The 576,716-nt window shown below is 38.0% G+C and overlaps 4 protein-coding genes across 9 annotated transcripts; 1 reads left to right on the top strand and 3 right to left on the bottom strand.

Moving 5' to 3' along the window:
• Window positions 1-433: 433 nt before the first annotated feature.
• NPNT (nephronectin) lies at window positions 434-81,611 on the bottom strand. Of its 4 annotated transcripts, XM_066385018.1 has the most exons (14): window positions 80,939-81,611; window positions 78,295-78,395; window positions 62,207-62,257; window positions 45,878-45,970; window positions 41,121-41,213; window positions 36,260-36,379; window positions 34,772-34,891; window positions 33,050-33,184; window positions 32,628-32,750; window positions 30,408-30,806; window positions 13,154-13,240; window positions 12,557-12,655; window positions 4,487-4,743; window positions 434-3,170 (listed from the first exon to the last, which is right to left on the bottom strand). In XM_066385018.1, exons 1-14 carry the CDS (start codon window positions 81,007-81,009, stop codon window positions 3,060-3,062), a joined length of 1,860 nt encoding a protein of 619 aa, XP_066241115.1. In that variant the 5' UTR covers window positions 81,010-81,611; the 3' UTR covers window positions 434-3,059. The 4 variants fall into 4 exon arrangements, with proteins under 4 accessions (XP_066241115.1, XP_066241116.1, XP_066241117.1 ...); XM_066385019.1 differs by lacking the exon at window positions 62,207-62,257 and having other exon boundaries at window positions 80,939-81,610; XM_066385020.1 differs by lacking the exon at window positions 41,121-41,213 and having other exon boundaries at window positions 80,939-81,609.
• A 74,683-nt stretch (window positions 81,612-156,294) lies between these two features.
• Window positions 156,295-291,556, bottom strand: GSTCD (glutathione S-transferase C-terminal domain containing). Its single transcript, XM_066385887.1, has 12 exons — window positions 291,339-291,556; window positions 280,173-280,601; window positions 279,089-279,556; window positions 270,803-271,051; window positions 268,659-268,752; window positions 191,032-191,147; window positions 190,831-190,875; window positions 188,410-188,538; window positions 165,832-165,965; window positions 163,889-163,919; window positions 160,016-160,085; window positions 156,295-156,842 (listed from the first exon to the last, which is right to left on the bottom strand). The coding sequence occupies exons 2-12, from the start codon at window positions 280,578-280,580 to the stop codon at window positions 156,706-156,708; spliced, it is 1,881 nt and encodes a 626-aa protein (XP_066241984.1). The 5' UTR covers window positions 280,581-280,601; window positions 291,339-291,556; the 3' UTR covers window positions 156,295-156,705.
• A 35-nt stretch (window positions 291,557-291,591) lies between these two features.
• On the top strand, window positions 291,592-320,849 carry INTS12 (integrator complex subunit 12). Of its 3 annotated transcripts, none has more exons than XM_066385888.1 (8): window positions 291,592-291,702; window positions 297,945-298,027; window positions 300,284-300,448; window positions 304,468-304,620; window positions 310,060-310,247; window positions 312,365-312,524; window positions 317,052-317,198; window positions 320,156-320,849. In XM_066385888.1, exons 3-8 carry the CDS (start codon window positions 300,293-300,295, stop codon window positions 320,741-320,743), a joined length of 1,392 nt encoding a protein of 463 aa, XP_066241985.1. In that variant the 5' UTR covers window positions 291,592-291,702; window positions 297,945-298,027; window positions 300,284-300,292; the 3' UTR covers window positions 320,744-320,849. The 3 variants fall into 3 exon arrangements, with proteins under 3 accessions (XP_066241985.1, XP_066241988.1, XP_066241987.1); XM_066385890.1 differs by lacking the exon at window positions 291,592-291,702 and adding an exon at window positions 292,332-292,349; XM_066385891.1 differs by lacking the exon at window positions 297,945-298,027.
• Window positions 320,850-324,149: 3,300 nt separating this feature from the next.
• On the bottom strand, window positions 324,150-489,346 carry ARHGEF38 (Rho guanine nucleotide exchange factor 38). Its single transcript, XM_066385918.1, has 14 exons — window positions 489,060-489,346; window positions 439,047-439,234; window positions 403,571-403,694; window positions 383,283-383,430; window positions 376,706-376,723; window positions 361,591-361,790; window positions 357,872-358,005; window positions 352,808-352,912; window positions 350,575-350,697; window positions 347,565-347,876; window positions 342,963-343,106; window positions 341,954-342,152; window positions 341,547-341,806; window positions 324,150-329,357 (listed from the first exon to the last, which is right to left on the bottom strand). The coding sequence occupies exons 1-14, from the start codon at window positions 489,253-489,255 to the stop codon at window positions 329,172-329,174; spliced, it is 2,337 nt and encodes a 778-aa protein (XP_066242015.1). The 5' UTR covers window positions 489,256-489,346; the 3' UTR covers window positions 324,150-329,171.
• Between the last annotated feature and the right edge of the window lie 87,370 nt (window positions 489,347-576,716).

Raw genomic sequence — 576,716 nt, 5'->3', positions numbered from 1 at the left:
AGAGTACTTACTGTTGCTTCTGGGATACCACAGAAAGCAAACTTTCTATTGTTTTCTCCATTAGACAAGGTTATTGGAATCTGAGTAAAATGTCACAAATTAACAAACAGTAGTTAAAAGGCATTTATAATTCATATATACAGGTATTTATTTATAGTATTTACTTATAGCTTATCCTGCCTTCCCATAAAATATTTTGAGACAAATATTTATAAGTAAGATGTAAGAAAACTAAAGCAATTTGCTAAGGTATGATATGTGTTACATGATCTGATCTCTTTCCCTGTCCATGCTGAATAAATAGCTCAGATTTTATAACCTAGGAAGCAGGATAATGTGGGTACTATCTTTTCCCCGAGTCATGCACACAGTAAATATTCTTCAATTAAAAAAACCTCAAAACAACAAGAAATAGACAACTGGTGTTATTAACAGTGTTTTTATTTACAAAATTCTTTTTATTTGGTTGTTTGGAAAACCACTAACATCTTTCACTTTAGAAAACATTAAATAATAGACAAGATATCATACAGTACTTTGGATAACTTCTTCCATCAGTTTAGTGCAACATATTATTGGCACCTAAAAGTGAAAATTTCAATTGTCCCCTTTTATCTTCAACTGTGCAGTTATATGACCAAAAAGGAAAAGAATCATTAAAAGGGGCTCTAAGGCCATGTTTTCTGGCTCCTACTCAAAGGCTCACTAATTTATACTCCCCTCCTGCCCTGCCTCCACAACGTTAAATGACAAAAGATATATTATTATATCTATTGTTCAAAAAGCATTACCACTGTGGAACTTGGGAGATTGACCTGATAAGAGAAAGTGAATTATACCGCGGTGGGGGAAAGCAGGGGGGCACTGTCAGCTGTGTCAGGCACAGCGTTCTATCAGTAGCCAAGTTAGGTTGTCGCACACAATGCAGAGAAAATGCACCAGTTAAAAGTCTCTGTAAACTGTGTTCTTTGTTATGGTCTCTTTAAAAGTCTTAAGTCTCAGCCATTGAGCAAGTGAAAGGGTTATACCTTATTAAAGAAGAAGAAAAACAAACACCATTACAATAGGCCGTTGAGATACTAAAACATCTGTCCATTATACTCTTTTTGGAATAAATATATATATATATTTATAAAGTGTGTTTATTTTAATTTTTTTGTTTGTTTTAATACTGCTAGGTTTGCCATAAAGGGAGAGACATTTTGGTGAGCCCAGCATTTGGAAGACCTCCCCCTTTTGACTCCTCATTAGGAGCCGAAGAGGGAAATGCCTGATTTAAACTCTGGCCTAGTCCATCTACTTAGTTCTGGAGACTTTCATTGCACAGTAATATGATCACAACATCTTTTGAGAGATTCTGTAATCTGTTACTCTACGTTGAACATCTTAAGCTACCTTAAATAGGCAAATTTTTATCTAATTTTCAAAAAGCCAAAAGAGAGAGACAAAGTCACACTTCTTCATAAGGGATTCTATTTAACAACTGTCCCTGCCAGAAAAGGCTCCCTCATACTCCAGTGTAAGCCTGTTTCCTCTTGTTCTATTCTTAGTGCATGTGGAGAACAGCTGGTCACCATCCTTTCTGTACCAGCCCTTCATACACTTAAAAACCAGCAATGATTTGCCCCTCATTCTTCTCTTCTCCAGGCCGGATAATCCCAGTTCCTTTAATTTCTCATCATAGATCTTTTTTCCCAACCCTTTAATCATCTTTGTGATTCCTGGCAAAAACAGCAGAAAATATTTTGATTACTTACTCAGAAATGAGGGAAATCCTCAGTAGTAAGTTATATTTTAAAAGTTATATATTTTTGAATATAAAGTTAAAATATGTAAGGAGGAAATATATTAGTTGAAAGTTCTTAGATCTTAGAATTCCAATCTTGTCCCGTTTCTCTAGTGTGTAACTGAATCCGATTTCAACAAATTCAATGCCTCAAAGCACAGGACTTGCTTCCTATCCCATCCTGACATGATAGCACATAAGTTATGAGCTAGACCTGTATACATTTATGCTGATTTAAAATAGTTGACAGTCTGTTCCCAACAGAGCTGCTCCCCTGCTCCTCCTCACCCTGCTTCCTCAAACACAATCTTCCCTCTGAAACAGCCAGAAATTTCATCAAGCTTCTTACAGATTACCAGACAGAACCATGTCCATCATGGTCAAAGCTGTTGGTTTTAAAATGTAACCAGAGCTTCTCGTCTCCATAAATGGTTTACTATCCTTCGTAGGAATCAAATTCAAGGTCATTAAAATATTCATCCCTCAGCTACCACAACCTGACACCTCTTCCAAATTTCTCTTGCTGTCAATATAAGGTCATAGAACTGGATAACATCTCACTGAGTATTTTTTTAATTCAAGAGATCACAAGCTGCCTTTCCCTTGCAACTAGAGTCTGTAAATAGTAGGAACACATAACTACTCAATATCAATAGCACATTTACACAAAACACAATACTACTAACAAGGGATTACGTGCCCACTTTACATAATTGTCTTTAAAAGAAAAATACAGATAAAAAGAATAAATGCATTTTGATATGTTACACAACTTTCTTTTTTAAAAGTGAATGGCAGTAAGAGAGTTCAGATCAGTCCTGAACCAACAGTGAAAAACAAAGTTCACAAGCACATTGTACAACATACCTTAGGGGAAGCCACTACTACTCATAGTACAACACTGAACAGATAACAGAACGGCCATGTGCACAAATTTCTTTTGAAAACGTCTTCCATAATTGGTACAAGGAACACCTTGTAACCAGGGTGAAGGATGGCATAGGTCACACACACTGAAGGCCAGTTCCTCAAGAGCCACAGGATGGAGGGTAACACCCAAAGATGGCTTGCATATGTCTACAGATGCCCCTCCCATTTCAAGGAGAGTGTCACTGCTCACTGGGATTGCACTAAAAGCAGGCCAACAAGATGTGGGTCAACAACCAGATTTTTTCTGACCCATGACCCACTCTTCTCCTACGCCTGGCGAAAGGGAAGCGAGGATGGGAGGTGAAGATTAGAAAAGATGAGGGAGTCACACAGGAGTTCCCCGCTAGTTGTGGAGTTGCTCGTGTTCTTCAGAGCAGGGGCCTTTTCTCAAGCTCACATCATCCAATCCAATCTCCCCAGTGTGACCACGCTTTTTTTCACCTTTGAAGATGACCTAGGGAGAGAACGCACACACTGGTCAAGCCTCTTCTGCTCTTCTGGATGCCTACTCAGTTAGCAAAATAAAGGCAAACTGCCCCCCCCCCAAACTAAACCGTAAACTTACTTAACAGAAGGAAAGACCAGAGAACAGTATCACCTGAGGCTTGCCTTCTGGTACAAACTTAAATCACCAGTAAACTGTTAATCATGCTCTGTTACTCAGAGTCTGGTACCTTTAAAAGCCATTCTAACCTTAGATTTACCACAATTTAGGAATGCTTAATGATGCGACCATTCTGTCAAAGATTGCCAAAGTCAGAAGTAACAGAGAGTGTGGTGAATGACTGTAAAGGTGCAGAAATTTGGAGCCAGGACCACAGTCAGCAGCCTGCCTCTTGAGGCTTGCCAGTTCCTCCATGGGGTTCACACAGCTTTGTTGCAAAAGATAAGAGAATCAAACTCCATAATCCAATCACACTGATGTTTTACTTATGTAAAGACTAACAATGTCCACTATTCTTGTAGTTCATCTTTCATAGCATCCTTGCTTTATTAAGAAAAAAATCAGAAAATAAAATTCAAGACTCTGATAAAAGCTGTATTAATGTAGTCTACATTTTCTTTCTAAAAGAATTTTTTAAAATAACTATACCTGTAGGTATAGATGAAGAATCTTCTAATAGTAAGCTTTATAAGCATCAACATAAAGATGACACTTTTTCCAAATGCATTCAATAGCTCGGTGAGGAATTACAGATCACCTTACTACATTTGACTTGATTACTTAAGATAAAACTTACATATTCAGTCAAAGCTTTTCCCACATCCTGTCCTGAACAGAACAAGATGCCTTCTATTCAGGCCTCATCCAAGCTACTAAGCTATAATCTGTGAGACAAAGGGCAGAAAACAGCCTTTAAAGAAATATCTTGGGGGGAAAAAGAATACTTTAGGGTAACTCGTGGTGGTCAGAGTTTGAAGTATAGGAATGAAATGAAAAGCAGGAACAGTTAAGCTTTCCACTCCTGCCGTCTGAAGTTTGTCTTAATTTACATTTTTACTTTTTCAATTAATAACTATTTTTTGATGAAAGTAGGGGATCTACTTTGGGGTGGGAAGAACGGTAGTGGTCAAGGGTTATAAGGAAGAGTGTATGAAGAAGCAAAAAGCGATTTAAAAAAAGAGGTAGGGAATGGAGTTGTCATGCCCAGAAAAAAACACAAACCTCTGTCTGAGCTAATGAAGTTAACAAGGCTTCTTCCCATTCAGACCCCAGAGTTCTCCTATGAAAGGAAAGCCTCCCATCGGCATCCTCGCAGTTCTACTTACGCTCTTGACGTCAGCCCCTCGCAGGGTGATCTGGGTTTGCCTCCAGCCATGGCCACCATTTCTTCCCCACAGGGCTGCTCCGTGGGCACCGTGTTTCCTCACAAACACCTGGAGCGTGCCGGAGTGCAGCCCAGTCACCTTGTGCCTGAACGACAGGCACAGGTCCCCTGAATGCCTGAGGTGGCCGAGCGGGAGCACCAAGCGAGCAGCTTTTCCCCCTGGGCCCTTGGCTGCCGAGACGGTCAGATACTGTCCACCTGCAATGGGAAAAGCAGGGCCGTGTGAGCGCGCCCCAAAGTCCCTTCCAGCACAAACAGTACGGGCAGGATTTACTGAGTATAATAAACTTCAAACTGTGACAGTCACTTGTAAAGAATTCCAGGTTTCTTGAGAAAAATGTGACTTATTTCTAGGCCTATCTCAAATTCCATGGGTTTGTGTTTACAGAAAACACTTGCTCATCGTACTCACAGAGAGTACAAGTTCTACCGAGGACACACGATAATTAGGAACGCTAACACTGCGAACCTTCCGGTGGAATACGATCAGACGTACCCAGGCATGCACAAACGCACGCGCTCACCGCCTCCTGATGCTCACAGACTGATGATTATGTTGTCAAGCTGGCTGGCTGATTTGGCGGCTGCCTCGATGTCGCCAGGGAGAATTTTCTATGTGGATAATTAACCTCTAGGCAGTGGAGCAGATGGTGGTTTAAAGGGTACTAAATCTGTTTTTTACTCTCTCTACGTTTTATTTTTAAACTCTAAAGAGAACACAGTCCTTTAAAAACGCCAGGGCTTGCTATGCTGCTCACCCTGGAGGTGCCTCCCCCCAGGAAGATGCAGCTCCTCCCCCGGAAACTGTCCAGTTTCCTGGGGCCTTAATTTTATTTAAACCTAAGTAGTTTACAATGTTTTTTATATTACAATAATATCAGAGATAAATTTCTGAGTACATATACATGAACACAAAATGTTAACTAAAACTGTCACTTTGTCTTCAGATCTCTTGCGCTTATAAAGTTTGCCTTCCCCATAGACAGAGAAACTGAAATTAAGGGGAAATTTTTTTGAGCTGGGGGAAAGCTGTTTCTCAAGTGAGGGAAGAAAGTTGCAAGTAGTATCTTGAAACTCAATCCAAGTACAACTGACATTGCTCTGAGGCTGTCTTACTGTAGCCAACTGAAAAACACGCTGTTTCAACGCTGATTTATGCACAGGAAAATGTGTTTGCAATGCTGAACACACCTATCGGTTTTGGTAGAAAACTCACTTATTTTTCAATGAAAAGACAAGCTTTTTTTTTTTTCTTATACTTAATCTGTATCAGTCACAACAGGTTCGGAATATCCTCCTGCTCTTCAAGGGACTTCTCCTCCAGGCGCTCTGAGCAGTCACAGGACCAAAGAGGTGATTGCTGGGCATTTGTTCTGAGTGGGGCTGTGCTGGGTGCCCCATGGGGGGCGTATCATGAAGCCTGCTAACAGCCTGTGAAGTAGAGGACTGTTTTGCAGATACAGAGTTAAGGCTTTGAGAGGTGAGGTCACCAAAGGTGTCACCCCGTGAGCGGCAGAGTAAATGTTTGAGTTCAGAACTGCCTGACCCCCATTCAACACCTGCTGCCCTCGGATTGGAATCACTGGTTTGCAGTTTCTCTCCCCTGGGAGCGGGGAACTCTGTGATGTCAGAACCAACTATTCTCACAACCACCTCATTACATTGCTAGCATATGGAAGGAGTTTAATGCCTTCTGTTGAATAAATGATGTTCTAAGAAAACAGAAAAAAGAAAAGCTGCAAAGAAACAGGGCCTTACCACAATTCTTATCCTCGTCCCACCACCTCCTTTTCTCCCTTCCCCCAAAATTAATCCAAATGGTATTTTGTCCAAGATATTTAGGTGGACTTTAAATGTCTCCCTATAAGCCAGCTTTTGAATCATCACAGGTATTTTGCTTGAGACTAAGATATAAGGTTATTACAGTTAACCTGGAAGTTTTTAGAAAACAAGGATTATCTTAAATCCCTGTGGAATGTACACTGGTATCACTCTGCCAGACGCTGCCTGAAGAGAAGACAGCCTAACAAACCAAGGCATCCTACCAAGAGTCAAATAATCCCTTTGTGCAGGTATTTAAAACTCTACATGGAAAAACATGATCAATGAGACTAGAGTTGCTCTTACTTAATAGAGCTGCTGTATGAACATTTTTTCAGGATTATAATTTGTCTTTTCATAAATATATTATTTTTCATAAATACGACATTTTTCTATGTCAACAAATACAGACGTTTTTCATAGCTTCAGGTAATCTGTTAATTATGCAGCCAATTTTTTACTGAAGAACATTGAAGTGGTTTCTAAATATTTACTCTAAGATAATACTATAAAGTAAAAAGAAGCAAAAAAATTTAAACATTTGCAACACATGAAGAGACTGTTTCCTTTTTACATCAAGAACTTACAAATCAATAACACAAAAGGGAAAAAATCATCTCAGGAAAAAGTGACTTTTAAAATGTGAAAACATGGTCAAATTTTCATAATAAAATAAAATTAAAATGAGATGGTTTTTTACCTATAAACTTGATAAAGATTTTAAAAGATCCATTTTGGGGATGGTCCTTAAATACTGTTTGTGGGAGTTTAAATTGCTATAACTAATTGTAAAATCTATCAAAATTCAAAATGTAGTTGCCTTTGATTCAGTATTCCACATCTAGGAATTTATCCTATAGATATGTTCAAACATATATGAAATGATATGTGTATAAGGTTTTCACTGGAAACAACTGAAATGCTCATCAGTGGATGGCTGGTTAAACACAAGGGGGCATCTAAAGAATAATGATGTAACAGTCATTAATAACAATGAGAGTGTTCTGTCTCTGGCTGGGTTGTTAAGTGGATAGAGCATTGTCCCAGCATGCCAAGGTTTCAGGTTGATCCCCAGTCAAGGCACATATGAGAAGCAACCAATGAATGCACAACTAAATGGAACAAAAGTGGAACAACAAGTTGATGGTTCTCTCTCTCTTCTCCTCTCTCCATCTCAAATCAATGGGAAAAAAAGGAATGAGGATGGTCTGTATGTAATGGTATAGGGCAATCTTCACCAACAATGGCCACTATTATTTAAATGGTAACTCTGGAACAGGCACTGCGTTAAATGCTTTACATATGTTAAATAGATTCTACTGATTCCCCCCATTTAAGTGACTTGCTCAATGTCCAGGCTAGTCAGCTGTGGTGCTGGCATTCTGGCTTTAACATCCTTGTTCTTCATGTTAACTCTTAAGATAATGCCCTTAAGTGACAAAAGAAAGGTGCATTAGAGGGTGCTTTGCTGCTGTAGGAACAAACATATCTCTGGGGAGATAACCAAGAACCTGGTTGTGGCTAGGAGGGCAGCTGGGAGCCAGGGGTGGAAGGCAGCCTTTATCTTTACTGTTGATTTATTTTTCCATTCATAACTGTTTTCAAAATAATTTTTTTAAGCTGCAACAGATGCACTTGTATGTACACGCTAGCATACTTGTTATGTATTTGTGAATTCCTTGTAGCTAGGAGTAGCAGACAGAGCACTGAGTCAGTTGCCTTAACCCTTGATCCCCAGTGATCGGGTTCCAGGAAAAGGGCCCAGATCCAGCCTTGACATCTCCAGAAGGGTGTGTCTCCAGGGCCACAGCCACATGCCTGCAGTGAGTCACCACAGCTGCCCGCAGCACAACTTTCTATTCCTTAGAGGAATATATTAACTTCAGTATCTGACAACTAAGTTTCAGATCGAATGTGATAAACAAAACCCAGTGAGCACCACGAAGGGCAGCAAGCAAATGCAATTATTTTACAGCTGTTTCTCAAAGCTGTAAGTTTATTTAATTGAGGGTTTTTTTTCTTGAAAATATTAGCATATAAGAATATCTGTATATCTGGATCTTGGATAAGAAATGCACATTAAAATCAGTCGTAACTGTGAAATCCAAACATATGTTTCTTTATAAATGGTATAATCTAGATAGAAACAACTAAACAAGGAACTTGGTAATTAGATAATATGCAGATATAATTCATTAACTTGCTTATATTTATACATACACAACCTCACCTAAACATCCTAGAAGAAAAATAGGCATTTTTTTTATCAGAAAATTTCTTAGTATTTTTCCATCAGTATGTGATTAGAATTCCCCAACACACCCTAGAAAGGCCACCTGCAATTCCACCTTGATACGTGCCATGCACTCTTCAACTCTGCTCCCCTTTCCGTCTTCCTACCCATTTTCCACACTGCAACCCTGCTGGCTCGCCCGTCTCCTTGGGATTACCTGGGGCATTCCATTCTGAGTCAGAGGCTCTCAGAGCCAGGGTAAGAGGTTTTCTAACCAATGCTTATCCAGTGCTCAAAATAATACCTTGCCATATGTGACCCAGTCAAATGCCTCCACTGACAGAGAGCTCCTTACTTCGATGTCAGTCTGAGCTCTTTTTAGACAGCTCTGACTGCTGGGAATTTCTGTCTGAGAGTGAGCCAAAATCCATCTCTCTGTAATTTTCACCTGGTGATGTGACTTCCATCCCGCTGTGGTCACAGAGCAATGGTGATAGGTGCTGTAAATCAAGTATCGAAAAGCAGCCCTGTTCTACTATTTCTTCTGCAGGCTAAACGCTCTGGTTTCTCCCCATTTTTCCACAGGCTTTGAGACACCTCTCTGTCCAGGTCGTGCTGAGTGACCTATACTTATCTCTATTCTTCTCAGACCAGAAAGAGCCCACCAAAGTGGATTTTCCAGTCTGAAAAAAATAGCATATTTCTAGCAAACTGAGCCAGCTTTTTGGCAGCAACAACACAGGGTTCACTCACTGATTTCATTACCTGTTAAAACTCTAAAAGTCTTTCGCACTTCCTGCTAAGGCACTTCGCCCCCTGCCCACCCCCCACAGCTGTGTAATGGGTTCTAGACCACGTATTCATCTGCATTAGATCGCACCCCTTAAAAGAGACCCGCTGTGCTAATGTTGTGGAGCTGGTTGTGTCAGCACAGTCACTGTCTCCTCTGGCTTAGAGCCATCTAGTTTGGGTAGCGTGCCTTCAATATCCAAGTCCAGCATCCAGGCCCCCCAGGTCCCAGAGGAGCACCCCACAGCCAGCCGCCACCACTTCCTTCCCATGGGTTCTGCACTATGACAACCAAATCACCACTTCCAACGTTTTTGCCTGCAATTTTAATTTCCAATCCTCTTCTTATTTTTCCCTCAGAGGGCAAGTGGAATTTGTGTCACAACAAATTTATACATTTATGTATGAAATCAGTAATAAAAACTTGAAAAGTACTAAATTGGTTCTATTATAAAGTTCTTAAATTCTAAAGGGCAAGTGTTTTACTATCTACAGAGACTATCTACATAGATGGATAAAAAATTCTTTTGAGTTTACTTAGCATGAATTACTATCTCGAGTGAACCTTGCTTGAAAGCGATATTCACTACGGCCACGAACACGCTCGGCAGCTAACGCTCCTTCATTCTGCAGCGCTGCTCCAGGTCAGTGGGCAGCCAGGTGCATGGGCCTGCACTCTGCTAATCTAATCGGGGCATGCGCACTGCCACAGGAGACCGAGGCCAGGCTGCGGTACAGTGGAGACCCGGGAACAGAGCACACGCTCTGAACTCCGAGTGGCCCCAGAGGCTGCATGCGCAGCACAGAGAGGTCTGGACGTGAAGTCCCTTCTTTTGCTCTGTGGTCTTAGGAAATTTATTTAAACTTTGGACCTCAGTATTTCTTCTGTGAAATAAAAACAATATTACCGGCTTCAGGGTGGATAAGAGGATATTAAAAAAAATTAATGAGATAAATGACTCAGGACCATAGTAGGTATTAAATAAATGTTGGTTTCTAATTCACAGATACTTGTGACATTAATAAATAATAATGTCCTAATAGTCCCAGGATATAAAGCACAGTATAGGAAATACAGTCAATAATAACCATGTGTGATGTGGCACTAGCTGAATACTTGAATTATTGGGGTGATCACTTAGTAAATGATATAATTGTCTACCACTGTTCTGTACGCCTGAAGCTAATGTAAAATAATATTGAATGCCAATTGTAGTTGAAAAGTAAAATTTTAAAATATAAAATAATAATAGTGTCTTGCTCAGAGTTCGTCTTCAGTGACTGAGAACACTAACAGGAGAGCAGGAATGAGAAGGACTGCTCCGTGTGCTGCACTCATGTTGTGAAAAATTATCTTGTAGCTAAAAGAAGTCTTAAAAACCCATTTGAATATATAGAATATTCATTTTTAAAGTTTCTCTCAAAGTTTTAGTTTTAAGATATCTAGTCTTTCAATCTTAGGGGATCTAAATGAAATATTTTGGACTAATATTTTAGTACCTTGCCACTTCAACTGTGCATCAAGGATTAGCATCACTGGTATCCCCAAGGAGCTTGCTAGGAATGCATCAAAACCTACACTTTAACAAGGCCCTAGCTGATTTGTGCAAATGCTGAAGTTTGAGAATAACTGGTTTAACAGAGCATATCCCACCTCAAGTTAACTTGTGTGTGTTCTGTGTTCTTCTATATAATACCTGGGTTGGTATTTAAGAACTAGGCTTTTAATTAACAACATACTTTTTAGTTAACAATATACTTCTTCTTCACATCTTGTCTCTTTCGTCCCTAAATCTAGAATCAGGAATATAAAAAGGGAAAAAAAAATAAACCAAACTCCTCATCCTTTCATTGAGTTGACATCATCCATAAAAGATTTAATTACTGAGGGGAGGAAAAAACCAACAGTCTGCAGCTTTGCTTCCAGGAACAAGATGACAAAACATCTTGTAAGTACTAGAGTACTAAAATGTGACATTCACAGGATATGTGTAATTTAAAAGCCTATTAATTTTGCAAGGAACTAAGTCTAAATCCACCTTACTAAGACTATTCTTTAGTGGAATGTCATATTTCCCCATGTATAAGATGCTCCCATGTAAAAGATGTACCTTAATTTTGGGGCCTGAAATTTGAAAAAAAAATATTACAGCCTGACCTGTGGTGGCGCAGTGGATAAAGCGTCGACCTGGAAATGCTGAGGTCGCCGGATCGAAACCCTGGGTTTGCCTGGTCAAGGCACATATGGGAGTTGATGCTTCCAGCTCCTCCCCCCTCCTCTCTCTCCCTCTCTCTCTCTCTCTCTCCCTCTCTCTCTCCTCTCTAAAAATGAATAAATAAAATAAAATAAAAAAATAAAATAAAAAATAAAATAAAAAAAAATATTACATAAAGTTATTGAACTCAAGTTTTATTCATCATAAAATTCATACAACCCCTTATCACTGTCAAAACTCCCATCCGTTAGCTTGTCCTCATCCATGTCTGATGGCAAATCACTGTCTTCATATATTGTCTCGTCCTCCGTTCCATCTATGGCATTGGAAATGCCACAACTGTATAAGACGCACCCAGTTTTTAGATCCCCAAATTTTTTTGGAAAAGGGTGTGTCTTATACATGGGGAAATACGGTAAGTAGTGGTAATTTATAACTAATTTGGATCCTCTCAACATTTGACCTAACAGCTCTAGTATCCAAGTTAGAATGAAATTTTTATCAAAGAGGTATTCACAACTTCACAGAAATTTCAGCCTCCAACTATGTCTCAAGTCTTGAAAAAAAAAAAAGACAGGATTGGGCAAACAAGCAGGCACTACTGCCATGGCTGATGTGCCTCTTTCACGTTTGGGAACGGGGCACAAGTAAACTGAAAATTACAGGTCAGAATAAGCCCACGTGCTTTATTTACCAAGCTTTTTGAGGAGGAGTAGCTGGCCTTTTAATGAACTGCTTGTCTTCCCATAATATAATTCTACTTGATAGCTAACACTTAAAAAATAGAATACGAATCACTTAAAAAATGGAATATGAATGTGTGACAAGGTCTCCTTGGCCCTCTTTCTTTGGAAAACACAGAGATCCGTTCCAGTACACCTGCCTAGCGGACCTAGGGTCTTCCAATAGGACCACACTGAAATGTGTCCTAGAGTTAGATAACTGGTATTACCTGCCGGGTCCCTCACCGGTTCCCAGTGCAAGTCATTGTCTTTTTCCCTGATCCATCCACAAAGCCCATGGTCAAAATTGCAGCTGTGTATCAGGACACCTGCAGGGAAATGACCAGAAAGACAAGTAAACCACAAACTAACAATACATTGTTAACAAGATTATCTGTACAAGTGTTCCCTCCTACCCGCTCTTAACTAGCCCACCAACCCACCAGGACTTCTCTCCAGGAGATCAAAAGGAAACCACGTGAATCCTTTCTCAGCACAACCGTGCCTGTGTGCTCAGCTGTAAAAACACAGCACACCAACTTTGTCAAACTATGACCTTGCTACATCATCACTTATGAAATATGATTTCCTCCTCATAGTTTATATTAAAGACTGCTTTAATACACTTTTAAAAGATAATGATGACTCACTTATTTGTGCCCAACTGATTTAACTGTAGAGGAAACCAAGTTGTAAAATAATTTTTAAAAAAGGCTCTACAATATTCCCAGATGTAACCTAACAATCTACAATTTAAAAGTTATTTCATGAAATGGAGACAAATGGTGAAATGTCATTATAACGGTACTGAGAATAGAAGTCTCTACCTGGATCATCCTTTGCTTCATCGTCTGCACTGACTCCTCTTTCAATTTCAAATATTTCAAACAAATCATTTGAAGGGTGCCGAGGAACTGCAAGAGAGAGAGGTGATTTGTTTTGTTTTGATGAGGTTTCGATTCGAGGCATTACCTTTAACAAGGGGCCAGGAGCAAGACCTGCCATTGCCTCATGTGGCAGAATCCAACATATTCAAGTACACTTCACATGAGAATCAGGAAGTCTGCACTGATCTACATCGCATCATTTATCTGGACAGAAATAGACAGTAGTTTTCAAAAGTTTCTAGAGTTCAACATAAAAATACATTAAAAGTTCTTCATCAGCCCTGGTCAGTTGGCTCAGTGGTAGAGCGTCGGCCTGGCGTGAGGGAGTCCCGGGTTCAATTCCCGGCCAGGGCACACAGGAGAAGCGCCCATCTGCTTCTCCACCCCTCCCCCTCTCCTTCCTCTCTGTCTCTCTCTTCCCCTCCCGCAGCTGAGGCTCCATTGGAGCAAAGATGGCCCAAGCGCTGAGGATGGCTCTGTGGTCTCTGCCTCAGGCACTAGAATGGCTCTGGATGCAACAGAGCGATGCCCCAAGAGCATTGCCCCCTGGTGGGCATGTCGGGTGGATCCCGGTTGGGCGCATGCGGGAGTCTGTCTGACTGCCTCCCTGTTTCCAGCTTTGGAAAAATGCAAAAAAAAAAAAAAAAAAAAAAAAAGAAAGAAAGAAAGTTCTTCATTTGGAAAGTGCATTTTAAGAGAACTACCAATTTCTAGTAAAATATTCATCTCTATGAAGTTCAAAAATTTGTTTCTAGGAAAGATACACTGTGCACTCTAGATAAAGGATGTTTTAACTAAAATGCCTGCCATTTCAGTGAGGGGTTTGGTTTTTCTAACCACAGCATTAACTCCCCTCCAGTGAGCTCTGCACAGTGGTGCATGCTAATCTGGCGTTCTCACCAGGGCCTGCCTTTCTTATGCAGGTGCCCTGGCTCCTTAAGATCAAATCCAAAGGCCTCAGTGCAGTAACCACACCCTCCCGCCCCCTAAAGTGCCCAAACATCATTCATTTTCAGCCTCAGACCCTGTCCCCAGCTGGGGATGCTCTTCCTGCTGATTAACCCATGCACTTCCCCTCTTTGTTCACTGCCCAGTGTGATATAACTGCCCGGGTGAAAACTCTGCACTCCAGGAGATTTAAACTCTTCACTTGTAGTTCATAGACTCCTGTTTCCACACCTCTATTCCACTTTTTTGTTGACTGCCCCTCTGCTAGTCTCTGAAGTCCTGGAGGGCATCAACCATGTCTTTTTCGTGTGGCATTTCCAGGGCGTCACCTGGTGACAAGCACTCAGCGTTTACTGAACAAATGTGAAGATCTTGTCAAGAAACCCATGCTCTCTGTGAGCCGTTTTCCTCATTGAAACAAGTGAGACAGAGCTAAAGTATCTACTTTTTAAAAAAATGGATTCACTTAAATCATTCGGTTTTTATTCCGTTAATGTATATTTGATTACCACCATCTGCCAAGCACTGTGGGAGGCCAAGGAGACCAGGTGAAAGGGGTGAACAAGACCAACAAGGACCTGGCCCTCACGGAGCCAGCACTCTAATGGGAGAGGCACGCATAACTTAAAGATCAACGAGGAAGGAGAACACCAGTTGACAGCAGAGTAACTCGGGCGGGAAGGGGAGTGTGGGAATGGTGGTGGTGGAGGAGGGGAATTCTTGGCCAGAGACTAGGGAGTATACTCCCTTTTCTTTGACAAAACTTTAATTAGCTCTATTTTTATAAGGCAAGTAGTGAAAGATGTAGAACACCAAGGAACAGACATTAGTCAAAAAGATTATTTCTTGATAATGTTCCTATTCTTTTTAGCAAGAATTTTTTTTTGTTTTTTTTTATAGAGACAGAGAGAGAGTCAGAGAGAGGAATAGACAGGGACAGACAGACAGGAACTGAGAGATGAGAAGCATCAATTATTAGTTTTTCGTTGTGCATTGCGACACCTTAGTTGTTCATTGATTGCTTTCTCATATGTGCCTTGACTGGGGGCCTTCAGCAGACCGAGTAACCCCTTGCTCGAGCCAGTGACCTTGGGTCCAAGCTGGTGAGCTTTTCATTACACCAGATGAGCCCGCACTCAAGCTGGCGACCTCGGGGTCTCGAACCTGGGTCCTTCCACATCCCAGTCCAATGCTCTATCCACTGCGCCACCGCCTGGTCAGGCTTTAGCAAGAATTTTTTAAATTAACAATCCCATAATATTTATACTGATTTTGTTTAAGCTTATTGCTTTGAATTTTTTTCCTGTTTGTTTCAAAAGTCCAAAGTTAAAGCCCCCTCCCCCCCCCCCCCCCGCATGCTCTCACATACCTAGCCTGTGAGGAATAAAAGAGAAGCTAGTTCTATACAAGCTCTAGGGACACAACCAGATCACAGGTGCTCCGGGGGTGAGGGAAATGTCCTCCCTCTTTTTACCTCCAGATGACTGACAGCAATGACATCCAATTATAGCTTTGTCTGGGACTCTGAGAGGGAGATTGCCTTTTATCTATTAGAAATACTACAAAATTGTAGGCAAGCATGCTTACTTTCTTATGACAGAGAAAGTTTTTCGCTGGAATCCTCATTTTTTGTTCCCTTCATCTTGTTGTAACTTACACAAATTATCTCTGAATTGGAATAGCTCAAATCTTAAAGGTAGCATAGCTTAGGGGCATTAGGACAGTTTGTCAGCTCCCTTTTTTCCAGATGAAAAACTGTCAGATGGTAAACAGAGTCTTGGTGAACAGGGGAGCACTGCCCCCCAGCTTTCCTGGTGCAGGGGCCCGTTTTACCAAGAACGATCATGGAGGTCCTCTCTGAGGGAGCACTGTTTGGATGGAGAGAGGAAGAACATGGAACCTTCCAAGCAAAGTGATGGGTGGGGAGGAGGGAGCAGTTCAGGCCCCAAGCACAAAGCCAGAGCTCAGGACAGAGAAGGCGTTCACAGTGGCCGGAGGACGTTGAGAAACAGAGAAAGTGGCTGGGCAGGCAGAAGAGAAAGGAAGCAACGGGATCACACATTCGGAAAACAGTGACACAAAGAATTAGTCACCTAACAACCTGCAAAGTGTCGGATGGTTCATTAGTATTTTAAGCACTAGGTTTCCAAGAACTATTTAATTCAGCAGCGGATGATACATACACCTTTATTTCAATACACTGGGAAACAGTCTAAGGAATTTAGAGACCTGAAGTGCAGCAGCTGCTAGTTCTCACCTTGTTGTGTGCTCTGCCCTGTAGCTCCGCCACAGCCTGTGTCCCCCCTCCTCCCTCACACACCAGGATGCGTCCCTAACAGCGTCCCACTGCTGTGCCAAAGAAAGGTACACTACCCATTCCCCAGGATACTTCACAGTTTACGGGAAAATACCAAGGGAAATGAGCAATAGGGGAAAGCAAGCAGTATGATCTCAACTACGCACAAGAAAACCAAATGAACGAACCCAAAACTCTGCACTAGGAAAAAGAATGGTAAAAAATACACCAATATGCTAATAGTGGTAATCTGATTATTGGAAAGGAAAGTGATATTTTCTCCTTTGTTGGTTTGTTTTGTCTTTTGCAATTCTAAGTTTTTAAGATCGTTTGTAAAAAGAATTCCTATTATGAAAAAAATGACTTATCTAAAACATTGAATTAAAAGAGAGTTCTATGAGAACACATGCACAAGCCCTAGCCCAGAGCAACCACGTCTGTTATTTGTACTTAGACTGCTCAGAGGACTGAACAAAGCCTTTATGCCTGTTGTTAAATATGGGGCTATAACAATGAAATGTATTTGTGTAATCTGAACATAGTCTTTGATCCAGAGAGCTAGTGTGATCAATGCAGAAAATGTTAATTAAAATAAATGACTAGCCATGCCCCAAATCACAAGTATAACCAGGATAGATGCTGATACAAGATTCTCTTAATTATCCTCCCCTGTATCATATTTTGACTAATAGTCAACTTAAATACATATATATTTCATACAAACAAATACATATAACTATTCTCTATAGTTGGACTATTAATTCTCAGCATTTGAATGGTATAGTTTTAGAGATGAAAAAGGATAAGAGAAATTTAACCACACAATTCCTCTAGCATCTTTTCATCCACCCGCCCCCCCCCCCAATCCATCCACATGCTAATGCAATCAATCAAGAATGTGGGCATCCACTGGGTACCAGGCACAGGGCTAAGAGCTTGTTGTGAATCAGAGAGCACACTCTTGCCTTCATAGGATCTACATACCAGACGTGAAGAAACACATCTAACAATTCCCTCAGGTAGTGAATGCTTTTAAAAGGGAGGCAGAGGAAGCTATGGGAATATGTGGTGAGAAGAAGGGATGCTAGCTGAGATAGCAGGTGGAGGGCAGATGCATAAAATCTCAAAGGGGAGAGGCTCACATCAGAGTGTAAAGGATGAGCGACTGTGAGCTGGCACCCTAGAGAATGACGGTCCGTGGAACACAACTCTCATTATAGCTGTAGAGCTCACAGAAGAAGGGCAGCGAATGAATGAGGCTGGAGATGCAGGCTGACTGCGCAGGACCTTTGAAAACCATGTAAAGATTTTGGACTCTATTCTGGTAGAAACTGGAAGCCTCTGGAAAGTTTTTACAGAGGAGTGCCAAGATGAGGTACACCATTTCAGCTGTGGCATGGAGAATGAGCAGGAGAGAGCGGATGTCTGAGGACAGTTATGACCAACATTAATGAAAGAATTAGTCTTGAAAACATTTATTTCCTAAAAGTTGTTCTTCTATTGGTCAGTGTTTCACCTACCAAGAGTATCTTGTGCCCATTCCTTGTTACCTTTTCTGCATGAACTAAAAGAAAGGAGGTGTATAGGCACTGAGGGAAGGGGCCAGCTGGATAAAAACATGGTGGGCCAGGGTTCAGGGGCCTGGGAAGCTTTCCTAATGCCGGGGGAGCCCCGGGGCCTGTGACAACAATCCGCCTGACAGACAAGCAGGAAACTTCTTAAAGCCTGGCCCAGCATTTTCAATTAAATATATTTTCCCCATGACTATAATATTGATATATAACCTGAGTTTATAAATGAGGTTTCCCAAATAGTCAATTGTATATTTTACCCAAAAAGCACTAAGAGTAAGCACAGTAAAGTAAATGTAAATATTATCATACGTACCTCCCCCCACTGCCAGCTCCCTCCCAAAGGGTAACTATAGCAAAGTGTTAGCACTATTTATTAAAGGTAGGTTTGCAAATTGTTTCTGTTCTTGGGTAGCTCACAGACAAGACCCAGGCAGGTTCTGGCATTTGTTGTTGAACTAAGAGGTTAAAGATAACACTGTCTTGAACTCTATGCTTAGAGGTTTAGTTCATCGAGAATGACATGTGTAACTTGCCTCATATTCTGAAAGGGTCTTTCTGGTGGCAAAACCCAGGGATTTTTAGAGACTACAGTGTGGTGATGAATGACAAGGATTTTATGAGGCAGTCTTGCTTCTCTCTCCTCCTCTTCCCCCCTCTCTTCCCCCACCTCTGCTCCCCTACCTCTACTCCCCCTCCCCTCTTTCCCCTGCCTTTGTTTCTCTCAAGAGGAAGAACATGTGTATCACAGCTTTAAATGACCAGAGAGAAGCAAACAAAAGGACTGGAAAAGAGTTTCTGAAATTCCCTTAGCCACATTAGAGAAAATTCTTAGCTATCTACTGATTATAAACACAAAGGAAGGGGTGTCGAGGCTCCACAGAAAGAAGCCCTTGTTTGCCAAAGCTGTCATCCCACAGGGAGAACCTAGGCTCATAAAACACCTTTGGGTGAAGGGTAAATAGTAGAACTGGAAAAATTAAATCTCTGGAGAAAGGTGGAACACACACACACAGCTACTTAATAATGAGCCCAATTTTTGTGACTTGTCTATTTCTCCTCAAATAAAGTTTCAGAACAACTTAAGCCAGTACTGCCCAGGAGAACAAAATATCAAAAGATGGTCCTGTTATAGGTATGACCATAAGGATGATAATACAGCTTTTGCAGATTAAGAGAGGACTTAATAGATTTTGTTCTCTTTCTCTCTTCTAAGCCAAAGGTACCCTTGAAGGTTAGGCTCTGCCAGGACAGTCCCACACACCAGAACACAGGTGGTGAGCAGACCCCAACGGGTCTGCTGGGAGTGATCACCTGGGGTGTCACAAGAGCCCATGGGCTCTGGGGGAAGAGGTGTCAATGCTCTCAGGCCAAAGAATCACTTTAAAGAAAAGGAGCTTTTATTTCTGATGTTTATCAGACCCAGCAGTAAATTTCCCTTTTAGACACTGTTGCTGAAAAGTTGTTGTCACTATTTTTCCCTTTGTTGCTGAAAAGTTGTTGTCACTATTTGCACAGCAAGGACATGAGGGGATGCTGCCTCTAACATCACAACTGTTTAACCAGGTACTATAGGCACCTACTCAAAGCAGGATAGTCCAATTATTTAGTTACAAGAAAGTTGCAGCTTTCCATTTTCATTTTGTACGCTCACATAATAGCTTGTACTTGCAAATCAACTCGCTTCAAAAAGATCCAGTTAGCCAAAAACAACATTAAAATTGTAATGAACCATAATAAAAAAGCATAAGGAAAATATAAACATTTAGAACTAGAACACAAATATGGCTGTCTCTCTCTGAGTTAAGTAGGAAGTGCTCTCATTACCATATAAATGAATTCAGCAACATAAGTAGACATAGTAACAGCTAGAATGTACTGAGTTCTTATCATATGCCAAGCACTGTGGTAAGAGTTTTATATGCACTCTCATCTAATTTCACAACAGTCCGATGAGGTAGATGCTATTATTATCCCCACTTATAGATGAAGAAACAAAGGCATATAAAAAAATTTAGTGACATGGCCCAAATCAGAGTAGTTATAAGCACAGTACTTTTCATTACAATACTATAGACAAATGTGCATGCAACTTAAAAAACAAAACAAACAAACAAAAAAATCTGATTTCTGACTTTTCTACCTTTGGTCACATTCACTGAGAACTCAATTTATACTTTCCAGGGAGAGCAATTTTTTTCTTCTTCCTACTTTACCAGCTACCATAGGATCCAATTAAAAAATAAATCAAAATTCTTGAAAACTTTCCGAATTCACAGCACCAGACCCTGACCTGTAAGCACTGACAACTCACTCCTTCATAACACCAGCAGAAATGTAATCTTCAGGGAGACGTCAGGCAGCCCCCCAGGGTCTCCCGGGGCTTTTCTGTTTACTAGAAAGCAAACTAGTTTGAAGACCTTTTGAACCCTCAGCAGAAACAATTTTTTTACTCATCACCACAGAGAATCAGAAAAGATACCCTATTTCCATGAGTAAGAACAAGGTGACCACACCAGCCACAGACTCATCAAATCTGCAGAAGAGAAATGAGAGAAAGAACCGGTGAGTAGCACGCAGCAAAGCAGCAATCAGCAAAAAGGAAACAATTTTCTTCCTGTACACATCCTCCTGATTTAGAAGAACACGGCACCAGCGAATCTGTGTCTGACAGGGCCACTCAGGAGGGCATCTGATACATATTACATTATATTCCATAATCTTTATCTGCAACGCCTTTCTTCTTCACTTTCCATGAGACAGATGCCACGGCACAATCGTACATTTTAAACGCCCCACATCTGGCTAATTCTGTCTCCATTGAGGACGTGGTTCTGCTGGACTGAGGGCTGCCATGCTGGCTCTCAGAGCCCTGCTATTCAAAGTGTGGTCAGCAGGTCAGAGCAGTATGGCCTGGGAGCGTGCTGGAAATGCAGAATCGCATTCCTACTACAGCCTCACTGGTTGGGAGTTTGTTTTTTTGGTTTGTTTTTTTTCACAAGATCCCGTGTTTCTTGTACACACAGTAAAGACAGTGCAGTATTTCTGTAGACAATCAGATGGAGTAAATGTGTCGGAGGGACTAGTAATCTACATTTTAGATAAGCATCCTAACTTACTGTGATTCAAACGGGCTATGACAATACTCAAAAAAAAAATCTGCTTCCTGGGCCAAATGATACTATATTCCTTCCAGAAACCTGAGCTTCCTAGCTAAAACCTGGCATACCTGATACACTCAACTGTAAAGAAAAATTTGAAAGGTTAAAAATAGAAGTTAATGAATTTTTTTAAAACTAGTACGTTCTACATAAAATTGGCATGATTAAGAATTAGAATCTGTTTGACCAGGAGGTGGCTCAGTGAATGGAGTGTTGCCCTGGGATGTAGAGGACCCAGGTTCGCCAGCTTGAGTGCAGGGTCGCTGGCTTGAACATGGAACCATAGACACGACCCCATGGTCGCTGGCTTGAGCCCAAGGTCACTGGCTTGAGCAAGGGGTCACTTGGTCTGCTGAGCTCCCTGGTCAAGACACATATGAGAAAGCAATCAATGGACAACTAAGGAGCCGTAACAAAGAATTGATGCTTCTCATCTCTTCATCTCTCTCCCGTCCTGTCTGTGGTTGTCTGTCCCTTTCTCTCGCCAAAAAAGGGGGCGGATTTAGAATATACTGGGGCACTACTTCAAAAAACACAACACACGACTGGAGAGCATGAAACTTAAGTACTTCTGGCCGCTCTCCCAAGGAACTACTGCTTTGCTGAATTACTGTGACTGTCAGTGGTGATGGAAGGATTAAAAAAAAACTTAGCATGAAGAAAAAAAACATAGCATGATGATAACACAAAGACAATGAAAATCACCCCAAATATCATACACTCAATACATGGTTACCATTTTGGTCTCTTTTCTCTCAGACTTTTATATTCATTCAGACATATGTAGACAAGCATTTTTATAACGAATTGGGGTTGAATGGTATATACAGTGTAGTATATTTCTTTCCTTATAATTTTTATAGCATGCATATTTTTCCAACTCATTATGTATTTTTCAAAAACCATTCACTGCATATTTTATTATGTTGCTAGACTAGAACGCATTTCCCCATCTTCCTTTACGTCTGCGTCTGCATGCAGTGCTTCTAATTTTCTTTGCTCTGGGATAGATCCTATCTGTTCTGATACCACTTTTGCCTTTGCTTCTTGGTTTTCACCTTTATAGCAGTTCTTTGTAGCATACCTCTGGTGCCCAGACAGGCACACCACAAACTAAGGCAGTTTTTCTTGCTCTGTCTGCTAGCACCTTTCTGTCCCCCGACTCAACCCCTCTGCCAGGCTCTTCCAGGGTCCAACACCAACCCACTGGTCTCAGAAACCATGCAAACGAAGGCTAATGGGAGAGCCCTATTCAGTCTTATGGAGAGTGATCTCTATACCTCTCAGTTCAGTTCATCCTTACCTGAAGTTGGTTTCAATGAACCCTAATCCCAGCAGTTAAACAATACACATGACATGCCACCCCAAGAGATTCACAATGACCATTAGCATATTAAGAAGTCCTATAGTTAACAAACCTATTTAAGTTTACTAAACCTGGCATCTCTCAAATTCATTTGACCTCAGAACTTCTTTAGGCATCCACTTCATAATATCCTACAGAACTCCTGTTGAGTCACACACACTCGGAAAAGCACTGGTCTGTCCCATAAGTGAAAGAACAAGAACTTCATATTATCCTGGAACGTTAGAGTTGCTCAATGAGGCCTACAGGGCTAGCCTTGAAAATACATCTGATTATACAATTTTAAAGACCCAGGGTCCCTCAAGATGGAATTATTTTAAAAATACATACTTAATATTTCATATCACACATAAAGATTCTTTTTTTTTTTCTTTTTTTTTTTCAGTGAGAGGAGGGAAGGCAGAGACAGACTCCTGCATGCACATGACCAGGATCCACCTGGCAAGCCCACTAGAAGGCGATCTCTGCCCATCTGGGGCATTGCTCCATTGCAACAGGAGTCATTTTAGCACCTGAGGCGAAGGTTATGGAGCCATTTGCAGTGCCTGGGGCCAACTTACTCTAACTGAGCCATGGCTGCAAGAGCTGAGGAGAAGAGAGAGAGAGAAAGATTGAAAGAAGTGAGAGGGGGAGGGGCGGAGAAGCAGATGGGCGCTGTTCCTGTGTGCCCTGGCCGGGAATCGAACCTAGGACATGTACATACCGGGCTGACTCTCTACCATGGAGCCAACCAGGAATGGCCAAGGGTTATTTTCTTAATCACATATAGTTTAAATGTTCCCCACCACAGTTATTCCTATAAAATACAGTATAAAATACAATTATATTTCATAGTAACTAATAATTCACCAACACTTTTACTTGTATTATGTTTGATCCTGGAAACCACTCTATGTGGACAGAAAGCAAGGAATATTACCTCCATTTTACAGATGAGAAGACTGATGTGGAAAGCAGAGTAACTTATCCGAAGTCACATACGTCTATAAATAACAGGGGTGGGAATCAAAACTACATCTTCTGATTCAGTGTATTCTGTTCTTAGCAGTTGTTTCAAGCCCTCTGTTTCAAATACCTCAACCTTCTCTTCAGATTTCCTTTCAAAGCTTTTCACTACTACTCTGCATCACACTTAAAATTATGAAGTATATTAGATTTAGTGTTTTCTAAAGAATTTTTCTTTTTATTAAAATTTATTTTTTTTTTATTTTTTTATTTTTCTGAAGCTGGAAACAGGGAGGCAGTCAGACAGACTCCCGCATGTGCCTGACCGGGATCCACCCGGCACGCCCACCAGGGGGCGATGCTCTGCCCATCCGGGGCGTCGCTCTGTCATGACCAGAGCCACTCTAGCGCCTGGGACAGAGGGCAAGGAGCCATCCCCAGCGCCCGGGCCATCTTTGCTCCAATGGAGCCTCGGCTGCGGGAGGGGAAGAGAGAGACAGAGAGGAAGGGGTGGGGGGGTGGAGAAGCAGATGGGCGCTTCTCCTGTGTGCCCTGGCCGGGAATCGAACCCGGGACTCCTGCACGCCAGGCCGACGCTCTACCACTGAGCCAACCGGCCAGGGCCAAGAATCTTTCTTTTCAATAGCTATATTTAAACTATCAGGATAAGAGAAAAAAACATAAGCTGAAATAACTCTGATGATTTGAGGAGTGACTATCAAATCAACAAATTAAATTTAGTTAATTGAAGCATATGAAAGAGTATTTAGATTTCAAAAATTTAAATCCAATATAAAATTATATTTCCCTCCATTCAACACTATTTTTGAGTGTGTTCTGTGTACCAGGCACTGTCTGTTTTGAGGGGGAAACGCCTGCAGGTTAAACAGCTGCACTCTACATGCTTGGCAGCAGACAGAAATTATTTAAATCAGAAAATTAGGTATAAGAGGATTCCCCTTGCAATCAATATCGGGTCAGATCTGACTAGCATGTATCTTTGGGCCCTAGAGTTTGGGACAGATTTGAAAAAAAAAAAAGAATATTTAAAAGATAAGCCAAAAAATTTGCTAAGTGAGTTAAAAAACAAAACAGTATTTCTACAAAAGGATTTAAGAGACAGAAATGACTAAACCCCAAGAAGGAATTGGTAATTTCCTGAGAATGTTCCTTGAATACATGGAGTGTGGGGTCAGGTGACAGTGACCAGCTGTGTGCCTGACAGTACTGAAGAGGTATAAACTGTAATTTCTTGACTTTGGGTTAAATATAACAAAGAATATTTGGAGTCAGTTTTTGGAAGGGACTCTAGTCACCATTAGAGAGCTGAATATAATTGGTATTTTTTAAAACCACATAAGATCACACTTGGGTAATTAGTTGATATTGGTTTAGATGAAAGTTTTTAGTTCATAAATTAAAATGCAAAAGGCTATTATAACTAACACATCTGCACTACTTAACTGAAGTTTAAATACTTTTTTCTTTTTCTTTTTATTCATTTTAGAGTGTGGGGAGAGAGACAGAGAGAGAGAGAAGAGGAGAGGAGCAGGAAGCATCAACTCCCATATGTGCCTTGGCCAGACAAGCCCAGGGTTTTGAACCGGTGGCCTCAGTGTTCCAGGTCAACGCTTTATCCACTGCGCCACCACAGGTCAGGCAACTTTTTTGGTGTTTTGAAACCCCTTTCTTTTGCAGGAATTGCAAAAGGACCAAATCTCCAGCTTTGATGGTATTGAATGTAAGGGGTGCAGACAGCCTCACTGGTAAATCGAGACTCCTGTGAAGAGGTGAGAAATGAGCCCCGCTGGTAGCTGAGGGGAGTGTTCCAGAAAGAGGGAACAGCTGGAGTAGAAGTCCGGGGATGAGCAGGGAGGCTAGAGCGCTGGTGTGAAGTGAATGACGCAGAGGGCACCAGGAGATGGGCCCACTTAGGACTTCGTGAGACATGGCCCGGGCTTCAGCTCTTCCTGAGCTACGGGGTGCTAATGCCGAACTTTGAACAAGACATCTCACTTAACTTTTTAAAGACCACTCTGGTTCTGAGTTGAGAAGAGACCACAGAGGGGCAGAGGTGGAGGCAGGGAGAAGCTGGACAACAATGGCAGCAAGTCCACAGTTCCTTCCCATAATTCTGAAAGCCAAACGTTGTTTCTGTAACTCAATACATTTAATCCAACCTCAAGGTCTCTAGTAGCCAAATGATTTCAAGTATTCATGGGATTCCCTGCAGAAACATCAACCTGCATCCAGATGTCATGTACAGAGATACAGCTTATTACTTTTATAAAACCTGAAGAATGCTGTATTGTACAAGTCATCGGGATAAAGGGTCCCAAGGGAAGGACAGCTTGGGCCTGGGTGACAGCACTGGGGATGGCAAGCAGTGGTCACAATTTTGATATAATTTGATGGCAAGCAGTGGTCACAATTTTGATATAATTTGAAGTTAGATCTAACGAGATTTCCTTCTGGATTGGATGTGGGTATAAAAAGAGCTATTTATAATGACTCCAAGTTCTTTGGGTGTGGCAACTACAGGCTAAAGTTGTCATACCCTGGGGTGAAAGACTGGGTAGAATGTGTCTGGGATGAAGTTGAAGCACAATTCAGCGAGTTGTTTTAACATCTAGTTTCATCCAGCTGGAGAGGTTAAACAAGAAGGTGATACGCAAGTCTAGAATTTGGAGAGAAGTCTGGGCTTAGAGATGTGTTCTTGTTATAATGGTTATAATTTTTTCTTATTTCCTTTTAGAATATCTTTACAGTCTTTTCTCGGGGGAACAATAACACATACATTATAAAGAAAAGCACCGTTTAACAACCTCTTTCATTAAAATAATATAGCTTTCCATGTAAAGAAAAACATAATTCTTGAAGTCGGGGGCTGTTTGGAAACTTCCAAACAGTGGCTATAATTATGATCACCTGAAAATTTATGCAAAAAGGAGAGCTGAATTTCATTCTCAGACCTGTGGTGAATGAGAATGTCTTAAGAAATTTTTATGCAAGCAGTGAAGAAAATATTCAACAAAGAAATGATGTTGAACTAAAATAGTGATAAGGTACCTTTCTGTTTTCACAGTGAATAAACACCAGTTATTTGTCCTGAATTAAAACTTAGAATCCTTATCTTATGCAGAATATACCCTACAATCACCAGACAGCAAATTAAGAAGTGTCCAAAATGTCCTCATTCATGCTAACACTAACCAGCAGCTATGGCTGAAGAGGAAATGAGAGGGGAATTTAATTTTTTGGCAGGAGTGCCCAAAGGCAGCAACACTATCTGTGGCATCCAACAGCCTTGGCCTAGGATCATGGTAATGCTTTCCCAGGGCCTATCTTTAAGATCACACCCTCTTAGAGTGAGTGCCCTCAAACTGCATCGGAACTCCATGTTTCCCCATTTTATCCTGCTGAATTCTATTGGTGAATGTCAATGTTATTTTTAATTCATATGTGTGTTAGTATGGAGAAGAGTAATGGGAAGAAAGATCTTTTAAAAAAAGAGAAAACATTAAAAGACTCAGATATCGATAGCTATGCTGGAGTGTCTTTTTATATTAAATATCCAAGTTCTTATGACCTGTGCCTTAAGCAACACAATAATATACCCTCTTTACTTAAGCACCTATGAATAAAAATTCCACTGTATGATCACAAAGAGATGAAGAAAAAATAGAGTAAAAAAAAAAAGAGACAAGGGGGCAGAGAAAGAGAGAAGAAAAGGAGGGGAGAGAGAAGAAAGAAAAGGTGGAAGAATAAAAATTACCAAAAATATGCCTTTCAAAAATAAGAGATATGCAAATATAAAATATATTAGAACTACCATCTAATCCCTCTCAAATTTGTATTTATTGTACAAAAAACACACAATCACAATTATATCAGAATGAGAGAATCTCAATTTCTTTTTAAATGGACAATGAACACGAAGAAAATATTTGAGTCACATATAAGCAAAAGAAGCTTTTTCTCTTTTAAAACGAAATCACAAATGTCAGTATTCTTTCCACCTGGTAAAAAATCTGAAAAAAGTGTTCAATCTAAAAGGAGCAAAGTTTAGTTCCATTGTGAAGGAATGAGAAAAGAAAAAGAAGTAGTAACGTCAAAAAGGAGAAGAGGAGAGAAGAGTGAATGCATAGGTAGCTACGAATAAACAAAGTAAAACAACAAATGGAAAAATGGAACAGACAAAGTTGTACAATTGCAAATTTTGGCCTGGTAATAAAGGAACAACTTCTTTCTACTTCAAAACTTGCTTTGTTACCAATAGCCTTCATCCCCATAGGTGTTACCACCCTTTACCTGGTCACCCATTAACAATCTGGGAGTCATTAAACTAATCTGGCCCAGGTCCAGCTCTAACCACCAGTTCACAGCAAACACAAGGGACAGCTGCCCAGTTTTTCTCATCAATCCTTGATTAAACCCTTCAGTTTACTGCATATGCTATGCTACTTCCTACCTTCATGCTTTTGCTGTGCTGTCCATGTTAATTACAATGCCTCCCTTTCTCATTCTCTTTGCCCCATTTCACTCCGGAAGCTCTTTCCCCTCAAATACTCCCTGCTCAAAGACTGAGTAGGTACACCTTCTCTCTACTCCCAGAGAGTCCTACACAAATCTCTTTCACTCACAAAGTACCACAGTTTCTTCTGGGTGACTGTCTTTCCCTCTACTGTAACCTTTTCTGTTTTATCTCTGGAAGTCCAATGCATAATACAGGGCCTGACATTCTAAAACACATTTAAAAATGTTTTCTGACTAAATGAATGGGCAGGTTAAATTAAGGTAAATGATACACTAAGTTCCTCATCTCTGAGTTTTCATGTAAATCTGAATATGTTAGGAGAATTCTTATAGTGGATAGATGCTGTGATCTACTGTATGACTGTAATATTCTTTCCATTTCTACACACATTCTTATTTGCCCAACTCTCTGACTTCTGTTCAGCTCTTTATAACATAACAGTAGGGATATATGATTTATACTTTGTACAGCTAATTCTTTTTATAAGTTTGAATCTTACTCAACACATGGTCTATTGTTTAAATGTCATCATAAAGAGCTTATTAAAAATATGCTAACACAACCAAATAGCTAAAGCAACCCTGAGAAAGAAAAACAAAGCAGTAAGTGTTACAATTCATGATTTCAAGTTATACTGTAAAGCTACAGTAATCAAAACTATATGGCATTGGCATAAAAACAGACACCTCAACCGATGCAACAGAATTGAGAGTCCAGAAATAAACCCAAGCACAGGTGTGGTCAACTCATACTTAATAAGGAAGACAAGAATACTCAATGGAGTAAAGTGGAAAACTGGATAATTATGCAAAATTCTGACATTAGACCCGTATCTTACAGCATTCACAAAATTACCTTAAAATGGATTAAACACTTGGACATAAGACCTGAAAACAAAACTCCTAGAAGAAAATATAGGTAAAAAGCTCCTTGACACAGATATTGGTAATAAATTTTTGGTTATAACACCTAAAGCACAAACAACAAAATAACAAATAAACAAGTAGACTACATCAAACTAAAAAGCTTCTGCACAAGGACAAAGAATGAACAAAATAAAAGACAACCTATGAAATAGATTAAAAAATATTCAAACTATATATCTGATAAGGGGTCAATGTCTAACACACGCAGGGGACTCATTCAACTCACTACAAAAGAACCCAAATAATCCAACTAAAAAAAAGTGCTCAGGTCCTAAATAAATATTTGCCCAAAGACGGTATATGCATGGCCAATAGGTACATAAAAAGGTGCTTAAATCACTAATTATTAGGGAATGTAAATCAAAAACACAAAATCTCAAACTTAGCATAGAAAAAACAAGAGATAACAGATGTGGGGGGGAAAAGAGAGAACCTTCATGCACTGTTGGTAGGATTGTAAATTGGGATAGCCACTATAGAAAACACTATGAAGGTTTCTCAAAAAATTAAAAATAGAACTACCATCTGATCCAAGAATCTTGTTTCTGGAAACATATCCAAAAGAAAACACTATGTCACAGAGATATCTGTACCCATGTTCACAGCAGCATTATTTACAACAGCCAAGACATGGAAACAACCTAAGTGTCCATCGATGGATGAATGGATAAAGAAAATGTGGTCTATACACACAGTGAAATATTACTCAGCAATAATAAGAAGGAAATTCTGCCATTTATAACAACAAGGATGAATCTGGAGGGCATTGTGTTAAGTAAAACAAGTCAGAGGAAGACAAATACTCTATGACCTCATTTATATGTGGAATCTAAGAAACAAAAGAGAGCATATTTTTGGTTAACAGAGATGGGAATAGTTCAGGGCAGGGAATGGATAAAGATGGTTGAAACGTACAAACTTCCAGTTATAAATAAGTACTAGAGATGTAATGTACAACAGGATGACTATAGTTAACACTGATGCATGGTGCCAGGAAAGCTTCTTTATTATTATTTATTGATTGATTTTAGAGAGACAGTCAGATAGGGGGTGGGGGAGGAAGGAGAAAGAAAAAGAGAAGCATTCATTTGTTATTCTTAGTTGTGCATCCATTGGTTGCTTCTCATATGTGCCCTGACAGGGGATCAAATCCACAAACTTGGCATTTTGGGATAATGGTCTAACCAACTGAGATAACTACCCAGGGACTAGGAAAGGTTTTTAGAAAGTAAATCCTAAAACTTCTCATCACAAGAAAGAATTTTTTTTCTTTTTCTTTGTATTTATATGAGTTGGTTAACTAAAGTTATTGCGATAATCATTTCACAATACATGTAAGTCAAACCATTAGGCTGTATACCTTAAAGTGTTGTATGTCAACTGTATCTCAATAAAACTGAAAAAAAAACAACTCAAAAAGTATGCAAACATTTATATGACTTACTGAACACATCTCCTCTGGGTTTCTGAGGATCTGTCTGTATTCTATTGTCAACCGTAATCCCTCTTGGAGAGGTGGTGGCCAGCGGTGCCACAGTCGTCAGTCTGAGGATGGGCCTTTCCGGGGTTGGTGGAGGGGGAGGTGGAGGCGTTCTGAGTTCTGTGGGTGGGGGTGGAGGTGGGGGTGGAGTGGGCCTTGTTGGCATTGGTGTAGGTCTTGTTGTTGGCTTAGAAGTGGGCCTGTTGGTAATGACAGGAGGAATATATGGTGTCTTCAGAGGCCACCGCGTACTTCCGACATCAGGAATCCAATTACTGTGTCCTCCATCACCTTTTGAAATAGTACCATTTCCCTTTGGAACATGAATTGGACCTGAAGGTTCAATCATAACTTTTGGAATATCTAAAAGAATCAAAAGGTTTAAAATGAGCATGTAATCATCTCTCCTCAAAAAGTAAAACATCAAATTGTAAAAAACAAACATATCAAAATATGTGCCAATTAGTCTTACTTTTCACATTTAGAATATTCCCCTACTGGAAGTCACGCTGTTTTCCAGTAACAAATACCTGCATATATGATATATGATACACAGTCATCTGGGCGAACGAAAAAATTATATTGGTGTTTCTATAATGAATATGTATTACTTGAAACACAAAAAGGTCGTTATTTGTAAAATGGAAAGAGATGGCAATCAATATTTTAAAAACAGAGCTATTCCAAATTTTTTAAGATGTGAGAAATATGTATCAGGAGTCTACATTAACTCTCCCTGGTACATGCATATTGTAAAATCATGTTTAGAATTGTCTAAAGACTAATTTCAACATTTTAAATTTGACTCATGTAAAAACATTTTTATTAAATATTCTAAAAATTTAGTGGATTTTTCTTCCCCCTTATTAATTTATATAATTGCTTTTTAAAAATGTTTATTTTATTGATTTTAGAGATAGAGGAAGGGAGAGAGACAGGAACATCAATCTGTTCCTGTCTGTGCCCTGACCAGGAATCGAACTGGTAACCTCTGTGCTTCAGAGCAATGTTCTAACCCAGTGATCCCCAACTTTTTTTGGGCCACAGACCAGTTTAATGTCAGAAAATATTTTCACGGACCAGCCTTTAGGGTGGGATGGATAAATGTATCACGTGACCGAGACAAGCGTCAAGACTGAGTCTACATACTTAGATGAATGTAACAGAGGGAATCTGGTAATTTTAAAAAAATAAAACATCATTCAGACTTAAATATAAATAAAAAGGAAATAATATAAGTTATTTATTCTTTCTCTGCGGACCTGTACCAAATGGCCCACGGACCGGTACCCATCTGCGGCCCGGGGGTTGGAGACCACTGTTCTAACCAACTGAGCTATCCAGCCAGGGCATGTAATTGCTTTTTTAAAAGAAATATTCAGAGGTCATTAAGAACATCTATGAAATATTTTTCCTTGCTTATCTTCACCAAAAGAAATTAATACTTAATCTACCTGGTATGATGTACTTCTGAGGGCGGGGGGGGGGGGGGGGGGGCATTACTACATGACTCTTCAAAAAGCCTTAAATCCCCATGATTTTATACCCCATGGTTTTCAGTTAATTTTTTACTCCAGAAATTTAAAAATGTATTGTTACATGACATATGCTAAATTATGGCCTCTAGTTTATGAAACTTTCATCTTGGAGGGTATTTTTTTTTCTTGTTTATCTACTAATATAGTCATACTATGAACACAGCTTGTAAAAATTTAAAAATCAAAACAGTATTAAAAATAGAGAAAATAGATATATATGGGTATTTTTTTTTGAATTAGGAGGCATAATAAAACAGAGAGACCCAAACTGTAGAATCTACTCAGATTATCCCACCATCAATCAGAATCGAATGCTAATGACAAACATTTATTTTAGTTCTAAGAAAATCATACTCTCTGGGAGGGCTCTAAAATTTCTTGCCAGCTAAAGGGAAGCTATTGAGAAATTTTAGTCAAGGAAACAAATACTTTTAAGAGTAGAATGTATTACTGAGTATTTAATTTTTAAAAATACCTAAACAAGTAATTTTATTGTTTGTAGAAAGCAGAGACTAACGTTGCCAGCTATGAAAATTGTACTTCTTTGATAAATTAATCCTATTCCTTATCTTCCGTAGAAATAAATGGCCTTTGTGCAGTCTGTATTTCCTGCTGGGATCCCGAGCTGGGAGACAAGCATACTCACACACACAGCTCTGTCCGTCGCCGTGGTACCCATCTTTACATTTACACTTGTAGGACCCGTGTATGTTGAAACAGCGAGCAAAGTTGCTGCACTGATACTGCCCAAGGGAGCACTCATCTACATCTGTATCAGGAAGTAGGAGAAGAAGAGGTTTCTTTAGGAGATAAATGTGATGACATAAAAATATACATAAAATTTCAAAAAAAATTTTTTTTTGCAATGTGAAAGTCCATGTAAAACTGGCAGATAAACAAAAGAAATAAAGTATCTGTGCATCTAGAACTACTAGTGTTTGCACTGGACTTTTGTTTGTTTAATGCCAGTTCCCTCCCTTACCCCTGGCATCCCAATCATCAGCACAATTAAGAGACCTTTCCACGTGGACGAAGAAACAGCGAAAAGCAATGACCAGGGTTCATTACCGTAACATTGGTATTTGCCTCCAATGTACATGAGGTCGAAACCTTTATGACACTTGCAGATGTAACTCCCAAAAGTGTTGACACACTGCCTAAATCTAGGGCAGGAAGCTCTTCCAGTAGCACATTCGTCAACATCTAGAAACATAAGTCAATTGTATGTTAGGAAGAGCAAGACCATGTTCAGATGGAGTATATTTTAAAATAACTGCTTGCAAATGGCTGCCTGGCACTTGATGACTCGCCATAAACATTATCCAGCTGGTGCCCCCACAGGCACCATAAATTCCACATCCTCATGTTTCTATCCATCTTCCTAGCCGGGGCTGCCCTCCTCCTGCACCATATCTCAGCCCACACTAACATCTGTACCACCTAGCTGCCTGAACTGAGACATGAGTCATCCTGGACAGCCCTATTTCCCTTAACCCTAAATCACCAGGCCCAGTTAACTCTACCTCTGAAAGATTACTTGAACTTGTCTCCTTCTCTTCACCCGCTGCCACCCTAGTCCACGCTATCCTCGCCGAAGCCTTCCAACCTGACTCTTCCTGGCCAATCTTACCCCCTCCAAAACATCCCCACTAATCCACTGAAATGATTTTACTGCAACAGAAAATTAGATTAGTATCATTCCTAAAGTTCTTCTACTGTTTCTGCTTGCTTTTCTGAATCAAATCCTCATTGCTCACCACATCCTTGAAGGTTCTGTAACAAATAGCCCCCACTTACCTCACTGGTTGCCCCTCATCGTCCTACTCTGTGGTTAAGACACACTGGCCCCCTTTCTTTCCAGACCTCAAGCAGGTCTTGTTCACTGCAATGCTGGCATTGTTTCCACCTGCTTGGCTGATTCTTCACATGGCCAATGGTCCAGCTCTTACTTTAGGATTTTTCTTGACCATTATTTTATAAAATAGACCCTTTCTGTTGCTCTCTCTCTAAAGTCCTCATAATAACACTCAATGCCTTTGTAATTTTATTGGATATTTGCTTTATTGCCATCTGCCTCATTAGACTATCAGCTTTGTGAAGATCAAAATCTTGTCAGCTTTGTCCATTACTGTATATCTGGCACTTAGCACAGTGCCTGAAATATAAAAAGTAGTCAATATGTGTCTCTTCCATCACCGAATACCTCCATTCAGTGAGTACTTACTACATGCTAGATACTGTGCTAAGCTCTTTCCATAGCTGAGCTCATGTAATCCTCACAACAGTTCTATGTGCCATCATTCCCACTTTAAAGATGAGGAGACTCAAGTTCAAAGAAAGGAAGTCTCCTGCCAAGGTTACATATCAAGTATATGACAGAGCCAGGTCTGAAACCAAAGCTCTGACTCTTAACCACAATCCTGTCCTGCCTTCCTAATTTACAGGGAAATAACCTAAGTCTTTAGTGCAATGCATGCAATCTAGCCCTATCTACCTGCTTAGCTTCATCAGTCCTGCCACATACGTTCCGGAAACACTAAGCTCTCCTTTCCCCAAACACCATGCTCCTTCAAACTTCAGTGCCTTTGCACATGTGGTGCCCTCTGCCTGAAGCTTCCGCCCCTCTCTCATTTGTAGAAAAAATAAGGTTTCCAGGGTCCATTCACAGAGAGAGGTCTTCTTCTGAGACCTCTGCAATCTTCTAAAGGATAGCTAATTACCAGACATCAGTAACTGCCTTTCTTCCTTACTCCCATCACCTGCTGACAGATGTCTGGTGTTACAACTCACCCACACAGGTCCGCCCGTCCGGAGCCAGCTGGAGGCCAGGGGAGGGGCACTGACACCGTATTTGTCCTTTGGTAACATCACAGCCATACTGACAGTTGGCCATGGAGCACGTCAGGGCACCTGCAAGGAGTGACTGGCTGACTCAGAGAACAAATTCTGTAACTAAAATAAGTATGGCTTTAATTTGTCCTGAAATCAGGGACACTGAATCAACAATGAAGACGAAAGGGCCTCGATTACTCAACAATCTAAATAAAGGAAGTCAAAAATAGGGAGAGGGACAGCTAGACTTTCCTCCTCCAGGGACTAAAAAGGTGTTGTCATCTGGGGAAGACCTCTAATGCATTTGAGGAATTCAAAGGCAAACGTAAAACTTGGTCTTACATCAATTAAATGGAAATTTTTCCAGGGGTCAAGGAAAGTGGAGAATTAAGGTATTTTTCCAGATTACTCATGCTAAATGCTGGTCTTAAGTAAAATATCTGCACAATTGTCTCACATTCCCATTAAATTTCTTTAGGAACAGTAAATGTCCCAGAGAGTCATACGATGTTAGCAGATCCTAGCATCACTGTCACGTTATTAACATGAATTCACCTCTTTCCAAAATGTTCTATGCTAAATATGCAATGTTAAATAAAATAAGTTTATCTTCTTTATTTTATAAAATGCAACCCAGTTAGAGAGAGATACCTGATAATTACCTGATCGATAGTTAATTTAAACAGGTAATTAAGTAGAAATAAAAATGAAGTCATAAATTGTTGGATATCTGATAAAGAAAACTTCAAGTCAATGTTTAGCTTGCAGAGAATCTTAGGGCATCATCTGTCTTATAAACACATCCAAATATTAGTAGGAAATACTATACATTTCTTTCTTACAAAGATACATATGAAATCTACTTTTCTGTTACTATAATCATTCTTTTCTATATCTGAAGTTTCTTAATAAAAGAGTCATAACTTAAACTATTATAATAAAATGAAAAAAATGGAGTGACGAGTTATTTATAAGTGGTTTCTAATCAGTCAACAAGCTTGATGGATGATCTACCAGCAGGGTCCATCTTTATGGATAGCACAACAATCCTGAAATAGTCACTAATGTTCTTTCTTTGGCAGAAATGGCTTTGAGTCCCTGGTGGCTTAGTGGCTAGGATTTAACTGGAATAGCTCTATGCCCAGATTGACAAAAGGAAAAACATATTGGAAAAAGAACACTAGAAAATACACTTAAGTTTTGTTATTCTTTTTCTAAAACAATTTCAAAATCAATTTAACACTGGCACCCATGATGAAAGAGTGCCAGCCATCTGAAAGGGGAATCTTTATTTGATTTCCAATTCCTCAGGGACACATATAAACATACACTAATATCCTGTTTAGGGGAGGGCCCAGGGGGCCCCTTTCATTCTCACAGTACCAGATGACGACATGGAGAAATCAAGCCCAAAGCACTCAAAAACAGTCAAGATTCTTGACATACTTGAGCAGGACCCGTCCGGCATAAGCATGTACCCGTTGAGACAGTAGCACTTGTAGCTGCCGTAGGTGTTCATGCACCTGTGCTTGCAGGGCCGCGGCTTCAGGCCACACTCGTTCAGATCTGAAAGGGGTGAAAGTTGAAACAGAAAAATCACACAACCTCCACACAAATACAAACCGTTTAAAATACTTCTCTATATAGAAAACTGAAGGAGAAAAGTAGGTCAAGTATAGAAACCAGTCATTGACCTAAGAAAGCCTATTCACACTGTCTTTATTTTAATCCTGGTTCCACTGGGACAACCGAGACTCTTCTAGCAGAGGTGACCAAAAGCCCCCTAACAATGAAGAGGCCTTGTGAATTTCTGGAGCTTAAATTACATAGTACATGCGATCTCTGTCCACAAAGGACAGAGTTCACTGTGCCTACCTCACCATCCCTAGAAAGAGCAGCATCCTGACTCCTCACGGTGCTCTATCATCTACCTGACTTTCAATATCCTCAAAATATCTGGGTTCCTCTATTAGAGTCACTCCTGACAACATGTTCTTCCTCTATTAATTTCTTCCTGTCTCTGTTTTAAAAAGATACTAGAAAATATCTGGATTTTAACATTAGATTGCTTCTAACTTCCCCCAAAAAGCTGTATTTTCAGAGAATAAGAGCTACATGAGGCCCTGGCCGGTTGGCTCAGCGGTGGAGCATCGGCCTGGCGTGTGGGGGACCCGGGTTCGATTCCCAGCCAGGGCACGTGGGTGAGGCGCCCATTTGCTTCTCCACCCCCCCCCTCCTTCCTCTCTGTCTCTCTCTTCCCCTCCTGCGGCAGGGGCTCCATTGGAGCGGGGATGGCCCAGGCGCTGGGGATGGCTCCTTGGCCTCTGCCCCGGGCGCTGGAGTGGCTCTGGTCGCGGCGGAGCGATGCCCCAGAGGGGCAGAGCATCGCCCCCTGGTGGGCAGAGCGTCGCCCCTGGTGGGCATGCCGGGTGGATCCCGGTCGGGCGCATGCGGGAGTCTGTCTGACTGTCTCTCCCCGTTTCCAGCTTCAGAAGAATGCAAGGGGGGAAAAAAAAAAAAAAAAAAGAGCTACATGAATTGGAACGATCATATTGTGGTTTTTCTTGTTCAGTCTTATAGATTATATAATGATCTCAGATTAAAGAAGAAACTCCCATTTCCTACGTTAGTAATGTATTTAAGTGACAGAATACACTTAAAAGAAAAAAAACCCTCCAACATATTTTTATTTGTGTGGTAGTTAAGAAGGGCATGTGAAAATACTAATGAATAATACATAATTGTCTATCATTAGGTATTTTAGATTATTGGTTTAAATATTAATATGAATGAATTAACAGACTGCACATTATGAGAATTTTCCAACCCAAGAGGAACAATGCCTCAAGTGAACATAAAACTCATAATGACATAAACACTGAATAGTAATGCCCAAAATACAGATCTCATTAGAGAAACATGACAACATGTTTATTGGGAACTGCCAGCATAATTTTATCTATTAATCTCTGTCATCACAGCAGAAATATGAATAAATCTAGTTGCAAGTTGTCAATCTAATAAAATACAAATGTGACCTGCTGTTTATTAGAAATCTACATATTTCACTTAACTAAACCACCAAGTCACATTGCTTTTTTAAAAACCTCCAAATTATTGCACCTAAAATTTTTTTCCTATTTTACTAACTTTCCAACTTGGTCTTTATTCCTAACCTTAATACATCTCTAAGCAGATCCCCAGCTGGGTGAAACCTGGGAAGATTAAATAACAAACACCTGTCATCTCCTATGCTTTACTCAACTTTATCCTTTATTGTGTCTTGCCCAGTCAAAGGTATACAAACAGAATCACTTTTAAGACATTTCAAAAAATTTTTCTTCAGAAAAAGTGCTTTGCAGATTATAATAATATCATCAAAAATTTGATTTCTCCCTCTGTTAAATGGAGGGGAAAAATTTAAATCAGAGAGGAACGACAAAGAAATCCATTCTACTTCTCATACTTATCTTAGTATTTCAATATATATTAAAAATTAAAATGAGAAAATCTTTTCTCATGTTCTAGGAGGAGTTGATTATTATTCCTAATATGTCCCTACAGATTCACATCTGGCTTTGATAAATTCCCGATTGATATTATAGTATGTAGTATTTAAAGCTGAGTACATTGTTAAAGAAAGGCTTTGTGTTTTAAATATTTCCTGCACTAAGCGTAAATAAAATAGTACAGTACCACAAAACAATCGTTAGACTGAATTCTCTATCTCCAGGGACAAATGCTGATGGATATAAAATGTGTCAATTAAGAATCCTTAGGTTTATTTTTAAAGAGCCACAGAGCTTCTGCGGGTTTCTTGATGGGAACTGGTCAGATGCTTACAGCTCCAGGCAGCTTATATAAAAGAAACATCCATGCTGATGGAAATTTCTTCACACACTACTATGTCTGTGGACTAGCACTGGGGCCCAGTGGAGGCAGCGCCTCAGGATTGCTCTGAGAATCTCCAGGATTCAGACCGGGGCTGCTGGCGTTCTTCAAGCCCAAGTTATCCTTCCTTCCCATGGGAAAAACACTTTGGGGTTAAGAATCATGAAAATTTGAAAGAAAATGAAAAATCAAAAAGATGTCCTAATTCCAAAAGAACCTGGAAATCACTCTATGAAAACAATGTGCAAAATGAAACAAACATGCCTCATGCAGTGGGTAAATGTAGAGACACCTGTTGATGACTTTACTGTTTTTAAATTGGCGTGTGTATATATATCCAAAGGTGTTGGAAGCAATCTGAGAAAGCTGTCCTGTACCAGCTGCTGATGGCGTGGTTGACTCTCACAGACTGTTGGCTGGTGGTGGTGTCCCCAGTGGCTGCCTTTACTGTCCCGCCTGCACAGGCATGTGTCTCCTAAAAACTACACTACACTCCTTAAAAACTCACTTCAGAAATTATGAAACAGGGTTCCACAACAATCCATAATTATCAATATTTACCAAATACCAGTCTTTTGCTCAAAGCAAGGCGCTTCAGAAGATTAAAAGTACCTGATATCATGGTAATGAACTTTTTTTCCCTCAATCTTTCTACTTTATATTATATTTTCTTTTCTTATTGACCTAATACCCTATAAATTTGAGTTAATACAGGCTGCTTCCAAAATCTCCTAGACTGCAGAACTAGTAACATTTGTGTTACTATCAAATTAAGTCATAAATTCAAAAATGACACTTCCAATTTACAGTAAACGCTCCTATAACAGTAGGTAAAACAATATAAAAAACATGCAGAATCTGCTTGACCACACTTTGTAAATCAATCTTAAAAGCTGATCAAAGAAACTAGAACAACATCTTTAGTGTTTTTATTTTTAATTTACTTTAATCTTGCTCTTTCTCTAGGAGTTCATAATGTAATATAAATTTTAAAAAAATCTCCAGCAACATTAATGAATTCTATCATGTATCTATCTTATCACACAAAGAAGAGAACCTTACAATTAAATCACTGACATTCAAATGCTTCATTATTAAGTATACAATTCTCACAGAGCATCTATAAATCAGGAGTACACTTAAGCAGGCTGGTGGATTCAGGAGGAGTGGAGAGTGGGGGAGGAAGAAAGGAGCTGGCCCAGAACAATAATGCAAGCTGCGGAGCATTGTAATTATACTTCAGGGAAAAAAAAGAATTAGACATCTTATTAGCATGCAGACGCTGAAAAGTAGCTTGAAAATCTGCAAGAGATTCATTGACTAAGACAATCCAATTGATTTTTTTAAGGAAAAATAATCTGTCATTTGTTTAATTCACTTAGACTTTTTTTTTTCTCCTTTGAGGCTTAAACTGGGCAACGTCTCAAAAGTCTAAACTTTTACATTTTATCTGACTAAAGTGCAGGTCATCGGGAAACAGAGGTCATTATGTCAACTGCCATAACTTTTAAACTTTAAAGACAGCAATGACACAATGACTGAAATTAATCCCATGGCCCTGCTTCTTTGTGCAGAAGATACACAAATGCATCAAGTTCCCTTTCAGCAGAGAGACAGTAATTGTAATTTCTAATTTATACGATTTTAATTTAGACAGTCTATGTTCCTGTTCCTAAATTTATCAGTGGGAGAGGGATAAAGTTTTTTAGAAGAACTGTAAAATCATGCTGCCACCTAATCTTCCTACAAAAGTTTCCAGCATAATGAAGACAATCATATTTTTGGTGTTTCTATTCTCACACCAGCCCTGTTGGCAAACAGGTCAGGAATTAGTCTCCCCTCATTACTAATTGTTTTGCTAACACCCAGACACATTAAATGACTTGTTCACAATTGTTCAGCTACTTAAGGGCTGTACTGAAACCAGAACTTGGGCTTTCTATTATTAGAAAATGTACGCTAATGAGAGAAAGCTAATGTAAGGTTTCATCTCTGGTAACCTAAAACTGCACCCTAAATAAGACGGCACCCTAAATAAGAGGACCTGATCACTTCTAAAATCTACCTAGCAAAAGGCCTCAAAACCCCAGTCTTAGTTGTTTTGATCTTCCTGACTTCAACTACATGTGAAAACAAAAGTTATTTTGTTATTGGACTTTTAGAAAACATTTTGAAACCCAGAGAAGAAGAAGAAAAGCAATGCTACTTGATGCAGTGAAAGGACAGTGGAGGCTCCAGGCTTTTTAGAGCACAGAGAATCAGCACCGGGTGACATTCCTGCTGCTTGCTTCACATGCTCAGAATGCCCAGGGTGGGCACTCTGGGGCTTATCTTCAGAACATTTGCAAGAGTGATACAACTGCAGGAAGCCGTGCAGGGGGGGCGGAGCAGATCTCCTGAGACAATGCACGCTCACCCCTTGAAGGTAAACTTGTGGCTTGATGGTCCGGGGGTTGGGAAAGAGGCTGTTCACTGCCTTGGTCAAGAGGAGTTGGGTAGAAGTGTTCGTCTTCACACCAGGAAGAAGGTAATAAGAGTCAACTTTGAACTGATGTCAGTTTAGCCCTAAAAATCTTTATAAGTATATATTAAATAATTACATAAAGTTGGTGGAATTAAAAAAAGAAATGCTTTAGATACTTTACAAAACTTAGTTTCTAGTTCTTCCAGTTTCTCTCTTTCTTAAATCTCTATTTTCCTGAAAATTTTTGCTGCCATCTTTCTTCTCCAGAACACACACAGTACAAGTTAGCAATCCATCATTCTCATATAAGTTAAAGAAAAAAACACAGTAAAAAAGAGATGGTCATTTTTAATAGCATGATTTTAGTCACCAAAAAAGAGAAAACTACAAATAAATAAGTAAAACGGATTATATAAATATTGATTATAATTAACCTGCTTTGTTTTAGGATACCGAAATCTTAAATGGTCAACTTAAGACTTTTTTCTTCCCTATTATGTTGTACAATACTTCAAAATTGCACACAAAGTAATGATTTGCATAAAGACCTTATTTAAATAAATTTTCACTAAAATGTAAGAATTTATGTTACAGTTAGGCCACATTTAATTTGGGGTGACACTAGAATCTATGTAAATAAACACAATAAATTAAAATCAATTAAAAAAGAATATACATGAGAAGCTTTTTTTTAAGAAAGAAAAAAGGTAACTATTCCAATGATTAGCTTACCAAAATATTGTAAAATGGGTAAAACTCAAAAGCAGAGAGTCAATAAAGCTATCATATCCTGTTTCAAGACTATTATATTAGTAATAGTTAGTTAAATTTCCAAATTAAATGAATATTGGTTTCTGGGGTTAAAATTCATATAGCCTTCAAAAAGTAAGGCTATAAGAAACTATCTTAATATTACGGTTAAAGCACTTAGGCTGCGGTGCTTAGAAAAGTAACCAGTTCTGGCCAGTTAGCTCAGTGGTAGAGCATCAGTCCAGTGTGTGGATGTCCCAGGTTCAATTTCCAGTCAGGGCATATAGAAAAAGCGCCCATCAGCTTCAGGGCATACAGAAAAAGCGCCCATCAGCTTCTTTACCCCTCCCCCTCTTGCTTCTCTCTCTCTCTCTCTTCCCCTCCTGCAGCCATGGCTCGACTGGAGAGAGTTGACCCTGGGTGCTGAGGATGGCTCCATGGCCTCCGCCTCAGGTGCTAAGAAGAGCTCAGTTGCTGAGCAATGGAGCAATGCCCCAGATGTGCAGAGCATCACCCCCAGTGGGCTTTCCAGGTGGATCCTGGTCAGGGTACATGTGGGGGTCTGTCTTTGCCTCCCCCTCCTCTCACTGAATTAAAAAATAATAATAACTAATTCTCAGATTTAACTAGTCCACCAAAGTTTACTCTCTGATTAGGTGCTACAAGATACTCATTCTTTTCTTGGGATAAGGAATTCAATGTATGGAACAAACTGTGTCAAAACATCAGTAATTGATATTTATAAATTGCTTCTTCTGAAATCATCAAAAAGCATACTGTAATTTCAAAGAATATCTTTCATTTGTGAAAAAAAATGCAATGATATAATGCATTACATGCTGTAAATAATTCCCTAGTGGGAAAGTTATAAAAAGATTTATTATCTATAACTGTATCGTTTCTTGGCTGAGGGGAAAGGTGATTTGTTTGGGTCCAGAGACTCAAGGAGGGGAAAAATATGCAAGAATAAAATTACTAGAGAAAGTAAGGTGGAAAAAAACAAATCTTGCCAGAGTTCAGGTTAGGATTTTACCTACTGTGGAAGGTACCATGTAGAATACATTAATGACCAGTCCACGCCTATGATTTCACATGTGACCTAGCTATAGCAAACCCAGAAAAGAAAATGATTGGGGGGGGGGGGGGGAGCAAGCCACCAAGAGCAGATGAAACTGATCTTGGGACAGGCTGTTAAATTAAGCCAGTTCCAAGTGGGCCTGCCTGCTCTTCCGGCTGCTCCCTCGGCCGCTCTGAAAGCACTCAAGTGCTCATCACTTACTCAAGCTGCTAACTCAGCCAAGCAAGTTTCCAGGGGGCAATTTCTTAAAATTCACAATGCACAACAATTTTTTTTAGCAGATGCTTGCCTTAAACCCAAACCTACTTTTAATTAAAAGTAAAATCCAGCTCTGTGAAATTATTCCAAGGTATCTCTCCTTGACATTTCTCTCCTCCAGAAAAAAAAAAAAGAAACCTGTTTGATTTCCCATATTTCTGAGGCATCTTTTCCACTTTATTAAAATGTATGGTCTAGACCGAGTTAATTTGTTATGTGACTATAGAGAAGATAAAGGCAATTTGTTTGCAATATATTGGGGGGGGGGTCTCTCGCTAGCTCACAACTTACCCCGCTCACTCCCGGCAGTCTGACGGGGCTCACAGTCCACAGACTAAGGCCTCAGACAATTCCATGGAACTCTTTCAAGCTCCTATGGCTTTCAGGACCAAGAACCATTATATAAAACAGTCACTTAATAGGTATTTAATGGGTACTAATCATGTACAAGTCACTGTAATAACAGTTTTCAGGAACCCAGAAATCAGAGAGACATCACGAAGGGACCCTGCTCTCAAAGAACATACTTCTTTTCACCAGGAACTTGCCAAACTGCTTTTTGGGTAAGGAAGCAGCAAAGGATGATTAAAACACATAGGTTTGCCATAAGCTGGAGTTTTATGTTGAAGACTGAATTTGAAATTACATCTCCAGTGTCGGCACTAGTTTTGAAGGGGAAAAATTCCATTTTTCTACTAATGAAATCCTTTTCTCCCATAAAGAATATAGTGTTGGGAGGCAAGATTTCAACTTAGTATATTTCAATTTTTCTTTAGGTTTGTATTACAGGAAAATCTGTTTTTTCCGAAAATACATACATGGTAAACTGTTTTTTCTGAAAACAAGTCTGTGGAAAACTGGTTAAGAAAACAAAAACATACCCACGAACGAATTCCTGTTCCAATAATAGCTTTAGTGTCTCTGAAACATACGAAAGTTGATGAAGCTCTGCAAATAAATTTAAATGAATTTCTCCGCAATCTCAACAGAAGCTTCTTTTAATAATCTTCTCTGTATCAATTCCTAGCATCAGGACAAGAAGTTTTATGGTGCTGACACATTAGTGAAACCTCTGATGGTTTCTGTTCGTCACTTAAAAATAAAAAAGAATGCTGGGACTCGAAGAGCACCGTCAACTCAGTGATCAGAACCAGACAGGCTGCCCGCGAGAGTGTACACAGGAGAAGGAAATCAAAAGGATATTTAAAAGAATAAACTGAGATACTAAAAGCCGCATTTGTTTAAAAAAAAATACTACCCTAGGTATGTTAGATGAATTCCAAGTTAAAAAATAATATTAGAGAAAAGCTTTGGGAAAAACTAGTTATCATTCAAGTAGCAGATAATCTAGAAGGCTTTTTAAAGTAACACCTTGTCCTACCACAGGACAATGGATTTCATCTGAGAGTGCAGGAACAATTCCATATATGTTCAAACATCAGTGTTCCGATTGCTGTGAAAACTACGTCTACAAACTACAAGTTGACAACATACCTCAAGGAGTCAAGAGTTTCAACAATATCATTTCCGTCTCAGGTGAGGTCAAGTAAGTATCTCCAGGGCAGTTAGACCCCCACGTAATTGCTTCATTTGACATTTAAAATGATAGGGAGTATTACTTTAAATAATAATCAAAATTGCCTTTTTTTATCCTTGTATCTTTCTAATGAAATCCAACCATAGTTTTTGTTTACTTCTGGTTTTTATATTCCTAATGGTAGAAAGTTTTTGGTTAAAAAAACAAGCCTTGTCAGGCTGGTTAGCACGAGCCAGAGCATCACATTTCCAAAAATATTTTCTTTGCCCAAAACTAAATTGGTAGAAAGAACAGGAGTTCTACGGACAATAGCTCTAAGTTGACATATTAGGCCTTTTACCAATTAATTCTATAAACTTGGACAAGACTCTTAATATCCTTGCTATCTTTTCAAATAAAATATGAAATATTACCTAATTTTTAATAACTTAATTATAGTATAACAAATACTCTGCCTCCTGATGTCGTAATGATGAAAACAGATAATATGTGTAAAACACCTGGGGCTAAACTACTATTAGTATTAGTGCTAAATAGATGTTTGTCTTTATAAGCAACTGATGACAATTAAAAGTAACTTGCTAAGTTAATCAAAATCTTTATTTCTCAGAGGAACATTGCAAACTGGTCAACAGATAAAGGGTATTTATTTACGAAATTGAAGAGCTCAGAGTTTGAGGGATTTCAAAATTTCAAATTAAACTTCCTACCTGACTTTGAATATTAAGGTGCTTTCATCTCATTGGGTCCACAGAGCCTAACAATTTGCGAAGGCTTCCCCACCAGTTAGAGGAAGAATAGGGAGTAGCAGAATATAAAGCTTCAACAATAACTGATGCTGCAACTCTCTTTTTCACATGCATTTTATTTATCAGCAGTGAATAAAATGTCATTTTATTAGTTGCCCTTCAATTAAATAAATTTTAAACATTTACCATCGTGATATTTTTATCTTTCAGCAAACAGTAGCTCAGTTATATAGAATAATAGTCATGGAAAAGTGTGTGGGCATGAGAACTTAACGTTTTACACCAGGCTGGACTAGCGAGGGTTTAGGATTGTGTACTGTAGCACACTATTTCCCACCTTGACTGCAGGTTTTCCCGGCATATCCATGGTGGCACTTGCACTTGTTTGGTCCGATACAGTCACCGTGTTTGCACTGTGGTTGGCACACAGCTGTGAAAAGAGAACAGCATGCATTATTTCTAGGTCAGTAGAACATCAACCATATAGTATCTACATCATGTACTAGCTTAATAATTTAAAAAACTAAGAATGGTTCAAAGAGTAGCAGAAATATACAAAATAACTGTGTTCTGGAGTGGTAAGCATTGACTACACACTCACACACACGTGTTAGATATGTGTGTGTATCACTTCACGCTGGAAAATTTCCTAAATTTGAGGGCAATACTCTAATAGAACAATATGTAAAATGACACATAAATACAATCGCTATTTATCAATAGTTATGACTGTAAAATAACCTGTACTTATCATTTCAAACTCATTCTCTCAAATTACACTTTACAAAGTTATTCTTAATCCACATAAATTCCCAATTAAATAATAAAATACTTTTTTTAGTGAGAGGAAGGGAGGCAGAGAGACAGACTCGTGCATGGGCCCTGACCAGAATCCACTTGGCAAGCCCAGTAGGGGGCAATGCTCTGCCCATCTGGGGCCCTTGCTCCCTTGTAACTGGAGCCATTTTTTAGCACCTGAGGCAGAGGCTATGAAGCCATCTTTAGCACGTAGGGCCAACTCACTCAAATCGAGCGATGACTGAAGGAGAGGAGGAGGAGGAGGAGGAGGGAGAGAGAGAGAGAGAGAGAGAAAGACAAAAATGAGAGGGGAGGGGTAGAAAAGCAGATGGGCGCTTTTCCTGTGTGCCCTGAGTGGGAATTGAGCCCAAACAACCAGATGCTCTACCACTGAGCTAACCGGCCAGGGTAATAAAATACTATTTTATTGGAAACACTATTTCTAAATATACAATGGTTCAAAATAAACTAAACACTAAAACTCAATATTTTTGGAATCTCAACTTAAGAATACCTCTATCATCTTGCTCTTTCTCAACCTTCGGTGCATCGTAACTGCTCATCAACCTATAATGGCTTTTCTATGGTCTATCACAGTAAATAGAAAAAACTATTTTACATTTATGATCTTCTATCAACTCAGTCTGTCTTCCCTCAAGACCCCAAATTGATATAAAATCACCATTTAAATCTTTTCAGTCTTTGATTCCTGCCAAGATACTGCTTATAATTTTTTGTTTACTCAATACCTGTGATTCTCAGCTAGGGGCATTTTTCCCCACTCTGGGACACTTGGCAGAAATAGAGACATTTTGGCTGACACATTGGGGAAAGGGTGCTTCTGGCATCTAATAGACTACAGGGATAGTGCTAAGCACCCTGCCATGCTCAGACTGCACCCCCACACACACTCACAAACAAATAATCTAGCCCAACTATGATGGTGCCAGATTCAGAAACTTGCTCTGTACCAAATATGTGCACGGTACTATGCCAGACACTAAAATAGGTGAAAAATCATTGTATAGTGTGTTCACTGGTGCCAAAGACCTTACAGTCTAGAGAGACAAAACAAGCACATTGTTTTAATTCAAGGCTATATTTATTTATGAGCAAAATAAGTGACACATGTGAAATCTGTGAAGAAATCACACAAGCACCTCCACATAGATCTGCACAGAAAGCCCTGCAGAAGAGACTTGAGTTGGATCTTGAAGCACGAGTAGACAGAAGAGGGAGAAGGCTGCCCAAGGTCAGGAGAGCTGTGCAGCCAAATAGACCATCATTTATTTAGGAGACACTGAGGATGCTTGCCAAGCTAAAACAAAGGGGAAAAGCTGTTAGAAGAGGGAGAAGTATCAGGTGAGTGGTATTAGGTGATAATGTTCCCTCAATTTCAGACTGGAAAATATACTTTATCTATAGGAAATGGAAAGTTTATCACCATCAGTAGAATTAAGTGATAAAAGTCAACACTCTGGGAATATCAGCCTAGTAATTATATGTAGAAAGGACTAGAAAGTGTCTAGGTGACATGAAGAAGGCATAATCTATTTTTGCAACAGGAAGAAGAGATGGGCTTCAGTAGCTACTGAGTGAAGAGCTGGCAGGTCTTGAAGACCCAAGGGAACAGGGTCGATGGTGACCCTGAGTTCTCAAGTCCCTGAGACTGTTCCTTCCCACACTGGCCCAGGCTGTTCTCTATTCTGGGATACGCTCCCAGCTTCTGACAATTCTCAAGTATTATCTCCTTCAAACCTCTAATATTCTCGTGAAGCTGAGGTGCATGTTTTTGCTTGTTTTCTGGTTGGTGTTTTCTACATTTCTTCACTCGATTCTCACTAACCCTTCCCTCACCTGGACTCCACGGGCTTATTTTCCTTTCAGGCCTTTCCTGCTGCCTACTTGTCACTCTGGCTGGACCCTGGACCCCTTCTAATCCTTAGGCAGGGCTGCTCAGCAGCTATTTAATTTAAAAGCTTAAGGAAATATAGGATGAGAAGAGTAGAAGTATAAATAGTAGAGAAATGTGCTTAGAAAATTCTAAAATCTGATTTTTAAACATGAATGAAATTGAAACGGAAGCAATCTTTTTCACAACTGTAAGAAGAAATGAACTATCTAGGAATGTCTTTCAATATTCTTTATCAGTCAATTATGTACCTGGTAGATGGTTTAGATGCAGTTTTTAAGACAAGTCCCAGAAATAGCCATTTTTAAATGTAATTTTCTGGTCCCATCATCAAGAAATGCAAGTTAAAAATAATTGTTTCAAATTTTAAAAAGTGATGTTCTATAAATCTTAAATATTATATATAAATACAACCTGAATAAATCAAGTAACACGGAGGCACCCAGACTGTCATTTTTAAAAAGAACAAAGGAGTAAATACTTCTAAATCAGTAAATGTAAGTCAAGGTAACTCACCTCCCGAATGAAAAAGAATTTGAAAATGTTTTCAAACACATGAAAAAGTAGCTTAGAAAGTATGTTAAATACAGGAAAAAGCTTATTTGGAAAAGGACACTTTATACAATAATTCAGCCCAAGGCCCTGAGGCCCTTTTGCCTTTCGACCCCCTGACCTGCATGATGAATATCCATTTTTAGTGCTTTCAGGTACTTCATAGGGACAAAAGTTTTTATTGCCCCCTCCCTTTCTCCTTGTTTGTTCTCACTGGAGCGCCCTAATCTTGGGCACATCAAATGCATACATTCCAAGAGGCCAAGCCTGTTAAAGTTTCCTACATGTTTAGAGAGTCAGTACTTTCAAACTGCTGTTTGCACATCCACCCAACAGACTGTTCACTGAGGTAACCAATGTCCTATTTATTAGGGAACAGCTACTAAATCGGATAGAATACTACTTGTGTTTAAAAGAACGGGTTCTATCTCTTAAAAAAAGAAAACACTCTTAAAAATGGTGTACAAAATTACTGTCTCCTATTATCTTGCTGGCATTATGTCTGCAATGGACTTCAATAAATATCTATTGAACATTTGTTATATTTAATGTATTCAATTGGTAGCCAAGTGTGGGCAAAATGAGAGTCACAGAGGATATAAAAAATTAACCATGAAACCCTAATATATTGGTCAAAACTTAACAAGTGCTGAGATAAAGAGGTGAGATAAGAGGTAAGGGGAGGGGCAGATAGCTGACCACTGACCTCAGGTCCTGGCAAGCCTCCGTAGCAAATGTAATCTGAGCAATGCCTTAGAGGTAAGAGGCAGATACACTGTGAGCAGAGACAAAGCCTTTGAGAACAGAAAGCAGAAGGAAGGATGCGGAAGAAGGTTCTCAGTGAGTGCTGAGTGTTGTGGTGCTTGTAACAGCAGGTGAGATCAAAAGACAGACTAGGCAGATCATAAAAGGCAGAAACTGCTGGGTGCTTACCAGTATCTGTTTTTCTCTCTTCTTTAAACTAGAATTTTGTGTGTGTGTGTGTGTGTGTGTGTGTGTGCGCGCGCGCGTGAACGCGCACACACACACACATGCAGGATATGCATTAGCAATGGAAACTACATTCCTTATCCTCCATGGCAGATATGAGTAGCCTAGTGACTAAATTCTGGCCAATTGTGTGTGAACAGAAGTTACTGGGTGGGGCATCTGCAATGCTACTTGAAAAGGTCCTGGCAACTGTGCTTCCAAAGGCTTCTTGCCTAGAATATAGAAGTCATCGTGAACCCCAGAGGTCACCTTGTCACCATAAGGTAATCCTCAGAATAAAAAAGAGGGCAGAACAAAATCTCATAGTACTAAGTCTAAACTGCCATCCTCGCAATCTGGGGTGCTGTCCTTGTGTCACTGTTCACGATTTCTAACTGACTATGCTTGAGCCCAAGGCTGTAGAATCGAGAATCAATATGTGTTTGTTAAGAAGCCAGCACATGTTTTCTCTGGATACACTCTCAGCACAGAAATGTTATGAGCTGGTCCTAGTGAAGAAATATTAGACATTGTCAAATTTATTTTATACCTATAATACCATAAAATTATAGAAGTATATAAAAAACTTCATTTCTATATCTAAAGAATTAGATTAGAAAATACATATCCATATTGAGACTAGAGAAAAATGAGTCCCAACTTCTGTGTAAACTGGCCCACCTTCTGATAACCTACTCTACTTTATGCGAGCTCTCAGTAGCTAGCCAGCACAGACCGGCCTTTAAAACCTATTAGACTATCAGGCCGGGGGGGAGGGGGGAATTAAGTGTCCCTTCTAGTGGTCCATTTTAGAATAATCTAAAAACATCAAAAATAGAAAATACATTTGATTTGGAAGAAAAAAATATGTATCTGCTGTTGCTACAGTTAATCAGAAAATGCAGCATTGCTTCTCTGACCTACACACTGATTGGGGACAAGAATCCTGGGCCATATTTGATGGTCCATTGTCTCCTGGCAGCCACATAGGTTTAGCAGTTGCGTAAGTACAAGTCAGGTAGAAACCAGTCAGTCAATGAATGACAGATTTTTTACCTCAAAATCAAATACCAGAATTAAACTGAAATGGGAAAAATCACACCCAAAATTTACTCTCTAACATTCCTGAAGCATAATCTCTAATGTGCCCATAAAATAACCTCTAAGACATTATAACTAGAAAAAGAAACAAGTGTCAACTGGCAAAGCAAACACAGCTCTTTAATGTCGCATGTCCAGGCCTCTTTGGTTTGCAATTTAATAAAACTTACTCCTAAAAATTCATCCTAATGGATATAACAGGGGTCCTGAGAGTTGGACAATGCTTTCTGATGCTAATTTAAGTGGTGAGTTATCAAATAAATTAGGAGAATTATTTTATTTTATTTTATTTTTTATTTTTTTTGTATTTTTCTGAAGCTGGAAACGGGGAGAGACAGTCAGACAGACTCCTGCATGCGCCCGACCAGGATCCACCCGGCAAGCCCACCAGGGGCGAAGCTCTGCCCACCAGGGGGCGATGCTCTGCCCCTCCGGGGCGTCGCTCTGCCCCTCCGGGGCGTCGCTCTGCCGCGACCAGAGCCACTCTAGCGCCTGGGGCAGAGGCCAAGGAGCCATCCCCAGCGCCCGGGCCATCTTTGCTCCAATGGAGCCTTGGCTGCGGGAGGGGAAGAGAGAGACAGAGAGGAAGGGGGGGGTGGAGAAGCAAATGGGCGCTTCTCCTATGTGCCCTGGCCGGGAATCGAACCCAGGTCCCCCGCAGGCCAGGTCGACGCTCTACTGCTGAGCCAACCGGCCAGGGCCTAAATTAGGAGAATTTTAAGCTCCCACATCAGTTCTATATATTATTTCTTATGGAAACTAATCACACTTGAAGTCAAGTGACAACATCTGAATAAATAAAGATATGCTCAGATGTCCAAGCAGATGATGGCTCTGGAAAGCAACAGGGTTTTAAAAGCCAATGACCTCAGGTGTTGTTAGTAACTTAAGAAGGATTTTCTTACTGGGAATAAGATTGTCTTTAGAGTCCCAAGAATCACTTGTAATTCTTGCAATCTACATCATGTTGCTATTCATACATGGCACCACTAAAATCAGAACAAAGAACCTTGTCCTCCAGGGTATGTAATTTAGAAACAAAGGTGACACAAAAGCATGCAAGGGCAGGATAGAAGAATGAATGGCTACAAAACTGGGAGATTTCAGAGAGCTCTTATTACCTCTAACAAGTCTGAGAGAACTCAGGATAGGGACAAACTCGTCTGAGGCAAATAGAAGCATACAACAAGAAGTATCTTTTTCAAAGAGCAATTGACCTGAGAAGAGAGAATGTTGCTAAAAGAACCATAAAACACCTTGCTGCATTAATGGGACCTGGAAGGGGTGGAGGCAGAATTTACAGGGCTCCTCGGGAAAGGGTATATCAAAATCCAGAGGAAAGAATCCTACAGATTCTAAAATCTCCCCAGGAAAACAGGTCTCCAGCTCGCCTACTACCCTGTATTCTGGTGCTGGTTATCCTATTTTCAAATCTAAATTTCTGCTGCAGTATAAACTGAAATAAGACTGCCTCTGATTGTTATCGGTATAAAATATTATCCATTAAATGCTCTCATGAATAGAGAACTAAAACTCATTTTATATGACTGATTCAATTTATCTTCACACTATCCATGTAAAGCAGGAGACCGACATTCTCATTTTACTAGCAGATGAGTGAAAACACAGAAGGTTAAATAACTTGCCTAATGTCAGTAAAAATTTATCTCAGGTCCATGGTCAACCCACTAGTTCAGATAAAGGCACTGAAATTTAGCAATCTCAGTGGCTTAGAACGGAGGAGAGTGAGATTACAGTAAAACGTGGAGCAGCAAAGGATAACAGGGGTAGAGAATGTGAACAGTAATTAAAGGCATAAAGGTATTTAAGTTCCATTTTCAGGAAGGAAAAGCTGCCGTTAAGAACACAATCTATAATTTAAGAAAATTAAAATCACCCTGTCAGAATATTTCAAAATATAATAATCTTTATCCCCTTCTTATTTTGTACCAAACCAATAATGAAGTATATAATTGCTATCTCTTCTGAGGTATTACTACATTTATGACTTATTTTCGCTGTTACACTTTATTTAAAATTATTTTTATTAAGAACTTAAACTATTTTTGAATGATAGTCAAATATTAAGTCAACCCACTGATTGATATTCTAGAGCAGGAAATTAAAGTAAATCAGTTTCTGGTCTATATAATATTTGTCTTCTAAGAGTAGTCTGACAATAACATTTTATCTTTGTGTTTGGGAACATCCAAATCAGACACACTTGAGCTCTCACTATTTACCCTTTAATTCCTGAAGGAGCCCGAAGAAATACGTGCCTGTATCACTCAAACCAATGTGTAGTTATCATAATTAAGCACTATCACTTTCCACTGAAAGATCTTTTTCTGAAGTGTCCTCATTTTCAGTTTAATAGGAATTTAATATTTTTTCTGTTTCCATTGTGATATGAGTGGAATTTAGATTAATGCCAAATGAGACTTTAAGAACACATAAGAAAATGTTACTGTTTATCTGGGAGTGTGAAGTAGGTTTTATTTGTTTAAGTTAGGTAACAGTATCACTGAGCATACTTGGCACCCAGATCTTTGTTTCTATAATAAATACTGTTTCACAGTGGAAGGAATCAGGACTGGGGCGGGGAGGCTAAAAATTTTTGCTGTGACCAAAAGGAAGGATGTATTCAAAGAATAATGAAAACGTGAAAAGGTCATAGGAGCGGACTTGGTGTTGTTCCCATTGGCCAAATTTGGGATAATTTGAGCACCAAGAAAGAGAGTAATTCATAACAATTAAATAATAAAAGATTCCATGGATCTACCCATAGTAATTAAAAAAAGAGGGCAGAGCTCCTCTTTACAGAAGGATGCCAGTGAACACATAGAAGGAACGATAGAATTTGAAAGACATAATTTTACAACCACCATTGAAATAATTAATTTGAGCAAAAATTACCCATAGGTATTAAAACATTCACTGGTTGGAAGTTTATTGGAGAACCAGATACTCAGTTTTAATATATCACCCCAAAGTTTACTAATAATAAAAAGAAGAAAGTGCCTCTAAGCGGAAATATCTGATGGACAGAACCTTAATCAAGTGGTCAAACAATTAACATCACCAATAATGGAATAGACTGACCTGTGCAATGGAATGTCATAACATATGATCACCTATATCATATTCTTACAAAAAAGGTTTCACTTGAATCGAATGATTTTCCATAGACAAATTTAGACTGTGAAACATTCTATGTGGGACTCTTCAAAATGGCAATGTCAGGGGGAAAAAAAAGTGGTAGAATTGTTCTAAACTGGCCCTGGCCAGTTGGCTCAGTGGTAGTGTCGGTGGGGCGTGTATCATTCCCGGCTTCAATTCCTGGTCAGGGCACACAGAAGAAGCGACGATCCACTTCTCCACCCTTCCTCCTCTTCTTTCTCTCTCTGACTAGAGCTCTCTTCCCCTGCCGCATCCATGGCTCAGTTGGAGCAAATTAGCTCCAGGAGCTGAGGATGGCCCCATGGCCTCACTTCAGGCACTAAAATAGCTCGGTTGCTGAGCAACAGAGTGATGGCCCCAAATGGGTAGATCCTGGTTGGGGGTCGGGGCTCATCCAGGAGTCTGTCTCTCTGCCTCTCTGCTTCTCACTTAAGAAAAAAAAAAAAGAACTGTTCTGAACTAAAGGAGACCAAGAAAATGCAACATAAGATCTTTGTCTCTCAATCACAGAGAAAAAAAAATATCGTAAAACTAATTATTGGGACAATCTCAATATGGACTGTATGTTACATAATATTTGTGTACCAATGTTATCTTAATTCTTAAGTGTTATAACGATATTGTGGTTTACATAGAAATGTCCTTGTTCTCAGGGATGTATGTTGAAGTATTTAGGCATGAAGTGCCATTATGTCTGCAAATTACTTTCAAGTGGTTCTGATAGAGACAGAAGAAACACAGATATGTTATAAGTTAAAACTGTAAATGAAAAGTATAGGTATTTACTGATTCTATACTTGCAACTCTTCAGTGAATTTGAAAATATTCAAATATAAAAATGAGAAAAATTTATAAACACAAGTAGGATAAAATGCATACCTTGACAAGTACTATTACTTGAGAGCTGTTGTTCACTTATCAGTGCACTCTAGAGAAGAGTTTAGGAGCAGGTGCTGGAGTTAGACTGCTGAGCTCCTACCCCTATCGCTTAGGAAATGTGTGATGGTGCAGGTCACCTGTCTTCTCTGCTCTGAAATGGTGACCCTAAGCTGAACCAGGTGAAGCTGCCAGCACAACTATTTATTTTCTTTCTTTTTCCCATTTTTCACTGAATTGTTTTCCTTTTTTAGTGACAATGGTTAACAAATTTACACAAGTTTCAGGTGCACAATTCTACAACACCTCATCTGTACTGTGTGTTCACCACACCAAGTTTTTTTTTTTTTTCTTAAAAAATAGGAAACCTGCATAGTACATATGACTTACTCATAGGTTGAAAAGATTAAATGAAAAAATCCAAATGAACTACTTAGAACAATACCTGTCTCATACTAAGAGCTCAATAAAACACCAGCTATAATGAGAATGGTAAGAATGACTAAGAGGAAAAGCTCCAGTGTTTAACACCCTATATTAAGAACTGGGGGTGTAAAAAGCAATAAGAAACCTCATTCTCAAGTAGGTAAGCCCAGTAAGGAGAGAGAGAAGCTTTCACAGGAAGGAAGCATAAGAGAAGTGATCCCTTACATAGATTTAAGAGTCAGAAAAGGTTTCTGAAGAAAAGTAGTGCTAAATTTTTTTTTTCTCAGAAAAGCAAATTTACTAGATATCTGGTTTCATAATGTAAAAATTCATTAGGATATAAAGAAGCACATTAAAGTATTCCTGTTAGTTTAAAATTATTGTATGTGTTTCAGCTGAGGAGATGATGCTCTAATTTTTTTTGTTGTTGTTGTATTTTTCTGAAGTTGGAAACGGGGAGGCAGTCAGACAGACTCCCGCATGTGCCCGACCAGGATCCACCCGGCATGCCCACCAGGGGGCGATGCTCTGCCCCTCTGGGGCGTTGCTCTGTTGGGACCAGAGGCATTCTAGCTCCTGAGGCAGAGGCCACAGAGCCATCCTCAGTGCCCAGGCCAACTTTGCTCCAATGGAGCCTCGGCTGCGGGAGGGGAAGAGAGAGACACAGAGGAAGGAGAGGGGGAGGGGTGGAGAAGCAGATGGGCGCTTCTCCTGTGTGCCCTGACCGGGAATTGAACCCGGGACTCCTGCACGCCAGGCCGATGCTCTACCACTGAGCCAACCGGCCAAGGCCGATGCCCTAATTTTGAGCAGGTTTACTGGGCAATCATCACCAAAGGCCAGAAGAATTCTAATGTGCCCATCATTACTTTTTTTAGCAACCAAAATCTCTAAGTTTAAAAGAGTCAGTGATATGAGCAGAACCATTTATTAACTATTTTAAAATGGAATAATTTTGTGACTGTGCATAGATTTATATGATGTGAAGCAATTTTCAGTATGCTATACAATTTTATTTTATTATGTATTTATTTATTTATTATTTTTTATTTTTTATTTTTCCAAAGTTAGAAGTGAGGAGGCAGTCAGACAGATAGGGTCATGCGCCTGACCGGGATCCACCCGGCATGCCCACTAGGGGGCAATGCTCTGCCCATCTAGGGCATTGCTCTGCTGCAACCAGAGCCATTCTAGTGCCTGAGGCAGAGGCATGGAGCCATCCTCAGCACCCGGGGCCAACTTTGTTCCAATGGAGCCTTGGTTGAGAGAGGAGAAGAGAGAGATAGAGAGAAAGGAGAATGGGAATGGTGGAGTAAATGATGGCACAATGGTTTTTCTGCTTCTAGTACTATGGACCTCAACAAATCTGCACTGCTATGAGATGGACCTGGTAACTTATGACTTCACCATGACATTCTCCTCCTGGTCCTCAATGACTCTTTGTCATGTTCACTTAGCTCCTCATATGAGATCAGTGTCTTACAAGCCATTCAACACTGCATTTCGTGAGCTGATTCCTGCCTTCCCCACCAGGCTGATCTCCAATCACATCTACAAATACACCAACAAATGGAAATCCAATACCTTCATACTTAAACATGGAATGTCATTCTTCTCCCGTCTGCCAGACTAACACCTAGACAGGCTTCAATATTCAGCTTAAATACTACCATCTCCAAGATTTGCTTTAGCCCTGCATTCAGAGTGTGGAGCCCGCCTCACTCAGTGCTTTCATGAGCCTCTGTGCATTCCTCTATCATAAATTATTTATATATGTTTATATTCATCTATACATATACCATGCTGTGTTATCACAAGGTTTTTTTTATCTAGCTCTCTAACCAAACTTTGAGCTCTTTAAGTACATAGTCCCAGCTCTGAAAGAGTGCATACTCTCTTGACAAAGACTGATAAATGGCAAGTGTACAGGTGTTTAAAAGAATACAGAAGAAGGAATTTCTCTACAGAGGGGTGGGAGTAGGAAAAATGTCAGGAAAGGCTTGCAAGGGGCAATATGAGCCCAATCTTAAAGGATGAGCAGGAATTCACCTTGTGGATGGGTGAAGGGCCTTTTATTCAGAATGAGCAGAGAGGCATGAAGCAGCAGAGGGTTTGTGACTGGGTCCATATAGCAAACAACAGCCCTTCAAAGATAAGGCAGGTGTCTGCCTGAAGAGTCTCATCTACAGAGAATCAGGAGTCTACCCATAATTGCAAACAACCAATGAATTGTAAACAGTAGATGACACATTCCGATTACATTCTGCATGTTTTCAAGCATGGAAATTTATTTCTCTCTCAAATCTTAATCAAGAGTTAAGATCTATGATATGTAATAAGTCCATAATATAGGCAAACAAATAAAATATTTATTTCCCCAATAAATTGTCTTTTCTGGAAAGCACAATTAGCTTATTAAGATTGCATCTTCATCTTTTTTAGCTCTCTTATAAAGAAGTATATGGTCCTTCCACCTTCAAAAGTGAATGAACTGGATGAGGCCTTGCGGAAGCTTTCTCATTGGATATAAAGACATGGAAGACACAGTCCCCAGCTTCAGGCACTCTCAGCCTAGCACAGTGGTTCTCAACCTTTCTAATGCCATGACCCCGCAATACAGTTCCTCATGTTGCGGTGACCCCAAACCAAAAAATAATTTTGGTGGCTACTTCATAACTGTAATTTTGCTACAGTTATGATTTGGAATGTAAATACCTGATACGCAGTATGTATTTTCCAATGGCTTTAGGCGACCCCGCTGGGGTCGCGACCCACAGGTTGAGAACCACTGGTCTAGCAGAACAAATGATACAGCTCCACAATACCACACTGTAAATAAAGCAGCATGAGATAGACTCCATGCAACTGTTACAATTAAATGAAGAGAAAGGGGAGGAGACTTCCTACCCTACAGTCAGGAAGGCAGACAGGAGGAAGTGGCATCTGAGGTAGGACTCGAACAGGTCGATTTTCAGTTAGGAAAGAATACAAACTTCAAAACAAGAGTGTAGTCATTCATTCCTAACCATTATTCACCTGTAGTTTATTATCTGCTTAGGATTAGCAGTGATGGTGGTGGAAAAGAGAAAAATCCATGGAAAAAAAGATAAAACATTTGTAAAGGGTGATTTTTTTCAGCCCTAATATACACAAATGTTGAATATTTCATTTCTTTCCATTGGAAGCTAAAATCATAAACTAAAAGGATTTTTTTTTCAATAACCTAAAGCTATTAGATAACATTTCAGCCAAAGTGTAACATAGTAATTTAGCTCTCCCCAAATCTGCCTATGCTGTTCAGAGCCAGTGCTCTGTGGGGCAGTTGTGACGATTATCAGGGCTGACAGAGTTGACCGAGGGGAAGGAAGACTTGAGTAGGACAGCGGTGGACAGATCATCAAATCACAGCCCGTGCAGTGCTGAGATCTCACCCGAGCTGCAGACCCCAGAACCCAACCACCCATCAACCTCCCAACTTCACATCTCAGAGCACTTCAACATACCACACCCAACACCAACACCATCATCTTCCGTAGTCTCTCCTGTGTTCTCACTTGTTAACACCAGAAACTTGGACATCATCCTTGATCCCATCTTCCTCACGCCTCACAACCATCATCACCAGTACCAGCCACCATATTATCGAACGTGAACAGAGGAGCCCGTTACTGAGCTAAATGCCTTGTAAGTATTTTCTCATTTGAGCCTCATAAACAAACAAAAAACCTACGAGATAGGCATTTTACTTACATTTTAGCAAGAAAAAAAAGAAGTTATTGCTCAGAAAGTTTAGGTAAATTTCTCAAGAAACACAGTTGGCAGCAGCAGCCAGGCCACTCTGTCCACAAGGCCCAGATCCTGATGCAGGCCTCTCCACCCTTTCTCTTTAGTATCTCTCAGTCCATTTCCTTCTTTCTGTTCCCACCACTACTGCTTAAAATAAAACCTAATTTCTCACCAGGTTTACTGTTACAGCCTCTGGCCCTGAGCCTCAAATGGCTCTACTCTAAATTGCCACTCAAGAAAACATTCAGAAATGGGTCCCAGAACTTCAAATGCCTATAGGCCCAGCATCTGCCTTGAAGAAGCAAGCCACAGGGTAAAACGAAGCACGCGTTCCTTTCCAAAGGTGCAGCGGTTAAGTGACTCTAGTCCAACTCCTTGCTGCAATGCAGAGCTACTGTTTTTTCAAAAGGCCTGATATCCTCTGAAAACTATTTTAAAATATCTTAAAACACTATGAGCAAAACCAAATCTACCTATATGCCAGATCTGACCCATTAGCACCAGCTTATAACCTCTGAAATATAACTTTGATTATTTAATGCCCCTCCTTAAAAGCTGTACAAGCCCTGGCCGGTTGGCTCAGCGGTAGAACGTCGGCCTAGCGTGCAGGAGCCCCAGGTTCGATTCCCGGCCAGGGCACACAGGAGAAGCGCCCATCTGCTTCTCCACCCCTCCCCCTCTCCTTCCTCTCTGTCTCTCTCTTCCCCTCCCGCAGCTGAGGCTCCATTGGAGCAAAGATGGCCCGGGCGCTGAGGATGGCTCTGTGGCCTCTGCCTCAGGAGCTAGAATGGCTCTGGATGTGACAGAGCGACACCCCAGAGGGGCAGAGCATCGTCCCCTGGTGGGCATGCCGGGTGGATCCCGGTCAGGCGCATGCGGGAGTCTGTCTGACTGCCTCCCCGTTTCCAGCTTCGGAAAAATGAAAGAAAAAAAAAAAAGAAAAAAGCTGTACAATGCTCTACCACTTGGGACAAAGGATAGTCTAGTTATGAAGACATCCCAGGCCTGCCCTGGGTCCACCCATCCCTACCTCTGCCACAGCTCCTCTCGTCAACGCCCTTCAAACACACACCCTGGTGCTGGACTCGAGTTCTTACCTTCCCTGGAATGTGCCCCTCACTCTGGCTTCTGACGTTTTAATGCATTTTTCTATCTGGCCAGGTTGTCCTTCACTTGACTTACTCATCCCTCAGGATTTAGCTGGGCTACCCGCCCTTCACTCCTGGCCTGGGATACACCCCCCGGGACATGCTCCTGCAGCACCCTATCTCAGAACATCGGTATTGAAACACACCTCGCATCAGTACTGTCATCAGCTTTGGGCCTTCAACGCTGACCAAAAATGACATAAATGCCCACTGCTTCATCTTATTGATGTGTTATCTGTAGTGTTTAGCCAAGGATCAGGCAGGTAATAGTACTCAATACATATCTGTTGAACAAATAAATCAACTGAACACCATGAAGCATATTAATCTTCCTTGATCCTCTCCAGTTGGAAGTGATTCCTCCTCTGAACAACCTCAACACTTTATCCCCAACTCTTTCCTATATTAGCATACTGGAAGGAGTGAGACAACCATCTTACCAAATCAGCTCCCTGCAAGCAAGAGTCCATGTTTTACCAATGTCCGTAGCACTCCTAGCTCCTACCTTAACTCCTTGCCTCTAGTAAGCTCTCAAATGTTTGTCGAAGAAATCACAGGAACTCTAAATGCAATTTTAGTTTGTCAAATAAGTGTGTGTCAAATAATCCATAGTAAGTAACTCTACTTGTAATTCTACAATTCAATTCTAGTTCCTTTAGTTACTTTTCCTTGCTTAGGTAGCCAAAACTTGACTCCACTCTGAGGTTTGCAAACGAATACCAGAGAAGTAGGAAAGGCATGGTTCAGAAGCACAGACTGCTATCCAATGAAGGATATCATTTTCGAAATGAATAATTTAAGAAATATTCTACTTCCAATTGATTTTTTTCAAAAGATGGGCAGGGTAAACAAAGTGTATTTTAAAACCTGATGTACTATGGATACTATGCAGGACCCTGGTATTTCTGTTCTCTATATTGACCACATGCTAAAAATAGTTAACATTGATCAAATAACTGTTCTGTACGAGGCATTCACAGACAGCAACAATCTGCAAAGTAGGTTAAAAAGTAGAAAACTGTGGCTCAGAACATGTAGTTAAATAAAACATGTAGTATCCGATGGTTGCTGAGTGACAGGAACAAGTCGTACAGCTAGATCTGCTGGGAACCAAGCCCCTCTCCTCCCTCCACGCACTGCTTCCCCAACTCAGCCACGGCTCCGCCCGGTCCTTCGGTAACTACTCACTAGTAATTATAAGATGTCTCCCTGAAGAAATCCCTTAACTTTTAGTTCTACCACTATCAATTTTGTTCTCAAATGTTATTAACAAAATGCTCTCTTTAATCTATCAGGATAAAGTATATTGTCTTTTTGAGACCAATTTCATTAAACAGAATTTCCAATATTTCACCAAAATTTTTGCATGAGTGTCATTAGGGTGATTTGTTATTCACTTTAAAAATTACTTTTAAACAAGGAGCCCTTTATATACCAAAAAGAGTAGCATGGATACTCATAGGTGCTATTATATCATCTTATATCTTTTATACAATAAAAATATTTCTTACCTGAATTATCCCATGAAGAATTAATATGAATACAATTCCCTCAGGTTAATGATAGGCTGGTGTTAGTAATTTCATTTGGTGAACTTTTTTTTTTTATTTGCTTCTTTAAGTATTACAAATATAAACTGTCCTTTAGGTTAGAATGGAGTTCAATTTATTAGATTCGTAAAACAAGAGAAAGAAATTACAAACTGAAAGGGAAAAGTTTAATGTAATAACTGAAATAAAATTAACTTAGTATATAATTATGAACAGAATAAGCACATCTCTAAGGAACAGTTTTTCCCCCCAAAAAAGGCAACTCAAAAACCACAACTAATGTTAAGATTTATTGATTAATTTTGTGAAGTTATGCCTTTCAAGACATATATTAGCCAAAATTATTTCAAGAAATATGTTCATCTAACCTTTGAGCGGGCACCTTATCCTGGCTATTCTCTGCCTTAAGACGTAGAAAGCTGCAAAACAAATGTCCAAAAAAAGAAATTCCAGATCTTTTCTCAGTAAGGAGGCGGGACTTGGGTATTTATCAACTTGTTACATTCCCGGAGACTTACACATATTCAACATTCAGTGCTTTTCTGAAACAAACAAAACAAAATCTAGGACATGTTTAAAATAGTAATATTTTAGTCACCATTTTGTCATCAGAAAACATTTTGTAACAAAATTATTAACCAGTAATTGAGGTTGTGCTATTCTTTCACAGTCAAAATTCTAAATTAAGATATTTCAGACCTTTTGTGACACTGTACCTTCCAATCCAATTTTTCATTTTCAGAATATTAATTTTTGGTTCCAAGAGACAGTATCCTTTTATGTAAATGAGTGTTGGACAAAGTATCTGAAAAAAATTAAAACTTTTGATCAATTAGTAACCAGGGATGGAAGTTTTTAAATCCATATACCTTTACTTACCTGTTTCTTACATACTGTGTATTCCCTTTTTTTCTCCCGCTTTGGGGAAAAAAAATATTAAGTTGTTTTTTTTTTCTTTTCTTCCACAGCATTTTCTTCTTGCATGGCTGCTTTGGTTGTCAATAGTAACAAGAATTACCCTGAAAGCTCAGCCATTTCACTTGAAGATCCATAAATAACCCAGTTTAATGAAAGTAAGGGGAAGAAACTTGAAACATGACTAATAATGGTCAGGGTTCGACCAGTCTCAAGATCCTAGAGGTAAGAGAAGAGGTGAGTCTATTACTTCTCTTTTGGATTAACATCTTCCCTCTTTACAGTACAAAATGTTAACTTTAACGTTTGATTTTTGTATTTATTTAAATAAATTAAAATTAGGTGAATAGAGCCTTATTTTGGATAACATCAGAAAAAAATTCTAAGTCCAATTTGATTCAAATAAAGTAGTAATTTAATTATCGATCTCTAGAATGATTGCTCTGTACTGTTAAAGGCACACATTACATTTAATAAAGAAATGTTTTTTCAGGTAGGTTAGGTTTATAAGAAATTCATGAGTTTTTTATTTTACTGTTGCTGCTAATTTCAAAAAAAATCACTATACCTTGCTGTTGATACATTTCTTAAAGTAGAATAATAAAATATATCAGGTACAATCTAAGCAAAAAGCTGAAAATAAAGCATAAACTAAAAATTAGATTCTAGATCACATGTTAAGAAAAACTATTTCTGAACTAAATGACAAGATAACCTGGAAATGTTTTCTTTGAATATATGTACCCTGATTTATTGATGTCACCCCATTATAATAAAAATTTATTTATAAAAAAAAAGAAAAACTATTTCTAACAATGGTTGTATTGTATATGAGAAGGGAAAAATATAAAAGGATACCGTTTCTTTAATGCTCTTTAATTGCCAATTTTTAATAAACTAATTTATCAAGAAAAATATATTAAATTATTTTAAACAAAGGTAAAATAACCCAATAAAGAATAGCAAACATCATTATTTTTTAACTAGTTTTATTAGTACCAAGCAGCCAAACAGTTCTGTATAGTTCATTTTCAGTTTATCATATCTTAAAGTTGGTTCACACTTCTCCTACTTAACATAAATCAGCCTTGACACATATAGATTTAGGAAATTTTGCAACATTGCATTGATATGTATATCCATTAATAAGACTTCTAGTGTGAAATTCTGGCCAATGTCCCATATTTTAACATTTGCATTTTAAAAACTGTACAAAACTGCATTGTAAATCAAAGTTATGTTGAACCTGGAACAGATTATTTCCAGGAAGTTTCTGGGGTCTATTCTTTATAGACACATCAGGAAATTTTCATAGGCAACCATCACCACAATTTTTGTGAAAGTTGCCAAAAATAAATGCCCTATATGTATTTTTTTGTGGTATAAATAAACACCATTGTGAGAAGTACTAAAATAAAATTCATTACTAGCACCTAATACAGAAAATCCTGTCCCATTTTCTCCTAATAATATGTTTTCTCTATAGCCAGTGTAAAACAGCCCCAGTAGTAAATACATGAAATGTTACCAGTGAACCCACTCAATTACAGTTTCTAAATCTAGACCTCTCTCCTACCACTTGCCCAGAAACTGCTGCTTCGAGTCATCAGAGGCTTCTCAGTGACACTGGGTACTTTACTGAGGTTTTATTTTAACCATTAGGCATAGTTAAAAATAATAAGCACTCTGACAATTTTATGAAATTGTTACTCATATAAACCAGAGAAACTAAATTATTCAGGGATTACTCTTTGCCTGATGAGCACAAGTTAACAGATTAATTTGCAGTTGATCCTGGGCTTTTGGACAGTGTTAAAGAAAATGAGGGATGAGAAACTCTAAGGAACTGAACCCACTTATGATCCAAATGTATCTGGTTATAGTTTAATTTACTGTAAAGGATTATATCGCCCAAATGGTAGGCCAATGATAATCTTTCAAAAGGAAATAATAAAGTGCTTCAGGCTAAGATAACTGATGCAGTTACCACATGACTCAGAGGAGAGCCACGCAGCCTCTTAAGCATAGAGCATAGCATGACACATGCACCTCCTTCCAGGTGACACATGCCAGGGACATACATGGAAGGGAAAGGTCCTCCCTGAATACATGTACATCTCAATCCTGGTCTTCACCAGAAAAAAGTAGTAACTCTAAATAGTTCCCCATGCCCAACCTTAAATTTCATGGCATAGTGCTCATTATCAACAAAGTAAATATTAGCCTGGCAAATGCTATTCACAGACCACTACTCATGGTACATTTATAACAGCAACATCCAGGACAACAGATCCCATGAATAGCATTCTGAGCAGGAATTTAGATGTTCCAAACTTTTAGTCCACTACTGTATAAGTATTAAAGCTATAGAATTGATTAGACTTATCACAAGATTAGAAAATAGAGCACTAACAAAACTACAAATTATTACTTCATAAATTTGTTTTCTTTCCTCAATTTAATTGTTTCAAAAATAATTCAGCCTTATTTAGAAAATGAAACTATACATGAAAATGGCTTAATTTCTTGGACACACTAACAAACAGTATTTTTAAATTCATCAATGGCCTTAAAATTCAATCCAAGGGACAAAGGACCTTGAACCATTACCCAGTAGAAATTATTACCATAGTAAGTGTAAATAAAAATCAACTCTAAATACCCACATATATGCAAAAAATACAACTAGAATAATTTAAAATTTGTGTTTTTCTAGTATTTGCTATTTGTTGAAATTCAAGCATATGGCAGATAATTACCAAGTACCTACAAAATCTTAACACTGAAGTAAAATAGGAGGTCCTGAGCTTTAAAAAATATTTTGGATAGCAGGAAACTTGTATTTGAAAAGTCTATCCATGAAATTAGTTTTTGCAAATTTAGCAATACACACCTTTGACCATTTAGGGATCTTTCATAGAATTGAGTTTGAGAACTCTGATTTATGAAAACAAAGCTAAAGATTTTGAAAAACAACATTGTTTTTGGCAAAGTAAGCCTAAATCCAGAAATTCCTAATTGTTTCTTCCTTTGTGTAGATTAGCACAAATTCAAACTGTGATTACATATTTCCTAAAATTTCAGAATGATAGTGATATACACAAAAGGCAATCCTAACCTTGTGACCTGACATTATAATAAGAAAACAATGCAGTTTTAAAGAATTTATATCGCACATATACACTAATTACTAAAATTCTTTGGCACACCCAAAAATACATCTAAAAAAAATATGTATAACTTTGATTCATTCTCAGTGGATGGATATTGTTGTGCTGGTTATCATTTTTTTATTTGACAACCTAAGGAGAAAAGGGCCAGTACCTCTAATTAAATAGTCAGGCATTGCATGTTTTTAAAATTCTTGTGGCACACTGGTTGAAAATAGCTCACCTACAGAATGGTTAAAGAGGTATTGACCAAATGAAGCATTAAGTTTTAACTAAATTATCCACAGGCAAATCAACTACAGTAAATTCTTAATCTCAATAGGCTCTTCTCTGACGTCTAGTACCTACCAAGGCTGTCTCAAGCAGCTAGTTAGTGTACTACAGAAAGTGAGGGCTTCCGATTAAATATAACTAGGGAAAAAAGACTACTATATTCTATAGCTAAGAAATCATTTTGATTATTCATACCTTTTTCCTTCCGTGAGAGTTAAGAATAACAAGTTGACTCAACAGTGTTTTATCAACCTAAGTTAATACCAAAATTCTTGCAAGAATCTAAGAATAAGGAACTAAGATAGACATGCCACTATTTTACCACACACACAAATACATAATACTTTATCATATCTAGGTCATAGTGTACTCCTATATGCTGGCTTTATTGGGGATTTTATTAGGAATTCTATTATGACTATAATTCTCTCTTTAATTATGCACTAGTAGTAATCAAGTGATGAAATCAGAAAACTTCAAGCTTTAGTGCATTAAAATGGAAAATTTCTTTATATTTTATATTACCTAACAAAACTCGGTCTTTTAACTTAATTTTTTTGATAAATAGACGTACATTTTGTAACTAATTTTCTCTGGTATATTCCCAGGGATGCACTGTCAATCACATTAGGCCTATGCCATCAGTATTTTTCTCTTGTTATAGTAAGCAAGGACTATCACTTTGTAATTTTTTCAAGCCAGACTATCTTGGCTGTCTTTGAGAACTGATCTTTTGTTTGTTCCCAGGAAGAAGTGAAAGACCTTGGCCCTGCCCATGTAAAATCCTCATTTCCCCTCCCGGTTGATAAAGGGTGAAAATGCTTGGTTGGTACTGATCTCTAGGACATGTGAGCATCAGGGTTTCAGATGCCAGTGTCCTGGGGCTTCAGGAGTGGATGGGAACTAGCCCTTCCCCACAGCCAGTGGAGAGGAGCTAAGTTTGGATGAGTACATGAAGAGCACTTACCACGGGCTCTGCTTTTAAGTCTATTCAGGCCTAAGTGGTTTCTTTAGAGCAGCCCTCCATGAGATCCAGGTGAACTAGGATAACAGCTAACGGTCATGCTGGCTGCCTTGCACACATGTACAAATCAGGAGCTTTGAGGAAATGAGCACTGGTCAAGATTTTGCTATTCCTGCGTTCACTGGCCCTTTGTCCACGAAGCAGCACACGCAGGCAAAACAGTGCCTGAGATCAACATTTTTTTCTCACCTCTTACCCCAAGCCGTAAGTTTCATGGAAATAAGAACATAGCAAAATGGTGATGAGCTAATACATAGATATCCAATGAATACAAAAATAATAACCCATACAAAACTGATATAAAAAAATTCTCACTGATTTCTTTACAGAACATCATACTAGATTCTACAAAACACCCATCTTCACTCCATTCACAACACCTCTACATACCAGCTCCATCAACTGACTACTGATGACTGATCTGTAAAATATATGGACTGGCCTTTAATAATACTGCAAACTCCAGGACACCGTTAGGGATCCTAACTTGAAACTGTCTTGTCTAACCTGGAATTGTCTATAAAGCTCTAAACAGTTCCCTCATCACAGCTAGATGTTCTGGGCTGGATCCACCCGAGGTATCAGAAAACTAAGTGCATAGATAAAGCTTCTTAAACTGCATATAGGCTAGCCTTCCATGAACTGCACTTCTAGAGTAAGGGCCTGATCTAAGGTTCTGACTACAAAACCAACACTGGCTTCATGGTAGAAATGTCGCTGTTCCCTTTCCCTCTGTCACTCACTTCCACTCTATGAAGGATCACATGAACATCTTTCAGAACTACATGTGGGAAAAGCCATAATTTCCCCAAATAAATGGTTCACTTTATCCCTATAAACAACATGAATTGTATGAGCAGTAACACTGCCCTTTTTCCTTTGGCTACCAGTAGGGAAGAGCCAAATTATAAAGCATATTTAGGGTCCCACAGCTCACATAATCTATATTTTAATAACTCTTCCCAACATCTTACCTTATTCTGTCCTTTCTTTTTTTTTCTCCCTCTAGACCTTGTTAATTCTCTTTTTCTATTTCACTGCATGCTTCACGTGATGTGAAGACACGTCGTCACATCATTTCCCACACAAGGCAGGACATACATTCAAACAAAGAAATCAATTCTATTTATCTTTAAAAGTATCTTCCAAGAACTAAAAATAGGAAGTGAATGAACAGAAAATCTCCACTTTGTAATAGTATCCCTGAATTAATCTCCTTTTAGTTGCATATTTTGAATAAGAAAATTTATAAAAATAAAATAAGGCTTTTAATCACTGTGAAAAAAAATAGAAGACTGGATAAAGAAGATGGGGCACATATACACCATGGTATACTATTCAGCTAGAAGAAATGATGACATCGGATCACTTACTGCAGAATGGTGGAATCTTGATAACATTACGCGGAGTGAAATAAGTGAATCAGAAAAAAACAAGAACTGCAGGATTCCATACATTGGTGGGACATAAAAATGAGACTAAGAGATATGGACAGGAGTGGGGTGGTTACGTGGGGTGGGGGGAGGGGAGGAGGGAGAGGGGCAGGGGGAGGGGTAAAAAGAAAACTGGATAGAGGGTGACGGAGGACGATCTCTGTTTGGGTGATGGGTATGCAACAGAACTAAATGATAAGATAACCTGGAAATGTTTTCTTTGAATATATGTACCCTGATTTATTGATGTCACCCCATTAAAATAAAAATTTATTTATAAAAAAAAATAATAATAAGTCTTTCATTACTGTACTTAGGTAAAAACAAGATGTCTCTGGAAATCTCCCACATCTAAATGTGATGATGAATCTGCGAAGATATTCACTGTGGCATACTTCAGAAAAACAAAATATGGAAAACCACCTAAGTATGCATAAATGGGGGATTTAAATATTAATTATGATATACTGTGCAACCATTTCAAAGAATGAGTCAGATTTACATGAACTGATAAGCACTGGTCTCTAAAATGTAGTTTTATCTATATAAAAAAGATAGAACAATTCTTACTTTGTGCTATCATTTTATGAACAGGAAATTTTTGAAAATGCTTAGAAATCTCTGTAAAGATCAACAGGAAACAATTCCTGGAGGTTGGAACTAGGTGTCAGAAAAACAGGGAAGTCAGAAAGACTTCCCTTCATTGTCTTCTCCCTCTCACAACCCGAGTCTTCCTCATTTTTTAGTTATGCATGCTTTCTTATTTGGTTTTCATTAGACAATTTAAGTATATAATTGAGATAATGAGTAAAATAACTGATGGAAAAGGTATGCCTCTATGGTTTTTAAAGTCACTTTTTAAGAGTATTTTAGTGCAAAAATATTTTAATATTTCCTGAAAATCTTTTTATCCTAACAGGTGTCCAAAACTACTTTATTCAGATAACAAAATTCTACATAATCCTCTCTAACAGATGATAGGTCAAGTAAAAAAGCAAACACTATTTACATAACTATAAAAATTATGGCCTGCCTATAAAGAGAATAAAAAGTCAACGAAGTAAGCAACTCCTAAAAGAATTTGTGAGTCTTTACTGACTGCTGGTGGCACAGTTGGATAAAGCGTCGACCTGGAACTTGGAGGTCGCCAGTTCGAAACCCTGGGCTTGACTGGTCAAGGCACATATGGGAATTGATGCTTCCTGCTCCTCCTGCCTTTCTCTCTCTTATCCTCTCTAAAATGCATAAATAAGATTTTTTTAAAAATAAAGAATTTGTGAGTCCTTAAAAGTAAAAGGAAACTCACATCTATAACAAATATAAAAGTGATAGGCAAGAAGCCAAATGGAAATCCTGGCCAATGGACAAACTTCGCCCCATCCTCCCAATATCAGCCAGGTGTCTCTGGTCCAAGAGGAAATAGGTGAAAAATGGGGGTAGAGGGTCTGTTACTAATTTGTCAGAAAGGTTTGGGGGAAAGACTAGAGCGTCTAGAATCAAGCAACAAATTAGATTCTGGATAAAGGATGGCCAGAACATTATGTCAGCACTGTAATCCAATCATTCCCATTACCTGCCTACTACCAGGTAAGAAACCATTGCCCAGTCAATTCAAGTCACACATGTATGCCATCCGACCATATAGAAAAAGTGACTTTACAGAAATACTAGAACACATGCAAAACAATATTTTTTAATATATGTTCAAAGCTGCTTTTTTTTGGAATTTTCTGTATTAGTAAAAGTTCAGAATCCATATAAATGCCCATCAATAAGAAACTGGTTAATAAATTATGGTATAGCCATACAATGGACTACTAAGAATCCATAAAATAGTGAGCAGGCTCTTCATGTGCTGATAATAAAGAAAACCTATCAAGATGTATAGTTAAAAAAATAAGCAAGCAACAGAATGGTGTATATATAATATTTCCTTTGTATGGAAGAGGTGAGGAACAAGATATATAGGAATTTGTGGATAAGTATTTAAAATATTTCTAAAATGTATATAAAAATTGATATCACCTATTGTTTTGAGGAGGAATATTTGATATGAATGCATTTTGTCTTACAAAATAAATAAATATTTTAAAAGATTGATAGAGGGAAAAAAAGATTAATGAAAAAATTTTAAAACCACAAAATTGCTAGGCAAGGGACAAAAGTATCTGTGTGTGATGGTGGGGGAGGAGGAGAGAGTAATGAAAACTAGGCCATCAGATTCCTTCTTCCCTTTTCTTTTATCCGCCTCATAATGAAGGCCCAGTGCTGTGATGAGTCTCTGCCGTTACTTATTGATGATGCTGCGTAGAAACACTCACCATTGCTGGGTTATGACTTTAAAAGCATGCAGTTGATTCAACTGACTCAGAATGCATATACTGATATCAACAGACCAGTGGGTAGAAAACGCTGTGAGATACACACACACACACTGGAATATTATTCGACCATAAAGAAAGTGTGAAATCTTCCATTTGCAATAGAATGGAGGGAGCTAGAGGGTATTATGCTAAGTGAAATAAGTCAGACAGAGAAAGACAGCATATGATTCTACTTATATGTGGGATCTAAAGAACAAAATAAACAAACAAAATAGAAAACAGACTCACAGATACAGAGAACAGACAGATGGTTGCCAGAAGGGAGCAGGTTTGGGGCACTGGGTAAAAAAGGGGAAAAAATTAATCCAAATTGTACAAATTGATACAAAATAGTCACAGGATGTACAGTACAGCATCGGGAATACAGTCAATAATACAGTAATCACTGTGTATGGTGCCAGGTGGGTATTGGAAATATCTGGGGGCCACTTTGTAAAGTATATGAGAGTTTAACCACCACGCTGTACACCTGGAATTAATACAAAGTAACTCAGAATGTAAATTGGAATTGAAAAATAAAATTAAAAATTGGGAAAAATGCATATGACATGAATTCTACGCATAAAAAGCACCATCCTGTCCATTACAGAAACGCTGTCCGTTACATTTGCTGTAATGGGAAAGAGGGGCGGAAGCACTACTATCCTTTTCAAAGTTTATCAAAAAGTTTCCAGGCAGAAAACGCAGCGTTGTTTCTGGGGTGGGAAGTGCCTCCTTGGCCCCACTGTGGATGTGCATGTGCACTTTCTAGCGGCTCCCCTGTGGCGTGTGTTTGAGGGCCAACCTAGCAGCTGAAATTGTAGTGACTAGAGCGCTTCCCTTTACGTGACCTGACCTCCCAGTTTGGGAAGTACTAAAATGTCTAATCCATGAATGTTAAGACCTACCAATATTAACTTTATAAGGAGATCTTAGCAAATTAGTAGATCTTAATAGTATTATAAGGTCAGTTCTAATGGGGGCAAAGACTAAAGGAACACAGTAATTCCTGTGAAACTAAACTTTTGAGACTACACATGCTCAAAAACTAGCTGTTTGAAAAGCTCAGACTTCTTCAACCTGATTTTTGTTTGGAACTTGCATTTCAAGACCACTTGAAGTTACCCAAAGTACATGCTGTTCTTAAATAACCTTCTCACACAAAGTGGTGGTTGAATAATCTTAATCAAAGAATTTAGGTGGGGGAGGAGGAATTGGAGGAAGGTGGTTAAAAGGTACAAATTTCCAGTTATAAGCTAAGTAAGTACTAAGAATAGAATGTACGGTATGATGACTATATTGAACATTGCTGTGTGCTATATAGGAAAGTTGTTAAAGAGAGTAGATTCTAAGAGTTCTCACCACAAGAAAAAAAACTCTCTTTACTTTTTTTTCTTTTGTATCTACTATATGAGATGATGGATATTAACTTATCGTGGTCATCATTTCACAATATGTGTAAGTCAATCATTAGGTTGTACATTTTAAACTTACACAGTGCTGTATATTAACTCTATTTCAATAAAATGGGAAAAAAGAATTACTGAAATTGAACTAAAAAAAAACTTCACTTCCTAAGGATTTGGAGATTCAGGTTTAGTACTGAAAATAGTTCTATGATTGTTTTTATTCCTACCTCAAAAAAAATGCAGATTCTGCTTTCTCAAAAATTAGAGGAGAAAACTAACAAGAAGACAGGAAAGCCTGCTCAACCGCATTAAGGCGGCCCCAAGATCTCTGGCAGTCTTCAACGTGGCCCTGGGCAGCACAGCACACCTTAGACTTCCTGGAGCGTATACGACCTATGGGTATAAAAAAGGCTTCATCTAGCCCTGGCCGGGTAACTCAGTTGGTTAGAGCCTTGTCCTGATATCCCAAGGTTGTGGATTCAATCCCCAGTAAGGGTGCATAAAAGAATCAACCAATGAATGCATAAATAAGTGGAATAACAAAGTGACATCTATCTCTGTCTCTGTCTCTGTCTCTCTCTCAAAAATCATAACACTATGTATGTCCTTCAAAGCTGGTTCCAACATTTTACTCTTATGTTAAAGAAAGATGTTCAAAATCTAAATAAACAAAGATGTAATCTAGCCTGATCAGGCAGTGGCACAGTGGATAGAGCGTCAGCCTAGGATGCTGAGGACCCAGGTTTGAAACCTTCAGGTCACCAGCTTGAAAGTAGGCTCACCAGCTTGAACACAGGGTCACTGGCTTGAGTGTGGGATCATAGACATTATCCAATGGTTGCTGGCTTGAGCCCAAAGGCTGCTGGCCTGAAGCCCAAGGTTGCTGGCTTGAGCAATGGGTCACTGGCTCAGTGGAGCCCCCTGCTCAAGGCACATATGAGAAAGTAATCAATGAACAAGTAAGGTGCCGCAACAACAAGTTGATGCTTCTCATCTCTCCCCCTTCCTGTCTGTTTGTCTGTTCCTCCTTCTTTCTTTCTCTTGCTATAAAAAAAGAAAAAGAAAAAAAGATGTAATCTACATAATTTTGTGACTAGAGCCAGGAATTCAATTTAAAGCTAATAAAGCAAAGTCAAACTCTAGGTGTACGTTTTGTATCTTTCCAAAATTTCCAGCAAAACAGAAAACATTTGCATTTTGCCTGATGTTAAACAAAATAGATGCAAAACCACCCCAATTCACATAATTTATTTCAGAAACCACAAATCGCTCACTGACAGCCAAAGACTCGGAAACTGAGCAGCTCTGTAGAAACCTGGAACTAGTCGGACTTTGAGTTTCTCTTCACTCCTCTATAAAGCACTTTCAATAGAAACTGTTGTCATTGCCACATATACAGCCAAATCTCCAAGTAAACAGGTAACCATATCTAGGTCCTATCTGCTATTTTCTACATTATAGAGCCTTAGGAATCTGCTTGTAAAATAAGAAACTGCAGTTAAATGTTGAACAGCTAATCAGGTATAAGAGCCACAGCTAGATTCAGATGTCCCCATCTGTCTAGTGATTTTAGTTAAGAATTGCATCCAAGGCATGCAAACCCTGAGAAATCTTTACTACAGAGATCTCCACTTGGTAAGAGAAATTGTTAAAATAATTAAAATGAAGTGTGCCATTAATATAATGAAAAAGTTAAGAAACAGAAAAACTACAGAGCAAGAAACAAATATTTTGTGGCAAACTGAGTAATCAAGTGCTGTATGCTTAGCTATGTAATCGTCAGTGTGTTATGAACACACGAAAAAAAAATTCACTTTATAATAAAGAGCCACATCAATAGTCAATGAAGCCCAAGACAATTAGAAAAACAAATTTTGACTTCTCAATATGTAGAGATCTGTTTATGAGTCAAGAATACAAAAGAAATAATCAAAGAACAGAAAGAAGGCAAGGGCATGACCTCTAAAAGAACTGTGAAAACACAGCCTGCCTATTTCTGGACCAGGTCTGCTTTCCCAGCTGGCGAGAATGTTGGGATACTGCAGGGCTGGGTGGCACCGGCCAGAAAGCAGGAGGACAGCTCCTAGTCTATCTGGGTAGACTCTCTGATCCTTCCGATCTCAATCCCAAAGGGAAGGATGGGAAGTCTGAGTAAACGTGGCTTTGTGGCTAGACATGGTGAGTCAAGAGTGGAGGCTGAGCAAGGTTAGTGTCCGGCAGGCAGCGGTGTTGGCCTCTCTAAACAAGTTGATGAAAAGTGGGTAGCAAGCAGAAATAAAATGCAGCATGTTCTGTGTGCATACATATATACTGCTCACAAAAATTAGGGGATGTTTCAAAATGAATATGAAGTGATTAAAAAAAAAGAAGCATTTGATTTTTTTTATTAAACAAGAACATCAGAAAAGCAAACGGCAAGTCAAAGAAAGTTGTTCAATTATGCAAATGAGATGAAAAACCAACTTTTATTTCATTGGTGAAAATGCTCTATACAAAAGGCTGAAAGTACTGGAGTATCTGTATGTTCCCTGATCCCCTAATTTTTGTGAGTAGTGCAGTTGACCCCATGAATATTGAGTCCAAATGTCTCACAAATAACCAAATGGAATACACACTGACCACAGAGTCCCTGCACTAGGGCAGGAAATCTGATAAATATTCAGTACAATGAGAGAGTGACCGCCTCAGCTTACACACACATCTTCCGAAGGATAATTGGAAGGTTCTCCGTGTAGGTGTTGTTTTGCTTTGCTGATTTGAAGCAAAATTCTAAAGTAAATCATTCTAGAAAACAAGAACCAGAGCACCTTTGGTAAAGAAGGGAGAATGCTCCTTATAAGAAAGAACACTGAGATCATCGCAGTAAGGGTCAGAAAGGCAAAGATATTTTTCACATTAAATTTCCCAGAAGTTCTTTGGAATTTTTATAGGTAATCCATTACCAGATATAACTGTTAAAGAATAGCAAAGCATTTTCCTTGAATATATAGTGACACAGGTTTTAATTTCACAAAGACTGGCTTGGAAAACTAATGAGTAGGTTTCCACTCGTCCCTAACTAGCCTCTCTGGGGCAGTTCTTCCCACTTTGAGCTGACCTCTGGGCCCCACATTCCTCTACCTGTTTATAGCAAAACAAAGACAGTGTGTTCTCTGAACTGACAAGAGACATTTGGACCATCTTGGATTCTGGAAAAATAAAACACACACATGAAAACATCCATCTTTGAACTCATTTTTACAACTTTGCCATCTATAACATTAATGGTAAAGATCCATCTGGCCCTTTGTAATTTAAAGACATTTTATTTTATTGCAACAGAGAACCTTGGAACCATTTTTTATTTTGGCAGTATAAATGCAAAATACATATGTGTAATATCATATGCCTAGAGAACAAAGACTCTGCTAGCACAGGTACATGCCCATCCCACAACACTTCCAACAGCAGCATTCCTTTGTATTTCTTTCACTTCACAAACACACATGTAGTGTTTACTCTGTGCTGGGAGTAGTTTAAGTGCTTTACAAATAACATATTTACATCTCATTATGGTTATACATATGAGGTACTGTACTATTTTAGATCCATTTCAGAGATGCGGACAATAAAGCACAGAGAGACTGAAGGACTCAAGGCCACACAGTTAGGAAGAGGCAGAACTAACTTGAACCCAGGTAGTCACTCTCCAGATTCCACGTTCCCCTCCTCCATTATTCTGCCTCTCAAACTTTCACTAAATCTAAATGAACATACACTGTGATTTGTGCGAGATCATCTTACACATGTTTATAAGATTACCATTTCAATAATTATCTCATGCTCTGTTGCAGCTTTCTCAGATTCTTGAGGCATAATAAGGAAATATAAATACTATCAAATACTATACTTGACCACTTTCAATCTTTTGGAAACAAAACAAAGGTATATAGAAAATAATAAAACAGCACCCTGGATTTGCTGGGAAAGCTACTGGGCAAAAGCGACTCTCAGTGGGTTTAAATTTTGTAATGCCACCGAAATTCTGAAAGGCCTTCATGCACATTCAAATTCAAAACAGCCAAATTGGTGTGTACTGGAGAAAATTTAACTACATGGCCAAGAGACACAGAACAGCTTCTCAGATTTCTTTCTGGGGAATACCTCTAAGAGATACGGGAGTGTTCTCCTGGAATTCTTTGAGCACACCTGGCAGGGAGAGCGCTAGACCTCCTCCGCCTCTGCCCATCGGCTGGCTCTCTGCCTTCAGGGAAGGTGCGCTCCACCGAGCGCAGGGCTTTCTGCCAGCGCAGCCTTGTCTTGGGTGGGGCTGGGCACTGCGCACACCCCGAAGCACTTCAACATTTCCTCTGGGAGCGTCCTGCCAACTAAGACAGCAAAGAAGGAGGACCCTATCTCCATTCCTGCAAAAAAAAACCACTATGTGCTCATTTTTCATTTAGGAAAGGTGCCTGTGTTGGGCCAAGAAAAGGGTCCTCTCTTCCTCCTTTGATTTTCAAAGCCAGATTGCTCTTCAAATTCCACACCTGTGGCCTCCAGCTGTACAAATACTTCTAACCAGGTAACACTGGCAGAAGACAATATTGCACCAGCTACCATTCTTTTTTGATCATTTTCCCTCAGAAACAATGTTGCATAGACGAATCAGTGGTGGGGGCTTGGGGGGAAGCAGCTTTGCCTGGTTCTTTTGTTTACTGGAAACTGGAGTAACCACCATCTCCCTTTAGAATGGAATGCAATGGCCCAGCTGTACAATAATTCTGGCCTTGCAGGTAGCAGGTAGACAAATATTAGTCCCCTTTACCTTTTCAACCCAGCCAAAGATGTCAACCTGTCAGCCTGCGTGTGCAATTACACAGTCAAGCTGTGACTGTCCCTCTCTCTCCTTCAGAAAGTTCAGGATAGACATCATGTGCAATTCTCAAAGGCTGAAACACTGTAGCTGAGGAAACTCCTGTTTTCTGAACTTAAATTTACTCCACTCCTCACACTACCAACTCGTCTCTAAGGCAGCTCCTCCCTATCCAGCTCCAGCCTTCTTGACTAGCCTCTATTACTCTAAGCCCCTTTCTGATTAGTGGTGAACCCTGGGATGTTCAGAATCCACTTTCATTCTCATCATCTCCACAGACCTGCGAACCTGACACTCTAAAGATGGCTCTGAAATTTACTTAATGCTTTGTGTGTGTGTGTGTGGGGGGGGGGGGGTCATGGTAGGGAGACTGAGATATCATTTTCAGATCCAGATACAATTGTGGAAACAAATTTCTCAAACTTCTGTGATGCAGCTTTGGTTTTTACCATAAAAATATCAATCTTTGATCATGGAAAAGGTAAAAAATCATCGTTCTGACTTTGATACTTATTTTTACATGATTACTTACAGAACTTAAAAATGATTTTTTTTTCCAGGGGTGTTATTTGATTATAATGGCTGGTCCATTTAGAACACAGACAATACAACCTCACTTCAAAAGAAAAGATTTACAAATAGGCCTCTTTACACAACAGCTATGGTAAGGATTTTATAAGTGTTATAAGGTTCAGAGTTTATTTAGTGTAAATACAGTCTAGACTCATTATCTTACCCCCATCTCAGAGCCTGGAGCAAAGAAAAGTGTAAGCCTTATTAGAAAACAGAAGCTAGGACAACTGCTGAAATGAGCATCTTGTGAATAACAAAACTGGCTCCTTACTACAGGTGGCTCAGGTTGGAAAGAGGCAGAATAAAGAGCCAGGACTGTACACCTGAAAAACTCCCGTGCCAGAACCATACCACTAAGCCTTGCTTGTATTGAGCCCTCCGGTATGCCGAGTGAAGCCATGGATGAGGATGGAGAGCTTAAGTCCCCTGGGTGGTGATACTCACGCTGACACTGTCCCCAGGACCGGCGAGCCCAGCCCCAGCAGCAGTCAATCCTCCCACCATAACGACACAGGCCAACTGACGACACTATTTGCCTGGGCCACCTATCAAACAGAAAGATTCAAAATAAATAAAGACACTTTTGAAATTTAAAATAATTTCCTCTTTGTTATTATTTTAGGAAAAAATTTAAATAACACCCAACTATTTTCTACTAACTCCTTGATGCATGCAGAAATTTAAGGATAAAACACCTTCAGGGAAATAGTTCTGCTATGATCTAATTTCATATTTCAGACAGTTAAACACACAAACAGCACACAGGAGTAGAGGGAAAAGGGAGGGGAAGATCCATTCTTAAATGGAAATAGCACCAGCTAAAACCAAGGTTTCTCAAGGCTGCCACTCCCAGGGTGGTTTCTGAAGCTTGAAATAAAACAGATTCCTCAGAGACCCACACGGGACTGGGGAGGGTGTGCAGTTTTGACTGACTCGTCATAAACTGAAAAGTATTAAGACATGCTAAAATATAAAGAAAAAAATTTCTGACATATATAAAAGGTAGATGTGAGGAGGTGCAAAAAGAGAGGAGGTTCTGCAAAATCAAATGAAACAGAACTCTTTTCGAGATGTGACTCTTTGGCAGAGCAAGTTCCCAGGGGAAAAAAAAAAAGTACTAGAAAAAGAAGTCTAAATAAAACCAAGGGAGTTTAAAGTATAGCTAACATCTTAAGTGTTCTTGTGGTTTGAAACTTTCCTGCATCGACAATTCATGTTATCTTCCTCTCTAATGTAAATAAGGACTAAAGAAAGTATTCAATTTCAGGATACTGATTTATCCACCAGATTACACTTTGGCACCTTATTTGGTGAATTGTTTCCTTCTTTAGACACTCAAATGACCTCCCCCCCCCCCCCAGAGGATCAATATTTTCACTGGCTGTTTTAGGCATCTTTTTAAAACTACATTAAAAAAAAAATCTTACAATTAATCACGTGATGCATTTCTTGTTGCAAATGTGTGTGCAAGAAATGGACAACCTACCCGAATGTGGGCAAAGAACTGATTTTTAAAAATTAAAATAGCCTCTGGCCGCTACTCGCGTTCTCCATTAATCCTTTCTTTTCCTTTATCTTCCCCTATCCCATGCCCCCAAGCCCAAAATACAAAACAACCGCGAACTTTCTATTTCCTCCGACCAGGTGGTAAATAAGTCTTTGCGCTCCACTGGTTCCCTTCCGTTCCCCTCCAGGTACAAGAAAGCCAATCAATCGTGGAATTGATTCGTTCCAAGATTGCAAGTAAAACAGGTGCGGCAGTCTTTAGGGCAGCGCAGGGAGATAACTGGGGCTGGATCGATGAAAGAAAGCGTCTGGACAGCGGCGTGACCCAGGTGAGGTTCTCTCCCGGCTGCTCCTGCCCGGTGTCTGTGCGAGCAGCAGCGATCTGCGCTGGGGGCGAGTCCCGTGTGTGACTGCGCCGAGGTGGGGTAACCGAGCACGCCCTCCCGACACACACACACACACACACACACACACACACGAGTCTGAGCTGCAACTGCGTGGAGGTGGGGTAACCGAGCACGCCCTCCGACACACACACACACACACACACACACACACACACACACACACGAGTCTGAGCTGCAACTGCGCGGAGGTGGGGTAACCGAGCACGCCCTCCCGACACACACACACACACACACACACACACACACACACACACACACGAGTCTGAGCTGCAACTGCGCGGAGGTGGGGTAACCGAGCACGCCCTCCGACACACACACACACACACACACACACGTGTCTGGGCGCACACACACACACACACACACACACACACACGAGTCTGAGCTGCAACTGTGCGGAGGTAGGGTAACCGAGCACGCCCTCCGACACACACACACACACACACACACACACACGCGAGTCTGGGCTGTAACTGCGCGGAGGTGGGGTAACTGAGCGCCCCGGCGGCGGGGGAGAGGGCGCCGCGCGCCGCCGCGGGAGGAAGGGCTGAGTGACAGCGGAGACGGAGTCTGGTTGTAGGAACCTGTCAGAGCACGCCTTAGTCAGGCTCGCCGAGGTCTCCGTGGCTGTGTGAGTCTCACACACCGAGCGTCCCCTCAGCTCAGTCCTTATTTTGAGTTCCTTTAGAAAACCAAGGAGGGAGGCAAACAGGTCCCGCTGGAAGCCCAGTGCTTCGCTCGCCGCCACCCTTGGCGTGCACGGCCCTGACAGCTCCAAGCCCGCCGGGATTTGGCCCTGACGACTGGGAATTTTCCCCATTGAAGAGCCGTCTACATCAAGAGCTCGAGTTTCCCGGCCAAGGGATGTCCTGCGCGTCACCCCTTCTTATCGGCTGACCCGCGCCCTCAAAGGCGAGATGCCGGGCTGGAGCCTCCCTTCACTCCCAGCCCCAACCCCAGAGCCGGGAGCCGCGGCTAGACTCCCCCTCCCGTCGCCCCGGGTGGAGAGAGCGGCTCGACGGCTCTCCTCCAGCCTAGGCGATGCGGTGGCCCAGCTTCGGGACAGAGAGACGCCTCTGTGACAGCGCCACCGCGCCGGGAGATGGGACCTCTGGGCCGTAGGAGATTAGCGTGGGAAAGGCGGCAGAGGAGAGGTCGCCTCGGGGCCAACTCACCTCCCGTCGAATTCAGCGACCGCTGGCAGGTAGAGATAGGACCCGAGCACCAGCGCCAGGAGGAAATCCATGTCAGGCAGCAAGGCCCGGCGGCGGCGCGGCTGCACGCGGGGACCAGGTTGGGGTATTCCGCGCGGAGAAAAGGCGCGCGTTCCCTCGCCTTCCCCGAGGAGCCACGGCCGCCGCGGCTGCTACTGCCACCCTCGGAGGAGAGCGGCACGGCGCGCAGCCGGAGCAGGTCTGCTGCGCGGCGCCCGGCGCCCCTCCAGCTCCTTCCCCGCGAGGGAGGCGCTGCAGGGGGAACCGCGCCGCCTGCGGGGAGGGGCGGGGGGCGCGCGTGCGCTCCGCCCGCCGCCCTCCCGGCCCCCGGCGAGGGGTGAAGGCGCCTGGCCTCGCCGCGGGAAGCTCGCGGGCGGGGGCGCTCGGAAGGCAGCGTCCCTTGGGGGCCAGCCAAGCGGGGCGAGCGCCAGGCTGGGAGGAACGTTGCGCGCCCAGCCTGGAAGAGGAAAAGCAGGGCGCTCAGCAGGAAGGGGTGAGCGGGGAGAAAAGGGGGCTGTAGCGGAGGTGCGGGTTCCGCCCGAACAGGTGGTGACCGCGGGGGAGAGCCGTAGCTTTCAACCGACGGCCGAGAAGTCTGAGTCCAGAGCGGTTTATGGGGCTGGAGCGGAGCAGCGTCTGCGTTTAGTGAAACCACAGCATGACTTGGACAAATTAGCAAAGGCAAACTCCGGGAGTTTGCTTCTCCCACAGAGTTGGCAAAGGAATAGTTTTTTATTTTGTAACTAACCGAAAGAAATGTTTGGCTCTCCAGTCCAATTTTGAAGAAGAACGTGCAGACTTTCTATCTCTGCCAGCTCAACTCCAAGCACATTTAGAAGGATAGCTACAGCTGCCCCTCCAGGGGCACCAGAGAGCACCAGTGACCACCAGAGAGGGAGGGCTGTTACTACTTAGCCGTCTTGTGGTGCCTGATCTTCCCGCGATCAATGAGAAACCATTTTAATCAATCATTGCTGTATCGTGGCAAAGTAAAATGTATTTTACTAAAGGACTGTGCTCAAATGAAAACGCAATCATTATCCTAAGATGCACATTAAAAGCATCAGCCCAATCGAGTCAACCCCTCTTCCCAAACCCTACCCCAAAAGACTCCCCAGGGTAGTAATTTGCCATCTCCCATACTTCTCAGACCCAACCTCCCTTCTAATCCGTGGTTTCCTTGCTTTTCTAGAACATTTTAGGCATGCCCCTACCTTAGGGCCATTGACCAACTGTTACTTCTCTCTAAACCCAGATGTCTGAGTGACTCACATTGTCACTTCATTCCGTGTTTGCTCAAATGTCACCTCTTTGCGGAGACCAACCTTGACCACCATATTTAAATTTGCAACCTGGCCCTTCCTGATGTCCCCTGCCTGTTCGCCTTTGTTTTCCCCATACCACTAATCCTAGTTTTCTATATAATTTGCTTATTTCTTGCTTATTTCTTCTTTCTGCTAGAATGCAAACCCTGCAAGGACAAGTTCCTTTCTTTAGTGCATAGAACAGTGCCTGAGTAGTAAGTGCTCATAAACATTTATTGACTGTACTTGTTACATTACAAACTTTTCTCCCCATATTTTTTTGAGGTTTCTCAACTTCAAATTTTTTTTTTTTTTTTTTTGTATTTTTCTGAAGCTGGAAACGGGGAGAGACAGTCAGACAGACTCCTGCATGCGCCCGACCGGGATCCACCCAGCACGCCCACCAGGGGCGACGCTCTGCCCACCAGGGGGCGATGCTCTGCCCCTCCGGGGAGTCGCTCTGCCGCGACCAGACCCATTCTAGCGCCTGGGGCTGAGGCCAAGGAGCCATCCCCAGTGCCCTGGCCATCCTTGCTCCAATGGAGCCTTGGCTGCGGGAGGGGAAGACAGAGCCAGAGAGGAAGGAGGGGGTGGGGGTGGAGAAGCAAATGGGCGCTTCCCCTATGTGCCCTGGCCGGGAATCGAACCCGGGTCCCCCGCACGCCAGGCCGACGCTCTACCGCTGAGCCAACCGGCCAGGGCCTTCAACTTCAAATTTTTAATGGAAAGTTCTGTGGCAGAGTGCCCTCACTATCCTGATCTCTTATTGTGTGTAGAAACAGGAATTTTCTTTGAGAAAAGGAAGAAAATGGTTTCAACTTAAATGACTCTTTGATTTCCAAGTTGTTTTCTGTTAGCAAAACAAGTTTCTATTTTAATCTCAGGAAATATTCATGCCAATTCAGGCTTGGGACATTATTTTAGGCAAACAGCTTGGTGTCATCCATTTCAGATCTTTCTAATGAAGTCCAAAAATGTAGGAGTCAAAATATTTTTTTGCAGAAAATCAAATTTTTCTAAGTGTATTGTGGGCTTGGTTCCAGACTCCAGTGGCTCCTCCTTAGCCACTTTCTTTGTTTATTGGTTTTTGGATTGGATTTGCAAATAAACCCCACCAGAACAATGAATGATTAGGGAAAAGGGGCTAATCTGCAGGCTAAAAACTGGAGAGAGAAGGAAAGGAAGAACAGTGAGTGGAAACAGGACTCCTATCTGGAACAAAAGGTCACTGCCCCACCCGTGTGCCTCTTATTTTTCTGTATCTTTTCTTTGACCTAGAAAACACTCCATTCATCTTCCTTCTTCATTTGGACACTCTCCACTTACCCTTTGAATCCAAATTTAGCTGCCACTTACCAGGAAGCCCTTTGATTCTTTGCTTGGGTGACCTCCCTGTAGTACAGGCTTCTACAAACCTATGCATTTCCTGGAGTAACTCTTAATGCACTGTTGTAATTGCTTCTCTACCACTCTGGGTTCCCATGAAAACAGTAATCTAACCAATAGGAGGGAAAGGGTAGTTGTCCCTTGAGTCCTGCACAATGCCTAGCATAAGACTTAAAATCAGCAAACATTAAATAGATTGGATGAATTCTGCCTGAGGAACTTTAGTTTCTTCCTCTAAAGCAGGGGTCCCCAAACTTTTTACACAGGGGGCCAGTTCACTGTCCCTCAGACCATTGGAGGGCGGACTATAAAAAAAACTATGAACAAATCCCTATGCACACTGCACATATCTTATTTTAAAGTAAAAAAAACAAAACAGGAACAAATACAATATTTAAAATAAAGAACAAGTAAATTTAAATCAACAAACTGACCAGTATTTCAATGGGAACTATGCTCCTCTCACTGACCACCAATGAAAGAGGTGCCCCTTCCAGAAGTGCGGCGGGGGCCGGATAAATGGCCTCAGGGGGCCGCATGCAGCCTGCGGACCGTAGTTTGGGGACCCCTGCTCTAAAGGAACTACAAGCTCTAACTGGTTAATATGCCGCAGTTATGAAAACCAGTGATCATTCAAAAATGAGGTAGAGTTTCAATGGCAGTGACATTGCACTGTCTTAAAAACAAACAAGAAAGAACAGGATAAAAACAACTTACTGCATAACTGGTGGTGACACTGTGGATAGACTGTCAACCTGGGACTCTGAGGTCCCAGGTTTGAAACCTCAAGGCCACCAGCTTGAGCATGGAGTTCACTGGCTTGAGCACAGGATAAGCAACATGATCTCATGGTCGCTGGCTTGAGCCCAAAGGTCGCTGGCTTGAGCAAGGAGTTACTGCCTCTGCTGGAGGCTCCCCTCACTCCACCCCACCCCCATATCAAGGCAAGTATGAGAGGCAATTAATGAAGAATTAAAGTGATGAACTACTAATTGTTGCTTCCTGTCTCCTTCCCTCCTCTCTCTCTCCCCCCCTCTCTCTAAAAACAAACAAACAAACAAACAAAACCACTTGCGTTTAGCAATATCTATATTTTTCCAGTAGGTTAGGTTAGGTTTCCTATGAGGTAATGCCTCCTTGCAAGTAATAATGCCAAATTTCTTCCACACAAATGATTTATCATTGGTTATAATATGATACAGATAAACAGCAACATAAAACCAAACATGTACAACTTCAAACGCTTGGAGATTAAAAGCTCTAAATTATTGAGTCTTCCTTTTCCCCTCACAAATATTTATTGAAGGCCTGCAATGTATTGGCCATTTCTAGATGCTAGGACTTCTGCTGGGATAGAGACAAAGTTGTGCCTTAAAAGGGAGCCAAGCAGTAATGGCTGTGTACACAGGATAAAGGTGTGAAAATAAGGTAAAGGAAGGGTAAGGTGATACAAAGTGATGGGTATGATTTTAGGTGGAGTGATTTGATCACCTCTGGGTAGGTGGTACTTGAGCAGAGACTGAATGTAGTGAGAGTGTAGGGTGACGGTGGTGACCAAGCAGGAGGGTGAAAGCTGTGTTTTCTTAGCCATTGTTATGCTAACTGTTAAGCTATTGCGCCCCCTCTTCCCTAGGCAGTGGTGGCCCAGGCTAGAACTGCTTTAAAAACCTGTATTAAGAGAAGGATGAGGAAACACACCGTTGCTCATTCATAGCAATTTTGACTCCTAGCTAAGCAAGAATTAAGGAGCTCTGGCAGTGGTGGAAGTGCCTTGGCCAGACAATCGGGTCACCCCTGCTCCTCCTTGTCCACTAATCTTACATAGCCACATCAGAAGTGACTGTTGGAGCATATGCCTTCCTTGGGGGCTGTATATCATTTAGAGTTCTTTTTCTACTGGTGCAAATTTAGAGTCCTGAGTGTTGCTTTAAGGAGGCATTTTTAGGCCAGACTCCTGGTTTCTGTGGCCACAAGATATCCTTAAGGCCCTAATAGGCTTTTGATCTAATTGCTTCCAGTCAGCCCTTTGTGCAGAGAAGTGTACCCAAAGTCTTTTCTGGTCCTAGTTTTTAAGCCTGCTTTATTTCTTTGCTTTCATCTGTCCCTACCTTACTCTTTCATCTTAATGGAGGCCACCTTGAGGCTAGCTGAAATAATAGGGTTGTTTGGGAAGGCAACACCCTTACTCTGAACCTTGCCACAAAGCTTGGATCCCTTTTCTGTATTAACATTCTGGGTATAAAAGCAGTTGTCTTTGTCCATCTTGGGGGTCCCAGAGTTTCTGGACTTTCTCATTTTATTTCAGTTCTGCTTGCAAAGCAGCCAGTTCTTACCCGAGCTCATCTCTTTCTTAAGATACCTTCCTGAAAGCAACACGGAGCAGCCAACATTTTCATTTTTTACAACAATATTCACTTTATCTGGATATATGTTGTGCCTTCCAGGTGTTCATATATAATGATTTTACAAAAGAGCAGAAGGGTTACAAGCGTTCCATCCTAGACACAGCGGCTATAATTATACTGCAATTAGAGCATATCATCTCATCGAAGAATAGATCGTTTCAATACTATTTAAATTCTTCTAAAATATGAAAAAAGGAATGCTTACAAATTATTCCAAAGAAGACATTGCAATCTAAACCTGAAGAAAAATAGCCGCCTTCTATGTGTGATGTACATAGCTCATCTCCAATATGGATATCAATGCAAAAGCTCTAAATAAATGATTAGCAAGTAAAATCTAGGCATATATCAGAAGAATCCTTTACAATCAAGTTTACAAAAAACGTCTATGTGGGTAAAGGGTTAACAAAACCCCTTCCCCTTCTACATGAGAATGCAACCTTATGTTAACTCTCTAGCTCTGTTCCCCTGACAACCTGATAAGGCAGTTTGTGAGCTAAGTTGCTGGTAAAAAACGAAACCTTGATTGGTAAACTGCATTTAGAGAAGGAGAACCAAATACACCTGATAGCAAACCATAGCATTGGACCAACCTGAGTTCAGTGACTATTATATGCAGAGACTGTGGACGCTGTGCCTATGATGCTGTCACATGATATACTGTCTACAGAGGGGCATGAGGTTGCTAAGCCAGAGAAGTCTCACACCTCTGTAGTGTTTCTCATCTTGCCCCTGAGGTGTTCTGCTGTGTGAGGAGTTCCAATGAAGAGGAGCACTTGGTCCCTCTCCCAGTTTCAGACCTATTCAGAGCAGTTCGATGTGGGCTCACACACAGATTTTTTAGGTAGCTGTCCCGTATAGCCTCTACAGACTCGTCAGGGACTGATGTCCTACCAGAACGGGGTTTCTCCACCAAACTGCCGGTTTCCTTCAACTGCTTATCCCACCGAGTCATGTTATTCCTATGTGGTGGTGCTTCGTTATAAACGCGCCGATATTCACATTGCACTTTGGTCACAGATTTGAATTTAGCAAGCCACAGAACACACTGAACTTTCCTCTGTACCGTCCACAACTCGACTGGCATGGCCGTGGGCTGCTCCGCTGTATACACGGTGTTACGTCATCATCTGTGCATGCGCACATGCTGCCACATCATCCTACAGAAACTGGGAGGGTTTTCCTTTTATTTGGTGCAGATTTCACATTTCTATTGTCTTTTGTTGCTTTCCTGTGACCGGTCAAAAGTGCACTATGACTTTACGGACACACGTATTATCAACTACTTTCTCTTCTTTTACAGGAGAAAATAGGTTATCATAAAGTAATAGAAAGTATAATTTTGTAATAGTGGGGTGAGATAATCTCGTTCCCCACCCTACATCTTAGCATGCTCCTCAAAATGGAGCTATTAAATTGAATCGCGCTATAACTAATTTAAACGCACATTTTTTCTGTGCTGCAAATCAACAGTCTGTGAAACCATCAGGCCACGGGTTCCGACAAACAGCACAGATTTTGGAATCAGACATACCTGAGCTAGAAACCAGACTCTGCCCCTTCCCAGACTATATGTGGTCCTGGGTGAGTTATTTAACCTCTCAAGGTCTCAGGTTCCTTAGCCGAAACCAGAAAAAAAATACTGATTTACCAGGGTTGTTGTTTTTCCTGGAAAAGCAAATGAAAGATTTTGCTTAGTTGTCCAACTTTCTTGTCCTCTATGCTAATAAAAGCCAAGAAATAAGTTCATGCTCAATGTTAATGTCTAATCAATTACAGATACATTTTCTTTCCCCTCTTGAAAAATGTCTTTAATTAAAAACTATAGTTAAACTTAAAAAAGTGATATCCTAAAGTGTTAGAACCACATTAAATACCTATTTTTTGTTAAAACTGAGTTACATGCAAAAGTTTAATGTTAAAATTGATTCAAATTTAAAACAACAATACAGTGATCTAATGACATGGAAACTGTATTTCAAAAGAAAAAGAATCAATCACACAGGCTTCAAACAGAATACAAAATCAAAATAATAAAGAAAAATTAAGATTTTTTTTTAATTGTACCTAAAAAACTGAAAAAAAAATAATCAAGTTTCAAAACCTTCGAAAGTATTTCCAACTATGTGGTCAAACTTAAGATTTTTTACTTAAATAGGATAAATACCACTTATTTTAAAAACTGACATTCTAATATTTAAAAGATTGCAATCTGACATTTTAATTTAAAAATTAACTATTAAAAATAATATAGTATTTTATAAAAATGAGAAGATTTTGCTATTCAACTATTCCACTGCCAGAGATAAATTCTAATCCTGAAAGACGGCCCTGGAAAGGTGAAGTGAAGCCAATTGATTACAACCTTTGATACTCTCTCTGTCTGGCTCCAAAATCTAAGCAGTGCAAGGATTTTACTCTAAGCTTTGATCTTGTTTTGGGAGCTGGAGGAAGCAAAAGCTCTCTCTAGAAACTTTGTTGTTTTTTAAAAAATATTTATTGAATTTATTGAGATGACATTAGTTAATAAAATTATATAGGTTTCACCCGACCACGAGGTGGTGCAGTGGATAGAGCACCTAACTGGGACGTGAAGGTCCCAGGTTCAAAACTCCAAGGTTGCTGGCTTGAGCATGAGATCATAGACATGACCTCATGGTCACTGGCTTGACCCCAAAGGTCACTGACTTGAGCCCAAGATCACTGGCTTGAGCAAGGGGTCACTTGCTCTGCTGTAGCCCCCCAGTCAAGGCACATATGAGAAAGCAATCATTGAACAACTAAGGTGACACAACAAAGAATTGATGCTTCCCATCTCTCTCCCTTCCTGTCTGTCTGTCCCTCACTTTGACACTCTCTCAGTCTCTGTTAAAAATATATATATAGGTTTCAAGTGTACAGTTCTGTAATACATCATCTATGTATTGTATTGTATGTTCACTACCCCAAGTCAAGTCTCTTCTCATCAACATTTATCCCCCCTCCCTTATCCTCTTATACCTCCCACAACCCTCTTTCCTTCTATAATCACTATACTGTTGTCTGCATCTATGAGTTTTGGGGTTTTCTTTGCTTTATACCTTCACCTTTACACCCAACCCCACAACTCCCCCTTCCCCTGATAGCTACCAATCTGTTTTCTGTTTCTATTTCATTTGTAGTTTTGTGGGGTTTTGTTTTTTTTTATTCATTTTAGAAAGAAGAGAGAGAGGGAGAGAAGAGAGAGACAGAGAGAGAGAGAGAAGGGGGAGGAGCAGGAAGCATCAACTCCCATATGTGCTTTGACCAGGCAAGCCCAGGGTTTCGAACCGATGACCTCAGCATTTCCAGGTCAACGCTTTATCCACTGCACCACCACAGGTCAGGCCTCATTTGTAGTTTTTGTTCATTAGATTCCACATATATGTGAAGTCATATGGTATTTGTCTTTCTCTAAATGGCTTATTTCATTAAGCATAATAATCTCCAGGTCCATCTATGCCATCGCAAAAGGTAAGATTTCCTTCTTTTTCATGGCCGTGTAGTATTCCATTGTGTATATGTACCACAGCTTTTTAATCCACTCATCCACTGATGGGCACTTGGGCTTCCAAATCTTGAATCTTGGCTATTGTAAATAGTGCTGCAATGGACATAAGGGTGCACTGATTCTTTCGAATCTGTGTTCCATGTTTCTTTGGATATATTCCCAGAAGTGGAAATGCGGGGCCATAAGCCAGATCCATTTTTAATTTTTTGAGGAAACTCCATACTGTTTTCCACAGTAACTAGCAATCTGCATTACCACCAGCAGTTCAGGAGGGTTCCCTTTTCTCCACATCCTCGCCAGCACTTGTTGCTTGTGGATTTATTAAAAATAGCCATTCTCTCTGCCCCAGGCACTAGAGTCGCTCTGGTCGAGACAGAGCAACGCCCCGATGGGCAGAGCATCGCCCCCTGGTGGGCGAGCCAGGTGGATCCCGGTTGGGCGCATGCGGAAGTCTGACTGCCTCCCCGTTTCCAGCTTCAGAAAAAAAAAAAAGAAAGAAAATAGCCATTCTGACACGTGTGAGGTGATACTTCATTGTTTTTTAATTTGCATTTCACTGATGATTAGTGCTGTTAACATCCTTTTCATATGTCTATTGATCATCTCTATGTCCTCTTCGGGGAAGTGTCTATTCAGGTCCTTTGCTCACTTTTTAATTGAATTATTTGGAGGGGTTTTTTGATGTTGAGTTGTGTAAGTTCTTTATAAATTTTAGATATTAACCATTTACCAGATATATCATTGGAGACTATGTTCTCCCAATCAGTAGACTGCCTTTCCCTTTTGTTGATGGTTTCCTCTGTTGTGCAAAAACTTTTTAGTTTGATGTAGTCCCATTTGTTCATTTTTTTTCTAATTGATTGCTCTTGGCCCATTTCTATGTGAGGAGGATCCTCAGGCTGGCTGGCTGTGAGGATCAACCCTTTCCACAGTGTATAAGTTGCTGTGTGGGTGCTGATCACATGAACTGGATTTTGCCTCAGCAAGGTTTAGTGCCTGCTGAGATCTCCTTTTGGATACACCATGTGTGAAACTAATAAGATCCTGCTCTGATGTTGTCTGAAGCTGGCCATTGCATGTATCTATTCTGGGGTGTCTTGGCAGGAACTCTGGTTTCAGTCAATAATAGATGCTGCTTATGACTGGCTCTGGGTAACCTGTTTCAAGCTCCAAAGCAGTCCACAGTTTATGGCTGCCTCTGCTGGGCCGGGTGTACATGAGAAGGACCAAGTTGCTCATCAAGGCTGGCTTCCATCAGCACTAAGCCAAGATCTGCCCCTCCTGCTGGCTGCCTGTTAGGCTTAGTCACTGAAAGAGCCTCTGGCGGTTACTGGAGTTGCATGAGGTGGGTTCTCAGTGAGTGAGTCAGCAGGTAGGGTGAGTGGTGTTCACCAGCTTGATACAGGTTCAAACTGAGTGCCAGTGCTGGGTCTGAGTCCCCTCAGTAATAGTCCCAGGGTATGCCAAGTCTAGCTGCCCTCCCTCCAGGTGCCCACAGACCTTTGTGGTGGTGGTGGGGTCTCAGGGAGTCATCAGGGTGAGACAAGCAGGGTTTATCAGGTTCAAACAGACCAAGATTTTGTCATGTGAACAGAAGGTTCTGCATTGGTCAGATGTGCGAGGGGAAAATGACCCCCATTCTAGAGCCCTGCACTCAGTCTTCTGGGACCCTGAGTTCAGCAGGATGGGGCCACTGGGATTCAGGAGGGTAGGGCTGCTGGCTGCCCAGAGTGTGGGGCCAGTGGATCTCCTGTGCAAGGGAGGCACTGCCAATCAGGTTCACAGGAAAGTAGGGGAATGACCCCCACTGCAAAGCCACACAACTCAGTCACTGACAATCCCTTTGTCTGGCTGAACCTCTATAGCCTGGTCCAGAGGAGATAGGAGTCCACTAGAGACACAGGTGCTCTCTTAAAGGGCCAACCCACAACATCTCATTCTCAGCCCTCACCCTCAGGAGATGTCCCTGCTCCTGAGCTATCCCTCTGGAATGTGGCAGCAGGGCCAGCCTTTATCATGTGTCCGCCCTTTCTATGAGGCTTGAGGTGGCCTCTTCTATAACTCCTTGGCTACAAGACTTCTCTTCAGTTAGTCTTCATTTGGTTATTCAAGTTGATTTTCAGTATTTTGGTTGTACTACCAGTTTGGTTCTGAGTCAAGGTGAGTGTAACATCAACCTACTTTGCCACTATCTTAGGTCTTTAGAAACTTCTTGGTCCAGGACTTACTCTGATATAGAAGTCAACTCTAACCCAGTTAGGTGAAGGTGTCAGAGGAAAAATGGAGAATGCTACTTTCTGCTGACTCTCCTGAAATTCTCATACCGTCTGTCAAGCTACAACACAATGAAGAGGCATTTTTCTTTAAAATCATGTACTTATAATTATTTATTGCATATTCCTGAATTGAATGTTCTCTGGCTAATATATCACATTATATGGATCTTAGATGTGAACTTTATTGGCGTTTGCCCTAAAAAATCTTTTATTAATGTTCAAATGTGTCACTAAAAGCTTTTATTTCAATGTTTGAACTTCACTTCTTTGGTTAAGAGTAATCGATGAGCTTGACCTGTGGTGGTGCAGTGGATAAAGCATCAACCTGGATTACTGAAGTTGCTGGTTTGAAACCCTGGCCTTGCCTGGTCAAGACACTTATGGGAGTTGTTTCCTGCTCTCCCCCTTTCTCTCCCTTTCTCCTCTCTCTCTAAAAATCAACAAATAAAAATAAATAAGTAAAATATAAGGGTAATTTATGAACTTAATCCTCACTGAGTGCAAAATAATTTACATATATATTAAGTGTCTAATTTTTTCTTCTGATGGCTTTCTCCCAAAGTCAATTATTTGAACTCATCCTTGGTCGTCCTTTAAGTTATTCCAAAGATTCCTGGACACTGAACAACTGGGTCCAGATTTCTCCCCAGTTTTCTTTTGTTTAAGAGCACCCCTTTTCCTCGCCCATCTGGAGCTTCAAACCCAACCTTCCTTCGTTAGAAAAAAGGCAGACACCTGGTACATGAACCACACCAACCTGACTATTTTTCTCTTGAGATTTAAACTGAGAGACATGGGCTATGAGTCAGGTGTTGGTGGCCTCTAGAGCTGTAAGGTCCTATAGAATGAGAGACCATACCAGCTACTAATGGCCATGCTCGTGACAGCACACAGATAGAGCCAGTCTGCAAGGAGGGGATGGACAAAGGAGGAGAAACCAAAACACATGGGCAAGAGAGCATGCAGCTCCACAGAAAAGCTGAGTGTTCTGAAGACTTCAGTTTCCAGGTCTAATTCTCCATGGGGCTTGGCTGTTCTTCCTCTCTTGAATTTGACGAGGAGCTGCTATATAATAAATTCTCTTTTACTGGGAATATCCAGAGTGGGTTTGTGATCTTATGACTGAATGAGCCATAAGACAGAGAGAAACCATATTTTTAAAAGAAATTCTACAGGTCTAACTCTATTCAAAGCAAGGGAGTATTTGGTAATGACATCTTTGCAATACTTCCACCCAAGATTTGTGGATTCATTCTTCTGAGACTACCGACATTTAAAACTGGCTGTTAATTGCAGTATTGGATTAGATATATATGGCCTTAGAGAAAGTTAAACCATCATATGTTGTAATTCAGTTCCTTTGTAGAGAGTGAGTTGTAAAATTTATGACTCATTTAACATTCACCCTACTTTTTTCAGTGTGAAGGTGCTTCGTTTTCTTGATGAAGAACAGTAGCAGTTGAATAGCTTTGCTTCTTGGCATCCGTTAACATTTACCAAGAGTAGACATGTTCTTTTTCTCCTTCTAAACATTGCTAAGCAAACTCTGGTGGCTTCAGCATTTTGGTCAAGCCTCAACTTATTAGGAACTCAGCAAAGGGTTATTTATGATACAAAGCCAATAGATTCACCTTTTAACCTGAGGTATAAGGTGAGAGTAAAATGAATTTGAGAGGATACAAAGCTAGGGCAATAAAAAATATCTGGTCAAAACAATTGGGGTAAATAGATGAGCCAAGAATTCATCTTGTGGGGAAGAAAAGTGACTGCACGGGGCCTGAATAATGTCCTTAGAGCCAAATGGAATAGCTAAAAATTTCCTATGTTGTCATCTGCCTTTTCTTGGCATCCCTACAAATATGGTCTTTCACAGCCAAGGTGTGTGCTGTTTTAACAGTCACAATTAGGATGCTTCTAAACTTGTCCTGTTGGACACAGACCACTCTCCCTCAACCTCTCTTGTTAATGAATTATAGTATAGTAAGAGCAGTTAATGTGACGGTTACAAACGGGCTCTGAAGCCAAATAACCTAGTTTTGGATTCCAGTTCCACCACTTAATATCTGTATGACCTTACAAGTTACTTAAGCTCTCTGGGCCTCAGTGCTTAAATGTGTAAAATGGGATAATACTAGGACTCATCTCATGAGAAGGATGTGAAAAGTAATGAGTCCTGATGTTTTATATGTGCTCCATAAAGTCAGATGTTATTGTTGGGGTTGTTTTTGTCAGTATTATTTGAGGAAGTCACTAGGCAGAAGGCTTGGCAGTATGACGATTATTAGAGTGTTGAGTCAGAATTCTTCCACAGGCAGTTTGCTATTTCCACTGGATGACAGAGGGTTAGGAGCCAAGGGCCATGAAATCAGGCTTTCCTTTCTACTAGCCTCATGACCTTAGCCAAATTACTTAACTTCTCTAAGCCTTTGGTTTGCTTATCTAAAGATGGACATAGTAACAGGCCTACCATATAATAAATGCTCAAAGTTAGTTACATATACAGTGCACGCAGGCTTAAGTACCAAATGAATACATACTGTCATTTAGTAAATGCTTTAATAATTAAAAAAAAATTTTTTTAGGTGAGAGGAGGGGAAATAGAGAGACAGACTCCCGTATAATCTGGACTGGGATCCACCCAGCAACCCCATCTGGGGACGATGCTCCAATACCAAGCTATTTTCAGTGCCTGAGGCTTATGCACTCAGACCAACCCAGCTATCCTCAGCTCCCAGGGCCACACTCAAACCAATTGAGCCACTGGCTATGGGAGGGGAATAGAGAGAGAAGAGGGAAGGGAAAGAAGCATATGGTCACTTCTGTGTGCCCTGACTGGGAATCGAACCCAGGAAGTCCATACGCTAGACTGACACTCTGTCATTGAGCCTACTGGCCAGGGCCAATGCTTTAAGAATTTTAAAAATGAGGAATGCTGTCTCAATTTCCCCAAAGTAGCTGACAATAGACAGAAGCACGGAGTAAAGTAGACACCAGTCCAATTGCACATGCGCTACACAGGCCCCAGGCAACACTTTCCTCTTAAAGCACCAACTTGAGGAAGGAAGTGGGCACAGCTAATACACTTGTGTCTTTTTTTTTTCTTTTGCTTGCTGTAAAATTTTGTCTTTAGTTTTACCAGTATTGGGTAGGTATGGTTTTTTATTTTTATTTTTCTAGACATTTTGCTTGGGGCTCTTGATGCTTTTTAAATTGGTGGCTTAATATTTTTCAAAATTTTTGGAAAATTCTCAGCCATTATCTCTTTATACATTTATTTTGTCCCATTTTCTCTGTCCTGATCTCTCTCCTTCACACTTACAAATATAGTAAATATTTTCACCTGTCCCATGTGTATCTTACACTCTTTTATGTATTTTTCATTTTTATGCCTCTGCATGATTCAACCTAGAGATATCATTCTGATTTATCTGATTCTTTTCAACTGTGTTAATCTGTCATTAAACCCATTCATTGAATTCTTAATATCAGTTATTGTGTTTTCAACTCTAGAAATTCCTTTCTATTTAAAAATATTTTATTTTAATTTCCTATTCTCTGCCCAAATTCTAAATCTTGCCTTTTGATTTCTTAAATGTATTTATCATAATTTTAAAAAATTCTGTTGACTAGCCCTGGCCAGTTGGCTCAGTGGTAGAGTGTCGGCCTGGCGTGCGGGAGTCCTGGTTTAATTCCCGGCCAGGGCACACAGGAGAAGCGCCCATCTGCTTCTCCACCCCTCCCCCTCTCCTTCCTCTCTGTCTCTCTCTTCCCCTCCTGCAGCCAGGCTCCATTGGAGCAAAGTTGGCCCGGGCACTGAGGATGGCTCCATGGCCTCTGCCTCAGGCACTAGAATGGCCCTGGTTGCAACAGAGTAATGCCCCAGATGGGCAGAGCATCGCCCCCTGGTGAGCATGCCAGGTGGATCCCAGTCGGGCGCATGCAGGAGTCTGTCTGACTGTCTCCCGTTTCCAACTTCAGAAAAATACAAAAAAAAAACACACAAATTCTGTTGACTAAGTCCAATATCTAAATTGCCTACAAGCCTGTTTCTATTATTTTCTGTTTTTCTTTCCGTTTCCTCATCTTATCTGCTTGATACTTTTTAATGGATTGCCAGACTTTGATATAAAACATTCAGGATAAGTTGTGGCCACAGGTGATGTTATTTTTCTCCAGAGAGTGTTCAGTTTGCCTCTGGCAAGCAGCGGGACCAGAGCAGTAGCAGACACAGGTCACCTACCCCATCAGGCCCTGGTGTTAGTGAGGGCTGGTCTGTATCCTATAGATCCTTCCTCTTCGAGTTGACCTCTTCAGGACTCCAACTAAACGCCTGGGGAGCTTACCAGGTCCCAGTCTCCTTGGGAGGCTCTGGACTTCAGTTTCTCTTCCCCCAACCCGTGCATCTGTTGAGGCTCTGTGCAGGGTCCAGCCTCTCGGTTCCCACTTTTAGACAGGCAGTTGCCTGATGAGGAACAGTAGGACAATTGCAGGCTCACTTCTTTGGGCTCCCTCATGTTTTTATACCTGTGAACCCAGTTTCTGACTACCTACATGGCTTTTCTGGTTCTCAAACAGAGTTACTTCAAAAATCCTCCTCCATCATAGCTAGAAGCAGAACCCTTGCTTATGTTTCTGTTGTATAGCTGATGCCCTTTTCATATTTTCAGCAGTATACAGAATTCTATAAAAATAAGGGAGAAATCCAAAGAACTTGCAAAACAAACTTTTAGTGGGAAAATGGACTTTAAAGACATGGGTATGTCAGTGGGAAAGGTCTCAAATATCCCTAAGGAGATCCACATCTTTATCACATATGGCATGACCAACATTTTCTTTCATGTTTATAAATCATATTATCAATATTTTGAGAGTCTTTTTTTTAAAATAATTTTATTTTTTTAATGGGGCGACATCAATAAATCAGGATATATATATTCAAAGATCAACAAGTCCAGATTATCTTGTCTTTCAATTATGTTGCATACCCATCACCCAAAGTCAGATTGTCCTCTGTCACCTTCTATCTAGTTTTCTTTGTGCCCCTCCCCCTCCCCCTTTCCCTCTCCCTTTCCCCCCTCCCCCCGTAACCACCACACTCTTATCAGTGTCTCTTAGTTTCACTTTTATGTCCCACCTATGTATGGAATAATGCAGTACCTGTTTTTTTCTGATTTACTTATTTCACTTCGTATAATGTTATCAAGATCCCACCATTTTGCTGTAAATGATCCGATGTCATCATTTCTTATGGCTGAGTAGTATTCCATAGTGTATATGTGCCACATCTTCTTTATCCAGTCATCTATTGACGGGCTTTTTGGTTGTTTCCATGTCCTGGCCACTGTGAACAATGCTGCAATGAACATGGGGCTGCATGTGTCTTTACGTATCAATGTTTCTGAGTTTTGGGGGTATATACCCAGTAGAGGGATTGCTGGGTCATAAGGTAGTTCTATTTTCAGTTTTTTGAGGAACCACCATACTTTCTTCCATAATGGTTGTACTACTTTACATTCCCACCAACAGTGTATGAGGGTTCCTTTTTCTCCACAGCCTCTCCAACATTTGCTATTACCTGTCTTGTTGATAATAGCTAATCTAACAGGTGTGAGGTGGTATCTCATTGCAGTTTTGATTTGCATTTCTCTAATAACTAAAGAAGATGAGCATCTTTTCATATATCTGTTGGCCATTTGTACTTCTTGAGGAGTCTTTTGAGGGACCTTCAGTTTCCAGGATGTCACTGCAGTCCTTGGGAGCCTTTATTCCTGAACTTTCAGGTTTTCATCTCCTTTATCCCACCCCACCCCAGGATTACATTTGCTGAATAAAATAGATCGATGTATTACCTAAAAAGGCAACTACAAGGTGACAATAATCTATGTTTTTATTTTTATTTTTTAAGAAAGCAAAACCAAATTAAATTACTCCAAGAGATGAAGTTGGCTTCAACCACAGCCAAAAAGATTGGCTAGGATTTAGTAAAAAATCTAAGTCCTAAACTCTATGTATGCATACGTAGAGTTATGCAACAGATAACTGTTAAGTTATTTACCGAAAAAATAAACAGACCTCTCTTGTAGACGATAAGGAAATCTGAGCTGATGGCACCAGGGAGGACAGGAGCTGAGAAGACGTCTGCCCCCTGCAGGGAGCACTTGGCCCTGCTCCTCGACACTGGACTGGGACATCCAATCCAGCCGGGGATTCTTTGCCGCCTTTGGGGTTGGTATGTGTCCCTTCCATCTTTATTTCATTAAAAATAATAAACTCCTTCTGTCTCTAGTACAGGTGAGTCCCACCCTCTCTAGAAGCTTAAATTAGCTATTCTGTTGGCAGAATTCATACCTGTTGTTGAAAAACAAAGCTCCTGCTTCCAGCCTCGATCATAGCAAGAGACAGGAAATCCTCTGGCAAAAACAAAACAAACAAAAAAACATGTTCATAAGAATGCAGCAATGGTCCAGCATTGTTTTCTATCTCAGATGCTGTGGAAATACAGAGGTGCAAACACTCCATAGCTTTATATTCAGACTTGCCAGAGTGTGGGCTGCTATACAGATCATAAATGTTGGAATTATACCTCCTTTGTTACTTACTTTTCCTAACGACTGTTATTAATTGAAAGTTTTCTTTGCGCCAGGCGCTATAATGGTGACATTCTGTTTTAATTCACTATATTTTTACAGTAGTTCAAGACACATGTTGGTTGTTTTATAGTTTTTTAAGAGATAATCAGTCAGATGTGGCCCAAAGAAACAAAGTTTAGATACACACAGGTCCTAGAGACAGGAGAACACACACCATGCAGGCCGCGTGGAGAACAACAGGGTGGGCAGGAGGCAGAGGACAGGAGGGGTAGGTGAGGGACAGGCAAGGAAGGGCGGGGTAAATGGTTTAGGATTGGCTACTTTGAACCATGTTTTTGGCATTGGCTTACAGGGTGTTCCCTCATTGTCTGGCACCTGGCCCAGGAATGATGAAGGCAGAGGAATATCACCTCTGAGGTTCACAGCCTGATATAACAGGTGTGGCTCTGGACTGGTTAATCTGCATATCAAAGTCTTGCCCCAGGCTGGGCACTTTGCTCTGAGAATCAACTATCCCAGTAACAGGCAGTCTCTCTCCAGTCAGAATATTTTTTATAGTTTCAAACATCATAATATACTGAAAAATACAGTGTGTCCGTAAAGTCATGGTGCACTTTTGACCGGTCGCAGGAAAGCAACAAAAGATGATAGAAATGTGAAATCTGCACCAAGTAAAAGGAAATCCCTCCCAGTTTCTGTAGGATGATGTGGCAGCATGTGCGCATGCGCAAATGATGATGTAACACCGTGTATACAGCAGAGCAGCCCACAGCCATGCCAGTCGAGTTGTGGACGGTACAGAGGAAAGTTCAGTGTGTTCTGTGGCTCGCTAAATTCAAATCCGTGACCAAAGTGCAACGTGAATATTGGCGCGTTTATAATGAAGTGCCACCACATAGGAGTAACATGACTCAGTGGGATAAGCAGTTGAAGGAAATCGGCAGTTTGGTGGAGAAACCTCATTCTGGTAGGCCATCAGTCAGTGACGAGTCTGTAGAGGCTATACGGGATTGCTACCTAAGGAGCCCTAAAAAAATCTGTGCGTGAGCCCACATCGAACTGCACTGAATAGGTATGAAACCAGGAGAGTTTTCCGTTTATTTGGTGCAGATTTCACATTTCTATCGTCTTTTGTTGCTTTCCTGTGACCAGTCAAAAGTGCACCATGACTTTACGGACACACTGTATATATACATAATACATTAGTATTCATGTATAATAGAATGGAAACTGAGGTCCAGGGAGGTTTAGTCAGACCTCAGCTGGTGTTATTCAGAGTGGGATTAAATGTGAAGTCAGACCCTTAGTGTTCTGACCTGTGGTGGCGCAGTGGATAAAGCATCGACCTGGAAATGCTGAGGTCACTGGTTCGAAACCCTGGGCTTGCCTGGTCAAGGCACATATGGGAGTTGATGCTTACTGCTCCTCCCCCCCTTCTCTCTCTGTCTCTCTCTCTCCTCTCTAAAAATGAATAAATTAAAAAAAAAAGAAGGGAATTTAAAAAAAAAATGAGCTCAGACCCTTAGTGCTATCCTGCATTAATTTTTCTCTAAATAAAGTTCTTCCAAATAATACTGTATTCCTAGACATGCATTTAGAAAACTGAGATAATACCTCTAAAGTGATTTAATTTCTTAATGGATTATTTTGTAGATCAATTTTAGTTAATATGCACATTTACCAACATTGAGGACAAGGACACTCTGTAATCAAAAACTAACCTACCAATATCTTCCAGTTGTTCAATTTCAATGCATTTTACATTCCAGGTTATTTGTACTGGGGAGTAAGGCCTTGCTCATTCAATAAAACATATAGCTTAAACTCTTTATAGTGTGGTATTTTATTTTTCTACCTGGGACAAAACAAACAAATGTAGTCTTAACTGACTTAAGTTCTACATTGGAACTTTCTAACAAGTAGTTTTTAGGTCTTAGACTTGTATTCTGCATCTTCATTTAGGAAAAGACTGTTCTAATGAAGACAGTTTTTATTGTTTGAACAGAGGGGGCAACAGTGGACTGTCATAAAGATTGTAAGTTAAATATATATATATAGGAAAGATAGTACAATGAGAAACTTAAAATTTTTATGGAGAACAAAACTCAATCAATGTTAGAAGCAGAAAAAAAACTGTGATAGGAAATAAAATAACAAACAAGTAAGCTTGAGCTTTTAGATCAAGCCTAAATATTAATAGTTGAGAGACTATCTTTTTATCTTTTTCTTTGTTGAATTTGTTTTAGCCCTGCTTCTTTCCAAAATGGACTTGAGAATAACTTCAACCAAAGACAATATAAAATAAGAATAATAAAATTCTGTTTCTTCCTATTCACATTTCTGATACCAAATGTGTGTGTGTGTGTGTGTGTGTGTGTGTGTGTGTGTTTTACATGAGACAGAGAGAGGGACAGACAGACTGGAGTGGAGAGAGAGAGAAGCATCAATTCTTCATTGCAACACCTTAGTTGTTCATTGATTGCTTTCTCATATATGCCTTGACTGGGGGGCTATAATAGAGCAAGTGACCCCTTGGCTCAAGCCAGTGACCATCAGCTCAAGTCAGCGACCATGGGGTCATGTCTATGATCCCATGCTGAAGCCAGAGACCAGTGACCTCATGCTCAAGCTGGTGAACCGTGCTCAAGCCAGATGAGCCCAAGTTCAAGCCGGCAACTTCAGGTTTTGAACCTGAGTCCTCTGCACCTCGGCTGACGCTCTATCTACTGCGCCATCACCTGTTCAGGCTGTGTGGGTTTTTTATACAAAGCAACCCTCTATTTCCCTGTGGACACCAGCAGGGTGTCCTACAGTCTGATTCATTATGATACCAACTGCTTGAAGTAAGTGTATACCCAGAAGTTAAGGACTTAGTCCCACAAGACTGCCCCCACTTCAGACACACCAGTCACAAGTGACAGGTTGTCACTGGTACTTTTGACTGACCAGCTATAAATCAGAGTTTTCTATGAGCCTCTCATCAGTTTCAATATTTGCTAAGATGGCTAAAAGAACTCAGGAAAATAAATACTTTACTTACTATTACCAGTTTATTGTGATGTATACAAGTCAGTAACAGCCAAAAGGAAGAGATGCATTAAGTCAACGTGTGCAGGAAGGGGTGAGAAGCTTTCATGTCTTCTCTTGCCCAGCCCCTTCCTGGCACATGTGTTACTAGACTTTGAATGCCAGGTTCTTGAGTCTCAATGTCATAGAAAATGAGCACTAAACTCAGTACAAGATCAAGCAGATGGAGTTCACGAAAAGAACTGTGCACAGGGAGTTGGCTAGAAAAGAGAAGTTGACCTCCCTGAGGGGAGCTGGTGCATCTCTTCTAGAGGCGCCTTGGGTGGACATAGGGATTGGGAATGAGGAGAAAGTCAGTTGTCCCACGACGAGCATCTGGCGGTAATTGATCCCGAGGTAGTCACAAGACATTTTCCATGGTCAGTGGTTACTCAAATGGCCTATAAATTAATGCTTGTGCAAATATTCTAGTTATCATTTAATTGTCAAAACAACTATGTTGTAGAAAATGATGTTAAGAAAGGATGTTATTACCTTATATTCTTTCCTTTAAGCATGTGATCAGGTTAATTTCAACTACAGAATCTTATTGAAAGCGAGAAGTCAAAAGCAGGCCTCAAAGAGGGAGTTTATTCAGTCAAGAGGGAGCCCAGTGTTCCTCCTCCACCATCTCACATAAATACGTTCACCAACCTGGCATCTCTCTGAACACAGCCCTTTGAGAATTTATGGGGGTTTCATTACATAGGCATAATTGATTAAACCACTGGCTATCGGTGACTGAAGTCAATCTCCAGCACTTCTCTTCTCCTCCAAGCTCTCGGAGTGGGGCTGACAGTTCCAACTCTCTAAGCTCATGGTTGGTCCTCTGGCAACCAGCCCCCACCTAGAAGCTGTCTAGGCCCCCACCAGAGTTACCTCGTTCACTCAAACTCAGGTATGCTTGAAAAGGCCTTCTCATGAATAACAAGTCACTCCCCTCACCCTTCTCACTCGGGAAATTACAAGGGTTTTGGGAACTCTGTGCCAGGAACCAGGACAAAGACCAAATATATATTTCTTAATATACCACAAAACCTCAGACCATAAAACAGTAGAAAATCAGGGCCAGTGAAAGCAGAAAAAGAGCATACATACTATCCACCACCCTAAGATGAAAGTAGCTCTCATGGCAGAATTTACTCTGTGCTTCCTTTTAGCTACTTTGAAAAAAAAAAAAAAAAAAAATAAAAAAATATATATATATATATATATATATTACAAAGCTACTTTGAGATACGAGTTTAATTCGTTCTGTAACCAAGCTCATAAGTCAGTCAACTCGTATATCAAACAAATTTCTCCCATTTAAAATAACTGAAATAGATTTAATGCATTCCAGCCCTGTGAAACATCCCCAAACTATCCTAAATTAGGAAAAAAGACATGTTTTTAATTAAGAAACACACATGTATACTTTACCAACGCATAACAAAATATATGAAATAAAAGAAAAAAGTGTTATTTAGTACTGTGTTCTTACCTTGGAGACATACAAGTGTTACCAATGGAGGTGAATGGCGGAGGAGGAGGGAGGGAGGAGGAGGGAGGGAGGAAGGGATGCAGGCACTGTAGACACGTCAACTAAAACTGCACTTTCTTAACACCAAATGTAAACTAAAACTGCATTTTCTTTACTTTAAACAAAACTAAGACTGCACTTTCTTTACATAAAATGAAACCACAAAAACTTAATTGTAAAAAAATGCACTTTAACTTTAAACTTAACCTAAGCTTAATATTACGTGTTTTTCATTTAATCACCACCGGTTTTTGCCTTTTTGGCTGCACTTTCGGCACTTTCACTTGCAGGACTTGTGCTCGTATCTCGGAATTTTGCTCGGATCTCAAACAAAAATAGAGATCGAGTCACAGCTCGTATCTTTAAAAAAATGTTGGTCTGCTCGTATCTCAAGGCACCACTGTATGTATGTATATTATATATGCATATTATATATATACATTTTTATCAATAATTTTAAGTAAGAGCCTGACCTGGTGGTGGCGCAGTGGATAGAGCGTCGGACTGGGATGCGGAAGGACCCAGGTTCGAGACCCCGAGGTCACCAGCTTGAGTGCGGGCTCATCTGGTTTGAGCGAGGCTCACCAGTTTGGACCCAAGGTCGCTGGCTCCAGCAAGGGGTTGCTCGGTCTGCTGAAGGCCCACGGTCAAGGCACATGTGAGGAAGCATTCAATGAACAACTAAGGTGTTGCAATGCACAATGAAAAACTAATGATTGATGCTTTTCATCTCTCTTCGTTCCTGTCTGTCTGTCCCTGTCTATCCTTCTCTCTGACTCACTCTCTGTCTCTGTAAAAAATAAATAAATAAAATTAAAACAATAATAATAATTTCAAGTAAGAAACACAACTGCCATACAAAATTTAAATTATTGGGGAAAATTAATGGCAAAATACATATGCTATTTCATTTTAGAAAACATTTCTTTTTAGATTTTTATTTACTGATTTCAGTGAGAGTGTAAGGGAGAAAGAAAGAGACAGGAACATTGAGCTGCTCCTGCATGCACCCTAATTAAGGGTCAAACTAGCAACCTCTACCCTTCAGGATGCTGCTCTAACCAACCGAACTATCCAGCCAGGGCTTAAAAACATTTTAAGACTTGATTTTTTTTTAGCAGTTTTAAGTTCACACCAAAATTGAGTTGAAGGGACAGAAATTCCCTATATACCCCCTGTCCTCACTCATGCATAGCCTCACCATTGTCACCGTTCCCCATGTAGAATGACATGTATCCATCACTACAGTATAATACACAAAAATAGTTCCACTGTCCTAAAAACCCTCTGTGCTCTGCCCATCCGTCTCTCCTTTTCATTAACCCCTGGCAACTACTCACCTTTTTGCTGTCTCCATAGTTTTCTGGCAGCCAATTTTTGAAAAGAAGCAAATACAGTAAATTTTTATCAGAAAATAGAAGACATAAAAATTTTTCAGGAGGCAAATCTTTTCTTGGCCCTAAATAATGTAAGAAACAACTTATTTTATGAGATAAATATAGATACATCAGATAACATATTCAACAGTCTTCCAAAATGAGCACGGGCAGATTTTATTTAACTTAATGTTGTAACACAGTCATAAAAGCTGAAAGTCCAACACAGTAAGAGAAGACTCTTCCAGGTAGTCAGTTGAGTTCCAAGAGATTAACTTGATCCAAGGTTATGTTTGGGAAATTCAGAGGAGCTGATGGATATCACAACCCCTGTCTAGCACTGGCTTCCATTAATATTTATTTTAACAAGAATTTTTATTATCACTAAAGTTTTGCCTAAAGAACTGTTCTTCCATGTTGTTTGAGAGCACATCCATGTTTTAGAGACCAGAAAAGTAGGTTAATATTTTATTATGAAAGGTGAAAATGTTAAGTAGTACTTCCCCCACATGGCAGTGGGATGCAAGAGTATTTTACGCAACTTTGAATTTGCTCAAATACTTAGATAAAAGCTTAATTGAGATTAGTGATTCAAACGCAGCATGTCAGAGCTGGTTTAGGAATGGGAAATGCTAATGCTAGTGTTGCAGTAGCCTGCCCTCCACACAGAACAACCTTGGTACGGAGCATTTAATTCCTAGCAGTAAATCTCTGCCTTGAGGAGGCAATCAATACTTGCTGAACACTTACCACGTGTACCACATGCTAGACAAGGCATTTTATAATTTAATTGGGCGAGCTCTATGTTAAGAATTCCCAATGAATATATAGAATTGCTGTTTGATAAAAATCACTGACTGAGTGAGTTTTGAAGAAAGACAAAAGACAATGATTTTTTTTTTTTAGTGATGTCAATTATGTGAAGTTTTCTCTTTGGCAGTAAATATTAAATTCACTGGCAAGGCCATGGCAAAGATAATACTAGGTTTTTCATTGGAAGTTGTCAGTTTCCTCTTTGGCATATTGAAAAAATACGTTCTGCAATTTCTCTTGCAGTTCAGTTGGAGCCATGTTACTATCAATATGTAATGGGATGCCATTGGTCCCAGGTCTGGATGCCTGTGCTCGCTCTCCTTTGTCCGTGTGGCTACGTCAGAACTCCAGGAAGACAACCCCAGGATGCGAGGAGCCCAGATTCCTAACAGTCAACTGGGAAAAGATCACTTAGGATTAAACCTGCATTAAATTTTGCACCTATTAAAAGGAATTTATATTGTGCTAACCAAAAGTATTAGGGGTAATGAGTTAAAGCAGCTGGCTAGTATTCCTACTTGTTCTATAATCCTAAAAATTTATTGTCAACATAAAATAATCTATCTTTACACATAAACACATGACGATTTCTTTAAACTTTGTATCAGAGTATTAAACACAATTTTTAAATGGCTGAAAGGTAGAATAAAATATAGCACACTTTTATAACTCTTGAAACTGCTTTCTGTTTTTAAAAACATTTTCCCACTGATTGATTGAAAGAGAGAGTTGTGCAATCATTGACTGCTGCTTTTCCCCTATGTTCTGACTGGGGAACAGAACCTGTGACCTGGGTGAGCCCGGAGGACGCTTCATGCATGGAGCCAACCACCCAGAGCTGAAACTGCTTTCTACTCTGTTGGCCAGTCGTTTTGCCTATTTCAGTTTCTCAAGTGATATTAAGATAGCACCAGAGTCTCTAATAAAGTCTTGCCTTGTCTTTGGCAGAATTATCTGCAGATGAGTGAGAAGCAGCCACGGTAATAGTTGTGCCTGAAGCTCACAGGTCTCTCATGTGTGCTATACTCTATCTTAGACCAGAGACCACGCCCTTCAGTTTGTAAAGACAAAGCCAGCATGAAAGTTGAAGGCCAGTCTTTTAAGCTAGTAATTTTTTAATTATATTTTATTTTTCATATAGGTGTGTATTTATATATTTAAATGAAAACTCTTTGTAACTAAATGAATATTCTTACTTTTATCCAATAAAATTTTAAATTATTTGACTATTCTATGTAGTTACATAATTGTATAATCTTAGAGAACTTTACCTCTTGCCTTCAAAAATTCATTTTTTTCTCATCTAACTACATCAAATAATATTTCTAAATTATTATTAAGTAAAAAGTAGTGATATGGTGTGGGTCAAATAAGTTTGTAAATATGATATATAGGTTTGCTCACTTATAGTTTGCATTGGGTGTGGGGGACAGGCTGTAAGCAGGCTGGTTGTTATAGCCTAAGGCTTAGTTTTAAGACTAAGCTTTTCCCCACACTCTCGACTGTTGCATAATGTGGGGTGGTGCACTCTCATGAGGAATCCCATTATGCCTCAGATAAGTGAGTTTGTATCAGAGATTTCCTTGTTTGTGTATTGGATTAAAGATTTTGATTTCTACACTATAAGGAGAGAGCAGAGAAAGGCCACGTGGAGGAAAGGAAAGGAAGCCAAGATGGCGGAGTGCTGAAGGAGAACCCAGTTTGTACAGTTTGTGCAGAGAGAAGGAGATGAGGAACAGAGGTGAATAAGGCTGGTGAAGTAGGAACCTTTGATTCTAGGAAACTCGGATGAGTCAGTGGCTTTGGGAGCCCTGAATGGGAAGGGAAGTGTTTTCCCACTGTGTGTATTTCTTGCCCGCCAGGTGCGAGAGAGGATTTAAAAGGTAATGGCCCACCAGTTCTTGGCTCTGTTGTTTCATTACCGTCTGTCTGAATCAAATGCGAACTGCATTGGCCAGGCGGCTGTGATGGTGGCCATGGCTATTGGCCATGCATATGGGCATTCACATCTCCTTCCTGACATTAATAAGAATTCTATGCCTGACTGTGGTGATGCAGTGGATAAAGGTTGCTTTAACCACTGAGGTCACTGGTTTGAAACCCTGACTTCCCTCATCAAGGCACATATGGGAGTTGATGTTTCCTGTTCCTCCTCCTCTCTCTCTCTCTTTCTCTCTCCTCTCTAAAATGAATAAATAAGAATTCTCCCCATGATCACATTATTCATTCTGAACATTGAAGCTCACAAGACTAAAATGGCTACATTTGGCACCTATATACTCAAAAGGACATAGGACAGGGACCACTGTATATTGATTTTAGAGCCTTGTGCACTAAACTCCCATGAGGTTTGAATTACTATAGCTAAAGGAGATGCAGAGACGTTGTAGTGTGATTACATGACTATAACAACATAAAGGCTATTCTACTTCTGAGTATTCTAAGGTTGGTAGCATTAAGGTTATGATAAAAGAAATGTTTTATATTTGGAAATCTGGAGATTTTCGTACAGGGAAAAGATCTGGAAGTCATTTATACTTAGCTGTCTGGGTAAAGACTGAGGCCAAGAATAGATACATATAGGATCTTCATAAAGTTAAGGTAGAGTCATGGCTGATATCAGGAAATGCCTTACGAGGTGGACTGCATGCAGAGATTTGAGCTAGGAAACCAGGTTCTTCTCCCGGATTTCCCTTCAGACCTTACTGTAGTTTCTCTGTTACCTTCTTCCCCTTAAGTAAAACTCCCTAGTGAGAAAGCACATGCATGTCTGCTTTTGTTAGATGATCAAAAGTAGCTTTAAAGATGACAAAGACACTGTGTGGAAAGAGTTTAAATAATTATTTTTCCTCCAATGTTAACAAAAATAAATATTTTTAAGTTAATCTATAATTTTATATTTGTGATTTTTAAGTAGTGAAGGTATCTAAATTAATAACTCAGATATTCTAAATATATATTTATAGCTATTTCATCTACATTCCTAAAAGCTTATTTGTACAAGTGGTCAAAAAATTGGGAGAAGAAAATCTTATGGAAACATGCAATCCTATTATTTGTCATTAAATGACTGATTTTTAAAAATCTCTCCATTTGTCCAAATGTTTATTTCTATCTCTCAGTAAATCTTAAGGAGGGAGTAATATGATAATAAAAGTTTAAGAAAGATTATTATGACAGCAAGATATAAATAAATTGGAGAAGTGAAGATCTGGAAGACACAATATTGTAGTATAGGGAATTTTTTTAAAAAGTAAGGTTTTCAAAAACTTTAGCCAAGAAAATTCAACAGATCTTGGAGACAGAGTGGTATAGAGGATGGAACTATAAGTGCATGAAGAAAATGTGAGCCTGAGTTGGAGGATTGCTACTTAGGAAAGTTCACAGTAGTGGCAGTACTAAGACCGAACCAGCTCTAATTCCCTTGATTCTGATTCTTCACTCTGTCCATCTAATTGAATATTGTTGATGCGGATGTCAGCTTTTCATCATGCAGTAGTTTGTCATTTCTCCCTATCATAGTGTCTGAGTACCAACTGCTGCTTAATCCCTATGCCCTCACTGAAGGGAAATGAGAGGCCTGAGGCATTAGAGCTCTGAGGAGAAAGGGAAGGAAATAATGGATTCCCTGGCAAATCTTAGCTCCAGAAATCCTGCACACGCACATCCCAAAGTTCCATAAGGTCTCCATTGGTTAGTTCTTTGCCATGGGGGTTGAGTAACTCTCTGATAGCATTTTCACTGATGTCCAACTACAGTTGATAACTGATAGCCCTTATGGCTCTCGATTCATAAGTACAAGTTGTATGTAAGTCAGATGTTTATAAACTCAGGGACTTACTGTATTCATTTACATACCATCACTGGAAATATCTGAGCAGTTAGCTAATTTTGAATTTTAACACCAAATTTTTCTTCTTTCCAAACTATTGTGAGCATTGTATATCTCCCAAATCATGTAAGTAGAAGATGAATCTCATTAACATGAGGTTGTAGTGAACAAGTTTTGGCCACCTGTTGTGATTTACTTCAGTCCCCACAGTTTATTTTTTCTAAAGCAGCAGTGGGAATGGAGAGTTGCTTCCATTAGCTGGGGCTAATAATGAGTCAGTAGATATTTCTATCAGGTAGATATTTGATATGTTGACCTGGAGGAGGAAGAAGGGCTGAAATGTCAGAGAACATCAGCTAATGTACTCGCCCGAGTTTTTCCACAAAAGGACCTTAATCTTTGTACAACCCAATTGATGCTAACATCAATTTAACAAGTATCAGCCAATAGGAAATGTTACAATACTGCAATAAGAAAGGCAAAGAACTTACCAATGAAGACCTTATGGAACTAGAGCAGCAGATGACAGCATTTAAGGAAGAAAACAGGGATCTAGAAACTCCAGAACCAAAAAGTTTTCTACAAACGAGTTAGCTGATGCTTTTCGTCTCACTGAAGCAAGAATGGCAAAGTTAGAGGAGCAAGATCCTGATACAGAAAGGTTTGCCAAAGTTTGCCTTACAGTTACCGAAGACCTAACATGTTACAGGGCCTTTGTGACAAGAAAAAGAAAAGCTCTGTACAAACCTCCCTTGATGCCTGCTTCAAGAAACTGACTGCAGCAGCAGAATCAAACCCTTACTCTCTAACATCGGTCCCACCCTCTCCAACAAGTCCGTCATCTTCTGCATTGTCCAAGATTGTTTAAGGTTGTATTTGAAAATGTTTAAATATTTTTAGGCACAGAAAGGTAAAAATAAACACTATGTTAAGACAAACATCTAAGTTATATTTAATAAATAAATGTACTTGCTGTAATGTACATACAAACTGTTCATTCAACTTAAGAACAATCCTACAGAACCTATCTCATTTGTAACCCAGGGTCTGCCCGTATACATATTGGTGAAAAGAGCACCTGGGTATAAATTGTGGGCTAATGAGTTAGGGGACTAATGGAATCACTATGGCTCTTAGCTTTCCCCAAATGAGTATACCAGTTATTCTGAAATGCAGTTAAAAATTATATTAGTTGCTTTATAATTTTTAAAGTATTGGCTATATATGGTAAAACAAGTTAAAGTGGCACAAAAGATATACAATTAAAAGTAAGACACTCCTGCTTGAGTAGGCAGTGGAGCAGTGGATAGAGCATCAGCATGGGACACTGAGGACCCAGGTCTGAAGCCTCAAGGTCACTGGCTTGAGCACAGGTTCAGCTGGCTTAGCATGGACTCACCAGCTTGAGCATAGTGTTACCAGCTTGACCATGGGATCATAGACATGACTGTGTGGTCGCTGGCTTGAGCCAGAAGGTTGCTGGCTTGAATCCAAGGTTGCTGGCTTGAGCAAAGGGTCACTAGCTCAGCTGTAGCTGCCTGGTCAAGGCACATGTGAGAAAGCAATCAATGAACAACTAAGGTGCCACAACAAAGAATTGATGTTTTTCATCTCTCTTTCTTCCTGTCTGTCTCTCTCACTAAAAAAGAAAAAAAAGAAAGAAAAAAGTAAGACACTCTTTTCCCTTCCTGTATCTTCAGTGCACTCCCCACAAATAACTATATGTTATGAATGCTTTGCCTACAAGTTATCAAGAACCCCTACTAGGGTGAAATGTGGCAATGGAGTAGGCGGATGCACAGACTCCCAGCTCTCAACACCAAACTGGAATACAAATCAATTTAGGAAAAATCAGCATGAAAAACCAACACTGAACTGCAAGAACAGCTCTCAAAAACCAAGGAGCAAAGAGGAAGCCACAATAATCCTGGTAAGGAGTGCCTGAATCTCCTCAGCTTACAGGAACGGAGGGGGGGGGGTGAGGCTGAGAGCCCAGAGAGGATTTCACAGAGGAAAAAGAGCAGAAACTACTGCTCACAGCCACTTACCTGGTGACCAGGGAGCAAGGTGGGTTGAAAAGACCAGCTTATCTCCCAAGTGGAAAGGACAGGGAGAGGGACAGACTGTGAGGGGCCAAGGAATGCAAGAAACAAAATAAAAAAGCTGACTCATTCGTGCTGGAGGCGGCCATAGCTGGGGGAGGGACTGAACCTTTCACAAAACAGAGCTGAAGTGCTTCCAGATCAGAGATCTCCAGACATCTATCCAACTCCAATCAGCGCAACAAGACACAGCTGAAAACAAGAAGTGGGGAGGAGGGGCAGTAACTCAGGTCTCCATGGAGATCTGAGATACACCTCCCCCTACTGAAGCTGAGAAAAAACCCTGCCCCCAGTGAGATTAGTTGGTGGAAGAGACCTTCAGCATCTCAGGTTACACCCACAGCATTCCTGGTTACAGTTTCAAGGAAGCCCCCTGCTGAGATCAGTTAACAAGACTATCACCTGTTAAGAAAACAAACAAATCAAGACTTCAAAGCTGCCCAAATTCGAAAGTGGATTACAGATAACAGCTGATACCAACCCAAGAAGACCTAGAACTAACACAACTGAAAACTGGAGGCAGACAACACCAAGCCTAGACTCAACCAACTCTACAAATAAAACACCATGATGAGAAGACAAAGGAGTGCAACCCAAATGAAACCACAAGAGATACCTTCGAGAGATGAACTGAGTGATATGGAAATAATCAAACTTCCAGATGCGGAGTTCAAAATAATGATTGTAATGATGCTTAGGGATCTTAGAACAACAATGGATGGTCATTATGAAAACCTAAATAAAGAAATAGCAAGTATAAAAAAGAACCAGTCAGAGATGACAAATACAATATCAGAAATAAAGACCACAATGGAAGGAATTAAAAACAGGATAGATAGAGCAGAGGATCAAATCAGCAAGTTAGAGGACAACTGGAATGAAGGCATGAAAGCAGAGAAGAAAAGAGAAAAGAGACTCAAAAAGTCAGAGGAAACTCTTAGAGAGCCCCGTGACAACATGAAGAGAAATAACATCCGCATCATAGGGGTTCCTGAAGAAGAAGAAAAGGAACAAGGAATAGAGATGTTGTTCAATCATATCATAGCTGAAAATTTTCCTAAATTAATGCAAGAGAAACTCTCACAAGTCCAAGAAGCACAGAGGACTCCATTAAAGAGAAACCCAAAGAAACCTACACCAAGACACATCATAATTAAAATACCAAAGCTAAGCGATAAAGAGAAAATATTAAAAGCTGCAAGAGAAAAAAAAGTTATCACCTACAAAGGAGCCCCCATAAGGATGACATCTGACTTCTCAACAGAAACACTTGAGGCCAGAAGGGAATGGCAAGAAATATTCAAAGTAATGCAGAACAAGAACCTACAACCAAGACTACTTTATCCAGCAAGGCTATCGTTTAAAATCGAAGGAGAAATAAAAAGCTTCCCAGACAAAAAACAACTCAAGGAATTCATTACAACCAAACCAATGCTGCAGGAAATGTTAAGGGGCCTGTTGTAAACAGATCAAAGTGGGAAAAGAATATAGCAAAAAAAGGAATACATCTTTAAAGAAGAAAATGGCAATAAACAACTACATATCAATAATAACCTTAAATGTAAATGGATTAAATGATCCAATCAAAAGACATAGGGTAGCTGCGTGGATAAGAAAACAGGACCCATACATATGTTGTCTACAAGAGACACACCTTAGAACAAAAGACACACATAGATTGAAGGTAAAAGGATGGAAAAAACATTTCATGCAAACGGAAATGAAAAAAAAAGCTGGGGTAGCAATACTTATATCAGACAAATTGGACTTTAAAACAAAGGATATAGTAAGAGATAAAGAAGGCCACTACATAATGAGTAATCCAACAGGAAGATATAACTATTATAAATATCTATGCACCTAATATAGGAGCACCCAAATATATAAAACAGACTTTGATGGATTTAAAGGGGGAGATCAACAGCAATACTATAATAGTAGGGGATTTCAATACCCCACTAACATCTCTAGATAGATCCTCAAGAAAGAAAATTAACAAAGAAACAGCAGACTTATTGGAAACACTAGATCAACTCGATTTAATAGATATCTTCAGAACCTTTCACCCTAAAGCAGCAGAATATACATTCTTTTCAAGTGCTCATGGTACATTCTCTAGGATAGACCACATGTTAGGGCACAAAAGTGCTCTCAACAAATTTAAGAAGACTGAAATCATATCAAGCACTTTCTCCGATCACAACGGCATGAAACTAGAAATGAATCACAGCAGAAAAGCTCAAAAATTCTCAAACACATGGAAACTAAATAGCAGGGTGTTAAATAATGAATGGATTAAGAATGAGATCAAAGAAGAAATAAAAAAATTCCTAGAAACGAATGACAATGAGCATACAACAACTCAAAATTTATGGGACACAGTGAAAGCAGTGCTGAGAGGGAATTTCATAGCACTACAGGCACACTTTCAGAAGCTAGAAAAAGCTCAAATAAACAACTTAACCCTGCATCTAAAAGAATTAGAAAGAGAACAGCAAGTAAAGCCCAAATGTAGTAGAAGGAAGGAAATAATAAAGATCAGAGCAGAAATAAATGACATAGAGGCTAAAGAAACAATACAGAGGATCAATGAAACTAGGAGTTGGTTCTTTGAAAAGGTAAACAAGATTGATGAACCTTTAAGTAGACTCACCAAGAAAAATAGAGAGAGGACTCAAATAAATAAAATTAGAAATGAGAGAGGAGAAATAACAACTGACACAACAGAAATACAAAATATTGTAAGAAAATACTATGAAGAACTGTATGCCAAAAAACTAGACAACCTAGATGAAATGGACAAATTCCTTGAAACATACAATCTTCCAAAAATCAATCTGGAAGAATCAGAAAACCTAAACAGACCAATTACAACCAATGAAATCAAAACAGTTATCAAAAAACTCCCAACAAAGCAAAGTCCAGGGCCCGATGGCTTCACAACGGAATTCTACCAAATATTCAAAGAAGAACTAACTCCTATCCTTCTCAAACTATTTCAAAAAATTCAAGAGGAAGGAAGACTTCCAAGCTCCTTTTATGAGGCGAGCATAATTCTGATTCCAAAACCAGGCAAAGACAACACAAAGAAAGAAAATTATAGGCCAATATCTCTGATGATTATAGATGCTAAAATCCTCAACAAAATATTAGCAAACCGGATCCAACAATATATGGAAAAAATCATACACCATGATCAAGTGGGATTTATTCTGGGGAGGCAAGGCTGGTACAATATTCGTAAATCAATCAATGTGATTCATCACATAAACAATAAGAAGGAGAAAAACCATATGAAAATTTCAATAGATGCAGAAAAAGCATTTGATAAAATCCAGCACCCATTCATGATCAAAACTCTCAGCAAAGTGGGAATACAGGGAACATACCTCAAATGATAAAAGCCATCTATGAGAAACCCACAGCCAACATTATACTCAATGGGAAAAAATTAAAAGCAATCCCCTTAAGATCAGGAACAAGGCAGGGGTGCCCCCTTTCACCACTCTTATTTAACATAGTCCTGGAAGTCCTAGCCACAGCAATCAGACAAGAAGAAGAAATAAAAGGCATTCAAGTTGGAAAAGAAGAAGTAAAACTATCATTATTTGCAGATGATATGATATTGTATATAGAAAACCCTAAAGTCTCAGTCAAAAAACTACTGGACCTGATAAATGAATTCAGCAAAGTGGCAGGATATAAAATCAATACTCAGAAATCAGAGGCATTTTTATACACCAACAATGAACAGTCAGAAAGAGAAATTAAGGAAACAATCCCCTTCACAATTACAACCAAAAAAATAAAGTACCTAGGAGTAAACTTAACCAAGGAGACTAAAGACTTGTACTCGGAAAATTACAAAGCATTGATAAAAGAAATCAAGGAAGATACAAACAAGTGGAAGCATATAACATGCTCATGGTTAGGAAGAATAAACATCATTAAAATGTCTATATTACCCAAAGCAATCTAGAAATTCAATGCAATATCAATTAAAATACCAATGACATACTTCAAAGATATAGAACACATATTCCAAAAATTTATATGGAACCAAAAGAGAACACGAATAGCCTCAGCAATCTTAAAAAAGAAGAATAAAGTGGGAGGTATCACACTTCCTGATATCAAGTTATACTACAAGGCCGTTGTACTCAAAACAGCCTGGTACTGGCATAAGAACAGGCATATACATCAATGGAACAGAACAGAGAACCCAGAGATAAACCCACAGTTCTATGGACAACTGATATTTGACAAAGGAGGTAAGGAAATACAATGGAGTAAAGACAGTCTCTTTAACAAATGGTGTTGGGAAAATTGGACAGCTACCTGCAAAAAAATGAAACTAGATCACCAGCTTACACCACTCACAAAAATAAACTCAAAATGGATAAAAGAATTAAATGTAGGCCGTGAAACCATAAGCATCTTAGAAGAAAACATAGGCAGTAAGCTCTCGGACATCTCTTGGAGCAATATATTTGCTGATTTATCTCCATGGAGAAGTGAAATAAAAGACAGGATAAACAAATGGGACTATATCAAACTAAAAAGCTTTTGCACAGCTAAAGACAACAAGAACAGAATAAAAAGACAAACTACACAATGGGAGAACATATTTGACAATACGTCTGATAAGGGGTTAATAACCAAAATTTATAAAGAACTTGTAAAACTCAACACCAGGAAGACAAACAACCCAATCCAAAAATGGGCAAAAGAGATGAATAGACACTTCTCTAAAGAGGACATACAGATGGCCAGTAGGCATATGAAAAAATGCTCAACATCACTAATCATTAGAGAAATGCAAATTAAAACCACAATGAGATATCACCTCACACCAGTCAGAATGGCGCTTATCAACAAAACAACACAGAATAAGTGCTGGCGAGGATGTGGAGAAAAGGGAACCCTCCTGCACTGCTGGTGGGAATGCAGTCTGGTGCAGCCACTGTGGAAAACAGTATGGAGATTCCTCAAAAAACTGAAAATCGAACTGCCTTTTGACCCAGCTATCCCACTTTTAGGAATATACCCCAAGGACACCATAGAACGGCTCGAAAAGGAGAAATGTACCTGCATGTTTGTGGCAGCATTGTTCACAATAGCGAAGATCTGGAAACAGCCCAAGTGTCCATCAGAGGACGAGTGGATTAAAAAGCTTTGGTACATATATACTACGGAATACTACTCAGCCATAAGAAATGATGACATCGGATCATTTACAATAACATGGATGGACCTTGACAACATTATACGGAGTGAAATAAGTAAATCAGAAAAAAAACTAAGATGAATCCATACATAGAAGGGACATAAAAATGAGACTCAGAGACATGAACAAGAATGTGATGGCAACAGAGGTGGGGGGTGGGGGGAGGGGGGATGGGGTGAAGAAGGAGAGAGGGGTTAGGGGAGGGGAGGGGCACAAAGAAAACCAGATAGAAGGTGACAGAAGACAATTTAACTTTGGGGGAGGGGTATACAGCACAATCAAATGTCAAAATAATCTAGAGATATTTTCTCTCAACATATGTACCCTGATTTATCAATGTCCCTGCATTAAATTAAAAAAAAAAAAAAAAAAAAAAAAGAACCCCTACTAACAGTAGCAACTGTTGAGTTCAAAGGTTGGTGGTGTCAGAGTTGGTTCTATGATTTGTAGAAGCCTAATCAAGAAGCCACCCTCCATTAACAGCATACCACCAATATCACACCTCATTGTCACAAGGTAGCTAGCACAGCTCTCGGCAGTACATTTTTCAAATAAAAATTCCTAAATAGGAAGGAAATGGTGTAGAAGCAAAAAGAGCTTTCTCCTATGCACATCTTTATTTTTTGATATGAGAAATCCTCCCAGAGTTCTAAGCAAACTTGCCCTCTCTCTCATTCCCAGGCGAGGACTGAATTCTTTCCCTAGCTCCACTATGAGCAAAGAGAATGAGCCTGCCATTACTGGTTTAGATCAATCACAGCTCACCCCCTGCGACAGACATGTGGCTGCCTGAACAAAACCAGTGTCTGCTGGCAAGGAAGAAGAGGAATGGCTAAGGGGTAGGCAACTTCCAGTGACAACCACAATAAAAATGAGTAATGTGTCTTACTTTGTGCTCAGAAACTTTCTGTATATATTTAAGTAAATATAAAAGCTCTATACAATGTATCATATACATGGATATGCTATATATAATATATGCTCATACTTATGTATTATATATATGCAAATACACAAAAAATATTTAAACATGATACTCAGCTAAGCATATTTTTTCAGAGAAATGAAGTACTCTGCATAATGTTTAGCACATCACTACCACATAGTCAGTTCTTTCTTTTTTTTTTTTTAAGTGAGAAGAAGGGAGAAAGAGAAACAGACTCCCACATATGCCCCAACCTGGATCCACCTGGCAAACCCTGTCTGGGGCCAATGCTTGAAACAACTAAGCTATGCTTAGTACCTGGAGCTGATGCTTGAACCAGTCAAGCCACTGGCTATGAGAGGGGAAGAGAGAGAGAAGGAGGCAAGGGAGGGGAAGAGAAGCAGATGGTCACTTCTCATGTGTTCCCTGACCAGGGATTGAACCTGGGACTTCGCATGCCAGGCTGATGCTCTATTCACTGAGCCCATTGGCCAGGGCCATAAGTTCTTTATCAATGCCAATAACTATTGTTATTTGTTGTAATTATTAATTATAGTCTGTGAGACAGCATGTACCATTTTTCAAAAGATCATTTTCTAGCAGATACTTCACCAAAACTTTAAAAAACTATGCCAGAAATTTTATATTGGGCTACTGAATACTTTTGAAGATTTGACTGCAAAGCTCCTTTACAGAGAGATAAGAATTACCTCAGTCAGCAGTAAATTCCAGTTAAACATAGTGAAATGATTTTGTGAATAACAGTTAAGTGACTAAAAGTTTACTTTCTGATGACTATCTAGACACAAATATTTTCTAATCATGCTAATATGCAGGCAGAAGGCAGAAGGTTAGGTATTAAACATTTTTGTTGTATTTTCACAAAATATCATGTTAGCAAGAGAATTTTGTATTATTGACAGACTTTTTTGGAAGAAAATATAACTTGGCTCCTATTTGCCTAATTTATGCTGCACAGAGAAGATGAGAGTTGTTTGATAAGTTCTCATGGAAGAGAAGGCCAATACAGATCTCTCAAGTAAAAGCAAAGCACTTTTCTTCAAGTATTCGACATAACTGGATGAAAGCCTGTAGGAAAGAAAGGGGCAGAGGACCAAAGTCTCCTTAGTTATCCCTGAAATAGGATCCCGACAAGGGCCTAAGGTAGGTGAATGTCCAGGTGAGTCAGGCTTTAGGCTGCCTCTCAGCTTACACCAGCTAACTTCTCATAGTCCTTAAGGCCAAGTTGTAAAATGACTTGTCTTTAAGATAAAAGCCCTACCTTTTAGTCCTCTTTTCTATTTATTTTTCATCATTTATTCTAACATGTATAGCTAAATATAAAAATATTAGGATTATAGATAGCAAGTTATTTTTCTCTCGGAGTTCACGTGCTCCCGTCTTCGCCACAAGTGGGTTGAATTAGATGATGGCTAATGCAACCAGATCCAAAATTGGAAGTTAAAGCTCAGTGTTTCCAGAAGTGATTAGACATTAAAATTATCTGAAAATACTTCTAAAAATAGTTTCCTGAACTCTATCTTCAGACATTCTGATTTATTCATGCAACTAATGATTATTGAGGACCTTGCGTGGGAGTCTGGGCGTACAATGATGACCAAACCAGACTCGTCCCCTCCTGCCCAGCCTCTGCAGAAGGACCGCGCTTGAACCCAGTAATGTTGTAATGTGTTTTTAAACACATTCTGATAACTAGACAGTTTAGAGAAGCAATGTTTCAGATCAAGTGCCAACAGGAGACATTTCTGAAGGACTGCTTTAATTTATTTGGGATGAACTTAGCTTTATACATACTCTAGAAGTATATCCATTTTTCACTGAAAAATTTTTTAAATAGCTTCTCTAAAACCAGGTGGGGCAAAAGTAGGTTTATAGTTGTTTGTATGGAAAATAATACAATAATTAATAAATAATAATACAAGAATAAACTGTGTTTTGCATACTCACCACTGTAAACCTATTTTTGCTCCATCCTGTATATATGTGCATCTATATATAAAACATTTATATATGTAAAAGATATATGCATATCTTAGATTGAAGCACAAATATTAACAAGAAGAAAACACACACTTAACAGATGCAGTTACAGTATGCTGGTATTGGATGAAGTTTTAACAAATTAACATTGATGGGGTTGATACATTAACTATGGACTTCTGCACAAGTTAAAAGAAAATAATATTTGATTTGAAAGGTTGAGAGTTAAAGTTCAGATTGCTTATACAAATAAATGAGTTATTTATTTTGAATTTTGTTATTTACTGTGATTTGCTCTTTAAGGAATTTTAAAGCCTCGCCAACTTTAATGTTCAACAGTTTGAACCTTGCTGAGACTTACAGATATTTTATGCTTCCTAGGGTTACTTTCCTCTAAATAATACCAGACCGAGAATTTACCAAAATGAAATGAATTGAAAGAATTTCTGTTTCCATGCCACCAGATTCTAAACGCAATTTGACCTCACTCCAGGAAGTGTAACTCAAGGAGATCAAAAGGATAAATGTTAACAAAGGAGCTATAAATAGCCAACCCTTAATTGTTTGATTTGAGACTTAGACACTTTATCACAAGTTTTTTTCCCCTCATCAACACCTCCATTTCAACTGGGCCAGTGAAAAATAAAAAGATGCCGTTCAAAACATGTCTATTCATCGGTAGTCTCTCTGGGCGGATCAGAGTTCCAGCGGGTGGTTCAAAGGAAGAGACTTCATTCACCGCAGGGACCACAGGCAGGTCTGCGCCAGGTGATGGGAATAGAGAGCAATGTAAGCAGCTATGAGACCAGCGAAAGTGGGAAGCAGGTAAACAGTCTTAGTGTAAAAGGCGGAGGGGAGGACACTGTAGACCAGACTAAAGTCATGGAGGAAGGGCCCCTCAGAATGAAGTGTGGTTGTCAAGGCACGCAGGGTCCTTTCCTGGCAGGCTGCAAGGAATAAGTAATACTCTCCCTTTCTTTCTACCTTCAGATTCTCTATGCATGCTTCCCCAGGGTCAGGTTTCCCGGGGGCAGGGCAAGAGAGTGTATCAGGGATGCATGGACAGTTTAAGGAAAACCCCACACTCTAAGCCAGAGACTCTCTCAGAAGGCAATCCATAGCGGGTGTTTAAAACTGGGCTCCATTCTTTTTACGTAGACTATTTACTCTGTGGATCCATGACTGTTTTCAAATCTAAGCTCTGCTTTGGGTTGCAAATACAGTTTTATTTTCTATGTTTTTACTAAATTCTAGCTGGAAGAATTACAGGCTTTTATCTTGCCTCCTCCTCTGATCAGTTTGTAAGTAAGGAGCCAAACATAATACAAAAAACAACAACAAGATTTTGAATTAGCTGTAATGCGTCCCTCTACTTTAGTAAGGATAATCCAGAATTTGACTTTGATGATGAAAATAACAGGATTAAAAGACAGTTCAGCTTATGTGTGCACACCCTCTTATGGAGGGAGTGGGCGGTGGAGTGACAGGTCCTCTGTCACTAGTGTGGGAGCGGGCCTGAGTCAACATGCACATAAAGACGTGTCTTCTTGAACACTTGGGTAAGTGAAAATGCCAAAATACGTTTTATCAATTCAGCAAGAAAAAGAGTAATCGTCGTTAACGCTGCTGAAAACCTGGATGAGTAGTTGGTTTTGAGATGCCGCAAGGTGAAGGCACCAGCGGCTCAGATGCCATGGCCCAAAGAAGGACAGTGAGTGCTGGGCTAGCTGCCATTCCTGCGGTTGCACAGAAGCTTACCAGAAGGGAAGTCACCCACTGCAAGAAGCACAAACGTTGTTGCCAGGACCTAACATTTTCCAAATGCAGCAATATAAAAGGACCAAAAGCAACTGGATCCAGAATGATAGTTTGAGCGTCGCTTACATGATCTGTACATCTGGAAAGCAGACACCTTTCACAAGAAACACTTGGAAGAGACATTGGTATCAAAGGAATACACTAGTTTTCAAAAGTTACTCATAAATATATATGTGATTTTACCATGAAAAAGCCACATTTTTCAACTTTAAAATTATTTTTTCTCATGTGTAAAAGTCAACAAAGGTGTAAGCAGGGGATGGGCAATAGGAAAAAAACATTCAATTCCTATATATTTGCAAGTTAAAATTTAAGGTTGGTCATTTTTGTATTTGCAATTATTTTAAATAATCTAAGTCAACTTTATTTCATAATAATTTCAGCATTAAGTTTGGGTAGTCTGAAAATTAAGACAAGACCGTTGATTGAAACTGAGTGCAAAATATGACTGATTAGGTTCCTCCTTTGATTTTACAATCCCTGATGCCTAATAAAGTCCCCAGGTCCAAATAGATATTGATTACTTCATGTGTTTTACTTGTTTTAGTTTGCTTCCACCCACCTATTCCAGCCACAAATAACAAGATCTGTGGAAGCAACAATTCCTGCCCAGTGTGAGGTATGCTAATGAGGAGCCACTGAGCCATTTCACCCGCAGGTGTTGTAAGGTACCAAAAACTACAGAATTGATATTAATATTTTAAGAGGCTTGGAGAACATTTTATTAATTTGGGTTAAGGTGTGCAGAGAAACTGTGAGAATAGTCTCTGTACTTTGTGATTGGCATAGTCAGGATGGCCTTTGGCATTGTATTGTAAATGCAAAGGGGAGGAAAACATGGATCCCCAGACATTCCACCACGCCTGTGGGGAAAGGGGTGAATGGCTAGCCAGGTGCAGGGAGAGAAAAGCCAAAATAAACCTTTTCTTATAACTATGAGCCATTTGTGGGCATTTGTCCCCAGGAAACTACCTCTCCTATGTAAATGCGTGTAGTTAACACGTGTGATTCAGGACAGAGAGATAGCAGATAAACACTAGGTAATACGGGAATGCTTTTTAATATGTAAAAACATATCTTTCTGCCGTTGTGTTGACTTGTAAATTTTGTTTTCTCCAAAAGGATGTATGGCTTGCAAATTGAACATGGTCCTAGCATGTTAAAGGACATATGACCATAATCAATAGTGGTAAGGGGCTCCTAATTACAATTTTTGCTTCTGTACTTCCCACTTACAAAACTATAAAAACTAAGTAGAACAAAGGGCCGGCACGCTCTCCTTCAGATTTCTGTCGGAGTTGCCGCTGCTTGGCCAAGCTAGACAATAAAGCTTTGGTGTATAATCGACGGACTTTGTTCATGTCTTCAATGTTTTGGGTCCCTCTGGATTAGACTTAACACTATACCTATTCTGTTGTGAGAGGGCCAAGTCTTGATTCTAAGTTTTCAGCATATACAAAGGAGTTTTCCATGTGTTAAAACAAGGCTTCCATACATTATTCTCCTCCACAAAGATCCAAATGGATTCATATTTCCAGTAAGACTGTCTTGTCACAAGATAATGTACTTAGAAACTCATCTGTGGTTTGATTCTCTTTACCCATCTCCATATAACACCCTCCCTCCCACCCTAAGCTTGGTTTTGTTGTTGTTGTATAAGGGCCTGTGCATGGTCTAACACAGAAACAATTGGAAAACAACTCTATGTTTTTTGAAAGTCTGAAGTCATTGCTTAGACAAGGCTATATGTCAAGGACAGGAAGGAAAAAGAGAAAGATAACTTTGAAGAAAGCCACAGGTGAAAGGAAAATTTTCCTCAGACTGGAAAGTCATGAATTCTATTTTTTTCTTTTTTTCCAAGGGAGAAAAGGGGAGACAGAGAGACAGTCTCCCACATGCACCCCAACTGGATCCACCCAGCAACCCCCATCTGGGACTGATGCCTGACCTATCTTGGGCCATGCTCACAATGGAGCTATTTTTAGCGCCTGAGACAAAGTTTCCATGGAGCCATCCTCAATGCCTGGGGCTGATGTGCTTGAACCAATTGAGCCATGCAATTGAGCCATGGCCACGGGAAGGGAAGAGAGTGGGAGAGAGAGAGAAGGGGGAGGGGTGGAGAAGCAGATGGTCACTTCTGTGTGCCCTGACTGGGAATCCAACTCAGGGCATCCATATGCTGGGCTGATGCTTGTAAGGCCAAGGGCCGTCACCATCGTGGCCATTCATATGTAAGTTCCCATTACATTTGGACAGACGGTAAAGAAACAGTGGAGCCAAAAAATGGTGGGCCATTCCTTTATTAAAGTCTTGCACTTGTCAATGAGCAAACACACAGGGAAAACACTTCCTTCTTCATTCATTCACAGCTCACAAAGCCCTGACACATTATCCACTTCCACAACCAGGAGAATCTTCTCCGGTTCCTCCTAGAATCAAAGGTGCCACCAGTCTCAGTGGAGCTCAGAAAAGCCCCTCAGCTCTGGTTCCCCATCTGCACACCCTCTGCTCTCTGCACAAACTGCAAAAACATGGCTTCCTTCCTTCTCTTTTCAATACTTTCTGGAGTGAAAACCTCTCCTCCAGCACACATTATCAAGACAATGGCCCTTCCCAAGCAGAAAGGTAACTTGCAGTTTCACAGATCACATACCTGGTGCTGCCCAGGGCCACTTTTTAACAGAAAAGTGAGCAAACTAAAAAAAAAACAAAACAAAAATAACAAACAAATTTTACAAACTCATTTACCCAACAATGCTTTACCACTGAGCCATATGGCCAGAGCAGAAAGTTGTGAATTGTTTGAAGAGAAAATAAGACATTATGTACAACATGTGACATATACTCAGCAGAAATAAAAGACTTAGAGTTAACTGGAGAGTTATAAAATTTTTCACATACATAAAAAATTTCCCTTACCAACGGTATTTACCAACTTTCCCATCCTTTCAAAACAAAAATCTTTGGGTCAATAATGTTTTGTTTTTAAATTTGGTGTAAGAACAAATACATGAAATCTGCTTTTTTAACAAATTTTTAAGTGGCAAAATACAGTGTTGTTGACTATAGACACAATATTCTATAGCAGATCTCTAGAACTTATTTATTCTGTATAACTCAAACTTTATACCTGTTGAACAGCAACTCCCCCTCTCCCTCTTCCCCCAGTCCCTGGAAGCCACCATTCTGCTCTCTGTCTCTGTGAGTTTGACTATGCTAGATACCTTACATAAGTGAAATCTTCTAGTATTTTCCTTCTGTGACTGGCTTATTTCACTTAGCACAGTCTCTCCAGGTTCATCCATGTTGTAGCAAATCAAAACTTTTCCTTCTTTTTTAAGGCTGAATAAAGTGCAGTCACGTATATATACCACATTTTCTTTATTCATTCATGAATTGACAGACACTTAGTTGTTTCCATATCTTGGCTATTGTGAATAATGCTGCAATGAACATGGGGGTGCAGATAGCTCTTTAAGATATGCATTTTGTCTTCTGCAGATATGTATTTGCAGATGTGGGATTGTTGGGTCTATTTTAATTCTGTTTTAATTTTTTGAGGAACCACTGTACTCATGGTGTTAGGTCAGTTTTAGAAACTACTTTTTTTTCTAACCCATTCCACAAACCTTCAAAAGCACAAACAAACAATATTCACCTAAAACATTAGTTTATAACATATTTTTGGTCTCAAGACCCCTTGGAGAAACTAATGGAAGCCATAGGATCCCCCCAAACACACACAGACACCAGTAAGATGCACACACACAATAAAAAACACAAGTTTCTTGGAATGATGGACCCCCACATACCTATTTGCAAGCCCCAGTTTAAGATTACTTGCCCTGGATTAAGTTATTTTTTATACCTACTGATTTAATTCAGGGATTGGCAAGCTTTTTTTTAAAAATGAAAAACAAGAGCACACATATTTTCACCCTGGGACCAGTCTTTATCTAATCATTCAACTCTGCACTTGTAGTGCACAAGCAGCTATAGGAAATACATTAAAAAATGAGCATGGCTATGTTCCAATAAAACTTTATTTGCAAAAACAGGCTAGAGGCTGGCTTTAGCCTTTGGGCTATAGTTTGGCAATCCATGAATTAATTCTTCAGAAGGATTAAATAGATTGCAGTGGTTATGAACTTGGGAACTCCTGAATACACACACACACACACACACACACACACACACACACACACACACATTATGACGGCTATACTGTACACTGTAAGAAGTAGCAGCTGCTAGGTCTTCTTGCTCTGGAATGCCTAGGATTAAATACCACAGAGATGATCCTCCTTTCCTATCACATTTGATAATCTTTTAATTTCCATCTGATGGCAACTGGTGTTTTCTTTAAGTTGTTTTGAAATATCGTCAGAGCCATTCATTAGAGCTCCTTATCAGTGACATAAATGTATAGTGCATTTTAATTCATGACTGGGGAGAGAGGAAAACTATCAGGATTTAGCATACATTTCTCTGTACCCGCATTACACCATGTCTTCTCTGGAACAATATGCCTCTTCAAAGAACTGGTTCAAGGTTCTATCTACTATTTATTCTCTATTACTGTGTTTCTAAAATTTATCCTTAGAAAGCACACTTGATACACAATATTAACTTTTTTTTTTTTTTTTTTTTTTCTGAAGCTGGAAACGGGGAGAGACAGTCAGACAGACTCCCGCATGCGCCCGACCGGGATCCACCCGGCACGCCCACCAGGGGGCGACGCTCTGCCCACCAGGGGGCGATGCTCTGCCCATCCTGGGCGTCGCCATGTTGCGACCAGAGCCACTCTAGCGCCTGAGGCAGAGGCCACAGAGCCATCCCCAGCGCCCGGGCCATCTTTGCTCCAATGGAGCCTTGGCTGCGGGAGGGGAAGAGAGAGACAGAGAGGAAAGTGCGGCGGAGGGGTGGAGAAGCAAATGGGCGCTTCTCCTGTGTGCCCTGGCCGGGAATCGAACCCGGGTCCTCCGCACGCTAGGCCGACGCTCTACCGCTGAGCCAACCGGCCAGGGCCACAATATTAACTTTTATTCACAGTAAAAAACTTCTAAAAACTATAGCAAATTTTACATAGTAACTATCTGTACATTTAAAAAATAAATTTGCAAGTACCTTGCTGATAGCTGCCAGCAACTTTTCATGAAGAATAAACACTATCAGACTAACCTGATGTATTAGGAGAAAAGTCCCAGGTTGGTAAGAAAAAGAGATACCGTATTTCCCCACATACAAGACACCCTTAATTTTGGGTCCCAAAATTTGAAAAAATAATGTATTACATAAAGTTATTGAACTCAAGTTTTATTCATCATAAAATTCATACAACTCCTCATCACTGTCAAAACTCCCATCCATTAGCTTGTCCTTATCTGTGTCTGATGACAAATCACTGTCTTCAGATATTGCCTCATCCTCAGTTCCATCTATGGCATTTGAAATGCCACAACCACTGTATAAGATGCACCCAGTTCTTAGACCCCAAATTGTTCAGAAAAGGGTACATCTTATATATGGGGAAATATGGTAGTTCCACTGGGTTTACATACAGACACCGAGTCCAAATGAATTTTTGAGGAGTTTTATTAAAAAGAGGAGAATTATTAATATGCCGGCCGCATATGACTAACACGGGGCATAGCTGACCCAAATCGTGTGTGCCGACTATAACCCTGAGGCAGGTTATATACCTTTGATCTCACACAGGTTGGCGGGAAAAGGAGGAGGAGGGGGAGGTGACACAATTCATTAGCAAGCTTATAACATTCGTCTATAGGATTTATAAAAATATTCCTATATATTAAAACTTATAAGGTAACACAATAGTGAAAAATGTTGTTCTATATATTAAAAGACATTCCCAAATTTTCTAGTGTTCATCTGCCATCCCTTTGTCTAGAGCAGGGGTCTCAAACTCAACTCAGCATGTGGGCCGCAGAGCAAGATCATAGCCGTTCGGCGGACCGCACTAGGTCTACAAAAGGCAACTGTTACGCAACACTTTTCTCACTGCAGTTGAAAACAAAAAAAAATCAGTACAACAAGCACAATCGTACATGCAGTTTACTCAGTGTCACAAAACGACCAGAAACTGTAGTTCGCGTCACAACTGCTGTTAACTAAGCTAATATCTAGCTAGGATGCTAGAGAAATGAAAAATACAAGTAAGCCCCTAGGCTTACTTAATTTTATCCAAAATATTTTGAACTTCGTGGATTAGTTGCGGGCCGCACAAAATTGTTCGGTGGGCCGCATGTGGCCCGCGGGCCGCGAGTTTGAGACCCCTGGTCTAGAGGTATATGCATTAATTACACGTTTTTCAGGATGGGAGGGGGAGCCCACATGGTGCCAGAGGATAAGCTTTGTGAATGGCCCGTTAAAGAAAGAAAGAAAGAGAAAGGAAAAGCTTCACTTAATCTTTTCTTCCCCTGCCTCGCTCCTGGCTAGGTGTTTATTCTCTTTTCTTACAGGGTGGTGGTGGGGGGGGGGGGTGGTAGGGAGGGAATCCAAGTTTCTTCTCTACTTCCACTCAAAACTTAGCACAAATTTTTATTTATTTATAACACAATGCTGTCGTCCATCCTGAGTTGGTGCAAATCACACACAAGTATAAAAATCATATTTACAAAATCTCTCTGTATGCTTACCCCAAATTATAAAACGCCTTTTAAGCTTCCTAGTAAAAGGTGTTTTCTACACAGTATGTCTCTACAAGCCAGGAAATTCCTACATTCCTTTTCCCTCACTCCCTACAGAAAGGAGAGGACAAGAAATCTGACTTTTTTCTCCTAAAATATCAATATTAATTTTTCAATTCTTTGGTACCTTACCACAGGAGTACTCATTTATTTTCACCCCAATGAATTTTACCACTACACCTAATCTTGTCACACGTGGGTTCCTGGAAGTGCTTTTCTTCTGACTTCATGGAAGAACCCCGTGTCCACCTGCAACATCATCAGTTAGTGGTGCTAGAATATCCTTGATTTTGATACCTAAACCAGATCACAATAAGATCAGAAAATGACTATCACATGACAATAACACAAAGATGATAAAATTAAAAATAAAGCATTACTATCTAGGAAACAAAAACTTACCTTGAACAATTTAAGTTCTTTCCCAGGAATATAAGGACAGTTTAATGTTTTAAAAGATATTAATAGGATTAGCCTCATTAAAATATAAAAAGAAAAAAACTAGATAATCACCTTGGTGGATATAGAAAAAGCATTTGCTAAAATCAGCAATCTGTACACGATAAAGTTGGAATTGCAAGGCAGTACCTAGTTCAAAGGTACCATGTCCAAGAATGAAAAGACTGGAACATTGTTAAAATGTTACTTCCCTAAGTGATCTCTAAATTCACTGCAACTTCAATAAAGGCTTTTTATGGAACATGACAAGGAGAACTTAAATTTTAGATGGAAGAGCAAAAGGGCAGGAATAGCCAAGGCTGTTTTGAGGGTGAAGAACAAAGCAGTCTTCTTTCTGCCAGACATCAAAACTTAGACAGCTTTAAGTAATTAAGAGAGTAATTGGCATTAATTATTCCGTTCAGATCACTCACTTCTGTAATGCCAGTATGATTCACAGCATAGGAGGAGGTGGAAATCAGCCTAGGTTTGGAAGGGAGCCTTAGAGATATAGAAAGATTTAGGAAATAAAACTCAAAAGGTAAAATTAGAAGTCTTCAGTCCTTTGATAATTCTAATAATACTGTACAAACAATAATAGAGAAAACATTGGTTAAAAGTAATATTTTTGCAGTATATTCAAATTTAAAACAACAAAAGTCAATTCATAGTTGTTGTTTCCCTCCCTTGAATTAAGCGGATGAGATACATTATAAATGCAGAATGAAGAATTTGGCTAAAATAGAATTTCTCTGAGGTACAATATGAAAAATGTACTAAAGATTTACTGAGAAAGAAGACAAAATCTCACATTCTGAATGTATTTAAAAAAATCACATTGACTTTTAGCCTGTCAAAAAATTTGGGACTTAAAACAGCATTGAAATTCATAATTTGACCATGTGGTAAAGTACCAAAGAATTACAAAAATTAATATTTTAGGAGGAAAAGTCGGGCACTTGCCCTGTCCTTTCTATAGAGAATGGAGGGAGAAAGAAGTAGGAGTTTCCTGGAACTACTATGAACTGAGATAAGAAACCCCCTTTTACTAAGAAGCTTAAAAGGCATTTTATAATTTAGGCTAAGCATACAGAGAGATTTTGTAAATATGATTTTTATACTTGTGTGTGATTTACACCAGCTCAGGATGGCTGATAGCATTGTATTGTAAACAGAGAGGTTTTGCACTAGGTTTTTTGGGTTTTTTTTTGTATTTTTCTGAAGCTGGAAACGGGGAGAGACAGTCAGACAGACTCCTGCATGCGCTCGACTGGGATCCACCTGGCACGCCCATCAGGGGGTGATGCTCTGCCCCTCCGGGGCGTCGCTCTGTTGCGACCAGAGCTACTCTACCGCCTGGGGCAGAGGCCAAGGAGCCATTCCCAGCTCCCCGGCCATCTTTGTTCCAATGGAGCCTCGGCTGCGGGAGGGGAAGAGAGAGACAGAGAGTAAGGAGAGGGGGGAGGGGTGGAGAAGCAGATGGGCGCTTCTCCTGTGTGCCCTGGCCGGGAATCGAACCCAGGACTTCTGCATGCCAGGCCGACGCTCTACCACTGTGCACTAGGTTTTGAATGAAAGTAGGAAGGAGACTTGGACCCCCTCTCTTTCCCACACCTGTGAGGAAGAAGGTAAACAGCCAGCCAGGTGTGGGAGAGGGAGGAAAGATTTAAGTAGTCCTTTCCTCTCCCCTTTCTTTCTCCTTAATGAGCCATTTACAAACACTTATCTTCTGACATCATGTAAGCCCCCTCCCATCCTGAAAGCCTGTGACTGATGTATGTACCTCTAGACAAAGGGATGGTAGATGGACACTAAAAGATTTAAGAATGTCTTTTAATATGTAAGATGACATCCTTCGCTATTGTGTTACCTTATAAGTTTTAATATGTAGGAATGTTTTTTATAGATCCTATAGACGACTGTTATAAGCTTGTTAATGATTGTGTCATGCTCCCCTCCTCCTCCTTTCCCCCCACCCTGTATGTGATCAAGTGTATATAACCAGCCTCAGAGCTATATTGGACACTGCATGATTTGGGTCAGCTATACCCCGTGTTTGTCATATGCAGCCGGCTTATTAATAAATCTCCTACTATTAATAAAACTCCTCAAAAATTCATTTGGACTTGGTGTCTCTACATAAACCCACAGAAGTAAGGTACGGTACTTTACAACCGCCACAGAAACTATTTCTAGTTGTGTAATTTGTGGATTAAAAAGGGGCTACATACTAAACCTGACAAGCTCAGAAAAGGCCTGTGTGGTGGTCCTTACAAAATCAAAGACCTTAAGTAGTCACATTGGTGGTCTGAAATTAAAAGTTTTCCACTAAAAGCGAGTCATGGTTGGTACTCATGTCCTATACCAGCATCTTCCCTGACAAAGGCCAATCTTAACTGAGCTTGTTTATTGTCTTTTAGCATCTAAGATAATATACTTTTGGAATGTCAAGGTAATTTCTTTTTTTATTCTGGACCCCTCACCGCAACAGAGCAGAGACCACAAACCCCCTCATTATTATTGTTACTGTTAAGCCTAATCTGGAGCAACTAGAAACATCGAAGACACGAACACAATTCGTCAATTACATACCAAAGCTTTATTGTCTAGCTTGGCCAAGTGGCGGCAACTCTGACAGAAATCTGAGGGAGAGCGTGCACCAGCCCTTTGTTCTACTTAGTTTTTATAGTTTTGCAAGTGGGAAGTATAGAAGCAAAAATTGCAATTAGGTGTCCTTTACCACTATTGGTAATAGTTATATGCCCTTTAACTTGATAGGACCATGTTCAATTTGCAAGCCATACATCATTTTGGAGAAAACAAAATTTACAAGTCAACACAATGATAGAAAGATGTCTCTTTACATATTAAGAGACTTATATTTTCTTTTTTTTTTTTTTTTTTTTTTTTTTTTACAGAGACAGAGAGTCAGAGAGAGGGATATACAGGGACAGACAGACAGGAACAGAGAGATGAGACGCATCAATCATTAGTTTTTCATTGCGCGTTGCAACACCTTAGTTGTTCATTGATAGCTTTCTCATATGTGCCTTGACCGCGGGCCTTCAGCAGACTGAGTAACCCTTTGCTGGAGCCAGCGACCTTGGGTTCAAGCTGGTGGGCTTTTTTTTGCTCAAACCAGATGAGCCGGCGCTCAAGCTGGCGACCTCGGGGTCTCGAACCTGGGTCCTCTGCATCCCAGTCCGACGTTCTATCCACTGCGCCACCGCCTGGTCAGGCAAAGAGACATATATTTTCTAATGTTTATCTGCCATCTCTTTGTCCAGAGTCACACATATTAACTATATGTATTCATATGGGAGAGGTAGTTTCTGTGGGGACAAATGCCTGCAAATGGCTCATTACTATAAGAAAAGGTTTATTTTGGCTTTTCTCTTCCTGCACCTGGCTAGCCATTCACCCCTTTCCCCACAGGTGTGGTGGAATGTCAGGGAATCCATGTTTTCCTCCCCTTTGCATTTACAATACAATGCCAAGGGCCATCCTGGTTTTATGCCAATCACACAGTACAGAGATTATTCTTAAAATTTCTCTGCGAGTGACGTCACGGAAATGGCGCCGTGAGCAGCGCGTCCGACAGATCTCTCCAAAATCACAACAAATTTATCAACTAGAAACAGGAAAATTTATCCTCGGAGCATTCCGGAGTTCCACACAAACTGAAAGCGAAAGGACTGTTATCATTTGAATCTGAGAGACAAGGGTGTGGAGGAAGCTACCGCAGGGACGTTCATTCAAGCCGCGAGGAAGTGCGCCTGTGGTGAGTCAGCCCACACTCGGGAGCCACGAGCAGCAGCCGCGAGCAGCTGCGAACAGCAGCCGCGAGCAGCAGCCGCGAGCAGCCGCCGCGAGCAGCCGCCACGAGCAGCAGCCAGCAGCCGCGAGCAGCCGCCGCGAACAGCCGCCGCGAGCAGCCACAGGCGCGCGCCCGGTTCGGTTGCAGAGCGAGCACTGCCCACACTCCGGAGCAGCAAGCACCTGCTGGCGCGCCCGGTCCGGTTGCAGAGCGAGCACCGCTAACGCTCCCAGTGGCACGCACACTGCGAGTGAGAGTCGCCAGCCACCGGTGCCCGGAGCACCCCATTCGCACGTGTACCCTGGGCATTCCACGCGCCCAGAGCACCCTGCTGGCCCGCACACCCAGGGTGCCCCATCATCCTGCGCCCGGTGCGCCCCAGCCGCCAGCAGCGGGGGGAGCGGGAGAGGCCCCAGGGCGGTATTCCCTACTTGGGAGATTCTCTCCATGGGCGGGGCACCTCACCCAGCCATTCAAGCTAACAATCAAGCGTTGGGGGAGGGGCGCACGCAGGCAGCCTGAAATACCTTCGGGAGCACAGCTGCGACCCAATCACTGAAATTAGCTTAACCCGTGAAATCTGCGCACCCTCGGTTCTAATTGATAAGATCTCTCTCAGTTCACCGACCCAAGACAAGAGGCGTGATATTTTTTAGTGCCTCTCACTAAAGGGGCGGGGGCAACTTCTGATTGATAGAGCCTCCATATTGAGGGATAAACGCTAACAAGAAGGACTTGGCAGATAATAAGATCTATACTACACTAGTCGCAAGCAGAGACTAGTGCCTCTTCTTCCCAGCCGAAACAGGCTACAAAGTGTGGAAAGCCTGGGTTGAGAGGTCCAACTGAATGCTAGGCGCTGAACAGTCACCTTGACAACAATTGACTCCCACCCCCACCTGATTACACTGGAGACCCTGACTGCCAGAGCCTTTCCCAAAGCCTTGCACTGAGTGGGGATAGAGTGGGGATTTCCCAGCTCTTTGAACCTCTTACTCCCCAGGCAGAAGCAGTTGCAGCCTTATAGCTGGATCACCAGGCTGCTAATTCAGGAAGGGGGGACTAGGAGAGAGAATCCAGGAAAGCAAACTCTCTCATCGTTGGACCCTGCAAACGCCAACAAGCCTTGACTACCAGCAAGACTAAAGCCAATTATATGACATTGCCATAGAATCCCATCAACTGCAAATCCCTACCTAAGTGTGACACAGGGGCAGAGCCTGGGGTAGAGTCACCGACCAGGAAGAGGGAGAGAAAAGAAAAAGGAAGAAGTTAACATCTCAAAATCAAGAAAAATCCACAGACTTTACAACTTGTTCCACTAATTTTTTGTTGTTGTTATTGTTGTTTGTTTCTTCTATCTTATTGCCTTTATTTCCTCCACCTCGGTCCTTCTATTCTCTGCCCATCTTATGCTTCCCTTTTCTTGAACTACACTACCCATAAGTGTTACATTTTATTTCTCTTCTTCATCCTCACCCTCCTTTAAGGTTATACTCCAAAACACTTAACTCTCACTCTCTCCTCTTTTGTTTTATTTTGTTTTGCTTTATCTTGTTTTTTTTTCTCTTCCTTCGTTTTTCTCTTTTTCTTATTTTTTCCTTTCTATTCGTTTTTTCTTTTATCGTTTTACTTTCATCCCATTTAATCCTCAATCACGAACAAATTAGTTAATTTGGGACTCAAGGCTTTTTTTAGCTTTATTTTTCTTTTTCGCTTTTGTTTTTGTTTTTTTCTTGTTTGTTTATTTTTGTGGCATTTTGGGTCCTCCCAACCCAAGGTCTCCATTGTATTTAGTCTTCGCTCCCTTTAATACAACAGATTTTTACTTATCGTTTTTATTTTTTTCTTCTTTATTATTCCTTTTTTTGTCCTTTTTTCTGGTTCCCTCTTATCCCTCTCATTATATCTCTTAGTTGACCATCACTCACAAGCAAATCATCTTATGCTTGTCTAAGATTTTCTTCTTTTTTTTTTTTTTTTTTTGCATTTAGTAGGTCCCTACTCCCCTTTTTTTGCCCCTTGAACTCTTCACCCCAAATCAGGCCCTCCATTATAGGCACGATATTTCCCTGAGGAGGGGAGAGGAGGGAAAGAGAAGAAAGAAAAAAAAGGGGGAAATAATAAATTATTACTGGTTTTTTTTTGTGGGGTGTTTTACCTTTTTTTTTTTTTTTTTTTTTTTTTTTTTTTTTTTTTTTTTACTTTTTACTCTTTATTAATTCTAATTAGTGCTATCAACAAGACCACCCTCAGATGCCAATAAGAAAGAGAAAATCGAATATTATGGATACAAAAGAAAGAGAGGTAACACAAATAGATGTGGAAAAATCTATGGAGAAAAGACTTAACATATTGGAAGCCTTGGAGCTAAATGACAGAGAATTTAAAATAGAAATCTTAAAAATACTCAGAGATATACAAGAAAACACAGAAAGGCAATATAGGGAGATCAGAAAACAACTCAATGAACACAAAGAATATATTACCAAGGAAATTGAAACTATAAAAACAAATCAAACAGAAATGAAAAACTCAATTCACGAGCTGAAAAACGAGGTAACAAGCTTAGCTAGCAGAACAGCCCAGATTGAAGATAGGATTAGTGAAATAGAAGACAAACAACTTGAGGCACAACAGAGAGAAGAAGAAAGAGACTCAAAAATAATAATAAACGAGAAAGCCCTACAGGAATTGTCTGACTCCATCAGAAAGAATAACATAAGAATAATAGGTATATCAGAGGGAGAAGAGAAAGAAAATGGAATGGAGAATATACTCAAACAAATAATAGACGAGAACTTCCCAAGCCTCTGGAAAGAACTAAAGCCTCAAATTCAAGAAGCAAACAGAACACCGAGTTTTCTTAACCCCAACAAACCCACTCCAAGGCACATCATAATAAAGATGACACAAACCAATGACAAAGAAAAAATTCTCAAGGCAGCCAGGGAAAAGAAGAGTACAACATATAAAGGAAGGCCTATTAGATTATCATCAGATTTCTCAGCAGAAACTCTACAAGCTAGAAGAGAGTGGACCCCAATATTTAAAGCCCTGAAAGAAAGGAACTTTCAGCCACGAATACTATACCCATCAAAGCTATCCTTCAAGTATGAAGGAGATATAAAAACATTCACAAATTCAGAAAAGATGAGAGAATTTATCAACAGAAAGCCCCCACTCCAGGAAATACTAAAGGGGGTTTTCCAACCAGATTCAAAGAACAAAAGAAAACAACACCACAAGTAACAGCTCCACCAAGAACACAATAAAACCAAACTTAAACTGTGACAACAAAGGAAAAAAGGGGGGAGAGGATGGAGATTAACAGTAGCAAAGGACGATGAAGTGCAGAAATACTTATAAGATAGGGTACTACAATGAATATGGTAGGTACCCTTTTCATTACTTAATGGTAACCACCCTAGAAAAAACCACCACAAAAACACTTGACTTAAAAAAGGTAGCAACAGAGGAAAGAAGTATGGAACACAAACAAACAAAAACAAATGATAGAAAAACAAAAGAGAAGAATCAAACTAGATACAAAACTAACAGAAAGCAATTTATAAAATGGCAGTAGGGAACCCACAAGTGTCAATAATTACACTAAATGTAAATGGATTAAACTTACCAATAAAAAGACACAGAGTAGCAGAATGGATTAAAAAAGAAAATCCAACTATATGCTGCCTACAAGAAACACATCTAAGCAACAAGGATAAAAACAAATTCAAAGTGAAAGGCTGGAAAACAATACTCCAAGCAAACAACACCCAAAAAAAAGCAGGTGTAGCAATACTCATATCTGATAATGCTGACTACAAGACAGAAAAAGTACTCAGAGACAAAAATGGTCATTTCATAATGATTAAGGGGACACTGAATCAAGAAGACATAACAATCCTTAATATATATGCACCAAACCAAGGAGCACCAAAATATATAAGACAGCTACTTATGGACCTTAAAACAAAAACTAACAAAAATACAATCATACTTGGAGACCTCAATACTCCGCTGACGGCTCTAGATCGGTCATCCAAACAGAGAATCAATAAAGAGATAGTGGCCTTAAACGAAATACTAGAACACCTGGATATGATAGACATCTACAGGACACTTCATCCCAAAGCGACAGAGTATACATTTTTCTCTAGTGTACATGGAACATTCTCAAGAATTGACCATATGTTGGGCCACAAAGACAATATCAGCAAATTTAGAAAAATTGAAATTGTACCAAGCATATTTTCTGATCATAAAGCCTTGAAACTAGAATTCAACTGCAAAAAAGAGGGGGAAAAACCCACAAAAATGTGGAAACTAAACAACATACTTCTAAAAAATGAATGGGTCAAAGAAGAAATAAGCGCAGAGATCAAAAGATATATACAGACAAATAAAAATGAAAATACGACATATCAGAATCTCTGGGATGCAGCAAAAGCAGTAATAAGAGGAAAGTTCATATCACTTCAGGCCTATATGAACAAACAAGAGAGAGCCGAAGTAAACTACTTAACTTCACACCTTAAGGAACTAGAAAAAGAAGAACAAAGACAACCCAAAACCAGCCGAAGAAAGGAGATAATAAAAATCAGAGCAGAAATAAATGAAATAGAGAACAGAAAAACTATAGAAAAAATCAATAAAACAAGGAGCTGGTTCTTTGAAAAGATCAACAAAATTGACAAACCCTTGGCAAGACTCACCAAGGAAAAAAGGCACAGGACTCAAATAAATAAAATCCAAAATGAAAGAGGAGAGATCACCACAGACATCATAGATATACAAAGAATTATTGTAGAACACTATGAAAAATTATATGCCACCAAATACAACAATCTAGAAGAAATGGATAAATTCCTAGAACAATACAACCTTCCTAGACTGAGTCATGAAGAAGCAGAAAGCCTAAACAGACCAATCAGCAGGGAGGAAATAGAAAAAACTATTAAAAACCTCCCCAAAAATAAAAGTCCAGGCCCAGACGGTTATACTAGTGAATTCTATCAAACATTCAAAGAAGACTTGGTTCCTATTCTACTCAAAGTCTTCCAAAAAATTGAAGAAGAAGCAATACTTCCAAACACATTTTATGAGGCCAACATAACCCTCATACCAAAACCAGGCAAGGATGGCACAAAGAAAGAAAACTACAGACCAATATCTCTAATGAATACAGATGCTAAAATTCTAAACAAAATACTGGCAAACCGAATACAACAACATATTAAAAAAATAATACATCATGATCAAGTGGGATTCATCCCAGAATCTCAAGGATGGTTCAACATACGCAAAACGGTTAACGTAATACACCATATCAACAAAACAAAGAACAAAAACCACATGATCTTATCAATAGATGCAGAAAAGGCTTTTGATAAAATACAACACAATTTTATGTTTAAGACTCTCAACAAAATGGGTATAGAAGGAAAATATCTCAACATGATAAAGGCCATATATGATAAACCATCAGCCAACATCATTTTAAACGGCATAAAACTGAGGACTTTCTACCTTAAATCAGGAACAAGACAGGGTTGTCCACTCCCTCCACTCTTATTTAACGTGGTGCTAGAAGTTCTGGCCAGAGCAATCAGACAAGACAAAGAAATAAAAGGCATCCATATCGGAAAAGAAGAAGTAAAGGTATCACTTTTTGCTGATGATATGATCCTATACATCGAAAACCCGAAGGACTCCACAAAAAGATTATTAGAAACAATAAACCAATACAGTAAGGTCGCAGGATACAAAATTAACATACAGAAGTCCATAGCCTTTCTCTAAGCCAACAATGAAATATTAGAAAACGAACTCAAAAAAATAATCCCCTTCACGATTGCAACAAAAAAAATAAAATACCTAGGAATAAACATAACAAAGAATGTAAAGGACCTATATAATGAAAATTACAAAGCATTGTTAAGGGAAATCGAAAAAGATACAATGAGATGGAAAAATAGTCCTTGTTCTTGGATAGGAAGAATAAATATAATCAAAATGGCCATATTACCCAAAGCAATATACAAATTTAATGCAATTCCCATCAAAATCCCTATGAGATTTTTTAAAGAAATGGAACAAAAAATCATCAGATTTATATGGAACTATAAAAAACCCCGAATAGCCAAAACAATCCTAAGGAAAAAGAATGAAGCTGGGGGCATTACAATACCTGACTTTAAACTATATTATAGGGCCACGATAATCAAAACAGCATGGTATTGGCAGAAAAATAGACACTCAGACCAATGGAACAGAATAGAAAGCCCAGAAATAAAACCACATATATATGGTCAAATAATCTTTGATAAAGGGGCCAACAACACACAATGGAGAAAAGAAAGCCTCTTCAACAAATGGTGTTGGGAAAACTGGAAAGCCACATGCAAAAGAATGAAACTCGACTACAGCCTGTCCCCGTGTACTAAAATTAATTCAAAATGGATCAAAGACCTAAATATAAGACCTGAAACAATAAAGTACATAGAAGAAGACATAGGTACTAAACTCATGGACCTGGGTTTTAAAGAACATTTTATGAACTTGACTCCAATGGCAAGAGAAGTGAAGGCAAAGATAAATGAATGGGACTACATCAGAATAAAAAGTTTTTGCTCAGCAAGAGAAACTGATATCAAAATAAACAGACAGCCAACTAAATGGGAAATGATATTTTCAAACAACAGCTCAGATAAGGGCCTAATATCCAAAATTTACAAAGAACTCATAAAACTCAACAACAAACAAACATACAATCCAATAAAAAAATGGGAAGAGGACATGAATAGACACTTCTCCCAGGAAGAGATACAAATGGCCAACAGATATATGAAAAGATGCTCAGCTTCATTAGTTATTAGGGAAATGCAAATCAAAACTACAATGAGATACCACCTCACCCCTGTTAGATTAGCTATTATCAACAAGACGGGTAATAGCAAATGTTGGAGAGGCTGTGGAGAAAAAGGAACCCTCATTCACTGTTGGTGGGATTGTAAAGTAGTACAACCATTATGGAGGAAAGTATGGTGGTTCCTCAAAAAACTGCAAATAGAACTACCTTACGACCCAGCAATCCCTCTACTGGGTATATACCCCAAAACCTCAGAAACATTGATACGTGAAGACACATGTAGCCCCATGTTCATTGCAGCACTGTTCACAGTGGCCAAGACATGGAAACAACCAAAGAGCCCTTCAATAGAAGACTGGATAAAGAAGATGTGGCACATATACACTATGGAATACTACTCAGCCATAAGAAATGATGACATCAGATCATTTACAGCAAAATGGTGGGATCTTGATAACATTATAAAGAGTGAAATAAGTAAATCAGAAAAAAACAAGAACTACATGATTCCATACATTGGTGGAACATAAAAATGAGACTAAGAGACATGGACAAGAGTGTGGTGGTTACCAGGGGTGGGGGGAGGGAGGACAGGGGGAGAGTTAGGGGGAGGGGGAGGGGCACAGAGAACTAGATAGAGGATGGCGAAGGACAATCTGACTTTGGGCGAGGGGTATGCAACATAATCTAATGACAAAATAACCTAGACATGTTTTCTTTGAATATATGTACCCTGATTTATTAATGTCATCCCATTACCATTAATAAAAATTCATTTAAAAAAATAAATTTCTCTGCACACCTTAACACAAATTAATAAAATGTTCTTCAAGCCTCTTAAAATATTAATATTGATTCTGTAGCTTTTGGTACTTTACAACACCTGTGGGTGAGGTGGCGCAGTGGCTCCTCAGGGCTCCTCAGTTACCATGTTGTTAACTGCTAACTATCCTGTACCTGTAAGGTATTTTTCTCCTCCGAGAAGGAAGGAAGGGGGCCGGAGCCACAAAGTGTGGGATAATAAAAGGCTTTATTGAGTACAGAGTGCATCTCGCCCAACAAGGTTCCTTGGCCCCGAGGAAAGATGGAGGCCAAGGAAGTCGCAAGTGGTGACTTGCGTGGGAGATATTTAAAGGGTCCCTAGGTTGGTCGAGCTAATATGACGTGGTGAAATCTCACTGGCTGGCAGGTGGTCGCTTTTTTCCATAGGGCTCCTGGGAAGTTTCTTTTGGCATACTTGGTTGTGGGCAGTCCCACAACCAAGGAGAAAGAGAGATGATAGTGGTGAATAAGAAAAAGGATTTTGCAAAGGGGGAGAGGGGGCTTTCAGCGGGAAGAGACCTGAGCAAAAGAAGTTCGCAGAGGGACCAGAGAAGTCCCAAGAGAGGGGCACCCCTGGGCATCAGACAGGAGGGAGAGAGAGTTGGGAGTCCACAGAGAAGGAAAGATTAGGAGTGGAGGTTTTAGGTGAGGTTTCTCTGGCCAAAAAACGGGTCTGTGTGGCAGAACAGGCGGCACAGAGATTAAGGACAGGTGCACGAATAACTAGAAGCCATGAATGTAAGGGATCTCCAATCAGCTCCCAGCTTTTTTTTTTGGCGATAGTTAAATTGGTGAGGGTGTTAACACCAAAAGTCCCTTCAGGAGGCTAATTCAGTGGATTCTGTGGCCTGGCCACAGCAGAGAAGAACAGTTTCTTCTTCTTTAGGGAGGGAGATTCCTGTGCCCCCACGGCTGCCCTCAGTCCTCAGAGTGGTCAGATTTGAGTATCAGCGTCCCAAAACTCAAGCTCTGGCCACGGACAGCTAAGGTAAAGTGGATATGCTCGGGACGTCTACACAAGCACAAGCACTCAGAACAGAAAGACTTCCCTGACGTAGCTACGGTTTCCGGACAGGGAGTCTCGGAGGAAAGAGCTCAAGGGCGGCTGGAGGCAGGGGACTTACCACACCATGTGCCTAAGTGGGTGGAAGGTCGAAGATCCTGGTTCTTTCTCAGAGGGGAGGGGAGAGGAGTGGTACTTGAGGACTTCAAACTACTCCCAGGTTTTCGGCACCAAAATGTAAGGTATTTTTCCCCGCCGAGAAGGAAGGAAGGGGGCCGGAGCCACAAAGTGTGGGATAATAAAAGGCTTTATTGAGTACAGAGCGGGCATCCTACCTGGAGAGGTTCCCTGGCCCCGAGGAAAGATGGAGGCCAAGGAAGTCGCAAGTGGTGACCCGTGTGGGAGATATTTAAAGGGCCCCTAGGGTGGTCGAGCTAATATGACTTGGTGAAATCTCACTGGCTGGCAGACGGTCGCTTTTTTCCAAAGGGCTCCTGGGAAGTTTCTTTTGGCGTGCTTGTTTGTGGGCAGTCCCAGCCAAAGTTCCCCAGCGGGCTGAGTTCCCCATTATCCGCTGACCTTAGTACCCAGCTATGTAAAAGAAGTATGTGTCTATTCATTTTACTTTTGATCCAATCCCAGAGATTTCCCCACTTTGCTTTATCCCGCCTCTCTAATCTATCACCAATGAATTTTATGTAACTCCGTTGCATCTCCTCCTTTAATTCTAATATATAAAATAAAGTATAAACTGCCATTGTAAAGCCAGGAGCCACAGCCAGGGCCACTATCACAGCAGCCGCCTGGCCTATGCAGGTTCGCATTGGATTCGGACAGTCGGTAAAGAAACAACGGAGCCAAAAACTGGTGGGCCATAGTCTTTAATCCTAGCTTGCACCCGGCGGGCAAGTAAAAACACACACTGGGCTCCAAAACCCAGTCACATTCAGTGCTCACAAAGCCACTGACTTATCCGAGTTTCCTAGAATCAAAGGTTTCTAGCTCACCAGCCTTATTCTCCTCAGTTCCCCATCTCCTTCCTTATCCCAGATACAAACTCTACACAAACTGGCATCTCACTCAGCACTCCGCCATCTTGGCTGCTTCTCCTGGCCTACTCCACGTGGCCTCCTTCTGTTCTCTGCTCTCTCCTCTAATCATCCCAGGAACCAAGAGCACCCAAGCTCCTATTATGCCCCTATTTTATAGTGTAGAAATCCAAACTCTTAATCCAATATACAAAACAGGGAAGTCTCTAATACAAAGTCACTTCTCTGAGGCATGATTGGATTGTACCACCCCACATCAAAAAAGGTGGGAAAGGCTTAATCCCAAAACCAAGCCCCAGGCTACAAGGATTCTCAACACACATTAATATCACCTGGGCGACGGCCTCCATCTTTAACAAAGTGAGCATAATACATTTTATCTGCCCAACAGCCATTCTCTGGAACCTTTTCTCAATACACTGAGATTGTGTTGCCTGGCAATTGTCGTCAGTTTGGCTCAAATAAACTCAGGAAAACTCTTTACAGGTTTAAATATTTCTTACATTGACAAATCTAGAATTAATGTGAAGATGCTCTCTTATGGTGAGACTGAGGGGGAGATGGAGCTATATTAATTTATATGCATTGTTTTTTCTCTCCGCACGACTGCCTTTCACTTCCTCAAATACACACACAGATGCTGGCCCAAAGTAACTGTCTGCTCTTAAGTCAGTAGCAAGCATGCCAACCACGAAGCCGGTTAAAACACAGAGTCCCCTTGTCACCACTCTGGATTGTGGCAATTCTAAACTCAAACTATAACAAGGGAAGAATATTTGCCATTTACCCAGGAATGTACCTATATACTTTTAGTCTCATTAAATTCAAAGTAAATTGTGGTATGATTTATGAAAGATCTAATATAAATCACAGATCTGTAGGGCCAGTAGTTGTGGCCATTGTGGCCATGCACATGCAGATTCTCATTAGATTTGGGCAGAAGGTAAAGAAATAGTGGAGCCAAAAAATGGTGGGCCATTCCTTTATTCAAGGCTGCCTGACCCCACCCTTAATTACCGGACAATCGCCCTGGAACAAAGGAATTCCAGGAAGTTTGTCAAGCACCCCAAAGAGGAATATTCCAGAAAGCCGAACATACCAGCACACCCTTGCTCGAGGCTATCCCCAACCCTATAAAGTTTGACCTCAGTCTGTTTTGGGGGCCCTTCTTCCCGGAGAAGTGCCCCGGCAAGTCTTTCTCCTCTAATAAAGCCTGCACTTATGATGTCTGAGTGCCGTCTCATTCTTACAGAAAACACTTCCCTCTTCATTCATTCACAGCTCCCAAAGCCCTGACACATTCTCAGGTTCCACAACCAGGAGAATCTTCTCCAGTTTCTTCTAGAATCAAAGGCCCCCACAAGCCTCAGTATGGCTCCCAAAGCCCCTCATCTCTGGTTCCTCATCTGCACACCTTCTCTCTCTCTGCACAAACTGGCTTCTTCTTCAGCACTCTGCATCCTCTGTGCTCTCACTCTGCAAACATGGCTTCTTTCTGCCTCTTCTTCTTCTATCTCTTTTCAAAACTTTCTGGCACAAAAACCTCTCCTCTAGCAAACATTAGCAAAACAATGATCCCTCCCAAGCAGGAAGGTAATTTGCAATTTCACAGACCACATATACTTGGCGCTGCCCAGCCCCCAGTGCAAACAAACTATAAGCGAGCAAACATAAGAATCATATTTTACAAACTTATTTGACTAACAGATCTGAATAAAAGATATAACTGAGATGACCATTTAAAATTGGCAGTGAAGTCAATTCGATTATGTGTAAAATTCACCATTATTACTACTAACGGTATATCGACACTGCCTCGTTGATTTTGTATCTAAAACATGGTTTTTTTCTAATCACTGAGAACATCTTAAAAGATACTGTGGTTGTTTCCAATGAAATGTGTACTGCATTCCAAAATTATACTGGGCTCTCTGTTATTATCCTCAGATAATTGTGCTAGCTAGTTTATGCAGACGAGAGAGCAACATACAGGAAAACAAGTCTGTGGGACTCCAAGGCCTGCATATGCTCCCCTTCTGACGGAAGCGCAGGCAGGTGGTGAGAAATGGCCTGTGACTGAGCCCAGTTGTCAGACATGTGATGAGCAAGCTTCTCATTTCTCATTGAAGCAACTCTAGTGACAGAGACATGGCATCTCCTTATGGATTGCAACTTCCACATTTTTATTTCTTTGCTGGTTATTCAGAATCATTTATGCAACAGATACTTATTGAGCACCTCACTTGAGTCATGCTCTGCACTGGAACAGGTTTACCATGGGGAATAGCAAACTAACATTTGTTGATATTAGGCCAGTGGCCGCTGCTGTTGTGGCCATGCAGGTTCTATTTGAATTTGGACAGACGGTAAAGAAACAGTGGAGCCAAAAAATGGTGGGCCATTCCTTTATTAAAGTCTCACACTGGCTGACAAGCAAACAGGCAGGGAAAACGCTTCCCTTTCATTCAGAGCTCCCAAAGCCACTGACACATTCTCCAGTTCCACAACCAGGAGAATCCTCTCTGGTTCCTCCTACAATCAAAGGCCCCACCAGGAGCTCGCAAAGCCCCTCAGCTTTGGTTCCCCATCTGCACACCTTCTCTCTCTCTGTCTAATTGGCTTCTTCCTCAGCACTCTGCATTCTCTCTGTTCTCCTTGCAAAACTGGCTGGGCCCACAAAGACCCCTCCTCCAGCAAACATTAGCAAAACAATATCTCCTCTCAAGCAGGAATGAAATCCATAATTTGCGATCAACTGCCCTGCTCTGAGGGTGAGCACACACATGGCTGCCCAGCGCCATTTTTTTTTAACAATAAAAGTGAGCAAACTCAAAAAAGAACAAACTTTACAAACTCATTTGCCCAACAATTGAGCACCCTGTTTTCCGACTCTTGCCCTTCCCTTCATGGACAGGGACAATAATTTGCCATTAAGTTCTTCGTAAACACTACTCAGGTGACATAAGCGGCAATTGTCACCACATACTCTTCTTCAGCATTGGATTTGCTAAATATATTTTAAGAACATTAAACAAAATAAAAACAACAATAAAAAAAATCTCACATGCCTGAGGCCTGGATTTATGTCCACAGATGGGGAAGGGAAAAGCTCATATGCATTCCCCCCCACAGAAAGTATTAAAATATTAAAATATATTATTTATTCTTGTTGGGCAGATAAAATGTATTATGCTCACTTTGTTAAAGATAACACGAGGAGGCCGTCGCCCAGGTGATATTAATGTGTGTTGGGGTGGGCTAAAGGCAGGCAGAATCCTTGTAGCCTGGGGCTTGGTTTTGGGATTAAGCCTTTCCTACCCTTTTTGCTGTAGGGCGGTACAATCCTATCATGCCTCAGAGAAGTGACTTTGTATTAGAGACTTCCCTATTATGTATATTGGATTAAGGGTTTGGATTTCTACACTATAAAAGGGAGGCAGAACGGGACTCGGGTTCTTGGTTCCTGAGATTAGCATGAGAGAGCAGAGAAAGTAGAGCCAGCAGCGGAAGGCGGCCACGTGGAGGAGGCCAGGAAAAGCAGCCAAGATGGTGGAGTGCTGAGTGAGATGCCAGTTTGTACAGAGTTTGTATCTGGGATAAGGAAGGAGATGGGGAACTGAGGAGAAGAAGGCTGGTGAGCTAGAAACCTTTGATTCTAGGAAACTCGGATAAGTCAGTGGCTTTGTGAGCACTGAGTGTGACTGGGTTTTGGAGCCCAGTGTGTATTTTTACTTGCCCGCTGGGTGCAAGGTAGGATTAAAGGCTATGGCCCACCAGTTTTTGGCTCCGTTGTTTCTTTACCGACTGTCCGAATCCAATGCGAACCTGCATGGGCTGGGCTGCTCTGATGATGGCCCCGGCCCTGCCTGCTGGCTTTACAATTCTATAAATATTTATTGAGTTCCTACTGTGTGACTGTTGGGCAGATAAAATGTATTATGCTCACTTTGTTAAAGATAACAGGAGGAGGCCGTCGCTCAGGTGATATTAATGTGTGTTGGGGTGGGCTAAAGGCAGGCAGAATCCTTTAGCCTGGGGCTTGGTTTTGGGATTAAGCCTTTCCTACCCTTTTTTGATGTAGGGCGGTACAATCCTATCATGCCTCAGAGGGTGACTTTGTATTAGAGACTTCCCTGTTTTGTATATTGGATTAAGGGTTTGGATTTCTACACTATAAAATGGGGACGAAGTGGGAGCTTGGGCTCTTGGTTCCTGGGATGATTAGTGGAGAGAGTAGAGCCAGCAGCTAAAGGAGGCCACGTGGAGGAGGCCAGGAGAAGCAGCCAAGATGGCGGAGTACTGAGTGAGATGCCAGTCTGTGTAGAGTTTGTATCTGGGATAAGGAAGGAGATGGGGAACTGAGGAGAATAAGGTTGGTGAGCTAGAAACCTTTGATTCTAGGAAACTCGGATAAGTCAGTGGCTTTGTGAGCACTGAGTGTGACTGGGTTTTGGAGCCCAGAGTGTATTTTTACTTGCCCGCCGGGTGCAAGCTAGATTAAAGGTTATGGCCCACCAGTTGTTGGCTCCATGGTTTCTTTACCGACTGTCTGAATCCAATGCGAACCTGCATGTGAATGGCCACGATGGCGGCTCCTGGCCTTACAGTGACTGACTGCATTAAAGTGCTAAAAGTGTAATGGTGGATAAAACAGTGTGTTTGACGCTTAACTTTTACTGAGGGACACGATACACACACACAGCAGACTGTGAGGAGGAGGAAGTGAGAGAGGCCGCCTGAGGTGCCAGAAAGCCTTTTTCTATGGGGTGACGGCAGCTAACACTGTATGGGATCCACACTCTGGAAATGTTGAGGACTGTAGATCAGTCATCCAGTAAATATTCTCCTGTTTGCTGCTGAACGTTGTTTTCTTACTTGATCATATACTGTTGTTATCTGGGTCAAATAAACCAGACCTTACAGCAGACAAACACAAATGACAAAACCTGGCTTCTTCATAATGCTTTGAAAAAGAAGTCCTGCAAAAAGCAAATATTCGTTTATTGTAAATATTAGAAAAAGATGATAGTATTTGGCTAATTCTTCGGTGCAGAGCACTAGATTCTTGTAAAGCCAGGAGCCACAGCCAGGGCTACCATCAGAGCAGCCCAGCCCATGCAGGTTCGCATTGGATTCGGACAGTCGGTAAAGAAACCATGGAGCCAACAACTGGTGGGCCATAGTCTTTAATCCTAGCTTGCACCCGGCGGGCAAGTAAAAATACACACTGGGCTCCAAAAGCCACTCACATTCAGTGCTCACAAAGCCACTGACTTATCCGAGTTTCCTAGAATCAAAGGTTTCTAGCTCACCAGCCTTATTCTCCTCAGTTCCCCATCTCCTTCCTTATCCCAGATACAAACTCTACACAAACTGGCATCTCACTCAGCACTCCGCCATCTTGGCTGCTTCTCCTGGCCACATGGCCTCTTTCTGCTCTACTTTCTGCTCTCTCCTCTAATGATGATCTCAGGAACCAAGAGAGCAAAATCCCGTTTTGCCCCCACTTTATACTGTAGCTTCACAACCTCTAATCCAATATACAAAGTAGGGAAGTCTCCAACCCAAAGTCACCTTCTGAGGCATGATTGGATTGCACCACCCCACATCAAAAAAGGGTAGGAAAGGCTTAATCCCAAAACCAAGCCCCAGGCTACAAGGATTCCGCCTGCCTTTAGCCCACCCCAACACACATTAATATCACCTGGGCGAAGGCCTCCTCGTGTTATCTTTAACAAAGTGAGCATAATACATTTTATCTGCCCAACAATTCTACTACAAGATTTTCACTTCCTTTAGATCAGTGATACTTGATGTTATTTGGGGTTATGAATTCTTTTGAGAATCTAATTAAAACTGTGGTCCATCTTTTTAGGAAAAGGCATGTCCACAGGAACGAGAGGGTACAATTTCAGGAGAGGTTTCCACATTTTCTGTCTCAAGTCACAAATTCTTCACATTATTATAAAACATAAAACTTGCCCTGTTAGACATCAAAATGTATTTTTAAGCTGCCATAACTTAGTGAGTGTCATTACAGTACAAAAGTTTAACAGACCAGACTAAAAATGAATCAAGTCTCAAGTAAACTTAATGTACTAAAGACATCTCAAATCAGTGTGAAAAAGTTGATTTTTTAAATAATACTATGGTGAAAATAATTATGTGAAAAGAAATCTTAGGTTTCTACTTCAAACCACCCACTAGAAAAAAAAAATTGTGCTAGGTTAGAGATTTAAATGTAAAAACTAAAACTATTAAAGAATTAAAATACCAAAACTATAGGAGAATATTTTCTTTATCTGAGTGGGAAAAATTTAAACAGAAATCACAAGGGAAAGGGTGACATGTATTAACCAAATGTGTATTTTAAAGTTTATAACAGTGAAACAAAAGTACCTTCCTCCATAAGGCTAACTTAAAAAAAATTGCAGTGTAATTAACAAAAAATGTCTTCAATCCACAAATAAATTTTTACTGATCTTTTTAAAAAGATGAAGTTACCATGTAAAAAATGAGCAGATAATGTGAACACAGTACTTGTCCTCAGAGCAAGAGCTCAATGGAGGCATTGCTTAAATGAATAAATTGATAGGCAATTCATAGGATATAAATAGCAAATAAACCTACAAATGCTGTGTAATGTCATGTCTAATTTCAGAATGAGTATCAAAACAAAATAAAATTTTTGCCTATCAAATTGGCCAAGATTAAAACAAAAATCTGGAAATGCCTATGTTGGTTAAGGGCACGGGGATATAAATAATTGTACATTCCCAAAAGTGTAAACTCATACCTTCCAAAAGGAATATTTGCCTTACAGGTCAAGAACTTGACTATAGGAGGCAGAATTTACAACTTTAAAACTCTGTTTAATAGAAGTTTCTCCAACCTCTGTAGTAATAAAAAACATCCCCTGAGTGTTTTTCTGGAGAATTTCTTTTTGAAAGTGTGAAAAGTCTCCCTATAGGGCAATGACAGGAAATGCCTGTGGCAATGCCTCGCCTGTGTTTGATGGAGCCAATAAAATGCTCTACACTGAGGCATTAGCATTCAGAATCCCTGTTTCTAAACTGGGGGATGCAGTGGGCTTTTCTTTTTGCCCTCTTCTTCCTTCTTTTCCTTTCCTTCCCCTTCCCTTCCATTCTTAACTGCATTGCTGGTGGCACTTTTTTTTTTTTTTTTGTATTTTTCTGAAGCTGGAAACGGGGAGAGACAGTCAGACAGATTCCCGCATGCGCCCGACCGGGATCCACCCGGCACGCCCACCAGGGGGCGACGCTCTGCCCACCAGGGGGCAATGCTCTGCCCCTCCGGGGCGTCCACTCTAGCGCCTGGGGCAGAGGCCAAGGAGCCATCCCCAGCGCCCGGGCCATCTTTGCTCCAATGGAGCCTCGGCTGCGGGAGGGGAAGAGAGAGAGAGAGGAAGGAGAGGGGGAGGGATGGAGAAGCAGATGGGCGCTTCTCCTGTGTGCCCTGGCTGGAAATCGAACCCTTGACTTCTGCACGCCAGGCCGACGCTCTACCACTGAGCCAACCGGCCAGGGCGGCACATTTTATTATTGTTTACAAATATGTGCAACAGATCTCCACCCATATTATACATTCCACCCTGTTAAAAACTCAGGAGAGGTCATGCAATTTGCTTGTCAACAAATGGAGGACATGAAGTGCCTCATATCTGAGCAGACTCTTTACTAGCTAGGAAGTTTGTCATGACTGTTTTTCCTTTGTCATGAGACCTGTTATGTCCCTGATAGAAGCTGCTTGGTCAGGTGTGAAGACAATGGAGAGTAGAATCATAGATAACTTGGATTGATATATATATATATAGTGTGAGTGAGAAAAATATCTTTCTGTGTAGAACTTCAAAAGCACAGAGATTTTGTTACCATAGTATCAATATATACCAGCAGATTGCTATGGAGCCAGCTGTGCCAATACTGGCTGAGTTTACATCTGATTCTGCTCTTACTGTGAAACATTGGCTTTAGTTTCTATAAACTGGGAGTACTAACGGTATCCAGCCCTTAGGGACATTATGAGGATTAAATATCTTAATTGGAGAATATGAAGTTTTATTTATAAAGCAGTTAGAATAGTGCCTAGCTATTAAAAATAGTATTAGTGTTTGTTAAATTAACTCATGTGTGTGTCTGTGTATGTGTATGTGTAGAATAAAGACTTTAATGTATACAAAAAATATTAACTGATTTAAATTTTTTTTCTGTTTTATCTTCTAGTTTTTTGTTCAACAGACGTGTTTCTGATGTAACAAAGAATTCTTTCCCCATTGATTTGAGAGAGAAGAACAGAGGGCGGGGGGAGAGAGAGAGAAGCATCAACTTGTGTTTCACTTAGTTGCTCCATTTAGTTGTGTCCTCATTGATTGCTTCTCCTACATGCCCTGACCCACAACCTCTGGCATTCCAAGTTGACTTTATCCACTGAGCCACCTAGCTAGGATCTCTGATGTGACTGTTAAAATATCTATTCAAAAACTCCTAAGTGCGTGGGATTATAGACATGACCCCATGGTCACTGGCTTGAGCCCAAGGTTGCTGGCTTGAGCAAGGGGTCACTGGTTCTTCTGTAGCTCCCCCCTCCCTGTCAAGGCACATATGAGAAAGCAATCAATGAACAACTAAGGTGCTGCAATAAAGAATTAATGCTTCTCATCTCTCTCCCTTCCTGTCTGTCCCTATTTGTCCCTCTCTCTGTCACACACACACACACACACACACACACACACACACACACAAATATCCTAAGTATTTTGCATTGAGAGTCTTTTAAAAAATATATTTCTTGGCCCTGGCCAGTTGGCTCAGCGGTAGAGCGTCGGCCTAGCGTGTGGAGGACCCGGGTTCGATTCCCGGCCAGGGCACACAGGAGAAGCTCTCATTTGCTTCTCCACCCCTCCGCCGTGCTTTCCTCTCTGTCTCTCTCTTCCCCTCCCGCAGCTAAGGCTGCATTGGAGCAAGGATGGCCCGGGTGCTGGGGATGGCTCTGTGGCCTCTGCCTCAGGTGCTAGAGTGGCTCTGGTTGCAACATGGCGACCCCCCGGAGGGGCAGAGCATCGCCCCCTGGTGGGCAGAGCGTCGCCCCATGGTGGGCGTGCCGGGTGGATCCCGGTCGGGCGCATGCGGGAGTCTGTCTGACTGTCTCTCCCTGTTTCCAGCTTCAGAAATATGAAAAAAAAAAAAAAAAATTTCTTTCTTTATTATAATTTTATTATATTAGTTCCACAGGAACATATCTGTAATTTTATTATAAAAGTCAATAGAAAAATAGGTATTAGTATGTACAAGTTCCATTTGTGGTAATTTTCTTGAACCATGCCATGGGTAACATCTGTAATCAAAATCTTGAAACTGAGATGAAATGTTTAATTCTTATTATTCATATGTTATTTTGTATTTGTGCTCTGAAAATGTTTTGATTTCTAGTATCACTAAAATTTGTCTTCCTAAATAAGTAAAGTTGTTTAGTCATTAATAATAATATCCCTGCTTCTCTGTGCCAGGCTCAAAAGTCCATGAAAGATGAGCTCTGGCTTCTAATATTACAACCTTGGGGAAGACAGACCAGGGAGGAGCAGTGAGGTAGAGGTGAGATCAGGTCATTAACTGGGACTGGTGTCCTAGCAACAAACATTTTGCTGCCTGCATCCAACATCTTCTATTTGCCCTGCTGAGAAGAAGCCTTAGCAAGGATTTATACAGAAAAATTGTAACCCAAGAGCAATCATTAACATCCATATTTGTGACTAGCCACCGCCATCACAGCTGGTGAATTCCATGCTGAGAACAAGGATGGGAGGAGTGACAACACTTCCTTTTTAATTCTCTATATTTATCATATGGGCTTTTTTTTTTTTTTTTGGTGGTGGTTGTGGTGGTGAGGAGGTTCTTAGAGTCACCTGGGAAGGATGTAGAAGACTCCTCTGGATGGTGCACCTTCTATAAAAGGTATTCCAGGGACATAAGAAGGCTTTCCCGCCATGTCCAGTTGGCTCAGTGGATAGAGCATAAGCCTGGTGTGCGTACATCTCAGGTTTAATCCCTGGTCAGTGCACACATGAGAAGTGACCATCTGCTTCTTTTCTCCTTTCTCTCCCCCTTCTCTCTCTTCCCCCCAGCCAGTGGGTTAATTTGTTTGAACGTCAGCCCTGGGTGCTGAGGATAGCTCAGAGGAGCATCAGCCTCAGGTGCTAAAGATATCTCAGTTGATTCGAGCATTGGCCTGACAGGGGTTGGGTGGATCCCAGTCAGGGCTCATGCAGGAGTCTGTCTCTCTCCCCTTCTCTCACTTAAAAAAAATAAATAAAAAAGAAAGGAAGGAAGGAAGTGAAAGGAAAGGAAAGGAAAAAGAAAAGAAAAAGAAAAAGAAAAAGAAAAAAAGACAAGCCTTTCCCTAGCAGGTAAAGTCTAAAGACAAGAGTGAATGAGGTTAAGTTAGTGGGAGGGGTAAGAGGAAACCTTTTCTGGGTAGTGAGAACAGCATGTAAAAAGCTCAAGGTAACACCATCAAAACTATCAACTAAGAAATAAAACAAAATATCTACACTGAAAAATATAAAACATTGCTAAGAGTAATTAAAGAAGAACTAAGAACACAGTAAGATAAATTATGTACATGAATTTTAAGACTCATTATTAATATGTTCATTTTTCCCAAATTGATCTAAAGATTCCAGGCAATACCAAAAATCCCAGCAGGGTTTTATTATATTTTTAAAGAAATTGATAATCCAATTTTTAAAAATATATGGAAATGGATCTAAAACAGCCAAAATAATGTGAAAAATAAAAAATAAAATTGGAAGACAAACTACCCAATTTTAAGATTTATTATACAGCTGCAGTTATCAAACAAATAGATAATGGAAAAGTGGAGAATTCAGAAATAGACTCAACATATACATTAATTGATTTTTCAACCTAGGTGAAAGTCATTCCATTGGGAAGAAAAAAGATTTTTCAACAAGTGGTGCCAACAACTGTATCTACCTACCTCTATATGTGAATATTGATTTAAGGTAAAGCCATAACCCTAAATGTAAAAAGCTAGAACCATAACCTGACCAGTCAGTGGCACAGTGGATAGAGCGTTGGACTGGGACACGGAGGACCCAGGTTCGAGACCCTGAGGCTGCCAGCTTGAGCACGGGGTCTCTGGCTTGAGCATGGATCACAGACATGACCCCAAAGTCGCTGGCTTGAACCTAAGGTCACTGGCTTGAGAAAGAGGTCATTCGCTCTGCTGTTGCCTCTCAGTTAAGGCATATATGAGAAAGTAAATCAATGAACAACTAAGGTGCCATGATGAATAATTGATGCTTCTCATCTCTTTCCCTTTCTGCCTGTCGGTCCCTTTCTCTGTCTCTCTCTCTCTCTGTCTCTGTCACACACAAAAAAGCTAGAACCATAAAATTTCTATAAGAAAAAATAGATCTTAAATATTTATTAGAGAGAATACACAAAATATTAACCATAAAAATGTATAAATTAGGCTTTATGAAAATTAAAACATTCATTATAAAAATGAGTAGGTATGCCACAGACTTGGAAAAATATTCTTAATACATATATCTGATAAGGACTTATGTCCAGACCATATAAGAACTCTTATAAATCAATTATAATAATAAAATACCAATTGACCTAATTTTACAAATGAACAAAAGACTTGAACAGACACTTTCTAAATAATGCTTAACATCACTAGTCATCAGAAAAACAAAAATTACAACCACAGTGGAAGACCATTTCACATCCACCAGAATGGTTAAAATAAAAAAGGCTGACAATATCAAATATTGGAGAGGGTGTGGTGAACTAGAACTTTCATATGTTGCTGGTGGGAATATAAAATGGTAAAACCACTTTGGAAAATTGTTTGGCAACTGACGTTCATTTATTTAAAGACCCAGCAGTTCTACTTATAGGTATTTATTCAAGAGAAAGAAAAACATAAACCACAAAAAGACTTGTATAAGAATATTCATAGGTCTCATTCATAATATCCTCAAAGTGGAAATAATCCAAGTAAGTAGCAACAGGAGACTAGATAAACACATTTATATATATATATATGTTTATGTAATGGAATACTGTGTACTTTATATATATATATATTTATGTAATGGAATACTGTGTATTTTATTTTTCACTCCATAAGACACACCTGACCATAGACGCACCTAGGATTTAAAAGGGAAAATAAGAAAAAAATATTCTGAACCAAATGGTGTTAAAATATTTAATAAAATGTACCACAATAATATTTCAACAATGTAAACTCAACAGCAGTATTAACAACCATTAGCACTGTTATTAACAAATGAGAAGAGACTTTAATGTTCAAATACTTTTCTAGTTGTCCAGGAACTCACAGCAGCTAAAAAAAAAAAAAAAAGAACATTTGCTTCATAAGACGCAGGGGCATTTTCCCTTCTACTTTTGGGGAAAAAAAGTGAGTCCTATGGAGCGAAAAATATGGTAGGTATCAGAAGAAACTATTGATACACATAACAATGTGAATATAAAAAACAAAAAATACTGTTGAGCAAAAGGAAGCCAGACACAAAAGACTATACACTAAATGACTTGATTTATTTGAAGGACAAACAGGTCACACAAATGCAGGGTGACAGAAATCAGAGACTGGTTGCCTTTGGGGTGAAGGATATTGAACTGATAGAAACATGAGAGGACTTTCTAGGATGATGGAAAGATTTTATATCTTATTTCTTGTGGTGGTTGCATGAGTGTATACAATTGTAAAAAACCTTTTAAAATGAACACATAAAAATCTGTTATTTTGTCTGTAAATTATACCTTAATTATAAAAAAAGAAAGCCCAAGATAAAAGAGCATTGCGTGTTTATAGGTGCAAATGACTAATATTGTCAGGGATGATATTTTTTAAAAATTTTATTCCAGAAAACAAGAGTTCAAACCTCCTTCCCTCCATAAATTGTTCCTTTATTTAATCCACAATGATGAATGAGTATTTATTAAAGTCCTTTCTCCTCATGGGATGTATCATAAAGGGTTGAAACTATCAAAATTGATGCAGTAACCCTTACCTCAGGTGGAATAAGCTAGGGCATGTTAAATTAATTAGCAGACTGTGAGCAACCAACGTGCCATCTAGATTTACAAGCTTTGGTTGGTGGAGTAAGAATTTGGGTAGAGATAACTACTCAAATAAGCTTATTCTGTAATCTTCTCACCTCTGATTTATACTCAGTAAGTTTACCCCCCGCCTCCCAAATATGATTGATATCTGAAAAACAAATCCTCTGACCACACGTTATAATATGGTGCAAAGCCATGGTCCCCAACCTTTTTTGGGCCACGGACCAGTTTAATGTCAGAAAATATTTTCACGGACCGGCCTTTAGGGTGGGACTGATAAATGCATCATGTGACCAAGACAAGCGTCAAGAGTGAGTCTTAGACGGATGTAAACAGAGGGAATCTGGTCATTTTTTAAAAATAAAACATCGTTCAGACTTAAATATAAATAAAATGAAAATAATGTAAGTTATTTATCCTTTTTCTGAGGACCGGTACCAAATGGCCCACGGACCGGTACCAGTCTGCGGCCCAGGGGTTGGGGACCACTGGTGTAAAGAACTGAACTACTTAGCCCTGGCCAGTTGGCTCAGAGGTAAAGCGTCAGCCTAGCATGTGGATGTCCTGGGTTCGATTCCTGGTCAGGGCACACAGGAGACACCCCCATCTGGTTCTCCACCGTTCCTCCTCTCCTTTCTCTCTGTCTCTTCCCCTCACGCAGCCAAGGCTCCATTGGAGCAAATTGGCCCAGGAGCTGAGAATAGCTCTATGGCCTCCACCTCAGGCGCTAGAATGGCTCTGATTGCAGCGGAACAATGGCCCAGATGGGCAGAGCATCGCCCCCTGGTGGGCATGCCAGGTGGATCCCGGTCCAGCACATGCGGGAGTCTGTCTCTCTGCCTCCCTGCTTCTCACTTCAGGAAAAAAAAAAGAACTTAACTACTTTGTTAATCTTTTTCTTCTGGCTGCTTTCCTTCCATGGGCAAGGCACTGTGTCTCTTGCCAATCATCTTTGAATCTTGAGAAGAACCTGGGCCAGGGTCTTGAAAATAATGGATCCTCAATAATTTTTTAATCAATGTATTTACTGATTAGTTAGAATTTATATCCAGATTACATGTGCCCATAATGGAAAATATACTGGAGTTGTTTTATAATGTCTTCATATAAAAATGTATGAACTAAACATGATCTCATTAAGTAATTTATGGGCAGTATTTAAATGGAGTATTTGAAATGGTACACAAGTCCAATGTACTCCAGTTTAAAAGTTTAATGACACTGTAATTACCTGACTAGAATTTAAAAGAAATAATAAGAAAATACAATTGTTAGGAATATAAAGAAACAAACGCCACCGAGTCTAGTTTTGGTCTCCACTTGAATATTTAAATGGTTATAAAGGCTGAAGTACATTGTTCTGAGTTGCACACCACATTGGCCAGATCAGACAAGCTGGGAACCGAGGAGGAAATGTTATTCCAGGGATGCAACCTCGACGAGAGTTATTCTGCTGGCAGCGAGACGCCAGGGGGCTCTGACCAGGAAACCAGTGGGCTTTCAATCACACATAATAAACGCATTCGTGCTCCTTTGCAGGCAGCATTTCTTCAAAGATTTTCCTGCTGCTTTCCTTCCTGAGCACAATAGGTTCAAGATGGCTAATGCTGTTTCCTAGTTATGTCAAGAACCTCCTGAATGCCACTGGGGTTTCGTCATGAACACAAATGGCAACACATCAAATGGGAATATCTCATTCTAAATGGGGACTCCCACGATCATGTTATTTTTGGGAGAGCAGCTCTCTGGCTCCATGGATATCACTTGAACAGAGTAGCCGTGCTCTTCTGCAGCTCTTGCTCGGTCCAGATCCACCAGGCACATGCACTGTTTTCCTGAAAGAGAGTTGATGGCATCATGAGACACTGTTCAGCTAACGCTGCCATTTCAATTTGTTTAAAGGACTCTACAGTCAGAGGCCGATTTAACAGCAGGTGCACCGGGCGTGCGCCCTGGGCTCCAACTTCTGAAGGGCCTGCAAAACCCCAACTTTACCCCTTTTTCTAGTGTAAGGGGCCCAATATTTTCTTCTGTGCCTGGGGCCTAAACCAACCTTACTCTGCCTCTGTCGACAGTGACAAAATCTATAGGTATATGGAGAATGCTGCTGGCCCCCAACTCCTGTTAAGCCTTTTTGATTAGTACGGAGAGGAAAGAACTTCAAATATAAAACATTTCAAAGTTTTATTTCTGCTAATAATTTAAAGAATGTTAACCTTCTAAAATAATAAATAAATCTCAGATAAAAACTACAGATTATATTTCCATTTTGGTTAAAATTCCATGTAAAGACCTTTTCTCTTCATGCTCTATGAAATACATTATCTGTAATATTGTGAAAAAAGTATCTGTCTTTAAGACTATCTAAAATGACACACAAACAAAAGGACATCTGAATGATGCACTTTGCACCTGGAGTTTTTGGGCTATATAGGAGTGAGAAATAGAAAATATTTGTGAAATTCTCAATTCTGTACTGATTATTTCAGGTGGATGCATAGTGTTGAGTGTAATATAATCATAATTTTCAGAGCTCCTGTACTCGTATGAATTAGTGGCGTTCAATTTTCTTTGCAATCTTTGGAAAACAAAAGGAAACCTAGCTGGCGAGCAAAGCAGTGGATTTGAGTTCGTTTGGAAAATGCAAACTTCTATTTCAAAATTAGCTCAGGAGAAGAAATGATTTGGGGTTGAATATATTCAAGGCTATGGCTTTTACACTTTTAATGTCTTTGAATTGAAAACATAAACTTCTTCATCCTCTTGGAAAATGATCACTACTTCCCTAGAACTTCATTCACTTCATTTTTCCTCAATAATTATAATAATACCTAAGCATTATTTGTAAATAATTGATTTAAATGACAACAGAAACTGCTAAACTAACACAGCTTGAGAAGTGAAGACAGAAACTGAGCTAGAAAAGCTCGAGGAAGACAGAAGACCCCTCACAGAAAAACAGTGGAAGGCGAAATCAGTGAGTAAGAACAGGCAACAAGATTCAGATTTAAAATATTTTATATATTTTTCTTAAAAGGTTTATGACCAAAAAGATGAACTATGTTACAGTGACATAAAAAGAGATGTTTAGAATTCCATTTAGGCTAAATCACCCCTTCTTCATCCACAGTTGTAGAGCTAATACTTTTTTCCCCTTTAAAATATCATTCCTTTAAGACATCTGTAAATGTCCCCCACCCCCATCAACTTTTCAATTGAAAATGAAACACCCTCTGTCAGATGGGATGCTCTACATTCCTTCAGTACCCACCCTGGGTTTACACCACAGCTCACTGAGCCTTGGCTTTGATCCCAGTCCAGTTTATTTTTCCTTTGCCATTACATAGAGGAATCTCATGTTTTCACATGTAAAAGCAGTATCTTGACAACTGAAACCCAGTTGTTGAGAGTCTACCTATGGGAGTCTGGGAAGCTTCCTACAGTGTTCACAGAACAAAAGTATGATCTATGCAAAGTATAGATGTAGAAATTGCTGGAGTCTGACTTTGAACCTGACTTTCCCTACCTTCATGTCAGTGATCATGCGAAGTGCTTCTTGCTAACAACTTCCCTTCCAGCCACTCCCTTCTGGTTTAATGCCTAAAACATCAACCATGTACACTGCCATCTACTACACCAACTGTGTCTTCTTTGAATCTAGTCAAGTTATATCAAATATAACTTGATATGTATGTAAATTATTTCTCAATATATATATTGACTGTACATTCAAATGCACATTCAACTCACTCAAAGGGCTGCGAATGGGAATCAAAGGAGGAAGAAGGAAAGAGGAGAGAGAGGTTGCAGGCAGGAAGGAGCAAGCTTTTTCCATATATCCTAGAATGTAAGGAAGAGAAGGAAGTCCTTTGTTCCTTCAGCTTCAGGTCTCAATGCCTCTCCAATTCTGATCATCTTGCTAGGCTGACTTTGATTTTAGAGTTTAAAGTTAACTAGTTCTCATATAACTTGGTCTCTGAATGAAAATTAATGACTACATCTGGTGCTCAGCCAAAGAAACAGCAATCTGTTTTCCAGACCAGGATGGTCTCCAACATGGGGCTTTCCTACACAATTTTTAAAACTAGTTTGACTCCACTCAATCATTTTAACCCCTCATTTTGGAACCTAGTCTTCTAGTGACCACATCACTGGTGGGCATTACAAAAGTGAGTAAGAGCTTCATGTCTAGAATCAAATAATTTGGGTTACAGTGTGGCTCCATCATCTACCAAGTGAAGGATCCTGGACAAGCTTTTGTCCCAGTTCTCTTAGCTATAAAATATAAATATATATGTATATGCACCATAAGCATTTTCAGAAGAACTTACTGAGATGATGGGTGGAGGGCATTCAGCTCAGCGCTTAAATGTTCAACATTACAAATGTCAAATATATTGGTCTATAATTAATAATATACAAATATACTTTTTCTGAGAAAGAAAACATAATCATCCTTGTTTATGCATTTAAGACATTTTCCCTATTGATTTGGGGGGATGGAGGGGCATCAACTTGTTGCTTCACTTAGTTGTTCACTCACTGATTGCTTCTCCTATGTGCCCTGACTGGCTATCGAACCCGTGACCTCTGGCACATCAGGTTGGCGTTTTATCCACTGAGCCACCCAGCCAAGAGCCCCTGTTTATACATTTTTAATGCATCAATTTTGGCACGCATAGCTGATTTTTCCATCTTTATTAGTGTCTTATGTGGCTTTTGATAGATCCTTCAGTTTGTTCATAACAGTAAGAAAGAGCTAATATAATAATTCTACTCAATGTACAAACATTGAAAATGTGTATAATTTAAAAGTATTGTTAACAAAAATGGGAAAAAGTGCCATTATGGTTACAAAACCCTTTTCAATATTAATTAAGCTTTCTGGGAAAAATAAACTTTAGTTTCTTCTTTATAGATGAACCAGTTTTTCCCATTCAGAGCTGGTTCATGCATTCCTAGGCATCTTGTACATAATCTACTCAACAGCTGCTGTGAAAACACATACCTATCAGCCTCCGTTGGGGTGGAAGCTGGACAGCTGTCTGATCTGCAAATCTGCACAGAATCATGTGTTCCTAGAAGAAAAAGCAATAGAATGTGGATTTATTTTTATCTTTTGCTTCAAAATTACAAAAAATTTAAAAACTATCTCATTTTTCTGGAGTTCTACATTGTTTAATTGAATAGAGCACTGCACAAATAGTACTTTGAAATATGCAAATTTTCAGAAAACGGTGCTCAGTAACTTTTCCCTCCATGTAAATAGTCTTCAGCTGTAATTCTTAGGAACCGATTCATGAAAGATCCTCAGGGCCATTTAATAGTTGATTTGAGCAGATATATAGTTACAATTTGTGATTATAATGTGTTAAACTAAAAGACCTAAAATTTATTTACATTTTTGCTTTAATAAACTTTGAATCTCACAAACACAGCTCAAAGAAGGCATTCTAGGTGGCTTTTCTTCCTACTACCAGAGGAAAAGGAAGTGTAGAAGATTCGTTGTCTTGCAGTTCTCTGCATACCCAAGAGTGCTGGCTAAGCTTCGCTTTTCTAGACTCTTCCCTTCACCCACTCATTCCTCTTAGGGGAGAGGAGGCTGGCTCACTCGCAATCTTCACTCCCAAGGGCGAATGTGGTGTATCTCTTTCTGCCTTAAGAGGAACCCTAACATAGACCTGAGGGAATGCAAGATTATTGCTTCTGCTTAATGACTTTAGGAAAGATTGTGTTAATAAAAAAAGAACAAGGCATTAAAGGGATGAGAGCTGATGAGTCTGCACGGCCCTCTGAAGTCTGCCAGGAGGCAAAGGTGAGTGATTTGCTGCAGCCAAGATGACTGCAGTGCTCTGACAACTGCTCACTCAGGACAGCTGCAGTTGCTAAGTCTGTAAGTGATCTCACCTGTCAGCTTAGCCAACGGGTTGAACCCAGTTTCATCATCTGTCTCCTTGTTTTTTTTTTCCTTGTTTTTTGTTGTTTCTTTTGACAGAGAGAGAGAGAGAGAGAGAGAGAGAGAAAGAGAGAGTCAGAGAGAGGGACAGATAGGGACAGGGACAGACAGGGAGAAAGATGAGAGGCATCAATTCTTCGTTGCGCAATCCTAGTTGCTGATTGCTTTCTCATATATGCTCTGAGTGGGGGGCCACAGCAGAGCGAATGACCCCCTGCTCAAGCCAGTGAACTTGGGCTCAAGCAGATGACCTTGGGCTTTAAGCCAGCAACCATGGGGTCATGTCTATGATACCACACTCAAGCTGGCAACCCTGGAGTTTTGAACCTGTGTCTTCAGTGTCCCAGCCCAAAGTACCATCCACTGCGCCACCGGCTGGTCAGGTTCTCCTTGTTTTTCTGTACATTCAATTTGCAGCCTTCGTTTTTAAGGAATGTAATTGAAATGTTTGTGCAATGCTGTTTTTTTTGAAAAGTTAACTTTTTCATATTTTTATGCATTTTTAATGTATTTAAAGAAACACTTTAATGCTCACTATCAAATTTAGTGATATCAATAAGGGGCAAAAAAAGAACTTGGAATTATAAGAAGAGGCAAGAAAAAGCATACCCTTTGTCCTCATGGATTTTGAAAGCTAAAATTCACTTTAAATACAGGTAAGATTAAGGCAATCATAGCCTCAGATGAGGTTTGTTTCTTTCCTGATAAGTCCCAAACATACAAAAATTTTTGGAATTATTTGTGTATGTTTTCTCCCCTATAAGTTAATTCTGAAAGTGGGAGGCACACAGTAGGTATTCAGTAAAGGTTTGCTGTGGAGAAAAATATTTCCAAAGTGTCTCTCAGGATATTTGTATATACGTCCTGGTTCTGTCTGGCAGCCCACCCATCATGGTTAAGAAATACTGAGATATCATCTTGCCACAGTACTCCAGACTTCTCTATAGAGCATTTACATCTGAGACCCTCAGGAAGGCCGGTGACCAAGCAGCTTTAGGGGGTGTGGGAGAAAAAGGAGAGAAAATGAACTGGGTACCAGTGAGTTTTCAGCACTCTGGAAGAGCCCGGTGCCTTGTCTGTTTTGACTCTAGAAATGTTTCTTTCTTTTCTAGGCAGTGAGACTATGGCAAGCAAACTCACTCCCTAGGCTTTTTCGATACATTTTCTCACAGTCTGATTTACCTAGCATCACTCAAGGAGGGATTAAAAACAAGGGTCTAGTTTTATTTATTTTTCAATGCCTTTTCTATTTTATTAGCAGGGCCTTGAGAGAGAAAGGTGAGGTGTTTTGAATCTTATGAAATTAAAGTTCCTGGGATCCTAACGTTTCCCCCAAAACCTTATACAGGAAGTCCCTGGGATATGAACAAGATAAGTTCTGTAGGTTTGAAAATGTTTAAATATTTATATGCATAGAAAGGTCAAAATAAATACTATGTTAAGACAAACATCTAAGTTGCATTTAATAGGTAAATGTACCTGTTCCAACTTACAGACAAATTCAACTTGAGAACAGACCTACAGAGCCTAGCTCATTCATAACCCAGGGACGGCCTGTAGTTCTCTAGGGGATGAAAATGTAAATCCAGTAGGTAAAGGTGAGAAAAGTTCTGGTTCTGAATAAAAGCATGAACACCAAAGTTCCTGTCTTTTCCACAGGCTGTCAGACACGGTTGGGGAGAGGCGACAGTTACGGGGAGGAGAGAGCTGTGGAGCTGGGCTTTAAAACTGTCGAGGGGAAGGAGATACACTTGCCGAGGTGGTAGAATGAATGGTTTTAGGTCACTGTACCTCACTCTTTCACTGCTGAAGGAGAAGGTAAGATTCCTAGAAGGCAGGTGGTGTATAAAGTGATAGTATGTATTTTTAGAGAGTCTGCAAAAAATGGAATGAACCAAACTAAAACTCCAAACTAATTTATCAACTTTTAATAGGACTATTTATGTATTTCTCTCAAATATGATCATTTCTTAGATTGCATTATGTCATGTTATCAGTGATTGAATTAGTGAATAGTGATGTTCAGAAAGCAGGAGACTACTGTGCTCAGGTTGGCAATTCAAGACTGTGCCATGTGCTGACTCGTGCTGGGACACGATTCTCTGGATTCTCTGTGGGTCTCCTGTGGACCTCTGTGTCTGTGAGCAGCGGCACTGCCTCTGTTCCAGGTCAGGGGTGGCAAAGGTGGTCCTCAGGAAGCCCCCACTGTGTCCCAATTTTATACAGCTCGGAAGTTGATTTCTTTCTTTCTTTCTTGTCTTGTCTTTTTTTTTTTTTTTTTTTTTTTTTTTTTTAACATTTTTAAAGGGTTATAAACCTACAACAAAGACAAGGACAATGCAGACTAGGTGGGAGATTTTTAAATGGCTGGCAAAACCTAAAATATTTACTGTCTCACCTTTTACTGAAAAATCTGCCTCTTTACCAATTATCCTTTCAAAGATGTTTGCACAGGAAACAGCCTTGGAAACTGGAGTGTCTCCCTTTGGGGTATTATACTTAAGGGCGGCACGCTTACTTAAAAAATGAAATCTTAAAACATTAGGGTTTCCTCCGCTTAGGTTTCCTCTCCTGTAACACGGCTCACTGTGTCTGTAGGTGTCACACCTGGCTCTTTCTGCAAAAAATGGTAGTCTGGCTACTCCCATCACTGTGAGTGACAGTGAGAGACAGGAGTCTCCAGGAGACTGCGGTGGGCTGCTAGCTGGCTTTCAAGTCGGGTCAAGGTTCAGACCCTGTACAAAATCTTGTCAGCTACCTAAAGGTTAATCTTGATTTCAAAAACAAAGTCCACATTAGCTGTTTATGAGTAATTAAAATATAATATAACTATAGATTATATACTCTGTTATAAATTTAAGAGTAAAAAATATAAAAGAGAGGTAAAGAGTATATTAGGAGTACATCCAGATCTTTAAAGGTTACCTTGTATGATAAAGTTTTCTTAAATTGTTCACTGAAATAGAAAAGAAAAAGGAACAAGTCATCATTTTAAATATCATGTATTAAGAGAAGAAATAGTCTCGAAGGAACTAAATTATAAACAAAAGTATGTATGTTATCTGAAGGTATGTAATGCTATCCTGAACTAAAAACTGTAAGTTTGAGATGTCTTTATAAAAAGAAAAGCACACCATAAGTATACTATTAATTAAAAAAATGTTCTTTCAAAAATGGTTTATACTCTTAGGGAAGCACAATCATTTTTTCCCTTTCATGCATAAGTGCACACAGCGTCGATCTGTTTTAAAATGTGGGTTTTATTGTTATTCGGGCATGAAGGCTCCAACAGTTCAGGAGAGGGCTGCCATTAACAAGATAGTTTGCTCCTCACAGTTACCAAGAGGAGGGGCATGTCATGCCAGGCAGGGCCACGTGGGGAAGCAGCAGGGGCTGGAGGCAGGGGAATGAAGCTTTGCTGCAGATTCCCTGGGAAGAAATGGCAAGGCAGGGTGCACAAGCCGGCGACTGGCTGGTGTGAGTGATGTGAGCAGTCCGTCTCTGGGCACAGGGGCTGTCCCTCGTTGTCTGGCACCTGCCCCTGGGGTGATTGGGGCAGGGGGACAGTGACCCTGCAGTGTTCCCCAATGACAAAGGGGGCAATTGTCAGAAAATCTACAGAGTTGTGATAAAGTTGGCAGATATTAAATTGAGACGTTGAAATCAGTTAAGTGAAACTGCAGGCTGAACAACTCAAATTAGCATTCTTAAGAATCTTTCTAGTGGTAAACTTAAATTCTTGGTGGGTTATAAAATATGCATTTTATCTAAATAGATTTTAAATAAAATGAAATTTCAAGTTTTGAAAAGTCTCAAGTTATATTTTATTTTTGTCTTGTATATACTTCCTTTGGCTTTTCCTCTCAACTAGTTGCAAATTGTAGTAAAGAACAAAACAATGAAAGACAAAGAATAAGAAGGCTATTATTTGTACTTTCAACTTTAAATTACTTATCTAGAAGTTTTTAAGTATAAATACTAATGAAAAATAAATTATAAGGTTTCTTAAAAATGATGATGCAAAGGATCAAGAACCTTTTTTGATACATTTAGAATAGAGTTTCCAAAACTAACATATTTAATCTATTCTGTAGTTAAATTGATTAGCATGATTCTCAGTAACTATGGATCAGAAAGGAAAATGTCATAAACTCTAGGAGAGTGGCCCTCCAATAGGCTGGGTTAAAATGATGAGAATTAAAATGTCTCCCCCTTCTTTCTATGTGGGAAAAGAAGGACTCTAAAAATGTCTATTGAACTTGAAGACTAATCACCACCATCCATGGGCAGTATTTTAAAAATACTACTGCTAGCAACAGCTTACATTTATTGATTATTTACCATAATTCCACAGCGCTTCTAAGTGCTTTACATATATTTCATTCAATTCCCACAAGAACCTAGAGGTAATTTACTACTATAACCCCCATTTTGAAGATAAGAAAATGTAGGCAAAAAGAGTTTAAGTGAATTGCATGAGGTGGAACAACATGTAAAAAAATAAGGAACCAATACTTGCACCCAGAAGAAGTGCTTCCAGGTCCCGAGCACTTAACCAGTACACCTACAGAGGCAATAATTTACATTCAAAAGTACACAGAGAAGTGCTGAAGCTGTTAGACTTCTAGTAGTCAGACTCCTAGACAGACTTGCTTCTACATTTCAGCACAAGCTGGATTCAGGAGAAAAATCAAGGGCAGACACAGAGGAGATCCTCTCTTCCTTATATAACTTAGAAACAGTACTTGCCATTGTGGAAACAGGAAATGAGCTCAAAACTGAAATCTCACTGCAACTTTCTATCAAAAGAGTTCTGTACATTGGTTTAATTCTCCTATTGGTGTCTTAGGTAGAACACTAACTTTTACCTTTTTGGAAAACTGAACTTGGAGGTATTCTGAATGAAACCGTAACAGCAAGGGCACGTGACGAAGGCGGCCCGTGCTTTGACGCAGTGCTCTATCACCATGTCTGTCGCCACTCCACAAGCGTGCAGCGCCACCTGCAAAACAAAACCAGATCTGAGCACCAAGTTCTCTGTTAAGAGCGCTAATTTGTGCCTTTTTAAAAGATACTTTTTGTGAGGACGATCCTCAAGAGCAGGGGTCCCCAAACTTTTTACACAGGGGGCCAGTTCACTGTCCCTCAGACCGTTGGAGGGCCAAACTATAAAAAAAACTATGAACAAATCCCTATGCACACTGCACAAATCTTATTTTAAAGTAAAAAAACAAAATGGGAGCAAATACAATATTTAAAATAAAGAACAAGTAAATTTAAATCAACAAACTGACCAGTATTTCAATGAGAACTATGCTCTTCTCACTGACCACCAATGAAAGAGGTGCCTCTTCCAGAAGTGCGGAGGGGGCCGGATAAATGGACTCAGGGGGCCACATGTGGCCCGAGGGCCGTAGTTTGGGGACCCCTGCTCAAGAGGTTTCAAGTTGCATGAATCTTATCCCACAATAGTTCTCATTTGGACACACCAAAGAACTAGTTATTCATATTAATTTAGAAAATTGAGCAAGCTTGAAAGATTACAAATGGAATATTGAAAATGAAGCAAAAGATTTATTTAGTGGAAAATCTGATGTGAAGTTAAATATGAAAAATATAATATGCATGTCTACCTTAGTGCTTTTGCTTTTATGAATCTAGTTCAAGTGTAGCATTGTAGCGAGAACACTAGATTGAAATCAGAATTTCTTCTAGTCTAGAACTCTAGCTAGCTGGGCCACTTAAGATTTAATTTCTTTGGGCCTTAGTCTCAACTATCAACTATGGTTAACATGAAATATCCTAAAGCTGATATAAAAATAAAATAAAACTGTATTTGAAAACACTTTTTTAAATGCTGCATAAGTATAATTAGTGCTGTTTGAAGACTTATTGAATCATATTTATATAGCAGCTTTTCATATTCATATCATAACAATTCTTAACATTGAATGATGAATTGCATAAACTCCTTTCAATTGGTTTATTTAAAAAGAAAGTAAAATTACAAATTGAAGTCATTATTAAGGCTTCAGTAATTCACAAAAGGAAGAATAATTCTAAAAATGATTTAAAAATGTTTTCAAAACAAATCCCCTAAATATATTTATATTGCATTACAAAGTAAAGTAGACCTTTTGAAAATTATGATGCTAAAGCAAAATAGGACTAAATGAAAAAATGCATATGAGAATCTTGAAAAATAAACATTTTGTCAAAAAAATGCTCACATTTTCATTTTACTTGGACAGAAACTAAGTGTGTACATTATAGGGACAAGTCTCTCAATTTCAGGATAGGCAGGGTGTTTAGGGTGAAGAGAAGATTTTCTGGAAATTTATGAATGTGAAATATTATTAGCCAGATTCCCCTTTCGAACTGGAAAACCAAAAACAATGCTGTATTGGGAAGAGCAAGGCAAGATCTCTGCTCTCAAATGCTTTCCTGAATTCTCTCCTCCTCGGCTCACATCAACTACATGGAGATCATGGATCCCTCAGGTCCTTGTCAGACGCACTTTCTGTTTCACTCTGTTATTAGAGCCCAGGAAGGCTGCTGTCCAGGTTAACTGGGAGACTCAGGACCCTGATTTCTCATCTGCCCCTTTTCTTTAATTAGCTTTGCAGAGCAAAAATAAGACTACTTCTTATTCATGAGTAGCTGGAGACACATCTTGTAGTAAAAATTTTAGATGCTTTTTTCCTGGAGGGAGAGAGAACCAGTACGTTGAGCGCCCCTGCTGCACGGGCACTACGCTGAGCGACCACACGCACACACATCTTTCCAGCTCGCAGCAGTCCTGAAAGATTTCATTATCTCCGTTTTAGAAGTGAGGAAACTAAGACTCCAGGAAATTAAAAGAGTGCCCACAACAAAGCAGCTTCTCAGGGGCAGGATCTTGACCCCGAGCACTAATTACATCAGGCTGCTTCCCCACAAAACGCTCTTAAAGAAAAGTTTAGACACTTTCCTTTTATACATATCTCTTTACTTTTATGTTCATATTTCCATTGCTACATGCAAAACAGTGAGTTTATTTCCCTCGTTTAAACAAAACAAATAAATCTAAGCATGATTTTAGGTCTAAAAGGTTCTATTGCATCACATGCTCCTAATTTCCATTGTCATCAGATGCAGGTCAGAAATAATAGGCAAATAATGAAAAGATATTGATTAGCAAAAATATGTGACTATGGAAATTCAGCATGAACAAAGGTGGCACTTCCCACCACTAGGGAAAAGATGGACTTTTAATTAATTAATATATTTTTATTAGTATTTTTTGAGACAGACAGGGACAGACAGACATGAAGGGAGATGAGAAGCATCAATCTTTGTTGCAGCTCCTTAGCTGTTCATTGAATGCTTTCTCATACATGCCTTGACTGGGGGGCTCCAGCCAAACCAGTGGAACCCTTGATCAAGTCAGCGACCTTGGCCTCAAGCCAGTGACCTTAAGCTTCAAGCCAGTGACTTTGGGGTCATGTATATGATCCCTCGCTTAAACCAGCAATCACGCGCTCAAGCTGGTAAGCCTGCTCTCAAACCAGATGAGCCCATGCTTAAGCTGATGATCTCAGGGTTTGGAACATGGGTCCTAAGCATTCCAGGCTAACGCTCTATTCACTGCACCAATGCTTGGTCAGGCCAAAAAAGATGGACTTTTTAAAGAAGTGATACTGGTTAACCCCTAATAGCTATATGAAAAATAAAATTAGCCCTGGCCAGTTGGCTCAGCGGTAGAGTGTCGGCCTGGCGTGCGGTGGACCCGGGTTCGATTCCCGGCCAGGGCACATAGGAGAAGCGCCCATTTGCTTCTCCACCCCCCACCCCCTCCTTCCTCTCTGTCTCTCTCTTCCCCTCCCGCAGCCAAGGCTCCATTGGAGCAAAGATGGCCCGGGCGCTGGGGATGGCTCCTGGGCCTCTGCCCCAGGCGCTAGAGTGGCTCTGGTCACAACACAGCGACCCCCCGGAGGGGCAGAGCATCACCCCTGGTGGGCGTGCCGGGTGGATCCCGGTCGGGCGCATGCGAGAGTCTGTCTGACTGTCTCTCCCCGTTTCCAGCTTAAGAAAAAAAAAATAAAAAAAAAATAAAATTAGATCCTTACTTCTCACCACACATAATATTTTTCACATGGATTAGAAGTTAAAAAAAAAAAAGACATGAATGAATTCCTCCATAATTTAGGGAACTGGGAAATACTTTTCTAACTATATATGAAAATCCACATGCATTAAGGGGGAAACGTTAATAAATTTGAGAAAGTAAAACTTTAAAAAATCTTTTTTTAAAATGCAATAAATAAATAAATAAATAAATCCCAATAAAAAATCATATGCAAAAAGCCAAATGCAAAGTGAGAAAAAGATTTGGAACACATAGTATAAACGAAGGGTGAATATCTCTAATGTATAACAAGCTTCTGAAAATGAAAAAGCCCTGATGGGCAAGATATCTGGACAGCTCACAAATAAAAATACACAAATAGGCCTTGAATCGAAATCATCTAATACTGCTCAAAATAAGAGACATAAGTATTTAAACTACATTAAGATATCCATACTATTTATTTTTTATTAAAATAACAAAAACTCTAAAAATTGATGCCACTCTGTGGGGAAAAAAGATGTCACAACTCTATGGAGGAGGAATTTAGCAAAATTACATGTGTAATTTGTTATCTGGCCTCTAAAAATTCATTCAAGGGATACATTGGCAAAAAGATAAAAAAATATATTTATTCATTGAGGCAACATTTGAAATAGCAAAATGCTATTGAAAAGAAGCCATTTCCCAAAGATAGAGGAATGATGAGTAAACAATGAAGTACTTCGCATCTCTAAGAAGAAATGAAGACTATCTATCTATATGTGGCTGTGGGAGATATTATTAAATGAAAAACAATGTTAAAACATTCTGTCATGCCTGACCAGTGGATAGAGTGTCGGACTGGGATGTCGAGGACCCAGGTTTGAGACCCCGAGGTTGCCAGCTTGAGCGTGGGCTCATCTGGTTTGAGCAAAAGCTTACCAGCTTGGACCCAAGGTTGCTGGCTCCAGCAAGGGGTTACTCGGTCTGCTGAAGGCCCACAGTCAAGGCGCATATGAGAAAGCAATCAATGAACAACTAAGGTTGCAACGAAAAACTAATGATTGATGCTTCTCATCTCTCCGTTACTGTCTGTCTGTCCCTGTCTATCCCTCTCTCTGACTCTCTCTGTCTCTGTAAAAAAAAAAATAAAAAAAATTCTATCATCATAATGCTTTATTAGAACTCTAATGGGTATATTGTGAGATCAAACAAGAAATATGCTGATGTCATAAGGAAACAGATTTTTCTTAGTATAAGAGAAAGAAAAGCTATAGATAGGATAAATAAATGAGGCTAAATTAAAACCCCACATTATCCTGAATTAAAATTGGAAGCATCAGTATAAACCCACGATGATTTTAACACACACACACACACACACACACACACACACACACACACACACACATTGCCTAGCTCAGACTACTGAGAAGCCTAGAAACGAAGACCATACCAGTAGCAACCACCATTCCTAGTACCTAGATTGTGATAATCTAAATGTTATTTTTCCTTTAAAAGAATTTAGAGCTCAGTAGAGAAACAGCTGATGAGGCAGGAAACAGACCAGATGAGCTGGAACAGTTTGTTAAGCTGAAGCATGGGTGCTGTCAATGCTATGGAAGCCTTATCAAAAAGACTATGGGCCAATTCTAAGAGGTGTGCACTGAACAAAGGTGGGAATATTTGAGCATCTATGACAACAATAATTGCAATAGATCGAAGTATTTCAAATATTTAATTGATGAGTCAATAATCATACTGAAAAAAACTGATTACTTTTGGTAGAAGAACAACTCACTTTGAGAACTGGAAAATATAAGAAACCAGTTTTATCTGACATTTCCTATGTAACCAAATAAGGATCATGAAAAAATTAAATAAAAACTTATGGCCTGACCTGTTGTGGTGCAGTGAATAAAGCATCAACTTGGAATGCTGAGTTTGCTGGTTTGAAACCCTGGGCTTGCCTCGACAAGGCACATATGGGAGTTGATGCTTCCTGCTCCTCCCCCCCTTCTCTCTCTCTCTCTCTCTCTGTCTCTCTCTCTGTCTCTCTCCTCTAAAATGAATAAATAAAGTCTTAAAAAAAGTCATAGACACAGACAACAGTATGGTGATTATCAAAAAGAAAGGGAGGTAAAAGGAAGTAGAAGAAGATAAAGGGGAGATCAGTGGTGATGGAAGGAGGCTTGACTTGAGGTGGTGAACACACAGGACAGTGTACAGATGATGTGTCTATTATAGAATTGTATACCTGAAACTTATTATTGGTTACTTTTATTAACCAATAAATTCAATTTTTTAAAAAAGAAAAGTAAATGAAGGCAGAATGATAAAATTAGAAGAATATCATCATTTCATAATTCTTACTGAAATAAAAGCTGGGGCAAAGAGCATGAATGCTGGTAATGTCACACAGGAGACAGCCAGATGTGTGTGCCTGCAGACAGAACACACCTCCTCCTGTGAAGCAGCCTTACCCAAGAGTGAGCCTCATCTGAGTATTGCCACGTTAATCAAGAGCTAGCTCGACAATTCCTAGACAATATAGGGAACAAGGTAATATGAGAACAATACCAGGAGGATGTGATCAGCAAAATCTACACTATGGAAAATTCTAAAGGAGAAATGGCATGGTTATGTAAAGACACGGCAAGGGGAAAAAAAGAGACAGTAATGCTGTGATAGAAAGATCATTCAAACATGTCTACATCCTAATACCTAGAACCTGTCAATATGGCAAAAATATTTTTTTTGCAGATGCCATTAAGATTAAGTACCTTAACATGACAAGATTATTCTGGATTACATGGGTGGACTCAATCTAATCACATGAGGCCTTAAAATAGAGAACTTTCTCAGACGAGAAGCAGGAGAGATGAGACAGAAGAAAAAGTCAAAGAGATATGAAGCCTGGGAAGGTCTTGACCCAACACTACTGGCTTTCACAGTGGGGAGGCCACGAGCCAGGGGATGTGGGAAGCTCTATGGAAGCTGACAACAATCCCAGCTGAGCCAGTGAGATAACTGGAACCTTAGTCCCACATCAGCTTGGAACTGAATTCTACCAACAACCTGAATGATCTTGGAAGTAGATTCTTCCTCCAGAAAAAAGTCAAACCAAGCCAATGCCTGACTCTGACCTATTAACACATGGAGCAGAGAGACTAATTAAGCCTACTTGGATTTTTGACCTACAGAATTGGGAGATAGGCCCTGGTTGGTAGGGTCAGTGGTAGAGCATTGGCCCAGTGTATAAAAGTCCTGGGTTCGATTCCAGTCAGGGAACACGAGATGCAACCATCTGCTTCTCCATCCCTCCCCCTCCCCTTCTCTCTTTCTTTGTCTCTCTCTCTCTCTCTCTTTCTCTCTTCTCTTCCTGCAGCCATGGCTCAATAGGTTTGAGCAAGTTGGCCTTGGGCACTGATGATGGCTCCATGACTGCCTCAGGTGCTAAAATAGCTTGGTTGCTGAGCAGTGGAGCAGTGGCTCCAGATGGGCAGAGCATCGCCAGGTAGGGGGTTTGCTGGGTGGATTCCAGTTGGGGCATATGTGAAAATCTATCTCTCTGCTTCCCTTCCTCTCATTTAATAATAATTAAAAAAAAAAAAAGAACTAGGAGATAATAAATGTGTTATTTTAAGATGCTAAGTCTGTGGTAATTTGTTACAACAGAAATAGAAATTAATGCAGATGAAAACCTATAGATTTTAAGCCTTGAGGTTCATATTAGCCATTTCAATTTTTGTATCTTATATTAATTCTTTTTTTAATTTTTCTGAAGTGAGAAGCTGGGAGGCAGAGAGACAGACTCCCGCATGTGCCCGACTGGGATCCACCCAGCAAGCCCACCAGGGGCGATGCTCTGCCCATCTGGGGTGTTGCTCTGCTACAATTGGAGCCATTCTAGCCCCTGAGGCGGAGGCCATGGAGCTATTCTCAGTGCCCGGGCCAACTTTGCTCCCCTGGAGCTTTGGCTGCGGGAGGGGAAGAGAGAGACAGAGAGAAAGGAGAGGGGGAGGGGTGGAGAAGCAGATGGGACCTTCTCCGATGTACCCTAGCCGGGAATCAAACCCAGGACTTCCACATGCCAGGCCAACACTCTACCACTGAGCCAACTGACCAGGGCTTAATTAATTAATTATTTAAAAAATTATTTTTATTTTAGCGAGAGTGGTAGTGACAGTGAGACAGGAACATCGATTTGTTCCTGTATGTGACCTGATCGGGGATCAAATCAGCAACCTCAGCACTTCAGGATGATGCTCTAACCAATCGAGCTCTCTGGCCAGGTTTATTTTCATTCTTGTTAAAAGAAATATGCTGTAAAAATCATAAAACACCTGGAATATGAAGTTGAGTGACTTTGTTGAGGAATTTGTTATTCTTTCTTCTTAATCACTAAAAGCCTATAATTATTACTCATAGTTCTAGAAACTGCACCATTCATTCATTCATTATTCATTCATTCATTCATTCAACAATCACTGGGCAATTCCTACGTATCAGCATTATGCAGTGGCTGGGAATAGAAGAGCCAAAAATATGGTTCTTTTTCTATGCTCTTAAACAGTAACAACTGAATTCAAACTACTACAGTATATTAATACATTAATTAACTCAATGTGGGAACTGTATAAGTTTAAACAACTCATGAAGTTAGTTTATGTGTCTAATGTGCGTGACTCATAGGGGATACAGAAAAAAGTAAAACAATACACACCATTCTGTCTTCTGTTTCTATGTGTATGACTACCTTAGATACCTCATATAAGTGGACTCATACAGTATTTGCCTTTCTGTGACTGGCTTATTTCACTTAGCATAACACCTGCAAGTTTCATCCATGTTGTAGCATGTGAAAGGATTTCTTTCTTCTTAAAGGATAATATTCCATTGTCTCTACATATGCATACTACATGTTATTTATGCATTCATCTGTCCATGGACATTTGCTGTTCCCACCTCTTGACTATTGTAAATAGTTCTGCTACAAACATGGGCATGCAAATAGCTATTTTAAGATGAGGAAACTGAGGCCCAGAGAGGTTAAGTAACTTAATCTAGCTTATACAACAAATTAAGGTCCTAACTCAGGCAGTTTGGGGCCTCCATCCTTGATAACTGCCCTTTACAAATACACTACTTCTCATGTTAGTCATCTCACTGCTCCAACTATCTTCTGAAATTACCGCACCGCAAGGAATGAGCATATATTCAAAATCTGTTAGTTGTCAAAATTTTAACATAGATTTTTCGTGATTTCATCATTTATTTTTCCCCCTTAATTTAATACTTTAAGTACTCTTACTATCTCCATTTGCAATAACATATTCAAAGTCACCTAGCAGCAAGCATTGCAGATGGTCTCTGAATCCAAGTCTAACTCCAAAGCTCACACTCTTTCCATTACATCATGCTTGCCGTGCCTTCTGACCAGCACCTTTGGAGCTGAGAGGAACCTTACAGACCATCAGTTTTTAATGAAAGATTTCTGGATATCAGTTTTAGGATCACTATTGACTGAAGAAAAAAAATGAAATATGTGCTGGTCACACATAAAGGAAATGACAAAGGAAGAAAATGACAAAGATAAATACATCATTTTTTTTTCTTAAAACATTCTTATCCATAGTAACTCATATGAAATCTAATTTCTAATTACATTTCAAGCATCTCACCCAGAGAGTTTGTAATATATGTAATACATACAGTATAGATAGATTTATTAATATAATGCACAGCAGATAAATTTGACAACTGTTGAAAAAAACATCAAAACATCAGCTATGAGTATTTATGAAGGGCTAATGTGCTAGGGCAGTGGTCCCCAACCTCTGGGCCGCGGACCGGTACCGGTCCATGGGCCATTTGGTACCGATCCTCAGAGAAAGAATAAATAACTTACATTATTTCCGTTTTATTTATATTTAAGTCTGAACGATGTTTTATTTTTAAAAAATGACCAGATTCCCTCTATTACATCGTCTAAGACCCACTCTTGATGCTTGTCTCGGTCATGTGATACATTTATCCGTCCCACCCTAAAGGCGGTCCGTGAAAATATTTTCTGACATTAAACCGGTCCGTGGCCCAAAAAAGGTTGGGGACCAGTGTGCTAGGGGAACACATTTGATCGATGTTTAGTCGACATCATAGCAAATCAGTATTTTAGCGACTGACCCAGAGGATTCAGAATTGAATTGTGGTCTCAAATAACAAGTTTCTTAATATCTACTTCTTTCTCTGTATATACACCAAATTCTAATAAAAGATAAAAATTGCAGTTCTATCCAGATATACACTGCATAATTCATAAACCATAAATTAAGGAAGGGCTTTTCCCTTATATTTTCTTACTTCAATTAATCTCTATATAATAAAAGTTCTAAATATAGTACTTATCCTATCATGTAAGTTAGCAAAATAAAACTGAACAGCCAAGAAACTTCAGTCTACATCTTTGCTATATGTCAGCAATTGTCAATCTTTTTCATGTCAATGCACACATAAACTAATTACTACAATTCTGTGGCACACACAAAAATATATTTTTGCCAATCTGACAAAAAAAATAGGTATAAGTTTGATTCATTCATACCAGATGGCTATTGTCATTTTATTGACAATCTAAGGGAAAGAGGTCAATGCCCCTGACTAAATAGTTAGGTATTGCATGTTTTAAAAACTCTGTGGCACACTGGATGAATATTGCTGCTGGATGTGGTATTAAATAAATTAAATTAAACATCACTCATTCTCATAAGGTCTTATAATGGGCAGCCTCTAGATAAGGCAAGACTCTAGAGAAACTGATACAACATCTTTTTATTCTTTCTAAGAGAATATATATTAATAAACATACTCTAATGTTGATGAAGAGTATATGCTAATTATTAATATTAATATACAGCACATTTTGAAATACACCCAAAAAACTAAACTTGTGTTAGGTGGATTTATGACTATTTATCCTTTATCCTTTTAAAGAACTTTTAGTCCTTTATCCTGCTTTTTAAATTTTTTTTTATTTTTTAATTTTTTTTATTAGTTAGAGGTGGGGAGGCAGGGAGGCAGAGACAGACTCCTGCATGTGCCCTGACCCTGGCGACACTCTGCCCATCTGGGGCCTCTGTTCTGTTGCTTGGCAACCAAGCTATTTCAGCACCTGAGGCAAGGTCATGCGGCCATCCTCAGAGCCTGGGGCCAACCTGCTCAAACCATTTGAGCCATGGCTGTGGGAGGGGATGTTAGAAAGAGAGAGAGAGAGATAGAGGAGAGAGAGAGAAAGAGAAGAGGGAGGGGTGGGGAAGCAGATGGTCGCTTCTCCTGTGTGCCCTGACCAGGAATAAAACCCGGGACTTTCACACTCCGGGCTGATGCTCTACCACTAAGCCAACCAGCCAAGGCCTATGACTAATTTTTTAAGAGACAATTTTAACAACTGTTTATGTGCAAATAACTTAAAGATTACATGAGTATAATCAGATTTTACTCATTTTCTTACTAATGATTTGTTGTATTTGCATGTCTGCTTGCACACACGAGAGTGTATGTATATATGTACACTAAAACTTTATCTGAACTTAAACATTTTTTATTTAGAAATTAAATTTAATGGGGTGACATTGGTTTATAAGAAACACAGGTTTCAGGTAAACAGCTCTATAGTATTTGAACTATTGATTGTGTTGACTTTAATTTTTTTTTGAGATTCATTTAACATTTATTACCCTTTTCCTAGCCCAGAGCATGCATATAGGTGGTATTATTCCTCATTTTACAAAATGGCTAAGTGGCTTGTCCAAGGTCATAAGTGACAAAGCCAAGATCTGAACTCAATCTGTCTGGCTCCAAGCTTTATTCTAGCTCTTTATGCTCCCATTTTCTCCTATTTATTTATTTATTAAATATATGTGGGGAGTGAACAGGAAGTCACTCACTGAATGCTAGTACCAGCTCTCACATTAACTAGCTATGTTCCTCTTCCCCTCCCGTACCTTCAATTTCTCCATAAATGAGATGAGTGAATTCATGCTCTGAGCCTTTGATTCTTAAAGGATTCTTAACCAGAGATTTTAGACAAAAGCAGGCTTCGTCCCAACTGTGCACTCATGTTCCCCCTCTTTAAAAAGTTTCATGTAATTATATTATAGGAAATGGGCTTTAAAATTCAAATAACGCAAAAGGCATATAAATACGAAGAGTCTCTTACTCTGAACACACTCTTCTATCCCTAAAGAAAATCTGGCAAACAAAGCTAATGTCCTTCAACTCATTAGTTTTATTTCCTGAAATCCATCTGTTTTTCTATATTGTAAATGCACATTGCTAACTCTTGATTTGTAAATATTAGATATTATCTATTGACTTTCTTTTATGTGGGATGAGCAATTTTTTTTTGCACATTTATACACTTTTTTTTTTAATTCTCAATATTATCATCTCCAATTTTTAGTAGTGTTCATGAAATGCTTTTATTATTATTGCATTGTATATACTGTTCACTGCTGAGTTAAGTATGCTGTACATTTTTTAAAAACATCACCTTTGTATTGGATACCACTTATTCTTTTTTTCTTATTCACTATCTTGTTTTGGTGAGGCAAAGCTTCTAGTAGTTTCCTGATGTACATTTCCTTGAGACCTTGAAATTTTATTACTCTCATACACGACTGATGGGTTGATTAGGTACAGTTTCAGACTGGAATTTTTCCTTTAGAATATTAAAGGCTTTGCTTGTCTTCCATGTTGCTATTGAGAAATGTGATGGCATTCTAATGGCAAATTTCTTGTATATAGCTTTTTTCCCCCTCTCTCTAGAAACTGTTAGATACTACTTTTTACAGCTGGTGTTCAGAAATTGCACAACAATGTACCTTGATTTAGAATCATTTTTCAAATGAGTTTTTCAACCAAAAGAAACACATTATTTTTGACATATTTCCTGCTATTAGTTCTTTGATCTTTTCGTCCCCACATTTTATTTGTGTTATCTTTCCAGCCCTCCTATTATTGAAACATTGGACTTTGTGGACTGAATTTCTTTTCTTTTTTTTTTAATAACTTTTTTCCAGTTCCTTTTCTTTGTTTTCTTTGTTGCTGTTGTTGTTCCATTTTGTTAAGATAATATTTTACATTTTATTTTTTTTTAATTTCTACTTTTCTTACTTTGGTGAATATATTTGTAATTTCCAAGAAGTTCTCCAATGGTTCATTTATTTTTTATTCTATCCTTGTTTCATGAATGTATTATCTGTTATAATCTCTCCCTGAATCAGATCCTTTATCACGTTTGTTGCTTTGGGTACAATCTTTTTTTCTGGAATTTTCCCACATTTGATATTCTTTGGCTGTCAGTTCATATGAAAGAGCAAATCACTAGAAGTTGGTTGGAACTTCTGAATGAAAGCTTCAAGACGGACTTCACTAGTGATTTGGTGATCAAGTGCAGCTGGTTTTTGTTTGAATTACAGCTATCCTATCTGTAATTCTTTTCTCTGGGAATGATTCTGATTCTGCAGAGGATCTTTTAATTTTAATGCCTTTGATTGAAGAGATGATTCTAGCTTCTGAAATTCTGGAATTAAGGGCAAATGGTGGGGTAGGGGAAGGCGACATTTTCCATCATTTGGGACGCAGCTTGTCACTTAGATCTTGTTTGCAGCATGGCACATCATCCTAGGTCTCTTCCATGGCTCATGTCCCTTTACGGGAGCATCTCTGATTCAGTTTTTCATAGAAGAAACTTCCAGTCTCTTGTAGGAGTCAGGAAAGAAGAGTTACCTAGCCACACAAGATGGGGGGTGGGAATCTGGGTCCTTAAATATTTTTAATTAAACAGAATTTCCTCTTTATCCCCTTCCTGGGGTTTTGGTATCCTGAATTCCTGAATTTTCTGGGATTCTGTGAGAGCAGTGACTTACTTCCTGATAGCCTCTTGACATTCCCTTTCCCCATGCATTTAGGTTTGTTCTTTCTCAGCTCTACTCATTCAGTTATCGTTTCCATCAGTCTGCTTTGTCTTCATATACTGTGCTTCAAGTTACAGAAAGTTGAACATAATTGTACCTTGATTTAGTACCATAATGATGTAGTACGATTTTTCTGGTACTTATTATTTTGGGGTGTGATCTCTCTTGGGGAGAGGAAGTGGAAATAACTGTATCTTCCTTCTTCACCTGTAAGGCTTCCATTTTGCCTTACTGATTTTTCTAAATTGTGTTTGCATAATATATAATTTCTCAAGTTTCTTGTCTTTTAAAAAGAGATTAAGCCCTGGCCGGTTGGCTCAGCGGTAGAGCATCGGCCTGGCGTGCGGGGGACCCGGGTTCGATTCCTGGCCAGGGCACACAGGAGAAGCGCCCATTTGCTTCTCCACCCCCACCCTCTCTGTCTCTCTCTTCCCCTCCCGCAGCCAAGGCTCCATTGGAGCAAAGATGGCCCGGGCGCTGGGGATGGCTCCTTGGCCTCTGCCCCAGGCGCTGGAGTGGCTCTGGTCGCGGCAGAGCGATGCCCCAGAGGGGCATAGCATTGTCCCCTGGTGGGCAGAGTATCGCCCCTGGTGGGCGTGCCGGGTGAATCCCAGTTGGGCGCATGCGGGAGTCTGTCTGACTGTCTCTCCCCGTTTCCAGCTTCAGAAAAGTACAAAAAAAAAAAAAAAAAAAGAGATTATATAAATTACTCAACAAAAATGTTACTGAGGCCCTGGCTTGTGGCTCAGAGAGTCAGATTGGGGTATGGCACACAGGAGAAAGGACCATCTGCTTCCCCTCACCCCCCACTACCCCCCCTCCCTGCAGGCAGTGGCTCCATTGGTTGAGCATGGCCCCAGGGTGCTGAGGATAGCTCGGTTGTGAGTGCATCAGCCTCAGGCACTAAAAATACCTTACTACTCAAGTATCAGCCCCAGACAGGGTTGTCAGGTAGATCCTGGTCAGAGCATGTGTGAGAGAGTCTGCTTGATTCACTATCTCTCCTCCTCTACCTAAAAAAACCCAGTTACTGAATTACATTCTATAATTACATTGGCATCTTCTAGTTGTACACTAACATACAAAACTAGAAATGAGCTTGTAATTACGCACTTAGCTCTGATAAATCATAATCATATTAAAATTTATATGGGTAAAACAGGAAAAAATAAATACAGATAACTTGAAAATAAACTGTTCTGAGAATCTGATGTTTTTTAACAAATAAAAATTGACCCTACTGTTAAAAATCAATACCTTATCCATGATTGAGCTGATTGTATTTTACTGCTGGAATTATTCAGCTAAAATATTCTGGAGGGCAGCTTAGCATTGACAGTTTTTGATTTTTAATGTAAAGCGTGTTTTTTTATAGTAATGGCCCTTTCTGTAATATTGTTTTTTACAATGTTTCTGTAATATTGAGAGCAGAGGTAGTAGTAGTACACATTTTAATTTAGATCTTAAAAGTATAACTGAATAAAGTAAGTTTTCACAATATTGAGGATTTTTTATCCAATAGGCAAGAAGGCAATAAGCGTCTTTTTAAAAAAGAGTCTTCAAAAGTCCACTTTTTTAAAAAAAATCTCAACCCTCCACTCATTTGGTAACCATCAGTTTGTTCTACATGTCTGAGTCTCTTTCTGTTTTGTTTTGTTCATTTTTATTTTTAGATTTTACATATAGGTAAAATCATATGGTATTTGTCTGTCTCTATCTTACTTACTTCACTTAGCAAAGTGCCCTCTAGTTCCAACTATGTAGTCACAAATGGCAAAATTTCATTTAAGTTGAATATTTCATTGTGTGTATATATATACACACACACACACACACACACTCCAAATTTTCTTTATCATTTCATCAATTGATGGACACTTAGGTTGCTTCTCCATCTTCACTATTGTAAATAAACATAGGGGTGCATACCTCTTTTTCAGTGTTTTGGAATTCTTTGAATAAATACCCAGAAATGGGATTACTAGATTGTATGGTAGTTCTATTTCAATTTTTTGAGGAATCTGCAAACTGTTTTCCACAGTGGCTGTACCAATTTACATTCCCACCAGCAGTGTAGGAGGGTTCCCTTTTCTCCACAGCCTTGACAACACTGCTTATTTGTTGTCTTTTTTTTTTTTTTTTTTGTATTTTTCTGAAGCTGGAAATGGGGAGGCAGTCAGACAGACTCCCGCATGCGCCTGACCGGGATCCACCTGGCATGCCCACTAGGGGGCGATGTTCTGCCCATCATGAGGCGTCGCTCTGCCGTAATCAGAGCCATTCTAGCGCCTGAGGCAGAGGCCACAGAGCCATCCTCAGCGCCCAGGCCAACTTTGCTCCAATGGAGCCTTGGCTGCGGGAAGGGAAGAGAGAGACAGAGAGGAAGGAGAGGGGGAGGGGTGGAGAAGCAGATGGATGCTTCTCCTGTGTGCCCTGGCCGGGAATCGAACCCAGGACTCCTGCACGCCAGGCCGACGCTTACCTCTGAGCCAACTGGCCAGGGCCTGTCTTTTTAATAACTGCCAGATGGACAGGAGTGAAGTGCTACCTCATTGTGGTTTTGACTTGCATTTCCTGATTAGTGTTGGTTGAGCATCTTTTTTTTTTTTTTTGTATTTTTCTGAAGCTGGAAACGGGGAGAGACAGTCAGACAGACTCCCGCATGCGCCCGACCGGGATCCACCTGGCACACCCACCAGGGGGCGACGCTCTGCCCACCAGGGGGCGATGCTCTGCCCCTCCGGGGCGTTGCTCTGTTGCGACCAGAGCCACTCTAGCGCCTGGGGCAGAGGCCAAGGAGCCATCCCCAGTGCCTGGGCCATCTTTGCTCCAATGGAGCCTCGCTGCGGGAGGGGAAGAGAGAGAGAGGAAGGAGAGGGGGAGGGGTGGAGAAGCAGATGGGCGCTTCTCCTGTGTGCCCTGGCCGGGAATCAAACCCGGGACTTCTGCACACTAGGCCGACGCTCTACCACTGAGCTAACTGGCCAGGGCCTGGTTGAGGATCTTTTCATGTGCCTGTTGGCCATCTGTATTTTTTCTTTAGAGAAATATCTATTCAGGCCCTATGCCCATTTTTGGATTGTGTTGTTTATTTCTTTATATATTTTTTGATATTAGGTTGTATGAATTCTTTATATATTTTGGATATTAACCCCTTATTCAATGTATCTGTTGCAAATATCTTCTCCTATTTCAGTAAGTTGCCTTTTGTTTTTCTGATGGTTTCCTTCACCGTGCAAAAGCTTTTTAGTTTGATGTAGTCCCATTTGTTTATTTTTTCTTTTGTTTCCCTTGCCTGAAAAGACAGGTCCTAATAATAATAATAATAATAATAATTCTGCTGAGACTAATGTCTAAGAGTTTACTGTGTATGTTTTCTTTATCTACTTTTTAGTGAGAGAGATAGAAAGAGAGAGAGAGAGAGAAAGGGACATATAGGGACAAACAGGAAGGGAGAGAGATCAGACGTGTCAATTTTTCATTGCGGCACCTTAGTTGTTCATTGATTACTTTCTCATATGTGCCTTGACCAGGGGGCTCCAGCTGAGCCAATTACCCCTTGCTCAAGCCAGTGACCTTGGGCTCAAGCCAGTGACCTTGAGCTCAAGCCAGCCACCATGGGGTCATGTTTATGATCCCATGCTCAAGTCAGCAACCCCGCACTCAAGCTGGTGAGCCTGCACTCAAGCTGGTGACCTTGGGGTTTCAATCCTGGGTCCTTCGCATCCCAGGCCCATTTTTTATCCACTGCACCACTGTTTGGTCAGGCTATATATATTTTCGTCTAGGAAATTGATCAGGTCTTATAGTGATCTTTAATCCATTTTGAGTTAATTTTGTATATTGTGGAAGAAAGTGGTTCGGTTTCATTCTTTTGCATGTAGCTGTCCAGTTTTTCCAACATCATTTATAAAAGACTGTCTTTCTCCATTGTATATTCTTGACTCCTTTGTCATGAATTAACTGACATAAAAGCATGGATTTATATCTGGGCTCTCTGTTCTTTTCCATTGATTTATAATCTGCTTTTGCTGCAGTATCATACTGTTTTTTTTTAATTTTTTAATTTTTTTTGTATTTTTTTTGTATTTTTCTGAAGCTGGAAACGGGGAGAGACAGTCAGACAGACTCCCGCATGCACCTGACCGGGATCCACCCGGCACGCCCACCAGGGGCGATGCTCTGCCCACCAGGGGGCGATGCTCTGCCCCTCCGGGGCATCGCTCTGCCGCGACCAGAGCCACTCTAGCGCCTGGGGCAGAGGCCAAGGAGCCATCCCCAGCGCCCGGGCCATCTTTGCATCAATGGAGCCTTGGCTGCGGGAGGGGAAGAGAGAGACAGAGAGGAAGGAGGGGGGTGTGGAGAAGCAAATGGGCGCTTCTCCTATGTGCCCTGGCCAGGAATCAAACCTGGGTCCCCCGCACGCCAGGCCGACGCTCTACTGCTGAGCCAACCGGCCAGGGCCCATACTGTTTTAATTACTATTGCTATGTAGTATAGTTTGAAATCAGAAAGCATATTCCTCTAGCTTTATTCTTCTGTCTCAAGATAGTTTTGGCTATTTAGGATCTTTTGTGGTTTCAGCTAAATTTTAGGGTTGTTTGTTCTAGTTCTGTAAAAAATGACATTGGTATTTTGATAAGAATTACATTGACTCTGTAGGCTGCTTTGTAGTATGAACATATTAACAGTATTAAGTCTTCTACTTCATAAGTACAAGGTATATCTTTCTATACTTGTGTTATCCTTGATTTCTTTCATCAGTGTCATATTTTTCAGAGTACAGATCTTTCACCTCTTCAGTTAAATTTATTCCTAAGAATTTTATTCTTTTTGATGTTACTGTAAATGGGGCTGTTTTCTTAATTTATTTTTCTGATAGTTTCTTATTAGTGTGTAGAAATGCAACAGATTTCTGTTTATTAATTTTGTATCCCGCAATTGCACTGAATTCATTTTTCAGTTCTAAAAGTATTGGTAGTGTTTAGGGTTTTCTATATAGTATTGTACAATCTGCATATAGTGACAGTTTTACTTCTTTCTTTCCAATTTGGATGTCTTTTATTTCTTTAGTCTTGTCTGACTGCAGTGTGTAGGACTTTCAATACTATGTTGAATAAAAGTGGCAAGACTGGGCATTCTTGTTTTGTTCTTGATCTTAGAGAAAAAGCTTTTAGCTTTTCATCAATGAAGTATGTTGTCATAAAGGTGTGTATGATGTTGGGTTATTTCTCTCTATATGCACTTTGAGATTTTTTGGGGGGGGAAGATACAAACATTCAATCTATAGTACATATTTAGTTCAGGGTCATACAGCTGCATATATTGAAACTGAAAAGGAAAAACCCTCTTGGATGAATCTTACTTTTTCTTTTTAATTGAGAGAGTCAGAGAGAGGGATAGATAGGGACGGACAGACAGACAGAAACGGAGAGAGATGAGAAGCATCAATCATTAGTTTTTCGTTGCAACCTTAGTTTTCATTGATTGCTTTCTCATATGTGCCTTGACCGTGGGGCTACAGCAGACCGAGTAACCCCTTGCTCAAGCCAGCAAACTTGGGTCCAAGCTGGTGAACTTTGCTCAAACCAGATAGGCCTGCGCTCAAGCTGGCGACCTCGGCGAACCTGTGTCCTCTGCACCCCAGTCCGATGCTCTATCCACTGCGCCACCGCCTAATCAGGCATGAACTTTACTTTTGAAAAGACTTTTATATATTTTTAAGGATATTAACAGTACTTATAATTAAAATAAGACTAAGTCAATCAAAAGGTATTTCTATAATAATCAAATACTTGTTTTGAAAGAAATATGTATCATATTTAAATATATATTATATTATATGTTTATATCTTATATGTTCAGAATTCTTTTAGGGTACCTAAGAACCCTATTAACCCTTTTGGAAGCTAAGTAAGTTTTCTATCTATAAATATTGAACATACATTATTTCTTATCTTGTTATTTATGTTATGAATATAAAAATGTTAAATTTGGGAGATTTTGAGAATACAGAAAATAATAGAGAAAAACATTATACAGTATATAGAGTATGTATATATTTTTAAAAAAATACATAGTAACATAATTTCTTTTTTTTATTTTGCAGTTTTTGCATGGTTGTTAGCATACTGCACAGAGTAAGAAGAGAAGAGGCTCAATTTACTGAGTACTCTTAAGTGCCAAGCAACCTGCTAAGAGCTTCACACACATGGTATCAACCACCTCTGAGCCATGTATTTTATATCCACTTCACAGATGGACAAACTGAGGACTAGTGAGTTACTCAAGGACATACAGATAGTAAGTGGCCAAACTGAGACAAACACAAAATTTCCCAATGTTAAAATCTATACTCTTAACCATTAAGTTATTCAATTTTCTTTACCACTGTAACTAATCTTTTATGTCATTAGCAAACCATTGCAAATATCATGTAAATGAAAACTGTCAAAACTCCTGTATGATTAGGCCCATTTCACTGATGACTTGTAGTCAATGAGTAACAATATTTTAAAAATATTTGCAAATTTTAAAAGCAAAAACGGAATATCATTGTTGTTCAAGTTAAAATGTACTTGGTTACTAGAGACATTGAATGTTTTCATATGCTTATTCGGCAAGTAAGTACAATGTAAATTGGAAACTATAAAGGGGCTCTTTAGAGCAAGCAGTTATTACTTCATTGATTCTGGTTATTCCAGGGAAGTACAGTAGGTGGGGGTGTTGGAAGACCTTGTAAAAACATCAGAAAATATTTAATTTAAATTTATTCTCTTTCATTATTTCAAATAACACTTGTTTAATGAAATTAGCAAATCTATTCATTTTTGTCTGATATGGATTGTTGTACTAATTGAGATACAACTAATAATTGGTATTTTATTTCTTATATATAAATTATTTGTTCAAGTAACTAAAGATAGTTGGATCTAAGACTTTCAAATCCTCTCCTTAAAATCTTGTTTATGGCATTAATTTTCATATCTAAAAAATAGTAAAGGAAAAAAGCATTAACTAAGTGTCAACTAAACCCTTATTTGAAATGTCACAAAAGCAGAGACTGATGCAGTTTTACGGCCTTGCCAATAACTGGTCATTCTGGTTTCCATCCCAGCTACACCACTTTCACTGAGGCTTTCAGTCTGATTCATCTAGTGACACCACCTCAGTTATCCTCCTAGGCAAATCATTTTCATGGCAGTAAATCCAATTTTGGTTTAATTCTCCTCCACGTAATTTTAAAACATTTTCTATACATTCTGAGAAAGGTAATTATGAAAGTAATTTTAAAAATAGCATTATGGATATATTATTATAAAATATAAAAAAATTACTTCCAAAAAAGACATAAACTTTTTTAGTTGGTGTTAGTAAATTATGACCTTGAAAGTGACAAGAATGTGTCACAATAATTTAGCACCCTATAAGCCACAGAAGGATAAAGAGACGTATGGCTGATAAGCTGGGAATTTTTTGATTTGAGAGGTGAGTAAACGAGCAGCAATGGTTTGCTACCTTAACATTCCGCCTGGTATTCTGGTAACGTGGGCACTGTCCCAATGACTCATTTCGCAGGAGAAGCTTTGATCTTTACCTCAATGTTTATGTACAATTTTGCTGCATATAAATATATATTTAATTTAAATTCACTGGGTCAGAGGTCTACATTTTCCCAGTTTTCCTAAGGTTACTTCTCTTATCATGGGCATGGCTTTAGAGAACCAAACTAGATCAGTCTACAAAAGAAACAAATTGCATACTTTTGGGCTATAAAAAATAACAACAGGACCCACCAATTTTCAATAGTTGATATCTAAGAAATGACTTTCATTGGAAAAATAATTAGAAGTACTTCAAAAGGGGTGAGCTTCTGAAATCGGACGAGAGTTCCTCCTAGACAAGCCTCTGTGTATGTTACATGAACACACACAGTGGGAAATGCACTTTAACACAACCTTTCTAGGAAGTGATTTAGCAAAAGTATCAAAAGTCTTAAACATCTTGATGCAAAAAATATTCATCATAATAATAATTACATTAAAACAACATGAAGAAAAAGAAACATAATTAATTAGTAAGGAAAAGATTTGTGACGATGTTCAATTAAGGCAGGATCTTTCTAGAATAATCTCAATGATGTTAACAGATGTGTAAATATGCATTTGTGTGGGTTGTATACATTTTTAGCAGGTATGTATCTCTCAGTAATAAAAGTACTGGTGATTCTTCTTAATATTCTTATGTATTTTTCTCTATTGAGCTTATAGTCCTATAAAAATCAGGAAAAAATTATTTAAAACAAATAAAAGAAAAAGCAGCAACACTATCATCTTAATGAAATTCAAATTTCAGCAGAGCACACAATCTTGGGTTTAAATGAACTGGCAGAATCACATATCTTAGGTCTTTTTAGTAAAATCACATAATAATAATTTGGCCTTAAGGTTTTAAAAACATAGTATATTTTCTGTCTTTTGGAAGCTAAAAATTCATGTAGATATCAAATCTTAGCTAAAGTTAATATTACCTAAAAGGTAACTCTAGTATTTATAGATTACTAACAGGCTATGTTTTTCAGTTATCTTGTTTTTTACTATCATTATCTCCTAAAAATGTGGGATAAATTAAGGGAAGCCAACTTCATTAGAACTTATTATTTGTTCAATTAATAGCTACTTTTTAAATTTTTTAAAATTTATTTATTTATTTATTTTTTCTTTACAGGGACAGAGAGAGAGTCAGAGAGAGGTATAGATAAGAACAGACAGACAGGAATGGAGAGAGATGAGAAGCATCAATCATCCGTTTTTCATTGCGACACCTTAGTTGTTCATTGATTGCTTTCTCATATGTGCCTTGACCGTGGGCCTTCAGCAGACCGAGTAACCCCTTGCTTGAGCCAGCGACCTTGGGTCTAGGCTGGTGAGCATTTTTTATTTTTATTTTGCTCAAGCCAGATGAGCCCGTGCTCAAGCTGGCAACCTCGGGGTCTCGAACCTGGGTCCTCGGCATCCCAGTCCAACGCTTTATCCACTGCGCCACTGCCAGGTCAGGCTAATAGCTACTTTTAAGCACTTTCATTGGAAAAATTTTCATTTGCTATGTGTCAAACATTTTTTTCAGCACTGGGAAATCTGCAGTGAAGAAAATAGAGTTTTTGTCTGGTTGAGGAACAAATGTTATCTGCATAATGTAGTGATCAAGTGTTGTGAAGAAAATAATATTCATTAGCATGCTATCCTATGAAGATAATAGACAATAAAACTTATAATTTTCTTTGTTTAGCAAAGAATATAAAAGTTTCTCCTTTATTTACTCTAAGACATACACTTTTTTATTTATTTAACTAAGGAAACTGAAATTGCTTTATTACTTACCCCAATATTAAACATTCCTGTAAAATACTCCATATTTGCTTGAATAAACCAAATGTTGCATAGACCTAGCACGTCACTTCTCTTCTTAGCACGAATTAATGACAATTCCTTGTTTTCTATTAATATAACCTAGATTTCAACCAGAAAACAAAGTATATTCAGTAATATAATTCAGACATTAGGGCAAAGTATTATTACTGTATTTCACAGCTGTAATAACATAGAATTATTCTATTGATCCTTATCCTGTGCCAGAAAATACGAAACAAAAATGAACCAGGTACTTGAACTCTTGAAGCTTACAATTTTAGTAAAAAAAAGTAAAACATGCAATTATAATACAGCGATAAGTGCTTAAGAAAAGACATATAATGTGTTATCAGAGCACCTAGACTTGATGACTAAGGTAAGTTTTAGTCAATTAATACAGAAAAGTAACATATTGACAGAGGCCTGAACAATGAACAGCAAGTAGCTGGGGCAATGAAGGAGTGTTTCGGGCAGAGAAACGTGCATGAAAGCCCAAGGTGAGAAAAACACTGTGTTTCAAGAACTGGCAGAGTGGGGCACGGTGCCGATGGTGACGTGGGGACGGGGGACAACATGTGGAGGGTGGAAGTCAGGCTGGGAGGCAGCAGGAGCCAGGTCATGGGTGATGAAAGAAGCTTCAGTTGCTGCAATGTAAGTAAGGGTTGGTGGGGTGGCACAGAAGGCAGTGCAACCAGTTAGGAATCTCCCGCAGTAACCCAGGCCAAGGGAGATGGGAGAGGATCATGGGTTTGGATGGAGAAGAGTGGGCAGAACTAAGTCACTTCCCTCACTATCACTCCAGTCCTACCCTAATTTTGTACTCAGACTTGTCTTTATGGAAAACTCCTGGGTCCCTCTGTCTAAAAAACCTGCTAGAGTATACTTGGTGTCAAAGGCTCTCCACTCTTTATTTTAGCCAAGATTTCCCTTTTCCAGTTTGATGTCTTTCCAGGGCAACTGTTAAAAATGGGATAAAAGACACCAAGTATCTGACAGTTTCTCCAGGATTCTCCTCCATCAGTTCTCTTCCTCTTATTCCAACCATAAAATTGTTGCTTTTTTATATAATAAAACAGACTGTTTATTCCAGGGGTCCTTGTTCATTTTACTCCTTATTTTCTAAGAAAGTAAAATAATAATACCACCTCTCCAACCGTTATATACCATTCACACTAGTCTATAATTTCCTCCACATTTTTTTCTTCTGGGAGTGGAGTAATCACTGTAAGTATTTTGTACCCTCTAGAGAGCTCACAAGCAAGACTGTGCCCAGTCAATTGTGTTTCTTGAAGAATGACATCAAATTCTAGACTTTGATGTTAAAAGATGGTCACTGCGAGACAATGATTTACCATGGCAAAAGACTAAAAATAGCACAAACTTCTAATACATGGTGGCACTGATTGCATAAACTATGGTACATTTCCTTAAAAAATTTCTCCACAAACTGCATTATTCCATACGTAGGAGGGACATAAAAGTGAGACTAAGAGACATTGATAAGAGTGTGGTGGTTATGGGGGGGAGGGGGGAGAGGGAGAGGGAAAGGGGGAGGGAGAGGGGCACAAAGAAAACTAGATAGAAGGTGACAAAGGACAATCTGACTTTGGGTGATGGGTATGCAACATAATTGAATGACAAGATAACCTGGACATGTTATCTTTGATATATGTATCCTGATTTATTGATGTCACCCCATTAAAAATTAAAATTATTAAAAAAAAAGAAAAAAAATTTCTTCACAGTCCCACTTATATCTATATGTATTATAGTGATATTTTAATGAAAATATTTACAACTATTTGCAACAGGAAAAAATCATTTATGACTCAAAATTGAGTGAAAACAGTTAACTAAAATTGTAGTTGCATTTCTAGAATGTGCAACAGTAAGCATCCTCCAGGACAATGACTTATGTAGAATATGGGGAGAAAATTATTTGATGAATCAGTGTGGTAGATTGGGGTTTATTTTTTTTTCTTTAAAAATTTTTGTTATTGTTATTATAATTTTGATACAATGAATAAAAATCAAGTTACCAAAAGAATATGCTCAACAAATTTCAGAAGCTAGTATTTCCAGTATAAAGTGATATTGAAAATTAAACTAGTTTTAGCATTATTTTATTTAGCAATAAAACATTTATTTTAAAAATTATTTTACAATATAACTTTTATAAAAGTTGAAAACTATTGTGATCCTACTTTATATTTTTTTCCGTAAAATTCTGAATCTTAGAAGTTTAGTTACAAGAAAGAAAGAAAATGACTGTGCCACATTATCTGAACTTGGTGAATTATTATAAACTCAAAGGGCAGGGATAGGCCAGACTCAGCTAACGAACTCAGGTAGTTTTCCGATGTTTTCTTTTATCTGTTACTCAGACCTTACCTGGCATAGTGGCAGCACATGTGCAAGCACAATTCCGACATGACCCTGAAAGAGGCAGAAAAAGAAATAAGGTAAAGTGGGTCCCTAAGGCTTCTGCTCATTCTGAGATAACAATTTTGCCAGATCAAAGCGCATCCTTGACTGTAATATAAAGTCACAGTCTTGGAAAGGCCAAAGAGAATACATGAAAAAATATCATACACCACCGCTGCAGAAATCCACAATTCTGTCACCAGGTTTGGCCTGATTTGTCACCACATACACAAGGTTGTTTAGCTGTTGCTGCTTCCTCAAGGCTCGATCACTGGACATTTTACCTGCAAAAGACAAAAGATGAAGAAAATGAAACTTGCCCTGGCTGGGTTTTTCAGTTGGTTAGTGTTGTCTGGATATGCCAAGGTTGCAGGATCAATCCCTGAGGTCAGGACACATACAAGAAGCTACCAATGAATGTAGTAAGTGGAACAACAAACTGATGTTTCTTTCTCTCTCCCTTCCCTTCCTTCTAAAATCAATACTAAAACCAAAATGAAATATGTATTGTGTGGGACTAGAAAGGCACTCACAGAACAGAGTAGGAGCATACAGAAAGAGGGGTCCATAGATAAATGAATTACCAATTCCATATAACCCACTATGAGAAGCCTAGAGAACTAAAACCCAGAGGTGAACTCCATTTTTGCTTATTTAACTTGTAGTCTTATCAGATTTTTCTTTCAACAGCCACTGGCAGAAGAAAATCTATGAAAAAAATGTCTTCTAAAGAGAGAAAACAGTAAGTGAAACATCAATTGCAGAGTCATAGACAAAGTAATTGTTCAATAAATGTTTATTGGCTGAATAAAATTTCCTTAGAGAAAGGCAATCTATAATAAATAAAAACATTTTTTATTTAGCTGGCACATCCTTAAACTCAATTTTCTGGTTAGAACACTTGGAACATAGGTGTCACATTAGCTGAAATATGCCAATGGTTATATTTAGGGAGAAATTAGATTTTCTCATTTCTGCTTTGAAGCCTTTTCCCTCATGAGTCAGACACAGAAATGTAATGCAATTAGAGATGAAAGATATGGCATTTCCAAGTATGAAACGCCTTGGGCCCAGCAGCATGAAAACATCTGAACTTTCAAAAGCCACTAGCCAAGCCCATGAATATATATCTTCAGAAGGATAAATAAAATTGTTTTTACATGTTTCAAATGCATTTTATTATATAAGAGCAAAATTAAAAAAAATTGTAAGAGAGCAGATTTAAGTGATATAGATTAAAAACCCAGATAATCTTTTTTGCTTGATCAAATATTATTTACAGATACCAAAGTTCCCCTGCTCCATTTTCACAGAAAAATAGACTTATTTTTCTGTTCCTCTCTTTACTGTTTGTCTTCTTTCTTATGTTACTAAAATAAAAACATTGGGAAACTTTTATTTTAGGAAAAAATAGAAAATGTGGATAAAAATATCTATGTTAAGGAAAAGACCCATAATCTCATAATTCAGAGGTAATATTTTTATATATATATGTTCTTCTAGTCATATCCATAAATTAATAATTTTATAGAAGTACAGAAAATATTATACCTCTTTCCATGTCTATGCTGCATAGTATTTCTTTCTCTGTATGTACCATACTTATGTAACCCATTTCCTATTGTAATGATGCGTTCATCACCATACAGCTGAATTGTCATGTGCATTCTTAATTATTTAGCATGGCTGAATGTGAATTTCAAACATGAAGAGTTTTTAAATAGCCTGATGACTCCATTTGTGAAGACAATTTCATGTAGCTCTAAAATTTTGTTTTTCTCTAATAATACAATTGTAAAAAAAATTTAAACATAAGTCAGTGAAAGCCTCTGTCATCCTACCTTTCATGGATAACCAGTCATAAGAGATTTTATGACAATTTTCAACCATATACCAAAGTTGAAAGAATCTGACAATGCACACTTCTATAAACTCCACCTAGATGCTGCCATTAAAAATTCACTGTACTTGGTTTACCACACTTGTAATCATCTTTCTATCTGTTCACTCATAAATCCAACTTACTATTTTTTTTATGGCAATACAGTCTTGATTTGGAGGCAGAAGAATAAGAACAAGGAAGGGGAGGAAGAAGTGGGGGTCAGATTGCAAAAATGAAAAAGTACTTTTGAGCCCCTTGGGAGGGCTAGAGTCACAAATGTTGCAATTAAATGGAGCCAACACATGTCAAGAAATGAGCAAAGGCATTTTGGTCTTCATTCTGTTTGTAAATTTCTTAGCAATTCTTTGCCAAAGGATTTTCATAATAGAAAGTCAAAGGGAATTATATTTTGTTAAGAACAAAGAGATAAAAAAGAAAATTTATTTAATGGAATATCGAATAGCAAGTTCTGTAACATATTTCTATTATTCATTTAGAATTACCCAATTTTCTTAGGTCTGTTTCAAGAGCCATTGTTAATGAAGATCTGTTTTTCTTGCTAAGCCTACATCACTGCAGATAAAGAATCTGTGCTAAAATAAAGGTTGAAGGCAAAGAGTATTTTTCAGGGTTGTGTTTAGATAGCTACTATTAAGCTGTGCAGACAATTCAAAGAGTAAGTTAAAAATGATGCCCAGATGCATCATGGAAAAACTTCCCCAGACAAAGCATTCCTCCTCCCCATTCCAGTTTTATATTTATACATGTTTTGATGCTCTTAAAAACATGAATAGGATCTCAAATACATTGAACAAGGTAAGGAAGTGGTATTTTAAGATATGGTATTAGTTAAAAAATCAAATCTTACTCTTTTTAAAACATTTTTTCTTCTTTTTCAGGTGAGAGGAAGGGAGAGAGAGAGAGACAGACTCTTACATGTGCCCTGACCAGGATCAACCCAGCAACTGCCATCTGGAGTCGATGCTCTGCACACCTGGGACCATACCTGCAACTGAGCTACTTTTAGCACCTGAGGTATAGGCTCTATGGAGCCATCCTCAATGCCCGGGGCTGATATGCTCAAACCAATCGAGTCATGGCTGCATAATGAGAAGAGAGAGAGAGAAGAGGGAGGGAAGAGGTGGAGAAGCAAATGGTCGCTTCTCCTGTGTGCCCTGACCAGGAATCAAACCCAGGACATCCATATGCTTATCCGATGCTGTATCAAACCACCAGGGCCTCAAATCTTACTTTTGATTTATATCCAATATTCTTGGACTTAGCTAAGACACAATTCACAGGCATAAATTGTAATCTATTTTTAGCTTGACTAAAAATAATGATTCTTTTGGTGTCACCATAAAAAAGGAAAAATCCTTAAAAATCAGATGTTTTAATATAACTGACTTCATTTGTTCTGTGATGTAATTCTCCCACATTGAAGTCTTTTCCTTCCCTGATTCACATTAAGAGGAATCTGAGGATCTGGACAACCTCACATTGCCCAGAAAGAAAGTACAAAGGCAAAGAAGCTGAGTTTTAAGCTAAGGAAGAGCCATATTAGAAAACTACCATTTTAGTCTGATCTGTATTGGTACAGTACATAAAGCATCGACCTGGAATGCTAAGATCGCTGATTTGAATCCCTGGGCTTGCCCAATCAAGGCACATACAATAAGCAACTACTACTATGAGTTGATGCTTCTGGTTCCCCCCACCCTTTTCTCTCTCTTACCACTCTCTAAAAATCAATAAATAAAATCTTAAAAAAGAAAGAAAGGGAGAGAGAGAGAGAGAGAAAGAAAGAAAGAGAAACTATCATTTTCGATCAGTCCAAAGGACCAAATAAGGCAAAACAAAAATGCCATGGATGGAAATTGTGCATATGTGCAGCCAGGACACCTGCTCAGTTTAATAAATTATCAAGATTGGCTCTTAACTTTCTGTTTCTTAGTCTGAAACGCCAAAGCACCATGAATGTTATGACTTACTGCAAAAAGAAAAAGTGTTGGGTGCTTATATACACATTAGCCTTCATATAAATCCCTTATGTTCCAGGCTCTCCAAATAATGGACAGAGAAAGACAAACACCATATTATCTCACTTACATGTGGAATCTAAAAGAACAGATTGGTGGTTACCGGAGATGGGAGAGGGGATGGAGGCAAAACAGGTGAAGGGAGTCAAAGGTATAACATTCCAGTTATAAACAGTCCCTTATGGGAATGTAATAACATTGTATTGCATATATGAAAGTTGCTAAGAAAGTAGATTTAAAAAGTTATCAAAACAAGAAAAAAAAATCTGTAACTATGTATGGTGACAGATGTTAACCAGACTTATGGTCATCACTTTAAAATATGTAGAAATATCCAATCATTTTATGGTACAACTGAAAGAAATATAATGTATGCCAATTATAACCCAGTAAAAAAATAAGAAGATATAAAATAAGACCAAGGCATATTTAATTATAATATACCAAAACTATAACCATCAGTTAAAGTTGCTTCTTTCTCCCTGAAATAGATCCAGATGATTTTTCCTGGAACTATATAAACTTGGGTCCAATTAAAAGGAAGTGTATTAGAGGACTGACAGGCACATACCAGGTGGTTCAATGAAAGTTTAATGAATGAATTTTCTCTGCAACCATGACTTAAACTGCATTTCAAGGCAATATGCTAAGTTTTGTAGGTACTAAGTATGAAACAAGTTAGATATTAATGCTATGCCCGTATTTATTGAAATAGTAAAAAATAAAAAAAGTCACCTATGAAATAGTGTTTTAGGTGGCGATGGAAAAATTCTGATAACTTTTGTGAGGAAATAAAAAAGCAGCCATTTTAAAAGTTATATCAAAAACTGGAAAGGCTGGAACAAAATTCCTAAAGAAATTCGTGAGAAGATGAATGAAATTAGGCAGCAACATAAAGTTCACACTGTAGGTCAGGGCAACTTTGTTTTGCTCTTTGGAGATGAGTTGTTGGAAAATACTAAACTTTTACAATAGCTCTTTCCATTTACCTTTTGTAAAGCTAGTTGTAGGCCAGTGTCACCAATCCACTAATCAGCCATGCTGATGTCACAGAGACAACATTCTTGCAACAGTGGATACTAATCATTTAATACTTTCCCCCGGTCCCCTGCCCCCACCCGCAGCCCATTCACACTCCACATGCTGTCTAGGAAATCAACAGTGTGACAGTGTGATGGTGTTTTCACCCTGATATTTTTGTTATATATACTATTTGAGCATTCAATAATTTTTAACTGAATATTAAACATGGTTAAAAGAGGCTAATTTAATCCTATGTGAATTGAGGAATATTGACTTCACAAATATCCTTCTGAATCATTCAACCAACAAATCAGCCAATGAACTTGATCTACTTAGAACTGTTCTAGACAATATTAGGGACACAAAGATGTATAACCCTTGTTTTCTGTACTTAATGAAGCTATAACTTATTTAATTAGTAAAAAACATTATATTTGAGCTTAGAAAATGTATCTTAACCACACTGTACAATATATTTATAATGAAATTTTAACAACCATAACTACAAAAATACATACATTTTCATAAAAGCTTCCAAAATGATACTTCCTGTTTATATGATACTTTGAAATTTACTAAGCACTTGCACATCTGGTACATCATTTAACCTCAGAGATCTGTCAGGTTGCCAGAGTTGATGAAATTTTCCTTATTATACAAATGAAGACACTGAACAGCAAAGTGGTCGCTCAAGTCTAGCACGTGCTCAGACACACACAGCTGGTAAGAGGAGAAGCGGGGGTTCTAACCGAGAGTTTCTAACTTCGGATTCAGTCTCTCCAATATGATCCGCTGTTCCTTAAACAGATGAGTGATTAATGACAATTTCAGAATTTCAGTGCTGTTGTCTTTTTTATTTGTAAGAGTTCAAGAAAACGAGATGCTTTCTGGCAGGGATGTGAGGGATTTTTCTAGTAATTACATCTTGGGGGAAGAAAATAATCCTTCAGAATGAGTCACAAAATACATTTTGTTTCAGTTATTCCTCTAAATGAAATTTCCAAGGGCAGGCCTACACATAAAAAAGAGGATCAATTTAAATTTTGAACTTCAACATTTTAGAATATATCACTAAGGCATTATTTGAAGGTCTTATCGGTTACTCTGTTTAATCGTATGACCTTCAAGTGACACCCTTTCCAGAAAAAGACCATTTCCCCACCTTGGGACTATAAGCAATCTTTTTGATTTTATTGAAAAGTGACACGGAGAGGTCGAGCAATCAGTTTGTTACAAAATCAGATTATCCGGGAAGAAGGAAATGAAAATAGATTGGGAAGATCTTTCGTATCACAGAACTGCAGATGCTGACTAGAAGGAACACATACCTTCACCTCCTCATAGCTAATTTTAGAGCATCTTTTAAAAAGCCCATAAGTTAAATATATTTAAGCAAAATGGGGGACAAATGTTGAGGAAAGTATAGTCACCTTATATGCCAAATCAAAACTTACGCTTTGTTTATAGAAGAGTTTAGATACAGTGAATAGTGGGAATTAAAAAACCTTCCTATTCTTCCTGTTTTTTCTCTAAAAGAATTAAATATTCTGACTTCAGAATACCAGATCCCAGAGTTTATTGAATTCATAGATTTTCATTTCATTCAAATACTATTTGCGCCACATAAACATTTCTTTGCTCTGGAATTCAGTTTCTTAAAAAGTTCACAATATCTTTCGAGTTGTCCACAAGACCAAACTGAAATGCTTGAGAACAAAAATGTTAACTCTAGAAAATAGTTTAGGTATTTATTTATCCCTATTTTTCAGAGGCTTGATTTAACAACAATAAGGTATTTTAGTAGTTTCATTAATTTTTTTGAGATCATTCAAGTAATCCTCAATTTCACTTCAAATTTGGGGTGTTTTATAGTATCTATGATATCAAGTAGCTCAAAATGGTGAGTTCTAGCTTTTCCAGAGTCAAGTGATTTTTTAAAAAATAGCTTCCTTTTTGCATAAGTATTCTAATTCCTACTATGCTCTGACCTACAGGTTTTCTTTGATTATTTTTGTATTTTCATTAAATAAATGAGCCTGACTAGGCGGTGGTGCAGTGGATAGAGCATCTGACTGGTACGCAGAGGACCCAGGTTCGAAACCCCAAGGTCACCAGCTTGAGCGCCGACTCATCTGGTTTGAGCAAGGCTCACCAGCTTGAGCCCAAGGTCGTTGGCTTGACCAAGGGGTCACTCACTCTGCTGTAGCCCCCTGGTCAAGGCAATATGAGAAAGAAATCAATGAACAACTAAGGTGTGGGAATGAAGAGTTGATGCTTCTCATCTCTCTCCTTTCCTGTCTGTTTGTTCCTATCTGTCCCTCTCTCTGTCTCCCTCTCTCTCTGTAACACACATACAAATTAAATAAATGAAAATGGTGACTATCTATGGTGACATAGCCCCAAATTCTTTGATAATATTCATAGTGTTAATATACTGAATACTCATCAAGAGTATGTCTATTTCCTTGAATCTGAGCTCTAGGGCTACTTGACCAGTGTAATACAGAGTGACACTGCCTGTTTCTGGCAGCTTCCAGTTCCCGTCTTTTGGACACTGGCTCTTAGAACACAGCACCATGCTTTAGGAGGCCAAGCGTCCCCAGCTGATGCTCTGTGAACAGACAGCTTTCCCACGAGCCTACCTAAGTTGCAGATTTGTGAATAAAATCAATGATTTTTATTTGAATGTCCTAAGTTTCGTAGAGGTTATTTATACTGCAACAGATCATCAGAATGACACCCTAACACTGTTTTTGTAAGGATTATCATACTGGAGTAGTATTTATTGGGGTACCTAGCCATATATAAGATGGTGCTGGATACTTTGACCACAACCAAAATAGAAATGGTTATTATATCTAAGAGTTAACACTCCAAGGCAGTGGTATTCATTACAAGTTAAATAGGCACTGCCTAAATCTCAAAGATAATCTAAATTCTAGTCCTACTGTTCCTTTCTTTCTTTTCAATGGTCCTAAACCTTATGGGCCTAACTGTAAAGAATATTGGGATCTCAGCAGCAAGGGATGGTGGGGAAAAAAGATGGTGGGAACTCACATAGCTATATGCATGGCTAGGGACGGGGGTAGTAATCCAAAAGGGACAGGTATGAAAAGGGACCCAATTGTGACAAGTATTAATATCCACACAGGTCGAGCAACAGCAGTGGCCCAGCCAGTAGGGTAGAAGGAAAGGGAGAAATACAGAGCACTAGGGAAAGGAAGGTTGAACCATCAGGAACATGTAGGTGGCCAGGGCTTATCTTAAATCACAAGAGATGACAGTTCTAAAAGACCCAGAGACTACAATGAAAGTACACCATTTCGGAGGTCTGAGTCTACTGACTTATGAATGAATACTATGCCTGCCAGGGGAAGGCAGGAATTGACATTTTTCCCTAAAGTGGAATTTTGAATCTCCTTCCCTTTCTCTGATTATTTCATTATAATCTCTGCAAGGATTTATATTTCTGGGTTTGATCAAGATGCTAGGACACAATGGAGAAGGGAGATTCCTATATTTCAGTGAAGGGACTTTTAACAACAAAAATTAAATCAAGTGATAAATTATATAAAGAAAATGTAAATAAAATTATATGGTTGAAATTGACAGTAAATATTGTAGATTAGGTAGTCAGAAAAAGTCTCATTGAGTAGGTAACAAAACTAAGATCTGAGTAAGAAGCCAGCCATGGGAAATAAGAGCAAAGGGACTCCATACTAAGGGAACTGCCTATGCCATCTTCAGTTGGAGAGGAGGTAGTGAAGTTTGAGGAAGAAAAGTATAATTATGTCTATTTATCCTCATCACTAATCTATATAAAGTCACTGTTCTCCTAAATAGTTACGATGTACTATTTATTATTTCAATCCTTTGTCCCAAGGTTGGCACTGTTACTGTCCGATGAATTGCCGTGGCCACGTGGTTACCTGTAGGGGAGCCAGGGTTTGAATCTTGCCAGTCCTGTGCCAGAGCCTGTGTTCCTATCTGCCAGCCCGGGAATCACAAATTCTTATTAGTAAAATATTTTTGAATGGGACCCAGATATGTATATATAGGACTATCAATTATTCTGTTAAGTATTAGTAAAATGTGCTATATTTTTAAAGAAAATATATAGAACTTTTAAAAATGTTAGTATGTACTACGCTCCTCCCCTGTGTGACACAGAGGTATGTTCCATCTGTATTCCTGACACCAGAGAAATCTTCATTACTCCTAAATATCATCCTTTTATAGTTTGAAAATATACTTAATTCTGATCTCAACATCAGCATGAAAGGCATGCTAAAGTCAACTTTCCATGGAAATGTCCGGGAGTGGGAGTGGTGGAGTTGCAGTGTATGTGTATAAGTAGCTTTGACTTAGTAAGACAAAACTTGTTCAGGACTTATCTTGGTGGATATTTTTATATTCAAGGCAAGTACTACTTTTGGTAATAACCAAAGTGTGAAAGTAATGAACAATAGCTGATTAAAAACTATAGTGTGTCATTTGCACAAATGTATGTACAGACAGCCAACCGATCAAATAATCAAAATAATCACAGCACTCTTGACAGTTACTTGTTAAAGGAATGCTTTCCAGATTCAGATGATTATTAAGAATTTTTAGAAACTCAGGACAGAAAAACCTGAAAGTAAATTTGAAGTAAGTTGGGATGGGTAAATATTTCTTACTAGAACGTGGCCCTAGCTGTTTGGCTCAGTGGATAGAGCCTTGGCCAAGTGTACTGATGTCCCAGGTTCAATTCCAGGTCATAGCACACATGAGAAGTGACCATCTGCTTCTCTCCCCCTCCCTCCCTCCCTCTCCTCCTCCTCTCTCTCTTCCCCTCCTGCAGCCAGTGGCTCAATTGGTTCAAGCAGATTGGCCCCAGGTGCTGAGGATACCTCGGTTGGTCCCAGCATCAGCCCAGATGAGGGTTGTCGGGTAGACCCCAGTTAGGGTATATGTGAGATTCTGTCTCCTATCTCCCCTCCTCCTCCTCGAAAGAAAGAAAGAAAGAAAGAAAGAAAGAAAGAAAGAAAGAAAGAAAGAAAGAAAGAAAGAAAGAAAGAAAGAAAGAAAGAAAGAAAGAAAGAAAGAAAGAAAGACGGAGGGAGGGAGGGAGGGAGGGAGGAAGGAAGATGTGTCATCCTCTGTCCCCCCTTTTCACCTCTTATGGTTTGAAATACCATATTTACACCAATGCCAACCAAATCTATATAGTTCAGCTAACACTGATCTCTGGAACTCTACCTCAGATGTGGATCAATGAGGTTTTTTTCAACTGCACCCTTAACATTTCTGTCTATGCTATCCAGGGGTCTTAATTCAAACACGTCCATAAAAGCAAACTCATGGCCCTGGCCGGTTGGCTCAGCGGTAGAGCGTCGGCCTGGCGTGCGGGAGACCCAGGTTCGATTCCCGGCCAGGGCACACAGGAGAAGCGCCCATTTGCTTCTCCACACCCCCCTCCTTCCTCTCTGTCTCTCTCTTCCCCTCCCGCAGCCAAGGCTCCATTGGAGCAAAGATGGCCCGGGCGCTGGGGATGGCTCCTTGGCCTCTGCCCCAGGCGCTGGAGTGGCTCTGGTCGCGGCAGAGTGACGCCCCTGAGGGGCAGAGCATCGCCCCCAGGTGGGCAGAGCGTCGCCCCTGGTGGATGTGCCGGGTGGATCCCGGTCGGGCGCATGCAGGAGTCTGTCTGTCTCTCCCCATTTCCAGCTTCAGAAAATTACAAAAAAAAAAAAAAAAAAAAAAGAAAGCAAACTCATTTATCTTCCATCATGAAATGTTTACTTTTTGGTATCTGCTCTATTTGTTAATGATAGTATCATCTAGTCATCATCCTCCACCCAAAGCTTCAGTTCACATTCTTATATTTCTCACATTTATTACTGCAACAGTCTTTGAATTAAACACTTGGGCCTATAGTCTCTCCCTTCCATGCCCATTATTTCAAACATGCAAATGTGTTTCTGCTACTTCCCTTCTTAAAAGTTTTCAATTGCTCCCCATTTCTGACAAAATAGATTTTAAAAATTAAGGTTTCATTGTCTGGCCTATATCCCTTCCTGCCAACCCTTTACTCCCGTATCCTCACCATCCTCTGGTCAGAATAACCACCAGCTATTGCCAATATGATATCTATCATCTTCCTGATGTTTTAAACATTGCTTTGTCCTAAATACCACTATCCCAGGATTTCCAAATTGTTTGTGAAACACTAGACCCTCAAAATATTAAGAGATATTATGAGGGGAAAAAAGTCTCAGTGTAGAACAGGGGTCAGGAAATTTTTGACTGAGAGAGCCATGAACACCACATATTTTAAAATGTAATTCCATGAGAGCCATACAACGACCTGTGTATATTACGCATTACCCAATAAAAATTTGGTGTTGTCCCAGAGGATAGCTGTGATTGACTCCAGCCACCCACAACCATGAACATGAGAGGTAGGAAATGAATGGATTGTAATACATGAGAATGTTTTATATTTTTAACGTTATTATTTTATTTATTAAAGATTTGTCTGCGAGCTAGATGCAGCCATCAAAAGAGCCACATCTGGCTTGTGAGCCATAGGTTCCCGACCCCTGGTGTAGAAACACAGTATTCCCCAAAATTGCTTGATAACTAACTGCTGTTCCTAATTCTCTTCAGAAAATATTTTAAAAACTCACTTTAGGAATCATTGGTTTATCTTATCTTAAAAATGCCTAGTTATCCTTCAAATTCAGTTCCAACAACACAATGAGTTAACAAAGACACAGATCAGATTCTTTAGACTACAACCATTTCACCTCAGGACAACTGTATTTCCCAGGGATCTCCAGAACGTCCATACATAAAAATCCAGTCACATGCTGGTTAGGCTCAAGTCACTGAGGCAGCAATAAAAAGAAACAAAAGGGACAAAAATATTTTTTCTTGAAAATGAGTTATAAAAGCTATGTTTAGAAGCTTAAGAACATTAGCTATCATTATATTTCTTCTTGAATATTGCATTAGTCCTCCTTTATTCATGGGGGATATATTCCAAGAATGCCAGCAGAAAGTCAAACCTCAGAAGTGCCAAACCCTATATATACCATGTTTTTTCTTATACATACATACCCATGGCAAAGTTTCATTTATAAATTTGGCATAGTAAGAGATTAACAACAATGATATAATATGATGGGATAATAACAATGTTGTAAGAAAAGTGATGTGAATGTGGACTTCCTCTCTCTTTCTTAAAGTATCTTATTTCATGAGTAGAAGATTCATTCTTACCATAAATCTTAGCAACCTCAGCATATAATATTTTTTTTCTTTCCTTATTATGTTCAGAACTTTTACCATTTCACTCAAAGGAAGCACTCCGCGGCTTCTCTTTGGTATATACAAATTGCCAGCATCCCTGCTTCTGCACTTTGGGGCCATTATTAAGTAAAATAAGGGTGAACTGAACACAAGCCCTGAGCTACCACAGTTGATCTGATGAGCGAGCTGGCTACTAAGTGACTCATGACTAATGAGTGGGTAACATATACAGTTTCCCTACAGTGGACAAAGGGATGGTTCAAGTCCCAGGCTGGACAGAGCAGGACAGAATGAGATTTCTCATGCTATCCAGACTGGTGTACAATTTAAATTGCTTATTTCTGGAATTTTTCATGTAATATTTTTGGACTGTGGTTGACCATGGGTAATTGGACCCACAGAAAGTGAAACCACAGATAAGGAGGGAGACTTACCATAAGTTAGAAAAACAAAATTAAACTGACATTATTAATGTAAATTTTTGAAATATTTTGAGCACACAGTGATAAGTAGTGCTTGCCTCAGTTAATTTCGATGTAGTATTTAAATATAGACTGAAACATTTCATTGCTTAGGAGAACTGGAGGATAATGCTCAAAATTTAATATTTCTGGATATCCAATGAAATATAAACTAATATAAAATATAATCTAAATATCTTCACATGAATAGCCATCCACTCTATCATCTGATGTCCAGATATAAGCATGGTAGCATAGGGCATTTCTGAGTAGCATCTGCATATCTGCACACCCTCAAAACAGGCATGAAAATTTCTTCACTCTTTAAAACAGAAATGCACATCTTGGTCATTTCCAAGAACTAAAATCAGATTTGAAGTCTAATATATTTTCTCTCATTACATACATCCCAAATATATGATACATAGAGAAACCAAACATACCAAAAACTCCAGGAGATTGCAGTTGAAATTTTCATTAGTTTACTTTAATCTTATTAACATGTGAATAGTTTTTAATTTTAAATTAACAGACACCAGAACTTTCACTCCTCATAAGCTAATAGAAAACAGGTAGATTTCCTAGAGAATTATGTAGGACATTAAAATAAATACTGTTGCACTGACAGGCTTTAAAAATCATAAATGGATGATTTAGTAAAAGACTTTGTACTTTCATTTACAATAAAAAAAATACTAGTTTAAGATTTGAGAATTTTAGTTGCCTTTTAAGGAATCATGTCTAAGCATTGAGAAAAACATTGGGATTAGTGATAAGAGGCAGCAAAACTATAAATAACACATTCATTTATACAATCACAAAAACATAATTTCTTTGCTAAAGTATATTGTAAAACAATGTTTCAAAAAGAAAGAAGAGCAGTTATCAGACTAAGATTTTTACTGGTAATGGAAAAAAATAAGTTTTCTTTCATCACTAATAAAAAAGAGGAATTCCAACAACCAGTTAATAAATATTTATTAGGTGCCTACTACGCACTAAGCACTGCTCTAAGGGCTGGGTAGAGCAGACCCTGCTGCCACGGAGCACACTCTCCAGTGGGGGAGACAGCTGATACACACTGGGCAAAGAAAAGTGGGCTACAACAGGCTGAGCAGAAAGAACAGAGAAGTGACACAGAGTGAGGTTGTTTTTGACAAGATAATTTGAAAAGGTTTTTCTGATAAGGTGACATTTGAGATCCGAATGAAGTGATGTATATAGATTATCTTGAAAAGAGTTTTCCAGTCAAAGAGCATTATAACAAGAGTTAGCAAATGGGAGATGGGCAGTAGAGAAGGTCAGAGCAGCACCCAGAGGTTGGAGCATGCAAGGCTTTAAGTCTACAAACAACCTTGGATTTTATTGAATACTTTGAATTAGATGGATTTTGTAACATTACTGAATTTGTACAGAAGGATTTCTATAAGCAAGTGAGGGTAAAAGTAGAAGTCTGACTAGGACATGGCAGTTGTCAAGCCAAGAGAGGTAAGTTGCTCAAACTAAGGATGGGAGTCATGAGAATTGGTTAGGTTTAGTATATATTTTAAAAATAAAGCTGACAGAATTTTCAGGTGAACTGGATATACAATAGAAGGTAAAGAGAGAAGTCAAATATGCATCCAGAATTTTGGGATTGAGCAGCTATAAGAAAGTGTCACATGTTGAAATGTCATATTGGTATGTAGCTAAATCGTGAAGTTTTTCCACGTTTCCAGACATAGACACTAAAGAAGAATCAACAAAGGAGACCAATAAGGAGTCATCCTATTTGTTTCTTGGAGGTCTAAAGGAAGGGTTACAAAAAGAGAATGATTAATTTTGTCAAATGCAGCTGATACACCTAGGAAAATAAGGACTGAGACACATCCATTAGATTCAGTAAATGGAAGCCATTCGTGACCTTGACAACAGCACTTTTGTTGGAGTGAAGGAGAAGAAGCCTGATTATCATGGGTTCAAGAGAGAAGAATAACTAATAAATGTACAAGGTAAAATAGAAATAGAAAATCACCATTTTATAATGACCATAGTAATAACTGGTTTGACTAAGAATCATCAGTGGATGTTAAAACCACTGATGAAGAACTATTGGGGACCAAGACAGTTTCAAAATAACTTACCAGAGATTTTTTATTATTACAAAGGGAAATCAGTGTCTCCACAATGAAGAAATCTGGGAGACACCATCTTACCAAGTGATCAAACTTATCACGAATAATGTGGTAGCTGCTAAAGTGTACTCAGAGGGGTACAATATCAGTTCTGTAGTATGCTTGGCCAAAATGTTTAGGAGTCATTTTGTTGTAGGACTTACGAACAGTTTAACTTCTAATAGAGGAAACAGATAAATCCAAATTGAGGGTATTCTGCAAAATACTCAACCTAGATTCTTTTTTTTATTTTTTATTTTTGTGACAGAGACAGGAACAGATAGGGACAGACAGGCAGGAAGGGAGAGAGATAAGAAGCATCAGCAGAGCGAGTGACCCCTTGCTCAAGCCAGCAACCTTGAGCTTCAAGTCAGTGATGTTGGACTCAAGCCAATGACCATGAGGTCACGTCTATGATCCCATGCTCAAGCCAATGACCTTGCACTCAAGCTGGTATGCCCCTGCTCAAGCCGGATGAGCCCCTGCTAAAGCTGGTGACCTCAGGGTTTCAAACCTAGGTCCTCCAGTCCCAGTTCAACACTACATCTACTGCACCACTGCCTGGTCAGGCTCAACCTAGGTTCTTAAAAAAAAGGGGGGGGGCAATGTCAAAAAAAAAAAAAAGAAAAACATTTAAAAGCCAGATTCTAAAGGAGACTAAAGATATATGATAAATAAAAGTAATGCATCATCTTTGATAGAAACTGGATAATAAAAGAGAGCATTATTGAACAACTGGGAGAAATTTAATATGGTCAGTAAATTTGATAACAGTATTATATTAATGTCAAATTTCCTGTAATTATTGGATTGTGGTTTATAGGAGAATGCCCTTGTTCTAAGGACATATGTAAGGAAATATGCTGCTATGGCCAGTTGGCTCAGTGGTAGAGTGTCGGCCTGGCGTGCAGAAGTCCCAGGTTCGATTCCCAGCCAGGGCACACAGGAGAAGCGCCCATCTGCTTCTCCCCCCTCCCCCTCTCCTTCCTCTCTGTCTCTCTCTTCCCCTCCCGCAGCTGAGACTCCATTGGAGCAAAGATGGCCTGGGCGCTGGGGATGGCTCCTTGGCCTCTGCCCCAGGCGCTGGAGTGGCTCTGGTCACAACAGAGCGATGCCCCGGAGGGGCAGAGCATCGCCCCCTGGTGGGCAGAGTGTCGCCCCTGGTGGGCGTGCCAGGTGGATCCCGGTCGGGCGCATGCGGGAGTCTGTCTGACCGTCTCTCTCCGTTTCTAGCTTCAGAAAAAAAAAAAAAAAAAAAAGGAAATATGCTGGAGTGAAATGTCACAATATCTGCAAGGAACTTTCAAATGACTCAGGAAAATAAATATATTAAAGAGATAAAATAAGTTAAATTAATTAGTAAAACGTAGTGAATCTTTAGAAAGCTACATGGGTATTCATTGTATACTTATACAGCCTAAAAACTGGGTTTGTAAATTTTTAACAGAAGATTGGGCAGAGAATGGAGAAAGAGAAGATGGAAGCCCAGACTTTTAAGACACACTTTTAAAGTGGAGCAGGTAGGACTAAGTAAGGTGAGAGAAAATTTGTAAAAAATAAAAGCTATTTTAGCATTTTTCTTATCTGATCAGCATGAATCAGGAGAAAAGGAAACACTACTGAGCGCAAGGGGGTGAGCTACGTGCACAGAGAACAGTCTGGGCACTGCGTATGTGCACGTAGAAGCTGCTATGTCGGCACATCTGCTGATGGAAGTTTGTAGAAACTCTTGTTTTTATTTCTCATCTGTGAATTATTGAAGAAAGTATTGAAAGTCTGAAAAGATGATATGAAATAGTTATATATATTTAGTGGACTCAAAATTATTTACATAGGATTAGTAATACTAAGGACTCACTTCCTTTAAAAATCTATATAATTATAAAGATGGAAGAAACCCTGAACTCTTCATCTAATCCAGCCATTTTATAGGCCAAAAAATAAACAAACAAACAAACAAATAAATAAAAGAAAAAGAAAAAAAAGGAGACTTGGATATCTTATAATTGATAGTTGAGAGTAGGAAAAACAGATAATGTGGAGACAATGAACATGGTTAACTGACCAAATACAACAGTGTTAGAATGTTTACTGGAGTCCTCCTACTGGCAACATCATGCTAAGTGCTTTGTATACATTATTGCCTATATTGAAAACTACTTTTATAAAATGATATATAAAAGCTATAAATTTCATTTTTTATTTTCCATATGAATAAAAGACATTCCTAAGATTTAGATACTATCCTCAGTCATATTTTCAAGAATGGATGAAATTTATATTTGTACTACAGTTATCACAGACTTATTTTAAGAGATTTTTAATGAGACTTCAAACTCTTATCTAAGTCTGTTACTTACTCTATAGCTTCTTAAACTCAGTTTATTTTCAAATATGTTTATTGAACACTTGAGTAACCTGATGCCTATTAAGAACCCTAAAATTATTCAGGGCATAGTGCTGATCATCAGATATGTAAGGGAAAAAGAGAGGTGAATGGAGAAGGAGCAGCAGCAAAACTGAGGAAGTGAAAAGTATGCAAAGACAACCTGTTTTGTTTTTTTTTAAATTTTAATTTACTGTGTTAACATGGATTCAATTTCCTACGTTTTTTCATTGATTTAAAACAGTGAAACGAACTAAACTCAATGCTGATTGATATGAAAATATTTCTAACAGATGCAATGGGAAAATTTCTAAGAAAACAACGTTTCATACACATATGAACAATAAAGGCCTTTACACACTGAGTGGCAAGGCAGAGGAGGCAGAAGGAAATGGCCTGAGTTAACTGGTATTTTATGAATTCTCTCAGAACAAGAGAGAGTTTACAGAGTAAAACTTTCATTGCTTTACTTTAGTGCACTGCCAGTCTTTTAATCCCTTCCTGACCTATTTTTATTCAGCACTGACAAGGGTACATTGTTTGATTTGAGTATTAGCTTTTAAGGAGATTAGTTTCCAGGAAAAGTAAAGCATTTTGCCTATAAAGAGGGACCTTCATACAAGGCATCAGAGTGTACTCTGTTCCTAGATCACCTGTTAAAAAGAAGTGGAAAACAAAACAGAATCTAATATTCATTTCCTCCCCAAATTATAGATGAAATTAAAGATCATTTTGTATGGAAAAATATTCTCAATGAAAAATATTTGCCTTTTAGAGTTTTAACCAGAGGGAAGCTAAATCTATTTATTCATAAGCAAGAAACAATAATTAATAGATTTTTCTTCTTAATTATGCATGTCAATCTGCATTATATTATTAATTATGGATTATAATGCAATTAAAATACAAATGAGAAAATACATCAAGCTTCTTAAATCGTCATGTAATTTAGTTTTCCTTAGAGACTTCTGGCTTGAACTTAACCCTTCAGAAAAACATGTCCATTTATTCCCAGTAGGTAGAAGTATTTTTTCTTCGTCCTAATAGTTCTACCATCTTTTTTTATAGCAAATACTTTGTAATATTCTCCTTAACTATACTGAAATGAAATTCAAAGATAATACAGCTTACCTATCTATGTAATCTAAATAAAAATAATCACTCAGTCATAAGGGAGAAGTAAAATAAACATTTTATAATAGACTAGTACTGTGATATAGATAATTAGTCATGACTACTAGAAATCAAAGTGTCCCCACAAATTGCTAAAACATCCTCAAGGCTTAACATTAAATAATATGAGATGTAAATTCTCTAATTAGGTAATATTCTCTCTAAAATTTAATGCAATATTTTGTTTCTAGAATTTTGCTTTTTATTAACCCACAAAATACCATCAACTTTTAGAAGACAGGTTTCCCCAGAACATACATAATTTAGGGGATTTTACTTCTATTTCAACAATTCTCCCTTATAAAAATTATCTTACTAGGACACTATATTCCAATATAAAGGAATTTCTTTAGATAAATAAATATTGTTTTAAAAATGAACTCCTTGGTACAGTCCTGGTAATTCCTTCCTTCCTTTCTTTTGTTTTCTTGCTCTCTTTCTCTCTCTTTTGTTCTCTCTCTCTCTCCTCCCTCCCTCCCTCCCTTATCCTTTCCTTCCTTCCTTCCTTCCTTTCTTCCTTCCTTCCTTCCTTCCTTCCTTCCTTCCTTCCTTCCTTCCTTCCTTCCTCCCTCCCTTCCTTCTCTCTCTCTTTTCCTCCCTCCCTCCTTCCTTCCTTCCCTCCCTCCTTCCTTCCTTCCTTCCTTCCTTCCTTCCTTCCTTCCTTCCTTCCTTCCTTCCTTCCTTCCTTCCTTCCTTCCTTCCTTCCTTCCCTCCTTCCTCGCTCCCTCCCTACCCCCTCTCTCCCTCTCTCTTCCTTTCTTCCTTCCTTCCTTCCTTCCTTCCTTCCTTCCTTCCTTCCTTCCTTCCTTCCTTCCTTCCTTCCTTCCTTCCTTCCTTCCTTCCTTCCTTTCTTTCTTTCTTTTGAGGCAAGGAGAGGGAGACAGGAACATTGAGCTGTTGTTCCTTTATGTGCCCTTACCAGAGAATCGAACCAGCAACCTCTGTGCTCCAGGATCTGTGCTCTGGGATGACACTCAAGCTATCTGGCCAAGGCTTAATTTGTTTTTAGAGAGAGAGAGAGGAAGAAAGAGAGAGGAAGGGGGAAGGGAAGCATTCATTTGTTGTTCCACTCAGTCAAGCATTCATGTTTCCTGTGTGTGCCCTGTCCAGGGATTGAACCTTCAGCCTTGCCCTTTTGGGACAATGCTCTTAACTGACTGAGTTAACTGGCCAGGGCCAACATTTCTTTTGTAATTAACAATAATCAATTAACTGTCTGATATTCTTGGAATTTTTCTCCTAACTAAAAATCTCTAGATAACTGAAAACAACCCTCTGAAGAACCAAATAGTTTTGTTACCAAATAGTTTATACATACAAATTTATTTTATACATTATAAATAATACTAATAAAATAAATACAGGGTATTCACTACCCAGCTTAAGAAACAGAACATTACTAATACTTTTCAAGTCTTGTGTTAGGTCCTACTCAACGGTACCACCTTCACTACCCTCAGACAACTACAATTCTGAATTTTGTGTTTAGCATTATATTGGTTTTCTTTGTAGTTTTACCACATAGGTATATATCTCTAATACTATATTATTTAGTTTTAAATATTTCTAAACTTTTAATAAATAAAATTCTATCATATACATTTTTTTGCAGCTTGCACTTTTCACTGTAAGATTCATCCATGTAGATATATATGAATCTTTCACTACTGAATGTATTTCACTGTAGAGCTATAATACAAACTATTTTCCTGTTGATAGTCACTTGGAATGTTTCAATTTTTTTTTCAATTACAAACATTCAAAATATTTTTATAATTTTGAAATCTCTTAAGTTGGGTGGATATTTGTTAGCCTTCTTTTAAAACCTGGATATAATTTAATCATTCCTTAGTGAATCCAAGATATATTTACAAATATCAATTGTACACAACAGGGCATTATAACAATGCCCTCAAAGGTTATAAAAGATGTATATATTCTAATTTTTTCTAGAATTAGTACATTTAGTTTGCTTTTTATAGTTTTCTCTTACTCTTCAGCTATTGGCAAGAAACTTCTTGCTGTTACAATGTTTATTTTAACATTCTCTATTTTCATTTTCTTTCCTGTTGACCTGGAGCCCAGCCAATGAAATTTGAGTACAGTGCCAAAAAGGAGGAAAAATAGATTATTACGGAAAGACCAAATGGGAGCTTTTCTAGGGAGAATGTGTACTACTATGAGACAAAATGGTATTATGAAAGAAACAAAGATTTTGGTATTTCAAGTCTGGCTCAGGCATTTATTAGCTGTCTGACCTTGTTAAGTTACCCAATCTTCCTGAGTATTTGTCTTTTCCTCTGTAAAATGCACATAATAATCTTACCTAATAAGACTATTGAGAAACAAATAGCACAGTAGCAGAGTCCCAGCTAAGCAACTGGCCTTCACATCTACTAAGTTCACATTAGAGGGTGGTATTTGCCCAACTACTTCAAGAGACCAGAGACTTTTTGGCTTGCCTCTTGATTCAGATGTAATCTACATAGTTCCAGACACATCACTCTAATGAAGGGAAAGGCATTATTATAGATTTAAAAATCAATGTCGGCTTGGCATATGGGTGTCCCAAGTTCGATTCCCAATCAAAGCACACATAAGAAGTGACCATCTGCTTCTCTCCCCCTTCCTCTCCCCTATCTCTCACTCTTTCTCCGGCCCCCCCATCCCATGGAGCCATGGCTCAATTGGTTCAAGCATTGCTCCAGGCATTGAGGATAGCTCGGTTGGTCTGAGCATGTCAGCTTCAGGCAGTAAAAATAGCATGGTTGATTCAAGCATTGGCCCCAGACAGGATTGCCAGCTGGATCTCAGTCAGGCACATGCAGGAATCTGTCTCATTATCTCCACTACTCTCTCTCTCTCTCACACACACATAAAATCACAGCAAGTACTTCATTATAAGTTTTAAAAAGCAGAATTACTATTGCAGAAAAACTAAATTATGATTTAAGAAAACTTCTCAAATGAAAAACAAGGGCAAAGGGAAAACGAGTGAAAAAAAGAGATATGAGGAATGTGGTGAAGAGACAATATAAAGTCCATTTATGGATAACCACTGTTCCCAAAGAGAAGACCAGAATAAATGGAATGAAAAATTTATTCCAAGAAATATGGTCTCGAGGGAACAAAACTTTCCTAGACAGAAAATAGACATAAATTATATTTGGAAGAACTTCACCTGCTACAGAAAAATTAATGAAGAGGCTTTTCTGAGGAAAAAAAATTGAACTTAAACACAGATTTTGACCAGATGAAACATTTCAAGTATAATGGCAGAAAGGCCGTATAATTGGTTGTGTACTTTGAAAAGACACATTGGCCTCAGATTTCTTTGCAGCATCACAGACCACATAATGGAGCACTATTTAAAGAGTTTTGACAGAAACAGTGTGGCTTAACAATTCTTTACATAGCTAATTAACCTATGAAGGCAATAGGTAAATATTTCTAATACACAAGTATTTAAAAAATAAACTCGTCCTCTCTGAGGAAAGAGAGAAACAGAGCAAACAACATTATTATATGCCAGGGTCCAGCAAGTGTAAATAGTTTGTATAGATCTTCCCACTCTGTCCTTATAACATTATTTTCCTTTTACAACTGAGAAAATTATATCCCTCATTACTTTCATTTTACACTTGGGGATAATCTTCATTATCCTCATTTTATAACTGAGAAAATAGTATGCTCAGAGAAGTTTATTAACTTGCCCTAAGTCACACAGCTAAAAAGTACAAAATGAGGGGCCAGGAAACATGTCTGTTAGGCCTCATAAATTCGGTTTCATAAGCACCCATGGAACTGAATGGCTCTTGGAAGTGAATGTTTTAAAAACAGAAGAGAGAAAAGTAAACATAAATTATTACCAGAAAATGATGGTTTTATGTAATTTTGGTGTGGAGAGACATTCTATATCCAACATCAAAAGCTTACTTTGAATTTTATTTACTTTACATTTTTATTTTACTCATTTCTCCCTTTGTCAAAAAACAATCAGAGAATACATCAGGCTCACTACAGCAGAAGAGTAAATCAAATAATATATTGATGAACTTCATACAGCAGCCCTGTTACCCAATAATAGGTAACTATCTACTTAATTCAATTTTATAAAACTAGAGTCTTAATCTGTCATCTTATTTTGTCAATTTATTACATTAAAGAAACCTCAAAGAAGAAGAAAACTGCCTTTCATCCCTTTACCCAAACATTCTAATGCAATTCATTTAATATTTGCACTCATTCATCTTGAAATCTCTAAGACGTAGAGTAGAATGAAAATTGAAAAATGATCATTATTCACAGATTCTGTATTTGCACATTTCCTTACACATTAAAATTATTTATAACTTCCAACTCAATACTTGTGGTGTTTTTGTAGTCACTTGTGGACACGCACAGAGGAGCAGATAATTTGAGTGGCCTGACACGCTTGTTCCAGCTGCGGTTACACAAGGCAACACCCCCCCTTCCCATTTTAGCTCTCATTCTGTAAACAAGTGTTCTTCTCATGGTCTGTTTAGTGCCATACTTTTTCATATTCTTGTGCTTTTGTGTGTGTGTGTGTGACTTTGCTGTTTAAAATGGCTCCCAAGCATATTGCTGAGGTACTGACTTGGGTTCCTAAGTACCAGAAGGTTGCGATGTACCTTATAGAAAAAAAAACATGTGTTAGATAAGTTTTATTCAATGGTACATAACCATGCTGTTTGCTGTGAGTTCATGTTAGTGAATCAACAATAACCAGTAAATAAGGTATCTTTAAACAGAGACATCCATTTAGTTAGCATTGATCAGTTGTCAAAAACATGCTTAGAGTCTCTGAGGAACCGACTCCTCTATTTCCCTGGCAGCAAAGGTGCATGCAGGACTCGTCAATGCTGTCTGTGTTCTCAGTGATTTTATAGAACATACTACCATGAATAACAGAATTAACCATATTTATTGGGCAACTCTTAGTCATCAATTGCAACTGATATTTTGTAATATTACCTTCCACATGTTGCCTTTGTGTGGAATAATTTAAAATACTTTTAGCATTTTGTCTCAAGTGAATTTATAAAAATCATCATTTTACTTTATAAAAAAACCAATATTTATCATTTTTTCTTCATGTCCATACCTAGAAAACATTTCAAACTCAAGATTATTAAAGCCTAAAAATGTCCCCAAGAAGCCTTAGTGACATCAACCAAAACTGCTTAAGTGGTATTTGTAAATTTTATGTAAGGTCACAAAAGAGGCTTTTACAAACTTCTGCATAATCCATTTCAATAAATTAACCTCTCTTTCCTCTAACTGAAATGTAATCCATAAGCATTTATTTGATTTCTATCATGGACCAGACACTGTGCTATGTCACAGAAGTCCCAAAAGGTAAATATGATACAGTTACTATCCTTGGGGATCTCAAAGTGTGAAGATGGCAGTATATGGGAACGAGCACATACAGAGCATTGTAATACTCTGTGATAAGGCCTGAAGCAGAGCTACATAAGAGTGTTGGGAAAGCACACATGAGAACTGGTCTTTTCTGTGTGTGTGTGTGTGTGTATGTGTGTATGTGTGTGTGTGTGTGTGTGTGTGTGTGTTGGCGATGGTAGTAAGGGATGAGAGAAAAGGAGGGAAATCTAGGAATGACTGCTGAGGGTGATTAAACCTGAGCGAGCGATATCTGGACAGAAAAATGTTAGAAGGTTTAAGGAAGACATGAAGAATTTGAGAAATATTTAGAAAGTAGAATGGTTACAAGAGAATGAGAGAGAGGGAAGAACTGAACACGACTCCAGTTTCTAACTCGGGAATTAAAGTAATGCTAACGCTGAACTCTCAATTAAGATACAAAGAACGTTTTGAGAGGAAGGACAGAGCACAGGAATGGAACTGAGCATCTGAGAAGAGGAAGGGATAAATTCAGATTTAGGCATGTCCAATTTTTGGTACGATGGGACCTCCAACCAGAAGACCTACAAAATATGCTTGGAAATGTAGGTCAGGAGCTCAAGAGAGAAAGAAATTTGGGAGTTATCAGCACATACTGAAGTCACGTAAAATGAAGCGGCCCAGGAAGAGGGTGAGATTTAGAGGAAAAGAGAGTGGAAGACAGACCCTAGGTCATACAGATATTTAAAGATCAGGGAGAGGAAGAGAAGTCACCAGAGAAAACTAACATCAAGTCACAACCAGGGGAATGTGCTGACACAGATACAAGAGCCGGGCTTGGCTGGTTATCAGAAAGCAATAGCGATCAGTGCCGCAGGGAGGTCTAATAAGTTAAGGACTGAAATGCATTCAGTAAATTTGACTGAAGGGAGGTCACTCTAGAGATGACTCTAGGCAGCTTAGTTTCAGGAAAGGGAAGCAAAAAACAGGAAGGTTGTGGAGTCTGAGTAAATGAAAGGTGTGAAAGTAGAGACAAAGGGTAGACCTCACTTTCAAAGAGCTAAGCTTTGACCCAAAGGGGAGACATGGGAGAGAAGAGGTTGGATGGTAAAAACACTCAGGAAATAATAGGGATGATGTCATGATGGCATTAGCCTGGAACAGGAATGACAGAAGTTTAGGGAGTTCCTGTTTTCAATGTGTTACTCTCATGCTCCGTACTCTTAGCAAACTGTTTAGAGTTCCATTCTTTTCTAAGTACAGAACACTAAGAAAACTACCCTCATGTGGTATTACCCCAGTTATTTTTTACACATTCCAAAATAAACAAAAAGAGAATGTAGAAAAGTAAAAGACAAGAAATAAGTTGAAGTAGTGGGAGAGAATATAATAGTGCCATGCTCTAGCAAACTACTCATAATTAAGTAGGTATGAACACCAAACTCCTGAGATGTGCTGTTGTCTGTGAATCTATACTGACAAAATAGGTCTCCTTCACACACGCACGCACACACGCACGCACACGCACATGCACACCCACACGCACACACCTCCTTCTCTTACCACCCCCTCTCTAATCCCCTTCCATATCACAAATGTTTTAAGGCTCTGGGAACTCTCTTGATCTGGTCTAGAATGGACCTGCACAGTGAGCCGTAGGAATTTCGTAGAAGCCAGTCCTATACTGGGATAAGCACTCAACTATACATGGAAGTGACTATAAGCCACATTAGTGCAGCTCCCAAAATCAGACTAAAATAACCAGACCAATTTCTCAGACAGTTCCCAAAATAACCATATATAAATCTTTGGCTTTTAAAAAGTTGACAAGTAATTTTAAAAAATGTTTTAGCAGTTCATGCGCCAAGCAATACAAGGGTGTTATGATCTGTCTTAAGGGTTACTAATTTTTTACCTTTATGCTACAAAATAAAAATTTAAAAAAGGTGGGGAGGAAGGCAAGATAATGTGATCAATCTAGCAAAACTCAGAAAAAAAAAAGAAAACTAAACATAGTAAAAAACCATAATGAATAAATAAAAAAGATAGATGGCTTAAATAAGACTGATCACGGCAAATGTTTTATTTGGCTACTATACGACATGGATGCCCCAAATTAATTATAATAAAAAAGACAAATGTTCAACTAAAATAAAATGATAGGGGAAAAATGAAAATAAAAAGATGAACAACAATATTCTAAGTAAAAAGTTAGCAAAAAGAAATGAGTTGCAACATTAATAAATATTATATAAAAGAATTCCAGGGTAAAATAATCAGGTAGCAGACTAATAAAAGTAGACTTTACTGGGATGCAGCAAACTGTGAATATTCAAGCACAGAACAGCAAAGTATGAAAATATAGAAAACAAATAATTTACAAGAAAAGATTTTCAATTCAATCAACAAAATATAAGTAAGGGGACTGTTTGAATAATGAACAAGACAAACTATCTATAGACATGTATATGTATGTGTACATGTATAGGCAATGGCCAGAGATGAGAAGCAAATGACCCTCTAAGTGTGTGACTCCTCTACTGAGCTCCAGCCCCTCACTGTCAAGCGAATGACAGACCTGATGTTTCAGGTTGTTTCCACTGAATCTAAGACATTTTATTTAGAAACATAGACACATACACATATATAAGTTTTGTGGCTAAATAGATAGGACAAAGATTTTTAAATGCACAAGAACATTTACAAAATTGATCATGGTCTGGATTAGATATTCTGATCCCAATTTAATAGAAACTTTCATAAAGCCATCAAAATAAACCAATCCTAAACACCTAGAAATTTAAAATACTCCATACATAACTCTAGGATGAAAATATTAGTCAAAACTGAAACACATAGTATTAAAAAATGACTAAAAATGAAAGCACTCTATCAAAACTTATGAGATACAGCCAAAGTAAGTCTCAGAAAAAAGTCTAGAGCCTTTATTAGAAAGGCATCTATTGGAAAATAAGAAGCCTGGAAATATAAATGACTCAAAGAAATCAAGTATTTAACAACCACAATATGTAAGAAAACCATAAGAGCAGAAATAATAAGCTAAAAAAGCAAACATGATAGAAATTAAAAAAAAAACCCTCAAATTTTGGAAATGTGGAAGATTCAAATAAATTATTTTCATATGACTATACTTTGCTGGTGAGGATGTATATAACAATAGAAGACATTCTATAGTCCACACATTTATTAAATATTTGAACAATTCAGAAAAAAACACATTAAAGATAGTAAGATATGTTAGGTTCACAGCAAATAGAGCAGAAACTGCAAAGTTCTCGTATCCTCTGCCCCTCCACATGCACAGCCCCTCCCCCTGTATCCTCTGCCCCTCCACATGCACAGAACCTCCCCCCCCCCCCCATCAGCATCCCTGCTGGGTGGTGCACTCATTACAGCTGAGCTCGAGAGCCTGCACTGACACATCATTATCCCAAAGTCCATAGTTCACGTTAGGCTTCACTCTAAGTGTTGTACATTCTATGGATTTTGACAAAGGCATCATGACATGTATCCACCATTGGGGCATCACAGAGTAGTTTCACTGCCCTAAAAGCCTCTGTGCTCCACCCGTTCCTCCCGCCTCTCCTGCAGCAGCTCTCGGCATTGATCTCCTTACTGCACTGTAGTTTTCCTTTGCTAGAATTTCACCTATTTAAGATGTGTTTTTACTGTTACACAGTATTTCGTGAACATGAATAAGAAAACATATAGATTAATAAGGATTAAAATACTTGATGAGCTGCTGTTTCTTAGATCCCCAGAATACAAACAAACAAATTATTTTTGGACATGGGGGGAAAAGCAGTTCATTTCTTTCCACACCAAATTAATCCACAAATTCAGTTCCATAGAAACTTAACATATGTTCTCAAATTCTTTCACAGTAAAGCTAATTCTATTAAAATACAAAATATGAGCAGTATGTGTTTCCAGGATTCAAGCTTTACAATATTATAATTTTTTTACAATATTATAATTTAATGGGCATATCTACTTAGCAAGCCCTAATCCAATTTCAAAAAATAAAAATAAAAGAGCACAGCATAGCTCTGTCAGGGTGGGTTTCATGTTATACTCATGTAATTTATACAGATAAAAAAATATCCAGCAACCCATGAATCCTTTTTAATGGTCTGTGAAAAAGACTTGGATTTTGTCTGTGGTGGGTGGCGGTGGGGACTGAAAAGCAAGACTGTTATGTGCTGAGATCTCAGGTAGAAGCTGCACATGGTCAAGTGCATTCCCTTAATTACACAGGTTAACATAGGTCTCATGCTAGGAACAGAAAATATGAAATACAAGTTAACTTTAAAATCCAGGCAAATATTTATTTGCAAATCAATTCAATTCAGTAACGCAAAACAGTGCATGTGTTAGGATGAATTCTATTGGTTCCCCCACCTCCTCTCCCTCCTTTACTTCTTTCCTTCCAATATTTGTTAAGCTCCTAAGCAGCAAAACAAGTGCTGTCCCTGATCAAGGTGCTTACAAAACACATCTACTTAGAACTATGACAAGATGAATACTACTAAGAACCAAAGGAGCTCCCAGGAGACTCAACACTTAAGGATAGGGTGAAGGGGGGATAAAGTGGAGCCCAAAGAAATGCATTGTAGGTAAAGCACAGCGAGCGTGGAGAATGGTGAGAACGTTCGGCAGGAGCATATACAGAAGCCATGTTAAGAAAGTAGGACTTTTATCTAAAAGCAATGGGAAGGCATTGAAGAATTTTAAGATAGAAGAATAATATATCCAAATTTATTTTTAAGAATCATTCCAGATGTGAAGTAGAGAATGGATCTGTTGCAACAATCCATGTGAGAGGCAATGGTGGCGTGCAACTGGGGAGTGACAAAGGACACGAGGTGTGATGGGGTTTGAGAGATATAACTTAAAAACCAGCCCAATCACAGCACTTAGTGATTAGCTGCATAGGGGTTGAGTGAAGTGAGGGTAAGGGGGGTCAAGGGTAACAGTTACTACTTCTCTATCACCATGTGCCAAGAGCTGTGTGCTTTGTGTACATTACTTTACGTCATCCTCACAGCCATTTGATGAAGTAGCTGTGATTGCTAATCCCATCTTTCACAGGCTCACAGAGGTTTCCAACTTGTCCAGGATCTGGCACTACCCAGGAGGAAAAGTGGTTTATAGAATTAAGGGTCACAAAGTAATGGTTTGGGTAGATCAGTGAGAAAGTGGGTGTGAGGGGGGCCAGTTCCATGGCAATTGGATATTTGGTCTAGAGTTTAAAGATCTGGTTGAGGCCCTGGCCGGTTGGCTCAGCGGTAGAGCGTCGGCCTAGCGTGCGGAGGACCCGGGTTCGATTCCCGGCCAGGGCACATAGGAGAAGCGCCCATTTGCTTCTCCACCCCTCCGCCGCGCCTTCCTCTCTGTCTCTCTCTTCCCCTCCCGCAGCCAAGGCTCCATTGGAGCAAAGATGGCCCGGGCGCTGGGGATGGCTCTGTGGCCTCTGCCCCAGGCGCTAGAGTGGCTCTGGTCGCAATATGGCGACGCCCAGGATGGTCGCAACATGGCGACGCCCAGGATGGGCAGAGCATCGCCCCCTGGTGGGCAGAGCATCGCCCCATGGTGGGCGTGCCGGTGGATCCCGGTCGGGCGCATGCGGGAGTCTGTCTGACTGTCTCTCCCTGTTTCCAGCTTCAGAAAAAGAAAATGAAAAAAAATATATATATAAAAAAAAAAAAAAAAAAAAAAAAGATCTGGTTGAAAATATGAATTTGAGAGATTCATGAATTGAAGTCATGAAAGTGAACACAGACAGAAGCAGGTTGAGAAACAAAGAGGGCCAAGGACAGCACCCTGCGGGGGAGAAGCCAGCAAGAGACATCTAGAAAAAACTACCAAGGAGGTACTAGAAAAATCAAGAAAATGTGGCATCACCTAGGAGAGGGACACCACCATTCCAATGAGCCATATGGTTTGAAAGACCAGGTATACTATTTATTTTTTTGGTCTTGGTGAGAACAATTTTGATGCAAATTGTTATTGCCAGGTGAAAGGTCTATTAAAGAAAAGGGAAAGGCAAAACATTCCTAAGGCGGCCCTAGATAGAAGAAAGCCTGTATTTTGGCTTATGTAGTTGCAATCCAATTTTCATGACACTAATTTTAATGACAGAGCAGGGCTAATGTGTAAACTTGAGGTGTGAATAAACATGCAATGAAGTTTTTTCTGAGGGTTTGGCAAGTTAAGCACATGAGGGAACATTTCATTTGGAAATTTTAATTAAGACAAAACCACCTATGTCTTTAAAACTACAATGAGGGTGGGTAAGGGAGTAGTAGTAGCTCTCCTAAGTCAGAGCCAACGATTTTGTCTTAGTTTTTCCCATGCAATTCCTACTACCTCTTTTGTTCCTTTGTCAGTGATCACTACTTAAATATTTTTTTCTGTTCTTCTTATGACTTAATAAGTAATGCTCTAAAGATCAGATGAGCAGCTGTCTTCAACATGAAAAGTAAAGTGGCTGTTTCTGTGAACATACCTTCTTCAGAGCTTAACAAGGCAAATCTCAAATGTTCATCACTGAGTTGGGTATCACACCATTGGTTTCAGTGATATCCAAGGGGCAGCAAGCCACCTGAACCATGTGATATATTCAAGGGGGGGGGGAATACTCTCACTTAAGGGTCTTGGAATGAAACCTTTCCAACTGCAGTTCAGCCTAAGAAGTGGACATGTCCCCGCACAAGGCTTGGTGTACAAAGTACAGCCTGATTCCACAGATTTTTATCCCTTCTTTGATCTTTTCCGTGTCACTCTTGCAAATGCACATACTCAGTTAAGCAAGAATATTTTATAGGAACTGGTGGCACAGTGAGTTCTAATAAAATATATTAAAATGAACTAAAAAACTACTGGATAATTACTCTTTAAACCCAAAGCATAATTGGGAGTTCTGAGAATATGTCTGGTAGTCACTGTATTCATGAACAAAAGGTATTTTTCAGAGTTTGAAATTGCAAAGGATTTAAGACTTAAATATGAAAGATGCTAATAAAATGAGTGAATAAAATGAGTACTTGTATTAATGTGTATATGATTGCATCATATGCAAATAAGATAACACAAATGAAATCAGTTGTTTGATTTGCAGAGTAATTTTCTCTTCAAAAAGCTTTTACACTATATGTCATGTTCATAATTTTAAAATAAAACCTGAAATATATTTTTTTAAAAAAGAAAACATTTCTTTTGGAAAGGATATAAAATAGCAACTAAGCTTAACTTTTGAGTTCACCGAAGAAGGTCTTAGTATTTTCCACAATTTTTTTATCCGGTATCTACCAATTTTATTATATATGAAATTAGCCCAGCCCTGTGTGAGAATTTTATCACCTGAGAAAATAGTTACATCTGGTTTGGGTCAGTGATATCTTGTGCAATTTAATATACATTGGATTCACACAGTGGAAAAGAATGTCACTTCTCAGATTCTTTGAGATTTATATCTATATTCTTTGTACAACACAGTTGAACTTTAAAAAAAAATTATACCAATTGTCCAAAGTTGCCCAGTTAAGAAAAAACTATGGTTGATGAGAAAAATTATTCAAGTTTACTGCCTTGCCCTAGGTTATGCCAGTAATGAGCATCAGAGCTGGGGTGGGACATGGATTTTCTGTCTTGTACAGCCTTCGTTTTACCATACCAGTGTGTATCTGTCTGGAACTTCTAATTTTGGAAGTTCATTTTTTCCTAGCATAAATATATTTAGTACTTGACTCTTTGGGAGTTAAAATTATTTCACTTGCCTTGGCTCATACAGTTGAGTCTTTTAAATGTTACGTATTTATGAGTCATATTTTATCCTCAGAAAGTTAAGATGCACATTAACTTTTAAGTTAATATAGATATTAAGATATACACTAATATAACCGTTAAAGACATTTCAGCGATTAAATTGTTGGAAGGGAAAGAAATAAAACTATAAATAGCTTAAAGTGCTTTGAGTAAAAAGATTTATTTGACATTTTATTAAAACTTGTAAACTGAATAGAGGCAAAAACATCTGAAATGTACTTGGTGTTGTAGAGTGTTTAGAAATTGAAGCTATTTAATCCTGTGTTTTGTAAATAAATTTAATCTGTATCTTTTTTTTTAACCCTCATCCTGAAGAAGGATCCTGAGCAAAACCAGGGGTTTGAACACTGGGGTGGAACACCCCGAGGCAGGGAACAGAAGCACCATTAGAAGGTGACATGCTAGGCACTCTTAGCTGCTGATGGAGAAACAAAATAAGCCCAGAATTCTCTTTGTTATGCAAACTCCAGTGAGTTTTCACACCAAACTATCAAATATCCTAAATAATGGTATTTCATGTACTTCTTGATATGACTTTGAGGTTCTTGACTGGTTTAGCAGCCTATGTTCCTGTATTCTTTATTATGTCTCTATTCTACTTTTTATTTTATTTTATTTTAAGTGAGAGGAGGGGAGATAGTGAGACAGATTTCAGCATATGCCCGGACTGGGGATCCACCCAGCAACCTCCATCTGAGGCTCTGCTAAATCAGCTGAGCTATTTTTAGCACTTAAGGCTGCCACTCTGATCAAGAAGCTGGGGCAACACTCTGGCTTTGGGAGGGGGAGAGGGAGAGAAGGGGGAGATAGATGGGAGAAGCAGATGGTTGCTTCTCTTGTGTGCCCTGACCAGGAATTGAACCCAGGATGTCCATACGCTGGGCCAACGCTCTACCCACTAAGCCAACTGGCCAGGGCCTATTCTAAATTAGTAAGTATTTACTGTTACTGTTTCCTCCAGGTAGGTGCTTCTGACTCTGACAGCAGATTTCTTCCTGTACCGTATGGCTTCAAAGGAAGAGACTGAGCCTCTTCCCTAAACATCCAGGCTTTCAATTTACAGCATAAAAAATAATATAAGTCATTTTATATTATGGTTCCCCAGGGGAACTATAGCAAACTCCCAGGGATACTGCAGGATATTTTAACTTTTTGAAGGAAGCATAGCTCTACTGAGTATCTATTTAATGGATCCACAATGATTAGATAAGATAGTTCACAGTTTCAACAGATCACACTACATTTATTTCATGGGTCTAGGGGTGGGGTGAAGAAAATTACAGACTCACTAAAGGTGAAAGTTTGGAAAGCTCTGACAAAAGATTCTTTTGCTGTCTATATAAGTACTAAAATACATATGATGCTTCAGGAACTGTTTTAAGTTCTGGGAATCCAGAAGTAAAGAGACAGAATCTGCTCTCATGGTGAACATCTTCTTATTCGGAGCAGAGAGATCATAGATTATTTTAAAAATGGATGAGGGCTATGAAAAATTACACAGGAAGAAGTAAGTGTAGACAGGGTGGTTGGGGAATGTCTCTCTGAAGTAACTTTTGCGCTGAGACATATCAATGACAAAAAGGAGACATTCAAAGCATTTTTAAAAAAACACATTTTACTCATCAACAGCCAAAATAGTTCTCTGTCTTAGTATTTCTCCTCCTCTTCCTCTTCCTCCTCCTCCTCCTCTTCTTCTTCTGCTTTTTTCTTTTTCTTCTCTTTTCTCCTCCTCCTCCTCCTCCTCCTCCTCCTCTTCCTCCTCCTTTCCTTCTCTTTTCCTTCCCCTCCTCCTCCTCCTTCTCCTTTTTCTTCTCTCTTCTCCCTTCTCCTCCTCTTCTTCCTCCTTCTTCTTACTCTTTTAAAGCAGATTTCACAAGTCTTTATTACAGAAATGGCTGCCTTCTATTTTTGTCATGGACTGGTTTTTAGACCATGAGAAAAATCATCTCATCTCAATTTTCCTAAATAAGAAAATGTTACTTGAGTAGAGACATCATAAACCATTGTCTGCTAGGCAAATATTAGCTAGCCATGCTTTATTACAGGGATAAACGAGAATGACTAGATGTTGATTCTCAGCACTTCCTTTGGAACTAACAACTACTCCAAGAACATAAAGTTAAGAAGGCAGCGGCGATAATTTGTGTTCTTTATTTCCTCATACATCTTTTTACAAACCACAAACCGAGTGTGCTTTCTCTGTCCTCCACTCGCTACCACTCTCTAGAGTTTATTCCCTAGCATTTGATAACAATAGTAACATTATTACTGATGGCTTTCACATTTTAAAATCATATTAACACTACTACTTGGCTTCAACATGTTTTATTTGTACATAATGCAACTTATGTAAGGACTTGTGAAGCATACTAAAGTTAATATCCATCATTTTCTTTCAAAATGGGAGTGTATGATAGAGGCACCCAACTAAGAAATCCAGGTCTAGTCATATATTTCAAAGGCTTAGTTGGGAGATTTCTAAGTTCTCCCTTACAACATTGCTTCTATACATGGCACAGATTTCCACTGAGTGGGAACTGAAATCAGTCATGATGTTATACTACATTTTCCTGTCTGCCTTTTCCCCCTTTGACAATATAAGTAATCTCATGGGTTGGAGGAAATTAAAAAGAAAGGGTTTCCATGTTCATCAACTCCATTTTAATGACTAAAATGTGAAAACACACTGGGTTGGGAATGGAGAAATCAGAGGGCTGACCCTGCTTTCCCACTAACAAACTGTATGACTAGATATTTCTCTTATCTGGGTCTCTGTAGAAGGCAGCTTCCCAGATGGCGCCCAGCGATCCCCTCCTCTGGGTATCCAACCTTTCTGTAATCCCTTCCCCTTAATTGCAGGCAAAAAGAAGTGACTCATTTCCAATGAACAGAACATGGTAAAGGTGACAGGATGTTACTTCCAAATTTAAGTCAGAAACAGACTGTAATTTCCTTCTTTATTATTTATTAATTACAAAGGGAAAAAATTATAACTTAACAGCAGAGAAACCTGGTATGTTCTACCTGAACCAGGCAATCAATATTCCCATTACCATAATGGGATAAACTCACATCATGTGCTTTTTCTGTGGCACATTACTTGTATGGTATTCCTGCCCCAAATCCATAATCAGAATCTAATTATAAAGAAATGTCAAACAAATTTAAATTAATGAAATTAGTCTTCAAAATAATGCCTGATTTCTCAAAAAGAAACTCTTCAAAAAAAATGTCAAGGTCATAAATGACAAAGGAAAGCCTAGTAATCCTTTCCAGGTGAAAAGAAACTAAAGAAACATGGATACTAAATATAATATGATCTTGAATGCATTCAGAAACAGATAAGAATAAGTATAAAAGACATTATTAGGACAATTGATAAAATTTGAATATAGATGATATAGATACAGTGTTGTGTCAATATAAAAATTCCTGATTTTGAGGTTTGCATTGTTATATAAGAGAATGTAAGGACTAAAAGAGTAAAATGTCTACAGCTTACTGTAACCAGTACAAGAAAAAAATCGATTCATAAGTATACAGACCGATGCAGACAGGGAGCAAGAGGGGGAAGAAACGAGCACTCCTGACAAAGCAAATGAAGCAAGATGTTAGCAATTCATGACTCTGGATTTTTTTACTCTATTTTTGATGTTTTCTGTAAGATTGAATTATATTCAAATTAAAAAGTTCTAAAGCATATATGTCAAAAACAACCCAAACATATTAAGAAACTTGGTTTCACAAGTGTACATATCACCTTGCTAAAGCAATAGGAAACTACTTATTTTGTGAAACCAAAAGATTCTACATAACAGAGTGAAGTTTAAAAAAAAATGCCAACATTGTCCTCAATTCAGAGAGCTGTTTGTTCTAAAGGGTAAAAAGAAAGAGTATAATTTCCTGAAGATGTAATCTAGTATTATCCACACCAATATCCAATCTTATCCAAACAAATCAGTTCAAACTTACGCCTCTGAGAACAAGAAAGGTCAATATTTGAACAAATTGTCCATCTCAAATAGAAAGGAAGAACATGAGAAGTGCTCAAAATTCAAATAAATTGTCCATCTCAAACAGAAAGGAAGAATGTGAGAAGTGCTCAAAATTCAAATAAGTTGTCCATCTCAAACAGAAAGGAAGAATGTGAGAAGTGCTCAAAATTCGAACGAATTGTCCATCTCAAACAGAAAGGAAGAATGTGAGAAGTGCTCAAAATTCGAACAAATTGTCCATCTCAAACAGAAAGGATGTGAGAAGTGCTCTGTACAAATAAGGGGATCTTATGTGCTGGCACAGTTGCTATTAACAGCTAGCTGACTTTGACATTAATGGAAAAATTACTTGAGTTTAGGCCAAATCGGTGCAGTTATATTTTTATACACAGCGCGCACACACAAAAACACAATAATTCTTTTCATATAACTTGAAATAAAGAATCTGAAATGAATTCATTGTATATTTACTTAAATAGAAGATCAGAGGTGATTACTAAGAATTCTGAAGCAATCACAATTCCTAAATATAATGAAGTCATGAATCTTTTTTGTCTCCTTTTCTTTTTTTCTTTCTCTTCCCCTGTTCCTCATATTCTCTTTGCCTATTTCTTTCTCGATGACCTTGCCTGAGCAGGCTCCCCAAAGCCATCGCTTAGCACTGCCAGTGGCCATCAGAGCCACAGGGGCTGCCAACCATGCACAAAGCATGCACAAGAAGTGGCCCGTTTATTCTGACAGAATATTTAAATTAAGCAAAACATCTCTCAAAGCATCTCACTGACAAACAGATCCTCCAGGGAACAGGCTGTGGGCTTTAGCTTGTGATCTGCATCCCACTGAGATGCTGCACACCGTAGGACAGTGGTTCTCAAACTTTTTGAAGTTGGGGTGCATTTAAAATCCTACAAATAATTGTAGGTGCACTATATATAAATTTCTGAGAAATATGTTATAATAATTAAGTCAAATATTAAATAAAAAAATATAAAGTCCAAGCATGCTTTTATGGTAATTAAACAAAATAAATACGACAAAATTAAATTTATCCTGACATTAAAAAACATTTTTATGTTACATTTTTTGAGTTATGCATTTTAGAATTTGTAAAAAACAGGTTAAAAAATAAAAAAAAGACAAAACAGTTATCTATATCAGTTACTTACATTCTTAGTAAGATTTAGTAAATTCGCAGGTCCCCGCGTGAATGTGTTAAGTTTTTTCATTCTTGTGTTTATGAGAAACATGAGCCTAATGTGTCCTAGTGATTTCTTCAATGTTTGGGCATATATTTGAACGGCAAACCCTCATTTCCTTGTCAATACATTGAAGAATTCCTCTCTTTTTACTCTTAATTGTTTTGAGGGTAGAAAATCCTAATTCATATAAATAAGATGTTGAAAATTGTGGTAAAATGTTCAAAGCTTTATAAGATATTGCCACATATTCTTCTTTTATAGAAATCCAAAAGGCTTCAAGAGACAATTCCTTATGTTTAATCATCAATCCAAAACCCCCACCATACATATCATCTTAACTTTACACCAAACAAAGGATAGAAGAAACTTGCCTCCAATCATTCCAGGAAACATGGGGGGGGGGGGTAGTGTAAACAATCCAGCACCACAGCTTAACAGCCTTTTGCAACCTAATCAGGCAAGTGAGGTGCAGGGTTGGGCAAACTGTCAGCTTACAGCCAATTTCCCATACCTCTGTCCCCCCAAAATCTAAACTCCAAAAACCCTGTTGGTTTTTTGGTCCCCAACAGGCACATATTTCTCTAGAATACCATAGGGCGCACCTGGAAATCTTCTAGGGTGCACACTTTTGAGAACCACTGCCCTAGGGAATAACACTGGCAAATTGACCACTCAGAGAAACACGCCTTTTGACGTACAGCAGCATGCCCCAAGCTTGTCAGACAAAATGTAAATAGTTTAAGAAGCTAGGAGACAGGGTTATAAATGAAAAGAGTAATCTGAAAATTTAGATTTCACCTTTAACCACCCTAGCAAAAATACATTTGTGTTTTAGTTCTTCCTTCCTGTAGCAATAGAAAGGTTTTCACTTTGCCTTGTTAGTTCTGCCTCTACTCTGCTGAATACTCCCTAAGAATGTTAGTAGAACCAACCACAAAGTCATTTTTATTTCACAGGGGATAAAATTAAATTTAAGATGTTCAAAGAAAAACAAAATCTCATGATAAAACACCAGGTAATGTTAACATTTCTCTTCCATTCTCTGTCTCAAAAATATCTGAGTACAGGCTGAGAGTAGAAAGTAAAATTAAGTGATGTGCAAGACACTTCACATGTTATTTTACTTGATGATGTGAGAGCAATCGTATGTTTGTCCGAGCTGAGAAATCTCAGGTTGGGAGAGATGAGGTAATGTGACTGAGATTACACAGCTAGGAAACGGCCTGCTTACACACTGAGTTTACACTTAGGTGTCTCTCTCCTGCATCCCTGGAATTTTTCTGCTACTACAGTAACGTAATAGCTTGACTTTTCAAGTAAAGTAGAAGGAAAATAATTCTAGAAATAAAAATTTCTAAAATGAACTTTAGAGATATAATATATATTGTACTTTCAGACTGCCAAATCAATCTATATGTAATCTGACTGACTAATTTCATGTCAAATAAAAAATACAAATGAAAGATAAAAATTATTTAAAAAGAATGTTCAGACTTGTGTTAACTGTATCAATCACTAACAAATTAATTTGTAAAAGTTTTTTTTTAAAGGGTTGGAAGTGATAAAAATACAATATTTTCTCCTTTGATAATGACCCACTCAAATATTTCATCCACTTTCCTCTGCCTGATCAACTTTTATATGGATCAGACTTCTTGCTACTAGCTAGGGAACAGGACATTGCAAAATTTCCTAGAAGCTCTATCCTAGCAATTTGGTTGCTATCCAGATACAGTAGCAGCACATGTTAACTTAGCCAGGAAAAATTTTCCAGAGCATCATGAAGAGAGGCCTTAGGGGAAACCAGTGCGCCAATGAACACAGCACTTGGATATTGTAAGCCAGTTCTTCCCTCGCGGACACAGTGCAGATCAAATTCCCTGCAGGGGCCATCAATTTCACACCTCATCATCTAGAACAGGTTGCTGTTAAAAGACATGGGCCACCAATGTGGTGAGGACACCATCTCTGGAGCACCCCGGGGTCTATCTGTCATGAGAAACGGCAGAAACACATTTTGTGCTGTTCTTGTTAAGCAAGGCTGATTTATTCATTATTATTAACATGTATTTGTTGGCAAGGGACAATACAAAATATGCAATTAGATACAACATCTGTGCAGCAGGTTTTGTATTTAATGCTTTTTTCTCTTCACAGTGGGAAACAAAAAAAAAAAAAGGTCATGTTTAGAGTCTGAGTGTTATGTATTTACCTATATAAAGAGCATGACTGATTTAAAATTAATTCTAGGCCTGACCTGTGGTGGTGCAGTGGATCAAGCGTTGACCTGGAACGCTGAGGTTTACAGTTCAAAACCATGGGCTTGCCCAGTCAAGGCACATATGGGAGTTGATGCTTCCTGCTCCTCCTCCCTTATTCTCTCTCTCTCTCTTCTCTAAAATGAATATATAAATTAAAAATAAATAAAATTAATTCTAACAGAAAACTTCCCTTGACTGTCTTGGAAAAGCTAACCAGTACTAAGTGAACATTAATACAAGATGCCTCCATTCTTTCCCTGTCTGTGGCCCCAGACTTCTGTGGCAAAATTTGGCAAAAGTAAATCTCTCAAACCAAATACTTAGTTCAGGCTCTTTGTTTATATCTGTCAAAAACAAAGAAAAAATCCTGACATAAAGCTCTGTTTCATCTCAAACTCATGTCATCATTTATTGCCACAGACACTAAATTTCTTACTAAAGACTCTCCTCTCTGTATTTACCTTCTTTGAGCAATAAATATACTTGACAAACTGCCACAATTTGACAGCGGAAAGTGCCACTCCATACTGAACAGACTGAAACACGAAAAACACAAAATAAAATACAAGTTAGAAATATAAATTTGCAAATATTCTAAAAAATTATAATATAGTGTTTTTTTCCAAACTAAAACTCATATATTAGGATTTTTGTTGTCCCTTTGACATGATGCACTGAGAAGAAAATAGTATCACTTCCAACAGTCCTGCTCTCTATACATCATCTGAATCTAATTATTAAAAACCATCAGACAAATCCGAATTGAGGAACATTCCTCAAAGTGACTGCTTGTATTCTTAAAAAAGAAAAAGTCAAGGTCAGGAAAGACTAGGACTGAGGAAGCGCTTCAGACAAAAAAAGAAAAATAGAAATATGATAACTAAATGCAGCCCATTACATGGGATTTTTCTGTTGCAAAAGGAACATTTTAGGACAAAAGGAAAAATCTTAATAAAGATTGGAGTATTTTATCGATGTTAATTTTCTAATTTTGATAATTATTTTTGGTTATTTAAGGAAATGCCTTTGTTTTTTCTTGTTTTAATGAAACATACTTGAAGTATTAGGAGTAAATAATGGGCATCATGTGGGTAAAGGGTATATGAGAATTCTTAGTACTATACTTGCAACTTTTCTAAGTCTGGAAAGTATATCATATAAAAAGTTTAAAGAGAAGATAACCAAAAAATCTCAGTTATGTTGCTATAGAAAATACTATAATTTGAAATAAATATTTAATTCTAATAAAGTAATGTTGGACTTCACATAACTAACTCTTGATTGTTTTCACATATCAAGCAGTTGCAGCTGTTGTAAACTGTCACTTAAATACCTTTCTCTCAAATTTAGCTAAATCAATGAGGAACAATGGCATGATAATCCCTAACAGCTGATAATTTAAAAACTATTTGTTAAGTATTGTCTCACTGATTCAAACAGGAAGAATAACATATAGCTGAAATAAACACTATTTTAAAATAAATGCTATCTTGTTACTTTCTAACAGGTATTTCAAAGAAAAATATTAAGCAAATATAGTTACACAGAGGTCCTTCAAGCTACTATGAAAAATGTGAGCCACACACATACACACACACACATAAACACGCATGATTTTTTTGTTATTTAACATGTAGTCTATACATGGGTTGTTAAGAAACAGCTATTACTGCATTCTTACTATACCAGTACTTTAGATGCATTTATTTGCAAAACAACTCATGAAGCAGGTCTATCATTAATGCTAAACTAAGCTAACACTTCTCTCAAAACTTCATGCTACTCGATTAGCGTCGGAGGTCCTTTATTGCTCATTTTTACCTGTCAAAATCATACCTCAGGTATGAAAGTTCAAATGCCAACTATAATCAACAATTCTTCACTCCAAAGATTAGAAATAATCACTTTCTCTTCTGAGTTTCTATAAACCTTTATGCAACAACATTCATTAAAACATCTCTAAAAATATGTATTATATACTTACTACATCTAAGACACTGAATTATTTGCAAGAGGTCACATAGTAGAAGAAAGAATTAAAATAATTTTAGTTATATAATGAAACAACACTATTTTAAAAAAACCTTGAACTCACTGCACATATCAATGTGCCAAGCAGGGTAGGTACTCAGTACTTCACAACCATTATCTCATTTAAGCCTGACCACCACCCTATAAAGAAGTCATTATTAACACTCTCGTTCCGCAGGGGAGGAAACTAAGTCTTAGAGAAAACAAGTAACTTGTCTGAGTGGGCATAACTGGTAGAATGACAGAGCCTGGTCTATCTGATTCTAAAGCATATGCTTTTTAACTATGTCCCGCCCTTGAGGGTGTCAGTCTAATGGAGGAAAAAACGTGCTTCTCAATAAATTATAGTACAAGGTGAAAAAATAATGTTCCATAAAAAGAGAAGGTAGAGGTTGAGAAAAGATTTCTAGGTAACATCTAAACTGAGTATTAAAAGATGAATAGATATCTGAGAAAGGCAAGAAGCCATTCCAAACTGGTAGTGATGGAGAAGTATTAGGAATTCTGGGAATGAACATGAGAAATGGAAATTAGTTATGCTTGGAAGGTCTATATTCTGCATAAGATAAATTAACATTAGAAAGACAAGTACATTTACCAGTTAAGAAGTTTAAATACAAAATTATGAGCTTTGAATTTCCCTTCAAGTATGAGGTGAGTGCATTAAGAGTCAATTCAGCATCTCTAGTTTTAAGACTATATGAGGCATAAAAATGTATCAATACGTTTTAGTTTAACAAGTATTTAGTAGGCTTTTAGTAAATGGTAATCTGTAATAATCCCAATGCATGAAGAAACCTACTAACGTTTTAGCCTCTTCCAATTCCAGAATAGAGGTCAGATTTGATCAGAGTGAAACATTATGAAGATTAATCTGGTAAGAACCTTATAGTGGTTTGGACGGAAGTAGAGAACAGAGAATGAGGTAGCAATTATAAACCGATACAACTTATACTGTAATTCATACTGTAGCATATTAAAAATGGATGGACCCATGTGAAGATCATCCAACAAAATTTCCATATCCTAGAGATGAAGAAATCAAGAAAGATAAATAAAACTAGGATTTTTAAGATTATAAGTGGTAGATGGTTATTTTGTCAAGTAATTCTCAGAAAGGTACTATGTGAGGAAATGTTAAAATAAAATACTCAGTAGAAAAAATATTTAAGGAAAAGAACAAAAAAAGAACATGTGTGAACTTTTAAGACCTGCCTGAGCTTCATATTCAGCTCAATTTGCCACTCTGAGGTTAAGTTAAAGTGGACTTTCATACAAGCTTTTTCCCCTTGGCAGTCTCTGTTATGCCCTCTGAAAATAAACATGATGTGTATAAACAAACAAATAAAATCTGTTTTCTAATAGTAGATATTACATATACATACCAATGGTAAAAACATAAGAAACACCAACCAACCAAGAAACCACCAGGAAAACAAACAAACAAATGAAAAACTCAGCTATGAAATTCACCAGCCAGAGACAGCTAATATTAAAAATGTGGACTGATGAATAGATACCTATGCTGGGGAGTCGACAGAGAGAAAACAGCAGCAGCAAAGGCAGAGAGGCAAATAATCATATGGGACCTTCAAGAACCTAAGAATAGCAACTTGGAATACAAACCCAGGGAAGACAGGGGGATGGTGGGGGATGAGCCTGCCACAGATAATAAACTGTATCTTGCGATTTTGTGGATTCATAAAACGTGGTCACCAAGGGCATAGTTATTTTACCCACGCATCCCTGGCTGCTTCCTTCATCATCAAAAGCCCATTAATTCACAGACTGCCTCTCTGTGGACCTTAATTTAGGATGACTCTGTTCTCAGGGTAGGGAATAACAATTGCAAGATATAATAATGCATTTTTAAAAATAACCTCCTCATTCTCTAAGTAAATAGAAAAGATTGAAAACAAAAGCTTGTTTAATAATATTTAAAGAAACTGATTTTAATTAGTTAACATAAATCTTCTCCATCTATTTCAGTAACTGTAAAATAATTTCCTCAAACAAAAACAATTTAGGAAATACGTGTATTTTTATACTTTGTGCTTTTTGTTCTATATCTTTTAAAGAAGACATTATATGAGCATAATATAAATCCTTAATAATTTTCTCAATAGAAGAATAAGTCATAAATAATAGTTTATAAAAGTTGGAAAAAAATCTTAACCATGTTAACATTGAAATAAAAATCAGTATCTTAGTCAGCCATTTAATATATTTTATGGACATTAATTAAACAATTATTGTAAATTTAGTTTAAAGCTTGTCTAATGCTTTCAAAGGAAAGAAATTAAAGCATTTACAGGAAGATCAATTAAGCCTTTTATTAGCATAAGATTTGAATATTAAATGTCTTATTTTGCTTTCAAAATTCTTTTAAGATATTTTCCATGCTAGTGAATGTGTATAAAAATAAAACAGGAATCCTGATCTCTAAGATCCTAAGTCTAAAAGAAAATATTCACAACTACAGAATATTAAAAACTAAGTTTCAGAACTATAATAAAGCAATAACCCATATTATGTATAATATTATATACAGATTTAAGCAAATAAAATGTTAAGCTAGTTCCTGTCAAAATATTTAACATTTTCATTTGTAAATAAATGTTTTAAAATAAAAAAGGTAAAGAGCTATAGCATTCTATCATGAAAAAAATCTTTGATCATTTTTTCTCATAATGTGTTCAAATTTTTGTATAATATAAGACCAAATTAAGAAATTAAATGGTTTTTGAAAGAGTAGTCCCCAGCTGGTTGGCTCAGTGGTAGAGCATCAGCCAGTGTGTGGATGTCCTGGGTTCGATCACCAGTCAGGGCACAGAGGAGAAGTGACTGTTTCTCCACCCCTCCCCTTCTCTCTCTCTGTCTCTCTCTCTCTCTTGCTTTTTCCCTCCTGCAGCCATGGCTCGATTGGCCTGAGAGAGTTGGCTTATGGCACTGAGGATGGCTCCGTGGGCTCCACCTCAGGTGCTAAAAAATGGCTGCAGTTGCAAAGGAGCAATTCTTCAGATGGGCAGAGCATCGCTCCCTAGAGGGCTTGTTGAGTGGATCCAGGTCAGAGTTCATGAGGAATCTGTCTCTCTGCCTCTCCTCTCACTAAATTAAAAAAAAAAGGTGTGACACCCCACTCCTTAGTTCTTATGGTACATAAGAGAAACACAAAAGATGCTATTATTGTGAATTGCCAAGGGAATCAGCCAGGCTGGATGCTTTAGGAAATATTATTTAGCAGATATTTCAAAATGTTTTATTCTAGTTCACCAGCTAGGCTACATGTCATAGGACAGAAATAAAGCTTGTAGCTTTTTATTTTTTATATTAAATTATTTTTTGGTTTCTTTAATTCAGTCTTATATTCACTATCCTGATATTAAAGAGCTAACAACGGAAAACCAATTAACTATATTGAGCAAGAAGACTTTTTAATGACACTATTCCAATTAAGACAAAAATCACTAAAATTGATTCTATCATATGTTGATATTAGTATACTGAAACAATGTTGTAGAAAAGCAATCTGGTAATAAATAACAAGAGCCATAAATATGTTTATGCTTTGGCACAGTAATCTAGTTTCTGGGTATATAACTTTTAAAATAATAACACTATATGAGAGGAAGGATATATGCATGACCATAGTCACTCCAGAGTACTTTATAATAGTAAAATATCAAATGCAACCTCAGTGTTCAACAAGAGAAAAATGGTTACATAAATCATGGACCATCTATTCAATGGGAATATGAGAGAACAAAGTAGGTTTTTAAAGGTCTAAATCTCATTCTATGAATCCACAGGCATAAATGTGATTTATAACAGTGAATCGTTGCATAGGTGTCATGAATAAAATAAAATTGGTCAAATAAGAATAAACAGATCTGTCTCAGTAGCTGAGCCAATCATTTGCTTATTTGGTCTTATATCCATTCCCTGCCTACTGGCTGTATTCTCTATGTCAGGGAACTACATTTCTGTTACCGCTTTCTCGGTCTAGCATTTCTGACCAACAAGTGTGGCACTAGCAGAAGATTGGATAGTAGGACGAAGAAACCAGAGTATTGTTTCTCTCCCCTCTCTGTTTCTGGTTGTGTCTTCAGCAGCAACTGAGTCTCCTCTGTGGTTTAGTTCACCCAACAGTCCTTCTATCCAACTTTGGCCAGGTTACCCCAGCTCCTGGGTTCTAGCAACACTGCCTCCTCCCAGTAGCTTCCTGTTATTGCTGTTCTCTGGGATAAGTCACCACCCTCTTATTTGGCTTCTAGAGCTTAACTAATATCCTGCTTGAAACCGAGTAGTTTGTTTTATGAAAGGATCTTGAATAAAACAGTATGTTTAATTAATGTAAAAGAGAAAATGATGGCTGATGACAATGAGTAAATACATCAAGATAGTTGTTAAATGGTTTATATTACTGTGTGTTTGTAGCTGATCCTTATAGGACTCTAGCTTTCAAGGAAGCCAACCCTATCAATATAGCAAATCACCTGGATTTCTTATTTGAGCTGTTTCAAAATTTGGAAGACACTAGGACATCCTTTAAATGAAGGCTTATACTTTCTAGAAGGGTTTCTTCTAGTTTTTGAGTACTTGGGAGAGGTCAACACTTCATAGTAAAAGTCTGCTAAAACAACACTACACAGGTACAGTCTAAATAAAGTATTAAAAATGCCCATACCACATTGCCACCTTCTGAGAAAATACTACTCAAATGAGATTTTACTTCTTTAGCAAAGTTTTTCCAACTCTTGGCAGCAACCCATGAGTCAGATTAGTGGGTCACAACAATTTATTGGACCATGATTATAATTTAAACAAATAAATGAGAGAACAGAATATAAAAATGGAAAAGAACAGAAAATATCAAGGTACATTTTTTATATGAGGGTAAGATTTGTAATATAAACTCTTGTTTCAGTTTCACAGTACATGTGTATAGTATGTGGTTATGGGTGCAGGAGAATTGGTTTGTGATAAACAATCTCATACTATATATGTAGGTCACATTTAAAAATTTTTGAAAGCCCTAACATTAGTATACTCCTTGCTTAAACTTAAGAGATATGAAGTGACAACAAAATAGCTCAAAGTTTTCTCTCAGTGAGATAGGTTAAAGAAAAATGTCTTCATTTGCTACATAATGATCTTTCATTTACCATTAAAATTAAGAGACTATGATTAGTAGAATCAGGCAGATCACCCATATTATTGATGCTACATATTATATTGAATTGTCTCCTACCGAAATTCATATGCTGAAGGCCTAACCCCCAATGTGACTGTATTTGAAGATAGGGCCTTCAAAGAGGTGACTAAGGGTAAATGAGGTAATAAAGGTGGGAACCTAATGTGATAGGACTGGAGTCCGTATCAGAAGAGGAAGAGACACGAGCAGAGTGCAGACACAGAGGAAAGGCCATGTGAGAACACTGCGAGGAGCCTGTCTACAAGCCAGGAAGAAAGACCTCAGAAACTGACCCTGCTGGCCACTCGAGCTTGGACTAATAGCCTCCAGAAGTCTGAGAATAGAAATCTGTTACTAAAGCCACCCAATCTATGGTATTTTGTTATGGCAGCCTAAGACTAATAACACTAATTATCCCACATTTTTCCTGAACCTGTTATACACACTCATGAATAAACAAATTGTTACAATTTAAAATAAGTATTGTCAACTGCAGACATCCACAATAGTATAAATTAGCATTTGTAAAAGATTATATTTAGCCTGAGTTAACTATACAACAGTAACAAAGTATTTCAGATATTAAATTTTCAATTATTTACTTTTTGATATTGTTTTTAATTTTTTAAATAAAACTTGTTTCACTTTTTCACTTGCTAATTAATATTAATATGTAAGTAAATAATTGGGTGACTGATACTGTATGTATAATTTAGAGGCACATTGTTAAAACTCTTAATGTGATTCCTGTCTTGGTTTTTATTATAACCCACTCCTTAAAATCTTTATCACTTCCAGAGAAAAAGGTTTTTGAGCAATGGCGTATTAAAGAATACATGTAAGTAAGAATGCAACCAAATCCAAACAATGACTCTGAAACTGTAAATATGTGAAGGTGTCTTTTAAAAAAAAATTTTTTTTTACAGAGACAGAGAGAGAGTCAGAGAGAGGGATAGTTAGGGACAGACAGACAGGAATGGAGAGAGATGAGAAGCATCAATCATCAGTTTTTCGTTGCGACACCTTAGTTGTTCATTGATTGCTTTCTCATATGTGCCTTGACCGCGGGCCTTCAGCAGACCAAGTAACCCCTTGCTCGAGCCAGTGACCTTGGGTCCAAGCTGGTGAGCTTTGCTCAAACCAGATGAACTCATGCTCAAGCTGGCAACCTCGGGGTCTCGAAACTGGGTCCTCTGCATCCCAGTCCAATGCTCTATTCAGTGTGCCACTGCCTGGTCAGGCTGTGAAGGTGTCTTTTTTGAGGGGGGGAATAATGATTCTAAGATGACTTTAATCAGTGATCTCTAGAAGTAATGGAGTCACAACTAACTCTGGGGAAAATAAAATGATTACTAAACATGTTTTTAGTTCAATGAAAGAGCATTATTAAAACCTTGGAATAGTCTGAAATGGGAGAGATGTGGTCAGAACACTCAAAAGAGTGCAACTTTGATTCTAAATGTTAATGTGACATATAGTTCTTTGGTGCATCTCAGACTGTATATGCTGGAGTTCTAAAAATATCCAAATAACTGTGTTATGTTTATAGCTGCTTCTTTGGTAAAAAGCATCATACAGCAAAACACTGAAATTGGTATGCAATCTCTTATTTGTGAACAGATGAGCAGAAGCGTGTAACTGGTTCCGAGAGCCTGGCTCCAGATGCCATCCTTTTATATCAGTCTGCTTCTAATGCCAGTGCTGCCTTTCACTAGCTGTGGGACCTCGTACAAATAACCTAAGTTCTCTGTACTTTAGCTCTCCATATTGGTGATAATAATAGTACACACAGCACTGGGTTGTTATGTGGATTATATGAGTTAATATTAAAACAATGTCTTACACACACTAATTTATAAATTCTTTTTAAAAGACATATGTTAGGTAGAAGGAAAATACTCATCTATTTTTTAAAAAAAATTCATTGATTTGAGAGCAAGGAAGGAAGAGAGAAGAAAAAGAAGAAAGAAAGAGAGAAGTATCAACTGTTCCATTTAGTTGTTCTGATTAGTTGTGCACATGCTGAATGCTTCTCCTACGTGCCCTGACCGAGGACCGAGGTCAAACCCATGGCCTATGGCACGGTGGGTCGATGCTTTTATCCATGAACCATCTGGGCAAAGCCAAAAATGCTCACCTCTTAAATTCTGAAGTATAATTATTCCCTTTTCCTTTTTACTTATTTCTGTGTTGCTTCACTGTTGTAGAGATGTCTTTTATGGTAAACTAACAATAAAAGGCTTTATAAAAAAACAAATTTTTAGGAGGACTCTTAAGATCCTCTGCACTCATAAATACCCATTTGCTCATGTAAAATTTCTAAGTTGAGGAGCCTTCTACAATAAAAGGGGAAATTATGACAGGTTTGATATTATTGTTTTGATGTTGGTTTGGAAAATATATCAGCTGTTTGAAAAAATATCAACACCTGCTTCTATACTCCTTAAAGTAACAGATTAGCTAGGTCAGGTACAAAACTGCATCTATTTGGACCTACCTGCTCTCGAATCACTTTCCATGTCTTTTCAGTGTTTATTGCTTTTAAACATGACGCTGAACATCAGGGTACTTAACTCTTTTCACGGACGGGCAGCAGTTCATGGATTGGTGTTTGAAAACCACTACAGTACAGTATTATTAACTATAGTCACCATGCTGTATATTAAGTCCCCATGACTTATTTATGTTATAACTGGAAGGTTGTACCTAGAATATCTTTTTAAATAAGACAGATTATGCTTGTCTGGGATGAATTAAGTCTGTTCTTAAATGCAAACAACTGATATGCCTACCTGACCTTTCAAAATCTAAAATTACTTTTTGCTTAGAAACATGCAGGAAATAGTGAAGTGGAAGATATTGCTCAATAGGTATTACAGTGAAGAATAAAACTACCCAGGCAAATTCAACAACCTTATCTGAAATAAAAGCATGAATCAATTTAAAACTGAGAATTTTTTAAAACTTAAGTGGGTTGGTAAGTAAAAAAAAGCAAAAAGTTCATCAACAGAAACCGGTGACTGTAAATGGCAATGTGGATTTCTGAAATGTCAATTTCACACTGCACTAAGCATATCCAACCAAACAGGACCCAACTGCTGTCTGGGAAAGTAACAGCACCTGCTACTATGCTCCTTGAAGTAACAAATTAGTTAGGTCAGGTACAAAACTGCATCTACCTGGACCTACCCACTGCTTTCATCACTTTTAAATCAGATGTGTTAATTGATCTAGAAAAAGCAGCTAATTCTCAATAAATTGTAGCTTGGCTTGGTATAAGTAAGTGCTCAGAATATCCTAAAAAGCAGGTGGGGAAAAACTTAGTGAGTTAGAAATATTCATCTAGAATTTCAGGCTGAAGGCTGAAATATATAATCTACTGCCACTATCTGCCACTCATAAACCCTGTTAAGTCAGGTCGGTGCCCACCACAGTGCTGACTGCCCCAATCTGCATTATTTATTAAGTGATAAAAATTATTCAGGAGAGAACTGTTTTCCATATGAAAAGTTCTGTTGGGAAAACACTTAAAACTTGGCAGGGACTGAAGACACTTCCAATCTGACAACAATGCGAAAGAAAGTGGTGTTGTCTTACTCAGAACCTCGGAGTATATTTCGCCCTGGGGAGAGTAGGGCTGGGGGGGGGGGGGGATCAGCGCTCCTCAGTCCCTCCCTGACATGAGAAGATGAGATCTGTCAGTAATTGCATGTAGAGAGCAAATCCAGAAATAGAATTTTCAGATTCAGGCAGATTTAATTGAGGGTGATAAAGCACACAGACACAAATAGGGGACTTAGATTTAAAGCATACAAAAAGGCTAATGAACCCTTAAAAAAGTAACTGGTGGACTTTTTTTCTAGGAGCTTTTGCTCAAGCTTCTTCCCATGGTATAGGCCCACGTGGCTACACTTCAAAAACAAATGGCAGAACAAGCCTGCCAGCAGTCAACTGCACATAAACACGAAGTTCAAGTATATCTTGAAAAAATGGTGGTTGAGGAGGAGTCCACAAAATGCTGTAGCCCTTGGAAGAAAGATAACAGGAGGAGTCAAATAAAGATTTCCTGAATCAGAAGCCAGACAGTAAATTTGCTATAGTTTTCTCTCAAGAAAAGAAGATCGTGTGTGTGTGTGTGTGTGTGTGTGTGTGTGTGTGTGTGTGTGTGTGTGTAATAGACAAGTCACTGGTCTCTGATACTAATTCTCTAGAATTTCTAAAATGTCCACAGGGCCAGATAATTAATAGATTTTATCAGGGCTGATGTTCTCTCCAGGAAGTTTATTTTTTGGAAATAACATGTTAAAGTATAAAAATATATAAAATTATTTAGTTGCTATTTCCTCTTAAGAACATTTCTGAAACCACTGAAAATGTTATTAAATCAAATTTTTTAAGAAAAGCAACTCAGTTCCCCACCAAAATGCCACAAAATTTGGCCTTCATTATAAAAAAAAAAGCATAATTATGACTTTTTTTTTCCTGTATTTTTCTGAAGCCGGAAACGGGGAGAGACAGTCAGACAGACTCCCGCATGCGCCCGACCAGGATCCACCCGGCACACCCACCAGGGGGCGACGCTCTTCCCACCAGGGGGTGATGCTCTGCCCCTCTGGGGCGTCGCTCTGTTGCGACCAGAGCCACTCTACCGCCTGGGGCAGAGGCCGAGGAGCCATCCCCAGTGCCCGGGCCATCTTTGCTCCAGTGGAGCCTCAGATGCGGGAGGGGAAGAGAGAGACAGAGAGGAAGGAGAGGGGGAGGGGTGGAGAAGCAGATGGGCGCTTCTCCTGTGTGCCCTGGCCAGGAATCGAACCCGGGACTTCTGCACGCCAGGCCAACGTTCTACCACTGGGCCAACTGGCCAGGGCCGCATAATTATGACTTTAAAGACTCAATGAACTGATCCTATTTTACCGATCCAGCCATACCTGGCATTACTTTTCTTTTTTTTTAATTTTCTAAATTTTATACTTTAATTTAATTTTTAAATTTTTTCCCATTGATTTGAGAGAGAGAAGCATCAAATTGTTCCACTTAATTGTGCACTTATTGATTGCTTCTTGTATGTGCCCTGACTGGGGGGTGGGGGCGTCAAACCCATGACCTCGGGTGTGCCAGGTGGATGCTTAATCCAGATTCTCCGGCCAGGACCTGGCATTACGTCCTAAAACTACTTTTATTCCATTTGAAATTCACTTTCCATATCTTTTCTCTCTAGTCTTATTAAGGCTGTTCCTCTCACCAAAATACTTTACATTCTTCTTTCTTCTAATCTAAAGTTTACTCAGTTTCAAGACCAAATTCAGGACTTGCCTGACATCTTTCCCAACCAAAAATCAGTCTCTCTACTTTTTGGCCTTTTTCATCACCTACTGCTTCAGTCTTTCCAATTCAGTTATCTTTTAAACCACAGAAATTATGTTCCTAAAATGAAATATGTAGTTGCCAAAACCTAGCTAGTAAGATCAAAGTGTCACAGAAAATAAAGGATTAAGAAAATGATGCTTTTGGTCCTTTCAGACCAAAACAAACTAAAAAAAAAAAATCCCCTTCACGATTGCAACAACAACAACAAAACACCTAAGAATAAACATAACAAAGAATGTAAAGAACCTATATAACGAAAAGTACAAAGCATTGTTAAGAGAAATTGAAAAAGATGCAATGAAATGAAAAAATATTCCTTGTTCTCGGATAGGAAGAATAAATATTATATAATCAAAATGACCATATTACCCAAAGCAATATACAAATTTAATGCAATTCTCATTAAAATTCCAATGACATTTTTAAAAGAAATGGAACAAAAAATCATCAGATTTATATGGAACTATAAAAAACCCTGAATAGCCAAAGCAATACTAATGAAAAAAGAATGAAGCTGGGGGCATTACAATACCTGACTTCAAATTATATTATAGAGCCACGATAATGAAAACAGCATGGTATTGGCAGAAAAATAGACACTCAGACCAATGGAACAGAATAGAAAGTCCAGAAATAAAACCACATATATATGGTCAAATAATTTTCGATAAAGGGGCCAACAACACACAATGGAGAAAAGAAAGCCTCTTCAACAAATGGTGCTGGGAAAACTGGAAAGCCAAATGCAAAAGAAAAACTCGACTACAGTTTGTCCCCTTGTACTAAAATTAATTCAAAATGGATCAAAGACCTAAATATAAGACCTGAAACAATAAAGTACATAGAAGAAAACATAGGTACTAAACTCATTTTATAAATTTGACTCCAAAGGTAAGAGAAGTGAAGGCAAAGATAAATGAATGGGATTACATCAGTCTAAGAAGTTTTTGCTCAGCAAGAGAAACTGACAACAAAATAAACAGACAGCCAACTAAACGGGAAATGATATTTTCAAACAACAGCTCAGATAAGGGCCTAATATCCAAAATATACAAAGAACTCCTAAACCTCAACCACAAAAAAACAAACAATCCAGGCCCTGGCGGGTTGGCTCAGCGGTAGAGCATCGGCCTGGCGTGCGGGGGACCCGGGTTCGATTCCCGGCCAGGGCACATAGGAGAAGCGCCCATTTGCTTCTCCACCTCCCCCCCTTCCTCTCTGTCTCTTTCTTCCCCTCCCGCAGCCAAGGCTCCATTGGAGCAAAGATGGCCCAGGCGCTGGGGATGGCTCCTTGGCCTCTGCCCCAGGTGCTAGAGTGGCTCTGGTCGCAACAGAGCGACACCCCGGAGGGGCAAAGCATCGCCCCCTGGTGGGCAGAGCGTCGCCCCCTGGTGGGCGTGCCGGGTGGATCCCGGTCGGGCGCATGCGGGAGTCTGTCTGACTATCTCTCCCCGTTTCCAGCTTCAGAAAAAAAAAACAAACCAAAAAACAAAAAAACCCCAAACAATCCAATAAAAAAATGGGAAGAGGCCATGAACAGACACTTCTCCCAGGAAGAAATACAAATGGCCAACAGATATATGAAAAGATGCTCATCTTCATTAGTTATTAGAGAAATGCAAATCAAAACTACAATGAGATACCACCTCTCACCTGTTAGATTAGCTATTATCAATAAGACAGGTAATAGCAAGTGTTGGAAAGGCTGCAGAGAAAAAGGAACCCTCATACACTGTTGGTGGGAATGTAAAGTAGTACAACCATTATGGAAGAAAGTATGGTTGTTCCTCAAAAAACTGAAAATGGAACTACCATATGATCCAGCAATCCCTCTACTGGGTATATACCCCCAAAACTCAGAGACATTGATATGTAAAGACACATGTAGCCCCATGTTCATTGCAGCATTGTTCATAGTGGCCAAGACATGGAAACAATCAAAAAACCCTTCAACAGATGACTGGATAAAGAAGATGTGGCCCATATACACTATGGAATACTACTCAGCCATAAGAAATGATGACATAGGATCAGTTACAACAACATGGATGGATCTTGATAACATTATACAGAGTGAAATAAGTAAATCAGAAAAAACTAAGAACTGCATGATTCCATACATAGGTGGGACATAAAAGCGAGACTAAGAGACATGGACAAGAGTGTGGTGGTTACGGGGGCGGGGGGGAGGAAGAGGGAGAAGGGAACGTGAAAGCGGAAGGGCACAAAGAAAACCAGATACAAGGTGAGGCAGGACAATCTGACTTTAGGTGATGGGTATGCAACATAATTGAATGACAAGATAACATGGAGATGTTTTCTTTGAACATATGTACCCTGATTTATTTATGTCACACCATTAAAATTAATAAAAATTTATAAAAAAAAGAAAATGATGCTTTGGTCCTTTCAGAGTAGCTTAGTTGGTTGGAGCATCATTTTGACATGCCAAGATTTCAGGTTCAATCCCCAGCCAGGGCACATATAAGGAGCAACAAATGAATGTATTAATAAGTGGAGTAACAAATCAATGTTTCTCTCTCTTGTGTCTCTCTTTCTTCACTCTTTCTCAAATCAATCAATAAAAAAACTTTTTAAAATGATGCTTTATATCTGTTTTGATTTAAAAGAATGCTCTAGAAGGCATTTATTGCAAAACAATATAGATTTATTGGACATATCCTCCTATGGGCTTCCAATAGGAAATCCTACTGTTGAAGCAGATTCTTCAAGGTTAATGTCAGGAGGCTATAATCTCTTGCATTTAAATTCACTGCATTTTGCACCTGAATTCTTGTCCTCACCACCCCAACCTTCCTTCCTTTTTTTTCTTTCAAATTTTAGCAGAATTATTAGGCTATTAACTTACGAAATCATTAGGTTGCATTTTCCGAACTGGTATTCTTCATATTGTGAAGACAGAAAACAGGTTTCCTGCCTGCAGAGGATACACTAAGCAGGCGTCCCCAAACTACGGCCCGCGGGCTGCAATGCGGCCCCCTGAGGCCATTTATCCAGCCCCCACTGCACTTCTGGAAGGGGCACCTCTTTCATTGGTGGTCAGTGAGAGGACCACTGTATTTGGCAGCTCTCCAATGGTCTGAGGGACAGTGAACTGGACCCCTGTGTAAAAACTTTGGAGACCCCTGCAAGCTGTAACGTTCTGTTGTTCTGGAACACAAGTATGAGATGAACAATCTCAAAACACTGCTTATGAAGAATTAATGCATTGCATTTCACTGATCATTCCATTAAAAAAAGTCTCATTATAATAATGAAAAAAATAAGTCCATTTTTGTTGTAACTCCATATAGCTGTTTGCAGATACTATTTCCAGTAAACATTAAAAACTCAGATCTTAGAGATAATTCTTAATTTATTTTCTTCCACCAGGATGCTCAGTGATCAGTTTCACTATTATTGATATATCTCCAATTCCCATGGTCTCTCATACTGTTTTCATCCTGCAACTCATTCATTATTTCATTCAAGTATTCACTCATGCCTTTCTTGTGCTGGTCACTCAGCCAGGAATAAGAGCTCCATGCCTTCAAGAAGCTCAGTCTGTTGAAGAAGGGGATGGAGAAGGAGAGAGAGCATCCGGTAAGAAAATCATTCTCCTTCTTTAATGAAACTAAAAACAACCACTAACATTTAACTAACCCTCCATGAGTAAGAGATCTGGCCCATGTGGCCTCTACTCTGTCCCCTTAAGCTTTACCTTTCAAGTGGGGTTGACTTGAATGACCACATCCACCTTTCTGCTGCCTTCTTGGGCTGTATTACTTTCTCTCAATAAATCTTTCTTGGGTTCTCATTAACACAATGGAGACAGGCTGGTATTATAAAAAGACTATGCTACATAGTTAAGATAGAACCAAGAGGAAATAAAATAAAATACATGTAGTTTAAAAATACCCTCAGATTTCTGAAACCACCGCTAGCTGACTTCTAGAGCTTCCAGGCTATGCTATCATTGCTCAGCCTGTCTGAGACTGCCACACTCTAAAGAACCTAGAGAAACTGTGCACTTATGCTATAGTTTTCTGTATACAAATGGAACTAAAACATAAAAGTTGTGAACTTCTCAGCTTTAAGAAAACATGTTGTTAACTAAATAAAAAAGGCAAACAATATTGTAAGAAAAATAACTAGCAAATAAACATAAGACTAATATATTTTATTAAGGAACGTAATTAAAATTGACAAAATCAGATATTAAGCAAAATAAGTGCAAATATTCAACCTTGCCATGACAAAATAACACAAAATTAAACAAGTTACCCCTATTAGCCTGTAAAAATTACCAAAAAAATTTGATGAACTAATGCCAGTGAAAGTAGGGGTGAAGCAGGGGCTCCTAACATTTGCTGACAGTAAACTACTTTAAACGCTTCTGGAAATTAACTTCCAGAAGCAACAAAAATGTTCATATCCTTTGACCCTATCATTTCACTTCTGGAAAATAATCCAAAGTATAGAAAAAGCCATGTGCAGGGTGTCTTCATTGTAGTATTATCTGTAATGTGCTAGTTGAGAGCAACTTTATATTCAACCGCAGGTGATTGAGCAAAATATAATATATGAAATCTCCTTGGTGAAATATTATGGAATCGTTAAAAATGAGCATTTACATTAAGGGATGGTTGTATTATTTCAAGTTTTTAAATTAGTATTTTCAAAAGTAAATACTAAATATATGAAGTAGGTGAATTCTTTCATATGGTTTGGCATTAAATCACAAGTTCTATTATACTGATAAATGGAAAGCATATAAGAAAAATAAGGATCCAATAAAATGAAAGGAAAAGAAAGATCCAATAAAATTATTTATAAGCTAGAATACTTTTACTAATTATAGTTTATTGCTTTATAAAAAATTAAAATGCTGCATTTTTGTTGAAATGGCTTTCTTTTAAAATTAGAATCTTTCTATTCTATAAGCATTCAAACTTAACAAGGCTTCTCACTACTAGCAAATCAAGAGAATGTACCTTCTTATGAAAGAGGCTGGGTGCAATGCAGCATTTATAATTTCATATTATAATCACAGATGCAGCAGAAAAGCCTGGTTGGCACTGATCTCTCCTACTTATTAATACAGAGGTGTCAAATTCCTTAGCAATAAGGTACATAAATACAACTGTTCTGGTTTAAGAATCTAGAACCTAGAACACAAGAAGGCCATTTTGTATAAGAAATTTACAAAATTTGCTGTTCAAAGCAAGATTTTTAATTCCAAAGCAAGCATTGTGATCAAGAGTTTATATAATGTGAGCAGAATTTGAAGCAATGCTCCATAATCTCTCACCCTACCTTGCAGAACAAAAGTGCAGTCCACAAGGGAATCAACTGGTATAATATAACCAGACAGTATTAACAGAATAGTGAATAGAATAAGGCCAGAAAACAGCTGAAAATGTTAAGAGTAACCATATTCCAACAATGCAGGGTAGAATTCATCTTGACAATAAAAATTCTTAATAAGAGTTATATATGGCCCTGGCCGGTTGGCTCAGTGGTAGAGCGTCGGCCTGGCGTGCAGGAGTCCGGGGTTTGATTCCCAACCAGGGCACACAGGAGAAGCGCCCATCTGCTTCTCCACCCCTCCCCCTCTCCTTCCTCTCTGCCTCTCTCTTCCCTTCCTGCAGCCAAGGCTCCACTGGAGCAAAGTTTGCCCAGGCGCTGAGGATGGCTCTGTGGCCTCTGCCTCAGGCGCTAGAATGGCTCTGATTGCGGCAGAGTGACGCCCCAAGATGGGCAGAGCATCGCCCCCTGGTGGGCATGCCGGGTGGATCCTGGTCGGGCGCATGCGGGAGTCTCTCTGACTGCCTCCCCATTTCCAACTTCGGAAAAATACAAAAAAAAAAAAAAAAAAAGAGTTATATATGCTTCTTTTAATTTTAATCATATGAGTTCCAAATTTTAAGCCTCTTCAGCAGACTACAATAATTAGAGCAATTCTAGGATTTAAGAAAAAATACATTACACAGCAATTTTCTATAAAAGGTATAGGCACTGAAAGTAATTTTTAGGCAATTACAGTATGGTCTGAAATAAGTTTTGTGGGACAAACTACTAGTATTCTAAAACATTTCCTCCCAGGTTAATAAATTTCAAATTTTATTAACTTTGCTAAGACAATGGCAGTACATATCAGTGTAACTTCACACCCAAGATCTGCACAGATGCCGTATGAGGTGACTGTGGCATAATTATAAAGCATAGTGGATATAGAGGGCAAGTTCTGGACTCAGGTGACTGAAAGACAGGGCATCTCCATTGGGTTTTATACAATACATATTGCTTAACCTCTCCATGAGCGTCAAATTTTCATATTCTATATGATTTCTAATTTCCATAATTACTTTGCCAGATATTTTAGGTTTGCTGCCTCCACAGTCAACCAGCTCTCTGCCCTGGAAGTTGACCTGCAAGGCGACATCAACAGGTCTCTGCCCTTTGGCATCTGGAAGGGTTTGGTCAGTGAGAAGCTCCAAGGGAGATCAGGTAGACAGATGGTATTGGTAAAGGAGAATGAGGATATTTTTCCTCTCGTCCTCACCCCTCCGATTGCCTGAGGCTGCCCCGTGCGGTCTCTCGCCTAAAGCTTAGCAGCCTTCTCAAAGCAGCTTGCTATCCTGGACTTTCCTTTTCCCTCTCCAGCCCAGCCAGGCCTAGAGGTGGACACAGCTCTGTGGCTACGAACCCCAGGTTCCTGCCCTTGCCCCTTATGGTTCGAGATGCCCCGACTACAGCTTTTTAAATTGATCTCTCCATGTAGAAATCCTCCTCAAATGATCCTAATTTGCTTGTGAAATCTTTTTGCTATTGGGAATCTGACTCATACAACCATTTTTTAAAGAGTTTAATCAGGGTGTAAGTCAGAATCTAGTTTCTAGGGAAAAGTAGCTGTGTAAATTTGAATACTGCTTATTAATGAGAATTAAGGTCACTTAAAGAAATGTGTCCAAAGCACTTATTTTATAAACAAAAAAAAATTATTTTAAAGCATCTTTTAGGTTAGATCATAAATTAATCCAACAATTACCTGATTTTATAATAAACCATTCAGATTAGATGAAAGCGGATAGGCATGACTGAAAAGCAATTTTCTAAGTAATTTTCTTTAATACTACCTTTGGCAGCTTTCCTTCTTTGATAAAAAAAAATTGTGAAAAAATCCTCAAGGGCATAGAATTATCTAGTCAACACAATTCTTAACAAAAGGGGGGATGGCTCTATATAATCCCCTCCCCAAATCTCCATAGTTTTTGATGCCTAGTTTGTTAGTTGTGCACACTGCCACAAAAATACGTTTGTGTTTTCATTGTAATAGCCCAGTCAGAGTAAAACCATCATATAACAAATATGCTTTTAAGATGAGTTGTCCTGGGAATTTAACTTACCATTGTTTTATAAAATATTAGCGATGTAATCATAGGCAACATTTCTAGGTATTTTTTCCTAAGAAGCATACAAGTTTGCACTTATGTGTACAGAATACAGTTAACTTTCAAATGTGATCACTGGATTCAACACAAAAACTAATTGAATAACTTTTTCACACAAAAAAATACAAAATTCATATCCAGAAACATTATACTACTGATTACTAATTTTGTATGCTTATACCATTTAAATAATAACAGTTTTCTATCTATGACTACATCTTTGTTCTATGGTTGAGGATAATTTTTTTTTTAATTCTTAAGAAGATTCAATTGTGAACAACTATATTGTTGCAGAACCTGTGAGCTCTCCAATGTGAATTAGGCCTAATTAAATAAAAATAATGAATGGGTTTGAATACTGAGAGAAGCTAGGTCAAAGCACTGAATAAAATAATTCATTGTGTGGTCAAGCTTATTTTAATCATAATTGTCTAAAACAGCATAGAGAATGTCAATTTAAATTGAAATGAAGAATACTAATTAGTTTCCATTAGCCAAAAAATAAAAATACACATCATTAGTTTTTCCTGTTTCCGAAATGTGATTACAAACATTTTTAATTTTTATAAAACAATTCCTGAAGGTTTAGCAAAATCAAGAGCTTTTAAGCTTAAAAACTAAGTCATTTTTGTGTGAAATATTCAAAGGTAGTGTGGAATGGCAATCCAGGAGCTAAATCATATAAGGAAACACCTTTTTGCAAATGTACACAATGGAATTAATATGAGGCTGGTTTTGCATTAATTATAACTCGAGTCATCTTTCAGGACTTCAAAGAAGATATAAATGGTTTGTATAGAACTCTGCAAATACCTGCAAATGTTTTGGGTTGTTTGTCCATTTGTTTTCATTAGAAATGATGTTAGAGGCTGGAACTACATCTTTACTGCAGATAATCTTTGTTTTAGAGCAAAGGTTCTTTCCCCTTCATTGCTTTGGGATGATACAAACTGTAAGTATTGTTCCACTTAAGATGGGTATTTACTGAAATTTTACACATTAATAATTAATGTAAAAATCTCTGTGAATTTTCACCCATAGTTGCCTTATTCTAAAACATCAAACCCTGACCCTGGCTGGTTGGCTCAGTGGTAGAGCATCAGCCCAATGTGTGGAAGTCCAGGGTTTGATTCCTGGTCAGGGCACACAGGAGAAGCACCCATCTGCTTTCCACCCCTCCCCCTATGCTCTCTCTCTCTCTCTCTCTCTCTCTTTCTCTCTTCCCCTCCTGCAGTCATGGCTCTAATAAGCAAGTTGGCCCAAGCCGCTGACGATGGCTCCATGGCCTCACCTCAGGTGCTAAAATAGCTTGGTTGCCTAGCAATGGAGCAGTGGTCCCAGATGGGCAGAACATGAGCCCCAGATGGAAGTTGCTGGGTGGATCCCGGTCAGGTGCATGTAGGGGCCTGTCTCTTCATCTCCCTGCCTCTCACTTGATTAGAAAAAAAAATTGTTTTTTAAACATCAAACCCTGTTATATTGATACCCATTACCTGAGATAATTGGAAAAAGTCTTAAAAAATGAAAGAAATTCTTAAGAAAAGCCTTGTCTTGACTTGCATACACATCTCCAGCCCTAGGAGAACACGGGTGCTATTAGAAACGGAGCAGGACTAAAAAAAAAAAAAAAAAAAAAAAAGAAACAGAGCAGGGCTAGAATTATGATCCAGATCTATTCACCAGAAAGGTCTTGCAGAATTAAAATGGTTCCACCCCAACTACATTTCGACACAACCTGAAGAAATCAGAACCCTTGCCTGATGTTGGTTTTCAGAAATAAGTGCTTTGTTACATAAATTCTGTTTCAACTTTTTAAAGGAATTCAATCACTGAAACATACTAATACTTAACAATGTTCACTCTTGAATGGAAAATCTGAGATTTCTTATCAGTAAATTCATACTATTCCTAAAACTAAATCATGGTCACTTTCTCTCTCTCTCTCTCTCTCTCTCTTTTTTACAGAGACAGAGAGAGAGTCAGAGAGAGGGATAGACAGGGACAGACAGGAACGGAGTGAGATGAGAAGCATCAATCATTAGTTTTTCGTTGCGACACCTTAGTTGTTCAATAAAGTCTCAATTTTTTCATTGTATACAAATTCCAAATAATTATTATACCCTTTAGTTTATATGACCAAATTGAAATAAATTTCAGAGAAATTTGTATAATCACATACACATTTCTCATGTCAAATACTTTTATTTTATTTTAAAAAGCAATACTCTTAGAAGATTCTATGTAATCCACCCTAGATAAACTAGTCATTAAAACCTTCCTTGGAAATCAGTCATTATGTACTCTGCTTGCCAAGTACTTAAGACTATGGTCTATAAATAGGATTCTTGAAGTCTCTAACTCTAGAGGGTAGAACAAAACATAACATAATACTAGGAAGCATTACAACAAATCTAACTCTAAGGGGGAAAAAAAGACTTTCAACTTTTTTATTTAATCACATGCCACAGTTAAATAAATACACTTAAAAAAAGCGGGAGTTTGAGGGAGCATTGCATTGCATTGCATTTTCTTAAGAAGACAATCTGGTTCCATGGTTTAAAAACACAGGGATAAAGGAAGATAAGAAATCCAGTAAGGCCCTGGCTCAGTGGAAGAGTGTTGGCCAGGTGTGTGGATGTCCCAGGTTCCATTCCTGGTCAGAGCACACAGGAGAAGTGTCCATCTGCTTCTCTACCCCTCCCCTTTTGCTTCTCTCTCTCTCTCTTCTCTTCCCCTCCCGCAGCCAAGGCTCCATTGGAGCAAAGTTGGCCCAGGCGCTGAGGATGGCTCCATGGCCTCTGCCTCAGGTGCTCAAGATGGCTCCAGTTGCAACTGAGTAAGAGCCCCAGATGGGCAGAGCAACATCCCCTAGTGGGTTTGCCAGTTGGGTCCTGGTCAGGATGCATGCAGGAGCCGTTTCTGGTTCCCCATCCGGAAGGAAGGAAGGAAGGAAGGAAGGAAGGAAGGAAGGAAGGAAGGAAGGAAGGAAGGAAGGAAGGGGAAGGGTAGGGAAAGGGGAAGGGACCCAGTAAGCCCAGTGCTGTGTAGGTTCTAAGGTACCAAAGCTGAGTCCATTTCACTAATGCTCCCCTCCAGCTTAAGAATTGCTACTTCTATGCAGAGGGGGATTAAGTTTGTCTGAGGTCCAGGTGCAGAAGAAAATATTGGGCTCCTTAAAAAAAAGAGAGAGACAGGGAAAATAAAAATACATGTTAACCATATTTTTAAATAAATAAAATATATTATGTAGTATTAATATGAACATTGCACATATGAAACCAAACTTGGTGTCATTAGAAAAAGTGTCAAGTTGGGGCTTTGTGGGGCCCTTCACAAGTTGGGGCCCAGGGCGCGTGCCCAGTGTGCCTGCTTTTAAATCCACCTCTGCCTCTATGATAGATATAGTCCTGCTCTTATTTTTGTCTTGAGGGTATTGAAGTAATTAAATTTGAATTAAATCTCGTTACTCTTTTTCAGGTCTTGTGTACAGCAAAGTGGGTTCCAGACGATTTTGTTAGCAGTACAATGTTAGACAACTGTGTCATTTCCACACCTGAGCTAATTTAGAGTTAAAAATAAACTCATTCACTCAACATTTTGACAGTCAAAACAACAGAGTCCCACTTTTCAGTACTTTGAAATGCAATATATAATTGAAATTGGGCTCTGCTTTCAATATGAAAGAACTTTCTCCACTTACGAAAACAATATCCACATCACCACTACATACAGGGTGGGCAAAGTACTGGAAACCTAATTGCCCACCCCTATACCTAACACCGTAACATTCTCAAGGAATCTTGAAGTTTTCAGGCAGCGGGGCAGGAGCCCTAGTACAAATTATCACCAGGATTAATAGCTGAGCTACTCCTAGACCATACTAATCACTATTTTAAAACAATGTTGATGTGAAGAAACTCAAATTATGTTATGTTTATCTGATTTGCTTAATATATCTGGGAGTTTGAGAATAGCAACATGTGAAACAGACTATCAAAGGTGAAAGGCAACTTCTATCTGTGTATAGTAGCATTGCATTTCTAGTCTTTACAAAGGAAATACATTAAAATGTCTTTGTAGTTCTTGCTTTGGATCAAACTATCATTTGATTTATAAATGATCTCCAATTTTCTGATAAATATTTTTGAAAAGAGCTGAGAAATTGTTCAATATTCTTTATTTTATTGATCTTTTACAATACTTCTACCTAAGTTTTACTTTTAAACATTTTGATTTTGAAATAAGGATAGACTCACAGAAAGTTGCAACAATAGTAAGTAGAGTGCTATGAAACTTTCACTTAGCTTCCCTGATGGTGACATCTTATACAACCCTAGTACAACAACAGAACTAGATAATTGTTGTTAGTACAAGATACTGTTAACTCAGACCTGCTCAGTTTCACCAGTTTTTCCATGCATTCACTTGTGAGTGGATGTACAGATTCATGCAGTTTGATCCCATGTACAGATGTGACTGCCTGTCATCAGAAGGGAACACCCTTTATAATAGCACCCTGCCATGTCCATCCCGGCCAACCGTTCATCTGTACTCCATCTCTACAGTTTTGCCATTTTGAGAATGTTAAATAAATGCAACCATATAGGATAGGTAATGTTTTGAGATTGCTTTTTCCATTAGTCATAATGCCCTTGAGATCCATCCCAGTTGTTATAAGGATCTATAAGTTCATTGCTCTTTTTCTTCTAGTTGACATTTTTTTTTTCAGTTTTGGAAAATAAGATCATTACTATGATTCTAAAAGTAAAAGTTACACTTAGAGTAGTGCTACTTGTTCCTCATCCTTAACTCTATTTCATTTCTTTCCCTTCTAGGTAACTAGTTTCTATACTTGCTCATTGATCATGCTTGTATTTCTTTTGCACAGATGAGCAGATATATCTTCATATACTACTTTTTTTTTACATGAGGGTAGCGTACATTGTTTTTCTTTGTTTGTTTTTGTTTTTAACAAAAGAGAGGAGGGGAGTTAGAGAGACAGACTCCAGCATGTGCCTCAACCAGGATCCACCTGGCAACTTCCATCTGGGGCCAATGCTCAAACCAACAGAGCTATCCCCAGTGACTGAGGCTGACGCTCGAACCGATTGAGTCACTGTCTATGAGAAAGGAAGAGAGAGAAAAGGAGGAGAGGAAGCGGAAGAGAAACAGATGGTCATTTCTCATGTGTGCCCTGACTGGGACTGAATCCAGAACATCTGCACAGGGGGCTGACGTTTTATCCACTTAGCCAACTGCCCAGGGCCATACATTGCTTTTTATTGCTCTAGGATGGACACATTAAAATTTGTTTAATCATTCACCCATAAAAGACATTGGGTTATTTACAGTTTGAGGCTATTAAGAATAAAGTTTCTATGAACAAGTTTTTATATAAGCTTTCACTTCTTTGGGATAAATGCCCAACTGTGCAGTTGCTGAGTCTTGTGGTGATTGTATGTGTAGTTTTCTAAGAAAGTGTCAAACTATTTTCTAGAGTGTTTGTACTATTTTACATTCCTATCAGCAGTATGTCAATGATTCAGTTTTTCTACATTCTTGTCAACAATTTGGGGGTGTTAGTTTTTTATTTTAGCCACCCTAATTGGTGTATAGTGATATCTCATTGTAGTTTAATTAATATTTCTTTAATAATTAAGAAATAGAAAAGTTTTTCATATGCATATGTATGAATTATACACCTTTACTGGTATAATGTCTGTTCGTGTCTTTTGCCAATTTCCTAATTAGATTACTTTTTGCTGTTGACTTTTGAGAGTTCTTTATATATTTATAGTATAGATTCAAGTCAGTTCCGTGTCAGATTTACATACATTTATGATTTGAAAATACTTAGCTTGTTTTATCATCCTCTGTCTTAACAGAGTCTTTGTGAGCAAACATTTTTAATTTTGATCAAATCCAATTTACCAAAAAATTATTTCATGGATTGTACTTTTGGTGTCATATGTAAAAACTTTCTATCCCCAGCTCTCAATGCATTTTTACATTTACTTCTAAAGGTTTTATAGTTTTAACTTTTATATTTAAATCTATGAGCTATTTTTAGTTAGTTTTTGTATAAAGTATGCAATCTAGATATCCACTTTCTTTGCCTATGGGTTCAAAAGATCCAGAGATATTTGCTGAAAAGACTATCTTTCCTCGTGTTATTTTTATGCCTTTATATAGGTTCTATATTCTTTTATACCACTCTATATCTATCTCTCTAATTACAGTGACTATACAGTAAGTTTTAACATTGAGTAGAGTGATTAAACTTTATCATTAAAAATTTTTTTTTCCACTGAAATTTGGACTAAAGTTGTCTATATTTAAAAAATATCTTGATGGGATTTTGATAAAGATTGTATAACCTATAAATTTGAGGAGAATTTGACTAAATAAGTACTATTTCATGTGAAATTTTAAAAGGTTTAAAATTTTTAAGTTTTAAATTTTATATAAAGATTTATGATTCTTTTTATTTAAACATTTAATATTTCACATGATGAAACTTTAAACTTTTTAAAATTTCACATGAATAAACTAACACTGAAAAAGGAAAATACAAACTAAAAAGCTTCCACACAGCAAAAAAGTCATCCACAAGACAGAAAGGCAACCAACCAAATAGGAGAAGATATTTTCAAATAATACCTCACACAAGGAGCTAATATCCAAAATGTATAAGGAACTGATCCATTTTAACAACCTCAAAACACAAACAGTCCTACTAAAGAATGTGCAGAGATCCTGAACTTTTCCCAAAAAGTCATACAAATTGCCAACAGATATACAAAAAGATATTCAACTTCACTAGCTATAAGAAAAATGCAAATGAAAACCACAATGAGGTACCAGCTCATACCTGTTAGAATGGCTATTATCAATAAGATAAGAAATAACTATTGACTCAGATAAGGGCCTAATATCCAAAATATACAAAGAACTCATAAAACTCAACAACAAACAAACAAACAATCCAATAAAAAAATGGGAAGAGGATATGAATAGACACTTCTCCCAGGAAGAAATACAAATGGCCAACAGATATATGAAAAGATGCTCATCTTCTTTAGCTATTAGAGAAATGCAAATCAAAACGGCAATGAGATACCACCTCACACCTGTTCGATCAGCTGTTATTAGCAAGTCAGGTAACAGCAAATGTTGGAGAGGCTGTGGAGAAAAAGGAACCCTCATCCACTGTTGGTGGGAATGTAAAGTAGTACAACCATTATGGAAGAAAGTATGGTGGTTCCTCAAAAAACTGAAAATAGAACTACCTTATGACCCAGCAATCCCTCTACTGGGTATATATCCCAAAAACTCAGAAACATTGATACGTAAAGACACATGCAGCCCCATGTTTATTGCAGCATTGTTCACAGTGGCCAGGACATGGAAACAACCAAAAAGCCCATCAATAGATGACTGGATAAAGAAGATGTGGCACATATACACTATGGAATACTACTCAGCCATAAGAAATGATGACATCGGAACATTTACAGCAAAATGGTGGGATCTTGATAACATGATACGAAGCGAAATAAGTAAATCAGAAAAAAACAGGAACTGTATTATTCCATACGTAGGTGGGACATAATAGTGAAACTAAGAGACATTTATAAGAGTGTGGTGGTTACGGGGGGGAGGGGGGAATGGGAGAGGGATAGGGGGTGGGGAGGGGCACAAAGAAAACAAGATAGAAGGTGACAGAGGACAATCTGACTTTGGGTGGTGGGTATGCAACATAATTGAACGACAAGATAACCTGGACTTGTTATCTTTGAATATATGTATCCTGATTTATTGATGTCACCCCATTAAAAAAAATAAAATTATATAAAAAAAAAAAAAAAGAAAAAAAAAAGAAATAACTATTGAAGAGGACTTAGAGAAAAGGAATTCTCATATGCTGCTAGTGGGAATGTAAAATTCATACAGCCACTTTGGAAAACAGTATGGAGGTTTCATACTATTATTGATATATTATTAAATAGAGCTACCAAATGAATTAGTGATTGTAAAGAGGTTTCTTCATAAAGACATATGCCCCCCTATGTTCATTACATCAGTATATACCATAGCCAAGACATGGAAACAACCTAAGTGTGCTTTGATGAATGATTAAAGAAGTGGTGCATATATACACAATAGAATGCTATTTAGCCATAAGAAAGAATGAGATATTGCCATTTGCAACGACATGGATGAATCTTGAGATTATCATGCTAAGCAAATTAAGTCAGACAGAAAAAGACAAGAACCATATGATTTCACTCATATGTGGGATGTAAAACAGAAAGCAACAAAGGAATAAACAAAACAAACAACTCACAGACACAGACAACAGAAAGGTGGTTACCAGAGGGGAAGGGTGATTGGGAGGAGGATGAAGAGGGTAAAAGGGGTCAAATTTATGGTCACAGAGAGAGACTAGACTTTGGGTTATATGCACAAAATGCAACAGACAAAGGATGTATTATAGAATTGTACATTTCAAACTTAAATAATGTTGCTAATGTCACCCTAATAAAATAAATAAAAAATGGAAAAGAAAAAAACATTAATTTTCTAACTCTTTATGTTACCTTCCTTTACAATAAAGAATACAACAAAAACAAAAAGAACACACATAGTATATTATTTTCTTTAATTAAAAAATTCACCTAAGGTTACTCACTGAAATCTATATAAAAATATTTTACCACCAGTACTATCTCTTTTGATATCCAAGTATAACTAAGTAGTATTTTATAAAAGACTAAAATTTTTATATAAGGAATGTCTAATGCTATAGTAATTAAAAAAATTTGTCCAGTAAAATTTTCCCACCTCTCTGCCCACTGATTTCTCTACCTTCCCCATATTATTAAATTTACTGGGGTGACACTGGCTAACAAATTATATAGGTTGCAGGTGTACAATTCTACAACACATCATCTGTACACTGTATTGTGTGTTCACTGCTCCAAGTCAAGTCTCCATCCATCACCATCTATCCTCCCTCTACCCACCTTCACCTTCTCCCAGTCCCCCTCCTCCCAGCAAGTTTCTACCAGAAAAGGAGATAAATTTAATACATGGTCTGCTCTATATCATTCATATACATAATACAATAACATAATACATATGTGATCTGTCTGTCTATCGGTCTATGTGTGTACTATGGCACTGAATCAGGAATCCCACTAAGCCTGTAACAAACTCGTTCTTTGTAATCATCTTATATTTTAAATGATTTAATATAAACTCCATCTAAATATACTATCTTTCAGAGGCTTTTAGCTTCAGATTAAAATGCAGTTTAAGTAAAAGATTGTATTAGTTTTTGGTAAAGCACCAAAATGCTTGTTGAGAACTTCATTCTTGAAAAAAGGGAAAACAGTTATAAATTTGTAGAGTTTTGAGTCAAATATGGTCAGGTTTTGGATTCAGAGCTAAGTATAACTTAGAGAAGTGAAAAACATTTATATTCGGAATTTCTAAGAAAAATGGGAGAAAAACTTCAATCTCATTCTTCTTGTGTGGTTTTAGTATTTTAAATGCCAAATTATTCAAAATATAACAGATTATAATCTAAAGTTATTCAATATAAACAAACAAATATGTTGGGGATATTATATCCTTATACTTCTTACCAGAGAACCATTTTCTAAAAGTAAGAAAACAAATATGTTAATTTTGAGTCTGGTATAGTGTGGTAAACTGGAAAAATAAGAATCTGAGACTTGTATTTTAGAAAAATAATTTCTTTTCTTTTTGGAATTTTCTGAAGTGAGAAATGGGGAGGCAGAGAGACAGACTCCTGCATGCGCTGGACCAGGATCCACCCGGCATGCCCACTAGGGGGCGATGCTCTGCCCAACTGGGCTGTTGCTCTGTTGCAACCGAAGCCATTCTAGTGCCTGAGGTGGAGGCCATGGAGCCATCCTCAGTACCTGGGCCAATTTTGCTCCAATGGAGCCTTGGCTGCAGGAGGGGAAGAGAGAGATAGGGAGAAAGGAGAGGGGGAAGGGTGGAGAAGCAGATGAGCGCCTTTCCTCTGTGCCCTGGCCAGAAATCGAACCTGAGACTTCCACACGCTGGGTCAACGCTCTACCGCTGAACCAACTAGCCAGGGCAGAAAAATAATTTCTTGAGAATTATTTTTATTTACATTACAAAGACACTGTAGAAGTTTACATTGTTACTAAATGGTTTAGAGGCATACACAAGCTCTTATATGTGACATGCCATGCTAAAGTAAAAATAATAATAATAATTTTTTTATGTTGGGAAGAAAAATTTAGAAAATGTTAACCTTGTTGTTCATCTTAATTTGGTGTCTGAAGTTTGAAATCAAAGCAGCAGAATCAGGCACTATATCAGTTACCCAGCATGATACTCCACATATGTGGTTCCCAAAGCAGCAGAAGCAGCATCAGCTGGATTTTTCTTAGAAATGAAAATTCTAGGGTTCTATCTCAGGACCTATATGAGGACCTCTGGGGTTGGGCCTAGCAATCTGTTTTAATATGCCTTCCAAATAATTCTGATGGATGTTATAGTATGAAAAGCAATGGTTTATGAAAATGAAGCATCTTTATCTAAAATAAGCTTTTATGTTTTAGATTCCCCAAATCAGAACACTATATTGTGAGACAATTTTTGTTATGATGAACTTTTAGCATACCAGGCCGTATGGAACAAATAGCAGTAAATAGTGTTATTTATCTATGTTCCCACGGGCTGGTAAGAAGCCTGTTAACAAAATCAGTGATGGGAAAAAGGTTCAGGTTAGTCCTTCCATTGTCCACCTTAGATCCAGCTCTCTCCAAAGCCTTAACTATATTTTTACATTGTTTCCCAAATCACTTCTGCTGGAAGAACAAAGGGTGATCCAGCTAATTTCTAGATGCATGCAACAAAAGGGTGGGGGTGAGGGCACAGGCTTTGCATTGAAGCCAATTTTTACAAGTTATATCATACATATATCACTATCTTGTTTTCTATTTTTTCCTAATGTCAAGGATCAATTCATTCTTTTCAACCCCTAATATTATACAAAAAACAAATTTAAAAAATACTGCATATTTACATAAGTGATCCTTATTAAGATAAATTTTTAAATTTAAAACCTCAGTCATCTATAACTGTTAAATATAAAAGCTGATAAAAAGAAAATATCTTGCTACTAAGAGAATATAATCTACTACTAGGATTGAAAAATTATATATCCCCTTAGAACCATAAATTCAATCCGTGATTTACATAAAAGGTGTTAGAACATACTAGTTTGTAATTCTTATTCTAATCATTCATACACGTCTACCACAAACAAAATCTACTGGGTTTAAAGCCCTCTGGAAAAGATTTCTAGTAAAACTGAGCTATTCAATATGTTTCTTGTTATACTAAGTAATACTCTAAACTGGTGGCCGAGGGGGAGGGTAAAGAGGTGATGTTTAGGTTTTTATCCACTACCTCCACACCAGTCTCCCTGGGAGATGGGTTCTCATGTGGCTCAGAGCAAAAGCAAGGCCTCGGTTATACCAAACTGGGCCATATTTCTAAACAGTAAAACTTGAATATAAGAATAAAGAGATTATAACTGAAATAACACCTAGGTAACTATCTTCTTGTCTCCTTTATTTTCTATAAGGTCACCTTCTGACTCTCCTCCTTTTTCTATGACTGGCATGGTTATTCTGGGCTATGAGCAACTTCTAATATAGGAACCAGCCACTTAAACACTATTGAAGAACAGAGAAGGCCATAAGGAAACACAGCATAAAGTAAGTGGCTCTACTCTAGGTCTTAAGGTAAAAGACTATATCCATTCCCACTGTTATACTCAGAGGGCAGAATGTCACAGAGCAAAAACAGAGGTGTTCCAGAACTTAACAAAAGGGAGGCCTCCAGTTCACACATTATTTATCCTAGTTCCTTAGAGTAGGAAATCACTGTTATTTGAGGACAAATGTTAATGGAGAGCATACAATTGTCTAGATCTAGGTGCAGTAGGAGACTGCTGGTTGAAGATTTTCTGTCAGTGGACATGATTAATATTAACTTAAACCTTTCATGCCTCAATATTTATAATTTATCTTATATAGAACCATCTGATCACAAATGTCTACATAAAAACTGTGACTATATGCTCTTAATTCAGATATGAAAATCACTGCAAACAATTTGGCATTCAACTTAGGTATATTTTTTCATAAAAAATACTGCAATTTTGAATATAGTGACTCTGAAATTATTGTTCATATATTGTAGAACTCAACAAATGAGCAAATACATAGGTAATTTTGGGAGCTATAATTTTTACTGTTGGAAAATGCAAATACAGATAACTTATTTAACAAAATCAGGAAGAATCTTGTGGTGTTAGAATGGAATCACAGGTATAAGTATAAACTCATGCTGTTCAATACATAGATAGCAGACATATATATATATGTACAGCAATAGATAGGATGTATGTACAAGTATGTCTGTGTACATACATAGGTTTCCTAATAGACCTATCTATACATACTACTCTCTGCTAAGAGGACCTAGAAGCAATAACACTCCATTAGCAATGAGCACATCCAGTGTCAGAATCTTAGTTTTTAAATACCATTCTCCTCTAAAAGGAATGAGGATTCCTCAGAGAAACAGTTGAATCTAGGGCTGAGCCTGTAATATTTTGTTATGCCAGAAATTAGAGAGAGTGGTCATAGAATAATTAGGATATTTTCAAGGATCAAGAGCCAGCTTAAAGCACCTTACAACCCAGGACTACTTGAGCACCAAAATAATAAGTGACAGTGATGAATTATATAACTCATTTAATAAAGTAAAAACTCGTAAGTTCATACTGATAATTAAACAAATAAATAAGAAAAACTTTTTTAGTGGAGTTAACACAAATAAACATAGAAGGATAAGAGCTGAAAATTATCATTTAGCAACTATTGGTATCTATGGCTGACCTACTGCACACATCAGTATCTGTTGCTATACCTATATAACTATATCTGTTATATATATTGAACAGCATGAGTTTATACTTAAACCTGTAATTCTAATCCAGTACCACAAGACTCTTCCTAGTTTTTTGAATTCAGTATCGGTATCTATCCACTAAGGTATAAAAATATACCTACTAAGTCGAATGCCAGATTGTTTGCAGTGACTTTCATCTTTGAATTCAGAATCTATAATCACAGTTTTTATGTAGATAGTTGCGATCAGATGGTTTTGCTTAAGATAAATTATAGCCTGACTGGTTGGCTTAATGGTGCAGCATTGGCCTAGCATATGGATGTCCTAGATTCGATTCCCAGGCAGGGCACACAGGAAAACCGCCCATCTGCTTCTCTACCCCTTCCCCTCTTGCTTCTCTCTCTTTCTCTCTTTTCCTCCCCTTCTACAGTCCTGGGAGCGAGTTGGTCCTGGGCAATGAGGATGGCACGCGGGCATATGTGGGGGTCTGTCTCTGCCTCCCCTCCACTCACTTAAAAAAAATTATAAAAAGTGAGTCGTGAAAATTTCAGTTAATTTTAATCATGCTCACTGATAGAAAATCTTCAACAGTCTCCTACTGTACTGAGAAAATCTTGACAAGAAGAATGAAGTGAATGTAAACTAGTGAGTAAAATTTTGTAAAAAATATTATGTAGTCTTAAATATCTCTCCACAGACTAATTAATTTGATAAAGGAAAATGTACACAGTAACATTACAGAAAAGACAACTGGCAGACATCACCTTGATCAAATGATTATAATTGACATCACCGGGCCCAAATGGATGAAATGTGCTTCCTGATACACTGTGCTGGATGACACACCATCATTTGTGGTGCTCCTGCCAAAAATGCCCCACTTGAATCTAACCATGCGGAAACAATTAAAGAAAACTAAAGAGATATGATGACTAAATGTATGACAGTCTAAGACTATAGATTGGATAATAGTATGTACTGAATCAAATGTGCTATTTTGGTAATTGTAATATGGCTATATAAGAAACAAATCCTTATTCTTAAAAGAGATCGTTAAGTATATATTTAGAACCAGAGGCATGATGTCTGCAACTTATTCCCAAACAGCCCATAAAAATATAATAATAATAATGTATATTAAATCTTCAGCTTTTTTCTTCAAACTAAAAAAAATAACTCAATTATTTTAGCCTTTTAAATCTATGTGAGACAAAGAATTCTAAGTTGCTTATTTTTAACAGAAAATTGGGAATATATAAAAAATCTGTAGTCTAAATTCAATTTAATAAAAACGTACTGAGTATTTATATATAAGGACCCTATATTAAAGAGTTGACAGTCTGTTGAAAAAGAAAAACATACTAATAAGCAATTATAGTATAAGAGAAGCATACTATAAATATCAAAAATAAAGTAAAAGAGAGTACTAAAGGAATGTCAAGAGAGAATAATTACTTCTGACTACAATATTAGTATTATTTAACATTTACTATTTAATGGGAATATTACTAAGTGCATTATATGCAGGATGGGGCAAAAGTAGTTTTACAGTTGTTTGGATGAATAATAATACAATAATTAATAAATAATAATAATACAAGAATAAACTGTTTGCATAACTGCAAATATAAACCTACTTTTCTTCCACAGTGTATTAATTCATTGACTATATCAACTATCTTTTTTTAAGATAGGCACTATTATCCCCATTCTACAGATGAGGCATAGAGAAGTTGAGAATCTGGGCATAGGTTATATAGCTACTTAGTAGTTCAGGTTTTAAACTCAGGCAGGCTAACTTCACAGCCCATGCAAAAGGCTTTAAAAAGAAAGCATATGAGTGATTCTTTTATTATTATTTTTTTTGTATTTTTCTGAAGCTGGAAACGGGGAGAGACAGTCAGACAGACTCCCGCATGCGCCCGACTGGGATCCACCGGCACGCCCACCAGGGGCGAGGTTCTGCCCACCAGGGGGCGATGCTCTGCCCCTCCGGGGGCATCGCTCTGTTGTGACCAGAGCCACTCTAGCACCTGGGGCAGAGGCCAAGGAGCCATCCCCAGTGCCCGGGCCATCCTTGCTCCACTGGAGCCTCTGCTGCGGGAGGGGAAGACAGAGGCAGAGAGGAAGGAGACGGGGAGGGGTGGAGAAGCAGATGGGCGCTTCTCCTGTGTGCCCTGGCCGGGAATTGACCCCGGGACTTCTGCACGCCAGGCCGATGCTCTACCACTGAGCCAACCGGCCAGGGCCCATATGAGTGATTCTTAAAAGATGAACATAATTTCAAAAGGATGGGAAGTAGGAGAAAGAATATTCAAAGCTAAAGGAACAACAAAAGTGAAGGTATGAAGATAGCAAATATAGTTTGTATAAGGAAAACAGTGGAAAGTTCAGGGAATGGTATGTAAGATATAGAGAAAGAAATGGGTGACTGCAGAGGATTGGATATTAGACAGGGTAAGAAATATATTAGACTCCATGATGTGTCTTAATACAGACTTTGTTAGTAAAAGAAAATAATTTTTATATGTTTCACAATCTTGATGTCACTCAATAAAGTCAGTATAACGAGTCAGTCTTCACAACATCCAAAAAACCAAATATTAATAATAACTTATTACAATTCAATCTCTCCTAAAAAACATGCTAGAACACAAATATGACTTTCATAGTGACCGCTACACCACTAAATAGTATAATAATTTTATTACAGAAAAATTTTATTACCATGTAATATTGAAATTGTCAAAATCAAAAACAGAAAATCAAAATGCCACAATTCTAGCTTAGTTTAATAAGACTATATATATAAACATTTTAAGAAACAGTAAATGAAATGTGAGTATACCATGCATCTCTTCTGTGATAACTTCATCTTTGTCATAATATTTATATGAACAAGATGATTCATTTATAAGGATACAATGAGTGCCTGATCAGGCAGTGGCGCAGTGGATAGAGCGTCGGATTGGGATGCTGAAACCCTAGGTTCGAGACCACGAGGTCGCCAGCTTGAGTACAGGCTCATCTGGTTTGAGCAAAAGCTCACCAGCTTGGACCCAAGGTCACTGGCTCAAGCAAGGGGTTACTCGGTCTGCTGAGGCCCGCAGTCAAGGCACATATGAGAAAGCAATCAATGAACAACTAAGTTGTCACAATGAGCAATGAAAAACTAATGATTGATGCTTCTCATCTCTCTCCCTTTCTGTCTGTCCCTGTCTATCCCTCAATCTGACTCTCTCTCTGTCTCTGTTAAAAAAAAATTAAAAGAATACAATGAGCAATTAATTCCATAAACTCCTTTAGATATGTACTTCTAACCATTAAAACCATGAGACATGAATGCTTAATGTCAGATACCTGAGTTGGTAATTGATTGCTCATATAAATAAGTAAAAATGTTATTTTGGTCTCACAGTAAATTATTTATGAATAAGCAAAACATGTGGCATTTATAAAACTCTTTTCATTTCTTGAGAAATACTGATTAAAATTTGACTTTTATTTAGTAAATTATAGATTACATCTGTTCAAAATTTATATTATAATTAGCAAGTATACAAACCCAATTACAAATAGAATAAAAGCAGTTAAAATTTTCAAAATATTTTCTAACATTAAAATTTTTCAAAATGTCAAAAATATTTATAATTAAAACATTTAAAAAATTTAAAAAAAACATTAAATAGGTCATTAATTAATATTTTTATAAATTTAATAAAAGATCAAAAATAAATTTTATCTTCCTATGAATCTTTGAAAAAGAGTTTTTTCTGCCCAACATAATCTTTTTTCATTCTGGAAGAATCCTAAAATATTTCCTTGACTGACAGAACAAGTACGATCAGTGAGATACAGGCAATCTTAGAAAGCATCACAGAAGAGAAAATGAAAAAGAAAGGCAAATTATTTCAAGGAGCATTGGAAAATCAGGTTATATTTGGCTTAGTATAGAACTAAAGAATATATGAACAATTAAAGAAATAGAATATTGATCTATAAAAAAGTTCCCCACATAAAAATACCTAAAATGATATTTAAAATTCAACAGTCATCTTTTACATGTCTAACTGCATTTCTGAGAGTAAGAAAAATCCATAAGGCCTTAAAAAGGGGTTAGGGAACTGAAAAACAGTGCAATGATCTTGAAATGGGGCCACAGCTGCCTGGAGGGTATTTGCTAATGATAGGAGTCTAGGCTTTCACTGTAAAACAAAGAAGAGAGGCTAGGATCCCTACCCAGCATGGTGAAGAGTTGGAACTATTACTACATGAGAACAGAAACCTTGAAAACTTATATTCTCTATGAAAAGATGCATTAAAACAAAAACCAAAACAAAAAAGACTACTGAACAGCAAAGGAAAATGGTAGGTAATTTGTTTACTTAAACTTCAGCTCTGAATAGAAAAGGTTGAAGAAATCTCAAGCTGAAAAATTAATGCTAAGTGGTCTTAAATTCTATACATTGAAGTGCCCAGCAAAGCAAATATAAATCCTTTCTATGGGAATTTACTCCTTTTTTTTTTTTTTTTTTTTGTATTTTTCTGAAGCTGGAAACGGGGAGAGACAGTCAGACAGACTCCCGCATGCGCCCGACCGGGATCCACCCAGCACGCCCACCAGGGGCAACACTCTGACCACCAGGGGGCGATGCTCTGCCCCTCTAGGGAGTCGCTCTGCCGCAACCAGAGCCACTCTAGCGCCTGGGGCAGAGGCCAAGGAGCCATCCCCAGCGCCCGGGCCATCTTTGCTCCAATGGAGCCTTGGCTGCGGGAGGGGAAGAGAGAGACAGAGAGGAAAGGCGGGGGGGGGGGAGTGGAGAAGCAAATGGGCGCTTCTCCTATGTACCCTGGCCAGGAATCGAACCCGGGTCCTCCGCACACCAGGCCGACGCTCTACCGCTGAGCCAACCGGCCAGGGCGGAATTTACTCTTAACTCCACAAAACGCCAGAAGATTCCAACAGATTTAGGTAACCTAAAAATGAATTTACAATCTAAAATTACAAAACTAACAGGAAAATAAGAAGCCAAGAGTAAAGTGAACAGAAATAACAAAGAGCAGAATTAGATCTCTACTGATGCCAGCTATAAAAAAAAACAAATACATACTATAAAATAACTTTAAAAAATTATAAAAAGAGAAAATGGAAATGTGGGCAAAAAGTTATCAAAAACAAACCAAATATAATTTCTAGCAATGAAAATATATTTAACTAAAAACTATAAATATATTTTTTCAAACAATTTTTTAAATAATTGGGGAAAATAATTTTGGACTAGTTATTAGATGATCAGGAATTTTTGTTAGTATTTGTTATATGTGATAATGACATGGTGATTATTTAAGATGTCAATATTTTTTTTAGCTGTGTGTACTATTATATTACATAATGTCTGGGATGTGCTTCAAAATAGCTCAGCAAAATAAAAAGGAACAAATGAAGCAAATGTTAGAAAAATGTGGGAATCATTAAATGTGAGTGATATATATATACATCATGAAACTTTTATAGTATAAATAAAATGCATATTCAATGGATAGAAAAATCAGAATTTTAGAGATATCCAAAAAGAGAATTGAGAATTAGAAGATGGATCTGAAGTGGCTATCCAGATTATGGATAAAATTTAAGGGAGAAAAAAAAAAAGAAAGAAGCCTCACCTTCCTTTGGGCTCACTGCTGCAGGAAGACTGTTCCAATCAAGGGTCCAAGTAGGGCAAGGGTGAGGAGAAAACATCACATCAATGCCTTTTTCCTAGAAAAGAAAATAGGCTCTTTCCAAATTACCGAATTAATAAAATTCTATTAAGTTCTACAAGGCCAAATTTCTATTTTCTATACTAGCAGGAAGAACATAAATATCAACAATCAGCAGGTTTTTCTCAAAGTATTTGGTTACATAAGAAAAATAACAGCAAGTTTTTTGACATTTACTTTCCTATTAGTTTTTATATTGAGATAATAAAAAGTAATGACATTTTAAAATTATTACCTGAAAATACATAGAAGTAATAAGCTACCTAGAAGTATATTGGGTGTCAAAGAGAAAAGTCACCTGAGAATAAAATTTTAGCAAAAACAATCCATAAAGAGATGATCAAAAACTGACTGACTCTACATATATCCATCAATAACTATATTTACATATACGAAAATTGCTACAACCTAGGAGCTATATGTACAGGACCAAAAAGCCACTAAAATATCACCCATAATAGTCTCTAGAAAAGGATTTTTCTGGTTTAACCAAACAATTTCCAAAATTTTCAAGAATGAGGAATACTTTTCAATATAACAAAAAATTCTCAGGCTTCTTTCCCATGTTAAAAGTTGTACTTTTATCTATTTAATCAAAGGACAGTAGCATGGCATACACATGGATTCCCAAACTCTTCCCTGTTAAATTTTGAGTCCATGTATATCAATGGTTCGTGACTTTTTTTTTTTTAATCTCCAGTAAAGTCCTATTCAAAAGAAAAATCCCTGAGGATCTATCATTAACCTGTTATATCAGTTAGCTCATGAGATTGTTTTCCAATTTAAAAACTAGCTGAATTTCTGTCCCCCCTCAAATAGTATAAAAATTTTTTTGTTGGAGTAGAGATATTAATATTAGGTCTAGAGATCTAGAAAGATACACATCCTTTACCTCTCTGACATCATTTACTACCTCTCTCTGACTTTCCTCATTCCAATCTAGCCATATTGAACTTCTTACTATTCTTCATTTTACCAAACTCATTCCTATTTTAGGGTCTCTTAAGAATATAACTGTATTGACAGATAGTTTATATGTCATGAAATTTATCCCTTTAAGGCACACAATTCAATCATTTTTAGAATATTTACAGTTGAGCAACTATCATCACCAACTATTTTGAGGATATTTTCATCACCTCAAAAAGAAGCCCATACCATTAGCAGACACTTCATCCTCCCCATCTCAGCTCCCTGTCCTAGGCAACTACTACTCTACTTTGCCTGTATACATTTTCTCAGTCTTTTTACTAGAGGAATCCTCTGCCTAGCATACTTTCTCCAAATCTTCAATTAGTTCAGGTTATTTGCTCAATATCTTACTTCATCGGATAACCCTTCTTGAAGATCTACCTAAAAAGGACTCCCATCCCGACCTCCTCCACTCTCTTATCCCACATTATTTTTTACAGCACTTATCATTACCTAATGTGTTTCCCTTTGTTTCGTTCCCCACCAGAATGTAAGCACCATGAGAACAGTTCAATTTGTTCTTCATATATCCAATATTCAGTTTTTTGGACTAACCAAATAAATAAATTTTAAACTTCTGGAACATAAGAAAAATTGTGGCGATAAGATTGTGCCAAAGAATACAGATGGAGAAAAAAAGGTGAGATGTAAGTATTCCTAAGAAATACTTAACTGTTTTATACTTGCATTAGTATCAATTTTATGTGTCCTCATGTAATTGACACAAAATACTGTGACTATACAGAAATAAAAGATTACTATATAAAAAAATCAATACATTCTCATAGTATATTAGTTTGATATACTGTAATATTTTACTGCCTTTTAAAAAGTTTTCATAAAAATGTTGTTTACAAATATATATTCTGACTTATTTGGCTCCAAAGACACATAATATTAAAAACCTTCAATTTATTATATCTCACTTAAATGCCAAACACTAATAGAAATATTAATAGGTCAACAGTGATATAAGATAGCTACAAATAAAATTTACAACAAATGATAGTAGAATGCTCAGCAACATTATCACATGGAATTTTTCAAAGAAAATTTTAATGAAACAATTTAAATACCATTAACTTGGTCATAGTGGGTCTCGGTCCTCCTATAAATGAAGGATCATTTTGTTCATCTACACCTGGGGCCTCAATTAAGTTTGGATGCTGTTCTTCTGAGGTCAGCAACTCTGGTAAGTGGAAAAAGTGGATCCCACACTGAGACGCTGCTGATTTTACTCTTGGCACTTCCTGAATCCTCTGGTACCAAGCGGCCAGCAGTGGAAATTCTACCAGCTTTTCAGAAAGTTTCTTGTAGATAATTAACTAGGTAGGAAAAGAACAAAACACATTATTACATATTTTTTGTTTACAACATATATATTGAAGTAATTATACATATCATAAAGTTTACACATATTAAGTGTACAGTTCAAATGAGTTTTAGTAAATTTATATAGTTGTGCAGCTACCACTATAAGCTAGTATTAGAACACTTAAGTCACACCAAAAAGCTCCCTTGTGACCATTTACAGCCAATCTCTGGCCCCTTTGTGAGTTTGCAGGTAATCACTATTCTACTTTCCATGTATGTGATTTTGCCTTTTCTAGAATTTCATATAAATAAAATCATAAAATGTTTCTGATTTTTTTTCACTTAGCATTATGTTTTTGAGATTTATCTAGCTAGTTGCATTTATCAGTAGTTTGTTTCTGTTTTATTATGATACAGCACTTAAAGTAAGGATTTGATTTATTCTAACTAGAACAATTTGAAACCATTACTCCTGATGTAAATTAATTTCTTTCTGTTTTCTCTTGCAGATGCTTTCTCCCTTGCACCACCACCAAACTTCTTTTTCTTTAAAATTACAGTGTTCGGGCCTGACCTGTGGTGGTGCAGTGGGTAAAGCATCAACCTGGAATGCTGAGGTTGCTGGTTCAAAACCCTGACTTCCCTGGTCAAGGCACATATGGGAGTTGATGCTTCCTGCTCCTCCTCCCTTCTCTCTCTCCTCTCTAAAATGAATAAAATAAAATCTTTTAAAATTACAATGTTCTTTCTTCTTTGTGAGGCACTGAATGTTGTTTCTATAGAAATAGTTATAATGTCACAAACAGGTTATGATTTATGATTATGAACAAATTAGTAAAAAGCTCATTACAGAAAATCTCTACAAATATATCTAGCAATAGTTAGTACCACAGCAGGAGCCAGAAAACACACAAAATTAATTTTAAAATTCACATATATATTTACTCTATTTTAATTGGACTTTAAGGTTAAATAAGCACACAATTTATTATGAGGGCTGGGTTTATGTTCAACTCTGTACAATGTACACTTAAAATGGTGCCTCACACAAAAAAAATGTAAGCTATTTTGTGAGTAATAATGATCTAGGAATCATTTATTACCTTCAAAAAATAATCACCAATTTCTCATACTGCTTTTTATGACCTATCAGGAGATTGTGAAATCAAATAGATTAAAAAATGAACTAAGATATAAGGAACAAGACAAGGATGCCTACTTCCACTGTTTCTATTCAATATATCATCAGAAGTCCTAGCCACATCAACCAGATAAGACAGAAATAAAAGGCATCCGAATTGAAAATGAAAAAGTAAAATTCTCATTATTTGCAGATGACATGATACTATATATAGAAAACCCTAATGACTCTACAAAAAAACTATTAAAACTAATAAATGACTTCAGTAAAGGTTCAGGATACAGAATCAATATATAGAAGTCTATTGCACTTTTATACACCTATAACAAATGATCGAAAAAAGAAATTAAGAAAATAATTCTATGTTCTTAATAAATAGAAAAAATTTAAAAAAGAGGTGAAAGACCTATATTCCTCTGAAAGCTACAAGACATTAAAGAAAGAAACTAAACAGATACAAATAAATGGAAGGCTACACCTTGCTCATGTATTAGAAGGATTAATATTATTAAAATGTCATTACTGTGGGCCCTAGCCAGCTGGCGCAGTGGATAGAGCATTGTTCCGGTGTGTCAAGGTTGCAGGTTTGATTCCCCCATCAGGACACATATGAGAAGCAATCAATGCCTGCACAACTAAATGGAATAACTAAGTGGAACAATGAGTTTATGCTTCTCTCTCCCTTTCTCTCTCTCTCTCCATTCTCCCCCTCTCAAATCAATGGAAAAAAATTTTTTTAATGTCATTACTACCTAGAGTAATATATATATTCAATGCAATCTCTGTTAATGACAAAGACAATCTTTCAAAATTAGAAGTAATCCTAAAATTTATATGAAACCAATAAAGACCCCAAATAGCCAAACAAATCCTGAGAAAAAACAAAGTGGTAGATATATGTGCCTTGATATCAAACTACACCACAAAAGTACAATAATCAAAACAGTATGATACTGGCATAAAAATAGACCAATGAAATAGAATAGGGATTCTAGAAATAAATCCTCATTTATATGGTCAATTAATCTAGGACAAAGGGGGCAAAAATATACAATGGGATAAAAGCCACTCTCTTTAATAGGTGGTGTTGGCAAAACTAGACAGATACATGCAAAAAGACCCCAAAACGAAATTGAACCACTTTCTAGAAAAAGTAATCTCAAAATGGGTTAGAGACTTAAATGTTAGACCCAAAACCATGAAACTTCTAGAAAAAAAACATAGTCAATAGACTCTTTTTATAAAAAAATATTTTATTTATTGAGTTTGTTGGGGTGTGCGGGGAGAGCGAGAATATCAACTCATAATTGTTTTACTTTAGTTGTTCATTAATTGCTTGTCATATGTGCCTTGACTGGACAAGCCCAGGGTTTTGCATGGGTGAGCTCAGAATTCCAGGTCTACACTCTATCCACTGAGTCACCATAGGCCAGGCAAGGTGATAAACTCTTTGACATAGCTCTTACCACCACCTTTTGAATATACCTCCTCAAGCAAAAGAAAAAAAGAAAAAATAAATAAATGGGACTATATAAAACTAAAAAAATTTGCACAACTAAAAGAAACCAACAAAAAACCAATAAGATAACCTACTAAGAATGAGAAGATATTCACAAATGATTATCAATAGAGGGCTAATATCCAAAATATATAAGTAACTTATACAACATCAAAAACCTCACAAACAATCCAACTAAAAAATAAGGAGAGCACCTGAATAGACATTTCTCTCAAGAGGACATCAGATAGCCAACAGACATATGAAAAGATGCTCATTATCACTAATCCGCAGAGAAATGCAAATAAAAATCACAGTGAGATTTTTCTACTTGTTAGAATGGCTATTATCAATAAATCAACAAATAACAAGTGCTGATAAAGATATGGAAAAAAGTGATCCCTGTATACTGTTGGTGGAACTGTATATTAGTGTAGCCACTATGGAAAACTATATGGAGAGCCCTCAAAAAATTAAAAACAGAGTTGCCATATAACCCAGCAATTCCACTCTGAAAAAATAATCACTACCTTGAAAAGCTATATGCACCATATATATTCATTGCTGCATTAATAGTAATAGTCAAGATATGGAAGCAAGCTAAGAGTCCAATGTTAGATAAATAGATGAATGGATGAAAAAATGGTATAATAGATTATCATGCAGCAATAAAAAAAGAATGAAATCTTCCCAATTGCAACATGGATGGACTTAGAGGGTATTATGCTAAGTAACATAAGTCAGATAGAGAAAGACAAATATAATATTATCTCACTTATATGGATAGTCTAAGAAAAATTAATTAATGAATAAACAAAACAAAGCAGAAATAGACTTATAGATATAGAGAACAAGCTGATGATTGCTAAAGGGGGTGGGGAAATGGGAATAAAAAATGATGAAATAAAATAGAAAATATGGAAGTACACAGGTTGTAGTAACAGATTTTATAAATATATTGATAATAACATAATGATGCATAATTGTATTAGATGCTCAATCATCTTGGAATATACATGGTGCTCTGGGAGCCAAAAAGTTTATAATTCTCACCAAAATTCTTTCTATTTTTCCACTGATCTGAGAGAAAGAGATAGAGAGAGAGAAAGAGAAGGGGGATAAAGAGAGAGAGAGAGTCAGTGGGAAGGGAGAGGAAGTAGGGGGAAGGGAGAGAGAGAGAAGCATCAACTTGTTCCACTTATTTTTTCTATTTGGTTTGCACTCATTGGCTGCTTCTCATATGTGCCCTGACTGGGGATCAAACCCATGGCCTTGATGTGCCAGGACAATGTTCTGTCCACTGAAAATGTTCTGTCCAGGGCCTTACCCAAATTCTTAATTGCTAGGAAATAAATTATGTGCTAAGGAAAGTGAGCTTACATTGTGATAAATTAATCAAATAAGAAATATTCTCATTTCCTCTCCTTTCTTTTATGTTTCTTGGTAGTGATTTATTCGTTGTTAGGTGTATATGGTATCTTTCCTTCTTTCTGAAAATAAGTGGTGGCTACGTAATCATAATTCATGTTTAAAAGAAACTGAGGTGTTTCACTCTGCATGACAGGTCATCCATCCCATGTAATCCACTCGCCAGCAGCTCTACAACCCTCAGGCAGCTCAGCAGGTACTGAACCACGTTCATTATGCTCAAGAAGATATATTTAAGAAGGTGGCTAATAAAAAATGTGTGAAATAAGAATTAAGTTTGTTCCTAAAAAAGATATTTTAAAATTTTTACCTGGCTGATAAGATCAAAACCATTTTAAACATCACAGAGTTACTTAAGGACAAAAAAACGAGAATTTATTCTTAAAATAAAAATTATATTGCCAAGAGCACAAAATGAAACCCTAGTGGCTTTGTAATAGGATAGAAAAACTTGTTTGACTACAAAGAGAAGCAACATGTTACATTTATCCAAAATATCTTCTCCTCTGCACTATTTTCCAATCACTTATTATATAAAATATTTTGAAATTATTTTATATCATTTCCTTAGTTATGTTTATTCTGTCAAAACATGTGATAACTAATAAATGGTTAGGTGAGCAGTGTGATAAGCAGAGTAAAAAAAAAGAAATTAAACTATCTAAATAGAAATATAATCACAGATGTTTTTTACTTTACAGATTAGAACTGGTGGGTTAACACTGAGAACTCTTAAGGGCCTAACGCATAAAAAAGAATATGGAAATACACACTAACCACTAAATAAGTGACTCCATGATTTTTGCAATTTGCCAGCCAATAGTGAGATTCCCATTCTCTCCCCAATTTTAGGTCAACAAGGACACTTTTAAAGAGGTATTGATTATAGGTATTTTTGCTCAAAAAATCTATTTCTACAATGTTTTTGCTTTAGAAATAACTCAATATACTTTTAAAAAACTAAATTCAGGCCCTGGCCGGTTTGCTCAGTGGTAGAGCGTTGGCCTGGCATGCGGAAGTCTCGGGTTCGATTCCTGGCCAGGGCACACAGGAGAAGCGCCCATCTGCTTCTCCACCCCTCCCCCCTCTCCGTCCTCTCTGTCTCTTTCTTCCCCTCCCGCAGCCAAGGCTCCATTGGAGCAAAGTTGGCTCGGGTGCTGAGGATGGCTCCATGGCCTCTGCCTCAGGTGCTAGACTGGCTCTGGTTGCAACAGAGTGATGCCCCAGATGGGAGAGCATCGCCCCCTGGTGGGCGTGCCGGGTGGATCCCGGTCCGGCACATGCGGGAGTCTATCTGACTGCCTTCCCATTTCCAGCTTCAGAAAAATACAAACAAAACAAAACAAAACAAAAAACTAAATTCAAAGTATTATGTTAAAATGTAGAAAACTAAATAGTGCTCAAATTACAAAAAGATTCCATAAAATGCCAACTCTCTACATTCCAGAAGAATCATGTTTTAAATAGTTCTGTCAAAGTGTACCAAAAGCTTTGCAGAGGAGACGGTTTTGTCGGGCACCTCCCACAGAGAAGTGCTGGGCTAATCAGGGAAACACTACATGTCTACTGGAGAGGAAGAGAAGCTAGGAGCAGGTTTAGACAAAACACCTGAACCACTCTACCTGCTATTGTTCATCTTGGGCTTTATTATGTTTGGCAGAATTAGGTATTTTCCCTAAATCTGAATTTTGACCTCTGGTATTTCAAACCTTGACTTAGCAAAACCGACTGCTCTTTTATATTCTTGGTCTTATTCCTGTGACTAAATATCCCAGCTTATGGCTCAGCTCTATGTTTCTGATCCAAGAATGGTAACTTGACTTTTATTCCTGATCATGAATTGATTCCGATCATTAGGTGATGCTACACCATCACCTCAATATCGTTAATGCAAGCATAAAGGCCCAGTATCATAGGCACTGTCTGAACTAAAGTGACTGCTTCATACCCAAGATGATTTAAAGAAGGAAAATAAATTTAACAGAAATTATATCAAGGCTTTGGCAAAGAAAGATTAATTCCTGAAAGAAAAGGGACAGATCCAGGAAAAACACAAACAAACCAAAGAAAATATTTTAAGAATTAGTTTACATATAAATGTCAAGAGAAGAATTTAATCATAGAATATATGTAATAGAAAAGGCTGAGTGTACAAGTTTCCCCCTATTTAAAATTGAGATGAACACAAGTTTCTCTTTGTAGTAGAAAGTGGATTTACTCAGTAGCAGTCAATAAAAGTCCTGCCTGATTGCAGAGGAGGAGAAAACCCTCTCAATTAGAAATACTTCAGCCTCAATTGACCCTACTCAAATAAATAGTATTTAAATTAAGCTAAATCAAATGCAAACTAGCTGAAGATGGATGTCTGGCTAATGATCTAAAATTACGTTCATGCAGGTGAATCCTATTTTTTATGTTTTGTTTGAGTTGAAAGCAAATACTCATCATCTCTAACACCTTGTTTTCTTTTTTTGTAGCAATTACCTTGTACAAATATATGTTTATTTGTTTACTTGCTCATTTCTATCTTCTCCTATTAGAAATGAACTCCATGAGGGCTGAACCTTATTTGTCTTGTTCATCAAAATATTCCTACTGCCTACAGCAGTGCTGTCACAGACAGTAGGCTTTTAGGAAATTCCTCAAATGAATGAATTAATGGATGTGCCACTCTGGTTCAATTTTTATGGAACTAGAAACAAATATAGTTATTCAAGAGACCAACAACAGTATTTTATAATATATATCAAATGACTGCTCTAATAACTGAAGTTGTTAAGAGAGAGAAGTTACTTATAAGAGAACTTAGAAATCATTTGATAATCAAGACCTTTTTCCCCCCCACCTAGCTCTATGGACAATATGAATACATATGACATTTAAAATACTAATCAACATCTAAAAAATTCCTGAATCTCTCATTTACACTTTAATTCTAAAGTTATTTAAAGAAAATGCCAGCTCTGGAGCTCAGTTGATAGACCATTGTCCCAAAACGCCAAGGTTGCAGGTTCCATCCCCAGTCAGGGCACATATGGGAAGCAACGGATGAATGCACTACAATGTGGAACAAATAAATGATTTTCTCTTTCTCTCTCTTTCTTCATCTCTCTCTCTCAAATCAATCAGTAATAATAATAAAATGCCAACTGATTAATACCACCTAACTTAGTGAAGCTCTGGCCCCTAAATATATAGATTTTCATTAGAAATCTTTTCTCATCTGCCAGGAATGATCCCTGAAGTGTGGGAAATATATAATGAGAATTAAATCTGGTATCTGATTCCTTAGTGGGGGCAAAGGTGAAATACTTCAAAGCAGGAAAAACGCAGCTCTAGGAAACTAAATGGAAAGCTGCAAAGAGCTGTAAGTTCCCATGTTCACTCTGAAGTTATTTTCCCCTCATTCTTCTTTCCTCCACACATGGTGGAAGAGGGGGGAGTATCTGTATCTCCATCCCCCTACTAGGAAAGAAAACTTTCCACGTAATCTTACTGACAACAGAGAAGCATACAGATGAGGATAAAGTATTTCTGATTTGATAATACCTAACATAATTAAATTAGTATTTTAACTGACTACTCAATTATAAAATACACCTGACAAGATTTTTCAGTGCTTTCACAGTGGACCCTCTAATATTAGAAAGTAATCACAATAGCATTTTGAAATTAATCATCAAAGTAATTTATAACATTTTAGCAACTCAAAATTAAGTCAAAATAATTACTGACATTTATTGAAGGTATACTATGTGTCAAACACTGTTGTCACAATTTACACAAGTTATCATTTATTCTTCACACTGGTCCTATTAGACAGGTACTATTATTATCTCTATTTTACAGACAAGAGAATGAAGACCATATTATTACCTTGCACAGCAGCATAATGATAGTAAGAAGTGGAACTGGGATTCAAACCTAAGCAATTTTATACACGGAAACTTACAGTTATGGATTCACTCCGATAAACCTTACCAAAAAATGATGGACACAGGGCAAGAGCACGATATCCGCCAGAGTGAAGTAAAGGCCTTCTGCAAACACGTGCTCCAGGGGCGGAAGGTCAGAGGCCTTTGCTTTTCTGATGTGAGAAGGTTCTCTGTTGCTAGTAGCTGGTTCTTCCTGTACAGTGAGCTTTGAGAACGCCACTTTCAGTTCCAGACTCTCAGACGAACTGTCCAAGTCTTCAGACGTTTCTCGTCTGTGCACCTCGCTCTTCGTTTTTTCCTTAGAAAAGGAAGGTCCTGCCTTGGCAGCCTTCTGCTGCTTCAGCTTCTGCCGCCGTAGTTTGTCATCGTTGTGCACTCTTACAGGCTCACTCAGCTTCTTCTCGAGCTGTAGGATTTCTGCAGGGATACGTGGGCGCTGGTCAGAGGATTCTTTGAGAAAATTCTCAATAGCTAAAGGGATGGTGAGTTCACATAGCCTGGTCCACTGACTAACCTACGAAACAAAAGAAAACAAAACAAGAAATAATTCTTTACTTTCAACATAGCTTGAAGAAAAATAAATTCCTATTTGAAAATAAGAGGCTTAGTGAATTTGTCATGAGCTAAACAATCTCTGGGCTAGAATTTTATACTATATTAAGACATATTTTCAAGTGCTTCAGAAGTGATAACATCAAACAATGGAAGCTTAGCATTTCTGTATCTGTAATACATACTACCTACCTGTATCCTCCTACTGAATGAAACCTTACTTCCCAAAGCCTTTAAAGTACACCACCCTCCCCCCAAAAAAGGTATGTTTCAAAAGCACTGCTACTTAAGCTCCTGTTCTTACATAAAAGTTTGCTTTAAAAATCCTCAATGTAATTAAAAGATAAAAAAGAAGTCATTCTCTAAAATAATCTCTAAACATCATAAATTAAATCTTATATTCTCATTTTTCAATACTGCACTGAATATTGGCATATGTGATGAGCTACTTTATTTCATTGGTTACCGTACATTTTTTAAGGAAATGAAATTCTAGTTTCCAGCAGAAAGTGAAATATTTAAGTGCATGTGTTATTATTCTATGGCTTTAAATAGCAGAAAAGAGACAGTGTACTTACTTCAGCACAGGCTTTCAAACAAGTCTTCTTAAAACCCAGAAGTTCCAAGATTTCCTTCTTTGAAGGGTCTGCTTCGTATGATTTCTGTATTATGTGTCTCAGGACAACAGCAAGTCCTGCTCTACAGAAACTATCTGGTCTTCCCACTGCTGCAGGCAAACAGCAGTTCTGGACTATGGGTGGAAGCTCTTGCCTTGAAATGACCTCTAGTTCAATATCCTGTGACAGTAGTGAAACATCTGCACTTTCTCTGGTGAGGACTAAGCAAACTTTAAAGATTTTACAATCGCAGTATGATAACAAAAATAAAGTTACAGATGTATGAAGTGGAAAAATGCATCCTTCTATTTGGTGAGAAAAGTCCAGGTATAGATATTCTTCTGTAAGACTTCTCTTAATGCCTTTCATTTTCTTCTTTCATTGGGTCACCTGGAGCATAAATTGAAGTGGTTATACGCCTTAGAATATAATTTAGAAGCTAAAGGATGAATATTTTAAAAGCATGCTCAAAAAAATATCAGCAAGGATTTGTGACAGATTAAGATTCTACATGAATTTGTATCTGGACTGAATAAATAGTTCTCGAAAGAAAAATTTCTGTGCAATTAACAAGTCTTAGGACTGATTTTATTCTCAGTTCCTTTAAAATGAGCAAACTCAGGTACTTTGCAATCGAACCTACCCATCAAGTACTGTGAGGTCTCAATACAGGTGAGAACAAGAAACGAATAGAAAAGAAGATAAAAAATCACCAAGAATACTGAGTTGACTAAGGAAAATAGCCTTGAGAAGAAGCTTTGACGATACTGGTCCTCCCGCACTGTTTCTGATTATGATCCTACAACATAATAATTGGTTGGGGGGGTATATTTATCCCTTCATGAGAAATGGATTCTCCTAACAAAAGTGGGTTTTGATATATGATGAGCTATTGCATGCTGAATTACAAGAGACAAATAATTGAATTTCCCTATAACTTAGATGCTGATAACTGATACCTCAAAATTAACATATTCAAAATCAAGTTTCTTATTCTCCCCCATACTCCAAATCTCCTTACATCTTTCCCAACTCAGTTAGTAGACACCATTCTTCTAGCTTCAGTGTTAATTACTCTTTCCTTTCACTCCTCCATAACCAGACCATTAAAATATATATATTTTGGCTCTATCTACAATATAGATCTAAGGCATCAATCCTCTCTCTTTTGAATTATAGCATTTGCCTCCTAACATTGCTTATCTTCCCTCCCCATCTAGTTTATTCTGATCAGAGCTACCAAAATCCTGTCAGTGACCCTGTCAGAAATGAAGTAAGATCATGTCACTACTCTCCTCAAATACCTCCATACTACTCAGAGAAAAGGCAAGTTCCTACATTGGCCTTCAAAGATCTCTTTTTATGTCTCTGAGTTCAACTCTCATTGCTTACTGCTCCAGCTAAAGTGCCTTGTTATTCCTCTAAGATACTAGGTATATTCCCACCTCAGGGCCTTTGCACTTGATGTTTCCAGTGCCTGGAACATTCCCTCATCTCCTTCAGGTACTTGACTCCTGTATCAACTTCTGAGCTTTTCCCTGGCTACTATATTAAATCTTAAACCTCAACGCCTACTATCCCTTTTTTAAACAACCTTCTATGGTTTTCTTCATAGCTCTTATCACTGCTCTAACATGCTATATGTTTATTTTGTCTGTGTCAAATTTAAATGTCCATGACTAGAAGCTGTTTTCTTCATTGCTATGCTTGAAACAGGGTCTGCTGTAAATATGAATGCATGGATGAATATACATACTCGTCATTTTAAAGATGCAACCATATACAATTTTAAGGTCAAACTATTGATGGTATTTTCAAGTCATAGTCCTTAAAACTTTTGTCAATTGTAACTTTTTGTTGATTTATACATTTCCTGAGTCTAAAATTTCCCATGTTCTTATCCATAAATCACGATTCAAAAACTGACACTAGATGGCACTCCTTAAAAGCATTCAGCATGGAAGCACGTTGCAATAGGAAGATGGATTAGAGGAAAAAATATTTTAAAAGCCCTTAAAAGAGTACACATGCAACTCTTCCTTCTAAGTGTATTTAAAATATTAGTGTACCCTAAATTTTAAGAAATTTTTAACATACTAAATTTCCTTTAATATTATAAATTCCTTGGATTATTATTTTTTATTCAAAAGCAAAACAGTCCAATACTCTTGCAGCTTTTTGGTCATCAATTTTTTTATTAATGAGAAAATAATCCATTATAACAAAGGTGTATAGTTAGTAAGATATTGTCTTAGAAAACCTCTTGACAATGCAAATAATCACTACTGCTTTACATTTCTTTTACTAAAACATAATAGATGTATACCATGGTTTGGTACTTCTTTAAAAGATTATCTAGAGGAAAATTATTTCATGTAATTGAAAAGGAACTACTTTTCTGTATAGTTTTGTTAACTAGTCACCCCAATAAATTCAATTTAAAAAAAAATAAAAGCAACTTTTTAACCCATGGAAATCATTTTTCCCTAATTACCTTTTTCTTAAACCTACTGCTGACTTTACATATATATATTAAAGCCCACAGGCAAAGGAAACCAACATTTTCTAGGAAATTGACAGTCTGTTTGGGTAATTTGCCCCTATAAATCTATCGCTGACTTATTTACCAATCCTCTTAACTACTTCTTCTGACAGTGAGCTAATATAAAGAAGATTGCTAAATAACAGATTCAAAATAAAACATGACTGATTTCATTTGCCCAGCAGTTTAGGAAACAGAAATTCTGAGACTGGTCTTAGCACTTAAAACAAACAAACAAACCTGAAAACAATGTCATACTGTTTCAGTTTTTGATTTAAGAAATGTAGAAATATTTTTTAATAAATTAAGGTTCATGTATATTTGCCACATTCGGAGACACAGAAGAACCTTGAGAATAGGCTTTTACATATTATATAAACTATTCTCTCTGTAAGCACTTATAAATGCTAAATGTCAGTGAGATAAAATAGCAATAATCTGCTTGTGGAGATATTGAAAAATTAATGAGATGCCTGAGAGAAAATGCAAAGTACTGTTGATTCTTAACACAATTTATTTTTTCCCAATATAGATGTTGATATTTTTTCCCTAGGAGATTAAAAATGTTATTTAATGATCTTGGAGTTAAAAAAAATTGCTCTCTCTGGGCAATTTCTCCTCATAAAGCATTAATGTAATTTCTAAAATAAATATTAAGTACTAGAAAACATGTACAAATTTGATGTTTTTGATCTATACTGTCTTGAATTTTCAACAGAGTAGAATACAATTTTTGCTTAAAGTTTGGAAATACCATAGACAAAGAAGCCCCTTTTTCTTCTCCATTTCTACCTAGAGAATTCCTGTTCATTAATTTTATGTCATGAACTTTAAAGAGGTAGGTTCTGTAGAGTCATCTGCTGGGTCTCCAGAGCTTCTGGGACCCAGCCTTTGTTATTCCATATTACATTCCTGCCAGGCACAGAGGGATGTAGTGTCATTTGCTCTTCCTCAGCTTTGACATGTGCCACCCTGCCACCACTCCTGAAACAAAGTAAGAAAGCAGCACACAGAACCACAAACTTTAGAAGCTGAACACAGCTGATGGAGTGTACAGCTCTTCCCAAGACATGCCGGTTTGACTGCAAATATTGCAAAGGGAATAACAAGGTAAAAAGAAAAAAATTAAGTCTTGGTTACATTACTTGAGAATCTTCAAAGATAGTTTAAACAACCGAAGTAGTCATAGTTTTAATATTTTAGGCATTTAGACTCTTTGCATTCTCATTCTAATTAAGATATGTTGGTGTTGATAAACTGAAACATTTCATGTATAAAAAGGGAAATAAGTTTTATAGATGTTTGCTTAACTAAAACAGAGAGACAAATACAATAAATGCATTGAAATTAAGTATTTCCAAAAGGTGAAGTTTTATGCTCAAAATTCAAGTCTGGATCTATGGCAACTAGATGTTACATAATAAATAAGTTATATATTATATAATAGGTAAAGAATAAAAAGTATATAACTATACTGTATATAGTTATATGTTGATTAGTTTTCAAATAAGAAAATATCACTATCACTGTGCCTAGATTTTGATAGGAGCTTAACATGTTAAATACACAAATACAATCTTAAATATTATGTATATTTTATTTTCCACTCACCATGTGCTAAGCACAGAGAAATTTTAAATGGTCATTATTTTATTTATTTTATTTTTTATTTTTTATAGGGACAGAGAGAGAGTCAGAGAGAAGGACAGACAGGGACAGACAGACAGGAATGGAGAGAGATGAGAAGCATCAATCATCAGTTTTTCGTTGCGACACCTTAGTTGATCATTGATTGCTTTCTCATATGTGCCTTGACCATGGGCCTTCAGCAGACCGAGTATCCCCTTGCTCGAGCCAGCGACCTTGGGTCCAAGCTGGTGAGCTTTTTTGTTGTTGTTGTTCGAACCAGATGAGCCCACGCTCAAGCTGGTGACCTCGGGGTCTCGAACCTGGGTCTTCCACATTCCAGTCTGACGCTTTATCCACTGCGCCACTGCCTGGTCAGGCACAGAGAAATTTTAGACGTTACTTCTGATCTTTACAACCTTAAAAGTAAATTTTACCTCCGTGAATGAGAACCTATGTCCATCCAAAAGAATTAAATGACTCTATAAAGGGATCTTACTTGAAAACATTCAGAAATTGGTATTTTCCTATTATAAACAGCACTGTTATAAACTCAGAATTTCATAAATCAAAGCATAATAAAATTTTATTGCAGCAACAATTTCAATTTCTTACAGGTAAACATGTCAGACAAGGGTGCATTTTATCTCCCTGTTTAACTTGTACATGGAACATATATAAAAAACTGGGCTAGACTTAAAGGAAGGAGTAAAAATTGGTGGAAGAACTACCAATTAACTTAAGATATGCAGATGACACTATCTTACTGCAGAAAGTATCAATGATTTGAACTGACTTCTGATGAATGTGAAAGAAGTGCCAAAGCAGGATGCATCTGAACATCAAGGCAAAAATCATGACTGCACAAATACAACTGCATACAACTTTACAACAACAATGAAGACTGAAATTGTTAAAGATTTTGCTTACCTTGTTTCAATCAGTAATTCTAATGAAGACTGCAGCCAAAAAATTGAGAGAATGCTGACTCTTGGAAGGACAGCAATAATTAGGAAAGATCACCAAGATCAGATCCATACCCATGTATTCTCAATTATTACATATGGATACAAAAGCTGGCCAGGGAGGACTATGGATTCACTTGAAATATGGAGTTGGAGATCTCTACGGATACCCTGGCATCCCAGGAAGATGAATAAATGGGTCCTAGAGCAAATAAAGCCTGAAATAGCTGCTGGAGGCAACACTGAAGCCATCCTACTTTGGGCACATTATAAGGCAGGAATCTTTAGAAAAGACAGTAATGGTGGTAAAAAATAGAAGGCAGTAAAAGAAAAAAAAGGAAAAACCAAACATGAGATGAATTGACTCTAGAAAAGAGACCACAGGCATGAGTTTCCAGCTGAGCAGGGCTGTTGAAGATAGGACACTGTGGACATCACTCATTCATAGGGCATCCAGTAGTCTGAGTAGACTCAATAGCATGTAACATACACACCATTTTTACCAAAGTAAAAATCATTAGAAATTGTTATTCTATGCAATACTTGCAAAAAAATAACTGTTCTAAAGCAGGGTTATTTGACCATTCTTAGCACTGGATTAAGTGCTTTGATTGCTTCTTATGATTCTCTTTATTGGGTCCTTCCAGGACCTCTTAGGGACCCTTGGCTCAATGCTTTGCCCTATTCTCATTTTACAATTCACTTCTTTGAGTATTGGCTTTTAAACTTTTGATCACACCATACAATAAGTAATACATTTTATAATACAACTCATTATATACTGAATATATACACTGAATAGATATACTGAATATAACTGAAACAAAAAGAATTATGAAGAAATATCCAAGGGAGATATCTGATGTGTTTTACTCTGTACTTCTTTCTTCTTCTTGTTTTTTAGTGAGGGTTAGTACTCACTAAAATGATTTCAAGACCCATAAATGGGCCAACCATTCACAATATAACAGCCCTGTTCTAGGTGATCTCCAGTGCCAGAGGTTTAATCACTTATGATTCCTTGGTTTCCCAACTATATCCTTTTCCTTGACCTTGAGACTTCTGTGTCCTGCTGGACATTTCAACTTGGACATTCTCTGAGGCAGTTCATTTTCCCTAACTAGTCCAGTCTCCTTCTTGGTAAATGGCAACACAATTCAACCAGATGCTTGGGCTCTTAACTCTGAAGTCTCACTCAACAACTTTTACTCTATCTTTGAAAAATATGCTAAATCCAACTTCTTAGCACCTCTACCACTATCAGCTTCATCTAAGTCATCATTAGCTCTTACAAAGACCCCTGCAAAAGCCTATTAGCTATTTCCTCCACTCTTCACAGAACAGTCAATACTCCAACAATAGTCAGGGTGATCCTTCAAAAAATTAAATCAGATCGTGTTCCTGGCTCACAACCATCCAACGGCTCCCAGCATACTCAGAATAAAATTCAAATTTCCTAACATGGTCTATACAGGGTCTAATGCGACATTAGCTCTCCTTTTCTGACTTTATTTCCTATCCCTCTGCCCTCTTGCTAACTCCTTGATGCTTTTGGAAGAGGCCAAAAATGCTCAACTCGAGAATTTTTGTACCCATTCCCTCTGCCTAGAATGCTCTTCTTCAAGATATTCACATGGTTTGCAACTTCATTTCATTAGGGTCTCTGAATATTATTAATCAGAGCAGCCTCTCCAGGCAACCTGATTTGAAAAAGCACTGCCATCACTCACTAGCCCCTTATCCTGTATTCTTTTACTTTGTAGCACTTATTACTTGACACTACATCTCCAATGCTTAAATTAACAGTACTCAAAATTTAGTTCAAAGAATGAATGAATGTATGTAAATGAGTATAAATAATCACTGCAGTGAGAGTACAGGCAGTCCCTGGGTACTGAAGGAGATAGGTTCTGTAGGTTTAAAAATGTTTAAGTTTTTTTTTTTTTTTGACAGAGAGAAAGAGAAAGTGAGAGAGAGAGAGATCGGAACTGACAGACAGGAAGGGAGAGAGATGAGAAGCATCAATTCTTTGTTATGGCACCTTAGTTATTCATTGATTGCTTTCACATATGTGCCTTGACTGGGGGGGGGGGGCTCCAGCAGAGCAAGTGACCCCTTGCTCAAGCCAGCGACCTTTGGGCTCAAGTCAGTGACCATGGGATCATGTCTATAGTCCTATGCTCAACCCAGAGACCCTGTGCTCAAACCGGATGAGCACACGCTCAAGCCAGTGACCTCGGTTGGAATCTGGGTCCTCTGCATCCCAATCCAACACTCTATTCACTGTGCCACCGCCTGATCAGGTAAAAAGTTTATGTATTTATAATCACAGAAAGGTAAAAATAAATAGTATGTTAAGACAAACATCCCAGTTGCATTTAATAGGCAAATGTAACTGTTCCAACATACATACAAATTCAATTTAAGAATAAACCTACAGAATCTATCTTATTTGTAACCTAGGGATTGCCTGTACTGCTAAGAACTTTAGTCTTGATACAACAAGAATCCCATTCTTTTCGACACCATTCTTTTCTCTTCCAAATGAATACATCTATTTTGAGAGCGATCTATATATAAATTAAGATAAAGAAATAAGATCACCTCTGTGAGCTGAACTAGAAAAAATAAGTAGAATCCATCCAAACATGTAAATAAAGCATAGAAGTTTTTATATATGTTGATTTTTAGGCAAGAGAACTAGGAATCTAACTAGATTCTACATACTGATTTAGCAAGTAGAATCCTTATATACCAATGATTATAAAGTAATAGGTAAGAGTATAGAGTCTGGAGCTTGACTAACCGGGTTCAAATCCTAGTCTTGTTATTTAGAAGCAAAATAAAACTTTTCGTGCCTTAGCTTCCTCATTTATAAAATGGGGACAATAGTAACAGCACTTACTATGCAATGTATTGTGAAACAGAGCATTGCCTATTACAGGGGTCCCCAAACTATGGGCCCGCGGGCCGCATGCGGCCCCTGAGGCCATTTATTTGGCCCTTGCCGCACTTCCGGAAGGGGCACCTCTTTCATTGGTGGTCAGTGATAGGAGCACATTGACCATCTCATTAGCCAAAAGCAGGCCATAGTTCCCATTGAAATACTGGTCAGTTTGTTGATTTAAACTTACTTGTTCTTTATTTTAAATATTGTATTTGTTCTTGTTTTGTTTTTTTACTTTAAAATAAGATATGTGCAGTGTGCATAGGGATTTGTTCATAGTTTTTTTTTTTTATAGTCTGGTCCTCCAAAGGTCTGAGGGACAGTGAACTGGCCCCCCGTGTAAAAAGTTTGGGGACCCCTGGCCTATTACATTAGTAAGCTCCTAAATAATTATTAGGTATTATTATTCTTTTATAATTTATCTCAAAATTCCTTAACTACGGACACTATTCAAAATATACAAATTTTGATGGGCAAGCCCAAGTTATGCTATTTCCAAACATCTTCTCAGAAAAAATAGGGGGCTCATGTTGAATTGAAAAGGTATTACCCCAAATATTGAAAAAATCTTGCCACTGATGAAAGCCAGCAAGTCACAAAATGGTAGATTATAAATGCAATATCCTAAGTTCACATATACATTAACCACCTATATTGTACAAAATAAATAGCTCATCAGTTCACAAGTATAAAGATTGTAAGCTCTTATTTTTCTTAAGAGATTAAAACAGACTTAAATCCACTTAAATTCCCTATTACATCAAATGTTCAATATTATGGATATTAGAACTTAGCTTTTGCTTTAAACATTTCACAGACCACTACTGTTTGGTTGAAAATCTCACCCTATTTTCTTACAGTAATTTTTAAAAAGTTACCCTTACTGTTAGATAGCAGCTAATTACTTTAAATATTAAAGGTTAATGAAAGAAAAAGAAAACAGCTATTTCAGTGTTCACTACATTTTGTAATGTGGGAATGCACATAGTTAAGTCCTACAAAACAAAATTCTATAATTAACCCTTTGAGTAGTGAGTTTTTTGTTAATCCTTTGAGTGAGGACAGACATGAATGTTCATACTACTCAAAGGGTTAAAATGAACTATTTTCTTCTCTGGGCAAGAAGTGGAAAAAAATGTTTAAAAGTAAAATACTTTATTGTAATCTTAGCCATAAGGGAAGTATGTCATCTACTCTCTGGAGAAGCGGGGAATCATGTTGCCAGGGAAGTATGCTTATAACTAAGCATGACCTCATCATTAGTAGGGATTCACAGCACGAAATAATAACGTTAGAAACATCAGCAAGCCTGAAATAAAAGTACTGAATCCTTACACCAAACAATACCTGTGTTTGTTATAATCTAATTGGGTTAAATCTTTGCATTTCAAGTACTAATCATAACAAAATTTGAGAGACTACTTTGAATACTTGAAGATAAAAACAACAAATAAATAGTGTAGAACTGTGCATACTACAAGTTTTAGTTGACTGGCCTCAGAATTTAAGTTTCAAGGTCTGCTACATATAAAAACTTCTATGCTTTATTGCTGTTAGAAAGGTCAACTGGATACTCAGTATTTTTTCTTATTTCAAAGAACAGCTGACACAAAAACTACAAACTAAAAACATAGGTTAAAAAGCACTTGATGGAACCACTACTACAGAAGTTTGAGCTTTGTTTAAAGCAGGAAAGCAGAAGTGTAAAAAAATAATAAAAGAATTGATAATTCTCAAATCTCACTGATTTTTGTCACAGATTTATTTTTTGAAGTGAAATTTATTAAAACAATGCCTTCAGACTGACCAGGCAGTGGTGCAATGGATAGTGTCGGACTGGGACAGAGAACCCAGGGCTTGAGTGTGGGATCAAACATGATGGTCGCTGGCTTGAGCCCAAGGTCATTGGCTTGCTCTGCTGGAGCCCCAGGGTCAAGGCACATATGAGAAAGCAATAAATGAACAACTAAGGTGCTGCAACTATGAGTTGATGCTTCTCATCTCTCTCCCTTCCTGTCTGTCCCTCTCTTTGTCTCTCTCTCTGTCACAAAAATAAACCAACAACAAAAAATGCCTTCAGGTAAAACACAAACACAATTTTAAATAATGAGTATGCTTAGTGCAATTCTGAGTAGTGTATAATCCCCACCAGTAAATTAAAGAAGTAAAACAACTCGCATATCTTAATGTTTTATTAAATATGACATCAAATCACTCGGTTGTGTTTATAAGAGAATTTATTTTTTACAATGGTCACGTTTACATGTTTAAAATTGTCACATCATTACTTCTTGCCAGCTTTTTCATTTTTCTCCTTTAAACACTTCCTACAGATATGCTTAGAAAAAGTAGACATACCCTACCTTCTTTATCAATAATTTAGCACAAGACATATTATTAAATGCTGACAATCCCTTGACATTAAAAAGCTTACGACAGGAATGGGGTTGTGGCACTAACAATAAAAGGAAAATAACAATTTATCTATCTACAATAATCCCAAAACCAGGTAAAGAGTTGGGATGGGAAGTACGTGTATTAATTAGTAAACGTTAGTGACGTCAGAGCAATTTCATGCCAAGTTAAAATCAAAACTTTCTACAGATGTTTAAAACTAAGTGAAACACTGATGGTGTGCAGACACCAATGGCCCAAAGTGAAGGAAGTCCTTTGGAGCAACTGTTAAGCAGTATGCCCACAGGAGTGCTTTCTCCAACCAGGAAGGGCTGGGATGGAAAACTAAGTGCCAATGAAAAGAAGAGTTAAGGCGTGATGCCGGAGGTCTGAAAGCTACACTTAAGGATCCCACTGACTCCTACAGCTAGAAGCGGCTCTAGTCCCTCCACCAGCAGAGGAACCCGGAACCCCCACCCTCACCCCACCCCCCGCACCCTGAAACTGCGGGCATGAGGGCCAGAGAACTATCAGGACATTAATTCACGCCCTTGCCCTTCCTCGCCCGACGGCAGCCCAGCCACCCCCGGACGCAGAGTAGGCTCTGGAGGTTGGCGGGGACTGCGGGGCCGACGGCCGAGCGCCCTCTTTACCTGGTCGCTGAGGCGCGGCCAGGCAGGGAGGGTGCGTGAACGCGTCCGCGACACGGGCCGCCTGCGCCGTCCTGCCCCGCCCGAGCCGGGATTCCAAGGCCGCTTCTGGAATCTTTGCCAGCGGACCACTCGCCGCCAGAAAGGACTGGGGGACAACGTGTCTGGGAAACAGCCGCGACGGCCGTCATTCGTAATCCGGCGGACCGGAACAAGAGCCGTACGTCACTTCCTACCGTGGCGCAGCGAAAAACGGTCCCCCTTCGGTTGTGCTGCGGGAATCTTTGTTCCCCGTTCTCGAGGCGGCTGCTGCCGGGACCAGTTCAGAAAGGGCTACCGGGAAAGGACCGAGTAGCGGGGCGGAGCGGTGAGTCGTGACGAGCGACCCCCCCCCCCCCCGCCCGCCGCCTCTGGGAGGCTCGAGCCCCTCCACGAGGGAAGAGGCGGGAGAGTAGTTCCGTGGGGGTCTTAGCTGCCTGGCTTCTCCTGGGCATACTAATTTGCGGACGGTCGCGTGCCCAGCCGGACCGCTCGCCCCTCGCTGAGGGCTCCGCGTCCTGCGGGCTGCGGGCTGCGGGCTGCGGCGCGCTGGGGCCGACGCGGCCCCGAGGGCTAACTCTCGGACCTTCCCCAGGAGGCCTCAGCGACTTCTCTGAACAGCTTCTTATTTCCGAGATTCTTCTCTCGGGCTCTCTTTCGGGGACCTTCCCCCGGGCTGGGCCTTTGGGATGCCATGCTTCGAACCAAGAATTGACATTCCCATTGGGTGTCTGCTGTCGCTTTTCAGGTTCTCTGTCACTTGGTTGGTTTGGAATCGGGGTCCTCCCACCTCCCTAGACGTGTCGCTAAGGTATCGATGTAGCCCGGGGCCCAGAACTCAGTGGAGGAATGAAAAGGGCAGCATCTTTACAAGAAGGCTTGTTAGAAAGGGTTGCACGACCTTGCAAAGACAGGACGGGCAAAGCTTTCGAGAGCCATAATGAGATGGCAGAACTGAGGTTGCACTCTGCTTGAGTAGGTTGTTTCCTTCCTGTAGGGTACATGCAGGTGATCGGCCTTGGACTTCTTTTAAGACCGGCATGCAGGGCGGGAAACGAGATCTAGGGGATAGCATATATTGATATTTGCAGACCCAGTTTAGGTTGGACAGATCACAGAAGCCCTTGACAGTGTTATTTCAACAAAAGCCTCGTTCATTCAATAACTATATTTGAGTACCTGTCAGAGTCCAAGCACTAAGTATGTAACCGTGAGTAAAAAGTCCAGTGGGATTAGTGAATTTAAGCCAAATGAAGGATTGGATAGGGTGTTGCAGGTGGGGACATTGTACAAGTCCCCAGTCATGAAAACGGTATTTTTGTTTCACTTTTGCTTTCTTAATGTTTAGGGATATTTTGTTGTTTTATGTTTGTTTCTTTTTCTGAGGGGGTGACAAGTTTGACTTTCTTTTTTTGTTTTTGTTTTTTTGTGAAGGGACTTTGGAAATAATTAGAGGTTTGTATAGGAAAGAAAAAGCAATTATACTTTGATCGCTTAATAATTCTTTAGCCATTATTTTGTGCTACTTTACAAAGTAGCAAAATTATATAGACTCTCCCCTTAAATTACTCAGAGTTATATAGCAAATATAACACTTGTGCAAAAAAAAAAAAAAAGTATGGTTGCTCTCTGTCACACACCCTGCTTGACACGCGGTGGCAGCAGTCGGTAAGACCAATGCAGTGCTGACCATCTTGGAATTTACATTCTGGTGGGAATGACAAACACTGTTTACATAATTAACAATGTAGTAACTATTACAAATAAGTACAGAATGTTTTGAAACCAGTTGAAATATGTGCAGAAAATGAGACTTTTGAAGGTTGAATAAGATGGGAGATGGAACACTACTACAGTGCTGAGATAAAAAAGATACTTTGAAAGACTTGAAATAAGTCATGTGGCTACAACAGAGAGAGTGGGAATAGCTTGAGATACTAGGTAGCATTTAATGAGCAGGTACTCTGGGCCAGGTACTGTCGTAACTGCTTTACACGTACTGCCAGATCATGTAGGGCAGTGGTCAGCAAACTCAGTCAACAGAGCCAAATATCAACAGTACAACAATTCAAATTTCTTTTGAGAGCCAAATTTCTTAAACTTAAACTATATAGGTAGGTACATTCCTTATCACGGTAGCGCCTGTACATGGTATTTTGTGGAAGAGCCACACTCAAGGGGCCAAAGAGCCGCATGTGGCTCGCAAGCCACAGTTTGCCAACCAGGGATGTAGGACATTGGAGACTTTAAGAATGTTGTTCTTTAACCTTTGGATAGTGAGAAGTTTTAAGGAGCATTTTAAGCGAGTGGGTGATATGAAAAGATTTGGAGGGGGAAAACGTGGTTGTGGGGAGACTCATTAAGCTATTGCTATGGGCCTGATCGTAGATGGAGGATGGTAGCTTCGTCTAGGGTGGTGGTAATAAGGGTTGAAAAAGGTGGATGAATTTGAGATGTATTTAAGAGTTTTGGTGATTGAATAGGGGTGGGGGTTCAGGAAGGAGGAGGAGTTAAAAGTTGATTTTCAGGTTTCTGGCTGGAGCAGGGTAAGTATCATTTGAGAAAGGGACAATTAGAAGAACTGGTTGGGAGACAAGAGCTCTGTTATGTTGAGTAGTAGGAGGTACAAGTGATACACCAAGTGAAGCTTGCAATTAAATCTTGGGAGAGACACAGGGGCTGGAAAGATAAATTTATAATTACTGGCAAAAGGGTGTGTATCTCATTGTCTAAGGCAGTAATCCTCAAACTGCAGAGTGGATCAGAACAACTGGAAAGATTAATACAGATTTCTGGGCCCCACTCCCAGGGACCTAAGTAATGTGTATGCTGCTGATACAGAAGAAACATTTTGAGAAGAAGGTTTAGAGTAAGAAAAGGAGAGACCCAGAACCCAGTCTTGAAGAACTCATTTTTGTTTCAGTGGAATAGAAGGAACCTACAAAGAAAACCGAAAAAGAAGCAGGAGGAAAAACCAATATTTATTATATTTACCTGACTTAGGCCCTGAATGAATACTTTGGTGAAAGCATTGTCATGGAATGGTGGGACAAAAACCAAATTGCATGAACTGAAGCCTAAGTAGAAGAAATAAAAAGAAAGAGTATAAAATATAGATGACTTTCTGAGGACATTTTGCTAGATAACGAAGAGGATTGGAGAGGAGAGGCCTGAATATATTTAAATGTTAATGAAAAGATTCCAGTAGAAAGAAAGAGACAGTGAGGGTGGGGGTGGAGAAGACAGTAAATAATCCATAACTCAAGGTTCCAGGGGGGAAGGAAGAGATAGATCCAGGTACATATGGCATTACATGGAGAGCTAGCTCCTTACAGATCAGTTTGGGAAACAAGAAAGGATAGTTAGAGGTAAGTTTGTAGATGTGGTGGCAGAAGGTTGATTTAATTCTTCTCTGACAGATTGTGTCTTCCCTGTGAAGTAGATGAGGTCATCTACTGAGAGAGAGAGAAACAATTTCAAGGAAATTAGAGAAATATAACTGGTGTTTGCAGAAGGTGAGGAAGTGAGTTGACCACAGAAGCATAATAGGATTACTAAATTGTATCAAGTACCTAAGTGAGGTTGGTAACTCGAAGATAGAGAGTGAGTATATTCCTCTCAGCTGCCCTTGAGAGTTCGGATGCAGGCAGGGAGAAGGTAGGTGGGCTATAAAGTAGATGAAACTATAGGGCTATGGCACAAGGGTACTTACAGTACTAGAAGCGTCTATGAATGGCTGAATCATGGAATAGAAGCTGTACAAGAAGTAAAATGACGTACTATAAATAAATCAAGAAGGATAAAAAGAGATGGAGGAAAGAGATTGTTTACTAGTGGGAATTTCTGTGTTACTTACATGCATTATCATAGACAATTCCTAGCATAAGCTAAGAATTCACTCTCACCAACTCCACTACAGCCACTTTGTTAGGTCACTGACATTTTTTTTTTAATTATTAGAGAGGAGGGGAGTTAGAGACAGACTCCCACATGAACCCCAACTGGAATCTACCCAGCAACCCCCATGTAGGGCCGATGCTCTGCCCTTTTGGGCCCATGCTCGTAATATTTTTGGGTATTTTTGGAAATACTAAAGATAAATTGACAGGTACAGCACAGCTGCTGACCTCTTTAGGACTTCAGAAAAGGGAAAATAAATTTTTTTCACTACATGTACATTTTTCCCAGTAATAAAGGATAAGTAATAGAAACCAGGGAAGGCAATAGAAAATGCAGAAGAAAAGATAAAAAATTAAAATATAAAGGATAAAACATATAACCATGAGTGTTTTTAGGTCCAACTACTGTTTTCTGTTTGATAAGGAAAAGAGGTTGGGGCAAGAAGGTGCCAATAAGGAAAAAGCAGGGGGAACAAGAAATTCAAAGTACATGTGGAATGGAAGTAAAGAAATAAACAAAAGGAACAGAAAATAAAGGATTACCTTAGCCGGTTGGCTCAGAAGTAGAGTGTCGGCCCAGTGTGTGGAAGTCCCAGGTTCGATTTCCAGTCAAGGCACACAGAAGAAGCAACTATCTACTTGTCCGCTCCCCCCCTCTTCCTCTCCCGTAGCCATGGCTCAAATGGTTTGAGCAAAGTTGTCCCCAGGTGCTAAGGATGGTTCCATGGCCTTGCCTCAGGCACTAAAACAGCTCGATTGCCCAGCAAGGGAGCAGTGGCCCAGATAGGCAGAGCATCGCCTGATAGGGGCTTGCTAGGTGGATCTCTGTCTGAAGGGGGTGGGCATGTGGGAGTCTGTCTCTGCCTCCCTGCCTCTCACTTACTTAAAAAGGAAAGAGGGAGGGAAGGAAGAAGGGAAAAAGGAAGGGAGGGAGGGAACGAGGGAGGGAGGGAGGAGAGAGAGAGGAGAGAGAAAGAAAAGAAGAAAAAGAAAGCAATGAAGGGAGGGAAGAAAAGGTAGGAAGGGGGGGGGGGAGAGAAAGGAAATGGAAAGAGAAGAGAAAAGAAAAGGATTGACTCAGCATCCTGAAAAGTTTCCTGGAGTGAGGGAAGACTGTAATCAAAAATAAGAATTTATTATATCCAAAGAGAGTATGTGTAGCAAGTTTTATTGGCTGAAGATGAAGCTCATTGAGGTTGAAGATTTAATTTTACATTTGGGGACAGGTGAAAATAGAAATATTTCAGGGTTCTCTTAAGGCAGAAATCACCTGGAGCATAAGCAAATTCGACTAAGATCATTGAGTCTATAATCTTCGGGGTGGTTGGCTTTTTCATGGACGGCCTGAAATTTCTAGTGGACTGGTTCACAGACCGGCGATTAAAAAACACATCTAGCCTGACCAGGCAGTGGCGCAGTGGATAGAGCGTCGGACTGGGATGCGGAGGACCCAGGTTCAAGACTCCGAGGTCGCCAGCTTTAGTGCGGGCTCTGGTTTGAGCAAAAGCTCACCAGCTTGAACCCAAGGTTGCTAGCTCGAGCAAGGGGTTACTCGATCTGCTGAAGTCCCGCGGTCAAGGCACATATGAGAAAGCAATCAATGAACTACTGAGGTCTCGCTACGAAAAACTGATGAATGATGCTTCTCATCTCTCTCCGTTCCTGTCTGTCTGTCCCTGTCTATCCCTCTCTCTGACTCTCTCTCTGTCCCTGTAAAAAAATAAAATAAAATAAAAAACACATCTAAACTGAATAAAGGAAGTTGGAGAATATCAATACAGATGCTAATATTGCCAAAGATGATGGCAGGATTGGGGAGAGGAAGAGGAGCCTGGTGCAAACATTTTATACATTAGCAAAAATGAAGATGCAGATATGGATTTCAAAAGACAGTGTGGAAGAATGATGGTAATGGACTATTTTCCCCAAAGCAACAAAATACAGTAAAGTCTCTGAACTCCTTTGCTTTTTGAGTAGAAACAAGTCAAAGGAACACTACTTTGGGGATGGTTGTAAGAGAGTAGATGATTTGGGAGACAGTTAAAGGTAAACATAAAAGAAGTGCTTGAGAAAAAAGTGGAAAGTATATGTTGGTAATGAGTAGGGTCTAGAGTTTGATGGCCAACTAGCAATGAAGTTAAAGGGGAAAGGGATAGTACTGGATGGATTTGCAAAGGGAAGGTAGTTTGTCCCTTAAAACAGTTATTATATATATATAATAGAAAAAGGAAAACCAGAATTTGTTAGGCTAGAGCAGTTGCCTCTAAATGTTCTCATCAAGTATATATATATATAAAAAATTGAGCACACTTCTATATGTGTGTAGTTATAAATTATATGTATATACTTGTAACTGTATTAATAGCTTATTTTTAATAAAAAGAAGAAATTTTAATTTTCTTCTCTTTGTATTCCACTGTGGAGACCACCAGGCAAGAAGGCTATGTTAGAAATTTAGGGCTGGAGTACCAAACCTGTTTGGTTTTATGGTTGTAGAATCATACACTATAGAAAGAACTGACTCCGAGGTTCTAGTTGGATGTTGGTATTGGACATGACATCTGTAGTCTTGTAATGTAATTGCTAGCTCTTGTCACTAATCTGTAGTATAAACCTTTAATCTCTGATTTTGGAAACGTATAACAGTAAATACTTGGCTTCTGTTTTTCAGCATGGAATGTCAATGATTTTTCTAGTATACTATAAGGATTCCTATTAACCCTTTGGTCCATACTTCATAAAACATTGTGCTGGGTAAGAAAACTACTATGCTCTTTAGCTATAAAAAGTTAGGTCAATAAAAAGACAAGGTTGTGTTCCCCTTGTGTACTCAGGAAGAGTGGCAGTTTTGCCTTTTTCATCATGGACATTTTAATGAGGAGCTGTTTTTGCCTCAGATGTATATGGTGAACCAGCCCCATGAGTATATTTGAAGATAACCTTTCTGTGATGTATAAATGATTTGCAAAAATAGATACCAAGAAAAACATTAAGGTATGAATTTCATTCACTTTTATAATCTACTTAACCATAAAAGCCATTTTGCTAAAACACAGTGTTGCTGATTAGTTTTGCAAAAAAATTAAACCACTATTCTTTAAATCCTTTTTTGATGTTCTAAAAATTTCTTACTGTGCCTAAGTAACTAGCCTTTCTCTAGCATAAATGTTACCTTTCTGAAAACCCAGGGACATTTTCCCACCTTGTGCTTACCATTTGCAAGTTGGTTTCATAAATTAGAGATGGCTTTTGTACTATTTGGTATTGTTAGTTAAGACATGATTTATTTTGACATTCTAGATACTAAAAAAACATTCATATACGTGTGTGTGTGTGTGTGTGTAGTTGACATGGCACCATCCCTCAGAGAACTTGTGTTGGGCAAATGAGTTTGTTAAATATGTATTTTTTGAGTTTGCTCACTTTTAGTGTTAAAAAATGGCGCTTGGCACACCCATTTATGTGATCTGTGAAGTTGCAAATTACCTTCCTGCTTGGGAAGGGCCATTGTTATGGGAATACTTGCTGAAGGAGAGGTTTTCACACCAGAAAACTTTTAAAAGGAAGAAGGAGAGAGGGAAGCCATTCTTGGAGAGTGAGAGCAGAGAGGATGCAGAGTGCTGAGAGAGAAGCCAGTTTGTGCAGAGAAAGTTGGAAGAAGAAAATGGGGAACGGAGGTGAGGGGCTTTTGTGAGCTCTGCTGAGACTGGTGAGGCCTTTGATTCTAGGAGAAACTGGGTAAGATTCTCCTGGTTGTGGAACTGGAGAATGTGTCAGTGGCTTTGGGAGCCCTGTGTGTTGCTCCTGGGCCGGATGTGAGACTTTAATAAAGAAATGGCCCACCATTTTTTGGCTTCACTGTTTATCATCTGTCTGAATCTAATGAGAACCTGCATGTGCATGTGAACCATGGCGGCGACTACTGGCCCTACACCTTGCTTTTAAAAATAGGTTGAGGCATAATATGCCACAATCTAAGTGTGGTCTAATAAGATCATCATTAGTGTGTTTTTGAGGCTTTCAGGATTGGATGAGAACTAAGAAGACAGAGAGAGTGAAACAAAGGCTGCTGCAGTGACCTTTTATTGCTCATCACTTAATGCGGCCTCTAACCTTACCCTCCTGTGATACTCCACCCTCACATTAAATCTTTTTTTCTTTCCTGTCATGGAAATAGGTTTGAGAAAACATTTTGATATATAATGAACTTGATATAAACACATCAAGTTCATATGTACTGAACTGTAAGTGTATATTTTATTTTTTATATATATAATTATATATATATTGGAGATATATATATATAATTATATATATATTGGAGATATATATATATATATATATATATATATTGTAATGTTTTATTAGTATCTACAAAGCACAAGGCAGGAAAATGTTCCTGGGTTTTCAGAAAAGTAACATTTTTATGCTAAAGAAAGGCTAGTTCCTTAGTCCCAGTAAGAAATTTTTATAACAGAAAAGGATGTAAAGAATAGTGGTTTAATTTTTTTGTAAAGCTAATCAGCAACATTGTGTTTTAGCAAAATGGCTCTCAGTGCTAAGTAGATCATAAAAATGAATGAAACTCATACCGTTACATTTTTCTTAGTATCTATTTTCACAAATTTAGGCATCCTTTTTTTTAACTGGTTCTTAATTTGGGTTGTTGGGGGTGGTCATTGACTTTTGAAAAACGAGAGCTATGTTCTTTCTCTCCAGAAAAAATATGTTTGCATACTTTAAAATGGAGTTATGAGGGGTCTTTGTGGCAGGGAGGAGCTTATCTGGATTTAAAACTTGGATATGAATACGCAGAAAACTAATAATACTTTTGCTTCAGGGGAAAGAACTAGATGTGCCAGTCAGTGTTAAGAAAGAAATTTACTTCTATTTGTAATAACCATTTGTATATTTTAAATTTTGTATTATGTGCACAGCACTGTTAAAAAAATAAATTGTAGATAAACTTTACTCATTGTCTCTTAAATTACCTCCCTCTTTTTCTTTCAGGTTTTTGCAATGGCTGCTACTGTGAACTTGGAACTTGATCCCATTTTTTTGAAAGCGTTAGGCTTCTTACATTCAAAGAATAAGGATTCTGCTGAAAAGCTAAAAGCATTACTTGATGAATCTTTGGCTCGGGGCATTGATTCAAGTTACCGTCCATCTCAGAAGGTACCTACATGAATAAAAGCTTGGAGTTTTGTAAAGCCTGTAATAGTATAAGTAAAACAATCTCTCTGCCAAAACGATTTTCCTGTGGTGATGAAGGAATTATATTCCTTAATTTTGTTTTCTTCCTTCAGGCTTTTAGGGAACTCTTACACTACGTAGAACAGTTAGCTGGGTGTAGGAATATTCTGGTCTCCTGCTTTGTGTGTATAGAAACCTGCTTGTTTATGGTATATTTTAATTTTAAATTCTTTATGATCAGTATTTTTTAAAGCTGCTGAATGAAACTGTACCTTACTTGTAATTATCTTCTAAGTTTTAGGGGGAAAAGAAATCATGCAGTAGAAGGACGAGGATTTTGCAATAATGTAATTTGAATATGTATAGGAAAATGTAAGGGGAAAAGTAGGTATGGATGGACTGTGAGCTCCAATCTTAATAGTAACAAAGTGACCAAACAGCATTTTTCTGAAAAGAATAGACATTTGGAATGGAACACTCCTATTTTTAAATCCTAGTTTACCTCTTACTAGTTGGGCAGTAATAGATAACATGTTCTGAAGATTTACTGTATCCCAGGAACTGTCCTGGGTGGTACATATATATAATTAATTTTTAATTGGTATAACCGTCCTTTGAGATAGGTATTATTGAATTTTTCTCATTTTACAATTAGGAAACTGAGGTACATAGTAACTGCATTTCATTAACTTCTGTTTCTTTCTTAGTACAATAGGGATAATAAAAACTACCTTGCAAAGTTGTGAATATAAAAAAGATGAAGTATGTAAGCTACCTAATGTAGTATCTATGAAGTGCATAACAGGCTGTTAGTGAATAACAGTTTCTTTATATTCTCTAAGATGTTCTTTCAAACCTCTCTCAACCTTTAGCCCTGAAACCCCAAGCCACCCAGCTCCGGGAACCTAGAAACCAAACGGAAGGGGAAGTACAAAACTGAGACTCGCTCAGGCTAACCCGCAATCTCAAACTCCAGACAGGGCCAGGTGTCAGGCTCAGGACCCCAGGGAGCAGTGGTATTTTGCCCCCAGCCTCTTTTAACTTTAGTTTTAGTGCTCTCAAGCCTTTTTATTATGACTTCATTTTTCTACCATTCTCATTCTGGTAGGTTCCATGAATTCAAACCGACCAAGTTAATACAACTCTTCAAAACACACTACCAAGTTCATTCTGCTCTAAGTATTGGTATTTTCCAAATAGGAAAAACCTATTATTACTAAAGAAGCAGTGTTTTGAGATCCTAAAATAAAAGGAGATTTATCTATTAAAATACAGGAAAAATTTGTTGTAATTAAAAAGCCTGCTACCATTAGGTTTTTAACCAGTTAATTCTCTTGGTCATTTAGAGATAATGAGCAGGGGGGTATTTAAAAAGCACAGGTTCATACTCTGGCTTTTCTTCAAAGTATATAAGAAGCACAGGTTTATTTAATTTTAGCTTTCAGCTGAACTTTCTATTTCTAGAATGCTGTGCTTAAAAACTAACAGCTGGCTCTTTGAGTGTAGTTCCAACATCAAAATTGGTTGATATTTTCATTTACTGTATATCAGTAAGTCAAGTGTGAAATAATGAAGTAAGAACTTATCCATTGATGACCTAAACAACTTCTTTGCTGAATTAGATAATAGTTTTCAAACACTGTAAGACTATGTCCTCAATATTTTATGTTGCAGACGCAATGTACTTTTAAGTTTAATCTTCAGTATTAACATTTTGTCCGTCACTTTTTTAAATCTGCATGAGTGGTTAGTCACCAAATTTTCTGAAAAGAGTCAAAAGTAAATATTTTAGGTTTTGTGGTCCAGATGGTCTTTGTCACAGCTATCTAATTCTGCCCTGGTAGCATGAAGGCAGCTGTAGATAATATATAAGTGAGTAAGGACTGTGCTCCTTTTTTGTTTTGTTTTTTTGTTTGTTTGTTTTCTTAAGTGACAAATGGGGAGGCAGAGAGATAGACTCCCACATGCCCCCTGACTGGGATCCACCCGGCAAGCCCCCTGTGGCGGGGGTACTCTGCCCATCTAGGGCCATTGCTCCTTTGCTTGGTAACTGAGCTATTTTTGTGCCTGAGGTGAGGTCACAGAGCCCTCCTCAGACCCCGGGGTCAACTTGCTCCAACCAAGCCATGGCTGTGGGAGGGGAAGAGAGAGAGAAAGGAGAGGGGGAGGAATGGAGAAGCAGATGGGCGCTTCTCCTGTGTGCCCTGTGCGGGAATTGAACCCAGGACATCCACACACCAGGCCGATGCTCTACTGTTGAGCTAAATGGCCAGGGCTTGGTGTTCTCTAATATAACTTTATTTATAAGAACAGGCATTAGGCCAGATTTATCCTACCAGCCTTAATACATCAACTCCCAGTCTAGACAATGAGCCCAAGATTAAATCAAGCCCTACTGCCAATAAGTCCAATGCCCATTTCTCATTTCTTCCTATTCTTTCCTTTGCAGTCACCACTATTCTGAAGATGGTATTAGCCTTCCCATTTATATTTTTATGTATTATCAAATAAAAATAGACCCCATTCAGATGTTTTGCTTCAAAGAGTAAGGAAATACCCTCTTTTGGGGGGAAAGGAGTCGTCCCAAGGAGCTAGTATATACATAAACTTTTTATACTGTTAATAACAATAGGTGCCAAGTATATATATCAGCAAAGCTTAATGTAAGAACAAGTATTAGAAGTTTAAAACAAAATGGAAAGATAAGTCACAGCTGAGAGGAAATACTTGTAAATCTTGTATCTGATAAAGGATATTTATCCTGAATCTATGAAGAACTCTGAAACTTATTTTTAAAAATGGGCAAAAAATTTCAACACCGTACCAAAGGAGATATATGTATAGCAAATAAGCATTTGAAGTGCATTAACATTATTAGTCATTAGGTAGATTAAATTCACAATAATATACTACTATATGCCTATTATAATGTCTAAAATTAAAAAGAATAGTCATACTAAGTGTTGGCGAGGATGGGAAGGAACTAGGACTCTCATGTATCCCTGATAGAAATATAAAATGATATACCTCTGTGGGACATGATTTGGCAGTTTCTTAAAAAGTTAAAACCGCCTGGCCTGTGATGGCGCAGTGGATAAAGCGTCGACCTGGAACACTGAGGGTCGCTGGTTCAAACCCTGGGCTTGCCTGGTCAAGGAACATATGAGAGTTGATGCTTCCTGCTCCTCCCTCCTTTCTCTCTCTCTCTTTCTCTCTCTCACTCTCTCTCCTCTCTAAAAAATGAATAAATAAATTTAAAAATTTAAAAGAAAAAAAAAGTTAAAAACCTGCACCTAACACATGATTCAGCCATTCCACTTGGAGACATATATTTAGAGAAATGAAAGTGTATGTCTACAAAAGACTTGTCCATGGATGTTCATAACAACTTATTTGTAATAATCTCAAACTTTGTACAAACCAAATGTCCATCAGTAGATAAACAGTTAAACAAATTGTGGTATATCCACTCAATGGACTACTATTCAGCAACATAAGGAATGAATTATTGAAATACTCAGCAACCTGGATGAATCTCAAAATAAATATACTGAGTGAAAGAAGCCAGACCAAAAAAAAAAAAGCATGTGCTGTATGATTCCATTTATATAAATTTCTGGGAAATACAAAGTAATGCGTAGTTACAGAGTGCAGATCAGTGGTTGTCTGAGGATGGGAGGGTATAGTTTCTCTAGGATTACACCTTTAGAAGTGCTGCAAAGGGCTGCAAGGAAACTTTGGGGGATGGTGATATTGCTTGTATATTGATGATATTGATGATATTGTTTCATAGGCGTGACTTACCAAATTTTACTCTTTAAATAGATGCTGTTTACATATCAGTTATTTTCAATAAAGCTGTTTAAAGAAAAGGACATTATATTGGTCACAACATGATGTCTTAATTTTTAACTGAAAATTGTTTAGTTTTATGATCTATTTCTTTATACTATATTAGATAGTCAATATAATTATGTCTCTCCTTTCATTTGACTTTTTAGGATGTGGAGCCACCCAAAATTGCAAGCACAAAAACTGTTACCATTAAGCAAGAGCCCAAAGCACCATCCAGTCTTCCTTCTGGCAATAATAATGGCAAGGTTCTCACAACTGAAAAAGTAAAGAAGGAAGCCGAAAAGAGACCTGCTGATAAAGTAAGATTTTATTTTATTTTACTTTGGTTTTTTTCCAGGTGAGAGGAGGGGAGATAGAGAGTCAGGCTCCCACATGTACCCCTATCAGGATCCACCTGGCAACCCGCCTGGGGCTGATGCTCTGCCCATCTAGGGCCATGTTCTCAACTGAGCTATTTTTAGCACCTGAGGTGGAGCCTTCATGGAGCCATCCTCAACACCCAGGCAAGTGTGCTCAAACCAATTGAGCCATGGCTATGGGAGGGAAAGAGAGAGAAAGAAGGGAGAGGGGGGGGAGGGAAGGAGAAGCAGATGGTCACTTCTTCTTTGTGTCCTGACCAGGAATCAAATTCAGGACATCCACATGCTGGGCCGATGCTCTACCACTGAGCCAAATGGCCAAGGCCTAAAGATTTTATTTTAATCTACTAAAAAATCAAAGTAAATCAGTCTTTTATAGGCAGAAATAATGTGGGGTTTTTTTTGTTTTTGTTTTTGTTTTTTTCCTCGAAGCTGGAAACTGGGAGGCAGTCAGACAGACTCCCGCATGCGCCCGACCAGGATCTACCTGGCACGCCCACCAGGGGGCGATGCTCTGCCCATCTGGGGCATTGCTCTGTTGCAACCAGATCCATTCTAGTGCCTGAGGTAGAGGCCACGGAGCCATCCCCAGAGCCCGGGCCAACTTTGCTCCAATGGAGCATCAGCTGCGGGAGGGGAAGAGAGAGACAGAGAGGAAGGAGAGGGGGAGGGGTAGAGAAGCAGATGGGTGCCTCTCCTGTGTGCCCTGGCCGGAAATCGAACCTGGGACTCCTGCATGCCAGGCTGACGCTCCACCACTGAGCCAACCAGCCAGGGCCCTGTTTTGTGGGGGGGGGGGTATGTAATAGTGGCTAAAAAGCATATAATAATCATTCAGTAAATATATTTTGATAATTGTTGATTTTTTTTAAATGATTAAAATTTAGAAATATTTTTAACTATTTACTGAAGCCACTGTCAGCATACCTTAGCCCTAAGGTATGTACCAATTATAAGTATAACTTTAATACATGACTCAGATATTCTAAATGGTATAGTTGACAAGGAAAGATAGAAAAGAATAAAGAATAAATGAATAAAGACAGAGATATAAATAACTAAGCATGAAATTTGTTAAAAAATGGCATGTACCTTAACAGGTCTACAGATAATTATTAGACTGTCTATTTTGAATGATTTCTGGCACATAGTTAATTTTTAAGATTTTAGCACTTAATAGTGGGGATATTAAAAAAAAGATATTTAATAATTTCTGCCCTCAGTGTGGGGTATATTTGTCCCGTATATTTCCATACTTTTTCCTAAATATTGTGGCTATTCATAAATGTGTTGTATTGTTTTCTGAGCTGTTAAATTAATATAAATGCTACATTGTACATATATACATAGATATGTGTGCAGATGTGTCTCCAGTTTCTGGTAACCTACTTTTTTCTCCACTCCACAATGTGCTTTTGAAATTTATCTATGTTGATGTACATAGATTTGAGTTATTTCAGCTACTGTAAATATTAATTTCATGAATAAACTAGTTTTTCCATTCCCCAACTAATGAGCAATTAGCTTATTTCTTCTTTTCTCTATTATAGTGGAGCTTCAAGAAGCGTTCTATGCTTATCTCTATATACATGGTGATAGTTTCAATAGGACATACGTATACTTCTATAAAAGGATGTAGTAGGACAGGTTACTTCTTCAATATTACTATAGAAATTAGTAGCCTGACCAGGCGGTGGTGCAGTGGATAGAGCGTCGGACTGGGATACGGAAGGACTCAGGTTCGAGACCCAAGGTTGCCAGCTTGAGCACAGGCTCATCTGGTTTGAGCAAAAAGCTCACCAGCTTGGACCCAAGGTTGCTGGCTTAAGCAAGGGGTTACTTGGTCTGCTGAAGGCCCGCAGTCAGGGCACATATGAGAAAGCAATCAATGAACAACTAAGGTGTCGCAACACACAACGAAAAAATGATTGATGCTTCTCATCTCTCCGTTCCTGTCTGTCTGTCCCTGTCTATCCCTCTTTCTGACTCTCTCTCTGTCTCTGTAAAAAAAAAAGATTTAAAAAAAGAAAGAAAAAAAAGAAGAAATTACTATCCAGAGTGGATATACTAAATTTATACTCTCACCAATAAAATATAAGAATTTCAGTTATCCCTGTCTTACTGGCCTATTTAATTTTTGCTAATCTGACGGGTATATCTATAACATTTTTATCTTAAAGACAATTTGCTTTGAAGTTTGGATTACTGATTGATAGTTCATTATTTACTTCAATATATTTTATTTTTAATTTTTTTCAATTACAGTTTACATTCAGTATTACTTTGTATTGGTGTCAAGTGTACAGCATAGCAGTTACACAATCATATACTTTACAGTGTTCCCCCTAATGTTTCCAAAATCCACCAGGCACATACATAGTCCAATATTACTAACTGTATTTCCTATGCTGTACTTTATATGCCATAACTGTTTTATAACTACCAAACTGTACTCCTAATCCCTTCCCCTTTCTCACCCAGTCCTCAAGCCCTCTTCCTTCTGGCATCCGTCAGTCTGTTCTCTGTATCTAAGGTTCTGTTTCTGTTTTGTTTGTCCAATTACATTGTTCTTTAGATTCCACATGTAAGTGGAATAATATACTTGTCTTTCTCTGACTGACTTATTTCACTTAGTATAATACCCTCCAGGTTCATTCATGCTGCCACAAATGGTAAGACTTCATTCCTTTTATGGCGAAGTAATATTCCATTGTTTCTATGTACCACAGCATTTTTATCCGCTTGTCTATTTATGGGCATGTGGGTTGCTTCCATTGTGTGGTTATTATAAATAATGCTGCAGTGAACATATAGGGGTGCATATATTCTTCAAATTAATGTTTGGGGTTTCTTCAAATATATCACCAGAAGTGGAATTGCTGGGTCATAAGGCAGTTTTATTTTTAATTTTTTGAGAAACTTCCATGCTGTTTTTTTCATAGTGGATGCACCAGTCTGCATTCCCACCTACAGTGCAAGAGGGTTCCCTTTTCTGCACACCATCACCAATATTATTGTTTGTTGATTTATTGATCATAACTGTTCTGACAGGTGTGAGGTGATATTGTGGTTTTTATTTATAATACAATATATTACTCTGATAATTAGTGATGTTGAACATCTTTTCATATGTCTAATGGCCATCTGTATGTCCCCTTTGGAGAAGTGTCTATTCAGCTTCTTTGTCCACTTTACCTCTTACCAGATGTCTGATTGGCAAATATGTTCTTCCATTCAGTGGGTTGTCTTTTCATTTTGTTGATATTTTACTTTGCTGTGCAATAACTTCTTAATTTACTGTAATCCTATTTGTTTATTATTTCTTTTGTTTCCCTTTCCTGAGAAAATAGATTAGAAAAAATGCTAATAGAAGTGTCTGAGATTTTATTTCAAATGTTTTCTTCTACCAATTTTATGGGCATGCGTCTTAGATTTAAGTCTTTAGTCCATTTTGAGTTTATTCTTGTATATGGTGTAAGAAGGTGGTCTAGTTTCATTTTTTACATGTATTTGTCCAATTCTTCCTACACCATTTATTGAGTAAACTGTCTTTACCCTATTTTATGTTCTTGCCTCTTGTTAATATTAATTGACCATAAAGGTGTGGATTTGTTGCTGGGCTCTGTTCTGTTCCAGTGATCTATTTGTTTTAAAGCCAGTGGTGTCATGTTGATTACTGTAGCCTTGTAGTATAGCATGAACCTCCACTTTGTTCTTCTTTCTCAATATTGCTGTGGCTATTTGTGGTTCTCTATTAATTTTTGGATTATTTCTTCTTGTTCTGTGAAATACACCATTAGTATTTTGATAGGAATTGCATTGAAGCTATAGATGGCTTTGGGTAATATGGACATTTTAACAAAGTTAATTCTTCCTATCTATGAGGACAGTATATGCTTCCATTTATTTGCATCTTCAGTTTCTTTCTTCAGTGTCCTATAATTTTTTGAGTATAGGCCTTTTACATAGTTGGTTAAATTTATTTCTAAGGTTTTTGTTTTTGTTTTGTTTTGGATGCAATTTTAAATGGATTTGTTTTCTTAGTTTCCCTTTTGGATAGTTCATTTGGTATATAAAAATACAATTGATTTCTGGATATTTATTTTATATCCTGCTACTTCACTGAATTTATCAGTTCTAGTAGTTTGTTTGTTTTAATTTTTCTGAAGTGAGAAGCAGGGAGGCAGAGAGACAGACTCTTGCATGTGCCAAAGTGTGATCCACCCAGCATGCCCACCAGGGGGTGATGCTCTGCCCATCTAGGGCGTTGCTCCGCTGCAATGGGAGTGATTCTAACTCCTGAGGGTGTGGAGCCATCCTCAGCGCCCGGGCCAACTTTGCTCTAATGAAGCCTTGGCTGCGGGAGGGGAAGAGAGAGACAGAGAAACGAGAGGGGCAAGGGTGGAGAAGTGGATGTGCATTTTTCCTCTGTGCCTTGGCCGGGAATTGAACCCAGAACTTCCACATGCTGGGCCGAAGCTCTACCACTGAGCCAACCCGGCCAGGGCCAGTTTTTTTTTTTTTGGTGGGGGGGTAATCTTTAGGGATCTGTATATGCAGTATCGTCATCTGCAAATAAAGACAGTTTTACTTTTTTCTTTCTAATTTATTGGTAGATTTTTTCCTTGTCTGTTTTCTGTGGCTATGACTTTCAGTACTACATTGAGTAAGAGCGGTGAAAATAGACATTCTGTACTACATTGAATAATAGCGGTGAAAATAGACATTCCTTCTTGTTGCTGATCTTAAAGGAAATGCTCTTAGTTTTTCCCCATTGAGTATGATGCTGTCTGTGGGTTTGTCATATATGTCCTTTATTACGTGTTGAGATATGTTTTCTCTATTTCCACTTTGCTGAGAGTTTTTATCATAAATGGATAATGTATTTTGTCAAATACTTTTTTCTGCATCTATTGATATGATTATATAATTTTTATCCTTCATTTTATCCTTTATTTTATCTTTCATTTTATTGATGTTTAGTAGTTCATAATTTAAAATATTTAAAGAAAAAATAGCCTTTAAAAATAACCTTATTAATTCTATGGCTTCTTTATTCAAAGCATATGACAGGAAAAAAAAGGGTCAATATAAGTAAATTCATTGAACTTCCAGAATTCTTTAATGGATAAAGGAGTACAAAGAGAAATGCAGATATATACTAAACTGTTGTGATTTATTTAGTTCTACCTTGCTGGTTTATTTTACATACTAATTATGAATTTATTATAAATCTATAGATCTTTAATGTGTATGTCTGTGCCTAACTATGTGAAAATACCTTTCGAGTGGAATTGGTCATTGCACGCTATCTTCTCTGTCTCTCAGGGATCTAAAGTTTATTATAATGTGTAACATTCTGATCGGGCACTTTTATAGATGAAATCAGACACCACTGAAGGAGTCGAGATTCCAAAGAAACCTAGATTGGAGAAACCAGAAACACGTTCCTCTCCCATTACTGTGCAAAGCAGCAAGGACTTAGCGATGGCTGACCTTTCCAGTTTTGAAGAGACCAGTGCTGATGATTTTGCCATGGAGATGGGTTTGGCCTGTGTTGTTTGTAGGTAAGTTGTATCTCACTATAGATACGTTAGTTTCTTTCTAAAAAACAAACAACTAAACAAAACAGGTCAAACCAATTATTGGGTGTTTTTTATTTTGTTTTTATTTGTAGATGGGTAGGAGATAAGTAGATTATTTCCTATGAACTGCCCATATAGCAGTTTAACATCTTGAAAATTGTCCAATATTTTCTTTCCTGACTGTGGCCCCTTTAATCTGTTATGTTGTAGTAATATTTTTCTTCATTCTGGGGTTCTAGAAAGAAAGTGATTATTGCTTTATTCTTTAGTGAGGAAGAGTCTATTCAGCATACTCAATTAGTGCCATAATTTTTTTTAGGAAGTCTGTATTGCTTTTTCTTTCCCCTGAATGGTTGATAGTACTTATAAACTGTTATATTAAAACACCATTAAATCTTTTCCTAAAGATAATGGAATGAAATATATGGATCAGGTAGGTATTCATGGTGTTGTTTTAAAACATGGGTGCATAAGTAAAAACAACATGGATAATTATGCTTGTCTATAGCAGGACATAAATCTTTTTTTGTTGTTGTTCCTGTGAATATATTCTTCTTTTTTTTTTTTTGGCTGTGTAATTTATTTTTTTATTAATTTTAATAGGGTGACATTAATCAATCAGGGTACATATGTTCAGAGAAAACAACTCCAGATTATCTTGTCTTTCAATTCTGTTGCATACCCATCACCCAAAGTCATATAGTCTTCCATCACCTGCTATCTGGTTTTCTTTGTGCCAGGACATATATCTTTACAGATAAGTGTTTTCAATTTTTCTAGGTTATTCATCTGCAACTTATGTTATTAACCAATGTTATCCCAATAAATTTAATTAATTAAAAAAATCAGAATGCTAAATTTTAAACGTTTTGACGCTACACGCTATATTTTTAATTATTTAATGGTTTTCACTCCTAACACAACTGAAAAGATTGTCATCTTTTCATGAAAACGTTATATTCTGGTTTACCAGGATTGAATAAATAACTGTAAACTTTTGTGAACTTTAGATCTTACCATGTTATATGTACCTCTGAATGGGATTATTTGTTAGAGCTTCATTGTTTTCACATATATATATATTTATTTCGACTTGTATCTACCATGAAGATTATTAGTTGTGTTTTTTTTTTTTTATTTTGAAAGAAAGAAATAAATGGTAATGTGTAAAGAACAAGTAACTGTACCCTTCCATCAGGAGACTTATGCTAGTCTAAGGTTGTGATGATTGTTCTTTGTGCTATTGGAATTTATAATTTTTTGATACATCTATTGCTACATTCTATTTAGTTGATAAGACATTTCTCAATTGAACACCCTTTGCACAATAATATGCTAGGTACTGTATGTTAGGTCCAGTTCCCACCTTTAGGCAACTCATATATTAATAAAGAAGATAGAACAACTTGTAGATAACAAATATAAAAGAATTTAATAGAGGTACAAAGAAGATATTATGAAACTGTTGGAGGACTAGCCAAAGTCTACTACCTTAAGGGAGAAAAAAAATATAAGAGAAAGACAAAGAGCAGGGGTCCCCAAACTATGGCCCACGGGCCGCATGCGGCCCCCTGAGGCCATTTATCCGGCCCGCCACACTGCTGGAAGGGGCACCTCTTTCATTGGTGGTCAGTGAGAGGAGCATAGTTCCCATTAAAATACTGGTCAGTTTGTTGATTTAAATTTACTTGTTCTTTATAATATTGTATTTGTTCCCGTTTTGTTTTTTTACTTTAAAATAAGATATGTGCAGTGTGCATAGGGATTTGTTCATAGTTTTTTTTTATAGTCCGGCCCTCCAACTGTCTGAGGGACAGTGAACTGGCCCCCAGTGTAAAAAGTTTGGGGACCCCTGACAAAGAGAGTATAGCCAAATTTAGTTACTAAGGCACCTTTTATATTTATTAATGGTTGAGCATAAGCTTTAAAAGAAACAGTGTTTGAGTAAATTACATATTGGGTTCGTTATTTTGCTTTTTTGTTTTCTGGGGTTTTTAACCATATTTAATGTATCAAACTTTCCAAAAACAGCCCTAAAGTAGCTTTAAATTGTTGTGTGCATTCAACTAAGTTCAATATTTAATGTTATATTTTCTTAGGCAGATGACAGTGGCATCTGGTAATCAATTAGTAGAATGTCAAGAGTGCCATAATCTCTACCACCAAGATTGCCATAAGCCCCAAGTGACAGACAAGGAGGTGAATGACCCGCGCCTTGTTTGGTATTGTGCCCGATGTACCAGACAAATGAAAAGAATGGTAGGAATAACTTTTCTCTATTTTAGACAATCTGTCAGTACTTTTTGTTGATGTGGCTTTTCAGAACAAGAATTTAAACTATTATGGTATTGAGAACGTATATAAGCTGATTATTTAAATGTTTGGGTATATAGTGTGTATGTTTGATTTATGTGTCGATGCTTAATGACCAGATCATGTAATATTCATTTTTCTCTGTTAAGCTTTTAGCTTATTCTAATATAGATAAACAGGATTGGAGACTCACAAAATGTTTACTAGTATTTAAATGTATTTCTAAATATATAGAAATTCCATAAAGCACTGTGGGAAGTGGTGAAATACAAAAGCTCCAGTCTTTGGTGAGTCTGGTGGGGAAATATTGAAAATGTCTATTCCTGAGTGCGCTTAAACCACAGACTTACAGTGTGACAAAGGCGGTGCATCTCTGTCTTTGCAGCTACATTTCTCTGTTACTTAGTCTTTCCTTCCCATTGTCTTTGAGTGACTTTTACCCCGGTTTCCCAATGTATTTTCTCTGTGTACTGTTCACTGCATAATTGCCTTTAATGTCACACTGAAACACGGTTTCATTTGTTATAATTGACAGCATTCTTAACTTTTATTCATCTAAAAGTAGATAAATGAACTTCATTTTCCTTTTAAAGAATCAAGTTGTTATTTACTTTGGTGACTTGATTTCCCCATTATTCTCCCCTGCCCTAGAAAAGGGACTGTTAATAGAAGAGTTTATTTGATGCTTGTTAATCAAATAAATTTCTACATAAATTTTTCTGACCAAATATATCTTTTAATAATCAGAAGTACTTAGTGAATAGTGAGGATCAAGACACCTATTTTACTTTTTAATCAGTTAAATCAGAAGTAAGAACTGGCTTTATGTATTTCTATGAAAAGTAGTAAATTTTCTGTAGTAGGTATACTTTCTCTTTTTAATAGGAAATTTCTGTGACAAACTATCATTTTTTTTTCTATCTTAATTTTATTTAGTTTATTATTTAAAATAATCCTCAGGACCTCAAGAAAAATGATTATGGAATGTAGTACCTTCCTGGGCATTGAAAGATATAATAGTTACTAAGAATTAGTAATAGTTAAATAACTAATTTGTGACAATAATCTGTCTTTCTTTAGTAAATCTTCAAAGTTTTATTATTTTTATTTCACTGTAAGTCATTTAAGTAAGCACTGTTTTCTCCTGAGTTTTTCTCCCCTTTTTTTTTTTTTTTTTTTTTTTTTTTTTTTTTCTGAAGCTGGAAACAGGGAGAGACAGTCAGACAGACTCCCGCATGCGCCGGACCAGGATCCACCCGGCACGCCCACAGGGGCTACGCTCTGCCCACCAGGGGGCAATGCTCTGCCCCTCCGGGGCGTCGCTCTGCCGCGACCAGAGCCACTCTAGCACCTGGGGCAGAGGCCAAGGAGCCATCCCCAGCGCCAGGGCCATCTTTGCTCCAATGGAGCCTTGGCTGCGGGAGGTGAAGAGAGAGACAGAGAGGAAGGAGGGGGGCGCGGTGGAGAAGCAAATGGGCGCTTCTCCTGTGTGCCCTGGCCGGGAATCGAACCCGGGTCCCCCCGCACGCCAGGTCAACGCTCTACCGCTGAGCCAACCAGCCAGGGCCTCCCCATTTTTTAATGACATATTTTACACCAGATCTATATTTATAGTTTCAACCCTCTTTCTGAACTGAATTTTCGCAGCTGATCAGATAACCTTCAGTTACTTTAAGTTGAACATTTTAAAAAATAAAATTGTTCTCCTCTCTACTCAATTTCTCCCCCGTTGCCTCAACTAGAAAATATTACCCTTTATACCTCTCTTAATTCCATATTCTTTTGTTTGCCAAATTTTAAATTCTATTTCTTATATATGTTTCATATATGTTTATTTTTCTAATATTACCCGAGTCCACGAGTCTCTCATTTCTTGTCTATTGCTTTAGCCTCTTAAGAGATCTCCTTGTTTCCCTTGAATCCATTTTATTCACTACAATTCGAATTATGCTTCTAAAATATTTATCTAACTTTATCTGATAAAATAGACCCATTGGTTTTCAGTTACTAATATGATGAGATTATGCTCATTAGGGTGGACCTTTGATGAAAGTCTGGCTTTGTATCTTCTCTCCAACCATTTGACAATATACCTCATACGTTCTGGCCATGGCAGACTAAGTATATCAGTCCTTGAATATGTGGTGAACTTTCATGTTCCCGTATGTTCTGCTTCTCAGATTCTCCTCACCTGGGATACCTTTTATTCATTTTTGCAAATTAAATGTCTAATTTATCAATAAGATTACATCATTTTCATTGGCATACCACAAGAGCAGAGCTCAGGACTGGACATGTCTTACATTCTGTTGTCTTCATTTTAAGATATGTATAATGGAGGAAATGTGGATTAGTACCAGAAATCACAGTCAATAAGTTAAGTATGTGTGCCTGAGAGCCGAAGTGCTGAATGGGGAGCCATGACTAATGTTAGGACATGATTAGAATATACCAAGAGTGGACCAAGAGAAAACCGAAAGGCATGATCTGAAGTGAGTTTGAATATCTAGGTCCACTACACACAGATTTATGAGAGGAAGAAATTTGGAAACAGTAGGAATGCTAAATCCAGTCATTCTGACTATAATTGCTTCCAGTGAGTTTTTCATATCTGCATTGGTTATTGCTCCACAGTATCACAAAGATACTGTGCATAGCATCTTACATCTTCTTCTCCTTGCACTAATTTCTCCCAAGTAGTTCTACAGTACACATTATTATAAGAGCTACAAGAATGTTGTGATACTGTCATTCTTCAGTTCTATAATTCTCTACCAGGAAATGGGTTTTGCTTCAGCACTAGGTAAGAGGCTCATAGGACTTATTGCAGTGGTTCCCAATCTAAGGTAATAACACACACCTACTCAGCTGCATTTAGAAATGTGTGAAATATGTGGTTTGTGATTACTGCTTTACTGGCAATGACTGTCCTGAGTGGAGACTTATATACGTTCTGCAGCGTGTGAGATAGTCACCCAATGAAAAATTATAGTGCCTCTGTTGAGTAACACTGAGTCAGTGATAAAATCCTAGTTCCCTAAGCTAGTATTACTAGCAAAGTACAAAGGCTTCTGGGTATTTCTTACTCAACCTCTAAGATGGTTAGGTCAAACAGAGGAAGCAGAAGATCTAAACATGATCTCCTAGGCAGAGGTCCTTTCTGGGCTTCATTGCAATGAATATTCATCTGCTAAAGCATACACATTCAGTCAGTCTTCAGAGTCTGATCTCTGGAATTGTAGATACAGGTGTGAGATGGAAAGCTATGGTTATAGAACCGTGTATTTCCCATTTACTCTGAAGGCTACGTTCTCATAACACGGTTTTGCAGTAGAGAGTAAGATGGCCTTCCTTTTCTGTGGGTTAGAGATGTTTTGCCATAGATAGTTTTCCAGCATCTTAATCATATTATTGATCTGAATGTTTCTTTATGCATCATATTTAAAGTAGGTACACTTTCATGTGAAAAGTATGTAATATAAAAAAGATGAATTGAGACTTACGGACCAAAATTATATATAATATGACAAACAATAGCATAAGAAGACTCATCAAGAAGGTTTAAACAAGTATAAAACAGTCTGTATTCAAACTTCCAAAAATGGGAACAAATTAATAGTAAATTCCCTGGTAAAGTCCTGTATGACGTTATTAGGATTGTCAAAGACAGTGTAATGGCTGGGAGCATTTTTGCCTCATCCTTTGAAAATAATTTGATTAGTTAGTAGTAATTATTGTTGTCAGTACTTAACATATTTCAGAAACTATGCTAAACTCTTACATAATTGAAATAATTCCTATAACCCATAACTTTACCAAATGATAGAGTACATAGTTATAAAATAAGAAAAAATTAATTGGTCAAAATAGAATTGTATATATTTGGACCAATGGATGCAAATTTCTCTTTGTTAACATAGAAATGTATTTGTGAACTTTCTTTGAGAATTCAGTGTGCCTAGTTCTACAGTGTGGACAAACCTCAGGAAGCTTCACCATTTATCATTAATAGGTTTTTCTCCCTGGTCTGTATTTAAAACCAAATTGATCTGAACTACCTTTGAACTCAGTCTCCATTACTCAGAGAGTTATGCCTGATCCCAAGACGAAAACTCCTAAATCTTTGCCCAACCATAATAAGAAATAAATACTTTTTACAGTTACAAATAGTTTGTGGTTTTCATTTTTTAAAAAATAATTTAGTTTGTCTTGCTTAATCCACCCTAATCGGCATGATTTATAAAGCTATTTTATTTATCTTTACTGTTTAGAAACTAAGTATAAAAGCATTAATATGATGATAAAAAGAATTTCTCTGAGTCTGTACTTTTAGTGTGATCACAATATTTTTTAAAATTTCAGCCATATTTCAACTCAATGAGGGAGTACTGTGATAGGTTTTCAAATTGTCTTTTTTGTGTGCATTCAACTAAGATTTTGTAGCTGACTTAATCTTAACACTGATTTTTATAGGCTCAAAAAACTCAGAAGCCGCCCCAGAAGCCCGCCCCCACAGTTGTTTCTGTAGCTCCTGCTGTCAAAGATCCATTGGTTAAGAAACCAGAAACTAAACTCAAACAAGAAACAACATTTCTGGCATTTAAGAGAACGGAAGTCAAGGTATTGTTCATTTCATTTTTATCTAAGATTATCTAATTTTTCAATTTTATTTTAATTTACTAAACAATACTAACTTGAAAAAATTAATGAGGAATGATATACTAAATGGCTTTATGTTGGAAATTAAGATCGCATTAGGTAGAAAGGGAACATTTATATAATTATTTAATCTCTGTGCTATTTCTCTTTTTATCACATTGAGTAACTGTCTACAAGTATTCCTAGTTGACATTCTTTGCCATTTCTATATAGTCAGACACTTATCTCCGTCAGGAATTTGCTTTATATTCTAAATACCTCTGCCTTTAGTAGCACAATTTTGCTCCTTATATCACTTGTACTGATTGATTCTATAGCTTTTTTCTCCCTACCTTTTGTCTATTGAAGAAGTTTTCTCACTTTGTCTTATTTTTTTTCTTTGATTATCACAGACTTTCATGGTTCCTACCTCTCTACTAAAGAACCAGATTATTTAGTGAGAGTATCACCTTTCTCATTCCTAGGTTTGCATCCTTGAATTCACACTACATTATTATTAATATCTGGGCATTTTGATGTCATGGAAAAATTTTTGTTCCTTTTTCTATTATTTTTTAAATTTAAATGAGAGGAGGAGAGATAGACTCCTGCATGTGCCCCCACTGGTATCCACCTGGTGACCCCCATATGGGGCTGATGTGCTGCCCATCTGGGGCCCATAGCCATATCCACCTGGTGACCCCCATATGGGGCTGATGCTCTGCCCATCTGGGGCCCATACCCATATCCACCTGGTGACCCCCATATGGGGCTAATGCTCTGCCCATCAGGGGTCCATGCTCGCAACTGAGCTATTTTTAGCACCTGAGGCGGAGGCTCCACGGAGCCATCCTCAGCACCCAAGGCCATTGTGCTTGTATCAATCAAACCATGGCTGAGGGAGAGGAAGAGAGAAAAAGTACAGGAGAAGGGAGAGAGGAGGAGAAGCAGATGGGCACCTCTCCTGAGTGCCCTAACTAGGAATTGAACCCGGGACATCCACACATCAGGCCAACGTGCTACCACTTAGCCAACCAGCTAGGGCCAAATTTAGGTGGATTTTTATACTAACCTGTTACTACTAAAGTTTATTTTTAGGAAATACAACGTGAAATCATTTTATGGCAAATCATTAAGGCTTTGGTTGTCATGTTTGCTTTGCTTGAGAGGTGTTGGTGTGTTTATGATAAAAATGGATAAATTTTTACTACAAAAAAATCGTTCTCAATTTTATATAAAGAACAAATGGCTTTCTAACTAGGATAACAAGCAAGAAGATATTTATAGTTAAAAACAGTTGAGAAATGTATACACTAAAGTAGTAAGGAATTACGTGATATCCATTGTCTTATTTTACATCTGAGTGTCCTCATGGTATTGTAAGCCATCTGGCACTCAGTTGAAAAGCAATACCAGTAACAGCAGCCATTAAAATGAATGCCATACACATGGAACTTCCTTTCTCATTTGTACTTCATAAGTGTTGGTCCTTTTAATTACTTCAGATGGGTTTTCTTTTGTGAAGTCTGTTGAAATATCATTTAGCCATATGGCAGACAGTTTTATGTTTAACAGAAAGAAAAGGGAAAAGATTAGATCTTTCAGAATTGAAAATTAAAAGTTTGCTACACCTGTATACTTTTGCTTCCTTGATTTTTTGTCATTACCTGTTATGCATTTCACTAGGAATTTGTAATATATATAGTTTATCTTCTCTGGTAAACTTATGAAATAGTGTTGTATAATGTTGTTATAAAAAACCTTATTTTCAGAATATGTGAGCATAAGTCTAGACTCCTCCTCTTAAAAAGTAAAGATGTCAAAGCATTATTCTGTTTTGATTATTTTTCACATTGGTTGAAAATGTTTACATATAGATAATATTGAAGGCTACTTTATAAGAACTAAAATCATTTTTATCAACTCTTTTGAGTTCAATCCTAAAATATAATTGGATACATTTTAGACATGATAACTACAGTATATTTAAATAAGATAACTATTTTTGATGCTTTATTTTTTACCTATGTGTGAATTTAACACTTTTGTGAATCTTCATAAAGCTATGAAGGTAAAAGAGTGCCAATGCGAAGTTCAATTCATAATTAATTTGAACAACCCAAATGTGAAGGGGAAAAGTATTTGTACTTGTGTAAGAACAATATTTAGTGAGTGATATTGTTATCACTGTTAGCTTTTAACTGGCCACAAAGTTAGAGAAATCTAAGTGTAAACCTTGATACAAAAAACATCAAGGAGTGAGTCAGGCCTACCTAAAACATCACTGTACAGCTTATGAAGCCATTGATAAAATCCTTTACACAGAAGTAGGGATATCTTGTTTGATAGTTTCGGTGGAAACTTGGACAAATAGTGACAATAAAGTCATGAAACCTTTTAAATATATCACCAGAGTTGTACAATTTCAAGTAGTTAACATTGTATAACTATATTTTACAGTGCAGTAACTTTATGAATTGTATTTTTTAAATTATCCATTAGTCATTTAAAGCAAGCTCTAAAGAATGATATGTTTTACTGAGCTAGGTAATACCTTTTGGGTAAAAACAAGTTAAAAGCATTAAATCTGATTTTCTGATATGGCTTATAACTGAATCTAAAAGCAATTCTCAAAAAGGAATTCCATGTATTTCTTTTTTTTTTTTAATCAGTAGAAGAATATGGAATCCCAAAATTACTGCTTTGGAACACTAGCGCCCATTATGGATAAGTTTTGTTGTGTTTTATTATAAGAACTTATATTGTATAAGAGCGCAATATAAATTGTACCACTTTGGTGGTATAATTTAAATTTCCCAGGTCATTACTTTTGTATAAAAAGTACAAAATTAAATTTGTTACATATTTCAGAATATTATAATAGGTGTTAATTATACTTAACTTTAATGTAATATTTATCCTTTTAAAATTTTTTTTAGCCATCTCCGGTTATTTCAGGAAATTCTTCTAGTACCAGTGTTTCCTCTTCAGTAACTAGTGGCCTAACAGCGTGGGCAGCTTTGCTTGCAGCCAAAACTACTACTGCTGGTCCATCGACAGCAAAATTGAGTTCAACAACCCAAAACAGTAGTGGGAAACCTGCTACCTCATCAGCTAACCAGAAGCCTGTGGGGTTGACTGGTCTGGCAACGTCATCCAAAGGTGGAATAGGTTCCAAAATAGGTTCCAGTAACAACACTTCACCCACTATACCATTGAAACCACCTCCACCTCTAACTTTGGGCAAAACTGGCCTTAGTCGCTCAATTAGTTGTGACAATGTTAGCAAAGTAGGTCTTCCTAGTCCAAGTAGTTTAGTTCCAGGAAGCAGCAGCCAACTAAGTGGAAATGGAAACAGTGGGACATCGGGGCCCAGTGGAAGTACCACCAGCAAGACCAGTTCAGAATCAGGCAGCTCTTCCTCCGCATCCCTTAAAGGTCCAACTTCACAAGAATCACAGCTCAATGCCATGAAGCGATTACAGATGGTCAAGAAGAAAGCTGCCCAAAAGAAACTCAAGAAGTAATGTGGCCACGCAGGTTTCCATACCACATTATCCTAATGAGTAAAGTCTTATTATTAGGGCATAAACTGTAATATACTATAATTTAATAAAAATCTTCATAATGAAATCTCTATTATTTCTTGCCTTAAAATGCTAAATATTATTTAGAAAAACTTGAAAATCTTTTTCATTTTAAATGTTTAACAGTTGTATTTTAACAATTTCCATAGTATGTGGCAACAATGATTAGAATGACTAATTTTTGATGAGAACTGATAGTATATGTGAATTAAAACCCAAAAATCAATAGTTTATTCATGTTCTTACAAAGTCCCCAAAATTGATCCCTCTGAATAGGATGCTTTATAGGGTGGAAGGGATGACCCACTATCAAGTTTTCTACTTTCCCCTAATAGTCTTCACAGTCAGTGTTAACCCCCAGGCTCATTTCAATTGATTCTCCCAATTCCCCCCAAATATTTCATCTCCCATTTTTCAAAATTAATTTTTCATAACTGCTGATACCACTATATTTTATCTTTACCATTTTATCACCTCATATCGATTACTTCACTTTCAATAGATTGTGATCTGCCTTTAAATGCAATACTTCTTTCAGCTTGCCCATGCATTTCCTTACATTGACAATGTAACATATATACATAGTATATATGTAGTAAATTTTGAATTTTGTTCTCTCCTAGTTACACACATTTCTGAGAATTCTCGAGAAATATACCCATTCCAAGATTCTGTGGATGGATAATTTCTACTTGTTTATATACTGATAGCTTCTTCCTATACCATGAAAAATAAGGCTATTTTTACTGCCCCAAAATGTTATAGCATTTTATCTGATTTTAACTAGCTTTATATAAAAGTAGCTCCTGTATAATTATTGAGATTATATTAAGGTATGTATGTATACATTTCTAAGTCAAAAATAGTGAGGGATCAGACTTGATGCCTTGCTTGCAAGCTAACAAATTAGCCAGCCATTGTTTTATGTAAATATTCTGATAGAAGTCTTGAGGCTTTCAGGTTCACGGACACAGTTTATTGCTCACAGCAAAAGCAACAGCCATATTGTGCTTTCTGAATACCTTGTTTCATTTAAAACTGGAAGTCTAACAAATTCTACATTTACTAGACTATAACCTGGAAGTCCAATGAATTCCCCCATTCCTTCAACTTTGATGTGTGCCACTAAATCTTCACTCTATAGCCTCTAATCTCAAATCCTTTTTCTTTTTCTCTATATTTTTTTATAACATCACTATTCTAAAATATATTGATAAATGATTTTTGTGAGAATTAAAGCTTTTTAAATTAAGCTTGATCTTTTTCTAAGAAAGATTACTTTAAACCTATCTGCTAAATAATGGGACTAAATTATTCATGGTCAATTAGAGATCAAGATTGAGATTATCCCATTACTTAAAAAGTAGAGTAAACATCTGTTTGCATGTTTAAAATCTGCCAGATGATGTTTTTGATTTAAGAAATAGATTGCTGTTGATTATCAATTTGGCATCAAATTCAAATTTCCTTTAGGGTCAAAAGACCAAAAAATATATATACATCCATCATTATTTGTTTATAGTTCAGGGTTAGTTTGGAGCAAAGTGGACAGAATGACCTGACATAAGCTTAGCTCAACAACTGTAATAGCTAATGTGCCCTCAGTTCGTATGAAACATGAAAGCAGTAATGCATAGTTTGCACATTGGCACTGGAAATGAAAAATTTTGTCCCATGTGTGCTGGATAGACTTGAGGAGCAATTATTTTAGTTTCTGCTGCACTTCACAGAGGACTTTGTAAGACTTGTTTAAGAAGTCATTTATATTTTGTTGAGCATAGCTCTTTTTGCATATAAATATATATTTAGAATCCACATGTGTATGCATACATCTAGTACTATAAAATTCAGTTTGGTATTTTTATACATATGTATTTGGTATTAGAGTTTGTCTTCAAGTAGCTCGTAGGCCTTGATTTTTCCTTATCATTGAGCCACACGGCTTCTTTCTGAGCACATGATGAAATGGCCAGCTTTATATTATATATATTTTAGTGAGAGGAAGACAGACAAACAGGAAGGGAGAGAGATGAGAAGCATCACCTTATAGTTGCAGCACCTTAGTTCATTGACTGCTTCTCATATGTGCCTTGACTGGGGGGCTCAAGCTGAGCCAGGAACCCCTTGCTCAAGCCAGCGACCTTGGGCTTAAGCCTGTGACCATGGGCTTCAAGCTAGCAATTTGGGGCTCAAGCCAGCAACAATGAGGTCATGTCTATGATCCCCCATTCAAGCAGGCAACCCTGCGCTCAAGCTGGTGAGCCCACACTCAACTCAGATGAGCCCTTGCTCAAGCCAGCAACCTTGGATTTTCAAACCTGGGACTTCAGCATCCCAGGTTGACTATCCACTGTGCCACAGCCTAATCAGGCAGCCAGCTTTATATTAATAGTATTTATCATTTATTTTGTGTATAATTTGTTTTTCTCACTAGAATTTAAGTTGGATGAGGACAGGATCTCATTTGTCTTGCATACCATGGTATTCCAACTGCAGCTCTCAATAACTATTGGCTCAGTGAATAAAGAGATAATTAGATGGGCCAACAAGTAAGCTTTTAGGATTATAAGTTCAAATCCCATTTTAATATATATCTGTTCAGTGTCACCTTTCTGTTTTGCATACTGTACTTACTGTTTAATCATAGATTTTACTTTTTAATATTTTAATGACTTAGAGAGAGACAGACACTAATTTGTTGTTCTTATATCAATATATGCATTCAGTGGTTGATTCTTGTATATGACCTGGCTGGGGATGGAACTCCCAACCTTGGTGTATCAGGACAGTGCTCTAACCCACTGAGCTGCCTGGCAAAGGCTTAATCATAGATTTTAGTGACTTAAAAACATTGAAAAAATGTCAGATTAAAGAGATCTGCATTTAAATCCCTGTCCCTCTATGTATTAGCTGTGCAGCCCTGTTTTCTCCTTTATAAAACCTAATGACACCCATTGAGATAAAATTGGAACATCTCTAATATTCAAAGGTTAACAAGGATGTGGTAGTACTATTTATTAATAACATTATAAATTGTGATGACCATACATTATAAGAAATAGGTAGCCTGACCAGGTGATAGTGCAGTGAATAGAGCATCGGATTGGGATGTGGAAGACTGAAGTTTGAAACCCCAAAGTTGTCGGTTTGAGCACAGGCTCACCAGCTTGAGAGCAGGATCGCTGGCTTGAGCGTGGGATCATAGACGTCACCCCATGGTCGCTGGCTGGAGCCCAAAGGTCACTGGCTTGATGCCCAAGGTCACTGGCTTGAGCAAGGGGCCACTTGCTCTGCTGTACCCCCCCCGCCCCGTCAAGGCACATATGAGAAAATAATTTATGAACAACTAAGGAGCAGCAATGAAGAATTAATGCTTCTCATCTCCCTTCTTGTCTGTCCCTATCTGTCCCTCTCTCTGTCTCTCTATGTCACACACACAAGAAAACAAAGAAAAAGATAATTTTACAAAAAATTTTATTATGCAATAATTATAAAAATTAAGCAAACAAAACTATAATACATTTAATTACCATAATATTGTTTTTTAATAAGACAAATTAATTTACTAAGATTACATCCTCTAGATTATTTTTTAAACAAGAACATCTCATTTAAGTACTATATATGCTACAGTGTGACTTGTTATCCTGAAAAACTAAAGCGAATTATGTCTGGATCTAGAGAGTGATAATAACATGAAAGCAGTAGCTGGCCTCAGAGACTCAGATTGTATTCTAGTAACCTTGGCGTGAAGACTTGTTATATTGAAATAATTTTGTAGATCACAGAAAATTTAATGACTAAGTTTTTATATATATTATATAGGCAATTGAAAATTTTGATTTTAAAAATAATGGCATTCTATAAATAATATATCCCTAAACAGTATAAAATCTAGTGTCCTTCCAGTTCATGAAATTTAATTACTTATCACCTATAATGTGAATGTGTATGTCTAATTTAACTTGAATTTGTGAGGTCTAGATATATTCAGTATTGAACAGTGCATTTAGTATCTTAAGAAGCCGTAGTTAATGACAAACAGGATTTGAACAAAATGGCTTTGCTGTCTTAGAATAAAAAGATTTCCTCTTTTTTTTTTTTTTTTTTTTTTTAAATTTAGTGAGAGGAGGGGAGGCAGAGATAGATTCCTGCATACACCCCAACCGGGATCCACCTGGCAAGCCCGCTAGAGGCCGTTGCTCCATTGCAACCAGAGCCATTATTTAGGGCCTGACATGGTGGCCATCCTTAGTGCCTGGGGCCAACTCACTCCAATGGCAAGAGGGGAGGAGAAGAGATATATATATATACACAGAGAGAAGTGAGGGGGTGAGGAGTGGAGAAGCAGATGGGCACTTCTCCTGTGTGCCCTGATCGGGAATTAAACCAGGGACATCCACACACCGGGCCTTCCTCTACCACTGAGCCAAGCGGCCAGGACCAAAGATTTCCTTTTTTTAGTTACATGTATTTAAGAGGTTTTTGCAACAGACAAAAGAAAGCTTATGAAAAAAGTGAAAAGGTTTTAATTCCATGTCTCAGTGTGAAAACTAATGTTTGTAAATCACCTGAACTACTCATCACAGGTAGTGACAAGCACTTACTCATCTCTAAATGTCCAGATTATATTTTAGACAAAATACGGACTATACCAGTACGTGAAGTATTTTAAGTAATGCTGCATTCATAAGATTAAAATATGCATTATATCTCTTCTGCACAACTTAACCTTCAAAGAATTGTTTTATACTAATGAGTAAGTACAAAAACAAGTTATTTTTCTGAAATATAAGGAGTTTTCAAATAGTGGCTTTGTAAATTTTTCCCATGACTTAAGCACCAATAGTAATTTTGTATTACTGGTTTTATATAATTTCTAAAATTTATTATGTATATTAATTTACATAATAGTCTTTAAAAATAAAGACTAGATAAAATTTATATATACACTTACTTGTTTTAGAAATAAAAATAGCCACAAAATTTTCTCTTTGTTTTTTGGTTAAAAAAAAAAATACTTATTTCAGAGAATTCTTTACTGTACAATAACATTTAAATAACATTTAATTTTAAAGATATAGAAAATAATTACATTAGCATAGCTCAACAACAGTTTTATTTTTGAAAGCATACATCTTAACTAGCTTGGAATTTTATTTCCTTTAGGTCCAACAGAATAACACCTGGCCTCAAAATTACAATTACTTAATTTTAAATACTACGATAATGAGGATATTGTATTATATATATATATATATATATATATATATATATATATGATGCCTAAATGGCACATGAACTATAAGTGTATTTTTAACCCTTTGAGTAGTGAGTTTTTTTCATGCTCACTGACCCCTGGGAGTGAGTTCTTTTTTTCAAAAAATGAAATTAGTTCCAGTTCCTGTTTTATTAACTTAAAATCATGTTTGATAACCAATTTATGGAAACAAGAACATACATCTGCCTTTTTTTAATGTTGCCTTACACATCTTAAAAATAAATCGATTGTACTCTGGATGGTCAGAAGGCACAAAGACGTACATGAACGTTCGTACTACTCAAAGGGTTAAAATGGCAACAACACAGTTCTACAGTCATACATCTTCAGCACACTAGTGAGGGAGTGCAGTAGGCGGCTTCATCACACGTGCTCAGCAGCTCACTGCAGCTATGATTGTATTGGTGTGGTTTCTTCATAGGTCAGATGGGAAGCATCAGTCCTGGGACCACACAAATAGACAAAGCTTCTCATACACATCTAGTCAATATTTCAGCCAGTAAAGCAAATATGTACTGTATTTATATTATAATTCTTCATTTTGGGGGAAGTATAAAGGTCATAATTTAAATTACACGTACAGGGTGTGGCAAAAGTAAGTTTACAGTTCATTTGTAAAATAATACAGTAAATATTGCAAGAATAAACTTCTGTATACTCACAAATGTAAACTTACTTTTGCTACACTGTGTGTGTGTGTGTGTGTCTGTGTGTAAAAATTTCCCAAGTGTCTGTTGTTGGGCATGTTTATAGTCTCCACAAGTTACAGGTTTGGATTTCTCATTGCTTTATCCTAGGCACACTGGAATTTGCTTATATTTTGTTATTGGGTACAAAGTTGCATGTAAAAGACATAAAAACTTTCTGTGTATATCAAAAAAAACATAAGCAGTCTTCTTTTGGTACCCAACTCAAAACAAGAAAATATTTTATACAAAGTGACTTACCAGTAGAACCTTTTATAACCATATGTAGATTAAGAATATTAGGAGCAATAGAGTATTCCTCCCTATCTGCAGTTTCACTTGCCCCCAGTAACCACAGCCCAAAAATATTAATTGGAAAATTCCAGAAATAATTCACAAGTTTTAAACCATGCTCCATTCTGAGTAGCATGATGAAATTTCGTGTCATCCAGCTCTGTCCCATCCAGGATGTGACTCTTCCCTTTGTCCATTGTATTCACAGTGAACACTCTACCTGCTGTTCGTCACTCTGTAGCCTTCTAGGTTGTCAGCTCGACTGTTGAAATTTTCCAGTGTGCATAGTAATCTAATACTACATGACAATACCTATGATGTCATTCATTCACCTCACTTCATCTCATCACATAGACATTGTATAATCTCACATCACAAGAAGGGTGTGTACAGTACAGTAAAATATTTAGAGAGAGAGAGCACTTTCACATACTACAGTATATTGTTAAAATTCTATTTTATTATTGATAACTGTTGTTAGTCTTTTACTGTGTCTAATTTATAAAGTAACTTTATTATCGATATGTATGTATAGGAGAAAATACAGTATATATAGGGCTTGGTACTCTTCAAGGTTTCAGGCATCCACAGGGGTTTTATAACATCCCCTATGGATAACAGGGAATTACTGTATCATAAGATGTAAAATTTTCTGTCATGTAACTGTTCTATGAATATCTGGGGTTGTACATGTCATACATGTATGTTAAAGTCAGCAACTCTCTGAAAAGCAGAACTGTTCACTTTGTTATTTGTATTTCTCAGGGATATATGTAACTAACTATACATTATACAGATCAAATCTTTTAAAGTAACTTAAATTTTAATCTTAAAATTTGATATCATATCAACACATTTTATGTGGACAATGAAAGTCTACTTTAGTGTGGTTCCTAAAGGAAACCACTAAGTGAAATTTAATGTTTTTCTGTTTCATAGAAGCATCCTTTTAGTTCAATAAAATATCTTGACAGAATATGCCTGAAATCCTATGGGACAGTTTTGAGCTATTCCCAAATTAAAGTTCAGTGTTCCAGGACACTGAGTTCCAGCAAATGTTATCCTCAGTGCCTGCCTGTCTCAGTACAAGTCGGCAACTCAAAATATTTGCATCTTGGCTCGGAATCTGGAACTTACATTCCCCATTCATCATGTAAACAACTGAGTGATCCAAAAATATTTTCTCATTAAAGTATCATTAGCAATCATGTAGGATAGTTTTAAACAATTACACTTTCAAAACTAAGCAAAACAGTAAAAATGAACCTAGATACTTCATTTTGTCTAGGCTAGTATCATGGGAGTTCTTGTAGACCTTGATTTTGAAAAACTTCTCAATACTTAAATATGGACCTGAAAGGAAAATAGGCCTCATCAATGTCCTTTATTTGAGTACTTTGTGACAGCAAATGTAGTATTTAGGAGTATGGATCCAGAACCAGACCTAGGTTTGAGGCCCAGCCTTATCACTTACTAGCAATGTGACTTGAGCTAAATTCGTTTCTTTGAGCCTCAGTTTCCTCTCAATGTTGTATCAAATAAGTTACCACATATAAAACCTTTAAAACTATGGTATTTGGTATGCATTCAGTAAAAGTTAACATGTTATTATGTTATTGGCTTTTTAAAAGATTTTAAACTTATACTAAAGAGAGACCCCACATCAGACTTCTAGTTGGCTATTAATTATCGATTCCAATTATTATGTGTATTTAGTATATATTCCCTGGTTCACACATATATGTGTATAATCTATATATACCATATAGTGCACATATATGTGTAGTAGACATATATGTGCACATCATGAAATGAATATGGTGTGTATGTATATGTGTGCATGCACATGAAACAGGCATGAAAAAACAAAACATTTTTGAGGCATAATACAGAAAAATAAAATACAATAAATTGAAAAAACCTTGTCCTTAGATCCAACCTTTTGTGATGGTAAAGAGTACACCCTTAAAATAGCTCTACTTTTAAGTAGATACAGTATCAGTTCATGTAGTTTGGAGGTTTCTTGATTTCTAGGCCAACCTTGTAATGTCAGTTTTATGAGGTAGTCAATCAACAACTTGCCAGAAATAAGTCAAAGGCTTACTTTTTAAGCGTAAGTCATCTTTCCAAGGTAGTTAGCTGGCACATAGCCTTTCTGCCCTTGAGCTTCAGCTAACCACCACTCTTTATTGCCACTGAGGTCACAAAATCTAAGTATGTGGACTCGCTGGTATTCCTGAAGGCTGAGTTCATGGTTACTCCGGGCTTCAAAGGCATGCACTGCATAGAAAATCTAGATAAAGAAGCAAATGACATAATGAGAAGCAGACCCTAAATATGTGGACAAAAGTAATAAATATTTCCAAGCTTTTAGACAGAATGCTAGTTTTCTCTTTTTTCCAAAGTGACATTTTCTGAACGCCTCCTGGATATATTTTGCTAAAATATGGTCTAGATGAGAACAGAGTGAAATAGGTATTCTTATTGTTCTGTTGGGGAGCAGTCTAAACTGTTCTTGAAGGCAATTTAGCAGTTTCTATTAAAAGGTTTTTAAAATATTTTTTATTTTTATTCAATAATAACTCAGAATCTCTTTTTAAAAAATATTTTTAAGACTATTCATTTGAGAGAGAGAGAGAGAGAGAGAGAGAGAGAGAGAGAGAGAAGGGGGGGAGGAGCAGGAAGCATCAACTCTCATATGTTCCTTGACCAGGCAAGCCCAGGGTTTCGAACCAGTGACTGCAGTATTTCAGGTTGATGCTTTATCCACTGTGCTACCACAGGCCAGGCAATCAGAATCTCTTTAACAAATAGAAACACTGAAAGATTTTTGCACAATAATGTTACTACATATCCATTTATAAGGTGAAAAGTGGGAGAGAAAGGACAGTAACACTGAAAGTTCAGAAAGAATATAAATTCTAGGCCTTACACTAATAAGATCTATAGTCATTAAAAATTACTAATAACATGGGGAAATGTTTGGTTCCTCAAGGAAAACCACTACAGGGAAATGATCATGATAAAATAGTAATCAAAAAAGACATAAATTGATGTACCATATAAGTCTAATATTATTAGACTGTTTGGTAGAATTAGAGATGATTTTAATTTTTACTTATTATTTCCCAAACCTGTATAATGATAATGTATTAAACTTACAATACTTAAAATATTTTAAGTGACCTAGAAGAAACTAGTTAAACACATTTCAGTCAAAAGAATTTTTCTCTAACCTCAAAAGAATACTTCATGCCTGACCAAGTGGTGGCGCAGTGGATAGAGCATCGGACTGGGATGCGGAGGACCCAGGTACCAGACCCCGAGGTTGCCAGCTTGAGCGTGGGCTCATCTGGTTTGAGCAAAAAACTCACCAGTTTGAGCCCAAGGTCGCTGGCTCGAGCAAGGGGTTCCTCGGTCTGCTGTAGCCACACAGTCAAGGCATATATGAGAAAGCAATCAATGCACAACTAAGGTGTTGCAATGAAAAACTAATGATTGATGCTTCTCATCTCTCTCCATTCCTGTCTGTCTGTCCCTATCTATCTCTTGCTCTCTGTCTCTGTAAAAAAAAAAAAAAAAAGAATACTTCATAATTATCAGATGCATAAGAAGTCCCTAAATGTTTAGTCCCTCTTCCACTAAAATCACAAAATTGTTAATAAAAATATTTAGTTATTGCATAACATGAAGCAATCAAATAACAATATTTATTCATTCATCTGTTTAATCAGAATTTATTAAGTACCTGATAGGTGCCAGATATGTTATCAGAGAACTTGTAACCCAGCTAGGAAAAATAAAATGTTTATTTGGGGCAACACTAGAATCTATGTAAACACAATAAATTAAAATCAATTTTAAAAAATGGCACACAAAAACAAAAGACAAAAACACCCTACACATTTAGGTGATATATCAGCTAATGTAAGCTAGTTTTTGGAATAAGTACTCTTTTATAGGTTGATATAAGGGGTGGGTATATCATTAGACAGGGTACAGAGACAAAGATTTGAAAACAGTAAAAGAGAGACAGGCAAGCAGATTAACTTTCTCAAAATCAAGAAACAATATAATAGAGGAAATGATGAGAAATAAGGTAACTTGGTTGGGCAGGAAAAGAGACTGGGAAGTGTGAGGAGGAAACCACGGTTATAATTTTGGTTTTCTTTATATCTTGAACTGTTATTTAACTTTTGGTGAAATTCTAAGAACATTGATTTGTATATCATTTGAGCTCTGCCTCAAGGTGAGGACCCATATTTCAACTTTTCTCCATTGACCACATCATGGTACACAGTAATAATTCAAATATATGTTGATTTGACTTGTGTTGAGCAAATAAGTTTGTAAAATATGATTTTTATGTTTGCTCACTTATAGTTTGCATTGGGGGCTGGGCAGCACCAGGTATATGTGGGCCTGTGAACTTGCAAATTACCTTCCTGCTTGGGAAGGGCCATTGTTTTGCTAATGTTTGCTGGAGGAGAGGTTTGGCACCAGCAAGTTTTGAAAGAGAAGGAGAAGGAGAGGCAGAGAAAGAAGCTATGTTCGCAGAGTGAGCGCAGAGAGAATGCAGAGTGCTGAGGAAGAAGCCGTGTTGGCAGGGAAAGAAAGAAGAAGCCATGTGCAGAGAGAAAGAGAAGGTGTGCAGATGGGGAACCAGAGGTGAGGGGCTTTTGGGAGCTCCGCTGAGACTGGTGAGGCCTTTGATTCTAGGAGGAACCAGACAAGGCTCTCTTGGTTGTGGAACCAGACAATGTGTCAGGGCTTTGTGAGCTCTAGACGAAGAGGCAAGTGTTTTCCCTGTGTGTTGCTCATCGGCTGGTGCAAGACTTTAATAAAAGAAATGGCCCATCATTTTCTGGCTTCACTATTTCTTTACCGTCTGTCTGAATCCGATGGGAACCTGAACCTGCATGGCCACAACTGTGATAGCGCCAACTACTGGCTATACAACTTGACAGGCTGAGAGGCTTAGATATCATACAAGAACATATAAGAGATCATCTTGTGTCATATAAGATACATACAAGACAGATTGTAGGATATGGATTATTTTGTAATTTAAAAAGAAAAGAGGGCCAAAAATTTATGGAGGGCCATAAATTTTTGAGCAATGGAGTAGCAGCAATCATAGCTATCTTTTGTAGTGCTCATGTCAATTTACATAACTGTGCTTTATCCTCAACAGCCCTGAGTTGGGACTTGGAGAAGTAGTAACATGCTCTTAGCCAGAGCTAGTGGGTGCTGCTGGGACCACATATTCTAACCCAAATCTTGTGCTTGGTCCAGTTTTCATAATACCTTAGGAACCAAATTCTTGTTCTAGCAAAGATGTACAGAGTATATTGTTGTAAAAAGGAACTGGATTATCTAATATATTACTTCTGTGTTTTGGTGGTTGTTTAGAAAGTGAAGACACTGAATAGATCCACAATAGCAAAGGGGAGGATTTGGTTGGCAAAACTCATTCAGAAATATGATGTACCAAAATATAGCTTTGAAAGAATCTATTACGAGCCCACATTAGCAGTTGCTAGCCATCTTTTGTAAATTTTATACATAATATATAATATATAATATATACTTTATCAATGCAGCTATAGATTTTTAGCAGGTTGAATCAACTACTAATATATTATTCCTAAATATAGTTGACCATTTTGAACGTGGGGAGTGTTACAGCACTGACCAACTTACCCCACCCACCTGCAGTTGAAAATCCATGTATAACTTTTAACCTCCCCCCACAACCTAATTACTAATAGCCTACTGTTGACTAGAAGCCTTAACATACATGGTCAACGTAACACATACTTTGCATGATATATGTATTATGAGGAGCCACTGAGCCACTTCACCCGCAGGTGTTGTAAGGTACCAAAAACTACAGAATTAATATTAATATTTTAAGAGGCTTGGAGAACATTTTATTAATTTGGGTTAAGGTGTGCAGAAAAATTGTGAGAATAGTCTCTGTACTGTGTGATTGGCATAGTCAGGATGGCCCTTGGCATTGTATTGTAAATGCAAAGGGGAGGAAAACATGGATTCCTAGACATTCCACCATGCCTGTGGGGAAAAGGGTGAATGGCTAGCCAGGTACAGGGAGAGAAAAGTCAAAATAAACCTTTTCTTATAGCAATGAGTCATTTGCAGGCATTTGTCCCCACGGAAACTACCTCTCCTATGTAAATGCGTGTGGTTAACACGTGTGACTCTGGACAGAGAGATGGCAGATAAACACTAGATAATATAGGAATGCCTTTTAATATGTAAAGAGACATCTTTCTACCATTGTGTTGGCTTGTAAATTTTGTTTTCTCCAAAAGGATGTATGGCTTGGAAATTGAACATGGTTCTATCATGTTAAAGGACATATGACTATAACCAATAGTGGTAAGGGGCTCCTAATTACAATTTTTGCTTCTGTACTTCCCACTTACAAAACTATAAAAACTAAGCAGAACAAAGGGCCAGCACGCTCTCCTGTCGGAGTTGCTGCCACTTGGCCAAGCTAGACAATAAAGCTTTGATGTGTAAACGACGGACCTTGTTCCTGTCTTCAATGTTTCGGGTCCCTCCGAATTAGGCCTATCATATTATGTGTGTTTATAATAAACTGGAGAAAAGAAAATGTTTTTAAAAATCGGGAAGAGAAAATATATTTTCTGTATTTATTGAAAAAACCCTGCATATAAGTGGATTTGCACATTTTAAACCAGTATTGTTCAAGGATCAATTATATTTTGTCATCTTTCATTTTGGCACATTTTCTCTTAAGGGGACTATAAAGTCTTCCACCTGGATCTATTTGGTCTGAAATGATAACAGCTTATATTATATTTTAAATACTAAATGTAGATTCTTAGGTAATTATAAATTTGAAATACAAAATTATAACATATACTTTCAATACTTTAGAAGATTGTGGTCCAAAATTAATTTATGGAGAGCAGTTTTTATTTTTTATATAATAAGATTATGTCTCCATCTCAAAATGAAAATGTCTCCTTTTAAAGAGACAACAAACAGTACGTAACATTGGACTACACGTTAGAAGTATTCAACCTATAATGGATTTAAGAACTAAAGGGTTTCTTATTTTTTTAAATATTTTAATTATTTTAGGATGTATTTTTCTAACTTTCAATGTTAATATGTTTTGGTCCAGACACATTAAAATTTTTATTAAGTCATAATCATCTAACTTCTTTTCCTTAGCATTCCTTTTCTTTTTTTTAATGTTGTCAGTGTATTTTTAGATTTTTATTTATTTATTTATAATTTATTAAGATGACATGGTTTACCAAATCATACAGGTTTCAAGTATACAAGTCAATATAACCCCGTCTGCACACTGTTCGTGTCCCTCCACCCCAAGCAAAGTCTCCTGTGGTCCCCTCCGCCTCTCCCCTCTCTGCCCCACTTTCCCTCTGGCTATGGCCACCCTGCTGTCTGTATCTATGTGTTATGTATGTAAGTTTTTTGGCTAATCTCTCCACCTTTTTTCATCCAGTCTCCTTGACCACCTCCCCTCTGACAGCTGTCCATCTGTCCCATGTGTCCATGCCTCTGTTTCTCTTTTGTTCATCAGTTTATTGTGTCCATTAGAGTCCACATATAAGTGAAATCATATGGTATTTGTCTTTCTCTGATTGGCTTATTTCACTTAGCATAATACTCTCCAGGTCCATCCATGTTTTTGCAAAAGGTAAGATTTCCTTCTTTTTTATGACCAAATAGTATTCCATTGTATAAATGTACCACAGGTTTTTATCCACTCATCTACTGAAGCACACTTGGGCTGCTTCCAAATTTTGGCTATTATAAATAATGCTGCAATCAACATGGGGGTGCATATCTTCTTTTGAATCAGTGTTTCGGGATTCTTAGGACATATTCATAGAAGTGGGATAACTGAGTTGTAAGTCAGTTCCATTTTTAATTTTTTGAGGAAACTCCATACTGTTTTCCACAGTGGCTGCACCAGTCTGCATTCCCACCAGCAGTGCAGGAGGGTTCCCTTTTCTCCACATCCTCACCAGCACTTGATGTTTGTTGATATGTTAATGAAAGCTATTCTGAGGTGTTTTTAATATGGTTTTAATTTGCATCTCTCTGATTATTAGTGACATTGCACATTTTGTCATATACTTATTGACCTTCTGTATGTCTACTTTGGAGAAGTGTCTATTCAGGTTCTTTGCCCATTTTTTATTTTAACATTTTTTCCTTGCTTGTTTTTTAATTGTATTGTTTGTCTTCCTGGTGTTGAGTTTTGTGTTTTATAATTTTTTAAAAAGTCCTTTATCTGATGTATCAGCAAATATATTCTCCCATTCAGTGAGGGTTGCTTCTTTTTAAAGCTCTGGCTCATATTAAATACAATATTCTGTGAAAGCATTCTACTTCTCTACATTTACTATTTTTTATATATAATACTTCATATTCTTGTATTATTGACTCTTACCCAATTTATTGCCCATTGTCTATAACCACCAGATCTTTTCCAGTTCAGCATTTCCACATTCTATATTTGTGCATTTAATTATTCTGTCTTTAGTGAGCCATGTTATCTGCCTTAACTGAATTGCATTTTATTGATTTCATCCCAGTTTTTCAATTAGCAAAAACAAAAATTATAGTACATTTTAATATTTCTTTCCAAAACTTAAAAACCATAAGCCAGTATTTACAGTATTTTATGCAGCTCAGGAAGTCAAAATAGCTACATTTTTAAATACTCATTTTTCTCTCTTATCCTCCAGGAGCAAGCTTTCATGTTCTTTAGTTAATAATTATGTATAGTTACTACACAAGTAATTTATATTAAAAACATTTAAATAAAATATGCAAAAGAAAATAAATCATCCAGTTGCTATTAATATGTTGCCTTCCTTGCTTCCTGTCTTTTTTTTCCTTTGTTTTTTACTTTGTCTTTTTTTTCTACCTACCTACCTGAAGTGATAATAAACATGCAGTTCAAGTACACTAATTTTTGCAACCTGCTTTTTCACTTGAAAATATATTCAAATATATTTTCCTGTCATTAAAGCTCTCTAAAGCATCATTTTTTTATTTTTTATTTTTTTATATAAATTTTTATTAATGTTAATGGGGTGACATCAATAAATCAGGGTACATATATTCAAAGAAAACATGTCCAGATTATCTTGTCATTCACTTATGTTGCAGACCCATCACCCAAAGTCAGATTGTCCTCTGTCACCTTCTATCTAGTTTTCTTTGTGCCTCTCCCTCTCCCCCTCCCCCTCTCCTCCTTCCCTCCCACACCCCCCCTCCCCCCACCCCCGGTAACCACCACACTCTTGTCCATGTCTCTTAGTCTCGCTTTTATGTTGCACCAATGTATGGAATCATGTAGTTCTTGGTTTTTTCTGATTTACTAATTTCACTCTGTATAATGTTATCAAGATCCCACCATTTTGATCCTATGTCATCATTTCTTATGGCTGAGTAGTATTCCATAGTGTATATGTGCCACATCTTCTTTATCCAGTCTTCTATTGAAGGGCTTTTTGGTTGTTTCCATGTTTTGGCCACTGTGAACAATGCTGCAATGAACATGGGGCTAGGCTACATGTGTCTTTACTTATCAATGTTTCTGAGTTTTTGGGGTATATACCCAGTAGAGGAATTGCTGGGTCATAAGGTAGTTCTATTTGCAGTTTTTTGAGGAACCACCATACTTTCTTCCATAATGGTTGTACAACTTTACATTCCCACCTACAGTGAATGAGGGTTCCTTTTTCTCCACAGCCTCTCCAGCATTTGCTATTACCTGTCTTGTTGATAATAGCTAATCTAACAGGTGTGAGGTGGTATCGCATTGTAGTTTTGATTTGCATTTCTCTAATAACTAATGAAGATGAGCATCTTTTCATATATCTGTTGGCCATCTGTATTTCTTCCTGGGAGAAGTGTCTGTTCATGTCCTCTTCCCATTTTTTATTGGATTGTTTGTTTGTTGTTGAGTTTTATAAGTTCTTTGTAAATTTTTGATATTAGGCCCTTATCTGAGCTATTGTTTGAAAATATCATTTCCCATTTAGTTGGCTGTCTGTTTATTTTGTTGTCAGTTTCTCTTGCTGAGCAAAAACTTTTTAGTCTGATGTAGTCCCATTCATTTATTTTTGCCTTCATTTCTCTTGCCTTTGGAGGCAAATTCATAAAATGCTCTTTAAAATCCAGGTCCATGAGTTTAGTACCTATGTCTTCTTCTATGTACTTTATTGTTTCAGGTCTTATATTTAGGTCTTTGATCCATTTTGAATTAATTTTCGTACAAGGGGACAAGCTGTAGTCGAGTTTCATTCTTTTGCATGTGGCTTTCCAGTTTTCCCAGCACCATTTGTTGAAGAGGCTTTCTTTTCTCCATTGTGTGTTGGCCCCTTTATCGAAAATTATTTGACCATATATATGTGGTTTTATTTCTGGACTTTCTATTCTGTTCCATTGGTCTGAGTGTCTGTTTTTCTGCCAATACCATGCTGTTTTGGTTATCATGGCCCTATAATATAGTTTGAAGTCAGGTATTGTAATGCCCCCAGCTTCATTCTTTTTCCTTAGGATTGCTTTGGCTATTCGGGGTTTTTTATAGTTCCATATAAATCTGATGATTTTTAGTTCCATTTCTTTAAAGAATGTCATAGGAATTTTGATGGGGATTGTATTAAATTTATATATTGATTTGGGTAATATATAAATTTTTTAAAATTATGATCCCGAGACTTTTGATTATTTTTATTCTTCCTACCCACGAACAAGGAATATTTTTCCATCTCGTTGTATCTTTTTTGATTTCCCTTAACAATGCTTTGTAGTTTTCATTATATAGGTCCTTTACATTCTTTGTTATGTTTATTCCTAGGTATTTTATTTTTTTTGTTGCAATCGTGAAGGGGATTATTTTTTTGAGTTTGTTTTCTAGTATTTTATTGTGGGCATAGAGAAAGGCTATGGACTTTTGTATGTTAATTTTGTATCCTGCGACCTTACTGTATTGGTTTATTGTTTCTAGTAATCTTTTTGTGGAGTCTTTCGGGTTTTCGATGTATAGGATCATATCATCTGCAAAAAGTGATACCTTTACTTCTTCTTTTCCGATATGGATGCCTTTTATTTCTTTCTCTTGTCTGATTTAAAGCATCATTTTAATGACTGCTTAAATACATTCTTCTCCAGCTTGTTAACTTATTTTTAAATTTTTATTTTATTATTTTAGGTGAAAAGAGGGGAGATAGTGAAGCAGACTCTGTATGCGCCCCTATTGGGATTCACCTGGAAGCCCCATCTCGGGCTGATGCTTGAATCAACTGAGCTATTCTCAATGCCTGAGGCCAATGCTTAGACCAACTGAGCTATCCTTAGTGCCCCGGGCCAACACTCAAACCAATTGAGCTATTGCTTTGGGTAATATATATATTTATATATATATTATAAAGAAGGAGGGGAAGAAGGAGAGAAGGAGGGGAGGGAGGGGAAAAGAAGCAGATGGTTGCTTTTCCTTTGTGCCCTGATCAGGATTGAACCTTGAATGTCCGCACGCCTGGCAATGCCCTATCTACTGAGACAACCAGCCAGGATCCTAAATTTTAAGAAGTCAAAACTTATGTTCTCAATATTATTTATGTGAAAAAAGAAATGTGCACTTATCGTCAGACATTGACCTTATCTCTAAACTGGGTTTTAGCCATTATTAAACCCAATTCTTTTGAGAAGTACCAAAGATTGCATCACAGTAGTCCAAGCTTGCCACTCAAGGCATCTTAGAGACTTGGTAGGTAGAATTCAAAGCAGAATCTAAGATTACCACCTCCTGTTAAACATGTTCTATAATATATAATCCCTTTTGTGAATATAACAGGCAGGCCTGTGTTTACGGCAAAGGTACAGGGATTTTGCAGAAGCACCTAATAAGGTCCCTAATAAATTGATTTGGAGTTAGTCAAAGATTATCCTGAGTAGCCTGACATAATGAGGCCAGCCCTTTGAAAGATAATCTAGGCTTTCTCTGATGGGAGTAATTTGAAACCAGAGAGCTTCTGGCCTTGAAGAAGCAAACAGCCTTGCTTTGAACTGCTATAGAGATCACCACATGCAAGGATCTGAGAGCTACCTCTGGTGCTGAAAGTGGTCTGTGGCTGATGGCCAGCAAGAAAACAGAGGCCTCTCTTCTACTGGCACTGAATTTGACCAACAGCCACAAGCTTGCAAGAGAACCCCAAGTTTCAAAAAGAACACAGCCCAGCAAAAGTCTGGGTTGCAGCTATATGAAATGCAAAGCAGAGTGCCCAGCTCAGTTGTGCCTGGATTCCCAACCATGGAAATGGTGAAGTAATAAATTTATGTTGGTTTAAGTTACTTGGTTTGTGACAATTTCTTATGCAGCATAGTAAACTAATACAAATCATGCAGTTTCTATTTGATGAGCAAAGGCGGAGAATGCGTTACAATGCACATTTTTTGACTGCTTTTGTTATGTTTTTTTTTTTATAGTAGCATAAAGAAGTAAATAAAGAAGTTAAAAAATAAGTCTTGTGCTATAAATCAGTCCTTCCAGATTTTGAATATCCATTAGCTCATGTACCATTATTCTACAAAGTCTCTGGACCATAATTTAAGAGAGCTTCTAAAATATTCATAGAAAAGTCCCTGCTTTCTGTGTGAGATGTGCAGGGAGCGTTCTGAATGAGTTGGTTCTGAGGCCCCAATAAGTAGGGTGATCATACTTCCAAATTATATCTGCCATGCTGTCTCATCCTGGTAAGCACTCTCTTTCATTAACAAAAGTTTCCCATTATAGACAATAATCTATATTTTCACCCTCCCTGTAAGACTTCGGATCCACTATAACCATTCTACAAAATGTTGGAGGCTCTTTACCCACAATTTTTCTTCTTGCTTGGGTAGAAGAGTAGTAAAACAAGCAATAGAGCAGTGTTTTGTCACCTTTTTAAATAGAATTCCTCTTTAAACTATCCAGTGAAAGATACGAACTTTTTATACCATAGTTACACACATAAGCATGCAATTTGCAACATATCTGAGCAAATTCATGAAACCTCCTAACTCCCATTCATAGACCCTTTTATTCTTTATGTTCTAGCAGGTTCAAAATGGTTTAGTGTAAACATCATATCACTAGCATCTTAAGTCAATCGAATTTGCCTGATTCCAACTGATCTTTAGGCCCCCCAGAAGGCCTTGACTATCAAGTAGAGGCCAAGGCCACCCACCCATCTACCTTTCGGGTCAGGATCCACTACAACCATCAGAAAGGCTAGCTTACAGCAAAAACTCTCCTCGGCAACGTGCTGTTGCAGTTCTGGAGGAGACCAAGACAAGTGTTGCTGCCACAGGGAAAGCACAGGGACAGAAACACTAAGCCCCAGTGTTGGCCCATTGAGCCAGTACAGGCTTCACTTGATATTCCTGATAATAAAATAAAATCAGGAACAAAAGTCTAAATAGCTACATGTGAAATTGCTTTGTGCACATTACCATATACAGTATATTCTCACTGTTCACAGGATGATACAATTTACTCTCACTTTCTACTCACCTTATAGGAACCTCTATAGTGTTTTGCCTTCTGAGACTGTCAGACTAAAAATATGGGAGGTTAACCATTTTCATCTCTCCATACTTTCTAAAAGCCAATAGAATAAAAACATCAACCCCGTGGCAAGGATAAGGAAGATTGTACTGTATAGACTTCCCCTTGGTTTCCAAGGGATGAACAGTAGTTACATGAAAAACCACTGGCCATCTTCATCTTCTGGCTGCAATTAAGACAGAGAAATATTCCTGTGCAACCTTTACTTCTTCTCCTCCTTGTAAGGGGGTTTCCAACAAGTGTATCCTCCTTAACTGTATTAACTTTACTGGGGCAGACTTTGCCCATGCACAGGAAAATCCTTCCATGTGGACTGAGTTATTTTAACTCAGGGAGAAAGAATAGGGGATTCTATGTGGCCATGGAGTCAAGCTGCATTTTCTAATCTAGCTATATTAGGAATAGTGCTGTTATTTATATTCCTGACATCTGGGTCTATTTTCAGTTGGTTCCAAACTCAGAGGGAAAAAAAGAATAAATAGCACTTTTGTAGAGAGATACCATCAATATACTTTCTGTTTTGAGCAAAAGAAAATTACCTCATTTTTTCCTTTCAGTAATGGACACTTCTAATAAATATATTGATAGAATTACTCAAAGACGTACTTAGCAGTAGCAGCTAGTAGGAATTAGATGTAGTATTCGACAACAAATCCCGTGCTGAACAAACCTAAATGAGGTGCTTACTGCAAAAGTCCGCATACAGCCAAGTAAGAACTTAATGCCTAAGCTGACACTCTTCCACCAAGTCTTACAGGAAGCAAGAGCACAATTAGAGAGAATACCTTTCATGATTTGAACAGCCAAGCATTTTCACTTCCAGGTTAAAGTTCTTACCTGTTCATCTATCTCTTGCAAACTGTCAACATCAGTGTTGTTCATTTCAAACTTTCCACATGTGCCACTAAGAGATGAGCTGCTGTCACTTATGCTACCTTCTGGGGTGCTTGTGACACTGTCCCTCGCTGGCCGTGAGGACACAAAGAGGCTGATGTTATCAAAGTCATCGTCCCAGGACGTGTTCTCAGCACCCACCTTCTGTACTTTTGCTGGATTGTAGGGTTTTAGGAAGGAAGAATACACGTACCCTTTTATATCTGGATAGGAATTAAAAGAAAGAAGAAACAAGGTCATTTGGATATATTTTTCAAACATTTGTGTTTACAGAAGCACACAGCAATTCCTGGGAAAATATCAACCAGAAGAGATGTGGGCGTTTTGTGCATCTTAAGCAAAAAACTTACTTCCCGTGTCAACAAGCCATCTGCTTGTACTCCCCAATGGGTCTTTCTGTTCCATCACAGCCACCAACTCCCCTTCCAGAAGGTTGATGTCATAATCTTGTGTAGCATTGCACCTGCGCTTAGCTTGGTAGAGTTCCTCCATACTATATGTGGATAGAAGTTTGGAGCGCTGAGTGTCAGTTTGACGTGGCACTTCTGGCTGGAAGAAGTAAGGAGAAATTGTGGGTTAGATACATGTGTAATAAACTCCTCACTGGGTTGATAAATACTGCTTCTCTGGAAATTTTTTAAATGCTGAAGCATACATGGACTTGGGATTATTTGTGTTGAGGCATGGATTGGGTTATTATTGTGAAGTATCCAGCTGAGTTATTTAGTAAAAAAAAAATCTCTAGTTAGTACATGAAGGCAGTGTTGCAGAGAGAAAGAAAATTCAATGAAAATAAGAAGGCAGAAGTTCTAATCCCTCTTGTATATTGAACAAATTTTAGTTCTTTGTCATACTATAGGCAATCCTTTGCATATCAAGCACTTATAAATAATATTTAAATAAGTAAATTGTATATGAGCCTGTCTTTTTCTGGGAAATAATATCAGTAAACTAGAAAGCAGTCAAGAGGCCTGGCTTCATCTAGTTCTGCCATCAAGTCACTTTAAAAAAGCCGCTTCATCTCTGGAGCCTGGGATTCTTTATCTAGAAAGAAATGGAATGTTTAAACTCTAATCTTAAAATTCTATTCATTTATTTAACAGATACTTATAGAGTATCTACTTTATATCAGATACCATTTTAGATGCTTGGAATACACCATAAACATAACAGATAAAAATCTATAACCTTACAGAGTGCATAGTATAGAAGGTCAAAATGGACAAAAACTCTGCATAAAATAAGTGTGTAAATTTTAGTATATTAGAATGAGATAATTAATATGGAAAATAATATATTATGATTTAAACAAGGCAAAGAAGTGATAGTCATCATTGTCAGGAATGTTACCAAACTCACCAGAATTTGCACAGGCTTCTTCTTTTCAAAGCTAAGTTTTCTCTCAATAAATGTGGCACTGTTTTCCTTTACAAAACTCAGATTTTGAACCTCTTCTAGTACTCTATTCTGCATTTCAGAGATGTTTGAAACCAACAGTGGAACCTATAAGTAGAAATAATATGGCATTATTCCCAGACAACTACTTAACCATCTTAAATACTGAATTTAGTAGAGCTGTGAACAGTTGAGAAAGTACAAGATAGCTCCAGAGGGAAATACTAGGACAACGTTAAAACTTTTAGATAAAAAAATGGCCTAATTTTCTTTCTCCAGAAATCCCATTAAAATGATAGGGATAATTTTTTAAAGATTCAAGTCTAATTAAAGGAGAACAGAAGGAAAAAGTAGCAATAAAATTTTGGAAGAGAAGCTCAGGAATTGATGACATCAGTCACTCAATGAGCTGGGGTGGTATAGTGGGAAATGGAAAGAGGCTAGGTGGTTTTAAAACAAATCAGCAATTATTACTTTTTTTTTTTGAGTAAGAGGAGGAGAGATAGAGAGACAGACTCTTGCATGTGCTCCAACTGGGATCCACCCAGAAACCCTCATCTGGGGCCAACCCTCAAATCAACCAAACTATCCTCAGTACCCAGGTCAACTCTAGGACCAACTAAATTATGCTCAGTGCCTGGGGTGACACTCAGACCAGCTGAGCCACTGACTGTGAGAGGGGAAGATAGAAAGAAGGGAGAGAGGGAGGGGAAGAGAAGCAGATGGTCACTTCTCATATGTGCTCTGGCCAGGGATCGAACCCAGGACATCCACACACCAGGCCGATACTCTATCCACTGAGCCAACCAGACAGGGCCAAATCAGCAAATTTTTTGACATGCTTCCCATCAAGAGGTGGAATCCATGTCCCCACCCTCAAAACTGGATGGGCCTTTCTGATCACCTCAATGAGTAGAATTCTGAAATAAATGGAAAAATGGAAATAATGCTGTCTGACTTTGAAAATGATGCTAAAAAAAAGAGCGTGTAATATCTGCTGTTTTCTTTTGGGACACTGACTCTGGGGAGACTTTTGTCACTATAGAGGTCCAGCTGCACGATGCCACCATATCAAAAGACTGTGTTGAAATGCCAGAGAAAAGGAGTGAGGGCAGTGTATGGAACCCCAACCATTCCAGTCTCCAGTTGTTTGACTCTTCTATCAGCATCCTATCGCCAACTTCAGATAAGCCTGAGGAAGTCTTTGAGATAACTCCAGCCCCTGATGTTGTCTGACTGCAACCTCATGAGAGACACTGAGAATGATGACCTGGTCCAGTGAGCCCCCAGAACCATGAGAGACAATTGTAATAAATGCCTATCTGTTGTTTCATACCATCATTTTCTAAACATTTTTTGTAGTTATAGACAACTGGTATTGCTATGAAGCAGTTGGATCCCCAGATTCTGTCACATTTCAGTGAAGCATGGTGATTACTTTTCCCCTGCCTTGGCAGATGATGAAGTTTTCTTCTCTGCAAATGGCAAAAAAGAGTTCCTAGCCTGGGGACACTAGGGACATATTAGAAAGAGGGTAATTAAGTAAGTGGACATACACTGGACCCAGAGATCCTGCTAACCAGGCTTAGCAGTCAATTATTATCCCTCTAGGCCAGGGATCGGGAACCTATGGCTCGCGAGCTAGTTGTGGCTCTTTTGATGGCTGCATTTGGCTCACAGACAAATCTTTAATAATAAAAAAAATAATGTTAAAAATATAAAACATTGTCATGTATTACAATCCATTCATTTCCTACCGCTCATGTTCATGGTTACAGGTGGCTGGAGCCAATCACAGCCGTCCTCTGAGACAACACCAAATTTTTATTGGATAATGCATAATGTACATGGGTCGTTGTATGGCTCTCATGGAATTACATTTTAAAATATGTGGCGTTCATGGCTCTCTCAGCCATAAATGTTCCTGACCCCTGCTCTAGGCAGAAGACATGAGAGTCATCTCTGGAGATTCTGAGCAGCACAAGAGGAAAGACTTAAAGATATTGTCATCAGGTCTTCCCAAATGAAATCATGGTTAGATTACTCTATACAATAGTGTAGCTTAGAGTTTTTAGCTCCTGTCTATGTGCTCAATGCTACCAATAAGTCCCCTACTCTTTATCCATGGTGAATGACCAAGTATATGACACATCTAATGCATTCTTCTAACACGAAAGAGTCTGATACAAACAAAGCAATCTGTCTTCATTTTAATGTAACAAAAAAAGAACTTTTGAAAATTAAAATTATGAGAACAAAAATAAAGGAAATCAAAATATGGGTTTGAATATTAAGTTAGAATAAATTCTTAGGAAGTGAAGCAAAGTTATAAAGATATAGAAAATAAGAAAAGATAACAAAATTAGAAGAACAACCCAGGAGGCTCAGAGAGATTAAAGGAAAAAAAGTCATCAATAAAATATTCAAAGAAAATCTCTAGAAGTATATAGAAGACATAAATTTTCAGGTTGAAAGGATCCCATTAAGTGTCCAGCACATCAAGGAATATCATCATTAAGTTTCAGACTAATGAGGACAATAGTAAAATCTTATAGGACTTTAGAATGGGATAGAATGGGGGTAGTGCATACAAAGAATCAAAATGGAGCTCAGAGCTCTCAACAGGAACAGCTGAAGCTAGAAGACAGTGGAACAACAGAATGCCTTCAAATGCAAAGAGAACAACTTAGAATTTTATACACATCCAAACTATAAATTAAATGGGATGATAATTTCTGATATTCAAGGTGTCAAAATATTAACCTCCCAATTTTCTTTTCTCAAGAAGTTACTCAAAAATAAGCTTTCCCAAATAAAAGCATAAAGCAAGAAAAAAAATCAGCATGAAATTAGGAAATGTGAGTTCCCACACAGAAGAGTGATAGAAAGAACTTGACTATTCATAGCAGCAGTACTCATAATAGCCAAAAAGCAGAAATGACCCAAATGTCCAACTAATAAATGGATAAATAAAATGTTGCTATCCAAACAAAATATTTCCGGCAATAAAAAGAATTAAGTACAGAAACACACTAAAACATAGCTAGACCTTGAAATTATTATGCTGAGTGTGAGAGCCAGTCTTTCTCTCTCTCTCTCTCTCTCTCTCTCACACACACACACACACACACAAACCCACATATTGTATAATTTTATTTATACCAAACGTCCAAAATATGTATGCCTCTAGATATAAAAAGTATATTAGTGGTTCCCTAGGGCTGGGGAGGTTAGTGGGAAATTTGGAGTCACTGCTAATGGTTCAGGGGTTCTTTTGGGTGTAATGACAATGTTCTAAAATTGTGATGAAAGTTAAACAACTCCTGTGAATATACAAAAAAGTGGAATTTTATACTTCAAGAAGTGAAATTTATAGAATGTAAATTATACCTCAATAAAGATTTTACCCCTCAAAGAGGGGGCTGTAATGCACTCCTGTACAGCAGTGCAGTAGACGAGTATAAAGCTGTAAAAGAAATGAGGCAGCTCACTGTGTTCAGATGTGGACGCTTCCCTAGGATGTTAGAAAGCAAGTTGCAGAAAAGTGCTATAATATGCTAGTTTTGTGTAAGGAATAACAATATATACTTGAATGTACCTTTAATGGCACAAAGGAGCCCTAAAGGAATAAAAACAAACTAATAATCATGAGGGTAGGAGCAAGAGACAGGATCATTAGGAGACAGGAGTGGCTGTGAGACTGGTTATATATTTTTACATGGTTTTGCCTTTTGAACCATGTAAATGTAGCACCTGATTATTCAATATCATTTAATTAAAAGGATAAGTTAAAAGTTAATTAGATACACAATAAAAAAAAAGTAAGGACAATTAATCTTCCTTCCAATGCCCATTAAATATCTAATCAGGTGAATAAGAACTAATACACTTGCAAAATGAAGGGCCAAGAAACCAAGCTGGTATTTTAAAGTTGATATTAGGTTGTAGATATCTTGTTTTCCTCTTCAGAAAATAATTATAGTACCATATCCTAATGGAAGGCTAAATGAGATGTGTACACGTATTTACACACACACACACACACACACACACACACACACACACACACACACACACACACCAGGCTTCTCTTCTTTGGAGGAAAACAAGAGCAAACAAAGACTGGTTTGACAATTATCCTACTTCTTTCACTACACTGAGATGACCTCCTTTTTGGATCCACATCCTAGTCATGGTCAACACTGAAAAACTATTGAATTGGAGGAGAATGCAAAATATAAATTTTAAAAACCGGAAACATAGCATCAGGCAGGTGGAGCGACATTGGTTTCAACAGTGCGAGAGCCAAGCTGGAAGTGGGTTGGCGTTTGCAAAGGACTCTCCAAATTTAACTGCCCGTGTGGAATTACAACCCTGAACGAGAAAACTCTTAGCTTCCTACAGAGACTAGAGAGAAGAAGTAGAAGACTGCTTGATTGGCTTCAGTTCAAGTAAAAGCCGCACACGCACGCGCACCACACTTGTGCACGCTCTGAACAGGTTGTTATGCATCGGGTGTGTTTCCTAACAGATCTCCCACCAAAGTGGCCTGGAGTTGGTGCTCACCCGCCCCACTGTGGAATGAAGCCGCTGTGCCACAAGCATCAGGTCCCTGAGGAGGGTGACGAAACGGTACAGACAGTTCAACAGAATCTTCCGCGCTGCCTGGTTGAACACCTGGAGCTCTTCCACCAGCTGGGCGTTGAGGGCCTCATACTCCTTTTTGGCCAAGTCGGATGGATCTCCTGCTGCCTGCTGCCGGTAGCTGTTGTAGTCCAGCAGTTTGTCATAGCGTTTCTGGATGAGCTTGTGAGGCCCTGGGAACAGGGACAGCAGGGCTGACAGGGGCGTCAGGACGAGCTTTTGTAGATGAGCTGCCTGCCAAAGAGGGAAACAACCGGGTCACAGAGCATGCGTGCTGACACCAGAGGGCTTGCTGCCTCCCTGCAGGAACATGGGGGAGACAGGAAAGTATCTAGACAAATTAAAAGAGGATGTGATCATTTTCCTCTCTAGCTAAACCTATTCAAGGACTTCAAGCAGCGGCCCCAGACTCTAACATGAACCTGAAGGGTGAAAAGGAAGAAGATTATAAAAGAGTTGAAGCCTGCACATCCCAAATGATCTCCACCTTTCTACAGCTGCTGGCTCTGTCATTGGGATCACCTCCTCCCACACTTTCCCCTTCCCCTTCTTTCTAACCCCAGAGCCTGTAAGGGGGGGGGGGGGGAGAATCTCCAGCATTTGCCAAGCCTGCCTAAATGACTCACCATATATCGTTTTGCTGACAATAAAAGGAAGATAGTCTGTGTCCTATTTCTCCCACATCTGCCCCAATATCCTGACTGCCCTGGTAGGTAATTTTGGTAGTGCAATTGTATCCCCTACCGATAGTATCCCCTCATTACAGGTATTTTGCTCTTGTGATAGAAGTGACCAGAGAGTTATTGCTTCCTCTGTAAACACACAAGAAGATGAAGCAGATGCTGGTATGTGTTTTAAATTGTTATATTTCTAAGTCTGAGTCATTGAAAGTGAACTTTGTATTAATGGCCAACCCCATGCCAGACCCTGAACACCCTATATTTAATTTCTTTTATTTCTCTTTCCTCCCCTTCTATTCTGAAGGGCATTTAACTCATGTTTGGTGACCACCCAACTTTATCCTTTATCATACATGCTTGGGTTATGTGATTATGTTATGGCAGTTTGGAAGCAGGTTTCCTTTTGTACTCCCAAAGATGTCCTATGGAATCAGATCTGAGCAGCAGCTGTTCCTAATTAACTTAAATGGCCTCTGGTAACTTTGTCTGAACTCATGGGAAATCTAGAAGAGAGGAGAAACCAATCTTTTATTGGTGCCAGCAATGGCCAACCCAGATTATATTTGATGTCTAATTTATAAAATAATCAGTATATACCTGCAGACTGTTGTTAAGTGAGTCCTTTGACTAAGCATAGAATCTGTTTACTGGGTGGGAATAAATTTCTGTGTTTGTGAAATGATTGGACTCTTCAGGTAGCCTAGTTATGATATTATACTATAATTACATGTGACCCATAGGCATGAACCAATTCACCTGTGCATGGGAATTGTAGTTGGAACATATAAGAGTCAGATTTTATTTTGTTACTTTGTACTATATAAAATGTGTAGATAAGTGTCTCACAAGGTTAGATAAAAACAATTGCTATTCCTTCAGATAGATATTTTTAAAAATAGAATTCAAATATATGTTATCCATAAAAAGTTATCTTTATGTTGAGTTTTCTTATAAATTATTTTAATTTATCCTAATTTATCATCTTGTGGTTTTATGCAAGGTAGGAAACGACACCTTGTCTCTTCTTTCTGTCAAGTTCTGGAGCATTCTTCATGAGAGAAGCGATAGACTATGTTTTTACATGGTGCTCAATAAATATTTATTGACTTAGATAATGAATTGGAATGAAACTAAAGAGCAACTTCTTAAAATTTTTTCTAAAACATGTTCTCAGTAATTAAGCCCCCAAAGACTATCCACACTTTTTCCATTTAACATGTCATAAAACTTCGCTCCTTCCCACTCTCTCTTATTTATCTAATCTATCATTTTAGCTCAGATGTAATCCTGACTTTCATTTTCCTGTGCCAGGAAAGCAAGATGCTTTTCAATGTTTTTCTACTGTTGTGGAGGTTGTATCACTTCCTGGGACTCGGAATTATGTGGGGCTATTCACTGGATGTCATGACTTGAGATGGAGGGACATTACTGAGATTTAGAGCCTGGCACGCCAGGAATGCTAAACACCCTTCAACACAAGGGCTACTCACTGAAGATTTGTTTGACCCAAAATGCCAATAATACCAACACAAAAATGCCACTTTCAAGGACCTTCGAGATGATGAAGGAGACTGTTATATTTTATATATAACATGTGAAATGCTATTATGAAGTAACAATACCTATAGAGCACAGGATGCTAAATTAAATTAGTATTACTCAGACTAGTTTACCACCCAAATATTTTCTTGGCTCAAGGATGTTTTTATGATTGCCAGACTATGTTTTATGATTCTGTATATTTTACAGAACTCTTAGAAAACAAATATTTACCACAGAACATGACACATAATATATAACTCATATGTAAAAGCCCATTCTCAATAGGAAGGTTTTACTTTCAAGCCTACAGTATGTTTAAAAGTCACCTTTTCAGAGAGTGTCTGCACCTCCTGTGAGGACTCAGGGCTTTTCCAGAGACTCCTTTAAGAAAATCACAGCTTCCTAACTTAATAAATTCTTGTTATATCACATGCAAATTTAAACTAAATGTTGATTTTAGTTGCACAGACATTTACTACCCTCTAGAAACAGTCTGGGACCTTTAAATTTTGATTATAGCAAAATCTTCACTAATTCATTTAAAAATACTTAATGACAAAAAAGTCTCCTGTTTTAAACCTACTAATTCTGACTTTAGTATTTGCTTTAGTGCACGTTTTATTTCTAACTTCAGAAAAATAAATGAAAAGCAGCTTTTCTTGTGACCCTGCCACTGAATTTGCATTTATATACAAAGATAAGTAACTTACAAAGTCATCACAGGGATTTGGGGCGTTCCTTGAGTCCTCTGAATAGCCCCTCTCTTCCTCATCCCTGGTGCACACAATCTCCTGGAGCTCCACTACACTCTGCAAAGCTAAGCACATGGCGTCCTGAAACCCAAGAACAAAGTTACACAAAGGGCAAAGTTCTGAAGTCAGTACAATGACATGTATCCCAAATGGGCACTTCATCATCATAACCCTCCATTCACATTGAGAGATAAGAAAAAGGAATCATGAATACTCTGTACAGTCAGGCTACTGTGCTAATCTCTTTCCTTACTTCCCCCATGTCACTTTCTCATCTGCTCTGGATGACACCCTCTTTTATTAAGAGTCCATCTTAAATTCACTCATTGGCTATTCTTCAGCATTCAATTTGTTCAGGTTGTTTATTTTTAAAATCGCTCTTCTTTGATATATGCCTTTAGTTTTTCTTAAGCGAATTTAATGCTCTCTTTAAGAGAAGATGCTCATATTTTTTTTTGTTGAATCAATTAGTGGAAATAGAAAACTTTCCTATAGATCAGTGGTCCTCAACCCCCGGGCCGCAGACTGGTACTGGTCCGTGGGCCATTTGGTACCGGTCTGAAAAGAAAGAATGAATAACTTACATTATTTCTGTTTTATTTATATTTAAGTCTGAATGATGTTTTATTTTTAAAAAATGACCAGATTCCCTCTGTTACATTCGTCTAAGACTCACTCTTGACGCTTGTCTCGTTAAGTTCGACAATTATATAAATATTTAAAAATACCACAGTTTTTATGCCGGTCACATAATTTTATTTTGTAAATTCATCCATCCCACCCTAAAGGCCGGTCCATGAAAATATTTTCTGATGTTAAACCAATCCGTGGCCCAAAAAAGGTTGGGGACCACTGCTATAGATGTTCCCAAGAGGCATCAGTTCCTCGAGATGTGTATCAAGGGCAAGGTTCCACTGCTCCCTGGCTGTTACAACTAAGTTTGTTTGTTTTTCATGGAAGGCAGTGCTTCAGGAAGAGATGAGCAAACTTTATTGTAAAATCAGGTTTTGCATCAGTTAATAAATAAGAAAAAAATGTGGCTTGTTGATTTTATAGCATAGAACCTTGTCACCAAATCATTGTGCCTGTCAATCCTCTGTTGCTGTGATAATTTAAGTATGCAAATATTTGCTTCTAAAAAGAGGCTTAGAAGAGAAAAAGTGGAAAATGGGAAGGGGACCATTTATTAACTGACTTATATGTAATTCTACTAACTCTATTCTTCATAGTCATGACCATTGTCAGGATATTGTTAAGGACACTCTCCTTCTTCAGGACATCCATTAGAACAAACTCTTGACTGGTCTTTCTTACTGAATATAATTATACTGTACTCCCATTGGTTTGTTTAAGTCTGATTCTCAAGAAGGACTGGAAAACCTTTCAGGGGACTGGAAATTTGTGAATTATTTTTGTCTTTTACTGCGGTTGTGTGGGAGCATTTGCATAGTTTAATTAGTAATATTTTGTTAGAATTTATTTTCTTTTACAGTGATTTTTTTAAATGTATGCCTACCTACCTAAGGTTGAATTACATAAATTTCATTCAGAGCCGTAAAGGGGGCATTATGAAACACTGGTTGTAAAATACATAGAGGTGCTCAGTTTGTCTTAGAATTGTGTGATTGTATGCCTTTTTTGGGAGTTGGCTGCTAGCTAGCACACAGCTAAATCTGAGACCCACATGTGGGTTTTATGGGTTTGTTAAATTGCTTTTATATTATGTACTTTTCACTTTATAAATTCTCTTCTAATTTCTTGTCCCTCCCCTCTTTGATTTCCTTTTTGATTCCAGTTCTTTTCTTAAATTTGCTAATATGTGCTTTAGGTACTGGAAAGAGATTTGTTAGGATAGTCGAACAAAATAAACAAAGAAAATTTCTTCCTTCTCTGCAATTTTGCATTAGTGAACTCATCTTTAATGTAAAGAAAGCATTCCAATGACCCATACCATGTGGCAATAGCATGAGCAAATGTTCCACATCTGGCATTTTGGATGGGGGAAGGGTTAAGCAGGTGAGGGAACAAAGAACAAAACCCAAGAAACCTAAGTCTTTCCATTGGCTTTCTTCACCAGCACTCGGCGGCCCCCCAAATTTGATGCTGTAGGTGTCATCATATACTCTTCATAATAACCATGGACATTAGCACCTGCTGGTAGAAACATTGAAAACAGTCGTGTCTCCCCTACCTGTGTGTGTTGAAGACAGAATGAAATGTTCTTCACACAGTGCCTCACGGTCTTTTCTAAATATTTAAATAGCTTTTCTTCTCTATTAAAAGTGTTGTCTTTCACCTTAAATAGAAATGAAATTATTTATTTTCATAACTCAAATGGTTCTGATATTTAAAGAAAAATATCACGACTGTATTGGCCCAGCATGTTACCAAAAGCTCCCTGTTGAGATGAAAACCTTTCATAATCTGCCAACTGTCTGTAACATAGGACTTCTTGTGTTCCAGGACACGGCCTGGTTGAGGTATGGCCAAACCACATGGCGCAGCTTAACTTATGGTTTAGTTTTCATATGGCTTCACCCATGTCACAGTAGCTGTAGTATGTGAAACTTTTCTTTGCTGTTTTTAATGACATGTACTATGTATGTACCCTTAAATTATATTACATTTGTAGGCTTATAAAACAATAAATATGAAATAAAGTGAAAATTTTAAAATTAAAATAACAATTTGATCTACTGGACTGGAATTTCTTGTTTTGCTGATCCGACTCCTTCCCATTTATTTCACAGTGGTTGTTTAGTAAATATTCTAGGTTCTCGGCTACAGAAAGGTGATAGTTATTTTATCAACTTATATTTGAAAGATTACATATAATCTTGGCAAACTAGTCCTCTGTTAATAAGACTCAGCAGTTGAGATAGTGGTCACATATATTCAGTCATTTTTTTTAATATCTTACACGTCAAGCCCTCAGAAAAAATATGCTTTTTATATACCTGCGGCTGTTTCTAGGAATACACACTTATTAGTGCTCTTAATGGTGAAAAGTGTTGCTTGGTGATCAGAATGGCCACAAAGGTCAGAATCAACCTCATGCTGGAAAACCTGTATGAACATGCAAATGCTTTGTGGCTTGTGGTGTGCAGTCTTCAGTTTGCACACAGGATAAACACTGTAGTGGTCCCCGGTTCACACATTTGTTCATCTAAGATGGTTGACCTCAGAACTCAGTGCATAGAAACAATGACATTTTTGTTTTTAACTTCCTTAATACTGCTTATCTAGAAAGATTTTTGTTTAAAAGGTTGGCATAGTTCTTTGTAATCTACATAAAATTGGATTTCTATGCTCCAGCACAGCTTGATGTATATAACAATAGACGGTGGTAGATTTTTTTTTTAATGTAGTTTTCAAAAATTCATCACTAGCTATTTTGTTTAATATATCTTGGCCAGAACCCAGATGATTTCTAAAGTAAGAAGTTCAAGAATTGCACTACGAGAAATATTGCCCATTTCTACTTCTCGGTAGTCAAGTCATTCTGCCTTATTTTGCTGGAATATGCTGCTGTTCTTTTCATGCTTGAGAAATTCTGTTTATTTCTTAAGGACATGCTCAACTGTCACCCCTTCTGAGAATCTTCCCTATCATTCCTATTCTTCCCCCTGTGGGAAATAAATTACTCCCTCTATGTGCTCTCGCAACACTAGTGAATTATTTAAGCCATTCTCTCCACTGATGGATTGCAAGCATTTGAGATAAAGTATTTTTTTGTCTTAATAATAATAGCTAACATTTATTAAACACTATATTCCAGACACTGTGGTCAAACCTGTTGTCCGTTTTCTTATTTTAATTCTTATACAACCCTGTGGGGTAGGTGTCATGATTAATCCCATGTTGGAGATCAAAAAACAGGTTTCAGGAGGTATGGTGGAAATCATTCCCCCTGTTATCTATTTACTGATAGAATCCTCACCTCTAGTGGCAGGTAGACTCATGACTGCCCTGCTAGTGACTACGGTCCCCTCAGTGCCTTGCAGCTGGCTCTGGCCTTGGAACTGGGTTTCGGTAAATAAGATGTGAGTGAACGTGATGTGTTTCATTACTGAATCTTGATCTTGTAACACTGTCCTTGGGACTTGAATGAAGACTAGCAGTGTCCCAGCTTCAACCAGGAAGATGAAGACAATAGTTCTGTAAACATCTCATTTAGAAGAGCCCACCTGGACTCACATCTCAGGACTATTATAAGAGAGAGAAATAAATGATGAGCTTAAGCTTGTGTTTTGGAATCCCTTTGTGACAGAAGGTTGTTGGCCTTTAACCTGTCTAATATGGGAAGTTAAAGAAACTTGCCCATTAATAGGTGGGACCAGGACTCAAAGACAACTGGTCTGTTCTCAGTCTCTAATATGGTGTCTGGCACCTAAGAGTTCAATACACGTACGGTGAATTGACTAGAATCTTCCTTTTGGGTAATAGTTTTATATCCTAACTCCACCAAATATTTCCCTGGAGCTGCTGACACGTGCAAAATCGACGGATTTGAGATTTATCTCTTTTTCAGTCCAGCCTATGCGGCTGATTTTCTGATTAACAGTGAAGTGCTTCACTGCTGACAGGACATCCTCTCCAAAGATTAAGGTCAAAATCTAATTAATGTCCCTCCAGGCCACTTTAACTTTAGTGCATTTTTAGCTCAAAATTGAAAAATACCAGAAGCTGATGATAAATATGTTAAAGAATATATAAAACCTTCTACAAAAGCTTGCCCAAAATTAAGACCAGCCTCTTCTTCCTCAGTAGAATTGTCTTAAATCAGAAGCAACATTTCAAAGGCTGGGGGAGAATTGTTTGCACATATTTCTACATGCCTACAAAGGCCACAGTGTCTTCTCAAATAAATTCCTAATTCAATTTTATTACTGTGGTCTTTAGTTGAAATGTCTTGATTTTCTTTCCTTGTTCTATGGCCACACACTATGAATGTCCCAAATGTCCCACTATATAGCTCCACATTGAAAAGAGGGACCTGACATTACCTCCTGAGTGTAGTGGACCCAGTGAGCCCCTAGCAGAATATAAAAGATATGCAGAAGAATAATACAAGCATGTGTTCCCAGAAAGTCCACATTAGATGTGGTATGGGAACATCATGGTAGCCAGAGGAGAAAAGAAGAACAAGGCTTGGACAAAGTATATTATACTCACAAGTCCTCAAGATGGGGATCACTGCATGTCATGCAGGGCCACCAGGCAGGAAAGAGCAATGAGAAAGACTAGGCCAGAGTCTTTACTGGAGTTTTTGTGAGAAACCTACAGACACAGCTGGGCACAGCAAACAGTTTATTAACCAGTTTGAATAATTCTCCTGGGCTTGGGGCTATCCTGGTGGTCTCTAATTGCTTGGCACCTGGCCCTGGTATCTCAAGAAGAGGAATATTGGTGTGTGAATAGAGAAGGAGGTGGTAGGGCTATAGATTCTGGATTGATTGGTTTGCATATGAAAGAAGTGATCTCAGCAGAGCCCTTGGCAATCTCTAAGAGCAGGCAAGCCCTGAGTTGGGCTCTCTCCTAGCCAGGAAGTTTTTTAAAGATGTTCAAACATCATAAAATAAAGAAAGTAAAAGACCTAAGTAGTACACCATGCATAAAGGTGTACTTATAGCTACATGGGAAGCAAGAAGTCTGTACATTAAAAGGTAAATAACAATATAAGGCAATGATATAAAATGATGATGATGACAAAGATTTATATATATATATATATCCAAAAGTGGGCAGAAAAGTTCTTTAGATACTATTTTTTATTTTCCTACTCATTTGCCTGATTCATCCCTCGTTTTGTTAACCTTTCTAACTAAGGGTTTTAATTTGAACTAGAGACAACTGCATGGTGGAGAGAGAGAGAGAGAGGGAGAGAGAGAGAGAGAGAGAGAGCGCGTTTACCCACTGTTAGGTACTTTCCTTATAAGCATCACTTCATTTAATCCTTATAACCACTCCATGTGTTAGGCCTTACTATAATTCTCTGATCTATAGATAATTACATTGAATTTATGTGCCCAAAGACAAATATTAAATGACTGAAGTGAGGTTCAAACCCGGATCTAGAATGTTTCAAAGATTTTGTTCTTAATTTCTGCCTTATGCTACCTCCTGCAAATATTACCAGTGTCACAGTTGGGATGTAAGCCATGAGTTGTTAGGCGTTCAGTGGAGGAAGAGGTCACTTTTAGCTTTAATGGTCAGAGAGCTGCAAAGACGATGGAAAAGGGCAAAGAAGGACATGGCCGCTAGAGAGCGAGGTAGATCACATGAGCCATCTAAAACCAATGCTGAACCACCATGCAGTTGTCTGTAGTTCAAATCCAAACCCTTAGCTAGAAGTTAACAAAATGAGGGATGAAGTCAGGTAAATGAGTAGAAAAATAAAAAGTAATATCTAAAGAACCTTCCTGCCCACTTTCGGTTATAAATTCACTGTAGTACCACCTCCAGGCCATGCACTTCCTATCTTGTGATTCTGAAAGTATGTCCCATTGATCACACACTTCAGGGTTATTAGCTGCAAAACACCTGGAGTCCTTGTAAAAATACAGACTTCTAGGTTGTACCCTTGAACCAGGTGGAACCCTGGAATCTTTTAGCAACTCTTCAGCTAGTTCCTACGCACATTAAAGATTCAGAGCCTTGGTTAATCCACTTATTATGTATCAGAGGTTGAGGTGAAAGTGGTTCAAGTAAGGCCAAACAGCTGTCACATACAATTACCCAGAAACATAATGTATCCGAGGGTGGAGAGGAAGGGAATAAGCAGTAGGAAAACATTGCACGAATATGTGTATCTAAACACTTCTTATTGTAGCTGAAATTAAGATAAGACGAATATCAAGGAAGCCCCAAAAGAAAGCAAGATTTTTTAAAAAGCAGAAAAAAGACAAGGATGAAAGGAGGGCATTGCAGTGGGTGAGGCTGTGAGCTGGTTGATGGTGCATCTCAGGACTCTGGGGCACCCCTTGCTGAGCCCTGTCCTTACGTCCTTCCCTCTGCTTTGCTTGCTTCCTCAGTGGAAGTACCACAGCTAAGATATTGTCAAAACGACCCTCACTCCATTTCTCCACAAAGAGAGAGAGAGAGAGAGAGAGAGAAGCAGCATTAGAGCACTGGGCAATTATCTTGACTCTCAATGTTCTAGAAATAGCTGTTTAACAATTAAGACAAAACCTCATAAACATATCAGCATCCATGTTCCCCAGGAAAATGTATGTGGCCCCAGAAGAAAAATTACCTGTGATTCTCCTCTGGTCAGAATCTTTAGATAATTTGTCACTCTCTTTGATTTCTTGCTAATTGAATGAATATTTAGTTTAGACAATTTATCTTTAAGTGATTCATCCTCATCATTCTTCTTGTATTTTAGAACTGAAATGAAAGAACACAATAACATCTGGATATGTGCAGCATAGAGAATGTGTTTCATCCAAAATATATTAAAGATCCATATTTATATGTAAGATAAAAATCCATAGGATTTTTTACTCTCTTGTCTATAGCAATGTAATATGCTCCAACCCCACTGCCCAATCAGAACTCCAGCTCCCCACCTGATTGTCCTTCACAAACTCTGCTGTCCAAGGGTGTGAGCTCCTCAGAGCCCAAGGTTCACTTACCTTCCACATTAAAGAAATCCCAGATACTGAAAAAAATCTCTTCCTTCTTCTTGGATAATATATTTACTTTCTGGGGTCTCTAGAATGATGCATCAGTACCTAACTAATAAAAAGACATCCAACCTAAGGAGACCTCAGATCTTAAAGTGGCTTTCCAATAGCAGAGATTTAGTGCAAACCAAATCACCTCTCTGAGCTTTACCTTTTTAAAAAAATATTAAGTGAAAGGCGAGGAGGCCAAGACAGACTCTCACATGCGCCCCAATTGGGATCCACCTGGCAAGCCCCTGCCAGGTGATGCTCTACCCATCTGGGCTGCAGCTCTGTTGCTCGGGAACTGAGCTATTTTAGTGAGTGAGGCCGAGGCCATGGAGCCATCTCAGCACCTGGGGCCAACTTTGCTCGAACCATTCGAGCCATGGCTGTCGGAGAGGAAGAGAAAGAAAGATGGGGTAGAGGGAAGGGATGGAGAAGCAGATGGTCACTTCTCCTGTGTGCCCTGACCAGTAATCAAACCCCGGACTTCCACACACCAAGCCAATACTCTAACACTGAGCCAACTGGCAGGACCTGAGCTTAACATTTTTATCTTTAAAATAATTTTCAGCTCTCATATTGTTTTTTAACTATTAAATTAATTGTTTTTTTAACTGTTAAATTCCTACAATTCATTTTTGGTAAGGGTGTGAAGAGATGGGCAATCTTATATATTGTTAATGAGAATTAAAATGACACAGTTTTTGTACAGAACAATTTAGCAGAATCTTATAAAAAATTAAGCATTTGTAATCTATGACCAGGCAGTCTGTGCACAGAAATCTGCTTTCCATAAGTATACAAAGTTTTGCTTGCTATGGAATTTTTTTCTAATAGCAAAATGTTGGCAATGATCTAAAAGTTTATCCTAGAGAAATAGTTTAATAAATTATGACATGCTCAAAAATGTAATACTATGGAACCATTAAAAAGAAGGCCACATTCACTGGAAGGATGTTCATAATGTATGTTTAACTTTTTAAAAAACCCAGTAAAGTGTAGTATCATACATGTTGCAGGAAGGAAGGAAAGAAGAGAGTGAGACAGAAAAAAGAGAATATAAAAAAAGGACATAAACAGTCTGAAGAAAACTTGGTAAAATCTTAGACAAATCAGATTCATGGGACAAAAGAAAAGTTTTTCTTTAAAACTTTGGAATAGTTTAAGCAAACACAGAAGTAAAAAAGCATAACAGCTATTATCTGTCATCTAGCTTTGTCAAATCTTCATTTTGCCTTACTCCCAATCTTTTAATTTTAAAAAGTTGCATAACAGGTAAAGATTCCCTGAACCCCATATTTAATCCTTCGAGGAAGCTGTGATCCTAAATAATGGATTTATTATATCTGAATCTATTTTTACACCTTTATTGTATGTGTATACAATCATACAATAGATAGTATTATTTTGATGTCAATCTTTATAAGAATGGTACCAAATTGCATATATTCTTCTGTCCCTTGATACTTTTTAAAAAACTCAGCATTGTTTTGATTTATCCAATTAAGATATATACTTTAGGTAATTTTTATAATTTTTATATTCTCATGATATCACAGTGTATAATACAGTGTCTCCCTAATCTGAATAAATATGTAAGCCATTTTCTTTTCTTTCTCTTTTTCACTTTGTTACTATGAACAATGCTAGTTACCAGTACACTTCTCTGTGAGCATATAGGCATAAGTTTCTCAAATATCTGGAAATTTTTTGGATCTTGGGTGTGTGAATCTTCAGCTTCACTAGATATTGTCAAATTGTTTTACAAAGTAGTGATTCCAATTTGCATTCTCACCAGCAGATTGAAATTCAGCACTTATCATTACCCATTAAACATCTTTTTGCCAATCTGATAAGCTAGGAATGATATTATCATTGTGATTTTAATTTGCATTTCCCTGATTATTAATGAAGCTTAGCTTTTAAAAACTTATTGGTCTTTTTGTAAACTGCTTATTTTTATTATTAACTTTTTTTGTATCAGAATGTTTTTATTATTGATTTAATAGCAATAATTATATATTCTAGAGAGTAAACATGTATCTTCATTTTATTTATGGTATCTTTCTACAACTTGTACTTTTTACTTCATACACTTTTTTATCACTTGAATTTATTAATACAAAAACATAACACTTTTTGAATTAAAAATTAGAAAATAAAACTAATGAAAGTAAATGAAGTGGTTGGACCAGTTAGCTCCAAAGTCTTGGCATCGTTGTAATGTTAAATTGAGATTTAATGTTAGAAATACAAAGCTAATTAAAAACGTATGGGGCAAAAAAACCTTATGGGAACAAATCACACTAAGGGAAGACTATCCCAATACTACTACATCCGGGATGCTAGGAATGTATAGCTGTGCCTTCTGCATTGAAGTCTACATCCTACTTTAGACACCAATTTTACATCTTAGCTAACGAAGAGTTAACGATAATTTGTTGATTTGAGAAAGCAATATACTTGCTCCCTTCATTGGAACACTTATTGTCCCCTCAAAACTCCATTCTTGGTTGCTAAACCTGGTGAGTTGATGTTTTATCTGGGCCTCCTCTCCTGGATCTGCTGGCTCAAGCTTCCCACTGCTTCAGTGGCCCAGCCTGGCCACGACTCCTTCTCACCACACACATTGCCAATAACGAGGACTATATGCTATCAGTATCTTCAGCCTACAATATGTCTTCAGGCACACAGTTGGTAGCAAGAAGTTGAATATAGGGCTGTTTGATTTTTTAGTTATTATTATTAAGTGAGAGACGGGGAAGCAAAGACAGACTCGTGAATGTGCCCTGATGGGTATCCACTGCACAAGCCCCTATGAGGTGATACTCTGCCTGTCTGGGGTCCCTGCTCTGTTGCTCAGCAACTGAGCTATTTTAGCACCTGAGGCTGAGATCATGGAGCCATCCTCAGCACCTGTGGCCAAGTTAGCTGGAACCATTGGAGCCATGGCTGTGGGAGGGGAAGAGAGAGACATGGAGGGGGGGGGCAGATGGTCGCCTCTCTGTGTCCTGACTAGGAATTGAACCCAGGACTTCCCCAACCCCAGTGGATGCTCTACCGCTGAGCCAACCAGCCAGGGCCTTGATTTTTTTTTAATGGTAATTTTTTGTGCCTCATGATCTTCTCTTGAACCCAGCTGTCAGGCAAAGCTACATGCTCTTCCCTTGCTTCTAACTCTAAATATGTAACAGGCATGATTACTACAGCTGCTATAACCACCTAGACATTCAGATTCTCAGAAATACAAACAGAACATGCCAGTCATGGGAAACACCCAATTTAACATGTATCTTCCTACCTAAATCTTTCCGTCTTTTGAGTTCATTGATGTTGACATTAATATCTTTCACTGCAGCAAAGGCATCCTCCAGAGCTCTGAAGTCTGGGTGAGAACGAGGGGTAGAATTGCGAAGTTCGCACAGTAACAGGGGGTATTTTGTCACACGCTGAATTGGTTTGATCATCAAGGAGCCCATGTTCATTAAGTTGGGTTTGCCTCTACAATAGAGATAAATAATATCAGTTTTACAAACATTTATCTTATCTCCTTTTAAGTTTTGTAATTCTGTGTGTGTGATGAATCCTGAAACTGTTTTCCTTCCTGACCCCATCCATTTGGCTATGTATAATTTCTAAATAAAAGCAAGAGCAATGGATGGCAGAAAGAAGCAAGGTTGAACGATCTTACTACTAAACAAAAACTTAAAAAACCACAACAATAACTATATCTGTCCATGAAGAAAGCTCATAGATAGAGACAACAGTATAGTTATCAGAAGAGGGAAAGGGGGTGGGGGAGGTAGGAGAGGGCAGAGGGGGATAAATGGTGATGGAAGGAGACTTGCTGCGGGCTGGTGAATGTGCAGTGCAGTGGACAGGTGATGTATTATGGTGTATAATTGTGCACCTGAAACCTATGTAATTTTATTGACCAATGTCACTGCAATAAATTCAATTTAAAATAAATTTTAAAATTTAGATTAAAAATGGCCTCAAAGCATATTTCCATCCATATTCCCTGCAGTTTTTTTTAAAATAACAGGCTTTATAATAATGGGAAACAAAAATTTCAGAATGTATTTTTTCATGACAATCAAAAAAAAATGCTTTTAACTGATGGCATTTTTGTGATTATTAGTGAGGAAAATTGGTTATTTAAAAACCTAAACAGATGATTTGCCAAGTATAGTCAAAAGAGAGCATTGTATTCTCTCTCCTAACACTTGAAAAGTTGCATTTGTTTTGTTTCAGAGTTTCTACCAGTCCCCAAAAGAGAATTATAAGGATGCAAGTGTTCTCTAAATACTGTTAGTACCATCACTACCACTAATCATTGCTATCCCGTGATAACTTTCTGTGTAGAATTGCTCTTAGCCAGAAAATCTTCAAATGGCCACATGAAAGTGAACACACATGCCTGACTATAAGCTTCACCATGTCAATGACCAACCCACTGTCATTAATTTTTCAGCCAGAATGAAATAGTTCCTAAAAACCTCTTGCCCTGGCCGGTTGGCTCAGCGGTAGAGCGTCAGCCTGGTGTGCGGGGGACCCGGGTTCGATTCCCGGCCAGGGCACATAGGAGAAGCGCCCATTAGCTTCTCCACCCCCCCTCCTTCCTCTCTGTCTCTCTCTTCCCCTCCCGCAGCCAAGGCTCCATTGGAGCAAAGATGGCCCGGGCGCTGGGGATGGCTCCTTGGCCTCTGCCCCAGGCGCTAGAGTGGCTCTGGTAGCAACAGAGCAATGCCCCGGAGGGGCAGAGCATCGCCCCCTGGTGGGCAGAGCGTCGCCCCTGGTGGGTGTGCCGGGTGGATCCCGGTCGGGCGCATGCGGGAGTCTGTCTGACTGTCTCTCCCCGTTTCCAGCTTCAGAAAAAAAAACAAAAAACAAAACAAAAAAAAAACCCTCTTTATGCAAAGAGGCAAGTAAAGAGATTGTAAATGAAACATGGATGAAAATCATACTTTGAGTTCCTCCTGGTGGACAGATATTTTTTATTGTTTTCCTTTAGGGTTCTTATTTAGTATCTAGATAATACACTATTTTCAAGTCCTGAGAGGTAGATTTTTCCTTCTTTAATTATTATTTTTAAGTATTAATAGGAATAGACTATAGACCATATAATTGGAATAATGAAATGAATCTAAAAAACACTGAACAAAATTAGAAAAGTTGCATGATTAGGAAAGATCTGAAGGCACCTAAGACAGTGGTCCCTGACCTTTTTTGGGCCATGGACTGGTTTAATGTCAGAAAATATTTTCACAGACCGGCCTTTAGGGTGGGACAGATAAATGTATCACGTGACCGAGACAAGCATCAAGAGAGAGTCTTAGACGGATGTAACAGAGGGAATCTGCTCAGTTTTAAAAATAAAACATTGTTCAGACTTAAATATAAATAAAATGAAAATAATGTAAGTTATTTATTTTTTCTCTGCGGACCGGTACCAAATGGCCCACCGACCGGTACCAGTCTGTGGCCCGGGGGTTGGGGACCACTGACCTAAGAGACCATCTAATTGAACTCTCCATTTGAAAAACGAGAAAATAAGGAACTTTGATTATCATGTGTACATGCATACCTGAGTGCATGTGCGTGTGCGTGTGCGCGCGCGCACACACACGCACACACACACACACACACACACACACACACACACACACACCAGTCTCTAGCCCATCTTCCTATTTTCTTTTTATCATAGCACATATCACTATCTGAAATCGATTTGTTCTCGTTTTACCGTTTATTCATAGTTTCTTCGTCACCCTGCATCACCAGCATGACTGAAGTGATAGATTTCTCAGATTTTTTTGTAATACACTTTTATTTTACATTCCACTTATTTCCCTCCCTCCTCCAAATTTCCAATGGTCCTAATAACTGAGGAATTTTGTTTACATGTTGAGCAAATGATAATGCCATAATAAAAACAAAAACCAAAAAAGACAAAAAGATAGCATTCTTTTTAAAAGCAAAACCAAAATTAAAAAAAAAAGGTTTTTGAGGGAGTAAAGAGTTGCTTCATATGACTTATCTCGTACTTTCTATCTATTTGCACCAAATCTATTAAGGAAGGGAGCTAGGGGGGTAAGAAGACAGGGTGGGAAGGAAGAAATGAGTGGGAGAGGGAGAGAGAGATGTGATTGGTTTCCAAGAGGACTGAAGGAAGCACATGGGAAAATAATGTAACTATTGTGAATAATAAATAACTAATAAGTAAAAATATATTTCCAAACTGATGGTGTATCAATAGCAGAACCTTTGAACACGAGAACACATTTTCTTATATACCTGAAGCAGAGAGGCTTCAACAATACAGCAGTGTAGAGACTTAAGTAGAAACAATTTTCTTATGTAAGAACAAGTCAGGAATATACAGGATATTAACTAGAAAAAGCGTGTATCTATATAAGTATCAACAGAATTTCTTCTGAGCTTTTCCTTTGACTATCACTGAATATTAGCTTATTTAATATTCTAAAAATCACTGAAAGTACCATCAAAATATAAATAAAATCAAACAATTCAGTCAAAGAAAACTCAGTTTTAATAGGATAGTTTATCAGGGTGGTCCATTGTTATATATTTTTTATTTTAAAAAATCCCCATATATTTTAAAGAAGATCTTTGCCTTTTTGAACTGCCTTCCTTCCTTCTTATTAAGATCTGTCAAAAACCAAACTCGGCCTCTTAGTTGTATCTAAATCGCATCACTACTCCTTTTCTATCATTCTTGGGCATCAAAGTTCTTTTCTCTCCCTTTCATGTTTCAAATGACAATAATAACCATGATAAATGATTACTGTTTCTCTTAAAAGCATCAAAAATGCAAATATTAAAAAGGCTCTCTCAAAACAAAAAATCTCCTAGACACCTTTGTCTTCAGACATGCACTTTGGACAGTTGTTCATGTGATGAGTAATGATGTTCTGATATCCACATCACAGAGACAAGCAATACAGTAAACAAACAAACAAAAATAGAGGATGTGTTATAAGATAATGACACTCCAGGAATTCAGTGCCAAGAAGCTCACCCATTTAATCCTCCCAATAAAATTAAATTCTGGTATCTTCAAGGCAGATGTGTCCTAAGGTGATATATCCTGGCTCAGCCAAGCAGCCAATTACCAGTGCCTCCCCCAACAGAAAATAACCAAATGTGTAAACAATTCCTTATACATATTGGGCTAAAAACTAATGTGATTATTAATTTGTAATTCTGTTCCATCTTCCTCTGTCTTATCAAATATACTCTGGCAAGTGTTTAGTACCATAAGTAGTAGCTACACTAATCTCATTACAAATTGTTATTGAGACTTTACAGAGTCAAGTGAACACAGCAGGCTTTATTTTAGCAGCATCTAGTATTGCTATGAAGGACTTCACATCAAATTAAAAAAAGCAGTGGCACAATAGAAATAAAAATGACATTTAAACAAGGTAAAAACTATGGTGGAAAAAAAATTAAATAGTCAACATCAAGGCACACCTATATTTCTTAATTAGAGGGAGAAAATGAGAGAAAGGAAAATAAACATGTAACTATTGATCTTATTACTTTGAATTTCCTCTATTTTATGACCATTTGTATCCTAAATTTAATATTTAATGTACAGTAGCCACAAACCAACTATACTGTCATTGATTTTTTTTAATGTATTCCCCTTTTAAAACACATTAAGTCATTTTTTTAAATTTTTATTTATTCATTTTAGAGAGGAGAGAGAGAGACAGAGAGAGAGGAGAGAGAGACAGGGGGGAGGAGCTGGAAGCATCAACTCCCATATGTGCCTTGACCAGGCAAGCCCAGGGTTTCGAACCAGCGACCTCAGCATTTCCAGGTCGACGCTTTATCCACTGCGCCACCACAGGTCAGGCTCATTAAGTCATTTTTAAAGGTAACTGTATATTGCTACAAATAATAAGCAAATAACATTTGCCATAAATTAAGAATAGCTGTGAAAATATAGAACTATCAATAAATTTTAGAAGATATAAAGGAAATATGTTAATGATAGTTGATATAGCAGACCAGAAAGAACCAATAATATGGAGGGGTAATAATTGGTAATAATTTAATCATTCTCCCAAAAGTTCACTAATTAGAGTTCCTGAGAACCTATGGCAATGGAAATAGAGAGAGAGAGATGGAGATTAGAATAAGAACTACAGGGGGTCCTTCGGTTATGACACAGTTCTGTTCCTACAAAGGTGATATAACCCGAATTTTGGTGTAAGTAAAACACACCCTAGCCTAAGTCACTTACCTATCCTAACACAGTTGTAAAATCATAATCTAGAACAGAAAAACACAACTGAGCCACAAAGAGAATACTGCATATTCTTCCACAACCAAATGAGTTTGCCCACTTAGTCCATAAGTACAGTACTAACGGTGTAAGCCAAAACATCCACGTCTCAATTTTTTTAAAGTTTTTTATAGGAGTGAGCTTTGTAGGCTTGAAACGTCATATGTTGAGACTATTGTATACCAAGGACCCCCTGTAGCTGAAAACCTGTTTAAGAAGCAGTCTAATTCTTAGGGTGCTACACAAATAAAGGAGATCATTTGGAGAACTAATAAAGATCTCTTGGAAATTAAAGGAGAACAGCAGAAATAAAAACTCACAAGTATGAGAAAAAATATTCAGGAACTTTGTAAAGAAAAGAGAAATATAAGAAAGGATGGAAAATACAGAAAATTAGAGGACTGGTATAGGAGGGCCAATATCAAAATGCTAAGTAAGAGTCCCAGAAAGAGAGAACAAAGAATATACGGTGAGGAGAACATCAGTGAAATAATTCAAGAAAAGAATATGGGCTAGCAGTCTGAGAGAACTCACTGAGAATCCAAAACAGTGGATAAAATGGATTTACACCTTGGAATTCATGCAACTTCACACTCTTTGGAACAAAAAGAAGATTCCACAATCGTCCAGAGAAACATATAAACAAACAGGTACAACTAATAATTAGGATTCAGAAAAAGTTCAGCTTTCTTGTTGCAACACTGAAAACTAGAAAACAATAAAAAATTCACAATAAAATTTGAAGATAAATGATTTCTAGTTTAGAAGTTGTTATTTTTTAGAATTCAATAGTTTAGGATTCAAACTATAAATCAAGTGTGAGGGTAAAATAAAAAATGTTTTGGATATAAAAGTTCCTAGAATTTTACTTCCCATGCATCCTTTGATGAATAGGAGAAACTATCAAAGTAAGTACTCTACCAAAAACAGGAAAGAGGCCAGGAGGATCTCCAGAATGATAGGCGGGGGACTCCTGAAAGACAGCTGTGCCCAGTGTCACAGTCCACACTCAAGGTCAGAGGGCTCTGGAAGAAACTTTTTGAGGGAGATGGAATTGATAGTATGCATAAGCACCTGGGTGTTTTGAAATACGACTGGATATGAGCTAGGCATTAATGATTAGCATAAAGAAAACGAAGAAAATGAAAAAAAAAAAAAGACAATAGTTTACTCCCAGAGAAACAAGTAATCATTTAGTCTAAGGTTTAGCTCTGAAAAGAAATTTACTCAGATATACTCATTCAAACACTGATTATTGCTCTGATCCAAATTATATGTAACTTATATAAGGAGAATGGAGAGATGAGAAAAATGTGTGAATGTGTGTGTGTGTGTGTGTGTGTGTGTGTGTGTGCATGTGTGGTATTGATGAATTATTGTCTTCTACATGGAAAAGTCAATACATAATATCCAAAAAGCTGAAATCAAACATGTTTTTAATGTCAGGAAGATAAATTCCAAAAGAGTCAACAAAAAGATGTAAAAATGCTGGTGTTCTCCTAAAGAGCATTTAACAGCAGGTAGGAGAGATAAAGACTACTATTTTTCTTAAATCGTGTAAAACTATTTGACTTTTTAAACCATGGTACAGGCCCTGGCCAGTGGCTCGGTGGATAGAGCATCAGCCTGATGGGTGTATGACATCCCAGGTTCTATTCCCGGTCAGGGCACACAGGAGAAGCAACCATTTGCTTCTCTTCTCCTTTCTCATCCTTTTTCTCCCTTTTCCCCTCCTGCCAGTGACTTGATTGGTTCGAGTGTGGCCCCATGCACTGAGGGTAGCTGGGTTGGTCTGAGCACATCAGATGCTAAAAATAGCTCAGTACTTGAGCATTGGCCTCAGATAGGGTTGCCAGGTGGATCCTGGTTGGGGTGCATGTGAGAGTCTGGCTCATTATCTCCCCTCCTCTCACCTAAAATAAATAAATACATAAATAAACCATGGTACATATAATTTTAACAAAAATGTTATTTTATTCTTTTATTTTTAGTGAGAGGAGGGGAGGCAGGGACAGACTTCCACATGTGTCCCTACCGGGATCCACCCAGCAAGCCCACTAGGGGGCAATGCTCTGCCTATCTAAGGCTCTTGCTCCATTGCAACCACAGCCAATTTTTAGCACCTGAGGCAGAGGCCATGGATCCATCTTCAGCACCTGGAGCCAACTCTCTCCAATCGAGCCATGGGTTCAGGAAGGGAGAAGAAGAGAAAGAGAGAGAGAGAAGTGAGAGGGGGAGGGGTGGAGAAGCAGATGGGCACTTTTCCTGTGTGTCCTGGCTGGGAATCAAACCCTGGACATCCACATGCCGGGACGATGCTCTACCACTGAGCAAAATGGCCAGGGCCCAAAGAAGTTTTTAAAGAAGGAAACGTGCAAGAAGACCCAAGAAATTCTGAAAGGAAGAGAACTGAACTGAGATTTGTTAGACCTGATATTAAAATATAAAATTGAAAAATCAAAGGAGTTTAGCACAAAATAGAAAATTAGAAAATATATACAGGTGTGTGTAGAGAATAAGTACATGATAAGTATGACATTCCTACATGGTGGAAAAATTAACTATTCAATATTGAGTGCTGTGGTAATTAGCTAGCCATATAGAAAAAATGGTAAAATAAATTCTTCACACCAAAATAATTTCTAGCTAGATCAAAGATTTAAATGTTAAAAATGAAACTATACAAGAACTTAAAGTAATCATAGGAAATCTTGGAGTTTCTAAGCAAGACACAAAATCCAGAAGCCACAGTGAAAAAAGTAATAAATCTATTTAAAAATTTACTCTATATAATGGTAAAAAAGTAGAATAAGCTGTAAACTGTTAAAAGTTAAATGATAAGCTGAAAAATTATTTATAGTACACAAGAAAAAAAGGGAGTTAATACATTTGCTAATTAAAGAGCCATTATTAATCTATTAGAAAAGGATGACTATCTCAATACAAGTGAACAATCAATAAAAATTAACTTAGTAGTGAAATACAAATGCTTATGCATATATGAAACATGCTCAAGATCATTATTAATAAAAATTAAAGCAATACATTACTATTTTTGGCCTATTTACATTGCCACATGTCTCAAAGATACAAATATTAATTATCTAGTGCTGACAAGTAGCAGATAAATGGACAACTCCTATATGGGTGGTGGGAATGTACATTAGTTAAGCTTTTCTGAAATTTCAAATGACCTTTGGTCTAGTAATCCCACTTTGAGAAATTCATCCTTAGAAAATAATCAAATTATTGTACAGAGATCATATATAAGAATAAACACACAGCATCAATCTTTACAAGACATACACAATTCAAATATCTATAAGGGTTTGGTAAATTAAGTTACTATCTATACATCAGATAGAGTATTATGCAGTCCTAGAGAAAAGGGGATTTATGTTTAGTACATAAAAAAATGCCTGGGTTGTATTGATGAATGAGGTAGCAAGGTGACATAAGAAGAAATACAATATATAAAAATATATAAAAATATTCAATAAAATAGAGGTCCTATTTTAATTAATACATGTATATGTAGAGAAAAAATAGAAGTAAAGTCAGCAACTTTACATTGTAACAATGTTATAGTAGTTAACTTGGAAACGTGACCACTAACTGTCTTTACTGTCCTCATTTTAATTTTTCATATTTTGCAGTTTCTTTAATAGTTTTAAAAATGCAAAGCTCAAGAAAAGTGAAAAAAACTTGTAACACTTTGAGATAATAGGAACCGTGACAGTCAAAGGTTGGAATAGTTGGTCAGACATAGAACACATTCAGAAAAGTGTAAAAACATGAAAATCTAACAATGCATTTCTGGAGCTAAATTTAGAATATTTACCGTATTTCCTCATGCATAAGACACTCCCATGTATAAGATGCACCTTATTTTTGGGGCCCGAAATTTGAAAAAAAAAGTATTACATAAAGTCATTGAATTCAAGTTTAATTCATCATAAAATTCATACAACTCCTCAAGCAAGGAATTCAAGTAAAAAAAAAAAAATCTACAACCACTGTATTAGATGCACTCAGTTTTTAGACTCCAAATTTTTCAAAAAATGGTGCGTCTTATACATGGGGAAATACCATATGTATTTCTTGCTTTAGAACATGGGATTGTATCAGATGTTTTTTTTTTTTGCGGGGGTGACATTTTGGTGGGAGATTCTGTGATTCTTATCACTTTAATACTGTCTTTGATGTATGTATGCATAAGATTGTAATTCAAAGTAATCATTTTCAGAAGTTATAAATATCTTTGTCTTTCTCTGTATTTTTAAAAATGTTGATTAAAAACCCCCAAAAATGTCAGTTTCCGTAAGTAAGGGATTGTTTTTTAAGCCATTAAAATCCCCACTCCTCCTAGATGCACTCTGGGCTGTAACATTACTGGCTCTAGCTGCTAAGGAACCTAACAATTACACTGCACTTGGCATTGCCTTTTACCCTGTTATGTTGCAGCTTGTGTGACTCATGTCCTGAGTGAGAGAAACAGGAAGGAAGACAGCACATGGCAGACATGGCTTTGATGTTCATCCAGCCACACGCTGGCTGTGAATACTCTTCCCCCTTTTCAGTTCTTGATGTATAGAATAGGCTAGAGGGACATACACAGCCTGCCAATTCCTATACTGCAGTACCACTACAAAAGCCAGTGCAATTTTTTAAGCAAATTCAGTAGTACTGTTTGTTCAAATTCAGTAGTATAGGTATTCTGTGAGAAGCAGCCTATGAATGCTAACTATATTAAAAGAATTTAATTTTTCACTCTCCTCTGAATATCTCTCTCTCTCTCTCTCTCTCCTTCTTGGTCTTTTGCTTATAAAGACTTAAGCTTTAGGAAAGGAAAGATAACCAGAATTTTTAGCATATTAAGTTCTTCTCTAGTCATCCAGCTATGTGACCCTCCAGTCCTAGCATAATGATGCCAGGGGCACAGGCTTTATCATGAGACAGCAGTTCTCACCCTCGCCCCAATCCTCATCAGCTAAGGCACTGCTGTGTGGAAGGACTAAAAGGCCCTCTTCTCTTATTTATTATTTTTTTTATTAAATAATTTTATTTTTTTAATGGGGTGACATCAGTAAATCAGGATACATATATTCAAAGATAACAAGTCCAGGTTATCTTGTCGTTCAATTATGTTGCATACCCACCACCCAAAGTCAGATTGTCCTCTGTCACCTTCTATCTTGTTTTCTTTGTGCCCCTCCCCACCCCCTATCCCTCTCCCATTCCCCCCTCCCCCCCGTAACCACCACACTCTTATCAATGTCTCTTAGTTTCACTATTATGTCCCACCTACATATGGAATAATGCAGTTCCTGTTTTTTTCTGATTTACTTATTTCGCTTCGTATCATGTTATCAAGATCCCACCATTTTGCTGTAAATGTACCGATGTCATCATTTCTTATGGCTGAGTAGTATTCCATAGTGTATATGTGCCACATCTTCTTTATCCAGTCATCTATTGATGGGCTTTTTGGTTGTTTCCATGTCCTGGCCACTGTGAACAATGCTGCAATAAACATGGGGCTGCATGTGTCTTTACGTATCAATGTTTCTGAGTTTTTGGGATATATACCCAGTAGAGGGATTGCTGGGTCATAAGGTAGTTCTATTTTCAGTTTTTTGAGGAACCACCATACTTTCTTCCATAATGGTTGTACTACTTTACATTCCCACCAACAGTGGATGAGGGTTCCTTTTTCTCCACAGCCTCTCCAACATTTGCTATTACCTGACTTGCTAATAACAGCTAATCGAACAGGTGTGAGGTGGTATCTCATTGCCGTTTTGATTTGCATTTCTCTAATAGCTAAAGAAGATGAGCATCTTTTCATATATCTGTTGGCCATTTGTATTTCTTCCTGGGAGAAGTGTCTATTCATATCCTCTTCCCATTTTTTTATTGGATTGTTTGTTTGTTTGTTGTTGAGTTTTATGAGTTCTTTGTATATTTTGGATATTAGGCCCTTATCTGAACTGTTGTTTGAAAAAATCATTTCCCATTTAGTTGGCTTTCTGTTTATTTTGTTATCAGTTTCTCTTGCTGAGCAAAAACTTCTTAGTCTGATGTAGTCCCATTCATTAATTTTTGCCTTCACTTCTCTTGCCATTGGAGTCAAATTCATAAAATGCTCTTTAAAACCCAGGTCCCTGAGTTGAGTACCTATGTCTTCTTCTATGTACTTAATTGTTTCAGGTCTTATGTTTAGATCTTTGATCCATTTTGAGTTAATTTTTGTACAGGGGGAGAGACTGTAGTCCAGTTTCATTCTTTTGCATGTGGCTTTCCAGTTTTCTCAGCACCATTTATTGAAGAGGCTTTCTTTTCTCCATTGTGTGTTGTTGGCCCCTTTATCAAAAATTATTTGACTATATATATGTGGTTTTATTTCTGGACTTTCTATTCTGTTCCATTGGTCTGAGTGTCTATTTTTCTGCCAATACCATGCTGTTTTGATTGTCGTGGCCCTATAATAGAGTTTGAAGTCAGGTATTGAAATGCCCCCAGCTTCATTCTTTTTCTTTAGGATTGCTTTGGCTATTCGGGGTTTTTTATAGTTCCATATAAATCTGATGATTTTTTGCTCTATTTCTTTAAAATGTCATTGGAAGTTTGATGGGAATTGCATTAAATTTGTATATTGCTTTGGGTAATATAGCCATCTTGATTATATTTATTCTTCCTAGCCAAGAACAAGGTATATTCTTCCATCTCATTATATCTTTTTCGATTTCCCTTAACAATGGTTTATAGTTTTCATTATATAAGTCCTTTACATTCTTTGTTATGTTTATTCCTAAGTATTTTATTTTTTTTGTTGCAATCGTGAAGGGGATTATTCTTTTGAGTTCCTTCTCAGTTGTTTCATTGTTGGCATATAGAAAGGCTATTGACTTCTGTATGTTAATTTTGTATCCTGCGACCTTACTGTATTGGCTTATTGTTTCTAGTAGTCTTTTTGTGGATTCTTTGGGGTAGGCCCTCTTCTCTTATTAAGCACATCTTCAAATTCAAGTGATCCCAGATTTGGAAACTCATTGAACAAACCTACTCATATCTGTTTATTTAATAAGATTTTTTACTTTTGAAAGAAAAAACATAAAGTGATAAAGTGGGTGCTTGTTTGGTATGTAAAAGCGAACTTCTCAATATGGCAAAGGTATAAAGCCTTAGTATACAGTCTTCAGGATGATGCCTGATTCTTCCACTTCACTTCTGGGATTTTGTCTTTCCTCATGGCTGTTCTGTACCAAAGCATGAATGACAGGTATTTACAGGTTAAATTAATATAATTTTTATTTTGTAAGTCTTGTATTTCTTAATGTAAAGTTTCCAGAGTAGAATACACAAGGACACACACACACACACACACACGTAATTGTTAAGCCTAATCTGGAGGGACCTGAAACATTGAAGACATGAACAAAGTCCATTGATTACACATCAAAGCTTTATTGTCTAGCTTGGCCAAACGGCGGCAACTTTGTCTGAGGAAAAGCACGCCAGCCCTTTGTTTTACCTAGTTTTTATAGTTTTGTAAGTGGGAAGTACAGAAGCAAAAATTGTAATTAGGAGCCCTTTACCACTATTGGTTATAGTCATATGTCCTTTAACATGATAGGACCATGTTCAATTTGCAAGCCATACATCCTTTTGGAGAAAACAAAATTTACAAATCAACACAATGGTAGAAAGATGTCTCTTTACATATTAAAAGGCATTCCTATATTTTGTAGTGTTCATCTGCCATCTCTCTGTCCAGAGTCACACGTGTTAACCACATGCATTTACATAGGAGAGGTAGTTTCTGTGGGGACAAATGCCCGCAAATGGCTCACTGCTGTAAGAAAAGGTTTATTTTGGCTTTTCTCTCCCTGTACCTGGCTAGCCATTCACCCCTTTCCCCACAGGCGTGGTGGAATGTCTAGGAATCCATGTTTTCCTCCCCTTTGCATTTACAATACAATGCCAAGGGCCATCCTGGTCATGCCAATCACACAGTACAGAGACTATTCTCACAATTTCTTTGCACACCTTAACCCAAATTAATAAAATGTTCTTCAAGTCTCCCAAAATATTAATATTAATTCTGTAGCTTTTGGTACTTTACAACACCTGTGGGTGAGGTGGCGCAGTGGCTCCTCAGTAATCACACAAACAGAGTAGGAACTCAGGACTCTATGGAGTTGCTGACCATGTTAAGCCAAGCATGTGCTTTTTCAGGTTCTACAAATTTGAGTTTGTATGTAAATCAATATCATCTTTTCACATATTATTCAGACTAAACATCCTTTTTATTACTTATTACTTTTCAATTAATTTTTTAAGACTTTAGTTATTCATCTTAAGTGAGAGAGAGAGAAAGAGAGAGAAAGGGGGAGGAGCAGGAAGCATCAAATCCCATATGTGCCCTGACAAGGCAAGCCCAGGGTTTCGAACCAGCGACCTCAGCCTTCCAGGTAGACACTTTATCCACTGTGCCACTGCAGGTCAGGCCTAAACATGCTTTTTTTTATTTTTTTAATTTTTATTTTATTTTATTTTTTTTGTATTTTTCTGAAGCTGGAAACGGGGATAGACAGTCAGACAGACTCCCGCATGGGCCCGACCGGGATCCACCCGGCACGCCCACCAGGGGGCAACGCTCTCCCCACCAGGGGGCGATGCTCTGCCCCTCCGGGGCGTCGCTCTGTCGGGACCAGAGCCACTCTAGCGCCTGGGGCAGAGGCCAAGGAGCCATCCCCAGCGCCCCTGCCATCTTTTGCTCCAATGGAGCCTCGCTGCAGGAGGGGAAGGGAGAGACAGAGAGGAAGGAGAGGGGGAGGGGTGGAGAAGCAGATGGGCGCTTCTCCTGTGTGCCCTGGCCGGGAATCGAACCTGGGACTTCTGCACGCCAGGCCGACGCTCTACCACTGAGCAAAACGGCAGGGCTACTAAACATGCTTTTTAATATAAAAATGGGCATCTTCCAAAGTGTGTGTAGGTGTGTTGCTTTTATAATTTCAATACTGTCTTAGTGACCAATTATTTCATCTTAATATTTTACTTTCATTCTATATATGTGGGTATGATTTTTTTTCTTTATAAATCATGTGAGTCCAAATGAGAAGTAACTCACTATTTTACTATAATGCTTATGGAGTCTTTTCTTTTGTACATTAATCTATAGAAACTTCAAAGATATTATTGTATTAATCTGAAATGTTTTTAGATTAATGTTATTCTTAGGAAAAAATGTTTGGATGCCTAAATATTTGTGTGATGATAAGTTTCTGGAGAATTTCTGGCATCAGCAAACTTGTGATTTAAGTAAATTATAGTCGTCCCTTGCCATATTGTGGTTCACTTTTTGCGGTCTCACTGGATTGCAGATTTTTAAATTGTATATTATGAATTTTGTATTGCAAATTTTTCACTATATCGTGGGATTTTGTGGGATATAGATATTTTTATATATTTATTACTTTAATTATTTTTGTGGTAAAATAAGCATTTTCTAGCCTAAAAAATGGAAAACAATATAAAAATATTAATTAAAACATATTAAGAGAATATTGCTATATATTCACTGGTGAGTACCCATATAGAATTTAATGTTGTTAAAATTACATAGGTTTAAGAGTATAGAAAGTGTTTGCGGGCATAGGAAGTGTTTGTAAGAGTGTGGGAAAGTTAATAACAGTGTGGGTAAGGTTTATAAGACTGTGGGGAGGGTTTATAAAGCCTTAAATATATATATAAATAACAATAAATATAAGGTCTCTAATTCATGGATTTTTGCCTATCGTGGGGGGTTCTGGAAGCTAACCCCACGATAGATGAGGGACCACTGTATATCCCAGGATTTACTAAAAGTTTAGTAAAATACACACATTAAGAATTTAGTATATAAGATCACCTCAGACAAATTGGAAGTAAATGCACCAATAATGTCTATGGCAAACGCCTTTGAAACCTAGATTTATTAAAAGCAATAGACATAATTGTAAAAACAAAAAATTCTGATTTGTAAAGAGATATTCAACAGCTTTTTCTTATGATTTTTAGATTTGATTTTCATTATTAAGATAAAAGTACTTACTCTTGCATGTATATTTTCCTGTAAAAGAAGGGGGAAAAACATAAGTTCATGTAAATCCACATATTTAAAGTAATATACAAACATTTTTGAAATTTTTTAAATTTTATTATAGAAAATGTCATTTTTATGAATGTTTTATAGAATTGATTTCATTCTTATATAATCATGTCCCTAAAATTTTATTTTAGTATGTATGCACCATTTTAGCATAATGCACTTTATAGTATAAGGTTAAAAAACAGTTGATTCAGATTATAGTTTTACATTATTAAAAAAATCTATTAAACAATAATAAGAGAAACTGAGATTACAAGGTTACAAAGGAAATAGTGATTGACTTGCAGAAAACGACTATGCTCTGTACTATCTTTGTATATAGTGTGATGCAGATTATAAACAATCACTTATTCATCAAGAAAATTTCACAGAAACTTTCATACGGCATTGCTAGCTTTTGTGCCTTCCATTTTGCTCATGTAAAACTGAAATCCTTCCAAGGCAATGTTCTCTGCCTCCCCGCCACCTCTCTCTCTGCCCCCCCCCCCCACCTCTTTCTGCAGAGGCTGATTAAGGTCTGTTGAGGCCCGGGGCGCAGAAGCAAATATTGGGCCCCTTTAAAAATTGAGAGAGAGACAGGGGAAAAAAAAGTTAACCATATTTTTAAATAAATAAAAAATAGTATGTGCTATTAATGTTAAAATTGCACATGTCAAACCAGATCTGATGCCATTAGAAAAGTGTAAAGTTGGGTTTTGCGGAACCCTTCAGAAGTAGGCGTCCAGGGCGTGCGCCTGGTGCGCCCACCATTAAATTCGCCTCTGTCCCTCTGCCTCCTCTCTTGCTGATCTCTCCTTTCCCATCTGTGGCAACCCCACAGGCCTCCTGCTCCCGCCAAAGCCAGAAGAAGGTCTTCGCATACGCTGTCCTGCCTGGTAGCTTTTTCTCCAAGTGGGGCTCATCTGTATCTCCTTCAGCTCTTTGTTTAAATGTTTCTTCCCAGTGATGCTTTACCTGATCAACCTTTTAAAAATTGCATCCTGCCTCCCACTGTATTGTTTACCCTCACTCCCTGCTTTATATCTTTCCACTATGATTTTTCACTTTCTACATAACATACTGTATGCTTCTTTAGTCTATTGTCTGTCTCTTGGCTCTGCATGCCCGTGTGGGCACTGATTTGTGCTTGCTTGGTTCTCTGCTGGAGACTTAGCACCTGAAAAAGTGACTGGCATATGGCTGGAGGGCAAAACATATCTGTCAAATTAATGAATTAATAATAAAAGGTGGGGATCATTCGAGTTAAATTTCAGGAATAAGGGTGATGAAGTTTTTCTCCGAAAGACTCATGTAGACCAGTACCAGTATTAGTAACATGAGCACCTTGATCTCTGGTTTCCAGTCTTTTGGAATACAGGAAATGTTTTCAGTATAGAAAAAGTTTAACCCCATCCCATAATAGTAGATGGTCTTTTCATATTCAGTGATTGAGAAAAATTCAGTGATAAATCCCTATGCTGGATTTTTGTGATCGTTAACAAGCTTGAAGAACTCTTACTTTAATAAAAGAAATTGCACCACCACTAACCCCTTGCCCAATATTCCTTTCCATTCATTCATTTCCTTTAGGCTCAACGTTGTTTCTCTTATTTCAATCCCCTTCTAACGAGAAATTTTATTTTCCCAGTTTGCAATTTTTTCTATGGAAACAAACAAGTAGACAATGCGATCATTTTGGAACCAAAACACATACTTTGAAGTTGAAAGAAAAGATTGTTCTTTTCACTTCTAGAGAAAACATGGAAAAATTTTATCCTATTTTGCTTACTTTTAATAAAGTAAAACCTAAATGTTATCACAGAAGGTAGGTGTAACATTTAAGAAAAGGAACCCGAGAGACCTCCAGCAGGCTTCTGCTGGCATAGTGAAATAGTGATGATGCAACATATAACATCTCCTTTTATTAGCTCATTTATTTTATTTTAATCTCTCTTTGAGGATAGGCATTTCCTAGAAGTTAACCCCAGCTGAGGAGATTTGAGAAGAAGTTAAACTGTGCTCATTTACCCCTATATGGGATAAACTAACCTAATACATCGATCTACAGCCATATCCCCTACCTTCTTAACCACACAGTGCCTACCTTCATGGGCTCATTATAATTTGAATCACATTAACAAAAGTTTTTATGTGACTATTCCTTAAGGATTATAGTCTTTGTTTAGACATGATGCCACGTAATAAAGACCTGAAAGAATTTCAAAATGTGATGTTAATTTTTATGTGGAATATTTCATTACAATAATGTTGAGAAATAAAAAATGTGGCAAACAAACTGAAATCTGTTCCTTTAGAGTTTGTGTTGCATTAACTTGTAGCTCTCTCCCTGAACGGAGAAGCTTTTGCAGGAAGTTGAGCAGCCAAAGCACCCAGATGACTGTAAATTAGAAGTTTTCCTTCTGTGGATGATGGACTTAGGAAGAAAAACGTAGATAAATTTATAACAACTAGCTGTGAAGCTAAAAATGTATCTTCCAGGTACCAAAAAGTTTGGAAAAACCCCTTCATTCTTTTTCTATTACAGAATAAACAGATCTCTAGGGCCTCCGAAAGGCAGCAGAGATATGGTGGTATTTATAACTAGAAAAACAGAAAAAGGAGGTAGCAGACAGGCTATTCTAATTATAGCTACCCTGGCATTTATAGCTATCTTATTTTTCACTTTTCTCATACAGATGAGTAACCTTAAATAACCCCAAAGAGGCTTAGTAACTAGATCTTTAGCAAATAACTTCCATAAATTTAGATACTGCATTAATACAGTTATTTCCTGTAATTGGAGGGGTCACTAATGCAAGTGTGTAAACTTGCAGATTTTCAATTTGTACACTGTAGATGCAGATGTGGATTGTGCTTCTGGATAGGTTTTATCTTTTCTTTTGTAAGGTTTCTAAACCCTGAAATTACTGCTTAGATTGTATCTACAGTCAGGAAAAAGCCCAGGTGCTTTAGGGAAAGCAGCGGGAGAGAACTGGGCATTTCTTTTAAAGTAGTTCTGGAGTGTGTGCGTGTGTGTACTGTGTACCCACAGTCACTGAGGGTGCTAGTTAAGGTGCTGATTCCTAGATTGAACCCTCAGCCATCTTTTTTCTTTCTTTCTTTTTTTTGTCTGCAGCAGAGTTTAGGGATCTGCACTTTGAACACGTCCCTGGTTGATCTGATGCAGGGGAACACACACACACCAAGAAACACTACGCTAACATTTCAAAGAGATTCAAAATCCTTTTCGGGATACAAATCTTATTTTCTCTTTTGAAAGTTACTGGGCTTCAGAGAATAGCCAAAGGTTATGAGCTCACATCTGTTAGAGCCAAACAATCTTTCTACCATCTTCTTAAAAATTAGTCTTGAGCCTTACTGTGACAGCTTCTGGTGTGTTATTTAAATTAACTCTGGTATTGTTATTAAACTTTTCAGATGGTTTTGTTTATCTACTCCACAAGAAGGTATGTTCCTAGGAGGCAAGAACTATGCTTACACATATATATTTTAAATGTTTTCAACATTATCTAGCACTCAATAAATATTTAAGCCCTCAAAAAACTTCTGTCAATTTTGGTTAAAGTGCAACTTAAGTTGCTTTAAAATCTGCTTTAACTTCTTAAGCATGAAGCCACACCTGTTGTGAATATTGCTTCAGATCCACTTATTCTAATATCCAGTGCAAGGCAGAAAATGGAGGCCACACCTAATATTTATTCAAAATTCGCAACTGTGCACTTGTGCTCTGCTGTTTGGCCACAAGGAAAAGGCAGAGCCACTGTAAAAGCTTTGACTGATTACTTGGCAAGGTTAACGGAGCCCTTGGGTGTTCCAGTCTCTCGTTGGCCTATAAACCTGTTTGAAAACCTGTTTCTCAGAATTTAAAGTTTAGCTCAATTGAGGTCAGTATTATAGTCGTGCCAATAATTCTGCTCTCAGCTTTTAGGCATACCAGTACAATTCATCATTAACTTTACATTCATGGAAAGGCAACTTTTGGGAAAATACTCTAACTTAAGCTATTTTATTTTGATTTTCTTTTCCTTAAAAAATAGTTCTGTCAATATTACTTGCTTTGGATTTTGTGCTTTCTAAACTTTAGCACCTTCTGGTGCCTAAAATTTTTCCCTAAAATCAGACTGGTGCTGAATATACACAATTTGGAACATCATCAGGGCAATAACTCGAGGCTTTCAGAAAGAAATCAGATAAACCATTGGGTCTGAATGCAATTTTTATAATTCGGACTTCATAAACTATGAAAATTCCTTCTGCCTGTAGCTGCTTTTTAAGGGGTAAGATATGGAAGCTCTACTGCCTAGTGGAGTATTCTGGCATGGTCAATTTTTTTCTCTTAGGAGTCAAAAGCTTAATAAATAAACTAATGTTTATTCCTCCTGAACATACAGCTCCACTTCTGGTCAGCTGTTAAGAGCAAGTACCAAAGTAATGAACTACATCCTCTTCCCATATGCAATGCTATTCCTGGGCCCGGCGCTGGAGTGATGACCCAAGGTGTTAGTTGTTCCCCTACTGTATAAATGATTTCTCTCATTCTAGAAACTGAGGAAGAAAAATGGCTCAATGCAGACATTTATTTGATTAGATAAAAAACGTGTTCATTCACACCCAGGATAATTTTTATTATTTCTTCTTAGGAAAGAAAGTATATTTACATACTCAATATATTTATATTATTTTTATTATATTTTATATACTTATATTATTTATAAATATTCAAGTATATTTATATTATGTCACATATTAATTTATTTAGACAACTACAAGTTCAAACTTCAAGGTTTCTCTCAATTGATTTGCTAACACTGAATTAAACTTCAAATAGTGGGAAAATAATGACCTGGAGCTATTCATCACAGACTGTCTTCAAGAGTTAGCTGATGGCTTTCAGCTCTTTATGGGCAGAGTCTAAGACTTACTTATTTTTGTGCTTTCAGCACCCAGAGCAGTGCTGGGTACAGCACAAGCACTAAAGAAATTCTTGCTATTTAGTGACTTAAAAGTGTTCTCTTTTCCACAGCATGGGAATGAAAAACTGTAATAGCTTGATGACCAGTAGAGGGCAATAAAGTTAGTTTTTTAAAAGTTCTTCAGGCCCAATTTAAACCTACTTTCAGTCTCACTTCTCTCCTGGAAAGACCTTCTTCAGAGTAGTCTCACAGTCTCCCGAATTCATTTTAATTCAGCTACCATACCCTACACGAGCATAAATAGAGGGGATGAACCAGAGGGTCAGACTCTTGGTGTGCATTAACTTATACACCACAACTCTCTCTGTTTGGTTAATTCTCAGCCTAATCAAAAACATTTGACAATAGCTAATCCTGAGAAATGAAAGACCACAAAAGAACCACTGGGCAGAAATTATGGCTTTACGATTCATACCGTAGAAAACTATATATACAGTGAGACACTGATCCCATTTAAAAGAATCCCCCAAAACACATGTCCATATTTATGCATAGAGATAAGCTCAGAAGAAAATGCAAACAATGGTTATTAATACACGGTTTAGAGAGGAATTAATATGTGGAATAGTGAGGGTTTTTATCTTATTCATGTTTTTTTGTATTTTTCAGTTTTTTTTTTTTCTAAAGTGAGAAGTGGGGAGGCAGAGAGACAGACTCCAACATGCGCCCGACTGGGATCCACCCGGCATGCCCACTAGGGGCGATGCTCTGCCCATCTGGGACGTTTCTACATTGCAACGAGAGGCATTCTAGCGCCTGAGGCAGAAGCCATGGAGCCACCCTCAGGCCAACTTTGTTCCAATGGAGCCTTAGCTGAGGGAGAGGAAGAGAGAGATAGAAAGGAAGGAGAGGGGGAGGGGTGGAGAAGCAGATGGGTGCTTCTCCTGTGTGCCCTGATTGGGAATCAAACCCAGGACATCCACACGCTGGCTGATGCTCTACCACTGAGCCAACCGGCCAGAGCCTTATTTTTTTAGATTTTTATAGTGCACAGATATTTTTTCTAGATAAAAATGTATATTAAGTAGCATTGCCCACCAACAATTTAGGAATGAGGAAGAAGGCTTGACTAATTTTTCTGAGACAGACTTTAACAGGGCCTGACTTGTGTTCTCCAATCTCCCCTCTGGGGCAGGTGAGGGCCACTGAGAGAGTCAGGAGCATCCTGTGACTTAATTATTCCATGTGCTGCAGGGGTCACAGTACCTCATGTTGGCCCCCCTATTCCTTGATCTATGTGGAGCAGGCAAATAACAGCTTTAAGGAGGGGTTCTTCTTCTACATTTCACTTTTTGATATTGCATTTTTCTATTTCTACAAAGCCCTGAATTTTCTCCTATGTTATTTTTAGTTATCCTTGCAAGGGGAAAGAAAAAGTCAATCAGGGTTTTTGGCATGTCAGCTTTTCAAAGAGAACGCAGAGTAGAGCTTTCTGCCAGCCTCATAAAACCTAGGATTTACGTGAGACCTTTCATCCACATCCAGTTAAAATGTTCCCTGCTAGGCAACCAAGAGTGCGTGGAAATCATCATTTGAAAAGACCTTACTTTAAGGACTGGATGCAGAGGCTCAAATGCTCTTTCAGCTCCTCCTCCTTTTCATAGGACTCCAGTACACAGTGCGCTTCGTCGTGGTGGTAGCAGTAGGTTTTATAAATATCTTCCAGGGGCCCTTTAATCTGCAAGAATACTTCTCCTGATAAATGTAAAACAAAGGCAAAATGATCCCGAGTCAGACCCAACCGGCACTTTACATATTTACTATTCAGCAACATTGATTAGTCTTAAAATGTTGGCTGTGTCCCACTTATCCCCAGGGCGATTTAGAAGGGGTGGAAGATACTGAGTGACCCCCTCCCCCCATTTCCCCCTTCTTCCCTTCCTCTTTTTTGCTCTCCCTACTTATTTCTTTCCTCCTTACCTTTCTTTTATAAAACAAAGGATAAAGAGCTAATGGAGATAGGAGGCAAAGAAAAGCTGGTTTTCCCAGAGGTGACTGTGCACTTGGCTGGCATGCAGGAGCCTGGCTAAGGGCACCATTTTACAGTCAGTCCAAACGGGTTTGTATAAGGCAGGTGGCCATCACAGTGGCCACGTAGATGCAGGTTCCCATTGGATTCGGGCAGATGGTAAAGGAACTGTGTAGCCAGAAATTGGCGGCACATTCCATTTATTAAAGTCTCCTAATGATGGACAAGCAAACAGGAAGGGAAGACCGCTTCCCTCTCACTCAGGGCTCCCAAGCCTCGATGCTCTCCGGACTCACGGGACTCGCAGGCCTTCACCAGCCTCAGCAGGGCTCCCAAGTTCCTCAGGACTCCCCAGCAAAACAGGCCTGGCAGAAATACCCTTTCTCTGGCAAATAATAGCCCCTCCCCTTGGAGGCAGGCAATCTGCAAGTTGCAATCTGCTGCTCTGAGGGCAAGCGCCGGTAGCCCTCCGTAGACTATACACACGTGGTGCTGCCCCAATACGAGTGAGCAAACCTAAAGAACACTTGTTACAAACTTGTTTGCCCAACAGTTTGCATCAGGCTGTGCAACACACTTGGACAGGTTAGGACTTGGACAATTGATTTTTAACCTCTGAACCTATTTCCACATCTATAAAATGGGAACAAAAATAGATCCAACTTCATAGGGTCATTATAAAAGTTAAAGACATACTGTGTGTGAAATTCGCAGTACAGTATCTACACAGTAAATGTTCAGAATGGAGCAGTTATTAATTTATTAAAAGTATGGGAAGTGAAATTTTAGGTGTTAGGTAAATTACTTTTTCATCTTTTTCTACTAACATTTCCTGAGGTTCTCTGAAAGGCAGGTAATGAAGTTTAAAGAAATAAATTATTTTCTTATATGTGGTAAGAAAAAAAATTGGCCATTATTTCTGTTAAAATAATGGATATAATAAATTATGTTAATTAGATATTACTATGAACAAAGATTATGACTATTTTTTCATAAAGTAACTTCGGCTAATTGTGTTTAGGCATTTAAGAAATTATTTTGATATTGCCTGACTGAGCGGTGGCACAGTGAATAGAGCGTCGGACTGGGATGCGGAGGACCCAGGTTCGAGACTCCGAGGTCACCTGGGCTCATCTGGTTTGAGCAAAGCTCACCAGCTGGGACCCAAGATCACTGGCTCGAGCAAGGGGTTACTTGGTCTGCTGTAGCCCCACGGTCAAGGCACATATGAGAAAGCAATCAATGAACAACTAAGATGTCGCAATGAAAAACTAATGATTGTTGCTTCTCATCTCTCTTCGTTCCTGTCTATCTCTATTTATCCCTCTCTCTGACTCTCTCTATCATTGTAAAAAAACAACAACAAAAAAAACCCAAAACAACAAAAAAAGAAATTATTTTGATATCATGAAATTAATTCTATAACTGATAACTCAAATAAATAGTAAACTATGGTTTGATTTAATCACCCACTTCTTCACTTAAAAATGTGTGTCAAGCATCAACTACCCAACCCCACATTGTGTTAAGATGATTTGGGATACACACATACACCAATAATAATAATAATAACAATAATAATAGTAATAATGTCATAAGGCCTGCTCTCAAAAGCATTGCTGATTTGGACTTGATAATGATTTGGCAATGAATTGATTGGAAGTGATATAGACCTACTAATCTTCAGCTATTATAATAACAATAAGTCATTCTTTCATCAGAAATAAAGTGCCCTTTGTATTTTCAAACTGCTTTCCTCCCATTAGCTGCTAAACTCCCTATATATAAAAAGATTTATCCTTATTAAATAAGAATAGACAAATCTGAATTTAGAAGAAATAAATGATTTTCTCAAAGTCCCAGCAATGGGAACCTAGATTCTTAGTCCAGGACTGCTAGATGGTGTCAGTGGAAAGATCTGGTGTAGATTATGATTATAGGTAGCAGGAAATTTATTCATTTTGTGTTCTCAAATTGTCATTTGATTTTCATGTTGTCCATTGTTAGTGAAACCAGGATTAGAGACCAAGTTCTTCTCATTTTTCTTTTCCTAGGTTTTAGCTCTCCACACATCAGAGCTTTGCTGGATAGTGTATAAAGTGATTCAGTTGGAAAGATTCAGAAAACATTGTTATGTGGGATTTGCGTGGTGACTTTGGGAACAACTTTTTAAAAAATCTTTGAGCCTCAATTCTATCATTTGTAAAATGGGCATAAGTTATAGTAACTCTTGAGATGAATTTGAGAATTAAATGGGATATGGATGTAGAAAGTGCCCAGCACTGATGAATTGCTAAATTAATGTCGCTTGTCTGTTATTGTTGCTCTACTATCTCTAGAATTAAAACACCAGTACTTTTCTAATTTACATCCAGCCAATAAAAGGCTTTTTTTTCCTTTTTATTATATGGAATTTCCCTGTGATTATACTTAAGACTCTGTGTGTGTTTTAATAGTGTTTTTTTTGGACTTGTTCAGAAACTCAGCAATGGTGGGAATCTTTGGAACTGAAGGGATGAAGAATTCTAGTTTTGTTTCTGGGATTGTACTGAGTTGATCCTTCTAGCATTGAAGGCCTTGTAGATGTTCTCTTTAAGACAGTTAACAACACAGAGTAAGAAATATAATAGTTATATAAAGAGAAAATAATATAGGATAGTGACTAAATTTAGGGTTGGGCATAAGATGAGGAGAGCCTCCTAGGGACAAAGCCAGGTGGCAGATGGGAGTGAGGACTTGGGCTGGGTGAGGGAGTGAGCTCCAGGCACAGAGGAAGCTCAGAGGAAGTCAAGGAGAGAGGATCTCAATCCACACAGCCCAGCACAAGAAGTTGTAAATATGTATGTTCACTACAAAGCAGCTTAGAGACAAAGAGATAAGGACACTCTTTTAAATCCACAATAGGATCAAGTCAGAAGGTCAAAAAACAAAGGACAAAGACATGTATTTTGTACACAATGAAACAGTTCATTGTAAATTCCCTTTCATTTTCTTTCACAAAAGTCATCTAGTTTGAAAGAATTTAAATCTCCCCTTAACAGTAGAGTTAAAATATTTACTCTTTTCCAAATAAAATTCTGTTGGAGCTGTAATAATAATTATTAAAGTTAAAAGGTATTAAGTACTCTAATTGAAAGTCAGTTATTCACCCAAAGGCCAAGTACAACACTGGCAGGCAGAATATTTGATTCTCCTCCTAGCCCTACCAATGTATTCTGCTCCATAAAGTGCAGATGAAGCGATGTGTCTTGCAGGAAAAAAAAAAAAAAAAAAAAGATTCTGTTTCCACGGTAACGTAACTCTCAGCTGCATTTCTTTAGTGCTGAAGGACAACTGCTCTATCTAATGTATGTGGGTTTGAAAGGATGATTAGAAAGTGGCGGAAGGATTGAGCCAGGACGAGTGAAGGTAATTTCACTTCTAGCTGCCTCTCACAAAAGCACCAAAATCCTATAAAATAAATATTACTATCTGTGCTTTAAAAATAAATCTACAACTCAACTGTCTGCACTAGCTGACATGCAAAGGGATAAAAAATAATAATAATGATGCACCCTTTTAAATTTCCTTTAAAAGGAAATTTGGTTAGCTCCTCTAAAAACAAGTCCCAAGAATACTGAACACTTTTATGTCCTAGTGTCATTACTCTTGTGTTGCACATTGCTTCCCTCACTAATGTAAATATAGTCATGTTCCTCTTGCTGGACCACCTCTTCTTTACTTCCAGACCCTCTTGTCCATGCCCAGGATGTGCCGTACCAAATGATGAGGCCTCTGTATTATTCAGACCCCACTCCAAAATGAACTTCCCCTGCAGGTAAGCAAACCAGGGTAAATCAGTGATATTCAACAATCTTCTTGCCCTTGGCTTTGTTTAGGAAAATGGCATACAAGAGAATAAAATAGTTATAGTCTTTACTTAACTATTTGGCAATAATTTAATGCATGATGATTATGCACCAAGCACTTTTCTAGCTACCGCTGATAGCTAAGAAACAGAAAATCCAGCACTTCCCTCAAGGGACTTATGAAGGAAAAAAGAAGAGCAAATTCACTTACATACTATGTGGAAAGTAAGCATCTAGAGCCATAAAACACAGAGGGTCACCTATTCTGCTCTTGAGGACCTTGAACTATTTCTATGACAGTCTGCTCTTGAAACAGGAGCTGTAAGTGAGGGCAAAAGCGCAGAGATTCACTGAGGGGGAAGATCTGCTCAGAAACTGCATAGGAAAATATTTGGAGAGAAATCATGACTAGTTGAAAGTCCCTGCTTTATTAGCCATAAAATTTAATTCAAAAATTCTATGAAAATGTCACATGAATTGTTATTTATGAAGTGTTATGGACTAAATATATGTTCCCCCTCCCTAAATCCATATGTTGAAGCCCTAATCCCTGATGTAATGGTATTACCCTTAAAGGGGTAAATGGGTTTCGATGAGGTCACGGAGGTGGAGCCTCCATGATGGGATTAGTGCCCTAATTAAAAGAGAAAGATACACAAGATACATGGGAACTTTCTCCCTCCTCCATGTGAGGACACGGTGAGAAGGTGGTTCACCACAAAACCGGAAAAGGGCTCTCACCAGGAACCAGGCACCTTGGTCTTGATCTCCCAGCCTCCAGAACTTTGAGAAACAATTACCTGTTGTTTAAGCCACCCAGTCAATGGTAATTTGTTATGGCAGCCTGAGCTGACAAGACAAAGAGTTCAAAGTAGGAAGTTCCTTGTATTAACAAGAAAAAAATATGTGCTAAATTTTACTCTGAAAACCAACTACCATGATGTTAAAAGAGAATTTTAGTTAAAATCTCAAGCATAAATAAGGTCTAAAATATATCTCAAAAGAAAGTTCTGTGGTTCTAATAAAAAGTTGTCAGGAGAGAGGATTTAGAATACAGAGAACGGGGTGGGATTGGCCTACTCCCTGGAAAGATCTGAGATCAGGTGAGATAACTCCAACCTCTGGCTGTCATTTCCTTAAGTGACACACACAAGTAAGTATGCCATCCCAAGTGAAAGAGATTTACTGGCAGCTTTTACCCAGGAGCTCGCCACAGTCTGCTATCCTCCATGGATGAAAGCTCAGTTGCTGGGACTACACAAGGCAGTAGCTTAGCTTGCCAAAGTGTCAGGTCATTTCTGTGTTCTCTCCCTTCCATCCTAGCCTCCTTCTGCACTCCAGCAGAGGATAAGGTAAGGGGGAAAGTGAAAAGGGAGAAGATGGAAGAGTGAACCCTGCTTACAGGAGCCTCCAGCCTTTACATTTAGAGTCTCATGTAGTTTCTACCTCACCTGGGGATAAAATCTACTACTGGAGATACCCAGGGGACCCTGGTTAGGGATGAAATTCACACCGAATGCAGGTGCCAGGTGGTACATGCCGTTATGGGACTAAAATAAGCAAATCCCCTAAAAAAACATTACTTTTAAATAAAAGGGCAGAATCAAAATTTTACATAAATTCTTAAGATAAAATGAGACTATAAAGTTATTTCATGCTTGTGGCTGTGGCTTCCGGTCATAACCCCACATTCCCTTGTGCTCAGGGTATTTCTCCTTTGACAACAAGTAAATTCCAGTAAAGAATTTTCACAAGCACTACAGAAAAATGTGTTCATTGGATTTGACAATTCTGAGGTCTCTGGTACCGTGGTGACAGCAATTTCAGAGTAAAGGTTTGGAGGAAATGAGAAAAGAAGAATGGAACCGGATTGGGGGGGGGGGGGCTAAACTATCGAGAGAAAGAAGAAGAAAGAAGGGAACCAGAGCAGGGTGTGTGGTCCTGTCCTGTGACTGCCACTGTGTCCAGAGATAGATAGGATAGTATCATAGTTGGAATGGGGTATTTCAAAAGAGAGGCTATTCCACTGCTGAGGCAGCACCCACCCAGCACATCTGGAAGTAAGAGGTGGCTTGACAGCTGGCAGGACACACTGAGGGGCATTAGTGGGTGATGAAGACAGATGGTGTATAATGTATAATATGACCTGTGTTGAGAGCTTGGGTTCTCTTTAGACTGTGTCCATAGTTAGTGAGGCATTTTGGGGCAAATTAGGCTGTCACTATTTTTATCTGAACAATGAGGTGGTTGGACTGGATGCTCTTTAAGCATTAGTTCAGTGCTAAGTTCAAGAATACAGCTGTTGTCTGACCAGGCATTGGCACATTGGATAGAGCGTCGGACCGGGATGCGGAGGACCCAGGTTCAAAACCCCAAGGTCGCCAGCTTGAGCGCCAGCTCAGCTGGTTTGAGCACAGCTCACCAGCTTGGACCCAAGGTCGCTGGCTTGAGCAAGGGGTCACTTGGTTTGCTGTAGCCCCCTGGTCAAGGCACATATGAGAAAGCAATCAATGAACAACTAAGGTGCTACAACAAAGAATTGATGCTTCTCATCTCTCTCCCTTCCTGTCTGCCTGTCCCTATCTGTCCCTCTGTCTGTCTCTCTCTCAAAAAAACAAACAAACCCTAGAATACAGCTGTTTATTTTAATGGTAACTCATGGTCTCTTCCTGAACCTTTTTGATTTCTTGGATACTTTAACTTCCCATGGGGAATTTTATGACAACTGGCTCATGAAGAAAATGCTGGCTCTTGGATGTTGACCAGCCTTATTGTGGTGATCATTTTGCAATGTGTACATGAAATGAATCATTATATTGTACATCTAAAATGAATATCTTTATTATATGCGGCTTAAGTGTCTGTTTGTCGCCAATAGCTTATTGGTTGCTTGCGTAACTGTACTAGCCAATGGGGTGAAGTTGCCACGGCATTCAAATAGTCCCGCCTTCTGGCATGCCACCTCACAAATTGAGGTTAAAGATTGGAGCAATTATTATGCTGTTAAGAAATCTTAACACCAGAAGGGGTCTTTGCAATGGTACAAGACTAGAGGTTCTCCAATTGAAAAATAATGTCATAATAGCTAAGTCTTTGACTGGCTTCTCTAAAGGTGAAATACATGTCATTCCAAGAATTGATTTGGCTCCATCTCAAACAGGGTTGCCGTTTCAATTGAGACGTAGGCAATTTCCTGTAAAACTTGCCTTTGCTATGACCATCAATAAGTCTCAGGGCCAAATGCTTAAGCGTGTTGGCATTTTTTTACCTGAGCCTGCATTTGGACACGATCAACTTTATGTTGCCTGTTCAAGAGTTTGTGAAAGAATGGACGTAAAATTAAAAATAATTGATGGTCCTCTGCAAGGCGAGCTTAAAAATGATGGAAAGATCTACACAAGAAATGTTGTGTACAAAGAGATCTTTGACATGTGAATTAACATTTTATTATTTAAATCACCTTTATTTATTGAGCTAGCGGTGGCTCTTAAGAAATGTACCACCAGTGGTTTCCTTCATTGCACTCTAAGCAATTAAGCAAGTAGAAGGGGGAAACCCCATGGGGCACTAAGCAAAGGGGCATCCTCGCTGCCTGCCCTGGGTAATTCAGTTTGAATTAGCAGACACCTTTGCACAAATCATTTTAATTACAATTTATAATATCTAGAACAGCGGTCATTTCATATGACTGCCAGGCTTTCTAGTAATATTATATGTCTGTTACATCCCAATTAAGATAAAAGGAAACACCGGTTCTCTGAGAGTTGAAAGTTAAGGTCTCTCCCGGCTGGATAAGGAACAGGTACAATAACTTCTCCTTCTCTAGGTGGGTAACACTGAGGTCTCTGTCCTTAGACCAATCACAATGCTCTGCTCATCCCATCTTAGTCAGTAGTAGTTGGTGGGAGTCAAATAATTTAACAATTGGTTTTCTGCCCTAATGACCATTTTAAGTATAAAAAATGATATACTGAAAGGTAATTTATTATTTCATGCTTTTAATACTTAAATAAGAACAATAAAATAAGTACACAAAATTAGATTATAAGAAAGACTTTTAAAATATTAATGAAAAAATATTAAATAATACCTGACAAAAAACAATAAAACTTACTTAAGACATTTTCAATGACAGCTTGTCACCCCCTGGTTGTTTGGCACTTTTTCTCTTTACGTTATATGTTTGTTTGTTTACCGAAGTAACAAACATGAGGGGGTTAAAATGTAGCATTTCGTCAAAGGTATAATGAGTTTTATAAAATGAATTAATAAATATTATTAGCGTAGTTCTGTCAATTTTTTTTTCACCTATAGGAAAGTGAACAACACTATGGGCGCTTAGAATACTCTGTGCACAGATGAATGTTATAAAAAAGTAAGAAATTTAAATGTGTGATTTCCACATTGGGCGGCTGCCCAGGCACCCACTTTAGAGAGAACCCTGATTATAGGTGCCATTTGAACAATCAGTTCTCTGAAGTCAACAAAAAAATTAGGTATCGGTTCTGCCAAACCGGTGCCAACTGGCTGAATCCCACCATTGGCCAATACCTTTCCTGAGACTGCTTGCCTCTGCTACAGCTAGTTGCTCCACACCACCTACCAGCCTCAGAAAATGGCATGGGAAAACCATAGGCAGGCTCAGTGACAAGAGCAGCAATAATGGCTGAGTTCCCTCTGTGTGCTGGCCAGGGTACTGGACACTTCTCATTATCTCCATCTCCCATTTGTTTCATTCATCGATAAGTTTTTATTGAGGACATTGTTTTAGGTGCTGGTGATACAACAGTAACAAAGCAGTCACGAATTGTCCCCTCATGGAGGGAGAGCACCCTGTCTGTGTCTTGCATCTTTCTTCCTTGGAGGACTAGCTGCCCCCATTTGAAATATGAACAAATGAATGTGGCATGCACTGTTAGTTGCTTATCCATTCTTTCTTTTCCAAACTAACAGAATTTAGACCAGCAATGCACTCAGTTAAAAATACTGACCTCCCCTAATCTCTGGTAGTTAGGGGTGGCCAAGTTTGTTGCATAAGTATGTGTTTGTGTATTTATGTATATGTGTACAAAATGAAATAATGTGTGTGTGAAATTAATTTATAAGCTATAGGTAGAGATCACTGGTAAGAGCTTCTATTCTCTCCCTACTCTCAAATGAAAAAGCCTTGGGAGGAGGTGATTGTACTCTTATTTCTTGCAGGAAGCTGGCTTGGCAGTAAGGTAGCCAACTCGAGGCCATGAAGCCAAATGCCACATGTCAAATACTATGAAGGAAAAAGCTGCAAGGAGCCAGCAGGCAGCTGCCCCAGTCATGAACTATTGAATTATAGATTTCTTGTTATTTGAGGAGAAAAACTTCCTTTTTGGTTAAGTCCTTCTGGTGAGGTTTCTATTCCAAGCAGGAAAGTGCAGTCCTCACTGACTCGATTGGCTTGCCTCCAGCCACAGACTAGCGATGACAGAGCCAGAATTAAAGACAGATCTCCCTCCAAAGGCCATGCTCTTTCCGGGCTATTGTGCGCCTCCAAGGTCTACGCCTCTGCCAGAACACTTCTCATTTTTGCTTCCTGGCTGTTGGGAGAGTGTTCAGAGACTCAAAGAACTCTTACACTCATGGGATTGAAGACTTTATTTCTCTGTGTTTTCCGTGAAGCATTTGACTTTTCACAGCTCCATTCAAATGTGAGCGCACAGCTAACCCACTGACGTTCCCAAGACAGCTCTACCAGAAGAACATCCTAGAATTTAACATTCTCCTCAGAGAAAAGAACTGTAGAACTTATTGTCAAGTCATTCTGGGTTTATTTTTATTACAAGAAACAAGCCCTCCTAGTCCCATTTTGACCTCACTCAGGAGACTGGAGGTCCAACCTCCATATTGTGTCCTGATGCCTGCCTTCTGCTCCTTTTCCTGTTTCTGTGTGGTGTACGTGTACTCGACCCTGAAGCTTCCCACCATTTCTCTATCCTACTCTCTGAAGCTGACAGTTTGCCTGTTGCTGCCAACATTCAGAATAAAATGCCCAGACCTTTTAGCGATTGCCTCAGGGTCTCCCCTGCTCGCCTCACACATTCCAGTGTGCAGGACTCTCCAAACCTGTCCTAGCTGGGTGATCAACCAGGTTAGGCCTGTCTGTGTTCTGAGTAACACACACACAGTAGAACAGGAACAACATGAGAAGCAGTATTCAGGTGAGCTAATTTGTGGACTCGCCCACATGGCATCGCAACATGAATTGTCAGTGGTCTCTCACAAAATCCGCTGAAGGCACAGGTTCCTGTTTCAGGGACAGCCACGAGACACTGCCTTGGGAGAACAAAGTGCTGCTGTGGAATAGCAGTATATCACTCACTACGCCTGCACAGAACAGAAAACTCTAAATTGTCTTTCTTTCCAAGGATAAGCTCATGCCCAGGAAAAACCTATGAGAAATTGCAATTCCTTTCCCACAGCTGTGTTCAGTTCTGGTTCTCAGCTGGTTGTGCATGAGGTAGGCACCTAAAGTAGATTTCAAAAATATAGGTAACTTGTCTTTTCTGTAACACCTTGGGACATTAAAACAGTGTTGCAAATGCATACAAGAGGGCACAAGCCTTGTTTTGCTGATTTATTGCTATGTCAAAAAGCTTAAAACTTAGTGCCTTAAAAAAAACGTGTTTTGATTTTCTCAGATGTGTGGTTCTACTGCTCCCCTTGATGTCTGCCTGGGCTGTAGTCACCCGAGGGCTCTACTGGCTAGGTGGTCCAAGATGGCTCGGGGCTGCAGTCAGCCGAGGGCTCTACTGGCTAGGTGGTCCAAGATGGCTCGGGGCTGCAGTCAGCCGAGGGCTCTACTGGCTAGGTGGTCCAAGATGGCTCGTTCACGAGTCTGGTGCCTTTCCAGGAACAGCTGGAAGGAGAGACTCAGCTGGAATGCTGGGACAGCTGGGACACCTTCTCACTCTGCACAGTCTCAGGTCGAATCTCTCTCCACGTGGCCTCCTTTTGTACTGCTCCAGCAGGGAAACTGGACTTTTAAATGGCAGGCTCCCCAAATCACAAAAATAAAAATTGTCAACCTTTCTTAAGGCATAGGCTCAGTTGCTGGCACAGTGAGCCTCAGGGCCAGTCCAGAATCAATATGGGACTAGACTACATAGCAGTGTGAATATACAGGAGGCGTGGGCCACGGAAAGCCAGCTTTGGAAAGTGGCTACTGCAATTGTTATATACTCTATCAAATGTAGAAATGGTATTCGCCATGTTAAACTGTCCTTTGTGGAAAAGCACGCGTTGCCTTATTAGCTCTATGAATCATCAAGATGCATAGATGTTGGGAGCATTTAGAAAGCACACACATCCAGTGAATCTGATTTGTTTGAAAAACATGGTCAGGGACTCTGGGGAAAAAAATTCACATTTTATTCAATTGTGACATGCGTTAGAAATCAAGCTCTGTAAATAGAGAAATTTAATATTTTAAGGATAGTAACATGTTAGAAACATCACGTGTTGAATATTTGTTAAGGATCAGAACTGGGCTATCATTATTTTTTTAATTTAAAAAATGTTTGTTGATTGATTTTAGTGAGAGAGGAAGAGGGAGAGAGAGACAAGAATATCAATCTGTTCCTGTATGTGACCTGGTCGGGGATTGAACTGTCAGCCTCTGTGCTTCGGATGATGATCTAACCAACGGAGATATCCGGCCAGGACCTGGCTACCATTATTTATACATAATTTAATTTAATTTCCACAATCTGTGGGGTAGGAATGATTGCTTCAGATTTCCAGAAAAGAAATTGAAGTTCAATGAGATTTTGAACTTGCCTAAGATCACACATCTAGTAATTGGATGAGCCAGGATGTAAACCTAAGTGAACCCGATATTGAAGCCCTTGCATGCATTCTTAAACTCTACACTCTCATCTTACTTGTTTTGCCTTTGCTCAGAATTTCCTTAAATTGTTTCAGTCTTTTCTTCATTTAACTGGAAACAAGAGCCACATCTCATACCCCCACCTCTAAAGATTTAGAACCCATTTTCTATTGTACTTAGCCCATCCAGTCAAGATTTAAAAACCCAGCTTCTATCTTGGCATGATAGTCCAGACAGTTCTCCAAGGCACTTGTATCTATAAACATCTGCCTCTGTGCTTTAATTTGAACCTCATCCAAAACCCAAGGTTATTACTGAGTAAAATCCTCCTCCCGGTTTATCTAGGTATCAGGAAAATTTCCCCTTTGGCACTAGAGCTGTGTGTGAATCACAAACTCTCATTCGAGTCATCTAAAGACAGAGAAATGGGACACCTGTGTTTTTCATTTTGTGGTAACATAATTTTGGAACACTTCACTAAGAGTCAGTCTATCTTATGAAATTTAAGAGCTTTGGTGAAAGATGTTTAGTGCTGGAAACTGCCCGTGAACTCTGCACTGCCGTGGCTGCGGTGTGTGGGTCATGGTGGCCTCCCCAGCACCACGTTCCAGCCACATTGGATCGAGTCTGTTATAAAAATTTCCCACACTCCTGCCTTGAGGCCTTAATGTCATTTGTCATTAGAAAGTCAGTTGTTCCAATCTCCAAATTTCTAAATCCTTCAAGTCCCAGCTCAAAACTCACCTTCCATATCAGGTTTTTCCTCATCATCTGAATTGTATTAATTAACCTCTTCTTAGTGAATCTGAATTAGTTAGCTATTGCTGCAGACACCCCAAAATACTCCAAAATTGAAAGGCTTGAAACAACATTCACTCACGATTCTCTGGGCTGACAATCTGAGCAGAGCTCAGTTGGGATGGCGCATCTCCATGAGCGTTGATTGGGTTTATTCATAAGCTTGCAGTCTGTGGTTGAGGCCAGCTGGCTGAGAAAGGCTTTACTCACATGTCCAAGGCCTTGATTGTGTTGATTGGAATGGCTGGGTTATTTGAGCCTTCTCTCCCCTTGTGTAGAGAGTGGATGTCGCAATGCTCAATGCTGTTGTACAACATCATTTTTGCCACATTTTATTGGCTTAAGCAAGCCAAAAGGCTAGCCCAGATATAAAAGGTTGGGGGATGAAAATATGATTCCAACTCTTTTTTTTTTTTTTGCAAGAGCAACAGAGGGAGAGAAAGAGAGAGGGACAGATAAGGGCAGACAGACAGGAAGGGAGAGAGATGAGAAGTATCAATTGTTCGTTGCAGCACCTTAGTTGTTCATTGCTTGCTTTCTCATATGTGCCTTGATCAGGGAGCTACAGCTGAGTCAGTGACCCCTTGTTCAAGCCAGCAACCCTGGGCTCTAGTCAGCAACGTTAGACTTAAGGCAGCAACCATGGGGTCATGTTTATGATACCATGCTCAAGCCAGCGACCCTGCACTCAAGCTGGCAAATCTGTGCTCAAGCTGGTGACCTTGGGGTTTCGAATCAGGGTCCTCTGCGTCTTAGGCCGACACTTGATCCACAGCACCTCCGCTCTGCCCACTGGGCCACCACCTGGTCTGGCATAACTCCAATACTTTGTTTTTCAAATATGGCTTTACTATTTTAATTTTTAAATAAGCTTTCTATTTTTTATAATCTTCTTCAAAGTTGCAATTTATGATTAGTAAATTTGAAATTGTGAACATCTTTAATTGTTTTCTGTGTAAACCATAATATTTTTAAATCTTTATTTCGAACTGATTTTATACTTGTAAAAAAGTTGCAGCAATAGTAACTTTAGGTTCCAAATATTCCTCAGTCAGTTTGCCCAGTGTTAACATCTTACATAACCATACTACAATTGTCAGAAAAAGGAAATGAAATTCACCTCAATACCATCAACCAAAGTAAACACCTCATTTGAATTTCAGCACCAGTGTTCCTTTATTGTTTTAGAATATATTCAGTCTCCCACTTGCATCTATTTGTTACTCCTTAGTCTCCTGTAGCCTTTAAAAGGCTACAATTTCTCAGTCTTGTCTTTATTGACCTTGACATTTTAGAATACTAATCAGTTATTTTTCCAAGTGTCCCTCATGCGAGTTCTCTGAGGTCTAGTGTTTGCTCACAATTGCACATGATTGTATATATTTTGGATAGAAGTACCACAAGTTTCATGATATGAATATGTGTTATTTCCTGGTATGGTTGACCTTGATCACTTGGTTATGGTGTTCTCTGTCTTGTTTCTCACTGTAGTTACCATTTACCTTCCTTTTGAAATTAATCATTACTTAGGAGATATTTGGAAACTATGAAAAGTGTATTTCTCCCCGAACTTTCACCCACTAAGTCTAACATTGATCAGTGGCTTTTTTGCCTACAACAACTATGAGTATAGTGTTTGCCTAAAGGTAACTTTCTACTTTCCTCTTTCCTCCTACGTTTATCCTTCGTCTACTGTGAGGAAGTGCTTTTCTTTCTCCTCATTTATTTATATTAGTATGGATTCAATATTTATTTTATCCTGTGGGTTAAAATCTAGTACTAGTTTTATTTATTTTGCTGCTCAAATATGTAAACCACAATATTTTCAATTCAAATACACCAGTGTGAGCACAGGGGCACCTAATAAGCTCAGAGAAAATCCTGCTAAATAGAAGATATTATAATTATAATTATAAATCTCTCTACATTGAAATGTGTGAAAATTTGGGTACAAATGTTTTCACAGCTACTGTCTTTGCTTCCATTTGTATTCTTTCATATTTTGTTTTCTGCAAAATAAAGCTCACCAAATAAGCTGGTTTTATTTATGGTTTTCTAATATTTTTTCAACTATAGGTATTGTAAAACTTGGTACAGGATATAGTCTTATACTACTAAACAGGAACTCCATCAAAAGCTTCTTCCATAAGTCAGGTGTTCCAAAATATAATTATAGACTTTCAAAATTAAATATTTTACACAATATGAACTCTATTGTTTAATATTTAAGTTAATTTTTTGCTTTTGTAGGGATAAATTTCTGTGTCTTCCAGTTTGCAATTTCGTTTTTGATAATTATAATTTTAAAAATTGAAAAGCTGAAATTACTGTTTTCCTTTGTGTGTTGAATATTTTAATTAAAACTTTCAACTGATTTTGAATAAAATGCAATATCTAAAAGTTGATTAGTGACCAGCAGCAAAGAAAATGTGTACTGCCGTGCTTAAGATTATCTTTTAAAATAACATCAATATTATCTTCCAAATATTGTATGTAGTTCACTCTAACTTTGTGCTAATTTTGACTAGTTACTGTTTCAGTTAATAGAATAGCACAGTTCTATTACATATGCATCATCATAAATCCTGGTACATTTCTCTTCCATAGATTTATTTTTATAGTAAAAACATTATTTTACTATGGTGCTAAGCTCCATTAAAATATGTATTTGTATTATCCTTTGCATTCATAAGTTTAAGTTTTAAAGTTACAGTAGCATTTATAAAAAGTCAGAAAGTTCATCTTTGACACAATGAACTTTCAAAACCTTTTCTTTACTCTGTGAATTAAATAAAACAATTGAAAATTATTATTGAAATAATTGATTTAATTCATTGACTCACACTGTTAAAAAAAAACTGTCATAATTCCATGACTGGTGATGGTGCAGCAGATAGAGCATCGACCTGAAACAGTGAGGTCCCAAGTTCAAAACCCTGAGGTCACCAGCTTGCACACAGGCTCACCAGGTTGAGCACAGGGTCACCAGCTTGAACATGGGATCGCCAGCATAATCCCATGGTTGCTGGCTTGAACCCAAAAGTTACTGGTTGAAGCCCAAGGTCACTGGCTTGAGCAAGGAGTCACTGGCTTGGCTGGAGTGACTCGGTCATAAATGAACTATTTGCAAACCCTTCTGCTTATGATATCAACTTATTAATAGCCATTGCTTTGTATTGATCACTGGCCCAAGGAAACTTGAAATTAAAAATTATAAAAATTAATTTAGGATACCTATCTTCGACCTAAATGAAGTCAAGCTGCTTGGAGGGATATGTAAACACCCCTGCAGCTGCATGTATTAAATTGTGTGCACTTGGGCTTAAAGGTACAGGTCAGATTTCAAGAAGTAGAGTCTAGATTGGAAAGAAGATTCTAATTAGAAGTAGCAACATAAACAAAAGCATGGGGAGTAAATGCCAATTCCAAGAATGTTTTAAAATAATGAGCAGAGTCTTTAAAATAATTACCAGTTTTCCATGTTGCTGCTTCTTCAGCAGATTTCTGTCTTCTAATTGTTTTGTGGTCAGGGATAGCATTAAGGACTCCATGGTGGATGGTGGGTGTTTTGTGTGTTCTATGTTTGTCATCAACTTTTTTGAGAAACAGAACATCAATACTTAATTTTTACTAAGCATGTATACATTAAACCCTTGCTTTGGAATTGGTTGATTGCAAAGTAAAATAGTTGTAGATTTTATAGACAATAAAAAGTAATAGATTTATAACAACCTCCCGTGGCAGCAGCATCCAGATGGTCCACAGCAGGATGGCGCAGCGTCTGCCTCCCACGTATTGCACTACATCTAATCTTCAATGCCCTACATGTCCCACTAAACCCATTCACTGTTATTCTGGTGGCTTTGTGCCTCTCACAGGTCATGGCATGGGCCACCCAGCATGGGCCATGACACAATTAGCTGGTATATCAGTGGATGGCAGAATCTCTAGCAATAAATATATATGTCACCCCTAGCAGAACAGGTTGCAGTTAGCTGTTGTTAGCTGCTCATGTTCAAATGTCATCATTTTATTAGCTAGAATTCTGCATGCTACACTTCAAAAAAAGATATAAGTTCCCGAGACTAGAATAGACTGGGAAAGGAGAGCCAGGCTGTTTTTCAGTGTTTATCATGTATTGCAGTAAGAACTCTCTCAAATGCACCTGATTCTGACCCTCTACTATGAGACATCATGTCAAAAATTGAAGTGCGTACAATGTTTTTACCAAATCTCTTGAAATGCAACTATTAATAATGATTCACCTTTAAAAAGGAGAAAAATCTATGACAAAAGCTAAACTGGGGTGAATGCTTGAACAATAGGCTAAAACCAGGATGTTCTAGGCCAGGGGTAGTCAACCTTTTTATACCTACCACCCACTTTTGTATCTCTGTTAGTAGTAAAATTTTCTAACCGCCCACTGGTTCCACAGTAATGGTGATTTATAAAGTAGGGAAGTAACTTTACTTTATAAAATTTATAAAGCAGAGTTACAGCAAGTTAAAGCATATAATAATAATTACTTACCAAGTACTTTATGTTGGATTTTCGCTAAGTTTGGCAGAATAAATCTTTATAAAACAACTTATTATAGTTAAATCTATCTTTTTATTTATATTTATACTTTGGTTGTTCAGCTACCGCCCACCATAAAAGCTGGAATGCCCACTAGTGGGCGGTAGGGACCAGGTTGACTACCAGTGTTCTAGGCAAATCAGGATACGTGTCTCCTTAAACTGGGAACGGTCTTTGACTTCAGCACATGCAGCCAACCCCTGAATCTTCTTTAGGCTCTCTTCCAGATTTCACTTGAAGCTGGTCCCTATTTTTTTTTCTTACTCTCTCCATCTTAGCCTAGATGGTTGTTACCACAAGCCTGCATTGTTTATAACTACATATCCATTGGTCTAGGACTCATTTCCTTTATATCTACCATAGTTTTCTTTCTCCAGACACTTTTGTGTCTCATCACACCCTTGCTGAAAATACTTTTAATGTTTCCTTATTACTTGCAGAGTAATTTCCAAACTTTGATCCCTAGTATAGCCTGTTGTTATTCTATGCTTACAGATTCATTTGTCATTCCTCTTTTGCACAGATCTTTTACTCTAGTTTGACTTGATCACTCCCCATTTCCTGTATGATGGACATTTGTTGTCCATATTTTTGTTTATGTCGTACTTCCACTTAGTCTTCCCAACCTGGACTTTGCTTGTTGAACTCTGATCTATACCGTTAGGCCCAAGTAATATCTTCAAGAATGCTTCTCTGATTCCTCATCTAGAAATATTCTCTTCATCCTCTGAAGGTCTGTAGTCATGTAGAAACTACTCCAATGGTGTATTATACAAACACCTTCAATCCAAGGAGCTGTTTGATTGTAATCTTTTGAAAAATGGAGATGAACTCTTTTATCTTTTGATACCCAACAATGCCATATAGCATCTTAGTCTGTGAACATGCTGCTGCTTAATAACTACTCATTAAGTAAATTAATAAATGAATGGATAATAAATCCAAACTAAAGAGATAAGAAATAGAGTCTGCCCTCTAGAAAATATTTTTACAATTTTCTAGAAACTATGTTAATCAGCTCAGGCTGCCATAGCAAATTAACAATGACTGGGTGGCCTACACCACAGACAGTTATTTCCCCACTCTGGAGGCTGAGGAAGCCAAGATCAAGGTGCTGGCAGATTCAGTTTCTGGCGACGACCTTCTTCTTGGCTTGCAGAGGGCCATCTTCTTACTGTGTGCTCACATGGTGGAGAGGAACAGAGAGGAAACTCTGTCCTCTCTTCCTCTCATTATAAGGACACTGATCCCACCATGATTGAATGCCTGTTATGACTTCATCTAAATCTAAATGATCTCTCAAAGACCCCACCTTGACCTAGCATGTGGTGGCACAGGGTACAGAGCATTGACCTGGAACACTGAGGTCACTGGTTTAAAACCCTGGGTTTGCCTGGTCAAGGCACATACAAAAAGCAATCAATAACAAACTGAAGTGAAGCAACTATGAGTCAATACTTCTCATTCTCCATCCTCCTCTTTCTCCTTTCTTTGTAAAATCAATAAATAAAATTTTTTAAAAAGGCCCACCTTTAAATACCATCACATTGGGGGTTGAGCCTCAATAAATAAATTTTGGGGAAACACAAACATTCAGTACCTGATGAGGACATTTACTCATGAAAAATAATTGAATTTAAACTTATTTGTGGGAGAATCTTTTTGAGGGAACAAGCATTTGAGCTGTAATATGCTACAAGTAGCTAGTTAGTTCATTGTGTAAGGTTAGTTCATTGTTTGTGTAAGATCAGCCTTGCTTCTTAACTTTAGGGTCATCCATATATACCAAACAAGATCACTATCATGCCATTTTTATAACTCTGATTTTCATTAACAAATAAAGACATAATAAATAAAGCCATAAGGTGTGAATGTATATTTGTGTCTTTGTGTCTGCCTCAAACAAGAGGATCCATGTCAAATTTGTAACAGTACATTTTGCTGGGAAAGACAGTGGCATTGTAGGGATAGATTACCCTGTGTGCTCCAACACTGTTGTAATATCTTTGTAATGAGTATATTTTTCATATTATGTGTGACACATAAAAATGATAAAAAAAATTTTTTTAAAGAATTCTTGGCCTACATGATACTACTATATGTATGAGATCTTGTTGTGGCAACTGCCTTCAAAGAGTTCATGTGGCATCCCCTTTGTCACACACAAGAAATGAAGAGAATAAAAATGTGGCTTAACACATTTCCAATTATATCTCTTTTTTTTTTCTTCAAAAATCTTACCAGAGTAAGAAAATAATCTATGACTATTTGAGAGTAAAAGCACATTTGGAAAACAATATAGAGGAAAAAGAGAAAGCATAGAAAAAGTTGAACTTGTGTATCTTACAAATTACATAAATTCTTCATGCAAAAGAATTTACAATCTAAAAATCAATAGATTCATAGGCACAGATCTGAAAAACACTGGGACTAAAATCAGTAAAGCTATTAAAGTATTTAAATATTTAATTCTTTTAAGGATCAAGTAAGTGTTAACCATAAAACAAAATGAGAACATCTGGAAGGCAAAGAGGTTGAAAGATTGAAAATTAAAAAGCAAATGGTGTGCTTAGTGCCACTAAGAGACTTCAGTGAACGAATGTAAACCCATTTCAAAATAAATACAGAGTTTGTGTAATGACAATGAACCTGAAAATGGGTTGAACATTTATATATCTCCTGGGAAGTTTGGTGAGTCAGAAACATAAAACCAAAGCAAAGGGGGGTTATTAAAATATTATTTCCTTTTGTATTGTAAAATGGAGAAGAGAATAAACATACCGATTACTTGCATGGCCGGTTCCACGTCTGTTGTGGCCTCTTCCAACAATGACAGCAGCTTGGCTGATATCTGATGCACGGATTCAATATTACTAAACAAGCTATCCACGTCCAGACGGTCAATCTGAAGAAACACAAACATTGAGCAACAGCTGATGGAGATAGACACTCTGTATGTAAGATGTTTTCTCTTGTCAAATAGTAAGTACCTTATATGTCAGCCCAGGTCGCTTTCATCAACCATTTCTGTAGACATCCTAATTTAGGATTTCCAGAGGAAATGTGCAGTTTTTCACATAAGAAATTAGGATGGTGCATATGTTACCTCTGTCTTTTTCTGTATTTTAACTAAGTTTTTTTGTGAGAGGAGTATAAATCTACACATTCCTATAAGAACCAAAGTGTGAGGAGGATGTGGGCCAGCTAACTGGTATTTTTATGAACTGCCCTCTGTGAGGGGATATTCCTGTGCATATGAATTAAGAAAACTTTGCTGCTTATACAGCAGAAGTCAGGTCTTACTCTAGGCAAGTAACTATTTTCAAAGCTGTTTTTAAACCACAGATGTTCTCAAACTGATGACAAGTTGATGTGCTGAGTTACTTCCTGACTTAAAAAAAAGTGAACTCTTCACCAAATATGTTCTGGGAATAAAAGATTCTTCATATTTTGTAACTTCATGCACACCCTTAAGCACCAATGTTATTATTCTTAGATCTTATAGCTGGTGTGTATAATAATTTACTTATTCATTCATCCATTTTTTATTAAGTATTTTCTGAGGACCTCCTCTGTACCAACAATTGTAATAGAAGCCAAACTCTGTCAGAGACATTGGATGATTAGCGGAAGAATGGCCAACTATCCTTCTAACAATCTAAGTGGAGACTGCTGAGATATGTGTCCTGATTCTGCTAGATCTTCCTCAAAATTTTCCTCTTGTATATAAGTCAGACCTTTAATAATCAAACAGTATCTGTCTGGGATTCATGAAAAAGTTGGTACAGGCCCCACTGGGCTACCATAGCAAATAGAAGTAGGCACCTCTTGCCCATGGTTTCTTGTGCATGAAGTCATAGGTGAAAAATCAAGTCACCAGCCCTGGCCGGTTGGCTCAGTGGTAGAGCGTCGGCCTGGCGTGCGGGGGACCTAGGTTCGATTCCCGGCCAGGGCACATAGGAGAAGCGCCCATTTGCTTCTCCACCCCCCACCCCCTCCTTCCTCTCTGTCTCTCTCTTCCCCTCCCGCAGCCGAGGCTCCATTGGAGCAAAGATGGCCCGGGCGCTGGGGATGGCTCCTTGGCCTCTGCCCCAGGCGCTAGAGTGGCTCTGGTCGCGGCAGAGCGACACCCCGGAGGGGCAGAGCATCGCCCCCTGGTGGGCAGAGCTTCGCCCCTGGTGGGCGTGCCGGGTGGATCCCAGTCGGGCGCATGCAGGAGTCTGTCTGACTGTCTCTCCCGTTTCCAGCTTCAGAGAAATACGAAAAAAAAAAAAATCAAGTCACTAATAATCAAGTCACGCTGGTGCCTCAAAGGCAAAAGACAGACTTGTTTGACAAAAACCCAAGTCAACAAAATTAAGGGGTCAGAGAGAGACAGAAAGTTGAGCGAAGAATTAGAAAAAAAAAAAAAAAGAGGCTCAGAAATAAAGAGACGTTGGCAACAGGGAATACAGAATTAGACACAGACTTAGAGGACATCTGAAAACGGCGTCAAACAACTGCTTTCTCATGCTCTGAGCTCAGTTTGACCAGGTATGCCAGGTCTATGCGGGGGTGGGGGGAAAGGAGGCAGGCACTCTTCTTTTTGCTGGTCCTTTTTGACATTGACCCATTCATTGTTCCCCATACTAGACAGGGATATTATTTTGGTAAGAGTATTCTGTTATTTAACATAAAAGCATTACTTCACATTGTACGTTGTGTCAAATTCAGTGACTATGTAAGTTATTTTTTATACAATGTGGTCTGGTTGTACACATTTCTTTCAGCCACCTTGAGAAATTCCTCATCTCTCCACTATCAGTCTTGTTCTCAAAAAAATCTTCCAGCCTCATTTGTAATCAAATTTCATATGATTGTATGTAATGGGTTTATTTCTATATAGTACTATACAACTGTTTTCTATTTTTACATATTCTGAAATTACCTTTATAGTACATTATTATAATGCAATCATAATTAGTTTTTAGGGTCTTTAACCCTAAAGCCCTAAAAATAAGGCACATGTGGCTCTTCTGCTTAAAATTTATGATATTAATATTATACAAAATATTTATAAAGCATAATGATTGGGATCTTTTGTTAATAATAATATTAAACAGATCAATGTCACATATCTCTGTGTACCACTGACTGAACAAATTATTTATTCCAAGGAATTGCTTTATGCATTCATTATTAATTAAAATGCGAAGTTGAGTCTTTATTTGGTACAAAATGTTTTCCAAAAGTTGTGTATGGACAACAATGAGGTAATTGCCAGGGGGTGGATAGGGGAGGGTGGTGGAGGAGGATGTAGGGGAAATAAATGGTGACAGATAAAGACTTGACTCGAGGAGTAAACACACAATACAGTGTACAGATGATATGTTGTAGAATTGGACACCTGAAACCTGTATTATTATGTTAACCAATGTTACATAATTAAATTACAAAAAAGTATATAAATCAAATTTTTATAGACTAAATTATTTTAGATATACTAGCCAAATAGTTCTTAAAATTATATTTTGAGACAAAGTCTCAAGTATAAAATGTCATCCTTAATTGACTTGCTTGATAAGATAAAAGTTTAGATGCAATCATACAGTATACCTTATTATTATTTCATTTGTTTTGGAAACTTTCTTCTGAAGAGCTAAAGTGCTTCATATTTATTATTTCATATATTATTCCAGCTTCTCTGTAAAATATGAACCAGTTTGAAGATAGGGAAACTCATACACAGTGAAGAAAGATGCCATGATTAAAATTATGAGGTTCAAGAAAGACGTAGAACTGGAAACTGTCTGCTTAGTGCTATGCCTTAGCCTGTTACCAGCGAACACTCTTAACAGAATAGTTTGCTGACTCTGTTTGAATTTTTTTGTTTTCTTCCCAAGTTTTTCATTAAGTTTTCACTTCTACTATTTATTTCCCAGGTCAGAATCTTGCATATGTGTCTAATTTAGATTTTAAATTCATTTATTAAGGATCTAATTCTATATCTCTCTATGATCTTAATGCAACAAAAACTAAGTAACAGAAATATAAGTATTAATCTTATTTCTCTCTGAAGGACAGAAAAGATTAAAACATCAATTGACCTGATTTCAACCGTCTGTACCACCATAGGCCTGTGGGCATTCTATGAATTACAAAATGAATTCACAGTCAGTCACTACTATGCCAAGGAACAAACAAAGGTCTGGACCAAATCTGCTTTCAAAACTGGTAGATGATGGCCTGACCAGGTGATGGCGCAGTGGATGGAGCATTGGACTGGGATGCAGAGGACCCGGGTTCGGGACCCCGTGGTCGCCAGCATGAGTGCAGGCTCATCTGGTTTGAGGAAAAGCCCACCAGCTTGAACCCAAGGTCGCTGGCTCCAGCAAGGGGTTACTCGGTCTGCTGAAGGCCCGTGGTCAAGGCACATGTGAGAGAGCAATCAATGAACAACTAAAGTGTTGCAACGCGCAATGAAAAACTGATGATTGATGCTTCTCATCTCTCTCCATTCCTGTCTGTCTGTCCCTGTCTATCCCTCTCTCTGACTCACTCTCCGTCTCTGTAAAAAAATAAATAAATAAATAAAAAATTTAAAAAAAAAACAAAAAACAAACAAACAAACAAAAAAAACTGGTAGATGATTTTATAATTATTGATATAAATTCAAGGAATCATTTATGCACATTTATTAAAGATTTACCAGGAAGAGGCAATGCTCTAAGAGCTTAAGTTGAATTGTATTTTAAATAAATTAAAAACTCATTTGTAAAAGAAGATTTAATCTAGGTATATATTATTCTAAGCAAAGTCAATATATAATAGTTCAAATGTACAAAACAGAAAATTAAAGGTCAGTGTTTCTGGTGACAATTTAATTCTTTGCTTTACACAAGTATTCATGACTTGATCATTTTCAAGTAGCAAGTTCCCATTACATTAAAATGATCACTGAATTTACAGTTGCATGTATACAAAATTTCTCAGGTAAAAAAGTCTAAGTAAAGGAAAACATCTATAAAACTTTGTCAGTTTAGAGACTATAATCATTGGTATAGAATTACTTTGTACCCAGCAAGCACCATACACCCACTGGTTTCAAAATATTTCTTCCATTCACATCCTAGTCCAAACTTTTCCCTTTTCTCACAAATGCTTTGCCTTCATGTTACTTTACAACATTCTAACCCTCTGCAATGGAATATGGTAATGATAACATTTGTCCATTAGTTCTGCACATGTCTTTTGCCCTGTCTGTTGCATTTTGGGGGAAAGTCACACCCCCCAGCTCTACCGTTTCTAGTGAAATCATCAGTTATGATGACCTGTCCCCTACCCCACTCTCGACAGTGATGGGCATGTGACATAGCTGGCCACAGAGGTTGGGTTAGAATGGGCAGATTCCCAAGCAGAGACAACGAGACTCTTCACTAATTTTTAATGAAAAGCTGTTGGGAAATAGAAATACCTGGGTTGTAAGTCATTACCATGTAAGTTTCCATCTTCAGCAGTCTATTTTGTGAAGAGCTTAAATGTGAAAAAATCAACAAAGAGAAGAAAGCTAAACCTGATAAAATCATCTTAGTTATTGGATATACCTCATCTAAAGCAAGATACCCTGATTACAGAAGTTGATAAAATGACTTTTTATTTAATCTAGATCAAATTTTATTTGTTACCTATAACCAGTAAAGGACCGGTACACTTTAATTTCTAACCAAATCTCACTTCTAAGAAACCTTTGTTGTACCCCTGGTTAGAAGTAACCTCTCCCTCTTCTGACCTTCCATGACTCTTGCTTCATATAACTCAATGCTCATATTGAAGCCTATTACATATCTCAGAGATGTTATTAATTAATCTTTCTCTATGTCAAAACTGTGTGAGGTTCTCCAGGATATTTGTGTTTGTACATTCTTTCAATACCCCACTGTGTCTAATACAGTACTGGGCCCGCCTCTTGTTACTCAATAGAAGATTGGAAATTTGAATTAAATTGAGTCACTATGATATATCTACTCTGTGAATGAATGAAATGAAATGTTCTTTCTTTCTTTCTTTTTTTTCTGAAGCTGGAAACGGGGAGAGACAGTCAGACAGACTCCCGCATGCGCCCGACCAGGATCCACCCGGCACGCCCACCAGGGGCTACGCTCTGCCCACCAGGGGGTGATGCTCTGCCCCTCCGGGGCGTCGCTCTTGCTGCGACCAGAGCCACTCTAGCGCCTGGGGCAGAGGCCAAGGAGCCATCCCCAGCGCCCGGGCCATCTTTGCTCCAATGGAGCCTCGGCTGTGGGAGGGGAAGAGAGAGACAGAGAGGAAGGAGGGGGGTGTTGGAGAAGCAAATGGGCGCTTCTCCTGTGTGCCCTGGCCGGGAATCAAACCTGGGTTCCCCGCACGCCAAGCCAATGCTCTACCGCTGAGCCAACCGGCCAGGGCCTGAAATGTTCTTTCTAATCACTCTGTTGGGTTCTGAATAGCAGGTATTCACAGAAGAAAAATGGTTTAAAGAAAGAAATAAAAATTACATAATTTAGTGTTCAAAATATTACATTAAGTAAATATTTAAAATTTTTCTACTTAATTTTATCTACAAAAACAAATTGCTGTGCTCAGTTTGGCCATTAGTGTATCTAGAGAATTTGCTGACAGAGGCCAAACTTCCTTTTTAGTTTACATTTGGGAAATCCCTGTTCACTGACTTCTGTTTAACGAGCCTTAGGACACTCAGTCTAACTGAGTCACAGGGAGGAATAACGAAACATTCTTAGTTAAGTGTATTGTGTAGACCAATCAAAAACATCTTTAAAAGTGAATATTGAAAGAAAGTCTAGGAACAATATTTTTAGAATAAATTATTATTAAAAGTCATTTATGTTTATTGTAGAAAATTAAAGATGGGTAGATAAGTAAAAGAAAGAAAATATAATTGCTTATAATTCTATCATACAACAATAACCATTGATATTTAGAGGTATGTCCTAAGAAATTATTTTTTTCTCTCCATGTTTGTACATCAAAAGATTTATGCTAGGAATAATGTTTTAAAAAATTCTTTTAACAGCATAACACGGACATATTTTTATGTCATTAATTTTCCTCAATTGTACCATTTCTAAGGTCCACATTTATGTAGAAATACTATAGCCTACTTGACTAAATTTTTGAAATTTAGATAAATTGCTCTTTTCCATATAATAAGCAGCTCTCCTGGCTAAAAATTAGTTCACACCCATGATTATTTCCCCATGATAAATTTGGTAAGTATAATTACTAAACTAAAATTAGTACTATTTCTTAAGGCTTTTTAACAAATCTGGCAAATTATAGCAGCAATTTAAAGCATTATTTTTCTTCTAGTAAACAATTAAAAACCCTCAGTTGGATATTACTGCTCTGGCCTCAATTTGGAAGCATATTTTTAGGTTTCTAATTTGATAATCAAAATCATACCACTTTAAATTCCAGATATATACAGACATATAGACATATATATGACCGTAGAAAACAGAAAGAAATAAATAGCATCATTTTTGAGTGCCATGATGATTACCACCAACCAAATGCTTCTCTAGAAATGATTTCTAAACTCAACTTCAATGTTCCTATTTGGTGTGGTTTGGCAGTAAATCTAGGTTCAACATAGGGTCCAATCGGGACGCTATATTAGAATCAATATAAGGGAAATTCACTTTGGATATTATTTAACTCAGTCTAGCAGAACCTTGGTTCGTCTACCCCTTCCAGAAGGCAGTTCCATTATGGTGGAGTGGAATGCACAGTTCCACAGTGGAACTACCAGTGGGTCCAGATCCACAGCATTATGAGACCTGACTGTATTCCCTAAGATAATATAACCCATTATTAAAGTGGAAGCTGTGGATGCTCCATGATATAAAGACTGTAACTGTACCAAGCAAAGTGAGAGTGGTGGAAAATGGAAAATATGTGTTATAAAACTGCAAGTGGAGACGCAACGGGGATATTCTGAGAGGAAAGAATCAGGTCTTCTTTTATTTTTTAGGGATAAAAATGAGACGGGGAATGCTTGTGAGACAAAAATTGCTGCAAGTAGAAAAAGAGGTGGGTAAACGACATTGGCAACCTCAAGGCTAGAACAGTTACTAATTACCATGGCATGTACTCAGTTGGCTTCCAGACTTCGAGGCTTTTCAGGGTAAACGAGCCATTATTTCATCAGGTTTCACAAAACTACTGATTTGTATGTGTGAAAATTCCTGCTGTGAAACCAGATTCTAAACTGGCTAATTGAGTCCAACTACAAGTTGAATCAATATCACTGCTAGACAGAAAGTCTTTTAATTAATCTTGAGGCTAAATGTCTAAGTTACCCGATAACTGCTCGGAAATGTTCCAGGACAGAAGACGTTAATGAGGACAGACCTGTATCACCGCAGAGATGTCAATCCCTGGAGAGAAAGTCAGGTTGGGACTCTGCGACAGACGTCTCAGCCTGTGCGAGAGACAGCCAGAGCCAACGGAGGTGAATAGAGGCCTGACTAGGGACTGTGGTCAAGTTTGAGAAGTTCCTAGGTCTCTGAGAAAGAGGATCGAGAGACCCATCCCAAACTTCTTTTACTAATGATAAAAAAGTAAAGTGTTTTGCCTGACCTGTGGTGGCGCAGTGGATAAAGCATCGACCTGGAAATGCTGAGGTCGCCGGTTCAAAACCCTGGGCTTGCCCCGTCAAGGCACATATGGGAGTTGATGCTTCCAGCTCCTCCCCCCTTCTCTCTCTCTGTCTCTCTCTCCTCTCTCTCACCCTCTCTCTCTCCTCTCTAAAAATGAATAATAATAAAAAAAAAAGTAAAGTGCTTCTAGTGACGTCCTTGGTAAAAGGTAGATAGTTGACCAAGGGTCCTTGTCTTTGTTTCTCTTATCTGTCTTGACACAGCAACAGGCAGAAAAGAAGTGACTTGGTAGAGGTTTGAGGTGGCATGCAGGTCTGCTACCCTTTCCTCTGAGGATTTTACATGAAATGCTCAGAGGACAAATAATACTGCTGGGAATAGCCTTCTGAGCTGAAGATCCAGTCAATTTAGTGATCCTTTAGAAATTCTAAAAAAAAGAAAAGGTAGAAAATAAACACGAGTTATATCGTCAAAACACGAGACAGTAACTTGGAACCTGGAACAACCAGTGAGATTATGAGAAAAGTACATTAATTTTTTTATGCAGCCAAGTCAACCAAAAAATTATATTTAAGGTCTCTGGGCTGAGCACAATGAATAGGATAAACATTTTGTGTTTCAATCATTTGAGTACTTACTGTCTGTGTGACGGTATGCATGTATGTACATGTGTGTTTGTTCGTTCTTTTTCCTGCATACTCAGAATTGGATCTTATTTGGTATAAAAACCAACCAGCAGAAAACCAACCATCTAAACAAATAAAACGCCAGATGTTTTCAACAGAACATCTATTTCTTTTAGATCAATATCTGAAAGAAACAACTGATACTAGATATTACTTGTTCATCATTTACCAATTATTTTTCCATTTTGTAACACAATTGACAAAGTTCTTATTTTTAATAATACAAAGACTAAAAAAGTCCTAGATTTGCTAAAACTAATTTTAAAAAAGTATGAGAGACTTGAAAAAAAAAAATCCCACAGCATTTGCTTGAGATGACAAACACAGGAAGAAAAGAGGAGTGAGATAAAAATGTGTTGGCTGTGGTGAGCAGGTAAGTCACAGTAGCCAGGTGTGAAGGAGGAGCTGGAGACAAAACTGTATAGAACCAACACCCATGAAGTCTGTCTGTGTCATAAATGCTGGTGTTTCCCAGGGCTTAGTCAGTCCAAGACTGGCATTTCCACACCTTCTGCCTCAGGAAATCCCATTTATTTTTAGCACTCTTACTACCAGATCTAGATTAATCATGACGCTGTTTAACATTTTCATTGGTTTTCTATCCCACACACAAAAAGTTGGTACTTCTGGCATGTGGGTCGCTGTGGCCTAGCTTCTCACACTTATCTGCCTCATAGCCAGGATCTTGGCGCTCCGGGCACATACCAGGCCATTGCAGGTCATGCTTCCTTCCTCGGGCTATCTCCTTGAAATCCAATGATGAGAGTAAAACTATAACAGGAGGTTAAAATTGAACACTTCTCTCCTCAATTTCACTTGGGGTGTCAATTAAATTCCAAAGTGAGTATGAGATGCTTTGCTGTATGCAGAATGTAGAAAAGGAAATCTCAGTGAACTGTCTCAAAATCACTTGCATGGACATCAAGCCTGAGAAACCTAATAGAAACTGGCTGTAGGAAAGTGGTAGCCAATTTTGGATGAACTTCTACTCTCCCAGGCTTTTGGGGCAATCAAATCAATGCATGAATATTTCCCTTGGACAAGATGTGGACCCTATGATAGAGTGAACTGGGATGAGTGAGTTCATCTCTATTTTGCTTCAGACTGAAGGGCAGAATGTGGAGGCAAACCCTGGTGCCTAGGAGATGAGGAAAGAGTTGCAAGCCACCATCTGGGACAGCAATGCAGCCTGGCCCAAGTACCCTTCGGAAGAGAATGTCCCACTCAACTCCACCTCCCACCCTCCATCACGGCTGTCATGAAAGTTTGCACACACACACACACACACACACACACGCACACACACACATGAGCACACACACATGCACACACCTCAGGGAAGCATCTATAAGGGAGTTACATTATTACATTTAGAAACCCCACAGAATGTGAAGCATGTCTATAATGGCACCAGTCCAAGGGGACTTGCCCTTTCCCGCAACTCACTCCCTTCCCATCCTCCCAGGGGGTAAAAGCTGGCTGATGACCTGTTGTCTGGGGATGAGGAGGAGCAGCAGGGGGTGGGTGGGGGGAGAAAGAGAAAGAAGCCACCCGCATTCCCTCCTCTCACTGCAGGATTCCCATAGGGCAGGCCTGACCTGGGGGAGAGTTGATGCCAAAGTCAGGGTACAAATTAATGTCTGGGGCTGATATTCTAATTTCTGAAATAAGACTGTTGTCTTAAGGTCTATTATGTAAGAGAAAAAGATTTGATTCTCCATTTAATGGTGTCCTCTGACCAGAGATGCCTTTTCTGTAGACACTCAGGGTAGTCTGGAGCATCAGGAATGAATACTCTTAACAGCACCCTTCAACCGATATCTAATAGGAATTGGTGGATGAATACCCCTCACCTGGGACAACTCTGAGGTGAGTTCTGTATAATGTCCTCGCTGTGGGATATCAGCTTCAGTTGGTCACAGGGGTAACCTGCTCATAATGTACCCTATATTGTCTTTCTTTCCTTATTCATCTCATTTCCCAATTTCTTTACCATTGTATAGGGGATTGTCTCCCAGATAAATGACTTGCTCTAAAATGTTTTTATTTGGATCTGCTTACAACCCAGAGTGATGCGGTCAAAGAATGATTAACTGAGTAAAGGCTTGAAGAAAGTGATGGAACAAGCCATGCAGTTATCTTGGGGAAGATGAGCCAAGGCAAAATAAACAGCAAAAACAAAAGTTTGAAACAATAGCATTCCTGGCTTGTTCATGGAACACTGAGAAAGCCAGAAGGCAGAAATAAGTGAGATCAGGAAGAATGAGAGACCAGCTCATGCTAGATTTTGTAGATAATCATAGAATATGAAGTTTTGATCAGTGAGATGAGAAGTCATTGGAAGGTATTGAGTAGAAGTGAGTAGAAGAGGGACATGATCTGACTACTATTTTAAGAGAATTACTCTGGCTGCTTGGTTGAGACAAGGGTGGAAGAAAAGAGATGGGCCATGAGGCAGGTGCCATAATCTAGGTGGTAATTGATGGGTTCTTGAATCAGTGGAAGTAATAAAGGAGGTGAGCAGTGGTCTCATTCTGGATCAATTGTGAAGGCAGAGCTAATAGAATTTGCTGATAGATTGGACATGGGATTTAAGAGAAAGAAAAGTCAAGGGTACCTCCAGTGTTTTTTACCCAAACGACTGGAGGAATGGAGCTGCCAATTATTGAAGTGAGAAAACTGCAAGGGAAGCACATTTTAAATGGAAAATTAGGATCTCAGTTTAGGACATGTTAAAGTTGAGATGCCTTGTAGACAACCAAGTAGAGACATGAGTGGAAAGTTAAATATAAGTAAAGCAAGACTTCAGGGAAAGTGTCTAGCATAAAGATAAAAAATTTTCATTCATCAGCATGTAGATAGAATTTAAAGGTAAAGCAGATCAGATTCTTAACAGAGTGAAAGTAGACAAAAGAGAGAAGGGGACCACAGACTGAGCCCTCATCTACTTGAGTGTTTAGAGATAAGAATCAACCACCAAAGGAGACTGAAAAGGAACAGTTGGAGCAGTAGGAGGAAAACCAGGTGTCTGTGGAGTCTTGGAAGACAGAAAAGGAAGTTATTTTTTCAAATCCTGTTAACAGGTCAGGAAAGTGAGTGCCTCTTCCTTCTGTTAATGTCTGAAGCAATTGCTTGCTGCATAACTAATTAGCATAACTAATCACGAACTGCCTTCTGTCGCTATTATTTCTAACATCGCCTTGAAATATATCTTTGATTATTATTTAGATTTTTATGTGTTTATGTGTTATTTTCTTAACCAGATTATAAACTCTCTTAGGGAAGGACTATGACAAATTTTCTGAATCCCCACACAGAAGTCAGTGGAGAGCATTGTATGAAATAGACACTTGACAAACATTTAATTTTTTAACTTGCATATTCAACTGAAATATCACATTCTTCATGAAATATTGCTTAGTTAATCTGTCTGGAAGTGATCTATCCCTTCTGTGAACTCTAGTTTCATTTATTTTCTGCACTTAACAATTATTGCTTTGCATTACCCGTTGTCTTTTCCTAGCTATGTGTCTCATCACCTCTAACTAGGAGTTCATAATCTTTTGATGGCAAGGAATGAGTTTCACATGTTTTTAGGTACTCTAAAGTGCCAAAAATAAATTAATTAATTCATGTAATCTTGTACTTTGTCTGGATCTAAAGTGCCTTAAATAAGTGCTTATTAGTAAATCTGTAAAATTTTTTTAACTTATTAATTGATTTTAGAGAAAGAGTAAGGAGGAGGGAAAGAGAGAGACATACAGATAGGCATCAATTTGTTGCTCTACTTATTTATGCATTCATTGTTTGATTCTTGTGTGTGCCCTGGCCAGGGATTGAATCCACAACCTTGGCACAAAAGAACAATGCTCTAACCAACTGCACTATCATGCCAGGACTAATAAATACTTGTTTTGCCAATATGTGTTTTCTCTCTAACCCAGTATTTATTCTTTGGAGTCAGAGATTTCTTGCCCTGCACCAATATGCCCAGTTATGTTGCTCTATACCTGAGGAAAGCTGCCATTGCATTAGCAGGGTTTATGGCATCGTTATAATAATCACAGCCACTGAAAATGTGTTGCTTATTTTCACAAATTAAAATCGCAGTTTGTGCATCTCAGTTCCTAGAAGGACCTAGGCCACAGGGATGACTTTTTTGGATATTAGAATAAATCTATATATCACATTTCCTTGTCAATTCTGGGCATTCTCACCCCTGCAAGAACTGGAAAATGCACTTATTTATCTCCTCATTTGGCCCAGCAAGTTTTTGTCTGTACTAGAGATTATAAAAATTAGAGAAAACTGAAGTTGCCCTAAAATGGAGCTTATGAGGTTCTGAAAAATGGGACAACATGGAGGAGTTTCCAACATAAAACTGCAATAGAAGGATAAAAAAAAGAGATCCCTCTATTTTTGAGCTGAAGCTTTCTAAACAAGCAAAGAGATTTCTACTGGAAAATAGAAGTTTCAATGCTAGAATATTGACATATCAGTTCCACACCCAACCAACTAAATGTGAATCTAATTTGACAGCAAACTTCATGTCTTCCAAAATGACAAAACAGAAATGTCCTTCCAGGGGAAATGGGAAATTAAGTGAAGAGCAATGATTTAGTGTCAATACTTAATAAAGAAGTTAGTTAGAAATTATATATTATGATTGGCAGCACAATTACTTGTGTGCTTTTTATTTTTAAAATTAACATTTCACAACTATAATCCCCAACACATAAGAACTACCCTTTTTAATAAACATTTTAAAAAGTAAAGAAAACATCATTGAGATGTTTTTTTGACTTTTCTAATATGAATTCAAGTATCTGACCTTATCATGGAGAAACAATAGCCCAGGTTATATAATATATACTGGGATTTCACACAGAAGGTGAAAATTAAGTCTTTGATTAAAAAAGAATCATTGATGACAACATGAATGGACCATGAAAATATTATGCTAAGTAAAATAAGTAAATCAGAAAAAGCTAAGAACTATATGATTTCACACACAGGTGGGATATAAATCTGAGACTCACAGACATAGATAAAAAGTGAAGTGGTTACCAGAGGGACGGGAGTGGGGAGAGGGAAGAGAGACAAATATACAGTGATAGACAATGATTTGAGTTTGGGTGATGAGTACACAACACAATGAACAGCTCATGTGCTATAGAAATATTTACCTGAAACTTACATGTTCTTCTGGACCAATGTCACCCCATTAAATTTAATTTCTAAATAAAAAAATTAAATTAAAAACAAACAACAATAACAACAAAACATAGAGTTCTAGCCTGGCCATATTATGACAGGATTCTTCACTGTGATATGATCTTACTAACCATGAAAACCAGTCATTTTAAAGGATTGCAGCATATATAGGTCAGTGTTTAAATTAGCAAAGGTGATCAGAAAGTCAGAAAGCAGAGTACAAATAGGAATTTCGGTCAGTGTATTAAATAAAATTCTGAAAAATCAAAGCAATTCCTGCCAACTATAATTGAGATATGGGGAACAACAAATGACTCAGGAGAAATAGAGGTATTAGCTAATGATATGGTGGTAATTGTATTGCTTTTGTTTTCATATTATCAGCCTGGTTTTGATCTCTGCACTCATGAAGTCTGTGAATTCTTGGGACTGAGGAGTTTGACCTCAGGAACTGCTGGACTCCACAGGGAAAGGGACTAGACCACATAAACAGTGGCAGTGGAGATAGGGCTAGTTGGCTTTTCCTGTTTTTTTTTTTAGAATCTAGAAACGTATCTGGTATTCTATGAATAAGATGAGGAAGAGCCAAAATACACAGGAGATTATTTTGCCCTACAAAGTTTCTTCTAAATAACTAATGGTTATCTTTAAACAAAAAAAAATGCAGTGTCTACCTCTCTAAAATCACAATAAAAAGAGAATTAATTAAAAAGTTTTGGGGGGGTAAACAAGGTAAAGATTCAGAGGAAAAGTTTCTATCTTTATACATATAATTTTCATGTGTTTTTAAAAGTATGCTTTAGGGCCAGATATGTGGTGGTGCAGTGGGTAAAGCATCAGTCTGGAACACTGAGGTAACCAGTTCGAAACCCTGGGCTTGCCTTGTCAAGAAACATATGGGAGTTGATGCTTCCTGCTTCTCTCCCTCTTATTTCTCCCTTCTCTCTCTCTCTCTCTCTCTTCTCTAAAATAAATAAATAAAATCTTTAAAAAAATAAAAGTATACTTTAGTTTTTTTTTTTTGTTTTTTTTTTTTTTGGTATTTTTCTGAAGCTGGAAACGGGGTGAGACAGTCAGACAGACTCCTGCATGTGCCCGACCGGGATCCACCCGGCACGCCCACCAGGGGCGATGCTCTGCCTACCAGGGGGCGATGCTCTACCCCTCTGGGGCGTCGCTCTGCCGCGACCAGAGTCACTCTAGCGCCTGGGGCAGAGGCCAAGGAGCCATCCCCAGCTCCTGGGCCATCTTTGCTCCAATGGAGCCTTGGCTGCGGGAGGGGAAGTGAGAGACAGAGAGGAAGGAGGGGGTGGGGGTGGAGAAGCAAATGGGCGCTTCTCCTATGTGCTCTGGCCGGGAATCGAACCCAGGTCCCCTGCATGCCAGGCCGACGCTCTACCGCTGAGCCAACCGACCAGGGCAAAGTATACTTTAGTTAAAGAGAGAAAGGGAGATGGAGAAAATAGGGCATTATATTTTTTAATTAAACTTTTTATTTTTAAATAATTGTAGTTTGACATGCAGTTTACTGAGTTTCCCCCAATCATAACATCTTGCAAAACTATAGAATGTATGCATTGGATTTTGATGTGGTAGAGTAGAACATATCTTGAATGGATTATAACAACTGTTTTCATAATAAAGATATATCTCAGAAATCAGCATCTGTATTCCACTTAGGTCTGGGCAATTTCATGGAGGATACAGGGCTATAGAAAATAGTTTACTTTAAGAATATTATGTTCAGTGAACCAAAGTAGAATATGTTTAAGGCCCAGAATACAATCTGAAAATTTTGCAATTTAACAGAGACATGAAGAATAGCTGGGTATTCCATGATGCCAAAATTACTCTAGTACTAAAACCAGACAAAGACATTAAAAGAGAAGAAAACTATGATCTCAATCATAAACATAGATACAAAACTCCTCAATAAATATTAGCAAGTTAAATACAACAATGTATAAAAGAAATGATACAGTATGACCAAGTGGAATTTATCTGAGATATGCAAGGCTGTTTAATATTTAAAAATCAATTAATATAGCCTGACCTGTGGTGGTGCAGTGGATAGAGGGTCGACCTGGAATGCTGAGGTTGCCAGTTTGAAACCCTGGGCTTACCTGATCAAGACGTATATGAGAAGCAATAAATGAACAATTAAAGTGAAGCAATTATGATCTCACTCCACCTCTCTTTCTCTCTAAAATCAATTTAAAAAATCAATTAATGTAATTTATAACATCAGCAGACTAAAATAGAAAAGTTACTGGTTCTATCAATAAAGACAGAAAAAGTATTTCCCCAAATCCAACACCCATTCACAGTAAAAACTCGCAATGCACTAGGAATAGAGAAGAACTTTCTCAACTTGATAAAGAATAGTTATGGAAAACCTACAGCTAACATCATACTCAATAGTGAGAAACTTAAAACTTTCTCCTAAGATCGTGTACAAGGATGACTTCTCTCAGTACTCCGTTTCAACATTGTAATAGAGGTTCTTCATGGTAAGATAAGAAAAGGAAATAAAGGCATATCAGTTGGGAATAAAACCGTCTTTGCAGATGACATGATTATTCATGTGAAAAATCAGAAACAATAAAAAGCTCCTAGACCTGAAATTTGAAATTAAAAACATAATACCATTGGCATTAATACCTTCCAGAAATGAAATACTTAATTATAAATCTAACAAATATGTATGAGATTGGTTGAGAGAAACTGAAAGAAATCAAGAAACTAAAGAAATGGAGAGTTATTCCATGTTCAACAATAGGAAGGCTCAATATTGTTACGATGTCAGTTATTCCCAGCTTGAATCATTGATTCAATGCAATCCTAATCAAAATTTCAAAAAATTATTTTTTGAATTTTGACAAACTGATCCTAAAGTTTATATGGAGAGGCAAAAGACTCAGAAAATCCAATGCAATATTGAAGGAGAAAAACAAAGTTGTAAAACTGATAATACTTGAATTCAAGACTTGCTATAAGGCTACAGTAATTGCAACAGCATGGTATTGGTGAAAGAATAGACAAATGCATGCATCAATGGGACAGAATATAGAGCCCAAAATAGACCCACATTGTCAACTGACAAAGGAGCAAAGACAATAAATGGAGCAAAGTTATTCTTCTCAATAAATGGTGCTGGAACAACTGGACATCTACATGCAAAAAAATGAACCTAGACAGACCTAACATCTTTCACAGAAATCAACGAAAATAAATCACAGACCTAAATGTAAAATGCAAAAACTGTAAAAACTTCTAGAAGAGAGCATAGGGGAAGACCTAGATGACCTTAGTTATAGCATTCACTTTCCAGATACAACACCAAAGGCATAACCCTTGAAATAAATAATTGATAATTTGTACTTTTTTAAAAGTAAAAACTGCTTTATTAAAGATAATATCAAGAGAATGAGAATACTAGGTACAGACTGGGAGAAAATATTTGCAAAAGATACATCTAATAAAAGACTGTTATCCAAGTAACACAAAGAACTCTTAAAATTTAACAGACAAGTGGGCCAAAGACTTTAACAGACACTTCACTAAATAAGCTATGTAGATGACAAATAAACATGTAGAAAGATAGCCTCTGTCAAATGTCATCAAAGAAATGCAAATTAAAGCAACAATAAAAATACCAGTTTACCTAGAATGTCAAAAATCCAGAACACTGGCAACATCAAATGCTGACAAGGATGTGAAGTACTAAGAACTCTCATTCATGGCAGGTGGGAATGCAAAATAATGCAGCCATTTTGGAAGACAGTTTGACAGCTTCTCACAAAACTAAATGTATTTTTATTATATTATTCAGCAAGTGTGTCCCTTGGTTTTTACCCAAAAGAATTGAACATTTATGTTCTGCAAAACCTGTAAGTGGATGTTCATAGCTGCTTTATTCATATTTGCCAAAACCTAGAAGCAACCATGATGTCCTTTAGTAGTGGATGAATAAATTGTGGTACATAGAGACAATAGAATATTTTTCAGCACTATAAAGAAATGAGCTATCAAGCCATGAAAAGACATAAGAGTATCCTATATTCATGTTACTACAGTGTGATACCAACTATTTAACAACCTGGTAAAGGCAAACTATGGTGACAGTTAAAAGATCAGTGGTTGCCAGGGGTTAGTGAGGAGGAAGGAATGAACAGATGGAGCATAAAGGATTTTTAGGGTGTGAAACTACCCTAACAAGGGACATGTTGTTATACATTTGTCCAAACGCAGAGGAGGAACACCACTAAGAGTGAGCCTGTGGACTTTAGGTGATAATAATGTGTCGGTGTAGGTTTAATCAGCTGTAACAAACTTAACACTTTGGTGGGACTGTTGGTAATGGAGTGGTCTATGCATGTGTGGGGCCCAGGAGTATATGGAAAATCTCTGTACCATCCCTCTCAACTTTACCGTGAACCTAAAACTATTAAAAGAAAATAAAGTTTTTTAAAAAAGGAGTAGCTGGGTGATTAGAAAAAAATAAAACAAGAGAGAAAAAAATTGCATAGTTGCTGTTAAGCATAAATGAATCACTATTATTTCTGACAATCGTAAAAGTGTAAGTGAAGGTGACAGCTAGAGAAGACGATTTTGACAGGAGTCTTCCTGTGATACTTAAAAAATCATAACAGAAGATTTTTGATCACCTGCATTTTTCCTCATTTGTTATGCAGACAGTTTTAGCAAATAGCTTTGAAAAGTCAAATTTATTTATCAATCTGTGTATGTATGTGTATATGAGTGTTGGGTGTATTTTAATAATTACTAGATGTAATGTTTCTGTCTTGGCTCTTTTATCTTGTATTTCAGTGAACATTCATAACTATAATTCTGTCCTTTGTCAGAATAGCAAAATTCCATTACTTTTAAAAAAATTTTATTTAGAAAATTATCTTTAACAGAATGAAATTGATCAGTAAGAATACAGAAGTTTCAGGTAAATATTTCTATAGCATTTTAACTGTTGATTATGTTGCATACCCATCACCCAAAGTCAAATCATTTTCCATCACCTAATATTTGTCCCTCTTTACACCTTTCCCCAACCCCCTCTCCCCTTTCCCTCCCCCATATCCTCTTTTTTCTGTTAACCACTTTACTTTTATCTATGTCTTTAAGTCTCAGTTTTATATCCCATCTATGTGTAAAATCATACAGGGCTTAGCTTTTTTTGATTTACTTATTTCATCATCCATGTCATAAATATCACTTTGTCATCATATTTTATGGCTGAGTAGTATTCCATTGTATATATGTATCACATCTTCTTTATCCAATCCTCTATTGAGGGACACTTTGGTTGTTTCCATGCCTTGGCCACTGTAAATAATGCTGCTGTGAACATGAGGATGCCTGTGTCTTTACATACCAATGATTTCGAAGTAGTAGTTCTCGGGCTTCTTTTTTTCCCCCCTCAGGATTGTTTTGGCTATTTGGGTTTTTTTATGGTTCCATACAAAATGGTAATTGTTTTGTTCTATTTCTTTAAAAAATGACATTGGGATTTTGATGGGAATTGCATTAAACTTGTGTATTGCTTTGGGTAATATGGCCATTTTTAACCATGTTGATTCTTCCAATTGATGAAAATGGAATATATTTCCATTTCATTGTATTCTTTAATTTTTTTCAATAATGTTTTGTACTTTCCAGTATACAGGTCCTTCACATCCTCTGTTAAGTTTATCCCTAGATATTTTTTATTGTTGCAATTGTAAAAGGAATTAGATTTTTTAGTTCATTTTCTGATGTTTCACCATTAGCATATAGGAAAGCAGTGAACTTTTGGTATATTCATTTTGTATCCTGAGACTTTACTGTATTGGTTTATTGTTCCTAATAGATTTTTGGTGAACTCTTTGGGGTTTTCCATAGACAGGGTCATATCATCTGCAAAACATGATACCTTTACTTCTTTCTCAATATGGATGCCTTTTATTTCTTTCTTTTGCCTGATTGCTCTGGCTAAAACTTTCAGAACTATTTGAATAAGAGTGGAGAGAATGGGCAACCTTGTCTTGTTCCTGATTTTAGAAAAAAAGCCTTCATTTTTTCACCATTTAGTATGATATTAGCTGATGGTTTGTCATTTATAACCTTTATTATGTTGAGGTATTTTCCTTCTATTCCAATTTTATTCAGTGTTTTATACATAAAGGGATGTTGTATCTTACTGAATACCTTTTCTGCATCTATTGATAGAATCATATGGTTTTTGTTCTTTGTTTTGTTGATATGGTGTATTATAATGATTGATTGCCGTATTTTGAACCATCCTTGTGCTTCTGGAATGAATCCCACTTGATCATTTTGTATTATTTTTTTAATGTGTTGTTGATTTCAATTTGGTAGCATTTTGTTTAGGATTTTTGAATTTGTATTCATTAGAGATATTGGTCAGTAGTTTTCTTTTTTGGTGTTGTCCTTGCCAGGTTTTAGTGTGAGGGTTATTATGTTGGCCTCAGAAACTGTGTTGGGGAGGTGTCCGTCATTGGATGAGTGGATAAAAAAGCTGTGGTACATATATACAATGGAATACTCTGGGGCCATGAAAAAGAAGGAAATCTTACCTTTTGCAACAATATGGATGGACCTGGAAACTATTATGTTAAGTGAAATAAGCCAGGCAGAGAAAGAAAAATATCATATGACCTCACTCATTTGAGGAATCCAATGAACAGTGTGAACTGAGGAATGGAATTGAGACAGAGGAGGGATCAAAGGGAACAGAGGAAAAGAGGACAGAGGGAAAAAGGAGGATAGGATGGGATAAACCTGAAGGGAAGGGGGGAGGGCATGGTGGGAAGAAGGGGGCAAGGGAGATGTTGAGGGGAGTATGGGGGAGGGGGGATGCATTTGGGGCGACACTATAATCTATGTAAACACAATAAATTAAAATCAATAAAAAATGTGTTGGGGGTATTGCTTCTTTTTCTATTTTTTGGAAGACTTTGAGAAGGGTAGGTACCAAATCTTTGAATGTTTGGTAAAATTCACTAGTGTAGCCATCTGGTCCTGGACTTTTGTTTTTTCTGGGAGGTTTTGATAGTTGTTTCTATTTCCTCCCTTCCTATAGGTCTATTTAGGTTTTCCACTTCTTCATGACTCAGTCTAGGAAGATTGTATGGTTCTAGGAATTTATCTATTTCCTTTAAGTTGTTGCATTTGGTGGCATATAATTTTTCATAATATTCTACTATAATCCTTTGTATATCTATTGTATATCTATGATGTTTGTGGTAATTTCTTCTCTTTTATTTAGAATTTTGTTTAAAAGTCCTTCCTCTTTTTTCCTTAGTGAGTCTAGCCAGTGGTTTGTTGATTTTATTGATGTTTTCAAAGAACCAGTTCTCTGTTGTATTAATTTTTTCTATAGTTTTTTTGTTCTCGCCTGACCAGAAGGTGGCGCAGTGTATAGTTTTTTTGTTCTCCATTTCATTTAGTTCTGCTCTAATTTTTACCATATTTTTTCTTCTGCTGACTTTGGGTTGCTTTTGTTCTTTTTCTAGTTTCTTAAAGTGTAATGTCAGGTTGTTTACTTGGGATCTCTCTTGTTTCTTGATATAAGCCTGTACTAATATATACTTCCTTCTTATTACTGCTTTTGCTGCATCCCAAAAATTTTGATTTGTCATTTTCATTTGTCTGTAAATATCTTTTGATCTCTGCTTTTATTTCTTCTTTGACTCAGTCACTTTTTAGAAGTATGCTGTTTAATTTTCACATTTTTGTTGATTTATTTACTTCCTTTTTACAGTTGAACTCTAATTTCAAAGGCTTATGATCAGGGAATATGGCTGGTATAATTTTAGTCTCTTGAATTTGTTGATGTTAGTTTTGTGGCCCAACATATGGTCTGTTCTTGAGAATGTTCCATGTACACTGAAGAGGAACGTATAAGCTGATGTTTTGGGATGAAATGTTCTGTAAATGTCTATTATGTTCATTTGGTCCAGAGTGTTGTGTAAGACCAATATTTCTTTATTAAAATTCTTTTTTGGATGATCTACTTAAAGCCATCAATGGTGTGTTGAGACCTCCAAGTATGATTGTGTTGTCTGCTTCTATTTTTAGAGCAGTTAGTAAATGTCTTATATATTTTGGTGCTCCCTGGTTCGGTGCATACATATTAAGAAGTATTATATGTCCTTGTTGCAATGTCCCTTTTATCATTATGAAATGTCCATACTTGTTTCTGGTTACCTTTATTGTCTTGAAGTCAGTATTGTCATACATGAATATGGTTACAACTGTTTATTTTTTGGTATTCTTTGCTTGGAGAATCACTTTCCAACCTTTCCCTCTGAGTCTACTTTTGTCCTTGCAGCTTGAAGGTAGCATATATTAATAAATGGATTTTGCTTTTTGATTCAATCAGCTACTCTGTGCCTCTATATTGGTGAGTTCAGTCCATTTACATTTAGGGTAATTATTGACACTTGACAATTTCCTATAGCCATTTTATCTTTGTTTCCTGGTAGCTCTGTGTCTTTTTTGGTTCTTCTATTTTTTGTTTCTATCAGTTGTTTTTGTTTGGTGGTATTTCATACTTCTTTTCCCTGTTTTTTCTTTTTTGAAGCTATGTTTCAGTAGTGGCTTTTTCATGGGTGATTGCTATGATTACTAATAGTTTATTAAGAAAAAAAGTTTATATGTACAAGAGGCCTTTGTCTTATGGGTACTTCTGCACTCTAGCCTTTTTTGCTACCACAGATCTTTATCCCCTCCCTTTTTATGTTATTGTTACAGATTATCCTTTTTTCCTTGTGACCTTGTTGGAGCTTTTACTTGTAGTTTTGATCTGTTTTGTTCTTTGTGTCTGGTCGAATAACCTCATTGAGTATTTCCTGCAGTGGGGGTTATCTGGTGATAAATTACCTCAGCTTCTGTATGTCTGCAAAAGATTTTGTTTCTCCTTCATATTTGAAGGATAGCTTTGATGGATATAGTATTCTTGGCTGGTAATTCCTTTCTTTCAGTACTTTGAATGTTTGGGGTTCATTCTCTTTGGTCTTGTAGAGTTTCTGCTGAGAAGTCTGATAATAATCTAATGGGCTTTCCTTTATATGTTATGTTCTTTTTTCCATAGCTGCCTGGAGGATTCTTTCTTTGTCATTGAATTTGACAATTTTATTATGATGTGCCTTGGAGTAGGTCTGTTTCAGTTCAGCATTCTGTTTTCTTCTTGGATTCAAGGCTCTAACTCTTTCCATAAGCTTCAGAAATTCTCATCAATTATTTGTTTGAAAAGGCTATCCTTTCCTTCTCCCTCTCTTCTTCTTCTGATTACCCATTATTCTTATGTTACTCATTCTGGTGGAGTCAGACAATTATTGTAGAGCTCTCTCAGTTTTTTAATTCATGAGTCTCTCTCCTCTTCTTTCTGCCTCAACTCTAGTTGCCTGTCTTTGATGTCACTGATTCTTTCTTCTATCTGGCTTGTTCTATTAGTTAAACTTGCTACCTCAGTCTTAAGTTCACGTATTGAGTTCTTCATCTCTGTTTTTAAAGTTTCAATCTCCTGGCTGAGGTATTTGTTTTGTTCCTTAATTTGTTTTATGAGCTCATTAAGTTACCTATTGGTGTCTTCTTGAATCTTGTTGAGTATTTTCAGAGCTTCAATTTTGAATTCTCTATCATTTAACTCCAAGGTTTTCATGTGATTGACATTTTTTTTCTGGAGATTTTTCATTTTCTTTCTGAACTATGTCTTTGTCTTGTGTAGCCATGGCATTTGATTTCTTCTTCCTTTATGGTATTTGAGAGTGATATTTTAAGAACCCTAACCAAAAAACCAAAACAAAAAAAAACCCTAAAATAATTTTAAAAATACTATAAAAATATTTAAAATTTTAAAATTATGACAGGTAAGGAAGAAAAATCATAGGAAAAAAAATCAAAAGCAAAGAAAAAATACAAAACACCTACAAAAATAAGAATAAAAAATATAAAAATTAAAGAAAATGAAATTCAAAAGAGATAAGAGAAAAAAGAATAAGAATTTAAAAAGAGCCTGACCAGGCTGTGGCACAGTAGATAGGGTGTCGGACTGGGACACGGAGGACCCAGGTTTGAAACTCTGAGGTTGCCAGCTTGAATACAGGTTTATCCGGCTTGAGCAGGGGCTTATCAGCTGGAGCACGGGATTGCTGGCTTGAAGCCCAAGGTTGCTGGCTTGAGCCCAAGGTCACTGGCTTGGGCAAAGAGTCACTCACTCTGCTGTAGTTTCCTAGTCAAGGCACATATGATAAAGCAATCAATGAACAACTAAGGAGACTGAAGAGCCACAACAAAGAATTGATGCTTCTCATCTCTCTCCCTTCTTGCCTGTCTGTCCCTATCTGTCCCTCTCTGTCTCTCTCTCTGTCTCTGTCATAAAAAAAGAAAAAAAATGGAATAAAAGGAAAAAAGGGAAACATAAATTTTGGTTTTGAGAGGTTTCTTCCAGTAGGTGTCACTGTATTATTACTGTTAGCTTGTGAAATTCCAGGGCTGACATTCAGTGAAATGTTGCTGGTGTAATGATGTAGGTGGAGACACAGTTATGTTGGTGTGTGGGGTGTATTGTGAGGGTTTTACTGCTTTAACCTTATGGCTTCAGCTCTATAGCTTCAGTTTATGGCTTTACAGGTCTAACAATGGCGATCTCAGACTTCCAGGTGCTCCTTCCTACATCTCAACAGACCTGGAGACTAGATGTGGAGCCCCTCTGTTCTTCAGGAGAGAGAGTGGCTCTGGAGAACTAGCTGTGGGGTTTGTCTCTGCTACTTTCAGTACCGTGAGGTGAGGAAGGTAGGATCTGGGAGGCTGGGGGACTGCATTTTAGCTTTCTCTGTCTCTACGAGTACAGGCTGCAGGGAGACAGAGCTGTGACACAGTGCTCTGGTTGCTTTGGTTTTTTCCTCCTCTGCCAATTCTGTCTCACTTCTCCTGGCAAAAGGAGACTCAAGTTACTCTGAGTTTTTCTCTCCATAACCCTCAGACAAAATCCAGGGAGCCCGAACTTTCCTCCTCCCTGTAGTCCAGCAGAGAAAAAAAAAACCCAGTCACTCTTAGTTTGTCTCCTCTCCTCTCTAAAGCCTACCACCAATGTGTTTTATCTTCTACCTCCCTTTTTGACCTCATCAAACCTTTAGTCCATTAGTTATGCAGATCTTTCAGGCATGCCTGCAAGCCCAGTTGGGGTTCCTTTGCTTCATTATAGTTGTTCAATTTGTTGAAATTTCAAGGGGAGAAATCAGGACTATCTCTCACGCTGCCATTACTCTGATGTCATCCCCTCCATTACATTTTATTGTTTGAATTTTTCTTATAAAGAAGTGGAGTCTGAGAGCTGGATTGGGTGGGGAAATTCTGACTGAACTTAAGGTAGTTCAGCAAGTGCATCACTAACTGCATTCACACACAGGGCAGCCAGAGGAGGGATACTGACATAGAACCCAGCTTTGAGGTTGAATACAGACACAGAAACAGCCACCAGATAGCTTGGAAGGAGGGTGACAAGAAGTGAAAGACTGAGCGATTCCCAGATGTGTGCTCAAACTACTGTCCCTTTATATAGGACAGTAATAGGCTTGCTCTGGTGAGGAAAGTGCTATTTGAATGCAGAAAACTCCAATGGAATGTAAAATTCATTCTCTGGGATGCTACTTAGCCTTAAAAAAGATGATGAAATTCTGCCATTTTAAACAACATAGATGGATCTTGAGAATATCATGCTAAGTGAAATAAGTCAGAAAAAGTCAAGAATCATGATTGCATTCATATATAGGATATAAAACTGAAAGCAACAAATGAATAAACAAGAAAAACAAACAAAAACTCATAGACACAGCCAACCAGTATAGTGATTACTAAGGAAAGGGATGAAGGGAGTAATAAAAGGTAAAGGGAGTTAGTCAAATATATGGCGAATAAAGATTTCATGGGGCAGTGGGCACACTATGCAATATACAGATGATGTGTTATAGAACTGTACACTTGAATCCTACATAATTTTTTAACTGTCACCCCAATATATTTAATTTTAAAAAGAAAATATTATTTTGATCTTTGTTCAGTTGAATTTGCAGAAGTAAAACTCAAGGATATAAAGGGCCAACTATATATTTATGGGGAAAAAAATTACATATAAGTGGGCCATGACCACTTTATGTTATATGTAGATTTCATGTATTAAAGTATCTGCATCCTGGTTTCATTATTATAATTCATTTACATCTCCTGCTCTCTAATCTTTTTAGAGATGCTTTGATCTGCACTGTGTTGTCAGTCTTGTTGAGCCCATTTCCAGCTTCTCTACCTAGGTTGATGTGATAGTTCAAGCTACAGCAACTCCACTCAAGTTAGGGGCAGGAGTCAGAAGCTGAATGCCCTGGGCCCTTCTCTCCTTCTCTCCCTTGCCCTTCTCTTTCATGTTCCCCTATTCCCAGCCTTGCCTCATACATTCTGGGCCTCAAGAGAGAAGTTTGGTATGTTGTCAATATGTGTGCTATATATCACATATGTCAGTCAGAATAATTGCTAGATACAGTCCCTGCCATCATGGCAATGACACATGCCTCTGCTACTTAAACTTGCAGAACACTGGTGAGCACCATTTTTCATTTGGGTGTTTGCATTCAAAGAGAACATTAATACTTTTCTCAAATTTATAGTCTCTCATTAAATGAAATATTTTCCACTTAAATTAATATTTGTTATTCATGGTTTAAAATTAAACATGTAAATATATTCTTCAGAGCCAAAAGGTTTCACAATGGTATATTTGGTATGATTCCAATTTCACAAACTATTTGGGTATGTTGTATATGTGTACACAAAAAATAAAAATATTTACAGTGCCTATTTCTAAGTGACAGGGCTAGTGATTATTTTCTTGTATATATTTTTCTAATAAAAATTATTTTTTAAATGTTGTGTTATAGAGTATCTAAAGTTTAACAAAACATTCCTAACTAAACTCTTTTTTAAAAAAAATCTTATTAATTTTAATGAGGTGACATTGATAAATCAGGGTACATATGTTCCGAGAAAACATCTCCAGGTTATTTTGATATTTGATTATGTTGTATACCTATCACCCAAAGTCAATTGTCTTCTGTCACCTTCTAACTGGTTTTCTTTGTGCCTCTTCCCTCTTCCCTTTCCCTCCCCCCGGTAACCACCACCCTCTTGTCCATGTCTCTGAGTCTTAATTTTATGTCTTACCTATGTATGGAATCATATAGTTCCTAGTTTTTTCTGATTTACTTATTTCACTCAGTATAATGTTATCAAGGTCCATCCATGTTGTTGTAAATGATCCGATGTCATCATTTCTTATGGCTGAGTAGTATTCCATAGTATATATGTACCAAAGCTTTTTAATCCACTCGTCCACTGACGGACACTTGGGCTGTTTCCATATCTTCGTTCGCTATTGTGAACAATGCTGCCATAAACATGGAGGTGCATTTCTCCTTTTGAAACAGTGCTAGGTGTTCTTAGGATAAATTCCTAAACGTGGGATAGCTGGGTCAAAAGGCAGTTCAATTTTTAATTTTTTGAGGAATCTCCATACTGTTTTCCACAGTGGCTGCACCAGTCTGCATTCCCACCAGCAGTGCAGGAGGGTTCCCTTTTCTCCACATCCTCTCCAGCACTTATTCTGTGTTGTTTTGTTGATAAGCACAATTCTGACTGGTGTGAGGTGATATCTCATTGTGGTTTTAATTTGCATTTCTCTAAGTTAGTGATGTTGAGCATTTTTTTCATATGCCTATTGGCCATCTGTATGTCCTCTTTGGAGAAGTGTCTATTCATCTCTTTTGTCCATTTTTTGATTGGATTGTTTGTCTTTCTGGTGTTGAGTTTTACAAGTTCTTTATAAATTTTGGTTATTAATCCCTTATCAGACATATTGTCAAATATGTTCTCCTATTGTATAGTTTGTCTTTTTATTCTGTTCTTATTGTCTTTAGCTATGCAAAAGCTTTTTAGTTTGATATAGCTTCATTTGTTCATCCTGTCTTTTATTTCACTTGCCCGTGGAGATAAATCGGCAAATATATTGCTGCAAGAGATGTCGGAGAGCTTACTGCCTATGTTTTCTTTTAGGATGCTTATGCTAACTAAACTCTTGCCAGTACAATGTTCTAAATTATTTTTGCCCTTTTTATCAGAATATATAAAGCTTCAAGTAAATGCACTGACCAAACATGAACAAATCCAAAATAAGTTTTAGTATACAAATAAAAATTTATTCAAACATATATATTTAAAGGTAGAATAGCCTTGGAAGGGTAAAAACAACCTGACAATGGTGTTCACTTCTGGAGAAGGAAATTAGGCAGCTTTGAGACACTATCATCTCTGTGAGATCTTTGGTGCTTTCATGGTATGTGAATTTTAGAAATTAAAAAAAAAATAGTTAGCCTGACCAGGTAGTGGCACAATGGATAAAGTATTGATGGGACACTGAGGACCCAGGTTCAAAACCCTGAGGTTGCCAGCTTGAGTGCCAGTTTGCCAGCTTGAGCATGGGATTCCCAGCTTGAGCATGGGATTGTAGACATGACCTCATGGTGGCTGGCTTGAGTCCAAAGGTTGTTGGCATGAAGTCCAAGGTCACTGGCTTGAAGTGCAAGGTCACTTGAGCCCAAGGTCACTGGCTTGAGCAAGGGGTCACAGGCTTAGTTGGAGCCCCCTGGTCAAGGCATGTATAGGAAGCAATCAATGAACAATTTAAGTGCTGCAACTATGAACTGATGCTTCTCATCTCTCCCTTTACCTGTCTGTTTATCCCTGTCTGTCTGTCTGTCTTGCTAAAAAACAAAACAAAAATAATAATTAAAAGAAAGAAAATAATGCATTTAAATTCCTCTAACTACTATTTTTTAAATCAGCTTTTGGTATTTTCCTTACACATAAAACCCTTTTTCATTGTTTAATTAGATTGAGATGGTTTTTATTTATTTTGACTTATTGCCAAAAACATAGTCTCGCCTCTTGCCCTGTTTAGATAACTAGAACCTGTTTCCCCACTAAATGTTTCAACACTAAATGTTGTGGCAAACGTTTCCCTTGTTTGCAAAACGTCTCACAATGCTGCTATTAAAGATTATGTAATTGCTGAGTTTGGCCCTGCTTTCCGTTAGGTGAAGATTTAGAGAGTTAAGATTAAGCTTGGGAGTTAAGATTAAGGTTTCTGACAGAGCAGTTACCAGGAGGCACTGAGTCTAGAAATTTATCTGCGCACTGATTTAGTCAGGCAGGTTCACTCAGGTAAGCCCAGTGCTCGTCTCGGTTTTCAACTTCCTCCTTCTAATTTTTAATTTTATAAACTGACTTGTTTCTTCTGAGGGTGAAAAGACATGGAGGCAACACAATAGAGCAAGATCGTCTTCTCTACAGCAGAAAGGGTGCACAGAGAAGAGGCGTGGATTAGATGATTTCCCAAAGCCCCTCCCAGCCGAACCTAAACATGTAAAATATTTACTTAGGTTTGGCTCAGTTTCAGCTCAGCATGGTTTGCATATTGTTTCCATGGCTATGTGAAAAACATATGCATTAATTTCTATATTTTGACACTAACTGATGACAGGTGACTTATGTATAAAAACCCTGCCTGGTATTTAAACAGTTAGGAGGGAGGTGAGGACACGGAGGAGCTAATCAACATTTTAAAGGTGGTAAAGTTAATGATCTGGTGGCATCAATTAACTACCTCCGCACTCACATAAATGTTTATAACAGTCATATGAGTTCCTGGGCAGTTATTTACTTAATCAAAGGTTAAGAGCATTAAGAAGTGGAGGGGAGGAGAGTGGATCTGAGATGAGAACTCTGAGAAACCTTAAGGTAACTGCTATTACAACTCAGTGAAGGGGACAAATGGACTTGACTGAAACTAATTCTGCAACGAGAAAGACAGAGGATGGGAAGATAACCAAACAATGAGCACTGCCAGATATGAAAAATCAACAAGCTATAAACAATCTTAATAGAAATATGAGGGAAATATGAGTTAGAATTCTGAGAACTGTAATTCAAAGCATTGAGAGCAAAAGTTAAACATGCCAAATAAATAAACTACATGTCATTGTAATGGAAACATTTTATTTTACATGGTCTGAGACACCAGTTCTGAGGATTGCTTATAAGAGTTACACAGAAAGCCAAAAGTAAGGAAAACAACAAAAGCAAAAAGTAGAGAGCACATACATAGGAGTACATATACCTCGGCAATGGCGTTTCTATCAATTGGGCCTGTTTAACTTACCCGTGTAGTAGGTGGCTTAAAATCGAACACATTTTTACATTGAATAGACTTCTTATTCTATTTGATACAAAAACTCAAAGGACATTTTCTTTCATATTTAGTGTTTTTTATACTGATCATGAACTCATCACAGGGATAAATTTTTGGTAAAATGTGCTTACTTGAAACATGTTTTAATTGCACATGCTTTTTATACATATTAAATATCTTATATTCAAGTTAAAAGGAGATAAAAGGGAGACTACAGACAATTCTTTATGTTTTTGCTTTTGTTTTTTAGGAGAGCAGATAATGAAGAGGAAAATTATCCTATCAATTTTGTGAAATCAATTTTGCAGGAGAGAAAAAAGGACACTGGCAGGAGTGAGATCCTTAACAAGCCCGAGGGGATAGAGACACTGTGGTAGGGGAGAGTGAGCCTTACTCAGAAGCAGGAACTCTTCGCCAGGTTACAGGGTACAGATCCAGGAAGGGTAGTAGATTTAGTATCGGGGGTATGTGCATTTTCATATTGTGTCCATTTTCTCAGTGAAATGATGGAAAAAGATGTTAGCTGAGAGTTAGGAGACAGTCAGGTGTGAGGAGAAAGAAGATGTGAAAGAAGCCTTTCAGAGATGTTATTTGGGGTTCCACTTGAAGAAAATGGCCATGAATTTCAAAGAGATTGGGTTCAGGTGCATGGGTAACAGTGTAAAAGTAGGCAGAAAATTGAACTTTATCAAGGATGGGCTTTTACAGGCAAGTAAATGGAAAGAGAGAGAAAAAGGAATTGAGTTCATTTGCAAGGAGTGATTACAAGGGGTCCTTGGGATAAGACACAGTTCTGTTCCTATGACAGTGATATAACCCAAATTTTGGTTTAAGTCGAAACACACACCCTAGCCTAAGTCACTTACTTATCCTAACACAGTTGTAAAATCATAATCTAGAACATAAAAACGCAACTAAGCCACTGAAAAAGAATACTGCTTATTCTTCTGCCATGCGCAACCAAACTAGCTTGCCCACAGAGTCTGTAAGTATGATGCTAATGGTTTAAGCTGAAACACTCACATCTCAATTTTTTTAAGTTTTTATGGGAGTGACCATCATAAACTAGAAATGTTGTATGTTGAGACTGATGTAACCCGAGGACCCCCAGTATACTAAAGGACTCATGAAAACTAAACCAGGAGTGGAATTAATGAGCAATGACAAGATCAATTGCTTAGAAGTCCTGGTGGCATCAAAATGTTTTGGAGATAGGGATCCAGTGAGAGTGTGCTGAAAGTGAGGATATTGGGGCTAGAGAATAGTAAGCCTGAAACTCTGATTTTGAGCAGGCAAAGTTATTTGTAATGGCAATTCTAAGGTATATGGCCCTGGTCTGAGTGGCTGAGCTAGGTTTGAGGAAAATAACTCGATATGAGCAAGACAAGGAAATGAGTGAGAGGCTTGGAGGCTGTGTGGTCTGTTTGCCTGAATATTCAAATCAACTAAAATTTATGTCTGATTTATGGAGAGAGAGAGAGAGAGAGAGAGAGAGAGAGAGAGAGAAAAGGAGTGAGGGAGTGATGAGGTGGAAAGGGAAAGAGAGGGACAAAAGAAGGAAAAGAGGAGAGGAGGGAAGATAAAGAGAAGAGGGGGAGAGTAGGAGAGATGGAAACCATGAGCGAGGCTCTAAATTTTTCAAAGAATAAAAGTGAATGGTGAGAATGTACCATAAGGTGCATTATAACATAGTGGTAGAGTCTGATGCCATGTACATTTAAAATTGATATTTTGAGAGTTATGCAAATAAAAACATGTTGATAAGCATTAATATTTGCCAGAATAGAGGTTATATCAGATACAATTAGTTTATATTAAGTAAAAAAAAAACCCACACCAAATGTGATTTTATATCCTTACCAATGAAACTAGAGAGCAAATTCTCATCCTGACTATGAATAGTATTCCTACTCTTACAGAGTTAATAAGAAATTTCTAAATTTAGGACATTGACAGTTAACTTCTAACTTGAGAACTGGGAGAGGATTAGGTGAGAATAGCGATGCAGTCTTTGGAAGAGGACTCTAGGAATAGTAAGCACCTAAGAAAAGGTCATGAGGGTGTAAAACTAAAAATGACTTTCTATGAAGGAGAAGTTTCAAATCCACTTTGCCAATTTTTTAATATATTATCTTAACCCAAAAAACAACTTTTATATCAAAGATTACTTTGATCTACACTGGTTTTCCCTCATTTGTACTCCAGATATTTTTTCTAATATTTCTGAGAGGATTCTTTTGTTAAGAAATATAAACTCTGTTCTGGATGCTGAAAGTACGGGGGAAAAGATTTAATAATTGATGGTGGGACAACTGGCTAGCATTATTTTTATAATTATGGGTATATATTAAGATGCCAAACCTAGAATCCATAAAGTTTGATATATTTGAACACCTAAATATAGCAAAAACAAATGAATAAACCTTAAACAAGGTTTTAACTTTTTAATCTTAAACAAGGTTAAAAGGCAAAAAAACAAACAAAACAAACAACCCAGAAAATGAGTTGCAACATGTAGAATGAAAAAGAATATTCCTAATAGAAAAGAGGTTTTATAAAACAATAAAAAGACAAACCATAACTCTTTAAAGAATAAAAGATATGATTATGAATAAGGATTGAAAATAGAAATGGCTAATGAGTGTATAAGAAGATACTTTTCAGAAGGAATCAAATGAACCTGTTCCATTGTTTATAAAATCAACGATGCCTAGCTTTAAAGAGGAGGCAGAGAAGTAGTCCCCTCAATTGCTGTTTATGGGAATGAAAATTAAAATAGTATTGAATTTTTGGATATCAGCTGGCAATTTTTATCAAAATCCTAAATATGCATACTCTTTGACCTAGCAATTCCACTTTTAGGAATTTATTTTAAGGAGACAAGTGACAATGCCCAAAACATAGCATGTCTCAGCATCAGCAATAGTAGAAACATATTTAAGTGTTAGTAGTCATAAAAATACACATCCAACAGCATGAAATGAGTATGTTACAAAATTGCTTTTGATTACATATATGTAAAATTATGTGTTTGTGTATGTATATATGTGTGTTCAAACTGATGTCTAAGAGAATTGGGATTATCCTTGAGCACTGAAATTTCTGATCATTTTTACTTTCTAGCTTATGCTTTTGTATATTACTTGAATCGTGTATGATGCCCACTCACAACCTTATGATTAAATGATTACTTCTCCAGGTCTTTGCTCTTGTTCTTTCTTCTGCTTCTAACACCTTTTACCTTCTTCAGTTCTGTGCTTAAATGGCCCCCATTAGAAAGGTCTGCATTTATTACTCTATTTAAAACAGAAACACCACCCCTCTGTGCCCATGCTCAACCCCTCATTCCTGTGCTAGTCTTCCCTGCTGTACTTAACACCATATAATATACCAGAAAGTTCTGTCCGTTTTGTACTGAATGTAACCCCTGTTTGGAAACACTGCCAATCAACTAGCAGGCACTCCAAAAGATGTACTGAATGAATGAAAATACCTATATATGTTTGTATGTGTGAGTGTGTGTGTGTATACATGGATATATTAATTGAGATCCTTTACCTTTAACTCTTAATTCCCCACAAGAAATTCTTTGAAAAGGCCCTGGTTAACAAGGAGGGTAATGATTAACTTTTAAGCACTTCAAGTTTTGTCTGGGGCCAGCTCTACCCAAAAATTTTTTTTATCTTACATTCAGGTTAATTTCTATGTTGAATTTTACTTCAACATTGATAGTCATAAGTTTAATTGAGCTAAACAATGATAACTCTAATTAAGCTATCAACATAAGTGGAGAAATAAAACCCACATATTTTTCTCATCTGAATCCTTCATCATCTTAAGTGCTTTGTTCCTGAACTGCTGAAAATCTGTTGCTCACATTTTGTTAGCAGTTCTACAGGGATCCAACAAAGAACACAGAAATTTCATAGTGTCAAAAACTGTGAATTTCATTCCCCCCATATTTTGGAACACAATTTCCTTGGCTTAAAGGAGGGACTCTGAGTGTTCCTCTGCTGACACAAATAACATGATTCTGATAGTTTTCTGCCAACCTAAACCCAGGGACCCAGGGGAAAGGCCCATGCAAGGCCAGCGGTGCTGCCGCCATTGTGGCCATTCACATGCAGGTTCCCATTTAATTTGGACAGATGTTAATGAAACAATGAAGGCAAGAACTGGTGGGCCATTACTTTTAATCCTAGCTTGCACCCTGCAGGCAAGTAAATACACACAGTGGGAAAACACTTCCCTTTCTATTCAGGGCTCCCAAAGCCACTGACTCAGCCGAGTCTTCCTAGAACCAAAGGCTCCACCAGCCTATTCACCTCTGTTTCCCACCTCCTTCTCTTTGCACAAACTCTGCACACACTAGCTTCTCCTTCAGCACTCCACCATCTTGGCTGCCTCTCCTCTGCAATGCTGATGGCAGGAACAGAGAAAGATAGCCCCTGGTCTGCTTTATTTTATAGCGTAGAAAATTAAAGCCTTTAAGCCAGGGGTCCCCAAACTACGGCCCGCGGGCCACATGCGGCCCCTGAGGCCATTTATCCGGCCCCCACCGCACTTCCAGAAGGGGTACCACTTTCATTGGTGGTCAGTGAGAGACGCAAAGCATGGCATCGCTCACATACAGTACTACTTCCAGTGACGTGGGATGCACGCCTCACGGCTCCGGAAGCACGTCACATCACTTGTTACATCTAGCAGTGACAAATATGGAACCGGACATTGACTATCTCATTAGCCAAAAGCAGGCCCGTAGTTCCCATTGAAATACTGGTCAGTTTATTGATTTAAATTTACTTGTTCTTTACTTTAAATATTGTATTTGTTCCTGTTTTGTTTTTTTACTTTAAAATAAGATATGTGCAGTGTGCACAGGGATTTGTTCATAGTTTTTTTTATAGTCTGGCCCTCCAATGGTCTGAGGGACAGTGAACTGGCCCCCTGTGTAAAAAGTTTGGGGACCCCTGCTTTAAGCCAATATACAAATAAGGAAGTCTCTGATACAAAGTCACTTATCTGAGGCATAAATGGGATTCCTCATAAGAGTGCACCACCCCCCATCATGCAACAGTCACGGGTGTGGGGAAAGGCTTAGTTTTGAGAAGATCTTAGTATTAGAAGGATGTTGAAAAGATCTTAATATTAAAAGGGTGGGGAAGACTTAGTCTTAAAACTAAGCCTTAGGCTATAAGGACTTTGCCAGCTTACAGCCTATCTCCCACACCCAATGCAAACTATAAGCAAGCAAACATATACATCATATTTACAAAATTATTTGACCAACCACCCATCACCTCACCTTCCCTGTGCCAGATGCTACCACTGATACACTTGGCTGCTTTGATTTCATGAAGCTGGTGATCCTATTTAGAATGGGGGGTGGAGTTCAAAGTTGCATTTACCTGTTTATTTCTCAAGGGCTGAACCACTTCCTTAATGCACAGCTCCAGATCATTGATATAGTCCTTTTCTGTTTGTATCAGCTCCTTGATGATTTTTGAACGTCTTGCCATCATTCTCAGCATCTGATGTTCCTCCTCCTGAGTTGGGGTCTCAGCCACAGAACATCCAGATGGTGGGGTCATCTTTTCTGTTAAATGAAAACATATACACGTGAGACATTCTGCTCAGATCTCTTGTTCCTTCATTACAAACAAGCCACTGCAGTGTTGTTGTTAGCAGGGAAAATGCTTAGCGTGTTGTCAACATGTGTTCTTAGAAAGTGGTGATATGTGGTAGTTTTCTCTAAAATCAGAATCCTATGAAAATGTGAACATGAAGAGATGTCAGAATAGACTACTTTTGACAAATCAGTTGAATAATGACCATTGTTGGGCAAATGAGTTTGTAAAATTTGTATTTTTTGAGTTTGCTCACTTTTATTGTTATTTTCAAAATGGCACTGTGCAGCCATGTGCTGCTTGCCCTCAGAGCAGGGCAGTTGATTGCAAATTGAAGATTGCATTCCTGCTTGGGAGGAGACATTGTTTTGTTAATGATTGCTGGAGGAGGGGTCTTTGTGGGCCCAGCCAGTTTTGCAAGGAGAGCAGAGAATACAGGGTGCTGAAGAAGAAGCTAGTTTTTGCAGAGAAAGAGAAGGAGTGCAGATGCAGAGAGCTGAGGGGCTTTTGCGAGCTCTGCTGAGACTAGGGGGGCCTTTGATTCTAGGAGGAACCTGAGAAGATTCTCCTGGTTGTGGAACCAGAGAATGCCTCAGGGCTTTGGGAGCTCTGAATGAGAGGGAAGTGTTTTCCCTGTGTGTTTGCTCGTCAGCCAGTGCGATACTTTAATAAAGGAATGGCTCACCATTTTTTGGCTCCACTGTTTCTTTACCATCTGTCCAAATTCAATGAGAACCTACATGGCCACCACAATGATGACAGCTGGCCCTACAACCACATCCTCACCAACACTTCGCCTTTAAAATATCTCATTACTACTCTTTATGGTATAAACCTGTCTTCAAACTAGAGATAAAATGTATAAAAACACAGTTCAGCACTTCTTTTGGAAAAATTTGCTTTTTTAAAATTTATTTTTTATTTTTAATTATTGTTGATATATAGTATTATGGCACAGTGGATAAGGCATTGACTTGGAACTCTGAGGTCACCAATTTGAAACCCCGGGCTTGCCCAGTCAAGGCACATATGGAAGTTAATGCTTCCTGCTCCTCCCCTCTTCTCTCTCTCTCTCCTCTCTAAAATAAATTAATAAAGTCTTTAAAAAACTATTATAAAAATTATTTTAACTATTGTTGATATACAGTATTATATTAATTTCAGGTGTACAACATAGTGATTAGATATTAATATACGTTACAAAGTGATTACCACAATAAGTAGAGTAACCATGTTACTATACAGTTATTACAATATTATTAACTATATTCCCTATGCTGATTATTACATCTCTGTGACTTACTGTATAACTGGCAGTTTGTATTTCTTAATCCCCTTTACCTTTTGCCTGTATGCAAAGCCTTCCCATCTTTAAACCATCAGTTTTTTCACTGTATCTGTTTGTGTCTGTTTTGTTTTGCTTGTTCATTTGTTTTGTTTTGTTTTACATTCTCTATATAAGTGAAATCATATAGTATTTGTCTTTCTCTGTCTGATTAATTTCACTTAGCATTATACCATCTAGGGCCATCCATACCGACACAAATGGCAAGATTTAATTTTTATATGGCTGAGCAATAGTTTATATAGGTATATCATTGTTTTTATTCATTCCAGTATTTATCAGTGGATGGCTAGGTTGCTTCTATAGCTTGGCTATTATAAATAATGCTGCATTGCCTGAACTGTGGTGACACAGTGAATAAAGGGTTGACCTGGAATGCTGAGGTCGCTGGTTTGAGACCTTGGGCTTGCCTGGTCAAGGCACATACGAGAAGCAAGTTGATGTTTCCCCTTCCTTCCCCCACCCTGCATCCTTTCGCTCTCTCTCTCTCATCTCTCTAACCTCAATAAACAAAATCTTTTAAAAAATGCTGCAATGAACCTAGGAGTCCATATATGTTTTCAAACTAGTGTTTTGGATTTCTTTGGATAAGTACCCAGAAGTGAGATAGCTGGATCATATAGTAATTCTGTTTTAAACTTTTTGAGGAATGTCCATACTGTTTTCCATATGTGGCTACACCAGTATACAGTTCCACCAAAAGTACATACACCAGGGTTCCTTTTTCTCCACATGCTCACCAACACTGTTGTTCTTTGTCGTTTTTCTTTAATAGAAATTCTGACGGATATGAGGTCATATCTCCCTGTGATATTGATTTGCGTTTCCTTGATGATTAATAATGTTGAGCAGCTTTTCATGTGTCTGTTGACCATCTGTATGTCTTCTTTGGAGAAATGTTTATTCAGGTACTCTACCCATTTTTTAATCAGACTGGTTGCATTTTGAGTTGTATGAGTTGTTAATATATTTTGCATTTTAACCCCTTACTAGATATATCATTTGCAAATATCTTCTGCCATTCAGTAGATTGCCTTGTCATTTTGTTGATGGTGCAAAAGCTTTTTAGTTTGGTGTAGTCTCATTTGTTTATTTTTGCTTTTGTTGTCTTTGCCCTAGGAGACATATCCAAAAAAAAATGTTGGAAGACTGATGTCAAAGAGTTTACTGTTTATGCTTTCTTCTAGAAGTTTTATGGTTTCAGGTTTTACATTTAAGTTTTTAATCTATTTTGTGTTTACTTTTTATATAGTGTAAGAAAATGGTCTAGCTTCATTAATTTCTGCATGGATCTGGGACACATATGCTTTTAAATCAAAGGAAGAGCTTTAATTAGTAAGCGGAACACCTTCTGATTTGTTTGTTTTTATTATGCAAACTAATTGCCCCTCATTCTAAGTGGATAGTATGCAAACCTTACAGAAATGGAAAACAATTGCACATGATTAGGATTTTTCTTTTAATTAACAATCAATCCATAAAAGTGAGGTAGTGGTGGATTAAATAAATATCAGCTAAGATTTTTTTGTATGGCTTATCTTCAATTCTGTGCATATCTTGTTACTTAAAAATTTTTGAACTGCCAAATGGAAGATTTTAATTAAAAGATGAGAGTGCTGAAAAGATGTTAAGACAAATGGGAAGCCTCACATATAGCCAAGGTTTTTATAAAGTATAATGTAAGAAAGCTAAATATTTGCAAGGATGAGCTGCCCACAGTAATGTAAAATTTCAGAAGCCACAAACTAGATCACAAATAAAATCAGAGCTGTGATAGAGAAGGGGGCAGTGTGTATGTGTGTGTGTGTGTGCATGTATAAATGAATTTGCTTCAAGCTTGAGGTCATCACAAACTTAATTTTTATCTCTGACTCTGCAGTTGCAGAAGTAATTTCATTTCCTTCAAAGCTAATGCAATTTTAGTAACTGATATGTTTGACATCTTTGATGCTGACACCACTTCCTGAGAATGTTGAGCTTTACAAAAAGATTTATAAAGACTGTATGGAAAAACAAACGTGCACAGGTCACAGTGAATGGAAAGTGAGGATATTCTCTTGGATGACACCAGAAACACAGCTTAGAAAACTGGAGAAACTTTATGGTAGAAGAGTTAATGGTTCCATGTAAAGGTCTGTTCCAAGAATATAAAGAGACACTCTAAAAGTAATGAGTTCTCCTAACTTTCTGGCACACTAATTTCAGGAATTTTGGCAGAACCTCAACAATCAAGCACCTGTGGAGAATGCCGTGAAGGTAATTCCAGTGTTAGCTGGAAGGTTCACTATTTGGAAAATCCTGACTTTCAGGTAAATACAATTCTGGACCATTTGCCTGGTAGCTAGCCTTCCTTTATCAGGAAAGACAATGGATTTGACAGATGTTATCTGAGGACACATTTTTACAAGACTTGGGCCATTCAGCACCAGAGAAATAACCCTCTTGAGATATAGAAGAAGATAGAATCTATACAAACAGACAGAGAGAACTCATGTGGTATTCTGCAGCCTGCATATCTTAATTTTGTCATGAGCACTTTTGGATGCTTGCTAATTTATAGTATTTTTTCTTTTCCTTTCTGTGTGTGTGTGTGTGACAGAGGCAGAGACAGAAAGAGGGACAGATAGGGACAGACAAATAAGAATGAAGAGAGATGAGAAGCATCAATCCTTTGTTGCAGCACCTTAGTTGTTCATTGACTGCTTTCTCATATGTGCCTTGACCAGGGCGTGCGGGGAGGTGGGCGGCTACAGCGGCTTGAGCTCAAGCTGGTGAGACCTTGCTCAAACCAAATGAGCCCATGAGCCTGAGCTCAAGCCAGTGACCTCAGGGTTTTGAACCTGGGTCCTCCGCATCCCAGTCCGACGCTCTATCCACCTGTGCCACTGCCTGGTCAGGCTCCTTTTTTTTTTTTTTTAATTAACACTTTTAATTTATTATGTTAACATGGTTTCAAGTGTCCCACTCAACATAACACCTTCAACTTCCTGCAATGTGCCCCCCATTTTACCCCCTTTACCCCCTTCCTGTATAGTGTTTTTATTGGAGAGCAGAGGAGTCCAGCCTACCAGCACCCCAAATTTGAAAAAAGAGTTACAATCAAGTGTCATTATCATGAATTATTTTGCATATAAAAGAGGAAGGCAAGTCACTGGTGAGGGGACATGCAGTGAGCAGGCTGTATGCACCACATAACCTCTTCTCTGAGCCTCCTTTAGGCTGTTTCTTCTAAAAGGGTGGTGCTTGGGAGACAGAAGGCAGAGGGGGAGTGATTTTTTTCTCTCTCATGAGATATGAAGTAGCTTCCAGAAAACAAACAAACAAAAAACACCTCACTAATACAGAGTGGATAGTATCCAGATATTAGTTAACATTACCTTGAAAATAAAAGGGACACTGTTGAAACACTGTTCCGACTGATGTCAGCTTTTCCAACTTCTAAACCTGTTGTGCCTTATAAAAACCTCTAGCAATTATTTGGTGGCCTAGCAAGTAGAAGGGTGTCTCCTCAGGGACTGCTGGGAAGAAACATCCCTAAAATACATTCTCAGGCTCTTTTTAGGTCTAAATAAAGGACTCAGTTACTATTTCAATTTAATTTATTTCACAGATTTCCCCTTGCTACCCTATAAAATGTACTATGGCAGATTTTATCAATTAAAATTTGTGTCGATACTGCTCAACAACTTGTTGAGATACAACTGCAGGGATGGTAGGTGAAATAAAGTTTTGGTGGTGGTATTCAGCTTCAGAAACATCTCCCTGCAGATATGAAAACATTTTCAGAGAATCTAGAGTTGAGCAACCAAAATATTTTTGTTCTTTTGACTTGAGTTTATTGTAGGAACAAAGACTTGACTTGCATCATTTTATGGTCAGGTCTCTCAATACTTTCTATGTTGACATTTCTTAAACCAACAAACACTCTGCAATGTATTGCAGGCACAAGTTTTGTTTTTATAAGATCCTTTCTACCTTTGAAACTTTTATCTTTTAGTTATAGCATGTTCTTACTTATAAAACTGTTTGAAATGCATGAATATTACCAACCTATATTTTCCAGTAGTTAGCATAAACTAAAAGATTGTCAAAACTGAAGTAAATTGAGGCCAAAGGTCCATGTGGGTTGTTTTAACCAAACTGTCTGAAAGCGAAGCCACGTAACTGACTCCCATTGCCCATTCTTTGTTTCTTTCACCTTCAAGTTTCATTTTTGCAGGAATGATGATGAATTTTCACTATTCTAGGCAAAAATTTTATTCATAGCATATGTGGACATTTTTGGCCAAGGAAGTTTATACAAGAGGAGGTCGCTGTGGCTTGGGGAAAGAATAACCCCGCTTCAGCTCAGCTCTGCCCCTCTCAGCAATGAGAATATGGCAGACAAGTTAGCTATCCTCAGAGTCCCCACTTCCTCATCTATATAATGAGAACAAAAAACATCACAATGTTATCACAAAGACCAAATTAAATGAGCAGCATTATGTGGGAGCTCCTTAGGATCTTTAAAGTGGCATACATGTTAGTTATTTCCATGAACAAAGGAATGATAGGGTTCCATTCTCTGTTGTCTTAAACTTCTCCACCATCTGGGGCAAACAGGTACCACTATTTAACAGTTATCCCTTGTCAAGAGGAAAGCATGCCTGGGTTGATGGACAGTTACATTCAGAGGAGAAGGAAGAGAAGAAACAGCAGGTGTCATTGCTCTCAGGAGAAAGCCAGAGCAGAGCTGGTTTAGCAATCCTGAGCACTTTTCCTGGGTTCAGTGGACATATGTGAAAACCCAGGTCGTACAGAAGGATGAAAAAGCCTCCAAAAGCAAATTTTGAGGTTGGGGAGGACTGAAGAAAATCTCCTTTGATAGCCTAAGAGCTCTGTATGCTTTTTCTGCTTTGCTGTTGCTATTACTGCTGCCATATTGGGGAAGGTTTTGCTTTATTTTTTTTTAAATTATAAAGTAATACATATTTATTTGCTTAAATTATAAAATTTTATATATATATTACAATATATATTGTAGGGGTTATGTGCCTAGACTTTGGACCAGATTTTCTGGGTTCAAACTCCACCTCTAACACTTAGTAGATCTGTAACGTTGGACAAGATACGTAATTCTTTGTGTATTAGTTTCCTCATCTGTAAGTTAAGAATAACTTTAATAAAACCTTGTAAAGTAGACCTGACCAGGGGGTGGTACTATGGATAGAGCATCAGACTGGGGCCTAGAGGACCCAGGTTCAAAACCCCAAGGTCGCTGGCTTGAGTGGGGGCTCACCAGCTTGAGCGTGGGGTCGCTGGCTTGAGCATGGGATTATAGACATCACCCCATGGTCGCTGGCTTGAGCCCAAGGTCGCTGGTTTGAGCAAGGGGTCACTCACTCTGCTGTAGTACCCTGGTCAAAGCACATATGAGAAAGCAATCAATGAACAACTAAGGAGACTAAGGAGCCACAACGAAGAATTGATGTTTCTCATCTCTCTCCCTTCCTGCCTATCAGTCCCTCTCTCTGTCTCTCTCTCTCTCTCTCTGATTCTGTCACACATACACAAAAACACCCTGTAAAGTGGTTATAAAGATAAAATGACTTAATGTTCATTAAACATAAGAGTGTTTGGTGTGTAGTAGATATTATGTAAATGTTTGCTATTATTATTAGATGAAATCCCTATTTATTAGCTATAATATAATTTTCACCATATTATTAGCTTCATTCTAGTTTAATGTAAAATTTTCCCAAAATATTTTCATGAATGTACAAACATACATACAGCACTTAGTTTTATTTTTAATTATAAGATTGTATACATATTCATATGCAGCTTGCTTTTTCAACTTTAATAGTGTATAGTGGCATCTTTTTTGTAAATACACACATACACACTCACATCTTTATTCTTTATAATAGCAGTATAGTCATCAGACACTGCTATTTGCCTGCCCAATATCTATTCCCCATTTGTATTTGTAAATTAGACCCTAAATAGATAAAATGCTTAATTATTACATTCTTTCCAACCTATGACCCACTTATGACAATGATATGTAAGCAAAAATCTTTGAGAGGGTTTTCATAAGTTTGTGAAAAGAAAGAATGCTGCGATGCCCCTTCTTTCTTCCTTTATCTGCTCCCACCCTCACATGGCTCTTGCCTTCTTTTTCCGGCCTGGAAGGTGGTGTGAGTTCTGGAGCTGCAGCAGCCATGATGGAACCATGAAGTGAAAGCTATGGGGATTAAGACCTGCACACAGTAGATGGCAATGTGGAAAGATATAAAGAGCCTCCCTACTCTTAGAATTCTTACACGAGATACATAAATTTCTATGAGTAAGGCCACATTTTTCTGTTGCTTCAGGATAGTACATTATTGTCTGATTGGGATTTTGGCAGTGGTGGGATTCAGCCAGTTTGCACCAAACCGTTACCTAATGTTTAGTTGAGTTCAGTGAACCGGTTGTTAAAATGGCACTTGTAACCAGGGTACTACTTGCTAAGGTGGGTGCCTGGGCAGCCGCCCAACGCAGAAACCACAAATTTACATTCCTTACTCTTTTTTAACGTTCACCTGTGCAATAGTGTATTCTAAGTGCCCGTAATAACGTTCATTTCCTCCACAGGTGAAAAAAATTTGACGGAACAATGCTTTTAATATTTATTTATTCATTTCATAAAACGTATACCTTTGATGAAATACTACATTTTAATTCCATTGTGTTTGTTACTTCAGTAAACAAATATATAACATAAAGAGAAAAAGTGCCAAACAACCAGGGGGTGACAAGCTGTCATTGGAAATGTCTTAAATAAGTTTTATTGTTTTTTGTCAGGTGTTATTTAATATTTTTCATTAATATTTTAAAAGTCTTTCTTATAACATAATCTAGTTCTGTGTACCTTTTTTATTGTTCTTATTTAAGTATTAAAAGCATGAAATAATAACATACCTTTCAGTATATCATTTTTTTTTATATTTAAAAATCATTAGGGCAGAGAACTAGTTGTTAAATTATTTGAACCCCACCACTGGATTTTAGTATCTGGACATGCTAGTACTGTAAATAATGCAATTTAAAATGTGAAAATGGCCTCATGGAGGAAGAAGAATGTCAGGAAGGCATTTGGTGACCATCATTATCCATGGAGAGTTAGTGACCATTAGTAGTCAATAGCGAAATATTTGGTAAATCTATATTTCTGCACACAAAGGCATATAATTTGAGTAAATGATAGAAAAAATAGTGTTGATATGTATTAATTGTTTCTTGACACTTTCAGCAAAATTATACAAATTGAAGATGAACTCAGACTACAGCTAGTCAATTTATAAGGAGAAATGGAAGAAAACACCTAAAAAAAAGATGTCTTGCTGATAGCCTATAATCTAAATAGACTGATAGTACCACAATTAGATTGAAAATGCCGACTGCAAGGGGGGTGGTTCTGGTTAAGGTAGTGGAGTAGTTGGAGGCTATGCTTGCCTTCTCCAATGAACACATCAAAATTACAACTAAGTTATAGAACAATGAACCTAACTGAACACTTGAAGAATAGCTGAACAGAAGTCCTATCACTAAGGATATAAAGAAGCAGCCATGTGGAGACTGGTAAGAGGAGCTAAGACATGAGACTGACAGGCCTGACCCTCCCCTTTCTTTAGGAGTTGATAATCAGAGGTCAATATCAGTTGGAGAGATTCCCCCTGTTGAGCGAGGAGTCTCAGCCCAACGCCTAGCTCCCCAGTTCAGAACACCAATACTGGGAAATAGAGCACAAATAGCATCTGGCTGTGAAAGTCAGAGTAGATTCCTTCATCCATTCCAGAAGGCTGGAAATCCAAGCATCCTCTTAAAGGGCCAAAACAAAAATCCTCAATCACAGGCACTCACCTGGAGCTCTCATAAGGAATGGTGGCTTGGGGACACCAGAGATATATAGGGGAAGACTTAGTTGTGTGGCTTCAGTGGCACAGCCTCCACTGCCCCTGTGTTGAGTCCTTCTCCCTCACAGCCATGTTGTCATTGTTCTTTTGAGGAGCTCTCCACTCACCAACCAAATTGGAATCTACAATAGCCTGCAGAATGTTATTAACTCTACCCTGACAACCCTGTGAGGCCCCAGCCCTCCCAGCTTATCCACTGCCTGATGCTATCGTAGAAACCAACCTGAGCCCTCATCGCAGTTTTTCTTTAAAAACTCCAGTCAAGATCCAGGGGTGCCACAGACATGCAGGGATAAACTGAATTGTGTTGCTTCAAGGTAACAACTGATGGGACAACCTCCACTTTCTGTGTTGAGCCCACCACCTACACAGCCAAACACAATTCTTCATTGGCCTGATGCACTCCATTATCTCCACCTTGAGGACTCCCTCAGAACTTGCCTTACTCAATCACGTTCTGCCCAAGTCTCTTTCAGCAGCTGGCAGGTAGCAGAAGGTCACAGAGTCCCTTGGCCTTTTTGCTGACCTGTCCCAGGTTTGGAACTGGTGGTAGCTGGCCTCAGTTCACAACATGACCCATCCTAGGCGTGTCCAGGCCCAGCACAGGCAGCTACCAACTGCTGATCACTTTGTAAGTATTAACAGGTAACCCTGGGCCCGTTGCAGGCAGTGTCTAACATTGACCTGCACCCGTGTGTGACCTAAGAGCCTACAGAAATGACACACTTAGTGACCAACATCAGATGACAACAGAACATCACCAAACTAGCTCCACAAAGCAGCACACCTAAAGGGTGGTTTTGGCAGGCACCAGAGCTTGCAGGCAGCTATGAGACAGAGCGATTAAGAAAATAATCCCATGTAAACTGCATCAAAAATAATACCTAAGAATAAATATAACCAAAAGGTAAAAAACCCATACTCAGAAAATTATAAGACATTTAAGAAAGAAATTGAAGATGATACAAATAAAAGGAAGTACATGTTATGCTCATGGGTAGGAAAAATTGACATTGTTAAAATGTCCATACTACCCAAAGCCATTATAGATTCAATAAAATCTCTATCCAAGCACCAATGACATTTTTCACAAACCACAAAAAATTTATATAAAACCACAAAAGACTCCAAATAGCCACAGCAATCTTGAGAAAGAACAAAGTTGGCTGTCTTACACTATCTGATATCAAACTATACTATATGGTTATAGTAATCAGATGTCACGGTAGTGACATAAAACAGACATGTAGATAACTAGAATAAAATAGAAAACCTAGAAATAAACTGATGGCTATATGGTCAATATATAACAAAGGAGGCAGTAATATACAATGGGGCGAGAAAGTCTATTCACTAAGTGGTGTTGAGAAAATTGAACAAAAACATGTAAAAAAAATGCAAAACCTTACACCACACACAAGAATAAACTCAAAGTGGAATAAAGACTTAAGTGTAAGACTCAAAGCCATTAAACTCCTGTAAACTCTCTGAGATTGCTCATAGTAGTATTTGTTTTCTGACATATCTCCTCAGGCAAGGGAAATAAAAACAAACGAACAAATGGGACTACATTAAACTAAAAAGTTTTTGCACAGAAACAGAAACTATCCATAAAATGAAAAGAATACTTACTAAATGGGAGAAGATATATTCAAAATTTATAAAGAATTTATAAAACTGAACACCAAAAAAACCCTCAACAATTCTGTTAAAAATGGGCAAGAGACTTGAATAGACACTTCTCCAGAGAGAACATATGGATGGCCAACAGGCACATCAAAAAATGCTCAATGTCACTAATCATCAGAGAAATGAAAATTAAAACCACAATGTGATACCACATTACACCTCTCAGAATGGTTATTGTCAATAAATTTAAAAAACATAATTTATTCCCCATGTGAAGGTAGGGAGAAAAGGGAACCCTCATGCACTGTTGGTGGGATTGCAAATTGGTGCAGTCACTAGGGAGAAGAGTGTGGAGTCTCCTCAAGAATTGAAAAATTCAACTACCTTATGACACAGCAATTCTATAGTACTTCTGTGAATACAAGGGTGGGAAAAACAGGTTAAATTACTTGCCATCATTACCTAAAAGAGAAAGCATAAGTAAGAATGTGAAATAATAACAATAATAATTTATAAGAAGATAAATAATACAATAAGTAATAAATTTTGGTAAATAATACAAGAATAACTCTGTGTTTTATATACTCACACAGTGAACCTAGTTTTGCTCACCCCTGTATATCCATAGAAATGCAAAACACCAATTCAAAAAGATATATGTAACCCTATGTTCATTGCAGTGTCATTTACAATGGCCAAGATATGAAAGCAATCCAAGTGCTCTCAGTAGACAACTGGATTAAGAAAATGTGGTACACGCTGACGGCTCTAGATCGGTCATCCAAACAGAGAATCAACAAAGACATAGTGGCCTTAAACAAAACACTAGAGCACCTGGATATGATAGACATCTACAGGACATTTCATCCCAAAATGACTGAGTATACATTTTTCTCCAGTGTACATGGATCATTCTCAAGAATTGACCATATGTTGGGCCACAAAAACAACATCAGCAAATTCAGAAAAATTGAAGTTGTACCAAGCATATTTTCTGATCATAAAGCCTTGAAACTAGAATTCAACTGCAAAAAGAGGGAAAAAATCCCCAAAAAATGTGGAAACTAAACAACATACTTTTAAAAAATGAATGGGTCAAAGAAGAAATAAGTGCAGAGATCAAAAGATATATACAGACTAATGAAAATGACAATACGACATATCAGAATCTATGGGATGCAGCAAAAGCAGTGATAAGAGGGAAGTTCATATCACTTCAGGCATATATGAACAAACAAGAGAGAGCCCAAGTGAACCACTTAACTTCCCACCTTAAGGAACTAGAAAAAGAAGAACAAAGACAACCCAAAACCAGCTGAAGAAAGGAGATAATAAAAATCAGAGCAAAAATAAATGAAATAGAGAACAGAAAAACTATAGAAAAAATTAATAGAACAAGGAGCTGGTTCTTTGAAAAGATCAACAAAATTGACAAACCCTTGGCAAGACTTACCAAGGAAAAAAGAGAAAGAACTCATATAAACAAAATCCAAAATGAAAGAGGAGAAATCACCACAGACACTGTAGATATACAAAGAATTATTGTAGAATACTATGAAAAACTTTATGCCACTAAATTCAACAACCTAGAAGAAATGGGTAAATTCCTAGAACAATACAACCTTCCTAGACTGAGTCAAGAAGAAGCAGAAAGCCTAAACAGACCTATCAGTAGAGAAGAAATAGAAAAAACCATTAAAAACCTCCCCAAAAATAAAAGTCCAGGCCCTGACGGCTATACCAGCGAATTTTATCAAACATTCAAAGAAGACTTGGTTCCTATTCTACTCAGAGTCTTCCAAAAAATTGAAGAAGAAGCAATACTTCCAAACACATTTTATGAGGCCAACATAACCCTCATATCAAAACCAGGCAAGGATGGCACAAAAAAAGAAAACTACAGACCAATATCTCTAATGAATACAGATGCTAAAATACTAAACAAAATACTAGCAAATCGAATACAACAACATATTAAGAAAATAATACATCATGATCAAGTGGGATTCATCCCAGAATCTCAAGGATGGTTCAACATACGTAAAACGGTTAACGTAATACACCATATCAAAAAAACAAAGAACAAAAACCACATGATCTTATCAATAGACGCAGAAAAGGCTTTCGATAAAATACAACACAATTTTATGTTTAAGACTCTCAACAAAATAGGTATAGAAGGAAAATATCTCAACATGATAAAGGCCATATATGATAAACCATCAGCTAACATCATATTAAATGGCACCAAACTGAAGGCTTTCCCCCTTAAATCAGGAACAAGACAGGGTTGTCCACTCTCTCCACTCTTATTTAATGTGGTACTAGAGGTTCTAGCCAGAGCAATCAGACAAGACAAAGAAATAAAAGGCATCCATATTGGAAAAGAAGAAGTAAAGGTATCACTTTTTGCAGATGATATGATCCTATACATCGAAAATCCCAAAGAATCCACAAAAAGACTACTAGAAACAATATGCCAATACAGTAAGGTCGCAGGATACAAAATTAACATACAGAAGTCAATAGCCTTTCTATATGCCAACAATGAAACAACTGAGAAGGAACTCAAAAGAATAATCCCCTTCACGATTGCAACAAAAAAAAATAAAATACTTAGGAATAAACATAACAAAGAATGTAAAGGACTTATATAATGAAAACTATAAACCATTGTTAAGGGAAATCGAAAAAGATATAATGAGATGGAAGAATATACCTTGTTCTTGGCTAGGAAGAATAAATATAATCAAGATGGCTATATTACCCAAAGCAATATACAAATTTAATGCAATTCCCATCAAACTTCCAATGACATTTTTTAAAGAAATAGAGCAAAAAACCATCAGATTTATATGGAACTATAAAAAACCCCGAATAGCCAAAGCAATCCTAAAGAAAAAGAATGAAGCTGGGGGCATTACAATACCTGACTTCAAACTCTATTATAGGGCCACGACAATCATAACAGCATGGTATTGGCAGAAAAATAGACAATCAGACCAATGGAACAGAATAGAAAGTCCAGAAATAAAACCACAAATATATAGTCAAATAATTTTTGATAAAGGGGCCAAGAACACACAATGGAGAAAAGAAAGCCTCTTCAATAAATGGTGCTGGGAAAACTGGAAAGCCACATGCAAAAGAATGAAACTGGACTACAGTTTGTCCCCCTATACAAAAATTAACTCAAAATGGATCAAAGATCTAAACATAAGACCTGAAACAATTAAGTACATAGAAGAAGACATAGGTACTCAACTCATGGACCTGGGTTTTAAAGAGCATTTTATGAATTTGACTCCACAGGCAAGAGAAGTGAAGGCAAAAATTAATGAATGGGACTACATCAGACTAAGAAGTTTTTGCTCAGCAAGAGAAACTGATAACAAAATAAACAGAAAGCCAACTAAATGGGAAATGATATTTTCAAACAACAGCTCAGATAAGGGCCTAATATCCAAAATATACAAAGAACTCATAAAGCTCAACAACAAGCAAACAAACAATCCAATAAAAAAATGGGAAGAGGATATGAATAGACACTTCTCCCAGGAAGAAATACAAATGACCAACAGATATATGAAAAGATGCTCATCTTCTTTAGCTATTAGAGAAATGCAAATCAAAACTGCAATGAGATACCACCTCACACCTGTTCGATTAGCTATTATTAGCAAGACAGGTAATAGCAAATGTTGGAGAGGCTGTGGAGAAAAAGGAACCCTCATACACTGTTGGTGGGAATGTAAAGTAGTACAACCATTATGGAAGAAAGTATGGTGGTTCCTCAAAAAACTGAAAATAGAACTACCTTATGACCCAGCAATCCCTCTACTGGGTATATATCCCAAAAACTCAGAAACATTGATACGTAAAGACACATGCAGCCCCATGTTTATTGCAGCATTGTTCATAGTTGCCAGGACATGGAAACAACCAAAAAGCCTATCAATAGATGACTGGATAAAGAAGATGTGGCACATATACACTATGGAATACTACTCAGCCATAAGAAATGATGACATCAGAACATTTACAGCAAAATGGTGGGATCTTGATAACATGATACAATGCGAAATAAGTAAATCAGAAAAAACCAGGAACTGCATTATTCTATACGTAGGTGGGACATAAAAGTGAAACTAAGAGACATTGATAAGAGTGTGGTGGTTACGGGGGGAAGGGGGGAATGGGAGAGGGAAAGGGGGTGGGGAGGGGCACAAAGAAAACAAGATAGAAGGTGACAGAGGACAATCTGACTTTGGGTGGTGGGTATGCAACATAATTGAACGACAAGATAACCTGGACTTGTTATCTTTGAATATATGTATCCTGATTTATTGATGTCACCCCATTAAAAAAATAAAATTATTAAAAAAAAAAAGAAAATGTGGTATATATATATATATACACACACACACACACACACACACACACACACACACACATACACACAATGGAACATTACTTGGCTATATAAAATAAGAATGAAATCCCACCATTTATGACAACATGGATGCACCTTAGAGGGTACTATGCTGAGTGAATTAAGTCAGACAGAGAAAGACAAATACCATATGATTTCACCTATATGTAGATCTAAAGAACAAAATAAATGAACAAACAAAACAGAAACAGACTCATAGATATAGTGAACAAGCTGAGAGCTGCTAGGTGGGAGTGGATAGGTGAAAATGGTGAAGGGAGAAAAAAAAGAAAATAGTGAAGAAATTAAGAACTTACAAAATAATCACAGGATATAAAGTACAGCATAGGTAATATGGTCAATAATACTGTAATAACTGTATGGTGCCAGGTGAGTGCTAGAATTACTAGGGAGATCACTTTGTAAATTACATGTGTTTAACCACTATGTTGTACAGATGAAAAAAATGTAACATACAATTTCAAAATGAAACACCAGTGAAAAAAATTGGCTCTGATCTGAGGATCAGAGTTGACTGCAAAACTATGAGACACCTTACACAGATGGAAATGTTCTTATGTAGCGATTGTGGTGGTGGTTACACCACTGCATAAAATTACAAAGTCGAAACTCTACACTCAAATGGGTCAATTGTATTATATGTAAATTATACCACAATAAGCTGGGGAGAAGAAAATTATAAGGCAACTGCTGCTTCATAACAAATAACAGGAACCTTCTCAATTTTAAATAAACAATAGCACAATTCCAGCAAAGCAAAAAAGTAAAAAAGGAGAAAAGAAAAGGAAAGAAGAGAAAAGAAAAAAAGAAAAGAAAAGAAAACGCACCTGGTTTATCCTCAAAATGAAGCCTGAAGATAGCTTTGCAGAAGATAAGACTGGTGTCTCAGGCCTTCCTCTTCCTCTTCCATAAAGAGTTCTCTGTCACTCCAAGAGGAAAAGCACACCAGCATTGATACATTAGAGGCTGGTGCCTTTCTGAAAGTCCACTAATGGCCATTAGGTTAGGAACACTTTACTGACACCAAATCCTGTCTACTATGCCTCAGCCATTTTTCTGTCTCTTGGATCTTTGCAGATCTCTCCATTCATTTATGCTGGGAGAGACTTTTGGGCTTCGGGAAATCTCTGAACATCAGTGGTCCTCATATCTGGATATGAGTGATCCTGATTTACACTTCCATTAATGATGTCCTTTCTTTGGTTTCTATAATCTGATTCTTGCCCAGTGTGGTAGGCAGAATAATGCACCCCCCTAGGATACCCACATTCTAATCCCCAGAACCAGTGACTGTGTTACTTTACATAGTGGACTCAATCTAATCACATTAACTCTTAAAAGAGGAAGGGGAAAGCAGTGAACCCAAGAAAGGTGAAGAATCAGAGGGACTCAACCCACCATTGCTTTATTTAAAAAAAAGTTTTTATTTCTTATTATTTTTTGTTTGTTTTTAAAGAAAGGCAGACTGCCACATGCAGCACCTCATTTGAATGTGTCTGGAGTCTTGGAAGCTTGACTACACTACGTTCTACAAATGGACCTTGAGAGCTCACTTGGAAGTTCTAGCAGGGGAGTGCAGCTACTTGTACACCCTTGACCAAAGAATGGTCCTCATCTCTGTTGGGGAAGGTCGTGCTCTTTGACTGAGGGTGCAGCTTTTGGAGGTATGCACATGGTCTGGTGAGGGAAGAAGGGGACACCACCTAGCCAGTCAGGTCAGCTGAATCAACACTGGAGATCAATGGGGTGGCTGATGTCACAGCCAGATCACCCTCACATCCCACCATTGCTTGTTCTGAAGGTGGAGAAAGGAGGCTAAGAGCCCAGAAACGTCTGAAGCCTTTGGAAGCTGAAAATAGCTTTTGGCTGATAGCCAGCAAGGAAATAGGTTCCAATGACCAGAAAGAGTCAGGGAACGACTCTCTCTTCAAACGTTCGGAAAGGAGCACAGGTGCACTTTGATTCAACGTACACCTTGCTTTCTGCCTGAGGCTCTAAGTAGAGACCCAGCCAAGCCCTCTGGAATTCTGACCTCTGAAAACTGTGAGATAACACACTTGTGTTATTTTAACACTAAACTGTGGTAATTTGTTATAGCAGCAATAGAAAGCTAATATCCCCACACGTGCTAATACCTGAAAGACCACAGTCACTGTGTGTAGCTTGCCCCTTCAGTTCCTCAATGAATTTTCCTGAACTACTAACCTAAGGTTGCCTGTGCACAGCAGCTTGAGCTTCAGTTATGAAACTAACATGGAACAGATCGTCAGCTGGACTCTTTCTTCTAAATAGTTTTTTGGCTTTGTTCAAGGATTTGGTTTCCAGTACAGTCCAAAAAAACTTGGAAGATCAGTTCAGTGTTGGACAAAAGTCTTCAGTTAAATAAACAATAAACCAGGTACTTCTTGTGGTCTGTTGTATTATCTTCTTTATCTTCTTTTCTTCTTCTTTTTTTTTGAGTGAAAGTAGGGGAGATAGAGAAACAGACTCCTACATACGCCCCGACGGGGATCCACCCAGCAACCCCATCTGGGGCCAATACTTTAATCAACCGAGAGGCAGATGCTGGGACCAGCCGAGCTATCTTCAGTGCCCCAGGGCCATAGCTCGAACCAAAAGAGTCACTGGCTTTATGAGAGGAAGAGAGAGAGAAGGGGGAGAGGGAAGAGAAGAGAAGCAGATGGTTGCTTCCCATGTGTGCCCTGACTGGGGATTGAACCTGGGACTTCTGCATGCCAGGTGGATGCTCTCTTCACTGAGCCAACCAGCCAGGGCCAGCATTATCATCTTGAATTTAGTTTAATAGTTTCCCAAAGGGGCCACACAATAGCCCAAGTGGCAGTTCAGTTGTTAGCAGTAGCTCTGAAGGCAGTGGCAGTGGAAACAATGAAAGAGGAGAAATAAACCACTGTGGAAGAAGGGTACCCACTCAGGGTGTATTTCACAAATCATGAGAAAGGAAGCCCAGCCTGGCTGATGGAGATCAAGAGACATTTAAAAATGCCAGGTGAGGCATTTTAAAGATGTTTTTAAGGAATGGTGAACCTTCAAATATAATATGTGTAAGAAATCCTTTGAGAACAGAGCACTCTGAGAGCAGTCCATGGAATTCAGAGAAGGTGAAACCAGCAAATATCCTGGAGACATCTGCAGACACTGGTAGACGAGGAAGATGAGAACTTCATGTGCCTGGGCCTGTGCCTGTGCTGAAGAGACAGGACAAGGCAGAGACGGGGTCTGGGCAAGATCTGTAGCATCAAGGAGCCTGATCAAAGAAAGGGTGTAAAGCTGAAAGCAGGAAAGAGCACACACTCAGAGAAAGGTTACTAGTAAAAATAATGCTCCAGGCCCTGGCCGGTTGGCTCAGCGGTAGAGCGTCGGCCTGGTGTGCGGGGGACCCGGGTTCGATTCCCGGCCAGGGCACATAGGAGAGGTGCCCATTTGCTTCTCCACCCCCCCTCCTTCCTCTCTGTCTCTCTCTTCCCCTCTCGGAGCCAAGGCTCCATTGGAGCAAAGATGGCCCGGGCGCTGGGAATGGCTCCTTGGCCTCTGCCCCAGGCGCTAGAGTGGCTCTGGTCACGGCAGAGCGATGCCCGGGAGGGGCAGAGCATCGCTCCCTGGTGGGCAGAGCGTCGCCCCTGGTGGGCGTGCCGGGTGGATCCCGGTCGGGTGCATGCGGGAGTCTGTCTGACTGTCTCTCCCCATTTCCAACTTCAGAAAAAATAATAATAATAATAATAATAATAATAATAATAATGCTCCAAAGGAAGAGACAAAAAAAATTGGCTGTCTCAGCCATGGCTCTGGGTGGCAATAGTAGAAAAGGTACGGGGATGAGGCTACTGATTTGGGGACACTAATTAGCTCTCACATGAGTTTTAAAACAGAATTCACTGAACATTTAACAAATAATTATTAAGGGCCTCGTATGAGCCTATGATGTAGGAGCTGGGAATGCAGCAGTTTAAAAAAACATAAAAAACAAATACTTTTCCTTATGGAGTTTAAATTCCAGTTGGGGGATAAGAACATAAATAAAATTAATGTTATTTTGCCTGGCTGGCTGGTTCAGTGGTAGAGCGTCAGCCTAGTGTGTGGAAGTCCCAGGTTCGATTCCCAGCCAGGGCACACAGGAGAAGCACCCATCTGCTTCTCCACCCCTCCCCCTCTCCTCTCTCTGTCTCTCTCTTCCCCTCCCGTAGCCAAGGCTCCATTAGAGCAAAGTTGGCCTGGGCACTGAAGATGGCTCCATGGCTTCTGTCTCAAGTGCTAGAATGGATCTAGTTGTAACCAAGCAACACTCCAGATGGGCAGAGCATCGTCCCCTGGTGGGGTTGCCAGGTAGATCTCGGTCGAGCGCATGCAGGAGTCTGTCTCTCTGCCTCCCTGCTTCTCACTTAAGATAAAAACATATATATATAAATTAATGTTATTTTTCTTTCTAACAGGTGATAAGGGATGAAGAAAAATAAAGCCACGAGAGTCACTAGGAAGTACTCACAAGGTGAGCAATCTTAAATAAGATGTCAGGGAAAAATGGTAAGAGAGGCGTCAAGTGAAGGGGACAGCATGGAAGAGATCATGGAGCTCTGTGAGTATTTTAAACATTTGAGCATCTTTGTCGTGTTGCAGAAAAGTTAAAGGCATTGATGAACTTTAGATGCTTTTAAATTAAGGCTGCATATTAAAATTTCAAGGCTAACCATTAAAATAACAGAAATAGTATGCAAATTTTTAAAACCTATAGAGGCAAAAATACTATGAAGGGGAAAGAAATAATTCAAAAGGAGAAAAGAAAAAACAGAAAGAGAGGAACAAATACTAGGTAGTAGATTCAAATATATTGAGTAATCATAATAAATCAAGTGGCCAGATTACCAAACTGAATTTAAAAAGAAAGTTATAAGCTATTTACAAGAGAGAAAACATAAACACATAAAAATTTGAAAGTAATAAGATAAAAAAAAAAGATGCACTAAACAAATATAATTAAAGGAAAAGTGGAAAAATTATCTCAGGCAAATAAATTTTAAGGCAAAAATAAAAGTAGACTGTATATAATAATAAGCTGTCGAGCCAGTAGAGATGAAAATTTTGTGTGGACTGTATAACATTGTTTCAAACAAGTGAAGCAAAAAGTGAGAGTTAAAGCAGTATTGACAAATTGTCTGTAATAATGGAATTATAAAATGTAACAGGCCAGTTAGGATAAAAAAATTGGCACTCAATAATTAGAGATTTCACAGCCTTTTTAAAGACACATGTAAACCTTTATGAAAATACACTATATTTTAGGCTATATAATTTTAAAAGAATCAGGCCATAGGAGTCACAACTAAATGCAATCAAGTTAGAAATAAACAACAAAAATAAAGCTTAAAGGCTCATCTGTTTTGGAATTTTTGGAATTAAAAAGAAAAACTTCTAAGTAATTAATGGGCTGTAAAAGAAATCATGAAAGTAAATAGAAGATATTTATTCTGAAGAAAAACATTACACACACATGGAATGTAGCTAAAACATTATTTACAGAAAATTTATAACCTTAAATTTATATATAAGAAAAGAAGCCAGACTGAATATTAATGATTTAAGAATCTAACTAAAGAAACAAAAAATAAAAATAGGAAAATGCAATAAACCAAAAGGAAATTAAGAACATAAGTTAATAAAATTGAATAGAACTTCAATTTAGGCTTCAAATAATTCTCACAGGTAGATTGTTGGGAACATGAGCTCTCCCACATACAAATATCCGAAAACACACAAAGAAACAAAGTATCATGAGTCAGATATAGAGAAAAAATAGCACAATTATACCCACAAAGTCTTAAGATATTGGAATTATTAGATATTAAAAAGTATACTTAATAGATGTAAGGAAACAGTGGTTTAAAATTATGAACAAGATACAAAAGATTATTTAAAATAACCAAATAGATTTTATAAAAGCAAAATATAACTTTGAAAAATAAAATTCATAATAATTAAAAATCTCAACTTAATGGAATTCAAAAAAAACCTCAATGAAAGCATAAAATAGTACATTACACAAAAATGAAGGAATTAATGAATTGAGACAAAGAAATTGTTCAGAATTCAATGGAAAGAGGTGATAACATGGAAAATATGAACATAGGTCAGGAGCCGAGCCATGGAGAATTGAACGAGAAAGTCTCACAAGTGTGCAATTGGAGTTCTATAGGATACAATAAAGACTGTAAGGAAGAGGCAATATTTGAAGTGCTAATAGCTTGGGATCTCAGAATTTTTGAAAGACACTAATCCTCAGAATCGGAAATTATAATGAATTCTAAACAAGATAGATAAAATTAGAAAACTACACCTAGACATAGTATTTTAAAATTGTAATACAAGAGTAAATAGCTTTTAAAAGTAGGCAGTAAGAACGACAAATTACCCACAAAGAGGTAACAATGAGATTCATGGTTGCCTTCTCAACAGCTTTGCTAGGACCCAGTAGACAGCTGATAATGTGTTCAGAGTCCTGAAAGAAAATAACTGCTATCCTAGAACTGCATGCTTAGCACAATTTTTTTTCCTTTTTTTTTTTGAACTGAAAAAAAAGAAGACTTTTAATTTTTCTTATTATCCTTATTTTTCCCTTCAAGTGCATGGCCACATCCATACCCCATTCCACAGTTCTCTCTAAGTCGTCATGTAAAAGTTATTCTTGAAAGTGACAAGGTGTTTTCTCGGTCCTGACTTACCTGAGCCCAGCCTCAGTTCACACCCTATAGAAGCACCCTCTGTCCTATTTCTGATGGGTATTGAGGTCTGAGAAGAGGTTAGGCTAAGAACACTGTAGTCTGATGGACCAGGATGCTGAGCTGATCTCAGTGGGGTTTGCACTTGCATTCAAGGATGAGGGAAGGGACTGGGAGCTCCATATCCTTGACCCCAGCATCTCGCCCAGAGTCTGGCACAAATAAGGGGCCAGTGAGTATTATTTTTAAATGCAAGGAAGCAGCTGAAGCTCTCAGATGAATTGAGAGGTAGTTAAAGGGACACCTTTCCACTTCAGGCCAAAGCAACAAGGCAAAAGTGTAGCCCTTCTCAGATAAACTATAGTGAAGAATCTCTAACTATTAATATCAAGGAAGAAATACCCGGTTGTGATGGAGGGTTGGGCAAACAGGCTGGCTAGATAGCTGGAAGCTGTTACTTCTAAAGATTTGTTATTTCTGAGCCTCAGTTTTTCATCTGTTCATGGGAAGAGTTCATTCTTCCCCTCCCTGTTTCAGGGGTAATGGTGTGGATGTACGAACGGTAAAGGGTAAGTGCTGTCCTTTTTTAGAGAAAAGAAGGCAGGAGCCTAGCTTCTTAAAAGGGTGAAGCTTTTGGCTTTGCACAAAAGGCGCCTCAGCTTCTTATCTCCCTAAGGGAGTGTTAGTTTCCCAGAAAAAGAAGCAGCAACAAAAAACTTCAAACCTGGAGTGGCCTTAAGGGACCCCTTCCAGCCTCCAGAGGACAAAAATCACCGATGTCCAATCTCAGCATTTCCTCTCTCTATGGGGGTAAAATAAACACATTTTAGAAAAACAAGAATCTTAATTTACCTCTGAAAGATCCGCATTACAAGTACAGTCACCCTTGAACAGCGTGGGGATTGTGGGTGCCGACACCTTGCAGTTGAAAATCTGTGTATAAGTTTAGACTCCCCAATAACGTAGTTGTCACTTAGTTTCAGAACCTTTGTGGATACTAAAATCCTTGGAGACTAATTCCCTGTATAACACGTTGAAAATCAATCCATACAAATGACCCTCCACATCCATGGATATCGAACTGCAGTAAAAAATAATACAGGTTTTTATTGAAAACACTTGTAAGTAAATCTGCACAATTCAAACCTATAATTCCAAAGCATGTTCCTTACCCAGAGGACAAATGGTAACAAATGGAGATTGAAGTGCAAAAAGGAATAGGATGGAAATGAAGAGGGAAATATACAACATATGGAAGATTATTCCAGGAAGACGGACCCCTGAACAGGTGAAGAGAAATAGTGTAAAGTGATTGAAAAAATTTCTAGTCCTGAAATAACTACTTATTTTCCACATAAAAAGGCAACACAATGTACGAAGGAGAACACCTAAACATACTCTGGAGAAAATTAGCAATTCCATAGATAAAGAAACATAGATGCTTCCTGAAAGAAAAGATTGAGGAAGGCTACGGCTTCAATTAAATTCCTTACATGCAATCTTTGATGCTAGGAGACACTGGAACAATATATGAAAAATTCTGAGAGAAAAAGATTTCTATTGTTCCTTATATTTTAGGACAAAAGACCACACTTTCAAATATAAGAGAAAGTAGCCCTTGTGATCCTTCTAAAAACGGTACCTAGGAAGACTTCTAGCCAAATGAAAATAGATCTAAACATCCAGGGATAGCGGAAGACCGGACACATCAGAAGCGGTGGCAAAGATGCATTCGCTTCAAACTCCTAATGAAACATTCAACAAATAACAGGATCCTGCTCAAAAGTTTAGAAACCTCTGAGCTTTGAAAGTAAGAGCTTCTGGAAAGATTGGAGATGGGCAAATATTCACTATCCTGCCTAGAGAAAAAACAGGGGCTTGGAGGAACTGAGAGCACAGAGCAGAGACTGAAAACTCCTGCTGTCTAAATAGGGCTGATGTAACTCAAGGGCAGGAGACAAAGGCGAATAATTAGAGCTGGTGTTGGATAGAGGCCGAACCAATGAAAGAGAACTGCAATCAGTGTGAATGCAATGACACTGGGAAACATGCGGAGAGAACAGACATCAACAAGACCTTCTGGGTATATTAAAAATGTTTCCCCCAAAATTTAACATTTATTCTAGCAGCAAAAAGAGAAAAAGAGAGAGAGAGAAAGAGGAAGAAAAGTTTCAATGTCAAAAGCAAGTCATATTTTAAAATTCAAAATGGTTTCAATTTGGATTTGGAGAGCAAGGCAATTTAAACAAAACAGGCCTTCTTTAAAAAAAAAGCCTATGGGAGTTTTAACAATCACATGGAAAGGAAAGCTTAAAAATGAGAAGTTGAAGTATAAATAGAGTAAACAGCATAACTGAATACATCTTTGTTCCCAATTTTATCCTGGTGATGGAATAACCTTCACAGTTAATTACATCCCTGTGCCTCACAGGCTGTGGGACCATAGATCATGTGCAGCACACATGACTAATGTCACTTTAGCCCAGCTCCCTTCCATCACGCACTACGTCTGCCGCATCAAATTTCCCGGGAAAAAATGTTATTTCAAGGTAATGTGTATAATAAAAATGTTCTCTTGGTGTCACAACAATATTATTTCTCTTCTGACAGCATTGTTAGAATAATATCCACGTTGATTAATACTCACCTGCCAATTCAAATAGGAGCATATGTTATGGGTAAGAAGAGCCATGCATGCCTTCTCTCTCTTCTAAACTATAAAGACTAAAGTGACTTCCTTGTGGAATTCAACATAAAAGATAAAAACTGTTACTACAGAAGCAGGACCTGATCTTAAGACTCTGATTCTCATTTTAATAATTTTAATAATAATGTTTTCCTCTTATAGAAGGATATGTTTTCCACCTATTTTTTATTGTGGTAAAATATACCTAACATAATATTTCCTATGTTATCTATTTCTAAGTGTACAATTCAGCAGCATTTAGTATATTTACATTGTTGTACAACCATCACCACTATCCATATTCAGAACTTTTCACCTTTGCAAACTAAAATTCTGTACCCATTAAACACTAACTCTCTATTTCCTCCTCTCCCCCGCCTCTGGTAACCAGCATTCCACTTTTTGTCTCTATGACTTTGACTATTCCACATACTTTGTCTAAGTGGAATCAGAATATTTGTCCTTTGTGACTGGCTTATTTCACTTAGCATAATGTCTTCAAGGCTCATCCATGTTGTAGCATGTGTCAGCGTCCTCTTCCCTTTAAAGGATGAATGATATTTCATTATAAATCTACCACATTTTGTCTATGGAAACATATATTCTTAAAAATTATTTTTTACATTAAAGCGTTATACACTATAACTGCAGTAATACTGATTACAAATAGTAATAAGCTGTAGTAAGAGAATCATTATCAGGTATTTATTACATACCAGTTTTTTTTAAATGTACATTATGTATAGCAGCGCTTTTCAACTGGTGTGCTGCAAAATTTTTAAAGTATGTAATACCTGACTACTTAGTCAGGGGCGTTAACCTTTTTTTCTTAGATTGTCAAATAAAAACAAGGACAAGGACAACAGCCAACACAACAATAGCTGTCTGGTATGAATGAATCAAAATTATACATTTTTTTTCTCAGATTGGAAAAAAATATGTTTTCTGTTTGTGCCACAGAGTTTCAGTAACTAGTTTATGTATTTACCAATGAGATGAAAAAAGTTGGAAATTGCTGATCTATAGTCTTTGTCACAACACTAAAAAGGAGATGACTAATTTTAGAGGTGAGAGAACACAGCAAATGTGAGTAAAACTTATCCCGTGACTCAGCTAAGCCAGATGTGCTTAACTCTGTGGCCTGGGCCCTGTCCCTCCACCACCTGACTGTGTAGGCTATGGTCAGGGTACATTGTGTTATAAACAGTGAAATTGTGCTAGACAACCAGATGTACAGTTCAAGTCTGACTGCCACCCACTAGATGTGTGACCATGACCAAATCATTTGGCTTTACTAATTTGCTTCATCTGTAGAAGAGGACTAAGAACAATAGTGATGGTGATGATGATAAGAGTTATCATTTTTGAGTATTCACTTTGTGCTAACAACTGAGCTCTTCTTATATTAGCTCTTCAGTCCTCGTGAAAACACTATAAGGTATTTTTTATTTATGCACAAAGAAATTGAAATACACAAGGGTTAAGGCTCAAGGTCACACCACAATAAATAGATTCAAGCCCGAGCCAGTCTAGCCTCTAATCTTGCCTTTTAACCAGTGCTCACTGCTAGGAGGCTGTGAGAACAGAGAGAAAAGCATGTGAATTGCTAAATTCAGTGTCTGACACACAGAAGCCTCTCAAAAAATGTCAGTCATTATTTTTATGACTATGATTTCCTTGCCATTTTTCTATATCTGGTTCTGAATGGCTGCACCTGCTTTTCCTCTTCTCCCCTTGGAAATGTTCCAAGGGTGAGAGGAAAGACAGCGTCCATTGCAGAATCACCCTCCTTGGCTCTGGACCTGCTCTGAGAAAGAGCAGAACACAGCAAGGGCGTCTGCACGGTCGGCCCAGTACCAGCTTATGTGCATCCTCATTACCGGCTGAATTCAGATGGGGGGGGGGATAGCCCTCTGGCAGGCTGTTTGACATAATATAAACCCCTGCATCAAAAAAAAAAATTGATTCTCTCCCATTTACCATGAAGTTAACTTGCCAATGCAAATAAGTTTCTGAGATATTCACCGAAAATGTTGTGCTTCTTAAAAAAGCTGAAAGAGTAAAATGACTAAAATAGTAGGTATGTCCTGCTAATGCACACAGCTCATCTTTAATCATTTTTAAAATTATAGATCCTTATTTATTTAGATTAAGGTCCCCAGATATTACCGTAATTCCCCATGTATATGACAGTCCTATGTATAAGATGCACCTTAATTTTGGAGTGTGAAATTTGAGAAAAAAATGTATTACATATAGTTATTAAACTAAAGTTTGATATACATCATAAAATTCATACAACTCATCACTGTCAAAATTCCCATCCATTAAGTTGTTGTTCTCATTTGTGTCTGATGCTCAGTCACTATCTTCAACAATGAGCATAAAATCAAGCGCAAAAAAGTGAGAAATGCAAGTAAAAATATCTATAATCACTGTATAAAACGCACCCAGTTTTTAGACCCCGAATTTTTTTAAAAAAATGCATTTTATACATAGGGAAATATGGTATTTATCTGACTACCAATAAATAATCAGAGATTTTGATTTTTATAATTATATTGAAATCTCACTTATCCATTAATAAATAAAAGTTAGAAATAATCTTTTCATATACCAAGCTGAAGGTTTTGCTTAATGCCTTGCTTAATAACACCCACCCTCACACTACCCCCACTTACATCCTCAAGACCAGGCAGGCACACATACATCATTCAAGACTTTTTTATTGAGCAAGCTGCAACATCACTTGACTACGAAGAACACAAATATAATATAAAATAAGAATCTGGCCTTGAACAAATTTATAATTTCATTACAACCACAAATATGTTCATAATTAAATAAGAATAAAAAACATCAGAACTTAAGGAAAATGAGCAAGTTTACAAATGCCATAGTTGTTAGAGTTAAAGAAACATTGCATCTAATTTAACATCAAATTTTAAGAGTTTGTTTTAGGTTTGAGCCAGTACTATGGTTTATGTTGGATATATAGGAGCAAATAAAATAACAGTCCTTACACTTAAGAAAGTACATTATTTTAATCACAGGATAAATCAGTACTTTCTATTTCCTCCCTGAGACATTACAACTGGTATCTACGCACTTATTCACTTGATGCTTAAGTTGCATGTTTTCCAAGAATTCGTTTTATTCGATAGCAAATATGATTATGTCAGTTGCATTTCTAATTGTAATTACAACTTAATTAAGCTAAAATAAATCAATGTTTTCATGAAAACTACTTTAATGTTTTCAAATGACTTGACAAAGTTGCCAAAATATTGCTGCTCTATTAGGAATTGAATGAGAGACCTGTAAAAAATAGAAGAGAAAATTATTCTAGAAATATTTGCAATCAAATCACTTCATACTTCAAAATTTCAGTCAATATTTAAAACTGGTGTACAGATACTATGAACTGTGACCTAAGCTGAGCATAGCACAGCCTAGATGTCAGGCCTACCAGAAAAGGAACACAAAGGAAATTTGAAAGAGTAGCACTAGTCAAAAAGAAGGTAAAGTGCCCTGAGCAGGGGAAGTCACATGTCCAAAGGCTGGGTGGCAACAAAACATTTGAAACAAGTTGAGTAAGAATGAGTACAAATGTGAGATCATGTGATCAGGGGGTGAGTCTAGGGAATGATTAGCATACAGATCATGAAGGCCTAACTGAGAAATTTAGAATTTTTAAACAAACAAAAAAAACACCAGTGAGTAATTTTTAAACAAGAGTGACATACTCAGATTCTTTTCACAGATCACTTTGGCCTCAGAACCAGATTTCTCAGAAGAGGTTGGAGAGCAAGCTTGAAGGCAAAGAGTGAATTGGTCGTGACCCTGGGCGTTTAGTTGCTAGGGAAGAGACCGAGGCAGCTAAGCTTAGTCTAATTGCCAGAAAGACAGAGAGAACGGAACAGATCAAGAGAAATTTAGGAGACAAAATTAGCATGAACAATTAGTGTAGAGGATAAAGGAAATGGAAAGTCAATGCAAACCTGACCAGGTGGTGTCTCAGTGGATAGTGTTGGACTGGGACACCCACAACTCAGGTTTGAAACCCCTAGGTCGCCAGCTTGAGCACGGGGTCGTTGGCTTGAGTGTGGGATCATAAACATGACCCAATGGTTGCTGGCTTGATGCCTGAGGTTGCTGGCTTGAACAAGGGGTCACTAGCTCTGCGGTAGCACCCCAGTCAAGGCACATACAGGAAAGCAATGAACAATTAAGGTGCCGCAACGAATAGTTAATGCTTCTCATCTCTCTCCCTTCCTGTCTGTTCCTATCTGTCCCTCTCTCTGTCTCTGTCACACATACACACAAAAAAAGTCAAAGTGATTCTCAGATTTCTGACTTAACAGGGAAGTGGTGCCACGTAAAGAAATAGGAACAATGGGAAAAGAGCAGACAGAGGAGGTAAGGTGATAAGGGCTACCAATTCCCTCTCATATAAATAAGGAAGCTAATTTCTAGAGAAGGTTAAGTCTTCTACCTTAAGTAACAGAGTCAGTCAGAAATTGAGTTTGTATCTTGTGACCATTACCTCTGCCTACCACACTTGTCTCTTTCTAAGCATGAAGTATAAACACCACTCATTCTATCTAGGGTTTTGTTCCAGACAGATTGTTAGCAAATCCCCAGATATGATTATAAATGTTCTTTCATTCCTCTCCATGCTGTATTTCCTGTCCACCCCTATAAACCTAAAAACCTTGGCTTAGCATTGCACTGAATCCTACTGACTTAAGTTTCACATGTAAAATCTTTTATCAGTTTCAATGGAAAGCCAACCCGCAGAAAGATGAATGGAGCAGGCCTCCCGTGAAATAGGTGGAAAATAATTGCATGTCAGACAGGTTTTGGAGAGAAGCCAGTGAAGTATTAAGGGAAAACGTGAAGGTGCTGACCCTCCACTGCTCTGAATTTGAAAGCTCAAACACGGGGGCAGGGAAATATTTCATTCTCATTCGAAGGGCATGTGATTTATTTTCTCTGACTGTTAATTGCTTCACAAAATAGAGAAGTAGTTTTCAAAAAGGAATTCAACAAAGCTTACCTGGTTTGAAAAGTACGTATTTTTTTTTTTTTGAACTGGTTTGAATTTACAGGCTCTTATGGTGATCGACTTAAGCACAGCCAAAACAATTAAGAGCTAAAAAAAGGGTACTTTCTGGAAATGTCTTTATTTCAAGTCTTTAGCAGGAGAAGATGAGTGAAAGAGAATAAATTTTAAGCCCTGAACAAAAAGGGAACTTTACCTGGTAAAGCCTTCTTTGTGTTTAATTTTTCTGTAACTGTTCTATTGTTGAGAATGCAAAATTTTGACTGAATAAGAACTGATTTTATCCATTTGTTCACTCACTCAACAAATATTTATTGTGCCAGGCATTGTTCTAAATTACTGGATCTAAACCATCAACTTTGCTCTCTGCACAACCCTCTTCCAAGGGTATTTGGCAATGTGAGTATTTTTGGGTTGTCACAGTCGGGGGTGGGGGTGCTGCTGGAATTTAGTGGGTAGAAATGAATGATGCTGCTGACATTGTATAATGCACAGGACAGTGCCTTGTGACACAGAATGATCTAGCTAGACATATCTGTAGTGCAATGTTGAGAAATCCTCTTCTAGATTTTAGGAATGTAGCGATGAAAAAAAAAACAAAACAGAGAAAAACTTAAGCTTTAATGAAACATATTTTAGTGATGGGAGAGAAACAATAAACTAATTAATAAAGAAATACACAGCATGCCAGATAGAGATAAAAAATTATGAGCCTGCCTGCCAGGTGGTGGCACAGTGGAGAGAGTGTTGGACTGGAACTCAGAGGACCAAGGTTTGAAACCCCGAGGTTGCTGGCTTGAGTGTGGGCTCACCAGCTTGAATATAGCATTGTTGGCTTTAGCAAGGGGTCACTGGCTCTGCTGGAGCCCCCCCCCCCAGTCAAGGCACATATGAGAAAGCAGTCAATGAATATCTAAGGTGCCAAAATGAAGAATTGATGCTTCTCACCTTTCTCCCTTCCTGCTGTCTGTCCCTCTCTCTGTCTCTCTCTCTCTCTCTCTCTCTCTCTCTCTCTCACACACACACACACACACACACACACACACACACACACATACACTCTCTCTCTCTCTCTCTCTCTCTCTCTCTCTCTCACACATACTCACACACACACAAATGAACCCTGGCTTGTTGGCTTAGTGGTAGAGCAGCATGTGGAAGTTATAGGTTCAATTCCTGGCCAGGGCACACAGGAAAAGGTTCTAAACCCTCCCCCATTTCTCCCCCTTCTCTTTCCCCCTCCTGTAGCCATGGTTCGAATGGTTTGAGCAAAGTTGGCCCCTGGGGCTGAGGATGGTTCCATGGCCTCCTGCAGGCACTAAAATAGTTCGGTTGCAGAGCAATGGAGCAGTGGCCCAGATGGGCAGAGCATCGCTTGATAGGGGGCTTACTTGGTGGATCCTCATAGGGGCACATGTGGGAGTCTGCTTCTGTCTCCCCACCTCTCACTTAAAAATATATAGATATGAAAAAAATAAAGCAGGTGATGGGTAGTGGTTGATAGCATGTAGAGAGAAGCCAGGATAGGCTTCATTAATAAGTTGATTTTTTATAAGACCAGAGAGAAGCAAGTCATGGTATGGGAGTGAGGACTGATCCTATCACTGTCTTCATTAATATGGTAGTTTGTAAATCGTGCCTGAAGCTAGGGTAAAGATAAATTTAAGAAAATTTGTAAACAAATTATCTGACAGTCTTCACTTTCCCCTCTTTTTTTGTTTATTTGTTTGTGTTTTTTCTTCACCAAAAGCTTTATGGTGGTTTAGATATAGGAATAGAACATTCCTCAATTTTTATGTATCTTAGACAAATGAGCAACAGGGTTGGTTTTCCTCACAACCAACTCTTTTAATTTAACTTAATCAACTGCTCTAGGGCACCGGCTACAAACAGCATACACAAAATAGTGAGGTATGCACCCTATGTTCAGTATACCTGAACATGGTCCCGAAGTCTGTAGTATCTGTGCACAGGGTACACACAGTGAACACAGGAGTAGGATCTTACTAGTCATGATGTAATATAGGGCAGTAAAAGTGATCAGGGTTTAAACACAAACAGACGTGAAGGAGAATATTTTGAAAACTAGGTCAAATTGTGGTTTGAGTGTTAATTTGTGTGTATTTATAGGAATATATAGGACTTGAGCTATTCTGGTAGGTTTATCTCAATTTAAAATCTTATATGATTAAGCATTCATTAAAAATTTTTAATGACAGTTATGTGATTATATTGCCACATTTAAATAATCAAATATATAAAAACAATTTTACTTGTAACTGCAATGTAATGAAACCAGCTTTGTCAGGGAACTATTGACTCTACTTTCTGAGAACTTACCTAATTTCACATTTTAATTTAATATTTCACTTCTGCACAGAAATGCTCAGGTAAATGAAGCAAAGCACCCTATGAGATTATAACTACATTATTTAAAAAATATTCAGTTAAGTTTTGAATATTTTAAAGGCAGTAACACCATTGAAACGTATGAAATCCTAAATGTCTGATTGGTGTGGCATTAACAAGGAAGTCAAATTCAAGAAGAGTGTTTTCAGCCTGACCAGACGGTGGCGCAGTGGATAGAGCATCGAACTGGGATGTGGAAGACCCAGGTTCGAGACCCCGAGATCGCCAGCTTGAGCGCGGGCTCATCTGGTTTGAACAAAAGCCCACCAGCTTGGACCCAAGGTCGCTGGCTCGAGCAAGGGGTTACTCGGTCTGCAATAGCCCCACAGTCAAGGCACATATGAGAAAACAATCAATGAACAAAGGTGTCGCAACGAAAAACTAATGATTGATGCTTCGCATCTCTCTCTGTTCCTGTTTATCTGTCCCCATATATCCCTCTCTCTGACTCTCTCTCTGTCACTGTAAAAAAAAAAAAAAAGAAGAGTATTTTCAGATGTCATTTCTTTATTTAGATGTATAGAGTTGGTTAACAAAGAAAAAAAAAGTAAATTACTCTGCTTAGAATCTTTGACTAGCCCATAATAATAATAATATTTAAATTTCTCTGCTTAGAATCTTTGACTAACCCATAATAATAATAATAATATTTTTAATCCATCTCTGCTTATAAAAGTGTGAGATTACATTCTGAGGAATAACCCCAGGTTCTTCAGCAAGAAGTAGATGTGATTTGTGCATGCCTCTGCTCATAAGGGCAAAATTATAAAGAGTGATCCAATAAAACATAATATGGAGAAGAGAAGCATGAGCTGTGATAAAAATTGATAAGTCACACCCTTGTCTGAGTTAGATCCATACCAAGGAGCTGTGAGCCTGAAGCCAGTGAAGAAGTAATCTAGACCTGGCTGCAGAGGAACACCCCCTGGCAAAGACCTCCTTATCCATTCAAGATATTCACTGCACAGCTACTGCACCACCCATTTATTGTTTATACCATCACTCATTTACTCAGCAAACATGATTCCTGAGTACAGGCCAGCCTTTTCCTATGTGCTACAGATCCACATGCTACTGTCCTCGAGAAGTTCAACCAAATGAAAGAGGCATTGGCATGTAAATAGTGAATATGAAAAATGTATAGAGAGTATGATGCACAATTAAATTTTGGGTGTAATGATGCAGAAGGACAGACTAGAAAAGATGAGCTGGAGTTTGTAAAGCCACCAGGAAGAAAGCAAGCTTTCCAGACTGGGCAAACAGCCCACATCCAGGCATGCAGTGCGAAGTGAGACCGACCTTCAGGCCTAGGGTAAGAAGGGAAAGATGCAGTCAGGTTGTAAGGAGTCATATATCCATTTTAATGTTATAATCTAAGTTGTTCATACTTAATTATTATTTTTATTGTGATAAAATATATATAACATAAAATATACACGTTAACTATTTTTCAGTATCCAGTTCAGCTGCATTAAGTACATTCACATTGTTGTGAAACTCAGCGCCATCTGTCTCCAGAACTTTTTCGTCTTCCCCAAAAATCTCTGTACGCATTAAACATTAACTCCCTACTCTCCTTTTCCGCAGCTGCTGGCAACCACTATTCTATTTCTTATTTCTGAATTTGACTGCTCTAGGTACCTCATGTAAGTGGAATCATAGAATATTTATTCTTTGGAGCCTGGTTTATTTCATGTAGCACAGTATCTTCAAGGTTAAACCATGTTGTAGCATGTGGCAGAATTCTATCCCAAACTCTTTTTTGATCATGTGTTATCTAAACTGTTTTAAGCATGTACCTGCAATGTATGAATAGTATTAATGTATCATGACATTACATAAAGCACACACACACACACACACACACACACACACACACAAAGGATTTTCAAAGGCTAAGACTAAAAAATGAACTTATTTTTTTCTTTTCATAATGGATTGTCTTGGAAAGCCCCTGAAGTACATATACCTCTTTGTTGATACAAGTACTGAAGAATGGGAGAAAGCACTGAGAAGTATTAAGCAGACAGCCATACAGTTTGACACTTGACCCAGATTTTTATAGAACATCATCCTCCAACTGTGTGCTCTGTAGTTAGTAATGAGAAGCAGGTTTCAAATACTAGATAATTTAAAAATCAGATTTGTATTTTTAGAGTGAATCTTCTAGGAACCTATAAGGTACATACCTCATTCACTGCAATTGAATGTTTTTCTAACATCCATCCCCAGGAAATATTTTGTTGAAAAGCATAAAATAATACAGTTTCTGGAGGGTACTTGTTGGTCACTGGTATTTCAAAATTGCAGATGAATATACTGATAGAACTTAGAGCTCTCTGGATGTTTTTGAGTATTGCTCAAAATTTTATCAAAATCAGAGAATTCCTTGAAACAACAAAAGAGGTAGTACTGCTAAAAACTGAGGTTAAGGGTTTTCTGCCAGTATGATGGAGTAGGGAAGGGTGATCCCGTGCCCTCCTACACTCACATCGATAATATAACTAAACAGAACAACCAATATTCAGAACTGAAATCTGGCTGAAAAGACATCCAGTAACTAAGGATATAGAGAAGAAGCCACATCTAGACTAATAGGAGGGGCAGAGACACTGAACTGGCTGGTTTCATATCCAAGTGTGGTGGTTAAAAATCAAGAGGGATATCTCAACTGCAGAAGGTTCCCGCAAGCCAGGCTTCCTATAACAAGAAGAGAAGCCCCTATAACTTCTGACTGAAAACCAGCAGATTATGGCTAAGTAAAACATAGGGCTACTGGAGTCCCAGTCATTTTTCTTACAGGGCCTGCAAATAGATTTACTCAGACTCACGAAGTGGAAAGGCTCCAAGGACAAAAGGGAAGGAACTGAATTATCTGATATGAGGACAAGGGGTGGAGGGGCAGCGCTCTTCCAGAAATAAATGCTGGCAGAAGCCATTGCTCCTTTTCTGAACCCTCTTTTGAAGAGCCAACATGCCCCAGTGCCACATCTGAGTCTCTGTCAAACTAACAATGTCGGTCTTACCCTGGTCATCCCCTGAGATACTGCTTTGCCCTACTTTCCACCTGCCAAAGCTGTTTCCAGTGGTGCATTTCACAGAACTAGAATAAATAATCCAAAAATTTAAACAGAATCACAAAAGACCCAGAATAATAAGAGCAATCTTGAGAAAAAAGAACAAAGTTGGAGGAATCATGCTTCTTGATATCAAGGTCATAGTAATCGAAACAGCATGGTCCCGGCATAAAAACAGACATATAACTCAATAGGACACAATAGACATCTAAGAAATAAACCCACATCTTTATGGTCAATTGATATTTGACAAAGGAAGAAAACACATACAGTGGGATAAAGGTAGTTCATTCAATATATAATATTCATTTTTTATATAAATTCATTTTTGGACAGATACAAATAAAAAATGAAACTAGACCACCTTTTTACATCATACAAAAGAAAAAAACTCAAAATGGATTAGAGACTTAAATGTTAGACTCAATACCATGATTATCTTAGAAGAAAATATAGGTAGTAAAATCTCAGATACTTCTCATAACAATATTTTTTCTGATATATTACCTTGGGCAAGGGAAACAAAAGACAAATATAAACAAATGTGACTACATAAACTAAAAAGTTTTTGCACAGCAAAGGAAACGATCAGCAAAATGAAAAGCCAACCCCCAAAATAGGAGAACATATTTGTCAATTATACATTTGATAAAGGATTAATATCCAAAATTTATAAAGAACTGATAAAACTCAATACAAAAAAAATTTTTTTTAAAAGTCCAATCAATCCATTTGAAAAATAGGCAAAGGACTTGAATATTATAGATACTTCTCTAAAGAGGACATATAGATGGCCAAAAGACAGATGAAAAGATTCTCAATATCACTAATCATCAATGAAATGCAAATTAAAACTAAAATTAAATATCACCTCATTCCTGTCAGAATGACTATCATCAATAAATCAAGAACAAGTGTTTGTGAGGGTGTGGAGAAAAGGGAACCCTCCTGCACTGCTGGTGGGAATGCAGACTGGTGCAGCCACTGTGGAAAATAGTATGGGGTTCCTCAAAAAATAAAAAAGAGAACTGCTTTATGATCAAGTGATCCCACTTCTGGGAATATATCTAAAGAAACCTGGAAAACCAATTCAAAAGAAATTAGTGTTTCTAAGTTCATTGTAGCATTATTTACAGTAGCCAAGGTATGAAAGCATCCCAAGTTCCTATCAGTAGATGAGAGAGTAAAAAAGCAGTGGTACATCTACACAGCAAAATACTATTTGGCTATAAAAAGAACAACATTTCATTTTTTGCAACAGCATGGATGGACCTGAGTAGTATTATAGTAAGTAAAATAAGCCAGTAAGAGAAAGATAAATACCATATGATTTCACTTATATGTGGAATCTACTGAAAAAAATATACTAAGCAACAAAATAGAAACAGACTCATAGACACAGAGAACAGACTGGTAGCTGTCAGAGAGGAGGGGTGAAAAGGGTAAGGTATTAAACAAACAAACAAACAAACAAAAACTCATCAACACAAACAACACTATGGATATTACCAGAGAGAAAGGAGGGTGGGGTGAGGTAAAAGAGGCTAAAGGGAGGGGGGGGATACATCGTGATAGAAGGAGATTTGACTTTATGGACACACAATACAATATACAGATGATGTATAATAGAATTGTACACTTGAAACTTATATAATTTATTAACCAATATCATCCCAATGAATTCAATAAAAAATTAAAAATATATATATTGGATTTTGAGATTCAGATTGTAGGTCTCTTCTTTTGACATTTTGGAGGTACAATTAAGATATTTTCATCACCATTCTTATATTGTTTTGTGTCTCTAATATAATAATAACCATTAATACATGGTAGCTGGTGTAATGAGCTGACCAGTTTTCCTTCAGGAATGAAGGACTTACTGTTCCAGCTTCTGGGAATGGCACCAGCTGCCAGGCTCTCTTTAATAATTCTCTCAGATAGAAGCATTTATTAAGTCATGCCCCCTTTCCAAAGTAAACTCATCTAATAACTTGAAGGGTAATATAAGGACTCAGGTCCTTATTACCACTGGAGACAACTGCAAAGGATCATCTTATCTTCAGAACTTGCATTAGAGTTGACTAAGTCTTCCATTGAGACCACATCATAGTGGTCTCCCTCAGCCCCCAATCCTATGCCCTTCTTTTCTCTTTCCCAGGCAGTAGTCACAAGAACATTCTCTAATAAACCTTCTTCACCCTCATCTCCTTCGCAGAATCTGCAACCCAGGAACCCAACCTGTGTCCATACCTCAGGCACATAGAATGTTTTAAAAATTATTGGATCATTGCCTATCTCACTCAATAGGCTGGGGTTGTCTCTGTTTTATTTTTATATTCTCAAGATCTAGTCAGTACCTGGCATATGTGAACACCTAGCAAATGCTTGTTGAATAAATTCATTAAAACTGAGATCTCATGATGTTCGGCCAAGAAATTCTATTTTCTTGTTTAGTTAAATTTATTAATTTATATTCTCTTTCTCTAAATAAAATAATTTAGAGCAGTTAATCTTAGAGTTTATTATAATTAGGTAGTGCAGGAATGGGAATGATGAGTGTAAAGGCAAATATACCAATCATAAGGGTCAACATAGTTGTAATTAGTCATTGAATATCTTTTTACCATTGAGTATGCAGTCAGTGATCTGACATCTACCATAAAAAAGGCATTGCTTAAATGCTAAAATAAGTCTTTATCCCCAAGGGGAATTACATTCAAATAGACAAGAGAAGCAAAAAACAGAATAAACTAGCATAATTTCAGAGAGCAATAGGTGGTATGAAGACTCCTGAAGGGAATCAGAACATGACATCCCTCTTTGGCATTTGACTATTTTGAGAAGAAGGCTACTGAAAAACAGCAAATCAAGAAGAGCTCTTTACCCTCCCCCTCTCCATCTAAAACCAGGTAAAATTTCCTGTGAGAAAGATGCCATCCCTGTATCAGGAGAAGAGACATTTTTATAATCAGAGGTGCGGAGCTGACCTCGAGGTGAATCTATACAAGCAAACATCGCTAAGATAAACCTTATCATCTGTGAGTTTCCCTCATACATTTCCTAGTCACTGTTCCACAATTTGACACCCCTACTCAAACCTTTGTTTTATCACAATACCACAATTTATCACTCAGTCTGTGTTAAAATGGTATAAAAGCCCCTAGGTCTAACCATTTCTTTAGGATTTTCACTTCTTTCTATCAAGTCCTCCATGCCATGTAAAAATACAAATATCAAATAAAATGTGTATTTCTTTTCCTTGTTAGTCTTTCTTCTGTCAGTTCAACTCACGGATTCCAGCCATAGAACCTTAGAGGATAGAGTGAAAGATCCCGTCCACCCATACCACTGTAGGGAGGGCAGCTAGGGAAGGACTTGCCAAGAAGTTAAGTGAGCAGAAACCAACCACACAGGGGAGAATCCACACTTGCTGAGCTTTAGGGGAAGAAACTTGAAGGTAGAAAAAAACAGCTACTATAAAAGCTAGGTGTTATGTACAAATTTGACTCTATGAGACAAGCAGCTAAATCAAGTAAATTACTTGTTTTTTATCTGGAAGCTTGATATGTTCTAATTCTTAAGAGAAACTAAAGTTTTTCCTTGAATAAAACTGGCTGGCACCGAGAAAGGTAAACAATGTCTTCAACTATTTCACAAAAAAGACAGAAGCAGAAATCTGTGACAGCTTTTGGTAGTGACACTGGAGACTTTGCATTAAGAAGCATTCAGGAGAGACAATTCCTGTGAGGGCTGCAACCACTCAGTGTACTTGAAGCTGTAGCTGGATGACATGACCTTTAAGTTTCTTTTTTAAGTAAGAGCTGGATGTCAGAGAGTCAAGATTACATTCTCCTCCGTCAAGGGTCTCCGTGCAGGTATCGTAGAGTATTCATTTAGTCTGCCATTCATTAATCAAGAAAGAAATTGTTTAAAACAACCTGGGACCAAGACATTTAATCACAACACTCTATTTTCCTGCTGCATTTAAGACTCACAATTTAGGCTAACTTCATAGAACTTTATTGAAATATCCCTTACCCAGATAAAGAGCGGCTTGTTTCCAGAATATAATTTTGTTCTTTTCGTTTGCAGATACATACACCACCCACACCACCTTTTTTTTTTTCATTTTTCTGAAGCTGGAAACAGGGAGAAACAGTCAGACAGACTCCCGCATGCGCCCGACCGGGATCCACCTGGCACGCCCACCAGGGGCGACGCTCTGCCCACCAGGGGGCGATGCTCTGCCCATCCTGGGCGTCGCCATGTTGTGACCAGAGCCACTCTAGCGCCTGAGGCAGAGGCCACAGAGCCATCTCCAGCGCCCGGGCCATCTTTGCTCCATTGGAGCCTTGGCTGCGGGAGGGGAAGAGAGGGACAGAGAGGAAAGCGCAGCGGAGGGGTGGAGAAGCAAATGGGCGCTTCTCCTGTGTGCCCTGGCCGGAATCGAACCCAGGTCCTCCGCACGCTAGGCCAACGCTCTACCGCTGAGCCAACTGGCCAGGGCCCCACACCACCTTTACCATCTTCACCCATTGCCCTCCCCTACTGCTTTCAGGTTTTTGGATATATATTAACTTTTATAAAGATGCAAATAAATAAATGACCACAGTCATAAAATTAAAGAAATAGTACTTAGATAGTCAAACAAAGTGGGAAATAGAGATCATTAAACTATTACTATAGGAGCAGGTTTGTTTAACCTACTGTATTTCCTCATATATAAGATGCATCTTTTTAAAAAAAATTTGGGGTCTAAAAAGTGGGTGTTTCTTATACAGTGGTTGTGGCACTTTAAATGCCATAGATCAGTGGTCCCCAACCCCCAGGCTGCGGACCCGTACCGGTCCGTGGACCATTTGGTACCAGTCCGCAGAGAAAGAATAAATAACTTATATTATTTCTGTTTTATTTATATTTAAGTCTGAACAATGTTTTATTTTTTTAAAATGACCAGATTCCCTCTGTTATATTCATCTAAGACTCACTCTTGACGCTTGTCTCGGTCACTTGATACACTTATCCGTCCCACCCTAAAGGCCGGTCTGTAAAAATATTTTCTGACATTAAACCGGTCCATGGCCCAAAAAAGGTTGGGGACCACTACCATAGATGGAACTCAGAATGAGGCAATATATGAAGACAATGATTCATCATCAGAGACAGATAAGGACAAGCTCTGGATGAGAGTTTTGACAGTAATGAGGAGTTGTATGAATTTTATGATAAATAAAACTTGGGTTCAATAACTTTCTATGTAATACATTTCTTTTCAAATTTCAGGCCCCAAAATTAAGGTTCATCTTATACATGGGAGCGTCTTATACATGGGGAAATATGGTAACTTGGTAATTTTGTTTTCTGACAATAAAACAAATAAAAGAAGCAGTTTTTAAATAGCAACACTCTGGCTGGGGAATGTCATCATAATTCCCCTCCAAAAAGTGTTTCAAAGTGAAAAATTAGACAGGTTAAACTTTAGAATAGCAGTAGAGGAACATCATCACATAAAACATGCAACAACCATCACATTGCTTTGACTCATTACTACTTATGAACCATACAGATAAAACACCTACTAGGTCAGTGGATTAGATGCATCCTATCTTGCAAATGTTTAAAGCACCTGACTTCAAATCCTAGTTCTACCACCTGAGGAGTTCAGGACATGCCACCCCCAACTATGCCGCTTTGGTATACTGATTACTTTGAGCCGAGGGCGCTTAAAAAGTGGCAGATGCAGGGAGAAGCTTTCTCTGCACTCCTCTTTCTACCTAAACACAGATCCTCCAAAAGGAACTCAGTTGTATTCAGTCCCCTTCTCTGGATTCTCACCAGCCAATGGGGATTGACTCTTGTCACAGGAGAGGAGACAAGAAGTTGATGCCACAATCAGACCAGTTTTATCACGAACTATGATATCTCCCATCTATTTACTAAAGGCCTATCTATTCATCTTCCCTAAGACTCTACTCTCCCTAAGAGGCTACATTCCTCTTCCCCTTCCCCTTCCCCTTCCCCTATAAGATGGTATATAAACTCTCAAATCTCAGTGTTTCAGGGTATTCACTTTGCTTTCCTCTGAGGCTCCCGGCACATAATATTAAAAATTAATGCACTTTTTGTGCCTTTTCTCCTGTTAATCTGCCTGTTGTCAGTTTATTTCATTGACCCAGCTGTCAATCCCAGGATGGTACAAGGCAAGTCTTTTCTCCCTACACACTTATTTTTTCAACTATAAAACCAGAACTGACAAGGTGTAGGGATTAAATAGCAATGTGTCAAAGCCCCAGGGCCAGCATAGTGCCTAGCAGATGACAGTCACTCAGTCTCTCCTTTTCCCTTCCCTTCCCTCTTATTTTCCACAACCTGGTATAACAGGGCAATATCTTGAACCCGGGACACAGCCAAAACTTCTCATGTGCAGCCTTCTTTCGGTGTTCAAATGGAGGCCAACATGTCAGGTCTACATATTTGAAAGTTATAAATGAAACAGGCAAAGTGTCAAAATTTTATTTCTGACTATCTTGATACATATCCCTTTATAACAACCCAAAAGCCAAGTTCGAATTTAGATTTCTCTGAGTTCCAAATCTGGAAGGAGGCTCTGGGGCAAACATACACCTGCCCAGTCCTGGGGCCCACATCCTGACTCTTTCCTCCATCAGTGATCTCTCTCCCACAAGGGCCTGGTAGACAGGCAGTGGTGGGATTCAGCTGGTTTGCACTGGTTCAGCAAAACCAATACCTAATTTTTTGTTCAGTTTGGTGAGCCAGTTGTTAAAATAGTGCTTGTAATCAGGGTTCTCCCTAAGGTGGACTCCTGGGCAGCCAACCAATGTGGAAATCACAAATTTACATTCTTTAATCTTTTTTAATATTTATCTGTGCAACAGCGTATTCTAAGTGCTTATAGTAATGTTCATTCTGTCTATTAGATGAAAAAAAAATTGCAAGTAAAGACATCAATCAAGAAGCAATATGGCCTGACCTGTGGTGGCGCAGTGGATAAAGCATCAACCTGGAAATGCTGAGGTCGCCGGTTTGAAACCCTGGACTTGCCTGGTCAAGGCACATATGGGAGTTGATGCTTCCTGCTCCTCTCTCCCTTCTCTGTCTCTCTCTCCTCTCTTTCCCTCTCTGTCTCTCTCTCTCTCCCTCTCTCTCTCCCCTCTCTAAAGATGAATAAATTAAAAAAAAAAACAAAAAAAGAAGCAATATGGAAGTATCTTAATAATTTTATTGTTATTTTGTCAGGTATTATTTATTTTTTCATTCATATTTTAAAACTCTTTCTTATAATCTAGTTTTGTGTACCACTTATATTGTTCTTATTTAACAATTAAATGCAAGAAATAATAAACTACCTTTCAGCATATCATTTTTTTATACTTAAAACTGTCATTAGGGCAGAGAACCAGTTGTTAAATTATTTGAATCCTACCACTGTAGACAGGTGTGAACACCCCAGTGTGATCAAGCTCCAAACATACCTTTACAAACGACTGCTGCCTGCCTGGAAAGAATCGGATTAGGGCGAGGTTTTGGAGATGTTGGAGTTAGTATTGGGGCCTGTTGGACAGAAAGTTCCATCATCCCAGATAATGAACTCAGTCTAGAAATGAGGATAGGAATCCCACGTTGTCAGTAACTTTGGCCCCAGGACTCCCACATACTTGGTGGAAAGAGAGTTGTAGGAGAACACTCTAAAGCACAACCTGAAGCCAAAATTCTCCTGGTTTAATGGTCATATTGTTTATAAGTTTAATAATTCTCACAATAATTCTGCCTTCACCAGGAAATCAAAATTCACAAAAATACTGAAGTTAATATGATTATGGCATCAAGAAAAAGTAATTCTGGAAAAAGAGGTTTTATCCTTTCCCCTTTCAACAGAAATAAAGATGAAAATACCCTGAGTGCTTTTCTCTCACCCATCTTCTCCCAAACTACATCTCTAATTTAAGGTACATTTCTTTATTTATTTATTTTTTCTTTTTTCTTTTTTTAATGGGGCGACATCAATAAATCAGGATACATATATTCAAAGATAACAAATCCAGGTTATCTTGTCGTTCAATTATGTTGCATACCCATCACCCAAAGTCAGATTGTCCTCTGTCACCTTCTATCTAGTTTTCTTTGTGCCCCTCCCCCTCCCTCTTTCCCTTTCCCTTTCCCCCCTCCCCCCATAACCACCACACTCTTATCAATGTCTCTTAGTTTCACTTTTATGTCTGACCTACGTATGGAATAATGCAGTTCCTGTTTTTTTCTGATTTATTAAGGTACATTTCTAATCGCACTTATAGGAGTAAAAAGTTTTCCTATCAGCCTGACCAGGCAATGGTGCAGTAGAGCATCGGACTGGGATGCGGAGGACCTAGGTTTGAAAGCCCGAGGTCGTTGGCTTAAGCCTTTGGCTTGAGCGCAGGCTCACCAGCTTGAGCATGGGATTGCTGCGTTAAGTGTGGGATCATAGACATGACCCTATGGTCACTGGCTTGAAGCTTAAGGTCACTAGCTTGATCCCAAGGTCACTGGCCTGAGTAAAGGGTCATTCTCTCTGCTGCAGCTCCCCGTCAAGGTACATATGAGAAAGCAATCAATGAACAACTAAGGTGCCACAACGAAGACTTGATGCTTTTCATCTTTTTTCCTTCCTGTCTGTATGTCCCTATGTGTCCCTCTCTCTGTCTCTGTAGCAATATATATAAGTTCCTATCACAATATGGTCATAGTGAAATAGCTCAAACTTAATTTCTGGGACTCATTTTTTTTTATTCATGTGGCTATATTAAAAACTGAAAAACACCTTTACTAAAGAAGAAAGGAAAGTAAAACATCATGCTTCTTTTGGGATTCTATTCATGTGACAAGATGGAAATACTTAGTTTTAAAAATTGCCTTACTATTTATAACGATCTGCCCTTCAAACTATGAAACACACCTCATTTATACCAGTGTCACATTATCGACCCGGATCCTTCCCATTTCACTAAAGGGTGCATGGAGGCTTCGAAAGGGGAAGGGATGACTTAATTCTGAAAGAACAGACAGAAACAAAGAGGGCTTGTAGCACTGGGATAGAAACATGTGGACATTGGGGTGACTCATTTTATTTCACCCTTCATTAGGCCTTGGACAAAACTCATTAAGTCTTCTAGTGTTAACAACTCCTCCCACTCACTGACTGTTATGTTTTCTTAACAATCATTACAAATGAAGTAGCCCCGTAAGCCTACAAGTCTAACTTTTTATTAGAGCCATTTAATCTCATACTGCAAAATCTGTTATTCTGCATAAAATTAAAGTGGTTGCATGGTTCCTTATGATCATCATAGTGAAAAAACTTCCAGTTTTCACAAATCAACTAATCAGTTATTTCTTAACGAGAATGATATGATAGCTCTTGCAAAATAAATAAATAAATAAATAAATAAATAAATAAATAAATAATATAGCACCATAAATTGGGGATGTGATTTCTCACTTGTATTAGCTGCAGCAGTCATGACATTTTACCCATTCACTCCCATTCTTTCACCTGATATTAAAAAAAGCAAAAATATGCATTGGCCCAAAAAATTAACCAGAAACTTAGTGTGGCCACTGTCTTAGTTTGGGTCGCTATAACAAATATACCATACGCTGGATGGCTTAAATAACAAACATTTATTTCTCACAGTTTTAGAAGATGAGAAAGCCAAGATCAAGGTGCCAGCAGATCCAGTGTCTGGTAAGGGCCCCATCACATGGCAGCAGGAGGAGAAAAGTCTCTCATGTCTGGTCTTATAAAGATACTAATGCTATTCATGAGGGCTTCACTCTCATTACCTAATTACCTCCCGAAGACCCCACCACCTAATAGCATCATGCTTGGGATTAGGCTTCAATATATGAATTTGACAGGGAGGTATTCATCCCATAGCATCTCTATGTCACTAGTATTAAAGACATAGGGCTTTCAAAAAAGGCTGCGAATGTTAACCCACAAACTTTTTATAAAAACTAATTATTACAGAAATGCCTGAAGTACACATACAACTGTATCTAATTTATATATAATATATTATATTATATAATCTGCATACAAACAGATACTTGTGCTTTACTGTAAATAAGGCAAACTTCAAAAGTAGACTTCACAGAGAAATGATTCCCCCAAAAAAGCAGTTTTACAATTCAGCCATTAAATTTTCCCTGCTTCGATCATTTTTTGTGTTCCCATTAAAATGAAAATTAGGAATTGAGCTAGCTTTGAAGCTTAGATGATGTACTCATGTTCTGAATGGAAGAGGAATGGACTGAGGTACAGTCTAGCATGCTTTAAAAGATAGAGCTGAGAATTATTTGAAATATAGGCAATTCCGTGCTTTTTAATCTCTGCTATGTTTCTTTCTTTTTACTGAAAAAACATGTTTATTAATGGAGACCTCTATTCTCATATATGAAAACACAAGGACTTGATGCCTTTCCTCACATGACTTCTTTCCAGTCATTTCAGATCATTTCAATCATTCATTCTCCTTGAAAGTTAGTGCTCACTACTTGCGAGGGATGATTCTAAGTGCAGAGATGGAACTGTTAACCACACAGATAGGGTCTCGTTTATGGAGCAGGGGGTGAGATATGGGAGAAAAAAATGAAAGTCGGCGATAGGCAATAAACAAAGAAACAAGCAACACAATTCCAGACAATGATAAGTACAATGAAGGGGTTAAAATGCGCTGCTCTCCCCATTTTGCCCCTTCTTCCTCATCCCTACCTTATCATCTGTTAATGTTTTCTAACGACTTCTTTGCCAATCCTGAATAAACCATTTCCTCCTTCAGTGGACCCACTGATCTCACCTCTGCTTCTATCCTGTCACTTTATTACATTTGTTTACTTATCTTTCCCAATGAGACTTTAAGGCCCTATAGAGTAAAGGTCAGCCTTTTTTTTTTATAATGATTTTGTAGTTGTAATTCCTGTTATATATTTTGGTTTTGCTTACCATAACACTTTCAATAAATCGACTGAACAAATTTGTTGAAGAAATAAAGAAACCACTAACAGTAGGCTGGCATTACACAACTTGAGGTATAGTAGAAATGACTACATTGATGTGATCACAGTCTTCTATAAAGATTTTATAATATTCCACTAAGAACTATATGAATCCATACATAGATGGGACATAAAAATGAGACTCAGAGACATGGACAAGAATGTGATGGTAATGGGGGGGGGGAGGGAGTGGGGAGGGGGCGAGCAAAGAGAAAGAGGGGGTGGGGGAAGGGGAGGGGCACAAAGAAAACCAGATAGAAGGTGATGGAAGATAATTTGACTTTGGGTGAGGGGTATGCAACATAATCAAATGTCAAAATAATTTGGAGATGTTTTCTCTGAACATATGTACCCTGATTTATCAAAGTCACTGCATTAAAATTAATTAAAATTAAATTTTTTATGATATTCCAATTAAAACCATAATCTATTGTTCAATCTAGTAGGTTTCACTAACTGTTACATTTTTTAAAAATTACAATTTAGGATTCACACTACTAGAGTGATGTCTGTTAAAAATTTAATTGAACAGGCATATAGTAAGAGATAACAGGCGAGCCCAGAGGCACCAGAGAAAGATCTTACATTTCCCAGAACTCAGAGAACTTGCTTCCAGAAAGAATTAAAAAAGCTAACTGTAATACTTAGATAGCAACATAGATAGCACTGACTAAATAAAAGGCTGCCTTCCAGTGTTGGAAAGCATTCTGTGACCTCACAATGGCTTCAGGCCATCTCTCTGAGGGCTCTAACCACCTCAGGTCTTTATTCAGTGCCTCCCAGGGAACTACCAGTTCTAAGGTAGGCAGAGGAAAAACTCTTCACTTTCCATAATAAAGTGTTTCTTGAGGTGATTAGGACTCATCTGCATGATAATGGATATAGTAGGACCAGAGTGCAAATCCATAGAACTGATTGCTTTGAAGTTAATGAGAAAATACTAAGTATTGTTGCCTAAGTAATTAGACTAAAAGCTCTATTATTCATTAGATATCACACTTGGATTTTATTAACAGTTACATCTAAAAACTGTTATCAGGCCAGATTGACTCTACAGCTCTGTTGTACTTCTGCACATTCCCTGATGACTTTTCTCTGGCACAAGCAGTTCTAGGAACAAGATTTCACACCTGAGTCTTTTCTTTCACCTTCAAAAACAGGATTCTACAAAGTGCAGGACAATTACCAATCCAGTGGAGTGTACAAGAAGCCTGAGGTCTCCTGCAGGGTAACTAACAAACATAAGCTATAGTTTGTGGCCATAGACTTATCTTTTCAGTTAAGTTTACTTTCCATTTTTATTTTGCTAGTGGAAATTCTGAACCAAAAAGATGCTGAGTGAGTGAATCTCAGACAGAAGAAACATTATATGGGGGATAAAGCAATGGGCTTTTCCTGAATTGCTATATGTGGTTTCTTCATCAAAGGACAGAAAATAGTTGAAACAGATTAGCAGAAGAGGAAATTTGAATAAAAGAGATTAAGTCCTGTTTTATCCTTATAGTACTCATTGTTCCTAATATCAAAAATACCTTGTGGTAGGTGGGACATAAAAAGGAGACTAAGAAACATGGACAAGAGTGTGGTGGTTACGGGGTGGGGGGGGGAGGGAGAGGGGAAGGGGAGGGGCACAAAGAAAACTAGATAGAAGGTGATGGAGGACAATCTGACTTTGGGTGGTGGGTATGCAACATGATTGAATGACAAGATAACCTGGACATGTTTTCTTTGAACATATGTACCCTGATTTATTTATGTCACCCCATTAAAATTAATAAAAATTAAAAAAAAGAAAAAAATACCTTGTGGTGGTGCAGTGGATAAAGCATCTTCCTGGAGTGCTAAGGTTGCCAGTTCAAAACCCCAGACTTGCTCAGTCAAGGCACATATGAGAAGCAACTACTATGAATTGATGCTTTCTGCTCCTCCCTTTCCCCTTTCTGTTTCTCTCTCTTTCTTCCCTCTAAAATCAATAAATAAAATCTTATTTTTTAAAAAAGCTGTTTATTAAACATATACCATTTGTCAGCCAATATACTGGATGTTTCATGTAAGTATCTAATTTCATTCTCCCAACAGTATTCTGTGGTATCAATATCCCATTTTCACAGATAGGAAAACTGAAGGTCAGAAATTTAGAGTAATTATTTCAAAATTGTAAAGGTAATAAATTGATGAGACAGTTTTAGAAACCAATGTTTAAATTTTACCTTCTTCCCAATGTATCCATTGCCTTGAAAGTAATTAATTTCAAAGATTAAATGACATCCCTTCTCCTTTTTTAAAAATCCTGTTTAAGAATAAGACTTGACTCTGTATTTTAATTCTGAGCTATCAGGATTTTTTTTTAAACATTAAGTTGGAGTAAGAACATTTAAAGATTTAATTTAAATACATTTAACTTAACTTATTTAATTTATTCACATAACTAAGTGCAAGCATATTTTTGATGAAAGAGACTAGCAAGGTACAAGCTTCCCCCATTGGTCATTCTAGGTTTCATTGTAGTTTTTAAATCCAGAATGACACTTGTGGTAGGACCACACTTAAACTCACAGTGTGGTCAAAGAGCAAGAGATAGGTTGTGGGAGATCACACAACAGGTACAGCAATGGATACTTAAAATATTTCACACTATCAACATCAAAATAAAATTTGCTGGAACAAGTGACCTTCAAGAGAAGAGGAGAAAAGAAAAAGAGAGTAGATGGGGAGGAATAGAGAAAATTAAGGCCTAAAACATAGGAAATGTTAAAATAACTGCCAAATTATCTCACGACTATCACAAAGTAAGCGGAAGTTATTTCCTCAAAAGTCATTCCATTTCAGCATGCTGAACATGTCTTAACGTATTAAGATGTTTTTCAATTCACTCTAAAGGAATGAACACCTAAGTGATTTCAACAAATCCTGTTATACCATCCTGCTGACAAGAGTCTTTATTTTTCAAAGACATGATTGTAGTTTCATGCCCCTATTTAATCACAGTTCATTGCAATTACCTAGATAGATCTCCTGGTGTGACACCTCACACCTTTCTATTGAGATAAACTCTCTTTTGTAGGTTTTAATCATTTGCTTTCTAGTGCTTCGCATTTCTGAAGTTGGGTGGAGGAGGGGGAAGAAGGAGTAGAGATAGCAGAAAAAATATTACTCTCATCAGAAAAAAAAAATGGTATAAAGGATAATTTAGAATTGGCTCTTTTACCATTGAAGCATGTAATAAACTTGTTCCAATAATTTATGAATTACACTTAGTTTCATTTTATTTTTTCTTACTTTCCTCTTAGAGAGGAGGTAACACTTGATTTTCTCCTCTGCCTGAAGTGTTTTCTTTGCAAACGGAAGAGTAGGGGAAACAAGCTAGGAGGACAGTAACCTGGGACAACTGATTTCTCTCCGGTTACCTTGCAGCTTCTGGCTGTATTCGGTCCTGTCAGACTGGCTCCTCCTCAAGCTACCAGAATGGTCCCCAGAAACACTGCTGTCCACCACAGTGTCTGTCTTCCTTCTTTCCAGCATATAGAGCCTGGGCCTCAAGAAGGTCAGATTCTTTTTTTTGGTGCCCATGTTTTCTTTCCCGGTGGCTTCTGCCGGCTCCATCTGAGGGAAAGACAAGTTTTAGAGGCTTGCAGGATATGGCTGGTTTGCTAAAGTGCCTCAGGGTGAGGGCTAAAGCCACTGGAGTGACGAGTTAAACTGCCCCAGTCTAACTAAACTGGCCGTGACTGCCACCTGTGTGGAGTCCCTGAGCCCCACCCCTATGAGGTCATTCTTTTTTGTACCTAGAATCCTACGGAGGAAGCTGCCACCTGTTACCTGAGAGACCTGCAGCACAGAGCTAGGCAAAGCAGGGACTGCGCTGTCACATGCTACCGAGACAAACAGAACTCCCATTGTACGGGTCGAGGGCTGGGGGTGGGGGAAGAGGAAAAAGAACAGGGCGAGGCGGGGAGGAAGGAAAGTACACAGGAGTGTAACCTGTAGCTCAGGGGTCTACTGTGTGCCAATGGGTGTGCACAGGTGTGCCCAGGGCACTGCAGTGTGCTCTGCTGCCTGGGGGCATATGTGTGCTTGGGTGTGACCTTTAGCTAGAGTTACTCTCCAGGAGTTAGTGTGAGACTAAGAGAATTTGCATTTTTATCACAACGGTGGATACAGAATCATTTTTAAGGATCACTGTGTACAGTCAGTCATGAACATTTGGAGATTATTTACTAAAAAAAAAACCAAAAAAAAAAACTTACTTGCCAAAACCCCTGATCTACATACCTAGGGAAACATGGGTTTGAATTTGAGAAAGGTCTGTCCAGAGTCGCAGAAAGAAAAGAGAAAGAGGAAGAGGCTGTCGGGAGCCTTTTAGATTTTTCCTTTCTTGGTGCTGCCCCTGCTTGAAATAAATCCATTCGTCGCCCCAGCCCAGTCCTTCTGAGTCCCGGTCTCGAGGAAAACAAGCCCCGCGTCAGGGTATGATTTCTGTGTGATCTTTCCCCCATTTCTTTTGCAGATGGAGTGACAACAAAGCAGCCCACCTTGGGGAAATAAGAGGGGAAATGTTTGAAACTGAGAAGAGACATGTAGAAAGTAGAAAGGATGGAGGGCAAGGACTGGGAGAGAGAAAGGCAAATAGTGAAGGGCTTTCCATTAATTTTTTTAGAGTTGTTTTTCCTTGTACTCACGGAGATTCTCAAGGGGGAGGTTCTAGGAAGCTCTGGGGATGTGATGAGCGGTTTGCATGCCCTCCTTAACGAAAAGGAAGACCCTAAAGAGGAAAACAGGTTCCTTTGTCTTGTAAAGAGAATGCCAAGATTCAGCTTTGTGCTGCCCATTCTGAATGATTAATTCTCATTAGAAAAGGTTTATAAATGAGGAAATAAAAGGTAAAAACCACTTTTCCAACTCAGGATTTGTGGACTGAACACAATTCACATAATTACCTTAAAAGATAAATGACAAAACTTTACCCACTATAGAAATATCTATTCTGCTCACAAGAATTAGGGAATATTTTATAGCTTGGCATACTGAATGGCTTCTATTTAATACAATTGATAGTCTTTTTAAAACAAGCCTTTTCAAGTACATTTAATAAATACCTTTAAAGGCACATTTACCACTAACATGTAAAATGAGCTTTTTGATTTTTGTTAAAAATTGTATTCTAATATTATAAATACATGTGCATATATAATATGTGATAGAATCAGTCGGAGTCCAAAAGACCAGTGTAACAGGCTTTAATGAAAGGAAACCTGCCGGGCTATCTGTCTTGTAAGGGAGAGCAGCCCCGGTTCTCTAAGTGGTAGGGTTAAATAGGGGATTTGAGGTTAGGGGCTGGTGGTCATTAAGGAAAAATGTAGCTTTCAGTGATTTATGTAAGATTAACTGTAGATAAGCTAGGGGGCCTTCCACACCGGGGTTAGTCACCTGGATGCCTGGGGGAAGGTGATCTGGAACATCTAGTTTGTCAATGTTCCTTTGTCCACTTAAGGCAGGAGGGGGTCATGGCCCCCACCTGCAACCCTATCAATATGTTTGTGTGTATTCACCTAGTTACTAACAGACATTTACTATTAGACATAATACTTCTACAAAATTGTATAATTAAAACTCCAGAACTTACAGAAAATATGGGATTAGATACACAGCACTCAGTGACTTAAAAAAACAAATAGAAAACTTAAAAAAAAAAAGGAGCATAGCCTGACCTTTGGTAGTGCAGTGGATAAAGCATTGACCTGGAATGCTGAGGTCGCTGTCTCAAAACCCTGGGCTTTCCCAGACGAGGCACATACAAGAAGCAACTATGAGTAGATGCTTCCTGCCCCTCCCCCATCTCTTAAATCAATCAGTAAAAAAAATCTTTAAAAATAATGGTAGCACAGTTTTACATGTGAAAGATGTTTAAAAATACATAAATATTACAGTAAATATGAAACTTGACCTTGAAAAAGAACTGAAGTTTCAAAAAATAAATTTAAACCTAACCAGTGGTGGCACAGTGGACAGATCGTCAACCTGGGATGCTGAGGTCCCAGTTGAAAATCCCAAGGTCACTCACTTGAGTAAGGGCTCATCTGGCTTGAGCACAGGCTTTCTGGCTTGAGCACAGGCTCTCCAGCTTGAGTGGAGGATTGCCAGCTTGAGTGTGGGATCATTTCAAAGGCTTGAATCCCAAGGTTGCTGGCTTGAGTAAAGGATCACTGGCTCAGCTGGAGCGTCCCCCTGTCAAGGAACATTTGAGAAGCAATCAATGAACAAGTGATACAACTATTAGTTGATGCTTCTCATCTCTCTGTCTTCCTCTCTTTCTCTCTCATTTTTTCTCACTAAATACGATTTAAAAAATAAAAATAAATAAAATTTAAGTTAAAATTTAAAAAAGAACCAAAGTTTCCTTGTAGAAGTCATAAAGTCATAGCTTATGAGTGAAGTGATAGAAGAAGAGATGTTTGAAATCAGATGAAAATGTATACTAACAGGTGTGGCTAGGACCACAGGCAGTAAACTGAAGTTGCTGGTCACTTAGAGGAAGGTATGCATGTGAGTTTGTGTCCTCCTTTGTGGCTGAGTGCATCTGGGTATAGCTTTCAATATGTTTATAATCACCAGCATAAAATAGGAACAGCTATGTTAAAGAGATTTTGTGTTTTGTCACTGAGAGGTATCTTGCTAGAACATGATTTGTCTGTTTTATTTTATTGCAGAGGTACAAAAGGCAATACAAGGATTTTCTATTACTTAAATAAATAAAATATTGATATTAAAACATGTAAATTAATTCTGTTGTGAGTAGAGAACAAGAAGTTCCTGGTCCATTATTTTAAAAACCACTAGACAGTGATTCCAAGACCCAGTTTTAGTTTTGGCTGTGATATAAATCAGCTTCATGAAATATAGCATATTCTGTAGGTCCCATTTCTTCATTTGTAAAATGTGAGGGTGAGTTAGTGAATATTTTCAATCCTCCATTCAGCACACGGAGTATTGCACTGCCCTGCACTGTTTCAATTTAGGTGTGGTTATGTAACTTGCCTTGGCCATAGAAACTGACTAAACATGTTACATGTTACTTTTGGGAAAGTGTTAAGGACTGGTGTCTGTTTAGCTATAGCTTTCTTTCCTTCATCCATGGTGACTAGCACAATTCTACAGTGGCTTCTTCATCCGAATGAATCATAGAAAATGAATGTAGAATAAATAATACCTAAATCTTTTTCAAGGATAGCATATGATTTCAAGATTCTAAGATCCAGGAGGTTATAAAAATCCTAATTTCAAAGGAAAAATCACATCTCCTAAATAGTCACTAATAAACTGGATTGGGAAAAGGAGAAGAACTAATTAAAGTTAGTAACTAATAGGAATCCATACAAGAAGGGCTTAGACTAGGCTAGCAGCAGTATGGCTGTTAATAAATTAAAATCATTTAAAAAGTTGAACTAACAAAACTTATGTATGGTTTGATGGAGGTGAATGAGTAAAGAAAGGAAGAAGGGATAAATTTCATGTTTCAAGACTGAATAAATGGGAGGATATTTGTCCTATATGCCAATAAAGGAAGAAAGGACAGGAGGAAGAGGAAGTCTGTTGGGGTTATCAAGAATTCCATTTAGGTTACATTATCTAACATGCTTGTAAGATACTAAAAGGAAATGTCAAGTAGTCTTTGGACTGATAAATTTGGAGTCACTATTTAGATTTTAGATTTTTAAAAATGGGAGTTAGAATATACATAATATTTAAAGCCATGAATTGATGAGACCATTTAAGAAGAGAATATATTTAAAAGAGAAAGACTGCCTGACCAGGCAGTGGCGCAGTGGATAGAGCATCAGACTGGGATGCGGAAGACCCAGGTTCAAGACCCTGAGGTCGCCAGCTTGAGCGAGGCGTTACTCGGTCTGCTGAAGGCCCGCGGTCAAGGCACGTATGAGAAGGCAATCAATGAACAACTAAGGTGTCACAACACGCAATGAAAAACTAATGATTGATGCTTCTCATCTCTCTGTTCCTGTCTGTCTGTCCCTGTCTATCCCTCTCTCTGACTCTCTCTGTCTCTGTAAAATAAAATAAAATAAAATAAAATAAATTTAAAGAGAAAGACCAAAGTCAAACCCTGACAAACTCTAAGTTTAGAGGTGTCATTGGCATTAGCCGGGCATGTGCATGTCCTGGGCTCAATTCCTGGTCAGGGAACACAGGAGAAGTGCCCATCTCCTTTTCTACCCTTGTCCCTTTTTGTTTCCCTCTCTCTTCTCCTCCCACAGCCATGGCTTGATTGGAGCGAGTTGTCCCCAGACGTTTAGGATAGCTCCATGGCCTCCACCTCAGGCACTAAGAAGAGCTCAGTTGCTGAGCAATAGAGCAACACTCTAGATGGGCAGGGCATCTCTGCCTAGTGGGCTTGCCAGGTGGACCCAATCAAGGCACATGCAGTAGTCTGTCTCTGCCTCCCCACGTCTCACTTAATAATAATAATAATAAAGAAGTGTCATTGGAGCAAAACCCACCAAAAAAGGCAAAAGGGAACAGCCATCAAAGTGAGAAAGCAGGACCACATGGTGTCACAAATGTCTGGACGCATGTTTTTCCAAAATGAAGGCATAGTCAGTCTGCTGAGATGCCAAATGAAATAGAAATAGAAAATAATTTTTAAAATTTGGCCCAGAGTTGGTCATTTATATACTTTTCAAAGGGAGTTTCAGTAAAGTTGTAGAGGTAGATACTAGAAGGGGACAAGAAAATTGAAACATGTGAGAATATTTGCAATAATATACTTGTTTGTTTGTTTTTACTGTATAGATGATGTTTTCTTGAGTTTCACCTGTAAACTATTACCCTAATAAATTCAGAAAATAATAAATTAAGAAAAAAGTCTTGAGATCTTTTTTTTTTTATAATTACCAGGTTCTGAAAACTGTACATAGCTAAATAGCCAACCCATTGATAATGCAGTTTACTGGCATTGTTAAATTACACATGTTATCCAATTGCTTAGAATTTTCTAAAAATTTATTGCTAAAAAATGGTGTTTGTATTTCAATATTCACAAAGAGCAGCCCTGTGGGACCCTTATACACCACCACCCTCATACTAATGCATCACAATTAAGATAATTGCTCCCAGAAAATTTGCAAGAACAACAGTTATTTTGCCTCAAACTTCCTGATTGCAATTGAATGATTTAGCAAATTTAGGAAGAAAAGAAGGTGCTCAACAGTATATTTTAGAAATTAGATTCGCTATTTAGAGAAAAACACTTTCAAAATCAAAGCAAAGGCTGAGAAAATTTGATATGTAAGACAATATAAGAAGATCAACCACTATTAAAATACACAAAGCAAAAAAGAATAAGTTATTATGAATAAGTGATAGTCCAAACAAACATTGGAGAACATGAATATGCATATTAGAATCTCCATGTTAATTTATCTAAGCTGTACCTTTACTTTATATGAGACTGACCTAGACTGGGCCAAATCAAAGCTAAATGGCCTAAATAGGCAACAGGAAGGTTAGGGGACCTTGGCATGAACCAACAATGGCCCTCTCCACTCCTTCATGCAAAGAAAGCACTTGTGGTGATGCCTTCCAACCAAGTGCTGGTGACTCTGGCATGTGGGAAAAAATATTCAGATGTACATGCCAGAGTCATTTCAGCCAGAAAATGGTATATTCTTTTCTTGCCATTCTCAGACTTCTCAGAAGTCACACTGAAATGTTGATTAAAAAACTGATGATGTTCCATTAACCATTTGCAAACTAAATATGACTTTCAGGTCAGAGAGACCAGAATTTTACCTCAATCTCTCAGATTGTGTGACTTTGTCCATGATAGGAGCATCCTGAATTCCATTTCCTCATTTGTAAAATGGTGATAATGATGCATATCAGTGGTTTAAAGACCTAAAAATTAAGGCTCAATATGATGTGCTGCCTTGATATCTGGTAAAATCAGGACATTTAATGATCTAACCACAAACACGTCTCTACTCAGCTCTGGTAGATAAGGTGGCCTAACAAACAACCCTCCTTATTATAGGGGCTACTCAGCTGCCATCTCGAGAACAATGCTGTCCCAGAGGAGAACTGGCTTACTTAGTAACCCGGCTCAAACCTCTCTTGGTTGAGTAAGAGTGCAAACAATTTTGAGAAACTGTGGTGTCACTCCAGTCCACAAACAAAGGAAAACTGTTTTTGCACCAGTGGATGCAGCAACATCAGCTGATTTTTCTCAAGGCCCTTTGATTAATCCATACTGCTCACAAAAATTAGGGGATATTTTATTGCTTCATATTCATTTTGAAATATCTCCTAATTTTTGTGAGCAGTATATAGAACCCTTACCCTACACCTCCCTCAGGGTTGACACCCTCTGCTGGTCTCATCCCACTTGCACCCAGGTGCTTTTAAAATAAATCATCCTTTTTGAACACACTAGGCTCATGTTTTTGGTTTGGCCCACGCTTTCTGCCTTTCAGAAACCAGGTGGAATCTTGCTTATCACTGAATAGCTGTTTCAGTTCCTTGCCAGCCCATGAAATCATGCAACAAACCAATCACATTCTCCTGTGGAAACCTGGGAGAGTTTAATCCTCTTGATACCATAAAGCCTGACTCCCACAGCTTCTGATAGTTCACTTTGCTCCTGAGTTCAACCCCCATGTGGCACTGGATAGTGTCGCGTCCTCTTCTTCTGGATTAAGAGTGTATGTGGATAGTAAATTGCTATCAATTTCATCCCTCCAATATTGAGTGTCATGGGCTCAGCCATCCTCATTATCCTAGGGTAGAAATTCCCTCCCAAAATAGGGTTTTTGCCATCAAGGCATTGAAAACATTGTTGGAGAGAGACATCACAGAGCCTTGCAATCCTTGATTTACTTGCAAAAGTATGGAAGTAAAATTGTAGGGGAAATCTGAGGGTTCCCTGTGAGCCTAAAGAAGGCATAAAGCTTAGTAAACTTTATCACTTTATCTGTAGTATGGACATAATAAAACTTATATCATAAGGTTGTTTTGAAGACTTAAATAAACATTGCAAAAATACCTTAGCTCAGTTTCTGACATATGGTAAGAGCTTGATAAATAGTAGATTTAGTTGAATTTGAAGGATAATTAGGCATTTCCAAGTTTTTAAAAAAAGTATTTTACAAATGCAAAAGGCCTGAATTTGTTTCTAGGGATTGCCATTTTAATTTTTTCCCTCAAGAATATCTTTTATTGGAAAAAACAGCCAATTAAGATGAACAGAATAATACTGCTATTTCTAGCCAATACCACAGTGTGAGTGCTAATACCACTGCCACAGAAATCCCTGAAGAATCTCACAAGAACTCATGGAAATTAACCATTTTGCCAACCTTGACATGTTTGTTAGGCAGCTAGTACTGATTGATGCTATGGTTTTTGCTTGCTTGTTTCGTTCCTTTTTCTTTCTTTTTTTGGTTTATTTTTTTTAGGCTAAATTTTTATTTTTAATTTATTGTGTTGGCATGGTTTCAAGTGTCCCACTCAATCTGACACCCTCTACTCCCCACATCATGCTCCTCATGCCCCATGTAAAGTCTCTTTCCAACCTCATTTTCCCTCCTTTGCCTCCCCTTCCCCGCCTCCTACTACTCCCCCTTTTCCTCTGGATGTTGCTATTCTGTGTTCTGTATGTATGTGTTATGTATATATGACTTTGGCTAATCCCTCCACCTTCTTTAATTTCATCTCCTCTTCCCCCTTCTTTCTGACAGCTGTCCACCTGTTCCCTGTGAACCTGCCTCTGTTTCTGTTTTGTTCCTCAGTTTATTGTGTTCATAAGATTCCACATATAAGTGAGATCGTATGGTATTTGTCTTTCTCTACCAAGCTTATATCACTTAGCACAATAATCTCTAGGTCTATTTGTGCTGTTGTAAAAGGTAAGATTGCCTTCTTCTTTTACAGCTGCATAGTATTCCACTAGGTAAATGTACCACAGCTTTTTAATCCACTCATCCACTGTATGTGCCCTGACTGGGAAATAGAACAGACAACCTCCTCATTCCAGGATGACACTCAAACCAACTGAGCTCTCCAGCCAGGGCTTGGTTATATCCTCTTATTGGGTTGCTCCCTTTATCATTATATAGTGACCTTCTTTGTTCCTTACTAAAGCTTAGCTTTAAAGACTATTTTGTTAAATATAAGTATTGTGACCCCAACTTTTTCATTTCCATTTGCATGAAATAGTGTTTTCCATTCCTTCACTTTCAGTTTATTTGTATCTTTTGTTGTGTGGTGGGTCTCTTATAGACAGCATATATGTGAGTCATGTTTTCTTATCCATGAGCTACCTTGTGTCTTTTGACTAGCATTTAACCCATTTACATTTAAAGTCATTATTGATATTTATGTATTTATTGTTATTTTATTCTTTAAAGTTTATTCTACTTTTTTCTCATTTTCTTTTTTTTCCTTTCCTCTTCTTATAGCAGGCCTTTTAACATTTCTTGCAATATTGGTTTGATGGTAATGAAGTATGGGTTGATGTCAGATGTTATTTGTAACCCAGCGTGGGCTACTTGTCTGGAGCTACTCTGTTCACTGTTTGTGTCTACATTTTCTATACCTCGGTGTGTGTGGGAGGGACCAACCTGTGTATAAGGATCAACTTTCTCCTACTTAGAGCTGACAGCAGCTCCGTAAAAGGACCCAAGTTCCTTAAGCTTTTCAGCTGTTCTATCTCCTCTTGCAGCTGTATGGTCTTCCCACAGAGTCTTCTCTAGGAAGACTGTAGAGTGGGTTTACAGTGGCCGTACCTCACTAACTTCTTCACAAGTTGCAAGCTTGGTGGATTAGGGCAGCTGGGGTAAAGAGGACAATGCTAGTGGGACTCCCTACTTCAGGGATCTCTTGGTCAAGGAGCTCAGGATGAGGAAAGTGCCCCTATATCAGAGCCTAATCCCTCAGCCACTGCTGGGTACTTTAATTCCATTTCTCCTCAGAGAGGTGAGCAGCAGGTTCAGGTTGGGTGGGGCCAACTGACACCTCTGCAGAAGTTCTTTTAGCCAAGGAGCCCCTATCTCAGGGAGGAAGATTGAGAGAATCTTTCACTGGGGCTAATTGGAACCCTTCCCCCAGATGGTGGCTCAGCCCCTCATCTGGTCTCAACAGTAGGTACCAATGAATTCATACTTGGAGTGTCTGAGCTCTACACTTCTCTCCCTTTTCCCTGTGGAACTTAGCCCAGTGGGGCAAGGTATCTGGGACTCAACCTCATCCAAAGTGTGCAAGCTGCTGTGCAGGTGCTGACCACAGAAAACAGAATTCACTTCAGCTGGGTTTGATGCCTGCTGAGCTCTCCCTTTGCATATGCTGCTAGTAATGCTCATTGGGCCTTTCTCTGATGTTGTTTGTAGCTGGCCACTGAATGTATTTGTTCCGGGCCTCTTAGGAGGGAACCTGGTACAGACTAATGTAAGACACTGCCCATGACTGGCCCTCAGCAACCTTTCTGGAGCTATAAGCAAACCAGTGGTTGTGGCTGCCTTGCTGGGCTTACTTGCACACGGAAGAACCAAGCTACACAGATTGGCAATTACTAGCACCAACCTGGGGGCAAGTCAGCAAAGGTCCAAGGTTCACTCAGGGTTGCTTGGAGCTAATTAGGCATCAGGAAAACATAATAATGTTATTGTTAAAAAAATTACTATGTGTAAGGATTAAACCTAGGTAAAGTAGTAAGAAAGGCTGAATCATACCTATATTTTACAGATATGGAACCAGGTTCAGAGAAGTTGAGTAATTTTCCCAATACCATACAATTTGAAAATAATGGAGTGAGGACTCAAAATCAGCCCCTCTTGTAGCAAAATCTGTAGTCTCAGCCATATAGCTGGATGTCAAGTGCTCAGCCCAGCACACTGCCTGCCATAAAGGAAGAGCACCACTAATGTACTTTTCCTTTCTCTACTAAAGGCATCTTGGAATAGGCAAAGTATAAATGATTTATTCTTTCAGATGAATCCAAGGGATTTGAAATTTTATCTGGCCTCTCAAGTGATTTTTATGCACAATTAAACTTGGAGAATTCCTGCAAACATTCTTCTTGTCTGCAGTGACTTTCTACTCCTATTTATCTTGCCCAATGTCTCCTGAATTCCTTTTCTAAACCATAAATCAGATCATGTCATTCTTCAGATTGAAAAACGATGGATTGTTTTCCAATGACCATAGAATGGAATTCAAATATTTTCTAGGCCTCGATCAGACTATCTGTTTTCATTTTAGATTACTACAATTCTAGTTAATTGCTGAATAACAAATCACCCCCAAAACTTTGTTGCTTAAAGCAATGATTATCATTGCATTAGCACTCACAAATTCTGTGGGTTATGAATATGGGAAAGATTGAGCTAAGCAGTTCTTACTTGTGTCTCTCATGTAGTTATAGGCAGATGCAGACTGGAGTTGAAATAGCAGGCAGCTGGAACAACTGGGAGTTGACTTAGCATCTTTCTCTCTTTATAATTTCAAGGCTTCTATGATCTCTTCACATGCACTAGCCTGGGCTTCCTTCATATCATGGTAGCCTGAAGAATGTCAAACTTCTTACCTGGGCTCAGGGCTCCAAAGGAGACTGTCCTAAGAGAAACAGGCAGAAATGATATCATCTTTTGTCTTATCCTACAGGTATCACTTCCACCATAGCCTCAAAACCAACCCAGACTCAAGGCAAGAGATGGCCCCCATCTTTTCAATGGGAAGAGTACCAAACTCACATTATAAGAAAAGCTTACAGAATAGGAGAAATTGCTGTACCTATCTTTGGATAATGCAATCTGACCCATATACTCATTATAAACTCTATATTCTGTTCTCATTTAGGATTGATTTTTTTTTTTTCAACCTGTTTCTTTCACTTGGAATAGTGCTCCCAGTCTGATGAAATCTCACTGGTCCTTCAAGACTCAGCTTAAATGTCCTCTCTTCTATGGTATTTCCCTCCTGTCCTCTGAGAACAATCACACATTATGTCCCTCCTCTGAAATTTCAGAGCAGCATAACTCTATCAGAACAGAGAGACTCATTAGATTATGAGTGCGCGAAGCTGTTTTTGAAATCCTGGTGACTAGCAACAGGAGATCAATACATGTTGGTTGTTGTGGGGTCAGGCAGAGCCACTTCTCATCTTGTGCACCATACCAATTTATAGGAAGAAGCTTAGCTGCGAACTGCAATATTTTTCTCCGTCTCCCTCTGATTAGAAAAAGAAATGACCTTCTTTCCCTGGAAAAGGAGTATACAGATCTGGAAACAAAAGAGAAAATCAGAGATATTACTTCCTCAAAGATGAGGTCATTAATGCATTTGTGAGATGACTATAAAGCCAGCTTTAAGAGCTCCCTATTCAACTATAAATTATTCACAGTGGCCCTGCTATCTTGCAGCTGGCTTTTATATCCACTGCTATGCTTCCTGAAAGCAGCGATTTCGGTTAATGCACTGACCAAACAGCAACATAATAATCCTGTCAGCAAACAATGGATGGGAGCGGAGGTTTGGAAGGAGGTAAACCATCTAATGTTTTTATCCTCTTGACTAAAGTAATTTTAGCAATGACATATGGTTATATTTGGGCCTTTGCCTCAGCTATAATGAATCATCCATTACAAGATTTTCAAGGTTGTTGGGGGAAAATTTATCTTGGGAAGGGGAAGAATCTTTGCAAGTGCTTGGAATAGCCTGGCTATGATCAAAACCAGCTATATAAGCAAGAAAAAGTGCCATTGGCATCTCTGCAAACCATCTATTCAGTGATGCCAGTATCTAAGTCAAAGGACTCGCTTCAATTTCCAGTAGTTCATGATCTTCCGGATTCAGACAACCATTATTCCAGCACAACATCAACCTGGGTCACAACGGACACTGGGGGTAAACTAGTTTCACTCTCCACAGAGATTCTACAAGATTTTATTTTCTGTCCTCTCTCCAATTTCTCCCATCTTTCTGTCCCCAAATTTTGACCTAATTGGTTAATAAGTTTCTAAGTATGAGATAGAACTATAGGCACTTTTAATTTTAATTGTAAGAAGCCAGCTTTCTGTTTCTTTTATTGTAATTATAAATAATTCTGAAACATGTTGAAAAATAAAATTTTAATGTTATGGTTGAATATTTACATTTATATAGTACCATGTTTTATGTGCAGGCCTCTGTGCTGCAGACTCACAATATATGGCCGTTAAATGATTCTAGAAACTCAACTGAAAAGAAATCATCCTTTGTTCTTCTACCTTCAAGGCATGTGCTTTTTTGTTTCACTTGGTTTTCATTTGTGCTGAAACTGTTTGTTGTGAGAATTCGGTGTATTGACTCCAGGTAGATGTTTGTATTTTTAGTTTGGAGGTGGAAAGCAGTTGTAGGTGACTAGGAGAGAGGGTAGTTTTAATAAACGCAGCAAGAGCTCAGTCATGTTAATCACTTAGGCTAAGAAGCATTGTTTACAAAATGAGTGATTTAAAAAAGCACACAGGGCACTGAAATCATCAGAGACATCAGCGTCAAGAATTCTGAGACTTCTCTATGAGTTTTCTGAGTTCTCTCTTGGTCTCTCTGACTCAGTTTCTTTATGTTTAAGGCTGAGATTCAGATGGGTCTCACCATTTTTGTAGAGCTGTTTTGCTACTCCTTCAGCGAGTATTATTAAATTCAAAATTATGGTATCCATAGCAACCCTAACTAGGTCAGTTTGCACTTGGCGTAACAAATAACAGCAGAGAATCTATATCTTTTTCCAACCACCCTCCGTGTTTGCAAAACTTTGTTAGGCTGCTAGAAGTAAGTGTCTTAGCAGGAAAAGAACCCAGTAGCATCTGGGAGAGTTATTTTCTTATTCATTTTTATCCATACCCTTAAAAAATCTTCGTGTATAAGTACTTTAAACAATCTGTATATCATTTTACTTTACCCAATCAACATAAATATTTGAACAATGATTTTAGTAGTGAAGTTTTAATTATTTATTTAAAATATTACAATTAATATCTAATAAAAATAACACCTAATTGTTCTTGTAAAACAACCTGGTGTGACATGGAGATACCTCTTCCTACTTTGCTCACAGTTAAAATTTCCCCCAAAACTGCTGTTTTCTTACTAAACCAAGAAATAGTCATTGTTCCTTTCCTTTTTTCTATTACTATATATAATTGTTTTCTTTTTGCACCTATAATTTCACATTTAGAAACTGTCTGGACAGATACATACACAGACACAGACAGTGGCGCTGGAGGGAGAACAAGGGGAATTTTGCCTATTTAAACATTTCATGTTGGACATTTTAAAACACTCTACCAGTTACTAAGTTCTTTATAGCACTGAATTCTCTTAGTCAAAATACAGTCTTCTCCTCAAATCAATAAGTAGAACAACAGCATTAAAATAACTTCCATTTATAGAGCATCTACCATGTGCATGCCATTTGCCTACTGTGTAGCTCATGCAACCCTCAGAATAATCTTGGTAAGCCGATCCTATTGTTCCGATCATGCGGACATGGAACTGAGACAGAAAGAAGGTACATCTCTTCACTCTGGATTGTCTGGTAGAGGGCAGAAAGCAGGATCCAGCCCAGGAGTGTTCTTTCTCCAAAGCACTTTTTCTTTTCTATTAAAAAGGGTAGTTTCTGCCTTTTCTGTAGTCTCTGAATGGGTAAATACAGAAGAAAATCATTCTTCATCATCAGAGACAGTGAATACTGAACTAGATTTTCAGTCTCAACATATTTCACATTTTAAGAAACTGAGACTGAAAAAGCTGAAGTGATTGAAATATCATGCAGGTGACTAGTTGCTAGAATGGAATATCTTGATGCTTAAACTATTATTCCTCCCATTAAAACCTGTTCATTGTTGGCCCTGTCTGGTTGGCTCAGTGGTAGAGCATCGGCCTGGCGTGCAGGTGTCCCAGGTTTGATTCCCGGCCAGGGCACACAGGAGAAGCACCCATCTGCTTCTCCACCCCTCCCCCTCTCCTTCCTCTCTGTCTCTCTCTTCCCCTCCCATAGCCAAGGCTCCATTGGAGCAAAGTTGGCCCGGGAGCTGAGGATGGCTCTTTGGCCTCTGCCTCAGGCGCTAGAATGGCTCTGGTTGCAACAGAGCAACGCCCCAGATGGGCAAAGCATCATACCCTGGTGGGCATGCTGGGTGGGTCCCGGTCGGGCGCATGCGGGAGTCTGACTGCCTCCCCATTTCCAACTTCAGAAAAATACAAAAAAAAAACAACCAAAAAACCTGTTCATTGTTAATCCAGACAGAGTTTCTCATCTAATTCACTGTTGCAAGTTGTGGCACAATTTGGATAGATGCTTGTAAGCAAATAGCTCATATTGTGGGCCCTCTGCTCACAGACACTTCTCTCCTCCTTTTTTTTGAGACACATACACATAGATTAGGAGTAACCCAGAGCAACCACAGACAAACTAAAAACAAATATGCTATCTGCTTTGAAATATGCTAAGTTCTATCCTAATATTAGTATAAACAATGTATAAACAAAATGTGCAGACTATCCTGGAGTGGAATTATAATAAGGCTGGAAATTCAGAATTGTAAAACAAAACGTTTTTAGAATCCAAGTAAATTGAGAAAATAGAAGGAAATTTTAGAAGGCAATAATGAGAACAGTTCAGTAGGGCCATAAGGAGCAAGAAAGGAGAAACAGCTCAGAGACTTTCTTTTTTATTGATTTGAGAAAGCAAGAGAGACAGACAGGGACATGGATCTGTTCCTGTGTGTTTCCCGATTGGGGATCAAACCTGCAACCTCCGCACTTTGGGACAAAGCTCTAACCAACTGAACTATCTGGCCAGGGTGCTCAGAGTCTCTTAGCTGAGACTACATCCACCCCTAAGAGAAGTTTGTGCAGGGAAATTCAACAAGCAGACTGAAACAGGATGGTGTTTAATCCAGGGTTAGGCAGATTATGGGAGAGCTGCTTTCTCCTATTACCTTCATTTACACAGGAAGAATCTTTTAATTGTTTTTCCTTCTTTTCCAAGTATGAGGAGAGGAGACAGAGAGACACGTTCCTGCATGTGCCCCAACTGGGATCCACTCAGCAACCCACATCTGGGGCCAATGCTCTGCCCATCTGAGGCCATGCTCACAGCTGAACCAATTTTAGCACCTGAGACGGAGGCTCCACAGAGCCATCCTTAGTACCCGGGGCTGATGTAATTGAACCAATTGAGACATGGTTGAAGGAGGAGAAGAGAGGGGTGAAGAGAGAGGAAAAGAGAGAGAGAAATGGGGAAGGGAAGGGTTAGAGAAGCAAATGGTTGCTTCTCCTGTGTGTTCTGACCGGGAATTGAACCTGAGATGTCCATATAAGGGACAAATGCTCTACCACTGAGCAAACCAACCAGGGCCTCACAGAAGGAATCTTGACTCCTCTGTGAAGGTAAATCAAGATAAAAGGTAGAGTCACTAAGTTGGTCACTGAATAGTAACTGAGTGCTATTTGCCAGACATAGTATTTCTCTGCCTGCTCCACAGGCAAGAGATAGACTAGTTTCTCAGAATTCTTATCTAGTTGGGGGTGGCCAAAATGAACTCAGATAGCAATTATATGGTAAAATACTCTCTTTCTACTGACTTAGGTGACATTTGTGAGTGTTGTGACCTTGGTGATATTGGTCACATTTTTTTTTTTGTATGAACACACATAAATGTCAAAACAAATTGGATCTAGACCATAAAACAACTTTGCTTTTTATAATTAATTGTCAACCCAAAAATTGAGCCTTGCATGGGGGTTCTAAACCTTTATATTTTCCTGAAAAGTATGTATTGAAAACATGAAATTTGCTAATATAATGTTATTTTATTTAGTCCCTTACCTCATCACCAAAGCGCCTTTCTTTTCTTTTTTCATTTTTTTGTGACAGAGAGAGAAACAGAGACAGGGATAGACAGGGACAGACAGACAGGAAGAGAGAGAGATGAGAAGCATCAATTCTTTGTTGCGACACCTTAGTTGTTCATTGATTGCTTTCTTATATGTGTCTTGACTGGGGGCTACAGCAGACGGAGTGACCCCTTGCTCAAGCCAGCGTCCTTGGGTTCAAGCTGGTGAGCCTTGCTCAAAACAAATGAGCCTGCACTCAAGCTAGAGACCTTGGAGCCTCGAACCTGGGTCTTCTGTGTCCCAGTCCAATGCTTTATCCACTGTGCCATCACCTGGTCAAGCCCAAAGTGGCTCTCTTTAGTAAACCAATTCTGTGTTTCCTGATTGATAAGCACCAAATCCCATAGTAACATAACAGAGTGCTAATCAAGAAGAGCAGTAAAGTCTTTTCTAAATTATTTAAGACCTACAGTAATTGACCCTTGAATAACATGGGTGTTAGAAGCACTGAGCCCCTCCCCAGGGTTGAAATCCTATGAATAACTTTTGACTTCCTCAAACTTTAACTACTCAATAGCCTAGTGATTACCAGAAGCCTTGCCAATAATATAGTTGATTAGCACATATTTTTTTGTTATATGCATTATATACTACATTCTTACAAAAAGTAAGCTAGAGAAAAGAAAATATCATGAAAAAATCTAGAAAAAGAAAATACATTTACAGTGCTGTACACATTTATTGAAATAAAAAAAATCCATGTATAAGGGGACCCACACACTCGTGTTCTTCAAGGGTCAGCTAGATCCCCTGTACCTTTCAGGTCCAGTCCAAGGTGATTTGAAATACTCATTTAGTGAGCGAGAGAGAATGAGAGAGGAAGAGAAAGAGATGAGTAGCATCAACTTGTAGTTCCGTCACTTTAGTTGTTCGTTGATTGCTTCTCATACATGTCTTGACCAGGGGTGGGGGTGGGGATCTCCAGATGAATCAGTGACCCATTGGTCAAGCCAGCAACCTTAGCCAGTGACCATAGGATTATGTTGATGATCCCACACTCAAGCCTGAGATTCCATGTTCAAGCCAGATGATCCTCGCTTAACCCTTTGAGTAGTACGAATGTTTATGTACGTCCTTGCGCCTCCTGACCATCCAGAGTATGATCGTACATGTACGCCTTTAAACTTTGAGCTGGAGAAGCAGGAGATAACAAAAATTTTTATTTTAAAAATGTGTAAGGCAACATTAAAAAAGGCCAATGTATGTCCTTCTTGTTTCCATAAATTGGTTATCCAACAAACATGATTTTAAGTTAATAAAACTGGAACTGATTTCATTTTTTGAAGAAAAAAAAAAAACAACTCACTCCCGGGGGGTCAGCGAGCATGAAGAAGAAAAAAACCCAAAACAACTCACTACTCAAAGGGTTAAGCAGGTAACCTCAGTGTTTCAAATGTCAGTGTCCCATGTCAGTGCTCTATCCCCTGTGCCACCACCAGTTAGGTGAAATACTTATGTTAAACTGTTTATTTCTATGCCCCTCTGGCCTGCCACCATAGTAGATCTGAAGGTTTCCTAAAAGGCCACTCTCTCTAATGTTTAATATTGGTGACTTTAATATCATTTTACATTTTCTAGTGTTTTATGCCAAAGTTTATATCTTGATTGCAATTTTAGTTTTTCTCAATTAGTAAGCCATTAACTTATTGAGTATTTCTTGGAGTAAATTTACTTCTATAACTATCTGATTCATTGATTAGTTATAGCTTGTTCAGTTTCATTCTTAGACAATCTCTGTGTTTTGAGAAGACTTTGTATATCCCTCATAAACTGACCATAGCCTTAGAAATAAACTGTATAGTTTAAGCATAGAGGTTAAATGTTCTCCACATCACTTCTATTCACAATGAACTGTGATGTCCAAGCAGGTGTGCACATGCTGAGCACAAGGAATATTTCTGGTCAGGCTGCAGGAAGAAACCCTGCCTTGAGCACTTCATGCAAAGGAGAAAGGAAGGGCAAACCACTTGCCCACCTCCCCCCTTTCTACTGTTTCCTTTTAGTCAAAATGTGCCACATGAGAATTAACTTGTCTTTATTTCTAGATTTCATGACCTTCACTGCTCCCAAAAAAGATATCTCAGCTTAGGTTACATTTCTCCAAATGTATTTAGCTACTGTTATCACTGGCCTAGATTATTATACTAGTATGCCAATTACTTTTCTTGCTTCTATTCTGGGCCCTTACAGTTTCTTCCTCACAGAGTTGCTAGAATAATCTGTGAAAAATGCAAAGTAGATGCCATCAATCCTCTGCTTAAAACTACACCTTATTTGATCTGGCCCCTGCCTACATCTCCAATTTTGTCTTATGTCACTCTCCTCCAAGACTTCTTTCAATCTGAGGCACCTTAGGAGAAATTTATTTTTATTGATTGTGCTTAGAATTTGTGCTCCCTGAATTTAAGAATCTAACGTTTTTATCATTTTGGAAAATCTCCAACACTATCTCTTCAAATCCTGTTTATCATCCACTCTTGATTTTCTAATTTTCTAACTCCTAGGAGATAAATGCTAAATTAAAATACTTAATATGTCGCCTGACCTGTGGTGGTGCAGTGGATAAAGCGTCAACCTGGAAATGCTGAGGTCGCCGGTTCGAAACCCTGGGCTTGCCTGGTCAAGGCACATATGGGAGTTGATGCTTCCAGCTCCTCCCCCCTTCTCTCTCTCTCTCTCTCTCTCTCTCTCTCTCTCTTGTCTTTCTCTCTCTCCTCTCTAAAAATGAATAAATAAAATAAAAAATACTTAATATGTCCATTTGTGCTTCATTTAATTTCTAGTTCTTTTTTAATTTTAAAATTTTAATTACAGTTTATATTCAACATTATTTTGTATTAGTTTCAGGTGTACAGCATAGTGGATTAGACAATATATTTTACAAAGTGGACCCCCAACATTTCAAGTACCCACCTGGCATCATACATAGTTATAATCATATTATAGACTACATTCTCCATGCTGTACTTTACATAACCATAACAATGTTGTAACTACCAATTTGTATTTCTTAATCCCTTTTCTTTTCACCCATCCCATTCTCCTCTCCCTATGGCAATCACCAATCTGTTTTTTGTATATATGAGTTTTTTATACTTTATTTATTTTGCTCTTTAGATTCCACATATAAGGAAAATCATATGGTATTTGTCATTCTCTGACATTTCATTTAGGAAAACACCCTTTAAATTCATTCATGTTGTCACAAACAATGAGATATTTTTTCTTATTTATGGCCAAATAATATTCCATTGTACCACATATTCTTTATTTACTTGTCTATTGATGGGAATTTGGGTTGCTTCTATAGCTTAGTTATTGTAGTGAATCTATTCTTTTAAATTAGTGTTTTGGTTGTCTTCAAATCTACAGCCAGAGGTAGAATTGTTGGGTCATAAGGCAATTCCATTTTTCATTGTTTGAAAAATTTCCATACTTTTTCCATAGGGATTGCACAAATGCATATTTTAACCAACAGTGCATGAGGGGTTTCTTTTCTGCAAATGCATGCCAACATTTGTTGTTGATTTATTAATGACAACCATTCTAACAGGTGTGAGGTGATATCTCATTGTCGTTTTAATGATTAATGACATTGAGAACCTTTTCATATGTCTATTGGCCATCTGTGTGTCCTCTTTGGAGATGTTTTGATTCACGTCCTCTGGCCATTTTTAATTGGATTGTTTTATTTATTTATTTACTTACTTATTTATTTTATGGATGTTGAATTGTATGAGTTCTTATTTTGTTTTGTATTTTTTTTTTCCGAAGCTGGAAACGGGGAGAGACAGTCAGACAGACTCCCGCATGCGCCCGACCGGGATCCACCCGGCACGCCCACCAGGGGGCGATGCTCTGCCCCTCCGGGGCGTCGCTCTGCCATGACCAGAGCCACTCTAGCGCCTGGGGCAGAGGCCAAGGAGCCATCCCCAGCGCCCGGGCCATCTTTGCTCCAGTGGAGCCTTGGCTGCGGGAGGGGAAGAGAGAGACAGAGAGGAAGGAGGGGGGGGGTGGAGAAGCAAATGGGCGCTTCTCCTATGTGCCCTGGCCAGAATCGAACCCGGGTCCCCCACACGCCAGGCCAACACTCTACCGCTGAGCCAACTGGCCAGGGCTGTATGAGTTCTTTATAAATTTTGGATATTGATATCTTATTGGGTATATCATTGAAAAACATCTTCTCTCACTCAGTAGGTTTTCTTTTTGTTTTGTTAATGGTGTCTTTGCTGTGCAAAACCTTTTTAGTTTGATGTAGTTCCATTTGTCTATTTTTTTCTTTTGTTTCCCTTATCTGCAGAGATAGGTCAAAAAATACTGCTAAGAGAAATGTCAGAGTATTTACTGCTTATGTTTTTTTCTTGAAGTTTTATGGTTTCAGATCTTACACTTAAGTTTCTAACCCATTTTGAGTTTATTTTTGTGTGTAAAGAAGTACAGTGTAAAACGGTCTAAATTCATTATTTTTGCACATATCAGCCCAATTTTTCCAACACTATTTATTGAATAAACTGTCTTTATTTATGTTATTTCCTTCTTTATCAAATATTAATTGATCATAAAGGTGTGTGTTTATTTCTGGGCTCTCTATTCTGTTCCATTGATTAAATATCTGAGTATATGCCAGTACCATGCTGTTTTGATTATTATGGCCTTGTACAATAGTATAGTCTGAGATCAGGTGATTTCTCCAACTTTTTTTTTTTTCTCAAGTTAGCTGTGGCTATTCAGGATCTTATGTGGCTCCACATAAATTTTTGGTATATTTGTCTAGCTCTTGAAATATGCCATTAGTTTCTTAATAGGAATTGCATTGAATCTATAAATTGCTTTGGGTAGTATGGACATTTTATTGATGTTAATTCTTTCTATCCATGAACACAGTATACACTTACACTTATTTGTATCTTTTTCTATTTCTTTTTTCAGTGTCTTATAATGTTCTGAGCATAGGTCTTTTACATCCTCAGTTTTATTTATTTCTAGGTATATTAATTTATGCACTTGTAAATGAGATTATTTTCTTAAATTATCTTTCTGGTAGAATGTGATTAGAATATAAAAATACAAATGATTTCTGAATATTTACTTTGTATCCTGGTACTTAGCTAAGTTATTTTGTGGAAACTTTAGGGTTCTCTCTATATAATATCACATCATTCGGAAATAATCACAGTTTTACCTCTTTCTTTCCTATTTGGATGCCTTTTTTATTCTTGTCTGATTGCTCTGGCTAGTACTTCCAATATTATGTTGAATAAATGTAGTGAAAGTGGACAACCTACTCTTTTTCTTGATCTTAAGGAAAACAGTTTTACCTTTTCCCCATTGAGTATAATGATGTTAACTGTATGTTTGTCATATATGGCTTTATTATGCTGATGTCTGCTCCCTCTATTTTCACTTTGCTGAGAGTTTTAATCATAAATTGATACTATATTTTGTCAAATTGTTTTTCTGCATCTATTTATATGATCATGCAATTTTTTTTAAGTGAGAGGAGGGGAGATAGAGAGACAGACTCCCAAATGTACCCTGACTGGAATCCACCTGGCAACCCCCATCTGGGCTGATGCTCAAATCAACTGAGCAATCCTCAGTGCCTGAGGTCGATGCTTGAACCAATCAAGCCACTGGTAGCAAGAGGGGAAGAGAGAAAGTTGAGGAAGAAGAAAGGGAAGAGAAGCAGATGGTTGCTTCTCATGCATGCCTTGACTAGGGATCAAAACCAAGATGTCCACATGCAGGGCCAATGCTCTATCCACTGGATATGCTGGCCAGGGTCTGATTATACAATTTTTATCCTTCATTTTATTTATTTGATGTATTACATTAATTGGTTTGCAGATATTGAACCAAGCTTGCATTCCAGATATTAATCTCACTTGATTATGGTGTATGATATTTTTAACATATTGCTGAATCAGTTTACTAAGGATTTTTGAGGATTTTTGCATCTATGTTCATCACAGATATTGACCTATAATTTTCTCTTTTCATAATGTCTTTGTCTGGTTTTGAAATTAGAATTAAACCTATCATTGTAAAGTGAAATTGGGAGCCTTCCCTCTTCTTGAAATTTTTGAAATAGTTTGAGAAGAATAGATGTTAATTTACTTTTGAATGTGTGGTAAAATTCACTTGTGAGGCCTTCTAATCCAGGACTTTTTTTTTTGAGAGAGAGAGGTGTGTTTTTTTAAATTAATTAATTTATTTGTTACAGAGAGAGTGATAGATAGGGACAGACAGGAACGAAGAGAGCTGAGAAGCATCAATCATCAGTTTTTGGTTGGGACTCCTTAGTTGTTCATTGATTGCTTTCTCATATGTGCCTTGACAATGGGCCTTCAGCAGACCAAGTAACCCCTTGCTCGAGCCAGAGACCTTGGGTCCAAGCTGGTGAGCTTTTATTTATTTATTTATTTATATTTTTTATTTTTTTCCTCAAGCCAGATGAGCCTGCGCTCAAGCTGGCAACCTTGGGGTCTCGAACCTGGGTCCTTCCGCATCCCAATCTGATGCTCTATCCACTTCGCCACCACCAGGTCAAGCTGTTTTTGTTTTTTTTTTACTCGTTTGATTTCATTGATAATGATTGGTTTGCTCAGACTTTCTATTACTTCTTGGTTTAGTCTTGGAAAACTTATGTTTCTAGGAATTTATCCATTTCATCCAGATTGTCCAGTTTGTTGGCATATAGTTATTTGTAGGATTTTCTTAAAATCTTTTGTATTTTTATGGTGTCAGTTGTCACTTCTTTTTCATTTCTGATTTTATTTATTTGCGTCCTCTCTTTTTTCTTTTTGATGAGTCTGGATAAGGATAGTCAATTTTGTTTGTCTTTTCAAAGAACCATTCCTAGTTTCATTGATATTTTATATTGTTTTTTCAGTCTCTATTTCATTTATTTCCACTCTGATTTTTATTATTTCCTTTCTTGTTTCCTTGTACATACTTTGGACTTTGTTTGTTGTTCTTTTTCTAGTTCCTTTAGGTGTAAGGTTAAATTATTTGAGATTTTTCTTGTTTTTTGAGGCAGGCCAGCTTTGCTATGAATTTTCCTCTTAGGACTGTTTTCATTGTGTCCCATAGATTTTGAGTTTTCATTTTGTGTGTTTTCATTTTCATTTGTCTCAAGGTATTTTATGATTTCTTCCTTGATCGTATTGTAAACCCATTTATTGTTTAGTAGCATGTTATTTTGCCTTCATGTGTTTGTGTGCTTTTTAATTTTCTTGTAATTGACTTCTAGTTTTATACCATTGATCTCAGAGAAGATGCTTAATATGATTTCAATCTTTTTAAAATTTAATGAGACGTGTTTTGTTGCCTTAATATGGTCTATCCTGAATATGTTTCATGTATACTTGAAAAGAATGTATAGTCTGCTTCTTTGGGTGAAATGCTCTGCAAATATCAATGAAATCTTCTGGTTTAATGTGTCATATAAGGCCACTGTTTCTGTGTTGATTTTCTGTCTGGAAGATTCATTTATTGATATCAATGTAATTATTGATGTCATACTATGGGAAGTAAAGCCCCATACTATGATTGTATTACTGTTGATTTTTCCTTTTATGTCCATCAAGATTTATTTAGGTCCTGACCAGTTGGCTCAGTGGTAGAGTGTCAACCTGGCATGTGGAAGTCCTGGGTTTGATTCCTGGTCAGGGCACACAGAAAAACAATAATCTACTTCTTCAGCCCTCTCTCTACCCTTTCTCTAGCTCTCTCTGTCTTCCCCTCCCATAGCCATGACTCAATTGGTTCAAGCACATCTGACTGAATGCTAAGAATGGCTCCATGAACCCTCCACCTTCAGTGCTAAAAATAGCTCAGTTGTGAGCATGGCCCCAGCTGGGCAGAGCGTTACCCCCTAGTAGACTTGCCTGGTGGATCCCAGTTGGGGCACATGCGGGAGTCTGTCTCTCTATCTCCCCTCCCCTCACTTGGAAAAGAAGAAAAAAATTGCTTTATATATTAAGTGCTCCTGTATTGGGTGCATAAATGTTTATAAGGGTTATATTCTCTTGTTGGATTGATCCCTTTATCACTATGAAATGTCCTTCTTTTTCTCTTATTATTGCCTTCGTTTTAAATTCTATGTCTGATATAAGTATAGCAATATCAGGATTTTTTTTTTATTTCTATTTCCCTGAAACATCTTTACCCATCCCTTTACTTTTAGTTTATGTGCATCTTTTGATCTGAAGTGGTCCTCTTATAGACAGCATATGTTTGAGTCTTGCTTTTTTTTTTATTGTTAACAAGGTTTATTTGTGCAGAATTCTCTCATTCTCAATTTCTTGTCATTTTAATTTTTTAAATTGATTTTGGCAAGGGAGGAAGAGGGAGAGAGAAAGTGAGACAGGAATATTGATCTGTTCTTGTATGTGTCCTGATCCAAGATTGAATGGGTAACCTCTGTTCTTTGGGCCACAGCTCTAACCCACTGAGCCATCTGTTCAGAGTCAGTCTTGCTTTCTTATTCATTCAGCTACCCTGTCTTTTTATTGGAGCATTTATACCGTTTTCATTTAAAGTGATTATTGATAAGCACCTAGTTATTGCCATTTTTTATTTAAATTAATATATTCTTCTTCTTCTTAAAAAGTTATCTTACCATTATCTTGTAATGCATGTTTGGTGGTGATGAACTCCTTTAGCGTTTTCTTGTCTAGAAAACTTTATTTTTCCTTCAACTCTGAATGATAGCCTTGCTGGGTAGAGTTGTCTTTGTTGCAGGTCCCTGCTTTTCATCACCTTCAACATTTTGTATAAATACCTTCTGGCCTAAAATGTTTCTGCTGAGAAAAAAGCTGGCAGTCTTATGGGAACTGCTTTTTAGGTAACTGGCTTTGTCTTGCTGCTTTTAAGATTCTCTCTTTGTCTTTAACCTTCATCATTTTAATTATGTGTCTTGGTGTAACCTCTTTGGTTTTATATTTTTAGAAGTTTTTTTTCCTGTAGAAAATCTTGTTTGAAAATGTGTTCTTTTGCTACTTCTAGACTCCACAGGGGTGTTATAATTTGGAGCAATTTTTTTTGTGTCAATTTCTTATCTTGGAGGTTTGCAAACTTCTCATGTATTTTCGATTTCAACTCTTAATTCCAAAATTCATGTGAGAGCAGGCCAGTGGTTACAAATTCAGAAGAGAGACTTTTTCCTCTTCACTCTGAGCTCAGGCAAATACATTAATTCATCCATTAAAGATTTAATACATTCTTGTTCTATGCCATCACTGTGTCAAAGACTAGAAAGTTAGAGTGAATTATACAACCAAAGCCCCTTTTCTCATAAAAATTATATTTTGGTGGGATGTTTTCATGTTGGCGTGGAAATTTTTCTAGTCCTCTAGAAAGACTCTCATTTTAATATTTTACCTACATTGGTCTCATGGCCTAATTTCTTACTCCATATGGTTATTAAAACCCATACCCTTGATTACCAACATGAGTAGTATTTAGTTTGACCTTACTGCTTCACTCTGCCCCCTTTGTTTTTGATAGGAAGGAACTTTACTTACTTTATTTGTAAACTCAGTTACACCCTAGCCAATTGGGTCAGCAATAGAGCACTGGCCTGGTGTGTGGTAGTCCTGGATTTGATCCTGGTCAGAGCACATATGAGAAGCAACCAATGAGTGCACAACTAATGGAACAATGACTTGATGCATCTCTCTTGCTCTTCCTCTCTCTCTCTCTTTCTCTCTCTCTCTCTCTCATCAATGGAAAAAATTTTTTAAGTTGTTTACTCAAAGATAAAGACAAAAGAATTTTGAAATTTTGATTCCAAGTGTAAGTATTCAAATCTGTATAATAAATTCACTCATTTTTTTGAGTATTTATCCAACTGATTATAATAACCCAATGGCATAGTTCTTTATGAGACAAACAGAAAACATTTTTTATAGCTATCTCTGGATTTTAATTTAGAAACCAAAGTAGAAGTAAAATACTCTAAGTCCATAAATATATTAACCATGCTGTTGAAATTTATTATTTTTTTATGATTGGAAAATGAGACATGATCATTATAGATAGTATTGAAAATATAAAAAATATAAAAATAGTTAAAATTATCTATAATTCTAAAACCTAGAAAATATAGTTTTTTCATAAATCATATATCCTTCTTGTGATTTCTTTATATATACATTTCTATACACTTATGAGACCACACTTCACAGACTTTTGTGACTATTGAGAATATGTAATGAGGCTGACCAGTGGTAGTGCAGTAAATAGAGCATGGACCTGGGATGCTGAGGACCCAGGTTTGAAGCCCTTGAGGTGGCTAGCTTGAGCACAGACTCACCAGTTTAAGCATGATGTCTCCAGCATGAGTGCAATGTCATTGGCTTGAGTGTGGGATCATTGACAAGATCCCATGGTCACTGGCTTGAGCAAGAAGTCACTGGCTCAGCTGGATGTCCCTGGTCAAGGCACATATAAGAGCAATCACTGAACAACTAAAGTGCTGCATGAGTTGATGCTTTTCATCTCTCTCCTTTCCTGTCTACCAGCCTCTCTCTCTCATTAAAAAAAAATGTAACAAGTTATATATTAATATGTGTAATTTATATATCTAGTTGTCTCAGGTTAGAATTTAAGTATTTCTGTTTTTTCTTTATTATAAATAATATGACATTAAACACATAAACGTTGCAGTCTCTCAGAAAACCAAAATGTTCCAGAAACATGAATCTGCTAATCCAGAGATATTTTATAAATTACTTGTTTATGGTTATAGTTACAGATCACCCTTTCTCTAAACATTTTATGTACATTAAAACTTCTTATTGTTTGATGGGTCAATTTTTTTAAATTACAGAAATGAAAGGAAGTGGCAGTTTATTGATTGAGAGGAAAGAGAAAGAAAAAAAGGGAAAATTCTTTTGTGCCTGGTTTTGTTCTTCTTGCTGTTTCCTTTTCCTAGAATACTTGTGCATGCCTTGTCTACCCAAATGAACCTTATTCAGCCACCTAGATTTACATTCAGTTGTAAATTACCTCACCAGGAAGCTTTCCATCATCTCCCCAGGTATATGTAATCATTCTATATGTGTGCTCTGTTAACCACTTTTTACAAATTATGGTTCTTTTCTTTATGTATAATATGTTTGACATTACTGTAATAATATCTTGTAGCTCTGACTTGTCCTCTAGAAAGGACTCAAAGGCAAGTCTTGTATTCTATTCATCTCTGTATCTCTAGTGACTAAGAAAGAGCTAGCGTATAAAAATTACTCTATAAATGTTTACAGAATGAATAAGTAAGTTAATGACAAAGTCTACCATTTCCAAAAACATTATATTTACTGTTCTGATAGCTAGAGACTAGGGGAAAATTATTGGAAAATTTATTGCTTGGACTCCTGAATGTTTTCCTGAAGAAGCAGGGCTTTAGAAATAATAAAAGAAGAAAAAATTAAAAAGAAGAAAATGAGGGAGTTCTATACCTACAATTGTAAAACTGTACTACAATGGCTCTAATTGTCTGTGTTCAGGGAGCTTTATACAACTTGCTCAATTAAACAGACACAAATGAAAACTTTAATAATACAAACAAAATACATCAAATTATCAAATTTTTGGAGCTCTTAAACCTAGGTAAAAAGTTGTTTATCTGAGTCCTTTGGACAAATTTGTGTTTCCTTTCTCAGCTTTTTACAAAGAAAACAAAAACAAGCAAATACTGGTAGCCTAAAGCCACCCTATGTCTTTTCGCTTTATTTGCCTGCCAAGCTTGAGAGTGTTTCCTGGATTGCAGGAAAACAATACATCGCATGAGACTGCAGGTACTAAAAGAAAGAGGCCCATTAATGCTTTCTTGTGAAAACAGATGCACTGTGCTTTTGTGTTTGTAAAAAATTGTATTTTTGTCTTTTGTTTAAAATGGAATTTATTGGGTTGACACTGGTTAGTAAAATTATATAGATTGCAGGTGTACAATTCTATAATACATCATCTGTATATTGTATCATGTGTTTACAACCCAAGTCAAGTCTCTTTCCTTCACCATTTATTCCCCCTTTAACATCTTCTACCTACTCCCACCCCTTTTCGCCTCTTGAAATCACCATACTGTTGTCTTTATTGACGAGTTTCTCTTTTCCTTTGAAATACAAGCACCATATGATCTCACTTATATGTAGAATCTAATGAACAAAACTAACAAACATAATGGAAGCGGGCATGATAGGGAGAGCGGACTGACAGCTGTCACAGGAAATGGGGGTGTAGCGCTAGTGGCTGAGGCCAGGCAGGTTCTCACTGCATTCGGGCAGAAGGTAGAAAACTGCGGAGCCATACCTGTTTATTAGAGGTTCTCAAAGGCGAGCAAATAAACAAAGGAAAACCTGCTTTTCGCAGTAAGGGCAAGGGAGCAGGAAAAACCGCACCTCACGGTGACAGGAGAGTGATCTGGGCGAATGGCTGCCCAGGTAAAGCACCGCAGCCTTATATAGATCACACACACGTGATCATGTACCCATGCGCCAATTAGGCAAAGTACTGGCAGCTGGTAAACCCGTGAGCAAGACTAACACAAGCAGTCTTCTCTGCAGGATTCAGGAGGCTGGGTGAGGGGCTGTATTAATAAAACTATGTTAATATAGCTTTCCCTAATACTTTTAAATATCATAATTTTGCTATTTACTTTTAAAGTTGATTTAACAGATTATGTCTGGAACAAAGGGTCAGTTCATATTGTTACTTCAGTCACCAAAATATTTTGCAATATATGCCATGGAAATTCTAGAAAAACATGACTTACTATTAGTAAGATTTCTTCTCCAAATGTTGGTTAGAAGGGACAGTGAAGAATCACAGAGGCAAAAAGCCTTCTTTCTCTCCTTTAAATCCAAACACCACATTATCATAAAGAGATGAAAATCTTTATTGAAACACACACAGATACTGTAATGCTGCTGATTGAGACCAGGCAGGTTCACATTGAATTCGAACAGATGGTAGACAAACTAATGAGCCAGAAAGTGTTGGGCTATATCTGTTTATTGGAGGCTCGCAAAGACAGGTGAACAAATGAACAAAGGAAAACCTGCTTTTCACAGTGATGGGCAAGGAAGCAGGGAAAACTGCACCTCATAGTGGTGGGAGAGTGATCTGGGAGAATTTTCCCCAAAAGAAACACCTGTAGCCTTAAATAGACTATCCACACATGGCGCTTCCAAGTGCTCATGCACTAATCAGGTAAAGTGCTTGCAGCCAGTAAACCAGTGAGCAAGCCTAACACAGCTGTTTTCCCCATGGATACACATGCGCTATCTAACACAATGCTGTAAAAAAAAAAATCAAGAAGGCATGAAATGGGATAGACATAGTTTAAATTGAGGAAATTTTTATATCATGTTATTCTACCCTTTGCTTTGTACTTTATACATGTCTATATTTGAATTTGTGGCAAGGAATATAGGCATATTTCAATATTCATAATAAAATAAAGACCCAAGGACGTAAAATTAAAATTATAAGGTAAATTATAAACTGGGAGGAAAATTGATTACAAATGTGAAAAAGAATTAAGATCTTTGGCTAATCAGGCAGTGGAGCAGTCGGTAGAGCATTGGCTGGGACACAGAGGACCCAGGATTGAAACCCTGAGATTGCTGGCTTGCACAGCTCACCAGATTGTGTGCAGGGTCACTGGTTTGAGCAAGGGGTCACTGGCTCAGCTGGTGCCCCCCCCCAGTTAACTAAGATGCCAAACTGAAAAATTGATGTTTCTCATCTCTCTCCCTTCCTGTCTGTCCATCTGTCCCTCTCTCTCTTAAAAAAAAAACTTTAATAATATCTTAATAAAAAGAAATCAAGTAAGTGGATGAGAAAAGCTCCAACACCTCAGTGATAAAATATGGGCAAAGGTCATGAACAGATTTCACAGGAAAGGAAATGCAAATAGTTCTGCTATGACTGTGCTCCCTCTAATCTGTCTTCTCAATAGATAGTGGAGTAAATTTTTTAAAACATAATATTTACTACACTGCTCAAAATTTCTTTTCCATTTTCTATAATATTCCTTTAAGATGAAGAAAGTCATAGTACCACAATTTCAGAGAATGTTAATTAAAAGCAGTCTATGATGGTGATGACTGAAGATTATTTTCAGAAGAGTGAAATGAAGAGTCATATTTCAGGAGCTTGAAGAGGTAATTGTGGGGAAACAACTGCAAAATAAGGCATAGACCATGCATGCATTCAAGAAGCTTGTCAACGAAAGGGAGCGAAACAACAATAGCTTGGAGGAGAAATGGTTATAAACCTACCCTTGTGTCTAATAGATACTGAGTGTTGATATTGTTTTGACTTCTTACCTTTATGTTACTTTGTTTTAATGCTTTTTTGGAGGAATCATAAGTTTAATTTACACTCATGAAAAATTTGAAAAGTACAGATAAGTGTAAAAAATTTTTAAAAATACATCAACCTAATTTCTAACCACTAGAAACAGTAGTAATATTTTAGATAATTCTCCTTCAGCATATCCTACAGGATACCTTTATTTTTTCATGAGATACTGTATTTCTCTAAAAATTTAAGAAAATATAAGGTTTCTTTCTCTCTCTCTCTCTCTCTCTCTCTCTTTCTTTCTTTCTTTCTTTCTTCTTTCCTTCTTTCTTTCTTTTGAGAGAAAAACAGGAAGGGAGAGAGAAGAGAAGCATCAACTTGTAGTTGCGCCACTTTAGTTGTCCTGTCATAGCTTCTTGTAAGTGCCTTGAGGGCATGGGGGTGGGGGGGCTTTAGCCAAGCCAGTGACTTCTTGCTCAAGCCAGCAACCTTGGGCTTCAAGCCAGCAACTTTTGGGTTCAAGCCAGTGACTATGAGATCTTAGCACTGATCCCATGCTCAAGCCAGTGACCTTGCACTCAAGCTGGATGAGTCCCCAATTAAGCTGGCCACCTCAGATTTTGAGTCTGAGACCTCAGTATCCCAGGTCCATGCACTGGGATCCAGTACACTACACTACACTACACTACCCCCTGGTCAGGCAAGGGTATGTTTTCATTTTGTGCAATTTTTATTCCTTTCTATACAAATTAGTGATGTTTCTGCCATACTCTTCTTTTAAAAATGTTTTGTCTCCTATGAAACTTATTAGGGTTTGCCTCCTTGGACAAAAAATACTCACACAATCTTTTTGAAATAAGCTTCTGCTAAGACTGCCTAAGAATAGTACCATATGCTTCTTAAAATTTGATTATTTGCCTGACCAGGCAGTGGTGCAGTGGATAGAGCATCGGACTGGGATGCAGACGACCCAGGTTTGAGACCCTAAGGTCGCCAGCTTGAGTGCGGGCTCATCTGGTTTGAGCATATTATCAAGTAAATGTTCCAAAAATATTTCTAAATGCTGCCCAGGGCTCAGTTTTATCTATTATATACCAGCCACATTTTTCCTTCTAAAGACCTGTCAAAGTTCTATATCATCTCTCATTAATATGTTAACTATTATTCTATTGAGGAACATCATGACAATATGACAAAACAAAAGAAGCTTTGCTAATGTTAGAACTTGAAATGTTGTATTAGGCTGTAATAAATTTATTTTTCTTAATAAAAGCAATGATACCTCAAGAAAATAAGACAAGCTGTAGACTGGAAGGAAATAATTGCAAAAGACATTGTAGTGTAAGCCCTGACAATTTTGGTTTCTTTTTAATAATGCAAGTGCTTAACTTAAGCTTTAATTGCCATGTGAGGTCTCCCCTTCAAAGAGGCATTCACTTCAAAGCCAGTGAGCTCAGATGAACGCATTGCCAGCCACGTGACTAAGTAAAGAGCCAGGCCGCCTCCCCTCATCCTGGCTCCTTTATTTTAGAGATCTCCACTGATTTCAATAACTGACTGTTTGGGCCACTTGTTTTGTCTTCCCATGCTTTTAATTCCCACTCCTATGTTTTAAATTCTCCAATAAAGAGTAAGCCTATGAAATCCTAGGCCCCCACCCCCCAACCCTATGAAATCGGAACTCGGGGCCCTGCCATTGTTCTCTCCACAACCTCACAGTGCAGCCCCCAACATGCTGCACAGTCTCTAAATCTTGTCAGTAATAAACCTGCATCTTCTCAAGGATTCCTGATGGTTATTGCTAAAGGGTGCCTGGCAATCAACAAGAACTACAAGGGCGGGTCCAGTGACAACATTGGTCATCCATAGACTGAGACCAGTACAACAGAGACATATCTCATAAAGGAAGGACTGTCATCAAAACATACAAAGACCTCTTAAAAAACAAAATAAAAAAACAACCTGATTAAAAAATGGGTAAAAAAAAAAAAAGAAAGAAAGAACAAAGTAGAAAGAGATGGAATAAGTTTGTGGGTACAGAGCTACTAGTTGTCCCCCAATATCAGTATTCCCCTTCATTTATAGAAAAAGCATTTTTGAAATGATGAGAGAGTGCACATTTCTAGTTATAGGATAGGTCATTTCTACGGATGTATGCACAGCATGATGACTAGAGTAAACAACATTATATTGCATGCTTGACTATTGCTAAGAGAGTTCTTAAAAGTTCTCATCACACACAGACACAAACAGTACACATACATACATACATATACATATACATGTATATGTATGTATCAAAGCATCACATTGTATACCTAACACTACACAGTGTTATATGTCAATTATATCTCAGTAAAGCTGGGAGTGGGGCAGTAATTAGCTCACCATTTACCTCTTCCTCTTTATCTTCTCTTGCATTCTGCTTTCTGGAAGTTGGACGCTCCTCCCTTGTCCAGGAAGATAAGGGCTGCCCCTTGGTGAAAGGAGCTCTGAGCTGAAAGAGGTTTGTATCCCAGAGCAGAGCTGTCATACATTTCTAGAATACTTATCTTCAGACTTTTCTATGAGAGAGAAAAAAATCTATTTTATATAAGCCATAAATATTACTTTTTGGGTTTTTTGGTTTTCCAGGAAACAAGTTAGTTCAATTAGAATTGAACTTAATTCTAATATTTTTTCCTCTTGCATAAAAAAATATTTTGGAAAAATTCTAAATAATTGAAGGCCCTCTTTTAACTACCTATGTAATTTCACTTAAAAAATGCTGTAAAAATGTTGCACAAACTGTTACTTATGAAGTATTTAAAATAAGAAAGTACTTGCAATAAGTGCAACTCTAAAAGCTAACTAAGATTGTATTGAAAAAAAATTTAGTTAAAATATTAAGCAGACTGGCAGAAAAATCTTTGCAAAACACATATCTAATGAAGGTTTCCAAAATATAAAAAGAACTTTAAAAACTCAACAGTAAGAAAACAACCCAATTAAAAAATAGGGAAAAGACCAAAACAGACACCTAACCAAAGACCATATACAGGTGGTAAATGAGCATATGAAAGATGCTCCACATCCTATGTTATTAGAGAATTGCAAACTGAAACAATGAGATGCCGCTACACCTCTTAGAATAGCCCAAGTCCAAAACACTAACAACACCAAATGCTTCAAGGATGTGAAGCAACAAAAACTCTTATTAATTGCTGATAGGAATGAAAAATGCCACAAACACTTTGAAAGAAAGTTTGGTCTTTTTTTTTACAAAAGCTAACATACTCATGTGATCCAGCAATCAGCTTCTTGGTATTTACCAAAAAGATACGAAAACTTATGTCCACACAAAAACCTGCACGTGGATGTTTTAGAGCAGCTTTATTCATAATTGCCCAAACTGAAAGCAATTAAGATGACCTTCAGTAGGTGAACTGGTAAATAAATTGTGGTCCATCCAGACAGTGGAGTATTACTTGATGTTATAAAGAAAATGAGCAATCGAGCTATGAAAATATATTCAGAAACTTTAAATGCATATTACTAAATGAAAGAAAACACCTGAAAAGGCTATATACTATATGATTCCAACTACAGTATATGAATTCTGGAGAAGACAAAACTATGGAGACAGTGAAAAGTTCAGGGGTTGTCAGGGGTTGAAAGTGGGGTAGGTGTGAGTAGCAGAACACAGATTTTGGGCAGGGAAAGTACTTTGTATGATACCATATGATGAATACATGTCATTAAACATTTGTCAAGACCCATAGAATATACACCACCAAAAGTGAACTGTAATATAAACTAAGGAATTAAATGGTAATATTGTATCAATGCAAGTTTGATTGTAACAAATTACCACTCTGATGAGGGATATTGACAATGGGGGTAGACTGCATGTGTGTGAGGTAGAGGGTATAAGGGAAGCCTCTGTACCTTCTAGTCCAGGGGTCCCAAACTACGGCCCGCGGGCCGCATGTGGCCCCTGAGGCCATTTATTCAGCCCCCACCACACTTCCGGAAGGGGCACCTCTTTCATTGGTGGTCCTGGAGTACTATATGTGGCAGCACCACAAAGTGCAGCATAGCTCACATACAGTACTACTTTCGGTGACGTGGGATGCAGCCGTCACGGCACCGGAAGCGCGTCATATCACTTGTTACAGCTAGCAGTGACAAATATGGAACCGGACATTGACCATATCATTAGCCAAAGCAGGCCCATAGTTCCCACTGAAATACCGGTCAGTTTGTTGATTTAAATTTACTTGTTCTTTATTTTAAATATTGTATTTGTTCTTTTGTTTTTTTACTTTAAAATAAGATATGTGCAGTGTGCATAGGGATTTTTCATAGTTTTTTTTTTTTATACTCTGGCCCTCCAATAGTCTGAGGGGCAGTGAACTGGCCCCTTGTGTAAAAAGTTTGGGGACCCCCTGTTCTAGTCAGTTTGGCTGTGAACCTAAAACTGTTCTGAAAAATAAAGTCAATAAAATAAAAATAATTCCAACAGATTTTAATCTCAAAATATTTTGAAACAATATCTAGCATGATGATTTAAATTTAGGAAATATTTCACTCATTTTCTCTTGTATTAACTGTATTTCCTTTAATCATCAAATGAAAACCATGTATTATTTTAACTTTCTAATAGTGCCTATAAGAGTGTCAATAGTACTTTTATTTATTTATTTTATTTTTTTTTTTTATTGAGAAATTGGTGAAACCATTTTATTCTTTTTTTTTTTTTTTTTTTTTTTATATAATTTTATTTTTTTAATGGGGTGACATGTTGGTGGGAATAGTACTTTTAGATGCTGTACTTACAATACACATTTGCTCTTACCTTACACTGCTGTTGCTTTAGTATGGGTGGAACTGCACTACTTTTGCAGCCTAGTCTGCAAAGTCTTTCATTGTTTTATGTTAAGTGGAAGCAGGTTCTCCTGTGGGCAGTCCATGCTCAGTTTCACTCTTCTGTACATCCAAGCATACTTTTATCTATTATTACTGAGAACATTTTGTATCATTTTATTTATTTATTTTTGTGTGTGTGACAGTGACAGAGAGAGGGTACAAATAGGGGCAGACAGACAGGAAGGAAGAGAGATGAGAAACATCAACTCTTCTTTGAGGCTCCTTAGTTGTTCATTGATTGCTCTCTCATATGTGCCTTGACTGGAGGGCTACAGGAGACCAAGTGACCCCTTGCTCGAGCCAGTGACCTTGGGTTCAAGCTGGTGAGCTGTGCTCAAACCAGATGACCCCATGCTCAAGCCGGCACCCTTGCGATTTCAAACCTTGGTCCTCTGTGTCCCAGTCCCATGCTCTATCCACTGTGCCACCACCTGGTCAGATTCTATCATTTTATTTTTAAGCAAATATAATATCCTATTTTTACTTTATAAAATTTTACCCACCTCCTTCATCACTCCCAAATCCTTTAAACTTGAAGGAAACAAATTCTCAGAGGTCCTTTTAGAAGAGTTAGTGAACACAAAAATTGAAATATAAAAAAAAAATTCCCATATATACAGTCACTAATTTTAACTCTCACTACAAAGCCTTCTTAATATAATATAGGATAAGTTTCTAAATGAGGCAATATTCACCTGTATCATTTTTCTCTTCATATTTCACACATCTCATATACACTTGCCAGATTCATACCTGTTGATAATTCAGCAGGATGTTTTGTGAAAATTCTTCAAAAGATTGTTCAACTCAAACACAAAGACCTAGCTCTGGAGATGCTGAATTCAGAAAGTATATTGTATATGTGGTCCAAGTGTGTCTGACCGCTCTGACCATCTGACACAGGGCAAATGCATCTCTACAGTCTCAGTCTTGGAGGCTCAGCCTTTAGGATGCCTATCAGCAAACTGGAAATTTTGTCTTGTTTTCTGAAGTGACATTGTTTCAAAGCTGTTTTCTTAACTTTTCACTGTCAGAACAGTCCCTGAGAACAAGTCGGATTGTTTTAAAGCAGTTTTTAAGCAGCTACTTGGAGGAAGGCAGGCACTATGGGGTGTCAACGCCACAAGCGCCAAGTGCACGAACAATCAGAACAAGGGGTGGCTTAGGAGGAGGCAGGGCAGGGCTGCAAATAGCAGAGTCCAAGGTCCAAGTGTTCCTGCAAGTCTGTTCTTAAAGCTCAGAACTTTACATATGAAATCCCGGGTGCCAAAAGACCTCGTTCTGCCATAAGTGACAAAGGACATATTTCGTGATAACTCCATCAATAGTCTGTGCCCGTCTGGGGGTGGGGGTGCGGGGTGGTAGAAAACTTGGCCACCAGATTTTATTGCCGCATGTTTGTTTTGTTCAGTGGAATGAGTTAAGGTGAAAGATTTCAGAGTGGGGCAAAGCTCTGAAGCCAGCCTGCCTGGAAAAGCTGAAGGGTGGATATTAGAAGAGAAAGAGGGACTTGTGCAAAGAGCAGAGATTTAAAATGGATTTTAAAGAAGTTTTGTTGTATGGGGTAAAATGTAACTCTTAACACTTGCTCTGAAGCTTACTGGAACAGCTGTATTACTGATGCTTTTGGAGTTAGACTCGAGGCTTCAGGAAGATGTAGTCTACTGAGAATCCATGCAGTGTCAATACATGAGAGTTACACACACATTTAATTAAACGCTACATCGCGGAATACAGGTCAATCATTTCATTTTAAGGATAAAATGTGAATCTTCAAAGAAATTTCAAGATTCGGAGAGTATAAACTTTAGGTTATATGTTATCAAAGGGACATTACAGCCCCCCAGGAGGCATTCTTGAAATTGTCAGGGTGTTATTAGATGTCACAATGATTGAGGAATAGTACTGCCCTTTTGTGGGGGAGGGGTCAGGGAAGCTGTACATTCTGCAACACTTAACCCCACACAAGAGTGTTGTCCCATATACTTCATTGCTTTCAAATGTCACATCAGACATTTGTGTAAGTGAAGAATCTGTTTTAAAAGTTATCTAAGCCTAAACTAATGTCATTTTTTAAATTTTTATTGATTTTAATTTATTGTGTTTATACGGATTCAAGTGTCCCACTGAATATATCTCCCACCCTGTGTTCTCCTCAACAGCCTCCTTGTCCCCCTCCCCTCAGGACCCTCCCCCCTTCCCTCCAGGATTTGCTGTCCTGCTCTCCATAACACTGTGTATATATATATAATTTCACCAATCTCTTTACCTTCTCTGATCCTATCCTCTCCTCCCCTTTCCCACTGTCTGCTCTCCCTCTGGTCCCTTTGATCCTGACTCTGCCTCTATTCTGTTCCTCAGTTCACATTGTTCATTGGATTCCTCAAATGATTGAGGTCATATGATATTTTTCTTTTTCTGCCTGCCTTATTTCATTTAGCATAATAGTTTCCAGGTCCATCCATGTTGCAAACGGTAGGATTTCCTTCTTTTTCATGACCCCATAGTATTCCATTGTGTATATGTACTTCCACTTTTTAATCCACTCGTCCACTGATGGACAATTGGGCTGTTCCCAGATCTTGGCTATTGTAAACAATGCTGCAATAAACATGGGAGTGCATTGCTTTTTTTGGATATGTGATTTGGTATTCTTAGGATATATTTCTAAAAGTAGGATGTCTGGGTCAAAAGGCAGTTTGATTTTTAATTTTTTTTAGGAATATCCATACTGTTTTCCACAGTGGCTGCACCAGTCTGCATTCCCACCAGCAGTGCAGGAGGGTTCCCTTTTCTCCACATCCTCTGTGTTGTTTTGTTGATGAGTGCCATTCTGACTAGTGTGGGGTGGTGTCACTTTTTTTTCCTTTATTATTAATTTTAATGGAGTGACATCGATCAATCAGGGTACATAGGTTCAGAGAAAACATCTCCAGGTATTTTGACATTTGATTATGTTGCATACCCATCATCCAAAGTCAAATTGTCTTCCGTCACTTTCTATCTGGTTTTCTTTGTGCCCCTCCCCTCCCCCATCCCTCTTCACCCTCCCCCTCACTCCCGTAACCACCACACTCTTGTCCATGTCCCAGAGTCTCATTTTTATGTCCCACCTATGTATGAAATCATATAGTTCTTAGTTTTTTCTGATTTACTTATTTTACTCAATATAATGTTATCAAGGTCCATCCATGTTGTTGTAAATGATCCAATGTCATCATTTCTTATGGCTAGGTAGTATTCCATAGTATATATGTACCACATCTTCTTTATCCAATCATCTATTAAAGGGCTTTTTGGTTGTTTCCATGTCTTGGCCACTGTGAACAATGCTGCAATGTACATGGGGCTGCATGTATCTTTACATACCAATGTTTTTGAGTTTTGGGGGTATATACCCAGTAGAGGGATTGCTGGGTCATATGGTAGTTCTAATTTTAATTTTTAGAGCAACCACCATACTTTCTTCCATAATGATTGTACTACTTTACATTCCCACCAACAGTGGATGAAGAGTTCCTTTTTCTCCACAGCCTCTCCAACACTTGTTATTATCTGTCTTGTTGATAATAGCTAATCTAACAGGTGTTAGGTGGCATTTCATTATAGTTTTGATTTGCATTTCTCTAATAGCTAATGAAGATGAACATCTTTTCTTATATCTGTTGGTCATTTGTATTTCTTCCTGGGAGAAGTGTCTGTTCATGTCCTCTTCCCATTTTTTTATTGGATTGTTTGTTTGTTTGTTGTTGAGTTTTATGAATTCCTTGTATATTTTGGAAATTAAGCCCTTATCTGTGCTGTTGTTTGAAAATATCATCTCCCATTTAGTTGGCTGTCTGTTTGTTTTGTTGTCAGTTTCTCTTGCTGTGCAAAAATTTCTTAGTCTGATGTAGTCCCATTCATTTATCTTTCCCTTCACTTACATTGCCTTTAGAGTCAAATTCAAAAAGTACTCCTTATAACCAAGGTCCATGAGTTCAGTACCTATGTTTTCTTCTATGTACTTTATTGTTTCAGGTCTTATACAATATTTAGGTCTTTGATTCATTTTGAATTAATTTTAGTACAAGGGGACAACCTGTAGTCGTTTCATTCTTTTGCATGTGGTTTTCTAGTTTTCCCAGCACCATTTGTTAAAGAGGCTTTCTTTTCTCCATTGTGTGTTCTTGGCCACTTTATCAAAAATTATTTGACCATATATATGTGGTTTTATTTCTGGGCTCTCTAATCTGTTCCATTGGTCTGAGTGTCTATTTTTCTGCCAAAACCATGCTGTTTTGATTATTGTGGCTCTATACTATAATTTGAAGTCATTCATATGGGAAAGAAAAAGTAAAGGTTTCACTGTTTGCAGATGATATGATCCTATACATTGAAAACCCCAAAGACGCCACAAAAACAATAAACCAATACAGTAAGGTAGCAGGATATAAAATTACTATACAAAAGTCCATTGCCTTCCTATATGCCAACAATGAAACATCAGAAAACGAACTCACAGAAATAATCCCCTTCATATTGAAACAAAATAAAATAAAATACCTAGAAATAAACATAACAAAGAATGTAAAGGACCTATATAATGAAAACTACAAAGCTTTGTTAAGGGAAATCAAAAAAGGGAAATACAATGAAATGGAAAAATATTGTTCTTGGATAGGAAGAATAAATATAGTCAAAATAACTATATTACCCAAAGTGATATACAAATTTAATGAAATTCCCATCAAAATTCCAATGTCATTTTTTAAAGAAATAGAACAAAAAATCATTGTTTATATGGAAATATAAAAAATCGTGAATAGCTAAAGCAATCCTAAGGAAAAAGAATGAAGCTGGAAGGCATCACAATATCTGACTTCAAATTATATTACAGTGGTAGTATCTCTTTGTGGTTTTAATTTGCATTTCTCTAATGATTAGTGATGTTGAACATTTTTTTCATCTGCCTATTGGCCATCTGTATGTCCTCTTTGGAGAAGTGTCTATTGATTTCTTTTGCCCATTTTTTTATTGGATTGTTTATCTTCCTGGTGTTGAGTTTTACAAGTTCTTTATAAATTTTGGTTATTAACCCTTATCAGACATATTGTCGAAAATGTTCTCCCATTGTGTGGTTTATTTTTTTATTTTGTTCATATTGTCTTTAGCTGTGCAAAAACTTTTTAGTTTGATATAGTACCATTTGTTCATCCTGTCCTTTATTTCACTTACCTGTGGAGATAAATCAGCAAATATATTGCTCCGAGAGATGTCAGAGAGCTTACTGCCTCTGTTTTCTTCTAAGATGCTATGGTTTCCTGACTTACATTGAAGGCTTTTATTCATTTTGAGTTTATTTTTGTGAATGGTGTAAGTTGGTGGTCTAGTTTCATTTTTTTGTGGGTAGCTGTCCAATTTTCCCAACACCATTTGTTAAAGAGACTGTCTTTACTCCATTCTATGCTCTTACCTCAATTGTCAAATATCAATTGTCCATAAAGGTGTGGGTTTATTTCTGTTTCTCTGTTCTGTTCCGTTGATCTATATGCCTGTTCTTATGCCAGTACCAAGATGTTTTGAGTACAATGGCCTTGTAGTGTAACTTGATATCAGGAAGTGTGATACCAACCACTTTATTTTTTTTTCAAGATTGCTGAGGCTATTCGTGTTCTTTTTTGGTTCCATATAAATTTTTGGAATATTTGTTCTACATCTTTGAAGTATGTCATTGGTGTTTTAATAGGAACTGCTTTGGGTTATATAGACATATTAATAATGTTTATTCCTTCTATCAAACATGGTATATGCTTCCAGGTGTTTGTATCTTTCTTGGTTTCTTTTATCAATGTTTTAAAATTTTCTGAGTACAAGTCTTTAATCTCCTTGGTTAAATCTACTCCTAGGTACTTTATTTTTTCTTTGTTGCAATAGTGAAGGGGATTGTTTCTTAATTTCTCTTTCTGACAGTTCATTGTTGGTGTATAAAAATGCCTCTGATTTCTGAATATTAATTTTATATCCTGCCACCTGGCTGAATTCATTTATCAGGTCCAGTAGTTTTTTGACTGAGATTTTGGGGTTTTCTATATACAATATCATATCATCAGCAAATAATGATAGTTTTACTTCTTTTCCAATTTGGATGCCTTGTATTTCTTCTTCTTGTCTGATTGCTATAGCTAGGACTTCCAGAACTATGTTGAATAAGAGTGGTCAAAGGGGGCACCCCTGCCTTGTTCTTAATCCTTTTTTATTGCTATTTATTGATTTTAATTTATTATGTTTATGTAGATTCTAGTGTTGCCCCAAATGCATCCCCCCTCCCCCATATTTCCCTCAACATCTCCCTTGTCCCCCTCCCCATAGCACCTCCTCCTCTTCCCTTCAGGTTTATCCCATCCTATCATTCCCTTCATAAGGAGACTGCTTTTAATTTTGCCCATTGAGTATGATGTTGACTCTGGGTTTGTCATAGATGGAATTTATCATGTTGAGATATGTTCCCTGTATTTCCACTTTGCTGAGAGTTTTGATCATAAATGGGTGCTGGATTTTATCAAATGCCTTTTCTGTATCTACTGATATTATCATGTGATTTTTATCCTTTTTTTGTTTATGTGATGAATCACATTGCTTGATTTGCAAATATTGTACCAGCCTTGCCTCCCTAGAATAAATCCCACTTGATAATGATGTATTATTTTTTTCATGTATTGCTGGATCCAGTTTGCTAACATTTTGTTAAGAATTTTAGCATCTAAGTTCATCAATGATATTGGCCTATAGTTTTCTTTCTTTGTATTATCTTTGCCTGTCTTTGGAAGGAGGATTATGCTTGCCTCATAAAAGGAGCTTGGAAGTCTTCCTTCCTCTTGAATTTTTTGAAATAGCTTGAGAACGGTAGGAGTTAGTTCTTCTTTGAATATTTGATAGAATTCACCTGTGAAGCCATTTTGGCCCAGGGCTTTTGTTTGTTGGGAGTTTTTTGATAACTGTTTCAATCTCATTTGTTGTAATTGGTCTGTTTAGGTTTTCTGATTCTTCCAAATTAATTTTTAAGAGAATATATGTTTCAAGAAATTTGTCCATTTTACCTAGGTTGTCTAATTTTTTGACATATAGTTCTTCATAGTATCTTCTTACAATCCTTTGTATTTCTACTGTGTCAGTTGTTACTTCTTCACTCTCATTTCTAATTATATTTATTTGAGACCTCTCTCTTTTATTCTTGGTGAGTCCAATTGAAGATTCATCGATCTTGTTTACCTTTTCCAAGAGCTAGTTCTTAGTTTCATTGATTTTCTTTATTGTCTTTTACCCTCTATGTCATTTAATTTCTCTCTGATCTTTATTATTTCCTACGTTCTACTTCCTCTGGGCTTTTCTTGCTGTTCTTTTTCTAGTTCTTTTAGTGCAGGGTTAAGTTGTTTATTTGAGGTTTTTCTTGCTTCTTAAGTTATGCCTATAATGTTATGAACTTCCCTCTCAGGACTGCTTTTGCAGTGTCCCATAAATTTTGAGTTGTATGTTCATTTTTGTTTGTTTCAAGGAAATTTTTTATTTCTTCCTTGATCTTATTGTTAACCCATTCATTATTTAATAACATGTTATTTAGTTTCCAAGTGTTTGAATGTTTTTTAGTTTTTCTATTGTAGTTGATTTCTAATTTCATGCCATTGTGATCAGAGAAGATGCTTGATATGATTTTAATCTTTTTAAATTTATTGATACTTGTTTTATGTCCTACCATGTGGTCTATTCTAGAAAATGTACCATGAGCAATTGAAAAGAATGTATATTCTGCTGCTATAAGGTGAAAGGTTCTGAAGATATCTATTAAATCCAGTTGATCTAGTATGTCCTTTAAGGCTACTGTTTCTTTGTTAATTTCATTTTTTGAGGATCTATCCATTGATGTTAGTGGGGTATTGAAATCCTCTACTATTAGAGATTTTTTGTTCATCTCACCCTTTATGTCCATCAAAATCTGCTTTATATATTTAGGTGCTCCTATATTAGGAGCATAGATGTGATGTCAGAGAAATGGCACCATGCAGAGGGCTCCCAATACCTCTCCCTGAAAATTCAACAAATTCAACAACTCGAGACAGAAAATAATCTCAGGATCATCTGAAATACACATACACCAAACAAAGAGTTATTAACAAAACCACACTCAGATGCCATTAATAAAAGGAAATTGAATATCATGGATACAAAAGACAGAAATGTAGCACAGATAAATGAGAAAAAAATCTATAGAAAAAAATTTTAATAGATTAGAAACCTTGGAGTTAAATGATAGAGAATTTAAAATAGAAATCCTAAAAATACTCAGAGATATACAAGAAAGCACAGAAGGGCAATTTAGGAAGCCAAAGAAACAACTCAATGAACAGAAAGAATATATTACCAAGAAAATTGAAACTATGAAAATGAATCAAAGATGAAAAGCTCAATTCATGAACTAAAAAACGAGGTAACAAACTTAGCTAATAGAACAGGCCAGATAGAAGAGAGAATTAGTGACAGAGAAGACAGGCAACTAGATAAACAACAGAGAGAAGAGGAGAGAGACTCACGAATTAAAAAAAAACAAACAAAAAAGCCCTACAAGAATGGTCTGACTCCATCAAAAAGAGTAACATAAGAATAATAAGTATATCAGAAGGGGAAGAGAGAAAAAATTGAATGGAAAATATATTCAAATAATAGACAAGAACTTCCCAAGCCTATGGAAAGAAATAAAGCCTCGAATTCAAGAAGCAAACAGAACAACGAGTTATCTTAACCCCAACAAACCTACTCGAAGGCACATCATAATAAAATTAGCACAAACCAATGACAAAGAAAAAATTCTCAAGGCAGCCAGGGAAAAGAAGAATACAACATATACAGGAAGTCCTATTAGATTATCATCAGATTTCTCAGCAGAAACTCAACATGCTAGAAGAGAGTGGACCCCAATATTTAAAGTTCTGAAAGAGAGAAACTTCCAGCCAAGAATACTATACCCATCAAAGCTATCCTTCTAATACAAAGGAAAAATAAAACATTCAAAGATACAGAAAAGATGAGGAAATTTATCATCAGAAAACCCCCACTTCAGAAAATACTAAAGGGGGTTTTCTGACCAGATACAAAGAACAAAACAAAACAAAACCACAAGTAAAAGCTCCACCAAGAACACAATAAAATCAAATTTAAACTGTGACAACCAAAAAAAGGGGGGGGGGGAGAGGACGAAGATTAACAGTAGCAAAAAGGATGGAGTGCAGAAGCACTTATGAGATAGTGTACTACAATGAACATGGCAGGAACCCTTTTCATTACTAAATGGTAACCAGCCATGAAAAAATCACCATAGAAGCACATGACTTGAAAAAAGAAGTAACAGAGGAAAGAAGTATGAATTACAACCAAACAAAAAAAAAATGATAGAAAAACAAAAGAGAAGAATCAAACAAGATACAAAACTAACAGAAAGCAATATATAAAATGGCAATAGGAACCCTCAAGTGTCAATAATTACACTAAATGTAAATGGATTAAATTCACCAATAAAAAGACATAGAGTAGCAGAATGGATTAAAAAGAAAATCTAACTGTATGCTGCCTACAGGATACACATCTAAGCTACAAGGATAAAAACAAATTCAAAATGAAAGGCTGGAAAACAATACTCCAAGCAAATAACATCCCCAAAAAAGCAGGTGTAGCAATACTCATATCTAACAATGCTGACTACAAGACAGCAAAGGTAATCAGAGACAAAAATGGTTATTTCATAATGATTAAGGGGACACTGAATCAAGAAGACACACTTCTTAACATATATGCACTAAACCAAGGAGCACCAAAATATATAAGACAGCTACTGACTGACCTAAAAACAAAAACTGACAAAAATACAATTATCCTTGGAGACCTCAATATACTGCTGACGGCTCTAGATCATTCATCCAAACAGAAAATCAATAAAGAAATATTGGTCTTAAATGAAACACTAGAACAATTGGATATGATGGACATCTACAGGACATTTCATCCCAAAGTGATTGAGTATACATTTTTCTCCAGTGTACATGGATCATTCTCAAGAATTGACCATATGTTGGGCCACAAAAACAACATTAGCAAATTCAGAAAAATCGAAGTTGTACCAAGCATATCTTCTGATCATAAAGCCTTGAAACTAGAATTCAACTGCAAAAAAGAGGAAAAAAATCCCAGAAAAATGTGGAAACTAAACAACAAACTTTTAAAGATACACAGTACTCTCTATGGGACATAAAAATGAGACTCAGAGACATGGACAAGATGTGGTGGTTGAGGGTGGGGTGGGGAAGGAAAAGGAGGGAGTTGGGGGAGGGGAGGGGCACAAAGAAAACCAGTTAGAAGGTGACAGAAGACAACTGGACTTTGGGTGATGGGTATGCAACATAATTGAATGACAAGATAACCTGGACATGTTTTCTTTGAACATATGTACCCTGATTGATCAATGTCACCCCATTAAAGTTAATAAAAATTTTTAACAAAAGAAAAGAAAGGTGTAATTTTTTTTAAATCCAAGTTTACTGACCCCCTCAATTCTACCTCAGACCTCTGGTGGCAAACACCTAGTAAAAGGAGGGGCATATATTCTTTCTCCTTTGCCCTTGGATTCTTCTTTAAGACTTTCATGATTAGAGAACAGATAAGAGATCTGTCTGTCCTGAACTTATTTTCTTTTAAAATGTTTTTTCTCTCTGTTTTAAAAGATATGTTAATTCAATTTTTTTGTGTGAGTGACAGAGACAGAGAGAGAGAGAGACAGAGAAAGGGACAGATAGGACAGACAGAAAGGAAGGGAGAGAGATGAGAAGCATCAATTTTTTGTTTCAGCTTCTTAGTTGTTCGGTGATTGCTTTCTCATATGTGCCTTGACCAAGGGACTACAGCAGAGCAAGTGACTCTTTCTCAAGCCAGTGACCTTGGGCTCAAGCCAGAGACCTTAGGCTTTAAGCCAGCAACCTTTGGGCTCAAGCCAGCAACCATGGGGTCATGTCTATGATCCCATACTTAAGCTGGTGAGCCCGTGTTCAAGCCGGTGACTTTGGGATTTCACACATGGGTCCTCTGCATCCCAGTCCAACACTATCTACTGCAATACTGCCTGGTTGGGCCCAATTTTTGAAGAAACAAGTAGTCCAAGAAGCAAATTCAGCAAACAAAGACATAACTGATTGAAAGATGAAAAATTAGTTGTAGTCCCTTTCTGTCTGGGGGGAAAAAAGTTGTTAGCATGTAGCAATTTTTTTCTGAATAATTGTATGTATGTGAAAATAAGTCCATGTTCTGAGGCCCATTTACCTCTTAGAAACAGAAGACAATCAAGTTTTTTTTAACCAAGTCCCAATGATGTGTATTAAACATTTGGCATCAAGCTTTTAGTCTTTCTGTTAATAAATTCGATATAGTTAACGAGCCTTACCAGGCACTGGTGCAGTGAATAGAGCTCAGACTGGGATTTGGAGGACCCAGGTTTGAGACCCCGAGGTCGCCAGCTTGAACGCGGGCTCACCTGGTTTGAGCAAAGCTCGCCATCTTGGACTCAAGGTTGCTGGCTCGAGCAAGGGGTTACTCGGTCTGCTGAAGGCCCACGGTCAAGGTGCATATGAGAAAGCAATCAATGAACAACAAAGGTGTTGCAACGAAAAACTGATAATTGATGCTTCTCATCTCTCTTTGTTCCTGTCTGTCTGTCTCTATCTACCCTTCTCTCTGACTATCTCTCTGACTCTGTAAATAAATAAATAAATTGAATATAATAAAATTTATCCATCATACAAAAAATGGCATGAAAAAATATAGAAAGTCTTGCTTGGTTAAGTATTATTACTGTTTGTTGGTTAATATAATTATGAGAAGTTTCAGCTCTAAATGACAGATTAGAAATCTTTTGTATTATTACAAATATATAGTAATCGTGGTAATACTCATCCATTCAAAGGTAAACTAGTAAATTGGTAATAATAAGTCCTGAACAAAATCTAAAATCTAATGTGACAAGCCATTTTCTCTGCCCCTTTTCTAGATTTTTTCCTTTAGGCCTTGAGTAATAAAAATTAGTTTTGTCTTTAAATGGTTTAGCCACAGAACGTCTATTTTTTTCTCTTTTACACTGTTAATTATATGGGATAATGGTTTTCAAATTGGATTAAAAAGAATCTTGGGTTCTAAAGGCAATTCCTTGATATAAATTTCAAGTAATCTATTACAAGAAAATAAGGACAGGATTAACTAATATCAGTCTTCATGCCCACCCCACAGAATAATTTCAGAGCTCCAAGAAAGAATGCAGATTGGTTTCAAAATTTCAATTGGTGATGTTTGTGTTACAAACTCGGTAGCTGAGGAGTTTTCTTTGTTTGGAATCACATTCTTAGAAAGAGAATTTGTCCTTTCCCTCTCTCCTTTATTTATCCCTTCATTTAACTAATATTTACTATAGATGTATTATGTATCAGAAACTATGTATCAGTAACTGGATATAGAATGATGAAAAATGGGGAAATTATCTGTTTTCATGATGTTTTATATCTGGTGAGAAATTCAGATGTTAAATAAGCACATGGAAATAGAGGACAAGGAGCAGTCTGCATTGAGTGGGTCACAGTGAGTAAGTAGCAGGACGGAATTAGGCAGAGCATGCAGAGCCTTATGGGACATTTTTAAAGAATTTTGGAATTCTTATCTTATAAGCTTTGGAATGCTTATCTTATAAGCAATGGGAAACTAATTAGGGATTTTAATCAGGAAGTGCTATGATTCATTCTCTGTTTTATAACTATCAGCTTGGTGGGAGTGTGGCCAGTAAACTAGAGAAGTGCAAGTATGACTTCTAGGGCTCTGACCAGGAGGCCACTGGAAGAATCCAAACAAGATGTGATGGCTTGGGAGTGGCAGCAGATACGGTGGAGAAAATAGAAAAGGTAACATAGCCAAGATAGAAAAATATTTCCAGGGTGGAGAGAACAAATCCAGCACACCAAAAGATAGGAGAGTCTAAGAGAAAGAAGACGACAAAGACAACTGGATTTGGAGGAGAAAAGGAGTTAAGTAGAACTGTGAAGCTGAGGACAGATGAGTTCAAGATAAAAGGGAAATAAAGTGAGGAAGATGGGTGCAGCTGTAATTTGAAGGCCATGAAACCATAGTGGTCTATATCTTTGGTCACCAATTAAGGAAAAATTAAAATGTGCACTTAAAAAGAGGCTAAATATTATATCCTTTAAAAATTTTTATTAGGAAAACCAGTACCTGCCACTCTATTGAAGCATTTCTTAGTTATTTCCCTCTTTTGTTATAAAACATCATGTGCTCAGTGGTGCCCAGTGTGAAGCAGCACATATGAACACACTTTGTAGCAGAGAATAACCCCTGTGAAGCTAGTTTATTGTGTATTTTTTTGCTTACTTTCTAAGCTACATAATATAAAATATAACTTTTCCTTATAGAGACACTATAGTATACTTTAAAATAAGGAATTTTTCTACTACAAATAAAATGAATAGTAATAACCTGTAATACAAAGAAGTATGCCTTAATTAACATACTTTGAATGGAGGTTTTATTGGTAGTAGCCATAATGGTAGTTATAGATTTTATGTAATAAGTGACTCTTCTTCACCCCATCTGGGTCTCATATTAGAAGTCCCACAAGGAGTAGTCTCCTAGAGCTTGGGATGTGAAGTTTCCTAGGACCTGGAACAAGAAGCAGCAGTTACACATCCTACCCATGCTGTAGAAACCAGCTGTGATTAGCAGGGTGATTCATGGGGCGACGTTCACCTGACCTCATCTAAGCCTGATTCTAACTCATCACTGCCTGCAGGCTAATGTCAACATCAGATTCTCCTTGTCTCAGGATGAGCCAGTAGCTCAGTCAGCAATGGATTGTGGGCCTTCTGAGCCATCTAGGATTGAGTCTGGCCTCATCTGAAGAAGAGCAAAAGGGAGAAGGTAACCAAAATTAGATGGAGACCACAAAGTTAAGCAGATTATAAATCACTAAGGATCTTTAGTAGTTGTTCACTGCCTTTCAATTTTGAGGAGAAATGTATGGATATGCAACTGTCATTAGTGATCTTTTGGGGAGAGTAGGCAATCAGCTAGAATGTGTAATTCTACATAATTCTAGAATCTATACGGTACTTATAAAAACCTCTAACTTAATTCTAGTATGTATACTAATAAAATATATCTAGCCTATCAAAACATACATATGTCTGACCAGGCAGGCAGTAGCACAATGGATAGAGTGTTGGCCTGGGACACAAGAGGACCCAGGTTCAAAACCCCAAGGTTGCCAGCTTGAGCAGCAGGCTCATTCAGCTTGAGCATAGGCTTGCCAGCTTGAGTGCAGGGTCGCTGATTTGAGCTTGGGATCATAGACAGGACTCCATGGTCGCTAGCTTGAACCCAAGGGTTGCTGGCTTGAAGCTCAAGGTCACGGGCTCAGCTGGAGCCCCTCAGTCAAGGCATATATGAAAAACTTGGTCCACAACTACGAGTTGATGCTTCTCATCTCTATCCCTTTCTGTCTGTCTCCTCTCTCTCTCTCTCTCTCTCTCTCTCTCTCTCATGCTAAAACAAAACAAAACAGAAACATATATATATTTATAACTTATATGGAATATTATTTGTTAAAAATAATTTTATTTTTTATCCTTTTATATTTTCTCTCTTTTAAAACAGTTTTTTCTTAAGCTTTTCTCCAAGTGAAAATAATGTCAAAATTACATAACTAGTCTACTCATGCTCTTCCTAGCTGGCTTTGATGTTACAGTGCTATGTACTTTATCACAGATACATGAAATTTCCTTTTAGAAAACCAACTACAATCATACACCTTTAAGGAAGAAAATGCTAGCAAATGATTTGTTCTATTTGCTCTAATCACTTTCCTTCTTATGCAATATTTTGCTTCAGTGACTAACAAATTATTAATTTTTGTAAGTAGAAAAAAGCTTCAGAAATAACACCTAAAAAACCTTGCATTCGTTATCTCCAAGATTTCAAAAAGAAAAAATATATATGTACCATATTTTTCGCCTCATAAGATGTACCTTTTTTCCCCCAAAAGTGGAGGGGAAAATGCCTGTGCATCTTATGGAGCGAATGTTCATTTTTTTTTAGCTGCTGCCGGTTCCTGGACAAATAAAAGAGTATTTGAACATTAAAATCTCTTCTCATTTGTTAATAACAGTGCTAATGGTTGTTAATACTGCTGTTGAGTTTACACTGTTGAAATATTATTGTGGTATATTTTATTAAATATTTTAACACACCATTTGGTTCAGATTTTTTTTTCTTATTTTCCTCCTTAAAACCCTAGATGTATGTGTCTTATAGTCAGGTGCATCTTATGGAGTGAAAAATACAGTAAGTAAAAAATTATATTGAGGTAAGTCAACCTTAAGGAGATGAACACAGAGGGAACTGAATTAAAGTGCCTTTCTTATAACTTTTGGAAAGCTATAGTTGGTCCTTCACTGTAAATGTAATATTTTACTTAATTTCTGTTGCCTTTTCTTTTAATTGATCACCAGTTAAATTCACATTTCTCCATCCTGGAAATGAAGCTTGAGTTTTTTCTCAGACATTGGACATAAGGTGATGATAAAGTATTAATTCTATTTTTAACAAATAATTACATGAGTATTTATTCCTTATTTGCAGCTGTCTCACAGTTATTTTAATTCCCTGACCTCACTCAAAACAATTTTAGTAATATTTTCTTAGAAATGCTGTCTGGATCAAGTTCAGCCACTTAAACATATTTGTCTCATCATATCATAATGATATCTCACTTAGGATCCCCAAAATGTTATTAACTAGTGAAATTATAAGTCCTTTCCCCGCTCCAAATGACCTTTAGTTTTTTTTTAAAAAAAAGATTACCTAGAGGACAAACTTTTGACATCACTGAGAATATCCCCAAAAGAATACCCACAGGCGGTTACCCTTTCAAAACATCTTCGAGTCTCTTATCTTGTTTATTCTTCATGACTTTCCTTAACTATTATTAATCACATACAAGGGAAGAAATTGAAGGCTGAAGAAGTTATTGCATGTCATTCATGCCTTCATTTGATATTTATGTGATGCCTACTATGTGACAACTTTGGAAGATCAGATAAATATGATATCTCTAATGCTACATGGCGAGTAAGTGGCAATCCAAAACTAGGACATTGATTCAATTTTCTGGTCTCTTGTACTGTCTGTGGTAGATTATATACTCTAAAATAAAAAAATCATCACTAATATTTTTTATTCCACATGTTCAGGAAGCTTACCACTTCTCTATCAAGAAGTGAAGTCTAGCTTGGCCTATGGTGGCACAGTGGATAGAACATTGACCTGGAATGCAGAGATCACCAGTTCAAAACTCTGGGCTTGCTCAGCCAAGGCACATACAACAAGCAAGAAGTGCAAGCAATGACCAACTACAGTGAAGCAACTATGACTTGATAGATCAATGAATAATCTTTTCAATTAATTTATTTATTTTTAATTTTATTTAGAAAATTAAATTTAACAGGGTAACATTCATCAATAAGAGTACATAGGTTTTAGGTAAATGTTTCTATAGCATTTGAACCATTCACCCCAAGTCAAATCATTTTCCATCACCTTATATCTGGCCCTCTTCACTCCCTTCCCCTAACCTTCTCCCCCTGGTAACCACTTCACTCTTATCTATGTCCATGAGTCTCAGTTTTATATCTCACCTATGTGGGAAATCATAGAGTTCTTAGCTTTTTTTGATTTACTTATTTCACTCAGTATAATGTCCTCAAGGTCCAACCATGTTGTTGTAAATGTCACTATGTCATCATTTCTTATGGCTAAGTAGTATTACATTGTATATGTGTACCACATCTTCTTTATTCAATCCTTAAACAAGGGACACTTTGGTTGTTTCCATGTCTTGACCACTGTGAATAATGCTGTGATGAATATGTGGGTGCATGTGTCTTTATGTTCCAATGTTTTTTAGTTTTGAGGGTACATGCCCAGTAGAGGGATTGCTGGGTCATTTGGTAGTTCTATTCTTAATTTTTTGAGGACCACCATACTTTCTTCCATAATGGTTGTACTAGTTTGCATTTCCATCAGCAGTGAATAAGGGTTTCTTTTTCTCCACAGTCTCTCCAACACTTGTTATTACCTGTCTTGATGATAGCCAATTTAACAGGTGTAAAGTAGTATCTCATTATAGTTTTCATTTGCATTTCTCTAACAGCTAGTGAGGATGAGCATCTTTTCATATATCTGTTGGCCATTTGTATGTTTTCTTGGAAGAAATATCTGTTCAGGTCCTCTCCCCATTTTTTAATTGAATTGTTTGCTTGTTTATTGCTCAGCTTTGTGAGTTCTTTATATATTTTGGATATTAATCCCTTATCAGAGCTGTTGTTTGCAAATATCATCTCTCATTTAGTTGGTTTCCTATTTGTTTTGTTGTCCATTGCTTTTGCTATGCAGAAGCTTTTCAGTTTGATATAGTCCCATTCATTTTGTTTTTGTCTTTATTTTCCTTGCCTTTGGGGTCAAATTCATACATTGTTCTCTATGACCAAGGTCAATGAGTTTAGCACCTATGTTTTCTTCTATTTAATTTATTGATTCAGATCTTATATTTAGGTCTTTGATCCATTTTGAACCAATTTTTGTGCAAGGGAACAAACTAGTCAAGCTTTATTTTTTTGCACGTGGCTTTCCAATTTTCCCAGCACCATTTATTGAAGAGGGTTTCTTTTCCCCCATTGCATGTTTATAGCCACTTTGTCAAAGATCATTTGTCCATCTACATGTGGTTTTATTTCTGGGCTCTTACTTCTTTTTTTTTTTTTTTGTATTTTTCTGAAGCTGGAAACGGGGAGAGACAGTCAGACAGACTCTTGCATGCGCCCGACCGGGATCCACCCGGCACGCCCACCAGGGGCTACGCTCTGCCCACCAGGGGGCGATGCTCTGCCCCTCTGGGGCGTCACTCTGCTGCGACCAGAGCCACTCCAGCACCTGGGGCAGAGGCCAAGGAGCCATCCCCAGTGCCCGGGCCATCCCCACTCCAATGGAGCCTCGGCTGCGGGAGGGGAAGAGAGAGACAGAGAGGAAGGGGGGGTGGAGAAGCAAATGGGCGCCTCTCCTATGTGCCCTAGCCGGGAATCGAACCCGGGTCCCCCGCACGCCAGGCCGACGCTCTACCGCTGAGCCAACCGGCCAGGGCCATCTGGGCTCTTACTTCTGTTTCATTGGTCTGTATGTCTGTTTTTCTGCCAATAATTTTGGACAAGGCACACCAGGGGGTGAGGACAATGGAGACGCAGAGACCTGACTCCGGAGACCAGGTTCAGTGACACAGATCCACTTTATTCAGGAAATAAACTAGCTTATATATATGGGTTCAGCCAACAGAATGTTACAGCAGGAAAATGGCCAAAAAAAGGTTAGGAGGCTGCCTGGTTAGTGCTGAGTCATTTCCATATAGCGGGCAAGCTCCCTCCTGGGTGTGCCTAGGAGGGTTTCAGGTGCTGGAGTGTTCTCACAGTATTGCATCAGCCACAGCTGCTAGGAATGTGCTCTGTGCTCTACCTACAAATAATATGCTGTTTTGATTATCTTTGCTCTATAGTATAATTTGAAGCCAGGAAATGTCAGCTTCATTTATTTTTTTCAGGGTTGTTTTGAGTATTTAGGGTTTTTTTTTTTATGGTTCCATACAAACCTGGTGATTTTTGTTTTATTTCCTTAAAAAATAACATTGGAATTTTGATGGGAATTGCAATAATTTTGTATACTGCTTTAAGTAGTATGGTCATTTTAACTATGTTGATTCTTCCAATCAATGAACATGGAATATTTTTCTATTTTATTGTGTCTTTTTCTATTTCTTTCAGTAATGCTTTGTAGTTTTCAGTATATAGGTCCTTTATATTCTTTGTTAAGTTTATTCATACGTATTGTATTTTTATTTTTTGTTGCAATTGTAAAAATAAATTGATTTTTTTAGTTCATTTTCTGAAATTTCATCATTGTCATATAGGAAAGCAGTAGAATTCTTTATATTGATTTTGTATCCTATGACATTATAGTATTGGTTTATTGTTTCTAGTAGTTTTTTGGTAGAGCTTTTGCAGTTTTCTAGAAACAGGATCATGTCATCTGCAAAAAGTGATTCTTTTACTTCTTTTTTCCCCAATATGAATGCCTTTTATTTCTTTCTCCTGCCTGTTCCCTCTGGCTAAAACTTCCTGAACTATATTGAATAACAGTGGAAAGAGTAGGCAGCCTTGTTTTGTTCCTGATTTTAGAGGAAAAACTTTTAGTTTTTCACCATTTAGTATGATATTAGCTTATGGTTTGTTATATATGGCCTTTATTATGTTGAGGTACTTTCATTCTATACCCATTTTATTGAGTGTTTTAAATATAATGGAATATTGCATCTTATTGAATGCTTTTTCTACATCTATTGATAAGATCACATGGTTTTCGTTCTTTGTTTTGTTGATGTGGTGTGTTCCTTTGTTCAATTTACATATGTTGAACCACCCTTGTGCTCCTGGAATGAATCCCACTTGATTGTGTTGTGTTATCTTTAAATGTGTTGTTGTATTTAATTTGCTAGTATTTTGTTTAGGATTTTTGTATTCATTAAAGATATTGGTCTGTAGTTTTTGTGTGTGTGTATGTTGTCTTTGCCAGGTTTTGGTGTCAGGGTTATGTTGACCTCAAAAAGTGTTAAGGAGTATTGCTTCTTCTTTATTTTTGGAAGATTTTGAGAAAGATGGGTATCAAATTTTTGAATATTTGGTAGACTTCACTAGTGTAGCCATATGGTCCTGGGCTTTTGTTTTTTGGGAGGTTTTTGACAGTTGTTTCTATTTCTTCCCTGCTTATGGATCTATTTAGGTTTTCCAGTTCTTTGTGACTCAGTCTAGGAAGATTGTATAGTTTTAGGAATTTATTCATTTCTTCTAGGTTGTTGAATGTGATGGCATATAATCTTTCATAGTATTTTAATATGATTCTTTGTATATCTATGATATTTGTGGTAATGTCTCCACTTTCATTTCAGATTTTGTTTATATGAGTCCTTCTTCTTTTTTTGTTAGTGAGTCTAGCTGGGAGCTTGTTAATTTTATTGATCTTTTCAGAGAACTAGTTTTTTGTTGTATTTATTTTTTCTATAGTTTTTCTGTTCTCTATTTCATTTAGTTCTGCTCTAATTTTTACTATTTCTTTTCTTCTGCTGAATTTGGGTTGCCTTTGTTCTTTTTTTCTAGTTCTTTAAGATGTGAAGTTAGGTTGTTTACCTGTGATCTTTCTTGTTTCTTGATATAAGCTTGTAATGATATAAACTTCCCTTTTATTACTGCTTTTGCTGCATCCCAGAAATTTTGATATGTCATGTCATCTTTATTTGACTGTACATATCTTTCAGTCCCTGCTTTTATTTCTCTTCTGACCCAGTCATTTCTTAGAAGTATGTGGTTTAATCTCCACATTTCTGTGGGTTTCTTTACTTTATTTTTGCAGTTGAATCCTAATTTCAAAGCCTTATGGTCAGAAAATATGCTTTGTATAATTTCAAACTTTCTGAATTTGTTGATGGTAGTGTTGTGGCCCAATATATGGTCTATCTTTGAGAATGTTCCATGCACAGTGGAAAAAAAATAATCTGATGTTCTGGGGTGAAATGTCTTATAAATTTCTATTATGTCCATTTGGTCTAGTGTGTCATTTAAGGTAGTCATTTCTTTATTGATTTTCTGTTTGGATGATCTGTCTACAGCCATCATTGGTGTGTTGAAATCTTCAAGTATAATTGTGTTGTCTGCTTCTATTTTTAGATCAATTAGTAGATGTCTTATGTATTTTGCAGCTCCTTAGTTTAGAACCTATATATTAAAAAGTGCTATGTCTTCCTCATACAATGTTCCCTTTATCATTATAAAATGTCCATCTTTGTCTCTAGTTACCTTTGTTGTCTTTAAGTCAACATTGTCAGATATGAATTTGGTTACACCTGCTTTTCTTTGGGTATTATTAGCTTGGAGAATCATTTCCTAAACTTTCACTCTGAGTCTACTTTCACCCTTGCAGCTTAGATGTGTCTCCTGCAGGCAGCATATGGTTGGGTTCTTTTTGATCCAACCAGATATTCTGTGCCTCTTTATTGGTGACTTCAGTCCATTTACATTTAGGGTGATTATGAACACTTGAAGATTTCCTATAGTCATGTTATGTTTTGTTTTCTGGTAGCTCTGTGTCTTGTTTGGTTCTTCTTTTTTGTGTTATGTTAAGTTGTTTTTATTTGTTAGTATTCCATAATTTCCCCCTCATTTATTTTTTATTTAAGCTTTGTGTTTCAGTAATGGCTTTTTTGTGGGTGGTTACCATTAGGTTACTAAAAGAAATATTGTTTTAGGTGATGGGTATGCAACATAATTGAATGACAAGATAACCTGGACATGTTTTCTTTGAAAATATAAATACCCTGATTTATTGATGTCACCCCATTAAAATTAATAAAAATTTATTTATAAAAAAAGCTGACCTGTTATAAAGAAGATTCTAAGTTAAAAAAAAAAAAAAGAAAGAAAGAAAGAAATATTGTCAGATGTACAGGAGTCTTTTGTCTTATGAGTGCTTCTGCACTCCATCTCCTCCGCTACTGCAGATTTTTGTCCTCTCCCCTTTTATGTTATTGTTGTCACAGATTATTTTTGTTTTTACTTTGACATTGTTGGAGCTTTAACTTGTAGTTTTGACTTTTTTGTTCTTTGTATTTGGTCAAATAACCCCCTTGAGTATCTCTTGCAGTAGGAGTTTGCTGATAATAAATTCCCTCAGCTTTTATATGTCTGCAAAAGTTTTTGTTTCTCCTTCATATTTGAAGTATAGCTTTGATGGATATAATATTCTTGGCTGGTAATTTCTCTCTTTCAGTACTTCAAATGTTTGGGTTCACTCTCTTTTGGCTTGTAGAGTTTCTTCTAAGAAGTCTGATGATAATCTAATGGGTCTTCCTTTTCAGGGGTCAGTAACCTATGGTTTGCGAGTCAGATGTGACTCTTTTGATGGCTGCATCTGGCTCACAGACAAATCTTTAATAAAAAAATAATAATGTTAAAAATATAAAACATTCTTATGTATTACAATCCATTCATTTCCTACCACTCATGTTCATGGTTGCGGGTGGCTGGAGCCAATCACAGCTGTCCTCCGGGACAACACCAAATTTTTATTGGATAATGCATAATGTACATGGGTCGTTGTGATATCTGGAAGTAAACTTCCCTCTTTTTAATCAAGTAGTCAGCTAGGTAATTGCAGAAACCCTTTTGATGAAGAAGATGGCTAAAAGAAAAAAAGATGAGGAGTATCGTACTTTTCAGCAGGAATGGACAGAGGAATTCGCCTTTGTGGAGAGAGCAGGTTCTGCAGTGTGTCTAATATGCAATGATAAAATTGCATCGATGAAACAGTCAAATATAAAGCGGCACTTTGACACATGCCATACTACATTTGCATCAAAATATCCAGCTGGGGATCGCAGGAAGAAAGCATGTCAAGAGCTACTGTGCAGAGTGCAAGCTAGTCAGCAGCAACTCCGTGTTTGGACCCAACAAGGTGACTGGAATTCAGCTAGTTTTGCTGGTGCTTTAGCAATTGTAAGAAATGGAAAGCCATTCACAGATGGGGAATATGCCAAAACATACATGCTTGATGTTGCCAATGAACTTTTTGACGACTTTTCGGATAAAGACAAGATAATCAAATGAATAAAAGACATGCCTCTGTTGGCAAGTACTGTTCACAATCGTATCATCATGATGGCAAATTAAATTGAGGCAACACAAGTGAAGGACATAAATGCAGCACTGTTTTTCTCTCTCGCTTTGAATGAGTCAACAGACGTAAGCCATTTATCCCAGTTCAGCATAATTGCAAGGTATGCTGTCAGTGACACACTATGTGAGGAAAGTCTTGCTGTTTTGTCTATGAGAGACAACAAGAGGAGAGGGTTTATTCAAGTCTTTCACTGAGTTTGCTAAAGAAAAAAAATCTACTAATGGATAAACTTATTTCGGTGTGTACTGGTGGTGCTTTATGCATGGTGGGGAAAAACAGAGGATTCATAGCACTTCTTTGTGCACTTGAAGAGACCCATCCTAAGTTTTCACTGCATCCTACATCAGGAGGCGCTTTGTGCTTAGATGTGTGGTGAGCAGCTTGGTGAGGTGTTGTTGCTGGTCATTCTGGTGGTCAACTTTATTGTTGCCCGAGCTTTAAATGATTGCCAGTTTAAAACACTGCTGGATGAAGTTGGAAATAATTATCCTGGTCTGCTCTGCACAGCAATGTGCATTGGTTGTCAAGAGGGAAGGTGCTTAGCTGTTTCTCGGCTTGTCTAAGCGAAATCCGGACTTTTCTTGAAATGAAAGATGTCGAGCATCCTGAGCTCCTGAAGTTCTACTATATTGTGGACATGACTGAATATCTGAACCAGCTCAATGTGAAAATGCAAGGCATTGGAAATACAGTCTTATCTCTTCAACAAGCAGTGTTTGCTTTTGAAAACAAGCTGGAACTCTTCATCGCCGACATTGAAACAGGTCGTTTACTACACCTTGAAAAACTGGGAGAGTTTAAAGATGCATGCACAGCAAGTGACCCTACTCAACATCTTGATCTCCAGCAGCTAGCGGGCTTCACATCTAATCTCCTGCAGTCATTCAAAGCGTGCTTTGGAGAATTTCGTGAGCACACTTGTCTTTTTAAGTTCATCACCCATCCACACGACTGTGCAGTGACAGTGCCAACCTGAGTTACATCCCTGGTGTCTCCATCAGAGATTTTGAGCTACAAGCTACTGATCTGAAGGTCTCAGACATGTGGGTTAATAAGTTCAAGTCACTGTAAGTTCAAGTCACTGAATAAAGATTTGGAAAGACTTGCACGACAGCAAGCAGAGTTGGAGAGCAAACACAAGTGGGAAGAAATAAAAAACTCCAACCCATGGACCAGCTGATTGTCAAAACTTGGAACAAACACACTTCCCATCATATAACACACACTGCAGCATGTGAGTATTGCTGTACTGACAATGTTTGGCTCTACATATGCATGTGAGCAGTCTTTCTCACATCTAAAGAACGTTAAGACCAAACTACAATCACGCTTAATGGATGGAAGTCTCAACGCCTGCATGAAGCTTAACCTTACCACATATCAACCAGATTACAAAGCCATCAGCAAAACCATGCAGCACCAGAAGTCGCATTAATGGTAAGAAATACTTTATTCATCATTGGTCAGCAACAGCATAACAACATTATTAAAAAGAATTCAGAGACTTATTGTACTTTAAAGGTGTGGGTCTTACATAAAATGCACACATTTACTTTATTTAGTGTTAAACATATTGTATGGCTCTCATGGAATTACATTTTAAAATATGTGGCATTCATGGCTCTCTCAGCCAAAAAAGATTTTCGACCCCTGCTTTATATGTTAGGTTCTTCATTTCCCTACTTCCTTGAGGATTCTTTTTTTGTCATTGATTTTTGAAATTTTTATTATGATGTGCCTTAGAGTAGGTCTGTTTAGGTTGAGGTAACTCAGTGTTTTATTGGCTTCTTAGATTTGAGGCTCTAATTCTTTCCATAGGTTTGGTAAATTCTCATCAATTATTTGTTTGAATAGGCTCTTCATTCTCTTCTCCTTCTCTTCTTCTTCTGATATACCCATTATTATTATATTGCTCTTTCTGAGGGAGTTAGACAATTTATGTATCACTCCATCATTTTTTTTAATTCATGAGTCTCTCTCTTCTTCTCTCTGTAGCATCTCCACTTGCCTGTCTTTGATGTCATTGATTCTTTCCTCTATCTGGCCTGTTCTTTTAGCTAAACTTTCTACCTCAGTTTTTAATTCATGTATGAAATTCTTCATCTCCATTTGTTTTTTTTTAAAGTTTCAGTCTCCTTGGTGAAGTATTAATTTTGTTTATTAATTTGTTTTTTGAGCTCATTAAATTGCCTATGTGTGTTTTCTCTCATCTAGTTGAATATTTTCAGAACTTCAATTTTGAATTCTCTACCATTTAACTCCAATATTTCCATGTAGTGGAGATGACTTTCTGGACATTTTTCCTTTTCTTTCTGAACTACTTGTCTGTATTGTGTAACCATGGAATTCAATTTCTTCTTTTTTGATGGCATTTGAAAGTGATATTGTTAAGAACACTAACAAAAGAACTAAAAGAATTAATAATAAAAAATTGAAATAATACATTAAAAATATTTTTAAAATTACAAATGATGACAAGTAAAAAGAAATACCACTAAAACAAAGAGAAAAAATAAAAATTAAATAGAAACAAAGCACTCACAAAAAGAATAAAACTATAAAAATTAAAATGAAATTCAAAAGATAAAGAAAAGAGGAATTAAGTTTTAAGAGGTTACTGTTTTCTTCAAGTAGGTGTCACTGTGTTGCAAGTTCTAGCTCTGTGAAACTTTTGGGCTGACCTCTGCTGAGATGTTCTTGTCACAATGATATAGACCAGGGTGCATTTGCATTGGTGGGTGGGGCTTGTTGTGGGGGTTTTATGGCTTTATTGCTTTATGGCTGTAGCAATGGCAATCTTAGGTCTCCAGTCACTCCTTCATGCATCTCAACAGACCAGGAGACCAGAGGCAAAGCACCTCTGTTTTTCAGGAGAGAGAGTGGCTCTGGAGAATTAGCTGTGGCATCTGTCTCCATTACCCTCCATGTCTACAAGGTGAGGAAGGTAGAATCTGGGAGGCAGGAGGACCGCACTTCAGTTTTCTCTATCTCTGCACCAAGTGTGGGTTGCAGGCAGACCACAGGAACACTGGTCATGAACCCTTGTTCTGCTGCTGCTTTGGTTTAGTTTCTCCCCCTCTGTCCCTCGATCTCTCCAAGCATTCCAGGAAAAGGTGACCCAGTCACTCTGGGCTGCCCTTTCGATATCCTCACAGTCAAAACCTAGGCAGCCTGAGATTCCTCCCTTCCTGTTGTTCCAGCTTTGAATAAAGAACAGTCACTCCAGGAGATGACCACAAGTGTGTTTTATCTTCTTTCCCCCTTTTTAGCCCTTCCCACCTTTAGTCGATTGGGTGCAGAAAACATTCAGGCACGCTTGCAAGCCCAACTGGGGTTCATTTGCTGCATTATAGTTGTTCAATTTGTTGAAATTTCAAGGGGAGAGATCAGGAGAATCTCTCATGCCACCATTACTCTGACATTACTTCCTCAATAAATAAATAAAATAAATAAAAAGAAGTGAAGGGTAATACTTCTCTCTTTGAAACTGGGAAGGCTGTGACTCATTGTAACTGATAGAATACAGTGGCAGAAATAAAATTACATAATTTCCAAGGCTAGCTTCAACTTCATGAGCTAGATTACTTGCTCTTAACCTTCCTTCTATAGTAAGCTGTCTATATACCCTAAAGCCACCATACTATGAAGAAGCCCAAACTAAACTATATAGAAGACCACTTGGTAAGACAATGACAGCAAGATACCTAGCCAGCTCCCATCTGGTTTGGCATTCCCTCTGTTCCAACCTCAGTCATCATCTGCTTGCAACTGTATAAGAAACGGAATGAGCCGGAACCATCCTGGTGAGCTTTTTCGAAGTTCCTAACCCACAGTAATAGCTAACCAGAACACTATCACTAAGGAAAATACAAAATATGTGTGATAACTGTGTGGCAGACTGACCCTAAAATTCTTCTTCCCTCTTCTCTCTGTATCTTTTCCCATTTATCTTTGAAGTTTCTAGAGGTAGAATATATTTGATTACTCCCTTGACTGTGGGTTCAGCTATATGACTTCTTTCAGCCAAAAGGACATAAGCAAGGTTACACAAGTAGAGGCATAAATAACATTATATGTCTGTGTTTGTTCTCTGTGTCTCTGCTATCTCCTTGGGAGGCTATACCTTGGCTATGATCAGTCCACTGGTCCAAGGAGGATGAGTGACATGTGGACTAGGGCTATCCCAGCTGAGCTCAACCTGATCAATTGACCCTCAGCTCACCTGTAGGTACATGAAAAATAATAAGTAATAAATTTCATAAGCCATTGAGTTTGGGGGTGATTTGTTTTGCAGAAATGATTAATTGATACACTAACATTTGAAAAATTTATGTCCTTTCCAGATAAGCAAAAAAACCCAAAAAAACAAACAAATCTTAAATTTTTTTTCATTGATTTGAGAGAGAGACAGAGAGAGAGAGAGAGGAAGGAATGGAGAAAAACAAAGCAGTATCAACTCATTTTTCTACCTATTTTTTTCCATTTAGTTGTGTACTCATTGATTGCTTCTCCTATGTATCCTCACCTTGTAGAGAAAAGTCTCCAATAAACCTGCTGATGTCTGCTTTACCCTTCCTCTTTTCAGTTAAAGTTTAACAACTATAGTAGGTACTTAAAAATATCTCCTCTAGTACTATGCTTTGATATATCTCTGTGCCCTGAGAACTAAGAAGGAAACAAAATGATATAGTGTTACAGCCACATGAAAATGATTAATTGGTGCTCACACATATACACACACAAAAAATTTTGGCTCTTTAACAAACACTGCAAGAAAATTAAAGGTAAGCCACGGAGTGGAGAATATATTCCTATTACATATTTTTGATAACAGATTTGAATTCAAAGTAAAAAACTTTTGCACTTTATTAATAGTAAGAAAAATAGTAACCTAATAAATATGGACAGATACTTTACAAAAAAAGATATACAACTATATAATGAGCACATGAAAAGACATATAACATCATTAGTCATCAGGAAAATGCAAATCAAAACTGCAACAAGGTGCCACTTCATACCCAGTAAAATAGCTAAAACTAGAAAGTCTGACAGTTTTAAGTATTGGAGAGGATGTGAGTAATTAAAATTCTCATACATTACTGGAAGCAATGTAAAATGGTATGATATTTTTGTAAAGAGTTTGACAATTTTTATATAGTCCATTAAAGGTACAAATTATATTAATAACAGAGAGAACTAATTAGACTTTATAGTCACATATTTTATCAAGTAGACAGTGAGTCTAACACTAACAAGTGCACTAAAATCAAGTAGAAAAAATGTTCAAAGCATTTAAGTTAGCAAAATGTCTTAAGGCGAAATGTATAGTCCTGTTCTGACATCCCTTAACAGATAAAGCTGTTATGTGATCCCAGAAATAATAATAAAATACTAGTAAAGAATACAAAAAGTTGTAATAATGTTAACAGATCAGTATTGACTTTACAATCAGAAATAAATGGTATTACAGACAAAGGGAGACTTTCATAGTATGCATTTTAAGCTTAAAAGAAAATAGCCCAATAACTATTATCTTGAGTTTTAATCTTCTTGGGAAAAACAACTAAATTTTCTATCCAATTTTCTATCCAATACCATTAGTTGATAACTTTGATTCTATGACCTTGGTTAATTTGAAAAAATTTTTTTTTCCTTTTCTATCAAGAAAGATTGCCACCCTTTAAAATATTATTTAAACTTTAGAAAGATATAAAATTAAGTATAGTAAAAATATTGTACAATAACTAAAAAGCATTTAAGATATTAATACAATCTATAGTGCTAATATTTTAGAGTACATGCAGAGGAATATGTAATAATACACTATAGTCCTTATATTTATATATATTTTACCTGCTGTTTAAGGTTTTCAGTCATGCTGAATGTGGAATTGCTTTTTATCTTTTTAAAGCAGACTTTATTAATGCAATTTACCACCAATGTATAGTTAGTAAGTAAAATATTTGAATTTAATAAGCTAAAAATTAAACAAAGTAAAATACTTCTGGTTGTTTCTCTCCACACACACACACACACACACACACACACACACACACGGTGCATAAAGACATATAATTAACCACAAACATACACGTATAGAGCCAGTCAATACATAAAGCTTAAGACTAAACCCTTAGCTTCTATCACAGAGCTTGGCATATAGCAGAAATTTGGTAAATACTTGTTAAATAAAAAATACAAAATAAATTATGGAGAGGGAACTGAATTAAAAATTGAGTTCTAGGTGTACAAACCATGACATAACCTATAAATGTGTAATTTTATTTTCTTTTATGTTTTTATTAAGTGAGAGGTAAGGAGGCAGAGACAGACTCCAACATGCTCCCCAACTAGGATCTACCCAGCAAGCCCCCTACCAGACCATACTCTGCCCATCTGGGGATACTGTTCCATTGTTTAGCAACAGAGCTATTTTAGTGCCTGAGGTGAGGCTGCTGGGGCCAACTTTGCTCAAACCGTTTGAGCCATGGCTGCGGGAGAAGAAGAGAGAGGGAGAAATATGGGGAGAGGTGGAGAAGCAGATGGTTGCTTCTCTTGTGTGCCCTGACCAGTAATCGAACCCAGGACTTCCACCCCCCAGCTGACACTCTACCACTGAGCCAAACGGCCAGGGCCAAATGTGTATTTTCTAATGGCTACATAGAAGCCATCATTATAGCAAAAGAAAATCAAGGTAGAATGTTAACTTTTATAAATAGAGCACCATGTGGCCAGCTTATTATATTCAGCAAATTGCAAGTTAATTGTAATAAGAATGAAGAGACAGTGGATTTCCCTGGGAATACACATACAAGATTCCCAGTACCAAATCTAGAATTTGGTGGACAAAATTAGACTATATGTTCATCACACTTCATTCAAAAAGCCAGTCACCATGATGATGTTGAAATATATATTTCAATATATATATATATATATATATATATTTCAATGAAAAATTCCATTTACATTTTTCACAGCACTCATTTTGGCAGCACACATACTAAAATTGGAACAATTTACACTTTTCACATAGTTCTAAATTTGCTTCTTAGTTGAGAAATTAAGAACAATCATAATTTACAATGTATTTAAATGTGGTAGGGTTTTTTCCTTAATTATTATTATTTACATAATGGCATTCAGAGTAATGTACTTTTAGTAACTAACTCAACTGTGAGGAAAACTTTGAAAAGAAAATATATGGCAAATATGTCCAAGTACATGCTGTACAGAAAACACATAGTTTTCAGACATACAGTTTTATACCTCAAAGAATATAAAATCTCATAGGGAGGAGAAGTATATTCTTTCTGTACTTTACACAGTCTATTAAAACACACAAGACCTTAGAAAACACTGTGTTAATTAAAGTTTAAGAGACAAAATAACTTGTTATTTTTCCTAGTATTCAACCAACAGGTAAGCTCGAATCCCACAGGTTTAGACCTTTAACTCACTGACAGTTGTTCATGTTTATCAGCAACTCTGAACTTAGCTGCCTTCTGAGCTGTTAACATTAGCTCAGGGGGGTATGCAGGGCAATCATGATTCAACAGCTGTTAAGTATGCTGACCACTTTATTATCAGGAGGTCAGTTAGGTCAAAGGAAAACCTGCAGTTGCATCATTGATATGACTGCAGAATTACTCAACATTACTAAAGTCGTTGAAATGGAAATTTCCAATATTTTTGTTTTCTAGCCTCTTTTTTTTTCAGGCTTGTTTAGATGCATTTTGTTTTTTCTGGTTATTTTCTATAGAAAACCTCAAAAAGTAGCTTTTAGAAAGTTGTATACTCAGATAAAAAATATTTTCCTAGGTCAAAAGGGAAATAAGTAAAATATTGACAAATAGAGAGGATGCTAAGGAGGCCCATTTCATCACTAATATCTAGTCTTGTTCATCTTTCACAATGTCTACACCCCTCTTTCCCTCCGCCCCCCATTCTCAGGCCCTTGTTTACCTAAGTCTATTTTTCTGGATTATTTAACTTGCTTCTTGTGGTAGACGCTTGGAACTAACTACACAATAACCATTTCCCAGTTCTTCTCTAATCACAAGACCCCAAATTTATTTGGAGTTGCAATGTGCCTAGCTAGAGAAATCATTTCCCAGCCTCTCTTGTAGCTGGGCAAAGCTGTGAGATGAAGGTCTGCCCAACGTGATAAACAAACTGTTGGAGGAGACTTCCTGGAAGGCTTCTTAAAGTCACTGGGCAGTGAATCCTTGTGCTCTCCTTTGAGCTGCCTAGAAAGTAGAAGAAATGGTCAACGTTCCAATAGCCATTTGTTAGTCAGTGCCTGTGTGGTGAAGGAGAATTATAGAACCCTGATACCAAAACACTGACGACCACAAAACTATCTCTACTAGCCCTGGACTGCCAACTTTCTTGGCTTCTTTTACTTCAAAGAGAAGCAAACTATGGAGTTTTAAATGATATGATTAGAGTTGTTTTCTACAGTACATAGTTACAGTTTTACTGCAAATGGATGGCAGGCTCAAACAAGGTTACTGAGGACAGTTTAAAGAAAGAACTCTTTATAAAGGTGTGGGAGAGACAGGGTAAATGAATACATTTAACGAACACAGGGAGTCCCTGGCCGGTTGGCACAGTGGTAGAGTGCTTGCCTGGCATGTGGATGTCTGAGTTCGATTCCAGTCTGGGCACAAAGGAAAAGCAACCATCTGCTTTTCCACCCATCCCCTTTCTCCTCCTCCGCCTTCTTCTCTTCCTCCTCCTCCTCCTCCTCCTCCTCCTCCTCCTCCTCCTCCGCCTTCTTCTCTTCCTCCTCCTCCTCCTCCTCCTCCTCCTCCTCCTCCTCCTCCTCCTCCTCCTCCTCCTCCTCCTCCTCCTTCTTCTTCTTCTTCTTCTTCTTCTTCTTCTTCTTCTTCTTCTTCTTCTTCTATCTCTCTCTCTCCCCCTCCTGCAACCATGGCTTCACTGGTTTGAGCACATCACCCTGGGTGCTGAAGATGGCTTCACAAAGCCTCCACCTCAGGCACTAAAAAATTGCTCTGTTGCAAGTACGGCCCCAGATGGACAGAGTATTAGGCCCCAATGGGGTTCCTGGGTGGATCCCAGGTGAGGTGCATGTGGGAGTCTGTCTCTCTATCTCCCCTCCTCTCACTTGGAAAAGAAAAAAATAAAAATAAAAACACAGGGAAGCCTTTTTGGCCCTTAGGCCTAAAGAGTTAAGGGAGAGAGCCATTACTGGCCCCCAAGCTGTAATAGAGTTGGGTCTACTGTTGGATCTCTGGTCTTCAAGCAGACAGGCTCAACTAGGAATGACTCAAGATAACAGTCCTTTTGGCCTTCCTCTCTGCCCATTCTTTTTTCTTCTGTTCTGTCTATTAACCAAAGTCAACAATAAATTAGGGGTAGAGGTAGTGTGCTAAAACAGTTCATAAAGATTCGCCTCCAGGGGCACAAGGCCAGTGGAGAAGGATAGAAAGTAACGCTGGAGCGGCCAATGGAAAATGTCCAGCCTTACTTCCTAATTACCTTCCTGCTTTCAACTCCATTCATTTTCTTTCTACCCCTACCCAAACAAGTCCACTCCACATCCATTGTTACCTTCTTAAAGTACAGACTAATACAGTACTATCATTTCTATCCTTTGCTCAAGATTACTCAGCGCATCCTAGTTGCCTAATAAGTCAAGTTCAAACTCCTTAACTGAGCCTGCAAGACATCATCATCTTCTCCATTTCACTTTTCCAAACCTATTTCTCTGCAATTTCCTACTTGTATCATATGTTGCAATCAAACTACAACAATCACCATTCCAAACAACAGCCTGTGCTCTCCCATTTTTCTTGCCTTTGCTCTTGCTAACTTAAAGGACAAGGTACTTTTTATGTTCTTTCTCATCTGTGAAAATGTCTTCCATATTTTAGCACATAGCTTTGAAAGCATGTACACTCTGGAACTTTTCCTGACGTCTTTAGCAGATAAGGACTCTACCTCCTGCTGTGAATATTAGCACTTTTTTTTCTCCCATTTATGTGGACTGCCAGCTACCAGTTCCCTCTTCCACTCCCCACAGCGTGTTCCTTCTCATTAACTGCCCTGCAGTTGCTCAAACCAACACCTTGGAATCATCCTTGGCTCCTTTTTTCCTCTCAATTCCCATATCCAATTCTGCAGCAAATCCTACTGCCTGTGTCTTCAACATATACCTAGAATTCGGTCTCTTGTCACCGCCTATCCAGTCCAGTCACCATCCAGTCCTTACAGTATTGTTGTAGCAGTTCTACTTTCATCCATCCTCATTTACCATGGCTGCCTTATAAACATAATAGCAATAACCATCCTTCTGAAATTCTAAATGGGAGAAGGTCACTCACCTGTTCAACATCCTCCATTGGCTTTTTATCTCACCCAGAATAAGAGCCCAGACCCTTCCAATGCTTATATCAGGGGTCCCCAAACTTTTTACACAAGGGGCCAGTTCACTATTCCTCAGACTGTTGGAGGGCTGGACTATAAAAAAACTATGAACAAATCCCTATGCACACTGCACATATCTTATTTTAAAATAAAAAAACAAAACGGGAACAAATACAATATTTAAAATAAAGAACAAGTAAATTTAAATCAACAAACTGACCAATATTTCAATGGGAACTATGCTCCTCTCACTGACCACCAATGAAAGAGGTCCCCTTCCGGAAGTACAGTGGGGCCAGGTAAATGATCTCAGGGGGCCGCATGTGGCCCGCGGGCCGTAGTTTGGGGACCTCTGACTTACATGATACTATCTCCCTTCACCACACACACGCAGTAGCACACTACCTCTCTTGCTGCATTACTTCTTTATTCACAATTTCTGTCTCACCTACTCCATTCTAATGGTAATATTCCCCTTGCTGTTACTAGAACCGTCAAGCCTGTGTCCTTTGCATGTCTTTTGTACTTGCTTTGACTAAATCCCTCCTCAAGTAATCTACTTGCCTTATTCTCTGCATTCTTAAAGTTCTCTGTCCCAGTGAGCCCATCCCTGATTACTCTACATAGAAACCCCGCCTGTCACAGCCAGCACTCTCTACTTTCTACCACAGCATGTATTCACATCCCATGGACTCTATATATACTTTTTAGTTTATGGGCAATCTGTCCCTCCTCACAATAATGTAAACTTCATGACAAGGACTTTATGCACTGCTACCTAACCAGTACCAAGGTCAATGCTTTGTACACTATAGCTGCAGAGTACATAAAATATGTAACATAAATTTTCTATTCTCTTTATAAAACTATGTAAATCCCATAGCCTTGTCATAGAAATATTATTTGAGATACATATGTAATTTGAATTTTTTTGATATTTTTTAAAAAGGAAAAGAAAATATATGAAATTAATTTTAATATTTGATTTACCCCAATATATCCAAATCATTATAATTTAAATATGTAATCAATATAAACATTATTAATTATATATTCTACATTTTTATACCATCTTTAAAATTTGGGGTATATTTCATGCTTATTTCAAGAGCTCAATTTGGACTAGCCACATTTCAAATGTTCGACAGCCATAGGTAGCAGAAAGTAGCTACTTATCAGGCAGTGCAGTTGTATAAAGGTAATGGTGAAAAATTGCAAAGGGGCAAAAAAAAATGCTCCAACTTCAGAAAGCTCTGAAGCATTTGGCAAGAGGGGAATAAAGAACTTTCAACTTGACAGAGCTGTAAGACAATGGTAGCTGTGAAATATAGCCAAGAGCAGTTAAGGCAATCAGATGGTTCTGTGAAACATCTAGATTTGTAAGAGGATGTGGTTACAGACAGATAAAAGTTCAGGAGGCAGAATGGAAAGAGCAGTTGGGAAAGACAAGAATAGGGGGATGAATTCAGGATGAAGCTGCGAAGAAGGAGAGCTTTGCCTGTTGGGTGATGGCTAAGGTCAGAGAGATGAGAAGCATTGTATAACTACCTACCGGGTCTATGGTTCCCAAAGGAACTCTGGTGAAATGTTTTTCCTCTTCTGGTATCAGCAGAGGCTGATGGATGGTATAGCAGTGGTTCAATGAGCAATCACAAACTTTTGTTTAGATTTGCAAGTTAATTTGGGGTCTCCCCAAAGCAGAATCACAGTTTGGGAAATGCATTACACTGAAACTACAACTCAATGGAAGAGAGCAGACTGGTTAAATTTATCTCTGATATTAAACTTTTAATAATTTATAGAAGGTTTCTTTACTTATAATTTAGCCAAGAAGAGTATTTTCAGTTACAGCAAAAAAAATTTAAGGTAGCTTGCTCAGCAATTCTTTCAAAGTCCTGGCAAATACAATAAATAAATAAATGTTGGCATAAAAAATAATAATCCAATAATGATATTATTTGAAATAATATCATATTTGTAAAGTAAATTTTGTTACTTCTCCTATTCACTATGCTATTTATGACTTTTCTAGATATGGTGGGAGGGAGAATGAGAGGCAGAAACATTATTATTTATTATTATTTAGCTTGTATAGTTTTGCCATTTGGTTTATCAAAGTGCTGGTATTTCCTCTTACTGGGTTTTTTAAGTGTTTTTAAGAGACCTTTGGTTGAGGTGAACTTCCTTCCCAGGAAATCCTCTTGGGAGAGTCCCTTTCCAGTCAGCCAAGAAGTCCACACCTGGCCAATGTGATATGTGCATACTTCCCTGCCCTACCAAATTGTTCCACCATAGCCCTGTGTTCTTTTCTCAGCTGTTACAGGTCCCTTGAGCCAGCATCCTTTCGGAAATTTGTTGAAATTGAATAGTGTTAGCTCCCCTGGCCTTTGGCTATAGGTTAGGGGGCAACACCCTTGTCCTGTCCACCAGGCAAAGGGAAGGAGAAATATCATAGCACTCTTTTATTTATTTATTTATTAAATTTAATGCAGTGACATTGATAAATCAGGGTACATATGTTGAGAGAAAACATCTCTAGATTATTTTGACATTTGATTGTGCTGTATACCCCTCCTCCAAAGTTAAATTGTCTTCTGTCACCTTCTATCTGGTTTCTTTGTGCCCCTCCCCTCCCCCAACCCCTCTCTCCTTCTTCACCCCCTCCCCCCTCCCCCCACCCTATAGCACTCTTGAAATAAAGGAAGATGACCACCTAAATGAGAACAGAAGTTATTTATTCAGAGCCTATTATAGCAAGGGAGTCAGCACCATAACTTGCATTGACTCAAAGGCAATCAGGAGAGTGGAAAAGCTTTAGAATATTAATAAAGGAAAGTCTTCAGGTATGCTCTGATTGGAGATTGTTGGGATGAGGAAGCTGGAAGCAAGCTCATTCGAAGCAGAGTATCATATGTGACAGGTTTGAGGAGCATATTTGGCTTTTTCTAGCTGGTTCTCAGTTGAAAGTGGAGGCATAAGAATAGGAAAGCTGGCAATCATTGGCTAGGTCCTAACTGCTCTGACCAAATGCAACAGACATTGTGGTTTGGCTTTTAGCTGGTTGCTACAGAGGATGTGGATCAGAGCTCTTTTGGCATATATGACCTGGTCATTGTTTATTTATATCTTTAAGTTCATAATTCTTTCTCTAAAGAAGTCCTACTTACCCATCTCCATTAATTTTCAAGCCTTCCCTTAAAATAATCTTCAAGGTAGGCTAGAGTGAATCACCTGATTGACTTGTAGGCTGGCTCTTCTGAGTAACTCCCTGGTTTTGAAGGAAAAGTCTGCTATCTCTTTTTATAAATTATGGATTTTGTTTTCAAGTTTAAAGGCTCACAAATCTGAGAAAATAGCAAATGTCCTTCTTCAGCACCCTTTACGTAGGACTCAGTATAGAGGACTCATTGGAGAAGTTTGGCAGCAAAAAGAGAAAGAGAAATAGGATAGCAGCTAAAATGAACAAACAGGCAAACAAGATCCCCTTTTCTTTTTCTTTTTTTTTTCTCTTTTTTTTCCCCAAGGCATAAACCCTCAAAATAAAGTTTGAACTTCTCATGGCTAGATCCTTTGGCCCCCAAGATTTGGTCTGGCTTTGCCCTTCTCATCTCATTTTCTACCACTCCCAAACACAATCTTGTATTTTCAGTAGTAGAAGCTGCATAAGATTATGCTGAAAATCACCATCATAAAGACACAACAAGGATATGATGTACTCAGAAGTGTGTCACAGAAATCTAGAGAGTCTGCTAACAATATGAGCTGGCTTAATTTGTAACAGCAGCAACAACTTTCATTTTTTTTGTTTCTATTCAATAATATGGCACCATTTTTGCCTAGGTTAACCTCTTATGAAAATGAAGTTTGGAAAAAAATGAATAACTTCAGTAAATTGCTTTAAGTACAGTATATAAACATAGGTTTTTACTTGGAATACCATGAGAATAGTCTCAGGAATTATCACTCTTACTGTTTAAGGCTCTGACACTGAAATGGAAGATCCCAACCTTTCAATTGGTGAAAATTTCCATATAGTTGTGATTTATTCTTAATACTGTAGAAACTAACCAAAAGCTACAAATTTTGATATGGTTATAATCTAAGTAACAACTTGAGCAATATATTACAATGTACCCCCCTGTATTTTTTTCTACTTTTGAACAATTACAGGCAACCTAAATACCCATAGATATTAGTTTAACAAAAGTTTTCTCATCATTTACCGTTATTTAGAAAGAAAATGTACTATTGTCTCAGTAGTCTGTTTATTCTTTCCAAAAGGCTACCTTAGGATGCAATTAACTCATTAATACAGCCAATCAAAAATTATTGAACACTAACATTCACAAACACCATTCTAGGCAGTAGAATATTCAAGTGTATAAAACAGAGTCTATGTCTTCAATGAACTTTTAATTTCTTGGGATTTCAGGGAATGATAAGAACTAAGAAGATAAAATGTGGAAATGTCATTCAAAGTGGTGAGGAGGTTGCTTTAACTCAAGGAGGTAATCATCTCTTTGCAGCTACATTTGAATTTAGGCTTGATGAGGAGTCAGGTGCAGGCCTGTAGAGTTCTGGGGAGAGAGCATCCCAAGCATAAGGAAAGGCCAATGAGGCTGGATAGTAGGGAGCAAAAGGGAGAAGGAGGTGGGAGGGGGGAGGAAGGCAGGAGAATGAGGACAAATGAGTTGGCAGTGACCTCACCGTTTAGGGCTTGGAGGCTGAGCAAGAATAGTGGAGTTTTCCCACTTGTAAAGGAAAGCACCAGGGGATTTGAAACTGAGTTGTGGCCTGATCTGCATCATACTTGGAAAGCTTGCTTTGGCTGCTATTTGAAGGATGGACTATTAAATAGTCCAGAGTTCTCAGAAGTACATAATATGTCATTATTTGAAGATTTGTCCTGCTAGAAGTTCAATTTAGAAGATGTTGTTATATTTGGTATAGAAAATAATGGTTGAATTCTATTAACAGGTTATATTTTGAAGATAAAGCTTATAGAAGCTACTGATGCATTAGATAAAGTTGTATAATAGAAAAATCAAGGATAGCTCTTTTTAAAAAAATTGAATTTATTGATGTGACATTGGTTCATAAAATCATATCGGTTTCAAGTGTACAACTCGATAAAACATCATCTGCATACTGCGTCATATACCCATCACCCAAAGTAGAGTCTCTTTTCATCTCCATTTATTCTTCCTTTGCCCATTTCCATCTCTCCCCACCCCTTTCCCTCTGCTATCACTATATATATGTGTCTTTATGCTTAATTTTTTCACCTTTTCAATGTAACCCCCCAACCTGACAGCTCTCAGTCTGTTTTATTTATCCATACTTCTGTTTCTATTTTGTTTATTAAGTCATTTTGTTCATTAGATTCCCACATATAAGTGAGATCATGTAGTATTTGTCTTTCTCTGACTGGCTTACTTCACTTAGCATAATAATCTCCAGGTCCATCCATGCTATTGCAAAAGGTAAGATTTCCTTTTATTTTATGGGCTATTAGTATTCCATTGTATAATGTATCACAGCTTTTTTTATCCACTCATCCACTGGGCTGCTTTCAGATCTTGCTACTGTATATAATGCTGCAATGAACAGAGGGGTGCATATATTTTTTCAAATTAGTGTTTTGGGTTTTTTCAGGTATATTCCACAAGCGGGATCACTGGGTAAAGGCAGTTTTAGTTTTTAATTTTTTTAGGAATCTCCATACTGTTTTCCACAGTGGCTGCACCAATCTGCATTCCCATCAGCAGTGCAGGAGGCTTCCCTTTTCTCCACATCCTTGCCAACACTGGACTTTTGATTTATTGATTTATTGATGATAGTCATTCTGACAGGTGTGAGGTGATATCTTATTGTGGTTTTAACTTGCATTTCTCTAATGATTAGTGACATTGAACATCTTTTCATGTTATTGGCTATCTGCTGTGTGTCCTCTTTGGAGAAGGATGGCTCTTAAGTTTGGAGCTTGAGAACCCAGATACATAAGATGATCCCATAACTGAAGGTGGAAAAACCCGTGAGGAAGTGAATTTGGAGGGCAGGCAGAGGAATCCAAAGCTCTATTTTGTCCAATACAGTTTAAGATACCTGTTAGACTTCAAAAAAATATATCAAGATGGCAGTCGGATACATACAGTGAGAAATGTCAGCTGAGTTGTTAAGCACTCTGGATTTTAATCTGTTCCTGCTGTGCAGAAGCTGGGTATCTTTGGGTGACTAAGTTAACTTCCTGAGCTTCTACTTCATTATCTTTAAAATTAGCATAATGATAATTTTTAATAGATAAACTGAGACATATTCAAAATTTTGAGTTTATTGGAACAAAAATCTCTTCAAATCTGTAAGTACCAAACTGGAAGTTGTTACAAGTGCTCTACTCACAGGAGCTAAAGAAACACTTTTATAGTGAAGAAGCCAAGGCAAAACAAGAAAATTACTTGATTGGCTATAGCTTAAGCAGTTGCCTTATTTGGAAAAGCCTAGCTGGTTATTTGTGACTAACAGTCCTTAGGTTTCAATTTCTTAACTTTGGGGCATTTAGGCTCAGGTTTGGTTTGCTTAAGTAGCTACTGAGACATTAAAGTTACCTCCGTCTAATGTCCTTCTTGTTTAACTTATTTAAAATTACAAAGAGAGTGATATTTAATCTCAAATTTCCTAACTCATAGTCCAAAACTCTTTTAACTTCACTACTCTCTATTCTTTAACTGCCATTTGCTGACATTATTTGAACACTCTCAATCAATTCCAAAGTCTCCGTATGCTTATTAACTTCTCTTCTTCCTAATTGCTCAGGGTCTCCAGAGGTTTGTGTAGTGCATGCTGGAGCCACTCGTGCTGTTTCCTCTTATCAGCTCATGCTGCTGTCAGTTGAAGACTTGTTCTGTGAATTTGGTATACACTGTGAGGATGCCTTTCTCAGGTCTGTTTGATGACTAGACACAATCAGATCAATGTTGGGCACCCAGGTTATCACTTTTTAGTTTATATCCAGGCTTAGATATTTTTCCTCAAAGCTCAACTGTGTCAGAGTAGCCATATCCATAGATGTTTATAGTGTCAACCAAGCAGTGTGGTGTGGTTCTGTACCTGGCTACCGGCAGTCTCCCCACTTGTGGTGACTCCCCCTGTTATTCCTGTACTCAGTCCTCCTCATTGTTGTAGCATCCACAGTATTTTTCTGGTCCTTCCATAAAAAGTTTCAAACTCCAGTTTCCTGAAGTGTATTCACCATAACTTATATAACATGTTTGTTAGAGAATAAAGATCTACCTAAAAATGACATGTAGTCTTCACCCTTAAAAAGAGGGGAGACCAGCTTTAATTTTAAGCAGTTTTAACTCAGAGAATCCTATTTATCCTCTGCTTTAACTGACCCCATCTTTCAATGTATTGTAATCATTTTTCTGTTTCTTTTTTATTTGTTTGGTTTCTCATCTAGAGTTCAAGTTCCCAAGAAGGCATGTTCACATATTATTTATCTCTAGATTTTTAATTCTGGAAAGTATATCACAAATTGGTAAAAGAGAAAAAAATGAAGGAAGGTGCTTTTTTGTTCAGGGGGTGAAAGGGTGCCCAGCTAGTTTCTGTTTTCTGCTATATTCATCACCAAAGTATTTCTTTTCATTTGATACAGGAAATATGGGCCACAGGTAGTGATCAGAGAGAACTACAGAAGCTGGTTGGGGTGGAGTGTTAATGCATTTTGAGAATCATCATTAAGCATTTTTACATTTAAATAACAAAATGTGGTGTGTAGAGCCCTGATGTGACAAAGCACCTAGAATGTCATATTCTTCACTTCACCAGCCATTCTTGTGTCTTCCCAAATAATCATCATTATTCAATACTCCATTTTTTGTTACCTTTATCCCTTTACTTAGAAGTTGCTTTATTGTCTACTAACACCGAACATGTTGACTACTAATATACAACCCTGCTAATAACTTGAAATGAACTCTTAAACAATTTTGAGTTACTCTGTTAGCTGTTAATAAAGTGTTAGGTAAATATATCGATGAGTTATTTAATAGCATTTATTAACAGCATTAATTTTTTCCTGAAAAATTATACATTACAAATTTTAAAATATGTAAAATTATATATTTTTCTGTAAACAAAAGTGTAACATGCCAACTGTAAAATAAGTAATGTAAAATATACAAAATTGAAAATGATACTTTTCCATAATCCCACCTTCAGGAGATATAGGTTTTGCTTTGACGTACATGCTTTTGAATTTTTATAATACATATTCAAATTCTTATATCATGTATTTTGCAAAATGTGATATGGCTATATATATTCTGGCAATTTAAAAACTTATTTATGTAGTTATCTTTTCTTGTCTGTATGTATTATTTAAATTATTATTTTAACAATTGTGTAATCTTTAAAAGATGGCTGCTATATGTTTTTAACTAGATCTCAATTGATGGACAATTAAGCAATTTGCCATTTTTTATAATAAAAAAATCACAAGAAATACTTATATACATATATCTTTATAAATTGTGTAACTATTTATTCAGGTAAAGATCTTAGAAATAGAGTTCCTGAATATAAAATAATCACTATTTAAATTTTGTATTTGATTTTCATTTAAATAGATATTTTCAAACTTTAAAAATAAAGTTGTACTAACCTACACTCTCAGCTACAAAAATAGTCTGTTTCCCTCATTGGTATCATATTCATTTAATCTTTTCCAAGAAAAATATTTCATTTTTTTTATTAATAGTTAGAATATCTTTTCTGTGGGTTATGATTTATGACTTTTGACCTCTTTTTATTCCATTTAGTTATTTGATATTGACTGGTAGTATTTTTGTAACCTAATGCAATTAATATATCAATTATATATTAATTAATTATTAATATATTAATTATTAATCTGTTAACCATATATGTAAATATTAATTCTCAGTTCATTGTTTTCATATCAATCTTCTTCTTTAAAAAATATTTTACTTATTGATTTTACAGAGAGAGGAGGAGGGGGGACACGAAATAGTTGCTTCACTCTAGCTGTTTATTGGTTGCTTGTCATATGTGCCTTGACCAGGCAAGCTCAGGGTTTCAAACCAGCAACCTCAGTGTTCCAGGTTGACGCTTTATCCATTGAGTCACCACAGGTCAGGCTATATCTATCTTCTTTAGACTATATTTTTATATTCAGATAGTTTAATTTCTAGGTAGCTAAATTTATCTCTTTTACAGTTTCTGATTTTTATATCAGACCTAGGTAGAATTTTCCAACTGGGTTATAAAATTATTTAACCACATCCTCCCTAGTATTTTATTCCTTTATTTTTATTAATAATTATTTCATATTTAAAATAAAGTAATTCTCCTTACATATTTTCAGTTAAATTACCATAAATTTCGAACATATTAGCAGAATATATAACTTGTGATTATAACTTTCAAAGTTGAGAAATATTTTCAAAATCTACATTTAAAAGCTACTTCATAATACTTTCAGAAAAGAAGTGCAAATGTAGAGAACATGTGAATAAATTAGCATATATTTGCTAATATTTATGAACATATTTTGTTCCTTTACAAACTTTGAGTTTTTTGATATCCTGCTGAGTGTCTGTAGAGATGAAGGTCAATTGAATGGATCTTAACTAAGGGCTTCCACTTCCCCAGGGGCCAGGAACACAGCAGTAGAGAGGCTCTATGAAAAAGAGATCTGCTGGAGACTTCTAAAAAAAGGAACTTCCTCAGTTCTCCCAAAATGTTGTCTGTATCTCTCTCCCTGGGCTTGAACAGGAGAAACACTAAACTTTGAGTACAGGCATACCCCAGAGATATTGCAGGCTCAGTTCCAGACCTCTTCAATAAAATGAGTATTGCAATAAATTAAGTCACACAAGTTTTTTGGCTCCCCAATGCATATTAAACAATGTTTACTCCATACTCTAATTGGTTAAGTGCAATAGCATTATGTTTTTTTGTTTTGTTTTGTTTTTACAGAGACAGAGAGAGAGTCAGAGAAAGGGATAGACAGGGACAGACAGACGGGAACGGAGAGATGAGAAGCATCAATCATTAGTTTTTCATTGCACATTGCAACCCCTTAGTTGTTCATTGATTACTTTCTCATATGTGCCTTGACCATGGGCCTTCAGCAAACCCTGTAACTCCTTGCTCGAGCCAGCGATCTTGGGTCTAAGCTGATGAGCTTTGCTCAAACCAGATGAGCCTGCACTCAAGCTGGCGACCTCGAGGTCTCGAACCTGGGTCCTCTGCATCCCAGTCCACTGCTCTATCCACTGCGCCACGACCTGGTCAGGCTGCATTATGTTTTTTAAAATACCTAATTACAAAATACTTTATTGCTAAACAATGCTAACCATCATCTGAACCTTTAGTGAGCCGTCATCTTTTTGCCGATGGAGGGTCTGCCTTGATGCTGATGTCTGCTGACTGATCAGGGGGTGGTTGCTGAAGGCTGGTGTGGCTGTGCCTGTTTCTTAAAATAAAACAACAACAAAGTTTGCCATGTTAATTGTCTCTTCCTTTCATGAAAAATACTTGTGTAGCATGCAATATTGTTTGACATCATTTTACCCACATTAGAACTCCTTTCAAAACTGGAGTTGGTTCTCTCAAACCCTGCTGCTGCTTTATCAACTAAGCTTATGTAGTATTCTAAATCTTTTGTGTCCTGCAGCGAACTTCACAGCATCTTCACCAGGAGTAGATTCCAACTCAAAAAACTACTTTTTTGCTCATCCAAAAGGAGCAACCCTCATCCATGAAAATTTTATCCTGAGCTTGCAGCAATTCAGTCACATCTTTAAGACCCATTTCTATTCTGGTTCTCTTGCTACTCCTACCACATCTTCCCTGCTTCCTCTCCTGAAGTCTGGAGCTCCTCAAAGTCACTGAGGAGAGTTGGAATCAAATGCTTCCACACTCCTGTCATCTTGATATTTCCAACTTCTTCCCATGAATCACAAATGTCCATAATTGCATCTAGACTGATGGATACTTTCCAGAAGGTTTTCAATTTACTTTGTTCAGATCCATTAGAAGAATTACTATCTATGGCTTGAAGGTCAAAATTACTTCTTGATCTATGGGCTGCAAAATGGATGTTGTGTTAACAGGCATGAAACCAACATTAATCTCATTGTACGTCCCCATCAAAGCTCTTGGGTGACCAAGTACATTGTCAATGAGCAGTATTATTTTGAAAGGATTTTTTTTTCTGAGCAGTGTTCAGACTCACTAGTTTGAACAGTGAACCTAAAATATTTAGTAAACCATGTTGTAAACTGGTGTGCTATCATCCAGGCTTTGCTGCTTCATTTACAGAGCAGAGGTAGAATAGGTTTAGCATAATTCTAAGGGCCCTAGGATTTATGGAATGATAATGAACATAGGCTTCATGTTACCAGCTGTATTAGCCCCTAACAGAAGAGTCAGCCTGTCATTTGAAGCCAGACATTGACTTCTCCAACTCTAGCTGTGAAAGTTCTATATGGCATCTTCTTTAATAGAAGGCTGGTTTTGCCCTGGCTGAATAGCTTGGTTAGTTAGTACATTGTCCTAAAACAGAGGCTGCTAGTTCAATACCTGGTTAGGGCACATACAGGAGCAGATCTATGTTCCTGTCTCTCTCTCTCTCTTCCTTTCTCTCTTGCTAAAATCCTCTGGCGTGATTCCTAAAAGTGACCTCGCAGCAAGCATTCAAGGGCTAGTCCCCTGTTCCAAAAGTATTTGTTCCTTTCGTCTCTCTGTGTTACATTTGGATAATTCTCACAATCTTTCAGACTTTCTCATAATATTATATTTGTTATGGTGATCTATTGTCAATGATTTTTGATGTTACTTGTGTCCCTTACCAAACAGGATGAGATGAATAGATACCTTTTTCTTTTGCCAGGCTTTGGGAGATCATTGTGTCTGGTTCCTCACATGAAAACCACTTGTCACTGCAACAATAAACTATTTAAAGGAACAAACCCATTCTTTGGTGCCTGTTCTTCACACAGGCACAACTTGTCGCAGAGACAATGAACTACCTAGAGACCAGATGCTCTGAGGACCTGAGGGGAAGCAATAGCCCCAGTCTGCAGACTGAAGAACTAAAGCCCCATTTCCAGGCTTACTCAGATATTTATTAGCAAGCACAGACAACTCAAGGAAACACACAACACAAGTTTTCAGGAGGGTGAAGTAAAAGACAAGGAACATGCTGACTTCTAATTTTTCTTCTGAGAACCTAAACAATTTTGTTACTGAATCTTATCCTGCTGTTTTGCTGTTTCCAGCATGCGGTCAAAGAGGCCCTGGACTCTTGTCCACTCAGGGTCTTTGCCCTGAGGCACCTCTCTGCCTCTTATTGTTTACTCTAACTCTGCAAGTTTTCACAGCATATTCCTGAACACATCTAGACTAGGATCTACCAGGCAAGACCAATAGGGGACAATGCTCTGCCCTTCTGGGGCATTGCTCCATTGCTTAGCAAGCAAGCTCTTCTCAGTGCCTGAGGCAGAGGCCATGGACCATCCTCAGTGCTTGGGGCCAACTCACTTCAATTGAGCCATGGCTGCAGAAGGGAGGGAGAGAGAGAGAGAGAGAGAGAGAGAGAGAGAGAGAGAGAGAGAAAGAAGCAAGGGACAGATGGTGGAGAAGCAGATGGGTGCTTTTCCTATGTGCCTTGACTGGGAATCAAACCCAGGATATCCACACACCAGGCAAATGCTCTACCACTGAACCAACTGGCCAGGGCCCTATCTTAACTTTCATCATGTCTTCTTCACTGAGCTTAACCATTTCTAGCTTTCGATTTAAAGTGACAGACCTATAATTCTTTTTTTTTTTTTTACCTAAACACCTAGAGGCCATTGTAGGGTTATTAACTGCCCTAATTTTCATATTGTTGTTTCTCAGGCATTAGAAAGACCAAAGAAGAAGAAGAGAGACAGGGGAGAAGCTGGTTGGCAGTCAGACAATATTCAACATTATTAGTTAAATTTATTCTCTTACACAGGTGTGGTTGGTTCACGGCACCCCAAAAACAGTTACAATAATAACATCAAAAGTCATTGACAATAGATCACCATAACAAATATAATATTATGAAAAAGTCTGAAAGATTGTGAGAATTATATAAATGTAACACAGACAGATGAAAGGAACAGATACTTTTGGAAAAATTGCACACATAGACTTGCTGGATGTGGGTTTGCCACAAACCTTCAATTTGTAAAAAAATACACAATCAGTGAAGCACAATGAAATGAAATTTGCTTACATTTGGTCAAAATCCATCTCCATAACTGGAGCTTACAATAGAATGGAGCTGAGCTGACCTCCCAAGGATAGCAGAATTGAGAAAGGGAAATTGCTATTGGATGATTTGTTTTAGTTACTGAGTCAAACTAATCCTGCTCTATTATTAAATTTACCAGTTAGTTAAAACAATTACCTTTAATTGTTTAAGCTAGTTTCTATTACTTACACCCAAAGGTATCCTAACCAACAGTGTCCTCTTACTTACCTGTGATAATGAGTAACCATGAGAGGTGTTACAATGAAGGAGTCAGAGAAAAAGTTTGATGGTAACAGGGGAATTGGAGTCAGTGAATATAAACAACTTTTTCTAGAAGTTTGATTACAAAAGAGCTAAGAAAAACAGATTGAGAGAGCTCTTCATGTTTATGTCTGTGTGTGTATTGTGTATGTGGTTTAAGAAGGGCATGATAGCAGCATATTAGCTACTCAGAGTGAACCCAAAGAAAGAAAACACTGATAATGTGGGAGAGGGATGGGAAATCGCTGAAGTTATATCTTCAAGTTATCAGAAGGGGATGGTGTCTAGGGCATAATTTGAAGATCTAGTCTGGGTCAGGGCATAAACCTTTCATCTTCAATTGGAGACGGAGGTCTGATAATCTGACAGGCATAAATAGATATGATGATGAAACTTTATGAAAATTTTTTTCTGAAGGTACAATTCTCTCAGAGAGGGAAGAAGCAAGGTCACCATCTGAAAGGATCAGAGAGAAGGTACTGAGGGTGTGAGGAGAGGGAGTATGGAACATGGTGTAGGAGAGAGAAAGAAGGGAGAATGGCCTGGGGAGGGTGTGGTTTATTCCCTGGCAGCACTAAGGGGCCCTTGAGAGCCAAGGTCATGAATTTAAGGTGGAATGGGTCAGTGTTTCGGTGTTACACTCACCATGTTCAGCTGCAGTATGCAGGTGCAGAGAAAGGTGGATTTAACCAGAGTCGCTCCTCTGACCAATGAACTCCATAAAAACAGAGAGAGGCAATGGAGTCGACATTGTGTACCTAACCGTGATGCCTGCCCATGGATTTAAGCTGGATAATGAGAGGAGGGATTGGGATCTTCAGTGGGTGCTGAATTATAAGAATATGATAAGATTAGTGAGTCAGAGGTTGTGGTGGAGTTGAAGGAGTGTTGTGTTGTGGGTACTAGAGAGAATTGAATTGAAAAAATCGGTAAAAAGACTGATTTCCTTTTAAGTAAGTGATCTCTGTGGCAGTCCTGTGAGGAGGATACTGGAATCATGAACTCCCAGAGAAATTTTACACTTTCTCCTGTTTGGTTACTTGAGGTATTGGCACCTGGATCTACTTTTTATGTTAATTTCTCAGTTTGGGAGTAAATTTAATTCCAACTTTGCTTGAAGTTTAAACTGAGATTTCAATTTCTCAAAGGAGACTTCGAAAACTTCAGTTCAGAGCCCTAGCCAAGACAGATCAGCTTTGTGGTTGTCTCCGTGTGCCAATGAATGTGGCTTTTCTGGTTTCCGGGTCTAGATAGGGCAGTGGGGAGTAGAGGGAGTTTCAAATATGCAAACCACCTCTCCTTTCTTTTTTTAAAATTTTTTAATTTTTCCAAAGTTAGAAGTGGCGAGGCAGACAGACTCCCGCATCTGCCTGACCAGGATTCACCTATCATGCCCACCAGGGGGTGATGCTCTGCCCATCTGGGGCATTGCTCCGTTGCCAGCAGAGCCATTCTAGTGCCTGAAGTGGAGGCTGTGGAGCCATCCTCAGTGCCTGGGCCAACTTTGCTCCAATGGAGCCCTGACTGTGGGAGGAGAAGAGAGAGATAGAGAGGAAGGAGAGGAGGAAGGGTGGAGAAGCAGATGGGCGCTTCTCCTGTGTGCCCTGATTGGGAATCTAACCTGGGACTTCCACATGCTGGGCCGATGCTCTACCACTGAGCCAACCAGCCAGGGCCTAACATATTTCTATGTCATTGGCTATCCTATAAATTGAAATAGATATATGTTACAATTTTTGTGTGTGTGTCAAATTATTTTCTTCCATCAGGAAAACAGATTTCCTGTTTGTCTCTCTTTTTGTGATATTAGCAGTCATTGGTACTCAATGCCTAAACTTATTATGCCTTTCATTAGCAGATTTTAATATCCTAAGGACACCCAAATATAAACCAGTAATTTTATCAAATTTCATGGAAGCATTTATAATTTACCATTCTATTAGCCTCAACAAAAGAAGAGTTGTATTTGTTATTGTTGTTTTTTTCCAATTCCTGACCTTCCAACAGGCTGGTTATACAGATGATTGAACCACTATTCAATATATCTTCACAATTTGGCCCGACACATCAGTGCTCTCATGACATCATGGTGGATGAATTGGTAACAGGCTGGTTTCAGCCACATCTAAAGCTCGGATCTCTGCAAAAGCAATCAGAAATGCACTAAAGCCTTAAGTCAAAGCAAATACTGAGAAAGCTTATGTCAGTAGTGTAAAAATGGTGAATGTAAAAAATAAATAATATATCCCCATTAAAGTGGAAATGTTATATTTTCAAGGTGAAGATATGTAGGCATATATTATGGCAGATTGAAAAATAACAACTTCACTCCATCAAAAAAATGGTTTAATACTAAATTGACAATACTAATAAATTAGAGGGTAGTTTTCAAAAACAAAACAAACCCCTCAAAAATAGACATTCTTTTTCCTACATTGGCAGAAATATATTGCACACAAAAATAAGGGGCATTTCAAAATGAATATGAAGTGATAAAAAAAAGAAGTATTTAATTTTTTTAATAAACAAGAACATCAGAAAAGCAAACAACAAGTCAAAGAAAGTTGTTTGACTATGCAAATAAGATGCAAAACCAACTTTTATTTTATTGGTGAAAATACACTACACAAAAAGCTGAAAGTACTGAAGTATCTGTATGTTCCCTGGTCTCCTAATTTTTGTGAGCAATGTATATTTACTAGAGTAAAGGAAGTGATGGCTGACCTTTTAGTTGGAAAGAAGAGCAACAAGACAGCATGAAGAACCACAGGAATTGTTCTTATCACAATTTAAAATATAAGAAACCAGAAAAAAAAACAAGAAAAATACACAGAGAATAGCTGAAAGTGGAAAGATCCTGAAAAAAAATAAAGGAATAATATGAGTAATAAGCCTAAAATAAGAAAGAAACAAAGGTGAAAAGTAATTCAAACTCTTTGGGAAGTAGCATTGCAATATTTAACAAGTAATAAAAGTATTAATGGACATTAATTTAGTTATTTTACTTTTAAAAAGTTACTTTAAAAAAAATTGAAATTTGAAACATTAGCATGCCCAGGTTGTTTAACATGGCTTATAAATACAAAACTTGGAAAAAACAACCCCAGTGAATATACTAGGGGAATGAATCAATGACTAACAACAGCAGGCAGTATAAAAGCAATCATTCAAAATATTTATATAATATTTGATGACATAGAAAACTGAATGTGCTGTAGCATTATTTTACATATACATATATTTCTATAAAATATGTATATGTTATAGTATCAATGAATATTTAAGGACAATAGATGTATAATGATACATACACCATAATAAAATATGATGCCAAATTTAAGAAATAGCTGCTGGGGGAACATGAATTCCATCTTTCTCTGTAAAATATGTTCAAAAGATAAAGTTGAGAATGTAACTCTAACGTCATTTAGTAAAATCTCATGTAACCTTAAGGAGAACATTTCTATCAAATAATCAATTTTCTTTTACAGAGAGAGAGAGAGTCAGAGAGAGGGACAGATAGGGACAGACAGACAGGAACAGAGAGAGATGAGAAGCATTAATTATCAGTTTTTCTTTGCGACACCTTAGTTGTTCATTGATTGCTTTTTCATATGTGCCTTGACCGCGGGCCTTCAGAAGATAGAGTAACCCCTTGCTCAAGCCGGCGATCTTGGGTCCAAGCTGGTGAGCTTTACAAATACTTGAAATATTTGGTAACGTGAAAGTATTTTTAAGATTCACCTTTTAGATAAAGTGTTCAAAAGGGCAGTAAAATGTTAGTCTGTGCATCCTTAAACAGGTAAACTAGAAAATGTTCAAAATTGTTTTAAAATTCTCATTACTTTTATTAAATATTTTATATTTTATAACCCAGCCCCCAAAACTAACTATTGGCTTGTAGGCATAAGAAATGACAATTAAAAAAATTTAAATTTGCTTATTTGTCATGTTGTAAAGATAATAATTCATTTTAGAAACACACGTGCCTTTATAAAAGTTACTACATAAATGACTACTTCACAATTCTAAGTTCTTTTCTTTCTTATTAGAAGCATCCACTATTTCAGAAAATGAGAACTATAACCATGGTAGATTTTGTTATGTTTACCAGTGCTAAAAGCAGAAACAGAACTGGGATTTTCTATCGAGTTTTTCTTTAGCTACACCTCCCATCCTTTCAGCAGGTTCATAGTTGTGGGAGTTACTGGGATATGGCACTTTAATAAAGGACTTTTTGAGTTAGCTGTCAGCCTCTTCAGGGATGGCCTTCATTGCTTTGTCCTAGTTATACCCCTGAAGCCCACACACATCATTTGGGGTTATGAAAACAGTGATTTTGGCCCTACACTGGACAACTCCACTAGCCATTCAAACTGCAGAGTGTTCTGCAGGGCCAGCTCAAGTTGGGATTCCTACCCTGTCTTGACTTTTTACCTTGACTCTCACATACCAGTCCCAAGGGAACAACCTAAAAAACACGGCACATACTGAACTTGGCCTGAGAGTCAGCTTCTTAGAAAACCCCGCAGATGAAATACTTCTGCCTACATTGGGAGCTCTCTGCATTGTTTCCAACTCCACACATCCCAAGGCACGCTTACCACCTATCTCCAAAATATTCTCTCCCATTTCTATTTCCTTATGTCTGAGAATAACACCACAAATATTTTTCACTATTTTTTTCTTGCACCCATTTTAAAATCAGGTTGTTTGGTTATTCTGAATAGAAAACTGCGTAATTTCTTTTTAACTTTTCTATTGTCATTTTGAACTTCCAATCAGGTATCATATTTTATAATTATTTTTAAATCCAACATTCTTTTCTGTTTCCACTGCTAGGACTAATGTCTAGGTCTATGTAACCTGATATTTGAGTTACTTTCAATACCTATAAACCATGTCTCTTATTTCCTATCTGATCCCTCCTACCTATTGCTTATAAATCAGACTTCCTAAATCATTAGTTCATAAAATCAATTCCTTATTCAAGAACTCTGGTGGATTTACATTTTGCAAACTCTGGAAATGTTATTTA

This window comes from Saccopteryx leptura, chromosome 5, assembly GCF_036850995.1.
Source record: "Saccopteryx leptura isolate mSacLep1 chromosome 5, mSacLep1_pri_phased_curated, whole genome shotgun sequence".
Taxonomy (NCBI): Eukaryota; Metazoa; Chordata; class Mammalia; order Chiroptera; family Emballonuridae; genus Saccopteryx; species Saccopteryx leptura.
The sequence above is the reverse complement of the archived record's forward strand: the minus strand, read 5'-3'. Positions and strand labels throughout refer to the sequence as shown.

Bases quoted from the DNA above. Each gene is read 5' to 3' on its own strand.
- NPNT (XM_066385018.1), bottom strand. From the start codon at position 81,009: ATGGATTTCCTCCTGGCGCTGGTGCTCGGGTCCTATCTCTACCTGCCA. The intron at 45,971-62,206 runs GTTAGATGAACA...CTCTTTTCACAG, and splicing joins GATAAGGTGCCCGCTCAAAG to CTGTGTGCCAACCACAGTGC. The intron at 33,185-34,771 runs GTGAGTTGTAAC...TTATGTTTCTAG, and splicing joins GGACGGGCGGACCTGTGTGG to ATGTTGACGAATGTGCTACT.
- GSTCD (XM_066385887.1), bottom strand. From the start codon at position 280,580: ATGAAAGGCATTAAGAGAAGTCTTACAGAAGAATATCTATACCTGGAC. The intron at 165,966-188,409 runs GTAAGTAATAAA...TTTGTTTTGCAG, and splicing joins CAGGAATGTTTAATATTGGG to GTGGCGCTGCACGCTTGTGG. The intron at 160,086-163,888 runs GTAACCTTTAAA...TTTTTCTTCTAG, and splicing joins AGAAAACTTTATCATACAAG to GAACACATGATTCTGTGCAG.
- INTS12 (XM_066385891.1), top strand. From the start codon at position 300,293: ATGGCTGCTACTGTGAACTTGGAACTTGATCCCATTTTTTTGAAAGCG. The intron at 310,248-312,364 runs GTAAGTTGTATC...ATATTTTCTTAG, and splicing joins TTGGCCTGTGTTGTTTGTAG to GCAGATGACAGTGGCATCTG. The intron at 317,199-320,155 runs GTATTGTTCATT...AATTTTTTTTAG, and splicing joins TTAAGAGAACGGAAGTCAAG to CCATCTCCGGTTATTTCAGG.
- ARHGEF38 (XM_066385918.1), bottom strand. From the start codon at position 489,255: ATGGAGCCGGCAGAAGCCACCGGGAAAGAAAACATGGGCACCAAAAAA. The intron at 352,913-357,871 runs GTAATTTTTCTT...TTTCTATTTAAG, and splicing joins TGACCAGAGGAGAATCACAG to GTGAAAGACAACACTTTTAA. The intron at 329,358-341,546 runs GTAAGAACTTTA...TTCTTTATCTAG, and splicing joins TGCAAGAGATAGATGAACAG to ATTTTCTATGCAGTGCATGC.